The sequence below is a fragment of the Dermochelys coriacea genome, chromosome 8 (assembly GCF_009764565.3).
Source record: "Dermochelys coriacea isolate rDerCor1 chromosome 8, rDerCor1.pri.v4, whole genome shotgun sequence".
Taxonomy (NCBI): Eukaryota; Metazoa; Chordata; order Testudines; family Dermochelyidae; genus Dermochelys; species Dermochelys coriacea.
In genome coordinates this window covers 51,667,776-52,229,329 of record NC_050075.1, presented here as the reverse complement: position 1 = coordinate 52,229,329, position 561,554 = coordinate 51,667,776, and the positions used below count along the sequence as shown (strand labels likewise).

The 561,554-nt window shown below is 42.7% G+C and overlaps 5 protein-coding genes across 33 annotated transcripts; 2 read left to right on the top strand and 3 right to left on the bottom strand.

Moving 5' to 3' along the window:
- Positions 1-20,789: 20,789 nt before the first annotated feature.
- Positions 20,790-89,372, top strand: ABL2 (ABL proto-oncogene 2, non-receptor tyrosine kinase). 3 transcript variants are annotated; one of them, XM_038412036.2, is made up of 11 exons: positions 20,790-21,146; positions 70,122-70,292; positions 72,281-72,576; positions 73,248-73,520; positions 75,406-75,490; positions 77,561-77,738; positions 80,493-80,677; positions 80,985-81,137; positions 82,331-82,420; positions 83,931-84,104; positions 85,337-89,372. In XM_038412036.2, exons 1-11 carry the CDS (start codon positions 20,963-20,965, stop codon positions 87,037-87,039), a joined length of 3,492 nt encoding a protein of 1,163 aa, XP_038267964.1. In that variant the 5' UTR covers positions 20,790-20,962; the 3' UTR covers positions 87,040-89,372. The 3 variants fall into 3 exon arrangements, with proteins under 3 accessions (XP_038267964.1, XP_038267966.1, XP_038267965.1); XM_038412038.2 differs by lacking the exon at positions 20,790-21,146 and adding an exon at positions 59,326-59,985; XM_038412037.2 differs by lacking the exon at positions 20,790-21,146 and adding an exon at positions 66,701-66,829.
- Positions 65,791-99,672, bottom strand: TOR3A (torsin family 3 member A). Of its 3 annotated transcripts, XR_006273925.1 has the most exons (7): positions 99,453-99,663; positions 98,054-98,167; positions 96,661-96,926; positions 95,939-96,114; positions 93,661-93,785; positions 77,161-77,399; positions 65,791-72,851 (listed from the first exon to the last, which is right to left on the bottom strand). XR_006273925.1 is itself a non-coding variant. In XM_038412041.2 (6 exons), exons 1-6 carry the CDS (start codon positions 99,655-99,657, stop codon positions 92,028-92,030), a joined length of 1,137 nt encoding a protein of 378 aa, XP_038267969.1. In that variant the 5' UTR covers positions 99,658-99,672; the 3' UTR covers positions 91,227-92,027. The 3 variants fall into 3 exon arrangements, 2 of the variants coding, with proteins under 2 accessions (XP_038267969.1, XP_038267968.1); XM_038412041.2 differs by lacking the exons at positions 65,791-72,851; positions 77,161-77,399 and adding an exon at positions 91,227-92,278 and having other exon boundaries at positions 99,453-99,672; XM_038412040.2 differs by lacking the exons at positions 65,791-72,851; positions 77,161-77,399; positions 99,453-99,663 and adding exons at positions 91,227-92,278; positions 99,168-99,356.
- A 5,199-nt stretch (positions 99,673-104,871) lies between these two features.
- FAM20B (FAM20B glycosaminoglycan xylosylkinase) lies at positions 104,872-153,074 on the bottom strand. 7 transcript variants are annotated; one of them, XM_043491349.1, is made up of 9 exons: positions 152,934-153,064; positions 139,819-140,343; positions 132,553-132,639; positions 129,213-129,322; positions 126,071-126,242; positions 121,726-121,917; positions 111,098-111,157; positions 109,694-109,852; positions 104,872-108,893 (listed from the first exon to the last, which is right to left on the bottom strand). In XM_043491349.1, the coding sequence occupies exons 2-9, from the start codon at positions 140,193-140,195 to the stop codon at positions 108,662-108,664; spliced, it is 1,389 nt and encodes a 462-aa protein (XP_043347284.1). In that variant the 5' UTR covers positions 140,196-140,343; positions 152,934-153,064; the 3' UTR covers positions 104,872-108,661. The 7 variants fall into 7 exon arrangements, with proteins under 7 accessions (XP_043347284.1, XP_043347283.1, XP_043347285.1 ...); XM_043491348.1 differs by having other exon boundaries at positions 152,863-153,001; XM_043491350.1 differs by lacking the exon at positions 152,934-153,064 and adding an exon at positions 152,304-152,421.
- Positions 153,075-218,503: 65,429 nt separating this feature from the next.
- On the bottom strand, positions 218,504-494,057 carry RALGPS2 (Ral GEF with PH domain and SH3 binding motif 2). Of its 17 annotated transcripts, none has more exons than XM_043491435.1 (23): positions 493,660-493,862; positions 451,697-451,851; positions 451,388-451,465; positions 449,668-449,807; positions 433,402-433,509; positions 408,096-408,146; positions 383,635-383,718; positions 367,986-368,075; positions 357,316-357,408; positions 345,251-345,377; positions 297,631-297,768; positions 297,061-297,151; positions 294,331-294,398; positions 286,826-286,961; positions 283,922-284,073; positions 259,994-260,048; positions 259,121-259,165; positions 253,207-253,284; positions 250,771-250,876; positions 241,508-241,600; positions 231,332-231,437; positions 228,514-228,605; positions 218,504-224,805 (listed from the first exon to the last, which is right to left on the bottom strand). In XM_043491435.1, exons 4-23 carry the CDS (start codon positions 449,722-449,724, stop codon positions 224,776-224,778), a joined length of 1,800 nt encoding a protein of 599 aa, XP_043347370.1. In that variant the 5' UTR covers positions 449,725-449,807; positions 451,388-451,465; positions 451,697-451,851; positions 493,660-493,862; the 3' UTR covers positions 218,504-224,775. The 17 variants fall into 17 exon arrangements, with proteins under 17 accessions (XP_043347370.1, XP_043347371.1, XP_038268369.1 ...); XM_043491436.1 differs by lacking the exon at positions 493,660-493,862 and adding an exon at positions 451,978-452,082; XM_038412441.2 differs by lacking the exons at positions 451,388-451,465; positions 451,697-451,851 and adding an exon at positions 482,275-482,379.
- ANGPTL1 (angiopoietin like 1) lies at positions 301,823-332,261 on the top strand. 3 transcript variants are annotated; one of them, XM_043491446.1, is made up of 6 exons: positions 301,823-302,175; positions 303,423-303,469; positions 318,987-319,842; positions 329,000-329,193; positions 330,618-330,888; positions 332,055-332,261. In XM_043491446.1, exons 3-6 carry the CDS (start codon positions 319,017-319,019, stop codon positions 332,240-332,242), a joined length of 1,479 nt encoding a protein of 492 aa, XP_043347381.1. In that variant the 5' UTR covers positions 301,823-302,175; positions 303,423-303,469; positions 318,987-319,016; the 3' UTR covers positions 332,243-332,261. The 3 variants fall into 3 exon arrangements, with proteins under 3 accessions (XP_043347381.1, XP_038268379.1, XP_043347383.1); XM_043491448.1 differs by lacking the exon at positions 303,423-303,469 and having other exon boundaries at positions 301,837-301,851; positions 302,000-302,175; XM_038412451.2 differs by lacking the exon at positions 303,423-303,469.
- Positions 494,058-561,554: the final 67,497 nt, after the last annotated feature.

Sequence of the window (561,554 nt, the reverse complement as noted above, 5' to 3'; positions counted from 1 at the left end):
ACTTTACACATGCGCATGCACACACACACACACTTAAAAAACCTTGTTTCTCTTGTTGAAATTACACAATTGGAGGCTTTCTTTCATGAGAATAATTTCACATAAATGCACAAATACAAATTCTGCGCTATTACAAGTTTTACTATTATTACCTAAACCATGAAAACAGGAAGGTACAGGGTTTTTTTTTAATTATTGGTCATCATATAAGCCAAGACAGAATACCATTAATAAACCAGAAAAAGAGAGTTGCAAGCCAAAGTAATCACTTGCAATTCTCATATAATTAAATTAAATAAATCCGGCAAGGAAGAATCTATCAGCTCTTTGCAGACAGAAACAACAAAAATAATTTAGACTATGCTTTGGTTAAAAAATAAGTCATTTAATTATTTAGAACTATTATATAGTGCAGAAGTGCACATGGAGACTCACAAAAGTATTTCGGAGAGAGGATGGAGTACCAGCCTCACAGAGTTCACAATCTAGGGCCCAACCTTGCAAAGAGTTCTGCTCATGTAAAGATCTATTGAAATCAATGGTGTTTTGTGCGATATGGAGGTCTGCATGCCTGGAGCTTTCTTACAGAATCAGATCCTTAAATACACAAGTGGGTACAATTCAAAACAAATTGGAGCAAACTCAGAGAGATTAGTGGAATACTTACAGGAAGATGATCAAGATGATTCTGAGACACAGAGGGCCTTTTTGGAATACACCAGCTGAGAGGCTGTGTTAAACATGAGAGACAGTTTGGAAGAAGCCACAAAGTCAGGAGTGGCTGAAGGAGACAAAGTGGAAAGTTCCTTTCCCCACCCTTTGTCTGTCTTGCCTATTTAAACTGTAAGCTCTTTGGGAAAGGGGCATATTACCTTGTGTTTATACGGCATCTAGCACAATGGGGCCCCATATTTGGTTACTATCATAAACATGAGTAATAGTAACAACAACAGAGGGGAAATCAGACAACACCTAAAGGGAGTGCTGGTTTCATCATATTTTGAATTACACATCTTGTGAATCCTCTCCCAGGCTTGAAGGAGAAGGGAGGGACTCAAAACCATCATGCTCATCCAAAACACTCCCACACATGTATGCTGAAGTCAAAGGTAGAATGTACAGAATTGCTGAATTTTCCATGTTTTGCCAAATTAATCAGATTCCTCTGTTGACAGTAACATCCATTGTTACAGGTGACACTTTCCAGAATTTATTTCTGGCTCATATAGCCTTTATTTTATGGATTGTTGTGGCACTTAGCTATTTCACATTCAAATTTATATATACAACTGTAGTCACTGGCAGATTTAACGGTCAGCAAGGTCAGCAAATACTGATGGAGTTCCCCCTTGTTCATGTACCCCTGTCTCCATCTCCCATCTGCCCATGGCAGAAGAACAAAAAGATGGGCCCCGATGCAGGTTTTTATTCTGCGCCCCCACATGCTATCACAGGCACTACATTCAAATAAACTCTTTCTTCCCTCACCCTCCAACCTGCTTCTGCACCCCTGCACTGCTGCCCTGTTCCCATCCCACCAGCTCCCTGCCATGCCAACTGCTCCCAGCAGCTCAGAGTTGTTTTGCTTTGCTGCAGGGGGAGGGGGAGGGAAGAACCATAGCTGTAGTGTCTGTTTTTGAGAAATTGGAAAGTTGGCAACCCTATCACCACTGCAACGCGTCTGGTGAGTACACTCTATGCTGACGGAAGACAGCTATCCCGTCGGCATAATAAAACCGCTTCCACAAATGGCAGAAGTTATGTCAGCAGGAGAAGCTCTCCCTGCCAATATAGTGCTTTGCACATAAGTGCTTATGTTGGTGTAACTTATATTGGTCAGGGGGGTGGTTTATTCTCACCCCTGAGCGACATAAGTTGTGCTGACATAGGCTGTAATGTAGACATAGCCTAATAATAGCCCTGGCCATCAGACCCCATTTTTATAGAGGTCCCAGAAGACCCTCCAATACCTTTGCAATATCCAACACAGCATTTGAGCATGCTCAGTAGTGGTTGGTAGTAGTAAAATTTTCCTTAACCCATCCTGCAGGCATCTCAGCCATTGGGCATGCTCCAGCACTGAAGGGACTGCTGTTGGGAAATGTAGTTTGTTTCCATAGCCTCCATCTCTTCCTCTTACTGGGGGAGAAATATGTGTCAGCCTGCTTCAGCTTCTCCCTAGCCAGCCCCATTCTCATTCTGTCATTCTCTGCTAGATTCTGCACAGAAAAATCAATTTTTTTTTAGGATTACTGCCCCAAATTGAAGGATAAATTAAACAGCACAAAAACACACTTTATTTAGGCCACCTGTACTTCCAACTTAGTTCATCTCATACTGTAAGATGTTTGAAATGAAAACCATAAATACAAATACAAGTTTGTTTTTAGAAAAGATTTTGTTATTACGAACTGCCTCCAAAGATCCTAAGCAGCAGAAACTATTATTTTATAAACTTTCTGATCAACTCCTGCAGTCTAAAAGTAGAAAATCAAGAATTGCCCCTCAATTCAGCAATCATAAGTCTGTCATTGTATCAAGGTTTAAATCAGGAAAACAATTTGTGCAGAACCATTGAAATTCGACCTGTATGATGAAACTTTGCTTGAAACCAGCACATCTGCATACCCTGTAGATGAGCTATAAGCCAACAAAGCCAAAGATTTCATAGAAGATGATCTTAATACCAAAAAAAACCCCTCAAAGATCCTGAGATTAACTTGAAAGGAGCAAAACCAAAAGGCCTTTAGATGAGCAGGTCAACAATGAAGCAGGTCAAAGCAAATCTGCTGAAATAGGTTTGACGTTCCCGTGCCCATTTGATAAATGTCGCTTTCAACACTCAGTTTTATCACCTGAGCAATTGCATATGCTCGTACAGATTTGTCCTTGCCAGACCACCGAAAGTGATATGCCAAATGAGCAGTTTCCTTTTTTTCCTATAAAACACCATTTTTCATCTTCATTTACAGAATGAAAAATGCGCCACATGAAGATTTGCATGTCAAATGGCTTAACATAGCCATATCTTTCAGTTTACACATACTGTCGCATTTGTTGGTTGTTCGGGATACAGAAACTCAAAAATCAACACAGGTAACAGTGATTGGAAGAATATGTTAAAGTCTATATCTGTTAATGGGAGAAGCAAACAACATGTGCAGTCACATGTGGCAGCTCTAAAGTTTTCGAAGGGTCATAATTTCAATGCAGGTTTGATAAACAAACATCTGAAGGAATTAAGAAACAGCAAGAAGTACCAAAAAACATTGCTTGACGGAGTCAGAACTTTAGCTAATTTACATCTCCCCTAAAGGGCCCCTCGAAGTGCTGGAGAGCAATAATTGTGGTACTTACTTGAGCATCAGTACACTTCTTGCCAGACATAATTCAACTTTTGCCCAAAATATGTGACACCAAGAGAATCCAATACTTGAGCAAGACAATTACTGATGAACTTGTAATTCCTTAACAGCAGAAACCAGGGGGCTCATACTTAACAGATGCAAAGAACTTAAATTTTTTACTGTCACAGCAGATGCATGGATATTAACTATATGGATCAAATGGCCATTTTTCTTTGCTTTGTTAATATTGATCATATAGAAAGAAAAGTAGATATAAAAGAACATTTTGTAATCTTTGTGGCAGTAAGTGAGGCAGATGCTGCATCTTTATGTGACCAGTTAATTTATGTTTTATTCTGCAAGTAAGGATTAGACCCCAAATACATGTCTGGATAGGAATATTATGGGGCCAGTGTTATGGCCAGAGCTCATGAAGGATTGCAAGCAAAAATGAGAGAATAACTTTCAGTAAAGGTGGGCAAAGTGTGTGCCCCATAGATCCATTGCCCAACACATCAGATTAACCCAGTTTTGGTGCGTGCTGCTGAACAGAAGACCAGTCCAGACCTGATGGTTTGTTTCACAACTTTGCAGGAAATATATACATATTTCAAAGACTGTCAATGGGAAAAACTGATGATTAAATGTAAAAATAATCTTTATCTTCAAATTCTTGCTTAAGAGAGTACAGTTTTGCAAAGGGAAGAGGAACTTGATGACGCACTTCAGGCCCCTGAAAAAGTTGACAGCATTAATGCAGCAGATGTAATTGTACAGGCTTCTGAAGAATGAGAGACCTTTACATCTAAAGGCACTCTGCAAGACTAGATGGGCAGCTCAAATGAAGGCAATGACAGTACATTTTCAGAGTATAATTGAATGTCTGGAGAAGAAACTGTCGCTGAAAGCAGGAGTAGTGAGGACATATGTTGAGCAAAAAGCAAATTGCCTTTGATGGCTTGGATGTTACACCTCAATTTGTTATGGAGGCACAGGATCTTAGTTATCCTGACTGTGGCCTTTGGAATCCTTCAAAGAAAACTGACCTGTTCTAAATCCTCCAGACATTTGAGAGCACAGTGAATGAGCTCAGTGAACTCAGATCTGAAGAAAAAGGGGAAATTGTAAAAGAATCTCAGAACAGGTGGAAAGCAATGCGTTTTGAAAATGTAAACTATTCAAGCCACAGGAAGAGATGTGTATGCCACATGGCTGATAAATTTGCACACAATTCTGCGTTAGAAGCAAAAGATAATCACTGAAGGAAATATTTTGAGGTCTTAGACAATATGATCAGGGAACTAAAATCTCAGTGTGAGGGATTTCAAGAGGTAGCTGCCTATTTGATTTCCTCCATCCCAGGCAAGTTCAAAATAAAAACTTCAGAAGAGTCAAAGGGGGACGTTCTTAAACATTTTGGGGAAAATATTAATATTTTTCTTCAGACTTGGCAAAATAATACATCTTGAAAGACATAATATTGTGAACCAAGGACACAGAGGTGTTCATTTTGTCACTTGGAGTCCTGGGCTACTTGAATTTCACAGTATCAAATTCTCTTGATGATATTTTACCAGAAATGGAAATGTTCTGTTGACTTTCTCACCATACCAATTGGAGTGGCTACTACTGAACAGGCAATGAGCACATTAAGACATGTCAAAAACTACATGCATTCGACATGATCACCAACAGCTTGCTCTACTTGCAACTGAGAAAGACAAGACAGCAAGGTTGGAGCTAAACAGCATCATTAGAACAATTTGCCTAGGAAAAGTGTCACTGTGGTATGAGATTCCAATAATTGGACATATGCATACCAATACAATTTAGGTGAGCTTCCACTTTTGTTTAGTCCTGTGATTTGTTAAAAAATGTTTTACATTTAAAAAAGTCTAAGGTTATATGACCATTGGGACCCATTAAGCATGTTTTCTGACCATGCTCTAACCCTTAAATCCGCCCCTGACTGTAGCGATCCATAATAATGATATAAAGGTAATTTTGTCTCAATACATTGGACTGCATTGGGGTGGTATGCCCTTGCACCATCCTGCATTGTGCTACAAAGCATTAGCTGTACTTTTTTAAAGTGGCCTGGCATATTGCCACAAATATCTCTCATGCGTTGCTGCAGTAGAGAACTTCCATCTATACCAGGGGTTGGCAACCTTTCAGAAGCAGTGTGCCGAGTCTTCATTTATTCACTCTAATTTCAGGTTTCGTGTGCCAGTAATACATTTTAATGGTTTTAGAAGGTCTCTTTCTATAAGTCTATAATATATAACTAAGCTATTGTTGTATATAAAGTAAATAAGGTTTTTAAAATGTTTAAGAAGCTTCATTTAAAATTAAATTAAAATGCAGAGCCCCCCCCCCCCCGACCAGTGGCCAGAACCCAGGCAGTGTGAGTGCCACTGAAAATCAGCTTGCATGCCGCCTTTGGCACATGTGCCATAGGTTGCCTACCCCTGATCTATACAATAAATATCCCTCATCCCTCATCAATCAATGGGACAGCAAGGATCCAAGGCCCAAGATTTTCAAAATAAGAGCCTAAGTAAGTGGCTTGATTTTTTAAATTAGTATTATCTGTATTGCCATAGCACCTATCAGCCCTAGTCACGGATCAGGACTGTATAGTTAGGGCCTTACCAAATTCACGGTCCATTTTGGTCAATTTCATAGTCATAGGATTTTAAAAATAGTAAATTTCATGATTTCAGCTATTTAAAACTATAATTTCATGGTGTAGTAAATGTAGGGATCCTGACTCAAAAAGGAGTTGTGGGGGGTTTACAAGGTTATTGTGGGGGGGTTGCAATACTACTACCTTTACTTTTGCACTGCTCCTATCAGTGGTGCTTCCTTCAGAGCTGGGCACCTGGAGAGCGGCAGCTGCTGGCCAGGATCCCATCTCTGAAGGCAGAGCCGCCACCAGCAGCAGTGCAGAATTAAGGATGGCGTGGTATGGTATTGCCACCGTTACTTCTGTGCTGCTGCCTGCAGAGCTGGGCCCTCAGTCAGCAGACTCCACTCTCTGGCCTCCCAGCTCTGAAGGCAGGAGCACAGAAGTAAGGGTGATATGTTATGATATTGCCACCCTTACTTCTGCACTGCTGCTGGTGGGGCGCTGCCTTCAGAGCTGGGCACCCAGCCAACAGCTGCCACTCTCAGGCCGCCCAGTCTGAAGGCAGCAGTGCAGAAGTAAGGGTGGCAATACCACGACCCCCCTGCAACTCTATTTTGGATCAGGACCCTCACTTTGGGAAACGCTGGTCTCCTCTGTGAAATCTGTGTACTACAGGATAAAAGCACACAAAAGGCCAGATTTCACAGGGGGAGGGGGAGATACCAGATTTCACAGTCCATGATGAGTTTTTCATGGCCATGAATTTGGTAGGACCCTATCCATTGTGTTAGGCATTGGCCACACACAGAACAAAAAGACATCCCAGCCCCAAAGAGCTTACACTTTAAGTATAAAACAATAAATGACAGGTGGATACAGACAGACAGGGGAGTACAAGGAAACAATAAGATAATATTGATCAGCAAGTGAGTGAGAAATAAAGACTAATATTAACAGAAAACACCATAGAGTTTGTACAATAAAGCAAAGATTCAGTTGTACAATGGAAATAGACACATTCTTCTGAGTAGAGATGATGCTTTTTATCACACCCTACTTGTAGACAGGCTACTCTGGTGGGAAGGTCTATTATTCTTTTCTAGCTGACCTAATTGTGGTCAAATGTCTAACAGCCTGAATTATCCTTAGATTGACTCTGTCAAGAGAACAAGTGTTGCACCAACAAGTGTACCTAATCAGTAATCACACTGTGCAAATCAGGTACTAATTTATACTCCTCATAACAGCAGATGCAAAAGCTTGTAATAATTTTCATTTGGTGGCAGCATAATCTTCCAGGGATATAGGCAAATGAATGATATCTCTAATTTCTTTATTAGCCTAGCAATCCCATTTGTGCCTTAAACAGAGGTTTGCAGCCACCTTATCAACAGCTATATTTCAGACAAGAAAGTATTCACCCAAGAAGTCCTGTGGAGTGTTTATTCCACCTTCCCCAATCTCTTGATTCTAGCCTTAGGCCAGGTTTACACTACAAACTTATGTTGATGCAAGTTATGTAGGCATAAACCGCATACTTGGCTCCTTGTGTTGGGAGTGTGCATACTCACCGGGAATGCTTGTATCAATGCACAGTGCAGTGCACCATAGGAAGGGATCCCTGCGTGCAACCCGCCACTATCCAGTAGTCTATCTTTTGGGAAGTTTTGGCAATGCATGATGGGGCTGACATGAGTTGTGGAGGGGTGAGGTGGAGTGTGGGCTCAACTTCCCAGTGTGCAACTGTCTCCATCCCATTATGCCATCTGTATCCCATAATTTGAGTGCCTTTTTTCAAAATCCCACAAATCCGTGTCACCCTCTTTACTGTCTGCCATCGCTGACAGAAGCATGGAGCCTGCACACCTCTTCATTTTTGTCATGAACATTGTAAGCACAGGGCACATGATCCTGTAGTATTTGCAGAGCTGCAAGGAGAACCGAATCGGTGGGGAACATGACACTTTCTTGGAGGACAAATTGCTGTGGGGCATAGCAAGAACCAATTCAAGGTTATTGATGGAGTTCATGGCAAAGCTACAGTTGGTGGACTGCCGCTTTTGAGCCCAAGAAACAAGCACTGACTGGTGGGATTGCATCCTAGTGCAGGTTTGGGACAACAAGCAGTGGCTGCAGAACTTTTGGATGTGCAAGGCAACATTTCTGGATCTAGAGTAGCAGCCGTGTTAGTCTGTATTCGCAAAAAGAAAAGGAGTACTTGTGGCACCTTAGAGACTAACAAATTTATTAGAGCATAAGCTTTCGTGAGCTACAGCTCACTTCATCGGATGCATTTGGTGGAAAAAACAGAGGAGAGATTTATATACACACACACAGAGAACATGAAACAATGGGTTTATCATACACACCGTAAGGAGAGTGATCACTTAAGATAAGCCATCACCAGCAGCGGGGGGGGGAAAGGAGGAAAACCTTTCATGGTGACAAGCAAGATAGGCTAATTCCAGCAGTTAACAAGAATATCAGAGGAACAGTGAGGGGTGGAGTGGGGGGGGGGGGAGAAATACCATGGGGAAATAGTTTTACTTTGTGTAATGACTCATCCATTCCCAGTCTCTATTCAAGCCTAAGTTAATTGTATCCAGTTTGCAAATTAATTCCAATTCAGCAGTCTCTCGTTGGAGTCTGTTTTTGAAGCTTTTTTGTTGAAGGATAGCCACTCTTAGGTCTGTGATCGAGTGACCAGAGAGACTGAAGTGTTCTCCAACTGGTTTTTGAATGTTATAATTCTTGACGTCTGATTTGTGTCCATTCATTCTTTTACGTAGAGACTGTCCAGTTTGGCCAATGTACATGGCAGAGGGGCATTGCTGGCATATATCACATTGGTAGATGCGCAGGTGAATGAGCCTCTGATAGTGTGGCTGATGTGATTAGGCCCTATGATGGTATCCCCTGAATAGATATGTGGACAGAGTTGGCAACGGGCTTTGTTGCAAGGATAGGTTCCTGGGTTAGTGGTTCTGTTGTGCGGTGTGTGGTTGCTGGTGAGTATTTGCTTCAGATTGGGGGGCTGTCTGTAAGCAAGGACTGGCCTGTCTCCCAAGATCTGTGAGAGTGATGGGTCGTCCTTCAGGATAGGTTGTAGATCCTTGATGATGCGTTGGAGAGGTTTTAGTTGGGGGCTGAAGGTGATGGCTAGTGGCGTTCTGTTGTTTTCTTTGTTGGGCCTGTCCTGTAGTAGGTGACTTCTGGGTACTCTTCTGGCTCTGTCAATCTGTTTCTTCACTTCAGCAGGTGGGTATTGTAGTTGTAGGAATGCATGATAGAGATCTTGTAGGTGTTTGTCTCTGTCTGAGGGGTTGGAGCAAATGCGGTTATATCGTAGCGCTTGGCTGTAGACAATGGATCGAGTGGTATGATCTGGATGAAAGCTAGAGGCATGTAGGTAGGAATAGTGGTCAGTAGGTTTCCGATATAGGGTAGTGTTTATGTGACCATCGCTTATTAGCACCGTAGTGTCCAGGAAGTGGATCTCTTGTGTGGACTGGTCCAGGCTGAGGTTGATGGTGGGATGGAAATTGTTGAAATCATGGTGGAATTCCTCAAGAGCTTCTTTTCCATGGGTCCAGATGATGAAGATGTCATCAATGTAGCGCAAGTAGAGTAGGGGCATTAGGGGACGAGAGCTGAGGAAGCGTTGTTCTAAGTCAGCCATAAAAATGTTGGCATACTGTGGGGTCACGCGGGTACCCATCGCAGTGCCGCTGATTTGAAGGTATACATTGTCACCAAATGTGAAATAGTTATGGGTGAGGACAAAGTCACAAAGTTCAGCCACCAGGTTAGCTGTGACAGTATCGGGGATACTGTTCCTGATGGCTTGTAGTCCATCTTTGTGTGGAATGTTGGTGTAGAGGGCTTCTACATCCATAGTGGCTAGGATGGTGTTTTTAGGAAGATCACCAATGGACTGTAGTTTCCTCAGGAAGTCAGTGGTGTCTCGAAGATAGCTGGGAGTGCTGGTAACGAAGGGCCTGAGGAGGGAGTCTACATAGCCAGACAATCCTGCTGTCAGGGTGCCAATGCCTGAGATGATGGGGCGTCCAGGATTTCCAGGTTTATGGATCTTGGGTAGCAGATAGAATACCCCAGGTCGGGGTTCTAGGGGTGTGTCTGTGCGGATTTGTTCTTGTGCTTTTTCAGGGAGTTTCTTGAGCAAATGCTGTAGTTTCTTTTGGTAACTCTCAGTGGGATCAGAGGGTAATGGCTTGTAGAAAGTGGTGTTGGAGAGCTGCCTAGTAGCCTCTTGTTCATACTCCGACCTATTCATGATGACGACAGCACCTCCTTTGTCAGCCTTTTTGATTATGATGTCAGAGTTGTTTCTGAGGCTGTGGATGGCACTGTGTTCTGCATGGCTGAGGTTATGGGGTAAGCGATGCTGCTTTTCCACAATTTCAGCTCGTGCATGTCGGCGGAAGCACTCTATGTAGAAATCCAGGCTGCTGTTTCGACCTTCAAGAGGAGTCCACCCAGAATCCTTCTTTTTGTAGTGTTGGCAGGAAGGTCTCTGTGGGTTAATATGTTGGTCAGAGGTGTGTTGGAAATATTCCTTGAGTCTGAGACGTCGAAAATAGGATTCTAGGTCACCACAGAATTGTATCATGTTCGTGGGGGTGGAGGGGCAAAAGGAGCGGCCCCGAGATAGGACAGATTCTTCTGCTGGGCTAAGAGTATAGTTGGATAGATTAACAATATTGCTGGGTGGGTTACGGGAACCATTGTTGTGGCCCCTTGTGTCATATAGTAGTTTAGATAGCTTAGTGTCTTTTTTCTTTTGTAGAGAAGCAAAGTGTGTTTTGTAAATGGCTTGTCTAGTTTTTGTAAAGTCCAGCCACGAGGAAGTTTGTGTGGAAGGTTGGTTCTTTATGAGAGTATCCAGTTTTGAGAGCTCATTCTTAATTTTTCCCTGTTTGCTGTAGAGGATGTTGATCAGGTGGTTCCGTAGTTTCTTTGAGAGTGTGTGGCACAAGCTGTCAGCATAGTCTGTTTGGTATGTAGATTGTAATGGATTTTTTACCTTCAGTCCTTTCGGTATGATGTCCATCTGTTTGCATTTGGAGAGGAAGATGATGTGTGTCTGTATCTGTGCGAGTTTTTTCATGAAGTTGACAGATTTCCACTCTATACGGCTAAATTCAGTGCCTTGCATAATGACAGGTTTCAGAGTAGCAGACGTGTTAGTCTGTATTTGCAAAAAGAAAAGGAGTACTTGTGGCACCTTAGAGACTAACAAATTTATTAGAGCATAAGCTTTCGTGAGCTATAGCTCACTTCATCGGATGCATTCTGGATCTGTGAGCCGAGCTCGCCCCAGCCCTCCAGTACAGGGAGATCAAAACGAGAGCTGCACTGACAGTGGAGAAGTCAATGGCAATTGCACTGTGGAAACATCCAATGCCAGATTGCTATTGATTGGTGAGAAATCAATTTGGAGTTGGGAAATCCACCACATGGGTTCATTGTCATGCAACTCTGCAGAGCCATTAATAGCCTCCTCCTATGCAGGACTGTGACTCTCGGCAATGTGTAGGACGTAGTGGATGGATTTGTAGCAATGGGGCTCCCAAATTGTGGTGGAGCTGTAGACAGCACACCTATCCCTATTTTGGCACCAGACCACCTTGCCACAAAGTGCATCAACAGAAAGGGATAGTTTTCTGAGATTATGCAAGAACTGGTGGATCACTGGGTACACTTCACTGGCATCAATGTGGGCTGGTCAAGGAAGGTACATGATGCTTGCATCTTTAAGAACACAGGACTTTTCAGGGACTTTTTTCCTGACCAGTGGATTATAATAGGGAATGTTGAAATGCCAGTAGGATCCTGGCCAACCCAGCTTACCCCTGGCTTCCTCGCTTATGAAGACATACACCAGCCAGCTCGACAGCAAAGGAACAATTCAACTACCGACTCAGCAAATGCAGAGTGACAGTTGAATGTGCTTTTGGTGGATTAAAGTGATGCTGGCATTGTTTACTCACAAGATTGAACCTCAGTGAGAAAAATATGCCAATGGTTATAGTTGTGTGCTGTGTCCTGCATACTATATGTGAAGCAAAAGGGGAAAACTTCCTGCTGGGGTGGAGGGCAGAGATGAAGCAGCTGTCTGCTGAGTTTGAGCAGCTAGACAAAAGGGCTATTAGAAGAGCTCAACAAGGAGTTATATGACTCAAGGAGTCTTTGAAAGACCATTTTAACAGTGAGCCACAGTAGCGTGTTTTGCTGTACTGTGCTCTACCTGGCCCTGCTCTTTTGTGACCTCTTAGGAACTGCGTAGTGATTGCTGTACATGTAGGAATATAACATTGTCAATACATCTATTAATTTTGTTTATAGGTTATCCTATGAGTTGTGTTCCACTGTCAGTATCAAGTAATTGGTAGCAGGTCTGAAAGCAAAGCACTCAGTAGCAGATGCTGCAAAGTAATAAAGATGAGTTAGGTTTTAAATAGTAGGCATTTATTTTGTAACAGAATTCAGTGCAAAGAAAGGAAACTGAAATTTTAAAACAAATATATTTAAAACTTACTACAATTTAATAAATTGAGAGAACAGGACTTATGAAGGGGAAAGTACATTCCTGTCCATTTCAGCTACACTTACACCAACCGTGGCTTTCACAGGTCTGTGTATGTGAAGCTATGATTTTCTAATGTCTGCTGGGGTGGAGTAGTAGGGGCAGTGCAGAGGCCCATGATACCACGTGGAATGTTATGGGGGGTAGTGGTGGTTAGAGAGGTCCCAATATTGAGTTCTTAATGCTGCAGAGGGATGTGAACCCGGGACTGTTGAACCTGCAAGTTCACCAGAGTATGTAGAATCTGTGTTTGCTGCCTGAGAAGCCCCATTACATTCTGGTGCAACTCCCTCTCCTTTTCCTGTGCCTTTCTCTTCTCCAGTTTTTCCTTCTCCAGGCTCTCTGCATCCTGCAAGTCCTGTGCTTATGGTCCAACGCATCACTGGCTTGCAGTATCTCATTGAGCATATTGTCACGAGTCCTCTTTTTTCTCTTCATCTGGCTCAAGAGTTCCACGGATGTGGAGGGGGAGACCTTCAAGATCGCAATGACAGTTGCTGCAGATAAAGCACACAGAGGTACCATTTTCAGTATAGGTTTCAGAGTAGCAGCCGTGTTAGTCTGTATTCGCAAAAAGAAAAGAAGTACTTGTGGCACCTTAGAGACTAACAAATTTATTAGAGCATAAGCTTTCGTGAGCTACAGCTCACTTCATCGGATGCATTTGGTGGAAAAAACAGAGGAGAGATTTATATACACACACACAGAGAACATGTTCTCTGTGTGTGTGTATATAAATCTCTCCTCTGTTTTTTCCACCAAATGCATCCGATGAAGTGAGCTGTAGCTCACGAAAGCTTATGCTCTAATAAATTTGTTAGTCTCTAAGGTGCCACAAGTACTTCTTTTCATTTTCAGTATATTCACCACAGAAAGTGAAACTTAAGATGCAGAACTCCCTCCCCTTACTAAAGTTTTAAGCACTACCTGCTCATTTGAACTTCTGTTTGACGTTGCTTGTGCACAGCCCAGCCATGGTGAGTACAGCCTGCCAGGAGTTAGGAAAATGAGGAGGGAATTGATCACTTGCATGAAAATAATAGCATAGAGCATTGGCACTGAATACTGATACCATTTCCTACAGTCAGTGGTGATTTTAGCTGATATCTTAGTCCTGATGGTAACAAAGGCAGAGAGAGCACAGCTATTGCTGGCATCCCAAAGCAACTCAGACACATATGCTGCTAGCCTGTGTACTGAAATGGTGCTTGTCAAAGTTATTGCTGACTGCTGTAGGAAAGTGTCCGACCATGGAGGAAGAAATAAGGCAGCCATCCCTAGAAACCTTTGGGAGGGGATTGCAGAAGACCTCCATGCAAGTTTCATTGAGATCTCTCAGGAGGATTCAAGGGGATAAACAATCTCCCCTGCCTAAATCTAGAGGGGACTGAAAAGCAGGTAGCAATTCTACCGCTTCAAGCATGAATTCTCAATGGACTGTATTTAATGAAAAGTCAAAAGCTGTGTCCTGCTATTTTGGAGTGCCCTCCCTGTAATGGAAAATTAATGTACAAACTTACCGAAGTTCTTTCCCTTGCTTTGGGCTTGCCCGTGCTTGACTGGTGGGACTGCAGTGGAGTCAAAAACAGGCCCTGGCTTGCTATGCAGCTGGATCCTCTAGTCCCCCATCCTCCTCCTCCTCCTCACTGTTTACAACAGAGGCCTTTGACTCAGGCTTCTCAGAGGTACAGATGATGTTCTGTGGAGTGGTGGGGTCTCTGCCAAGCATGTCATACAGCTCATTCTAAAAGCAGCAGATCTGTGGCTTGGCACCAGATTGATTGTTGTCCTCCCTAGCCTTCTGCTGCAGCTACTTGGCTTTCACATGACATTGCTGCTGGTCCTTGTCTTAACCCTTCTACTGCATCTCCTGAGCAATCTGCTCATAGATGTCCAAGTGTCTATGACGGGTTTGGAGCTGTGCCTGCATAGCCTCTTCTCCCCACTGCCTGGGAGATCAGATATCTCTTGTCTACTCCAGGCTGGAGTGCATCTGGAGCGTGTAGCCAGTACGGTCAGCTGGGCATTTGCACTGAACAGTGAAGAACTGCTCGGTGTACTCATCAAGCTGGACAATCAGAAAAAGAAATTTCAGAAATTTGTAGTGCTTCATAGGGGAGGGGAATTTCCAGTCTACATGACCTGTGGGCAGTGGAGTTCACAATGGTGATCACATCGGTCAGGGTGGGGCATTATGGGACAGCTTTGGAGGACTGTTATGGTTGACTTAGGTAACACAGTGTCTACATGCATGCTGCATCAACCTCTGTACATCAACCTTGGCTCAATGCCACTTGTGGAGATGGTCTTACTTTGCGAGTGTAATGGGCCCCTGACATTGGTGGAGACAAATATAAGTGCAGACACATGCACAACTATGTTGACAGAAGGCAACTTACATAGGCATAACTTTGTAGTGTAGACCAGAGGCCCTTATGGTCTGCAAAACAGTAACAAGTACCATGTTGTCTGGATCCAATCCAGCCAAACCATTCAGCACAATTAGTGTGCTTCTCTTTAAAATGAATATACATATACACAAATCTTCAACAATTTTGTTGTGCCTCAGTTAGAGTTGTTACACATACAATATACATGATAAACACACAGATCTTCTTCAGGTCTGAGAAAGGTACTCCCAGTGTCATAAATTCTTAAAAAACCAAAAAACCTATCAGTCAAAAAGGACAAATAGGACTGCCATGGACACATTAAGGCCAGGGCACTAATTCAAAATCTTCCTATTAAAAATTTATTAAGAGAAACCAAACAAAATCTATATAGAAGATTCAAAGGACATAAAATCTAACCCTCTACGAAATTTTACATTGATTGACTGCCTATATACAGGTCAAGTCAGGAAATTATACCCTGTTTCAGCCCACTTTAGAACAACACCTCAGTATGGATTTGCTGTTAGGTACCTCCATGATATGATGAAGTTATGTAATGCACTGCAGCTGCCATGGAGGCTGATCACCTTGTGCAAGCTGCTACAGGCACAAATTGTAGTATAATGGATTTGTATCTGAGTGATCCCTTGCACTCAGGTTCTATAGTTTGAAAATGATCTGATGAATGCCCCGCATACCCCTTCTGGCAGGCACAACTCTCTAGAGCACCAGCTGTGCTTTCCTTTGAAAATTCTCAGGTGGTTCAAGCACCACTTTCACTTTTATAGCACACACAAGTGACTAATCTAGTGTCACACAGCCATTGTCGATTAGCCCTCAAAAATTATTTTATGTTTATGCCTCAGAAGAAAATTTGTGGCAGAGACACTACATTAATACTGAATTGTCAAGTGCCAAACCTGAGAGCATGTTGTTCATTTTTGTAAATGTATTAGAAGAGGAGGGTGTTAAGAGATTCTACATTGGACTCCAATGTCTGGGGACATCTATTGAACATTAAAGATGGCATGTCTATCATGTTAACACACTGGATCAAGTTTTTCTTTAGTGTAGCATCATTCAAAACAATGGTGTTAAACTAAGGATTTAATTCATCCCTGTGTGCTGTATGCTGTTGCTAACTTGGAAAGCTTCTCCAGAAAGAGTTTATACACATTTACAAAGTTTTCTAATAATTTAGAGCGTGATACAATTTACATAAATCAATATAGATCTGTAATTTACATACACAGTGAAAGCTTCTTTTTTCCGACATCATAATAGTGTCCAAAGGCCTCAGTCAGGATCAGAATCCCATTGCACTAGGCACTGTGCAAACACACAGGTAGACATCATCCCTGCCCAGGGTGACCATTTATGTTAACCTGTTACTGTGTACAGCTTTGATCCACAAATAATATGTGAGCTGGGAAAGGAGGAGAGATTATTCCCAGAATTATTTTTAATATGCTGAAGTATTTGCTTTAATTTCTGTTTCATGAGTCAGAAAAAAAAAGCTGCCCCATGAATACAATACTTGAGTTCAAGAATCCTGATATAGCAACAGATTTATTCTGCAGCATTTCCCATGCACAATGGATACATCAAGCAAATAAAGAGCCCTGTCAAGGCCAAGGGGGATTAGGATGACATCTAGAGGCTGTTGCATGTACTGTAATATAGAACATCCAAGAATGTTCAGCCAACAGTATCATTTCATTGTCTGATCATTTTAACTTCACTTTTTGGAACAGAGACTGCATGCAGTGTTTGTGACCAGTTGACCATTGTCAATGTTTGGGAAAAGGGGTTATGAAATTTATATACCACAGATGCTTTTAAATTAGTGATTAAGTGCTACTGGCAATGTCATATTTCTCTTTAAAGAAGCATAGCAATCTCAGTTTTGCCTTGGCTTTTTGGCAATTTTTCCCCCTCTCCCAAACTGCTTATGTGACAGAAAACTCATTAGAAGACAGAAAATTGTCAGGACAGAATTTGTCAGGAAGCCTTGTTTATGGATATTGACAAACCTTTTCAGACAAAGTTAGCTTTATATAAACAACTTATTCCTGATACTACATGAGGCTGGTAACATTACAGTTGATGATAAAAATTAGCATAATACACATTTTTCCTCTTCAAAGCACTTTGAAAACATTAAGTAATTAATACTCAAAGTACTCTGTGGATAAATAATGATTAGGCCCACTTTAAGGATAAGAAGGGATGTGGCCAATGGGCACACAATGATAAAGTGGCAGAAAAAGAATTAGAATTTAGGAGTTTCTTATTCATATTCCCATTCTTGCTCCACTAGACTATTAAGAAGCTAATTAGGCAGAGCATAATGCATGGTTTTCAAAGTAATATTAGATTATATAAAATAGTAAACACTTTGCAAACACATGCAATAGGTTTTTACAGTCTTACCTCACTCCATCTCAGTAAGAGGTCTCGTGTGACTGCAGCATACTCCATGCTCAGCACAAGCTAGTTATGCATGGATATCATGGGATGTCATAAGATCTAAGGAATAAAAACTCTGTTTTAAACTAATAATGCTGAATACTTTTCTGAACTTTCCCTCCCACCCCAGAATATAAATATTCTCTCAACATTGGTACATTCTTTTAAAATGCTAATAACCTTCCTTTGGAAAGTGCTCTGAGATCTATGGATGACAGGCACTAGAAAAGCTAAATATTATTGCTACTAATTTGAAAGTGGGGTTCTACTCTGAAAAGTGACTCTGTAAATGGCATTGCGGAGTTTTAGGTTTATTGACTATCAACAATTCCCATAACAAATGTGTTCAGTTTACAAGTAAAAAAATGTTATTTTTAACTGTCGTCCCTGCAAATCTAAGATCTGAGAATAAGCTTAATTTTTTTTCACCATATGCACCATCATCAATAAAAGGTTCCACAGGCCAACATATACCTGGGCTGCCCTATTAACTTTCAATTCTGACCTCTGTTCTATCTGTGCAACCCAATGGGTTGTGCAGGAATCAGTGACTGGAACTTGGTAAATAGAATCCAATTCATTCGGTTATCTATGTTGTCTCTTCATGCCAAACCGAAGTAAAATATATGTGTGTGTATGTGTATGTATATATATATATGTATATATAAAAACAACAAGGAGTCCAGTCGCACCTTAAAGACTAACAGATTTATTTGGACGTAAGCTTTCGTGGGTAAAAAACACACGTCTTCAGATGCATTTAGTTTTTAAGGTGCCACCTGACTCCTCAGTGTTTTTGTGGATACACACTAACACAGCTACCCCCTGATACTTGTATAAATGCAAGTATATATATATATATATATATACATACAAGTATATATATATGTAATTTATCCCTAAAGTCAGCAGATTTGTCTCCAGTACACACACAAAGAGGGCTGATCTGTCATTAGAAAGTGCTTACATAGTCACTTTTTGGAGTATAACCATGTTTAAAAAGGAAGAAGCACTGAAATAACATTTTAGGCAAAGATAAAATGAACTGTCTTGCATCTTCATTGCAAAATTCCTCACTCCCAAATAGGGATGGGCTAAAGTGATTTGAAAGATATTCAGATCTTTCTAATGTAATAGGTTCCAGACTTTTAAGTTATATAGTTTCATTCTGAATTTGTTTGCCAAATAAATCATAGAAACTATGAATATTTTTCCCTCTGTGTATACCAATAAGTTTAAGTGAATAGTAATTAACTGTGTCCTAATTTAGTGTAGATAGGTCTATTCAGTTCTACTCAGGTTCTTCTATTGTGCCTATCGACATGGCACCTGGGTACCTTACAGAAGTTTATTAAGTGACATAACTAGCATCTCTGATGTGTGAGTCACTTTTCCTCCCTTCTCAGCTTCCCAGGGGGAAAATTGTGAGAATTATTTTTTTTAATGTTTTTCATTTCTGTTTTGCTATGTGTTTTTATTACTGAAGGCAAAGTCGAAAAAGTATGCCTACATTTGGAATGGAAAATGCTGAAGTTTGAATTCATTCTTAGGTCCTACAGGAGTTCATTCCACAGTCTTCAGCCAATCTCTAAAAAAGCATTTTCTCCAACATAAATGAGCTTTCCCATTGTGGTGGACAGCTCCACTGTGCTTGAGGAACAGTTGTCAACCATGGTCTACATCCCAGAGTTTTAAGTGATCTTTTAGGTATCCTGGGCCCAGGCCATTGAGCACCATGAAGACATGGACTTGATTCTGACTCAATATTTTATGGGAAACCATTGTAGTGAGCAAAGGACAAGTATGTTTAATTACACGTACTTAGAGAACACATTGGCATAGGCACAACCTGGTGATGTGCTGCCCCTCCTGCCAACTTTGGCCAAATGAAAAAATTAAGGGGGGAGCAGCAAAACTGAAAAACAGCAAATTCTTCCAGTGGCCCAGAGTCTTGCAGTAGTCACTCCCTCCCATATTTATTAGTTTCCATACTTCCAAATGCTTACAGTTTATAGCTGGAACATTACTTGATATATGTATGTAACAGCAACTGTAGTTGAAAATTTGTCCATTATATGCCTCCATATAATTCTGTAGTTAACGTTAAGATATCTGTTTTTGCTTTATTAAAGTGATTATTTCAGTTAAGGTGGTCTTGGGGAAATCACATATCATTTCTCATATAATCAGGGTATGCTTTCTGGGTCATACATATGCCAATCTGGAATTTTTAGACCTTTTAGAGGTTAATAGTTAGTTCTTTGTATGACTATTAATGGACAAGCATTTGACCTATCTTTTGATATATTCCTCACCTTCACTGTTTATTCTTTTTACTCAATATCTTAAATGGGAAATTACATTAAAAATGACCAAATATTGGAAGGATATAAAAAAGTAGAAGAAGAGGACCACCTTTGAGAGTCTAAGTGTATGTACAAGTGCTATAACAGCATAGCTGCAGCTGTTCCACTGTAGTGTAGACACTTACTACAGTGGTTGAAAGCGTTTTTTCCATCGCTTCTAGTAAATCCGCTCCCTTGAGAGGAGGTAGCTAGGCTGATGGAAGCATTTTTCTGTTGACCTAGCTGCATCTATAGTTGGGGTTAGGTTGACCTAATTACATAGCACAGGGCGTGAAATTTTTCACAGCCTGAGTGATATAGCTAGCTTGACCTACACTTTAGGTGTAGCCCAGCCCTAATATTATGAAATGATCTTAGGGCACTCACCCTGATCAGTATTTCAAGTGTCCCAGGCAGAGTTTTACAGAACCGGGGAAGAGCTTGTGTTCAGAAAGAGCACTATGGAACAGAAGAATAACAGGGTAATGCAGCGGGGATAGATAGTAGGAGCCATATAGGGAGGTAGTGGAGGAGAACATGGAAGGGGTCAAGTGGACTGTGGGGGATAGTCAGGATGATACTGTAGGTGGGTGATGGGGAAGTGGGGGGATGGAAAAAGTGGGGAAGATTAATAGGTGTGGTCTAGGGGCTGTCAGGGGATCGAGAGGAGGATGGTAAGGGATGGGCAGGTCTGTTACTGGGGCCTCAAGGGGACAGTGCAGGATGGAAAGGAGGGATGGAGGTTGCAGGGAAGAGATGGGGCGTTCAGGGGGTGGGGGTGGCAGGGAAGGGTTGCTGTGTGATGGCAGCGAGGGGGCGGGTGAGCAGGGTGTTGCTGGGTGACGTCAGGGGGCGGCGGTGTCCGGGGAGGGCGGGGGGGGGGGTTGCTGGGTGATGTCAGGGAGGGGGCGGGGGGTTGCAGGACACCCTGGGAGGACCGGAGGTGGGTCTCTAGGAGCCGCTCTGTCCCCTCTCCCGCAGCTCTGTGGTTAAGATGGCGGCGGGGGCTGAGGGGGCGAGTCCGTGAGTCCCAGGCCGGAGCGCGGCGGGGCTGGGGGCAGCCCTGTGGGGAGCCGCCGGGCCGCGGGAGCAGGAGGCCGCCTGCCGGGTCGGCAGCGGAGGCGGCATGTGAGTGAGGGCTGGCGGGGGCCCAGGACGGCAGCGCGGGGATGGGCCAGCAGGTGGGCCGCGTCGGGGAGCCGGGAGCCGGGCTCCAGCAGCAGCAGCAGCAGCCGCCGCCGCCTCAGCAGCCCAGGGGAGCGCGGGGGAGCAGCGCGGCCAGGCCCGCGGGCCGCAAGCGGGAGGCGGCCGGCCGCACCGCGGAGAGCGGCTTCAATATCTTCACCCAGCACGGTAAGGAGGGCGGAGGCAGCTGGCGATCACTGGCGAAGGGGGCGCCCCGGGAGACGGTGGGGCAGGGTCTGCAGTTGGAAATAAGAGCAGGGGGAGCGGGGGTGAAGTAACAGCGACTGCGGAGGGACCGGTGGGGACAGCCGCGCCCACCCCCTCCCCCATCGCTGTGTGCGGGGGCACCAGCCCCATGCACCCCCTTCCCGATGGCTGCCTGCAGTAGTCTGCTCTGGCGTGTCCCTCTCTTGAGATCTATGGAGGGAGGGGGCTGGAGCTGCTCCCAGAATGATTTCTGCCAGGGCACGGATGGGGTGTGTGTGGGCAGCCCCAAGCATAGGGTCGGGGTGAAGTGCTCACTCGGGGAGAGTGATGTTATGTGGCTGTACAGCCAGATTTCCTGCCCCTGGAAGGGGAGCAATTAAAGGATGCTTCTCTCCTAAAGTGCAATGCCTATGGAGGCTCTTATTGCTACAGAAACTTCTATCCAGCTGAGTAGCTGCTATGCAAGGGGGCAGCGATTTTTGCTGCCTCCTTATTGGTAAGGATGTGTCTTTTGTAGACAAATATGAATCAAAAATTGACACAGAACTACAAAGGCCCTCTATCTTAGCAAAATGTCTGTGAACATCCTTGGGATGGGTCTTACCTTGTCAGACACTTGTCTGTTTGAGGGGCTAAGTACTGAACACATTTCTGAGCTACTCTTGCTGTTTAACTTCATTTCAATTGCTGACATAGCTTTCTCATTACTAAAGATCTATGGAACAGGATGTTTTTGTTCTTGGCCTGGCTTTAATAGTCAGTATATCTGTCAGCTGACTTAGCTGAAGTCCAAATTTGCCATCTTTCTTCACTTACAGAAATAAAAATACTGAATATGAAAGTGTGGTTACAGGAAAAAGTCCTCTTCAAAAAGCCAACAGTTTAAAATACTGTATCTTTGTAATTTTCCTGTGCCTTTTTTGGTCCATTAGTGGGGCTACTTCATCCTGTAATACATAGGTCAAGGAAGGTTGAGAAATATTATTAAACTGAAAGCTGTACACCTTAGCAAAGAGCATGAGGAGCTGAACTCTAATGTTGGTGCCTTTTGTTGGTTTGTTTTTTTTAATCTTGAGGACCTGAATCTGCTACTGAGAGCTTTATTGGTTTTATTTCAGCTAGGGCAGTCATGCTCCAGTGTACATGTGGCAAAACTGCTTCTGACAGCTTAGCTCTTTCTGTGCCCAACGGAACAAGTATATGCATTAAGATCCTGGACTGCTGGTTACATGTTTTTTAATGTAAACTCATCCACTATGACAGCTGACATGCACAGCATTAGTGAATCAATCATACAAGCTTGTGGACATCTACCACCTAACATAGGCAGAGTGTAACCTTCAATGAAAATTCACTTTCTAAATATACACCCTGTGTTGATTAGATTCTAAACATCCTTTATACTAAACAGCCCATGGACTTTAGGGCATTGTCAACTTAAAAAAAAAAAAGTTACTTTTGTCCAAATGTCTTGTGTGCTACTGTTGCAGGTTAAATCCAAAGTTGCTATAATAGAAAGATTAGAGAGGAAAAAATTCAATGGGACCTTGTATAGTCAGTTTCACTATTTCCTCTGTACAGTCAATTAGTTTTCCTTGTGTGGGTCTTTCGCACAGCATCATAGGAGAGAAAAATTATTAAAAGTAGGAAAATTACTGTAAACCCCCAAAAATGGCAGAGGGGCATGGGGGCAAGTATAGGTGAAAGTACTTTCTAACTCTTCAGTTTAATGTTGAAATCATAAATCTTTATCTCCACAGCAGAGCTGCTATGAAAGCCTGATCAAACAGTCTAAACTATCCCTGTAATGACCAAGTGGCTCTCCTTGGTGTTTTTGTAGCAAAGAAGGATAGTGATAACTGTTTCTGGACTGAGGCAGTGCTGGGAAGAGAAATTATGTTCACAGGAAGTACAGTATAGTAAATGGAACCATTTTTGGTTGTTTAAGTGTAATACAGTTAAGGTTAATTCACATTCTCTTTACTCCAACTTACTGTAAATGCTCTTTCGTATATTACAGTAGTACCTAGAGGTCCGAGCCAAGTTTGAGGTCCTGTTGTGCTAGGTACAGAACATGCATGGAATAAAAGAGTCTATGCCCCAGAAAGCTTGTCTGAACTGCCAAAGGTGGGAGAAAGGAAAGGTTTTATTCACATTTTGGGGAACGAAGGCACATAGAGATCCTTCTGCTGTTGCTGAGCTGATTGTGACCCCTGCAATTCCTCTGCCCAGCACAAGCTCCTGCTCTCCCAGGCCCGGACACTGATGTCTCATAGAACTAGGGAGAGAGGGAGCATGAAAGGAAGCCAGCCTCATAGCAGAAGAGCTATAGATTGGCCATTTAGCAAGGGCATTTCTCTGTGCTAATAGTAACTTAGATTGTTAAGACAAAATTACAGCAGCTCAGTTTTTCATTATTTATACTGATTGCTTTTAACTCTCAGCTTGAACAAAGAAAACTAGCCAAGATAGTTTCACTGTCATGCTCTCAGTGTTTGAAATAGTTTTGTTGCAAGCAGTTCAGGAGGTGTTTTCATAGGATGTGAGACAAATAGAAATGACTTTTTAAAGTTGTTTTTTTTTTTTTTTTTAAGAAGCCTGGATTCCCCCAGTGCAAAAAATCTAAATTTGTGCAAGTTACAGCTCTCACCTCTGAATACCCATGTTACCTCAATAAATACTTCAGTCCTATTAGAATTGGCCTCAAGTTCATTTACACTTCACTAGAACTGATTAGTACCTTAGAGACAAGAACTCACTCAATGGGGAGAAGTTATTATAGTGAAGTCTGTACTATATTATGGTCAAGGCTAAATACTTATCTTTAAACAGTCACCTCAGACAGCAACCAAAGCCCTCTGTGCAACTTTGGTGCAGTTAGAGAAACAGGAGCTCACTTCCCTTTTCCAAGGAGGTTCCTCAATCTGCTCTGATTTCCTCTTGGATATATTGGTTTCTCTTGCTCCCCCCCTTCTTCTTTATTCCCTTCACTCTTGCCTCCCTGACATCGTTCTGCTTGCTGACTTGACCTAGCTTTCCATTAATTTCCCTCACTACCTGGACCCAGTCTGCCAGATCTCCACCCTCCCAAGGCTTTTTCTGTTGGTAATGCACTTGGACTCCTTCCTTCTCTCGCTGACTGCCAGGGAGCCTACTGATCGCAGGATTCCATCCTTTCTCTGGTGAGCAGGGCAGTGCTTGTAGCAGTGTTCACTGTATGAATGATAGATCAATGTCCTTATCCCTTCTATGTGTCCAATTAATAGTGATTGAACAGCACAGCGAGTCAGAGGCTGAAAATGAAAACCCTCCACCTGCCTCCATTTTTCTTGAAACACCAGCAAATGTGAGGAGATATAGATGATTGGCCAGTCCAACCCCTGGCTTTTCCAAATTCCTCCTCAAGCTCTGCTCAGTAAGTTGCATCCTATGCTGAACTACCAGCAGAGTGCACCTTGCTAAATCTGTGTGTACTCTTTTCAAGTGCAGTTTGGGGTGTCGCTGGCATTTTAAGTCCTTGATAAGGAAACATACAGAAGAACAATATTTCTTTCCAAACTCAGAGTAGACTTGCTAATCAAGATTTTTAAGTGGGATCTGATCAGCAAGTGGGATCTGATCAGCAGAGGAAGGAATGTAAAAAACAGTCTTAATATAAACTGATAAAAAGTTTGCAGACAATACAAAAATTGGGGGTCTGGTAGCTAAGGAGGAGGACAGGTCACTGATTCAGAGTGATCTGGATTGCTTAATAAATGGGGCACAAGGAAATCATAAGCATTTTTATACAGCTAAATCTACACATCTAGGAATGGAGAATGTAGGCCACACTTACAGAATGGGGGGAAGCAATGACTCTGAAAATAACTTGGGGGTCTGATGGATAATCAGATGAACAGGAGCTATGGTCGAGAGCTACTGTAATCCTGGGATGCATAAACTGGGGAATCTTGAGTAAGAGTTGAGAAGTTATTTTACTTTTATATTTGGCACTGGTGTGACTACTGCTGGAATACTGTGTCCAGTTCTGGTACCTACAATTCAAGAAGGATGTTGATAAATTGAAGAGGGCTTAGAGAAGAGCCAAAAGAATGATTAAAGGATTGGAAAACGTGCCTTGTAGTAAGACTCAAAGAACTCAATCAGCTTAGCTTAACAAAGAGAAGGTTAAGGGGTGAGTCTAAGTATCTATGTGGGGAACAAATATTTAATAATGGGCTCTTCAATCTAGCTGATAAAGGTATAACATGATCCGATGGCTGGAAGTTAAAGTTAATCAAATTCAGACTGGAAAAAAGTCCTAAGTTTTTAACAGCGTGTAATGAGCATTGCAACAACTTACTAAGTCATGGTGGAGTCTCCATTGTTGACAATTTTTAAATCAAGACTGGATGTTTTTCTAAACTACATGCGCTAGGAATTATTTTGGGGAAGTTTTATGGCCTGTGTTATTTAAGAGGTCAGACTAGATAATCACAGTGGTCCCTTCTAGCCCTGGAATCTGTGAATTTTATTCATCTTGGGCTATGGAAAAATGGGGGCAACTATGTTTTCTTATTACACAAGATACTTTGAAATTCAGATTGTCCTTACACTAGTAAGGACAATTAGAACTAGTATGGGTGTGAGATAGTTAGGGAATCTGTACAATTTACAAACTGTGTGTGTGTGTGTGTGATTATGAACTCTGATTATATCTTTATCAAGCTGTAAATTACATTTTGAATGTGGTAGCTATTGCCTTCTCACTTCTGTGTAGGGCTGAAATTCCAATGTGTTGTGGTACAGAGCTGACAATAGAGGGTTTTTAAATTTGGATTGGTCCTCAATTTTAATACAAACATCCTAGACCGGGGTAGGCAACCTTTCAGAAGTGGTGTGCCGAGTCTTCGTTTATTCACTCTAATTAAAGGTTTCGCGTGCCAGGAATGCATTTTAACGTTTTTAGAAGGTATCTTTCTAAAAGTCTATAATATATAGTTAAACTATTATTGTATGTAAAGTAAATAAGGTTTTTAAAATGTTTAAGAAGCTTCATTCATAAAATTAAATTAAAATGCAGATCTTGTCAGTTTAGGTTGATCCTTGCCCTTGCTTTTCCTTGCTGAGTTTTCCAATGTCTGGCATGTATTTGGATGCTTTAAGCTGCACACAGGCTTCTGAGTGATTAGTTGTTAACCGACTCCAAGAGGGACAGAGGACAGATTTCATGTGTGAAAATACCTGTTCACACAGGTATGTGGTTCCAAATGCTGAAAGCATTGCAAACGCACTTTTCTTCAAACAGTTAAATTTCACTGGCAGGGACGTCCAGCAGGTCAGAATAGAGGTCCCATGATCTCTCTCAGTAGCTTCAAGAGCACTCTGCAGATCTCCAAACTTTGATGCCCACAATTCTGAGCTTTTTAACTGAATGAGCTGCATTTCAAAATCTTCAACAGCCCCCCACTGAAATACAGACAAATCCAAGTTACTTTCATTGAACTTTTCAGGTTTAATTAGAAAAGAAAGCGTTGGGCCAAATTGCTGGAAATCTTGAAATCTGTCAGAAAATTCTGATTCCAGTTCTTGCATGTACATTCTAATCTCAATGTCAAATGCAGTGCACTGTTCCACATGGTGTGATGATGATGATGTAAGCAGCAAATCCGGACTTAAAAATATCCCAGTACAGTGACGCTGGAACAATTTTTAAGGTGGGCGTGCTGAGCTGTGACCCCCTTGCCCCTGTCTGCACCCCTCACTGCCCCAGGCTGGGGCCAGTTGCAGAGCCCCAGGCTGGTGGCCAGGACCCCAGGCCGGCAGAAACCCCCCCTGGACCAGTGGCTGGGACCTGGGGCTGGTGGATGGAACCCTGACTGGCAGGGGGCCGGTGGCCAGCAGCGGAGCCCCCAGGACCGGTGGTTGGGACCCGGAGCCAGCAGCAGGCTGAGCGGGGCCAGCAGCTGGAACCCCAGGTGGCAGGGGACCGGCAGCTGGAACCCCAGGCTAGCAGCGGAGCCCCCGGGACCGGTGGCCAGGACCCAGGCAGTGTGAGTGCTGCCTTTGGCACGTGTGCCAGAGGTTGCCTACCCCTGTCCTATACAGACTGGCTCCCACCCAGAAGAACTGGTTTATTTAGGGAGAGAATCCCAGATAACAAAGTCATCTGGTAGAGTATCGATCACCAGTTGAGGCTGATTCGGAAGTCACCTGATCAAGAGACTAGAAGTTTATAAAAGGACTCACAAGGGAAAGGCTCAGGACACACACATGAAGTTTGGCAGGAGAGAAGAAGGGAACAGACTGACGCTGGCCAGAGGAGGTAGATTGGGGAGAAGGCTATGTGTTTCAGAACCCAAGCTATGCACTGCAACAGAAGGATGCTGGATGGCTCCAAAGAACTCTGACCTCAGCACAGAGAATGCTCTGGAATGGTAAGGAAACTGAGGCAGAGAAATGCATATAGTTTGTTTTTGTATAGATATGTATGTCTCATAGTATTAAAGAGCAAAGTTTGTGTCAAGTGCTATATCTTATCACCTGTCCCCTTGAAGCCTTATACTTTACCTCTTCAAGAAGAGTTCTGGAAGAGGGTATGCTAAAGCTACAGGGGGAAACTGAGAAGCCAGTACTAGCCCTAGGGACTGGGCCACATAGTCCAAACTCTCAATAGGGTGTGCCTGGGGATCCTGTGCCAGGGACAGTGACTGGACTCTGGAGGCTTAGAACACCCAAGGTTTTACTGGCTGGATCTTTTCACAGCAGTCTAGTGAGGGAGCACTAGTCTGGATCAGTGTCAGTGTTTTTGGAGGCAGTTCAAAGACTGGTAGATATGTTTTGTTACATAGAAGGAAGGGGAGGGAACCTTCAGTGTTGTGCACCAGGCGACCATTTAAGAGACACCCTGATTTCCCCAGGGGTCTCAAGTTATCACCCATTGAGTGTTCTGAGCACACCAGTGGAGTGTGAGCAGTTAAAAACAAAGGCACCACACTAGCATATCAGCCTGTCTCTGGTGGAGTGAAGCCCAAAGACCTAGACACTTTTGCAGATTTGGCAGCCTTATCTGAACTGGCCCTGCAAGTTGCCTTACTACAAGAATGTAATTGTGGCTGTAAATGCAAGAAATGGATCAGGCATGTTAGTTGCTAGTAGTGTATTATAAAGTCAAGTTTAAATTGAAGTTTTGTAAATACAATACAATAATTCACTGAAAAATAAACTTTAGTTTAGAAATTTGAGCATGGAACTAAGAGCCAGAGACTTGAACATTATCATATTGACACTGACTCCTGATGTGACCTTTGACAATTGCTTATTCTCTCTAGTTGGTCTACACTACCAACTTATGTCTATATAAATATGTTGCTCAGATGTTTGGAAAATCCACACCTGAGCGACAGTTATACCAACCCCAGTGTAGACAGGAGGGCTTCTCCTAGTCGACATAGCTACTTCCTCTCAGGGAGGTGGAGTACTTGCATCGATGGGAGAAGCTCTCCTGTCGGTGGAAGTAGTGTCTTTGCTCAATGGTACAGCGCTGTAAGTGTAGATAAGCCCTTCTTTTCTTTATCTGTAAAATAAGGACATTACCTTACTTGGGACATTGTATAGATTGATGTTGGAATGGTTTATATCTTCAAAGTGACTTACAGAATATTAAAATAATTTTATTATAGGGAACAAACAAGAAAGGAATAATGGTCAGTTTCTCTGACCTGGTTGCTCCTACAGTACCTGTTAATAATAGTGCTGGGTTTGTCCTAGTTCTGATTTCTTTGTTTGTGGACTCTACTACTCTAGGCTTTTGATCCAAGGGGTCATTTCTGTTCCAGGTTTTGTTCTCTGCGAGGAGGAGTTTAGTAACCTTTTATTTTGTGCAGCAAGGTCAAGCAAGATAAGCCAGTACTTTTAAAAATAAAATCATCATTAAAGCTCCCCTAAGGCAGTTGGAGTGCTGTGCAACATGATAAAAACATTCTATCAATGGGGGAGTGGGGAGAAGCATAAAATGGCTTTTTTAAATTCAAACAGCCTGAGGGGGTTGGATACAGAAGAAAGAGGCAGAGGGAAAGAATAGGGGGTCAACTTAATATATGTGGATGTGTGATATAGCTCACACACATTCCTTTTAAAAATCCTATAATTTTCATTCATGCTAATGAAATATTGCCCAGTTTTTCCTGTTGCAAAATGTTCTGTGCTGATGTAATATAGTGACTGGACTCTGGGTGACTGCCTGTGCATTGTATTGAGAAATCTTGTGGGACCATAACATATAAATACCTGTCTAACAACTAATTACCCAAACAATGAAGGAGGATGGATCAGCTAAGTGTCTAAAGGAATGCCTCAGTAGGACTTGAAATCATAGACATGTTCTCTCTAATGCCCCAATTGCCCTATCTAAATTATTTCTGCAGTTTCAGTTGGATTCAGTATTAGTGTTCACATCTTGTCCTAAACTGTGGTGCACGGCAACATTGCACTATTAAAGAGCTGCTGTATTACACCCCAAAAGTGAGGGAAATGGTTCTAATTTCAATGGCTTATAAAGCTTCTTGGGAGGAAACGTACAAAGAATAAATCCTGCATTTTATATAGTATTTCTGGCATATTAATACTTCCTATACAATCTTCTTGTATACAAAGAAACTTTACCTGAAGAAGCTAAGCATTGAAAGCAATAAGCAAATTACTTCAGAACATTTTAGCCAGAACTTTATGGACTGACCTTAAAACTGAATTTAACCCTCAGCCCCCCCGTGCCTCCAATTCCTGTGTTCTCCAGATGGAACAGATGGCATGTTACAAATTGTGCTGGTAATACTTTGAGGGTTGCTACTGCTTGCAAGTATAGTAGTTTGTAAAATTTTTCCTAAACATGTTTTTTGACAGCAGGGACATGGCCAAGTGAATAAATTGGCAGGACACAATTTTGATCAAGCATGTGGTACAGAGAAAGGAGGCTGTCACCAGTTATTTTCATCATAGCTTTTTGCCTAGCTGGACTGGCAATTTGCAGAGTTGGTTTCCATCTCCTAGAGAAGCTGTGACAGGATTATTGTTTTGAACTCGAGGGACGCTGTATTGCTAACCTTGATTGCCAGTTTACAGGCTGTAGATAACTATATGGATAATTTTAGGATCATGTTTTGATCAGTGACAACTTAGTAGCCTGTTCTGAAAGCTACCTACCTTGGCAACTGTCAAATAGCCTTTCTTAGAGAGCTGTATGAGAACTAATGTTTGCTGCAGGTAAATCATACTGTCAGACTATACCAATTCATAGACTAAGGCTAGGAGGAATCATGATTATCTAGGCTGACCTGTCAACACAATGTCAAGTTCTGTGGCCTATCTCCAGGGTTCACATAATTTGCTGTTGCCCTTAAGATTAATAGCTTTGCAACACTGTGGACAGCTAATTAGCTTATTTAGGTCTGAACTCAATGTCAAACAACAAATTACATGAAGCAGGTAAGATGCACTATTTCTTGAGCATTTGCTATTGTTAAAAGCAAGTGTCAGAAAAGTGATTATACAAAAGAACCTAACTGTATCTCTCTTCTAGTGACTTGCCTATCAAATTCATTCAGTTTCCATGTCGTTCAAAGAGCTGAGGATTGCTGACCTTATCTGTTCTACAACATACAACAGTATCTATGCTACTGTTAGTGCTCCCAGCTACTACTTAGCTGTATGCCAACAATTTTATTACATAATTTGGTATTTACATGTGTAACATGGCTTGGTCTTAGTGTAGATGGTACCTTAAAGATGTGCAAACAACATTGTGGAAGGAGAAAAACCTGTTCCATCTATCACTGTGTTCAGAAAAAGTTTTAGTGGAGAAGGTGAGGGGAGTACTTTTTCATGGAAACTTAGAAAAAATACAGTAAGTCATGGATAGAAGACATTTGAGGTCCTTGAACAGAATTCAGAGAACAAAGTAAATTTTGTTTGTTGGTGTGACAGTACAGGTGTGAGCAACATCTGAAAGAAGTGTTAACTCAAACCCATATAGGTTTCAGAGTAGCAGCCGTGTTAGTCTGTATTCGCAAAAAGAAAAGGAGTACTTGTGGCACCTTAGAGACTAACAAATTTATTAGAGCATAAGCTTTCGTGAGCTACAGCTCACTTCATCGGATGCATTTGGACCCATATAGTTATCTATGCTGTACTCTATAGCCTGTGTCTCTGGCTTTGTAGTTATGGTTGTAAAATGCAGGCTTCCGTTTTGGAGGCTAATCTTGTGATGATCTATGCAGGCTATTCTCTGTAGAATATATAGGCAACTGTAAAGCCATTGAGGCTTCCTGTTGGTGGCCCTATAAACCACAATAGCAAAGTTTGGTTGTATTATGTATCTGCTTTGGAAACCTCATATGAACATTGTGGCTTTATGAGCAGACATGAGTAATTGTATTGGAGATGGGTACCTGCAACTACATCTGAAAAATAATTTAGATACCTGTAATGGTAGCTTCCTGTATCAGCTAAACATCCCAAGTTAATTACAGAGTGGCTTTTGAAATTCCTTTACTTTTGTGCTGTTGAGCGATTGGGAAAGTGGAAGCTACAACTCTCACGAAGGATAGATAGCCAGTTTTATTTTTAATTTTTTCTTGTGTTTTGATGTACCATTAAAGAGATATTTAGGTTAAAGTCCTCAGGACTCTTAGGAAATTACTTTCCTTAAAGGTTGGTGAATATTTTATCTAGAGACTTTATAGCTTTTTTAGAATTATTTTAGTCTTGTAAAGACATTTCTAGAACAATTGTATATATTGAAGTTTAGTTTAATTTTCTATAAAATGTCTTTTGTACTTATCTCAAAGTACTTTACAAAACAATCAGATATTGGGGAATGCAATAATTGGAGGTAGAGCTATTGTATTCAGTAATGCACAACGAGTTAAATTCTCCCTGGAATTGTTCTCTCATTGCCCACATACTTCAGCTATTCTCCGGTTGGACAATTCTGCATGTGAAGATATTTACCCCCTTTTCCTTAGTAATTACTGTTGATGCATGTGATGTTTTCCAGCAGAACAGAGTGATGCTAAAGCAAACCATTCAGTTTCATGCTGCTGGATATGTACTATGAACAGAGGCAGTGACACTATTCTCTGCTGATGTTGGGGCATTCTACTGAGGAACTGGGGGAAGAAATTATAACATTGCTACATTCTCTCTTGAGTGTGTGGGGGTGGTGTATGCACACGTGTTGCTACCGATAAAATATTGAGCTTGTGTCTCTCCCGCTCCACATAGTGCATCCCCACTGTAGTAGAGAGAGATCCTGGGTCACTAGACCTGGTGCAAGATTTGAGGCCTGAACCAGAGGCTGTGAACCAAAGTCAGACCATGTATTAAAGCAGATGCTTGCAAGTTCATTGTCCAGTACATGAATGTGGCAAAGTTGTTGATAGAAATACTAGGCGCTAGATATTTACATAAATATATTCCAGTTAGTACAGATACATTTCAGTCTAGTACAAAATAAGATCAGGGATGTTTTGTTTAAAATGTCAAGAACAAGGGGAGGTAAAAAACAAATGTAATGAAATACGTAAGTTGTTTATTCCAGTTGTTTGCATCAGTCTATAAATGTTGGGTACTTCACCATAACCCTTTGTCCAGCCTAGGGGCCAGCAGAAAGTCCCACCGCTGACTGAGCTGAGTCCATTGCAACAAGCATAAGTGTTAGTGTAACTGTAGACATTGATCCAGAGAGCTAGTACTTTGCTTCGTTGACAATAAACCTGTCTGAGAGCCTTCACCACCAAACTGTGCCTTTGGTCGTCCTTTATGAATAACATCGAGTCTGCTAAACTAACATGCTGCACTATCTACTCACAGCATTGAAACTCCAAGGACAGAAGCACTGAGCAGCCTAAACAGTGCTACCAGGGCAACAACATTCCAGCCTCCAGCACTTAACCACACTGGGTAGTACTATAAAGCTTTGCTCAACAAAGTATCTGTGCAGAGTTGGGATCAGCACATGAAAAGAACACCCACTAGCACCATCAGGATGAAACTGATCAGAATTGTGGGGTGGGCAACTATGTACAGCTGCTTGTCTCACCACCTTCTTGTGTTAGTACCTTGCGCAGCACTTGCAGTTCTTGTGCCAGGTCTGATCAGTCTCTGTTCCCTTTTGTGGCTGTGGCAGGTATGGAAAAGCTGACTGGAGAGAGCAGACTTTGCATTTTGGGGATGCTTGTGGCTCTCCAAACACTTGGAGGATAATTTGAAATTGCAGGAGTTTGGTGTTGAGGTCTCTAACAAGGCAGAGAACAAAAATAAGACTTGGAAGGGAGAGGAGCTGTGGGGTCGAGGGAAGGGAACAAAATCAAGATTTTGATATGGCAAAGGAGAAAACTTTCAGTCCTTTCCTACTTAACTCCTGTTTAAAATCCTTTCCATATTTGCTAATTTGAGAAAATGTAGTGAGAAATATTTTAATTATGCACCACCCCACATGAGTGTTAGTGAGAAAAAAGATCATAGAAATGTAGGGCTGGAAGGGACCTTGAGAGGTCATGAAATCCAGCCCTCTACACTGAGGCAGAACAAAATAAAAAAAAACCCATGCATCTGTGCTATCCCTGACAGGTGTTATTCCAACTTGTTCTTAAAAATCTCCAATGATGGGGATTCCACAACCTCCCTTAGAAACCTATTTCAGAGTTTAACTACCCTTACAATTAAGTATTTTCCTAATATCTAACCTAGATCTTCCTTGTTGTAGATTAAGTCCATTACTTGTCTTACTTTCAGTGAATGTGGAGAATAATGGAGCACAGTCCTTTTTAGTAATAGCCCTTAACATATTTGAAGACTTACCAGGTTCCCACTTAGTCTTCTTTTCTCAAGACTAAACATACCCAGGTATTTTAAACTTCCCTCATAGGTCAGGTTTTCTAAACCTTTTATCATTTTTGTTGCTATCTTCTGGACTCCCTCCAGTTTATGTACATGTAAAGTGTGGAACCCAGAGTTGGACACACTACTCCATCTGAGGCCTTGCTAGTGCTAAGTAGAGCAGTACAATTATCTCCCATATCTTATGTAACAACGCTTCTGTTAATACATCACAGAATATTAGCCTTTTTTGCATATGTATCATATTGTTGACTCATTCGATTTGTAATCCACTATAACTCCCAGAGCCTGCTCGGCTACTTCCCCAAGACTATCTTCCAACTTGGCTTTGCCTACTCCATAGCTATCTCCAGTCTAGCACTGTTTGCTCCCTGGCTCCCTGCTAGCCTTATGACCTCAGTTCTGCTCCATCTCATGACTGCCCTCAAGTCTGGCATAGCTTACCCCATAATTACCTCAAGCCCATACCTGTCCCAAGGCCTGTAGTTTAGCACAGCCTACTCCCATAGTGCCCCTACTATCCCCCGTTAAGTTAGCCTCAACCCAATGGTTGCCCTTATTCTCCCCCACTACAAGTTCAGCTCTGCCCTTTATCCAGGCTACACTCACGTGGTACACAGAGCAGTTTCTGCCCATTGCACAGGCGCAGCTCCTACCAGGCTAGTCTGGCAATCTCTCACTTGTTCTTATGATCTTCAAGTGCTGGTAAAGTCAGTGTCAAGCTTTATTACTGGCAGTCTTACTATCTGGCTAAAACAATAATAAAATCTTTGCTTGGAAATATTAACACAGGAAGTTACGCTTTTCTGTAGTTACAGGACTAGATGCACCTCTCTCCCTTTTCTGCTTTAAGGGCTTGTCTACACTTACCGGAGGATCAATGCTGTGGCGGTGTCGGTAATGCCTATGGCAGTGACCACACTTAATAAGTAAAAACTGGCGGTCAATTTAGTGGGTCTAGTGAAGATCCACTAAATTGACTGTTAATCGCTCTCCCCTCGACTCCTGTACTCCACCTGATTGAGAAGAGTAAGCGGAGTCGACAGAGAGCATAGTGTGGACCCTGCGGTAAGTAGATCTAAGCTATGTCGATTTGAGTGTAACTCAAATTCCGTAGCTTAGATCGACTTTTCCCTTTAGTGTAGACAAGACTTCAGTGCACTCCTTCAGGTCACAGGGCTCATGCCTTTACATCTCCTGGCTACAATACCCCTTTTATCCACCCTACTTATTTTCCTTTCAGGAGTCTTAACCAGACAGCCAAATAGTACAAAGAGAGCATATCAGAGAAGATGATTTTAAAACAGTCTGTGTAAATATTTGTCTTGCCTAAGGGCCTACCATGATAACCTGGGCAAGCCTAGGTACTTCAGTGGGTGCCTGTGTCGGTGGTTTTCTGAAACCGCTTCCCCAACAACTGCCAGTCTCTCTCTCTCTTGAAAGGAGTTCTTTTTTAAACTGCTGTAGTCCTTTTGACCTGTATTCCTAGGTCTTTTCCTGTCCAGTGTTTTCTCTTAACAACCCTTAAGTGTTTATGCTATTAAACTAGACCAATATATTCATACAGTACACATCTCAACAAGGTCAGCATACTGCATTAGGAGCAGCTCCACACCATCACAATGTTTTATGCATTTAGGAAAGCATTGTCTCCTATAATCCAAGAGTTGTCAGTTCGTTGTAACTTTCACTTGGCTGAAGCTGTTAATTTTTTCAAGCTTTGGTCTCTTCAAATTTCAGTATAATTGTAAAAGCTATTTGAGCAAATCAGTAAGAAATTCACTGGTGAGCAAGGATACTAACAGCACTGACTTCTGCAAAATTTTCTTTAAAAAAACAAAACCCAAACACACACCACTCTAAGTTCCTAGCCCTTAAATTGTGATAACCTTTTGAACTTGAACAGTGTATAAATCAGTGCTGTGACATTTTCCTAGGCTTGCTCCAGAGCCTTTGTTGCTACTAGCAACAAAATTAACAAGACTGTTCAATTTCACTGCTTCTATTTGGAAGCCTGTAGGGAGCCCTGAAACTGACAAGAATTTCAATTTCATGCTACTCCTTGGGAAAACTATGAATAGCAGCATAGATAGGGAATAGGTCTTTTTGTTTGTTTGGTTTTTTTTTTTTAAGTGACTTGTCCAGTAGCTTTGTGGCAGTATTTGATCACTTGAGAGACGTGGGAGACGCCTTTACTTTTAAGGTATGACATGGTGAACATTATGATGTGAAACATTAATCATTGAGTCATGAAAGGTTGCTCTGCTGGCTACAAAGTTCTTCTAATCATTCCTAACTAGGATGATGAACGTGTGGGGGTGTTTAGAATTTTCTCAAGGCAGAGGTAATAGTAAGGTCTGTGGCTGAGTAAAGGACTGCTATTTAGTAGTTCTTGTGATTGATTGTGAAATCCATCCTCTGACCTAATTTATCCAGTGAACCAAATCAAACAGCTTCTATGTTATCAATACTACTATTTCATAGGAATACTATTTTGAATGTCAGGTTTCAGAGTAGCAGCCGTGTTAATCTGTATTCGCAAAAAGAAAAGGAGTACTTGTGGCACCTTAGAGACTAACAAATTTATTAGAGCATAAGCTTTCGTGAGCTACAGCTCACTTCATCGGATACATCCGATGAAGTGAGCTGTAGCTCACGAAAGCTTATGCTCTAATAAATTTGTTAGTCTCTAAGGTGCCACAAGTACTCCTTTTCTTATTTTGAATGTGTTTGCTTAACTTGTTGTTCTCCTGTCCTAAAAATCAAATACAAACAAAGGAACTGATCTAATTGGAAAGGTTTTATCTGAAGAAAGCCTTTAGAGTGAATGGGAAAACAACAGATAATTTTATAGCCTCAAAAACTTTAAAGCACTAATATTTCACTTTGTGTTTTAGCTTTCCTTTTTGTCCATCTCAAAACACTTTTACAGGCATTTAAGGCTCACGTCATACCTATAAGGGAAGTGTTACCCTTTTTCAGGTTAATAAACTGAGACACACACATTAAGTTCAAAATTTTCCTAAGTGTCCACTACTTTTGCATGTTGTTTTTCTTGGTGTCATCAACATTCAACTTGACACAGATGTTTGATTTTTTTTTCAAAGGTGCTTAAGCATTGGATGGCTAAAGTTGGATGCACAAAATTAGACACTCAGATGGTGTTGGTGGCTTCTCAAGGTTATACAGTGAGACTGGCAAAGCAGGAGAAATCTAGGATTCTTGACTCCTACTCCTTTGTTCTAACACTGCATAATCCGTCTGGTCAGCAAACTCCATCCACTTAATATTGTTATGTCAACTCTCTCAAAGTTTTAACATGGTGACTATTGATTATAGTTCAGGTGTAGAAGGTCATTATACTCTAAATTCTAGTTTTCAGTAAACTGTAGAATAATTCCTGCACTTTGGCTGATTATTGGAGAAAAGTTTTGAAAATTCAAAAGCCCACCTTCTGTCGTTTCTTTTCCAGCTTATGCCTTTGTAGAAGCTAAGATTGTTTACACAAATTTGCCCAGAAATGAATCAGTTTTAATTTCCACGTATGTTGTTTTGGTGCAGATACTCTCAAGTCTTTTTACCAGGTTATACATAGTTAAGGCTAAGATTTTATCATGATTATTTTTAGTAAAAGTCACTAACCGGTCACGGGCAATAAATACAAATTCACAGAGCCCGTCACCTGTCCGTTACTTTACTAAAAATAACCAGGGAGGGGACAGAGTTAGGTAGGGGGAGGAATGGGGTCCCATGGGGAGGAGGGGGCAGAGAGCTCACAGGCTGAGCCCCCCGCCATGGGCTTCCTCTATTATTGTTTTAATCAGCACTTCTAGTGTAGACATACCTAAACACCCAATCTGAAATAAGTGTCTACACCTAGATATGCACCATAAAGGTGTGAATTAAAACTGATGTAATTATTTCAGAGTAAGTTTGTGTGTGTTCAAGCCCCAAGTCAATATTTAGTTTTTACCATTTTGATATTTCGCACATGCTCTATGAAATCTTAGTAATGTTAGTAAAAGTAATGTTTTGTGATAGCAGTGCTGCTAAATACCACAGTACTTTACTTGGTGTTCCTGTTTTACAGATGGGGAAACTTTCAGAGTGTGCTGAGGATTAGCTGATGTTTGTACAACAGTTGCTTTTTTTTATAGCAGCTGGCTTGTAGCTGATATGCAGTACGATAATGCACTAATGGATTAGCATTTTTCAAGTGTCCTGGCCCAAACAGAAGTGGAAGTGAGCCATAATAGGGGAAATCTTTACAGTGCTTTCTCGGTTGGAAAACTCTCCTTTTTACACTGGAATATGAGTCTGTGTGTGAAACAGTTACTGCATTGTAGGAGTATGGTATAGGTGATCTGTGGTACAGGCAGAGCTGGCTATGTTCTTTGAAATACTGATGCAGCCAGAACGGTACAATGCTATGTACATTTAAAGCGAGATGGTAAGAGGAGCAACTACATACCTTTGCCTAACCTACAAAATCTTCAGCATACCACTAGGGGATGCTACAGTTCTTTAGAATCAGCATCCTACCACTAACCCAGGAACCTATCCTTGAAACAAAGCCCATTGCCAACTCTGTCCACATATCTATTCAGGGGACACCATCATAGGGCCTAATCACATCAGCCACACTATCAGAGGCTTGTTCACCTGCACATCTACTGATGGGATATATGTCATCATGTGCCAGCAATGCCCCTCTGCCATGTACATTGGCCAAACTGGACAGTCTCTACGTAAAAGAATAAATGGACACAAATCAGATGTCAAGAATTATAACATTCAAAAACCAGTCGGAGAACACTTCAGTCTCTTTGGTCACTCGATTACAGACCTAAAAGTGGCCATTCTTCAACAAAAAAAACTTCAAAAACAGACTCCAACGAGAGACTGCTGAATTGGAATTAATTTGCAAACTGGATACAATTACATTAGGCCTGAATAAAGACTGGGAGTGGATGTGTCATTACCCAAGGTAAAACTATTCCCCCACCGTTCCTCACACGTTCTGGTCAACTTCTGGAAATGGTCCATCTTGATTATCACTACAAAAGTTTCCCCCCTCCCTGCTCTCCTGCAGGTAATAGCTCACCTTACCTGATCACTCTTGTTACAGTGTGTATGGTAACACCCATTGTTTCTTGTTCTCTGTGTATATAAATCTCCCCACTGTATTTTCCACTGCATGCATCCGATGAAGTGAGCTGTAGCTCACGAAAGCTTATGCTCAAATAAATTTGTTAGTCTCTAAGGTGCCTTTTCTTTTTGCGGATACAGACTAACACGGCTGCTACTCTGATACCCATCCTACATTGGCATGCTTAAGAGCTTTGTTTTCTGTTTGTAGCAAAAACCTCTGGGCTCTTTTGAGATTAGGATGCTATTTATGAGGAATCCATCCTTGGAAAACAACTCCTATTTAGGAAAGCACAAAGATTCATCGATATTAAGGTCAGAAGGGATCATTATGATCCTCTACTCTGACCTTCTGCACAACGCAGGCCACGGAATCTCACCCACTCACTCCTGCGATAAACCTCTCACCTATATTTGAGCTATTGAAGTCCTCCAAGCGTGGTTTAAAAACTTCAAGGAGCAGAGAATCCTCCAGAAAGGATGCTACAGAGGAAGGCGAAAAACCTCCAGGGCCTCTTCCAATCTGCCCTGGAGGAAAATTCCTTCCTGACCCCAAATATGGCGATCAGCTGAACCCTGAGCATATGAGATATCTGAATACTAAGGTGGAGGTAGGTATTGTCACTTTAAAAAAAAAAAATAGTGGTGGTGATTCCAAGAGCTCTCGCTCTTTCCTTGGTTCAGTACTGAACCAATGCTCCTAGATTGGTGCCATGGTCATTTTGTATCTATTAGGTTCCATCCTAGAGAGTGCCATGCTTCAATGGTAGGTGAGTGATTTGACCATTGTGAACCACTGGATTCTCAGTTTGAGGGTTGTTAAGCAGACAGTTATTAAGATGACTACTTGGCCCTCCACCTAAGCCCCAAATCCCAAAGCTCCAAGTGTCACCAAGCCGTTGTCTGATGGCCCAGGATGACCTGACCACTACAGGAAAGGAGGAGGGAAAAAAAGGGGGGGGGGAGAAAATGGACACCAGAGATAACATAGGAGTGCTTATAGAAGGGGCATATCAGTTTATCATCAACATCCAAATCCTTTAGTCCCATTTCCCCATAATTCTCCAACCTCTCAGGCAAGTCTGAAGTTTCCTAGGGAGACAGACCCCAGCCTCTCCAAATTCAGTATCTTTACCACCACCACCACATCCCTGTGACATTCTTTCAGCAATCCAGTCTTCTTGGGTGTTGCTTTTCCTTTCCCACTCAAGAGCTGAATCTTTTATATAGATGTCAGACCCCTCCCATTCCCAGAAGCCTGTGAGAGGGTTGGCTAATTGGAGACACCAGCTTGGGTTTTCTCCCCCCATGTGACAGTTCACACTGTCACACCTATATTATACACACACAAACAGTGTTTAGAAACCTTTGGGAACGAGTGGTGTAAAGCTATATAAATATTAAACTGCTGTTAAACATGCATACTGCACCTGATCACTTCAGGTTTTATTGCTGTAGAATTACCTCTAGATGCTCCAATGCTCTTCTCTAACCTGCAAAATGGGGATAATACTGACCTAACTCATAGGGATGTTAAGTATTTTACCTGGTTGTATACAGTGCTTTGAAGATTAAAAGGGCTTTGTAAGTGCTAAATATTGAAGTACTGCCTTTGCCACTGATTCATTCATTTGGTAGACTATTATTAAACAAGAAAAATGCATTTCTGCTGTGATTTATTTTTTAGACAGTGTTGCAGAGATCACTTGCTGGTAGGGATGTGGCAGCGTGTCTGAGGAGAGATTGGCTTTTATGTTGATTTATTTGACTTGCCTTGAAATGTGCAATCGCAGCACTTTTATAAATTTGTTGAATGTTATCTAATTTAACTTTAGATTCTGCAGGTATAGTCCTACTGTATCATTTGGCAAAATGCCATTTTCTTATGCCATGCAGAACTTGGTAAAAACCATGAAATGCTTATGCCTCCTTATAGCAAAAATGCTCAATGAAACAATAAGTATTCTACTCATTAAGACAAAATTGACACAGAGAAGCTTTCTGTTCTTCAGCACTGAGTAAATGACTGCTGTCTCACAGCTGTGCTAAATCAGGACAGAGACTCTTTCCACACAAGTACTGTTTATTTTATGTATATTTACATAAGCCTTCCACAATGCAGTTATCTAAAAAAAGTTAATAAATGAGATCATAAAATTAAAATGTCCACACTACTATAATTGGTCTATACTTAAAATACAGACTTTTGGGATAATTTTTGAGTACAAAAACCAGTTTATAATTAAGATTGTGATTGAAAACCCACAATTTAGGAATCTGAGAAATTATGCTATAGCTACAGTATTCTAAACATGTCTTTTTGCTCACATGCTGTTATATAAGCCAGGGTTTATTGAAATGGAAGGGGATTGTGCAAAGGCTCTCATCAGGCCTCCATTCCCAACATTTTCCCCTTTTGATATGCCCATTTGTCCAGCATTTACTGTGCACCATTTTTTCCTTTTCTTACAGAAAGAGCAAGAAACAGTGTCACATGTTTTTTCTGTTGCCACAGGGAAATAGTCTACCATGACCTTCATAGCTGTGGGAGCCTTAAAAAATTGCAATTGAGAGAGTCTCTTAAAACATTTATTAGTAGAAAAACAATTTGGGTGCTTTGGAAACAGTTACACTCCGTATTTTATACTGCATAGTGCTTGATTTCTCCAAACTGAAGATGAGTCTACATGGCATCATTCCTATATTACAGTTTCTGATTCTTCAAACAGCCAGTTAAGTGTATTTTAAATTGTGAGCAAACAGTGCCACTCCATGGGTCGTATTGTGTGAAATGAGGCAACCTGGGGCCCAAGTAAAGGGAGATTGCCTTATAAGCTCAAGAATTGGTGCTGGGGGTTGCATCATGAACACTGACTCAAGATACTTATTTCGTCTTCTCCTTCAGCTGAATGTGGCACCCCCTCCCCATATTGGGAAAGAGATTAGTGAGTCGTGTGCTCCAGGAATGTGTACCGTTTCTGTGTTGGCCCTCCTTTCTCCATTATGGTTCTTTTGGTATCTTACTCCCTAGCCCTTTGTTCTATGGGGCTCGCTCTTCTATGGACTGCTGTGCTGCCATCTCTTGTGTTGGGTTCCCTCTTTGCCGCCTCAATTTCCATTCCGTATTGCTCCCCTCATTGCAACTAAGTCCTCTCCCTTTCCCTATCTTACCCTTTCTATTCTCAATTGTGTCCATGGCTACTCTGTGCTTTTACTCCTCCCAGGAAAAGTAATGAAATGTGAGTAAATACCTCTTTCCATATCTTGTTGGTTTCCATTACCATCATACCAAATTCCTGTTCCTTTGATTGTTTCTCTAGTCCCAGTGAAACTTATGAATCTATGCCCTAAGTCCTTAGCCACATTAGAAACAGAATGCCAGCTCTAGCTGTAGAAACATATATGTATAATAGGAAATCCAATTTCTGTGGCCAAAGTTGGCATCTTGATTTTGTGGACATTAGAGAACTATGGCTTAAATTTTCTTCCAGTAGAATCAAATTTTCTTAATTAAGTGCTGGTTTGCAATAGCTCTGGCTCCTATGTAGTGCTTTTCATTTGCAAGACTCAGCGACTTACAAAGGGAAAAGTAAGAAATATTGTTCTCATTTTACAGATGAGAAAATTGTTACAGTTAAACAAAACAATTTGCCCAAGTGCATGGAGCAGGGGTGTAGCAGAACTACTAACTCCCAGTCCAGTGCCTTATCCATAGGACCACACTTCTTTCTTAAAGTGTGCCAATGGACATTTTCTATCAATTTTGTCCTTTACCCTCTAACAAACATGTTTTGTATTTTATGGTGTTTTGAAATGAAAACAAACCTGGTGTCAGAGCAGTTTGGGGATTATTTATGTGAAAAGTACTACATCAGAGCAGGGTGGATTTGATTTAAATCACTAGTCAGGAAGATCTATTTAATCATGGATTTCTACATAAAAGTGCATTCTTGTTGGTTGTTATAACCTTAATACATATTCTTCACAATGATATGTATTCTGGTTTTTTTCTTCATAGCAAACATAATATTTTAACAAAACAAGCATATGAATTTTTGAATTTAAATATTCAGGTTTTTTAAAATCAGGTTTGTTTTTGTTAAAATTGTTTAACTAAAATAGTTAAATGAAATATTTTAAAAAACACCCAAATTACATTGATTACGTCAGCCAGGTCAACATGAGAAACTTAAAATATTGGCTTCTGCAGCTAATGCGGTTGTCTTCACCTTCATTTTCCTGTTTGTTCATAATCTGGAAAAGAAAAACAAGCTTTCCTGCTTTTTCAGGTCCCAAACGATTTCTCAATTTGGAATGAATTAGTTAAAGGAAGAAAATATTCTTTCTATACCGGCAGAAGAAGCTACTGCCGTTAAAAGTGAGATTATCACTTCAACAGTCTCTGAATCCAAGTGCTTAAGTGACTTCCGTCAGTTCACTGGTGTGACTTTTTTTAAAACATCAGAAAACGTATAGTTTTTGAATGGTTCACCCTTAACTCTGAAGTTTATTATAATTGTCATTATGGAGGAATGATTGCTGGATGTCCATGTCATAGCCAACTCCTCTTCTTCAGCAGTTAAGGTTTGATCCTGGTACCGCGTATTGAGAATATTTTCAAGAAAATGAGCTGGAGATGGGGCTTGTCTCATTCATTTTTTTAATGCTTGTAATTTAACTCTGTCATTGCATATTTCTCTTTTTAAGATCTCACTCAGTTCCTTCCAGTGTCAGCAATAAAACAGCTATTTCCCTGCATTTTGTTCAAGGCTACAGAAATAGACCTTAAGGTACTCAGCATGTGTTCAACATTTCTCTTAAGCCCAGTGTTGAGAACTTTGGCTGTGACAGTGGCATCTATTTTTTTACAATTTTGTTCCTAAATTGTCAGATTAGGCCAGTTCTTGATATAGTGCTGAAAACAGTCCACTACTGAGTTCCATCGCACGTCTTGTGGGAGAGTTACTTTGGTTTCTCCTCTTTTTTCAAAGCAGCTGCTGCGAAGTGGTTGTTACGGAAGTATTTTGCAGTTTCAACAACTTTAGCCTTTATTTCTGGAACACTGAAGTCTTTGGATAGGAGTTGCATCAAATAAGCACTGCAACCGTATGTTATTAGCTTGGGACTCTCTCTTCTAAATAACTTCTTCTAATCTTGGATACATTAGCATTGTCTGTGACCAAGCTGCGTACTAGATATTTGATTTTTTTTTTTCACAGTTTGTTATAGCTTTTACTGCTACTTCTTATAAGTATTCTGCTGTGTGTGCATTTCCTGATGTATCAATTGTTTCTGTAAGGAAGACAGGTACATACAACAGGATCATTGTGGACGTTGCTCCACCCATCAAGACTCAAGTTAACAATTTCATCCTCTAGACATTTTGCACACTGCTCAATTTCTCTTTCATACACTTTATCCAGCAATTTGCCTGCGACATCTAGTCTTAATGACTGAACCGTGTTAATGAAGTGTGGGTTCTCAATCATATGGAAAGGAGAGTTGGTTGCATAAACAAACCGGGCACTTCTTCATCAATTGTAATCTGCTGGTTCTTATCACAAACTTCTCTATGGTTGTTTCTGGATGATGGAGATTTTTTTTTCTTTTTGCTACAGGTGATGTACTGTGGTTATGTGATATACATTATGTGACTGAAACACTATCATTGATAGATAACTCAAACTATAGAAAATGATGGTGATCTTGAAGGTGGATAGTCTTCAGAATCCTATATGTTGAGGATGGAGTCTCCTAAACAAAATAAGTCAATGTAGTTATTTAATTATTATCATACTTTAATTTAATATTACTCATTGCATTCACTGACTCTCAGTACTACTTTAAAGGTGAAATTGTAAAAGGAAGATCTGCCTATTTCAGCTATTGTGAGTTGTGATTGTGAGTTGCACAGATGCTATTGTAATAGTGGCTATGTAAGTACCTGAAATTAGAAATATTTTGACTCTGTATTCTGCACCATGACTACATGAGTGTCTCTTTACATTTCTTTGGATATAAACTGAAGCTGCAGGTTATTCAGTACTAGTGATGGACAGCCTTGAAGAGTGAAGTCTTTTAGCCACAGAAAAGGTACAGCATCATCAAAAGTGCATTGTCCCACACCCTGCCTCTCCGACATGCTTCAACCCTTACCTGCAGGAACTACTTGTGGGGATGAAGGTAGAGTGAATTCCTCTGCCTGTATGTAGAGAGTGCAAGCACAAATGTCAGTTATCACGGAGTATCTTGTAATGTGGCTATTTGTCCACTTGGCAATCCCCTTGTATTTTTGTTTGCTACTTGGAAGTAGAAGGGCTAGATGGCTGTCTACTTTCCTTTTTCCTATGGGACCAGGGCTCAGTCCAGACTGAGGTCTTTAGATTTATGAATGAATTCTCAGTTTATTCTGAACATGAATTTTCTATGACTGGGATAACTTCTCAGGACTCCTCAGATAATGAATAAGAATATTCTTTCACCTCTAGAGACAGATCCCTCAAGGTTAAGGATGGAGACCATTGTTCAGAGTGAAATATTAATAGTAATGCTACCTGACTCTGTCTTGTCCATAGGAAACTAAAAACTTCACCTATTATGATCAGTCCCTGAACTTTCAAAAGCACACAATCATGCAATGATTTTGGGGGAGAGTGGGTGAGGAGGAGAGAAAAATGGCATTTTAAAAGTTGTCCTACATTACATCTCAAGCCCAGTCTCTGGAAAAACAAACAGGAATGTTTGGTCCTCTTAGCAACATGCCTGAGAAGGCAGCTGTGCTGTCAACATTCATGTCAGCCAGAGTCTCTGTGCTCTCTGCGTGATGATCCCCACCCCAAGTCTCCAGACAAGAACTGATAGAAATGCTAACAGCTGTTGGATACTGTCCCACTGAGTTTATGAATCTGTTAATGAGGGTAAATGATAAATATCAGTGACTCCTACTTCTTGGACTGGTGCTTGTTCTTTATCAGCAGTCTGTCTGAGGTGGTGATGAGAAGGCAGTACTCCCCTAACAAATTAGAAGGAGACATGTAATAAATATTTTTCTTGCCTGTGTGTGTGGAGGTTGAATCTTAGTGCTCGTGAGACTGGGGACTTCTACTTCTGGCAAAGGAAGACACAGTGAATGTTGATATGTACTGTACAAAGTTTCTTCATATGCTCTGCCAATGCACTTTAGGTGGTGGATGAGTTCATGTCCCTAAAATGAACCAACTCTATTAGTACCTATACCTCTTGATTTTCCAGTTTTGGCCTTTGCTGGAGCCTAGATTAAGAATCTGACTAAATAATGTAGTGGTTCTGTAATACTGGAAAAGTGTCCCCTAAAAGCTAAATTGACCACCAGACCCCAAATGAACATTCTGTCAAAAGGCAGCCCCAGGCTGGGGTGCCCTTTTGCAGTAGGCTATAGTACAGCAGGTTTGCCTGCCTCAGTTCTTTCTTAGTCCGGTCATAAAAAGCATAGTCCCTTGCATTGTCCAATACTAAGACCCACTTCTAGGCATAATTCCTGTAAATGGACAGTAGTTTGTAGAAATCTCATGGTAAAGCCATTCTTCAAATTCCCATAGTAACACTTAACAACAGGGATTTTTCCATGCCTGTCTCCAGGAGCACCATTTCCAGGTCATTCACCTATGACTCCAAGAGCACTCATCTCCCAGTTCCTTTCTGCCCTTATTCCAGGGCCCCCCTCTCCCAACCACCCACCTGGCACTGGTGCTCTGGCTTGGTAAAGATAGCAAGCTAACCCCTCCACTGTTCTCCTAGTCCTCCCCCCTTTTCAGTCTCCCACCATCAGCTTTCCAGCTCAGGAAGGTCAGCAGACTAGCCCCTCTAGTGGTCTCTTAGGCCTCAACCTTTGTCAGCCTCCTGCTCAGGCAAGTCATCAGGCTAGGCCCTCTGCTGGCTGCCTAGCCAATTCCTCCTTATTCCCAGAGAGGGCCTATAGAGCTTTCTGCAGCTTCTCTATCTCTCACAGACACCTCTCACTTGCCCCTTTCCTTGGTCCTCCAGTCTCTGCTCTCTGGCAGTGCTTACCTGACATTCTCTTTCAGGCAGCACTGTCTCTCCTGGTTTCAAACAGCTCTCACCTGCTGGTCTCCTCCCTCTGAGGTTAAAAGGAGTCACTAAGACTCTAATTGGGGTTCCACTGACCAGTCGCAGGAGCACTCTTCTCTCCAAGAATCAGTGTTACCATGACACAATCCCTCCCTAATTTAACTTGAAGAATTGACCCACATTTTATATATTTGGCTCAGACTAGGACAGAAAGTCACTTTATATGTGAAGAACAAAGTCCAAGCTTGTTCATAATTCTCCCTAGTTATCTTTATATACTATATCTGTCAATTAATTAATACATTCTAATTGGGTGAGTCAGTTTTGCCTTTAGAGTACACACCTGTACTCTATTAAATATTGTTGAGTATCATCCTATCATCTCTTTCTCAGTGCTGCATTTTTCTTTTGTTGGCACACTAACTAAAGCAAACATAATAATGCCAGTGGTCTGAAGTCAGTTGTGGAACAAGAAGGCTCCAATATTAGCATTAGTAAAATGTTGCTACACCAGCTGTCACTGTTGAAAACCTTATTTTAGAAATACTGGTCTCTTTCAAAAGAAATAAATTGTCCTTTATATTGAAACCCACTCTTTCTTTTGAGACATAGAGCAGAGGGAGAGGATTGGAAGTAGGAGTAGACAATACAGATCTGCAACTAAATTTTTATCAGGGCAGAGCCAACTTGTAATCTAATCATTCTCAAAAAATGAGTTAAATGGTTTCAGATACTACACATGCCCATTGCCAATTTTTGTGGGGATCTTTGTAAATCAGCTTCCAAGTTGCTTTTAATAGCAGCTTCCATAGGATTTTCATACGGCTAGAGTCACATGACATGTCATCAGCAAAATTGCCTTCAACAACAACCCTCCCCCGCCCTTTTTTCAACATCCTTGGAACTCAAATGTGGCTGAAGTTAGTGACGGATAATTATAAACGTAAGTTTGTGGAGGAATAGGAGACTTTTTTCTTTTGTACTGAGACTTTGCTTTCGTAGCAGGGATATTCCTTTGCCTTTTATCTCGGGGGTGTTTTTTATTTGTTTGTTTTTAAAAGATATGTTTTAGTTCAAAAGGAATTATTTTGGGGAAGCTCTATGGCCTGTGTTAGGAGGTCAGACTAGATGATTACAATGGTTCCTTTTGGTGTTAAAATCTAGGAAGCTTCCTTCACTTTATTTTCTCCACACCCTTATAGTGATTCTATCAGTTGCCACTGTACCACTGCCAGCTTTCTTCCGATTTAAGTATATGTATCACTTTAATGTAGGGATTTATTGGTTAGATTGAATCTATTGTAAATGAACAGGGGATTTGATGTTGCTATGCAGTACTATGGCTGAATCAGTATGAGTGATGGCTAAAGGGAATGTCTGTGGAGCTGTCATTTAAGCTGAATTAGGGAAAGTCACTTTACACTTAAATAAACAGGTAAAAATAGGTTATTAGATTTGATTTCCTGCCATAAATCTCTTGCTTCTATGGGCAAAATTATTAAATTAATCACTTTCGAAAAAATGGGGAGAAATTCTACTGCTGCTAACAATTGTTCCACTGGTTGCTGTGCATCACTTATACTTGATCTCCCTTTGGCGGAAGAAGGGATAGAGTTTTGGCTAAATTGACAAGTTTGAATTTGATGTCAATCGTGAAAGGATATACTAGCCTTGGTTAGTCAGTCCTTGTAAGTGTGGTGATGATTCTCTGTTTAGCTAAATGCCTTTGATCAATATGATTTGTAATTTGCCATATTACTTAACTTTTCCAGACTCCAGATCTTGAAGTTCACGTTTATTGAAATTACTGTTCACTGGCTCTTCAAAAAGAAAAACACAAAAATGTGTGGTGTTTATACTTTGTTTTTAGAGATATGGTTTAACTTGCATTTTCCCTAGGATGTGCTGCTGGAAGGTGCTATCTGAAAGCATTGGGAGGCTATAGGTGCTTAATAACAATTTTTATTGCTATGTTGACTTAACAGTATGCTGACATTTAATTTGTAAACAATAGGAACTCTGCACAGTTCTGGCAATGCTGACGCTCAGCAGGAAGCGCATAGTTATTCTAAAGAAATTTTAAACTGAACTATTTCACAAACCATTAGCATTAGAGCAACTTTCTATTATAAGCTAAAGGGTCCATTATCTAGAGGCTGTTGTACAACACTGGCAGTCAGAAGCTATAGGTTCTGTTTCTGGATCTGCCACTGACTTGCTGCATAACCTTAGGAAAGTTGCAGCCTCTGTACCTCGGTTCTTCATTTGTGAAAAGCAGCTAATAATTCTTAGTTATCTCAAGGGAGTATTGTGAAGCGTACAGAGCACTTACAGGGTTGGATAAGATGCTCTAGAAGTGCAGAATGTTGTTAAAATAATGTTCTAGAACAGGGGTGGGCAAACTAAGGCACGCAGGCCATTTTAATCCAGTCCTCAAGCTCCCACTGGGGAGCGGGGTCTGGGGCTTGGCCAGCTCCAGCCAGGGAGCAGGGTCGGGGGCTGCTCCACACGGCTCCTGGAAGCAGTGGCATGGCCCCCTCCCCCCTCCTATGCGTAGGGGCAGCCAGGGGGCTCCATGCGCTGCCCCCACCCCAAGCACCGCCCCCGCAGCTCCCATTGGCTGGGAACCACAGTCAATGGGGGCTGCAGGGGTGATGCCTGTGGACAGGGCAGCGTGTAGAGCCGCCTGGCTGCGCTTCTGTGTAGGAGCCGGAGAAGGGACGTGCTGCTGCTTCTGGGAGCCGCTTGAGGTAAGCACTGCCTGAAGCCTGCACCTCTGAGCCTCTTCCTGCTTCCCTACCCCCTGCGTGAGCCCTGGTCCCCCTCCCGCCCTCCAAACCCCTCAATCCCAGCCCTGAGCATGCTCCTGCACCCCCAACCAGAGCCCTCACCCCCTCACATATCCCAACCCCAATTTTGTGGGCATTCATAGATTCAAGCTATCAAGGTCAGAAGGGACCATTATGATCATCTAGTCTGACCCCCTGCACAACACAGGCCACAGAATCTCACCCACCCACTCCTGCGATAAACCTCTCACCTATGTTTGAGCTATTGAAGTCCTCAAATCGTGGTTTAAAGACTTCAAGGAATAGAGAATCCTCCAGCAAGTGACCCGTGCCCCAAAATTCCTTCCCGACTCCAAATATGGCGATCAGCTGAACCCTGAGCATATGGGCAAGATTCACTAGCCAGATACCCAGGAAAGAATTCTCTGTAGTAACTCATATCCCACCCCATCTAACATCCCATCACAAGCCATTGGGCCTATTTACCATGAATATTTAAGATCAGTTAATTGTCAAAATCATGTTATCCCATCATACCATCTCCTCCATAAACTTATCGAGTTTAATCTTAAAGCCAGATAGGTCTTTTGCCCCCACTGCTTCCCTTGGGAAGCTATTCCAAAACTTCACTCCTCTGATGGTTAGAAACCTTCATCTAATTTCAAGTCCAAACTTCCCGATGACCAGTTTATATCCATTTGTTCTTGTGTCCACGTTGGTACTGAGCTTAAATTATTCCTCTTCCTCTCTGGTATTTATTCCTCTGATATATTTATAAAGAACAATCATATCTCCCCTCAACCTTCTTTTAGTTAGGCTAAACAAGCGAAGCTCCTTGAGTCTCCTTTCATAAGACAGGTTTTCCATTCCTTGGATCATCCTAGTAGCCCTTCTCTATACCTGTTCCAGTTTGAATTCTTCCTTCTTAAACATGGGAGACCAGAACTGCACACAGTATTCCAGGTGAGGTCTCACCAGTGCCTTGTATAACGGGACTAAAATCTCCTTATGTCTACTGGAAATATCTCGCCTAATGCATCCCAAGACCACATTAGCTTTTTTCATGGCCATATCACATTGGCGGCTCATAGTCATCCTACGATCAACCAATACTCCAAGGTCCTTCTCCTCCTCCGTTACTTCTAATTGATGTGTCCCCAGCTTATAACTAAAATTCTTGTTATTAATCCCGAAATGCATGACCGTACACTTCTCACTATTAAATTTCATCCTATTACTATTACTTCAGTTTACAAGGTCATCCAGATCTTCCTGTATGATATCCTGGTCTCTCTCTAAATTGGCAATACCTCCCAGCTTTGTATCGTCCACAAACTTTATTAGCGCACTCCCACTTTTTGTGCTGAGGTCAGTAATAAAAAGATTGGTTCCAAAACTGATCCCTGAGGAACTCCACTAGTAACCTCCCTCCAGCCTGACAGTTCACCTTTCAGTATGACCCACTGTAGTCTCCCTGTTAACCATTTCTTTATCCACCTTTCAATTTTAATATTGATCCCCATCTTTTCCAATTTAACTAATAATTCCCCATGTGGCACGGTATCAAACTCCTTACTGAAATCTAGGTAAATTAGATCCATTGTGTTTTCTTTGTCTAAAAAATCTGTTACTTTCTCAAAGAAGGAGATCAGGTTGATTTGGCACGATCTATCTTTTGTAAAACCATGTTGTATTTTGTCCCATTTACCATTGACCTCAAAGTCCTTAACTACTTTCTCCTTCAGAATTTTTTCCAAGACCTTGCATACTACAGATGTCAAACTAACAGGCCTGTAGTTACCCAGATCACATTTTTTTCCTTTCTTAAAAATAGGAACTATGTTAGCAATTCTCCAATCATATGGTACACCCCCTGAGTTTACAGATTCATTAAAAATTCTTGCTAATGGGCTTGCAATTTCATGTGCCAATTCCTTTAATATTCTTGGATGAAGATTATCTGGGCCTCCCCAATTTAGTCCCATTAAGCTGTTTGAGTTTCGCTTCTATCTCAGATATGGTAATATCTACCTCCATATCCTCATTCCCATTTGTCATGCTACCATTATCCCTAACATCCTCATTACCCTTATTAAAGACTGAGGCAAAGTATTTGTTTAGATATTGGGCCATGCCTAGATTATCCTTAACCTCCACTCCATCCTCAGTGTTTAGCTGTCCCACTTCTTTTTTCTTTTTCTTCTTATTTATATGGCTATAGAACCTTTTACTATTGGTTTTAATTCCCTTTGCAGGGTCCAACTCTACTTGACTTTTAGCCTGTCTCACTTTATCCCTACATGTTCTGACCTCAATAAGGTAGCCTTCCTTGCTGATCCCTCCCATCTTCCACTCCCTGTATGCTTTCTGCTTTTTCTTAATCACCTCTCTGAGATGCTTGCTCATCCAGCTTGGTCTACACTCCTGCCTATGAATTTTTTCCCGTTTCTTGGGATGCAGGCTTCAGATAGCTTCTACCCGCCATACAATTTCTATTCCCAGATATGGCCCTCAGTTCAAAAGGTATGCCCACCTCTGTTCTGGAACCAGGGTTCTCAACTGGAGTTGCAAAAAGATGTCAAGAAGCTTGCAACTTCCTTGCCCTACCAAAGCTGCTAAATGAGAGAGTGGTCCCAAGGCAGCCCCAGCATGGAAAAGGTTGAGAACCACTTGTCTAGAACTAATGAGGGGATGAAAAAGCAGCGTACTTTCCTGAGTCATATCCTTGAGGAGGAAAAAGATAGGGCTTTTTAGACAGAGACCACTGCCACAAGGAAAATGTCATAATTCAAGGAAATAAAAAATCTTCTCCCACATATATATATAAAAAAAAAGTACAAAGCTGCTTCTTGAGATCAACAAAATATCACTAGATGATACAACTACCCCAAGCAGAATTTAGTCTCTTAAAATTTAAGACATGTCTTATAAAGCTGTTAAATAGTCAGATGATTCACATAGTGAACTGGAGCCAAAATATATGTCAACACCCACTTAAGATGCTCATCTTGGACAAAACAAATCTGTTTACACAGAGTTTGAAAGGAAGTTAATGCGTTCGCTAACACAGTGCTAAAGCTTTAGTTGCACAACTAAACAGTTCTTTATATCAAGGAGGAAATTTTTGTTCTTGTGAAAAATCTTATTCAATATTCCTGTCATTCTTGTCATCCCAAGTTAAACAGAGCCAGACTGACTTTACTGCATGTACTGAACTCTGGTCCCAAAGGAGGCACTTAGAAGAAGTGTGGCTCATTCTTAAAGGGATACAATGCAGCCCAGTGTAATCCAAGCAGTCAGCTGTCTTGCCAAACCTGTGTAGTCATGCAACAACTGGGAATTTTGTTCTGTGGAAAGCAAGAGAGGGGTGGCAGGGAAGCAAAAACCAACCAGACAATCTTAGGAAAACCTTAACAAAATAAAAGGGCTTAGTAGCAAAAGCAAATGCTACCTTGCATTTCAAAACGGTGAGTAAAGTGCTTTCTTTTAGATATTTCCCTCCTCCCTCTAGAGGGAATTTAGCCTTGGCACAACGTTTACAAGTCTAACATGCTTAGCATCATATCAATTAATAATTTACAAAACTGTTTCACAGCATGTCAGTCTTCCTGTAGGGATTTTATACTGGCTCTATCTGAAATGTATGTAATATAAAATTTACCTGGGTGATACATCCAAGTTAGTGTATTGCTTTGGAGGATCTGCCATACAGATTTACTCCATGTGACCAAAGGAAGCCTTTTCCTTTTAAGGAATGGCATGGTTTAATTTTCTTAGTATTTTCCCTAGAGATCTTGATGAATAGGGTTTGTTCAGGTCTATACTTGCCATCAAAGAGCATTCAGAACCAGTTCACATCTCCTGTTTTCAGCAACAAGTACATTTGCTAGTTTATACAATGAGAGCAAATCTCCAATTCTTTGGGTATGTCTATACTGTAGTCATAGATTGCAGCTTGTGTAGACATACCCAAGCTAGCTTTAATCTACCTGCTTTCGGGTCCCAAAGCAGTGAAGCTGTGCAGCAGGCACTTCAATATGGGATGTAGAAGCCTGCTCAGAACACTGAGTAATTATCCTTTGTCTATCAAATGGTTGACATGGTAGAAATATTAGAGAAACAGATTGCAAGCATTTTTATCCTTGTGCGGATCCAACTCTGCTCTGAGCAGATTTAGATGACTTGGTGATAAAAAGCCTGTGCCCTGAAACAACTACCCCTCTTACTTACTTATATCCCGAGTGTCTCTCCATATGCTTTGGGTATCCTTGGCATAACTTAAAAAATCAACAAAATACCACCCAACCATAACGAACCTGCAAGTCAATAAAAATTATAAACACTACCACTGGTAGACAGCTTCATTGGTTCTAGACTAGTGGTGGGAAAAATGCTTTAAACAAGGCCACATACTTCATGTTGCATGGCTTAGAACACTTTGCTTGTAGTCTCTCGATACAGAAAAGCAAAGTCTTTGTCACAGTAAAGACCACAGAGGTTGAAATCACAGCCTAATTTCATTTGAAAACTAATCTTACTTTTACATAGGAAAAAAGGAGGAAATGGATTTTTACTCGGCAGCAACATTAGACCTCCCAGTGGGAGTTTCAAACTCTCCCTCTTCCTTCCTCCTTCAGAATATATGGAAAATGAGTCATGAGAGGCAGCACACAAAGACAGACATAGTAGTGATGGAGGTTAGCCTGGCCTTCCGTTACAAACAGCTGACATTGCCTTGCCCAATCCTTTTTGGTATCCCAGTCACACCACCACAAACGGTGGCAGCAGGGATAGTGTTCAAACAGCTATGTGCAGAACTACGTGGGCGAAGGTATCTTTAAATAACTAGAAGTGGGTCTTATTCCCTGACTGTGTCAACATGAGTTGTTGTTCCATCCTACTGAACCAGAGAAGTGAGCCAAATGTAATGCTGAGTGTTGCAAATGTAAGCAGTGAAGTGAGATCATTTTCTGCTGCTCAGAGCTATCCTAATTTACACCAGTATGAAACTAACCAGATTGTCAGTTTTTACTGCTTCCATTCAAAGTTCTATGAGCAACAGTGAGATTGGCAGGACTCAAATCATTTTTGTTATGTTGGTGTTTGAGGAAACTATGAGCAGCAGCAGAGGCCAGGCGTGGAAGGATGGGGCCTAAAACCTGATGGGGGCGGGGGGGGGGGGGGAAGAGTTGGAAAAGTAATAAATATTGTCCCCATCTCCTTGATTTAGCTAGGAGGTTCTGGGGTGTGAGAGAAACAGATAATGCTGCTGCTTTCTTCCAGTTTCATGTAGAGTCTGGGTTGGGGGGTCTTCAAATTTATCAGGCTGGAAACTGTGGAAAAAGAAGCCTCCAAGCAGGGTTCAGGGTCAACACCCTAGCAGGAAACTTACTTGGTGCTTCCCAGCAAGTAGGTGGGATGGGTGATGTGTTTGGCTAATAGATTTAGTCCTCTGGCTAAAGCAGGGTTGGGCAAATTACAGCCTGTGGGCAGTTATAAGTCGGCTCGCGAGCCTTACCATGTGGCTCTCGGGCGCTGGATTGGGGGTTGGACCACGCGGCTTGCCCCCACTTTGGCCAGGGCGCTGGGTGGGGGGCTGGACCATGCAGCTTGGCCCCACTCCGGCTCCTGCTCACTCCAGTGGGAACTGCTGGGGTAGTGCCTGCGGATGGGACAGTGTGCAGAGCTGCCTGGCCATGCCTCCATGTAGAAGCCGGAGAAGGGACATGCTACTGCTTCCTCCGAGCCTTTCCTCAGGCCCCTGCCCCAGCCCTGATTTCCCTCCCACTCTCCGAACCGCTTGGTTCCAGCCTGGAGCATCCTCCTCCACCCCAAACTCCTCGTCCCCAGCCCCACCCCAGAGCCTGCACCCCGTCCCGCACCGCAACCTCAATTTTGTGAGCATTTATGGCCCACCATACAATTTCTATTCCCCGATGTGGCCCTCTGGCCAAAAAGTTTGCCTACTCCTGGAATAAGGTATAAGCACTTTTATACCAGTATAACTGCATCCATGCTAGAAGGGTTGTACTGCTTTAACAATACTGGTATAGATAAAGCAGCACAACTTAATAGGGTAGAAAAGGCCTGGGTGGATGGACTATTTCAGAATAGAAATAGGATATATAGAGGGACTTTGGAGAAAGAGAAAATATAGGGCAGGAGGGAAGGGAAGAGGGATAGCAAGAGATGTGGAGATCAAAAGAAGGGGAGAAAAGACAGAAATGATGCAGGAAGAGAGATGCCTGGATTTATTATAGGAAAGAGAAGAGGAGAAAGTGGAGTAAAACCAAGAAAGAAAAGTTCTTATCACAGCAGGAGGAACACAGAAAGGGATATTTCTTACATTTATTAGTCAACTTTCTGTTGAATAAATTAAAGCCAAATACAGTATACAATAGAGTATTTAACTGTTCAGTTTTCTTAAACTGCAGATGGTTGGTTGACTGTGATGAGCTTAGTAGTATTGATAACTTTCGTTCTGATTATTAAGCTCAGCGTATTAGTTGGTGTTGTGTAAACAATACTTAAAATTTACACTCTTCTAATAACTGGAATCACAGATGTGGTGAACCATTTCATCTCCAATTCGGGGGTGAATAGGAAGGGGTTTGTATTGTCCCATTTTGATAAGCTGTTTTACATTTAATATAGCTCTTGTCCTCCAAAGACCTCAAAGTTCTTTACAATCATAGATTTATCCTCTTAACCCCCATATAAAATAGGAATTATATTCATTTTACAGATAAGTATAAACTGAATTACAAGAAATTTTGTTGCCCAAGGTCACGCAGTGAGTCAGTGACAGATCCTGGGTATTTTGTGGACATATGCCTTTTGATGAATATGGGAATTCCCAAATGGATTCAGACAAGTGGACAATCTGTTCCACTATCCTGTCTCTGGAAGGGTCTATATTCTTCAGAGGAGATGCAAGAAGCACCGCAATCGACAATTATGGAATAATCTGCTCACAGGGTTTCTTCCTTATCCCCATCAATTAGTGATTATTTTAAGCCATACAACTTGAGTTTACACCTCTTTGGGGTGGCAGAAATAAATCCTTGTATTAGTTTTGTTGCCTTTCAGTCATGGAATAGTCACATGTTCTTGTGAATTTCTACTGAATTTTCTCTGCATTCATGTTTCCCATTAATTTAATGGTTTGTTAGCACCATTTGAGTTTTAGTAAATTTAAATAATTTTGTCCTCTGCAAATGTTGGTATCTCAGCATTCATCCCCATTTCCAGATCCTGAACTATAATTAGCAACACTGATTCTAGCATAAAAGGAGTACTTTGGCACCTTAGAGACTAACACATTTAGTAAGCATGTAACCTTCTGGATCCCTATTGTTAAAACATTGTACCATCCAAAATATTGATGATTTATTCCTACTTTCTAGCTATTAATCATTTACTGACATGTGACAATAATTTACATAAGAGTGGCCATACTGGGTCAGACCAAAAGTCCATCTAACCCAGTATCCTGTCTTCTGACAGTGACCAATGCCAGGTGCCCCAGAGAGAATGAACAGAACAGGTAATCATCAAGTGATCCATCCCCAGTCGCCCATTCCCAGCTGCTGGCAAACAGAAACTAGAGACACCGTCCCTGCCCATCCTCGCTAATAGCCATAATGGATCCATCCTCCATGAACTTATCTAATTCATTTTTAACCCTGTTATAGTCTTTGCCTTCACAACATCCTCTGGTAAAGAGTTCCACAGACTGACTGTGCATTGTGTGAAAAAAATACTTCCTTTTATTTGTTTTAAACCTGGTACCTATTAATTTCATTTGGTGACCCCTAGTTCTTGTGTTTTGAGAAGGAGCAAATAACACTTGCTTATTTACTTTCTCCACACCAGTTGTGATTTTATAGACCTCTACCATATCCCCCCTTAATTGTCTTTTTCCAAGTTTAAAAAGTCCCAGTCTTATTAATCTCTCCTCATATGGAAGCCGTTCCATACCCCCTAATCTTTTTTTTTTTTTGCCCTTTTCTGAGCATTTTCGAATTCTAATTATCTTTTTTTGAGCTGGGGCGACCACATCTGTATGCAGGCCATACCATGGATTTATATAGAGGCAATATGATTTTACCTCAGACGTCATGACAACCTAATTAACTTAATAGCCACTAACAAGAGACTTTATCAAAGGCTTGCTGAAAGTACAAATTGTCAACTCTTTCTCCTTTTGTTTAGTTTACATGCTCAGAGTTCTAATAGATTAGAGAAGTATGATTTACTTTGTATAAGTGGTGCTGGCTTGTACCTATCATATAATTATCATTCTATTTTTAATCATAGTTTCATCCAGTTTTCCTGATATTTGAAAGTGGGCTGACTGATCTGTGATCTGAGAATCACTTCTATTCAGCAATAGGTAAAACATTTACTGTCCTCGAGCATTTAAATGGCTATTTTTTTTAGCACTTCAGTCACTTCAAGTTCCACCTCAAGTCATTCATGTATCCAGTCCTAGTAATAATTTGTTCTTAAGTTTATCTATTTGTTCCAATACTACTACTTTTGATACTTCAATCTCTGGTGGTAGCTACTCTTTATTATCTCAGAGTAGATCTTGGATTGGCATCTTCAACATTTTTAGGGATGAAGAGCAAATCCCAACTAATTTAATTTCTTTGCAATTTCCTTGTCCTCCATTGACTCCCAGTAGGCCTGGTACCAGTGTTAATATTGTAGTACATTTAATTGGCAAAGAAACCAGTCCAAAGTTGGCATCCGATTGATTCTCTGTTCACCATCTTTTTTTTTGGTGATCTCTGTGTAACGCTGATTACTTTTAACATGCACAATATCAAGTGTACCTTTTTGTACCTGTTTAAGTTCTTTAGTGAAGCTTCCTGGACTAATTAGCTGTTTCACCTACAAGCCGGAAAAGAAGACCTTTCTTTTGAGCTCATGTAATTTCAATGAGTGCATTGTATTCCTAAGTGCTGGGCGCAAAGGCATGGTGAGTAAATACTGCTGCCAGCAGATTTTGAAAAAAACAAATGCAGTGACATAAGCCTGAAACTGAAAAGCTGTCCAAGTTGAGCTCTGAATTCCCCTCTTGCAGGGTGCTATTGATACCTTGGACATTTAGCAGCTGCAGGAATCAGGCTTGTGAATGGAGTCCCTTGTCTGCATGAACTGAGCCAATTAGAAGTTTCTTGGTTTAGCCAACAGGAAATGACACTGCAGCCAGTACCTAAATATAGTGTGTATGCATTCATATCCGTGATTACATACACACTTTCTTCCACTCAGAAGGTTCTCTCAGAAACTGGAGAAGACAGAGAGACAGAGCTGGCACAACTATAACTCTCAGCATAAAAGAAGACTGAGTTGTTTTGCTGTGAATATCAGATTCACAGCGTGAGGTTTCAAGCTCTAGACGTGAGAACCAGAAAAATCCTTAATATCATTGCCTGGTCTGCTCTCATTTTTATGGGCTGAGGGCAGGAGTATTCACGCTTGAGCTTGTCATTTTTTGGCAAGAAAGGAAAAATTTCAGCTTATTTGCTCTTTCAACATAAAAGCATCCGAAGGAGTGAGGGGCATGAAAGACGTCCCATTTTAAAAATATTTTTCTTGTGTTTAAACAAAAGTATTATAAAATCTGTTTTGGTCAAACAAAGAAAATAGCTATACTCTTGAACAACATGTGGCAGCTGGTGCTACGTGTATGAGTTTTTGGAAACTTTGTTAAAGCCAGTGTTGATGTTTCTCGTAACTGTATAGACTTGGTAGTTATTGAATATTCATTGTGGTTTGATGGAATTGAGCAGTGAGTCCTGCGCTAATGAGCATCTTGGGATTGCGTTTAAGAGTTAAACTGATGTACTGGAAACTCAGATTGTATCAGCTCACCTGGGGAACTTGGCCCTCGGAATATCCTCAGAAAGGTAAGCAGTACTGCCAAACCCTAACATTATAAAATCATCAGTCACGCCTCAAAAAATCATGAGATTTGACTTTAAAAATCATTTTGGTATTATTTCCTTTCTGACTTTTGAGATTTTTAGCTCATATTATCAAGCCTTTCTCTGCAACCCTGAGGGCTAGAAACTTATCTTAAAAACACAAACCCCACAGCCCCCAAAAAAACAAACAAACTGAGATTCTAATGCACTCATACTATTCCAGGAGTTTGGACTTTAAGAAAAATATCAAACATTACAGGAGTCGTGATAAAATTGAGTTGGAGAGAATTACTTCAAATCACTGAAATATGATTTGGAGATCAAATAATTTGGGATATTGTCTGAGGACGTGAATAGCTGCTACTTGACATCTGCAGAACAACTCACTTTGCCAGGTAGCTATTCTGTTAGCATCGATGCTGCTAGCTCACTTAATCTTAGATGGGTGCACTTTTCAGATATTACTTTCGCAGTAAAAATTAGTCTGTGTCCTCCCCCAAAATTGTTTCCATCTGTCATTCTACATGTTTAATATTTCTGGAAATGTGTATTGGCTCTCACAACCTTTTCCAGAATTGTAGAAGGTTCATTTAAGCCACTTTGAAATAGTTTATACAATTGACAACCACTTGACTTGTGTAGTAAGTCTCCCTAAATGACTTATACCTTGGAATTCTGTGGAAGAGGAGAAATGTGTAGTTCTCACATGCCAAAAGTGACTATTTTTAGCTTCCTCTTTCCTAAGCTCCCTGATGTGCAGAATATCACTTTCAAGTTCTAAGTTGCATAATTTAATATTTGAAGATGCACCCTTGCCTAAACCTCCTTACAATTCACACTTGCTGAGAGTTAGGCCATGTCTACACTTACTGGGGATTGACGCTGCTGCAATTGATGCATCGGGGATTGATTTAGCAGGTCTCATGAAGACCTGCTAAATTGACTGCAGAGTGCTCTCTGGTTGACTCCTGTACTCCACGAGAATGAGAAGAGTAAGGAAAGTTGCCGGGAGAGTGTCTCCCATAGACACAGTGCAGTGTAGACACCTAGTAAGTCAATCTAAGCTATGTTGACTTCAGTTACGTTATTCACGTAGCTGGAGTAGCGTAACTTACGTTGACTTACCCCGGTAGTGTAGACAAGGCCTTAGTGAAATCTGTTCTGCTAATGGGGATGTAGCTGTACTAGATTTCTCATCATAAGTGTGTACACAGTCCTCAGCTATCTTTCAAGTCTGTGCGTCTCTTCGTATTGCCTCTTTTACACAAACTTGTCATTGTGTCTGTAGTTTTGCTGCTGCTCAAGTGTGGTGATAACATAGATTTGCCATTATGGATTTTCTCAGCTCTCATAAAGCAGGTCACTTTTGCAAATATCCAAGATATTTGCTCTTTGGGTTTCACAAAGCTAAAGTACTGAAAGTGGGCTATGTTTGTTGCTCTCTTTCCTCCCACCCAAGAACAACCTTCATTATTGCATATTAATAGGGTCATTTTAGATTTTTTCCCCCCACTATGGCAAGTTTTTATTACCAATTCTATTAATATTTTTTCCAATAATATTGAGTTTTTTTTCTTCAATCATTTGTATGCCTGATAGCCCTAAAGATATCCCTCCTCTAATTTGTTATTGAGTTAAAGGTATTGGATGGAACTCCTTGCAGAGTTTAATTAGCTTGAAGGGTAAAGTGAGTGATCTGCTTTCTTCTTCTTGCGCTGATCGCCTGGTCTCCATAGCATTCCCAGGACACCTCCAACATGACTTTCCTACATAGTAGTGGATGCACCACTATTAGATTACTAGGTTAATTCTCTAGTATATAAGTGGAAGTCTTTTATGTCATCTTAAAATATATTTTAAAATTGAAATAAAGCCGACTTCTCTAGGTGCTTTTATTTTAACAATTCATTCCTTTCCTCTCCAGGGTGCTTCAAGGCTACTGGTGTTTTTAGGGAGAAAGATGAAGTCTCTTATACTGTAACAATAAATGAACCACTTCCACTCAGATTATAATATAAGATTTGATCTCCTGGAAAAGAGCAATGGGTCCTCTAATCTGCAGTTGAGCATCTAAAAATGGCAATGCCAATGTTTCAGTGGAAAGTGCAATGTCTTCATAATATATCTACTTGTTTGCTAGTGAGCTATAGTGGGTTTTCTTTCCTGACTTCAACTGGTGAACAATTTAAGCCCTAAAACAGAGGTTCTCAAACTGTAGTCAGTGGACTGCCAGTGGTCCGTGAGCTCCATTCAGGTGGTCTGCGGATAGTTTCCTCTAAGGTGCGCACCTGGGCAGTCGCACACAAGAGAATGAAGGGCCACCCACCTAATTAGTGGAACCGCAAAGGCATTGCTCCACTAATTAGATGCCTTGACCCTGGAGAAGACGCACATGTAAGGTGAGGTAGTGGCCTTGGGGGGAATAGGAGGTAGGTGGGATGGGGTAGTAGGCTGAGAAGAGGGGGTGGGGGAATTTGGGATATGCAGGACTGCTGTGGCCAGAGAAAGAGGTGACAGCTCCAGGGCTGTAGCTGCCAGGGAAGAGATGGCCCTCCTTCCCAGCCTGAGCTCTGTGAGTTCTGTGGTGGGGGAGAGACCACCCCCCCTTTCTAACCCCAGCTCGGGGGCTGCCGCAGTGAGGGGAGAGAGGGAGAGACCCCCTCCTTCCCAGCCCCAGCTCATGGGCTGTCATGGTGGGGGAGAGAGGGCACATCCATTGCATTGGAAAGGTAAGACTACTGATATTAAAATATGAGTTGTGCTTTTATTTGTAGAACAACAAAAGTTTATTTAGTTGTTGTGTTTTTTTTTATATAGCTCTTTTATCCAAAGTGCTTTACAATAGTTAGCTAACGGTACAAACAGCATTTGGAAAGATCATTAAGTGGTCCGCCAAGACCTTTAGCAATTTTCAAGTGGTCCGTGAAAAAAAAGTTTGAGAACCACTGTCCTAAAACATCCAAATTTGATGATCTGTAGGCTCTTTGTACGAGCCTGGTGTAAGTCTGGCAACTGGAATGCTGTATTTGGTTCTGGGCACTTCTGGGGTTCACAAGTTGTCTGGAATTGGGGAAGAAGCAAAAAATGATGTGTGCCACAAGGATGATCTGTTGTTTCAGAAACATCAAAAGGGGTGCAGGGGCAAGGTAAAGAATACATAAGTCTACAAATGTTTGGAAGGGAATTGACAGAAAGGAGAGAGAGGAATTCAGTCTAGTGCAATAGTGTACAATTAGGAGTAATGAGATGAAGACGCTTAAACCTTCAGTGACAAAAAGGTGTATTTTTTTTTTTAATGTCAAGATAGCTATTGATATAAAATCCTAGTGGAGACAAGGACCTGTAGCGTTTACCTTAGTGTGGCTGATCAAGGTTAACCCTGTACTCCTACCTGAGGTTTTCCACACTGAGGTAAACCCTACAGGGCCTTGTCTCCACTAGGATTTTATATCAATAGCTATTCAATTTTAAGTGAGGACAGCCATCTCAGTGTAAAAACAACAAAAAAAAAAAACTTTTTTGCTTCCCCTTCATCCCCAGTCTCTTCACCCCACATCACTCCCCTAGACCTCTTCTCCCCTTCAACATCCCCTGTCCCTTTAGCTGATGCCCTCGTATCTAAACCCACCACATAAATAAATAGTGAAACTGATGTTTGCTGCCATCACGTTGTTCATTCTGCTTGTGTGTTCCACCTCTTTCTGCACCCTGTGCCTGCCTTAGCTATTTAGATTGTAAACTCTTCAGGGCAGGGACTATCCTTTGTGTTTCATGTTTGTATAGTGCTTAGCACAACAGAGTCCCAGTCCATGACTAGGGCACCTAGGCACTATGGTATTACAATTAATTTAACAATAATAGCCAAATGAGGGCAAGGGGAAATGTAGGCTATCAGGAAAAACTCACAAAATATTTTTCCAATTCAAACAGAGCTCTTTCCCTTTTAGTCTCTTCATATCAAACCTCCCCTTAAAGGCAAGAAAAATAATCCGTGGTAACAGAGTTCATTCACTATTAGGTATCCCCTCTTAGCCAGGTGTGGCATCACAGTGCTCTGGCTGGGCTAGCTCCCCTGCTGATGGTCGCTCTGGTGCTTTCTCTGCCTGGTAACTCAGCCCTGCAGCCAGGTCACCATCTTTAGTTCACCCTTTCCAATATCCCAGTTGTCCCAACGAAAAGTCCAAAAATGCCTTTAACAGAAAGAAGTCCTTCCACCCTCTGTAGGGTTCCTCCTCAGCCAGTCTTTGGCACAATCTACAGCACTTGCTAGGCTTGATGATCCTTTCTAGGGGCTTATACCAAACAGTGAGGTCTGCTCCTTTACATTTGCTGTGGTTTTCCTTGGGCCACGTCTTACCTCTTGTCTCACACTCCACTCTGGGGCTCCCAGTCACTTCCCTGGTTAGTCAGAGTCTCTCCCAGGCATCATTCTGGGATGTATTAGCAGGAGTGTTGTAAGCAAGACACAAGAAATAATTCTTTCACTGTACTCAGCACTGATAAGGCCTCAACTGGAGTACTGTGTCCAGTTCTGGGCACCACACTTTGGGAAAGATGTGGACAAACTGGAGGAAATCCAGAGGAGAGCAACAAAAGCGATTAAAGGTCTTGAAAACATGACCTACAAGGAAAGATTGAAAAAAATTGGGTTTATTTATTCTGGAGAAAGCTGAGGAGGGGACATAAGTCTTCAAGTACGTAAAAGATTGTTATAAACAGAAGGGTGACATATTATTCTCCTTAACCACTAAGGACAGGACAAGATGTAATGGGCTTAAATTGTAGCAAGGGAGATTTAGGTTAGACATCGGGAAAAATTTCCTGTCAGGGTAGTTAAGCACTGGAACAGATCACCTAGGGAAGTTGTGGAATCTCTATCGTTGGAGGTTTTTAAGACAAGGTTAGACAAACACCTGTCAGGGATGGTCTAGATAATATTTAGTTCTGCCTTGAGTGTATAGGACTGGGCTGGAAGACTTCACAAAAGTCCCTTTCAGTCCTGTTATTCTATGATTATTGATAATTGCTGATTTCCTCTTAGCCCTTCAATCTAGAAAGTTAAATAAAAATCGCAGGCCCATCCACTTCTTTTGCACAGTGGGGGGGGGGAAGCAAGACGGAGCCAGATTCTGGCAACTAAGATTGCCCAACTGCTGCAGGAAGTGGAAGGATGCACCCCATCAGCAATGACTTCACCTGTCAGACAGAGGCCCCTCCTGACCTCAGCCCTTTAATGCAGGAGTGGACAGGGCCACTCTGAAGGACTTGGATCAGGAAGGGACTCTGTTTGGCAGGAGAAGTGGACAGGGCTCTATGTGGGTGGTCTCAGCTGCCAGGAATAGGCCCCTGGCCCAACTTGTTACCCTACTGCGCAGCTACTGCAACCCCCAATCTGCGGTTGCTCTTTTCTGCAAGCAGAAGCTGAAGACACAGAGCCTTGTCTTTTTCCCCTGCTAGACTGAGCCTGCACAGGGGAAGCAGGCAGGGCTGTGCTGAAGGGTCAGGAGGGGGACTCTGTCTAACAAGGGCACCAGTGCTCAGTGGCTGTGGCTTTCCACTCCTCTCCTGACTGGCCTTTCAGCGTGGCCCCATCCACTTTCTCTGAACAGTGGTGGAGAGAGATGGGCAGGAGCTGTGTCCTGGCAGCTGAGACCACCCAGCTGCTGGAGGGAGGGAAGACTTCCTCAGCTGCCAGATGGTTATTAAACCTCCCCACCCACTGCCTTTTGGTTGGTGTTTTTTTGTTTTTTTACTGATTTTTCTCCCATTTTTAATTTTTTTTTTAAATAAAAATCTACCAGTTTCTGGGAAATTTAAAACAAAAACTGAAAAGGAAGGGCCTTTAAATATAATCAGTTTCAACTCCTTCCCCCTGGCTGGTTGGTTTCTCTTTTGCTATTGTTAAATCCTTACGCATCAAAAGGAATGCAGAGAAACCCTTGTAAAAATTACAGGAATTTCAAAAATTCCTTTTTAAAGGCAACTCTATAAACTGGTTTGTTTATTTAAATTAATCAATTTAAAAATAATGTGTTTGACAGTGGCCCTTTGAAATAACAAGTGATCTGACTTGGATCTTCATAAACAAAAAATGCAGGTTTACTGTGCTGTTTATACTTTTAGTCTTTTAAAAAAGTACGAGTTAGGACCAGAATGTCCTCGTCAGCACATTTTTTTTTATCACCGATTATCAGTTTTTTAGCTTTTGTACATCTTACTCACTCTTTTAATGTTTCTTTAATGTAGTTTCTTTTCGATTCCTGTAAATAGCATATGAGCAGTTGCATGTGGTGTGGAAAATGACTCAAGCTGGGTGGCCCCTTTACTGATGACGACATGGTAGATCATTTGGATGAAAGCTAAAAGTTTCCTTGGAGAAAGCATGATTCTTATGGTCTTAATTTGCTAAATCTAATGTAACAAGACTAACTTGCTTGATGCCAGAGATGTTTCAATTTGCAGTCTGTTCTCCACCTCCTCCTTAAGCTGTCCACAGCGCATTGGGAAGCTCCACCCTTATTATACTTCTAGTTATAGCAGCTAGATAGAGCACAGAATGTATTTTCTCAGTAACGACTCCTCTTGCTCCTGGAGTGATGCTTTTCCGATTGGTTCCCAGTCATGTGAGTAATAATCACATGGAAGGACTTGTGCTGGGAGTGGAATTCTAAGACTGCTTGTGTCTAGCAGTTCCTTTTGCTTGCTGTCGAGCACAATATGATCCTGGGAACGGTTCTACTACAGTCCAGCAGTTATAGCAAAGAGGAGAACCTGCTTTGCTGCCTCTGCAATGAAGCTTCTGATACTGATTTATCTGATTTCACAGGTATGGTGCATGGAAATGCTGCACAGCATCCCTTCATTCCTATGTTGCTATGTACACTGAATAGAGGACTTGAAAGGAAACAAAAGTCTTTCTTCCTTATAGTACAAGATCAGCTATAGGAAGTCTGAGGATTTCTGTTTTTGTTAAGTTTTTTCTAGAGGATCATTAAAACTTGTCATATTGAGCAGTTATACAGATTGTATTTCAGAGGAGGAGAGAACTTTAGTGTTTGATCTGATTCTAAAATGTCAGGTTTAGGACTTTCTTTTAACTTTCTTTCTGTTCAGTCTTGTGCTGGGATGAGAAGTAACAGTAGCATGGGAAAAAGGTACTTTGCAAATTGGGTGAACGGGAAAATGAATGTTCCAGGAAGGGAGTAAATTCTATAGTGGGAACAAAGAACAGGAAGGGGAAAGGGATGGATGATACACATCCTTTTTCCTTGATCCAAAATGATGTAACTAGTGTGTAAGAGAAGTGATTTTCTAGATTGTAAATCTTCACTCTGGGAGTACCATAACATTAATTTTAACTTTAAGATGCATCATAAAGTTAAAAGGATCTAGAGTTTAAAAACTAGGTTTCTAGTTTGGTGCCCTACCCTGGATCTAAATGTAGGGCTTATGAAGTATTCACTCTACAGGGGTTATGTTAATTATACATAAATGTCATTGTTTCCTTGATGAGTTAGACAATCAACATATGTAAATATAGCTTTTTTTTCATCTAGCAGTTTTTTCTTTTTTCCTGCCACTTATTCCTCCCGAAAATAAGGCTCCAATGTGCCTAAATCACTTTTGAAAATGGGGTTAAGTCTCGTAAATCCCTCAGGTGCTTTTGAATATTTTACCCCTAATCTCAATGACTGTTGAGAGTTACTCTTCAAACATCAAACCATTGACTTCAGTTTTGCTTTTTTTTGGTATGTAATACTTCTCTTATGAACATGCACAAATCTCCTAAGCATTCAAAAGGAAGTAGTGGTAGTCCCACATCTGCTTTGAATTCCTATTGGTGGCTCAGTGTAGTACCACAAATGGTTTAATGTGGGTAGTGTTGCTCAAGGCTATGGAATCAGCAGCAGGTGGCATACCTACTGCTGCCTTTGGTCTGGGCTTTCCCTCTGGCTAAAGTATCCTCTGCTGAGCTGCGTGTGGGCAGGCTAGTAGATACTGACTGGCTGTGGTGCTTGATTCAGCAGCATTATTAACTGAATTGATATTCTGCTCCTGCTATGAAGTTAACAACTAGATTCATAGTAACTGATTATACATCTGCTATAGTCAGACCTTAAGTATGGGCTGGGTGCTCATTGCATTAGCCACCATGGCTTGAATTGAAACGCTTGTATTTTTTTATCTAAAACGATATTTGATTGTAAAAGAAAACTGCTTTTTTTTTTTTTTTTAAATCTCTGACTTTAAAGCAAATGCAAAATTGAAACCAGGAAGATATTTGCACCCTGGTTAATGTGAGGCCAAAAGTGCAAATGTCTTTAAAGAGAGTGCAAGCTCTTGTCACACGCTTGTAGCATTTCTGCTCCTTTAATGGAGGACAGTCTGGTCGTTAAAGTAAAGAGCACTAGGCGTCAGGAGACTTTCTTTGTCTCAGACTTGGTGTGTGACCTTGCCCAAGGCACTGAAAGACTTTGGCTTTGATGGAAGGCACTACAAAAGTGTAAAGAATGTATTATTTAATTACTATTTATTTTTGCTCCATAAAGACAGCTGCTTCAAGGAATGGGTGCTCCTATCTGTTGCCACCAAAACAGTTCAGTGCTAACTATTTGATGTGTATATACATGCCCAGCTATAAGCATTCAGGCACTTGTGCTGGGATATGGGCACTTGTGCTATAATTTATCCACCGGGATTTTTTCATGTTGTCTTGTGATACCAGTGTTGTACTTTAGCATTCTCTAAAACCAGTTGGTATTGATAAGATGACAGCAATCCACGTACAAAAACTGTTGCACATACCTGCAGTAAAATGGTAGGAATGAAAATATCATTAGCTTAATACCTAACTGCAGGTTTATTTATTGCTAGTGGAGCTTGTAACTTTGAGCCTGATGAGTTCTGCTGGTGCATGTGATAACTTTTTGATTAGGCCTGGAATGTAGGTTACTCACCAATCACAAGATCAGCAGGTCATGCTGGCAAAGGACATAACTTCTCTGAGACCTCAAATACAGATCTAGTCACTCCAGACACATGTTTACTAGTCTCCCTGAGAAGCAAGTTTGTGATTTCATGATAGTTATAAAATCTGCCAGCATAACCAATAGAGTATGTAACTATTCGTGAGTGCTGCTAAGAAAAACATTTGATAAATTAACAATCACAGCCTGTTCTGTCATGTTTGTTACAGTAGCATTAAAATGGAGGGGGAGGGAAGGAGGAGAGTAAAGTGGAAAAACTGAATGGATATCGCAGGAAAATCCTTACTTTTGGTTTCCTAGCAATGAGTCTTGGTCTCCTCTGAATCCGTGCCAAAGGGTTGCCTGCTGCTTGGACCATGCCCAGGCCCTCACCTGTTTTTCTCACTGGCTTCCCATTGTCCCCATCCTATATCGCAGTTAAGCTCTCTGTCCCTTTTCAAGGCTCTGCGTAGACTAGCTCCTGCTTTTGGGTGTGTCTCTTCTTGCTGCCTCATTCTTCCCATCTTACTCAATTAACTGGCTCCTTCATGCCTTATTCCATCCTGTCTCTGAATTCCTAACTATTAAAAAAAAAAAAAAAATGTTGCATTAAATGCTAGTATAGTCCCAAGCTTGATCTGGGAACATTTGTATCATTTTAAGCTTCCTAAAGCGGTTGATCTTGATGGAGACATGCCATTTGATGTCAGTATTACTTAATGTCTCTGTCCACTCTTTCCAGTTCAGCTTCCTTAAAGAGGAGGAAAAAATGTGTAAAATGGTCATATATGAAAGATCTGTTTCTCATCAATCTTACCTTCACTTCATCTTTAGAAACTTGTATGTTCCTTTCTCTTGTGGAAAAACTTCCAAAAGTAGGGATGAGTTTGAAGAAGGGCTGATGAAATTCAGTTTCAACATAAGTTACTATATATTTTCATATTTGTTTGTAACAGCCTCGATATCCTCTGGTCAACAGGCTGTTTTTATGATGCCTGGATTGATATACAACATTCATTCTTGCAAAATCCATACTTCCTGTTCTATGCAGTGATCACAATGTTGCAGCAACGCTGTTGTGTGTGCATTGGATTTTGACATTCACAGCTCTTATTCATAGAGTAAAATTCCCTCCTCTCGCTTTTTGTCCAGAGGCCCTTCACCGCCCCTATGGTTGTGATGTTGAACCCCAGGCACTGAATGAAGCCATCAGGTGGAGCTCTAAGGAGAACCTGCTTGGAACCACTGAGAGCGATCCCAATCTTTTTGTTGCACTTTATGATTTTGTAGCAAGCGGCGACAACACACTCAGCATCACCAAAGGTAAGGCGCATTGTACCCTTTCAACATCTTCATGTGGCTCCACTTTGTTCTTATCAAGGTGTTGATTCACAGTCCTGTGATAGCTGAGATGATAGCACGTACCTGTCCAAACAGCCCTAAGTTAGAGGGAAAGCATGACTCACATGGACAGTTGTTTCTCTGCCGCTCTACAGTGGGAAGGGTATTTCACACTAAGGCTGTGTCTACCCTTAAGCCACTGACAGCAGCACAGGTGCAACACTGCAGTTATGCCACTGTAGCACTTCAGTGTAGAACTTACTACAGCAACAGGAGGTGGTTTTCCCATTACTGTAGTTAATCCAACTCCCCAAGAGGCAGTAGATAGAAGAATTCTTCCACTGACCTATCAACTTAGCACTGCCTATGCTGGGGGTTAGGCTGCCACTTGGGGATGTGGATTTTTCACACCCCTGAGCAATGTAGCTGGGTGAACCTAAGTTTATAGTATAGTCCTGGCATAAGATGGCAGTATTAACTTTTCCCTGCAGAACTATAGGTAGCTCCCTTCAGTGCTAAAGCTGTGGGTTTAACAATGAGAAAATAATATACTAGAATCACTTGTCACCTCATTCCACCAGAGAGAGTGGAAGAAGTGAATGTAGCTGAAGTAGATTTTCTTTCATGAACAGCTTGCTGATGGATAGATTGGTGCCTTGCTAGCAGGTGTGGGGTTTGTTTTTTTAACTTGTGTAACAGGGACCCCTGCTGGAGAAATAACATAATGCAGAGATTACTAGTTAGTACGCAGTTGGTGATCCAAGGAGCATAATTATTACCACTACTCCAAAAATCACCTATGCCTAACCTTCCCATTGCAGTGTGAGAAGTTTCATAGTTTTTCTTCAGAAATAGTAAACTCTCGGGTTAGGCCTATAGCACTAGTTTAATTTAGTTTTCACTGCTAGTATCACCGCATGTCCTTCAGCCTTAGACAGGACATTGATTGAGTGGCAGTCAGCATAAGCCTTGGTGATGCTGGGCATTAGTGACCAAACTATTAGCAGGTGGGACATTGATCCCGCATCTGCTCTGAAACTGTCAGCTTTCAAAACACTAGTTCTCCCCTGCTCTTGTCAGCAGCTGCTGATTTTACCAGTATCTCCATCACCACAAAAAACTAATCCCAGCACCACTGCTGTCAACATGCACACAGATATTTTGGGAAAGTTAGCCACACAATTTAGAGAATTGCTCCTGGCCCAGAGGGCAGGTAACTGAACAGCCTGAGGAGCACTGCGTGGTAGTACTGTGATACTAATACTGAGATCTAGAATCTCATGGTCCTACAGTGGTAATATATATAGGCTTCTTTCACTGTCTATAGTGACACTTCTCAACTTTATCGCCCATATACAGATTTCACTGCCTCAAATCAATGGAAATGAAAGGCTTCTTTAAATATACCAAGGAAAATATCAGCTTGGAGATTTTAGCACTAGTGTCAGTGGATGCCAGAGAAATGTATCTTGCTGTACAACCACTTTTAAAGGGGTTGGTTTTAAGTCCTCCAACCTAGAATGGGTCCTCAACCTCTTAGGAAAGAATCAGCTCCCTGCTCCAGAAATCTAAACCAGAGGAAGCACTGGAACTGGTTGACGTATGTGGAAATGTGGTTGTATGTTAGTAAGTTTTAGCTGAGTATCCAAACTGGAGTAATTAGGGAATAGTGTCTTCGCTGTTCTGCTCCTCAGATTTGGAGGTTGTCAAAACTATTCTCCCTTCCTCCCCCGCCCCGGCTCCTAAATCTAAGTTAAAAGCTAACCTGAGTCCACTTTCTGAATTTTACTTTTTATCTACTTAAAAATTACATGGAGCAGCTTGGGAATGTTGTATTAAAGGGTCATTGCCAAAGACTTGTATTCTCTAGCTGCAAAGGCAGGCTTAGTTAACTAGTAGTATGTATACTCAAAGAAGACTGACCTGATTTCAGCTTGATTCCCCCAACCCACTCTTGTCCCCATCCTCAGGTGAGAAGCTACGAGTCCTGGGTTACAACCAGAATGGTGAATGGAGTGAGGTATGTTCTAAGAATGGGCAGGGATGGGTGCCAAGCAACTATATCACACCAGTGAACAGCCTGGAGAAGCATTCCTGGTATCACGGGCCTGTGTCACGCAGTGCAGCAGAGTATCTGCTGAGCAGCCTCATCAATGGCAGCTTCCTGGTTCGTGAAAGCGAGAGCAGCCCGGGGCAGCTGTCCATCTCCCTCCGGTACGAAGGGCGTGTTTACCACTACAGGATCAATACCACCGCAGATGGAAAGGTAAGGCCCGCTCCGAGGAACACAATGGGAAAAGAAAATAGGGGGTGTCTCGATTGTCTTGTCTTGTACAAGTGAAGGGTGAAAAAAAGTGTATTGGTTTAACTGGAAAGAGGCAACGTCTGTCCACGCTATATTCCCTACTCCAAGCAATAACACTTTAGTAGAAATCCTCAGAATGCTGTTAATTGTCCTTGTTGAGTGGTTGACTGGAGAGCAGAATAGTGGTGGTTTGATGGAGTTACAAATCTATTTCAATTGGCCCTGGCAGGAACAGTCTGTATGTGAGAATAAGCAAGACTTTGTTAAACCAACAGTTGTTTGTCTTTGGCACAATTAGGGTATGGTGTGTCATATCTGGGGGAGATGCCACTGGTCCTAAAGAGGTTGGAGACTGCACTTTACAATAGTTTTGGTTTTAAAATTATGGAAAGCATGGGGGAGGTCATCAGACAAGCCGATCACTTCAGCAGCTGCACTTTCCCAACCTGCCTCTTACTGCAGCTGTAAACCCTATGTATTGGCCTTTTCTATTTCCCTATCAAACTGAGAGCAAATTTATTATGAATTCTCTTCATATTTATTTGAATGTATTTACTGTACTGTCTTCCACTATCACTGAAATATTTCAGATATCTACGTCGTTAAATGGATTCTTGATCCTTTTTCATCAGGTGTATGTGACAGCCGAAAGCCGCTTCAATACATTAGCAGAACTAGTTCACCATCATTCTACAGTGGCAGATGGACTGGTGACAACCTTGCATTACCCAGCACCCAAATGCAATAAGCCCACAGTCTATGGAGTATCCCCCATTCATGACAAGTGGGAGATGGAACGAACGGATATCACCATGAAGCACAAACTTGGGGGAGGGCAGTATGGTGAAGTGTACGTTGGTGTCTGGAAGAAATACAATCTCACAGTTGCTGTGAAAACACTAAAGGTGGGTTTTAAGACCACTGTGTACTCCATTGTTTCATTAGAAGTGTGTGTTTAGCCAACAGAAGAGTGTAGTGTGCTCTTAGTTCTGGAATGTTTTGCACTTGCTAATGCCAAACTCATCTGGAAATTGAGTGGGGAAACTCTAACTCCTATGCTGACTATACAGTAGCCCGCAGGGAAGAAAGGTAAGCTACAACAAACTTTAAGCTCTGTGTGTGGCTTAAAAGCAATTAGAATTCCCTGGTCAAGTCTATTCTCCATGGAGACTGAGTGTCCAAGGCAGGGCTATTGTAACAGCCACCTGGAAGAAGAAAACCGGTTATGGAGTTTCTCAGAGGACAAGGGGTAAGGAAAACTTCTCCTTCTCCAACCCAGTCCTGCCTCTGGAAAACTTCAGAATCCTCTCCCCTCTACAGACCCTTCATTTAAGTTCCAACATTGTGTAGTCTGATTCTTCAGTGGTTATTGACTTCCGATTAACAATCATTTTAAAATGCTGGAGGATTGTAAGATTCTAGAAGATCCCAGAAGCAGGCACAACAGAAGCAAGGTTATCGAGTTCAGTATCTGGTTGGGAACCCTGATATGAACAATGAAGGCACTCATGCTGAGAGCAAAGCAGAGCTTTCACCACTTGTGTTAGCACAATTAGTAAAGAGACACAAGCTCCAAACCACATACAAAGATATTAACTTTGTAGTACTATTATCTCTTGTACCATTCCTTGCATATATTCCCACACACTTCTTTGGGAATCTGGCAATGAAAGACAAAAAACCTGCTCTGTCCTTGGCATGCCGAGCGAATCCAATGGTCCAGATCAACCAATGATGACCCCACACATACCCCCCTTGCATTGTGGTCGGCCCTGTTACAGGGTCTAGAACCTGTCATAAATATTCGAGTGCCCAGCCTCCCTTGTCCGTATTTAACTTCCTCACCCTACGGGTGCCTTTTATCCTATAGGGTTGTATACATGTGATTTTAACTTCTTACCATGTACATCAATTTGTTGCCAAGGCAAGCTTGTGGTTAAGCATCTGCAACGATCCATTGTAAAATATCCAAACTTATTATTAGTTCAGTGTTCCTGCAGTTACCTGGAATTGTTATGCACAAACCCTCAACCCTCCTCCCCTTCCCCCCCCAAAAACAAAACAAAAAACATGCTATTCCCAGTTCTGCAAAACTCAGAGTAATTGTCAGGCCATTTTTCTATGTCAGAGGTCATAGGTCTCAAAGCCTTATGGTAACTTATATCCTGTGTTAAGCGCGTAAGCTAATATCTTAGAGGATACAGGCCTATAGGTTCCTTGTGTTACTGCTAAGTAAAATAAAATGCTAAAGCTAGCTCTATGGTCTACAACTGTAGCTGTCATCTTTCCAGGTTAAGGACACTTTGGCAGGATTCCCTTGTATAACCAATCAAAACTGCTCCTTAGTCAGAAGGACTGCTAATAATTGACCTAAGGCCCTCTTTCCCTCCAGAGACTTGAGCTCCCTAGCCTTTTTAGACTTGATGGACTAAGGAGCAAGAAATCACAAATTAAGCTTGAAGCTCCCAAGTGTCAGTGTAGATCAGTCGCTAGGCTGTTAAAGTTGCTTAACCATACTGCAGATGTCCAGTCAGCTGGGCCAGAGGTTATGGAGTCCTTTGACATTGTTTTGCTCAAAGCCTGAGTAGCAGCACCTATGTTGGCCAGTTGGGGATGGGAAAGAAATGAACATGCTTTTTTGCAAACACTAGTGCATTAATGAAACCAGAAATGAGAAACAGATACAAAAGAATTCATCTCCAGTTCCTGTGTTGGAACAGTGCAGTGTTAAAACAGACCTTAAAGTCATTAAGAGGGGTTTGCCTGTTTTCTTTTGTCCCATTTTTCCAGGAAGATACCATGGAAGTGGAGGAATTCTTGAAAGAAGCTGCTGTGATGAAGGAAATCAAGCACCCAAATCTAGTGCAATTATTAGGTGAGTGAAGGAGTTTGATCTCTTTCTGTGCTTACTGTCTTAATTTCTATTGAAACTGAATCTTTGTTTATAAACAGCGACAGCTGTCATATCACTGACCTACTTTAGTCGATGCACTATTCTTGCAAAGTTAGGGTCTAGTCTGGGTTTAAGATAACAGTAAGCTCCAAAGTGTACACTTGTGGCAGTGGCATTCAGACTTGTTGAATTGAACAACTGAAGGCCATTTTGCGAACTTGCCTGGAGCTACGGGACAACCAAATTTTAATCCAATACTTAATAGAGAACTATGACCTCAATTGACAGAGTCCAGCAGGCAATATTGTCTGGATGCTTGGATCAAACTGCCTACTCAGACCTGTCACTTCTTTGGAAGATGCCTCTATTTAGACAGTATTGGTTTATGTTGTTGTACTCTGAGCTGCATTTGACCTAAGGATGATGTTTTGGCCTGCCTGGGTTTATAGTGTCCTCACTTTTGTGGTATGTGTACTCTTGGGGCACTAGACTAAAGTCCCAGTGCTTTAGCCATACACAGAATGTTTGACAACACACATTCCGAAGTTTGAGTCTTCTGTTCTGTGTGTGTGTGCGCGCGCGCTCTCTCACTCACTCACTTTAGGGTGTGTGTAACAGTTATCACTGCACTGAGGGAGATGTCGTATCTAAAAGCAAATATGATAGTGTCTTGTGTGAATGAGACTGTCATTTATAGTCTTTGCCCAGTTACTTATATGAACTGGAAGACATTTATTGAAAAAAGCCCCACTGAATAGATTAACTATATCTGTAACTAATAACAATACAAAGCAACCAAATCTCTACTGTTGTGGGAAAGGACTAATATGCATGTCACCAAATAAATATTAGTGTGTTGTCCTCTGGGTTCAAATATAACAATTAGATAACTGCATTGGAGAGGCAAAATCAAGAGACAAGTTTATATTGAAGCAACACGAGTGGAAGAAATATGCAGGCTTTGCAGCTTGGCCATACCCAAGTTCTCTCACTGGAATGTGTATGGTAGGGTGATTACTGCTACATAGTCAGCATAGCTCTTAATTCTGTGGAATAGTGTGGAAAGATTCTCTATAGACATTAGATCCCAAATCTTCACTCGTGTATAGTCCCATCTGCTACCGCACCTGGACTGTCACTACTTTTGGGAGCCAAGCTGTAAGCTAAGAGTAGGGCGAAAGGAAATAATGCTGGGAATGTGAAGAACTCCAGTAATCTCAATCACTCTGCACCCATTATCAAGTAGACACAGAAGATGCCTCTGTCCAGCCCTGTCTGGTAGCCGGAGGAGAGTACAATGTAAAGAGACTTGTGTTCAAGTTACACATCAGTGCTTTTGGAGTACCTCTTCTGATACATCATGTGGGAGTATGCTGTTGTCAGTGTGAGAGAGCCGGAATGATTAGCCATAAAAGGGAGCTACAAAGGGGGTAAGACCTATTTAAAGAATTGACACTAATATCATGTTTCCCTCTACCACCGATACTTTCTTTGCACGCAGCTGCAATAAATGTGCAAGTTGTCAAAGGAATGTGTGTGAATGAGTCCTGATCTACAAGCAGGCTGCATTGTATTGATAGTTTACCAAGCTGTCATACATGGGAGTGTTTCACATACATTCCAACTTGTAGACCCACCCATTTGATTCTTACCTGGTAATGACTGGCTCTTGTAGGAATTCTAATTGGCTCTCGTGAGTTTGAGGGTGAGGGAAAAAGATCAAATTCTTGGGGTTCAAAACATCTCTTCTTCCTCTCTGCGACTGCTCTCGTATGCATATTCCATTGGATTATTAGAACTTTGGTGCTAATTACCCCAGATGTAGAGTGGCACTGAATGTGCATTTTGCCTCATGTATCTTGGTTTGTGCTAGGCCACACTGAAGTTCTTCCTGGAAAATAAAACAAATTCAACTTTGAGTACAACAAATGGGATAGGAGTACATTACTCTGGCAGAAAATGCTGTAAATGGATTTCAGATCCTTCAAGAGTTCTGGTAAGCTAGGGCTGAGAGAATTACTTAAATGTTGAATTTGTCTCTTTCACGGTCAGGAGTATGCACTCTGGAGCCACCCTTTTACATCGTGACGGAATATATGCCATACGGGAACCTGCTGGACTATCTACGAGAATGCAACCGGGAGGAGGTGAGCGCTGTCGTTCTACTCTACATGGCCACTCAGATCTCCTCTGCTATGGAGTACTTGGAGAAGAAGAATTTCATCCACAGGTGGGTGACATGCCACCATGCTGTGTCGCAAACCCACATGGCGGTAAAAGGGAATGGGACGTTGCCCTATCGTTAAGAATGATACTTTCTGCAGTTTTGTGGGCCTGGAAGTGGGATTTCAAGAGAGGTCACCTACAAGCTCTTTGAAGGAAATGGGGAGCCAAAGTCACCTGTTCAAATCTATTCTAGTTCAGTAATGAAAGGGCCTGTGTGTCATGAGCTGATTTCATCCCATTCCCAGTGGGCATGTATTCATCATCACAATAGCCATTGTTGTTGGCAGTCTTAACAGAGGCCCAGCAAAGAATGAATCGTGGACACTGAACTATCTTGTCTTATTCCTAGTGGTGGTCCCTTTAGTTGGAAGCTTACATTCTCTTTTCCTGTTCTGTGGAGAGAGACCTTCCTCCTTCGGGCTGATCAGTTTCACACCTCTCAGTTGCTAAATTCACTTAAAAATACTCTATCCTTTTTTAAATGTAGGGGCATAATGACAGCTCAGCAGAAGGGTTAAGCAAAAATAAATTTGCTTCCACTCATCCTGGTGTGGATGAGAGCAAATAATTGATACTAGAGGCCCTTTCAGCATCAGTCTCAGGGCTCATCCTTCATGGTAAGAAGTGCATATATATTGCACACTTGTTTTTAATTAAATAATAATTTGCTTCTGTGCCCAGGCCTTTGAGTAAGCACCTAGTACTATTACTTTTACCCTGTCCTTTGCCTTCATCCCTACAACCTCCCTATTGTTTGATTACCTCTTTAGTTCATCCCTTCATAAATTATATTGAAAGCTCTCTGAGACAGGGTCCATGGCCTGTATTGTACATTGTGCCTTGCACGCTTTTGAGTGCTTGTTATCGTACCTCTCGCCTCCAGAGCACCTTCCCATATCTGGGTGCAGTGTCGCAGGTGTCTTTCACCTTTGCACCCCCTGTAGTCATTCTGGTGCCACAACAGTCTGTGACTGTATGGGACCTAGCCCTCCAGGGTTAACAGAAAAGTCCCAAAGAGGAAACCCCCAAGTCTAGTGGCTTTTGAGCCCAGTCCTCAACCTTGCTCTAGGAGCTATGATACTTGGCCTCTTCTCCTGATTCCCATGCCTTCCCTCTAGTTCTGGGAAAGAGATGGGGAACCTAGGACCACCCTCTTCTCTGGGTTGTGGCCAAGGACAGTTCCTTCAATCCCTCCGACGTTTTCCCAGGACTGCTCCTACCTTTTTCCCAGCTTGTCAAAATTTTCTCTCAAGTCTCTGGATTCTACTCTCACCGCCTGGAATCATAGGACTGAAAGGGACCTTGACGTCTTCTAGTCCAGTCCCATACACTCAAGGCAGGACTAAGTATTATCTAGACCATTCCTGACAGGTGTTTGTCTAACCTTCTCTTAAAAATCTCCAATGATGGAGATTTCACAACCTCCCTAGGCAATTTATTCCAGTGCTTAACCACCCTGACAGGAAGTTTTTCCTAATGTCCAACCTAAACCTTCCTTGCTGCAATTTAAGCCCATTGCTGCTTCTTGTCCTATCCTCAGAGGTTAACTAGAACAATTTTTCTTCCTCCTCCTCCTAACAATCTTTTATGTACTTGAAAACTGTTTGTCCCCCGTCAGTCTTCTCTTCTCCAGATTAAACGAACCCAATTTTTTCCATCTTCCCTCAGGGGTCATGTTTTCTAGACCTTTAATCATTTTTGTTGCTCTTCTCGGGACTTATTCCAATTTGTCCACATCTTTCCTGAAATGTGGCACCCAGAACTGGACACAATATTCCAGTTGAGGCTTATTCAGTACGGAATAGTGGTTCTTTATCACTTCTTCTTTGGCAGCAACAGTGGTATTTCTTGAAGCTGCTCCCAGCTCCTCTCACAGCAGCTAGGCTGTGACAAGTAACTCCTTTATCTCTTGCCTGGAACTAGTCAGTCTTTTCCTCCTCCGAGCAGGATTTTCCTTCTCAGCCCTGTCTCCAGAGCTAGGATAATGCCTCAGGTCTCTTTGACTCAGGTTAGTCAATACTACCTTCCTTGAAGAAGGATCTCCCTCTCAGCCCTTGCTCTGTAGCTAGGGTTATCTCCTAGCTTTAGATTAATCACTATTACCCTCCTTTAAGCAGGAGTCATCTCTTCCCTCCCCCCCCCCAGCACTTTTCTTGGAGTAGGGGTTGTGACTTAAATCAGCTGCAAGGCTTTTGCCAATTCCCTTCAGCTGTGTGCCTTCCTAATTAGCCTTCCACGCTGGAGGGACCAGGAAACCAGCCTTCTCCCATCAGTGCCTTTCTGCTGGCAGAGAGGAGGCAGCTTTTAGATTGTTCCTTCTCCAAAATCCTTCCCAGTTGGATGGGAGAATGGGAAGCCTCGCCTCACCTTCTCTGCAAGGTTTCAAGCCCTTGTAGGTACAGTGTCCAGATTTCTTCCACAAGCACGTTCATTCCCATGACCCTTATGTTTCTATATGTATCTGCTGGACCCTCCCGAATCCTTAAAAGGTCAGGTAGTGGAGTGGGCAGCTGGCCACTAAGTGCTACTACTCTTGATGGCAGACTACTCTGTCATAGTGCTGTATGATATAATTAATACATTGTAGACCAACTGCGAAATGTAGAATTCTAATTTAAAAATAAATTGTGCATGTGGCCCAGAAATTGGTGTGCAAAAACCAATTAATTTAATGCTCGTACCACATGTATTGGGATGAAGAGTTCAGGACGTTCACACCACAGCATTCTTGTCACTGCATCTCTTCTCACTCGCACAGGGACCTAGCAGCTCGAAACTGCTTGGTAGGAGAAAACCATGTGGTAAAGGTGGCTGACTTCGGCTTAAGTCGATTGATGACTGGAGATACCTACACAGCTCATGCTGGAGCCAAGTTTCCTATCAAGTGGACAGCACCTGAGAGCCTGGCCTATAACACCTTCTCAATTAAATCAGATGTGTGGGGTAAGAAGGAAAGAACTCACAATGGTCTAAGCCCTCTCCTATGCCAGCCCAGGTAGTAGGCACCTTTCCTTCCTTAGACTGCTGTCAGAGGGATGAGGAGGATGTGTTCTGATACTAGGCTAGGTCACCACATCAAAACTCAGCAATACTTTTAGCATGTAAATCTTCCCCTCTGCCTTCCTCCATGGGCTGGCTTGAAAATGCCTTCAAAGGAGAGATTGCTTTATGTTGCAGTACAAACAGTGGCACATTCAATGGAAGAGAAGGGATAGATTTATAATATGACCTATTTTTCCTCTTTTTGCAGCCTTTGGGGTGCTATTATGGGAAATTGCCACCTATGGGATGTCACCATACCCAGGTATTGACCTCTCACAGGTGTACGATCTGCTGGAGAAGGGATATCGGATGGAACAACCAGAGGGGTGCCCTCCAAAGGTTTATGAACTGATGAGGGCATGTGAGTATTTCCTTTCACTTTCAACTTGGAGGCAAAATAGAGTCTGGGGAGGTGGAGGAAATCTATAATAGGCTATGGAGTCTTTCGCTTCTAGCTTGCCACTTCAAATTGAGCTGATGGTGGTAGTGTTTTTAAAAACATTCACTATCTGATGGGTGTATTTGATCTATGTGAAATGAGTGTGATGATCTCAAGCCAGTGCCTGAGGGAGCATGTATCCACTTCAGAAAATCACCATTACCTTTGGAAATGTCAGCAGAGGCCAAGGACTGCATAGCCCCTGAAGACTGAATTATCCTAACCCTGTGAAGGGGTCAGCTCCTCTCTTGTTGCCTCCTTGTGGCTGGGCATGGCATTGCAGCATTCTCTCTTCCCTGGGGTCTGCATCCGCTGGCTGCTCCACTTCTCCAGTGACATGCCTCTTCCTGTGACTTGGCCCTCCGGGATAGTCCATAAACAAAAAGCAAGGGAAATGAATATAAACAGAGTTAGCACAAGAGAGAGGGGAACGCCTCCCTCTCAGGGCATATCAGAATCAGGCCCTCCCTTTCCTGAGGGAGGGACCTTCACGCAGTTGTTGTCAGGAAAGATCCTGCCTTCCCATGGCCATTTTCTCAGGAGCAGAGAGTTGGAGGTCCGTTCTCTTCCCTGGCCTACCCACAAGTGAGCTGTTCTGCTTCCCTTTTAACTCCCTCCTCAAGCCTGTGCATGTCTTGCAGGTGTGGTGGACCAGGTCTGGCTGAGCCCAGAGCAGCTCCTTAATGCACTGTTGTCCAGTGTGGGGTTTGTATACCCCATCACAGGCCCCATAGCACAGTTAAAAAAAAAATCGGTGGTTTACTGCTGGTGCTATATATACTACTTCTGTGGTTAGATAAGAATTCAGTCTCCAGGGCCGAGGGAGCAAACAAGAAAAAACTCACTTTGAATTAAAAATAAATAAATGGAAAAGCTGATGTTGGTGACATGGTGCTTGGCTTAAATCCAATGACATAATTCCTGACCCATCAACACCACATCAATGCTATATCTTGCATATCCTGGGACCTGTTCCACAGCCAGTGTATCAGTAGGATATTGTAGTCCGTCAGGTAGTAGGTTATTGGCTTTTCTACCTTCCTTAGTGAGAATACTAGATTGTCCACTATTTCTGCTTCATACACTGAGAACTTCCTTGCTTTCTCATGCTGCAGGCTGGAAGTGGAATCCCCCAGACCGACCATCCTTTGCTGAGACTCATCAAGCCTTTGAAACAATGTTCCATGACTCTAGTATCTCTGAAGGCAAGTACCCTTGCTACTGTATTCGAAATATTGAGAGTGGAGTTTCACCTCCAAGGCACTGTCTCACTGAGGCAGGCTGATTACAGGCCTACTGGTGCTCACCTTGCTAGAATACTGAGGCCATTTGACTGCATTTGATAGGTTCTTCTCGACACGTGCAAACGTGTGTTCATATTCATTGCAATGGATACACTTGAAGTATTTCAGTTCAGGGGAAACTGAAGTAATTCATTCAGGTACAAAGAGGAGAGATTTTTAGAAAGAATAAACTCTTGCTTCTATGGCAGACCCAAGTTTGACTATCATTCAGAGGACAAGGGAGGAAGGTGGGTGGGTGGGTATAAAATAGGAAGGGTTTATATTTGTGACTCCAGAAATTGCATGATTACAAATATAAATTGTTTTCACAAAGTAGTATCACTGCTTTAATCTCTGAAGTCCGATTCTCCTAGTGTGCCATTGCCAGCAACAAATGATGCAACAACCTCATGGACATAGCTAGAAAATAAATATTTAGTGCTATTCTACACTAGAAGTGATACAGCAGTGCAGCATCACCAATGCGGCTGCGGGGTTGTAGTGGATCTGGTGAAGCTGCTGTCCGATCTATGCCAATGGGAGAGAGCTCTCCCACCAACTTAATTAATCCACCCCAACAATCGGCAGCAGCAGAGACAGTGGGAGAAGCTCTCCTGCCAACATAGTGCTGTCCACACGGCGCTTAAGTCGGTGTACCTTACGTCGCTCAGGGGGGTGGTTTATTCACACCCCTGAGCAACATAAAACTTATACTGACATAACCTGTAGTATAGAAAAGCCTGTAGTCTGAAACATAGTACACAGTATTAGACAGAAGAGGGGAGTACCTCAGCACCTCCTAACCAGCTTTGAAACAAAATTTAAAGAAAGTTGATTCATTTACTTCCCTACCACAGAAAAAATACTGTCTAAAATTCCCCAGTGATGGTTTAAAATAAGGGCAATCAAACTTTTCCCAGACAAGAGGCAGCCTGGCAAGTTGCCAGGAGCTTTAGGGACCCACCTGACATGTATACATTGGGGAAAATAAATATTATTTTAATATGGGGTTGCAGCCTGCAAAGTTGCAGTGTCCTCACCTTGAGCCTTGCAGCTTCCTCCTAGGTCAAGAGGGAACCCTGCATTGTGGGACCCCACTAGTCTTTGTGGGCTGCTTCTCCCTATTAAAGGTAGAGGTGGTCACTTTTTTTAGAACTCCTGGGTTAGCATTTGGGCCATGAAAGTTTAGAATGTGAACTTTTTTTTTTTTTTTTTTTTGGTTGTTGCTGACTTTAAAGATGTAAACGAGTTACCATGAGACCATCAGGAAATAACGAATCCTCTGCATATTTGGACTAAGTAGAGCAAAATTACGTTCACAGGCTTAATCCGTTGCTCTTCTCCCCAGTCCAGTGCCTGTTGTAAAGATGCAGACTCTCGCTCTTTCTTCTGCTGTTCTTTGTTCCAACTATTCTCCTGGCTTTTCTTACAGAGGTGGCAGAGGAGCTTGGAAGAACAGCCTCCTCCTCATCCATAGTTCCCTACTTGCCCCGGTTACCCATGCTTCCCTCCAAGACTAGGACTCTGAAGAAACAGGCAGAGAACAAGGAGAATATTGAAGGAACACAAGATACTGTGGAGCATTCGGCTTCCAGCTCAGCACCAGGTATGGGCACAAGGAAAGCATCAATGTGACCAGAACACTGTGGGGCAGATCCTCAGCTGGTGTAAATTGTTATAGCTCTATTAAAGTCAAAGGAACTATGGATAGTTTATACCAGCTGAGCATCTGTCCTGTGTATTTTACCAGAATGTTTTGTAGATTTAATAACTCATCAAATTATACTCAGCTGGGTATGGTGGTGGTATTAGTTTTTACCCTAAACTTGCTGTGCACTGTCAAGTTAAGGCAGGAAAGGAAAAAGTAATACAGCCGTGAGCATGTACAGGGCCTGTAAATCTTGGCTGTGTTACTGTTCCTGGAGTAGTGAAGTGGAGTGATCAGGTTGAGGGAACACTTGATTTCTTGGGAAAGCTGAAGGTGCTGAGAGACGGGAGGATTCCAATCTGGAGAAAAGCAGCATGGCTCTTTTCTTCAAAATATGAAATGGTACAAAACAAGTTTTGGGCTTTTTGTCATGGTATGTGTGCAGAAATCACTTGTTTTAATGCTAAGCAAATTAAGGGATTTCTTGCACCAATTAAAAGCAGGTCTGGTTTGGGCAGGTGCTGTGCAAGCTTTCCCGCCTCATTCTAGGACTCAAAAACAGAGTTCAATAATTGTTTCATGTTGTGAAGCAGCCTTTGTGGTGAGGACATATGCCTAGGAACTAGCTATAGAATTCCTCTGGCTTTATTTCACTTGTGACCTCTGCCTGACTCAAAGCTTGGTGGTCACTGTCATGACATGCTAGGGTATTTAATTAGCTATGGCATGGGGACTGGCTGTAGTCTGTTTTAATTTGGTAAATTCAACTTTTTTTTCCTTTTAATTTCACTTTTATTGATGTATGAAAGAAAAATCTCTTGCTGTGTTTTTTGTCAGTTTTATATGTGAAGTCTTGTATCAAACAGTAAAATAAAAAAACATTTTAAGCAGTTAAGGAAGGAAGAGAGAATAGGGACAGGGAAAGGAAAAGAAATAGCAAGAAAGTAGAAGATAACAGAATATCTAGGAGAAAATTGATGAATCTGCTCAAGTGAATTTCTCGACTTATTTTTGTGTGTGAAATCATTTGCTAAAGAACACCAGATGTGCACAAAATTATATTTTTTTCAGAAGAGAGCACTGTAGATTTGGAACATCTAAATGTTCCAGGCCTGTTCAACCCATTCCAACTTGCAGAGTGAGTCAGAGTTTTCATCAGTTCTTTATTCACATCTGTTTCTTCTCTCTAGGGTTTATCAGAAGCACACAGCCAACAAGTGGATCTCCAGCACTGCCTCGCAAGCAAAGAGACAAGTCCCCCAGCGGCCTCTTGGAAGATGCCAAAGAGACCACTTTCACCAGGGACAGAAAGGGTGGCTTTTTCAGCTCCTTTATGAAGAAGAGGAATGCCCCCACACCTCCAAAGCGTAGCAGTTCCTTCCGTGAAATGGAGAATCAGCCCCACAAGAAATATGAGCTCACGGGTAACTTTTCATCTGTTGCTTCCTTGCAGCATGTTGATGGATTTTCTTTTACTCCCACCCAGCAGGATGCAAGCCTGGCTCCAGCCAAGTGCTACAGTGGGGGCTTTGCACAGAGGAACTTCTACAGTGATGATAGTGGTGGTACAAGCAGTGGTGGGAGTACAAGTACTGGTGGTGGGTGGTCAGGCATCACAGGTTTCTTTACACCACGCTTGATTAAAAAGACACTGGGTTTACGAGCAGGGAAACCTACCGGTGGCGAAGAAGCTTCAAAGCCTTTTCCAAGGTCAAACTCTACATCTTCCATGTCTTCGGGGCCTCCAGAGCAGGATAGGATGGCAATGACTCTTCCTAGAAATTGCCAGAGGTCAAAAATCCAGCTGGAAAGGACAGTGTCCACCTCCTCTCAGCCAGAGGAGAGCATAGGTAGATCCACTGACCTGCTTCCCAAAAGGCTTGATGAAGGCCCTGCTCTGACCAGAGAGAGACCGAAAGCCAAACTCTTGCCAAGAGGTGCCACCGCTCTTCCAGTCAGAACCTCTTCAGGGGATTCAGCTGTTGCAGAAAAGGACTGTCCAGGTCTGGCAACAACAACCTCTAAAAGCAAAGAAAAAAATAGTAGTACACGGCAAGGGGCCCTAGAAGATGGAGAGAGACAAGGATGGTCTTCTCCAGCAAAGGCTGCAGCAATACTTCCAACCACTCATAACCACAAAGTGCCAGTCCTTATCTCACCCACTCTAAAACATACTCCAGCAGATGTGCAGCTTATTGGCACAGACTCTCAGGGTAATAAATTTAAGCTCTTATCTGAGCATCAGGTCACATCTTCCAGCGACAGGGACCGGCCCAGACGGGTAAAACCAAAGTGTGCCCCACCTCCACCGCCAGTGATGAGGCTCCTGCAGCAGCCACCCGCTTGCTCAGACACAGCAGAAGAGTTGAGCAACACCACAGCAGCACATCATGGACTGGAAACAAGTGAAGGTGGTAAAAAGGCAGTGGTGGCACATGGTGGTGGAAAAGCTGGGAGGCCCATGATGCCTCCCCCTCAAGTGCCTCTGTCATCATCTTCCACCTCACCAGCAAAAATGGCCAATGGCACAGCAGGTGCTAAAGTGGCATTAAGAAAGACCAAACAGGCAGCTGAGAAAATCTCAGCGGACAAAATCAGCAAAGAGGCGCTGCTGGAGTGTGCAGACCTCCTCTCGAGTGCCATTGCCGAGCCAACGCCAAACAGCCAGCTGGTGGATACGGGGCACCAGCTGTTGGATTACTGCTCAGGCTATGTGGATTGCATCCCACAAACACGCAACAAATTTGCCTTCCGGGAAGCCGTGAGCAAACTGGAACTCAGCCTGCAGGAACTGCAGGTGTCCTCAACAGCTGCTAGTGTGCCCGGTACAAACCCCGTCCTTAATAACTTATTGTCATGTGTCCAAGAAATCAGTGATGTGGTTCAAAGGTAGCTACTGTCGGTCTGGGTAAAGGAAAAATTACACATGGAGGGGAAACTCTGTTCCTGTATTGATGCTTTCAAAAGGAAAGACTGATACTTGAGTGAGTTTTTGTGAAGTACCTCAGATCACTGAGTTCTCACGTTTACAGTTTCATCTCAAAAATAGGGGGAGGGAGGGAGGAGACACTGGAGGAAGGGGTGTGTGAGAGATTGAAGCTGAAAGGGCAGAATGTCAAGAATTTTCCCTAATCAGCAAATCTGATCTATTTGTGTCCGCAAGTTAAAAAAGTTCCTTGCTCCTGCCTGTAAGAGGCAGGAGAATCGATGGTAGGTTCTTGTTTTGTTAGGGTGGTTTCCATGTGCTGTCCAGAGTCCTGGAGTGACTGCATGGCCAGTTGGCTATACAGATCTCCCCTTTCTGCACTAATGCATATTTTGGCCTCCAGAGATCACAAGGGAAAAGCAGTAGGGCACAGTTGGTACCTAATGCTAAGAATTCTGAGCCTGAGTGGTCCCAAAGGTGGGGGGAGGGGGGAGTCTGTGTGTGGTTGTGGGGAAAGAGGTGTAGCGCACTGACGGTGTTCAGAGCTGCTGGAAGTGGATGCACTAGCCCAGGTGGCATACTTCCACAGTACTGTTGCTGCTGTAGTAACAACTGCAAAATGAGTTAATATATTAAACTAACCCCTTCCCTTCCCACCCACTTCATGCCATTATACATTTATATTTGAAGCATCAGGCATGCTGGGCAGATTTGCCACTGATTACCTGCCCACCCCCCAAAACACAAACACACAATCTTCACTTTGGTTGACTCTAACCATTTCTGGTAGTCTAGCATGGGTGCTACCTGACAGTTGGTCACTTGTGAGTAGTTTGAGGCTGTTGCACAATTTACCAGTGTCTGTTGATAAACTGTAGATTGTTTTTAACTTTGGTACAATGTTGGTTCCTTCTTCTGTGTGGTCACGTGGAGATGCACAGTTGGCAAGGCACTGCCTCCTGTCAATGCAGAATTTCACTGCTCTCTACATTCCTTTGTAGCATTGAAAGTGCTGGCACCAGGACAGCCATCTTGGGAACCAGCCGTATAGCCTTACTGGCCCCGTAGTCCCACTGTAACAGCCTTCTCAGCATGTCTGACCCCCAGCATTGCATTAGCTTTCTACAGCAGTAGCTCTACAAGCCCTTGCCTTTCCAAGCCCCTAGGCTGAATATATATGTAAGCTATGCCAGATGGTCGCCACAGCCTTTTTTAAAAATGCTAGATATCGACAGCATTTTGTGCTGTGGAACAGACAGTTCTTCCTACTATAGCACAGCAGGATGTGATGATGACACAACTGCTTCGTTTTATAGAGCACCAGTGTTTGTGTTGATATTCATCAGTTCTATAGTGGATTAAAAAGCTGCGGTCTAATGGGGGTTACAAGGTGACTGGGGTCAGTAATTGCCACAGGCCATATCCTGAGCTTCTTACTGTTTTATCCAGCCTCCGGTTTAAGCCCTTGGGAGCTTGCCTGAGTAAGAGCTTCAAAATTGGGCCCAGTGTGTGTGGAAAAAGGCCTTGCCTGCTATTTGTGCTGTCACTCAAAAGGAGACAATGTGTAACCAAAGCACTACTGCAGGATGTCTCCAATACAATATCCCCTGTCTCTCTCTAGGGTTATGACTGCTCTGGCAAGTGGTGGGTTTCATTTTTTCACAAGTGCAAGTGACAAGCTGGTAATCACCACTTTGTTTTAAATGTACAATACACCACTTCCAGAATCTGCCACAAATGGAGCTGGACTAGAGCATGCTGAGAAACCTCCTCCTTAATTCTGTGTGTGCAGCACGCTTTCCAGTACCTTTATGCAGGTGGATTTTTGCATGGATGGGCAGTGGAGCTGGAGGATAGAAAAAGATCTTTAGCCTATTCCATATTGGTAGTAAATTATAGATTACTGAACACCTGATTTATTTCTCTCTCTAAAATTACATGTCTATACCAAAGGGTCACTCTTCCAACGTGCGTGTTCTGCACAGGGGTTAAAGATTGTGATCAGCTCAGCACCCAGTTTGTATCAGTAGTGAATTCATTGAGAACAATATTGGATTAAACTAAAAACACCTTAATCACCAATCACACTACCCGTGTTGTCAATTGTTTTGTTTAATTGTTATTGTAATATATTTTTGATTGTTTTTCTAATTTAATTCTCACTCTATTGTCTGACTGTGAACTGCAAACAGTGTTAAACTTGATGTAAATAAGGTTTTGCCTGTTGTTCCACAAGTTTTGCCAATTTGCATTTTGTTTTAAATAAAAGTTGCAATATTTTATTGGCAAATAAACTCGAATACCTGGTGCTTTTATTCAACTAGCATGGTTCTAAGCTAAAAATTAACATCTCTGCAAACATGTAAAAAATAGAAACATTTAACTGAAATGGGATTGTTCCAGCCAGCCTGCAGCGTTGCTGTGTAGTTAGGCACAAACCACCACCGTGCCTGGAAGTGAGTGAGTTACGTAATCACACGTTTGTTTCTCTACAATATGCAAATTCCTTTCAGCCAATCTGAGTGCAAGGATTTGTCTGTTTTTTCCCCAACTTTTCTGTAACTGAAGTGCTCTCCTGTGCTAGTTACTAAAACCTTTGCCCCCCACCCCCATCTGCTTTTAGCAAGAGGAAGTATCTCAGCTTTTGCCATCCTACAGCTGAATCTAAACCACTTATGTTTTCCCCTTTCATGTGAATTTAACCTAGATGAGAAAAATAGGACGCTTTGATGAAGAGGAGCTGGCTTTCTTTTGGGTGATAATTCTTGAAGTCTTGTGTATGCTGAAGTGAAATCAAGTAGGGCAATGGTGACAGGTGGTAAACTCCTTGGCTAGGGTAGAGATGTATGTGGTCAAGCAGAGTTTGTGCAAGTACTCTTGTACCCATTTTACGGAAGAAAAAACTGCTGTGACTAACTAACTCTTCCTCTGATACCTGACTACTAAGACACTGGAGAATGATTAGCAGCATTGACCCTTCCATTTTGCAGGCCAAAGAAGGGAAGGATTGAGATTTTTAACCCTTAGTTTACAAACATGTACTGGTGTAGCTGGAAAGGATGAGAGAGAGCGCTATACTGTTTCAACACAGTAACAACCCAAGCAGACCAAATTTCACCATATTTTCCCTTTCTGCTCCAACAGCCTCAATAAATATATATCACTCAGCCAAAAGAAAAAGAGTAAGGAACCACATGGCCCATTTAGCTTCACAGTACCATAGCCATGCATGGTCGTGTGCCAGGTAGGAATGCTAGCTCAAAATCCACTTCCATGGCAATTACACAAAAACTTTTACAGACTTTTCCCAAAGTGAGTGCATAGGCTGACTAACTATTGGCACAGTTTAAAGCAAGCAGCCTGCATGATTATTTGCTGCAGCCTGCCAAGCTCCCATCATTCTCGCTACCCCCAACTCTGCCACATCCCTGCTCCTCTGCCTACCTCCAGGCACTTCCAGCTTTCCAGGAGGGAGGAGCCATGGCAGGGATTGGGCCTCATGGAAAGGGTGGAGTGGGGTGTCCAGTGGTGTGGCCCTGCTGGTAATTTGAGTTTGAGATCCCTGGTTTAAAGCATAAAATAGACCAAAGAGCCCCATGTACAATGTCCAGGCAGCTGAACTCTGTCCTCAGTGTTGGCTGTTTCACTTTTTGACCTACAGACCATAGAGTAAGTGATTTGTTATTGACATTTTAGGGCTGATTTTTTTTTTAAATCATTTGGCAGGTACCCTGACAGCAAACAGTTCCTCTTGTAGTAATGCTATCTCTGGCCAAAAGCCAGAATGTGTAACAGTAATCAAATGGCAGAGTTCTCCTTCACAGCCACTACTCTCCAACCGTTGCTGAAGACAAGGACAGTCTGCTCTGATAAATCAAGAGGACTAGAGTACAGGGTGGCAGTCAAGAGGCCAAGTTGCTGCAATTGGGAGCTCCCTTAAATGAATGCTAAGGAAGCTGGGCAAGTGCTCAGGGAGGGGAAGATGCTGGCTGTCATCACCAAATGCTATCCATGACAGAATTTCTGGGCTGTACTGGAGACGTATTCATAGACTCTCCTTCAGCCTTAGAATTACAGACACACTGGTACCTTGCTGTCTAGTAGGGGACAGGGGGAGGGTTGGCATGTCTAAAGTGAACATCTCTTCAGAACACAACAAAAAAAAAGTTTTTTAATCTTTATATTAAACAAATTGTCAAGAGCCATTTTTCCACACAAGACTCCAAATGAGAGAATGTCACCAAAGAGCAAGGTCAGTGTTATACACCTGGAATGCCCACAGTAGATGGAGGCTGCAGATGTGAATTTTAGTCCTAGTCTCTATTCAAGCTGTGTGTATCATCATCTGTGCAGGCTCCTGGGCCTCCTCTCCTATAGCTGGTTAACAGCAGATGGCTTGGTAAAAAGGTTCCTGGTGAACACATTCTCACTCTGCTCCATAGCCAAGTTTAGGTTTTTCTCCACCACTGTCTTACTAACAGCCAGTGCACTGATTTTACTTTGGAAATGACGCATGGGGGGAGAGGCCCAGAGGAGAGGAAGCAAGGAAGCGACTTCTGTGACCTCTTCAGACTTTCCCACTGAAGGTACTAAGCAATCCCAAGACCCCTCACGCCACAATAAGCCAAGGTCCCAGACCAACTCTGCTCATGTGAAGTAGACCACTATTTGCCAGCCAGAATTCTTCTGCTCTAAGCTAACTGCTAAGAGATGGGCCTTTGAGTGGACAAGAAAGGTACCGCCAGCCCAGCCTTCTACCAGCTCAAGGCTACACAGGTGCCATACAAGTATGACAATGAGAGCAATCCTTGGAGACCTCTCTCAAGTTCTGAGGGACTTCAAAAGTTCCCATCACCGTGCAAGTGGGTAAATTTTCAATCTGCTCATGCAAGAGGAGCAGGTCTCTCTGTGCAGCAAGCAGCCATACTGGTCACTGGTACAGTTCCCCCTCACATTCAGGGTAGGAAATAGTTGATGCGGTGAGACACGGATTTACAACCTTGTGCAGAGAAAAGCTTCTCCTCTTTGGGGAGAAATACCATCATCCTGACCACCTCGTCCAGCATCTCCTCAGTGTATGGAAGGCTGCGGGCCAGGAAAGCATCCCGAACACACAGCTTCACATGGTGATTCTCCAGGGGCAGGAATGGCACAAAGAAGTCAATGAGGTTCTCTTCAAGGAGGTGGCTGTGGGCAAAGCCACCATCTGCAATGAAAACCAGAGCAACACGGGCACTCAACGCACAGCTTGTAACAGAACCACCTGTGTCTTCCATGCTTCTAGATCTCCATCAATCTCAGCCAGCACAAATGTTAGAAGAACAGTGCAGTTTGCCTGGAGAAGCTGGTTCAATACTGAGAAAATATTGTCTGAGAAGGGGCTTTGGCTAATCATTTGTCTCGTTCTTCTGCCTTGGAGTTAAGGCATCTCTTTCTAAACAGAGACTCCCTTTTTCAGGACTGAAGGCTCTTTTGACACTACTCACCCAACCATGCAAAAGCAAGGGGGGGAGGAGAGGCGCACCTTAACACATGCAGAAGCAGCTTGGGGAGGGGGTGGGTTGGGGAGGTTCATGGTTTCAATTACACACACAGAAATCATGAAACACTCCCCGGGTAGGAAGCCACATTCACTCTTTTGCATGAGAAGCCATGTGGCTCCACAGTCCATGTGCCACTCCTGGTCCTGTTGCTGCATGATGATGTCGGAGTTGCATGCCACTACAGAGACCCAAACGGAAAAGTCTGCCAGAAGGAGTGCTCGGGGGGGGGAGGGGGTGTCTGGTGATGCCCCCACATGTCCTGGTCTCCAAGCAGCTGGAATACAGCAGCTGGGCTCAAGACAGGGCCTCTCTTCACTCTGAGCAGTGGGGTCTGGGTGCTGAGCAGAGCCACCTCGAGTACCATGTCCTGAGTAGGGTGGCTATAGTCACCATGAGTAACCAAGTGCCCACGCAATCGTGAGGCTCCATCTGCCCCATATCTCATCCCGTTTTTTAGGAAATCTGACAGATATTTACAGATTGCACACGACACATACTTTTATCTCTGGGAACATGTCTGAAACCATCTTGTGATACCACCAACAGCAGTCAATGATGTTTTAGGGAAGTGGTCAGCACACCCACCTCTTAAGACCAGCTAGCCAACAGGGCACTACTTATCAGTAGGGATTTGAGAGTGAAAGGGGAAGAGGATCCTGGGGGCATCTGGTTGGGATATGCCAGCATAGCATGGGCTAAGGCTGAGCTGCAGAGACATTGTTTAAAAGGGAGTGGAGTAGAAGTACCATATAAGTGATAATAGGGGCTGTAGCTCAGATAGAAGAGGCTAAGGCACTGATCTCTAGGTTCAAACCCTAAATTTGCCACCGTGACTGTGAAGCAAGTCACTGACCTACCTCCCCAGGGATGTAGTGAAGATAGATTTTGGGGGGGGGGGGGGGTGTTCAGTAATCTTTGAGGGACATGAAAGAGCCAATCAAAACAATGAGTCCCCTGGGTGGAGCTGGCAGGGAGCAGAGAGACATGGGAAGGGACAGCGGACTGTAGAACTCCAGTGCAGACTTGCATCGATTAGCTCAGTTACCTGTGGACTCAAGCAGCTCCATGCGCAGGTGCTGCTCCAAGTATTCCATGGTGATCTCCTCCCTGGCCCGTCCAGCTCGCCAGAAGTCCAGGGTCACCTGGTTGATGATGTTCCCACCAATGTTACTGGGAAGGAAATGGAAGTTAAATGCTTTATCTGGAATAATCCTAATGTTTATACCTCGCAAAATCATACATCACAAACCACTAACAGCACTCTGGTCCAGGCCTCGGGGACGTTGGTAGCATAAGGATTCATGTAGACCCATGCCAAAGCTCTGCCTTTCCACTGGCCCTAGAGAGGGATTTGCTTTCTCTCCCCTCTGCCAAGAACACTTTTTCACCAGATCAACTGCTTCCATTCCCCAGTCCTGATTCTTAGGGGTAGGCCCCACCCTCCCAGACTATTACACACTGAACCAAGAGTACAGAACATATTGACTACAGCCCCTTTATCTCCCAGCCCCTTCTGCAGAGAAGCCCCCAGTTGTAGACAAGTTAGCAAAGGGCAGGGAAACTGGCATGAGTCCCACTAGAAGCAAAGGTCCAGACAGCACTTTTTCTTTCACACAAAGTGGAGCCGGAAGATCATGAAGGTGGCAGAGAACCCACACTGGGGTCCTTGCCTAACTGACTAGTGTTTTGTAAGGGGAAAGGCAGCTGGAACTCACACATTGGGGCCACTTTTTAAAACGCTTGTTTCTCTAAGCGCACATGTGCATTGAAACGGGGAAGGCGAGCACTGAAGCTTCCAAACCTCAGACAAAATTATCCCAGTCAGAATGGCCTGGAAACAGCATCAGCCCTGGTGAGGGAGTTGCACCAACTAGTGTGGTGTCAGCCCCCTCTCCCCACCTTAAGGTGTGTGTGGGGGAGTGGGGGTGTGTGTGTGGGGGGGTGATAGTCACTTGGCAGAGAGCCCAGGACAAAAGCTGCTTGGGCCCCTCGCAAGCACTTAGCCTGTACAAGGGGTTAGGAACTGGGGAGACAGTAGGAGTGGTGGACACACTGAAACTCCCCCCTCCCTTCTCCAGGGGATTCTTGAGCCATCTCTGATGATGGATAGGACAAACTCGTAGTCAGGATGGAAGTGGGGGGAAGGATGAGACAAAGTCTTCCTCCCCCACCTCATTGCCCAGCTGTTAGTTCTGAGCAACCTACTCCTGCTACCCCAGATCCCCTTCAAATTTTAGTTAGCTCTGTCCTGGAAGCTGCAGCTCCCACCTTTCCACTGGAGTCAACAGGAAAGAAACCCCTTCTGCTTCACAGAGACACAGCCATCCCCATAAGGGGAGGACCCAGTGTGGCAAAGGTTCCAATGACATCTCCAAGAGCAGTCTGGTTTCTAAATGACAGACATGCAAAGCCAGTGTTTCTGTATACACAGCCCAGAGGAGAGCCTGCCTTTCCAGACAGCAGCGTCACAGAGGGGCCCTGCTGCCCCCCTTCCCACAGCACTTGGGATCACATGTTGTTCAAGGTTCCCCTCAGCGTGGCAAGGAGAGTGGCCAACAGTACATGACCACAAGAGCAGGGTAGCCCCTCCATCCTTGGGCTCAGTTCCAGTTTCCTCTCCGCAAACAGGCTAATCAAGGGTTCGGAGGCCTATTCATGGGGAGGGGGGAGAGTTCTGAAAATGCCAGGCCAGGTCATGAGCAGATAAACCCAGCTGGGATCAGGTGGAGAGAAGAGCCCAGGCCTATAAACGTCAGAATCAAGTAGAGGTCATGGGACCTACCATACCACAGCAGACTAATGGCCTAGTTTAGTATATCCAGCCTCCATCAGTGGCCAGCAGCAGATGCTCAAGTGGAAGGTAAACACTTCTCATCACTGCTCTATTAACTGTGCAATGCTTGCCCAGATTTCTGGGCTACACCATCTGAGTGGGGCACCAGTTTGATTCCTAAGATATAGCTCACTGGCATGGTGCTACTAATACAGTGCTGGATCCAGGGTTCAACTCCTGGGGGTTGCAGACATTCAGCCTCATAGTCAGCAGCACATGCCAGCTAAGGAGCTACACTGATGAGAGACAGTTACATTCAGCCACCACGAGTCACGGGTGAGCAACTGTAATGAGGGGACTTTGAGGTCATCACACAAGGAGAATCCAGAGAACTACTTTCCCTTCAATTCCTGTGCCTTCCAAGGGCAGCTCCGTCCCACACCTCAATCTCCCAGATCACAGAACTTTAATATGGGTCGTCAAGCACCTTGAAGAAAGCAGATCCTTCCCTGCGAGCCAGCCCCTTCTCCCTAGGGTCCTTGATAGTCACCTGAGGAAGAGGAAAATGGATCTCCTGTAATCCACCTCATTGGTGCCGTCATAGTGATCCACATAGGGTTTGATGGCATCCAGCAGGCCAGAGTGAAGCTTCTCTGCCTCATCGAAGATGAACAATGACTGCTTGCAGAGCTGCACTGTCTCGCTTATCTGCTTCTTCAGCTGAACCTGCATGGCAGTAGGAAAAGAGTGTGAATTGGCAAGTAGAGAAGCCTGTGTGTAGATCACCTGGTGTTCACCACCAGCACTACTGCATCCTTCATGCAGATACGGCTACCAAGGAAGACTGAACTCCCACGCTGCTCCATTCTCTATCATGACTCCCACTGGGAAAGGCTGGGAGCTCCTCTACTGCAAGTGCTCCTGCACCAATCCCTGCAATGGCCCCAGCAGCTGAGAGCTCACTAACAACTAATCATTACACACCAGTTTTCATAATGGTCTTCTGTGAGAAGCCAGTATTGGAGTGGTATTGGGCTCTCCCACAGCCGGTGGCCCCTGCTGGGAAGGGTTGGAACTTTGTGCTTGATACTTTGTACATTGTTACAGGACTCCTCCAACAGCCGGTGCTCCTGCTCTATCTTCTATTAAAAGTAGGGTCTGAGATAGCTACATATTCAGAAACGGCCCTTTGACTGGATTGAAGAGGCTAGGACTGAGTTACCCATACTACAACCGGCAGCATTGTGGCTGGCAACACTGGAGTTTTCTCACCTTGTACAAGTCCACGTATTTGGGATGTGGGAAGTGAAAGAGCGATATAAAGACTTTAACACACTCGCTTTTCAGCCCGTCTCGGTACAAGTGATCAGCGATCATCCGGGCCACAAAGTTTTTCCCAGTGCCAGACCAGCCATGGAACGAGAGAGCCAGAGCCTTCTCCGGCTGTGTGGTCTCCAGGAAGCTTTGCATTGCTTTCAGAATGACATTCTTTGCCAAGTGCTGCCCATGTAGCCTCCTGCTCAGGTCCAACTCTAACCCTGCAGAACGAAAGGAAACACTGATCTTACACCCAAACCTGCCTGCTATCACTTATGGGTAGGAACAAGCAGGGAGGATGTTTGGCAGCAATTTTGCTCTGAGTTGAGCCCATCAGAGCATGAGGCATTCTGCCTTGCATTGCTGGAAGGTGTGCCTATTCAAGGGGTCTCTGTGCAGTGGCATTACAGATGCAGAGCTAGATTGGAAAGCAGCATTTTGAGTGACCTCATCACAGTAGTGAAATCAGGATTCTTGGGCTCTATTCACAGCTTTGCCATGGACCCAGGCAAGCCACTTATCCTCTCTTTTCCCCTCTGGAAAATGGGGATAGTATTTACCCATTTTACAGGGTATTTAGTTCATTAACGTTTGCAAAAAGGCACTAAGATCCCCAGATGGAAGCCCCTAGAGAAGTACAAAGTATCAATAACTGTTTGCATTGATTACTGAAGTCCCAGACCCAGTCACACTTTAGGACATTTTCACATGGACTAGATACAGGGCTCAGTATCTACCTTCTAGGTCAGGACCGGGAGAAGGGGATGGGGCTTAGCAGCCCCTCTCTGAGCAAGTCCTTCTTCCCCCTTCCATGTGCGCTGGGCATGCAGAAGACTACAGGCAGGGTCTCTGCTCTGGAAAGCACTCTGCATAGGGCTGCTAAGATTTTGTCATGGGGTAAAAGAGGGTCTGTGTGTCATGGAATAGAAAATGGTCTGAAATGGAACTGTCTAAACTCATGAGGCAAATTCAGCACCTGGCTAAGAACTGATACTTCTCTTTAACTTCTTTGTGACCAAAAATTTGATTTAAGAATGAAAAAAACCTCACAGAGGTTTGCCCCTAGTTCTGGGAATTAGAGGTTTCACTCCAGCTGATAGGGAAACATGCACACACATTCTGTCTCTTTGGTACTTCTGTAGCTTCCATTCCCATTGCATCTGAGCACCTCATAATCTTTAATGTATTTAAGGCCAGGTGACCCATTATACAGATGGAAAACTGAGGCACAGAGACTTGCCCAAGGTTACACAGGGAATCATAGCAGAGCAGGGAACTGAACCTGGTTCTCCTAAGTCCCAGACTAGCACCTTAAACTCTGGACCATCCTCTATCTCAAGGGCTTTACCTGTGATGTTGTTGGCTATTCTGCAGTCTCTTGTCTCGCAGCACTTTCCAAAGCTGCAGTACCAGCTAGAAAGGATCTCCAGATAATCCTGACCCACCAGAGGCAAGCTCCAACCTAGGAAAGGGGCAGCAGTGAGAAAGGAAATTGTATGGCAGGCTGTCTGCCTCCTGAGGATAAACCTTGCCCTATCAGCCTTAAATTCCCCACAGACCCATGCTAGAGCTCCTATCCATTTATCAGCAGCACCAACGTCCATATCCACAGCACAATGGGGGGGGGGGGAGGACATGCAGTCACTCAAATGGCACATTGCAGCTATGGGGTGAAACCCAGCTACACAATTACTGACCATAATTACACACACATCTGGGAAGGACACTCAGTCAAAATGTTTTCGTGAGCTACAGCTCACTTCATCGGATGCTGTAGCTCACGAAAGCTTATGCTCTAATAAATTTGTTAGTCTCTAAGGTGCCACAAGTACTCCTTTTCTTTTTGCGAATACAGACTAACACGGCTGCTACTCTGAAATCAGTCAAAATGGCGATTCCCATTACACACCCCTATGCTAGGGATTTAGGCAGGGAAATACTTAATCTTGCTGGAGAGGGGACACCACCTCTCCCCGAAGAAGTGAGCTGTAGCTCACGAAAGCTAATGCTCAAATACATTCCTTAGTCTCCAAGGTGCCACAAGTCCTCCTTTTCTTTTTGCGAATACAGACTAACACGGCTGCTACTCTGAAACATCCTGGCTTGGATGCAACCTTCTAAGACTCCATACAAATGAATCCAATTTAGCCGCCTGGCTCAGCAGCGCCTGCGTACTGCAGGGCGTCCCCGCTCGGGTTGCGCCAAGGGGTACAGAAGACAGCGAAGAAAGCTCACATGTGAGGTTTTTTGTTTTTTTTCCCACCAAGTGCATCCGATGAAGTGAGCTGTAGCTCACGAAAGCTTATGCTCAAATACATTTGTTAGTCTCTAAGGTGCCACAAGTCCTCCTTTTCTTTTCTTTTCTTTTCTTTTCTTTCCACATGTGGCTGACCGCTACAGGAATTAACCAGGAAACACACCCGGAAGAGGCCTGCCACTCTGTGTCTTACATGCACAGCTACCTGGAGACCCGGGCATTTGCTCAGCAGATCGCTGCACCTCTTATTAACCGGGGGAACATAAGAAGAGCCTGGCCCAGATCCTCAGCTGCTGTAAGGGGGTGGGGCTGATGCCGGCGGAGGGTCCGGGCACGTAGCTCCCCTGCGGCCCCTTCTCTCCCCCAGCACTGGCAGAGTCACCCGCCGGCCCAAAGATCCCCCGCGCCCCGTGGCAGGGCGAGGCGCCGTGCCCTGACCGCCCCACGCGGCCTGCCCGACCGAGGGCAGCGAGACGAGGCGGCTCCTCACCCTGCGACCCCCGCCCGGCCTCTTCCTGCGGCTGCTCGCAGCCCTCCCGCCACGGCCGGCAGGCCAGGGGCCGCCCGTAGCGCCCGGCGAGGTCGCTCATGGCGCTGCCCGGCGGCGGCCCCGGCGCCCGGCTCCGCCCCGCAGCGCCGCCCCGCAGAGGCCCGAGGCAGCAGAGCAGCAGCGCGAGCCCGGCCCAGCGCGCCATGCCGGACTCCCCCGGCGCCGAGCTCACTCCCGCCCGCGGCCGTCGGAGTGGCCGGGGAGGGGGCGGGGCCGGGGCCGCCCCCGGGGAGCCGCGCGGCTCGGCCGAGTGCACGGGAGCGGTCGCATGAGCGCCGCGGGGCCCTGCTCTGCCGCCCCGGGCAAGCCGCACTCGCAGCCCGCCGGCCTGGGCCCTGCTGCAAAGCCCGGGGCAGCGCAGCCGGGGCCTCCACCTCGCCGCGCGGGCGGGGAACGGCGGCCGGGGTAGCCCAAGAGGCGCCAGGCAGCTGGGACAATCCCCCCCCCCCGTGCTTCCCTGCAGCTCAGGCGAGCATTGGTTCACCGCGGGGTGGGGTGAAGAGCTGCCCCCTTTCACCACAGTGGGGTTCCCAGGGCAACACTAGATCTAAGGTTTCAGAGCAGCAGCCGTCTTAGGCCGTCTCCGCAAAAAGAAAAGGAGGACTCGGGGCACCTTAGAGACTAACACATTTATTTGAACATAAGCTTTCGTGAGCTACAGCTCCCTTCATCGAAGCCAGCCGAGTCCAATTTACCCAGCCCATAGCGCCCCTGCCCAGAAGAGATGCTCTGCAGGCTTAGCGCTTATTCCTCTGGGCATCCTAGTGGCTTGCAAAAAGATCCTGAGGCTTTAACGCCTGCTTTACAGAATTATAGGGCCAAAGCCTGGCAGCAGCTGAGAACATGAATTTTGGGAGGAGGGGGGCCCCTCTTACATTCATTCTTTCCTAGCTGCATCTGTCCCAGCACATTCTAGAGCAGTGGCATACCGTATAATAGACAGACAGCCCACACAACACACCCAGTCTTAGCTGGTCCAAGAAGGAACCCCCCCCCCCCCCATCAAGTAAACCCTCTCCCTTAAGGCTAGTCTGGCCTGTGCTTTTATAGAAAGGAGATTCTAGGATTGCAAATAAAGCAAGACTTTAATATTGGAGAAAAGCAGGATGTAGTTAGGAATGCAGCCTAGATACTGAGTCAGTGAATAGCGACCAATCATTTATAAATCCAAATGCTGCCTGACACAGCTAGCCAAGTGAGTAGTGAGAGACTAGCACCTACATTTAGTGAGGGCCAGGAGAGGACAACTTCAATTTCACTTGTTATATTCCAGTCCTTCCCATCATCCACTCTGCCCCTCCATAGCTTAGAGCCTGAGATTCAGTCCCTAAACATGGAATGAATTTTAAGCATATCCAATCGCTCATGGAAAAGTGCAACAGTCAGTTTTTAAATAAGCTTGGCAATTCATTCATTTCAGATGGTTATACACCAGATCAATTCCAAAAGCGAGAAAGCCATCCAGTGGAATACAAGGCCATCTAGAGGTTGATACAAATATTACAAACTGTGGTGACAATCTACAAAAAGAAAAGGAATACTTGTGGCACCTTAGAGACTAACAGATTTATCTGAGCATAAGCTTTTGTGAGCTACACCTCACTTCATCGGATGCATTCAGTAGAAAAATATAGTGGGGAGATTTATATACACACACAGAGAACATGAAACAATGGGTTTTATCATACACACTGTAAGGAGAGTGATCACTTAAGATGAGCTATTATCAGCAGGAAGGGGGGGGGGGAGGAAGAAAACCTTTTGTGGTGATCATCAAGGTGGGCCATTTCCAGCAGCTGACAAGAACATCTGAGGAACTGTGTGTGTGGGGGGGGGGGGGGGAATAACATAGGGAAATAGTTGGAGAACACTTCAATCTCTCTGATCACTCGATTACAGACCTGAGAGTGGCTATTCTTCAACAAAAAAACTTCAAAAACAGACTCCAACAAGAGACTGCTGAATTGGAATTAATTTGCAAACTGGATACAATTAACTTAGGCTTGAATAGAGACTGGGAGTGGATGGGTCATTACACAAAGTAAAACTATTTACTAGTGTAATTAAACTAGTGTAACTGTGTCTAGACAAAACCTTAGATTGAGAAACATCTGCATGAGAGGGAAGGAACTCACCAAAAATAAACATTCCCAGGACATAGTTTTCAGATTCTAAAGGAAAAGAAAGTTTGCAAATGCAAATACTGGGGGGAAAGAAATAAAATGGTTAACTGACCATCAATACACTGGTTCCATGGTACCTGGGCAGATCTGATAGGTCACCAGCTCAGGGCATCACAGCAGAATCCAGGCTGCTGCAGAGGGGTTGCATTTCACAGGAGCTAAAAGGAAAACAGAATAATGAGTGCTTTCCAGCAACCTGCTGACTGTGTGCCTATTAACCAGGTTAAGAGATGAACCAATAAGCTAAATATTGGACTGTACACTCTGGTTTATCTGGCCGGGGGGACATCCAAAACTGTCAGATAACCTGGTGTTCCAGATAAACAGAAGGGCTGTTCTGAGCTACAGTTTCACTGCATGTACCCTATGTTAATCACCTGCTAATAGCTTCTCAAGTAGCCTCCATGTGCCAATGCCTTTCTACTTTTAATGCTTAATACTTTAATAATTTTTGGTATTTTAATAAACAAAGGGTGTTTTACTCTTTAATAAAGTTATATTTACAGTGGTTTTAAATACAATTTTAGTGTCAATTCTATTTGCAGGGCTTAAAGCAAGTTTGTCTTTTTTTTTAAATAAAACAATGCTGTTAAAATAGCACTAATACACAATGAACAGAGGGGGACTTGGCCTAGATGTGCTCTTACTTCATTTAATCAACGAGCTGGGGCAAGGGGGGGAGAAAGAGTGGTCACTCTCAAGGGCAGAGTCTATGAAACTGGTGGGAAAAGAATACAGATAACCCCTTGAGAAGAACACAGAAGGAATTATTGCTTTTTCTGCATTTCTTGGACTGAACTTCAATAATCCACTGTACTCTTCACTGGTTCTTTTGGGGGAGGAGTGGCAGGGGGAGTTTAAAGGATAGATGATTGCAGGGGTCTAAACCAGTGGTTCTCAACCAGGGGTACACGTACCCCTGGGGGTACACAGAAATCTTCCAGGGGGTACATCAACTCATCTTCAATATTTGCCTAGTTTTGCAAGAGGCTACATAAAAAGCACTAGCAAAGTCAGCACAGATTAAAATTTCATACAATGACTTGTTTATATTGCTCTATATACTATACACTGAAATCTAAGTACAGTATTTATATTCCAAATTATTTATTTTATAATTATATGGTAAAATGAGAAAGTCAGCGATTGTTCAGTAATAGTGGGCTGTGACACTTTGTATTTTTACGTCTGATTTTGTAAGCAAGTAGTTTTAAAATGGGGTGAAATGTGGGGTACCCAAGACAAATGAGATTCCTGAAAGGGGTATAGTAGTCTGGAAAGGTTGAGAGCCACTAGCCTAAACAATTGAGGGGGGCAGGACTGGTCACCAATTTGGAGATTTTCATCTGTAGATGGTTATTCACATGTAGTCCTGACAAATAACTGAGGCCTGGTCTACACTTAAAAAGTTAGATCAACATAGCTATGAAAAATTCAGACCCTTGAGCCCTATAGTTAAGTCAACCTAACCCCTACTGTAGATGTGGCTAGTCTGATGGAAGAAACCTAGCTCCCACCATTTGGGGAAGTGGATTACCTACATCGATGGAAAACCCCTTTCTGTTGCTGTAGGAAGGGTCTACACTATGTTGCTACAGCAGCATAACTGCAGCACTGTAGCCGTGCTACTGTAGTGCCATAGCGTAGACATGGCCTGAGGATGATAAGCCTCTGATTGACAATTGAACTCTCAGTTCAAGTCTACTAGACAGATGTTTCTCATCAAGGAAAAAAAAACAGCACCACCAAAAAGTCTGGCTATGTCTGGCTTTGGTACAACTTGTATTTCCTTTAATTTATCAGACATACAAGATGGTCTTCTTCAGGTCTGTAAGCTAAAAAGCTTGTCTCTCTCACCAACAAAAGTTGGTCAAATAAAAGATATTACCTCACCCACTTTGTCTGTCTAATATCTTGGGACCAATATGGCTACACCACCACTGCATACACTTAATTTATCAACAGCCAGATGGATACAGCTACACAGCAGCAACACAACCAAAAAAAAAAAACCACTGAAGAAGCAGTTTTCAAAACAGCCTAAAAATTTTCATTAAGCTTTGCCAAATATTGAAAAATGGAAAAAGTTGAGAAAACGTTATTGCAAAAGAAGTTTAAAGAAAAGGTTATACTTCAATGTAAGGTTTTAATAAGAAAAATTCCTAACAGCTCTTGTAGTTTCTATGAGTTGCTGAACTGGTGAAAAGCAGCAAGGGTCCTTTCTTTTCCGGGAGTGGGGGGGAGAAACAGGCACCTAAAACAGTGGAGATGGATATAAACAGATACTGTTGTTACACAATGCAAAGGAGCAGAAAGAAGTGGGTGTGAAGTTCAAAGTTGTGAAAATCGGCAGCAGGGTCTGAGTGTGTTGGTCCATTTTAGTTTATCGAAAGCAGGTGTCCTTGTTTGCATGCTGATATGGATGTGGCACCACAGGCCAAGTCAAAGGTCCCAAATGCAACCCAGGGTCAACAACTACATTGCATTGGAGAGGGTTCTGATAGGTACCTGACTCCAGGAATCACACTACTGTGGTCCCTGTAGATCTCACAAGTAGAACATGCTTCCTGTGCATTTCCCTCCAGATCTCCATGCAACTCTCAAACATTTAGAATTGTGCATGTCACACTTGTATCTTTGAAAAACTTGATACTGTGCGGTAATCCAGGAAGCTAACTCATGATCTGGCCACACTAAGTACGAGCCTTGGGGAGACAAGGGACTTTCCTGCCTCTCTCTCTCTCTCTCTCTCTCTACTTCCTCTCTCCGAGAAGGGCTTCCAGCCACAATAGGAGTTGGAAGCCAGCCAGAAATAGCTGCCAATTTAATGCATGTGTCACTGACTGCTATGTGTACTGGTCTACTTATGCAACACAGAACAATTGCTCCTCTCCTGGTGCAGACCCTTGGGGTGCATTTTCTAATGCTAAAACATTTGCATTCGGGAGACCACTTGAACACAGTGCATTCCTTTGATGAGTCCACTGCAGATCCATTTTCTTGGTCACGCCTCTCCTAACCTGAACAGCTATTTTGCAAACACATTCCACCTGGCCCCTCCCTTGAAAATGCACTACCAGCACCCCCTATTGAAGAAACTACCACCAAATATAGTAGCACAACACTGAAAGTTTAAGCCACTGTGTGTTGGGAAACCAGAGCAAGAGAGACTTAAACAATCCATCAATGTTTTATTAAAATTTTTATTCACACAATGTTTCTTTATGCAGTGTTTGACCCTGGGGAACACAAATAGAAAGTCAGGATTGAATTTGTTTTCTCTTCTTACTAACAACCTTCATTTGTGCAGCTGCTCCCCGGGGCAATCCTCTGGCAGCTCCAAGACAGGTGTTTGTTTCCAGCTCCAGCTGCCACAGCAAATAAGTTATCTTAATAAATTATTATTTTTTGATTGAAGTTTGTTTGGCAAGACACACTCCAGTTCATTACATGCCGACAGAAGAGCAAATTAGAGTGTTTCCTCCAACCTGTTTGCCGACTCAGGCAGGAGATAAACAACAGTGGGCTAATGAAGCTCGACTTAATTAGTTCTTGATTTCTGCACCATGATTATTAATACCCCCAGAATGATTATCTTTGTAACACCTGGGGCCAATCACGTACCGCGTGTGCATCTGTAGACTGTGACAACTGGAATAAGAGGGCATCATGAAAATCTCAATGACAAAACCTAGCATCTCTTACAAATGAGGGATGCCAATTTTTAAAGGTACAAGACAGACCCCACTGGCATAAGGATGTCATTTTTATTTCTACTTTGGGGTAGCCTAGCTTTAGGTAAGAAAGGACACACTGTTTCTCTCTGTTACCCTCATGTCCAGCCCTGAGCAGGCTCTTCCAGTGACCTTCACAGGTAACATGTCATAACATCCCTGTATTTCTTGCTTCCACCCTCCTCCAAAGTTGCCTATTCACCCCTTTTCCATTTATTGTTAACCAAGATGCAGTGCTTTAATTGTCTGACAGTCACAGTATGGGAAAGCGGACTAGTAAATCTCAACTCACTGCAAGCTCTGGAAGCCAGAGAGAAAGCAAACTGAAAGCTCTTTACACCAATTTCATTTCATGGTAAGATCATAATTTTAAACAAAAACCCACCACCAACTGCAAATGACAAACTGTAAATAAAATCCCAAACATATCTGACTCTTCCCGCACCATCAGATGTCATGGCTTATGCTTCAAAACAGAGGGGAAGAAGAGACTTGTGAGATCATGCATGCCACACCATTATTCTTCTCTCCTCCTTGAATAAGTTATCTTCAGTTTCATAGTAAATATTTAATGCCAAAGCACACCAACAAAGCTTAATTCTGCTACCCTCACTCATTCCAAGTAGTACCTTATTCCACAAGTGGCCCAACTGAAATCAGTAAGACTACCACAGAATAAGGTACTACTTGGGATGAATGAAGGTGGCAGAAGAGGGCTCTCAAAGAGGCAACGCTCCTCAGGCACACTCACAATAAGCTAGTTCATGCTGAAGCAGTTCTGCTCTGATGGAAGCCAGGAGGAACAATTCACACATAGTAGGAAAGAACTCACTGACCAAATGAAGTTTGCCTTTCAAGAGCTAATTCAGTGCTTGTGAAACTGGACTGATAGGCACTAGTTTAAAGTCAGGTATACTGCCAACAAGGATTATACAAAATTCTCTCTCAGCTGTCAGTGCACTTCAGTCCTTTCCTGCAGCACCCACTACTATTCCAGTCCTAAGGCTACCTGTGTAGCAGGTTTGTGACATGGATGATGGCCCAGAGGGGAACTAGAACAAGACCAGATTCTTTAGCTTATGCTCGAATCATGATGTGAGCCCAGCTCCCCTGAGGTGATAAGCATCATCAGGCATTAGCTTATTATAAACAGCATCTACAGTTCCTCAGGACAGGTTGTGTAAACACCCCCACCTTGAACAACACCAATTGCATTTTCAAAGTAATCTCCTCCACTTATACCTGCTAGATTGGCTATGGCAGCAGGTGCATCAGCTAGAACACTGAGTTACTTTTTATTTCTATTCTACCTTGCTACATTTCAGAAGGATAAACACCTTCTACAGAAAGGACAATCTCCAACTGCCAGCCACACCATGGCAGAGCCAAAGAGATTCTTAAATCGGCAATTAGAACAGATTTAAACAAAGAAATAAAATTAAATAGTAGGAGGCCAGGGAAAGCATAGAAATGGAGATCAACTTGCTGCACTTTGTCTTATATCATCTAAAGTAGTGCGTACAAAAGCATTCCCCCAACCCTGCTATTTCTAGGAGGAAGCTTGAGTAAGATTATTTATCCTTTTGTGTACCATATTAGCTACACACATCAAACAGATGCAAGGCCAGTAGATGTGGGAGTGTACTGAAAAAATCCTCTTTTCTTTCTGGAGCCATGGATTTAAATAACCAATTTATCATAAAGGATGAGTTTTGTAGCCTCAAGCTACTCTATAACAGTTTGAAATCTCTGCTAGAGGATGACACAGGACCAACAGAAGAGGAGAGCTACAAATCAAAATTGAGATACATTGACAAATGCACAGGAACATGTGCATAGCACTCCTCCATTATACCCTCCTACAGACAGCACGTATTTTTCATGAGCATCAAGTTTGCCATAAAAAAATGCCCCTCAAACTAATATAAGGTAGAATTCCAAGACAACCACCAGAGAATCAGTATATCACAGCATGAATTATAGGGGAGCAGCTGGGAAAAGGAAGGAGGTCAACTGAAATTGCTCAGTTTAAGAGTTCCACCACAAAAGTCAATGTCTGGCCTTCTACAAAAACAACAGCACCGAGAACTGTGATGGCCATTCAGAGTGGTGGGGAGTAAGCCCCTCAATGCCATAGGCAGAGCAGCCAATACTTTCTGTAATCCTCCGGCTCTTTGTTCACAGCTGCTGGCTATCTGTGTAAGTCAGCAAGAAGCCTGTTCCTAGTTTGTACTACATACTCTGCTCACCCCCATTTATAGTGCTTACTGTAAGGAAAATGATCTGGCTAAGTGGAATCTGCTCTGAGAATAGATTTTATCCTGCTTCTCAGCTATAATACAAAGATAATTTGGTTAATATGGACATAGATTCATGGGGATATCTGCTCTGCTATATTCCCTATGTACAGAAAGTAGTGTTGGTCCATGTAGTAATTTCTTGGGGAAAAGGTATTAATCATCAGCTATTGGATGGATCTTAGTGCTGTTAAAAAAAAAAAAAATTAAAAAAAAGCTGGTCATCTCCTCACCTTCCAATTGCATGGATGAATTTTCACTAGCACTTCAGTGATAACACTGAAGCATCATCACATATGAAGCAGATCCCTCTTCCCAGCATCTTATTAACGAGAAGATAGCTGAGCAGCAGACACACCATCTCCCACCCCATTGGTGTTTGCAAGGACATTCTACCCCAGCAGGGGGCACTAACGGGCACTACTAATTATTTTATTTACCACTTCCTCTTTTTTTAAAGGAGGCAATAAAATGCCTAACCAGCTCACAGCTGATTATATACAACTGAATTGGACTAAAACCTCACAAGAGCATATTAAGAGTGGGCGGCTGGGGAAAGAGAAAGGGGAGAGGACTGTAATGTTCCATCTCCATTGTCTCCTCTAGAACCAGCCCACATATTACTGTTGAATTCCACTCTCTTTTTCATTAACACCAGCAGTTGTGTTTTCCCAGTGCAACGTCCACTGCCAGCAATGGACACCACGACGGCGAAGCTGCCACTGTGGCTACCGGGCTGTCCAAGGGCTCCCAAACTCTCCACCTTCTCTAGCAGCTGTCAGCCAAAGATAAAGACCACCACCACCTTTTTCCCGGCTCAGGAGCTTTTCCATTCATTTCCAGTCCATCCTGGGCATAGCCATTCAGAACCGGTTGTGCTGTTTTTCTATCATTTGTTTTTTAAAAAAGGGAGATTCATCTGTTTTCCATGAAAGTTACAAATGGGAGAGTGTCATCCTGTCTTCCACCAGCACAATGTCTGGACCAAACTGGTCTGTACACTGTTTCACTGTAGCCAGGATGCTCAGAAGCCGCTGGTCCATGACATCCAAGTGAGGGTCGGTGAGCACTGGTGAGATGGGGTCATGAGACATGGCAGTCTTTAAGGCAGACTTCAGCACTCCATTCTTCAGGTAGTTCAGTCTGTTCCAGGTGGAAACTCGGATGCTGGAAAAGAAAGATGAGCACACATCATATTAGCGCACGCAGGATTTCTAGTCTAAGATCCCATCAACACTACCATACAGCTGCCCTGTTGAGGAGTCCAGTTACAACACGGTTATGCCTACATAGATGGGAGCAAATTATAATTGGGTCTCTCTCCCCTCCCAAATATATTGTAACTAATATAATCAAGACCTAAAATGTTGGTAGCAGGTGAAGGGAAAGTGATCTAATACGTTGCAATTCTAAGACTTGCTCCATGAAAACGCCTGACAGTTGACAGGAAGAGCGGAGCTAGGACAATTTGGAAGGCCTCCCAGACAGAGCTGGAGAAAGGAACAGAGTGAGAGGTCTGTCTGCTAACCCAAAACAATGCTTGTAGGGAGCTCAGCATTACTTCAGTCAGAACTTCAATCAATCAATAATCAGTCATGGATGAGAAAAGAGTCAGATGATTAACCTTCCCTACCAAGTGAATGTACAGAGCAATGTTCTTTCTACTTTGCCATTTCATCTTTTCACACTATTACATTTGAACTGTTTTCTTCTGGGCAATCTCCAGGGAATCCTCCCATCAAAGTTGCCATGTTGTAGCAATTTGCCACAGCTGATGTCCTGACTCAGGTAGCTCCCTTTGGCATGCATCATTGTTACCGAGTATTAGGGGAGGATGGTGTCACCCATATTACAGGGTACTCCCTATCCCCAGGGGAAGCTGTGAATTCTGCAGTCAAAATAATTGCAACAGATTTTAGCACATTCACATGGCCACCATAGAACATTCTATTTACAGGCTTCCCTGCCTAGAGGTGTGAGCTGTCCATGGACCACCTGGGCTCAGTGAGAATGAAGACCAGAAGAGCAGGGAGCTCTTCAATCTTCTGCAAAGTGGAAGGGGAACTGCCTCTAGAAACCTCTCCTTTAGGACTGTGTTTGGAGGAACTCGAAGCAGAGGACACAGACTCCAAAAGAGCCACACAAAACAAGAAAAACAAAACATTTTAAAAATTACTAGGGGAAAGCTAAAGAAATTTGAAATCATTTTTTTAAGCATTTCTATTTACTTACTTCATGCTGCTGTTGAAATTTCAGTTTTCTGAGACTTTAATGTGCTACAAAAATCAGAGGTGTTACAAAAGAACGTAGGTCAAATGTGCCGTAGTATATATGGGGCTGTATTGGCTGTACTTGCAGTCTGAGGAGCTGAGCTTCCATACTCTGCAAAGTTCCTGATTTCCAGAGACTCTGAAGAATTCAGGAGGCAAACTGAACGCTTGAGGGGCAGCTCAAGGAACTCTCAATAGACTGGCCTATTTTAAAAAGGGAAGTGATTTTCATTTCTCCGTTTGTGTTGCCCTGATGTAGCACAGTCATGCAAACTACTGCACCGATTTCCTTTGTTTGTTTTTAGTTTGGGGTTTTTTAAGTGCTCATGCAACATATAGCCTATTTGTTAACTGGACATGAAGAGCAGAGTCCACAAAAACAAAGAAAGGCTTGTCCCCTCAGGTAAGCATGGGGCCATGGAACCCAGAAATCAACAGATTGCAGGAGACAAAAAACGAAGAAAGCAGGATGGGGGTGCAAGTCGCAGGGACAAAATGAGGGATTCATAGTGGGACAGTGAACAGAGAATCCCAGACAACGCCCTCTGCTCTGAGTCAATGGATACCCTGAAGAACGTGGATGCATGCCCAGACAAGGGACAAGAAAAAGGCCTCACAGACAGAGAACACCCTTCCCTCTACACAGCACAATGACTAGCAGTTTTGAAGGCTCAAATCCTCCATATAACACAAAGCAAGAACCGCACAGGTAGCAGCAGTGCAAGCTTCCACACACTGCCTTGCAATTGTACCGCAGCCCTCAGAAGGGACATCAGGAATGAGTGTGGTTTAGTTGCCATGTCTATCCAATCCTGGGCTTCTGTCAGTGAGAGTTCCAATGGTGATGCAAACATCTGTCCAGCAGGAACTGGCCAGAGACCAGCTCATTTAAGAAAAGCCACTGAATAGCTGCAGATGGAAGCTACTTGTCATTACAGATCAAAGGTAAATTTGAACCAGTGACCTAAAAGTGTTCTGTGTATAACTTGCATGTCTCCAGGCTGTCAGAGGGCATCATTGCGATGAATTTCAGTGTGCTTCTGATTTAGATTTGGCACTTGTGTACAAATAAACTCAATGGCTTCTCCGTGACTTACTTACATGCAGCACTGATAAAGAGGAGCTAGGATGCTTCTCTCATCCAGGGAGGGGTTTCCAAAACTGAAAAACAAATTAGAAGCAGGTGAGCCAGCTGAACACTCAGCACCCTTTCTGACCTCAGCAGATTCTGTAAGGAATTTGAAATCAACAACCAAACAATTCCGTTCTCCAGCACCTCAAATCCGTTAAGCTAAAACATTCTCAGCCATGACCAATGAGACATACAACTCCCAACAGTTTCTATTAATGTACCCAACAAACAGCAGCAGCAGCTTTAGCTTTTATAGTTCTTTATCCTGCCAAGACATCTCTAGGCACTTTAAAAATAAGCTGTGAAGAAATTTAGTGATGTAGCCACATCGCTGAGCTAAGGGGGAAAACAAATGGGATATCAGTTTAGACAAAGAATGAGTGTATCAGCTCCCTGACATTTCTGGACAGGGAATGAATTGAGGAACAGCCATCTGGTACATACAGATCCCCAAGTTGGCCAACCTCAAGCTGAAGCCCAGGGATATAAAATGCCGATCAATTCCAACCCATCTAAACCTGACAATCACCCTTTCAGCTGGAGAACTGCCAAAAGGACTTCATAGTATATTTTAGACTCCATTTAAATAGATGCCAAATAAACTTGCACAAAAGTTATTTTTCAGTCACTTATAAATTTAATTTAACAATTTCTTCACCAACCTAACAGAAAGCCTGCTCTTTAACACGGGCCATTTACATGCAAAATCTGGAGCTGTTTTATTCATCTGAGTTGCTAAGCATAAAAAAGCCTTAAAACATCAGAGTATTTTTTCACACTCCAGTAACTCAAAGACAGCTAAAGGGACTTTACTCAAAATGTCAGAAGAAATTCACTTCTGGGGCTGAGATGCCCCCAGAGGAAATTGTTTCAGAAGGGTATGAGCATGTGAACACAGGTAGTTATAACGAAAGTCTGGACATAACCCATGACTATCACCTTTACTATCCAGTGACTAATATGTAACTCTCTCCCACTCTAATGCCAGGACATTTTAAAAAGCCACCATTTTTGTAGGATCCACCAAAAGCCATGTCAGAGCAGCAGCAAACAACTAATATTCCTAAAGCGGAATACATTGCTGCTGGCACCATGGAAGGAGTCATTGAAGGGGCTGATGCATAAACAGCAATGAAAATTAAATTGAGCCATGTTTATTTCAGACACATTAGAAATACTCACAACAAGAGAAAGGAGCAGGAGAACCCAATACTTAAAAGGGAAGAAAGGCCAAGAGTAACAAGAAGGAAATGGTATTTTCAAGCCTTCTAAGGGTCTGTCTAGATGACAAAAAGGGTGCTTTAAAATCAAGTTAGCTACCAATCATGGTAGTTCATTGGTAACTCAACCCCAAGGTTAAGTCTTCACTAGGTTAGGAAGTATTTTTAACCGGTGTTATCTAACATGCTAAGACCACAGTGTAGCAAAGTGATTGAACAGTTGGAGCACCTCATTGGGGCTAAGAGCGGTGCTGCACAGTTTCATCCTTTAGTGGTCTCCATTCCCCTTGTGACTTATTCTGCCAGCTGGGTCACCTATGGTCTCACCCTTTTGAAATAAACCAGCGTTTTCACCCCATAGTCCTGTGATAAATGAAGGGGGGTGAGGGGTAGCTCCCTTTTATGGACACCCATCCAGCCAGCAGCTATAAAATTCCTCTTTGTAGATATTCTCTAATTATTCTACCTGTAAATCAGGGGTGGCCAACCTGAGCTTGAGAAGGAGCCAGAGTAATAGGTCAGCAGTCCCCGCATCAGCTCCCCCTACTCCCAGCACCTCCCACCCACCAGAACCTCCCCCTCCCTCCCCACACCTTCTGATCAGCTGTTTTGTGGTGTGCAGGAGGCTCTTGGGGGGAGGGAGAGGAGCGAGGGCACTGCAGGCTCAGGGGAAGGGGCAGGGCCTGTGGCAGAGCCAGGGTTTGAGCAGTGAGCGCCCCCTGGCCCATTGGAAAGTTGGTGCCTGTAGCTCCAGCTCCGGAGTCGGTGCCTATACAAGGAGCAGCATATTAACTTCTGAAGAGCCGCATGTGGCTCTGGAGCCACAGGTTGGCTACCCTGGCTGTAAAGTGTTAAAAAGTCTCACTGCTATGCATAGGTAAAAGGAATTGAGTGGGCACCTGGCCAAAAGAGACAATGGGAAGGCTAAAATTTTAAAATGTGAAACAAGACTCCTATTTTGTCTGTTTGGGGTTGTTCTCTAGAGAGAGGTAGACAGGGCTGCAACTATGCTGTAAGAAGCTTGGGACTAGGTATAGAAGATTATTGGTATCATAACTAGAAACTACGCATTTGAAACCCCAGATATGTAAGTAGATCAGGAAATGTTTAGGAAAATGCAATTAGATTTCTCTCTTTTTATTTCTTTATGGCTTGTGGACTCCTCTGTGCTAACTCCGGATGCTTTTGTTTTGCTTGTAACCTTTAAGCTGGACCTCAAGAAAGTTATTCTTGATGCTTAACTCTTGTAGTTTTTGGGTTTTTTTAAATCTAGCAAATGCATAAGTTCCCAGATGTATTTTCTTTCTTTCTTTTTTAATTAATAAAACTTACCTTTTTTAAGAACAGAATTGAATTTTTGTGTCTTAAGAGGTTTGTGCACATGTTCTATAATTAGCTGGTTGCAACAGCTGACTTCCTTCCTACCCCCACCCCCAGCTCTTCCCCAGGCAGCAGTGGTGGTAGTGATGTGTGAAAGGGCTTGAGGGTACCCCGCAGGAAGGAATTCCTAAGTGCACCTTCCTGGGTTCTCAAAGGGGTTTTGCAGTTGTGTGGTGGCAGCATCTACCAATCCAAGGTCAGAAAAAAGCTGTAACCTTGGAAGTTTAATACAAGCCTTGAGTGGCCAGTATTAATTTTTAAAGTCCTTGCAGGTCCCCACCTCTGCAGTCGAAGTGCCAGAGTGGGGAAACAGCCTTAACAAGTTCCTACCAGCTATCACTTAAAAACAAAACAACAACAAACTTTTAATCCTAGTGAAGACAAACCCCAAATGTAGAGTTTCACATCTTTAAAATAGAAGGGAAGTTTTGGTTACATAACCCCCTAACACAATGTTAAAACAGTCTACTCTAAGGCCTGGTCTACACTATGAGGTTAGGTCGAATTTAGCTGTATTAGGTCAATTTTATAATGAATGCGTCTACACAACCCAACCCCATTCCGCCAACCTAAAGGGCTCTTAAAATCGACTGCTGTACTCCTTCCCAACGAAGGGAGTAGTGCTAAAATCGACCTTCCTGGGTCGAATTTGGGGTACTGCAGACATAGTGCTATGCAATTCAGTGGTATTGGCCTCCAGGAGCTATCCCAAAGTGCTCGAATGTGACCCCTCTGGACAGCACTTTCAACTCCGATGCACTAGTCAGGTACACAGGAAAAGCACTGGGAACTTTTGAATTTCATTTCCTGTTTGGTCAGTGTGGCGAGCTCAGCAGAACAGGTGACCATGCAGTCCCAGAATTGCAAACGAGCTCCAGCATGGAGCAAATGGGGAGAAGAATCAGTGCAGGCAGAACTCCGATTCAGCAGAAGAAATGCTGATATATATGCCAAAATCACACAGGGCATGGTGGACAGAGGCTACACCAGGGACACACAGCAGTGCTGTGTGAGGGTTAAGAAGCTCAGGCAAGCCTACCAAAAGAGGCAAACGGTTGCTCCAGGTCATAGCCCCAGACATGCCGCTTCTATGATCAGCTGCATACCATTCTATGGGGGGACCCTATCAGTAGCCCACCACTCTCCTTGGACACCTGCAAGGTGGCAGAATCACGCAACATGGATGAGGATTTTGTGGATGAGAAAGAGGAGGAGGAGGAGAATGTGCAGCAGGCAACCAGAGAATCTGTACTCCCTGGTAGCCAGGACCTTTTCCTCACCCTGGAGCCAATACCCTCCCAGGGTGTATTGTTACTGGACCCTGAAGGCAGAGAAGGCACCTCTGGTGAGCGCACATTTGTAACTACACTATAGGGGTGAAAATAAATTGTTTTTAAAGTTTGATTTGGCCTGAACAATTGGGAGGCGTTTGCGGCCAATACAGCTACTGGAAAAGTCTGTTAACGTGTCTGCGGATGGAGCAGGAATCCTCCAGGTACATCTCCATGAAGCTCTCCCGGAGATGCTCAAAGCCTTTGCAGAAGGTTTCTGGGGAGGACTGCCTTATTTCATCCTCCATGGAAGGACACTTTACCACACCAAGCAAGTAGAAAGTGTCTGGAATCACTGCAGCACAAAGCATGGCAGCGAATAGTCCTGGGTTTTGGTCTTTAGCTTTCTGTGTCAGCCTCAGGAGAGTGATATCATTAATGGTCACCTGGTTGAAATAGGGGAATTTCTGTAAGGGAACAATAATCCCATCTGTTTGGTGATCCCCGGCACATTAGACCCCAGTCATGCTGGGCTGTTTGCGCCTGGCTAAAAGGGATCATCCTGGAGAATAGCAACCCAGTGTGGGGGTGGAAGAGAAGGGGGTGCTGCACATCCGCTCTAAAGCCACAGCCCCTACTTTTAAACAGCAACCGTAGCCCCTCCTTTTAAATGGCAAATCCAACAGGTATTGGTTGCTATTGGAAAGAATGGCACTGCAGTTTGAAACCATTCCCACATGTTACGAAGGTGGAAGAAGCCAACCCCACGTACCCTTTGGCTTACCATGGCTGCCTGGAAACCAAATTCTGTTGCCCAGCCGTGTGTGATGTGTCACCATACTGGCAGGCGCTCAATATAAAAGGCAAAATGCGACCTTGTACCTATGCTGTCTGCTGTGAATTGCTTGATTCGCTGAGAAAGTCTTCCTTTTGTTCTCAAAAATGTATCTTCTTAAAATCTACTCTCCCTTTTTCCCCCCCTGCAGCTGCCAATGTTTCTATGCTCCCCACATCAACTCCGTCCCTGAGATTATCGTAGATTAGAAGGCGAAAAAAATGCACTTGCAATGACATGTTTTCTGAGCTCATGCAGTCCTCCTGCACTGATAGGGCATGGAGGCATTCAGTGACGGAGGCCAGGATAGCATACAGTGAGCGTGATCGGAACATGCAAGAGGAGATGCTGAGGCTAATGGGGGAGCAAACGGACATAAGGCGGCATCTGGGGGAGCTGCAGGAAAGGCAACTAGAGTACAGACCCCCGGTGCATTCATTGTGTAACCACCTGCCCTCCTTGCCAAGTTCTATATCCTCCTCACCCAGACGCCCAAGAACGCGGGGGGAAGGCCCCAGGCACCCTGCCACTCAACTCCAGGGGATGGTCCAAGCAACAGAAGGCTGTCATTCAAACAGCTTTGATTTGTAGCATGGCTACAATAAGCAATGTGGCCTTGTCCTTCCCTCCTCCTCCACCCCACCCCATTATGAAACCCTTTGTACATCCGGGCTACCTTTTACTAATCAGTGTTGTGATCTCAAGTTTTTTTAAATAAAGAATGAATAGTTTCAGAACAATAGGGACTTTATTTCCTGTGCCAGCTGTGGTTGAAGGCAGGGAGAGGGATTGGCTTACAGGAAAGTACATTTACCAAAGGGGGCGGGTTTGCATCAAGGACAAACACACACAACTGTCACACTGTCATAGCCTGGTCAGTCATACAACTGTTTTTCAAAGCCCCTCTGATACGCAACACCCTTGATGTGCTCTTCTGGTGTCTGGCTGTTCAAAATTGTCTGCCAGGCAATTTGTCTGAACCTCCCACCCCGCCATAAACATCTCCCTCTTACTCTCACAGATATTATGGAGCACACAGCAAGGAGCAATAAGAATGGGAATATTGCTTTCACTGAGGTCTAACCTGCTCAGCAAACAGCGCCAGTGCCCCTTTAAACGTCCAAAGGCACATTCTACCACTGTTCTGCACTTGCTTAGCCTATAGTTGAACTGCTCCTTATTGCTGTCCAGGCTGCCTGTGCTTCATGAGCCATGGAAACAAGGGGTGGGCTGGGTCCCCAAGGATAACTATTGGCATTTCAACATCCCCAATGGTAATTTTCTGGTCTAGGAAGAAAGTCCCTTCTTGCAGCTTTCCGAACAGTCTGGAGTTCTGAAGATGCAAGCGCCATGCACCTTTCCCAACCATCACATGTTGATGTCGGTGAAATGGCCCTTGTGATCCGTCAGTGCTTGAAACACCATTGAGAAATACTGCTTACAGTATATATAATCTTTGGCAAGATGGTCCGGTGCCAAGATAGGGATATGCATTCCATCTATCGCCACACCACAGTTAGGGAAACCCATTGCAGCAAAGCCATCCACTATGAACTGCACATTTTCCAGAGTCACTACCCTTCTTAGAGGAAGGGTATTGACTGCCCTAGCTACTTGGATCACAGCAGCTCCCATGGTAGATTTGCCCACTCGGAATTGATTCCCGAGTGACCGGTAGCAGTCAGGCATTGCAAACTTCCACAGGGCTATCGTCACTCGCTTCTCAACTGTCAGAGCAGGTCTCATCTTGGTATTCTTGTGCTTCAGGGCGGGGGAAAGCAACTCGCACAGTTCCATGGAAGTGCTTGTTTGCCGGGCCCAGAATCAGTGTTCCACTATATCAACATGCCCCAATGCTGTCATGATATCCCAATTGCCACATCCTGTGCTTTCAGGAAGTCTGTATCCATGTCCTCATCACAATCTTCCTCGTGCTGGCAGCTCCTAGCTAGGATCTGCACATACTGCAGGATAATGCGTGAGGTGTTTACAATGCCCACAAAAGCTGTGTGAGGCTAAGCAGGCTCCATGCTTACCGTGCTATGGCATCTGCACAGATACCCCAGGAAAAAAGGCACAAAATGATTGTTTGCTGTTGCTTTCAAGGAGGGAGGGAGGGGAGACTGAAGACATACCTAAAACCAACCGCAACAATGTTTTTGCCCCATCAGGCATCGGGAGTTTAACCCAGAATTCCAATGGGCAGCGGGGACTGTGGGATAGCTACCCACAGTGCGGTTAGTGGGGACATGCACGATCGACTGTATAAAATTGCTTACTACAGATCGACTTCTATAAAATCAACCTAATTTCGTAGTGTAGACATGCCCTAAGCCTATACGTATACTACAAATTAGGACTGCGATTCCCAGCCCACACAGACATACTTGTGCTAGCTCTCCCCTGTGCTAGCACACTAAAAATAGTCGTGTAGCCAAGGTAGCACAGGCAGCAGCCGCATGGGCTAGCCATGCCAAGTATATATGCATGGAATTCAGGAGCTTTTGTACTTAGCATGCCCCATGCCACTGCTGCAGCTGCCCATGCTAGCTCAGCTCCACTATTATTTTTAGGACACTAGCTCAGATGAGAGATAGCACATGTCTGTCTACATGAGCTAGGAGTCACACCCCTAGCTCAAAGCATAGATGTAGCCTAAGTGCTAAGGGTATTTCCAATCACGTTAACTTGATTTTTAAAAAAGCACATACTTTCATCCTGTAGACAGATCCTAAAATAGAACTCCCTACTAATTCAAAAGCAATTAGTGCCCTCAATTGAAGATTGTGTTAAGGACATAAACTCCACTCACATAGCACTAGTAGAAATCAGTCACAATAGTTTACAAATTTCCATAATTGGAAAACATATCAGGAAAATATATGTCCATATCAGGTCAGACCAATAGTCCATCCAGCCCAGTACTCTGTCTTCCGACAGGGGCCAATGCCAGATATTTCAAAAGGAAAGAACAAAACAGGATAATTCACAAGTGATCCATCCCGATGTCCAGACACAGCATCTGGCAGTCAGAGGCGCAGGGACACCCAGAGCATGGGGCTGCATTCTGGACTATCTCAACTAATATTCATTGATGGAACCACCCTCCATGAACTTATCTAATTCTTTTTTTAAAACCTGTTACAGTTTCAGCCTTCAAAACATCCCCTAGCAACGAGTTCCACAGGCTGACTGCATTGTGGGAAAAAGTACTTCCTTACATTTGTTTTTTAATTTAATCAGGTGACGCCTGGTTCTTGTGTTATGTGAAGGGGAAATAACACTTCCTTATTCACTTTCTCCACACCATTCATGATTTTATAGACTATCATATTCTCCTCCCGTCCCCATTAGTTGTTTTTTTTCCAAGCTAACAATCTCAACCTTTTTACTCTCTCTTCAAATGGAAGGTGCACCATACCTTAATCCTTTTTGTTGCTCTCACTAAGTTTTCCATTTCTAATCTATCGTTTTTCGGATGGGGCGACAAGAACTACACACAATATTCAAGGTGTAGGCGTACCATAGATTTATACAGTGGCATTAGGATACTGATTGTTTCATCACCTATCCCTTTCCTCATGGTTCCTAATATTGTTCGCTTTTTTGACTGCTCAGGCACATTGAGCTGATGTTTTCAGAGATCCATAATGACTCCAAGATCACCTTCTTGAGGGGTAACAGCTAAATTAGACCCCATCATTTTGTATGTATAGTCGGGATTACGTTTTCCAGTATGCATTACTTTATATTTATCTACATTGAATTTCATCTCCTATGTGTTGCCCTGTCACCCAGTTTTGAGAGATCTCTTTGTAACTCTTTGAAGCCTGTTTTGAACTGAACTATCTTGAGTAATTTTTATCATCTGCAAACTTTGCCACTTTACTGTTTACCCCTTTTTCCAAATTATTTATGAAAACATTAAACAGCACCAGTCCCAATACAGATCCCTGGGGGACCTCACCATTTCTCTCTCTCCATTCTGAAAACTGACCATTTATTCTTACTCTGTTTCCTGTCTTTTAACCAGTTACTGACCCATGAGAGGACTTTCCCTCTTATTCCATGACTGCTTTTCTTAAGAACCTTTGGTTAGGGACCTGGTCAAAGGCTTTCTGAAAGTTCAAGTTCACTATATCTACTGTATCACCCTTGTCCACATGATTGTTTACCCCTTCAAGAATTCTAATAGATCGGTGAAGCACAATTCCTCTTTACAAAGCCATGTTGACTCTTCCCCAACACATTGTGTTCATATATGTGTCGGATAATTCTGTTCTTTACTATAGTTTCAGCCAATTTGCCTAGTACTGAATTTAGGCTGACTGGCCTGTAATTGCCAGGATGACCTCTGAAGCCTTTTTTAAAAATTGGCATCACATTAGCTATCCTCCAGTCATCTGGTACAGAAGCTGATTTAAATGATAGGTTACATACCACATTTAGTAGTTCTGCAATTTCATATTTGATCTCCTTCAGGATTCTTGGGTGAATACCATCTGGTCCTGACGACTTATTACTGTTTAATTTATCAGTTTGTCCCAAAAACCTCCTCTATTGACACCACAATTTGGGACAGTTCCTTAGATGTGTCACCTAAAAAGAATGGTTCAGGTGTGGATATCTCCCTCACATCCTCTGTAATGAAGACTGTTGCAAAGAATTCATTCAACTTCTCTGCAATAACCTTGTCTTCCTTGAGTGATCCTTCAGCACCTTGATCATCCAATGGCCCCAGTGACTGTTTGTCAGGCTTCCTGCTTCTGATGTACTTAAATTTTTTTGCTGTTAAGTTTGTGCATCTTTTGCTAGTTGCTCTTCAAATTCTTTTTTGGCCTGCCTAATAATTATACTTTTACACTTAACTTGCCAGAGTTTATGCTCCTTTCTATTTTCCTCAGTAGGATTTGACTTCCAATTTTTAAAAGATGCCTTTTTGCCTCTAACCACCTCTTTTACTCTGTTTAGCCATGGTGGCTTTTTTTGGTCCTCTTACTATGATGTTTTTAAAACATTTTCACACAGTTTGCAGGCATGTAACTCATGACTGTTTGTATTAAATTCTGTTTAACCAGCTACATCATTTTTTGCGTAGTTCCCCTTTCTGAAGTAAAATGCTACTGTGGTGCGCTTCTTTGGTATTTCCTCCCTCCCCATCCTCACAAACATGTTGAATTTAATTACATTTCAGTTGCTATTACCAAGCAGTTCAGCTATATTTACCTCTTGGACCAGATCCTGTGCTCTACTTAGGACTAAATCAAGAATTGCCTCTTCCCTTGTGGGTTCCAGGACTAGCTGCTCCAAGAAGCAGCCATTAATGGCATCTAGAAACTTTATCTCTGCATCCCATCCTGAGGTGATATTGACTGGGTACATATGTGGATAATTGAAATAAACCATTATTACTGAGTTTTCTATTTTTTATAGCCTCTCTAATCTCTCTGCGCATTTCACAATCACTATCACCATCCTAGTCAGATGGTTGGTAGTATATTCCTACTGCTTTACTCTTATAATTCAAACATGGAATTTCAATCCATGAAGATTCTATGGTACTGTTTGATTCATTTATGATTTTTACTATTTTTGACTCTATGCTTTCTTTCACATATAGTGCCACTCCCGCACTAGCATGAACCTACTCTGTCATTCCTATATATTTTGTACCCTGGCATTATTGTGTCCCATTGATTATCACCAGCACAATACAAATGCCAAGGTCTTTGAGAGCCCATATTATTTGAAAGGATTTGCCATGAGGAATATTGACAGAGTTTTAGCTTGAGCTATTGCAATGGATAACTATAGGAAAGGCAGAGTGGGGATATGGATAACTGCATGCTGCCTCTCTCATTATCAAGTACCAGCACTAATATGCTTCCTACCTTTTGGCATTGTCCAGGAGGATGAGCATACTGGCCCCTTCATCATCCTGGAAGCTTTCATAGTGATGTCGGTCAGCATTCCCAATCAAATAATCAAAGATGGCAGTGTCAATGATATCAAGGAGGCGGGGGCCTGAGTCATAAGGTGAGGTCTTCTTCACAGCATCGCAGTAGCTCTCATCATACTCCCACCTGCAGGCAAACAAGGGGAATCAAAGAAATGTCAACCAAGATGGCAATCTACTGCAACCCCCAGGCACTCCTAAGGACAGACTTGAGCACTTTGCAACAGTTTTAGACAAACACATCAGCTGACCTTTCAAGTTTTATTTATAGTTGTCTTTTTACTCAAAGACTTTTTACTCACTCATACAAGTGCTGTAGTCGCAAAAAGAAAAGGAGTACTTGTGGCACCTTAGAGACTAACAAATTTATTAGAGCATAAGCTTTCGTGAGCTACAGCTCACTTCATCGGATGCATTTGGTGGAAAAAACAGAGGAGAGATTTATATACACACACACACACAGAGAACATGAAACAATGGGTTTATCATACACACTGTAAGGAGAGTGATCACTTAAGATAAGCCATCACCAGCAGCAGGGGGGGGGGAAAGGAGGAAAACCTTTCATGGTGACAAGCAAGGTAGACAGTCTACCTTGTCTTATTTACAATGTCACCTGAAAGTGAGAACAGATGTTCACATGGCACTTTTGTAGCGGGCATTGCAAGATATTTACGTGTCAGATATGCTAAACATTTGCATGCCCCTTCATGCTTCAGCCAGTGTTCCAGAGGACATGCTTCCACGCTGATGACACTCATTAAAAAAATAAGGCATTAATTAAATTTGTGACTGAACTCCTTGGGGGGGAGAATTATATGTCTCCTCCTCTGTTTTTTACCTGCATTCTGCCATATATTTCATGTTACAGTAGTCTCGGATGATGACCCAGCACATGTTGTTCATTTTAAGAACACATTCACTGCAGATCTGACAAAATGCAAAGAAGGTACCAAAGTGAGATTTCTAAAGATAGCTACAGCACTCGACCCAAGATTTAAGAATCTGAAGTGCCTTCCAAAATCCAATCAGGATGGGATGTGGAGCATGCTTTTAGAAGTCTTAAAAGAGCAACACTCCAATGTGGAAACTACAGAACCCAAACCACCAAAAAAGAAAATCAACCTTTTGCAGGTGGCATCTGACTCATGATGATGAAAACGAACATGCGTTGGTCTTCACTGTTTTGGATCGTTATTGAGCAGAAACCATCATCAGCATGGATGCATGTCCTCTGGAATGGTGGTTGAAGCATGAAGGGACATATGCATCTTTAGCATATCTGGCAGGTAAATATCTTGCAACGCCGGCTACAACAGTGTCATACAAACATCTGTTCTCACTTTCAGGTAACATTGTAAACAAGAAGCGGACAGCATTATCTCCTGCAAATGTAAACAAACTTGTTTCTTTTCCTAGTTACCAAGCCTTGCAACATGGGCATTAGGTCCACCTCTCCAAAGCCAGGCTCTTGCTAAGTCTTGTCGTTTCTTCCTCTTTCTCAAATCCATTCTTCCTCTCCATGAAATCTGCTAACACCCTGATTTATGCCCTACCCATCTGTCATCTCGACTCATAAGTACAACTTCTACAGCATCTTCTATCCATGGATCTCAAAATTCTTCACAAAACATCAACTAAGTCTGAAAACCCCTAAGAAGGTTTGTATTCCCATTTTACAAAATGGAGAGGTTAACTGACCTGCCCAAAGTCAGAGTGAGTCAGCAGCAGAGGCAGAAACAGAATTTAGCTGTTATAACCATTATCAGTGTTGTCTCCCAGAGGACAGGAATAAGTTCTACACTGGCTCCCTGTATCTCACCTATCCTCTATCTATCCAGAATACTGTGGGCCAAAGTCTTCCCCTCTCATTGATCTAACAGTCCTCAAATCCTTTCACTGGCTTCCTCACTTCTTCCTGCATCAAGCCCAAACTCCATGTGTTCACCTTCAATATTCTGCACAAATCCACAGCTCCAACTTCTCACCTTATATTTCTTCCTATGCCCCATGCACACTCTGTGTGTTACTCATCCCACTCTCCTAAATGCTCCCCGCCTCCTCCTCAGTCTTTAATTCATGTTTTTTATGACAGCTCTTACTCCACTTGGAACAGCTTTCGCTTTCCCCTGCACCGTGCCACATTCTTCTTTCTATCCACCATTTGTCAATCAAGTTACCACACTGATCTTTCTCCAGCACTATCTGCTCCTACATTTACTTCTGATAATTTTTATTCCATTGAAGAGCTTGATAGTGACTCCGAAGGTCAGGGATCTTATCTAGCACATGGTTGTACAAGGTTATGTAAACTAATGGAACTAAATTAATAATGTTAAAACAGGATTATTCAAGACAGAGCAGAAGCAGCAGCTTTGAGAGGAAAAACTCTTACACAAATATCTTCCATAATTAGGAGCAGGAGAAAGGACATTACATGCCATATGGAACATACGTATATTTCTTCCCCTACTTCTGAAGACAGGTTTCCAAAGAGTGAACGCAGCAATATAGTTAAGTACATGACAAAAGAGCAATGTTATTTGATCCTATCTGTATGGGCAAGAACAAAATATTTTATAACATACGGATTGTCAGGTTAGACTGGAGCTTGTCTATACAGTGGGGTAATGCACTTTATGGAAATGTGATTTTTGAAGTGCACTAACCTGTTGTGCATTTATAGTCCACGTAAACCCTGCTGGTGTGCTTTAACATAATGCTGTTTGAAACACTACTATGCTAGAGTACACAAGGGAACCTATAGTGCACACCAGCAGGATTATAATTAATATACAACACCTTAGTGTGCTTTAAAATCATGCCCTTGTAGTGTGCATTACCCCATTATGCAGACAAGCTCTAGCTCTCACTCCAACCTGGTAAAACAGAGCATAAATGGGCCCTCTAAGTTGAGAAACAACTTCTTAACAGAAGCAAAATGTTTCCTGTTCTCTTTTCCATAAATAAACAAACAAGAAGATTTGTGCCTTGATTAGTTCAGCACATGCTTAAGTGCTGTACATAGACTCTCAGGGTGGCTCTAAACTTACATAAGAATGGCCATCCTGGGTCAGACCAATTTTCCATCTAGCCCAGTATCCTGTCTTCCGATAGTGGCCAGTGCCAGGTGCCCCAGAGGGTATGAACAGAACAGGTAATCATCACGTGATCCATCCCCAGTCGCCCATTTCCAGCTTCTGGCAAACAGAGACTAGGGACACCATCCCTGCCAATAGCCATCGATGGACCTATCCTCCATGAATTTATTGAGGTGTTTTTTTTTAAACCCTGTTATAGTCATGGCCTTCACAACATCCTCTGGCAAGGAGTTCCACACAAAAAAAGTTCAGATTCTTTCTGTGGATAGCTAGCTATTAGAAATTGATGGAAATAGCTGAACCAAAAATCTAGTTCAGCAAACAAGATTTCAGAGACTGAAAACATTTTTCTGGTCACGTGTCCTGGATCAATGCTTGGAAAAGTTTAGTGAGCTTGAAATCATTTGGGCTAGTCCTGCCAAAGTGTTTCTGTCCTAAAGAATTTTTGAGATACCGTGTCTGTCTTATAACTGTCAGGCCCACACTGGTCTCCATCTAACAGTGCTCTTTGCACATGGGTCCAGATCCCTATATGTTGCTGGGATACAAACAAACAAACAACTTTTCAGTTCTAAACTATTTAAGGTGAGATACTTAGCAAAAAAATACAAAAAATTTGATCTTTAAAAAAAAAAAAAAATAGGAGAGAACTTCATCTCTTCTAGGCTGCACAGACTCTCCCTCAAAGACACCGAAACTACTTTGGTATGAACGCTTTTGACATAGGTCCACAACAAAAAAACCCATAAAAATAGAACCAATAAAAACCTATGAAATTAGGCAAAAGACTACTAACTCAATGTCAAAGGATTCTGTTGAGCCAAATAGGGGCACAGTATAAAAGAAAGCCTGAGCAGTGAGAGGTAAGCAGCTGAGATTCCACAGTCAACTCGGCTGAAACACTCACTGTCTTGTGTGGCAAGTTACTTTCCAGGGAAGTAGTGCGGGGAAAAAATGACACTTAACATTCCTGGATGTCCATAGGATTTTTTCCCCTCTCCCTCAAATTAATGCTTGTCCCATCAGAGGCCTTCATTAGTAGTTCTGGTTCAAGAAAACTGGCTGAAAGTTTCTTTGGATCTTGTGAATACTGCTCTTTAAACAGCCCAAGTCACGGCTAAGTACTGCAAAGATAGCTGTACTCTAAAATGCTGCAGTAGGCCTATCGGGTTCTTATACCTGGCCAATTTGCCTTCACGGTAAGTCCTTCCCCAAGGATGCCGGTGCTTCTGAAGAGGCCAGACATCCGGCAGCCATAGCGTGACTGACCCCTCCATGGTATCTCCATCAGCGCAAGCTGGTTCTGTTTCTCGACAATAGTAGCACTTCCCATAGAAACAGGTACTATTACCTTCAGAAACAAAAAAAAACACATCACAAGAACAGCAGTAAATCTATGGAAGCCCAAACAAAAGAGAGGAGCAGCCTGAAGGACCTTCAGAGAGATTTCCAAAAAGAAGTCTTTCAACAGGAGTTCACTTAATTTCTCTTCCTTCCCTCAAGAGGAAGCCAAAACTTCTCTTTCTTTTGGAAAGAAGTTCCAGATGGAGAGATAATCAACTGGAAATCATTCATCTTTGACAAGATGAAAAGCTCACTTTAAAAGGATCCACTGAATAGACAAGGGAAAACATACACACACAAAAAACTACATTATAAGAACATTATTAAGTTTGCAAAGTCAAGCACTCAGACATTAGAAAATTCAAAAATTTCCTGTGCTCACATTCTCAGGGTCTAACAGACTGCATATGTGGGGCTGAGAAGGAATCATCCTCCAGGTTACATTGACAGTGATCGTGGAGGGTATTTGCCTTCCCCTGTAGTGTGTGGGCGCAGCTCACTTGCCAGGATTATCTGGGTATTCCTCCTTTACATTTTCCCCTGCCATTGCAAAGGACTCAGTAATTGGTTCACCTTTGTCCTTCTGGTCTCTGCCCTTCCTAGTCTCTGCCTGTAGCACATAATAGCCTGATTTAATTTCAATTGTTGGGTTTAGCATGAGGGGGCTGGTGGCCTATGATATACAGGAGGCCAGAATATATGATCTGGGGGTCCTTTCTGGCCTTAAATTCTGTGACTATGACATTGAACAATGAAGAGAAAACAAAATACTGAATTAGTTGCTCATTAAACAAGCACTAACATCCAGTGCAGTGAATGAGAGAGGGGTCTAGTGGAAAAAATAGTATTTGATCACGTAACTAGATATTATCATATTGTATACGCACAAAGGGGTCAAATTAAGGTTGCACAGGCAATCTTAATTCTGGCATTTTGTCACTTCTGAGTGCTTGGCTTTGCAATCTTAATTATGTTATGATTTTGTGTTACATCCTAGGTTTAAAAAAAAAGCAAATGGGGGGGGGGAGAAATTCTACCATTCTGACACCTACTTGGGTCATCTGCAGGATTGGATCCTTTAAATCTATTGCAAAGACTTCCGCCATTTGAGCAAACGGAGTAGCTGATAGCAGTAATAGGTTGTCATCCTCTATGTAGACTAGTTCTAGGTGGGGTGGTGGATGGGACACTTTGCCAGTGGTTTCACTGCTTCTGACTGCAGAGAAATTATGAGAATCGGGAATCTTATGTTCCATTCCAGGCTCTGGAGAGGATTGTGTTCTAATAGGCAAAGGCTCTTCTGCCTGTCCCTCCCTACCCTTGCCCCCACCCCCTCATCTTGACCCCTGTTGCTACATCCCTCCAACCTGTCTCACCCCCATCTCCAAGTCCCAGTCTCTTGCCCAGCCAGTCCTAGTTCCTTTGCACCTTCTGGCTCCTCATCCCCAGTTTCCCGTCCCAGCTCCTCATTTAATCTGCTTCTTTTCTCCCAATCTCCAGTCCCCTACCAGCTTGTCCCCGTCCCCATTTGTTTTCAGTCCCCGACTCTGGCTGCTCGTCCAATCTCCCCACACACTGCACCGGCTCTTTGTCCTGACCCACTCCTCTGTACCCCATCGCCCTAGGTTTGGCTCTTGTCCCCTTTGCTTTCAAATCAGACAGATTCCCCCTCCATGCTGCTTTGGCATTAGCAAAGGGAGCACTGACAGCAAATGATACACTGGCTCCATGTAACACTCCCAGCCACAGCACAGCCCACAGCTGCAACTAGAGAGAGAGAGAGAGAGAGTCCTCCTTCAAGCCCTGGCTGCAGCATGCCTAGCAGCGATGGAATCTTCAAATTTTTAAAAGGCTTATAACTTGGCCAAATTTAGTCAGATTTCATGGGGGTAGCACAACTCATATCCCTGACACAAAGGCCACCATGTTTCTAAATCTCAAGTCGATATTCCACAGAATGGGGGGACAAAAGCTTCCCCCCCTTTATATTAAAAAAAAAAAAAAGGTTGCCTGAATTTTTGAACAAAGGTGAAACAACATTTTTTCATTAGGCTCATTTTCTGAAACAGCTGAACCATTTTGACTGAAATTTCAAAAACACACACAACCTCAGCATGAGACGGAGACCTGGCATAGTATATTTCAGCCTGAACAGTTGAAGTCTGGCAGAATTATAAGCAACTGAAAATAGAGTCTTATAACTGGAAGTGTCTGACAACCTTAATAATAAGTGCTACCAGCCCTGCCTATCATACATACACGAATACAATAAATTGTTAATGAACAGTTGTCTCTAAATAAGTTTTCTGACAAAGAAATAATATACTTTATAATCTGACTGAAGTACTAATGGTTGTAGCACAGGGCATTTTCTGAGGCATAATGATCACCTGGCAGGACTCTGCCCTTGAGCCATTAACCCCTAGAAAATAGCCCATCAACATTACTACTATAAACTAAATGTATGAAACTGTTCTGGGGCATCTAGTGATGGACGTCTTATCCCATTCTATAACCATGTTGCTATGCCAGGCACATTGTTGGTACTACACAAACAACATGTGGTATATTAGCAAGCCACATCATTCCAACCGTCCATTCAGTTTACTCAGAGTAAAATATAATTCCATTTTTTTCAATTCAGGTCTATTCCTAAATTCTTCTGACTGCTTCTGACATTAGGGAGAAAATACTTATTCAAACAAATATCTGCAAAAAGGAACATACAAAAATTACAGGCAAACCAAAGTATTTTTTGTAGAAAAATAATTCCTCCTCCCCCTCTCCCCCGCTTTTGCCCACCAAACAAGGTTATACCAGTGTTAACATCCCTCCGAAGGGCTGGAAGCAGCTTATCAGGTTCCTATAAGGTAGTTGTTATACAGTTATGCCAGTTTCCCACTGCTCTTTTTTTATTATTATTATTATTTAACATGCTTATTTTCAATGGGCTGCATAATCCCTAGAACCCACTTACCCAGCATCAGGAAGGTACTCAGCAGCTGCTCTGTTGCAACAGGTTTGATCTCTGTACGCAGATTCACAAACCTGCCAATCACTAGTGGAGCTCGTCGAAAACCCAGAATTCTGTTTCGGGGGGAAGAGGGGTGACAAAGTATGAGAATTTTAACAGGGATATCAGTTTCAAATCTAAAAACCACATCAGACCTCCAAGCCACTGTGCAAAATCAAAGATAGTTGTCTTATAGCAGGTGCTAAGCTTGGAACCCCATTGAAAATTAACCCTTCACCATTTGTACTTTTTATCTTCTTTCAAAACTTTCCTTTGGCTAAGGAGGGCTGGATGTACGAGACTCCTTTTACAGCCCATCAACAATGCTCCTATATTGGTCTGAGTGGTCACTGCACAGCAGCATGAGATACACCTTTTCTTCAAGGGCCGAATACAGTGTCTTCACAGAACTCAGCCCAGAAAATGAGACTTCATACCACAAAATATATGGTCTCTCATGTAGCAGCTCAAAGCAAAAACCTAGCCTTGGGCTAGCCACATGGAAAGATAATTTATACTAATTCCCAGAAATCACCTGATAAACTCTATTGTAATTTAAACCCTTGGTTTGAGAGAACTGGGTGTCTTTGGAAAACACAAAGACATTCAGAAACACGAGAGAGGTGGGAAAGATAGCTTAGCAGGAAAGCACAAGTCTGTCAGTGAGTTCTGTTCCTGTGTCTGTTAGACTTACTGTGTGACCACAGGCAACTTGGGTGTTTAGGGTGGGATTTTCAAAAGTGCCTAAGTGAGTTTGGAGCACAAGTATCAATACAACTTGCACTCTTAATTCACTTAGGCACGTTTGAAAGACCCACCCTTAACCTTTATGCCTCAGTTGTCCCCTCTGTAAAATGGAAATATTTATCTCACAGAGGTACTATGAAGGTTAGTTCTTTAACGTTTGTAAACTGCTTTTAGATCCTCAGACAGAAAGCCCAAAAGAAATGCAAAGTATTATTCAAAACAGGCAAAGAAGAATGTTCGTCTTAACAAATCACGCTGGAGATATACAGGATAGTAAAAAAGAGTTCAACAGATTTGGATGTGAGCAATTATCCAATTTGTATGACCAAATGTGATAGCCATATGCCAAGGGGCACAGAATTAAGACTATTTAAAAGAGGTGTCCTTTGAAGTGTCAGCATCAGAGTTAAATATTAGCACCCTATTGTGATGAATGGGAAAGATGCCAGTTCACACCTCACCAGAACTACTGCTTAGGTATAAGACAGCACTACATGGAATCATATTCAAGAGGTCATTTTTTTTTTAAAGTATGTTTCTTGTGGTTATGTTGCAAAGAAGCAAGCTTGCAATTTGCACAATTTGAAGCTGCTGTGGATGCCAGAAAAAAATAGTACAAGTGGTCCAGATCCACCCCAGGTGTCAACTCATGCTCCACAGAGGTCCCTCCCACAGATCTAGGAGCAACAATTTTCAGCTCTGAAAGAACTCCTATCAGACCTTCTTAACTGAAGGTAGACAGCTGCCACGCAAGTCCTGAAGAGGTTGTAAATTACAAGGAAAAGTAGATCCAAAATCCGATCTCTCACTGGACAGCCTAGAGGAACAAGAACCCAATGGCGTTGGGGCAGTATCCCTTATAGAAACAGAAACTTTACTCTATTTAGTCCAATATAATCCTATTGCCAAACAGTAGGAAAAAGTGTGGCTGAGAAAGGATACCGCTGTGCCCCATGCAGGAAAATAGACCCTACTTTACTTCCCTAATTGTGGAATATGAAAGAAAGCTGGCATAAAGTTCAGAGCAAAAATAGTCTGAATATGTATTGCTTTTGTACAGTTCAATTCAACACAGGAATCGGAGCACAGCAACTGTTATGCGAGATCAGACATAGGGTCCAACGTCCAGTATCCTGTCTCCAACCGAGTCCAGCACCAGACAAGTCAGAGAAAGGTGCAAGAAACCACCCACTTCCTAGCAGTTCACAATTGGCTTAATATCTCTTCTAAAAGCTATTGTAGTATTAACTATGTGACCAAATCCTTTTCTGAATCTTGCTCAGTTTTTAACCTCAATGATATCCTCTGGCAATAAATTTCACAGCTGAATTGCATGTTTTGTGAAAATATATTTCCTTTTATCAGTTTTGAATTTGCCTTCTTTAAATTTCATTTAATTTCCCTTTGTTCTTGTGTTATGAGACAGGAGAACAGAACGTTCTAATCTACCTTCTCTAGATAATTCATTATTTTGTATACTTTTATCATGTCCCCTCTTATTCACCACCTCCTTTCTAAGTAAGGGATTCCAACATTTTCACTTTCTTCATACGAGTTTTTTTTCCCATTCCCACCAATTATTTTCTATACCCTTTTCTAAAACCCCTTCTAATTGTGTAATAGCCTTTTTGAAATGGAGTGACCAATACTGCAGGCAGTATTCTAGATGAAGCTGCACCATTGATTCATATAATTGAATAATAATATTTTCCACTCCTTACGTATCCTAACATCATATTTGTTTTTTTGACTGCAACTGCACATTGAGCTGAGGTCTTCACATTGAACTGTCCACAATGATTCTCAGGCCCCTTTCCCAAATTGATTATTAATATACCTTCTAAGGTATACGAGTAGTTTATTTTTTTCCTCCAGCGTAAATTACTCTGCGTGTACCATCAATATACTTCATTTGTCATCATGTTGCCCATTCACCAACCTTGTTTAGGTCCCTCTGATGTACTTCACAGTCCTCTGTGGACTTGACTAACCTAAACAACACTATATCATCTGAAAAAATTGCTTTCTCACTGCTCACCCCCCTTCCCAGATCATTGACAAATATACTAAGCTCAAGACTTAGTACAGAACTTTAAGGCACCCTCATTATTCACTTTTTGCCAAGATGAAAATTGTCTATTTATTCTCACTGTCTCTTGGTCAGTTTTTGATCCATGATAATACTTTACCTCTCACCCCATGACTACTTAGTTTCTTTAGCTGTCTCTCATGAGGAACCTAATTAAAATGCTTTGAAAGTCTACGTAAACTGTACCCATCTTGTTCTTTTTTATCCATTACTTTGTTGACATGTGCAAAGCATTCTAATAAGTTGGGGTGATACTATTTCCTTTTGCAGAAACCTTGCTCATTGGACTATCATGTCATCACATTTTACAACATTTTTTGTTCTATTCATGAGCTGGTTGGAAATCAATGTCTCAGGCACCGTCTCTGAAGTGAGCTGGTGCAAAAAAAAAAAAAACCAACCAACCAACCAAAAAAAACTAAACAAAAACAAGAGAATAATTAAATAGTTAACCCAATAGTTCCATACCTGTCCAAGTGAAAGGCTGCCACCTCCGCATTGTGTCTGTCATATCCAGCGTACGGCTCTCCTTCTACTACGTAGTCTCTGGCATATCTGTAAATGCAATGAATAACGGAAAAACAAAATGATTTATGGGGGGATTCTCCTCAGTAAAGTTAAGAGTCACATGAGCAAGAATCATTGAAGTGAAATTGGCTCTGGGTCACCTCCAAAATGATTTCTTCACTGATATTAAGAAGAGTGTAAAGATTAGTAGAGAGGTACATAGAGAACAGGGCAGTCACACATCAATCTGAATCTCCTGGTAAATTGGGACCAGTCAAACAAAATGAGTTTTAATACAACCAGAATGCAAGGTCATACACCTCAGAGCAAAGGATACAAGTCATACTTATAGAATCAGGGACTGTATCCTAGAAAGCAGTGACTCTGAAAAGGATTTAGAAGTCGTAGTGGACAAAACTCAACATCAGCTCTTAGTGTGATGATGTGACAAAAAGTGCTAGTGCAATCCTTGCATGTATAAACAGACTGAGAGGTGACTTAATTACAGTGAATAAATACCTTCCTTGGGCAAAAATACCAGGAATTAAGAGGCTCTTTAATCTAACAGAAAGAGATACAACAAGAATCAATGGCTGGAAGCTGAAGCCAAACAAATTCACTCTTTTTAAAATAAAAAAATAAAAGAAAAAAGCCTTCTAATCTGAAGAGGATTAACCAATATAACAAATTACCAAGGAGAGTGGTGGATTCTCCATCTCCTGACATCTTCAAATCAAGACTGGATGCCTTTCTATAAGATATGCTTTAGTCAAACACAAGTTAACCCCATATTGATCCTAGTAACAGAGTGAAATTTTATGGCACGTGATATACTTAGATGATCTAATAATCCTTAAAATCTGCAGCTAGTTAGAGCAAGTTAGGCAATTAATAGCCCTAGGGACTATCCAGAACAGATACAGCAGCAGTGCATGTCTGCCACAATATCTGCTAGTGTGCTTTAATCCTGACCCACCTTTTGGGTGAGAGGATAATTTATGATTAAGGGTATGTCTACACTACAGAATTAGGTTGAATTTATAGAAGTCGATTTTTTAGGAAGCGATTTTATACAGTCGATTGTGCGTGTCCCCACTAAGCGCATTAAGTCGTCAGAGTGCGTCCACAGTACCATGCCTAGCATCAGCTTTCAGAGTGTTGCACTGTGGATAGCTATCCCACAGTTCCTGCAGTCTCCGCCGCCCATTGGAATTCTGGGTTAAGCTCCCAATGCCTGATGGGGCAAAAACATTGTCATGGGTGGTTTTGGATACATGTTGTCAGTCGGCCCTCCCTCCGTGAAAGCAACGGCAGACAATAGTTTCGAGCTTTTTTCCCCATGCGGATGCCATACTGCTTTCAACAGACAGTGCAGTAGGACTGCTAACCGTCGTCATCAACCCACCGCTTTCGCAGCAACTCTGCTCTCCTGGTGCCATGAATCCATCTTCCAGGTCCTCTATATGACCGTCATCATACACTGCTTCTGCTGCAACTCTGCTCATCTCGATAGCGAATTTCTCCATGTTGGCCATCATGGGCTACTGCTTCCACTGCAACTCTGTTCTCATGAATCCACCTCACAGGTCCTCTCTTCATTCTCTATAAATATCTATTCTCGTGGCATCCGTCGTCAGCCACTGCTTCCGCTGCAACACTGTTCTCCTGCAGACACCATACCATGGAAAGCATGGAGCCCACTAAGATCACCACGGCAGGTATGAGCACTGTAAACACCTCACACATTATCCTGCAGTACGTTCAGAACCAGAACCTGCAAAGGCAGGCAACAGCAGCGCGGTGACTAGAGTGATGAGGACATGGACACAGACTTCTCTCAAAGTACGGGCCCTGGCAATTTGGCCATCCTGGTGGCAATGGGGCAGGCTCATGCGGTGGAACACCGATTCTGGGCCAGGGAAACAAGCACAGACTGGTGGGATTGCATAGTGTTGCGGGTATGGGACGATTCCCAGTGGCTGCGAAACTTTTGCATGCAGAAGGGCACTTTCATGGAACTTTGTGACTTGCTTTCCCCTGCCCTGAAGCGCAAGAATACCAAGATGAGAGCAGCCCTCACAGTTCACAAGCGAGTGGTGATAGCCCTCCGGAAGCTTGCAAAGCCAAACAGCTGCCGGTCAGTCAGGAATCAATTTGGAGTGAGCAAATCTACTGTGGGGGCTGCTGTGATCCAAGTAGCCAACGCAATCACTGAGCTGCTGCTATCAAGGGTAGTGACTCTGGGAAATGTGCAGGTCATAGTGGATGGCTTTGCTGCAATGGGGTTCCCTAACAGTGGTGGGGCGATAGACGGAACGCATATCCCTATCTTGGGACCGGACCACCTTGGTAGCCAGTACTAAACCGAAAGGGGTACTTTTCAATGGTGCTGCAAGCACTGATGGATCACAAGGGACGTTTCACCGACATCAACGTGGGATGCCCGGGAAAAGTACACGACACTCGCATCTTCAGGAACTCTGGTCTGTCTGAACAGCTGCAGCAAGAGACTTACTTTCCAGACCAGAAAATAACCATTGGGGATGTTGAAATGCCTATAGCTATTCTTGGGGACCCAGCCTACCCCTTAATGTCATGGCTCATGAAGCCATACACAGGCACCCTGGACAGTAGTCAGGAGCTGTTCAACTATAGGCTGAGCAAGTGGTAGAATGTGCATTTGGACGTTTAAAAGCGTGCTGGGCCGGGCAACAGAATTCGGCTTGCAGGCAGCCATGGTAAGCCAAAGTCTTTTGGCTTCTTTAACCTTCATAACATGTGGGAATGGTTTCAAACAGCAGCGCCCTTATTTCCCATACTAAGCACCCATTGGTGCCCAGCCCTGCGTGTGTGATCTCTCACACCAAACCACCAGGCCCTCAATGTAAGAAGCAAAATGCGACCTTGTACCAAAAGCACATGTACTATGTAATGTTAACAGCTTGGTTCACTGTGAAAGAGTCTACCTTGTTCTCTAAAAAGTGTCTTTTTTCCTCCCACAGCTGCAAATGTTTCAACGCTCCCCCCTATCATCTCCGTCCCACAGGCTAGCGCAGATAAGGCGGCAAAAAAAAAAAAACCCCACTCACGATGAAAGGTTCTCTGAGCTCATGCAGTCCTCCCGCACTGAAAGAGCTCAGCAAAATGCACGAAGGCAAGTAATGTCAGAGTGCAGGAAAGCACAAAATGAACGTTGGGTTGGCCATTTAAAATGGGCTGTCCATTTAAAAGGAGGGGCTGTGGTTTTCGGGTTAACGTGCACCGCAAACCCAACTATTCCCCCCCCCACCACACCCAATTCTCTGGGATGATCACTTCACCCCTCCCCCCACCGCGTGGCTAACAGCGGGGATGATTTCTTTTCAGCCACAGGCAAACAGCCCAGCAGGAACGGCCACCTCTGAATGTCCCCTGAATAAAATTCCCCTATTTCAACCAGGTAACCATGAATGTTATCACTTTACTAAGGCTAATTCAGAGAGATAAAGAACGGATGTTGCTTGAATGCCAGCAAACACTGAGACCATACGCTGTCATGCTTTGTTATAAAATGACTACGTGCTACTGGTCTGCCGTGGTAAAGTGTCCTACCATGGAGGATGGAATAAGGCTGCCCTCCCCAGAAACCTTTTGCAAAGGTTTTGGGAGTACCTCCAGAAGAGCTTCATTGAGATATCCCTGGAGGATTTCCACTCCATGCCCAGACACGTTAAGAGACTTTTCCAATAGCTGTACTGGCAGCAAATGCATCCTAAGTCTTCAGGGCAAATTAATCATTAAACACACTTGCTTTTAAACCATGTATTATATTTACAAAGGTACACTCACCAGAGGTGCCTTCTCTGCCTTCAAGGTCCGGGAGCCCGTCTTGGAAGGATTGGGAAGAGTATTGGATCCAGGGTGATAAACAGTTCCTGGCTGCCAGGGAGAACGGTTTCATCCTCCTCCTCCTCATCTTCCTTATCCCAAAATCCTCGTCCCTGTTGTGTGAGACTACCCCTTTGCAGGAGTCCATGCACAGGGGTGGGGTAGTGGTAGGGGCACCCCCTAGAATTGCATGCAGCTCATCATAGAAGCAGCATGTCTAGGGCTCTGACCCGGAGCAGCCGTTTGCCTCTTTGGTAGGCTTGCCTTAGCTCTAAGTTTCACACAGCACTGCTGCAGGTCCCTGTGACAGCCTCTGTCCATCATGTCCTTGGAGATTTTTTCAAATATTTTGGCATTTCATCTTTTGGAATGGAGTTCTGATAGCATGGATTCATCAGCAATCAGATCCAGTACCTCCTGTTCAGTCCATGCTGGAGCTCTTTTGCGATTCTGGGACTCCATAGTCACCTCTGCTGATGAGCTCTGCATGGTCACCTGTACCACGCTGGTCAAACATGAAATGAAATTCAGAAGTCCCCGAGGCTTTTCCTGTCTAGTGCATCTGAGTTGAGAGTACTGTCCAGAGCAGTCACAATGGAGATAGCTCCCGGAGGCCAATACTGTCGAAATGCATCCACACTACCCCAAATTCAACCCGGCGATGTCGATTTCAGCACTAATCCCCTCGTTGGGGAGGAGTACAGAAATCGATTTTAAGAGCTCTTTAAGTCGACAAAAATGGCTTCATCATCATGTGGACGGGTGCAGGGTTAAATCGATCTAATGCTGCTAAATTCGACCTAAACTCGTAGTGTAGACCAGGGCTAAAGCTATGATTTAATCATGGGTATTTTTAGTAAATGTCATGGACAGGTCCCAGGCAAGAAACAAAAAAATCATGGCCCGTGACCTGTCCATTACTTACATCATAAATACCTGATTGAATTTTTTGGGGGGAGGGAAATGGAATGCTCCCAGAGGGGGAGCCTGCAGCATCAGCGACTATGGGGGGAGTCCTGGGGAGCCAGCAGCTGCTTCAGCCACCACTGTGGGGGAGCCCTGGGGCCAGCCGCTGCTCCAGCTGCCCCAGGACCACTGCTGAGCTATGGTTGCTCCCACTGCCCCGGGACTGCTGCTCAGGAAGTCCCGGGAGCCAGCTGCCACGGGCCACCAGAGTAGCAGCTGGTCCCGGGGCTATTCCAGCAGCGGCTGGTGTGGCTGGCTGCAGGGCCGCCTGAGCAGCTGGATTCAGAGCCACTATAGCAGTCTGAGGAGCCAGCTGATTGGGTGGCCCTGGGGTCAGCTGCACTGGCCGCTGCAGAAGTCACAGAGGTCGCAGGTTACTGAGCCCTACTTATGACTCTGAGGTGAGGTCCAGTCAAATCCTTGCTTTAGAATATAAGAATGGCAATAATACTTCAGACCAATGGTCTATCTAGCTCAGTACTCTGTCTCCCGACTGTGGCCAGTGCCAGGTGCTTCAGAAGGAAAGAACAGAACAGAGCAATTATCAAGGGATCCAGCCCCTGTCATACAGTCCCAGGTTCTGGCAGTTAGAGGCTTAGGATTCCCAGGGTTGTGTCCCTGATCATCTTGGCTAATAGCCATTGATGGAGCTAACCTCCATGAATTTATTTATTTCTTTTTTTAACCAAGTTACAGTTTTGGCCTTCACAACATCCCCTGGCAACAAGTTACACAGGTTGACTGTGCCTTGTATGAAGTAGTACTTCCTTATGTTTGTGTTAAACATGCTGCCTATTAATTTCATTGGGTGACCCCTGGTTCTTGTGTTACGTGAAGAGGTAAATAACACTTCCTAATTCTTTCTCTGCACCAGTCATGACCATATAGACTGCTACCCTATTGTCTCGAGGTGTCCCTCTTCCAAGCTGAACAGTCCCAATCTTTTTAATCATACGGAAGCTGTTCCATACCCCTAATTATTTTTGTAGCCCTTCTTTGTATCTTTACCAAAATTCATATATCTTTTTTCAGATGGAGCGACCAGAACTGCACGCAGTATTCAAGATGGGGCATACCATGGATTTATATAGTGGCATTAAGATATTTTCTATCTTCTCATCTATCCCTTTCCCAATGGTTCATAACATTCCCAAAAGCCAGCGCACCATGCCAGCAGCTCCTCCGGCGTGGTTGTACCGCCTCCAGCCCTGCTAACTGCACTAGCATGACCAGGGACAGTTGCCAGTGAGCATGGTACCCACCTCAGCTGCTCCTGGGAACAACAGCCTACCAGACTGCTTCTTCCACTGCTGCAGTTCCTGGCAGAGCCCTGCAGCTCCGTGGATACCAATTTATAACTGCAGATATAGATTTAGTATCCGCACAGGGCTCTACTTTTTTTAACTGCCCACTCAGTCTGCTAACTCTCCAGCAGATCTACTGGATTCAATCAGAAAGATGGTAAATACATTCCTGGTTGTACATGTCCTTGATATGTACAACCGTTTTGCCTGCCTGCACACAGACATTCCATTACTGGAATGTAATTTAAGGCTTTGTGAACTTCTTTATGGCATTCAGTTATATAAAAAGCACTACAGATACAGTAACAAGACATGGTATTTACAATATGCATGCAGTATCCTGTACAAGCTGCATCACCACCACTTCAATGCAAAAAGTTCATACTATTTCAACATAGTACAGCCCCATGATATAACTCCAAACCAGGTGTGCAAGTGGCCATTAGAGAAATGTTACTGAAAATTCCAGCAGTCTACCTTTTCCTCAAGTAAAGTTAGTTTAGAAGGCATTACAGGCATACACAAGTCACATAATAAGCTTTATGGTGGAATGAGAAAATGTTCAATCAAGCCAGAAATGCAATTTCCATATTGACATATACAAGGAAAAACGTAAAACACTACATTCCACAGGCAGCCACACAGCCTTCTAGGCCTAGTTTGAAGATGACCATCAATTTCCACTTCCTGCCCGCCCACACCCACACCGACTCTCACTCCCATAAGGCACCCAGATCATGATAACTAGCCACTGTTGAATGCAATACGAATCCTCTTCAGGTACCTGGCATCTGGCCAGCAAACACTGGTCAGAAGCCAGTGTTCAGAAATGCAAGGTTTGACCAACCTTGTTGATTATGCCTCTGCACTATAGAGAGGTTGGGTTTGGAGGTCAATGCTGAACATCTCAGGTTCAGCTGGCAGACAAGCTGAATATTACCAAATCGCCAGAATGGCTCGATTCCACCTTCTGAATACTAGACTGCATCATATGCAATATGGACATATATCAGTTTATAAATTAATGAATCAACAGGGAAGAAAAAACCTAAATAGGGTGTTTTATCCAGTCACTGATGGATATATTTACCTCTTAGGTTTGAAGACCACTTTCTGTCCCCCTTCAAGTATCAGCAAAGCTTTCAGCTGGGTCCCTTTGTAGCCCACATCAGCTTTTATAATTTTCTTGGTAGCCATGGCATGCATAACAGCCCCTAGCTCTGGCATCTCCTCGGGATACACTTCCCGTGGTACCACCCACTGGGCGGCAATCTCCCAGGGGGACTGCAGCGTATGGTCAAGTCGCGGGTCTAGCTCCACACGCAAGCTTGCCATCATACGGTGAAAGGCCCGCTGGTCCTCCCGGTTGGCAGCTGAAGTGTCCAAGTTGTCAATGAGGAAAACTTTTGTGAAAATGAAGATGACAAGGAGGATGGCCAGCAGTACCACTCGCTGCTTTAGCTTCATGGTGACCTTCAACCCTTCTCCCCTGACCCTCTCTTCCAAGAGCTACAAGAAGTCTATTAGAGATCGGGTCAGAGGGGGATGTTAATGAATTTCATTCATAATTTTCACTCTTGTGGGTCTATCATCACTGAAGTATCTTCTGGTACCCCTACAAATTAACCAAATAAATAAATAAATAAATAAATAGATATATTATAATAATAATAAAATAATAATAATAATAATATATATTTAAAGTTTCACAGGTACCTATCCTCCGGTATCAACTCAAAACCTAGTCACTTTTGCTAAGCATGTTAAAGAGTGCTGCATTTGCACCCCAGCCCCCAATTTTCCTGCCAATTTTTGTGGTTTCACAATCCCATTTTCCTCTTCTGTAAATACTCTCCGCTGTTGCTGTGTGAACACCCCATACAAACAAGGGAAATGGACTGATACAGTTAAACAAACGATATACATAAAAGGCTGCCAAATATAGGAAACATTATCTAATTATTGCACTTGTAACAACTGAAATTGGTTGTAACTACAGTAGGCAAAACATTTTGAAAGAATTATTATTTAAGTTGATGGCATCACATTTAAAAGCAGAAAAGTCTTGTTTAAAAAAAAAAGTGGTCCTTATAATAGCCCCAAGTTCTCTGCACTGCCCCCAAGAAAATCAGAAGTGTGACATTAATTCCAATGTATTAAATCCATCCTTCACAGCAGGTTGCAAAAGTGATAAAGTGCAAAAGTGCAAAAACATCTCTAGAGCAAGCAAATAGATAAGAGACAAACAATAGGCAATCAACAGCCTCACAGACACAAAGGAAGTAAAAAAAAATAAATAAAATAAATCACCCTGTTCTGAAACTTCAGCCCAAGCAACTATGCTGTAGCACATCTGTGTCTTCATATTTAAGACAGATGCAAGACATCTTTCTGTTCAATAAGTCTCTCCTGATAAATCGTTATCAATTAAGGCCCATCTGATGAGCAGTTAATCAAATCTAGTTAAATTAAGTCAAGAAAAGAATATTCCTACATTATTAATTAAACATAACCAGAAAGCAAATGAAAACTGACACGACATCACCATCACTGTGGGACACTCATGGAGCTGGTAGAGATTGCACATAGGAAAGTAAACTATTTTTTTCCAAAATGGCCACCAACTACACCCTAAGCTATAGATGCTCACTGGGATGAGCAATAAATGGATGAAGCAGCAGTTACTTATTCAAAAAACAAGTAATACAAGTGCACTTGCTAAGTTATTTTACCATCTACAAAACAAGGACAGCCAAAGTGCATCCCACTGGCCAAATGCAGGTCACAGACATCCTCATCTTCAGCATGAAAGTTGTGGCCTGCTTGCTCAGATCAAGATGGACTACAATGCATATGAAGATCAGTATGTGTCCTGATATATATACCCTGCACTGAAGAGATGAATGTAGCTGCAAATCTACTTTGTTTTAATGAGATAGATATCCTTGGGCTCTTAGCAAGTCACCACTGCTGTCCTCAGGGAGGCACAGTATGAGCACGCCTGCATAAAATCTTAATGTTAGACTAAAACAGTAAGATGGGGGACAGCCTGCTGACCAAACTTTTAAACCAAATTACAAAGTTACAGGCAGGAACAAGCAGTTCCACACCCCTCAACAGATATCCATATTTTGAAACTGACTCCTTGTTCAGCTGGCTAACAGTTTTAAATGTGCAGCATAAAATATAGCAACTTTAGCCCCATCATTTTCAGTCTGTTTCATTTGTGAGATGACAGCTCAGTTCAGATTGCTCATTTCTGGTCACACATCTTGCTTCTTAAACACTCTTGATAGCCTCAGTTCGCAGATATTTATATGTAAACAATGTCATTGTAAAGGCAACTTGCATGCAGCTGACGTGAATAACTTACTTAATATGATTAAAAAAAGAAAAGGAGTACTTGTGGCACCTTAGAGACTAACAAATTAGTCACTCAACAAACCAAATTCCATGAAGGGAAAAGGAAGAATTAAAAAGGAGGCCAAATGCCTGAACTGTTTCAATCTAGCACTACAGACACCTTATCTATACAATACTTATCTGATCTGCCAGTCATAAAAAGAACCTCTACTGGTACTGACAGGAAATGAGCCAGGAAATTCACATAAGCTAAAATTCCTCCTTCAGTTCTATCTAGGAAGGGCAGAATTTCTCAGAACAGAATGTGGTATGCAGGTTGGCAATGGGAATCAGCAGTACTGATGGCAAACCTTCACCTGACCAAAAAGGCCATACTCCTGCAAGCAAGTGCAGGATACAGGACTTATCTTCTCTGCAACAGTTAGCTCAAATTAGTACAAATGAGTTACTCCACATGAGCTGGTTTGAGTAACCACATAACAAAACACCAAACTACACAGAATGATTAGATTAACAGCTGATGAGTTATAATCAGTGTTATATCACCATTGCATTACTTCCTAGAGCAGGGGTTCTCAGACTTTTGTCGTGGTGACCCCTTTCACACAGCAAGCCTCTGAGTGCGACCCCTCCCCCCATACATTAAAAACACTTTTTAATATATTTAACACCATTATAAATGCTGGAGGCAAAGCGGGATTTGGGATGGAGGCTGACAGCTTGCAACCCCCCCATGTAATAACCTCGCAACCCCCTGAGGGGTCCCAACCCCCAGTTTGAGAACCCCTGTCCTAGAGCTTTAGCAGCATTTGAGCTCCAATCACCCCTCGACTTATGGTTAACTAGCTCAAACGTAAAGCACCACTTAACTTGAGCTAGAGATTTGCATATGTGGATGGGAGTTGGCTTAGGAGCTCAATCTAACATTGCAGTGAAGACAGCCCCCCCTAAAACATTGAACCAGTGGTTCTCAAGCTTTTGTACTGGTGACCCATAGCAAGCCTGTAAGTGCGACCCCCCCCTTATAAATTAAAAACACTTTTTTGTATATTTAACACCATTATAAACACTCAAGGCAAAGTGGAGTTTGGGGTAGAGGTTGACAGCTCATGACCCCCCCATGTAATAACCTCACTACCCCCTGAGGGGTCCCGACCCCCAGTTTGAGAACCCCTGCATTAAACACTCATCTTAATCTTAACAAAGACCAAGCAGATTAACACGAACAGAATTTTATCTTCAACTCACTATATATCTTTACTTTATTTATTTCTTCATTCATTCACTTTATTTATTTTGCTACATTTTAAATGCAACTAGTATAGGAACTTGCTTTCGTTTCCTTTTTTAAAATATCGCAGAGGTTTATGAGAGTTAACACTGAATCATAGAGCATACTTCAGAACCACTACTATCTACAATGGAAACACTTATTTAGGCTTTATTTATCCCAATACTAGACAGATTAAAGCACTAAGTGAAAGAATCTCACACTAAATACCTAAAATTTAGGTACCTATATATAAGTGGCCTGATTCTTAGAAATGCTGAGCATTTCACAGATTCCTTTGATTTCCAAGGGAGCTCTTGGTGTTAAACACTTCTGAAAAACAGACCACTTATACAGGTACCTACACTGCCCTTCATTGTTATCTCCCTTCCCACCAAGCCTTTGGTGTGTGTTGTTAATTGGTATTTAATAAAAACATACTCTGTGAAAGATAACTATTCTTTGTCTCCTACACATGGTGGTTGCTGCTGGAATTAATACACAGTGGCAATTTGATCATTTGCTGAGAACAAATCACGGTCAGAAATCTACAAAATGTTAATGAAAAGCAGCAACAAAGCACGGCAGAGTGCTGTAATGACACATTGCTGGATCTCATTGTCAAAATGGTGCCCCAAAGCCTCCCTGATTTGAACTGCCCCCCATTGTACTCCTCTAATAACCATAATATCTGGCTGCTCAAAATCAGCCACCAGGCGCTCAACCCCAGGGGAAACTTTTAACCCTTAGTCTCACAAATATTACGACGCGCACAGCAGGTTGCTATGACCATGGGAATATTTTCCTCATTTAGGTCCAACCTACCATAAAGACAGCCCCAGTGTCCTTTTAATCTGCCAAAGGCACATTCTACCGTCATTCTGCACCTGCTCAGCTTGCTGTTGAAGTGCTCCTTGCTGCTGTCCGGGTTTCCCATGTAAGGCTTCATGAGCCACGGGAGTAAGGGGTACACTGGGTCTCCCAGGATCACTATGGGCATTTCAAGATCCCCAATTTGAATCTTCTGGTCTGGAAAGAAAGTCCCTGCTTGCAGCTTTCTGTAAAGTCCAGCATTTCTGAAGATGCATCCGTCATGCACCTTCCCGGACCACCCCGTGTTGATAGTGAAACGGCCACGGAGATCCACAAGTGCCTGCAATACCATAGAGAAGTACCCTTTTCTATTGATGTACTCTGTCACAAGATGGTCCAAGGCCAAAATCAGGATATGCATGCCATTTATCGCCCTGCCACAGTTAGGGAATCCCCTTGCTCCAAAACCATCCACACTGCCAAGAGTCACAGTCCTTCGTAGCAGTATGTGATTAATGGCCCTGCAAGCTTGCATTAACGCAGCCCCAAAGATAGACCTCCCGACTCCAAACTGCTCTGCAATCGACCAATAGCAGTCTGGAGTAGCCAGTTTGCAAAAAACAATTGCCACACACTTCTCCACTGAGAGGGTAGCTCTCATTTTGGTGTCCTTGCACTGCAGTGTTGAGGTGAGCTCTGCACACAGTTCCAGGACGGTGGCTCTCACATCTGAAAATACTGCAGCCACAGCTCGTCATCTCAGACCTGCATAACGATGCGATCCCACCACTCAGTGCTTGTTTCCCGAGCCCAAAAGCGACAATCCTCCGCATCAAGTTGCTCCATGAATGTCAAAAGTAATCTACTGTTTTTTCTTTCCAGGGCTCATAGCAGGTTCGGCACCTCTGATTCATGTTCAGATTGGGTGTTCATGATATACTGCATGACGAGCCATAAGGTGTTCATAACAGTGACAACAGTAGAGAGCAGTGCAGGATCCATTCTTTCAGAGAGATGGCGGGTGCACAGTAAACAGGGATCATTGAAAAATGCCTTGAAACGCAGTCGGAAGCCCATGGAAAAATGGATCATGGGATGTTGAGCCCCTACCATGAAGCACTGTGACCCATTCTGCCTTCCCACACCACCTAGCTGCAGAAGGTGGTGAGTTGCACAGTGCACTGCTCTCTCTGTTGATGCTAGAGCACCAACTGTGGACACGCTCTGCTGAAAGAAGGAGCATTGTGAGAACATGTACAAGCAATGTAATTATACCAGGTTTTAATCATCGGCATAACTTTTGTCGACAAAACCCTTAGTGTAGACCAGGCCTGAAAAAGTCCTTTCACTCAATGTTCTCATCACAGAAAATCAGGGTTGGAAGGGATCTTAGGAGGTCATCTAGTCCAACCCCCTGCTCAAAGCAGTACCAATCCCCAATTTTTGCCCCAGATCCCTAAATGGCCCCCTCAAGGATTCTCCAGCAACCTTGCTAATTAAACAAACTCCATGTACAAACCCCAAGAAGAAAAGAATCACCCTTCTCCCATGTTACCACATTGTCATGTCCCAGAAAAAACAAATCAACATTTGAAAATAAAGATAATGCCAGGTTTTTAATATTGCTATTGTTGCTTTTCACTAAGTTCCCACACATATTTCCTAATGGATTTCAACTCTGATTCTAGACAGTCCTGTATTATTTGCAAACACCAAGCTTTCCTACCCCTCGCCCACATTACAGCACTTTTAAAACACCAAAGCACATTCATTATGCACACAAACGTCTCAACTAAAGCATTCCCACCCACTTATTTAATAAGAACATATCACAATACTTTCCTGCCAGTCTGGAAGGTTACTCATGCTATAGCCAAACAGCAGCTAAACCACTCCCTTCCCCAAACTTGCACTTTCAGTGGCGGCAACACACCATAATCAGCTCTCTACTACTTGTGGACGAAATGGAATCCATTTATATTCTTAAGACTTGAGGTCCTGCAACAGCCAACCAACCACTAAGCCAACCCAGCACCACTTTCCAAAAGCAAAAACAAACAGCAGGCATAGCACAAAAGAAAAAGGGTGTATATTCTGGCACCTGAGAAATTAGAAAATAACTGTACTTAGAGGGCAACGCCATTACAGGGACAGAATCAAAATTATCTATTAAGGTGCCTGTCACAATGTTGTCTGGACACAATTTACAAGACTTTCACTTGGTCATTAGGATTTTCAGATAAGAGGAACATTAAGACATAACAAGAGAGGCCTCCTTAGTTAGATCTGGACCCAGAATTTCATAGCTCAGTGACATGAAATAAGCCTGGGAATAAATGCATCTTACAACTTTCTGAATGTACTCAAGTGCATGCTTAAATGGACTTTTGTCTCCTCTGAAAAACGTAAGAGCTGTCATACTCAGTCAGACTATAGTCCAGCTTGCCCAGTATCCTGTCTCTGACAGTGGCCAGTACAAGAGCTTCGGGGGAGAGGAGAAAACAGAACAGGGCAATCATGGAGTGATCCACCCATCTTTCACTCCCAGCTTCTGGTAGTCAGAGGTTTAGGGTCGTCCTGAGCATGGGGTTGTGCCCCTGACCATCTTGGCTAACAGCCATCGATGGATCTAACCTCTATGAATGTATCCAGTTCTTTTTCAAACCCAGTTATGCTTCCGGCCATCCTAAATACTATAATACTACTAAATACTCATAGTTTCTTGTTTAAGAATATCCTATGAAGAGTACTGTAAGGTTAATCATAGTAAATTTGGGGAAATTTGCTGAACAAAGTTTCCAGTGCGATTTATTTCAGCCTTGAGAGACCAATTTCTACTGGCATCCCCCCATTCCATTCTGGCAGATTCCTTGGTAGCTTACCCTCTCTTCCCCTACATAGATCTTGTCAGCATAGAATTGTTTTATTCACATACTCCCAAAAACATATTCGAATTCGCAGACACTCTTACCACCTCTCTTTCATTACCTGGTGATTTTTCTGTACTACCCTCGTGATCTAGTGCTTACGGCTTCCTGTGAATTTACTGGTCTGGTGCGGTGTCTCCCTGCTCCCTTAGTCTGTAACAACCTCCACCGTACAGCCCTGCAGGCAGTTCTCTGAGTCTGGGCCTAGAATTTTTTCCTGAAGAAATACCTTCCACTGCACCTCCACCAGTGGCAGCAGCAGTGAGAGACTGAGGAGAGACAAGGTACTGGTTGGTCACCAGCCTTTTAACATTATGTCATGGAAACCGGACATGAAGATAAAAATGTCAGTAACCACCAGCATTCTTTTAAAGACACCAAAACTCCCCCTACTGATACTACTGGTGGAGCTATAAGCAAAGGGGTAATTTAAGGAGTCTAGTGTAGAAAAGGCCTTAAACTGATAGAAAATGACATGTATTTCCTTCTAGGTTTGGTGTCAATGATGCTAAGAACAAGTTTATTCAGTTGACAAATAAAAAGATTCACTGAAAACTCAAATTGAGATCTGAAAATCTATCTGCAATCTTAAATAATAATAGGCCCAATCCTGCCAGGTGATGAGCCGCCCTATCTCCGCTGGCCTCAACAGAAGCTAAAAGTAGTTAGCACCTCTACAGAACCAGAAGCATAGATTCTAGGATCAGATCTTAGCTGCCAATTTTGTTGACAACGTGCAAGATGGTACAAAATCTATCTGGCTCTCCTAGGACTTTGCTTTGCAAGTGGAAATAAATCTTGTTTTCTCACTGACTTGTACCAGCCAAGGGTCTGGCCTGCAATGTTGAGCCAGGCTCACATTTTTTTATTTTTTTTTTCTAACAGGAGCCTGAGTCCATGCTTCTTATGACAACCACATTAACACATATGCTCAATGGTAAAACTTGCTTCATTTTTTTCACCATTTGACAATGTCATTTGCTGAATCATAGATTTTACCTCCAAGCTTTCCCATAACCATAATGGCTGTTCGAAGTGGAACCAACTTACTGAAAAGGCAAAATTTTCCAATTACATAGGGTGGAGAGGTTTTTGTTTGTTTGTTCTGAGGTGTTTATTTTAGATCTAACTGCAAAGGCCCTGTAGAGTGGAGATAAGGTAAAACAGCAGCAAATTATTTGCTTTTGTTGTAAGATACACAGCAAAATGTCTTGAGTGATCACCCATAAGACTGGAAAAGTCAGCCAAATACAGACTGAACGGCACTGAACGCGTAGAGATACTTTTAAGTAAAACGATCACTTAAGGCAGTTTTCCTGTTCATAGATACGAAGGTCAGAAGGGACCATTATGATCATCTAGTCTAACCTCCTGCACAATGCAGGCCACAGAACCTTACCCACCCACTCCTGCGAAAAACCTCTCACCTATGTCTGAGCTATTGAAGTCCTCAAATCGTGGTTTAAAGACTTCAAGGAGCAGAGAATCCTCCAGCAAGTGACCCATGCCCCATGCTACAGAGGAAGGCGAAAAACCTCCAGGGCCTCTTCCAATCTGCCCTGGAGGAAAATTCCTTCCCGACCTCAAATATGGCGATCAGCTAAACCCTGAGCATATGGGCAAGATTCACCAGCCAGATACCCAGGAAAGAGTTTTCTGTAGTAACTCAGATCCCACCCTATCCAACATCCCATCACAGGCCAGTGAGCCTATTTACCATGAATATTTAAAGATCAACTAATTACCGAAATCACGTTATCCCATCATACCATCTCCTCCATAAACTTGTTGAGTTTAATCTTAAAATCAGATAGGTCTTTTGCCCCCGCTGCTTCCCTTGGAAAGCTATTCCAAAACTTCACTCCTCTGATGGTTAGAAACCTTCACCTAATTTCAAGTCTAAACTTCCCAGTGACCAGTTTATATCTATTTGTTCTTGTGTCCACATTGGTACTGAACTTAAATAATTCCTCTCCAGTATTTATCCCTCTGATATATTTATAGAGAGCAATCATATCTCCCCTCAACCTTCTTTTAGTTAGGCTAAACAAGCCAAGCTCCTTGAGTCTCTTTTCATAAGACAGGTTTTCCATTCCTCGGATCATCCTCGTAGCCCTTCTCTTTACCTGTTCCAGTTTGAATTCATCCTTTTTAAACATGGAAGACCAGAACTGCACACAATATTCCAAATCAGGTCTCACCAGTGCCTTGTATAACAGTACTAAAACCTCCTTATCTCTACTGGAAATACCTCACTTGATGCATCCCAAGACCGCATTAGCTTTTTTCATGGCCATATCGCATTGGCGGCTCATAGTCATCCTATGATCAACCAATACTCCAAGGTCCTTCTCCTCTTCCTTTACTTCTAATTGATGCATCCCCAGCTTATAACTAAAATTCTTGTAAGGTTATGCATTTCGGGATTAATAACACTTCTCACTATTAAATTTCATCCTATTACTATTACTCTAGTTTACAAGGTCATCCAAATCTTCCTGTATGATTTCCCGGTCCTTCTCTAAATTGGCAATACTTCCCAGCTTTGTATCATCCGCAAACTTTATTAGCACACTCCCACTTTTTGTGCCGAGGTCAGTAATAAAAAGATTAAATAAGACTGGTCCCAAAACTGATCCCTGAGGAACTCCACTGGTAACATCCCTCCACCCTACACAGTTCACCTTTCAGTAGGACCCGCTGAGGTCTCCCTGTTAACCATTTCCTTATCCACCTTTCAATTTTCATATTGATCCCCATCTTTTCCAATTTAACTAATAATTCCCCATGTGGCACTGTATCAAACGCCTTACTGAAATCTAGGTAAATTAGATCCACTGTGTTTTCTTTGTCTAAAAACTTTGTCTGTTACTTTCTCAAAGAAGGAGATCAGGTTGGTTTGGCACAATCTACCTTTTGCAAAACCGTGTTGTATTTTGTCCCATTTACCATTGACTTCAATGTCCTTAACTACTTTCTCCTTCAAAATTTTTTCCAAGACCTTGCATACCACAGAATTCAAACTAACAGGCCTGTAGTTACCTGGATCACTTTTTTTTCCTTTCTTAAAAATAGGAACTATGTTAGCAATTCTCCAATCATACGGTACAACCCCTGAGTTTACAGATTCATTAAAAATGTTGTTGTTGGAGGAGTCTCAGTGTGCAGGTTTTACAGTACTGCTAGGTAAGCTATGAGGTCTAATGACAGTATAACAACACTAACCTTCACTGTAGTGTATTAGAGTTTGAGACCTGTGTCAGACATGGCTGGAGTACAAGACAGCACTCAAACAATGCCTTTTTACTGAAGATTGGAGAGCTGTGGGGGACCTTTGTCCACTACCCTTCAGCCAATAACTATTTCACATTTGGGGACAACGTATACCTTCAAAACAGCAGCACTGCTATGGGTACCTGCATGGCCCCACCGTATGCCAACATTTTTATGGCTGACTTAGAACAATGCTTCCTCAGCTCTCGTCCCCTAATGACCCTACTCTACTTGCGCTACATTGATGACATCTTCATCATTATGGAAAAGAAGCCCTTGAGGAATTCCACCATGATTTCAACAATTTCCCTCCCACTGTCAACCTCAGCCTAGACCAGTCCACACAAGAGATCCACTTCCTGGACACTACGGTGCTAATAAGCGATGGTCACATAAACACCACCCTATACCAGAAACCTACTGACCGCTTTTCCTACCTACATGCCTCCAGCTTTCATCCAGACCACACCACACGATCCATTATCTACAGCCAAGCTCTATGATACAACCGCATTTGCTCCAACCCCTCAGACAGAGACAAACACCTACAAGATCTCTATCAGATGTTCTTACAACTACAATACCCACCTGCTGAAGTGAAGAAACAGACTGACAGAGCCAGAAGAGTACCCAGAAGTCACCTACTACAGGACAGGCCCAACAAAGAAAATAACAGAACGCCACTAGCCATCACCTTCAGCCCCCAACTAAAACCTCTCCAACGCAGCATCAAGGATCTACAACCTATCCTGAAGGACGACCCATCACTCTCACAGATCTTGGGAGACAGGCCAGTCCTTGCTTACAGACAGCACCCCCCCAACCTGAAGCAAATACTCACCAGCAACCACACAACAAAACCACTAACCCAGGAACCTATCCTTGCAATGAAGCCCACTGTCAACCGTGTCCACATATCTATTCAGGGGACATCATCATAGGGCCTAATCACATCAGCCACACTATCAGAGACTCATTCACCTGCACATTTACTGATGTGATATATGCCATCATGTGCCAGCAATGCCCCTCTGCCATGTACATTAGCCAAATTGGACAGTCTCTACATAAAAGAATAAATGGACACAAATCAGACGTCAAGAATTATAACATTCAAAAACCAGTTGGAGAACACTTCAATCTCTCTGGTCACTCGATTACAGACCTAAAAGTTGCAATTCTTCAACAAAAAAAACTTCAAAAACAGACTCCAACAAGAGACTGCTGAATTGAAATTAATTTGCAAACTGGACACCACTACATTAGCCTTGAATAAAGACTGGGAGTGGATGTGTCACTACACAAAGTAAAACTATTTCCCCATGTTTATTTCTCCCCCCCCCCACTGTTCCTCACACCTTCTTGTCAACTGCTGGAAATGGCCCACCTTGATTATCACTACAAAAGGTTTTTTTTTCTCTCCTGCTGGTAATAGCTCATCTTACCTGATCACTCTTGCTACAGTGTGTATGGTAACACCCATTGTTTCATGTTCTCGGTGTATATAAAATCTCCCCACTGTATTTTCCACTGTATGCATCCGATGAAGTGAGCTGTAGCTCACGAAAGCTTATGCTCAAATAAATTTGTTAGTCTCTAAGGTGCCACAAGTACTCCTTTTCTTTTTGCGGATACAGACTAACACGGCTGCTACTCTGAAACCAACAATTATAGTGTACTGTCTAATGGTTAAAGCAAAGAACTTTGAGTCAGGACTCCTAGTTTCCATTTGTGGCTGCCGCTGACTGGCGGTGTGACCTTGGACAAGCCATTAAGTCATTCTGTGCCTCAGTTTCCCCATCTACGAAAGGGGGCTAATCTTTTTCTAATTGCTAAGACATAAGAGTATAGCTCTAATTGTTGTCTGTAAAATGCTTTGAAATGCGAAAACGAAAGGGATCACAGAAGGGTGAAATATTATTCAGATACCTTTCGAAGTCAAGTGGAGGAGAATTCTTGGGGGACTTCTCACAAGAGAAGGATCTTCTTATCTGAATGATCAGCTATGCTTGGGAAAGGCTCACAACCAGCACAGGGAAAGCTGCATTAAAGACCCGTCTCTACCATAAGCAGCCGCTGTAAAACCTCTCAAGGTTCCCAATGCAACTTACTTCCACCCTTGCAGACCCACCAGCGGGTGACTGATCCCCTCAGAGGGGGGCCACTCTCCCTATCGCCCAACAGACCGGCATGGCTACAGACGGGACCCCACACGGCCCCCGCGAAGCGGAGATTCCTGGAGAAAAGACCCCGAAGCCCCCCGGGGCTCGCTATCCGCCCCCACAGGCGCCCCGGCACCGCACGGGGGGTCGCTGCTGCTCCCCTCCGGGACCCGGGCGCCCCCTCCCCGCATGCACGGGGCCCGTCCCCGCCGAGCCACGCAGGCAGCTCTGCCCAGCGCAGCGGAGGGCCGCGGCCGCAGCCCTCCGTGGCCCCCCAGGCCAAAGGGGTCGAGCGCGGCGGGCCTGAAGCTCCCGACCCCGCTCACCTGCCCCAGGGCCGCCAGCGAGCGCCCAGCGCGCCGCTCCCGGGAAGGCTCCGCCCACGCCCCGCACTCACCCCGGCCAGCGCTGCCAACGCCAACAGCGCCACGAGCTGCCCAACATGGTGGCGCCCGGCGCCGCAACCAAGGGCGCCGCCTCATCCGCCGCCACCGACCAATGGGGCCGCACCTTTCCCCTCTCCCCCCGCGAAAGGCCCGGAGGGGCTCCCGAATAGGGCAGCTCTTTTAACACGCCAGCCAATGGGACCGGCTCCTTGACTTCCGCCCACGCCCACAATTTTCCCCTGACAGCCAATAGGATCGTGCCTAATTTAACTCCCTCCACCCCAGCCAGAGTCTCTGGGTAAGCCCCACCCAATTAACCCTTCCCTGCGTGAGACCTGGCATCGGGCAGCAGCCACGCCGGGGCACTGCCGAAATTAGGGGGGGCAGGTAGTGCCTGCTGCCGGGGAGGGGTAGCAAAAATAACTAGGGCCCTCCCCTACAGATTAGGAGAGGGGTTCTCAAATCGGGAGTCAGAAGCCCTCAGGGGGTCATGAGCTGTCAGCCTCCACCCCAACCCCCCCTTGCCGCCAGCATTTATCATGGTGTTTATACATTAAAAACACTTTTTTATATATTTAAGGGGTGTTGCACTCAGAGGCTTGTTTGTAATAAGGGCTGGGCAAGGAGACTGGAGACGAGGAAGGAGGAAGATTGAGACAGATTAGAAGGGGTGATACTAGGATTTGCTGGGCCTGGAGACAGATTGGGATGAGAAGGCAGAGGAAAGGAGACCCACTGACTATGCAGGGAGAATGGGATTGGGTTGAGGAGCTAGGGGTAGGGAAGAGATTGGACTTGGACAGGTAAAAGTTGGAAGGTACAGGCAGGGGGGAAAACAGGCGGAAGAGTTTGCGCCTACTGGAGCACACTCCCATCCAAAGCCTGGAATGGAACCCAAGATTCCTGAGCCTTATTCCTCTGCTGTCAGCAAATAACTGTGAAACCATCTGGCTGTGTGTCTCATTCCCCTCTAGTGCAGATCCCCACAGAGGATGACAACCTATTACTGTTATCAGTTACTCTGTTAACGCATGTCATAAGTACCTGGTGATCTGAAGGTTCCAATCCTGCTGATTATCCATGTAGGTGTCATTATGAGGCCACATGATAGGTTTTTAAAAAAGCAAACTGAAAAAAACAAATTCTAAGAAATTACACACACAAAAATCTATGTTAAAAGATCATTAAGGATGCAAAGTCAACCACCCAAGTTAAGAAATGCCAGAAATAATGAGCGCCATAGAAAAGCCCATAGAAATTAATAATTCTGTCTCCTGAGCAGGGTTTGAATAGTGTGTAGTAAATAAGGCCTGGAGCCACGCATTGAACAACGAGGAGAAAGCAAAATATTGAATAGTTGCTCTTTTAGTGAGCCCTATCAATCTGTGCCCTGAATGAGGCCAAGGTAATATAGAAAAAAACAGTATGTGATCCTGTAATAAAAACTGCATTATAGTGCATATACACAAGGTTAATGATTTAAAGTTGTAGAGGCAACTTTAATTTTGGTATTTCCTAACATCTGAGTGCTTGACTTTGCAGCCTTAATAATGTTATTGTGTGGGTGAAGGTGTGGAGTTGGGGGGTGAGGATGTTTATGTTATAAAGGGGAGTGCATGGTCCTGCAGTTAAACAGACAGACAGAAACAGGAGAGCTGGATTCTATTCTTTGTTCTTCCACCACCATTTACCCTTTCTGTACCTCAGTTTCCTCTCCTGTAAAATGGAGATGAATTATCCTCACCACACAAAGCTGTTACTAGGCTTATAGATCAACTGTAGAAAGCTGTCAAAGAGATTCTGCTAACTGAGGGCAGAGGGGGTTAAACGGGTCCCATCCTTCCTCCTGATCCCTCCAGACCCAGAACTGTGCAGAAAACATCCCATTTGGGTCACTAAGACCCAGGTGGCATTCCACTTCCCCCAGCCATGATATTGAACTTTAGGAAAGAAACCGCAGGGAGGAGGCAGAGACTGAAGCCGTAATAAACATTATTATTATTATTATTAATATAATAAGATTAGTACCCTTACCGCTGGTTCTGATCCACTTCCATTTTCAACTTTGAGATTCTTTGATGGATGGTGCTGCAGAATGGCAAAACTATCATTTTTATTAGTTTCAGAGTTATGTATCTCATAATATTGTACAACATGAGAACACGAGACCACATTGAGTGACTCTGTACATCCTTCAAAATCTTTAATGCCTTGCTCAAGCATAGGATACAAATTTTGACTGAAAGTGTGAGGCATTATTTTACTAGTAACATTTTGAAACAACCATCGAAAGCCCTAATAAAATTTGTTTATAGAAAAGTTACATACTAGAATCATCAAGGTAGTTCTTACCCTCCCCCCAAAAGCTTCTTTCCTTTCAGAAAACTATACTTTTTAAAATGTTTTGTAAAGTCGCATTTCCTTGTTGTTACTTGTACTATAGGTTGTGAATCATCCTAACAGTTTTAAATAAAATGTCTGCAAAATAGATTTATTTTTATTTTATTTTTTTAAGAAACATGCCCTCTCCTCCCACTCCACCTGCTTCATTTAGTAACAGTGCCCTTTCCACTTCTTCTGCTCTGCTTCCCTTTATAGCATACATGGCCTGACCATTCTTTTCATGCTGGTCTCCCCTTTCCCAATCTGCTTGTTTCTTCTTTTTCATTTTAGTACCAGTATTCAGGCAGAAATGCTTCCCCCTAGTACTACTGCAGCTGTGGGGCAGTCCAAATTTAACTCTTCCCATCCTCATGTCTGTCAGCGTGCAGCCCTGCTTTAACACTTTTGTTCCCAAATCACTGCTGAGTGACAGATGTGAAAAACAAGCTTTTTAATATCACAACATGCAGAATTATTAAGTGTCTCAGTCATCTTAACCTCACTCCAAGAATATGGAACATAATATTTAAATTATTCTAGTTGTTGAAACTGTAACTTTTAGAATAAGACAGCAAGATCTATGAAAATATAAGAGGATGGAAACAGGATTTCATCTTTTTCTTAATGGGTTTTTAAAATACTTAGCTCTTACTGTATATAGCAGGCTCTGGGAGCCCTTGAATAGATGATCTGATTTTATGGTATTCTAATGACTAGTTAGTGGAACTATTATTTCAACCCTATATATGGATTCCTGAGATAAAGAAATCCTATAAAAAACAAATGCTAAGATATTCAGAGGTATTTGGTTTCCTGTGAAAAGCAAATGCACAGTCCTAGAAGGTATCTATCTATCTAGCCCTCCAAAAATATGTTTTCTATAGTTAATGATCACGTTGGAAATGCAGCTCTGAATGCTCAGGAGCATGCTAGATTAACATATAAATATAATACTCCTGCAAGTAATGATATATACTTTTATTATTTTTCATGTTTGTAATAGGTGTTCACCAGTCAATAAAAATATGTTCAAATTCCAATTTAATCCAGCAGCAGTCTCTGGAGCACTGTCTGTGAATAATAATACCTATTTCTTATATATCACTTTTCATCAGAAGTTCTCAAAGCACTTTACAAGGGAGGCCAGTATCATTAATGCCATTTTACAGATGGGAAAGTGACTTGCCCAAGATCACCCAGCAGGCCAATGGCAGAGCTGGAAATAGGTCTCCTGAGTCCCAGTCCAGTGCTCTGTCCATTAGGCCACACTACCTTTACACTGTTGCAGTGCCAGGCTCTCCCAGCAGGAGTCACTCATGAATGGTGTAGAAATATTTTCTATGCAATACTGCCCCAGTCTTTCCCAGAAGATATTATGGCAAGGAATGGTGGAGCAGTATGGTGGATTTCTCATAGCTACTGTAGTCAACAGAGAGAATCGCTTTACTCTGCATAAGTTCAAGCTACTCATTCCCTCACTTGAAGACTCTATATAACTTTGTCCCCATCTCCTTTTACATCTCTCTGCTTCATTTACTCTGCCCAAGTTTGTCTCCTAACAACTGTTTTCTTTGTCTCCTCAACAACTTGCTTGACATTCTTCCTTCCTAAAAAAAAAACAAAACAAAAAAAAACTGAGGATGCATCTTTACAGAGGAGCTTTTGTGCTATAAGACCATGCCCACATCACACACTTGTTCTGTTGTGTCTTGCTTTGTACTGTACTCACTGGTGCCTTTAGACTGTAGGTGGTTGGGGCCAGGATTTTCTCCAAATCGCCCTGTCTCCTTGATGAGAACTGAGCAGATCTGGAGATGGGGGCACAGGAAGTGGGGATGTCAAGTCCAAGGTACTAGATATTATGGTAATAAGTACAATATATAGATTCTGCCCTTCTGCTGACCTTGCACAACTCAGGGGGTCCCTCTGAGGAATAAGATGAGTGGTTGGGACAAGAAGGGGGTGGAATGCTACTCAATCACATTAGTTTTTCTCCACCTAGGTGAGGCAATTTCCTCCTCTGTGCTCTGAAACACCCTGAGGGAGCATTCTGGGGTTAGCCACTAAGCAAGGGGACTCTTTGGCAAAACACAGCTCCTACAGAAGCCGTGTTATCAGGTTGCTGGAAGAGAGTCCAGAGGTACGGGACTTCCACACAGATCACCCTCGGCTCCAATGATGCCTTCAGGAGCCACATATTTTAGTGGTTGAATTCCTTGGCCATTTCTCAAGGAAGACATCCCGCACTACAAGGCCCATCCGGGGAACTTGTGGAATTTCCCATCTTCTACACAGAAATGGCATGCTCTACATACATGATGGCCTGCCCATCTATTATTTGTTTGGCACATTGTATGGCATCATGAACCTTTACAGTATTATTATAGAGGCATTGACTGTGACTCCATAGAGATTTTTCTTTATAAGCCCCATTTGCAACCTGCCTGTAACTTATGTCTGCAGCAACCAATTTGTTTGCAAATTGGCATGTTTGAAATAGATGCGGAATAGAATTTTTCTAGAGACTTTTTTAAAGTTTAGGAGTAAAGGCTTAAGTTGTTGGCTAATAAACCTTCCTGTGTTTGAAAAGTATTCCTTGTGATTCATGATTTATTGATCCATGTGTTTTCACACACACAAGCAGAGGCTATTATTCCTATAAATTGTTACTGATAGGAAAAAATATTACAACTTCATTGTTATGGACTGGATCCCTGTCAGCTGCCTAGTGATTAAAGATTTAAATATCCCACAATTAAAGTTTTCATTACCAAGCAATTAAAAGGTAACATTTTAAGTGCTAGGCAATCAGCTGCCTCCCAGAACTGCTAGGAGTGGGATGGCTGAGCTGGTTCATGGAGGATCACTGAGCTAGGAGTGGAGGATGGAAAGGGGATCCGGGAGAGGTGGAGGCTCCGAGTTCTGATGTTCAGTCACCTTTGGCAGCTTGCAGACCTATTAAGGTCCAAGTGAGTACAGCTCCATTCCTGCAGACCTTACAGTGGGAAGAGGGTAGACTTGGGATAGGGCACAGAGGGAGCCAAGGAAAAGGACTAGTGAAAGTGGAGTTGGCCAGGGAGTCTGGACTGGTATTGGGCCAGGAAACAAGGACTATCTAGAGAACCAAGAATGAAAACTCTCAGGAGGTGGGGAGTTGGGGCTGACTCGAGAGCACCACCAGAGAACCAGTAAAATAATTATATCAGCTCCAGTAAAATCTCTGCATGTATGCCTAGAAGAGAAAACTTTCAATCAACACATAGGCTGTTGCCAGATGCTGTACAGATCTTCTCACTTGAAGCAGTGGGATAAACATGGTAATATAATAAATCAGATGTTTACAAGAAACAAGAGAAATTCCAAAGTAAAAAACTCCACTCCCTTACAGTTAAGATTGCTAAGTGCACTTCCATGAAAAACCCCACAAACATTGAAAAAATGGAAATTACAAACTAAGATTATAAAAACAATTTTGACAATGCTGACCCCAAGCTTTACACCCAGTTAACACATACAGACTATTAAACTGGAACATTCTCAATGATCAGCAACCAAAAGGAAACAAAACATTTCGCTGAACACACTTCCCCACTTGGGGAGAGGACGAGTGTGAGAATGAACAACACGTGACAGATGTCAGTTACATCACTTTATGCACAACTGGAAGACATTCAGACACAATGGTGATGAGAGTGGTATAAGAACCTGCATGGAATAAAATAAAGCAAACTAACTTTTCCCCACAACAAAACTCTCATGATGACTACAAAGTGGCAAATGGTTCTTCAGTCTCTAGTCAAAAAGGCCAGACTCTTGACAGCGCACTCAGTCAATAGGATGAAACCTTGGACTTGGATAACAGTTAAGCCAGGCATAGTGTTATACCAATAAAATAAAAACCAGCAGGATCTTATTAAAGGGGATAAGAAAAAATGCCACATTTATTGTGAATACAAGAAGAATCATAGTAGGCAGTCAGTTATAGCTGTAATATTTCATTCAGTTTCACATTCATATATACACACACACACACACAGGTTCTGCAGCTGCTGTATTGTTACCAGTCCTGAATGTAGCTTGAGTTCATGGCTTGGGTTCATAGTTTGTGGTGGCTAACTGGCCAGGAAAGCTGGGCACAAGGAAGAGCACCCAGCTCTGTTGGGCATGGACCAATGCCCTTCCATGTTGGCAGCAGAATGTTACCCTTCCAAGTCTTCCATCTCACCCATCCTTTTTTTAGGCTTTAGTTTGAATCCAGAGTCTATAGATCTTGTTATGTCACGCTGCCTCTGGGTCCGGTGTGATTGATCACCCATCAATTGCAGACATGATTTTCAGCCTAGGACCTGGCTTTGATGTTTCTTCAATTGTACTTTTGTTCTTTACTTTTAAGGGTGGACTCCTCTTACTTTGTCAGGGCTGTTGTCTGCATCTTCAGCCATTGGGTGTTTACACTTTATTTCATCAGGACAGGCTGGGGCCGGAGGTTGATTCCATCATCCATACATACTTCATTCACATATCTAAACTAAAAAAATTACAGCAGGGTTTTGGAAAAATGAAGGTTACAGCAAGCTTTTACAAAATGAAGTGAGCATTTTAAAATGGAGTTTGGGACAAGTTAAATTGGAGTTTGAGTTACAATATGGACACGTAAGGAATGGCAAACAGTGAACAGAAGTTACAATATAGACAAGTATAATGAATGACAAACAGTGAGCAGAAGTTACAATGTTGAAACACTAAGTTTCAGCGATTTAAGCAGCAATTGGATTGAAAGTGAAACTCAATTAGCCAATTATTGGGGTAACCGGTTTTATGAATGAATGTTGTTTCATTCATAAACTTTGCTTATGAAGTTATATTAATAAAGTGAACAATTAAAAACAATTTCATTGATCAGTTCTACAATAGCACCAGCGGATCTTGGTGAGAAGATCTCCAGAGTGGATGCTGGACTAAACACAGTACACAGTAGGGAGGAAAGCCTCCCGTTAACAAGGGTTTGAGGTTGCCTACTCACTCTCTGCAGGTCTGTCTATACAAAACCCAGACACACATGCATCCTTTCCTTTCTTCTCATTTCTTTGTTGTAAAAATAAAAGATTTCTAATTAACTCACTCGCCACAGGACTTCAACCATCAGCTAACAAAAACAGCCACCAAAGCAGCAGGAAAAAACCCCAAGAGAGAATGAGGAAAGCATCAGAGTGACTGAATGAGCTCTGAGCTTGTTGCAGCTGGAGTTGTTCATAAGGAACTGAAGGGCAAACATGAGACCACTCCTCCTTTTATACCCACCCACCGAACCCTGCCCCAGAGGAAGGGACAAGGAGAGAGGATTGTTCCTAATGGACACTGCTTTCTAAAAGATTCCAGAAACTCACATTGAACCCACAAGTAGGAAAACACAAAGGCCACCTTCTAACTAAAATAATAATACCACCTAGTTTTTCTATAGCACTTTTCATCAATAGCTCTTAAAGTGCTTCACACCCTATAGGCTCCAATCCTGCAAAAAGTCACACCAGTGCTCACAGGAACAACTGACACCAAGCTCAACACACAAATATCATGAAAAGGAAACTAGTCTCAAAGATGAGCATCCAGTCTCTAATTCTGCCCTGTAACAAATCGCTCACAATTATTACAGCGTGTCAATGAACCAAATACTACTTGATTCATAGCTTTCTCTCAAAGCAGTACATGAGAACTTTAATAACTTGCTCTTATACATAGTGAAATTAAAAAAGTTTGACCTTTCATACAATACCATATGCAATTCAGGAAAATCAAGGACTATTTAACAATCCAAGACTGCCTAAATATAATCTTCAGGTTTCTCTATAGGATTCATCAGTGTAGTATATAAACATGTAACAATCTTTTCTTATTGAGAAAAATGATCTCATGTATTATTACTGTGATAAATATTGCTAGAGACAAAGCTCCTGTGAGAACATAGACTATACATGACCCATACCAGTTCATAAAAATCCACCCGCCACATTAAAGCAGGAGCTATTCACGTCAGAATGAAGCATCAAACTTTACACTTCACAAGAAACTATACACACATTACTCAAATGGACAATGTTAAAAAGGTATACAAGGCCCCAGTCCAACTCCCAGTAAAGTCAAAGGAAAGACAACCATTAGTTTCAGTGGATGCCTGAATTGGGCTCTAAAATAGAAAAACAAATCCAGAGTCAGAGTTGAGGTCACTGAATTTGTTTCTGTTTAATGGTGGGAGTAAGACCAGGGCATTAAAGCTGGTGTCAGAATTATTTATACAACTTTAGATTGTAGTTTCCATAGTTTAGCATTTGAGGCTTTTGCCCTCTCTTTTACAGATGTGTTTAATGGTTCATCTTTTCTTGAATTACCCTTAACTATAAATCAAAATTTTTTGTTTGCATTATATAAGTAAGAACCACTGCAAATAGCCTGCCTCTTCACTCTCAGCAGAGTGCTTTTAAAAGAATGTCAGAGAAGGCCTCTTCAAGTTGGCCAGTTCAGCCAGAGCAAAAACAAACTCATGGAGCTAATGTGATTAACATATTTTAAATGTATTCCTGTTTTGCAGCATGGAAGTGAGAAATAACCCTACAAATTTGTTTAAAAAGCACTTTCAAAATGTTTCCCACTGTTGCACCGATTTCAAATCTGGTCGAGGAAACATCAGTTGTTAAAACGGATAATTGTTGATTTTCTTAAGATAAAATCTGGTGATGAAAGCCGCATGCATAATTATTTAAAAGGAGTTTAATGTCTCATGTAGGCTGGGAAAACAGACTGAAGGAAGATGTCTGTCTTATACAGACTGGTAAGCTCCATGGAGCAGACACTCTATCTTCTGCTACACATAGAGCAGCACCAAGCACAATGAAAAAACAAAACAGTTACTCACCTTTTGTAACTGTTGTTCTTCGAGATGTGTTGCTTATATCTATTCCAGTTAGGCGTGCGCATGCACTGTGTGCACGGCTGTCGGAAACTTTTCCCTAGCAGCTACCATCGGGCCGGCTGTGGAGCCCCCTGGAGTGGCGCTGGTATGGCGCTCTCTCTCTCTCTCAATGTGTGTATATATATATATATATATATATATATATATATATATATATATATATATAAAAAATGACCCTGCTGGCCTGACCCCCCTTCAATTCCTTCCTGCCAGCTACTCTGATAGAGAAGAAGGTGTGTGTGTGGAGGGGAAGGGCGGAAATAGAATAGATACGAGCAACACATCTCAAAGAGCAACAGTTCAAAAGGTGAGTAACCATTTTGTCTTCTTGCTCATATCAATTCCAGTTATGTGATTTCCAAGCCTTATCTAGGAGGTGGGGTCAGAGTCAAGATATTGCCGACCGAAGTACCGCTCTGCCGAAGGCCGCATCATTCCTAGACTGGTGGACGTTGGCGTAGTGTGATGTGAAAGTATGCACAGATGACCACGTAGCAGCCCTGCAGATTTCCTGGAGAGGTACTTGGGCTAGAAAGGCTGCCGACAAGGCCTGTGGCCTCATGTGATGGCAGGCGGAGGAACCTTTGCCAAGCCATAATAGGTGCGTGATCCAGAAGGAGATCTGCTGGGAAGAGACTGGCAATCCCTTCATCTGCTCCGCTACAGCAATGAACAACTGAGTTGTCTTTCCGAATGGCTTTGTGCGCTCAATATAGAAAGCGAGCACTCTCCTAACATCCAGTGAGTGCAGCTGTTGTTTTTGAAGGCTGTTGTGTGGCTTTGGATAAAAGACTGGCAGGAAGATGTCCTGTCTAATATGGAAGCGGGACCACCTTGGGAAGGAAAGCTGGATGAGGTCTAAGTTATACCTTGTCTTTATGAAAGATTGTGTACGGGGGCTCAGAGGTGAAGGCCCGCATCTTAGACATGTGCCGTGCTGAGGTGATAGAAAGTAGCTTTTCTGGTGGCTAAGAGAGGTAGAGGAGTGAACAAGAAGCAAAAGGCTCAAAGAGAGGGCCCATGAGGTGGGAGAGGACTAGGTTAATGTCCCAGGCCGGGATAGGGGGCTTCATCGGGGGATGTATCTTCTCCAGGCCTTTCAGGAAACATCCCACAATGGAGTGAGTGAACACTGAAAGCCCAGAATCACCTGGGTGAAAGGCCAAGATGGCCGCGAGGTGGACCTTGAGGAAACCAAACACCAGACACTGGTCTTTTAGGTACAGACGATAGTCCAGGATACAAGTAATGGGAGCCTGGAGTGGGAGCACCTGCCTTTGGGTGCACCAGCTGGAGAACCTCTTCCATTTTGCCCTGTATGTGGCCCTACTAGACGGCTTGTGGCTTTCCAGAAGTACTTGCTTCACCGGATCTGAACAGGCGAGCTCCACCTGATTCGGCCACAGATCCTCCAGGTCGTGAGGTGGAGAAACTGAAGGTCTGGGTGAAGGAGGCGACCACAGTCCTGTGTAATGAGGTCAGGAATGAGAGGTAACCGTATCGGTGACCAGATCGACAAGACCATGAGGGTGGGGTACCAGCACTGGCGAGGCCAGGCTGGGGCCACCAAAATGATGTCTGCCTTGTCCCTGCGGATTTTGAGAAGCACTTTGTGGATCAGAGGGAATAGCGGGAAGGAGTATAGCAGCTGCCCGGACCATGGAAACATGAACATATCTGCGACCGAGCCTGGGTTGGGGCTTCTGAATGAGCAAAATGTTGGGCACTTCCTGTTGGCTGGTGTGGCAAACAGGTCAATCTGGGGAAACCCCCAACTGCAGAAGACGGAGTGGATGGCATCCAGGCCAATCGACCACTCGTGTGTGAGGAAACATCTGCTCAGACTGTCATAGATTCATAGATACTAAGGTCAGAAGGGACCATTCTGATCATCTAGTCCGACCTCCTGCACAGCGCAGGCCACAGAATCTCACCCACCCACTCCTACGAAAAACCTCACCTATGTCTGAGCTATTGAAGTCCTCAAATCATGGTTTAAAGACTTCAAGGAGCAGAGAAGCCTCCCTCAAGTCACCCATGCCCCATGCTACAGAGGAAGGCGAAAAACCTCCAGGGCCTCTCCAGTCTACCCTGGAGGAAAATTCCTTCCCGACCCCAAATATGGCAATCAGCTAAACCCTGAGCATATAGGCAAGATTCACCAGCCAGATACTACAGAAAATTCTTTCCTGGGTAACTCAGATCCCATCCATCTAATATCCCATCTCAGGGGATTAGTCCTAATTACCCTGAATATTTAAAGATCAATTACTTACCAAAATCACATTATCCCATCATACCATCTCCTCCATAAACTTATCGAGTAGAATCTTAAAACCAGATAGATCTTTTGTCCCCACTGCTTCCCTTGGAAGGCTATTCCAAAACTTCACTCCTCTGATGGTTAGAAACCTTCGTCTAATTTCAAGTCTAAACTTCCTGGTGGCCAGTTTATACCCATTTGTTCTTGTGTCCACATTGGTGCTGAGCTGAAATAATTCCTCTCCCTCTCCTGTATTTATCCCTCTGATATATTTATAGAGAGCAATCATATCTCCCCTCAACCTTCTTTTAGTTAGGCTAAACAAGCCAAGCTCCTTAAGTCTCCTTTCATAAGACAAGTTTTCCATTCCTTGGCTCATCCTAGTAGCCCTTCTCTGTACCTGCTCCAGTTTGAATTCATCCTTTTTAAACATGGGAGACCAGAACTGCACACAGTATTCTAGGTGAGGTCTCACCAGTGCCTTGTATAATAGTACTAAAACCTCCTTATCCCTACTGGAAATGCCTCTCCTGATGCATCCCAAAACCGTATTAGCTTTTTTCACAGCCATATCGCATTGGCAGCTCATAGTCATCCTATGATCAACCAATACTCCAAGGTCCTTCTCCTCTTCCGTTACTTCTAATTGATGCGTCCCCAACTTATAACTACAATTCTTGCTATTAATCCCGAAATGCATAACCTTACACTTCTCACTATTAAATTTCATCCTATTACTATTACTCCAGTTTACAAGGTCATCCAGATCCTCCTGTATAATATCCCGATCCTTCTCTGAATTGGCAATACCTCCCAGCTTTGTATCATCTGCAAACTTCATTAGCACACTCCCACTTTTTGTGCCAAGGTCAGTATTAAAAAGATTGAATAAGATTGGTCCCAAAACCAATCCCTGAGGAACTCCACTGGTAACCTCCCCTCCAACCTGACAGTTCGCCTTTCAGTAGGACCCGTTGCAGTCTCCCCTTTAACCAATTCCTTATCCACCTTTTGATGTTCATATTGATCCCCATCTTCTCCAATTTAACTAAATTCCCATGTGGCACGGTATCAAATGCCTTACTGAAATCTAGGTAAATTAGATCCACTGCATTTCCTTTATCTAAAAAAAATCTGTCCGCCAGCCCATTCTGAATGCTTGGCAGGTATGAAGCCTGGAGAAGGATGGAGGGCTTCCTGACAGAGAGGAGACGAGCAGGCTCCGCCTTGGTTGTTTATATAAAACACAGCCATGGTGTTCATCAATACCGCTACACAGTAGCCCTGTAAGTGAGTCAGAAAAGCTTGGCAGGGGAGGCAGATCACCCTGAGTTCTTTGACGTGGATATGTAGAGCCAGTTTCTCTACTTGCCACAGGGCCTGAGTTGTCAGGTTCCTAGGTGCCTCCCCAGCCCATCGTGGACGTTGTCTGTGACTAAGGTCCAGGTAGGTTGGGGTGGGTGAAAAGGAACCCCAGCAGCTACCGCGGAGGGATTCAGCCACCACTGTAGGGAATCGAGGATGTGACGAGGCGTAGTCAGCACTGTGTCCAGACTGTTGTGGCCCGGGCGATCCACAGATCCGGGCCACACTTGCAAGGGTCCGAGTCGCAGCCTGGCTTGTTGAACCACATATGTGCAGGATGCCATATGGCCTAACAGCCTGAGAAACTGCCTCACTGTGGTGGTAGGGAAGCTGCAAAGGTTGCTGATTATCTGCAAGAGGGCCAGGTGCACGTCTCTGGCAGGAACGCTCTTGCTTGAGTCGCATCCAGAACGGCTCCGATGAACTCTATCCTTTGAGTCGGGGTAAGCACTGATTTGCTGACATTGAGTATGATACCTAATTGGTTGAACGTGTCTCTGACAAATTGTACCTGCAATTCCACCTGCTGATGGGAGCAGCCCCGGAGGAGCCAGTTGTCCAGGTAAGGGTAGACATGCACATGGTGGCAGCAGAGAAAGGCTGCTACAATCACCATGCATTTGGTGAAGACACAAGGTGCTGTGCACAGATGGAATGGGAGGGCTGTGAACTGGTAATGCACCTTGTTCACCACGAAGTGGAGGAACTGTCTGTGATCTGGGGTGATAGATATGTGAAAATAACTGTCCTTCATATCAAGAGCAGTGTACCAGTCTCCTGGGTCTAGGGAAGGGATGATTGTGCTTAGGGAGACCATGTGGAATTTCAAGCTGACTATAAACTTGTTGAGTTCCTGCAGGTCCAGAATGGGCCAGAGGCCCCCCTTCGCTTTGGGGACGAGGAAGTATCGGAAGTAGAAACCCTTGCCTTTGAGTTCCTGAGGGACCTTCTCCACTGCCCCTAGGACGAGGAGAGTCAGGACCTCCTGGACGAGAAGTTGCTCATGAGAGGGGTCCCTGAAGAGGGACGGGCAAGGGGGATGGGAGGGTGGGGAAGAGCAGAATAGGATAGCATATCCCGCCTCTACCATGCGGAGCACCCATCAGTCCAACGTAATAAGGGACCATGCATGGTAGAAGCGGGATAGATGGTTCAGGAAAGAAGAGGAGGCAACTGGATTGTGGACTGGTATTCTGTCCTTGTGGGCACCTTCAAAAGGGGTGCTTAGGGTCCAAAGGGGGTTTGGATTGCCATTGGCCCTGCCTGGATGGAGGTTTGCATTGATTGTCTCTACTTCTCTTACGAGAGAAGTCCTGTCTGGGCCTAGGGGGAAAACACCACTGCTGGGTGGCCTGCAGCTTAAAGGGTTTCCTTTGGGTTTCCAGAGTGTGCATGCCAAGGGACTTTATTGTGTTCCGGGAGTCCTTTAGGCTATACAGTCTGGAATTCATTTGCTCAGCAAATAGACCCTGGCCATCAAAGGGAAGGTCCTGTAGGGTCTGCTGGACCTCCGGGGGAAGACCAGAGGACTGGAACCAAGCATTGCACCTCATTGCAATCCCCAACGCCAGAGTACACGCCACAGAGTCTGCGGCATCAAGGGAGCCTTTGAGGGCAGTCCGGGCGACAGCTTTACCCTCCTCAGCGATGGCCCCCAACTCCGCTCATTACTTGGAGGGAAGCAGCTACTTAAATTTCAGGATCAAGGACCATGAGTTGTAATTGTATCTACTCAGAACTGTGAGTTGGTTTGCGATCCTGAGAGAGACCACCTGTGGAATAAATTTTCCTTCCAAAGAAATCAAGCCGTTTAGCTTCCCTTGATTTGGGTGTGGGGGCCTGATGACCTTGCCTCTCTTTTTCATTCACTGCCTCCACCACGAGAGAACATGGAGGAGGATGGGTGAAGAGATACTCATATCCTTTAGTGGGAACAAAGTATGTACGTTCAGCCACCTTGGCCGTAGAGGGGTTGCAGGCAGGTGTTTGCAAAATGGTCTTGGCATTGGACTGGATAGTTTTTATGATGGGTAAGGCTATCCTAGAGGGGCCCTCTGGTGCCAGGATGTCCACCATTGGGTCCTCCTGTTCGACCTCTTCCTCCACCTGGAGATTCATATTCAGGGCTACTCATCGGAGGAGTTCCTGCAGGGCCCTATAATCCATGGGTGGTGGCCCAGATGTTGAGGTGCCAAACACTGCCTCATCAGGGGATGAGGAGGAGGAAGCCACCAGTAGGACCGGTTCCGTGGTGGCCTCTTGATCTTTAGGGGCCAGGTCCTCATAGGCACCAGGTGTGGCTTCAGCAAGCAAACGTGGTACTGGGTCCGGGTTTTGTGGAGGGTCCTGGGGTGGGCGGCTGAGAGTTTCCTCTGGGAGGTGAGAGCCCAAACAGGGGGGTGGTGGAATACCAGAAGGGGCGCCTTGGGACTGATGGTACATCTCAGGGGTCCAAAACTGCCATTGGAGCAGCCATTGGGGTGCCAAAGCATCCTGCCTTAGGCTCCCTGGCCCTGATCTGGGTGCTTCAGATGCCCCCAATGCCCTGCCTGAGCAGAAGGAGGGCAACTTTGAGCAGGACAGCCAAGGGGGAGCGGTGCGAGACTGCACCAGAGAAACATCCTCCTCCAATGAGTGGGATGTGTGCCGTGAAGCATAGCGGTGCCGCAATGTCGACTGGTGCCGCGATTCAGGGCGGTGCTGCTTCAGGGATCGATAGCGGGGTATGGAATGGTGCTGCAAAGTAGAGCGGTGCTGAGATCAAGGATGGTGCCGAAGTGGGGAGAGGTGCCGTGATGTGGACCAGTGCCGTGAGCGGTGCCGCAGTGTAGAGTGGTGCCGGTCCATTGAGCAATGCCTGGAAGGTGAGCAGCATGCAGGCTGAGGCTAGTGCTGAGAATGGTTCCGTGAGGTCACAGAGTGGGACCTGGACCTTGAGCAGGACCACGATTCATCCACTGATGACCACCTCAAACGGGAACAGCTCCGAGGGTCGGGGCTATGGAACCAGTGCCGCGAATCAGACCGGTGCCACGAGTCAGACTGCGTGGGACATAGGCGTAGAGCTGGGACTCAGAGCGGCGCAGAGATTCAGATTGGGGGGTGGTATATGGACCCAACATGGCATGAGTTCATCAATTTAACAAAGAAATTGATATGTACCAGGCGTATTATCCCAAGGGGAGTCTCTGACACACTTCAAACCAAATGCACTGCTTCAGGTAGAACAAACAAATTTATTAACTACAAAGATAGATTTTAAGTGATTGTAAGTCAAAGCACAACAAGTCAGATTTGGTCAAATGAAATAAAAACAAAACGCATTCTAAGCTGATCTTAACGTTTTCAATGCCGTTATAAATTTAGATGCTTCTCACCGCAAGCTGGCTGGTTGCCCTTCAGCCAGGCTCTACCCTTTGATCAGTGCTTCAGTCACTTGGTGGTGAGGTCTGTAGATGGAGGTGGAAAAGAGGAAGAGCATGGCAAACATCTCTCCCTTTTATGATGTCCTTTCTTCCCTCTTGGCTTTGCCTCCCCCACTTCAAAGTCAGGTGAGCATTACCTCATCATAGTCCCAAACTGACCAAAGGAAAGAGGTGACTCACGCAAGAGTCCAACAGATCCTTTGTTGCTGCCTAGGCCAGTGTCCTTTGTTCCTGTGAGGCTGGTCTGGATTTGTCCCATACATGCCCTGATGAGGTGTGAACAGCCCCTCTGCTCCTGGAGAGTTTTTGCCTGGGCTTGTTTTAAGCCATGAGGACACATTTTCAGCCTCATAACTATATACATGAAATTACAACCTATAACATTACTATAACAACAATGCTCAGTGCATCATGAGCCTTCCAAAGACACCCGACATGACAAACTTTGCATTGGATACCACACAATCATTTTATAAGGATGAACATGGGAGTGTAGGGTGTTCTCCCCAAGGTACAAAGCATCACAATCTCCCAGTGTATTGTGAAATAATGCAAATCTTTAGACCCACATAAAAAATGGCAGATTATTTTTCTCGCAACTGGCGGATCCATAAAAAAAACGGTCAGGCTGGTCAAATACCAGCCAGATGGTAACCCTACCTATAAGGGTAAGCAGACCCATAGTCTCTTGGGCACTGAGGAACCTCAGAATGACACTCAAGCTCTGCTGCAATGATGCTAACGTCCTGCAATGAAAGTCCCTGCACTGAAGCCTGAGATGGTATAACCAGGGAAAGCTGCCTGCTGAGGCAAATTGAGAAGGAAGACAGAGGGACTAGGTATTGCCAAGGACACTTAATCACCCTTAAATACTGTGAGAGCATTGCAGCACAATTGGGCTGGCAGTGACAAATGCCACAAAGACAACAAAGGCTCAGCCTTGAGGAAACTAAGGCATTGATCTTCAGAGCTGAGTTGGTTGACATCTCCCTCAACATCAAACTCTCCAGGTCCTTGACAATGGACTTATTTCAAATGGGCCCTAAAAGCTCTCTCTGTCTAATTAAATTTCAGGTAGCCCTCCACTTCACTTATGGATCCAAAGGGTGAAAGCAATGCACAGATTGAACAACGGATATAGCCACATTCCCCTTGCCCAGGCATCTGAAGCACCAAACATGATCACCCGTGATGGAGATATGCATGACAAGCAAGGCTTGAAGGTGGTCTCCTGACTGTCACATTGAACCTGAGGGAGGAGAAAGGAAAAACAGCACAATGGATCCAAATCCTGACAATCTGACTATAAGACTGAAAAGGAGCAATCCAATGGGGGCCAAGTCCCAAACAATTCCTACAATGGTGCAGAGAGAGAGAAGCTGAACAAAGGGGCCAAACCCCCAATAAAACCCACACCAGTGTGGAACTAACTACAATTATTTGTAGACACAATAAACTTAACTAAATGATCTCTAGCACCCTAATAGAGCAAGGCAGTTGAAGGACAGCAGCAGTGCCACTAAAGCATCCTGTCCTTTTTGCTCCCACAGTGCTTGGATTCTAAGTTTGGATTCTAAGTTAGAAGGACCCAAGCGATTGTTGGGCCCATCAGGCTTTTTTTAAAAACAAAACAAAACATCAGGTTCTAGCATGTGGCTTTTGGGAGGATGTGTGCCTACTCCCATCAGGCACTGCTATTCTATCTGCAAGCAACACTACCTTCTACTATCCTCCAACTGTGACCAAAAAATGTGATGGATTTCTCCTCAAAATATCTCAAACATTCTCAAAATCACAATTTTTTCACTTTTTTTTATTGCCCCATAACAATTTCAGGTCTTAAACCCATACATTTTATTTAGAGATCATATCCTATGCTGACTGGGTATGGACAGTGGAAGTTTTGGGTCCAGAGGTACAAACACAGCTAATAACTTCCAATTAGCATTCAATAGCTCAAACCTTAGAATTTGCTGGTCTCACAATCAAAAACTTGTGAACAAGAACTGAACCATTATCTCCAGTTATTACAGCAGACACATGTTCTGTGCAAACAGTCAAACAAAGGGTATCGGGTTTGGGTCACATATGCCTATTATTGGGATATACAGGACAATGTACATCCATCCAGCTTTGTGAAGGGTTGACACATCAGGGTGACATAACATAGAAAGAGGCACATTTCAAAACACTGATCAAGAACTATCCTTTTCTTATAACTGGACACTCTCTCCCCGCCCCCTTTTGCTTTTAGGTATTTATATTATACATTACATTTATACTGAATTTTTTTGTATAAATTGATTGTTTATTTTTATTGGATTGCAATATTAATTTGTAGAAAGTAGAAATTTAAATAAAATGTAATTGGGATGTGAAGGAATCCATCAGTAATATCAAGCCAAAAGACATAATCAAGAGAACAATCATTTGTCAGCATGATCTGTGGAATCTCTCTCCCTAAGTGTCCACAGGGTGTCAGTGTTATTTCATGCTATTCCATCTTATGCTGGAATCAGGCAAACTCTGTTCAGACTAAAAGAAAAGGAGTACTTGTGGCACCTTAGAGACTAACAAATTTATTAGAGCATAAGCTTTCGTGAGCTACAGCTCACTTCATCGGATGCATTTGGTGGAAAAAACAGAGGAGAGATTTATATACACACACACAGAGAACATGAAACAATGGGTTTATCATACACACTGTAAGGAGAGTGATCACTTAAGATAAGCCATCACCAACAGTAGGGGGGGGGAAGGAGGAAAACCTTTCATGGTGACAAGCAGGTAGGCTAATTCCAGCAGTTAACAAGAATATCAGAGGAACAGTGGGGGGTGGGGTGGGAGGGAGAAATACCATGGGGAAATAGTTTTACTTTGTGTAATGACTCATCCATTCCCAGTCTCTATTCAAGCCTAAGTTAATTGTATCCAGTTTGCAAATTAATTCCAATTCAGCAGTCTCTCGTTGGAGTCTGTTTTTGAAGCTTTTTTGTTGAAGTATAGCCACTCTTAGGTCTGTGATCGAGTGACCAGAGAGATTGAAGTGTTCTCCAACTGGTTTTTGAATGTTATAATTCTTGACGTCTGATTTGTGTCCATTCATTCTTTTACGTAGAGACTGTCCAGTTTGGCCAATGTACATGGCAGAGGGGCATTGCTGGCACATGATGGCATATATCACATTGGTAGATGCGCAGGTGAACGAGCCTCTGATAGTGTGGCTGATGTGATTAGGCCCTATGATAGTATCCCCTGAATAGATATGTGGACAGAGTTGGCAACGGGCTTTGTTGCAAGGATAGGTTCCTGGGTTAGTGGTTCTGTTGTGTGGTGTGTGGTTGCTGGTGAGTATTTGCTTCAGATTGGGGGGCTGTCTGTAAGCAAGGACTGGTCTGTCTCCCAAGATCTGAGAGAGCGATGGCTCGTCCTTCAGGATAGGTTGTAGATCCTTGATGATGCGTTGGAGAGGTTTTAGTTGGGGGCTGAAGGTGATGGCTAGTGGCGTTCTGTTGTTTTCTTTGTTGGGCCTGTCCTGTAGTAGGTGACTTCTGGGTACTCTTCTGGCTCTGTCAATCTGTTTCTTCACTTCAGCAGGTGGGTATTGTAGTTGTAGGAATGCATGATAGAGATCTTGTAGGTGTTTGTCTCTGTCTGAGGGGTTGGAGCAAATGCGGTTATATCGTAGCGCTTGGCTGTAGACAATGGATCGAGTGGTATGATCTGGATGAAAGCTAGAGGCATGTAGGTAGGAATAGCGGTCAGTAGGTTTCCGATATAGGGTGGTGTTTATGTGACCATCGCTTATTAGCACTGTAGTGTCCAGGAAGTGGATCTCTTGTGTGGACTGGTCCAGGCTGAGGTTGATGGTGGGATGGAAATTGTTGAAATCATGGTGGAATTCCTCAAGAGCTTCTTTTCCATGGGTCCAGATGATGAAGATGTCATCAATGTAGCGCAAGTAGAGTAGGGGCATTAGGGGACGAGAGCTGAGGAAGCGTTGTTCTAAGTCAGCCATAAAAATGTTGGCATACTGTGGGGCCATGCGGGTACCCATCGCAGTGCCGCTGATTTGAAGGTATACATTGTCACCAAATGTGAAATAGTTATGGGTCAGGACAAAGTCACAAAGTTCTGCCACCAGGTTAGCCATGACAGTATCGGGGATACTGTTCCTGATGGCTTGTAGTCCATCTTTGTGTGGAATGTTGGTGTAGAGGGCTTCTACATCCATAGTGGCTAGGATGGTGTTTTTAGGAAGATCACCAATGGACTGTAGTTTCCTCAGGAAATCGGTGGTGTCTCGAAGATAGCTGGGAGTGCTGGTAACGAAGGGCCTGAGGAGGGAGTCTACATAGCCAGACAATCCTGCTGTCAGGGTGCCAATGCCTGAGATGATGGGGCGTCCAGGATTTCCAGGTTTATGGATCTTGGGTAGCAGATAGAATACCCCAGGTCGGGGCTCCAGGGGTGTGTCTGTGCGGATTTGTTCTTGTGCTTTTTCAGGGAGTTTCTTGAGCAAATGCTGTAGTTTCTTTTGGTAACTCTCAGTGGGATCAGAGGGTAATGGCTTGTAGAAAGTGGTGTTGGAGAGCTGCCTAGTAGCCTCTTGTTCATACTCCGACCTATTCATGATACAGACTAACACGGCTGCTACTCTGAAATCTGTTCAGACTAGTTCTCCCAAAACTATTCCTAACCTTACACCTGATTATCTCAGAGAATTGCTGCCTTCACCACAAACTTCTCTCCTTTTCCAAGTCAGCAACAGTTCAGTGTGATTAAAACAGACTAAAAATGGGACAGACAGACAGACAGACACACACACACACACACACACACACACACACACACGGTAGAGTAGGAAAAGCAACTGGAAGATATGGGAAAGATTTCAGAAATGTGACATTCACTACTCACTTTGCAGTTTGGGAATGTGGTTGGATTCCCAATTCTTGTTGGATGATCAGCTTTCAGCACTGGTCAAGATGGCTCTCTCTGGTCTACACTACAGAGTTAGGTCGAAGGAAGCTGTGTTAAGTCAACCTGTTAATGTGTGTGTCTACACTACTGGGTCCTTTACATCGACCTAAGTTGCTTCTGATGTCGACTTCTGTAATCTATCTCTGGGAGAGGCATACCGCTTAGTTCGATTTTCATGGGCCAACTGTGAGGTAGTGCAGATGCAGTGTTGTATAATTCAACTTAATTGGCCTCCAGCTGGTGTCCCACAATGCTCATCTGTGACCGCTCTGGAGATCACTCACAACTCTGCTGCACTGCAGCCAGGTACACAGGAAACAGTCCCTCCCCTGCTAAAGGCCTGGGAACTTTTGAATTCCCATTTCCTGTTTGATCAGCACTGGGAGTGCGCCAGCTTGAGCACAGCTGGTCATGGAGACTACACGCCCCAAACATGCTCCAGCCTGGTCTGCACAGGAGGTGGTGGATCTCATCGCTGTGTGGGGAGAAGAGTCTGTGAAGGCAGAACTCCGATCCAGCAGAAGAAACGCTGATATTGATGCAAAAATCGCTCATGGAATGGGGGAGAAGGGCTACATGAGGGACACACAGCAGTGCCATGTGAAAATAAAAACTTTGCCAAGAATACTAGAAGGCAAGGGAGGCGAACAGTTATTCTGGTGCAGAACCCCCACATGCTGGTTCTATAACGAGCTGCATGCAATTCTCAGGGGTGACCCTACCAGCACCCCCACAAACAATGTGGGCACCTCACAGGTGTGAGAGTCTAGGGACAACAAGGAGGATTATATGGTGGATGAGGAAGAGGAGGAGGAGGATAATGGGAGACAGGCAAGCGGTGGATCTATTCTCCCTGAGAGCCAGGAAATATTTTTAACCCTGGATCCCTGTGGGTCGAAGGACATCACAGTGGCTGACCGTGATGCCGGGGAAGGCACCTCTGGTGAGTATACAGTTAAAATGAAAATCCAGTTAAACTTTAGCAGGCCCACACATTTGATGGTATTGCATGTTTACTGTGAAGAAAAAGTGAAGTGCTATGGTTCTCTGCTTACAAGAGGCCACTCCAGCTATGCAGAGGGTAGCCCCCAGAAAAGACTTTTATGTGGACTGAGATAGCCCTGGAATCCTCCATGGATCTCTCTAGGAAACTTTCCTGGAGTATTCTGCAATCCTTTGCAGAAGGTTTCCAGGCAGAGCAGTCTTATTTCTTCCACCATGGTAGGTCACTTTCCCATGCAATTCCTAAATTAATTCTGCTGGCATCATTGAAGTACACAGCATAGCAGCAAAAGGACTGGGTCTATAGCCATAGGCTTGCAGCATCTCTTTCCTTTCCATCTCTGCTACCCTTAGGAGACGGATATCACATAGGGTTGCCTAGGGGAAACTTCTCGTTAAAAGTGCTTTAAAAAAGGGCATATAGAAAACAACCTTGCTATGGAAGCATTTATTCATGTACAATGGCTCCTTTATTTTTTCCCCTGACTGACAGCTGGAAATGCATGTGACGGGTTGGATCACAGAAACCCCCTTGGGGCTGCCAATTGATGTGCCAAGACTACTTCTACCCCTGCCTACCCTACCAGCTTGGGACTTCAGAACCCTGCCTGGTTGTGCCAGACATGCTTGCTGGCTACAAACACAGACCCAGGTCTGAACCACGTGCCACAAACTGTAGGCTTAACCGAAGGCAGCTTAAGATGTGCTCTTGTCTCTAACATTCAGATGCCCAGCTCCCAATGGGGTCTAAACCCCAAATAAATCCATTTTACCCTCTATAAAGCTTAAGCAGGGTAAACTCATAAATTGTTCACCCTCTATAACACTGATAGAGAGATATGCAGAACTGTTTGCTCCACCCCCCCAGGTATTAATACATATTCTGGGTTAATTAATAAATAAAAAGTGATTTTATTGAATACAAAAAGTAGGATTTAAGTGGTTCCAAGTAATAACAGACAGAACAAAGAATTACCAAGCAAAATAAAATAGAACATGCAAGTCTATACCTAATACAGTAAGAAAACTGAATACAGATAAAACCTCATCCTCAGAGGTGTTCCAGTAAGCTTCCTTTTACAGACTAGTCTCCTTCTAGTCTGGGTCCAGCAATCACTCTCACCCCCTGTGGTTACTATCCTTTGTTCCAGTTTCTTTCAGGTATCCTTTGGGGGTTGAGAGGCTCTCTCTTGAGCCAGCTGAAGACAAAATGGAGGGGTCTACCAGGGGCTTAAATACTCTCTCTTGTGGGTGAAGACCCCCTCCTCTCTCCTATGCAAAGTCCAGCTCCAAGATGGAGTTTTGGAGTCACATGGGCAAGTCACATGTCCATGCATTACTCAGTTTTTACAGGCAGCAGCCATTTTTCACATGCTACCTTGAATGTCCTCAGGTAGACTTCTTATGTGGATTGGAGCCTTCCAAGATCCATTGTCTGCTAAGTGTTTCTTGACTGGGCACTTAACTTGCACATTCCTCTCTAAAGAAGCTGACCAAATGTCTTACTAAAACCTACTTAAAATCAAACAAGTACACAGCCAATATTCATAACTTCAAGTACAAAAATGATACATGCATACAAATAGGAGGAATGTATTCAGTAGATCATAACCTTTACAGAGATACGTTACATGGCATGTGTAGCATAAAACATGTTCCGGTTATGTCATATATACATTCATAAGCACATTCCCATAAAGCATTATGGGGTGCAACGTCACAATGCGTCCTTTGGCGGGTCATCAACACCTGAAAGCAGACTTTCGGTGATTAGGAGGAGGAGAAAGAGAATGTGGGAGGACATGTTCACTGAGATAATGAATGCCTTCAGGACAGCTGACACAGAGCTGAGAGTGTGGAGGATTTCACTGTCCAAGAAGTTAGACATGGAGAGCAGGAAAGCTTCCAATGAGTGAGTGCGTTCGGCGAAAGACAGGATGCTTTGGACTAATAGGGACAAAGTGGACATGTTGAGGCGCCTGGTTGAACTGCAGGAACAAAAGCAGGAGGATGGAGTCCTTCTGCAAACCTTGATGGACAGCCAGCCAGCATTGCCTGGCACAGAATTACCCTCCTCCAAGCGTTCCATGAGGTGTGGGTGAAAAGTCCATTATCCCTTTCACTTAACTCGTGGGTGGGGGTACAAGGAACAGAAGGTGCCCATTCACAGACCTTTGATGGTCTGGAATGCGGTGTTAAGTTACACAGCTGAAAATGTTTCTCCTGTTCCAACTTGACAACCCCTTTTCCCCAAGGTTACCTTTTCTTTCTGTTCTCCCTCTTTACTTATGTTTGTTAAATAAAGTTCATGGACATTATTGAAATGGCTTTTCAAAGCCTCGCAGATACGCAGCGCCCCTTGCTGTGCTCTTCTTATTGCCCTGGTGAATGGCTGCTCAAAAATGGCTGCCATCTGATCTGTCTCAACTGCCCACCCCTGTGGAAAATTTTCCCCCTTTTTTCATATATATTATGGAGCACACAGCAGGCAGCTATCACCATGGGGATGTTCTCCTCACTAAGATCCAACCTTGTTAGTAGACTTCTCCAGTGCCCCTCAAATGACTGAAGGCACGTTCAACCACCATTCTGCACTTGCTGAGAGTATAGTTGAACCGTTCCTTACTGCTGTCCAGACGGCCGGTGTATGGCTTCATGAGCCATGGGAGCAAGGTGTAGGCGGGGTCCCCCAGGATACCTATAGGCATCTCAACGTTATCAAATTTAATTTTGTGGTCTGGAAAGAAAGTCCCGGATTGCAGTTTTTTTTTTTTAACAGGCCCGAGTTCCTAAAGATGCGCGCGTCATGAACCTTTCCCTACCATCCTACGCTGATGTCGGTGAAACACCCCGTGATCCACCTGTGCTTACAACACCATTGAAAAAGTATCCCTTTTGGTTTATGTACCTTTTTCAAGGTGGTCTGATGCTGAGATGGGGATATGTGTTCTATCGCCCCATCGCAAATAGGGAACCCCATCACTGCAAAACCATCCACTATGTCCTGCACATTTCCCAGACTCACTACCCCTTGTAGCAGAAGTCAATTAATGACCCTGCACACTTGGAGCACAGCAGCTCCCACGGTTGATTTACCTACTTCAGATTGATTCCCCACTGACCGGTAACTGTCTGGCATTGCAAGCTTCCAAACAGTGATCGCCACTCGCTTCTCCATCATCAGAGCAGCTCTAATTTTTGTGTTGCTGAATTGCAGGGCAGAGGAAAGCTCTGCACAAAGTTCCTGGAAGGCGGCCTTCCACATTTGAAAGTTCTGCAGCCACTGCTCATCATCCCATACCTGCAAAACAATGTGGTCCCACCAGTCAATGCTTGTTTCACAGGACTAGAAACAGAGCTCAACAGAGTGCAGCTGCTCTGTGACTGCCATCAGCAACTGTGAATTGTTTTTTAAAATGGCTTGCAGCAGGGCTGCTTGCAGGACATCGCTATGTTCCGCGCGGCAGACTCCTACTTCAGGAGGAGGGGCGAGGTGTTTGAGATGCTCACAGCAAGAGTGCACAGCTGAGCAGGCTCCATGCTTCTGGGGTTATGGTGTACGTATGGCAGTTTTAAAGCACAAAAACCACTGGGTTGTTTGCTGTTGATGTGAGGGAGGGAGCACAGTGCATCATGGGCAGCCGATGCAATGTTCCCATTCTCCCCTGTGACAATGTTTTGGTCCCATGAGGCATTGCACAAACTTCCCAAAACACACTGTGGCAAGTTGCACTTTGGGATAGCTACCCACAATGCACTGCTTTGTGCATTGATGCAGGCGCTGCTAGTGGCACACACTCCATTGAGACAATGAGCATGGTGTGGCCACGCACAATCAACTTCATTAATTTGGGGGCTCGAGGTTGAATTAGATAAAGTCAACTTAATTTTGTAGTGTGGACAAGCCCTTTCACATGCAGGAGTTGCTGCTTTTTTCTCTCTGACGTGGACCTCACCACACGATCAATGCCTTTGTCACCTGAAGAGTAGATTGTTGCAAATGTGTTCTGCATGGATCTATATCTTAAATCCATTCAGAGGCTGAAGATGGTGAAGAAAATTGCCTTTCATGCTGACCCCTGCTGACACAGTAATTTTCAACCCATAGATGGTATTGATACTGACTCTGCTGGCACAAAAAGTCATGCTGTACTCTACTAGCTGTAGTAGATACATGTACGAACACACAGAGATGTACCTACCATTCACTTCAGATAAATATACAAACCAGTTCTCATTCTCCTTTCAGGGACTATGCTCAGAGTACATTCCAGGGAAGTGTCTAGCAAGGTGGGGTCATGGTCCAGGACTGGGGCTCATGGTCTAGGACTCAGGCTCCTAAGTGCTACTGCACTACAAATAATAATTCAGAACAACTTCTTCCAATTCCCATTGAATTAGGTGGTCTGAGAAAGCCTTTCCCCAGTCCAACATTAATGCAATAACTAGTTCCTTAATTGTCATGTTTGGTCTTGGGGCAGTTATTGAAAACAGGCTGGATGTGTGTGTCCAGCAGGAATGGATTCTGGATCCCACTCTCCAACGAAACCTTTTGAAAATGTATTTTTTGAGGATTTTTCAGTTAGCATTCACAGTTTTTCTTTGCTATGTAATTTTAAAAGAATAGAATTTGTCTCCCCTATTAATGGCATTCCAAAGTGCTTCAAAAAGCAAAAGCCTTTGTTACCAATGATGCAGAGACTGTGTGGGTAAACATGGAAGCAACTATGCACTTAACCATCCATAGGTTACACACAGCCTTAGACATTAGATGATTACTACTTGTATTATGATACAAGATTAAGAACTCATTTTGTTACACTTACTAATACAGAGTAAGAGGGAGTCCCTGTCACAAAGAGTTTACAATCTAAACCGGGGGTGTGCAAACAGATGTTTTAATCCAGCCCTTGAGCTCCTGCCGGGGAGTGGGGTCTGGGGCTTGCCCTGCTCCACATGTGCCATGGCTCTGCGCGGCTCCCAGAAGCAGCAACATGTCCCCTCTCCAGCTCCTATGCATACGGGCAGCCAGGGGGCTCCGCACGCTGCCCCTGCCCCAAGTGCTGCCCCCACAGCTCCCATTAGCCGTCAACCATGGCCAATGGGAGCTACAGGGACAGTGCCTGTGGATGGGGCAGCGCCTCTGTGTAGGAGCCAGAGGGGGGACATGCTGCTGCTTCTGGGAGCTGCTTGAGGTAAACGCCACTTGGAGCCTACACCCCTGATGCCCTCCAGTGCCCCAAACCCCTGCCCCAGCCCTGATCCCCTCCCACCCTCTGAACCCCTTGGTACCACCCTCCTGCACCCCAGAGCCTGCACCCCCAGCTAGAGCCCTCACCCCCTGCAGCACCCCAATCCCCAATTTCATGAGCATTCATGGCCTACCATACAATTTCCATACCCAGGATGTGGCCCTTGGGCCAAAAAGTTTGCCCACCCCTGCTCTAAACTGATAAGACAGGCAAAGGGTGGGAGAGGAAATAGAGGCACATATAGGCAAAGTAACTTGCCCAAGGATACTCATAGTCAGTTGGGAGAATAGCACTAAGGTCTTCTAACTTCCAGTCCAGAGCTCTACCTGCTGGGCCATGACAGAAAGGAAATAGTGACTAGGACCATGTTCTTTAGCATTTTACAAAGCACCATAGCAACTATTATTGTTAATAGCCATGTTTGTTAAAAGTAGTACCTAAGGGCCAACCAAGAATGGGACTCTGTTGTGCTATGCATTTTGCGAACAGTAGAATGTCCCTGCCCTAAAGAGCTAACAGTTGTATTTGATTTTGGAAGTTCTCCACAGGATGACAACAACATTGCAGCAGCTCCCAGTAACATAATGCAGTGTCAGCTGTGTGTATGGGTATGTCTACGTTGTGATTAAACACCTCTGGCTGGCTGGTGTCAGCCGACTCAGGTTTGCAGGGTTTAGGCTGCGGGACTGTAAAATTGTGGTGTAGATGCTTGGCCTGGAGCCTGAACTCTGGGATCCTCCCCACTCATGGGGTCCTAGTGTCTGGGCTCCAAACCAAGCCTGAACAGCTACACCGTAGTTTTACAGCCCCGCAGTCTGAGTCCCGTGAGGTCAAGTCAGCTGACACAGACCAGCCGAGAGTGTTTAATTGCTGTGTAGACATAGCCCTGGTGTGGGAACTGAACCCACAAAATTCCAGCCCAACTGCAGGAATGCTGCCAATTGAGCAACAGCAGCACTTCACCATTATGTGAAGTATTTGGCAGATGGGGAGAGACTCCCCTGAGAAGCTGCAACTGTTCTCAGCTGCCACCTACCAGATTCTGTCTTTTACTGGGAAAGGAAGAGTGACTTCATTTCTTTTACCTCCTCCTTCCCCATTTTCTTTGCCCCAAACAGGCAGATATGGCTTTGCAAGAGAATTAATTATAGCTGGAAGTTAAAATAGGAAAATAAAATTAAAAATACTAAACCACAAGGCTTCTTCTATTGCTTTTTCCTCTGCAGAGTTGAGGATGGATGAGGTGACCTGGGAAAACTGGCAGATGGAAAACCCATTACATATGTGAGGTTTGGAAAAAAGGCAAAAGGAACAATATGAGAGTTGTAAATTTCAAGTTTGGGGGGTAAAAATATATTGCCTAGCAACAAGAAACCAAACAGGAAACAAGTAGCCCCATGAGAGAGATGCTTTAGAATCCCTACCCAAGATGAAGACTGCATTACCAGAGACCTGAGCAGCTGCTATTCTCCCTGCTAAAATTATAGCACAGTTGAGAGAGAGAGAGAGAGAGAGAGAGAGAGAGAGAGAGAGAGATTTAATCTCTCTTTTGCATTTACACACACATCTGTGTTCACCTTATTCTGTGAGAGAGAATGTGAGCACACACACACACACTCTACATGCACAACTGGAACAAAATCTGTTGTGCACCAAAATGAATTCAACTAAGAAAAGATGCCTCGTGATAGGCTTAAATCTCTTCCAGCGTCAGCTCTACTGGGGCATAGAATCATTGCTTCCATATGCTTGACCCTCACTACATGGTCTAACACATTTTTATACCATTTCATAAATCCTTTTTTATACCCAATTTTGATATGCTTATCAAAGCATGGATGGCTCTACTTTGTTTTGAGGGGGGAACTAGTCCAAATCTTATAGGAGCAAATTCTAAACTCTCCGCTCAATAAATACTTCCACTATGGAAAGACAGTAACAGAGAGGAAGGGGAGAACAGATTTTCAAATGGCACTTAAAGGGACATTGTCAGCTATGGGAAGTAAGAAAGCACCATCCTTTGACAGTTTCTTCCTTCCTCTTGTTATTTAATATCTGATTCATTCTAACACTAGAAATGCAAACAAATGTAATGTGTTTACAACTTACAATCAAGCCAGCACATGACTTGAGACCTCTGCAGTAACACAGAGAACTCATGCACCATCAAACAAAAACTTGCAACAAGCAAAACTTTCCTTTTAAAAATAATTTCCCCTGAAAAGCTTGAAAACAACACTTCTTCCCCAGCTATTTTTCTCTCAGCAGAGGGTCAATCAGCTGTCAAGTAATTCCTTGGGTAACTGCATCCTGGCCCATCAGGATATGTTGAGTCAATTCAATCTTGTGTGTGGTGCATTGGCTGAGTGTCTCTCTTTGCTGAGGGAGTTGTACTGGGGGGTATTGTGGATTAAGCCAGAATTTCCCTTGTTCAGTTTTTCCCTTGTAGCTAAAGGGATACTTTTAGGTTCACATTTTTGCTTTTGTAAAAAGCAAGATTTACAAAAGCTAAAATTAACCGAAATGTTCCTGTGAAGGTTAAAACCGTTGTTTGGATGAATTATTCCTCTGTAGAACTTGTAACCAAAACACTGCAGCATTGTCCTACTGCCCAAGAGTCAGAAAGTGAACTTGATTAGAAACAGACTAAAAACTAAGTGAAAGGAGCAAATCTAGTTCCACCATGGAGTGGAAATACAAAGAATGACCAAACAGCTTTTAGTTCTTCCTTTTTAATCTTCTTTCTCCCAACCTCTCCCCCTTCTTTCCCCCCTTTTTAATTAGCAAAATTGAAACCAGAAGAATGAGGGATAAGAGGGGAAAAGGAGAAAAACCTAAAGATTTAAATGAGTTGATAAAAATTTGGAAAAAAAAGAAGTAAAGAAAAAATCCATATAGATAAGAAATTATTACTTCTTAAAACCTGCAGAACTAAAACGTTCAAATTTTCTGAAATTCCTTTAACATTTTTCAACCAGCTCTAGTTAAGACAGAAGATGCCTTCAAAAGGGAAGAGGTTTTTTTTGTTGTTGTATGGGGTGTGTGTGTGGTTTTTTAAAATAAAATATGGAGAAATAGACTGACAAGGAGTTAGTTGTACACCATTGGGATTGCTACAGCAAATGCTTGGTGACTTCTACCGATCTAGGAGTGTTATCAGTGCATCTGTTAGGACAAATCTCAAAGAGCAGGCTTCAAATGTAATTGAACTCTTCCTTCATTAAGATTCTTAACAGTCCTGCTTTATAGGTAACACATACAAGAAAAGCAGAAATTAACCTAGCTGTATTTGCTGCCTTCCTTGTTTGTGCACCAGCCTAAAATATTAGGTTAAAGCAACCTTTGGGAATAGGAGTTTGTGAATAACCTGACATGTGGCCAAAATATTCATCTAGCAGAAGACCACACAGAGAGATTTCAATTAGGCTGGTTTAGTTTTGGCTGAGGTAGAAGGGAAGAATGCAAGCCAGTTTATAATAGAAAGCTAGTTACCATTGTAAACGTGACTAACAAGGACAAATACATCGATTTGTCTCCTTATTTTGCTTTTTGAGAGACATGGAGCAGGCCTAAGAAAAGGGCTTTGTTTATCTCTCTTTCTACTTAATTTTCTTACCTTAGAGAGATCAGAGATAGCAAGGCTTTTCTCTTCCCTATGTTTGCAGAAAATTTTTCTTTGAAGACCCCAGAAAAGTGGAATGACATTTTTCTAAGACCTGAATCAACGACCAGGTTGTTGAATCTTATACAGCTAGAAGAAAGTTCTGTTAGTTAAATAGGGTTCACAAAAACAAAACAAAAAAACTTAGAGTTTTAAACAGTTAAAATAAAAATAATTGCCTCTCTCAACTGCTCAGCTTTCACTTCCTTGGCATGTGATAGAACTCTAAAAGTTTTCCAGTCACCCACAGATTTTGTGCACAGAAGTGAATTTCAGGAAAAAAAAAATCCACACCAGTTCTATGGTTGCATCAACTGCACTGGTGCGATACCTATATATTTCCTCATTGCAGCAGCTAAATTTTTATCGTTATGATGAGAAAGATGCCAGAAGGTGACAGTCTTATCTTCACTAGGGCTCCCACTGGTACATCTGGCAGGAGAGTTTTGCTAAAATTCCCTAGATTAGACAGGGCCCTACAATCTTCCAAGGAAGAAAAAGGCAGTCAAAACCTGACTATTTTATGGGGAAAAAAACAAAAACAAACAAAAAAACCACCCAAGAATTTCTTTCTCCCCCCAAAACAATCTTCAGGTCTTCATTTGACATCAAGGAGAAAAAAATAAAGCACAAATCCATTCCCTCCACCCCTTTGCCAGTCCCTTTTAATGATCAGGAAGCTACTCTTTCCATAATATCCTCCCTCATCCAACCAAGCATTGAGAGATTGGCCTGTGATGGCACTGCCATGGAATCCAGCTCGCACTTTTCTGGCACAGAAGGCAGCATAGAAGGCATGGACAGAGAAGAGATCCTGACTGTACTGGGTAGCTTCTTGTAACCAGGAAGCCAATTTGAAGACAGGAAAATATATACATTTGGGACCAAATTCATCCCCCTGTCAATGAGGTGACACTGGGGGGATGAATTTGACTCTTGGAGTTCAATTAAACTAAAATATTCCCAAGAGTTTCTCTACACTATTGAGTGAAAACACACTGCTAAGAACTGCACTCAAGCTAAACAGCACGAGTGTGGAAACTGAAATCCCATCAGATATTCAGAAGCATCAGCTTCTCCAAATGTAAAATGGCACTGCTGCTCTTGGATGGCAAAAAAGACTAAGCAGCCAGGGGACCAAGCAAACTTGTAAAGTCTGGGAAGGCTCCCCTTCTTGGTGCTGCTGAACCCCCTTGGATTTGACACACACTCCAAACAGAATAGTCAGATGGAGCGGAGGAGGGGAGGGAGATGAGGAGGAGTGATTTTAAGATGTGCTTCTCTAAGATTTCTGACTGCTCTTCTTCTAAGTGCAGCGGTTTTCAACCTGTGGTTCCCAGACCCCTGGGAGTCCCCAGACTATGTCAAAGATTTCCAACAGGGCCTGCACCTCCATTCGACATTTTTTAGGGGTCAGCAAATGAAAAAAGGTTGAAAACCACTATCCTAGTGAAAAGTTACCTTCCGCTAGATGTGAGTGTCTTCATCTGCCTTTTTGCATATATGCCGCCCTTTGAGTTTAATCATTTCTGCTGGAGGTTTTGCTTACATAGAAACAGCAGGATAGTTTGGCAGGAGCTAAAAAAAAAAATCTCTACCTCCTCATGCACTTTAAACACATACAAAGCTACTACAGTAATGGCTGTATACATCCCAAAAGCTGGACTGATTTGGACCCACAGCAGAAAATGCTGAATGTGGTAGTATTTTACTTATTTATTTATTTATTTAAATATGGCATGAGGACATAATATTCAGAAGGGAGCCTTGCATAAAACTGAAATTTTCCCTTCGCATGCTTTGCCCTTTGCCAGCTATTCAAAGTGTTCATCTAGCCCTCAACATCCTCTTGCCCCTCTTGCAGGGATGGGGAAGAGACCAGAGACTCTAGGTATGTCTGTTCACTTAATATGGTGGTAGATGAATGGGATTTTCACTGCCACCAGCTCTTCTCATGAAGAAGGTGGCTGCTTTCCCACAGTTGGCTATGAGAAATGGAGAAGGACAGTGGATAGACTGATGAGCAGGCAAGTGGCTTCAAAAGAGCCATCAGAGGCTTTCCCTGTTCCCCAGCATGAGCAGGAGCTTCCTGAAAGAGGGGAGGGAAATTTGACGCTTGTCCTATCTTTGTTAGTCTTCTACTCTCCCTTTAATGCACCTTGTTTCCTCTTCAAATTCTCTCCCACAGGGAAAACAGACATGGGCAAGGCCTGACATCTCCCTGTGGGAGCAGTGGCTATTGTGCGGTCCCTGGACTCAAGAGAGCCAAAGCTCCACTGTGGTAGAATTTATGATCATTGGTAAAGGACAGCCCAAGAGGTGCTTTATTACTTGCAATAAGACTACCAAAGAAGCCAGATGGTACTACGCTAGCTGCTTAGCTTTGTTTCTTTAATTCTTGTGGGCAGGAATCTTGGCTAATGCTATGTTTTTCTTTCCCCTCCCAATCATCTATCTTCTGTGACGGGGCAAGGCCAGATGGCTATAGAAAAGTAGTGGGAGATGGATATATTAGCTCCAGGCTAAACAAATCCCTGGTACCAGGTTAAGTGAAATGGAAGCTGCTCCAGGTCAATTAAGACACCTGGGGCCATTTAAGAACTTTCCAGAAGGCAGGGAGAAGGCTATGTTGATTGGGACACCTGAAGCCAATCAGGGGCTGGCTGAAACTAGTTAAAAGCCTCCCAGTCAGTCAGGTGGGTGTGCATGTCAGGAGCTGTGGGCAGAAGTTGCGCTGTTGGAGAGGCTGAGTAGTACACACCATATTAGGCACAAGGAAGGAGGCCGTGAGACAAGGGTGAAGTGGAGCTTGAGAAAGTGAGAGGTGCTGTGGGGGAAGTAGCCCAGGGAATTGTACATGTCATGTTTCTAAAAGGTCAGGTACTATAGCTGATACTATTAGGGTCCCTGGGCTGGAGCCCGGAGTAGAGGGTGGGCCCAGGCTCCCCCTCCCACCTTTGCCTCCTGTTTAATCACTGAGACTGGGAAACAACAGAGACTGTGCAAGGAAGGATAGCTTCTCCTCACCTCTCTCGCTGGCTTCTGATGAAAATGGCTCAATAGACTGAGACCCTTGTCTCTAGAGAGAGAAGGGTTACGTGGAGGGTCACAGTGAGCCTCTGAGGCTAGCGAAATCCGCCAGGAAACGTGGGACCCATGGAGGCAAGGACAGAGCTTTGTTACAACTGGTGTCAGAAGTGGGACTTTGTTCACAGCTTGGCAGAAGAAAGGTTTAAAAAAAAAGTGCACTGGGGTTTTGGATTTTTTTTGTTTTGGTTTTTGTTTGCTTGCTTTATACCACAATGGAGGAGGTGGTAAGAGCTCTGGTACAAGCCACGACAGCCCAGCAGGAGGCCACCCGGGTTCAGGCAATGGCACAACAGGAGTCTATGCGGCTACAGCAGGAAACCAATCAATTATTGATGAGCCAGGCGACCCAAGATCATGCCCTCTTGAGAGAGGTGGTGGACCAGCTGAAGATCCTCACCACCCAGGCCTGGGGGTCCGACGGGACACGAACCCTGAGGGCCACTGTTTGACTGCCAAAGATGACGTCAGGAGATGACGTAGAGGCATATCTCCTCTCATTCAAAAGGACTGCTCAGCGTGAGGTGTGGCCCCAGGAGCAGTGGGCCAGCATTCTCGCCCCTTTTTTGTGTGGAGAGGCCCAGAAGGCCTACTTTGACTTGCCTGCCATGGATGCCACTGACTATACCCGTCTGAAGGCGGAGATCCTAGCATGAGCAAAGGTAACGGCAGCGGTAAGGGCCCAGAGGTTCCATGAGTGGAAATACCAGGAGAACAAACCCCCGAGATCCCAGCTATTCAACCTCATACACCTCGCACGGAAGTGGTTACAGCCTGAGGTATGCAGGCTGGAGGAGATTTTGGAGACCCTGGTCATAGACCATTACATGTGGGGACTGCTGCCAGATCTCAGCAAATGGGTAGGGCAGAACGATCCGTTCATGTACGACGAGATGATCACACTGGTAGAAAGACGGATGACAGCCAGGGAACTGACCTGACTACCCAAGGAAGGCCCCTTTCGAAGCAGGCATCTGACCCCAACCCTGGAAGGCAAACCCCCAGGGAGTCCTAGGTGGAAGAAGGGGGGGGGCGAAAACCAGCGGGGACCCCAGAAGGAAGGGATTGGCCTGAGTGGGAGGAACCCCAGGACTAAACTCCCTAACCCCCAGGATAGGGGAGTGATTAAAAGCAATTATAGATGTTATGCATGTGGGGAGTGGGGACACATAGCAGCACAGTGTCCCAGCACCGAGGAGCCTATGCAATGTAACTTGGGGGATTGGGAGGTCCCATGCTCCCTTATCCACCTCACGGGGGTCGCATTAGCCCTGCATAATTACACCAGGCCAATGAGGATAAATGGAGCAGAGACTACAGTGCTTGTGGACTCGGAGTGCTATCACCCTCATATTGGGTAAGCTGGTAAAAAATAAATAGCTGCTACAAGCCAAATGCGTAGTGGTGATGTGCGTGCATGGGGCCATGAGCCATTACCCCTCCATCCCAGTGGAGATAGAGGTTCAGGGAAACCCCATTGAGGTGACTGTGGGCGTAGTTCCTAAACTCCCATATCCTGTAGTCATTGGGAGGGACTATCCAGAGTTTGATAATTTACTCTCCCCGGAGAGGCTGGAGGGAGGTGGGGACCCTGAGGACAGTGACTCGTCACCGGGGGAATGTCAACCCCCGATGTTCGCTGAGATTTCTCAGGATCTGTTCTCAGCCCCGCAAAAGACCCGGAAGACAAAAAAAAAAAAAAGAGAGGAAGGCCGCGAAGGCCTTGGGAACCTGGATCCTGACCCAGGGCCAGAAGACCTCCCTAGTAGGCAGATGGATGCAAGCAGCCAACAGAGAAACTTCCACCACAGAAGGTGAGCCAGAAGTTGCCCCCAGCCATGACGGTGACAAGCCATTGGAAGAAGCAGAAGCCGGCCCCTGGGAGCTTGGGCAGGTTAGTCCCGGGAGAGAGACTTTTGGGCGGGACCAGGCGGAGGACCCCACAAATGATAACGCCAGGAAAGAGGTGGCTGAGATTGATGGGATACCCGTGGATGGGAAGGTCCGGGGTCCTGGACCTTACTTTATAGCGAAGAAAGATCTCCTGTACCGCATGGTGCAAATGCAGGAGCAAGAGATACAACAACTTCTGGTGCCACGAAAACATCAAAAAGCCATATTGAGTCTTGCCCACAGTCACCTGTTTGAAGGACACCTACCGGTAGAGAAAATCCAGGCACGGATCCTGCTGAGGTTCTTCTGGCCAGGAGTACATGAAGATGTCCGGCGATACTGCACCTCTTGTCCAGAGTGTCAGTTACATAGCCCTCGCCCGCACTTGCGGGCTCCTTTGATACCTCTTCCAATAACAGGGGTCCCTTTCAAATGGATAGCCATGGATTTGGTAGGGCCCCTAGAGAAGACAGCTCGGGGACACCAACATGTGCTTGTTGTACTGGACTATGCAACCCGGTACCCGGCAGCCGTTCCCCTGCGCAACACAGCTTCCAAGACAATAGCTAAAGAGCTAGTACAGATCTTTGCCTGGATTGGGCTACCCAAGGAGATATTAACTGATCAAGGGACACCTTTCATGTCCAAGCTGATGAAAGATCTCTGTTCATTGCTCCATGTACAAGCCCTATGGACCTCTGTATACCACCCGCAAACAGATGGCCTTGTGGAAAGGATCAATAGGACCCTCAAGGCCATGATCAGGAAAGTGGTGAGCCGGGATGGGAAAGATTGGGATACCCTATTGCCTTACCTCATGTTCGCCATCCAGGAGGTTCCGCAAGCCTCCACGGGTTTCTCTCCATTCGAACTACTATATGGGCGTCACCCTTGGGGCATATTGGATATAGCCAGAGAAGCTTGGGAAGAGGAGCCAAATCCCGGAAGGAACATAGTTGAGCATGTACTGAAGATGAGATCGGATAGCCCGAGTTACGCCCATTGTACGGGAACACTTGGAGAGAGCACAGGAGACCCAACGAACCCATTATAACCACCATGCGAAGCTTCGATGGTTCCAACCAGGGGATTGGGTGATGTTACTGGTGCCCACAGCAGAAAGTAAACTGTTGGCCCAGTGACAGGGACCCTACGAAATAATCGAAGCCGTGGGAGAGGTGAACTATAAAGTGTGGCAGCCAGGCCGCCGGAAATCGGAGCAAATTTACCACATCAATCTTCTAAAACCTTGGCACGATTGAGAGGCATGCTTAGTCATGCAGGAGACCCTTCCCCAGGAGGATAACTTACATGAGCAAGTGAGGATATTATCCGACTTGACGCCAATCCAAAAGATCAAGGCAGCCGACACGATTAATCGCAACAGAGATGTGTTCACTACAAAACCAGGGCGGACAACGGAGACCTATCACCATATCTGCATGATCCCCGGAGCCACGGTAACATTGAGACCCTACCAAATCCCAGCAGCCAAAAGAGAGGAAATCAAGGCCTAAGTAAAGAAAACGTTAGAATTAGGGGTTATTGAAGAATCTTATAGTCAGTGGTCCAGTCCAATTGTTCTAGCGCCTAAACCTGAAGGTACCATGAGATTCTGTAATGACTTTCGCTGACAATGAAATATCCCAGTTAGATGCATACCCCATACCACACATCGATGAACTGGTTGACCAACTGGGTAGTGCCCGATTCTTGACTACACTGGATCTGACAAAAGGGTACTGGCAGATTCCTCTGACCAAAGAAGCTAAAGAAAAGATGGCATTCTCCACCCCGAATGGGCTATTCCAGTACACCGTCCTCCCTTTTGGGCTACATGGAGCCCCAGCCACATTCCAGCGCCTCATGGATAAGCTGCTGCGCCCCCATACTAGTTATGCAGCTGCATACCTAGATGATATCATCCATACGCCAGACTGGGGAACCCACTTGGAGAAAGTTGAGGCAGTACTGTGCACCTTAAGGTGATCTGGCCTCACTGCTAATCCCGCTAAATGCACCATAGGGCTAGCAGAGGCTAGGTACCTGGAATATATTGTGGGAAGGAGCATAGTGAAGCCCCAAATGAATAAGCTAGAGGCAATTCAAAACTGGCCCTGGCCGACCCAAAAGAAGGTCTATGCATTCCTAGGCGTGGTAGGCTACTACCGATGTATTATTCCCCACTTCACCATTACGGCAAGTCCCCTCGGGTGAAGGCCTGAGGTCCAGACATGGTAAAGTGGACTGACGCAGCAGAGGGGACATTCACAGACCTTCGGACAGCCCTCTGTAATGACCCTATACCTATAGCCCCGGACTTTAACAGGAAATTTATTTTACAAACAGACACTTCCGAGGTGGGGTTGGGAGCAGTTCTGTCGCAAATGGTGGGAGAAGAGGAACACCCGATCCTCTACCTAAGCAGAAAGCTTCTCCCAAGAGAACAGAAATACGCAGTAGTCGAGAGAGAATGCCTTGCTGTCAAATGGGCTATGGAGACATTGCGTTATTACTTCTTAGGCTGGCAATTTACTCTTGTGACGGACCATGCACCCCCTCCAGTGGATGCAGCGGAATAAGGAAAAGAATGCAAGGGCCACCAGGTGGTTCTTATCCCTGTAACCATTCCAGTTCCACATACGGCACAGGGCTGGATGCCACCATGGCAATGCTGATGGTCTATCACGAGCATACTGCCTGGCATCCCAAGTTGCCCAACTCTATGGTGTTGAGCGGGGGAGGAGGGGAATATGTAACGGGGCAAGGCCAGATGGCTATAGAAAAGTAGTGGGAGATGGATATATTAGCTCCAGGCTAAACAAATCCCTGGTACCAGGTTAAGTGAAATGGAAGCTGCTCCAGGTCAATTAAGACACCTGGGGCCATTTAAGAACTTTCCAGAAGGCAGGGAGAAGGCTATGTTGATTGGGACACCTGAAGCCAATCAGGGGCTGGCTGAAACTAGTTAAAAGCCTCCCAGTCAGTCAGGTGGGTGTGCATGTCAGGAGCTGTGGGCAGAAGTTGCGCTGTTGGAGAGGCTGAGTAGTACACACCATATTAGGCACAAGGAAGGAGGCCGTGAGACAAGGGTGAAGTGGAGCTTGAGAAAGTGAGAGGTGCTGTGGGGGAAGTAGCCCAGGGAATTGTACATGTCATGTTTCTAAAAGGTCAGCTACCACAGCTGATATTATTAGGGTCCCCGGGCTGGAGCCCGGAGTAAAGGGTGGGCCCGGGCTCCCCCCACCCCACCTTTGCACCCTGTTTAATCACTGAGACTGTGAGACAACAGAGACTGTGCAAGGAAGGATAACTTCTCCTCACCTCCCTCGCTGGCTTATGATGAAAATGGCTCAGTAGATTGTGACCCTTGTCTCTAGAGAAAGAAGGGTTATGTGGAGGGTTACAGTGAGCCTCTGAGGCTAGCGAAATCCACCAGGAAACGTGGGACCCATGGAGGTAAGGACAGAGCTTTGTCACACTTCCATCTTGTGGCCTCCATGGCTGTGTTAACTTCAATGCACTATATGCTGGTGAATCATTCCACAGATGCTAAAGGAACTCCAGCTGTTACCAAATGTAATAGCCTGGCTGCTGACAAACATGAGTCAACAGGAACAGAATAACTATACCTAGGTCTTATATAGCACTTTTCATCAATTGATCTCAAAGCATTTTACAGAGGCAGTATCATTATCCCCACTTCCCAGATGAGGAAACTGAGGCACAGGAAGGTGAAGTGACTTGTCCAAGATCACCCAGCGGATCAGTGACAAAGCTGGGGATAGAACTCAGATCTCCTGAGTCTGAATCCAGTGCTATTATCCTCTTCACCAGTGTTTCTCAACCTTTTTGATACCAGGGACCAGCTTACTGCCTTCCTAACTGTGTCAGGGAGATCTCAGGGAGCGGTGCCAGTTCATGGACTGTTCATTGAGAAACACTGCTCTATACCACACTGCCTCCTATCACTACAGTAGCTGCACACCAAATAGAAGATGGAGCCTAGGCTCCTGGTCTTGAATGTTAAGGTTAAATGGCATGGAGCCAAGCTCTCTCAGTAACACCCCTCCCTGGATCCAGACATTGACTGTGTTGGATATAAGACTAATAGAAGTTGGAAACAGAACCTTTCCACTGGCCAGCCCACAGCTATGAAACTTCCCTATACAAGAGTTGAGGATGATCAAAAACCCATTACCCATTTTCCTCCACTCTTTGACCTAGATGCTTACCATGTCAGATTTATCACTTCTGCATGCACGAAGGGTGTCCAGTGTCTTTGTCCAAAGCCAACTCTGCAAGCCTGTAGTCAACAGGGACAGAAAATCCTTCCACTCAGATTTTGACTGGTTTTTGAACCATGATATCAAAGGATAAACAGCTTTTCCTCCAGTAAGTATATACATTTTATGATGCATTAAGCATTATGTGATTAGTGGTCATGTCTTTGTTTCCTGTGTGAAGAATGGAGTCAGATAACCAGTCAATAAGCATATGGAAAGTATACATATTTATAATATTCTTACCCCTTTACCCTCTGTCAAGCACTGGTTAATAAAGAATTCAGCCCCAACTTCTGCTGTAAATGCCACTCACAAAAAGGTCACTGTCTCAAGGGCAACCTAATTTGCCCAATTACTTCAGAAACACGTTCAGTTAAATATTCAGTGTTGCTCATTTGAACTGAGGGCACAAAAAGAGTGCCAAGGAAAGGTCAGTTGTGTTTTATAGCTTTTACGGCATCAAAATGCCCTAGGAGATAGATTGGCTGCCAGTGTAATTTAAACAAAAAACAGGAAAGGGGGGGGTGTAGGCTGTTAATCTGAGCTGGAGGGTAGAGAAGCAAATAAACTTCAATTAATCTTCTAGGACTTGTCCATACAGATGTTTCATTCTTTGTAACACTATTTTAGGTTTAATCCAGCTGTTGTAAATCAAGCTGTAACGTTCCTTTAAAAGAAAGCATCACCTACTCTGCCCACTGCAATGGTTTTAAAAGTTCACAGGGACAGAAGCATCCACCTTTCACACAAAGGACAAAATCCATCCTGGCAGTACAGACAGCAAACCTGCAGCAGGCAACAACAGAGCACAGCAGAAGTTGGCTCTCTCTATGCTGGCTCCCCTCCTAACTACAACGAGGCCATGCAATAGGATCTCAAAGAGGAAGCTTCAGTCTCGTGTTATGCATGCACTATTCTGAACTGACCACATCTGCAGTTGCTCCTTCTTTTTCCTCACTTATATTATTCCAGTTTGCGTATGTGACTTGTTAGTGTCAGGAGTGAACTTCTTCAGTTGACTCTGAAGTCTAGCCAGCCCAGCCCCCAAGCAGATTAAGGAGGTTAGCTGGGTTGCAGTCAGATCACCTGATTGGCTGAAGGGAATGAGCAGGCCTGCTATTGAGCTCACCAGCAGGTTGCCGGCTGCTCAGTGCTTATGCCCACAGCTGCAGTTACTCCTGTACCTGCCTTGTGCAGAGCCTTGCTTCAGCTTTATTCCTGTCCTGCTACAGTCCTTTCCAGGCCTACTTCCCTACTTGCTGCTGACTCTGGCCTTAACCCCTGACCCTGTCTCCAACCCCTGGTTTGACTCCAGCTTCAACCACTAGACCTGTCTATGACCCAGTTGTGACAGTTTGAGCAACCTGAAAGAACTCGTTTTATCTGCTAGGACAGACTCCATTAAAGCCAGAATCTGCTTGGCAGAGCTCGTGGGCACCTTGCAGAATCTATAGACATGGTCAGTGCCCTGCAGGTGCAGAATGCTGCCCTACAAGCACAAGCCATGCCACCTGTGAGCCAGACCTACTGATAGCCAGTGATACCCTTGCCTGATAAGTTCTATGGTGACAGGAAAGTTCCATGGGTTTCTAAACCAGGTGTCATCTCCCATTTTGACTGTGCCTGCAGATGTTTCCACCTACAAGACCAAGGTGGGGCTTGTCAGTTGGTGACCGCAGAGGCATTGGCATGGGCCTCTCCACACCTTGGAAAGCTTAGCCCGCTCTTAAATCGGATTGAAGAATTTGTCCAAGCCATGTCAGTGATTTTTGGCAACTCAAACCAAACATGCACAATAGAGGCCACACTTCAGATCCTAATGCAGAGACACCAGTTGGCTGCTAACTACACTGCTAACTTCCAGTGCCTAGTGGTGATCACAGAATGGAACCAGGCACTCAGTGCCATTCTTTTTGACATGGGTCTCTTTATGAGGACATTAAGGATGAGCAGGCTCGGATACAGCCTCAGACCGGCCTGAACACTTTTATTGATCTGGCCATGAAAACTGACAACTGCCTATCTGAACGCCACCAAGAAAGGAGGGGGACATTCCGAACCAGGCTGGTTTTGATGGCCCTGTCATGGGGTGCTCTACTCACTGCTAGGATGGCGCTTCCTCCTGGCTGTTCTGGGGATTAGCCTCATGAGGTCGACGTCCTTTCCTGCGGTTGCAAGCCATCTCTCCACCTCTCTGTGTGTCTGCAGTCCCTCTCTTGCTCCACGAGCTGCTGCTGCCTCTTCATGACTTGGCCTTCCAGCCAGGTCACTATACAAGTTTTCCCTTTCCAGGATATCAAAGTCTTTCTTTAGCAATCTTACACAGTCTTCCCATTCACTGACCCATGGGGACCACATCCTTAGTCGTTGGCAGGGGAACCCAGGCCTGCCCTCTATTTCGGGTTCTGGATCAGGGACCCTCTAGTCAGCAGCCAATGTCACTTCCCTTCTAGACCTTACTGCCTTTCCCTGAGCTGTTTCCTTACCATCTGGCATTCCTCCACAGAACTCTGGGATTAACTGTAGGCTACTTGCCTTTCTCACCCCAAACACTCCACCCTTCTCCCAGGGAGTGACTGCTGCCTATTTCCCAGCAGCCCCCTCTGCTTCCAATTTCCTCTCTTTATACTTCCAGTCCAGCTCTTTACTCCCCAGCTGGGCTCCCTCCCTGAGCCAGGGGGTTGCTTTGTCACCTGATTCCTCTCAGCTGTGGTCTGTCATGTTAATTAGCTCCCTTCTCAATCTACATCAAGCCTTTCATAACGAGTGTGGGGTGAACACTCAATCAGGGGCCCCAACCAACCAAACTCCTGTGTCCACACTGCAGCCTGAATCCCTACAGGTTCATGGGCCCCAGAACTGCCTCTCCAAAGGGAAGAAGACTCAACACTAGGTGGGCAGTCTCTGTCTGTATTGTGGACAATCTGGGCATTTTGTGTTTTCCTGCCCGCTGAAGACTTGAAGACATCTTGATTGGGAAACACCCCAGCCGCGATAGAGGGATATAAGCTGGGTCAGTTTTCCTCCCCTCATTTTAGCATGCAGAGCCTGCGCCTGTCCACAGGGACTCCTGAAGCATCCATCCAGCAGCCAGCATCCCTCCAGCTTCTGCTTTGTTTGTGACACCCTTCCACACAGAAGTTCAATCTAGATGCATTGATTCTGGCACCTCTAGTAACTTTATGAACTTGGGTACATGGCATCCTGACATAGTACAAGGCCATTCCTGATCTTGTGGAATTTATTGGCTGGTCTCTGCCCTCTTGTTGGGCCTGGTCACATGAGACACTGCACCCTTGGAAGTCACAACCCTTCAGGATCATTGCAAAACATTGCAGTTTGGCCTGGTTCACACACTGCATTTCCCAGTCATTCTTGACATTTCTTAGCTCACTAAGCAGGAGCTGCATGTTTGGTTGGGGCAGGCACAGGCTGTTTTTTGCTCGCCATTTTGATGACAGTCTTGTCTCACTGAACCCAGTTCCATGCCACAGCCCATCCATGATTTAAACCTGAGGAACACCAGCACCCGTACCCCCTGAAATCTGGAACAAATGGGAGCAAGTCAGCAGAACCTTCATCAGCACCTGTAGCTCTCTCAGGTGAAATACAGGGATCTGGCAGATATATTCAAAAAGAAGGCGGCCAATATACTACTGCCACATCGTCACTACAATTGCCCCATTGACCTCCAGCCAGAAAATGAGGTTCCTTTTGGATGCATCTATTCCCTCTCAGAGCCTGAGCTTCCAGCACTCTGAGAATAACTCGGAGATTATGTAAACCACACATCCATGTCCCTGTAGGGAGCCCTGATTTTCACTGTGGCCAAAAAAGATGGCTCCCTGCATCCTTGTGTAAACTATTAAGCCTTGAATAAGGTAACCATCTGGAATATATACACTCTACCACTTACAGTGAACTCTTCAAGAGACTTTGCTCTGCTAAGATCTTTATCAAGCTGGACCTTCGTCGAGCTTATAACCTGGTCTGTATTTGGGAAGAGGATGAATGGAAGATGCCTTCCACATCTGATGTATATACTGTGAGTACTTAGTAATGCCTTTTGGATTGTTCAGTGCCTCGGTAATGTTCCAACATTTCATCATTGATACCTGTAGAGACAAATTGGATGGATGGGTTCATCATGATCAATAATATCCTCATCCTCCCCAAGAACCAGGTCCTCCACAAACAACACATGCACCGTGCCTTGGAAATACACCTCCAGAACCATCTTTATGCTAAGTTGGAGAAGTGTGAATTTGACCAGAGGACAATCGAGTTCTGGGGTACATCATTTTGCCCAAAGGGCTGACTATGGATCTACATAAGCTAGCTGACATTTTTGAATGGGCAGCTCTGAGGGACATGCAAGGGGTACAATTCCTCAGTTTTGCCAACTTTCACCAGCATTTTATCAATGTGTTTTTCTGCCTGGGAGCCCTTATGACAGCTCTCTGGAAAAGCGTCTGATTTGTCTGGTCTCCTAAGGCTCAATCCACCTTTGACCAACTAAAGAGAGCTTTCACCACAGGTCCCATCTTTATCCATCCAGACCCCACCAAGCTATTAACAGTGGAGGCCAATGTATCATATTTCATTGTCGGAACCATACTGTCACAACAATGGGGCCCATGTAATCAGTTCCAGTCATATGCCTTTTATTTGTGAAAGTTAACCCTAGCAGAAGGGAACTATGACATTTGGGATAAATTGCTACTGGAGATCAAGGTAGCCTTAGAAAGTGGTGTCACCTCCTAGAAAGAGCCTAGTTCTTAGTTCAGGTCCTCATTGACCATAAGTACTTGAAATCTCTTGCACAGCCCAAAACTTAAATCAGCATCAGATCCTCTGGTCATGATTCTTCATCTGATTAGCATTTGTTGCGACTTACCTCCTGGTGCTAGAAGCAAAAAGGCAGATGCCTTGTCCTGCAAGGATAAGTATGTTGAACCCTGCACAGAACCTCCTTCAACAGTTCTTAACCCATCCAGTTTTCTCAGTGGAACTGTGGACAAGAGCCTAATGTCCATCATTCAGTTCCTGCTGCCTCATGATCCATTCTCTACTCAGATCCACCAGGCTTAGGACAATGGAGATACCCAGCCTGCTTCAGGTTTCCAATTACAGAATAGGATCCTCTGTCATGGGGAATGTGTTTATATCCCTGATGGACCACCTCAACTCCAAGACCTGAAACTGCCATGAGATGCTGCTCACCGGTCACTTTGGGCAAACTAAAACATGGAGCTTGTTAGCCAGGTATGCATTATGTAAGCTCTTGAGACCTTTGTTCCTGAACCAAGAATGCATACATGAAACTACTTGACCTCCTCCAACCAACTGCCAACTCCATCCCAGCCCTGGTCCACCATGTTTCTGGACTTCATTGTGAATTTGCCTTGTTCCCACAGTTGCATGGCAATGCTTGTTGGAATCTGTCTTTTGACCAAGGTGGCACATTTTATTCCATCCTTTGCAGTCCCTACCAGCTTACAGACAGCTTGCCTCTTCTTAGAGCATTACTTCCAGCTCCACAAACTTCAAACTGGCATTATCTGAAACTGAGGTCCATAATTTATTGCCTGCTTCTGGGCATGAATTTTTAAGCTCCTAGATGCAATACACTTCTTACCTCATTGACATAGACCAAAGGAACTGACAGAACAGGTAAATCAGATCATGGAGCAATATCCTCTGTTGCTTCTTAAATTATCAGCAGGATAGCAGATCTGGTCACACACCTGCACCATATACAATGGGCGCTCACAGAACAGCTGGAAACAATCAGCAAGACCTACAAGTGCTATGCTAATCAGGGACCTCTAACCTTAATATGGGGGACGGTCTGACTTCAACCAGAAACTTCCAGTCAACCTGATCATCAGCCAAGTTAGACCATCAATACATAGGTTCATTCAAGATCGAGGAGCAAATCAACAATGGTGATGTTCAAACTGTGGCTTCTGGAGTCAATGAAAACCCACCTGGTAGTCTGTGTCTCCCTCCTAAAACCCATTTCCCAGTCAGTCCAACCTGCTAGACCTATATCAGTCCAAGGATAAGAGGAACACCTACTCAACAGATTCTGGACTCCATGCAAGCGAGGGGTTAGCTTTGATACCTAGTGGTTTGGGAAGGCTATGGTCCTGACCACCAGTCATGGGAGGCAGCAGAGTGTGTTTATGCATCACATCTACCTACTGAGCTCATCCCTATAAGCTTGGGAAAAGGGCCCATAGAAAGTGCCCCGGGAGAGGTAGGGGTGTGTGTGTGTGTGTGTGTGTGGAGGGGTATTATAAGGAGTGAGCATCTTCATCCGAATGCAAGGACTAGCCAGCCCAACCTCCAGGCAGATTAGTGACCTCATATGGGTTGTGGTAGGACAGCCTGATTGGCCAGCCCACCTGATTGGTTGCAGGGAGCCAGAAGCTCTGCCTTTAAGCTCATCAGCAGTAATTACTCCTGTGCCTGTCTTGATCTTGTCCTGTTCCAGTCGGCTCCAGTCCTGCTTGCTCCTGACTCTGACTCCAACCTGGATTCTGATTTCTGGCCAGCTTCAACCCCTAGCTTTGGCTCCCAACTCTGGCTCTAACCCCTGCTCCTGGCTCTGGCTCAGACCCTGGATCTGGATCCTGGCTCCTGTTCTGACCCCTGGCTCTAACTCCTGGCTCCCAGATCCGGTTCCTTGCTACCGGCTCCAACCAGCAGGCCTTGACTGTCCATGCTCCAGTTGTGGCAGAGCCAGAATGTAGGTGTTAAATTATTGCTGTTTTTGCAGTGTGCATCCCCACCTGTTTTGAACGCCAGTATCTGAATTTCCAGAATTTAACCCATAAATTACACTTTGCATTCCAAATGAAAAATTCCATCCTCACCATAAATCCTCCATGTTTCTGCAAATCCTTTTTCACCTTCTCCAGGGATTAAATTTGTTTAAAATGACTGTTCAATTCTGTATGCAGACTGCTATATAAATGACTATCTGAACTCCAGAAAATAACCAGCTTGATTTTTCAATTCTGCACTTATATGCACCAGTCAGTTTTGTATTCTACCCTTTGTATTTTCTATTTTCTGCATCCTTTTCCTGGTCTTCCACCATCTTAAGTAGTTACTGCAATCCCTATTGAGACTGTTTACAAGAAGTGCCTACATTTTCTTATGTAATACAATATGAACAAGAAATAGAGGGTAAGATACTGAAGCCAAATGTAAATCAGACTTCACATTGATAATAAACCAACCCTATCGTGTAAGATCCAGCAACAAATAGTAATTCAAAACACCAAATAATTTATCCTTATTCTTAGAGAGAGAGAGCCCTAAATTCAAACAACAGTCTCAGTGCATGTGGAAAAGCTGTCAACGCTCCCTACTTAAATGATCTCATATGCTCTGGAAAAAGAAAAAAAAAGACTTTTTACTATGCTAATGGAACATACAGAGGTATAAAAGGATTGGCTTTAATCTAAATATTTTAGGGAGATTGGTCTAAGTATAGATTTAATATTCGTTTTGCTGTAGTATGTGTAACAAAGTAACTGCCAAAGAAAAATAATCCTCTGGGAGCACCAACTTTTGTTCTCTGCTCTATTGTAATACCGACCATAAATTGTACTTGTTTCACTAATAAAAAACTTATGCCAAAAATTATACATTGTATCTGAGAAGTTAAAAATGGATTTGGACGGAAGAGTTAATGTTTTAAGGTAGTTAAAATATTTTTTTCAACATCACTGTAAAAAAACAAACTCCAAACAAACCAGTTTTTGCCTGTTACTAAATTTCTTTTTGGTTACATAGCCATTGTTCGAATAAAAAGGGAAAGGGGCTATTGGAGTGCCAATGCGAGAACAAACAGGAGGAGACATGGATCTTAATTAACAAGAGGACATTGATCACTGTGCAATTATACATAGAAAAATCTGTGTGTAACCTGATCTGCTGATCATGCTATTGAGCACTTATCCTCACTGAACTCAGTTTGGTGCCCAACTGGATACACTGGACTATATCTTCAATTTGTGTAAACTGTCATGGCTCAATTAAAATCAATGAAACTATGACAATTTACCTCAGCTAAGAATCTGGCTGGCTAAGTTCCTGATTTCTAACTTGAAATAAGAAATGTGACATTCATTACAACATCTTTCTTCTTATGACCTCACATTTTAAACAAACTTGGAAACAGCCTATGAAATATGTATTCATAGAATCATAGAATATCAGGGTTGGAAGGGACCTAGTCCAACCCCCTGCTCAAAGAAGGACCAATCCCCAACTAAATCATCCCAGCCAGGGCTTTATCAAGCCTAACAATAAAAAGTCTAAGGAAGGAGATTCCACTACCTCTCTAGGTAACCCATTCTAGTGCTTCGCCACCCTCCTAGTGAAAAAGTTTTTCCTAATATCCAACCTAAACCTCCCCCACTGCAACGTGAGACCATTACTCCATTACATTGCTACACTCATCTTACAGGTGGAAAAGGCAGAAATATTAAAGTTAAAATTTTCAAAAGTTTTGGATGTCTCCTTTTCTCAGCTCTAAACTTGATACCCACATGGGCCTGATTTCCAGATGTGCTATGCACCCAGTCCTCCCACTGAAATCAACAGGATCCATGGGTTCTCAGTATCTGTGACAATCAAGTCCCATAAAGTGTCAAGTTGGGCACCCAAAAACTCAGGGAAGCAAAAAATCAATTGCCACTATTGAAAATTTGGGCTTAAGTGAGTTGCTTAAGGTCACACTGTGAATCAGTGGCAGAACATGAAAAATGCAAGAATGAATATTACTGGCAGGTAACAAGAAATTTTTCAAAGAGATTCCACTGGGCAAACCTCACATAGATACCCACAGTAAGAACTTGCTGAAGCACAGAAACATTAGAAAAGCAAGCTGACAACATTTGACACAAAAATCAAATCTGAGAGTCACTCAAGGTCTCAGCTTCTGCTCCCGGAGGGCAAAGCCCTCACACATTTTACCAGTTTCATTTGCAAACATGGGATAGTACTGGAACTCCTGCGCTTTTTTCATTTGAATCTATGTGATTTATTTCCAGTTTTCTATGTTTAAATTTGGGGACCAACTCATACAGTTGGGTTGTGCCAGGCTAACACACCCTGCTGCACACCTGCAGGTAGTTCACACTCAGCACACAGCTCTGGCATCTCTCTCCCTAGCCCTCTCTGTATAAATCAAGCAGCAGGGAACCTTGGAAACATGACGAATATGTTGGCTGGAATATCTCCTGCTTTAAAGACGGAAGAAGGAAAGGGGATGGAGGAGTGGGGGATACTAAATTAACCAGGCCTTGGATGGAAAGACAGCTGAAATTTAGTGCTCTTGGAAGCCAGCCTTAGCTGTTCAGACAAGGATCTGCCAGGGAACTCCCCTGTGGGGGCACTGCTCACTGTCCAATGCTTAAATGCCCAGAGAAAGTATCAGAATCCACTAAGAACATTAGATTTGTCCAAGAAATGTTGAAAAAACACAAAACAAAACAAAACCTTCAATGTTAATACAAAGCAGAAGGGGTTTCAGTGGAAATTCCAAGTGGGACTCTGCTCAAACTTGATGAATTTAAGGCTGGCTCTGCCTGGCATCCCTTCATCAGGGTGAACCATAGCGGACTGCCCAGGTCCTGCACTCAGAGACCATCAGGATGCACTCACAACCAGACAATCCCATCTAAGAACTTTACAACTCTGACTTGCACTTGATAGGCTGAGTGGCTGGATCTATTCTGAATTCTCACAACAGAAGGGGCAGCCAGGAGAGAAGCTTTTTCTGGGGAAGGAGCAGCACAGAGCCCCACAAACCTGGGTGTGCGTGTGTCCACCTGTACTCCATTGATCCCAGTGGTGCAAGCCACATTTGAAATTTGCCACCACTGCTGATCCCAGAGGTAGTGTTAAAGAAAGTAGTTTTGCCACCTCTTACAAAATACAGGGCTAGTGGCCAGGTTTTGTCAGTTTTATTCCTATGCAAATTTAAAGTGAAATTCCCATTGGCCATTTGAGGGAAAAGAATGTCCAGGCTTATGTATTTCCAAGTTTCATTCATTCTGGGGGGATGCCAAAGCCTCATCTTCCATACAGCATGACTGCCTGAAATATCTCCATCAAATGTTGGCTGCAGCTCAATTATATAAGCTCAGTGGTACTGATGATTCAGTAGAGATGTTTCTTGTTTTGTAGTCAGTACAGAACCAACACCTTGCTGTGATGACAGGGAAACTGTGCAATTGGAAGTGCCGCCTTTCAGATGAAATGTAATTAGAGGTCCTGACCAATCTGCAGTAATTAAAAATCCCACATGGTTGGGGTGCCATGGTATCCTAGCGAAACTCTAAGTGAGCAGTTATATTCTGCTGACCACTACCTCCTGAAATTTTACTGGATAAGGTACTCTTTTCAGTTGCATCTCCTGAATTATGGTGTAACATTGCAAGCAGCTGGCCAAGTTTCATCTCAGAGATGGCTGCAATTCAGTGGTTGTTGGAAGCAATCTCTCTATTGGTATAGAATTTGTACAATTCGTACAGGGTCTGGGATCCTCTTTGGAAGAAAGACATTATATCAATGCAAGATTGGCATCAGTATCACTGCAGCGATACGTACTGCAAAACTGTTAGGAAAGAATTCAGCATTACCAAAACATTATTTAAAATGTAACTCATATTTAATAAAGAGGTGTATACTCTCCCATGCTATTGAAAGATGGGGCAAATCGTGCTCTCACTTGCCTGGGTACAGAGGGTTCCACATACCAGAAGCAGGATTTCAGAAGGATATCCAGGTGAGCAACTCCTGTGAAATGCAAAGGGCCTCTTAAAAGGTGGCCTGGGATGGGTAGAGTATGAGTGATGTATCTGGTTTGATTAATCCAATAGCCATTGCTCCTACATCAAGCTAGGGCACAAAAACCACAGAAGACTACCCGAGGACTGAGAGTAGACTAGTGGCCAGGCACAGATTTGCTGCCTCTAGGGGGCCTGGTGAGGGGACAAGAATATTCCTGTGTGCCAGGAAGAGGATTTGCCCTTTTGTATGCACACACGGAACAATGGGCACATTCAATAGGGAGGGATGCGTGTATTTTTCAAATAAAAAAATAAATTTGAAATGCCCTTTGTGCACTGGGTTAAAACATCTACTTTTAGAGTAGGCCTCTAACAGTAGTCAGTCCACATATATTCCAAGCTCTAGCAGCATATGTTGAAAAATTTATGGGATAAAAAAACCAAAGCATTCCCTCTCCCCCCAAAAACTGTCTGGAATAGCAATTTCCTTCTAAGGCAGAAACAGATCACTGAGACAAACTTATTCACAGGGATTTCCTGTCATGAAGCCACTCTAATACAAACATTTTTTATTAGGAAAAAATAAAACTCACAGTGACATCAGTAGAAAAATGTTTTTAGAACAAGTTATTTCCATTTAAAACAGATTATGACAGCTTCAGAGTTTTAATGGAAATGAAAATCTGCTGGCACTATCAACGTACTGTTAAACCAGTTGAGAATTTTGTTATTTTATATTTTGGAAAACAAAATACATTTGAATTAGATACACACTGTCAAGACATTTGGGGATCCAATTTCAGCTTCCATATGTGCTGTTAATAGAACCCTTAAGGTCCAAAATTCAACTGACTTTTAAAATTGTGTTACTACTATAAATGTGTTTGCTACAGCTTTCCCTCCTTAAGCTAATCTTTTTAGAATTGATTAAAAGAACATCTTCCTTTCCCCTAACCTGCAAATACACTAGGTTCCACACAAAATATCAGAATGTATACTGTTTTTCTTATTTGTCTTCTAATAGTTAGAGCAGAGAATGGGGAACCAGAACTCTTGGATTCTGTTCCTGGCTGAGCCAATGATTTACTGTGTGACCTTGGACAAGTCACTTAAGTGGAATTTGATTTTCAGGGAGCCTGAGCACCCACATTTAAAATTGAAGTCAATAGAGACTGTTGAACTTCAACACCTCTGAAATTCAGTTCACTTATTTAGCGGTCTAAATAATAGTCTAAATGCTAATTTTAGGCACCTAAATTTGAAAATTTTGACCTTAGTCTTAAAGACTTAAATTTCAATATAAGGCACAAAAATTCTGAAGACAACTTTGGACTAAATTCTGTCCTCTATTTCAATCATGGAACCTAGGCGACTTCAATGAAGTTGTACAATTGTAACCAAGGGGAAATTTGACCCTTTGCATTTACGTTTACCCTCTAGTAAAGAAAAAAAAATCAGATACGGTTTACAGTACACACATGGCCCCACAGTACCCGCATGGCCCCACAGTATGCCAACATTTTTATGGCTGACTTAGAACAGTGCTTTCTCAGCTCTCGTCCCCTAAAGCCCCTAATCTGCTTGCACTATATTGATGACATTTTCATCATCTGGACCAATGGAAAAGAAGCCCTTGAGGAATTCCACCATGATTTCAACAATTTCCATCCCATCATTAACCTCAGCCTGGACCAGTCCACACAAGAGATCCACTTCCTGGACACTACGGTGCTAATAAGCGATGGTCACAAACACCACTGTATAACGGAAACCTACTGACCGCTTTTTCTATCTACATGCCTCCAGCTTTCATCCAGACCACACCGCACAATCCATTGTCTACAGCCAAACTCTATGATACAACCACATTTGCTTCAACCCCCAGACAGAGACAAACACCTACAAGATCTCTATCAGATGTTCTTACAACTACAATACCCACCTGCTGAAGTGAAGAAACAGACTGACAGAGCCAGAAGAGTACCCAGAAGTCACCTACACAGGACAGGCCCAACAAAGAAAATAACAGAACGCCACTAGCCATCACCTTCAGCCCCCAACTAAAACCTCTCCAACGCATCATCAAGGATCTACAACCTATCCTGAAGGACGACCCATCACTCTCACAGATCTTGGGAGACAGGCCAGTCCTTGCTTACAGACAGCACCCCCCCACAACCTGAAGCAAATACTTACCAGCATCCACACACCACACAACAGAACCACTAACCCAGGAACTTATCCTTACAATGAAGCCCGTTGCCAACTGTGTCCACATATCTATTCAGGGGACACCATCGTAAGGCCTAATCACATCAGCCACAATATCAGAGGCTCGTTCACCTGCACATCTACTAATGTGATATATGCCATCATGTGCCAGCAATAGCCCCTCTGCCATGAACATTGGTCAAACTGAACACTCTCTACGAAAAAAGAATAAATGGACACAAATCAGACGTCAAGAATTATAACGTTCAAAAACCAGTTGGAGAACACTTCAATCTCTTTGGTCACTTGATTACTGACCTAAAAGTGGCAATACTTCAACAAAAAAGCTTCAGAAACAGACTCCAATGAGAGATTGCTGAATTGGAATTAATTTGCAAACTGGATACAATTAACTTAGGCTTGAATAGAGACTGGGAGTAGATGGGTCATTACATAAAGTAAAACTATTTCCCCATGTTTACCCCCCCCCACTGTTCCTCAGATGTTCTTGTCAATTACTGGAAATGGCCCACCTTGATTATCACTACAAAAGGTTCCCCCCCACCCCGCTCTCCTGTTGGTAATAGCTCACCTTAAGTGATCACTCTGGTTACAGTGTGTATGGTAACACCCATTGTTTCATATTCTCTATGTATATAAATCTCCCCACTGTATTTTCCACTGAATGCATCCGATGAAGTGAGCTGTAGCTCACGAAAGCTTCTGCTCAAATAAATTTGTTAGTCTCTAAGATGCCACAAGTACTCCTTTTCTTTTTGTGAATACAGACCAACACGGCTGCTACTCTGAAACCTAACGAAACTCTGTATAGACTAAGACTAACTAAACTATGTAACTAAGTAGACTAATAAGTTCCTATGTAACTTGTAACTTTTTTTTTCCTTCCAGAAAGTAGCAAGGAGAGCACTGCCATGGAGCTCCATCTGCAGCCGAGGACGGTTGAGAAGGAACTGAGGGGACAGATGGTGGAGTGCGTGCTACAGGAGGTGCCAATGGCTGCATGAGACAACTCCTGTGCACCCTTTCCCCCGACCCAGTACTGCTGTGAGAAATCTCCTATCTCCGTTGCAGGGACGCACCAACACCTAGAGTGGAGCACCCACAGGGACAACACGTGAAGAAGAACGGCAAACTCTTCCATACAAGAGAAACCCTGTACCTTGAAATCAATGGGGCTCCACTCTAATGCAGAGATTTGCCCTCATGGTGCTCATAGGAGACAAGTTCCTGTGTCAGTAGATGTGCTCCTGGAAGTTCTTGCACAGTGAATAAGACTATGTCTACACTAGCACTTTGTCAGTAATACTTTGTTGGTCAAAGGAGTGAAAAAAATGCCCCTTCTGACTGACATAAGTTTCACCGACAAAAACGCTATGTTGGTGTGGACAGCGCTATACCATTGAGAGACGCTTGCCCACCTATGTAGCTACTGCCACTCATTTAATTATGCTGACAAGAGAGCTCTCTCCCATCAGCATACAGTGGCTACACAGGAGACCTTATAGTGGTAAGGTCTTTAGTGTAGACATAGCCTGCGAGAGAGAGAAGACTGATCCACACACTGGTTTCATGCAGCTCTTCACCAACAGCTCATGGAGATTAAGAACTTGATAGGAATATACCGTCAGATGCTTAAGCACCTGCTTTTCCACATTCTGAACTGATAATCAGCAAGTTATTTGACAGCTCTTGTACTGTTAAGGGCAAATGGAAGAACAACAAAACAAAGAATTTGGTTTAATCGAGACATTGTTTAGTAAATGTTTACTGGATACCATAGTAGCATGCATGCTACGGCCATGTATAATGGGTAGCAGTTATTCTCAGGTAACCAAATTATTAGTGTATTTATCCTCAAATATTTCGGTTATTCCAGACACAGCAAAGCCAAGTTGCAAGCAATACACTTTTACCTGATGTATGCATTGTGTAAAGTGCTTTGAAATCCTTAGAAAAAAGGTACAGTGTAAGTGCAATGTATATTATTCTTATATGAACTATACTTTAAAATAACTAAAGTATCTGATATACAGACATCTGTGGAAGGATATAAAATAAGATTTAAGGCATTATATCTAAGTCCAAAATATAAATCTATAGCTGATGTGGAAAGTAACTTTAAGCCCCATATGATTCTAATTTTTCTTCTCTTTACTGCACAATTTCATTCATTTTCTGAAAAACAGAATCTTTCCAAGTGTGAACTAAAAACACCAAAAAAGAATGAAAAAAGGAAGTCATTTTTGACTTATAAGCAAAAAACTTCATACAAAGAGCTTTGGGCTTAAATTGGTCTCTATTTATGGTCAGGAAGAAATGCTTCCATCACCATAGATTTCTGCACAGTAAGCCAGATGCATTAATGGAGATTCATCTTCCTCTGTGATATGGGGTAGAAAGCTGCTGTTGGAAGCACGAGACTGGAGTAAGTACAAAGCTGTCTGAGCATTCTGAGATGGTAATTTGTTATATTCTAACTGGTACCTTTGTTGGGGGTCTCAAACAGGATATGGACTGAATGAGAAAGAAGCCAGAACAACCACTTGAGACGGTTCCTGCAGATCAATGCTGAGATGCATTGGTGGGGATGTATGACACTTGCTCTTTTCCTGTACATATTCTGTAGATAAACTGCAGGTGTCTAGGCTAGACAGTGACACTTTTCATCAGTGCTAGAATTAATTTACATTAACAAAACTCCATTCCCAAGAGGATAAGCTCCCTTCCCCACTGGCTTTTGAAGTTCAATCCTCACTATTCTGTGGAAGAAATGGCAAATTCATAAAATATACACATTTATAAAAAGGGATGAATTCCTATACATGTATGAAGGGTAGATCTTTTTGAAAGGACCAAGATTATTATAAAGCCATTCAGTAGCTTACTGGTGTCACTGTCTTTAAAGAGTGAAGTATCCTTTGCTATAAAGAGGCGAAAACTGACACCATTTGGGCTGTTTCTTGTGCTGTCAAGTAACTGCAATGTGACAGCTGATGGGCCAGAGCAAGATTAAATCATAGAATATCAGGCTTGGAATGAATCTCAGGAGGTCATCTAGTCCAACCCCCTGCTCAAAGCAGGACCAATTGCCATTTTTCCCCCCAGATTCCTAAATGGGCCCCCTCAAGGAGTGAACTCTCAACCCTGGATTTAGCAGGCTAATGCTCAAACCACTGAGCTATCCCTCCCCCCAGGGATTAAATGGTGTGGTTTGCTTTTTTCTTCCAAATGCACAACTAACATGTGGAACTCACTGTCAGAGGATATCAGCAAGGCTGAGAGGTTAGCAGAATTCAAAAAGAGATTAGACATTTGTATGGTTAGTGAGAACATCCACAGTTACATAAGACTTTAAAAAGAAGCAATATAAACCCTCATTCTTTAGGGCATAAGACAACCAGTAAATGTCAGGATTTAGGAAGAAATTTCCCTTATAAGCAAGTCATTCTACAATTGTCCACCATGGGGTATCCAACACCTTCCTTTGAAACTTCTGGTATTGGCCACTATCAGACCAGATACTAGATTAGATGAGCCTTTGGTCTGATATGGAAGGGCAAGTTCCGTGTTCCTATGAGTTTTTTATGATTACTATGGAGAAACAGCCTCATTAGTCCTATCTAGGCTGAATACCTTGGACATTTACAGTTCAGGTCCAAGCACCTGGGCTGCTTGTAAAATATTTCATGTCCACATTCAAAAGCAATTGTAATCGTTCACAAATGTTCTAAGGACCAGTTAAACTGACCTAGCTGTCAGCAAGCCTTATAATTCTGCCGGCACTTGTTCAGTGGGCCTTGTTTCAGCACTAGAAGACAGGAAGTGCCGGTTGTGCCGTTGAAGTAGTTCAAATGGTTGCCCTACAGAATCCTACAATGTTATTCATGCCACCTTGCAAATTCTTCCCCAAACTACTGCGTTGGGATAAGTTCTACAACCGGTGGAGGGAGTGCTGTGCATGGGCATGTTGAATCAGTTCAGTTAATCAGTTAACCAGGAGGATTAGTGTCCACACCTTTTCAGGAGCAATGGGTTATGGTAAATGCTTAGCTGTACTATTTGACCTTGAAACAGTTTCAGCTCCCTATGATTCTGCATAATGTGTACAGAGATAAAGTTGACCATTAACTATCAATTAGTTAAAGATAATCATTTAGAACTGTGTAGTATTTTCCCACTTGGAGGAAAAACTTGTAATTCATAGATTCCAAGGCCAGAAGAGACCACTGTGATCAACTACTCTGACCTGCTGTACAACACAGACTATAGAACTTCCTCAAAATAATCCCTCGAGCACATTTTAGAAAAACATTCTATCTTGATTTAAACATTGTCAGTGATGGAGAATCCACTATGACCCCTGGTAAATTGTTCCAATGGTTAATTAGTCTCACAGTTAAAAAATTATGCCTTATTTCCTGTCTGAATTTGTTTAACTTCAACCAGACTCTATTTGTCTAGCTCAATACAGAAGAAACTGACAGGCGGCCCTTTGCTGCCAGCTGTATTTTTATACGAGATACTTTTCTCTTAAAGGGTGACCAGCAAAAGAGTGTTTCTGCCTTTTTGTTTTTAATTATGCATAAAGAAAGTTGTTGTGTTTTTTTTTAACACAAAGTACACACTTTTTTTTCCTTTGCAGATCACTTTTGAACAAGACCTTTTTGAAAAAAACTGAAATTTACGGAAAGTTACATTATTTTACACATTGCAGTACATTGTACAGTCAGTCACAAACTTAAGTTATATGTTTAGTTATGTGGTATACACTAAGGGCTTGTCTTCACTATGGTGCTACGTCAAAAGGAAAGCACTCTCCTGTTCATGTAATTACTCTCCACCTCAATGAGAGGCGGAAGCTATGTTGGTGGGACAGTGTCTCCCACTGACATAGTGCAATGTAGACACTGCTTTAACTCTATATAACTTATGTCGCTCAGGGGTGTAAAAAACCCACTGCCCCGGAGCGTTGCAAGTTACATCGACTTAAGCAATAGTGTAGACAAGCCCTAAGTATGCTCATACAAGATCAGTTTAGCAAAGCAGCAGCTAGCAGTCTAGCTAGCTCAGGCAGCAAAGTGGAAGACAAGTTTTGTTCTGGATTTCATTTCCAAGTCCCAAGGTAGACAAGAAATTGGGCATTCAAAAGGGACACTTGTGTAATGTCCAGGTGGAAAGATACGTAGTGTTATAATATATAAATATACAGGTAGTATTAAGGTGTATTTAATTAATATTGTTCAGGTTTAATGAAAATAGTAATACAACTTAAAATCGACATTAACATGAACAAGTCAAAATAAAGTTTAAATAAAATTCCCCTCAAATTCCATCTGCCTTAAACTCCATTTATTAAGAGCAGTATGAAACTACTGGTCACTTACCAATTAGAAGCACAAACTCTTTCATACTTCTGTGCACAGTTTTTCTTTTGTTTATAAAATAGGTGCCTAGTCAACATTTTAGGCATATATATTTTCACTTAAAGGGACACCCTCTGCTTAAAGATCATATGTCTGAATTTTTTTTTTTGCCTAATATTCTTACATGTAACACCTAAGATGACTATACACAAGAGAAAAAAATGTCTTCAGACTTGTTAAGCTTGTGCATTTGACAGCACTTTACTGAGGTGCAGTTTTCACTGTTTCTCCTGTACACAGTCAGCTTGTCTGTTTCTCCTGTAGTTTGTGCCGGTCCTTCACACAGCAACAAGGAAGCATAGAATTTTAAACAGGAAAGTATGCAAAAACAAAACATTAGTCCACCACAGAATTTATAATGTTTCACAGGAAAAGCATTTAATTGATGGATTCACTATGGTATGTATGAAACAACATCACAGCATGGTTTCTAGTCATAGTAGACCTGTAGGTTTCCAATGCAAGATATTGGAAGAGGCACTATATATGCCCTTCCCCCATTATGAGTCCTCCATGTGTAAAATGTGATCGTGGTTCTCGTCTGATTTTACCTCTCCACTGCGACTCTCTGCTGTAACAAGCAGTCCTCTGGATGAGGAAATTACCTTTGAAGTTCTATTAAAATGTTCAATAATTTGTGAAAATGGTTGCAAGGTTCTCAAACCCCAGTCAAATGTGTCATGCAATCAGGAAGGATGTAATAGTCCAAGGTACAAAAATACAGTCCTGAAGATAAGAAGGATGAAGACAGAGGAGCCATGAACAGACCAGTAACAATACACACAAGGAGCAGAAATCAGACTTTGAAAGAAGTTACTCACCTTGTGTAGTAACGATGGTTCTTCGTGATGTTCAACTCTAGGGTGCTCCACTGTAGTTGTACTTGCGTCCCTGTGCTGCTGGTCAGAGAACTTCGGTCGCAGTGTCCATTAGGTCTGCACATGCGCTGTCTCTCCTTGTTCTGCGCCATGAGGCTAGTCAGCATGGGTGGGCTAACCTTCTCTACTACAAAAACTTCAAAGTAGAGAGGAGGAGGGTGGGTTTGCAGAGCACCCATAGGGATGCACATCTCGAAAAACCATAATTACTGCACAAGGTAATTAATACTCCTCCTTCGAGTGGTGTCCCTATGGGTGCTCCACTGTAGGTGACTCCTGAGCAGTGCCCCTTCTGGAGGGCCAGGTCTTTGTAGTCAGGTCAGTTACAGATGACAGCATTGCAGAGCTGAAGATGGCATCAGCAGCAGAGTCCCCAGTGATCACATAGTGTTCTGCAAAAGTATAGACTGACATTCATGTTGCTACTCTACAGATCTCTAAGATAGGGACATTCTTGAAGAAGGCAACAGATGAAGAGATCGAACTTGTGAAGTATGTATGAATAGATCCTGGAGGGGTCATGTTGCGAACTTGGTAACACTGTCTGATGCAATTTGAGACCCATTTGGAGTGCCTTTGAGCTGATATTGCTGATCCCTTGGATCTTTCCTAAATGGAGAGGTAAAGCTTAGGAGACTTCCTGAAGACCTTTGTCCTGTCCAGATAGGAGGTCAGAGCTATTCTGACATCTAGGGTATGTAATATAGCCTCCCTGTTGTCTTGGTGAAGCTTGGGGTAAAAGATTGGAAGGTGAATCAATTGATTCATACGGAATGGGGAAGTTACCCTAGGAATGAATTTTGGATACGGCCCGAGCATAACCTCCAGAAATAATAGAGAGCGCTCTGGCTTGTAATGAGTTACGGTCGGCACCTACGAATACCAGGTGTTTCAACAGAATGAGGGTTGACTTCTGGGCATTGATCTGTAGGTCCAGTTCACAAGATCTCTTGGAGAGATCTGGCTCTGAGAAGAAAATTATCCAGGTATGGGTAAATCGTGATCCCTTGCAGGTACAAAAGAACAACCATCACTGAGAGAACCTGGGAAAATACTCTCAGGGCTGATGATAGTCCGAAGGGGAGCACTGTGTATTGGTAAGTGGTCCTATCCCACAATGAACCTGAGGAATTGTCTGAGAGTCAGTAGGATTGAGATACGAAAACAGGCGTCCTGAAAGTTGAGGACTGAAAACCAGTCTCCCTGCTACAAAGCTGGAATGATCATTGATAAGGTGATCATCTTGAACTTTTGAGCCTTAACAAACTTGTTGAGAGCTCTGAGGTCTAGTATGGGTTTCCAATCTTCTTTCCTTTTGGGTATTAACAAGTAACAAGAGTAGAATCCTTTGCCTGATAGATGTTGAGGTACCGGTTCTATGGCTCCTAACTGGAGGAGATGATTTACCTCCTGTCATAGTGAATTCTCATGAGAAGGGTTCCTGAAGTGGGATGGGGAAGGGTGTTGTGGAGGTTGTAGGGAGATAAAATGGATGAAGTACCCAATTTGAACGATCTCTAGGACCCACCAGTCCGATGTTATGCCTTCCCAGGCATTGCAGAACGCTGCCAATCAGTGGCCAAATGGGTGTAAAGCAATGATCAGCTGTATCAGTTGGGGGAGAGTAGTCTAATGGCACCTCGACCCACACATCAGAACTTTTGTTTGGACACAGAGGGCTGGAATGAAGAAGATTGCAGGCCAGATAGTTTGTGCTTGGGAAATTTGCCTCTCTCTCTTTGCGGCTCATAGTGGCATTGAGCCAGATATTGGGATATGTGTGGTCTATGCTAGGATTGGAGACTGACCAGCTTTTTTGTCCTGGCATGTAGATGCCCAGCAACCAGAGAATGGCCCTGGAGTTAACAGGGAGGCAACAGTCTTTGCTATGTCTTCAAAAGGGAGGTCTTCAACCGTAGACTGTATCTCCTTTGGAAGTCTGACAGATGGAGCCAAGATGCCCGTTGTATCACCACTGCTGTGGAGGTGGACCTAGCTGCTGTATCGAGGGCAGACTGCAGCGATGTCTTTGCCACTACTGGCCCTCCTTAAATTGGTCACGATGTGACTCCAGCATCCATTCAATAAAGTCATTCAATTTTGAATAGTTTATATAGTCATATTTTGCCATCAGCTCCTGATAGTTGGCGATACAGATTTGAACGTAGCTGAGCAGTATGCCTTCCTTCCGAAAAGGTTCAGGTGCTTCCAGTCCTTATCATAGGGAGTGATCCTCGATTAGTGTTGTCGGCCACAGGAGTTGACGGTACCCACCACAATAGAATTGGGTGGTGGGTGGGAGAAGAGAAACTCAGAGTCCTTGGTGGGGACATAGTATTTTTTGTCTGCCCACTTGCAGGTAAGGTGCTACTGATGCTGGGGTTTGCAATACAGTTCTTGCTGGGTCTAAGATGGCTTCATTAATAGGGATGGCAATTTTTGAGAAGGAAGAATGGAGGATGTCAAGGAGCTGATGGTGGGTCCTTGACTTCTTCCAGTGTATTTGAAGAATGTCTGCAACTGTCTTTGCCAACTCCTGGAAGAGACAAAAGGCATCTGCCAGAGTTGACGGGGAAGGCATGATGGCTTTATCCGGGGCGCAGGAGGATATGGTCCTCAGTGTCACTTCTTCCTTGGCACTGCCCTCCTGTTCCTGTATGATGTCTTGTGGAGCCTCCAAAGCTCTGGATGCTGTGTCTGAGGTGCTGTGTCTTGAGGGTGAGGCTCAAAGCTGAAGAGGCATACTGGTGGTATGCCACCCAAGGCTCCTAATGGGGCCACTGGACTGGTGATGGCACAGAGCCTGGCAGTGGTGCCCATGGGTGGCCATAACAGGATGGCAGTGGTGGGACCATATGTGGATATATTTTTGCGCTCTATCAGTACTGAGCATCATATGAGGCCTGAGAGGAGTATTGTAACACTATGTCCTTTGGTTTGCTGTCTTAATTAGAGAGTGGGAAATGTGGCATGGCAGTGGACATGATTCCCGTGCTAGGCAGAAGCTCAATGCAGCGTTCCTGGTACTGATGAGGAGGGACTCCAGTACGTCTGGTTTGCGGAAGTTCCTGGAGTGATGAGATTCCGCTGGTACCAACTGTCCCAGTGATAGTGCTGTGGGGGGACGGGGATCTTTTCCGTATCGGTCGCTCTGGTGCTGGGTGAGGTGTCAATCGATTCATAGATACTAAGGTCAGAAGGGACCATTCTGATCATCTAGTCTGACCTCCTGCACAGTGCAGGTCCCAGAATCTCACCCACCCACTCCTATGAAAAACCTCACCCATGTCTGAGCTATTGAAGTCCTTAAATCATGGTTTAAAGACTTCAAGGAGCAGAAAAGCCTCCCTCAAGTCAACCATGCCCCATGCTACAGAGGAAGGTGAAAAACCTCCAGGGCCTCTCCAATCTGCCCTGGAGGAAAATTCCTTCCCGACCCCAAATATGGCAATCAGCTAAACCCTGAGCATATGGGCAAGATTCACCAGCCAGATACTACAGAAAATTCTTTCCTGGGTAACTCAGATCCCATCCATCTAATATCCCATCTCAGGGGATTTGGCCTATTTACCCTGAATATTTAAAGATCATTTACTTACCAAAATCCCATTATCCCATCATACCATCTCCTCCATAAACTTATCAAGTAGAATCTTAAAACCAGATAGCAATGGCGGTACCAATATAGACTCATGTATTGGGAACATCATTTTATTGGAGTTCTTATTCCTGTCCCCCAGCGCTGATGACTCAGTGCCCGTGCTCAGTGGTACTGGCAGCTGATGGTGTCCATTAGCCAAGGGTGCCAGACTGAGATGGTCTCGGTGCCAAAGATACCGAGCAAGATGGAGATCACTTATGGCTATCTCGGACCTCACTATGGGGAGTTCTCACTCTCTTCTTAGATGACTTGAGAGAGCGGTCAGTAGTTTGTTTCCTCAACCTACAACCTTCAGATGTAGAGGGCTGTGGCTCACGTTTGTCAGGTGACTCCTGGTGCAGGTCCTGGGGGGGCCTGAGAGCCGCCTCAGATAATCTTCTGTTGGTGCTCTCTGTCCTTATGAGATCGTGGCTGGAGTTGCTGGCAGAGACCACACTTTTTTTTTTTTTTTTTTTAAAAAGAGGTGGCCTTCCTTGAGGTAGTGAATACATTGGGAGTGCTTGTCTGCAATCGGGATTACCTCTTTGAAAGTGAGGCACTTCTTGAAGCCCAGCATACCCTGTTGGGGGAAAGTGTCCCCAACAAAGAAAAAGAAGTGGGAAAAATAAAGGTTTTTCCACAATTTTTTTTAAGAGACAGAAAAAAAATCAGTAAAGAAGAAACTAAAACTACACTATGCTATGAAGCTAATTAACTATCTAACTGCAAACAGAGCAATGATCCTAATGGACTTCAAGGAGTTTTGTCACTAGCCGGGGCAACTGAGAAGGAACTAAGGGGGTTTAGCCAGCATGGGCTGACTAACCACATGGGGCAGCATGAGGAGAGACAGTGCATGTGTGGGCCTAACGGACACTGCTACTGAAGTTCTCCAATCAGCAGCACAGGGACGCAAGCACAGTTACAGTGAATCACCCATAAGAACGCTACTTCAAGAACAATTAAAGCTCTTGTGTGGAGAGAGGTGATTAGACAGGTGAGAAAATACTTTTCCAAAAACCTTCTGAATAAATATACTTGGGCCAAGAACAATTCTGCTCTATTCAGCATCATTCAACTTCCAGTAATAGACATGTCACAGACTGCAGATTGTATCTGCAAGGATGGAATCAGTCCTCATCAGAAAATGCGCACACCAAAACTGTTATGCTGAGCTCTAGAGATCAGTTTATGAGAAACAAAAAGATCTGGAAAATGAGTGAGGAAATAAAACAGATGACAGATTAATTTCATATAATTTTTCACAGTATTGAACACTTACAACAGTCTTAAAAGTTCCATAATTTGGAAATAATTGAGAGTAAAATCTGCTCTGCCCTTTTTATTTTTTAATGCATCCATACTAGAAGCAAATAATTCCATCAAGGAAACAGGTTCATGACCTGGCAAGCAATAATCCACATCATTTCACACCAAGAGCTGCATAGGTCCTGTTCCAATGCGACGTAACACAGAACTTTGACAAGCCATGCCAAGGGCTAATAAAAAAGTACTTTGTACATTACCAACATTCTCTCCACATGCTCCATTTCTACCGTTTCTTATTAAAGTAATAGGAATAAACCATGTTAACTAATAGCTGTGTTTGCAATGGATTTCATTTATCACATCTTTACGGGAAAAATGTACAGACAAAGGAAGATAGGAAGATGGAGAAATTAAGAGGAAAATCTGATAAAAACAGACACCACATGTATGGAAATACCATGGTGGGAAAGCATCTGCTCACTGGCAGCTAATAGAAGGAGCTGTAAAAATTAATAAAATAAAAACTCTTTTCAGTTAATTGTCTTTCCTTGTTAGTTTACTGATTTCTTTTTCGTTTTTATTTGCAGTGCTACAGTATTTTCATGCTGTTCTTCAAAGGTCCATTAAAAAGAGCTTATAATAAATAAATTCCAGCTGATCACAGGCATTAATGTATTCAGAAAGAACCAAATTCTTTGCTTGAGCGTGGCTGCAGTATCAATATGATTATGAAAAATAAACTAATAGTTCACACAAATCCATATTTTAAATCATTTATTTCAGTAGGAAAGACTTCTGAAATCCGTACTTAAAGTCATTTTAAACTAGCTTATGCAAACACACAATTTCACACACGCCCACACTAAAGTATTTAAAAAAATAGAAGAAAAAAGGCTAGAGGACAGCCCAACTGCACATCACTCATAGAGGTCATAGTGCAATTACTATCACTAACGCATCTCAAGTCAACATGGAAGAACAACATTAAAAATGGCTTGTGTTTACCATATAAACAATCTTTGTTTTTCTTCCCTGGATTATTATAGGCTGTATGATTTCCCCAGTCTCTGCACTACTACAGTAGGGCTTGAATGGGTGTATTTATCTGTTTGCAAGGAGTCAAAGGCTCTGTAAACAGGTGGACCCTAAAGACCCTTTCTTTCCCTATTTAACTGGTCAACTTTTACTACTTTTGGACCATATTTCAGAGCAGTTCTGGAATGGCAAGAGCATTGCTGAGGAATTGGAGGCCTCAACCCTCTCAGGTAAATTTGATACTAATCAAGTGTACAGAAGAAACTGAATGTTTACGTTGCTCCTGGCTGTTTGAGAAAAATCTCCAGCAATTAGCAACCATGGCCTGATCTGCAGAAGCCTCCATCTCATTGTGGCACTTTTTTATAGTAATAGTCCTTGAGAAAAATCCTCAACTCTGTTTTGTAACATGCATGGCTACACTCAAAACTCTGCTTTCTTCACCTTGGGCTAATCTTTTCATTTGTCACTGAAGAACCCTTTAAGGTTGATCATGTCTGTGCTAGGTTATGCTTTTCCTTTCAAACATCTGAAGTTAAAAACACTGCAGTGTAGAAATGCTCTGTTTTCTACCATAATGTCTTAGAGGAAAATGAATATTCTATTGTATGTGGCTTTTCTTGCTTTAAAAAAACTCAACCTGTGAAAGCTTATTAATTAATTTCTCCCTCCAAAGCTATGTGTTTCAAAGCTTAATGCTTCAAAGCTCACAAATCTCTTGTAGGGAAACGTAGTTAATCATATACATTTATTTTAATGAATGATAGTTTTCACTAGATGGTATGACACCAGAAATAGAACCACCCCTGCACAAATGAGTTTAAAGTATGTCAAGAAAAGATACAATATACAGTTTGTCTGTTTTTTTAAAGTTTCTCCTTGATATTTATTCTAAATTAACAAAAAGGTTGCTAGGTATAATCCTTTCACTTTTGTACAGTATAGTGTTTCAAAAGAATAAAAACGAAGAGAGAATCCTCATTTTTAGCTAGGGGAACTAAAGTTCACAAACCCTAGAAATTACTGGGAATGTCTTCTGACCCTTATTTAGTCTTGTTGCTTTTTTCAGTTATGCTTGACATTCCAAATTTTTCATATGTGGAAGAAAAATTGTTACAAGATGGTTTAGACAGTTCTGATAAAACTGCAGACAAATCTGTCAATGGTCGCTCTGCTAAAAAAAAAATTACGAAACCTAGAAAAACAGCTTAGTAATTTAAATTATATCTATCTTACACACACCAAAATTGACTAATTCCTTCTGTTAGAAAAGTAAAAATGGTGGGAAAGAGGGTACACACTACAGAAATCAGGGAAAGTAATTTGGTCCAGTGGTTGCTATTTTCAGCTATCGAACAACAGAACTGGACTTCAAACTGACAATAATAAGGCACTGACCAGTCTCTCTCAGATCCAAGTGTCTGCCTCCCCATAAGAGTTTGGATGATGACCAGAAAGAAATTCAGTTGTACCCATTGAAGAAGTTCAGCATTCATTTATACAGATTCCTTCAATTACAACTCTCCCAAACATCAAATCGGTTTACTTTAGACACAAGCCATTTTTAGGGAAAGGAAAAGGAAAAAAAAGAAAGGGTCGCTATTTAAATAACAACGCTTTTAAAAGTTGACCTCATAGCAAGAATAAACAACTCATTGGTGTGATTAGTACCAATTCTAGTGTTCTGAAGCTTAGAGCAGGCAGTGTACTAAGACGGCTGTGAAAAGATTAGGACTACTACTGCTTGTGAATGAAAATACCAGAGGAGGAGAATGAAGAAAAATGCCACTGCAGGAGCCAGAAAAATACCACCACTAAATTTTCCTTTTATCAAAAGGGACCCAATCGCCTACAGTGCCTTAGCAGCACAAAGCTATATTTATTTCTGTTGGAAGGGAAAGCGTCTTCCAGTTGACAATCTTGTTACGTTTCTCATTAACAACGGAAGATTACGTTCTTCTAAAAATTTAATTGCAAATAAGTGCACTTAAAATGTGGCAAGGAAACTAGCATTTAAACTACTGAGTTAACGTCAATCAACAAAAATAAGCTGATGTAACTGTGTTGTATTCTTTTGTGTTTCCTTGATAGTTTGTTTCTTATATGTTTTCATTTTCAATAGTAAATGTACTGCTAGCAGCAATAATGTTGCTGCAAATTCTTTTATAACACATCTGAGTTCTGAGAGGGAAAGTTAACAATTAGTCAATTCCCCAAAAGGACCACACGAGAGAGTGCAGAATTGAGGAAGTGAATATCACCCTGAAGATTTTTAGTGTAGTGAGCTTTTTCCTTTTCAGATCTTACAGGAGTGGTATCTGCTTTTTAGAATCTTTAAAAAGTTCCTTGTAGGAGAGGTTAAAAGTTGGATATTAAAATCATGTGGCACATACTTAACTCAAATGCACATTGAATCAGAGTTTCAACGGCATTTTCCATAAGAAATGGTTTGTAAAATGAAGCACATGCCTAGATTAACTCAAACTGTATGGATCCCACTTTGTAAAATCAATTGTGACTAATATTAGCTCTTTAAGAACACTGAAATGGAAACCATTTGATTAAATGGGGCTGAAGTTATAAAGAAATAACATTAAGTTAGCATTTAGTACTTCAATTTACGCTGGCCAGAAATGTATTAGAAGTGCACTACATTTAGTATCACCACAACTAATTCTCTAAACTGAGTCGACTCTCTGTTGGTGTTTAAACTGAAAATCTTGTAGGAAGTTGAACTGTGAAAAAAAGTGGCTTTGTAGTATACCAGTCAGCAGATGATCTACATTTACATATAATCCAGCCAGGAAGATCTACTCAACTATTTTTGTCCACATTCCTGTAATAATGGATCTTTTGTTCTACAAGACATCTCAAGAGACCACTTTCACTAAAGATATAAATACAACAAAATAAAGTTATGAATGTTAGCTGCAAAATTTCAACAGTTACTGAAAGTAAAGATTAAAAAAAACATTGCAAGATAAACCAAAGACAAACACAATCAGACATTCTGGATAGTGCATCCTACCTGTCTATATCTGGCTGCTGTCCTGTTTTCCCAGTACTACTTTAAACATTTTGTTTAACTACTATTTTTTACAGAGAGGTGGATTACTGTGCTCTTCATAGTTGATTTTAGTTGTCATTCTATTTAAGCTTTCTGTGACAGGTTTCCTCTCAGAAGAGAAAAAAATAACTTTTCCCTAATAATCTTCCAATTCAAAAGATGTAAAGTCTCAGTGTTTATGCGACAATCTGAAGGATTACTGGAATTAATACAGGATAAAACAGAACTAGATATTGAACTTCTGGTACTAAGTATCTAAAAATGTTTTCATTAATCAGTTTCTCTTATTACTCTTGCTAAACATTTTAGGATGCTTCTTTTTTCAACAGATCTCACATGAAAAATGAGATATTTGAGTCTAGAAAAATAAAGATCAAAATGATATATGATGTCTAAATAGGCAGAGAGCAGCTACAGGCAATGATTCATCTAATGACGACTATTGAGAAGGGCTCAGCATTGCTTTGCCCATCTTACCTATGTACCATAAAAACAGAAAAGACAGATAGATAAATGCAAAGAACAAAAACAACATCTTCTGCCCCAACTCTGTCTTCAGCAAAGCTGTGTGATGTCAGGCTGTGGCTCCCAGTTTCATGTTTCCTCTCACTAACATAAGAATAGATATAGTTAACCTGCATCTAAATTAGCTTATTAAAAAATTCAAAATCCACAGGGTTACCATACACAATGCTTAAAAAAAGTACATACATTTTGTTAAAAACACTTTTGAGAAGAAACACACACTAAGTAATTTTAAAAATGCAAACCAAAAACTAAAGCTGTGCAAAGTCTATTACAGTAATACTGTTGGCTATGAAGATGTTGTCTCTGCTAGACACCCAACATGGGTTAAGTGATGTGTGAACTGAAAAGTGATTCATCATGAGCAACCTCCTTTCAGGATATACTACTTCAGGATCAGAACTGATTATTCACTCTCCACAGAAAAAGATATACAAAGGGACACCAAATCAAAACTTACTTCTAGCTTTGCTGTAAGTGTGACGCAGAAGTGTGCATCTACTATATCCTCTATACTAAAAAGAGATTTCACAGAGTAACATTTGGAAATGCCCCAACTTTCTACTTCTCTCTTTCCCCAGGAATGGATCTCTCTTTATGCTAGTTTGTTCTCTCAATAGGAACAGCAATCTTCCTCCTCTGCCTCATCAGTCACAAATTATTTCTGTTAAGAAAATGTCATTATGATTCTTGGAACTTTAATGTGTTAAATTCTATCCCCTTACCCTGATTTAGTAAATGAAGTGTACATTACCAAACAAATTACCACCTCTGGAAACTTTTTTTTTTTTTTTTTTTTTTTTTAAGATTATCAAGAGAACTCATTACCTGAGACTACTGGATAGTCTTAGAAAGTCTAGGGGTGCAACTGTAAGCTTATTTACTGCTTTTGAATTATAATGTCAGTGGAATATCTACCATTTTTTCAAGAAGTTTTCCTGGACACGATTGGAATTTCTTCCATATTTATAAAGATCAATGTTCTGAATGTTAAATAGGGCTTTGTGTAAAGAGACTACAATTAGGTAACTTAAAAGAACCCAAAATAAGGCATGAATGAAAATCTAATGCATAGAACACAGCAAATTTGTCCTCCTGTTTGGGATTTTAAATTTTTTGAGTAAGTACATTTAGTGACAAAGAATTACTCATATAGAGGGAAAAGGTTTTGATTATCTAGTCCACCCTATTTTTCTTTCCTAGATTAAACTTCTCTAGGAATTGCCAATATAGTTCAAGCTCCTAAATCTTGAATAATACAGATAATTACAACCAATTATTTCAAAATGAAAATATGGAAATTCTGACATTGTGTCTCAAACACTGTAAAAAAGAGGTCTTATAAAACTGATACTCTGAAGCATCTTACCCTGAGAGAGGGTCTTCTGCTATTCCCTACCTTTAACTGTAAGTAGGGGAATATCCCTCCAGAGAAGTAAAACACCTCTGTGAGCTATATCCAGTGTTTGTTGTGTAGTGGAACCATCATATGGAGGAAAGTAGCCAGTACAGAAACACAATGGAAAGGAAACATTCAGTTCTGACCTGATGACACCTCACAACTCCCACTTAAAAAAACAAAACAAAACAGACTATTATTCAACCAGGAATTAGACAAGCATGTATCATGATCCTGCTTACAAGAAAAAGTGTTCTGTACAAACACTCAGCCTTTGTGCCACTGGCAGGAAGTAAGGTTCCTATACAGTACTAAGGTTACCAAGTTTAGTACTTAAAAAAAAAAACAAAACAAAAAAACCCAAACTAACAAAAACCACTGCATTTGTTACAGGTCTCATACTCTAGGTCTGACAGAATTAATGATGCTCCAGATCAAGTGAGCCTGAGAGAAGCTCCAATTGAAGGCTGCTAGTATAGTCTAAACAACATCCCTAGAATGTGTAAGTACCGCTATATCCCCAGTCTAAACCCCAGCTGTTGATGCAACCCTTAAGAAATATGGTTATACCCTTTTTAAAGAATACCTAAAAAGGTGGTTTTCCCCCCAAAATTAGTATAAAGTTAAAAGAAATGCAAATAAGCTACAACCGATTTAACCCAAGCACAGCACCGCCATAAGTTTCACACACACTATTTGGTGTTTCATGTTGGTTTTCCTTTCACTCTTTAAGGCAGTGGTTTCCACAGGTCAGTTCAGAAAACATTAAGAAGCATGGTCCATAGCAGTTCATGTTGCAACTCCATTTTTCACTCAGGGAAATCCATTCCCCAAACTCTTAGTGCTTTGTTGTTCAGTACTCCAGCGTTTAGAGATTGAACCTTTAGGTTCTGTTCTGGCACAGAAATAAATTTATAGCTGGCATGCTTTCTTCAGGACATCATGCTCAAATTATGAGATGAACAATTCATCAAATTGTTCTCTTTCATGTTTTGAATTAGCTTTTCACTCAAAAGACATCAAGTTGGCAGGAACCTAAAACAAAAACAGGAGTAACAGCTGATTTTTATTTTGAGAATTGGCTTTCCATGTTTCATCTTTTCAGAACCCACCCCTTGCAAGTTTAAAAAATGTTCAGTTTACCTCTCCCCTCTACAAAAAAAAAAAAAAGTAAATACAACCAGTCAAGCAGCACTAGAGTAACTACAATTATAGGAAACACATATACAGAGAAGGCAGACACTAGATTGCAGTATGGTTTATAAAACGTGTTCTAACATGATTTGGCTCTGGTCTACATCTGTAGGTGAATTGTGATATAATCTAGTTTGGCCACAATTGAGAGTTTAATATTTATTAAAGTTAACAAACGAGTGTCAAACTACTGTCAAACTATTGGAGACAGATGCAAGGCCTTCGCAGCTGAAGGTCCCAGTTAATGGAATTCCATTGAACAGAGACTAGGATAAAGGCCAAGTCTTGCCATATTCATGGAATATGCAAATCTCATATCTTTGTGAATACATTCCCCAAATAATGGAGAGGAAGAACTGCCCAGCAGTGTTCTTCATCATTCTTTAATGGCTAGAAAACGGGAAGTGCTGACCACACCGCTCCTATAAAGAAAGAGGAAATGCTAGCATACTCCGGGAGCAGATCTAGAACAATCAGCTTGTTTTATGTGAGGAAGTCATATTTTGTCAGCACTTTTAGAGAGCTGACATTCCTCATCTGCACTGTGGCTGAAGAATAAATCTTATTCCCCAAGAGATCTGTATCTAAAAGCCTCAGCATAGTGAGATCTCACATCAGCTGGAGAGTCAATCTGAGAGCCCAGGGCCAGACAAGTAAAAATATTCAAAACCTTTTTCAGTGACCTGATATAGAGGTATAGTTTGTCTATTTCAGAGTCGGAAGAATGAATCTGGGGATAACCAAAGACTCCTTGTCAGTTTCATGGTACCCTTGGTTAAAAGGGATCTCCACAAATCTGAGGTAGTTGGTCTACAGAATAATGAAGACCCTATGAGCTTTCTTGGGACCAGACTAAGTCCTACGTTTAAGCTCTCTGCAAGGGGTCACAATAACGCCAGGAAAGGAAATCAGATCACAAAGAGCTCATAGATTCATCTGGAAAAGATGAGATTCAAGGTGTTGTTTTAAGGTCACTAGTCATCTCAAACTCGCCCTCTTCCATTACTGACCCCTCAAAATGAGTGTGTTTACACAGCAAAAAGTTAGGACAGGCCTCCCACCACTGACAGTGCCAAACTTTAATACCGCACTTGGTTTACTGGGCATGAAAAGCTTATTTCCTAAGTAAGTGTTTGAGGTGGCCATCCTGATATTTGAATGTTGACTAGAGAAGACAAGGTAGACTGAACACCTGTTGGTGTTGTAACCTTTTCCCAGGCACCAGAAACACTGAATAAGAGTGTGTATAACAGACATCAGTGCATTATATGTAGCTTATGGCTTAAAGCTAAGCTTTCATCAGTGTGCCCCCCAGCTTAGGTAGCCAGACTTGTGCTAGCTCAACTTGAGCTACCACACGAAAAATAGTGGCACTGGCAAAGGCATGGGCTAGCCACCCAAGTTCAGACTCAGGTGCTTCTTTATGCTTTTCAGAAATATAAGTAAGCAACACAAAATTTGATTAAATGTTATATTGTGTAGCCAATACCTAACAAAATGACAATAGGGCTGTCAAGTGATTAAAAAAATTATTTGGGTGATTAATTGCACTATTAAATAATAATAGAATACCATTTATTTAAATATTTGTGGATGTTTTCTACACTTTCAAATATATTGGTCTCAATTACAACACAGAATACTAAGTATACAGCACTCACTTTATATTTATTTTTGATTATAAGTATCTGCACTGAAAAAAAGAAATCGTATTTTTCAATTCACCTTATACAAGTACTTATACAAGTGCAACCTCTTTATCACGAAAGTTGAACTTACAAATGTAGAATTGTGTAAAAAAAACCCCTACATTCAAAATAAAACAATGTAAAATTTTAGAGTCTTCAGGTCCAATCAGTTCTACTTCTTGTTCAGCCAATCGCTCAGACAAACAAGTCTATTTATATTTGCAGGAGATAATGCTGCCCACTTCTTTTTTACAATGCCACCTGAAAGTGAGCACAGGTGTTCTCATGACACTGTTGTAGCCAGCATCACAAGGTATTTACGTGCCAGTTGTGTTAAAGATTCATATGTCCCTTCATGCTTCAACCATCATTCCAGGGGTCATGTGTCCATGCTGACGACTGGTTCTGCTCAACAACAATTCAAAGCAGCATGGACTGATTCATGTTCATTTTCATTATCCGAGTCAGATGCCACCAGCAGAAGGTTGATTTTCTTTTTTGGTGATTCGGGTTCTGTGGTTTCCACATTATAGTGTTGCTCTTTAAAGACTTCTGAAAGCATGCTCCACACCTTGTCTCTCAGATTTTGGAAGGCACTTCAGATTCTTAAACCAAATCTCACATTGGTGCCTTCTTTGCATTTTGTCAGATCTGCCGTGAAAGTGTTCTTAAAATGAACAACATGTGCTGGGTCATCATTTGAGACTGCTATAACATGAAATATATGGTAGAATGCAGGTAAAACAGAGCAGGGGCATACAATTCTCCCCCAAGGAGTTCAGTCACAAATTTAACTAACACATTTTTTTAAGAGGCATCATCAGCATGGAAGCATTTCCTCTGGAATGGTGGCCGAAGAAGGAAGGGGCATACGAACGTTTAGCATATCTGGGATGCAAATACCTTTCAATGCTGGCTACAAAAGTGCCATACAAATGCCTGTTCTCACTTTCTGGTGACATTGTAAATAAGAGGAGGGCAGGATTATCTCCTGTAAATGTAAACAAACTTGTTTATCTTAGTGATTGACTGAATAAGAAGTAGGACTGAGTAGACTTGTGGGCTCTGAAGTTTTACATTGTCTTGTTTTTGAGTGTAATTATAAAACAAAAAAAAATCTAAATTTGTAAGTTGCACTTTCACAACAAAGATTGCACTACAGTACTTGTATGAGGTGCATTGAAAAATACTATTTTTGTTTATAATTTTTACAGTGCAAATATTTCTAATAAAAAATATACACAAACTTTAATTTCAATTACAACACAGAATACAATATATATGAAAATGTAGAAAAACATCCAAAATAGTTAATACATGTCAATTGGTTTCTATTGTTTAACAGTGCGATTAAAATTGTGATTAATTGCGATTAATTTTTTAAATCATGATTGATTTTTTTGAGTTAAACTGCGTGAGTTAACTGTGAAAATCGACAGCCCTAAATGACACTACACAGAATTTTGAAGTACTGATTCTAAACACTACTACAGCTTACAATAGTGATACTACCAGTAAAGTGTTCTGGAGTATTATTTTATAATAGCCTAGTAGGTAGCTTTAAAAAAAATAAAGATATGCAAGGGTATATTATGCATAAAACCCTGCCAATGTGTTAGAACTATTAAGATATCCTTTACCCCTCCAAATTGCCCAGTTGCTTCATTTGATTCTTATAAAGGCTTAAATCTTTGTTTGTGAACACAAATCTTTGTGTAACCTCCAAGTCATGTGTATTGGTAGGAGTATCTTGTTTTGCATAAAAACTGACCAACTAGTACTCAGTTTTCTTTCAGAGCTAGTTACCAATGCCAAGTTCTGATCAGCGGTTCTCAGTTCCTTTTCACAGTATAGTTCTCACCTGTTGTCTGTTGCTTTGACAGGCAGCGCTCAGATGTTTGAACCACAGCATTGCATTCATTCTGTTACCAGCTTGAAACTTGTATGAATTTCCTAAAATGACAGAGGCAGGAAAAAAATTGATTCAAAAAAATTAGACACGAACAAATACAGTGCAGTACGGTACTTCAATTCTACCGTTCAAACAAATACATGAAATAAATAAATAAAACAAAAAATAAAACATTATGAGTGAAGAGTGAAGAGACAGAATTCTATTCATATAACATTAGACCTTTGGTGGTGTGGTTGCAATTTAAACAACATCATTTGACTTCATACAACAGATGTACTATATTCTGACAGAAGTTCACAGCCTCCAAACCAATTATTAAGATCAGTGTCAATAAAAAACAAAAACAAATCCCCCCAAGACCCCTCCCTTCCCTGATCTCACAAAATTATTTAGAATGTTGTGACCAAAGTACTTTTTGTCCATGGTACCTGTGACAGACAGGGCAATTTTCTGGACAAACCTTACTGAATTAAGTTTAAGTATCTTAGGTGTCCATTACATTAAAAATGCAAATGTTTATGTATTACTGTGAAATTGTTTTTAACATTTCTAGGGGGGAGACATGACTAATGTAAACCCGGGGAGGCATTATGAGCTTCGAAGGACTATTTGAAACAATGAACTTGTAAAGTTAAGTGCGTTTCCCAAGAAACTCTAGGGACAAGTATATGCAAATGTAACTCCTCTGATTATGCAAAAACCCAGCCTTTTGAAGCTACTAACTGAGAAGAGACCCATTATCCACAAATGATCTATTCCCAGTTCAAAGATACTGGTTATATAAAGGAGCGACTACACTTTTCATGACTGTGATTGTTCCGAGCTAACAGCTGTTACAAACTTGTGACCATAGGAAAACCTGTTGGTGAGGTCTGAAGAACTGTTCACCTGCCAGAGCCCTTCACGGTATTGGGGTGATTGCTGGTAAGCTTATTAACGTGTGTATATTCTTTTATTGTTTTTAATATGTACTCTGTACTTCTTTTACCTTAAAAAAATGTGCTTTCTCAGAAGGAGCTATGTGGTAACTTAACTGCACAATTACACTGTTTATAGCTTCTGAGGAGAAGACAATACAGGCCTGTTGAAGAAGTCTGATTTGCTGTGGAATTCACAGTGTAGGTAGGGAACTGTGCTGCCTGGAAACACCTCAGTCAGGAGGGAGAAAGACATGTCTCTGCCCAAGAGAGGTGATGGCTGGGGAACTGGAAGCCTAAGAGTGGTGCACTTGCTGGACCCTGGAGGAGGAAATATGGGTGCACTTGCCCTGAACTGTGAAAGCCCCTCCTTCCAAATTGCTTAATAATTTATTTTTTAAATGTTGCCAAGAAAACCAGAATGAAGTGCAGGAGAGCACCCTGGAGTGCACACTGGAAAAGCTACCTATGAAAATACTTGTGGGCTGTTCTAAAAAGTGACAACATATTTTAGACGAACTTTTTCAGTTCTCAATTTTATACATTGGTTACTTGACTTCAGATAGCCTAAGGAAAAATATTCAGTTTGTGTAAAGTTGACAAAGGGCATAATTCATACCCTGTGGTACTGTCCTTCAGTTCACCTCTTACAGGAGATGCATTTGCAATATTTTTCATATAAGGATTAAAATGAACTTCCTTGATTCTATCAGGTCATATTTACTTGGGGAAGATACTCATTTTCAATTATGCAAATCATGTTCAAATATTCATGTAAATCAGCATATTCAAATCTTCATTCAAAATTAACTGCAGTTGTAGAGATACTACAAAGGAGTCAAAGATATTAATCCTTCAATGCTATCGTATAGACGTCAACAAGAAAAAACCTAACAAGTCACTGGAAAACGTTAGATATGTTAGAATATGTTATCAAAACAGCTTTTAATGCCCTTTCTGCATATTTTGAACTCCTATGGAGAGTTAATAGTCTCTCCATAGTTAAGGCTGATGCTGGATTTTTATTAGAAGCCCAGTTTATGAGATGGCTTTCATTTTTAATATTTTCCTAGTTGTTCATTAGCTCATTATATCTCCAAAACTGCTTGGTCTAGTAACACCAAACTTGTGCTGGTGATGAATAGTGCAGGGGTTCTCAACCTTTTTCTTTCTGAGGCCCCCCCAACATGCTATAAAACTCCATGGCCCACCTGTGCCAAAACTAGTTTTCTGCATATAAAAGCCAGGGCTGGCATTAGGGGGTAGCAAGAAAGGCAATTGCCTGAGGCCGCACGCCACAGGAGGCTCCGTGAAACTAAGTTGCTCAGGCTTCGTCTTCAGCCCCAGGCTCCAGCCCCATGAAGTGAGACTTCCGCTTTCTGCCCTGGGTCCCAGCGAGTCTAACACTGGTCCTGGTTGGCAGACCCTCTGAAACCTTCTCGTGGCCCTCCAGGGGGCCCAGGACTCCTGGTTGAGAACCACTGGAATAGTGTATCTGAATAGCCTTTTTTTGTTTTAGTTAGGTGAATGGTGTGGACTGGATGTTGAACTATTAGAGGTAAATGCAGTTTCACGTATGTAACGTCTGCATGATCCTAAGCATGATTTACAAACATGCATCAGGCAAAGCTGCTGCAAAACTCCTAAGGTAGGAAACTAGGAGTTAGGAGTTGCAGTACTATGGAGTTCCTATATTTGGCTTAAGCTCTGAGATTTAATATCCCTTCCAAAGTTTTTGTTATTAATTATGAGCACGCTTAAAAAAGCATTTTAAGTGTTTATAAAGTCAGGTGAATCTGAAAAAAGAAGATCTTTATGCATATCACCATTCTCCTGATGTTACTCACCCTTCTCAGAATCAGTCAGCAAGAAGAGATCAGGATGTTCTGGGTCATCAGCCATCATCACCATCCATCCTACCACGGACACATTTTTACTTGGTGTAGATTTGAACTGAAAAACACAGAGACTATGTATTCATGTTAAGCAAGAGGGTTCAGCCAGAATGACAGCATCACATACTACAAAAATATGGAAATAAAGAGCCAATTCTGCTTTCCACTAACCTGCCATAAATACAAAATAATGCTATTCTGGATCTCCATAAAGGAATAATAGGAAACAACACAGGCACAAAGTTGAGTAGTCATATTGTACAGTTTGACAAGACTCAATATTTTCAGCACCATGATACTGGTATATGTATGTATATTTATTTTTACACACACACACACACACACACACACACACACACACACACACACACACTATAGGATGTCTAGGGCCCTACCAAATTCACAGCCATGAAAAACACATCATGAACCATGAAATCTGGTCTTTTGTGTGCCTTTACCCTATACTATACAGATTTCACTGGGACACCAGCATTTCTCAAATTGGGGGTCCTGACCCAAAAGGGTGTTGCAAGGTTATTTTAGGGGGGTCACGGTATTGCCATCTTTACTTCTGCACTGCCTTCAAAGCAGGGCAGCTGGAGTGCGGCAGCTGTTGGCTGGGTCCTCAGCTCTGAAGGCAGCACCGTGCCAGCAGCAGTACAGAAGTAAGGGTGGCAATATCATACCATGCCACCCCTACTTCTACGCTGCTGCCTTCAGAGCTGAGTGGTGAAGAGTGGCGGCGGCTGACTGAAGGTCCAGCTCTGCAGGCCTCTGCAGCTCTACCTTCAGAGCTGGGTTCCTGGCCAGAAGCCACCACTCTCCATCTGCCCAGCTCTGAAGGCACTGCTGATGCCAGTAGCAACGCAGAAGTAAGGGTAGCAGTACTGCAACCCTCCCTACAATAACCTTGTGACCCCCCCACCCACAATTCCTTTTTGGGTCAGGACCCCTACAATTACAAACACTGAGAGATTTCAGATTTAAACAGCTGAAATCATGAAATTTATGATTTTAAAAATCCTATGACTCTGAAATTGACCAAAATGGACCATGAATTTGGTAGGGTCCTAGCAATATCACAAAGGCTTTTATCTGCATGAGTTTTTGATGGATGCATTACTGACAAGTGACAAACCCATTACTCAATTACAGAGATTATACCAAATAAACCTTTATACTATACCACATCATTTCGTATTCTGTTTACGCTATGTATATTTTACAAATATTTCAGTTAAAAGTTATATTGAGACTTTCACATTCCTTTCTCTCTGCAAAGCCAGAGCCTTAGCTATTCTCAGTTCAACTGTATAGGTCTCCAAATGAACCATAAACATCTTTAAAAATTACTGAAAATATCTTTTTTATACCTAAAAATTAAACAACGCAATTGTCAGACCTAGAAACAAATGCTTGGGAAGACTGAAACCCCTCTTTTTCATAAGGATAAAACTCTTGCATCTATATCCCTTTGGAGTCATGAGGTATCAGGTTAAATTTTTGATTTTTTTATGTCTAGAAAAGCTGTTACTGGTTCAGGACTAAATCATATCTATCCTGGGCATCAGGTCGGAGTTATTTGGGGTCAGGGGCAATTTTGTGGAAATTCTATTTTTTGGTTGGGAAGTTGGATAGTGTGATGTATGTGAAGAAAAACATTTACCATTGGCTATATATATATATATATATATATATATATATTTTTTTTTTAAAGGACATTTATTTGCAGAAGGTTGAAATAGCAAAATAAGTACTGGGTGAGGTAAATGAGTAGGCAGAGAACAGAGTAGGTGGTCAAAAGTCCATGATAAATACTTATCACAAAAATATCAACATATTACATATGTTGATATTCTTGTGACAAGCTGTAGAACTGTTTGATAATACGGGGTATACTTTAAGATCATTTTTAGAAGTTTTAGAACTGTATTAATACTGTTTTTCCTTTCTTCTGTACAGCTGGTCTCAAGATACTAAAAAAATCTGGTTTATCAAGGCTGAGATATGAAAATTAGCTTCTATAAGATAAAAAGTAACATTTCTAAAATTAGATTTTTTTGGGGGAAAAACATGGCATGAATAAAATACATAATAGTGCAAAGTGGTATGAAGACTCATTAGGACCTATATAACTCACTTGTAGCACTGCCATTTGTAAATAGTGAGAACAATCCAAACTCATGCCAATAAAATATTTATACCACCACACTCCACTATTGTACATGTGATATACAAACCCACAAATAAATATTTTTTTGGGTGAGCACTGACAGGATTATTCCACTTCTTTCCCCACTCCCACACATCTGCAATGCTGCTATCCTCCTCCTGGGTCAAGGTGGCTTTCCAGCAATCATGATGCTTTCCTAACCATTACTCTAAAGCCTTGTGACCAAAACTTGGATTGTGTGTCCAGAACACTCATTTCTGGAATTTGATAGGAAGACATTACACATCTGAACACATTCCTTCATAATGTAATAATTATACCATCTTCTTTTCTGAATGTATGCCATTGGATTGGTGAAGGAGTCCTTTCCAAGAACAGAAATTAACAGGAAAGAAATTTCACTTTCTTTATCAAGGGGACCCATCCATCAAATGGGCTATAGCAAGCAGTGAAAAAGGTAAGCAACACCTCATGTGATGGAAAAAGTGTATCCAGGAGTGAGAAAAACAATACACAGACTTTACAGAGATGACTCATGGGTTAAAAAGTGAAACATATCATGCTTTCACTATGGCCTGCTGAAGGCACCATTATCCGATGAACATAATACTGATACTACACTTAGCAATCTGCATCCTCAAATCTCTCTATAATAGCTAAGTGCTATATAAGGGTGTGTGTGTAAAGCAGGGGTGGGCAAACTACGGCCCAGGGGCCAAATCCGGCCCTTCAGACGTTTTAAGCCAGCCCTTGAGCTCCTTTTGGGGAATGGGGTCTGGGTCTTGTCCTGCTCCACATGTGCCATGGCTCTGCGGCTTCTGGAAGCAGCAGCATATCCCCCTTCTGGCTCCTATGCATGGTGCAGCCAGAAGGCTCCATACGTGCCCCCGCAGCTCCCATTGGCTGGCAACTGTGGCCAATGGGACTGCAGGGGCACTGCCTGAGGACGGGGCAGCGCATAGAGCCGTCTGGCTGCACCTCCGCGTAGGAGCCGGAGGAGGGACATGCTGCTGCTTCTGGGAGTTGCTTGAGGTAAGTGCCACGTGGAGCCTGCACCCCTGACCACCTCCAGCGCCCCAACCCTGATCCCCCTCCCATCCTCTGAACCCCTCAGTTCCACCCTCCTACCCCAAAGCCTGCACCCCCAGTTGGAGCCTGTACCCCAACCCCTTGCCACAGACCAGAATCCCCTCCTGCATTCTGAACTCCTAATTTCTGGCCCCACCCCAGAGCCCACACACCCAGACAGAGCCCTCACCCCCTCCTGCACCCCAACCCCCAATTTTGTGAGCATTCATGGCCCGCCATACAATTTCCATACCCAGATGTGTCTCTCGGGCCAAAAAGTTTGCCTACCCTGGGGTAAAGCATTATCATATCATTTTTACATATGCGGAGAGGTTCAAAAGGGTTACCCAATGTCATTCTGAATCAATGACAGAGCCAGGAATAGACCCAGATCTCCATATTGACAGACTGGTGCCCTATTCACTGAACTATGCTAATGCAGCTTCTAATGTTTTGAGAAAATGTGGATAGATGACCAACTCACTCTTTTACCAATCTTTGTTATATATAAATACAGTGCCTGTAATTATTGAATTTACAGTGTAATTAACACTGTGATGATGCTTTTTGCTGCCACTGCATTGCTGTCTGACCATCTCGAGAATGACTGGCTGACTTTGGTGCTTTTTTCTTGTTGCAAAGAGATCTATCTTGAAGAGGTTCCACCCCCCCAATCTATCAAACCTGAAATGCCTCTCAGTTTACGATTCATTTATACTGGTGGATTTGTATTCTGTTTACTTAGTCCCCCACAACAATGAGCTCTCCACTGATGCATTAGAATCTTCACTAACAAAGTTTGCTTTGTCAGTCTGAAGATGAGTGCTTCACTAAATAGTTTTGTGTTCCTTGTCTCTCTGATTTTCATGTATGACACTAGATTTACACTGGCTGGTATGACATGTTGAATACCCTATAGTCAGCCTATGGATTCAAGAAAATGTATACATAGTCTCTCTCAGGAACACAATCTTGAATGGATTTATGAGCCACACAAAACTTCGACACTAACAGGTTAGCACCTGTAATCATCCTGTCTGGTATTTAAAGATGCGTCTCTTCCATGACATGTCTGGTAGGACATGGACTATCGTTGAGGCTTTTTTTCTTGTGTCAGTTTCTCAAAATTAGATTCTGTAATTTCCTCTTATATACCTTGGCCCATGGGATCATTTCAGAGGCTGAAACTACGGAGTATAGAATTTACATCAGGGATTTTATTAAGTTTGCTTCATCTGGCATACTTGGAAGATTGGTTCCCTTAACTTGCAAATTTATCTTTGAAGAGGAATACCATCAGTGACATGAAGTACTGACTGTTAGTCCTACTATATGACTCATCCATTGTGTTCGAATCAAGAAGCTTACCTGGATTGACAAAAAAGCAGCGCTTCTGTAATAGCCAAACATTCTCCCAGTGGCTGAATGTACTTCCTAGTGCTATGCACATCTTACTAGAATATCATCCATGCAAGGGAGTGCTTCCAGCCTGAGAACAATGATCACCTAGCCTTTTAGCATATTGATAAATGGTCTTAGGGCTGTGCTTAGCTTGTAGAGGAAGATCTGGATGGACAATGAATGCCTTGAAAGTGAAACCTCAGAAAGACACTGTGGCTGCATGAGATAATACATAAGCATGTCCAGTGTACTATGTAATTATTGCAGCTGCTGGAGGGCAGTATGGCAGCCAAAGTCTGCATATAGAACCTTACCTGAAACATTTTATGAATTTGTTCACGTCTGAAGTCAAGTATGACTTAATTTCTTGCTGTTTTACTTTGGCTGTAATGACCACTCTCACTATAGCCCTTGTCTGTGGAAGATGTGCCAGAGCTACTATCTTATCATGGATGCTCATTTGATGGGTGCAGGTTAGGAGACATTGGGCAGATGAGCTTGAATTTGTATATCACCTCTGAGCTCTAGAATCCACTTACCCACTTACAATTTCCACTACTATGGTAACAACTGAAGCCTGTTAATTACCTTATGTATGCAATGCTTGTTACCTGGGTAGCATTTGTTAGTAGGCATGGCATGTAACTGTTATTTGCTGGAATATGCACTGAACAAAGGGATAATTAGTTACATCCTGGTATCTACCATCTCTCCGTCCTTTAGACTAATATCTGCTTCTTGAGTACTTGTTGGCAGATTTCCTCTGCCTTTGACTGTTGACATGAAAAGAGGGCCTGGTTTGTAGAATCTTAGCTCTCTTATTTTCATCTGATTCTGGAATGGAAGGGACTTCTTCCTCTTTGTTTGGTTATGCAATGAGTCTATGAAGTCTCTCTCCAAAAAGTTCAACTTGGAGGAGAAAAGGAGTTGGTTTCTTTGCCCATCTGTCTTCCATGCCCTCAGTCACAGCTTTGTGCATGAAGCTATATTTGATTTGAGGCAACAGAATTTTCCAAGAATTTACCACCATTTGTCATGAAATTACTAGCCTGGAATATACTACATAGCCCAGACTTGACTTTGAGTCTGGATGACCTTTCCACATTGCTGGCCCATGCAACAATGGCCATATGAAAGGAAGTTACAGAACTAGATGTGTGTGTGGCTGATGAAGATGTCTGGAAGATTTTATCTCAATTACTGGTCTGGACCTTGAGAAAAAATCCATTGTACAAAAGATGTGTCTTGAGGGATATAATTGTATCTTTGACAGATGAGGCATTGATTTTTTTTCCTCCTTTACAAGTTATAGAACAGTAAAACTATGTTTGATAGAGCTGCTGCTCTCAACTGGAAGTTTCCTACTCAGCCATAATTTTATCCATATACGTTTATGCATGATAGCATTTAAGCATGAATGATTCTTTGTCACTGGTGGGAAAACATTTGCCAAGGTATCTGAAGTTCAATTTGGGCTGTGGAACTTTTGCCCTACAGGAAAAAGAGGACAACGTGTCCAGTTCTAAAACTATTTTGTCATTTCCTTTGGGCAAGGAGAATCTGCCTTGGGCTTGTAGACTGTTCTTGCCTTTCTCCCTTATGTGAGGATGAGCACCCTGGTAGATGTTCAACCCCTAAAGGGCTCATCTTTCAAGTGCTTGGTTTAGCAAATCCCACTGAAAAGGGTATTTTAGAAAGATGAGAGCCATCTGCTCTTACCACCTCCTTATTGTGACTAGCTCGGATTGTTTGCCAGTATCAAGTCTCTCCTTTTATCTCGCTGTGTGTACTTTGCATATCTGAGGCAGGATGTGTGCAACCATTACTCTTTTACCAGCTCTGGATCAGAGACAGATAAGCCCTCCTGGGCCACTGCTTAAGTTGCTCAAAACAAATATTTTCCTCCTCATAGGGCCTCAGGGATTTTCCCCTTGTGGTTGAAAAATTTGGCCCTGCTTGAAATTGATCTTTAGAAGCTCTTTGATGGTGAGCCACTTGGGGGAAACTGAGCTAAGGAGGGCTAATGATGGGAGGAAGCAGAGAGCTGAGAAAAAGAAAAAAGGCAGAACAGCAAAAAGCACCAAAATAGTAAAAATAGATAACGTCAGAGACACAGCAGAGGGGTTTGTGTCAGCGTGTACACACCACTGCCAGAAAAAAGGGGGAAAGGGCTACAGAAGCTTCCATGTAGGAGAGAGAAATACCTGCTCCACAACTCAGGAGGAAAGAACTGACATCTGGCCTCACTGGTGAAGCCATCCTTTTAAAAAAAAGAAAGCAGCATTTAAGGCTATGGGAGAGGACTTCGCTTCCAGAGTGGAAAATACTCTGGCTGGACCCCAGGCCAAGAGGACCACCATGCATAGTGCCTAAGACAGAATTCCAATGTCTTCTGGAAAACAAAATTAATTGTTTGTGAGTTAACCCTTCCAGAGGGTTTGGAATAAAACCCTGTTTAATATCTCACTGTGTAAACCTCTAAGTCAGCTGAATGTTGGGGCAACTAGACTTGCCAGCCATGCCCAAAAGTAAAAAATAAAGGCTACTGATTACTTCAGCAAGAGTTCAAAGTACAATTGGTGCTTCTCTGCCCACAAGAGAACTTCTGGAGGTTTCCCCAAAGGATGAGACCCATGACATCCTCTGCCCTTGCAGCTCTGTACAACTGTCTCCATATTAATGTAAAGCACTTTTAACATGTAAAGAGCTAAGTACCATATTACTATTTACATTTTTCATATCAGACATGTATATGCCTTGAAAAAAAAAAAGACTCCTCTCTCATGACCAATTCATGTCCATCCCCTTCCAACTATAAATAACCTTATCACCTCATAGTTTCAAGTACTCTCTCTACAATAAAAAGTAACCTGTTTTGTTCCCCTCAGTTGCCTGTTACCTCTCATCTCTCAGACCTCCCCATCCTCCCAATACAGACTATGGATTTCATCTTATATTAGCAGATATTAGGGGACATTATATGGTAGCTTTGACTAAGTTTGAATAACTGATGTTTATATTCTATATATTAATATCTACAAGACAATAAGTTGGTGTTCGTCTTGTGAAAAGGACAAAGTTCAAACTTTTAACAAATTCATTTCACATGCACCACCTAACCTATGGAACAGAAGATATACCAATTCATGCATCAGCTATCTTCTAATCACAAATGAAGTTCACACAGCTGCAGACCATCTCCAATTTACCCTCAGATAGTTAAACTTCATTCCTGAATCGCAACTAAACAAGTATGAGCTGTAACAGGCTCCCTGACAGCCCAAAATCAGATACTCAGGACCTAAGGGGCAGCTGAGGGCTACACTATTCTGTTTCACAATAACCCTGCAATATAGGAGGTGCAAAGCTGCACCACCACATGGGAGCATCAGAAGGCACTACACTAATAAGGTCATCAGCAGGACAGATTAAATGCCGAAGTGTTGATATAGCTCCATTAAAAGTGAAATTAATAGTTTTTCCTTCCTTTAAAGTTACTGATACAGTTTCAGTCTTATCTCCAGTTTAAAGATTCTGAACTGGGAATTATATATTTACCTTTGGAGAAGTATTATTTTAAGTATTATTTTTTTATTTAGAAACAGAATATAATAGCTAGCTATGTAACTCCCCTAGGTTTCCACTGCCAAGAGCTACTCAGATTTTTTTTCAACAACATTTTTATTAAATCTGTTTTAAAATTACTTGTTGAGAAGTATATGCATGTTACAGGTATTATAGTAAAACCCTTTCTCATCCATTTAGTGTACTAGGGAAGTACTATTTCCCCCTTTCTGAGTTATCATTTGATATTTTGAAATGGAGAAAACACCAGGCAAGAGAGATTTATAGAATGATGATTCTGTTCTTGGAAAAATACATTATTTGGAATAGAACCTAAAGGCATCAAGTCAGCAACGGGAGCACAAAACATGACATACTTGCAGAAAGGAGGCTTTTTCAATTCTCAATGCCTCCAGAAAGACAAGCAATAAACCCTTGACAATATAATGCCAGCAACAAATTATTTTCTTGATTTTTTTTTAATATAATCATTTGTACAATCTTGTTTCTTTCCATTCTTTCCTGCTACTTCTACTCTTAGTGAGGCAGATTTGACTATGTACGTTTTTTTATTAATATCACACACAAATCTGTCCAAAAATGCACTTCACTAGTTTCAAACTAGATAGTAACAATTGACAGATTAGATTAAGCAGGACCATTGCTCTCAGCTAAACAAACAGAATGCCAATTTAAGTGGGGAGAAAAAATAATGAAGTCATGCACACCTTTTTAGTGCACTAAGCTACTATTATTATACTACTTTAGATAATATAATATTGGATTTCCCTATTAAATTAACTAGTGTAAATACATTTGGAAAATACCCAGTTTGTTATATAAATGACAAAGATAATTTTTAGTGGATTCTTTTTACAAAAAGTAGAGCAGAACTCTCAGAGATCCAAGATCTTACCTTTGCCCTCTGCATATGAGAAATAGGAAAAGAACATCTTTTACCACAGATAAACAAGCTAGTCCAGGATTCTAGAGCACAACTTCTCATTTTCTAAAATTATACAGCTTTATACAAAGGTAATGACCTAATGTACAGTGACATCTGACAAAATTCACATGGCTAATGAAGACTTGAAACACTGGATAGAGCTACTGCCTAGAAGTGATAATCACAGTATAGGCTCTACATAGACAACATCAGGGGTTCCCAATTTTCTTCCATCTCTTGACAGATACATTCACTCCCCCTTTCATGACTACACAGACCACCCTTCTCCCCTTCCACTGGTTATGGCATAACATTCCAGGGGGAAACTACAGCAATTGTTTACATAAAAAAGTAGTAATAAGGAAGTATTTAATGTAATTTTAGCTTCTTTCAATGTGATTTAGCAGCTGGAAACAAGACAGGAGAGCCAACATCATGTGAAAGCCAGCTCTCTGTATACCACCAAGAAGTGCTCTACAGCCACTGGTGGTCCACAGAGCATAATTCGGGAATTACTGGATTAGACAGAATAGGCAGGAAGAGTAATCCACAAAAACTGGAGTTTAACACATTCTCCAGTTCTTTACACATTTACATATTTATATTTGACATCGTTTGCTTGGGTGTTGGGAAGGGGCAGTGATATATTCTAATCAGATATTGTAGGAAGGTATGGTCTATAGGTGAAAACGCAATATGGCCATTAGCAACTGCTTTCTTTCCCAGTCTTCTATAATGTGTTTAATATACAATTTCACTGAGCCCAAATCACACATGCAAAACAGATGTTTCCTGTATAGCCTATTACAGTGCCTACTTCTATTAAGTTGTATCCATAGAGATGACACAGACTGCCCAAAGGACAGGATAGTGCTCACTTGCAGGTCCTGGATTATTCTGTTGGTGCATGTATCAGGAAAGTGCATTTACTTTTAAATTTTGGCAGCAGCGTAGGGAGATGCACTAGAATACATACGTGTTTTCTCTCTGTAGCCTTCAAAGACTTTGCAGTATAGTAAAAAAGCTGGGTTCCACATAGTGCTGCCCAGTATTTTGTCCAAGATGCTACCTACAGAGAAAGAGAGAGAACAGATTAATAAAACAAAATATTTCATGCTGTCTTGTTAAAAATGCATGTATGTTTACCTCATCATCCCACAAATTTCCTTTGAACAGCAACTGCCCAGGACCTAGTCCAGCCAAAAAGAGCTGCCTTTTCACTGATGCTATTTCTAGTTAGATTAAGAATACATGCCAGGAACACGGTATGAATCAAGAAACTAGTGCACAGAGGTCTTGATCACTTTTCAATGATCCAGGCATCAAACAAGGTAATATTTATTTCCTCTACTTTACCAAGAGTTTTTATTCAATACGTCACTGACTTTGGGTACAGAAATACCTTTTCTTTTTAATGATATATTTGCCATCAAGGGGCATCAAGAATTAGAAGACGGACTTGTTTGGAAATTACTGATTTATCACAAAATATTTGTAACACCACAACTATTCAGACCCATTTTAGCTGCTGTCATTTCAGTACATCCTCCATCTAGCAGGGTAGAAAAAACAGTTACCTACCTTTCTTAACTGTTGTTCTTTGAGATGTGTTGCTCATGTCCATTCCATTCTAGGTGTACGTGTGCAGTTGTCAGATTTTTGCCTTAGTGGTATCAATAGGGTCGGCATTGGCGCCCTCTGGAGTGCCAAGCTCATGTGTTGGTATATTAGGCACCATCGGCCCTATGCCCTCTCAGTTCCTTCTTGCCAACCACTCAAACAGGGGGGCAGAAGGACAGGTAATGGAATGGACAAGAGCAACACATCTCAAAGAAAGGTAGGTAACCATTTTTTCTTTGAGTGCTTACTCATGTTGATTCTATTCTACGCAACTCACAAGCAGTATTCCTGAAAGTGGGCTCAGAGTTCATGGTTATGTGGCTTGCAACACTGCTCTACTGAAGCCAGCATCGTCTCAGACCTGCTGGGTAAGTGCGTAATGAGACATGTAGATGGATGACCAAGTAGCGGCCCTGCAGATATCCTGAATAGGCAGTTGGGCCAGGAAGGCTGACAACAAGGCTTGTGCCCTAGTCGAGTGGGTGGTTACACCCAGATCTTTCAGATCATAGCAGAAACGGATGCAGGCTGTGATTCTGGATGAATTCTCTGGCGGACCCTGGAAGACCTTTCTCCATTGTACGCCATCATGACAAAACTGTGGCGACTTACAGAACGGCTTGGTCCTTCGATGTAAAATGCCAGGGTTTCCTGATGTCCAGAGTCTGCAATTTGCGCCTCTTCCACTTATGAGGTTTGGAAAGAAGAGGGTAAGTATACGTCTGACCTGTATGAAATGAGAAACTACTTTGGAGGAATGCTGGGTACATTCGTAGTGGACCTTGTCCTGTTAGAGAACCGTATAGGGCGGCTCCAGGCAAGTGCCCTAATCTCAAAGACCATGCAGGCAGACATTATTGCCACCAAGAAAGAAACCTTCCAGGAGAGTAGAAGAAGGGAGCAGGAAGCCAAAGTCTGAAGGGAGAACCCTGATGTCATGACAGCATGAACTGAGTCCCAAGGAGGTACCAGGTTACAGACATGGGGATAGAGCGCTCGCACCTTTCAAAAACCAGACTGTCATGTCGTGAGTGAAGACGACCTACCCCGAAATGGAGCGTGGAAGGCCAAAATAAAGCCAATGGACTTAGCGACAAAAGAGAGAGGCCTGGATCTGATATGCAAAAATTAGTCCAAGATTGACTGCAGTGAGGCCTGTTCAACCTTTTCCATTTGGCCAGCTAAGTAGCCCTGGTGGAGCGTTTTTTGCTATCCAACAGTACCTGCTGGACATGGCTGAACACTCCTATTCTTCAGCATTCAACCATGCAACAGACAGGCTGTCAGATACAGTGCTGCCAAGTTTGGATGTAAAAGACTGCCATGGTTCTGGGATAGCGGATCTGGCCAGAGGCAGCTGCAGTGGGGCGGTCACCAACAGGTCCAGCAGCATGCCGAACCAGTGCTGGCGAGGTCAAGCCAAGCCAGGACAATCAGGATAACCTTCGCCTTGTCTTGTTTGATCTTCATGAGGACTCTGAACTAGGGGTAACGGTGAGAAGGCATATATCACAGCCCCCGACCATGGGAGCATAAAGGCGTCTGATAGAGAGGCCCTGTCCAGTCTCCGTATTGAGCAGAGCATGTGGCACTTCCTGTTCTGACGGGATACGAACAAGTCCACCTGGGGAGTTCCCCACCTCTGGAAGGTCACACTGACCATCTCTGAATGGAGCGACCACTTGTGGTGAGACAAGATGGTCCTGCTGAGGCGATCAGCTACCATGTTCCTGGCCCCAGGAAGGTGTGCGGCCACCAAATGAATGGTATGCTGCACACAGAAGTCCCAGAGACGTAGAGCTTCTTGGCAGAGGGATGATGATCTGGCTCCACGCTGCCTATTGAGGTAAAACATCGCAGCAGTATTGTCCATCAGGACTTGTATCACCCTGCCCTCCAGGTGGGGCAGAAAAGCCTGGCAGGTTAAGTGAACTGCTTTGAATTCCCTGCCGTTTATGTGGAGGGACTGGTCATCCTGAAACCAGCAGCCTTGTTTGCTGAGCTTGCCCAGGTGGCCCCCCAGCCCAGGTCCGAGGCATCAGAGACCAGGGTCAGCTATGGAGATGAGGCTGCAAAGGGGACTCCCTCCAGCACTAAGTCGGGGTCCAACCACCAATCCAGGGATGACCAAATAAGATCTGGCAACCTGACCATTCTATCTAGATCAGTGGTCTCCAACCATTTTAGGCCCAAGATCACTTTTTGAATTTAAGGGCAACTTAGGATCCTCCCCGCCCCTTCCCCAAAGCCCCATCTCACTCACGCCATCCCGTCTCCCCCATCACTCGCTCTCCCCCACCGTCACTCACTTTCACCAGGCTGGGGTAGGGGTTGGAGTTCGGGAGGGGGTGTGGGCTCTGGGTTGGGGCTGAGGGGTTTGCAGTGCATGTCTGTGGGGGTGGCAGCATGTGGCTCCACGCACTGCCCTTCTCTGCAAGCATTGCAAAGGGAGCTGCGGGGGCAGTGCTTGCAGGCAGGAGCAGCGCGTGAAAGGAGACCCCTGCCCCACTCCCCACCTCTGGGGCTGCACTGGCCGCTTCTGGAAGCAGTGTGGGACCGAGCCAGACAGGGAGCCTGTCTTACCGGCAGCCCCGCCGGAGATCGCAATCAACTGTGAGATCCTCTAGGATCGAGACTGACCAGTTAGTGACCACTGGTCTAAATCATGTCTGTTGAGGATATAAACCAATGTCAATCATGCTTGCAGTGGCTGGAGATGGAGCTGTATATGATGGACCACATACGTACACGCTGCCATGTGGCCTAACAAGCGCAGGCAGGTACAAGTGGTGGCGAGTGGGTGGTCCTTTACATGAGAAATTAAGTCCAACATGGCTTGGAAATGGGTGTCTGGAAGGAAAGCTCCGGCTCGCATAGAGTTGAGGACTGCCCCATGAATTCTATCCGTTGCACCAGTCTTAGGGTTGATTTCTTTTCGCTTATCAGAAGGCCCAGGTTATGGCAGGTGGAATGTACCAGATCAAGGCTCCTTTGTACCTGTTCCCAAGATGCTGCCCTTGATGAGCCAATTGTTGAAAAACAGATAGACCTGGATGCCTCGACGCCTCAGGTAAGTGGCCACTGGTGCCATGCATTTTGTGAACACTTGCGGGGCCAGTGAGAGACCAAAGGGCAGTGTCGTGAATTGGAAATGATGCTGGCCCACCATACTGCGGAGGAATCGCCTGTGCCCTTGGAAAATGGAGATATGAAAATAAGCGTTTTTCAAGTCAAGGGCAACATACCAGTCTCCCGGATCCAGGGAGGGGATGATGGAGGCTAGGGAGACCATGTGAAAATTCACCTTCTTGAGAGACTTGTTGAAGTGTCGCAGGTCCAGAATGGATCTTAGGCCCCCTTTTGCTTTTGGGATTAGGAAATAACGGGAGTAGAATGCTTTTCCTCTCATTTCCCAAGGGATCTCCTCCACTGTCCCCATTTGCAGGAGGTTCTCAATCTCTTGAATGAGGAGTTGCTCATGAAAATGGTCCCTTAAGAGGGACAGGGAATGAGGGTGAAAAAGGGGGCGGCCAAGAATTGAAGGGTATAGCCCAGGGATATAATTTCAAGCACCCAGCGGTCCGAAGTCACCTGCGGTAGGGTGTTGGTGGTTGAGGAAAGAATGAGGCAGATCCAGGAAGCTGACTGGGGAATCGCTCTTGAGCGCACCCTCAAAATGAGCAATTCTGGCTCCCCTTGATATTTCGCCAGGCTGGGCTGCGCAGGTGAGCAGGAGGTGGAAGGTGGCGACAACAGAAACTCATGTTTCTGTCCCTTCTCCTTGCAGATCCCTGCTGAGACTGCCAAGACCTTGGAGACGGGCAGCTGGCAAACTGCTTCCTCGCCAATTTTAGCATATGCAGACCCAGCAAGCGAAGGGTTGCCCAAGTGTCCTTCAGTTCATGCAGCCTCGCATCCACTTGTTCTGCAAAGAGTCCATTCCCATCGAACATGAAGTTCTGGATGGAGGACTGCATCTCCTGGGACAGGCCTGCGGTCTGAAGCCAGGAACTGTGCCTCATGACCACTGCCGATGCGACCATCCTGGCAGCCGAATAGGCTGCGTCCCAGGCCATTTGGAGGGAGCATCTAGCCACTGCTATACCTTCCTCAATTAGGGCCCTGAATTCTTGGGCCAAGTCCTGGGGCAGGGAATTCTTGAACTTACAGAGGGAATCCCGTAAGTTTAAATTCTATCTGCCCAAAAGAGCCTGGTAGTTTGCTACTCTGAACTGAAGGCTGGCCGTTAAATAACTTTTTCTTCCAAAAAGATCCAGCCTCTTGGCTTCTTTATTTCTGGGAGTAGAACTGGTTTGCCCATCTGTCTTTCTCGCTGGCAGCAGAGATGATCAGCGACCCCAAAGGTGGGTGGGTATACAGGTATTCAAACCCTTTAACTGTGATGAAATACTTCTTTTAAGCCCTATTGGAAGTGGGCGGGATGGAAAACTGGGTTTGTCAGAGGGCTTTAGTTATTTTTAAGACCCCATCGTGCACCAGTAGCATGACACGTGAGTGGGTTGATGCCAAGAGCACAGTAAACAAGGTGTCCAACTGTTCCATCATGTCTTCCACCTCCAGGCCCAAGTTCGGGGCCATCCTTCGAAGAAGGGCCTGGTGGCTCTTTAAAATCGTCCAGTGGGCTGGCAGGAGAGAGCCCCGAAATACCCTCATCTGGAGACGGGGAGGACATCATCTCCTGTGGGGGAAGGGGCTTTAGGAGTGGGCATTCACTCCTCCCCCTGGCATCCAATTCTGCTTCACGCCCTGAGCCCGGTGCTGCCAGTGCTGTCAGTTGCTTTTCCAAAGTGGCAATCGATGAGTGGTGTTAAAAGGGCACCGGCATAACCAGCATGCCCCAAGCATTCCAGTAGAGCCACTGTGCTGGCCACTGGTCCTGCTGCCAGGAAGGCATCACGGAGGTCGACACGAACTCAGGTGCCCACTCATGCCGGTGCTCCCTCTGAGAGGGGCTCAACTCCCTTTCAGAGCCCTTCAGTGACCATGGTGGGGCTCAATGCCTGAGTTTGACGGCTAACCGTCACCATAAGTGAACGAAGCCTTGAGTAGGCAGATTGGTGCTGGGAGTGAGGAAACTCGTACCGCATCAGAGATAATTCCCGTGGTCTAGGTGATGGGGATCTATGCCGTGGAGACTGCTGGCGAGAGGACAATCAGTGCTGGCCATACTGTGACCGACATCTCCCTTTGGATGAGCCGGGTCAAGTAGGTGGAGACTGAGTGCGGTGCTGGCAACTAGGATGTCTAACCAGCAACCTGGACTGCGGAGACGGAGAGTGCTGTCTCAGTTTTGGGGACCAGCACGTTTGCTTGCCCTTTGGAGGGGTAGGCGGTTTATGGCTGGCTTGCCCTCATAGGGAGCCTTTGTCAGGTCCAGCATTGTGCGCAGTGCCAGCAGTGCTGGGAGAGTCCTTTGCTCTCTGGACGCCGGTAGGTCCTGAGAAGACAACAGCCCTGCCATGAGTGAGGTTCCCCTACTACTCTTGGAAATTCGTGGTGGATCCCTCAGGGAGGCTAGGGGTCCAACCAGGGAGGCACTCCCAAGTAGCTCCGGGGTGAACGGGCAGCCTGAACTGGATTCTTTACCCGATGCCTGTTGGCCTTTATTGCTTGGTTTATTGCTGTGTTTTTTCAGTTTCTTCTTGGGCACTGGCAAAGGGAAGCATTGCTGGGCAGAGCCCGGTGTCGGGGGTGCACTGTGCACGAGGCCGAAGTGCTGGTAGTAGAGTCTGGCTAGGAGTGCTCTGATGCCGGGTGGAGAGCAACCTCCGTGAGGAGGGTCCTCAAATGGATGTCGTGCTCCTTTTGTGTTCTCGGACGAAAGTTCTTACAGATGCAACACTTGTCCTTCACATGATTCCCCCAAGCACTTTAGGCAGTTGATGTGGGGGTCAATAACAGACATAAGCCTGTTACAGGCAGAACAGGGCTTAAAACCCGGAAACCAGGACATACCAGACATACCAGGACAAACCAGGGCAAAGTCCCCACTGGGACTCTAACTTACTAACTACACTACTTTACTACTACTAACTAACTAACTAACTAACTACTGTAAACAAACTACTTACAAGACACTAAAAGTTTGAAGGAAGGAGAGAACCGGTAACCAACTTGTTAGGCAAGGAGAAAAACTGTCCAACTGTCACGAGTGGTAAGAAGCAACTTAGAGGGCATAGGGCTGGCACACGAGCGCTGCACTCCACAGCTGACCCTACAGATACCTCTAAGGCAAAAATCTCCGACGACTGTGCAAGAGGGCATATGCACACACCTAGAATGGAACTGACATGAGCAAACACTTGAAGAAGAACATGCTTTCTGCTCCGAAGTCACCATTAATCAGGTGATGCTTATATAGTGGTATAATTGTGTTCCTCTCACTGGATACTGAGTCTATCACAATGTGACCATCTCTATAAGCTAGTGTAGTGGAAACTACAACATTGTTTCTAACCCACAGTCAGCAAGCCAACTGAGCTACAATAATAAGCATTTGTGATGGCTTATAAAAAGCTACAGTGATTATTTTTGATGTAATGTCTTTTGTCAGCAAATTGTCAGTTGAAATTACCATGTTTAAATAAAAAGAAATTTCCAAACCAGTTGGTGATAGAAGCATTATTAACAAAAAGCAGTATTATTTACTGTATGATATCAACATTGTAATTAAAGGACAGAGTTGCTTTTCTTCAAGATGATTTAAAAAAGTGCTGCAAGCATCTACTCTAATTTGCATACATTCATACTATATTTTAATGATTAATAATACATGAGTCTTTTTTTAAATGGTCAGTTAACTTATTTCTCTAAATTTACTATGTGCCAGAATATTGTAATATATGAAATATTTAAGCAGAATCCAGTATATTTGTTGACAAATCCCAGCAGTTTTAAAAAGACCCATTATGATGCTCTGAACACACTTGTTAACATCAATAGATTTAGCAAACAAGGACATTTTCGTATTTTTAAAATATAAAATGAATTAACTTTATTTGCTCTGACTAAGTATTTACATTACAATATCATTTACAATACTTTTAATTAGTTGAACACATGCATAAATTAATACATTAGAACAAGGACATTTAAGATAGACTGGGCTTGCAAATAAATGAGAAGTATAGAAATAGATATGATGTTCGTGTTTGTGATATCCAAGAAATCACCTTTATAGACAAAATACGTCAAATATGTCAAAATACAGAAATAGTCTGTAAGGGACAGATTCTCAGCTGGTATACATTGGGATAGCTCCCTCAGTCAATGGAACTATGCCAATTTACATCATTAAAGATCTAGCAATAAATGAGTGGGAATAATGACATTTTGTACTCCAGGTTGCTTGTTCACTCTTTGGATCAGTTCAACAGTTAGGGAGGGAAAGAGAAACAAATGCTTAGCACTTCCACACTCCAGCTGGATATGAATGGCAGCAAAACTGACATAAAAGGAAATAAAAAAGACACCTTCCAACAACAGAACACTTTTTGGGAGACAAAGTTTGAAAAACCTACTTGGATTAAGGAGAAAAATATGTAGGTCTAAAAATGTGAATAAAATCCAAGGAATTTTGTGGTGTACATCTACAATCATCTGATAGATACATTACTTCTGGAGAAATATTTATTTGCTAAATCAAGAAAAATTAAGGCCCTAGATCTTGCAATTGTATCTGCACAGGCTGGCACTTGAATCAATGGCACAAACACAAGGGTCCATCCACATGGATTCAACTGAAGCATGGGTGCCCTGTCTTATACCTTATCATGCAGTACTCCAAGTGCTTTGGCTTGTGGGAGTCTGGAAGTTATAAATATAATTATTACATACATAAATATCATTAACAGAGTGTTACCATTATAGTTTAAAACAAAGAAATTTAGAGAAGGATGCCATTTCCTCCTTAATATATCCAGTTTTATTTAATTGTAGAGGTGTTTCAGGCATTGTAGAGGTGTCTCAACAATGTATGAAGCTATAGACTATGTATGTAAGGAAGAGGCAATAAAACTGTACAGGCTGTAAATGTGAATTCTCGTGTCTATAGACTTATATCAATACTAATATTTTAATAATATTTCTGTTTAATTTCAATAGTTGCCAGGCTCTTGTTTTCTAAAGGTATTTTGATTTTTTTTCTTTTACTGGTGGATATGGATAGATACCAAGTTATACTATGGTAAATTAAATGCATTTTTAAGTTACAGAGTTTATGCAAATGCAAAAATGTTAACAATTTAGGATTAATGGAATACTTTTGAAAGAACACAGAAGATCAACTTCCATAACAGTAATTCCTTGATTTAGACAGATCACATGAATTCCAAAAAAAATCAAATCTAGAAGTAGGAGCCTTTGTAACTGGCAAATATATAAAGGTACCAAATACTGAAGTCTTTATTCACTTTTTAGTCAGTTCCTACTTGATCATAATTCCTACTGATTTTAGCAAGAGTTCTGTTTCAGTAAGGACTGAGTAAAAAGTGAGCAAAGACTTCCGGATTTTAACCAAGTAGCTTTGTTCTGTTTTAAAGATATCATTTTAAAATAAAGGAAGAGGAAAAATGGTTTAGCATATATTTGAAGTCTTACTGTAGGCTTTTTGCCTTCCTTCAATAGAGTCTTCCTCCTGAGAACACCTTGAATAGTAACTGCTCCTGGATACAAATGAACAGCCAAATCTTCAGATTCTGCAGAACTACAAGAAGCATGTGAGAAAATAGCATGAAAAATATATAAATATCCTTTCCCCAAAGCAGTACTCCAATCATTACCCAAACATAATATAAACATTTGTACTTTAATTTAGAAATGCTGACATTTTATTTATTAGACTTCATCATGGAAACAAGACTTTGGTGGCTATGAGGGACTGCTCTTGTGGAATTTACAGTCAGAAGCAGAAGTAAATGATTACTCAGGCTATGGTTACATTAGAGAGCTTATAATGGCACAGCTACATCAGTACAGCCGCGCCACTGTAAACTCTAGTGTAGCCGCTCTAAACTGATAGAAGAGCACTCTCATATCAGTTTAATTAATCCACCCCCGATGAGCAGCGGTAGCTATATTGATAGGAGAAACTCTCCTGCTGACATAGTGCTGTCCACACCAACTCTTAGCTCAGTGTAACTTATGTCACTGAGGGGTGGTGGCTTATTCACACCCCAGAGTGACATAAGTGGTAGTCGCAAAAAGAAAAAGAGTACTTGTGGCACCTTAGAGACTAACAAATTTATTTGAGCATAAGCTTTTGTGAGCTACAGCTCACTTCATCGGATGCTGTAGCTCACGAAAACTTACGCTCAAATAAATTTGTTAGTCTCTATGGTGCCACAAGTACTCCTTTTCTTTTTGCGGATACAGACTAACACGGCTGCTACTCTGAAATAAGTGGTAGTGTAAACATAACCTGTGACTCAGACTTTACAATGAGAAGGGACCAACATGATAATCTAGTCTGCCCCCTGCACATTGCAGGCCACAAACCCTCACCCACCCACTCCTGTAATAGACCCCTAACCACTAGCTGAGTTAATGAAGTTCTTAAATCATGATTTAAAGACATCAAGTTACAAAGCATCCACCATTTACACTTGTTTAAACCTGCAAGTGACCCATCCCCATGCTGCAGAGGAATAACAAACTAATGAGGCCAGAAGGTCGTTCATGATTTTAAAAAGCATTTCCCAAAGTTTAGGATACAGTTATATTTCAACTATAACTAATTCTAATTGGTAAATGATCGTTGATTTGTCATTACCCCCTGAACAAGTAATGCTGTATCACTTTTGCAATTTTTTATTAGAATCTTTTCCTAAGTCCTAGTGGGAAAAACTGGATTTTTTACTATAATCATTTGAGTCAGTCAAATTACAAAAAATAAAATTAAAAATCCACAGCAAAAGCTCAACAAAACACGCACAATTTAATTATAAAATATTTGAGAGCAGTAAAGGAACATCAATAAATAGAGAGCAGAAAATCTGGCCCACAGAAGTAAATTGTAGGTGTTTTAATGCAGTTGATGCGCTATTAATTCCCTATCAATCTATATGGTGCCCAAAAAGAATATGCCAAAAACAGATGCCTGGTATTGTGAAAAGGAAACTAAACTTTATTAAAAATGAGCAACTGACTGGCTTACACATTATTTTAAAACAGGAAAGATTCTTATTTTCACAACAAGGATTATTTCAGTTTATATCAACCAGTTTACATAATTAAATTGCTGTATGCATCAGCTCTCTACAAATACGCTGAGAAACTACAAATTTCTGACATGTCTGTTGAAGTAAACCAGAATTAATCCATTAACCCATCACAACATTTATGCATATGCAAAATAACTCAGAAATCTGGCAAACATTTTCACTACAGCTACTAATTGACAGTCATACACTGACAAATTCAGACACTGATCTGAACGTGAATTTAACTCAATTACACGTAACACTCACTACTCATTAATACATACGAGGTATTCTCTTCTCTTTTACAACCGCTGCAGACAGAGTTATAATTTAATTAGACAATGAAAAGCTGAGTGAGCATGCAGTTTTATATATAGTGCTATTTAGAATGAGTCTTGCCACACAGACCAAGTTTAATTCATGACTTGCAATTTAACCAAATCAGCCATTTTGTTCAATGAAGAATTATTTACAAAGAAAACACCTTGGACGCAGTCTCGAGCACAACAAGTACGCTTTGTTGCCAACATGGTTTCTACCACCACCACATAGTGTTACACTGTTAAAAAGCTACCTATAGTAAAGCACCTTTAAGTCTTGATGTAGAGACACAATATTTAGAAACTGGATAGGCAGAACAGAATGAACCAGAGCCTGTATGATGAAACAGATCAAATCACAGAAGAGAAAATTTCTGTTTTAAGGATCACTACCTTAATTTTGCCTTGAAAGTTAGAAAGATCAGAAATGTCAGAGGACACCCACTTAATTATCAAGCCAGTCACCAACACCAGAGGAAAAATCTATGACCCCTGGGTGCAGGGGATTATTGTACCTGCTGGCCTTCATGTGGCCTCGATAGCCATTTCGTGCCACTCTTGTCACCGGACCGAGAGAATGGTATAATCTGTTCCTGTTGGATTCCATTATAAATTGTATATATTACATATACTTTTATCCACACAAGCAGCATAATTTGCTAGAACAGTGTAATAAAGTCTCTCTTGTGCCACATAACTATCATTCCTACAATAAGCAGTAGTGGATGATTTCATTAGGAAAAAACATGCAGTGGTAGATGTCAAAATCTACATTTCTTATTTGAACAGATGTTCTTGATGTCACTGCTCATAGCAATATTTTTATTGTCATCTCAATTAATGGGTTTTGAGAACAGAAAAGCTTCTTTTAACTCACAAAATAAAAATGAAAATACTATAAGGAACTAGGTTGCAAACTGCTGCCTTTAATGCTGACTATAGATACTGCTACATACTTTCTGACAAGAAGCAAAGGGCAATAAGGCCCCTAAACTTAGAAATAAGCACACAAGCAACTGTAGTTAGAGGAATACAAAGATTTCTTAACTTAATCCTGAGTATAGGCACCATTTCCAAATCAACCACTGAAGCCAACAACTTACAAAAAAAATCACATACAGTGTGCTATGAGACAATATCTATTTAATATGCTACGCATTAAAAACAGATACTTCACTTGGATACACCTTTATAGGCTGGGGAAAGTCAACAAAGCAAAATCTTGTTAGTGAATGATATTTGTGGCTTAATATATTATGGTTCCAAGGTCAAATGCAAATTATTTAAACTCTAAGAGACAGCAAACCTGTAATATCTCAATGCTTCAGTTTAAAGGGATTATAAACGTTACATGGGAAGTTTTAAATTTTGGAGCCCTTCACTACTACTTTCAGTATTGCTACCCAATTCCAGCACTTGGTTTCTACACTTATCTTTTGAATATTATTCTGTGCCTGATTCAAAGCTGGTTATTTAGGGCCAGATCCTTAGCTAGTGTAAATTGTTGTAGCTCCACTGAAGTCAATGGTGATATGTTGATTAATTAATAGCAGTACTGAAAAAAACACAGTAATATCAAAAAGGTTAAACAAAATATAAAGTTTACATTTCCTTACCAACTCAAATAATTTCATATGCTGTAATAAGAATCCTCGCCATAGATGTACTATAAATATTAATTTCCACCCTATTCTCCCTCCCAAGGAAACTGTGTTCTAAATAATTAATCTCTGCCCTTCAGCAACCCAGATATCTTTCAATTTGCAAAATTTGATAAGGTCAGGTTTTTTTTAAATTTCTAAAAACCCCTAATGATTTAGACAGCTAAACTTTTACACTTACAATTTTTAAAAATTAAATATAACTGTTACATCAACAACATATATAGATCAGAGGTTTGTGACTTCCATCCATCTTCGATGTAAATGATGGAAATAAGCTTTGTTCTAATCTTTAAATTTGTCTTTGCATAACAAGGAATCAATCAGTATGGATAAAAACTATATTAGGAAAATTGCCCACCAGCACTTGAGATGACAGACCATTGGTCTGTCTACATGCTGAGGTACGACCTCCACACTGACAAAATTTTGCTGATAATATAATTGAGGGGAAATGGTGATTAGATCTGGTTTATATCTTAGCCAAAACTGAACAGAATTTCAAGAGACACACAAAAGGCACTTCTCTAGCCTGAAGGCTTTCTCCCTGATGAACTTCAGAAGCCTGCTTCAAACAAAAGGAGTGTTAGAGTTTTAAAAAAGTCACAAAAACTTTTTATAATGGAAAGCCTTAGGCAACCTAAATATAACTGTCACTACGAGGGAGAGAAAATTCAGACTGATCTATTCCCTGCCATAAAACAACAAATTGTAGGTAAGGATAAAATTGTTTCATTTTCATACACAAGTAATCCATCAGTCTGGAAATGGAATATTAGGAATTAGAAAGCAGTCAGGAACTCAGAAGAGGGAGGGAGAGAAAGTCAAACAGAGATCAGGGGACGATGACAATCTGCAAGATACTACAACCAAAGCCAGCAGCTGAAGATGATGAGACATTCAAACATGTTTTATAAATGAGTGAAAAGATGCCAGGCCATCATTTTGCAGTGTTTCTCATAAGAAGCTATACTTCCCTCTATCCAGGAAATAGAAAGAGATTTTATAGAATTAGTTCAAACTAAATAGAGGAGTTTCACCTGCTCATCTATACAATTCTACAAGTCCTGCTCAGACTTATTGAAAGATTGTGGCTTTTGATCTTGCTCTGCCTGAGTAGAATAACATCTTGGCAGACATCCAGATGATGCCACTTTATTTCATTAGGATGGGAAGGATTGGGGGAAATAAAGGGAGTGAAATATACCAATTTAAATGGAAAGGAAAAACAACCTTGAGTAAAAATCCTAGATGATGTTGTCTTGAGAACCACTTTACCAGGAAAAAAAGAAAAAGTTATTAATGACAAGGCATTGAATTTACTGGCCCTCCTTGAAGAAGTAATGACAACAATGAAGGCAACTGACAAGAAAAGACAACAAAGTCATAGCCATTAGTTCAAAGGGCACTTGCATCAATTGTCCCTGTACTAAGTTGATCTCCCAGCTGGTTACAGGAGCTTTAATTGAAAGATGTAATTCTGACCATGTTTTAGTTACTTCTGAGGGCATTCTGTGCTAAAAAATTAAAAATTCTGCACCCAAAATAAAAATTCTGCTCACAATATTTTAAAATTCTGTAAATTTTATTTGTCAAATAAATGTGGAGGCTCCAGCATGGCACTGGGGAGCACAGGCCACTGGCTGCACAGAGTTCGGAGATCACTGTCCAGCCCCCACATTCCCCCGGACATGGACTCAGCGGTGAGGCTGCACTCAACCATGACACAGCGCAAGGTCTGGATCTGCCCCAGAAACACCCCAGGGCCCTGCTCCTCCATGCCAGGTACACCAGGTGTGGGCAGGCAGCCTCAGCAAGGCAGGATCCAAGTGGGGAAGGGCTTAGTTTGGGGGGATAGGTGTGGGTTGAGAGGATCGTGTGTGGGGCAATCTGCATGTGGGCAGCTCAGTAGAGGATCTGGATGCGCAGGGGCTTGTGTGTGTGTGTGTGGGGGGGGGTGTTTCTGGGTGCAATGGTAATGGGACTCTGCAGGGAGTCCAGGTGAAGATAGTTGGGATTCAGTGGGGGTGTGTGCATCTGAGCATGGTGGGGATAAAGCTCAGCAGGGAGGTCTGGGTGGGACGGGGAGGCTTAGTGAGATGCTGAGATAGTGGGGCTCAGTGGGGTGGGGATCCAGGTGCAGACGGTTGGGGCTCATTGGGGTGGAGATCTAGGTGCAGATGGCTTGTCAGCGTGATCCAGCTGTAGGGGAAGTGGAGCTCATTTGCGGGGAGGGGGGTTTGAGTGCAGAGGGGTGAGGCTCGGTGAGAGAGTCTGAGTATGAGGGGGTCTGGATGCATGGGAGTTGGGCAGAAGCGGGAGCAGTTCCCTGTATGGGGATCCTTGCACCTGCAGCTGAGGAGTGATGGGTACAGGAAATGAGGGGAGGGAGTTTGCAGAGCTTCCTGCAGCTGTGGGAGAAATCTGGGGGTGGATCTGACCCAGCTCCAGATGCCTTGCAGGGGAGAGGAAGTCTCATCCTTCATAGCCCAGCTGGGACTAGCAACTGTGCCTGGAGCAGGGTAGGAGCCACCAGCCAGGTCTCCCCAGTCCCGCACCTGAGAGAGGGTCATACTGCTGGGGAGGGTTGCATGACTGCTCGTGTCTTCCTTTTGTTTGTCAGAAAGTCATTTTTCTGTGGGGGAGCAAAGAAATCTGCGGGGGACATAAATTCTGTGCATGTGCAGTGGCACAGAATTCCCCCAGGAGTAATTTAGTGAATCAAGGGACAAGAGGGTAAAAACTAACTGTTTTCCTCACAAGTAAGTGGAGGGCTCTTACTGCAGTTACAAGTAGGATACCAAGGAAGTTCCAAAAGTACCTAAGGATGTTAAGCATCTAACACCTAGATTTAGTGAATCTACCAAGTAAGTAGTTAAGACAGCTTTTGACTGACATTGATTCTGAAGTGAGAACATGTTCAATGTACAAACCTTTTAAAACACAGCAGATCCTTTCTGGACTGCAAGAGGATCTTGACAAACTGATCCAGATCCCAAAGTTTTTAAAGCTTACTATTAAGTTCCAGACTGCCACTTTGAACTTCTGAGACTTGAAAACATATTAATCATTGCATTACCAAGTCTCTGTAACCTCCACAGAGGACATTTTTCAGGAGCAACAGCATTTGATAAGCAAATAAGGAAGAGGACTCAGGCTCCATCCCTTTTGAATTTTCTGGTTACCTAAGCCAGGAAAGGAAAAAGAATGGGTGTACATAAGATGGTATGTCCACTTGAATTAGAATAATATATCTTCCATATCCTACTCTCCCAATGCCTCACATAGAAAAAAATACAATTTCTTGTTGCTTGAAGCAAATACATTAATCTGCTGACTCCCCTCACTGGAAGATAAACTGAAGGACACTGGCTTTCAGTTCCCTTTCCCTGGCTCTCCCAGGATGGAGGTGGTAGTCATGAAGGGCATTTGGTGAGTCATGGTTTTGCTAATGGCTAGCAATTCCAACTTAATGATGCTTCTCCTTTGTTCACAAAGGGACCTTTTTCCTTAACAAGAATGGAACTCAGCTGTACAACTTTCCAACTGTTCAGGAGGCACCACAGCGACCTTTCATTTTAGGCATTTCAGTCAAAGTATCCCACATCAAGTTCCTAGCTTTGCTCCACTATTTTAGTGGTTGAAAGACATAAGCTATACCTATGAAGGTCTCATACATGTTCCCAGTGTTCATAAAGCATTTAAGCCCCTTTCCTGAGATGGGACAAGAGAAAATGTCCTCAAAGAGAAGTTACATCAAATAGAGTCCAAAAAAGCTCACTCTTTGGTCAAGACAGAGGGAAGCATCAAAAGGATGTGGAATTTGGTGATGAATGCAGAATGAAAAATTCTTTGATGTAGCCATGATGCTCAGTGTGCAAACCCATTTGTCCTGGATAGTTCCAGCCCAGACCTGCAGCAAACTTTTCAACTTGCCCTCAATTGGGGAGAGAGTCTGATCCATCCAATTCTCATTATTTATTGGGAGAGGGACTAGAGATAATCTGCTTTCTTCTGGATTCTTGAGAGAAGGGCCATAATAAGTAGTCTTTTCCTTTGTATACAAGAAAGGATTAGTTCTGATGTTTTGCTAGAATCTAAGTTTTTTGCCCTTGAGGAAGAAATTTGTGTCTTCCTTGGGCCAGAGGAAGCTTACTCAGATCCATGACTTCTTTCACCACTGCATCTAAGGCTTTCCTATATAATTTTTGGGGATCAAAGGGAACTTGAATCACTTGAATTGGACACTCAATATGATACCCACATGTCAGGACCCTACTCAAATGTACTTCCTGGCAAGAGTGGAGCACAGCAGGAAGAGCAGAAAGAAAACCTTGTGATATCACAAGCTGCATCACATATAGGAATGGGTTATATGCAAGTTCCAGATCCTCTTCTTTCTGACTTTGTTCTGTTTAAATATCAATATAGATGACTTGAGCACTTCAGGGAATCTCTAAATGATGCTTTATGCTACAGCTGCATGTAGGGTAGCCCAGTAGTCTGCTTCTCTGAAGAGACTGTTCTAGCCTCTCATCCACTGGATGCTTAGGGACTCCTTCCATGGAAATAACAGATTTTATAGGAAGGCATGGTATTGAAGAGTTCACCTTTGGTACAAAGCACAACTTAAATCTCTCTCCATAAGGAACTTTGTACAATCTGAACTTCTTTTACAAGACAGAGGCAGATTACTGGGAAGGGATACAGTTCCTGGCTATAAACAAAGTCCTTAGGCCAAAATTTCTATCCATGTCTCCATGCATACATGTGGGCATGGTTACCCCAGTCAGTTTCCAGATTGATGGGTTCCCTGAATATGAGAGAGAGAGAGAGAGAGAGAAAGAATTATAATCCATGTTACGAGCAGACTGTTGGGTGAATAGGTAGTGGGCTCAGTACACTTTATTCATGGTTCAACTTAATAGCTTGCAGGAAAACATTAGGTTTCCAATTTTTACTATTTTCAGCTGTAACTATTTAACACCTCATCTCACTCTTGAATACTTGGGGGGTTGGATTACAGTGGTCAATGACACCTGGATAGTGTTCAGATGCTATGGTAATGAGCATGATATAAAAGTCTACATTACATAGGATAGGTAGTGATAGCTGGGATTGCTTCAGGATTTTCCCAAGTTGCAGACAGAGGAGTAATCAGGAGCTGGAGGGGGAATAGGAGAGAGCGGGCAGCAGAGGAAGGAGCAGCCAGAGCAGCAGGACTTTGGTGGGAATGCAGGGAGCCAGGAATACAAGAGATGCACAGAAGAGGTCTCAGGGCTAGTGAAGATGTTGAAACAGGAAAGGCACACAATGATGCCAGTATTCATGAAAGGTTAATCTGTCAGGGGTTTGGTGGTGGTCCAGTTAATTCAGGAGACAAAGTTGAGCAATAAGCCAGTAATGTGACAAAGCTCTCTGTTAGCTGATAACCAGAAGGTGCTGCCCCCTAAGCTGGCTTGACAAGAACCAAAGGTACACTGTACTCTAGAAGCAATGACTGTTACTCAGTTTATTACATAATTGACTCCTGCATACCACTAACATTACACTTCATTTGCAAGGAGTTGAGTGATAGGTTTAATTAGTGAGGTCTGAATGGAGTTGGAGATATAGGTTTAGATGTAGCAGTTTTTCTTACCTTTCAAATGCTGGCCACGAAGTCTCTTCACTAAGTTCTGAACCATCACTGCTACCTAAAACCAGAAGGCATAATACTTTGAAACCAACTATTTTATTCCTCAGTTTGTACCATCTGTAGTCTAATTGTTCCAACTGTGACATATTTTTCCTTATAATTTCTCTGAGAGAGATTAGGCAGAAATAAATCTATAACAAACGCTACATAGACGGTGCTCACTTCAGCAATGACTTAAGAGTTATGGATAAAAAATGTAGGAGATATGGATTTGGAAGAAGACTGTTTCTAGATATCTGCAATATCCAAAGGCTAAAGGGGAGAAGTGTTCTCAAAATTATTGCAACAGTCCCAAATTTTCATCTGTCTATTTCATGCCCAACCTGATGAGCATTTAAAAGGACCTGCTTCTTTAGGTGCCATCACAACACAAAATGTGATAATTCACTGTCATGATGAACAGATGCAGCTTCACATACAGCAAACACATACAGGAGTAGACTAACTTAATCCACTAGCTCCAGACTAACTTAACTGAAAGTCTCCAATATCTTAAAAGCCAATGCTGATTCAGAAACCCTTAATTTTTTTTAAGTTAACTGAATTTAACCCAGAGCCGACACTATGCATAAGCAGACTAAGCAATTGCTTAGGGTCCCAAGTAGCTCCCTATTAGGGGCTCCCTATTAATTATTAGTATGTGTTCTGTGTGATGGGGGGAAATATTCCTGCTTAGGGCCTCCAATGGGCTAGTACAGCGATGATTTAACTGATATGTTTATTAAAATCATAGAAATATAGGGCTGGAAGGGACCTGAACAGGTCATCTAGTTTATTCCCTACCCCAGGGGTGAGCAAACTTTTTGGCTACATCACGGCTGTGAAACTGAATGGAGGGCCGGGTAAACTGGCCCCTGCCCCCATCTGCATCCTCCCACTTCCTGCCCCGACTCCCCCCGCTCAGAACTCCCAACCCATTCAACCCCCCCACTCCCTGTCCCCTATCCACACCCCTTTCCCCGACAGGCTCCCAGGGACTCCCATGCGTATCCAACCCCCCCCATTCCCCAGAACCTCTGGCCCCTGCTCCCTGTCCGCCCCCCCGGACCCCTTGCCCCTTATCCAACACCACCAACCCCCGTTCCCCACCCCCTTACTATGCTGCTCAGAGCAGCAGGAGCTCGCACCCCTCTGGCGCTAGCCACGCTGCTTGGTAGGAGCGTCGAGCCAGAGTGCTGGTGGTGAGGTGAGGTTGCGGGGGGAGGGAGGACAGCAGGGGAGGGGCCAGGGGCTAGTCTCCGCGGCCAGGAGCTCAAGGGCCAGGCAGGATGGTCCCGGCTGCCGGATGTGGCCTGCGGGCCGTAGTTTGCCCACCTCTGTCTTACCCCCATGCTCCGGTAGTATACCTAGACTTAGGCAAACAATTAGGTTTAATTGCTTAAAAAATAATTTTTCATGTTTCAGGAAAGTGAGGTGTATGGTCAAACTATTAGTGCATCTGTTTTGCTCCACAGAACATATGGGATGGAGATGACAGATTCTGTAAAGGCTAATATATAAATGTGAACATATAGATGTGTTGTTGGCTGCTCCATAGTACTGAAATCTGCAGTGACAATGGTGACTAAATCCCATAGTCAAGTCTGAAAATTAGGTATATAATCAGAAAATTTATGCCAGTTTCTCCTACTGTTTTAATTTTCTGGTTATCACTTCTGGAATCTGAAGTCATTTCAAATGACCTCCTTTAGAAATGTGCACCTACTCAATTTTTTTCCCTCAGATCCCTCTAACTTACAAATTGCTTGGCCTTAACAGCTGAAACTTTAAGTATATGTACAAATTCAGTATAAAAGGGAGTTGGCATAATTACTCCACCTCCGCAAGAGGCGGAAGTTATGTCGGCAAGACAGCATTCCCATTGACATAGCATCAGTGTGGACAGTTTAGGTCACTGTAACTTGCATAACTTAGGGTGGGATGGGGGGATCTTTTTCATACTTCTGAGTGACGCAAGCTAGATTGATTTAGGCAGTAATGTAGACCTGCCCTTAGTTGACGGGGCCTAAAGAACTTACCTTGTCAACCAAGATTTCAGGGGGCTCTCCCACTCTTCACAGGCCCAGGCAATGCTCATGACGTATGAGCAACCTTGGCTTTCTTTTTAAGTTCACTAACTAACTAACTAACAACAAAAATAATCTCCAAAAATGCAGAAAAACAAGAAGTGATGATGAGGGAAGTATTTAGGGCACTGAGCGAATTCAATCTTGTGTGCACCTTCAGCAGACAAAAGGGACACTTCCTTTCATATCCACGGAATTCTGAACAAGCAGAGAGGGAGTAAAGGCCACAACAGTTACTGCTCTCTAGAATTTTTTGGAAGCACATGGCACAAGAACCTTGATATCACAAGTGAGAATATGCAGAAGCCACCTCAAAGTAGTAATAAATATTGACTTTAAATATTTGATAGCAAGAGTCATAGAATAGGCATATAAATTATAATATTTCCTTACCTTAAAGTTCAGGAGGATTTTTAATAATAAAAATTGGAATTAAAACAAAAAAAAATCAGCCGATATGTGGAGGGAGCACACTGTATCATTCTTCAAGAATCCCCTTAGGACAGCGGTGCCCGAACTACGGCCCACCAGAGCATTTCATAAGGTCAGTGGCCTGCTTCAACACAATATACTAATGGCTGTTTCATTATCGTTTTGTCATCATGTTTACATAATTTTAATTTACAAAATTGTGCAAAGAGACAATACTGTGCATAGAAACAAACTATCTAAATACATATGAAACAAGCTGAACTTAAAATATAAGTCAATAGGGGTGACTTTAAATCTTATTAAAATATGTAAAATCTGTTTGGCCAACACAAGGTTGTGCTTTAGGTTTATGTGGCCCTCTTGTGTAATAAGGTTGGGCAGCACCGCTCTATGAGATTGAGCATTAAAATCCACAGGACTCCAAAGAACTGCATGCAGTCCTTCAGGGCTGGAAGGGATGGGTGACACAAAACACAGGGCTCTTGAGGGAGGAAAGAATAAAAGAAGAGGAAGAAGAGTGTACAGGTTTCCAAGAGGGGGTTGGACAACCCTGTTGTTACCCACTTTCTCACTCTCACTATTTTTGTTTCCAGTGGGAGAACAATTTTTTTAAAAGCTTTTTTAAATGTTGTTTTGCCTACCTACTGAACACAATTCAGTGCTTTAAAGATGCAAAGTGCTATATTAGTGCTATTATGTCACATATACACAATGCAGAATCTTAAAAAGAACACACAAAATAAAAGGATTCACAAAATAAGACTATCTCTCGGGTAGAAAATATATTACTAAAGATTTCCTTGTGGCTCCCTAATGCTTGTCCTTTAAGCATTGTACATTTATGCAGCTGAGTGGAAGGAAACAGAAGTCTACTTAGCTTGGTTGATTTGCCTAAGGACACTGGATTGTGAGCTTGTTTCTTATTTTGTTTCCTCACCAAACTTCCCTCCTTTGGGTATTTCTAACTTTTATTCTGCATCTTTTCCTCTTCTGTTTGATGTCTTTCATTGCAATTTCTTTATTTGGGGTGGTGTGGTCATGTACTCTGTATAATTTAAACTGAACTTTTAATTACAGCTTAAAACAGGTCTTTCCAGGCCCGATTGTAGGAGATACAAAAAGTGTTTTAAAATACCATGTGTTTAATTCAGAGGCAAGTCTAACATTGATGGGAATCTAAATTTGTGCCTTTTACACTTGATTTTGGGCCCCTTAGTGTATAAGTCACATCAATACAGAGTCCTTTAATGGACTGGCATCTCCCAAAGTCCATTGTCAGTTAAGTGTTTCTTGATTGGGCACTTATTCTGAATAGTCCTTTCTCAAGACGCTGACCAAGTGCTTCACTGATGCTGCTTAGAATCAAATACAATGAGATACAAGTACATAGCCTAACCCTAACCCGTTCCTTCTCTACTACAGAGTAAAGTAATAAAGCTCCAAAGCAGAAGTGAGGAGGGAGGGTAGTGGAGCACCCACAGGGACACACATCTTGAAGAACATCTGTTACCGCACAAGGCGAGTAATGTTCTCTTCTTCTTTGAGTGATGTCCCTGTGGGTGCTCCACTTTAGGTGACTTCAGAGCAGTGCCCTCCGGTGGAAGGAAGGTGCTTCAGAGTGGAAGTCATAGCAGATGAAAGTACAGTAGGTCTGAATAGAGTATCAGAAGATGCATGTTGTTGCAAAGCATAATATTGAGTAAATGTGTGTGGAGAGGCTCAGGTTGCAGCCCTACAGATTTCAATGATGGGAATATTATTAAGAAATGCTATGGAGGATGATAGACCTCTGGTAGAACGCGTGCAGATCCCCATGCGGGTTGTTGTTCATGCTGGAGGTAAACACAGTTTTATGCAGTCTGATATTCATTTGGATAGAAGTTGTTTGGAAATGGCGTTACTGTTTGATCGTTCAGTGATTGAAACAAACAGTTTTGGAGATTTGCGGAAAGATTTTGTTCTATCAATGTAGAAGGTGATAGCCCTGCCAACATCCAGGGTGTGTAATCTGGACTATCATTTGTCCACGTGTGGTTTAGGAAAAAACATCTGTAAGTGTATTGGTTGGTTGAGGTGAAAGGATGAGATAACTTTAGGTAGGAACTTGGGATGTGATCTGTGGGCTACTTTATCTTTGAAAAAGATTGTGTAAGGAGGGTAAGCCATGAGAGCTGACAGTTCTCCCACCCTTCTGGTGAATGTAATGGCCACTAGGAATGCAATCTTCATGGAAAGATGTAGGGGGGAGCTTGTAGCATGGGATCATAGGGAGGGCCGGTGAGGGCATGGAGGACTAAGTTGAGGTCCCATGCTGCAGTGGAATTCCAAATATCCAGGTAGGAATTGGAGAGGCCCTTAAGAAAACGTTTAGTGAACAGATGCATAAAAGTAGAGAATCCATGTACTTTATGATGGAACACCGTGATGGCTGATAGATGGATATGAATGGAACTCATGAAAATGCCAGTCAGTTTGAGTTCCAGGAAGTAGTCTAGAATGAGAGATAAAGGGGCTGAGACAGGTTCCGTCTGTTTGTGTCAGCACCATGAGTCAAATTGCCTCCACTTATGTATGTATGAGTCTGGTAGTTGTCCTACCACTATTAAACAAAATGTTTTGTATATCTGCAGAACATGTCATTTCAGGGTCTAAGCCATGCAGCAACCACACTTTGAGATGGAACCATTGGGGATCTGGATAGATGACGCGATCTGTGTCTTGCGATAGTAGCCAAGGTAGAAGCGACAGTGTGCGTGGTGGGCAAACCGCCATGTGGAGGAGGTAAGGGTATCATGTCTGTCGTGACTTGTGGGGGCTATTAGGATCACTCTGGATCTGTCTCGTTTGATCTTGTGAAGCATGTGGCTAGGAGGGATGGAAGGCGTATAGTAGGAAAGCATTCCATTTGATGAGAAAGGCATTGCCCAGAGAGTGTGGAGCAGAACTGGGGGCATTTGGTGTTTCGCACAGTTGCAAAAAGATCTATAGTTGGAAAACCCCACCCCATATTCGGAAAACGTCTAGGAGTACTGGTGTGTTCAGCTCCCACTCATAGTCCTGGTAAAACTTCCTGCTTAGGATATCTGTCATTGTGTTCAGGCAGCCAGGTACATATGAAGCCATAATACATTGTGCTTGATGCACCAGTGCCAAAGCACATGGCTCCCTCACAGAGGGAGTGTGATCGCACTCCCCCTTGTCTGTTAAGTAGAACATACAAGCTACATTGTCCATGAGAATCTGTACCATCTTGTCTCTGATAAGTGGTAGGAAGTGGGAACAAGCATTTCGAATCGCTTGCGGTTCTAGTAGGTTTATATTAAGATGAGACGCTGTTGTGGACCATCGGCCCAGTATAGAATGTGGTTGCAGAGGTGCTCCCCATCCTAGGAGGGAAGCATCCGTGTTAATGGTGATTGACAGTGGATTTGGTAGGAAGGGCACCCCTCTGCAGACATTTTCTGGGTTGGTCCACCACAAAAGAGTACCTTTGACTGTCTCTAGCATGGTGAGGTGCTTGTTTATACTGTGCTTGTGTGGGACATAATTTGTTTGGTGCCAGGCTTGTAGGCACTTCATATGTAATCTTGTGTGTCAGACAACAAAGGTTGTGGCAGCCATGTGGCCTAGAATTTGTAGGCAAGTTCTGGCAGACACTTGTGGGCTGTTTTGTACTGTAAAGATCAAATTGGTTAGAGTCAGAAATTGTTTTGTTGGTAAGCAAGGCTGTTGCCTCTAGGGAGTTGAGGTCCACTGCCATAAATTCCAGGTGTTGAACTGGTGTTAGAGGTTTTTTGCATGTTTATTTTTTGCATGTTTGCATGATTTTTTGCACGTTTTCTGAAGGCCTAACTTGGTGATCAGAGTTATTGTGTGTTCGGTGGATTTAGAGCTACCTGTCTTGTTAGTGCTTTCATCAGACAGTTGTCCAGGTAGGGAAAAATCATGATTCCCTCTCTGCGTAGACAGGCAGCTACTACAGCAAGTACACCGGACCCTCACTAGAGCACAGGATTTGGGATCCATGCATGGTACCGCGTTAACGCAGGTACCTCGTTATAGTGGCAACTGCATTAAAATGAATTGCAAGTAAAGTAATTAAATTTGGGATCCATGGCCGCGACCGCGTTATATGCGAATTTGCGCTATATAAAGGGGGTTCTAGCGAGGGTCTGGTGTACCTTTGAGAATACCTGAGGCGCAGTAGAAAGGCCAAAGGGTAGCACTTTGTGTTGGAAATGGTCCTGTCCTATTGCAAATCATATGAATTTTCAATGTGAGGGATAGATGGATATATGAAAATATGCATCCTGTAGGATGAGGGCTGAGAACCAGTCCCCACTCTTTCTAATACTGGGATAATGGTGCTCAGCGTGATTATTTTGAATTGCTGTGTTTTCACAAATTTGTTGAGTTGCCATAGGTCGAGGATAGGCCTCCAACCTCCTGGTTTTTTCTATGTGAGAAAAAAGTGGAAATAGAACCCCTTCCCTCTACACTCGGATGGTACAGGTTCTACTCCTCCCAGAGACATGAGGCGGGCTACCTCTTCTTGCAGTAGATACTCATGAGAGGGGTCCCTGAAGAGAGACAAGGAAGAGGGGTGGGTCGGTTTGAAGGTAAGGGGAATGGAGTAACCAGTTTTGATAATTTCTAATAACCATCTGTCATAAATATAAAGGGAAAGGTAAACACCTTTAAATCCCTCCTGGCCAGAGGAAAAACCCTTTCACCTGTAAAGGGTTAAGAAGCTAAGATAACCTCGCTGGCACCTGACCAAAATGACCAATGAGGAGACAAGATGTTTTCAAAGCTGGAGCGGGGGAGGGGAACAAAGGGTTCTCTCTCTCTCTCTCTGTGTGTTCTTTTGCCGGGACCAGAGCAGGAATGCAGGTCAGAACTCCTGTAAAGAGTTAATAAGCAATCTAGTTAGATATGCGTTAGATTCTGTTTCGTTTAAATGGCTGATAAAATAAGTTGTGCTGACTGGAATGTATATTCCTGTTTGTGTGTCTTTTTGTAACTTAAGGTTTTGCCTAGAGGGATTCTCTACGTTTTGAATCTGATTACCCTGATTTACCATCCTGATTTCACAGAGGTGATTCTTTTCCTTTTTCTTTAATTAAAATTCTTCTTTTAAGAACCTGATAGCTTTTTCATTGTTCTTAAGATCCAAGGGTTTGGGTCTGTGTTCACCTATGCAAATTGGTGAGGATTTTTATCAAACCCTCCCCAGGAAAAGGGGTGTAGGGCTTGGGGGGATTTTGGGAGGAAAGACATTGCCAAGTGGCCTCTTTCCCTGTTATTTTTGTTAGACGCTTGGTGGTGGCAGCAATAAGATCCAGGGACAAAAGGTAAAATAGTTTGTACCTTGGGGAAGTTTTAACCTAAGCTGGTAAAATAAGCTTAGCAGGTTTGTCATGTAGGTCCCCACACCTGTACCCTAGAGTTCAGGGTGGGGAAGGAACCTTGACATGGTGGAAGAGCGGTGGGATTAACTTGAAATCATTTTGAAATCAATTTGAGATTTTTTGAACCAGAAGCACAGATTTTAAAAGGACATTTCCCCCCCCCCCTTTGGGCTGCTGGAAAGCAGGTTTTAAGCTGAAAGCAGTTAGAGTTTTTTCGTCTCTGCTTGGGAGCCAGAGCAGAGACAAAAGGGAATTGTCTTTGGTGAGCTGGAGTTTTCTCTACCTAAAGGCAGAGTAGTTAACCTCCCGCAGGGAAATTCACAAGTCTTCACTGACCTGAAGAGGTGGGGTTTTTTTTGGTTTTTGTTTTTGTTTTTTATACTTAAGAGCAACTAGAGGGTTTTTCTGCCTATTTGCCTGGAGACAAAAGTCTGAGGTTTTTTGTTTGTTTTTTTTAAAAGGATTTTTCTGAAGGCTGACAATCACTATCAGAGAACATAGGTATCCAGTTACAGCACAACCTATTTTTTCTGACAAGCCAAGTTTTGTTTGTTTGTTTTATTTCTAACTCTTGGGTGTAAAGTTAGTTAAAAACAGAGAGGCAAACATGACAGAGCTCAAGGCAGAAACAGCCAAAGAGGCTGCCTACAGGAAAGCGATGGAGGCAGCGAAAGAGGCAGAAAAAAACCAAGAGGCTGCCCACAGGAGAGCTATGAAGGCAAAGGAAAAAGAGAGGAAGCATGAACTGGAGTTGGAAAAGGTAAGGGCTGAGCGGAATCTACTGGATAACCCTAACCATCCTTCCCCAACAATCCACAAATGGGAGCGACTATGTCCACAGCATGATGAATCTAGGGATATTGGTGAATATTTTCACACCTTTGAGAGACTGTGCACTCCATAAAATTCCTGAAGCTCACAAGATGACCACATTGGCCGCAAAATTGACTGAAAGAGCTCTGGACATATTCAATAAGAGGTCTATTGATGAGGCTTCCGACTATTATAAGTTCAAGGATTTGGTTTTAAAGCAATTTCAAATTACATCTGAAACGTACAGAGTAAAGAGAGGGCCTAGGCTAAGTAATGTGGCTTATCTAAACCAGATGAAGGATCTGTGAGATAAATGGGTCCAAGGAACGGGTGTCATTTTAAGGAATGTGTAATTTGATAGCTCAGGAGCAATTCCTGAATATGTCCAAGGAGGAAATAGAGCAGTGTTTATGGGATAAGGAAATGGACTTAGCAGAATGTCTTGCTTCTTACGCTGATCGATACAAGCAGTCCCAGACTGCCAGAGAGGCGGGGCAAGCCGGAACAAAATGGGTGGAGGGAGGAGAGAGGAACAGCCCTTGGTCGCAGTTGGAGCAGATACCGAAGGGACAACCTCAGACCACACCCTACTACTGGGGGCAGCCCAAGGCCCCAACTACACACCAAGGAATACTCCAGACACCTTATCGTCCTGCCACACTGTTCTCCAGCAACCCACCTCGCCCCAGTGACCCGCCAGCTGGATGATGTTTTAAATGTAATGAGCCGGGGCATGTGAAGGCCAACTGCCCCAAGAACCCCAACAGATTACAGTTCATTGCACTGGAATCACACCAGAGATCCTCAGGCCCAGATACTTCCCAGATACCCTCAGATCGGAGGGAAACTGAGTGTGGGCGGGAAGAAGGTCACCGCGTGGAGGGACACCGGAGCACAAGTGTTGGCTATCCATGCTTCCTTAGTGGACCCCAATTTAATCAACCCAGAGATCCAAGTGACAATTCAACCCTTCAAGTCCAATTCTTTCAATTTGCCTATAGCCAAGTTGCCTGTCCAGTACAAGGGCTGGTCAGGAACATGGACTTCTGCAGTATATGATGATTATCCCATCCCCATGCTATTGGGGGAAGACTTGGCCAATCATGTGAAGCTAGCCAAGAGGCTGGAAATGGTTACCCGCAGCCAGGCTAAGCAAGCCATCATGCCTAGCTCTGTTCCGGAAACTTCTACCAGGACCCGGTCAGAGGTGATGGACCCGGACCCCATGCCAACGTACGCAAAAGCAGTAGTGGATCCAATCCCAGAGACCCAGACAGAGCCATTCCCAGAACCTGAACCGGCGGAACAACCAGCACCAGAACCATTGCCAGCACTGAATCCAGTACTTGCAACCCCAACACCAGAGGCCCCACCGAACCTGCACCGGCACCAGCCGATAACCCTACGCAAGAGGCTCAGCCGGAGCTTGAAACCCAACGTACTGAACCAGCGGAGAGCGGTTCACAGTCAATGGAAACAGCCCCATCACCTGCATCGCTTCCAGAGGGACCAAGCCTAGATCCACAATCCAATGAGGAACTGATGTCTCCAGCATCAAGGGAACAGTTGCAGACCAAACAGGAAGCAGATGAAAACCTCCAGAGAGCTTGGATGGCAGCACGGAGCAACCCATCACCTCTCAGCTCTTCTAATCAATCCAGATTTGTTGTAGAAAGAGGACTTTTATAAAAGGAAACTCTTTCTGGTGGACACCAGGAAGACTGGCATCCTCAGAGACAGTTGGTAGTTCCAACTAAGAACCAGGTAAAGCTCTTGAGCTTAGCCCACGATCATCCTAGTGGCCATGCTGGGGTGAACAGGACCAAAGACCATTTCTACCTATGTCCGGTCTTGTGAGGTATGCCAAAGAGTGGGAAAATCTCAAGATCAGGTCAAACCCCCAAGACCTCTCCAGCCACTCCCTATCATTGAGGTTCCATTTCAGCGAGTAGCTGTGGATATTCTGGGTCCTTTTCCAAAAACGACACCCAGAGGAAAGCAGTACATACTGACTTTCAGATATTTTGCCACCCGATGGCTGGAAGGAGTAGCTCTAAGCAACACCAGGGCTAAAAGTGTGTGCCAGGCACTAACAGATATTTTTGCCAGGGTAGGTTGGCCCTCTGACATCCTTACAGATGCAAGAACTAATTTCCTGGCAGGAACTATGGAAAGCCTTTGGGAAGCTCATGGGGTGAATCACTTGTTGCCACCCCTTACCATCATCAAACAAATGGCCTGGTGGAGAAATTTAACGGAACTTTGGTGACCATGATATGTAAATTTGTAAATGAGCTCCCCAATGATTGGGACCTAGCGTTACAGCAGTTGCTCTTTGCCTACAGAGTTGTACCACAACCCAGTTTAGGGTTTTCACCATTTGAACTTGTATATGGCCACGAGGTTAAGGGGCCATTTCAGTTGGTGAAGCAGCAATGGAAGGGGTTTACACCTTCTCCAGGAACTAACATTCTGGACTTTGTAACCAACCTACAAAACACCCTCCGAACCTCTTTAGCCCTTTCTAAATAAAACCTACAGGATGCTCAAAAAGAGCAAAAAGCCTGGTATGATAAACATGCCAGAGAGCGTTCCTTCAAAGTAGGGGACCAGGTCATGGTCTTAAAGGCCCATAAAATGGAAGCACTGTGGGAAGGGCCATTCATGGTCCAGGAGCGCCTGGGAGCTGTTAATTATCTCATAGCATTCCCCACCTTCAACCAAAAGCCTAAGGTGTACCATATTAATTCTCTAAAGCCCTTTTATTTCAGAGGTTTGTCAGTTTACAGCCCAGGGAGGAGATGATGCTGAGTGGCCTGAAGGTGTCTACTACAAAGGGGAAAGTGATGGTGGCGTGGAAGAGGTGAACCTTTCCATGACACTTGGGCGTATGCAGCAACAGCAGATCAAGGAGGTGTGCACTTGCTAAGTGCCGACGTTCTCAGCCACCCCAGGACTGACTGAACGGGCATACCACTCCATTGACACAGATAATGCTCACCCAATTAAAGTCCAACCTTACAGGGTGTCTCTTCAAGCTAAAACTGCTATAGAACAGGAGATCCAGGATATGCTCCAGATGGGTATAATCTGCCCCTCTGGCAGTGCATGGGCATCTCCAGTGGTTCTAGTTCCCAAACCAGATGGGGAGATATGTTTTTGCGTGGACTACTGTAAGCTAAATACTGTAACTCGCCCAGACAACTATCCAATGCCACGCACAGATGAACTATTGGAGAAACTAGGATGGGCCCAGTTCATCTCTACCTTGGACTTAATCAAGGTGTACTGGCAGGTACTGCTAGATGAATCCGCTAATGAAAGGTCAGCCTTCACCATACATGTTGGGCTGTATGAATTTAATGTACTCCCTTTCAGGCTGCAGAATGCACCTGCCACCTTCCAAAGTCTTGTAGCGGTCTCCTAGCGGGATTAGGAGAATATGCAGTCGCCTACCTTGACGATGTGGCCATATTTTCAGATTCCTGGGCAGAACACCTGGAACATCTACAAAAAGCCTTCGACCGTATAAGGGAGGCAGGACTAATTGTTAAGGCTAAGAAGTGTCAAATAGGTCTAAACAGAGTGACTTACCTTGGACACCAGGTGGGTCAAGGAACTATCAACCCCCTACAGGCCAAAGTGGATGCTATCCAAAAGTGGCCTGTCCCAAAGTCAAAGGAACAGGTCCAATCCTTCTTAGGCTTGGCCGGATATTACAGGCGATTTGTACCGCAATACAGCCAAATCGCCGCCCCACTGACAGCCCTAACCAAAAAGAAACAGCCAAATGCAGTTCAGTGGACTGAAGAGTGTCAGAAGGCGTTTAACCAGCTTAAAGTGACACTCATATCTGACCTTGTGCTAAGGGCCCCAGACTTTTACAAACTGTTCCTAGTGACCACAGATGCATCCTAGCGTGCTGTGGGAGCAGTTTTAATGCCGGAAGGACTGGATCAAGAATTCCACCCTGTAGTGTTTCTCAGCAAGAAGCTGTCTGAGAGGGAAAGCAACTGGTCAGTCAGTGAAAAACAATGTTACGCCATTGTCTACGCTCTGGAAAAGCTATGCCCATACGTTTGGGGATGGCATTTCTACCCGCAAACCGACCATGCTGAGCTACAGTGGCTTCATACCGCCACAGGAAATAACAAAAAACTTATTTGGTGGAGTTTAGCGCTCCAACGTTTTGATTTTGACATACAACACATCTCAGGAGTTCTAACAAAGTGGCTGATGCACTCTCCAGTGAAAGTTCCCCAGAATCAACTGGTTAAAATCATCCTTGAGATGTGAAAAATATTGTTAGTCTTTATATACTTGGTAGTATATTTAGAGGTGCATATGTCTTATTAACTCTGTTTTCTCCTAGAGCTCCACAAAAAAATCACAGCCAGCGTTTCACCCTATCTGTGATTTGGCGAGGGGTGTCATAAATATAAAGGGAAGGGTAAACACCTTTAAATCCCTCCTGGCCAGAGGAAAAACCCTTTCACCTGAAAGGGTTAAGAAGCTAAGATAACCTCGCTGGCACCTGACCAAAATGACCAATGAGGAGACAAGATGCTTTCAAAGCTGGAGCGGGGGGGGGGGGGAAGGGGAACAAAGGGTTCTCTCTCTCTCTCTGTGTTGCTTTTGCCGGGACCAGAGCAGGAATGCAGGTCAGTACTCCTGTAAAGAGTTAATAAGCAATCTAGTTAGATATGCATTAGATTCTGTTTGGTTAAATGGCTGATAAAGTAAGTTGTGCTGAATGGAATGTATATTCCTGTTTTTGTGTCTTTTTGTAACTTAAGGTTTTGCCTAGAGGGATTCTCTACGTTTTGAATCTGATTACCCTGTAAGGTATTTACCATCCTGATTTCATAGAGGTGATTCTTTTACTTTTTCATAATTAAAATTCTTCTTTTAAGAACCTGATAGCTTTTTCATTGTTCTTAAGATCCAAGGGTTTGGGTCTGTGTTCACCTATGCAAATTAGTGAGGATTTTTATCAAGCCCTCCCCAGGAAAGGGGATATAGGGCTTGGGGGGATTTTGGGGGGAAAGACATTGCCAAGTGGGCTCTTTCCCTGTTATTTTTGTTAGACGCTTGGTGGTGGCAGCAATAAGGTCCAGAGACAAAAGGTAAAATCGTTTGTACCTTGGGGAAGTTTTAATCTAAGCTGGTAAAATAAACTTAGGGGGTTTTTTCATGCAGGTCCCCACATCTGTACCCTAGAGTTCAGAGTGGGGAAGGAACCTTGACACCATCTGTCTGATGTAATACTCTGCCAGATTGCGTAAAATGGGTTCAGGCCATCTCTAAAGGTCTTGGAAGGGGTAGATGTTGAAAGAGATTGAGTTCCTGGGCTCTCGACCAAGGCCTCAAATTTGTTGTCTGGCAGTTGATGGTTGCGAAATAGTATTCAAAGGAACAGGCTGCCGTCTCCTCAAGGTTTTTTGCTTCCGACCCTGCTGATCGTAGTATCTATTACGCTGTGCATAAGGGGTGGGGAGATCGGAATCATTTAGGGACTTGATAACTGCCTTGTCATCTTGCGTCTTTTGATCTTAGGTGTGTGGATGCCCAGAGATTGCAATGTCACCATTGAGTCCTTAAGAGTGTGTAACGACACGTCAGTTTTGTCCATGAAAAGTCTGGATCCCTCAAATGGTAAGTCCTCCACATCAACTGTTCTGGCTTTGGGAATCCAGATAGATGGAACCAGAAGGCTCATCTCACAACAATTGCAGTTGCTTTGGATCTCGCAGCTGAATCTGTTGAATCTAGGCAGCTTGTAATGCTGTTCTGGTTATGACCTGACCTTTTGTGAAGAGCGATTTGTAGAGTTCTTTTCTATTATCTGGAATAAAGGCAGTAAATTCAGAGAGACTTGCATAGTTATTGTGGTCATACTTTGCCAATAAGGCCTCATAGCTGGCAATTCTCAATTGTAAGTATGACATTATTGACATGAACTGTGACCGTATAGATCCAAGGTCCTACAGTTGTACCAAATCTTGTACAAAGGAGGTCAATAAGGTGTCTATGGAAAGGTGCTGGGAAAGTCCCTGTTAACTGAGAAGCCCCTGGGCTAAATGAATCTTAGTAACTATGCACTGCAGGGGGGCGTGGCCCAACCTCTTGGTCTGTGCTGTAGCTGACTGGAGTGTAACTCAGCAAGATGGGAGAGGAGAAAAGCCTTCTCTGGCAGGGAGATTTGCTCTCAGTGGTATCCCAGCCACATCTAGTGACGGTTTTGAGGGAGTTTATGTGACCAAACCCATCAGAGTAAGGTTGCAGCAGAATATGCTTTGAGGCCGAAAAGATTATGTCATTTCCAGTCTTTGCCATTTGGAGGGTTTCAGTAGTATTGTTGCCTACCCCATTCATTGATGGCATCAATCACCAATGAATTCAGTGCTGGATGCGAAAAAAGGGAATTCAGAGCCATATGCAGGCATATAGTATTTTTTTTTTTAATCAGACCTATTACAGGTATGTGGAATCATTGTAGGAGTTTGCCAGAACAGCTTCACAGGGTCCATAATCACATCATTCATGGGAAGGGCGATTTTAGATGAAGTTGATGGGTGCAGTATGTCAACTAGTTTGTGTTGCGATTCCTAGACTTCTTCCAGGGAGCTGTCCAATGGCAACCCTCTTGTAGAAGCCTTGAAATTGTTTAAAAACCATCACCTGTGATGGGAGGTAGGGACATAATAGCGTCATCTGGTGAGGATGAGAGGCGGACTTCAGGTGGATTGTCTGGATCAGAGAATTCCTCCTCCTCCTCTTGAACTCCCTGGTCAGAGGTGCTGGGTGGGCCCTGTGGCATCAATAAAAGTACGTGACATATGTCAGCTGTGGAAAGGCCAACAGGTATGCCCCACTGTTGTTGTGGATATGTAGCCCACGGGTTCCAAAAAGGCCACTGTGGTTGGAAGGGCATAGTGGGCATCCAGGGCTGCCTGTACCAGGGCTGGTTGGGAAGGTATGTTGGGTCACTCGTGCATATAGGGGTGCACATGGTAGGAGTAGCCACAGGGGAGGAATGTGGTGGAGACTGTCCCTCATCCTCATCTCCATCCTCATCATCACTGAAGAATTGTGGAGCAGAGGTGGAGAACTGAGTTGACTAAGTGCTGCAGGTACTGAGGTATCATTGGTGCCAACGATGGGAGACTCCGGTACTGACAAAACAGAGAGGTACTTGTGGCGGAGGAATTGCTGCAACGTACCCGGTATCAGTACCGTTTGTGTGGTAGGAAACGGTACCGCATACTGGAAATTGCTTGTCGGCACCAGTGTGTGACTAGAGTGCGTGATGGTCACAGTAGGTGGCAGCATTAGCATCAGAGTTAATGAGGCGCTTGGTACCAATTCCCTTTTCATGGCCAACGGTACCACGGCATGGAGTTTTGTTTCCCCTTGGTACCTGTGACCAAGCTCGGCTGCTTGGGAGCTTTCAGTTTCTTGGTACCGATGGTGCCGAAGGGGCCAACTGTTTTGGCCGCTGACACAGCCGGTGCAGTTGGTACCAGCAGTGTTTGCTCTTGAGCAGAGCACCTTTTCTTGGCCAACTCCAAAGTTGAGGACATGGTACTCTGTTTTTTTTGCTGCCTTCTTCGTGGGTTGATGAGGAGCTCATGCCGTGGAGGAATGGCCCTTATCAGAGGCTGCGATTTCTGATGGCGATTTCTGGCCGGGTGAGGTGCGTACCTCAGGGTCAGATGCCGGTTGGAGAGACTTCTCCATGAGGAGAAGTTTCAGTTGGAGATCTCTTGCCTTTCTGGTGCGAGCTTTCAGATTGTGACAATGAGAGCACCTCTGCGGTGTATGTGCCTCTCCGAGACATCAGACACACAGTGTGTCCATCTGAAAGAGGTATAGAAAGCCTGAAGGTTGGCAAGCGTTTGAACCCAGGGGAGCCAGGCGTAGCCCTCAGGCAGCATACTCTCCCCGTAAAAAATAAAAGAAAGGAAGACCGATAACCACGTTGTTGCGGTAGAAAAGGAAACCCACAGCCCTATGAGGAAAATTTAAAATAACATTTCTGAGAGAGAGATAAAATAGGAAGGCTAACTATTCTGAGAACTAAAACTAAGGGAAAACTAAGCTATTCCTAAGCTGTGAGGCACTGCTAAGTGCTCCGACTTGAGCCAAAGGTGGTAGAGAAGGAACTGAGGCAGGGTTGGTCGCACAGCACCAGTTAACCACCTCAAACAGCACGAGACGGAGACCATGCATGTGCAACCCAACCAGGCACTGCTACCTTAAATCTCTAGCTACGGGCATGGGGCGCACCGAGACCTAAAGTGGAGTTCCCACAGGGACATTACTCAAAGAAGAATCAATGGGTCTCCACACAATCACAAAAGTTTTCCCACACTATTCTGGTTGCAGAATCAGGGTCTTCGAACTTACATTCTTTGGGGAAGAAACTGTCTCTTCCTATGTGTTTACACAATGCCCAGCACACTAAGGCTACAATTTGACTCGGGTATCTGGGCCCTGCAATAATTCAAATAAAGTGATCAGAACATACTAATTTCAGTTCCTGTAACTGACTGCTTTAAAAGCCAATATGAAGTAAAGAACAGCCGAACCATTTAATTAACAGTTAAAAAGACGAGTGAGCACATCTCCCAAACAAAACAAAACCATTCAAAACAAAAACCATAATAGGAAAAGAACATGTTTCAGTTAAGGAACTTGGATACCCAAATGTTTGACTTTATCCTAGCATGAGTGCTCCTTAATTAAAAAGAAAATAAAAATTTTGAATAATTTATTTGAACCCTTGTGTAAAGCCTTTTGCAGTTAAAGAATAAGGCACTTGGTATTTTCATGGTTTCAAACAGAGCTGTCATTGTGATCACATACACCCCTATATTCACACTGTACACACCACTGTAATAATCTTTGTACAATATATGCTTTGTGGGCAGCGTTCCCTCTAATTTTTCCCACCCATGTGCGGAATGAATCTTGTGATGTGCACCACTATGGAGGTGATGTGTGATACATCACCTCCATAGTGGTGCACATCACAAAATTCATGAGGCGGCGGTGGGGCAGAGGGGGTTCAGAGAGTGGGAGGGGGCTCAGGGCTGGGGAAGAGCATTGGGGTGGGTTAGGGCTCCATCTGAGAGTGTGAGCTCTGGGGTGGGGCCGGTGATGAGGGGTTTCGGGTACAGGCTGCCCCAGGGCTACAGTGGAGAGAGAGGACTCCCCCCAGCTCTCTCTCCCTGCAGCAGCACCTGGACTGTGGGGAGGGTGCCTCTCCCCACTGTGGTAAGTCCGGGGCTGGGGCCATGGGATAGGCACCTCTCCCAGGGCCGCAGCAGATCTGGTCCGGGGCTGGGTTGGGGCTATGAGAGACCCATCTCTCCCATGGCCGCAGCTGTCCGGGTTGGGGCGGAGGAGGGGGAACCTCTCCCCTGGCCGTGGCAGGTCCAGGCTGGGGCTGGGTTGGGGCCTGGACTGGGGGAAAGGAATCTCTCCCCACTGCAGCCCTGAGCGCCCGTGCGGTGCTTAATAAGTTGCTGCAAAGCTGAGAGGGAACTTAGTTTGTGGGGTATCATTTCAAAACTAACAACTTGCTGGTCAATAATATCATGGAGAAATATATGTAGAAACATTATATGTAAAGTTACAAATATAAGCTGAAATTAGGTCTGAAATGTGTTTTCCAGACAAGTCTGGATAAACCAGTTTCTCAAAAACAAAGGACAAGCTGACACCTCTAGCCAGGTATCATCCAAATGGATGAGAAATCACCTATCAAGTGGCCATTCTTAAGCCAGGAAGGGGATGTTAATGACATACTTGTGTTCACTTACAACCTATCTCCTTATAGTTAAATAAACTTGTTTTATTCTTTAATCAAAACTAATTCAGTGTTGTGAACTGTGTGGGTAACTCCATTTAAGATAGTAAACTGTTGTATACTGATCCCCTTAGAGGGGCAATGGACTTAAAGGAATACTCTAAGGAATACCTGCAAGGCCTTGAGTAATGGCTATGTGCACAGAAAAGGAGCTTGCTCGCACACACAGTATTCTCTGCATTTGCCCCGAAAATACTGTTTGATATAGAGCTTTCTTTCCATTAATGCCTTTGAATTCTATTTATTTTTCAAATCACACTAATCCCTATATGTTTTGGCTTTGAAAAAAAAACTCTACTAGAAAAGGAGTGTTAAAAGCAAGTCCAATTTAGAACTCTAATGTTTAATGGTGGCTTTACTAAGCTGGTAACCTTGTTTCTCTCTACTTCTTTCCTTATTTTTACATTGATTTAATTTCATAACAGCAATAAGCACCTTTACATTATTTGAGTGACTGAAGTCCTTTATTCTTAGAGTCATACAACTGATGACACCTATTAATTGTAAGTCACTCAGAAATGAATATATCCTGTTGTATCTTTATACTTAAATTTTTAATGCATTAACCTATTTCTTCTTAAAAACGCTTTTTGGTGAGGCCTTCGCAGCCAGACAGTGCTTTAAAACAGTGTTTCTCAACGTTTTTGATACCAGGGACTGGCATACTGCCTTCCTAACCTGTCCAGGAGATCTCAGGGACCTGACTCTTCATTGAGAAACACTGCTTTAAAAGATTTACAAATTCCTCAACATCATGTGTATTTAATTTTTCTTTGCATTCCAGCAGTTTCCCCTTTTTCAGATAATTGAAAATTTTTATCTGAACTTCTGCTTTAGATTTAACTGCAAGTTTCTGAAAACAAAAATAATCCTTGCTATAACACTGTTATTGCAAAGGCTAAATGAATTTTGGGGGATTGTGTAAGTAGGGTTTAATTTAAAAAAATTGAGAAACTGTCCTATTAATAGCAAACAAGTATTTTTTTTAAGAAAAATATGATTCACAGTTTAAGAGAGAAGCAGGCCTTGGGTCATTGGTGGCTGGAATAGTTTGGTGCCTACATCTATTCATTTTTAAAAATTTCCTTCCCCCACTTTTTTTCCTTTTCTTTCTACAATGTATAAAGACTGTCTAAAAGGGGTATTCCCCTCTTTTTTTCTGTATTATAAATTCAAGTTTTGTCTACCTGTATTTTCTGGAACTATCTATGGAAAACTAGACAACCAATAGGATCATGACACCACAAGTACCAAGGAAGTGAAACTTGACTAACTGAGAAGAAGAGATTTTTAGTCACAATACCTATAACTGCTGTGTGTGTTTGTTAACATCTATATACCTCAAACACTTGAACAAATATGAAAAATGTCTTCATGAAAGATTCAGTTTACAACCCCTTCAATAAATACATGAGAAAGCTTCTACTCTAGTTGTCTAGTCCTCCAAAGAGATCTCCAAAACACAAAGGAAGAAACAAGACTTTGTATGCCTTATATATCTAAAATAAACCATTTAAATTTTTTTAAACAAACCACTTTTATACATCCTAAAGCAGTAAGGGCACAAAACCCAACCTTCCCTCCACTGGACATCATCTTAAAATGTTGATTTTTAAACTTTTTGAACAAAACATTCTAGCAAAAAAGCAACCTCCCTCTCCCCCGCTCAAAAAAATAAAATGCCCAAAAACCGAAAAAAAAGCATAAGCAGGAAATATTTATCTCAGATCCGCACTCCTTTGCATCCTGCTCAAAAGGAGCTCAGCTACAAAACTGAAACTCATTTTAACTTATTAAACTTTATATAGCTATCCAAGTTTTCTTTAAATACTCTAAATATACCATTTGACTCTATCAATTCAACAGGAAACCCACTTCACCCATTCAATATTTCCTGTAAAATACCACCTTCTTAAATTCTTCTCAATATTTGGTCTTTCCAATGACCTCAAATGGATCCTTCTGGCAATTTTTTTTTAACTATTATTAGCTACTTCAAATACTTCATCTGAAAAATCTTTAAACATCCTTGCGTCTATGAAACATACTGTGCTTGATACTAGTCAACATCCCATTAGCTTTCTTTACTGCTAATAACTACTAGGCTGAGAACTTAAATTTGACTTGTGCAGGCTTTTAAAAGAAATGGGCTTCTATAATTATTTGCTACTTTGTAATGCAGAAAGAAGGCCTGAAAGGTTTTTTTTTTTTTAAACTGTCGAAATATCAGGAATGACAAGTTTGATGTTCGCTGATTTGGCTGGATAACCTCAGAAATCTCAGAGTTGTTTACTGTGAGTTCTAATACCTTGACTGAAAGTGTGAGGGTGCTGAATCTTTAATACAGGCTTTCGATAGCCAAATGTTCATCACATAAGTGGGTATTAATAAAAACAAACATGCAAACAAACACCTAACAGTTTAAAAAAGTATTCAGACTAAAAATTTTCCCCTTTTTTGACTCCTGTGATATCATTTTTCTAGTGCTCCAATTACCATAGACAATCTCTAGCCTAAACGGAACCTGAATTTTTAACCTAAAACACAAGTGGAAAGAGATCCTTTTCTCAGGAAAAACATTTCAGCCTTCTTTATACATCATTAAGAAAAAAAGGACAAACCCAATTTTTCTTTGCAGATCCTCTTTAATTGTTGGGCAGATCCTCAGTTGCTGTAAACTTAAACAGCTCTGCTGAAGTTAGGGTGGGAGCCAATTTACCCCCACTGAGTCTGTTATTAAAATCAGACCTTTTCCCTACAATATTTTAAATAATTCAGGGCTACTTAAATTTTACTTCTCTTGGACACTGTTTATACTCAAGGGCATCATTTTACAAAGACTTACCTTGGGTCTAATTCATAATTTATGTAACTCCATTGACTAACAACAGCGATAAAATTGGTCCATCATATTTCATATTCTACTTAAATTTATAAGACAGCTATATCACTAAGTTCTACCACCACCTATTCTGGTATCTGTACATTTTAATGCATATATTTGACAGCTTTGTCAAAATCATTAATAAAGGTGCACCAGTCCCAATGCAAGTATCCTATGGGATAACAACCTAAAAATGAAACTTGTGTATTCACAGGCCTCAGTTATTTCCTCAATGCCCTTGCCGTAAGCTCAGTTAACTTATATGTAGCTTTATGCAATACCAAGCATGAGACCCAGGTTTAGGAGAAAAGAAAGTCATTTATTTGCATGTTCAGAGGTGACTTTTTATCTTCATGTTCCTAGGCCCCAGATTTGATTTTCCAACGCAGGCTGACTGTGACTTAGAAGGATTCCAAACACCTGAAGAGTGTACTCCACAGGGCCACATCACACAGCAGTTCTGTGCAGTTCTCTCCTACTGGATAGGGTGCCAAAAATAGAAAGCCAATCTATATACTGTAACCTATCTACACACACCACTTATTTATAAAAATATAATCTCATTTGGAATCCAAGTATTTCAGGAGTGTGAATTAATAGGAAAATTCAAAAAAATGTTGATGCTATGATACATATTTTTATTTCAACTCAAACCTTAAAGAGAAGCTTTCTTGAATTAGTTCAGTTGAAGTTAAATGTCTTTCTTTGACCCTGTAGCATTACAGCTTCTGCCACCATAAGGATAAGGGCTGGAGTTATACATGAGAAACTGGAACACATTGGAGCAAAGACTGTTGTCTTTGTTTAAGGCAGGAATATACAGACACTAAAGATTCTAAAATTTTTATCACTTTCCTCCAAGATGAAAGGTCAGAGGAATTAGTCTGAAATTAGAAATGAATTTGAGCACAAAAGAATTTCTACAAGACTGGATGGACTATAAATATATTATAGTATTGTTTGAATTTTAATGGACAAAAGCTATGTCTTATTGACTGGTTGAACCATTTGGATTTCATACTCAGGCACAGACTCCCGGGGTAATACCTAGGACTTCACCCCTAAAAAACCCCCTGCAAAACACACCAGTGACCACCCACTATAGTAAATGCATTAGTGGGCAAGTGCACCAAACGGACAAATATAATAGAAGTCACATGGGTGAAAGGAGCAGAAAGACAGAGGAAAGTGAAAATTTTAAACTGCCCTCAAAATGCGCCAGCTCCCTTTCAGCAGCAACAGAAGTGCCAGTGACTTTTAATGCAATCTTTATTTTATAAGCTAAATCGAGAATTACATAGCTAAAGCCTAATCCTGAGAGATGCTGAACAACTGCAACTCCTGAAGAAGTCAATGAAGGTTAGCTGAATATAGATGCTGGGGCATAAAATGCTACTTAAAAGGGTAGCCTGGGTCCTGGATGATAGGAGGAGGGAAAAAGAGTCTAAGGATTAGTCTTCACTATAGTGCTACATCAGCGCAGCTGCACTGGTGCTAGTGTGGACAGCCCTTAGGTCGATGCAACTTGCGTGACTCAGGGGGGTGGCTTTTTCACACACCTGATAGACGCAAGTTGCATCAACTTAAGCAGTAGCGTAGACATGCCCTAAATGATGCAGGAAAGTTTAGAAACAAAAATTGGTAGAAATTTTAGCAAGCACCTGTCCCCTATTATTTTGAATATATTTATTGTTTTTAAAATATTCCCATCACCACACATCCTACTAGGAGCTATTTCTCCCAGTACAAGGATAAAGCTCAAACTCCCTTAACCACCAAAATTGTTTTCAAAACCTAGAGTTCAAAATAATGAGCAATACTCTATTAAACTATAAGACGCACAATTAACAGACTCGTTTCTCATGTAGTTTAATGGGTGAAGCCCACACCTGAAACTTGCATCAATAATTTACTAAGTGCACACTCAATGTGTGCTTATCTGAAACATCTGAAGATTACCACCTTCTCCAGTAAGACTTGTTAGATAGAGGTATTCTTTTCTACCATTTAAATTTGTATTGTTAATTCAGTATCACATTTTAAATAATGATCAGTGCCAACAGGCAAAAAGTTTTAATTTGGCATGATTTGAACAAAGGATTTGCTTTAAAAAATATCTGGAAAGAAAGTAGTAAAACAATTATTTGGATATATCATTGAATAGGTTTAAAAACAAATAATCTAATAATGGCCTGTCAGCTGTAGTTCAGGTCATGCCATTTATTCTGCCACTTTTCACACACAGTCCCCCCACCCCCACTGCACATTCCTACCTACCTTTGTTCTAAAACACTATCACGATTTTATAATAGTCCTGCTGGTACACACCTTCGAGTAAACTGTATTAAAACACATTTTGACTAGCACAGCTAACTTTTAAAAATGTCTCACCTATTGAAATTCCACTAGAAAGGGTGGAGCTCTCTGCTTGCCCTCTGGATGGGGCATGAGGTTCCATGACACTGTCGTCCAATAGGTGCCTTGGTCCTGCGTTGGGGAATGTTGCACTTTTAAACTCTGCTGTATTCATTTTGTGTATGAAACTGGAACAAATGAGGATACAAATATTCTTAATACATTTCAACAGTCACTGCTTCAAGGTATTAAAGAATAATATGTAGTTTGCTGTGTACCCCTTGATAATTTAATGGGCTCATTGACAAAACACTAGCACTATAACTCGCAAAATTGCACAATGCCCCGGAGGGCAGAGCTATGACTGTTGCTTGAAATAACATTTATCTGAATGAAAATGAAAGTGCTTTAATTTAATTACAAGAACTTTGAAAATTAATTGTATTTTATATGCTAGGGACAAAATGAGTTAATGTTAGCCTCATACTTGCATAGATAAATGTCACGTTTTTATTATAGTTTATAAAGCTTTCACATGAAAGAGATGAATTAGAGAATAATCTCTAGAACGTGCTCCTTGAGATGAAAAGGGAACTGAAGCAAAACTGACATAGTTTTTGGGTATTCTTTCAAAAGAAGGGTAAGGAGGGTTGCTCAGCCATGGAACAAATTTAATTATAGCTTAAAAGGAAGTTGACTATCTGCCTCAGCAAAAGGTAAGTGGCATGTGAGATATAAAGCTGGTTAGAAGTTTTTCTGCTGGGTTTTTAAGAGTAGTCAATATGAAAGAACAAATAAAAACTCCATTATTTTTATTGGACTTTCAATATCTTTTTTTTAAAAAAAATCAAATGCTTCATGAAGAAGGAAGAATGAATGTGCTAAAAGAATGATGTAAACAGGCCCAAAGGCCAGAGTGTCAATGTTGCAATTGGACCATATTTAGCTCAGAGTGGAGCAGAAGGGGGTAATAACACATTGGAAAGTCAAAACTCAATAGGTATCTCGGTGGAAAAAGCCTCTATTTAAATAAATAATCAAAATGTTTTAATTACAGAGACTGACTAGAGACTATAGCACAGGGTACACTGGGAAACAGAAGTCAAAGCTGAGAAACTTTATGTTGACATGGGACAAGTGTTAGTGATTAATGGGCTGCAGTGCCAGAGGAGCTCCTTTATGAACAATAGTCAATCACAGCTCCTCAGAGCACTGGGGAGAGCAAACCAACACCAGTTGATTCTGACAGCTAGAACTTCTGAGTTCCTGCCAGCTCTTCTCACAGATGCAAGAGCCAGTGTGTAGGAATACACTCGGACGGGTATTCTCACTGTAGCGTAAAATCCCTTACCTGTATAATGTTGTTCACTAAAAGTAACATTCTACACAGCTCCATATTTTAAGTTCATGTGGAATTCAGAACTGCTTAAGGATACAGAAAAGTATATATCCTGTCCCATACAACTCTAAACAGAAGTCTTGAGCTATAATGGGTACATGAACTCATAGTAGCTAACTCCTCATTATAAGCCTCTGTTAGAACTACTGCCATGAATCTCAGAAACTAACAGGACAAATCTCAGCTCTTCAAGAGCTATGAATACACAAAAGGAGCGTTAGAAGAAAAAATGAAATTAGCAGTTTATCATTTCTCTGTAAGTAAACATTGTTATTGTTAGAGACTACTGAGCTAGAAGAAGTTCTGAAACCAGTCAATCATTTGGGATAAATTTCCAGTGCAGTGAATGGAGATTTGGCTCTTGACTCAAATTGCCATTAATGGGAGTCTTAGAGATACAGTCCTGTGTACCAGTAATTGGTAAAATGTATATATAATAAATTTTTCGTGGTTCCTTTAGAGTTCTGTTAGGACAGAACAAATCTGAGAATGGCTTTAACACAACTTTTAATTGACAGTCACACTAAAGTATGTTTCACTGTCAGATTTTCATACAATGCTTATTACCATGATATCTAGGTGCTGGACAAAATTAAGGAGCACAAAAATCCAAAACAAAATGAGTTTTTCTCTCTCCATTCTTTTAGGATAGAGGGGACTTCATTGCATGTATAGGAAGTTTTTCTTCTTTAAACAGCAATTGTAGGGGTTAAATTTCATGTGAGCAAGTTTACAGAAAGAAATAATTCAATATGTCTCAGACACAATTGGAGATAATTAGTTCATCTCGAAACAATAAAAGCTGAATGCACTTTGTTATGGCCTCAATTCCTTTCAGGCGTAATTTATGGAAGGCATCAGGGAAAGGAGAGAATATTAATTAGAAGGATAACTGATTAAAAAGGAACTAAACACCACTTGCTTAAAAACTATTAAAATCTAATACTTGAAGTACCATACTAAGTGAGCAACCTTATGAGACAGAATTATTTTAGCTTCACATAGAAAAAGGTGCTCTGGTTCTGAGTGATCATATTGTACTTGGCAGATTTGGAATGTCATGGGATCTGCTCTTGCAAATTCAAAAAGTAAATGAAACCCAAATTGCTGCAGGTAACAAGATTCAATCCATGCAAGTTCTTAAATCACATAAGTATCAGGGCCTTTTTTATTTTTACTTAAAAAACAATTTTATATTAAGTGTGCAATGAAGAAATCGAGGTCAGGTACTCTAACTGAGGAAGATCTGGTTCATTGTTTCCTGAGTCAGGCTCACTCATAGAAGGCGAGCCGTAAGGAACACAACTTTTCAAAGGCAAGCAGTAAATCATCATAATGCAAGTTAAAAAAAAAAAAGATTAACGAATAGACAAACACTGTTTCTTGCATATATTTCTTCCAGAATATGAGTTGTGTTTTGTGGTCTTTACGTAGGATCATCGCTAATTAAATACTTCACTTTTTAAAGCAAAAGCTTTTGTTGTCAGAAGACAGTCCAATATGTACATGCTCAAACTCTTAAAAGTAAATAAAATGCTGACTTGTATCCCAAGCTGTGACATTTCCTATGCCCATGTGGTATCAGGTTCCTAGGTGATGGGGGAGTTGGTGGTAGCAATGCTCCTTCAGCTGCAACACTTTTCTGTGCACTTTGTGGAGATGCTCCCACTTCAGAGCCTGTGAGCAAAAGAAAAATAGGAAATTCCAACTGAGCATAAGAAATACCAATGTGACTACTTCAAATGCTATTCATCAGCCCTCCAAAAATACACAAGGTTCATATTTTTCCAAAAATTGTATACGATTCTTACTGAGAATGTCTATTGTATTTTTTTGAAAATAAATATAAAATACTGCAGGATCTTGCTAAAGCACAACATTAAAATTCAGTTTAAGAGGAGCTGATTATTATTAAAAAAGCAGTAAGAATATAAACATTTGAGTCTTTTTAAAAGTCAAACGGTTATACTATACATTCCCATTAGACAAGTAATGTGTCTTTTGGCATACTCTAGTACAAAGGAAGCATCTAAAAGGAATAGGTTTATTTTGATCTTAACCTTTTCATCTTTATAACAAGTTTTATCATTAAGTTGTTATTCCTCCTATCATCATTGAGAAATAAAAGGGCTTTTTCTCCATGTCGCAGAGAGAGAAGCAACCATACATTTTATTATTCTAGGTCTTTTAAAATTATTATTTTTTCTTATTAAAATAATAAATATGCTAAAAAACGTGGAGCATTACAAAGGCAAAGCAGAGCTAGGTTGAGTACACTGGGAATGGAGAAACTGGCTGGAAAGGAATCGATGGGTATGTTTACACTGCAGTTAAAAACCTGCGCCTGGCCCATGCCAGCTTCCTTGGGCTTGCAGGGCTTGAGCTACAGGGCTGTTTAATTGAGATACATATGTTCAGGCTTGGGTCTGGGGCCCTCCCACCTTGCAGGGTCCTACAGCCAGGGCTGCAGCCCAAGCCTGAATGTCTATACAACTCCTTAGCTCAAGCCCCGTGAGCCTGAGTCAACTGGTAGAAGCCAGCTGCAGGTTTTTAACTGCAGTGCAGACATACTGTACAGCACATTTACATATCTTTTGTTCTTCAGATAGTTGTTTTAAAACCACAAATAAAACAGGAGAAGCAGATTCATCTTTAGCTTAATAGGTAGCCTTGCCAGTTTTGGATGCAATGGTCCCCAATCTGATTTCTTGATAGATAAGATTCCTTACAAAATATTAACTTTGTTATTTCATTGCACAAAGATCAGGAAATTCAGATTCAAAATTCCAACCACCACTTTAATTCTGTTCCTTTGCTTGTACACACTAAAATAGTGTCTTTAAGGAAACTGTGGAAGAGCATGTCAACTGGGATTGAGATGGAAATAGGAGACAGACTTGTTGAAAAATCTCTGGGTAAGGATAAAATGGGTTAAAAAACAAGGGTGATGTCATGGTGGGGTCTACTACAGACTACCTAAGCAGGAAAAAGAGGTGGATGAGGCTTTTTTTAAAGCAACTAAGAAAATCATCCAAAGCTTAGGACTTGGTGGTGATGGGGGACTTCAACTGCCTAGACATCTGTTGGGAAAACAACACAGCAGGGCACAGATTATCCAACAAGTTCTTGGAATGTATCGGCGACAATTTTTTTTTATTTCAGAAGGTGGAGAAATCTACTGGGGAGAGGCTGTTTTAGATTTAATTTTGACAAATAGGGAGGAACTGGATGAGAATTTGAAAGTGGAAGGCAGCTTAGGTGAATGTGATCATGAAATGGTAGAGTTCATGATTCTAAGGAATGGTAGGAGAGAAAACAGCACAAAAAAGATAATGGATTTCAAGAAGGCAGATTTTAGCAAACTTGGGGAGTTGGTAGGAAAGATCCCATGGGAAGTGAGTCTAAGGGGAAAAACAGTTCAAGAGAGCTTGCAGTTTTTCAAAGAGACATTGTATAGGGCACAAGAGTAAACTATCCCACTGCATAGGAAAGACACGAAGCATGGCAAAAGACCACCCTGGCTTAACCAGGAAATCTTCAATGATCCAAAGCTCAAAAAAAGAGTCCTACAAAAAGCGGAAACTAGGTCAAATTACAAAGGATGAATTTAAACAAATTACAAGTATGTAGGGACAAAATCAAAGACCACGGCACAAAATGGGATTAAACTAGCTAGAGACATAAAGGGTAACAAGAAAACATTCTACAAATACATTAGAAGCAAGAAGAAGACCAAGAACAGGATAGGTCTGTTAGTCAGTCAGTGGAGAAAAAGCAACAGAAAATGTAGAAATGGCAGAAGTGCTAGATAACCTTTTTGTTTCATTTTTCACCAAACAAGTTAGTAGTGATTGGACATCTAATATAGCGAATGCCAGTGAAAATGAGGTAGGATCAGAGGCTACAATAGGGAATGAAACATTTTTTACTTATATAAGTTAGATGTCTTTAAGTCACCAGGGCCTGATGAAATACACCCTAGAATACTAAAGGAGCTGACTGAGGAGATATCAGAGACATTAGCAATTATCCTCTAAAAGTCACAGAAGATGGGAGAGATTCCAGAGGACAGGAAAAAGGCAAAGACAGTGCCCATCGAAAAAAAGGGAAATAAGGATAACCCGGGGAATTACAGATCAGCCAGCTTAACTTCTGTACCCGGAAAGATAATGGAGGAAATAATTAAAAAATCAATTTGCAAATACCTAGAAGATAAGGTGATAAGTAACAGCCAGCATGGATTTGTCAAGAACAAATTGTGTCAAACCAACCTAATAGCTTTCTTTGACAGGGTAACAAGCCTTGTAGATATGGGGGAAGTGGCAGACGTGGTATATTTTGATTTCAGTAAGGCTTTTGATACTGTCTTCCATGACCTTCCCATAAACAAACTAGGGAAATACAACATAGATGAAGAGAGTTTTCAGAGGGGTAGCTGTGCTAGTCTGTATCAGCAAAAACTGAGGCCTTGTGGTACCTTAGAGACTAACAAATTTATTTGGGCATAAGCTTTTGTGGGCTATAACCCACTTCATCAGACGCATGGAGTGAAAAAAATACAGTAGGCAGGTTTAAATATACAGCACATGAAAAGATCGAGTTGCCTTACCGAGTGGAGGGTCTACTATAAGGTGGGTGCATAACTGGTTGGAAAAACATTTCCAGTGGTTCACAGTAAAGCTGGAAGGGCATATTGAGTGGGGTCCTGCAGGGATCAGTTCTGGGCCCAGTTCTGTTCAATATCTTCATCAATGATTTAGATAATGGCATAGAGAGTACACTTATAAAGTCTGCAGACAATACCAAGCTGGGAGGGTTGCAAGTGCTTTGGAGGATAGGATTAAAATTCTAAATGATCTGGACAAACTGGAGAAATGGTCAGAAGTAAATAGGATGAAATTCAGTAAGGACAAATGCAAATTACTCCACTTAGGAAGGAACAATCAATTGCACACATACAAAATGGGAAATGACTGCCTCGGAAGGAGTACTGAAGAAAGGGATCTGGGGTCACAGTTAGGGCCCTGCCAAATTCACAGGTTTTTTTTTTTTTTTTTTTTTTTTCCCCCCCACCAAATGCATCCGATGAAGTGAGCTGTAGCTCACGAAAGCTTATGCTCTAATAAATTTGTTAGTCTCTAAGGTGCCACAAGTACTCCTTTTCTTTTAGCAGTGAAAAATGTGTCACGAACCGTGAAATCTGGTCTTTTGTGTACTTTTACCCTATACTATACAGATTTCACAGGGAAGACCAGTGTTTCTCAAACTGGGGGTCCTGACCCAAATGAGGGTTGTGGGGGGAGGTCACAAGGTTATTGTAGGGGGATCACGGTAGCGGTGGCTGCTCCCTACCAGAAACAGCACAGAAGTAAGGGTGGCAATACCATAACATGCCCTCCTTACTTCTGCGCTGCTGCCTTCAGAGTTGGGTCAGGACCCCTAAAGTTACAACACCATGAAATTTCAGATTTAAAAATTTATTATTTTTAAAATCCTATGACTGTGAAATTGACCAAAGTGGACTGTGAATTTGGTAGGGCCCTAGTCATAGTGGATCACAAGCTAAATGAGAGTCAACGTAACACTATTGCCAAAAACACACAAAAACGAACACAAAAAACAACCCAAATTTAATTCCAGGATGTATTAGCAGGAGTGTTGTAATAGGACATGAGAAGTAATTCTTCTGCATTGATATGGCCTCAACTGGAGTACTGTGTTGTTATGGGCACCACATTTCAGGAAAGATCTGGACAAACTGGAAAAAGTCTAGAGAAGAGTAACAAAAATGATTAAAGGTCTAGAAAACATGACCTACGAGGGAAGATTGAAAAAACTGGGTTTATTTAGTCTGGAGAAGAGAAGACTGGGGGTAGGGACATGATAATCTTTTTTATACTTGAAAACTGTTACAAGGAGAAGAGAGAAAAATGGTTTTGCTTAACCTCTGGAGGATAGGACAAGAAGCAACAGGCTTCAATTGCAGCAAAGATGGTTTAGGTTGGACATTAGGAAAAACTTCCTTATTCTCAGGGTAGTTAAATATTGGAATAAATTGCCTAGGGAGGTTGTGGAATCTCCATAATTGGAAATTTTTAAGAGCAGGTTAGAAAAACACCTGTCAGGGATGGTCTAGATAATATTTAGTCCTGCCATGAGTGCAGGGGACCTCTCAAGGTCTCTTCTACAATTCTATGATTACCCAAATACAATTTTTTAAATGTATCCTGTAACCGTAGACACACATATGCTAGTTATTATCTTGGAGAACTCATGGAGGATGCATGAGGTCCCAGAGGACCGAGAAGGGCAAACCTAGTACCTATCTTTAAAATGGGAAACAAAGAGGATCGAGGGGACTATACACTAGTCAGCTTAACTTTGATACCTGGAAAGATACTGGAACAATTAAACAATTAGTTTGTAGGCACCTATAGAACAACAGGATTGTATGCAACAGCCAGCACGGATTGGTCAAGATCAAATCATGCCAAGCCAACCTGATTTTCTTCTTTGACAGGGTTATTGGCCTAGTGGATAGTGGGAAAAACATAGACATGATATATCTTGATTTTAGTAAGGCTTTTGAGAAAGTCCCACATGACATTCTTATACGCAAATTAGGAAAATGTGGTGTAGATGAAATTACTACAAGGTAGATCCAAAACTGGTTGAAAGGCTGTATTGAGAGAGTGGTTATCAATGGTTTGCTGCCAAATTGGGAGGATGCATCTAGTGGGGTCTGGCAGGGGTCAATCCTGGGTCTGGTACCATTCAATATTTTCATTAATTATTTAGATAATGGAGTGGAGAGTATCCTTCTAAAATTTTTGGATGACACCAGCTGGGAGGGGTTGCAAAAACGTCAAAATGACTGTGACAAATTACTGAATATCATCAACATGATGATATTCAATAAAGTGCAATGTACTACACTCAGGAAGAAAAAAACAAATGCACAACTACAAAATGGGCAATAATTGGTTAGGCAGTAGTACTGCTGAAAAGGATTTGTGGGTTATAGTGTATCATAAATTGAATACAAGTCAACAATGTGATGCAGCTGGAAAAAAGGCTAACATTGTTCAGGCATGTATTAACAGGAGTGTTGTAAATAAGACATGGGAGGTAATTGTCCTGCTCTACTTGGCACTGGAGAGGCCTCAGCTGGAGTACTGTGTCCAGTTCTGAGTGCCACATTTTAGGAAAGATATGGACTAACTGGAGAGTCCAGAGGAGAGCAACAAAAATGATAAAAGGTTTAGAAACCCTGGCCTATGAGGAAAGGTTTTTTAAAAAAAGGGCATATTTAGTCTTGACAAAAGAAGACTGAGTGGAAACTTGATAAGACTTCAAATATGGTTAGGGCTGTTATAAAGATGGTGGTGATAAATTGTTTTCTATGTCCACTAAACATAGGACAAGATGTAATGGGTTTAATCTGGAGATTTAGATTAGGTACCAAGGGAGATGTAGATTAAATATCATGAAAATCTAACTACAGTAGAACCTCAGAGTTTTGAACAGACCAGTCAACCACACACCTCATTTGGAACTGGAAGTACGCAATCAGGCAGCAGAAACGACCAAAAAAAGCAAATGCAGTACAGTACTGTGTTAAATGTAAACAACTAAAAAGAACTAGGGAAAGTAGCATTTTTCTTCTGCACAGTAAAGTTTCAAAGCTGTATTAAGTCAATGTTCAGTTGTAAACTTTTGAAAGAACAACCGTAACATTTTGTTCAGTTACGAACATTTCAGAGTTAAGAACAACCTCCATTCCCAAAGTGTTCATAACTCTGAGGTTCTACTGTATAAGGATAGCTAAACACTGGAATAGGCTACCAAGTGAGGTTGTGGAATCCCTGTCATTGGAGATCTTTAAGAACAGGTTAAATAAACACCTGTCAGAGACAGTATAGGTATACTTGGTCCTGCTTCAGTGCAGGAGGCTGGATTAGATGCTTTCTCAAGGTCCCTACATTTCTATGATTTTAAGATTCTATGTACCATAGCATTTTCTCTTACTAAATATCCTGAAGCTAAATTTTAATAATCATTTTCCTGTAAAAATTTGTAATGTTGAAAAGGTTTAAAAATAAGCTAACTGCATTATTTAAGAGAGTAAATTGGCTCACAGGCCCTGACCTGTGGTTACACCAGTTCCTTACATAGCCTGAATCTTTTGCTAATTAACCAGATGTCTTCTTTAATAGCATTTATTTTATAATATATTAGGAGCAGTTCCTTAACGTATTAAAAATGTTTGTTTTAAAGAAATAATTGTACTTTCAGTCTAAGAGTAGATTTTCAGACCCATCCAAGTGAATTAGGAGCACAAGTCCCATTGAAAATAATTTGAACTTGTGCTCCTAAGGGTATGTCTACACTACCCACCGGATCGGTGGGCAGAGATCAATCCAGCGGGGGTCGATTTATCACGTCTAATCTAGATGCGATAAATCAACCCCCGAGCACTCTCCTGTCGACCCCTGTACTCCACCGCTGTGAGAGGAGCAGGTGGAGTCGACGGGGGAGCGGCAGCAGTCGAATCACTGGAGTGAAGACACTGTGATGAGTAGGCCTACGTACGTTGACTTCAGCTACGTTATTCACGTAGCTGAAGTTGCGTAACTTAGATTGATCCCTCCCAGGACTAAGTCACACAGACTCTTGAAAATCCCACCATAAAACATTTTTAAATGTACATCTTGTATGCTCCAGATCAAACAAGATATACCCCTTTGGCAGAAAGAAAGAAAAAGCATTTAAGAGGAAAACAGCAAATATGAAGCTATTTAGTGTGACATGACAGATAAATATATAAATTTAAAGTTAATTTTCACATTTAAACCAAGGAACTGACTCAGTTTCCTATGACAACAAGAGTCTACTTACAGAATAAATTTAGAATTGTTATGACAAATACATTTTGTAAATCTTTTATCACACTTCACTTTTAGGAAAATATTTTTTGTACTAGTAATTCTAAGGCAGTAGAGAATGGATTTCAAATTTTGATGTCTTCTGGTAAGTAAGCATTTACCTACTAAATCTTCTCTGGAAGCAGCAGAACGAGGGGTGCTGGTTCCTGGCTCTATCTTTAATGAAAGCCTGCATTAAAAAAGGAATAGAAGTTAAAGTGTTAATTTATCAGAAATCTGAAGTCTTTCAATGTAAAGCTTTCAAAGCTAAAATATTTTCTGGCTTATGCTGCAAGAAATTTTGCTACCACAAGTGTAAAAGGCTATGCACAGATGAGGAATTTCAGATATGCATATCACTCACATAGCAATTAAAAGGAGGCAACAACCAACCCACTTTTTTTCTTTTACTTATCCCAATTTCATATTTATTGTACTTGATGTTCTGCTTTCTACAGCAGTGATGGAAATAAAAAGGCATGTGCAGGAGTCCCAGTAGGCAAAACCATTTGTTATCCTCTGTTTTAATTTGTTCTGAAAACCCTATAAGTTTTAACCAATAAGAACATAAGAATGGCCACACTGGGTCAGATCAATGATCTGTCTAGCCCAGTACTCTGGCCTTCTGCCTGTGGCCAGTGCTAGATGCTTCAGAGGGAGTGAACAGAAGACAACAAATTTGTCAAGTGATCTACCCCATCTTCCAGTTCCAGCTTCTAGTAGTCAGAGGTGTAGACACACCAAAAGCATGGAGTTGTATCCCTGACCATCTTGGCTAATAGCCATTGAGGGACCTATCTTTCATGAACTTATCTAATTCTTTTTTTGAATCAGATATACTTTTGGCCCTCACAACATCCCTTGGCAATGAGTTCCACAGGTCAACCGTGCATTGTGGGAAGAAGTACTTCCACGTGTTTGTTTTAAACTGCTACCTATTAATTTCACTGGATGACCCCTTGTTCATGTGTTATGAGAATGGGTAAACACCACCAGTGAAATGTGCTCTACTATTTTAAAAACAAATGAAATATTCTTTTGTAGATTTTTGATACAATATATAATCATATTGATTGGGTTAATAATTCAAGCTGTTTACTCTTCCATGATGTCTTCAATACTATTGGAAAGCTGCAAACTGCCTTTTTTTCCCCCCCAGACTAGTTCCATGTACTTGCTGAACATTTCGATGAATTTACCATTTTTAAATTAACATGCATTTAGGAAGACCTTTTAGAAAATAAAAGTTTAAAGGTTTGTTAACCACAGGAATAATTTATATAATATTGTCAAACATTTTACCAGTTCAATATAGCTTCATGAAAAAAGGAAACTGTTAAGTACTTTTTCTTCTGAGATTTATTTTTAAGTAACTATCTGATCCTTTGTTATCTTTTTTTTATTATTAAAGTTTCTGACCCTTCATCTATCAGAGAAAAGGGGTAGTTTTCCTTTGAAGAGAAAGAAAATGCTGCAAGATTTAAGTATCAGTTGGTTTTCTCAAAATAGTATGGCCATCTCCTTTCACCTTGAAGAGACTAAGGTTATCATCTCCATAATTTTCTCAGTATACAAAGGTATATGCACTGCTAAAATCATATTCCTCATTCAGTTAAACCACATGACTCCACTGACTTTGCCTAGTCCATAAAATGAACATAGGAATTGCTACTTTGGATCAATTCACTGTATCCTTCTAATCCAATATCTAATCATGTATCCTTCTAATCACAATATCTAATGTTGTCAGTGCCAGATGGCTCACAAGAAGGTGCAAGAATCTCTAATGAACAATTATAGAATAGCTTCCTTATATGGAATTTTCTTTCTAGCTACCACCAATGGTTGGCTTATGCCCTGAAGCATGAGGATTTATATCCCTTATAATCTTTAATCTCTCTCAGAAACCTATGGATGTTCTATATTTACTTAGATACCTGTAGTTCTTTTTGGAATTCTGCTAAGATCTTGGAATCAATTATATCTTGTGGCAAATGAGTTACACAGGTTAATTAAGTGTTGTATAAAATGTAATTTCCTTTTATCAAATGTAAATGTATTTCTTTCCATTCTATTCGATACCCCTTAGTTCTTATATGAAAAAGTGTAAATAGGAGTGCCTAGTTTACCTTCTCTATACCATTCATTACTTTGTATATCTTTATTACCTTTTATCTCCTCTCCAAACAGTTTCATCTTTGCACTCTCTCCTCATAGCAAGTTTCTCCTTGCCTTTTATTTTCATTGTCTACTTCTGTATCCCTTCTATTATGCTTAAAGGATTTTCCAAATGAAAAACCATATTTCACTCTGCAATTTTAATTCTAGTTACAACACCTAAAATTATTAAATAAAGTAATGAAAAAAATCTCTACTCTGATCAGTTTATTTTCTGCCTTCAACATCATTTTGCAATTTTACAGCAGAGTAAAGATACTATACTGTATTTTTTCCAACTTTAATGTTTAATTTACTTGAGTATCTATCCCTCAAACAATAACAGAAAATAAAATGTTTAAAGGAAAAATTTAAGTCACGACTACTGTTGGTTATTTTCTAACTCCAGTTTCTTCTCAGTCTCCTTACAGTAAAGAGAGACTTATGGAAATAACAGTTTCAGAGTAGCAGCCGTGTTAGTCTGTATTCGCAAAAAGAAAAGGAGTACTTGTGGCACCTTAGAGACTTTTTATGGAAATAAGAGTGGCAGCCTTGAAGTTGGATTTATTTACCTAAATGAAAGCAGGCTCTTTTGCCTGCTCATTATTGTATTCAAGGTTTCTGTTGCATAAAATTCACTTTTTTAAAAGGAAAAAGAAAAGGTTACCTAGTCAGTTGTAGAATTTCACACTTACTTGTAATTGTCATCTTCCACAAACTTTTGTAGCTCTTCTATGTATTGAACTGAGTTCAAGTATTTTTGGACATGAGGCAACAGAGGAATATCTAGAGAAGAGGCAATATATCAGTTATCACTATGTCATTCATCGTTAGACAAAGGGAATTTCTTGAAAACATCTGTATAGAAACAGATATTTCTCTTGCTGTCTTTAGTTGGGGCCATAAAATACAATGATCCCTCACCACTGTTTAGCAGTTTTTTGTTCCCCTCATCCATAACCATGCCTGAGCTAACCTCCCCTGCACCCAAGGAAGGCCAGATTTGAACATCTTCACAGCATGTATTTGAAAACACAGAAGAGATAAGTAGAGGATAAGTAAGTCTCATTCTATCTCTGCCTGCTGAAAGGAGAGGATAACCCAACAATTCCAGAACTTGGTTTTAATAGGATTTATGGTTTTAGATGGGAATGGTACATTAATTGGTTAAGACTTGTTAAATAACAGCATGGTAGAAGATGAACATTTTTATTTAATCTGTTGCCCTCAGTAATACTGCAAAAGAAATAAATGAGCTAGATTACCATATTCACAGGACTGCTGAAAATCTGAAATTATTCTAAGTATGTTGTTCATTAAATTTGATCTCTGCTCGCTTTCCAGAATGCTCCCTGTAGATGGGTATGCGGAGTCAATATACGTCAAGTCCGAGAGATAAATACCTGAATGAATAAGATTAGAGTGAGTATTTCCTTTATTTAAATGTTTTAAATTTAAAAGAAAAAGCAATTACTGAATTTGAATGCACTTCTGCTCACACTTACTAAGGATCCACTGTGGCATTTAATCTTTGTCTTGCTCCAGGGGCAAAGGAAAAAAAGCCCTATGCCTGCAAGAGCTCTTTGCTGGTTTGTGCCTCAAGAAGGCACAAATAATATTGCTTAGAACTGCTATGCCACCCCTTGGAGGATTCAGTAAGTTCTCCCCTTCATCTCTTGTCCAGTGGTTTTGCCTTACTCCTTTCTCAGCCCTATTTGCAGCGAACTGCTCCAGCAGCAGTACTAGCCCAATGAAATCTTTGTTCTTTTTGAGTATAAGGACTTGTATTCTCTTCACAGGAGCCAGGCACAATGGAAGGTTGGAAGCTTTCCTTGTGTATTATACAGGGACCAGTCACAATCTGACCTTTAGTCTTTGACAGAGGAAGCATATAACATTTCATAATCTGCAAAGTAAGTATCAAACTATGTGCAACTATGCCAGGTCTCATTTCTAAGCTTCTGTCATCCCAACAATTAATCATCATTCACTTGACAAGCCTGTAGTGATATTCAACACAGAATGTTCAAAAACATGAACTTTGTTAAACATTTTCAATGTGATAAAATTTAATAAGGTGTAAGTTTTTAACAGGGGAGGTTAACTAACCATTGGAACATTTTACCAAAGGTTGTGGAGATTCTTCATCATCAGCATTTATGAAACCAAGATTGGAAGATTGTTTTTCTAAAAGATATAATCTAGTTCAAACAGGAATTATTTGGAGGAAGTTCTATGCTTGTTATATACAGTTATCAGACTAGTTGATTACCTTCTGGCCTTAGAATCTATGAATATATAATTCCTCCAACTCAGCTGTGTTGAAACGGACCAACAGAAAAATCTCCCTTTCTCTGCCAGCAAAAAGAAAAGAAAAACTTCTCAAATTGCAGGAACCGGGAAAGTGTTTGCTAGGCAAAGAGTATACTCAAATTGAAATCTGATTAGGACACTTGGATTAACATCCTCTCCCCATAGGTGATGGAACTAGGGCTGATTGGGGTAGGGGGATAAAGGGGGGGTTTGCCACGTCCCCAGGCTTGAAGTGGTTTCCATCATATACAGGGTTCAGATTTTGCATCAATGGCTCTCAGCACCCCCACTATACAAACTGTTTCAGCACCCCTGACACTTCCCCACACTTTGTAAAAGCTCTATAGGATCTTTAATAATGATAAGTGTTTAGTGCCTTAATTTCAAGTCTCATCTTTAAAGCTTCCATCTTCTTCCTTCACCACTGACAACTTCATTATTCTCTGTCCCAACACTACTCCTTCTCACCAACATGACTCTTGCATCACATTTCCTTTAATCCCCTTGCATGTTGGAAGACGGGCCCTCACTATCTACAAATAAGGTGGATGAAGAATGAACTGTAAGGAGTGGAAAAAAGGCTACTGAATTTCATCTCCATCACAAGGCTGGCTGAGTTATCAATGCAAAGCCTCATGCTTTGTGTGGGGATGGGTGAATTTCATTCTAAATATATACATGCCCCAATATAGCCACACCATTTTAAAATTCATTTCACTAATAGCTTATTTGTTACACAAGAATTCAAAAGTGCTGAAAAGATGGAACCTTGAGTTTTTCCTCTATCAGGGATAGATGTAATATCAAACATCTGTCTAGGGTAAGGGCATGATAGTTATGCATGGGTTTTATCCCCTTGACATTTTGCCATTATTTTTTATTCATGATTTAACAGCAGGTTGCTATTTATCATAGCTATCCCTAATGCCTTTTTCCACTAAAAACCAGTAAGCAAAACTGTGCACACCTATGGGAAAAAGGAAAGTCTTTATTTCTGATAAGTTTGAGGACATTTCTCTCAAATTTCCTCATTTTGGATTCTGCAGTAGCAAATGCTTTTTTTTCAGCTGCTCTTCTACCACACTGGTTGCATAGACCTCTTCTCTTGGCTTGAACTTTATGTCTTCTATTTACCACTTCTACATCTACTGCTGTTTCAGCATCTGGTAAGAGTTTCTCATGGTCTGCACATTTCACTGTAGGGATGCGCTCACATACTTTCACCCCTCCCCCCCACCCAGGAGATATGCATATCATAAGAAAATTTGACTGCTTTGCCTATATTCTGCTCGCTAATCCGTCTTTACTGTGACTATGCTAACATTGTAAACTTCTGAGCAGCTCGATGCTGCTACCACTTAAAAACAACCTGTTACAGAAATGATTTCCTTTCATCCCCCAAGATACAGTCTGAAATGCAGGACAGGCAATATCCCAATATAACAGACCCTGCAGGGTGAGAAAAACTTCATAGTTTACCCTTGGAATGGGGAAAATCTCAGTTTCCAACTGAGACAAAGCACTCGCTTCTAGCCTTGGAAGGTCTCAATACATCCAACCTTAAATTCAATACTTTGTACAAAAAATTGCTATTTTAGGTAATACTTATGGGACTTCTAAAATTAGTTATATTTTTCTTTTCTCCAAGACCTGTATAATTAGGATTAGAGTAACCCAAAAATGTTTGGCTTTACAGGTGGAAGAACATTTAAAAGAAAAACCACTTCGTTGGAGCAGTGATTGTGTTTGTACAGCTCCTAACACAGTGGAGCTCTCAGTCCTGAGTGGGGCCTCTGGGCATTGCTCCAATATTAATATACAAACAGAGTCTGCATGCACACAGAAGCAAGTTAAAAGCCTTCTGCCTGAAAGGTGACAAAAAAGTTCACAGAAAGTTATTAAATAGAATCTGATATTGAGTTTAATTTTATTTTAATCTAATTTTTAATTCAGGATTTTGTATTCTGCTAATATTAGAATATTCATTTATTAAAAGGATAAATTAATAACTGTCAGAAATTATTATTTAATATTTATATTGTGATGATACCTAAAGGCTTTAACCATGTTGTGTCTCATTGTGCTAGGCAGTGTCCAGAGATAGTTAATGAAAGTCCCTGCCCTGAACAGTGTACTATCTAAAATAGAAAGAATGGTGAATAATGTTCAAACAACAGAGATCCATAAGAAACAAAAGTGTAGTACTGGTTACGAGTTTATGGATTAGTGAACAGATTATTTCTGGAAGGAGATATCTAAATTATTTCTTGTTTAAAGTTAAGTGACAGCCTTTTTATCTTTAGCGCAATTAAGAATACCTTTCTAGAGAACTCCTCTGCAAAATACAAGATCCTTTGACCTATTTATCAAATTTAAAACAATTTTAAAAGAAAAAACAAACCATAGAATTTAATTAATTTGTCATTTCTGAAGAAACTGACAACTACACTAAACAAAATCCCAAACTGAATAGACTCCTGTACACAAGCTGTCAAGTGACAAAATTAAAAGTTGACAATGGTATCCTTCGTTTCTTAAAAGTATGTAATCCATGTGGCTTCTGCTTCTTTTAATACTAATCAGATGGTTTCAAATATTCTAATACCTACTCAACACCAAACATAGCTTTAACATTTTCCACATGTATCAGAGTCTTTGTGAGTGTAACAACAGCTAAAACTGTTTCTTATTAAGTGAACTTCAAGAATTGAATGTGACATTATGCTCAACATTCTTCTAGACTATAAATGGTTCATTTTTCCTGTTGTACCCAGTCAGTCTGCCTCTTTTATTCCTGGGAACACAAGTTGAGTTCATCAGTCTGAAAGAATCTTTCTTCTAAAAGAAGCCCAGTACTGTAACAACTTGAAAGGCATCTTTAGGCTGTGAAATAAAATGTTAGTTTTGTAATTGCCTGCTGAACTCTTGCACAGACTGTTTCCATATAGTGCTCTCCCTCTAACCAGCAAACAATCTTTCCTTGTCCATAGCTCTTCAGCCTCCCCCTGCCCTTTCATAAAAGCTATGATAGGAAATCCTAAGGAGTTTTGTTTGCTCTTCAGTGAGTTCATAGTGACATCAGAGGTGGGCTGAACAGCTAAGTCTAGTGTGTGTTTAAGAAAAGGAAAACTGTCCAAATGTACTGTATATGGAATCTGGGTCAGCTGTAGCTGGTTAGTGCATTTCTGCATGTGACAGCAAGACACAGCAGCTTCAAACACACTACTATCCCTTTTTCTGGAATAGAATACACTGGAACTTCAGTTATGTTTCTTAGAGAGATTTAGTTAGCTTGATTTTTTTATTCTATTAAATCTGCAGGAAGACGATCAATTCCTTAATACAGTTTGGATCTAACAGGGCAAGAAAAAAACGTTTTCACTAGAACTACAAATTAACAAACACACACACTGGTAACACAAAGAAGAAAAAACAAGTTGACTTCTGGATTTTTAATCTACTGTAGAAGCCAAAAGCAGCAGCAAAATTTGTTTTTGGTAAGTTTTCTATTTAACCTTAATTGCAAATCCATAGGTAAATTATTTGCAAGCAAGTCTGCATGTGGATGTTATATATATATATGCAATTCTGCAGGAGACTGATAAATTTATGTATACAATACTATCCTAAGAGTTATCTGACAACTCTCAAACATTAAACTAATTTCTGTAGCATCTGATAATAATCATTAAAAAACTCTATGACGCTAGAACAGTTTAACATAGAGGAAAATCATGACAGCATGAACCAGTTCATTTGTTTTGAGTTGTTCTGAAATACTTTCTGGTCAAATTTTTATTCTACTGCATCTGCAAATTTTATTTTAGGTTAGCTTAATGACTTAGTGCACATATATGGTTATAGAAAATCAGCAGATAGCATAAAGAAAATTATTTATATACATAGTTAGTGTATCTTGAACATAATGGGTAACACCCTGGCCCCATCGAAGTTAATGGCAAAGTTCCCATCGACTTCCATAGACCCAGGATTTCACCCAACTTCACAGAGTGCACTGGTAGCTAGCACTACCAGAGCTAGAAAATGGATATCCAAGTAAAACCATTTTAAAAGAAAACAGACTAGCATAATCAACAACTCAAACAGCTATCCAACTAATATGTTTTATTAGGGGAATTTCTATCTAACACTACTATTTGTATTTTCTCTATTCAACAATTATTCCAGCTGTACAAAAAAACATGATTAGCAGCCATATATGGGTTCAAAACAGCATTAAACCTGTTACTTGACAATCAAGCTGTTTAATTCCAAATTCTTGAAGCCAAATACTCATATTTTCCTTTCCTTTAAAAGCTTTAACTATGTATAATAAAGGACAGCTGTATGTACATTTGGCTAGTAGTGTGTTCCCAATGCATCCACAAAACTACAGGACTAAAATTTAAAAGACAAAGTTAATTACTGAATGACTGGTTAAATTGCAAAGCCCCTGAAGTGTTTCATAAATAATATTGTGAATCCTAGTTTACAACTGCATTTATGCTAAATGGAGAAGCACTTAAGGTTTTTATATTTGAAAAATCAAAATGGTTAAACTTGAAATCTAGTTATTAGGACTGAAGAAAAAAGTAGAATTAAAAAATATCAATAGTTTAAACGAAGTTTACACTTTTCATCTCTCCCTATGCTTTTTTCAAGATGGATAAATAGATAAATATATTAAGCCACCTAGAACAATGGAAAAGATATAAAGTAACTATTTATATTTACCAATCCTCAGGAATCACCTGCAGATTAAGAGACCCCAGAGAAAAAGCTAAGGGAAATGTAAGTGTGGCAAAAAAAGTTTTTGGGTAAAAATAACTATGGCGTAAAACAAAAGTCCTAGAAGTTCTTGAAAACCTGTTCAAATTCTTTAAAAGGTAAATGACTACTTTTTCTAACCGTCCTCTGGCTCCCGTTATAATATGCCGTGGGGTGTAACCAAGAAAGCGGAATGGCATTGGAATATCTACACTGTGTGTTTTTGAAAGTAGTCTTTACTACTGACACACTTAGTTACTTAAGGTCTTTACTACACACATTTTAAAACAGTTCCTAAAAATCTCTCAACAGCTGAGTCAATAATTCTAGAGCAATATAAAGCTATATGTTTTTGGACCCTAAGCTCTAATTTTTTGCTCTGAAGTATTTATTTTAAATAATCAGTGGAATATCAGTATTTATAGTCAGAATATTTTGGACCTTTTGGAACTTGTCGCTTCTGCCAAAAGTTACATAACTGTTACCAAGTTTACTCAGACAGCAATAACTGTTTTTAATTTGCTGTTCCTCAGACGTGCTATTATTAATCTGGTCTGTGAGAGGTATATACTGATTAATGAACTAAAAGTTCTCAGAGCTTACCTACTGCCAAGTGCAAAATGTTTTCAATATCAGTTCTGCAGGGAATTTCTAAACATGCGCAATGCTCACCAGTCTAGTATTTCTGCTTGTTAAAAAGTTACATATAGGTAATGTAGTTGCAAGCAAAACTTCTGTAGTTGCAAGCAAAACTCCAGGAACACAGTGACTTTTGAATCTGAATAGCTTACAAAACAAAACAAAAAACAAAAAAAACCTTGAGGATTTCATTGATGTTTTTGCTAAATTTTCATATATGGCATGATCATCTTTAAAATCCTCTTCTGCAGAGAGATTTTCTTTCAATTATCAAGTTTCCCTGCTGAAAAAAAATTCTTTATTTTAAAAAACACCTGAACATTTTAGCTTATTTTGAAAATAGCCTTCTGTTTGTCCTAAGGAGTATTTTGTTTAGAAATGCTAAACATAATTCTGTTGTGCCACTTTAGTGATCTGACACACAAAATACAAAATTGTATTATTACTGCATTCTAGTGAACACAAATTTAAGTAATCCAGTTATACAGTTCAAAGTAGAGGCACTTGCTGAACAGCAGCTTGCCTACATGGGGAAATTTACCAGTAGAACTATACGAATATAATTATACCAGTATAACTGTCCGTGTAGATACAGTTATTCCAGGATAAGAGTGGTTTTTTTGGTTTAGTTTATGTCATTTTGAAAGCAACATAAAATAAGCCCTCTCCCCCACAGCCACTCTCTTTCTGGAATAAGCATGTCCACATGGAGAATTATACCAGGATGGTTCTGTGGGTAAATTTCCCCACATAGACATTCCCTAAGAGACTTAACTTCTTTTTACAAGGACAAAGCTGTTCAGATGCATATAACAGTAAGATGAAAAACTCATAATGTGGGAAAATAATTTGCTTTGTGATGAAGCTGTGCTTCGTTTTCTTCTACTGTGCGTGTTCATAAAGTATGTGCACGTGTACACTTAAGACTAACTTCCTCTTATTATTTAAAAATTGTCTACTATTTAAGACTGCACCTTGTTTTAAATGTGAACTCTGGAGAAAATAAAGAAATGCAGTGATAATATGTTTTCCACTCAAACATGAAGGACAAAAACCTGTCCTCAGATATGCATGTTAAATTTCCATCAGTTTCAATAGCAGTAGCCTATGCATATCTGAGGGCAAAATCTGGTCCTAAAAAGTAGTATGAATTTGCAAAATCAATCATCTCTACTAAGGAAATAAAATCTTTTAGATCTTCAAAGTCTATCCTGAGACACAAAATACAAGATGTAATTAAAATATACAAAGTAATTAGAGAGGATAAAAGAACAGGACTAATTTCATGCGACTGAAAGAACATTGTAAACCTTAAATCAACAAAACTTGGAAAATATGTAGTCTGTTAGACAGATCACATTTAGCGAAATGACTTAACCAATGTACCTTACAGTTTCTTCCATTGTTTCATAATTCTAGTTTGCTCAGTATGAAAACCACATCAGCTCAAATCAGAACAAATAGCTTTCTTTGTATACAATTCAAATATACTGATTACAAAATTATACTCTCCCCACCTACCACACTGTGCATACCTCTGCCTGCACTGATGTATTTAAAAGATGTACAGTATTTGTTTGGGTAACATGTCATAACCAGGGAGAAACCAATGCTACACCGTAAATGAGAAACTGGGTTGGGTTTGGATTTTTTTTTTAAGTTTGTAACAAAGAACATTATTCCTAATTAAATAGCAGCTTTGTAATAAATAAACCAGAAGAGGAATTTTGAAACAAAAATAATTAAAGGTGAATTGAAATGCTTTGTTCTGCATTTCCTTTTAAAATTGAGTCTGAGAAATGTAATGGTATTCTAACTCAAGCTCTCTTCACAGTACCTGAATTTTTCTGCTAAAATGCTCAACAACATAACACACAGTGCAAGAGCTCTGTGTGGCTCGAAAGCTTGTCTCTCTCACCAACACAAGATGGTCCAATAAAAGAGATTACCTCACCCACAATGTGATAGCTAATATTGAGACAAGTAACATTTTATTTGCTTGTCTGCAGACTGAGTAAGACACTATTGCACTAATTTACATTCAGTACATTTTCTTCACAGTCGTAAAGGTTCAAAACTTTTTTTAAAAAAAATCATAGTAAATATTCTACAGACTGCGACAGGATCACCAGAAAAGTGCCAGGTGAGTATACCGCCGACTTCCAGCACTACCTGGCCTCTTGTTTGAGATCTTTAATCTCTGGCAGGATACCTGGGCACAGTGAAACATTACAAATAAATGCATTTTAAATGAGAGGTGTTTGTAAACTCTTACTCTTTGCTTACTTGTCAAGACCTGAGTTCAAGCCCTTGGAGTTCTATATTTCCCTTACAGTTGCAGGCATTTCTAAACCTGGATATGAAATTCATATAATTGATCTGCTTAAAAAGTCTATTTTTTTCCTATAACAGTTAATGACATCACATAAATTCTTCAATCTATGACAGACTAGTACAAAAACCCTTTCATTTTATATCTTATTTTTTAAAAGTATGTGTCATTTTTAGGTCATATTTTATCATCAATTTTCGATTTTTAAAGTTTTTAAAATACAAATGTTTGAAAATATTTCAGTTTATCTTTAAATAAAACCATCTGATCTGTTTATTCAAGCAAGAGATGAAGGCTGCTTAGGAACATAACATAAGAATGCCCATACTGCAACAGACCAATGGTCCACCTAAGCACAGTATCCTGTCTTGTGACAGTGGCCAGATGTTTCAGAGGGAATGAACAGAACAGGGCAACTATTGAGTAATCCTAAGCCTCTTACTGCCAGATGCTGGGACTGGACCACAGGGGATGAGACACCCCTTACATGGATACTTATGGGTATTGAGTTGCTTGGGGTGTTTAATAGTAGAACATTCTCCAAGCAGTGCCTGTTAGAACGAAGGTGCATCCCCTTCTAACCCTCTTCTCACCATTTCCAAATGATCTGAGGGTGAAGCTATATAATGGGGTGCTGCACCCACTACTGCCTCAGTTCTTTCTACCACTAAGCCAGTGGAACCACAATAGGACTCTGAGAAGAAGTATGAAAATGCATAGTCATCTTGAAGAACTCAAGTTACAAATAAATAACCTTCATTTTTTCAAGCGGCTCTGCATATTTCTACTTATTTGTAATTTGACAAGTAGTGCTGAAAGCTCAGGAGGTGGGGCCAGAGAACCAATTAAATAATAACCGAGGCAACGCTCTGCCAAATTTGGCATCACCTTTCAAAGCTACATTGAGAGCACGAATATATGTACCGATTTCCAAGTAGCAAGCCTGCAAATTTCTCCATTAGGAACATGTTTAACACAAACAAGAAATGCTGCTACAGATCTAGCAGAATGAGACCCTACAACAACAGGCACAGGAATTTCTGCTAACTTGTAACATTCAATGATGCACTGTTTAACCCAGCTGGAAATAGTCTGATCAGGTATCAGAGCAGTAGCCGTGTTAGTCTGATCAGAGTGACCCATATGATTCTTGACAGAAGAAACAAAAACAATCAATCTAGATGATTTCCTAAAACTCTTAGTTCTATTTAAATATTATACAAGAACCCTTCTAGAATCTAAAGCAGGTAACACAGATTCCCCTTTATTAGGGCATGGATTTGGGAAAAACACTGGTAAATTAGTTTTTTGATTAATATGAAATCATTTTCAGTAAAAATGTAGGATCAGGTCTAAGAACCACCTTAACTTTATGAAAAATCGTAAATGGCTGATCAACCATTAGGACATGCAATTTGCTCACCCTTCTGGCTGATGAATAATGAATAGTTTTAATAGATAAATAAACGAATGAATACTCTGCTAAGGGTTCAAAAAGAGATTTCATGTTAGATAACCCTTTCATAAACCATTTACCTATATTATGCATAAAAAGCAGTCTACCATCAACAAAAATATGGTTAAGCTGAGATAGCTGCCAGGTGAACTTTTAAAGAACAACTGGATAACTCTTCAGAGTTTAAGTCCATTAAATACTCCAAAATAAAGGGAACGAAAGCTGGTCTAGAGACTCATATTTCCCTGCATCCAAACAAATCTAGACTGTTTTAAAAAGTAACACTTCCTAGCAGACACTTTTCTAGAACTGAGCAGTACATTCTGCATCAATGAAGAACAGGGCTGTTCATGATTAGTCAAAGTCTGATAGCACAAATTAAGAGGCTGAGGATCCAAGGGCTTGGCTACACTTCCATTTTATAGCACTCTAACTTGCTAGCTCAGGGTTGTGAAAAATCACGCCCTCCCCTTCCCCCGAGTGCAGCATGTCAGAGTGTTTTAAAGCGCCAGTGTAAACAGGCTCCAGACGCTCGGAGCTAATCCCCTTGTGGAGGTGGATTACCAGGAGCGCTGGGAGAGCTCTCTCCCAGCACTCGCTCGCGACCACACTCACACTTCAAAGAGCTGTCGCGGGAGTGCTCCCGCAGCAGCGCTTTCAAGTTTCCAGTGTAGCCATGACCCAAATAAAGGAATTGGCCTTGTTGCTGAAACAAGAGATCTGGAAACAGAGTCCATGCAAACCCTGTCTGACAGCTGAAGCACATCACTGCTGGCTTGGTCAAGATGGACTAATCAGCATAATTCATGCTGCCCTGACCTGACAAATCATCTTTGCTGCTTTCTCAATTAATGGAAAGGGACAGGGGAAAGTATAGAGAAGACCACATCCCCTAATGCAGAAAGAAGACGTGAGGTGGAATGACTGTCCCTTCCTGCCTTTAAACAGAAGAGAGAACAGTTTTGGCTGAACCTTGTAGCAAGCTACGTAGGGGCAACACCATCTGGAGAAAACGTCTTGCAGTATTTGGACCTTTAGGGACCACTTGTGCATCTGAGAACTGTCCCTGCTGAGACTATCTACCAGCACATTGCCCTACCTTGCTAAATACAGGGCCACCAGATAGACCAGTCTCATAATTTGACTGCTTTGGCACATAACTGGAAGGAGTGAGCACCTCCTTGTTTGTTAGGCATAGCACATTGCAGTTGCATTGTCCATCACTGAACTGAACAACCTTCCCCTCTATATTAGGGAGGAAATATTTGAGAGTCAAATCAAAGGGGCTATTCACTCCAACACGTTTATAACCAAGCTGGTTTCCTGAAAAGTCCAGTATACTCGAATTGTAAGACGACCTAAATGTGCTCCCCATCTATTGTTTAAAGATCTGAAGTTATGGTGACTACTGGTGAAGGGATATTGAACAGATTATCTCTGAGAACATCTGATCTGTCCAGCCACCTCCTCAACAAATTTAGAACATCTTGAGGCCTGGTGACAAAAATCTGAAGTCTGTCTAGATTGTGTTTCTAGGCTTGAGATATCCAATACTGCATCAGCCTCATTCTGGGATCAGCAAACAGAATTACGTAAGTGGTAGTAGCCATGCCATCCAACCAATGAGACCCAGGCAGATCACTTTCTGGGTCTGACAAGTTCATATTTCCAAAACAGACACACTATTTTCAGAAAACTGTCCTCTGGGAGAAAAGCCTTCCCTATTACCAAGTCCAACACAGACGCTATTAAAAGAATTCTCTGGGTTGGACAGAGATTGAATTTTTTGACATGCAGAAGCGGACCTAGATCCAAAAGGAGGGAGGTTATAAAACTGATGTAAAGAAACAGATCCTTGCATGCAGCAGCCTTCAGCAACCAATTATCCAAATACGGGAAAACAAAAATATCATGTTTCCTCAGATGTTTTGCTACCAGAGTAAGGCACTTAGTAAAAGATTCTTGGCACTGTGGACAGGCCAAAGGGGAGGACTTATTGGAAATACCATTTCTAATTACCAATACTAGGAAATGAAGATATTTTCGATAACTGTTAGACAGAAATATGAAGATATGCAGCCTTTAAATTCGGGAGTTGAGAACCAATCCATAATTGCAGGTGAGGGTATAAAGGAGGCTGAGTTAACATAATAAGTCAAAAATTCTAAATGTGTCCAATTTTTTTAAATCTAAAATTGGATGGAAACACCTCCCTTTCTTCTCTACTGGGAAGTACCTTGCATAAAACCCCTGACCCTACAAATGTTTGGGTGTCTTCTTGACAGTTCCTATCAGGAGCAACTTTTGTACTTCCAAAAGTAGAATAGCCCTGTGAGTAGGTTCCCTGAAAAGGGTAGGAGAATGGGGTAATTTTTCTGAACTGAATGACACAGCCCTTCTCTATAATTTCTAGGACCCACTTGTCCTATGCAATAAAAGTCTCTATTTGTAGATGAATTGGGATAGCCTGTCTCCAAATAAAGGAAAGGATAGATGCTTGCTGATTGGTCCATGACACTCAATCCTCACATCAAAACCAACGCCTGGCATTCAATGAAGACAAAGAAGAGGGAGCAGGTTGTTTCATTGTACATCTGGATCTTTAGACCTCTTTTTTATGCTGACCCCGGGATGAAGATGTAGCTTGCCGATAGTATTGCTGATATCTGTGACTTGAGGCAAAATAAGAATGAAGGTCTGATAGGAGAAAGAAGGCATAGAAGGATTCCTTCTAACATAGGAATAAAGACCCAGAGACTGTGCAGTGGATCTAGTTTCCTTCAGTTTTTCCAACAGTTCAGTTGTTTTGTTGAGGAAAAGACCATCTCCTTCAAAGGGGAGATCTTCCACTTTAATTCTTGTGTTTGCAGCAAGGGAAGAAGAATGCAGCCAAGCATGCGCCTCAAGTTAAGTGCGGATGCCAATGCTCTGGCGGAAGAGTCCAAAGTATCAAAAAAAGCCCTGAGACCATGCTTTGCCACATTGTCCTGCTGTGAAAATACCATTCATGTGCCCTCCTTTATCATCTTGGACAAACACAGCCATCTTTTCTCATGGACAGAACCAATAATGGGTCATCACCACCTGATAACTAGCCATCCTAATACTGAGAGAAGAGACAGGAAAACAAGTCTCCCCAAGTGCATCAATCTTCTCTCTCTCTCAGTCAGCGGGAGTGGAGTGGGCTTGGCTGAGCTAAGCCTCTTAATTGGCAGCAGCCACCATCAGCAAGTTAAGCACAGGATATGTAAGGAACTAAGAAAACCCCTCATGGGGTATCTGATACATGGTGTCCACTTTTTTGGAAAGAGGATGGCAAAAAGCAGGTGGTGTTCAAACAGTCTTAGCAGGCTGTGAAGGACCAACCAGAATTGATAGTGATGGCCTATTTCTTGAGGTAGCCCCAAGAATGTTGAATGCCATATGGGAGGTTTTATCCACAGACACCAAAAGCGGGCTTAATGTGGATACCATATGATCCATCAGGTCATAGAACTGTAAAATGTGTTCAGAAGGGGAAGAAGCAGAAGCCACACCCACATGTTCATCAGGTGATAAACTGAGGTCAAAGTCAGTATCCATTTGTTCTTGTTCAAAAAGAGGAGCTCTCTCCTCGTCTTCCTCTTCACATAGCGTATCAGGAACAACTTTCTGAAATGCAGACAGTCCCAGTGTAATCGGATCCAGAGATTCCTGAGCTATCGGATTCTTATCAGATGAAATTTGGTCTCCCAATCCATAAGAAGAATGATTCAAAAATTCCTTTGGTGGAACACAATAGGGCTGTGGAGTCCAGGACTGCCAGTCTCTACAACAGGAAATATACCTTTAGGAGGAGCAACAAAGGAGTTGGGGAACCCTTGCTGACTAAACATGAACTGGGATGAATCAGATCTCTTAATTCTTCCTCTAAATAAGGATCCAATTTTGGATCCACTGTGGACTGCACCAGCTACAGCATCAAACCTGGAACATGAAGAAAAATAAAAGGTGAGAAAAAGATATTCCTTGATGACTCTGTAGGAGTCTCAGGACGTGGCAGAATAGATGGATTAAGAGGAAAAACTAAATCCCCTCTGCTCTTCTCTTCATGAGAAATGGAAACAGATCGCGGAGCTGATGAAGCCTGTCTCTTCTTTATCAACAGCCCCTCAGTCAGATCAGAGAAATATTCAGACAGTACTGACCTCAGACAGTACTGCCACCACAGTAGACGACCTCTTTGGATCAGAGGATGGTCCCTGAACAGGAGCGGAGGACAGAGCCAATCCCATAAACCTGGAGAGTACCAGATCTGGAGAAATATTAAGCTCCACATCTCTGGTCTTTAAAGCTAAATCCAGAATCAACTTGGATTTCAGAGTTAGAACTGCAAAGGCCACGGAGTCAGATGGATCCCATAAATCTGATGTATCGAGTCAAACACTGCTAATAGTGGCTGTCTTCTCCCTCACATTCTTCCATGGAATCACTACAGTTGGAGCCGATGACATGGCCCTAAGATCCTTAGCAGGCAGATGATCTATTTCCACCAACAGTGCCTTTGAAGCCTTGACAGCTTTAACAGAAGGATCCAGAGCCAGAAGCAATGAAGATCAGAATGACCTGAAACCTTTGGGAAGCTTAGTCTTGCTAGAGGAAGCCACAGAAGCAGAAACTGGCCTCAGGACTTTGAATTGAACAATCATTCAAAACAAGGTTTAGCAGCTAGAACTTGCTTACGTAGAAGCACTTGCAGTTCACTGTGCCTCTCTGGATGTGAAAGTCCTGCAAATGAACACCCAGAAGAATGGCCTTCGCCCAGACACGTCGGCGCCTAAAGTGGTCATCCTACGCCAGGAAGACAGCTGCGTAAGAAGCACATCTCTTCTTGTTTGGTTCAACCATTAGACAGAAGAAAGCCTGCCAACTATACTAAACTGCTTACACTTATCATTATACTTAAACTAAACTACACATTAACAACAACTAAAAACTACCAAAAGCACTATCAATAAATAAAATTCCCAGATCCAAACAGATTAAACAGTTCATTTCTATCTGGTGCAGAAGTTGGAAAGAACTGAGGAGATAGAGGGTATAGCGTCCTCCGATATAGCCTCATCCTCAGAATGTTCAGAAAGGCAGAGGGGAGCGGTATGGACGGGGCGCACTAATGGGCACTGCTTGGAGAAGGTTCTACCATTTGGCAAGTGAATATGCAGAGCCACATTAAGAACAACTCTATTACAACCTTATTAGGAACCCCAGCTGTGTCGGTCATCAACATCTGTATTCAACTGCTGAATACCACACATATAGGGGAGCCAAAGTTTTCACAGTTGGAAGCTTCTGTGACAGCACACAAGTTAACAACGAACTCTGTGTCTCAGAAGGAACTCATCTTTGCATGTCTATAGGCACATCTTAGTTTCAGATCAGCTGAAGGTTGAAATATTTGTTTATTTTGGAGTTCTAAGACACAGTTTGAGCAACTGTTGTTTTGGTTATTCTATTTTAGACCATTTAATTCCTCTTATGGTCAGACAGAATGTCTATGGCCACAATTCTAAAAACACTTAGGTATGTTTGTAACTTTACTCATATGAAAAGGAGTACTTGTGGCACCTTAGAGACTAACAAATTTATTAGAGCATAAGCTTTCGTGAGCTACAGCTCACTTCATCGGATGCATTTGGTGGAAAAAACAGAGGAGAGATTTATATACACACACAGAGAACATGAAACAATGGGTTTATCATACACACTGTAAGGAGAGTGATCACTTAAGATAAGCCATCACCAGCAGCGGGGGGGAGAGGGGGAGGAGGAAAACCTTTCATGGTGACAAGCAAGGTAGGCTAATTCCAGCAGTTAACAAGAATATCAGAGGAACAGTGGGGGGGGGGGAGAAATACCATGGGGAAATAATTTTACTTTGTGTAATGACTCATCCATTCCCAGTCTCTATTCAAGCCTAAGTTAATTGTATCCAGTTTGCAAATTAATTCCAATTCAGCAGTCTCTCGTTGGAGTCTGTTTTTGAAGCTTTTTTGTTGAAGTATAGCCACTCTTAGGTCTGTGATCGAGTGACCAGAGAGATTGAAGTGTTCTCCAACTGGTTTTTGAATGTTATAATTCTTGACGTCTGATTTGTGGTTGCTGGTGAGTATTTGCTTCAGATTGGGGGGCTGTCTGTAAGCAAGGACTGGCCTGTCTCCCAAGATCTGAAGGACGACCCATCACTCTCACAGATCTTGGGAGACAGGCCAGTCCTTGCTTACAGACAGCCCCCCAACTGGAAGCAAATACTCACCAGCAACCACACACCACACAACAGAACCACCAACCCAGGAACCTATCCTTGCAACAAAGCCCGTTGCCAACTCTGTCCACATATCTATTCAGGGGACACCATCATAGGGCCTAATCACATCAGCCACACTATCAGAGGCTCGTTCACCTGCGCATCTACCAATGTGATATATGCCATCATGTGCCAGCAATGCCCCTCTGCCATGTACATTGGTCAAACTGGACAGTCTCTACGTAAAAGAATGAATGGACACAAATCAGATGTCAAGAATTATAACATTCAAAAACCAGTTGGAGAACACTTCAATCTCTCTGGTCACTCGATTACAGACCTAAGAGTGGCTATCCTTCAACAAAAAAGCTTCAAAAACAGACTCCAATGAGAGACTGCTGAATTGGATTTATTTGCAAACTGGATACAATTAACTTAGGCTTGAATAGAGACTGGGAATGGATGAGTCATTACACAAAGTAAAACTATTTCCCCATGGTATTTCTCCCCCCACCCCACCCCACACTGTTCCTCTGATATTCTTGTTAACTGCTGGAATTAGCCTACCTTGCTTGTCACCATGAAAGGTTTTCCTCCTTTTCCCCCCCCCTGCTGCTGGTGATGGCTTATCTTAAATGATCACTATCCTTACAGTGTGTATGATAAACCCATTGTTTCATGTTCTCTGTGTGTGTGTATATAAATCTCTCCTCTGTTTTTTCCACCAAATGCATCCGATGAAGTGAGCTGTAGCTCACGAAAGCTTATGCTCTAATAAATTTATTAGTCTCTAAGGTGCCACAAGTACTCCTTTTCTTTTTGCGAATACAGACTAACACGGCTGCTACTCTGAAACCTGTCATTTTACTCATATGATGATTAATGTATATGTGTTTACAGGATAGAGACCTATATATGTAATTAGTTCGTTAAAAGAATATACAGAAGTGGACTACAGCAGAATATCTGAATGGACTAGGTGCTTTATTACAGTACATTTGCTTTTAAGAAATTATATTACTTGTATTTCAGAGAAAAAACTACAGTATACTAATTTTATTTCCATTTTTTTCAATAAATTTAAAATGGTTACTTAGGTTGTGTCTTTTTGACAGTTATATATTCCATAATATTCATAATTTAAAAAATATTTACAAGACTATTTTTGAAATGTGTATGTGAAAACAAAGGACCAGAACATTGTTTTTTTAATCAAGTTCATATTTTTAAGTCTTCTTCACCCCAATTATAACAAATCATTTTTAAAGGGAGTTAGGAGAGCCAGGTTGGGATTACAAATTTAGTTTGATTAGTTCAATTGGTCCAGGGTCTGTTGAGAAGTACAGTATATTACAGAAAATGACACTAATCTCTGATATTTTTACCATGAGTCACCTGAAAGTTTACCTCGAACTTCCAACACTAAGCATTGCACAATTGGCTAAATACATTACACATGTGGGGAAGGGGATTACCTTCATATAGATTAGACTATACAGATGAGTGATTTAGTGTAGCATAATAACGCCCATCTTTGACTTTTTGTCCTTTTTACTAGGACTATCCCATAATTTGTCCTGAAATACATGACAAATAGCATGACAAAAATCATTGCTGACTTCACAGACAGTGTACCTTTAGCAGTTATTTAACAAAACACCCACACAAATTCTGCTTCTGGAAAAAGTATTTAAAATGGTATATTTTCTCTCTAAATGTTTTGTTATTGAAAATCATTTGTTACTGTGTACAAATTGTGAAATACGCAGGAATATAAATTTTCTTTATTTCAATTAAATGTTAATTACAATTGTCTTTTAACAGTGGCAATTTGTTTGAAACACAACATTTAACTCCGGCAGTCTAGTAATCCAATTAAAAAAAAAAAGACTAGAAATATATTCTATAATATTTTCTTGCTGGTCAAAACAGAAGAACCGTGTAAATATTCAACGTTCTGGTTAAACACTGAAGGTCTTGATTGTTAAATCAATATAAAAATGTGAAATTTGCAAAATCAATTACTCACAAATTAGTAAATGCCATAATTAAGATGACTAATGGCAACCTGAATTCTGACACCTTGTTCAAATATATTGTGACCTTTTAATTATACGACCACATATTGTATTTTCCTGTGTAAGTCATCAACAGTTTTTGAAACCAGGACCTTCAGATACAGAGTACAGATCTCTGCAACTTAAACCAAAAGAGTAATTGACAGCAGAAACAGACATCCTGTATATGGACCAGATCGTAGAGGGGAACCTGACAATTTACCAGTAGTTTATACAACTATTTGCTAGACAGAAACAGAACATTGGGAATCAAGATTTCTAGGTTTAATTCCGGGCTGTGGCTGGGACATGTGGTCTAATGACTAGAGTAGTGGTTACAAACAGGACAACCAAAGATTTGGCATTTTTACTTTGAAAGGAAGTGTGTTTAAGTGAATGATATTTGGGTCTGTCATCTTAGAGATCTGGTTTCTCTTTCCACAATTACCAGAAGAGATTTTGTGCAACATCTCATTTACCACCCCAAATAGTAAAATCAGGTGGACTGAAGGAAGTTATATTTGTCTGTCTTTCCCCTCCCCTACTAAAACAGGAATATCAAGAATTTTGTACATTTTGCAACCCTAATACCAGTGAGTTACATAGGTAAAATAAGAACTTATGGCCACCTGAATCCAAGCCCAGTGCATCTTCCTTTAGGCTAAAGGCAATTTTTTTTTTTATTATAGGTGAGGAGTCTCCGTCTCTCTTTCTCTCTGGACTTTGCCAGTCCTGTTGTGGGTGCGGAACAGCTGTTTCCATTTAGGGACTGCCCAGTGAAAATGGGGATGAGTGGGGTATACAGTGTATCAAGGGTTACCCACCCCTGTACCATAGGGTCTCACCAATTTCCCTCCTGAAGGGGAGAATTGTGTCTGGGCTGATATTTTTGCACAAAGCATTTGTGCAAAAGTGGCAAGTGCAGCATGAAACCAATGAACGTCTATTCAGCTTTATTCTGTTGCTCTTGATAAGCCACACAGAGACCACTGTGCAATATCGTGTACAATCTGCTAATATTAGGCTAAGGAGGAGAGAAAGATTAATGTCAGCTCCACCCATAGCTGAGACGAGAGGAAACGCAGAGAGAGAGGGAAATCTCCCTGACAAAAGTGAATCAACTCCAAAGCCACCACCTTTCCACAACTCAATTAGCCAAAGATAATGACAAAAATAATTAATTTATTCTGGATCTGAATACCACTCACTATTTTATAACCTCAAATACCAAAACAAAGAGAAATGGGAAAATGTAATCAATAGTCCTCAGATTTTTCAATGCTTTAATTCCCTACATAACAATTTAAGCAAACATTATTTTAATGTGTCATATGTTTAAAAGACTAACGTAGTTATAGCTGATAAAGTATGTTTGACATTTTTACAGATTAAGGGGTGGCTTGTTTACAAGTTATCTGGAATAATGGCAAACTTATCATAAAGATGTCAGGGAAAAGGACAGCTTATTAAAGACTTTTTTTAAAAAATGACTGGCAATAAAAATCCATTAATACTATTTAGGACACTAAAAGCATGCATAACTTTAACAAATACTCCTATTGCTTCTTCACGTCTACCAGAATGTAGTCCATTCACCAGCTTGTGTGTTTTCTGAAAGGTAAATATTTACCTACTGAAGAAAATATAATTTGAAATACAGAACAATTTGTGGGAAATGGTTCCCCCCCTTTATCAAACTTGATACAACCACGATTTGTAGTTTTGCGGTGTGTTTGTTCTGCTATACCTCAGATTAGAAATCAAACTTTTAGGAGAAAAAGTCACAAAAGGCAAATATGCTTTGCTAACGAACTGTTTCAGCAGAATTGTCATTAAAATGATGGGCTTGTCCACAAGGTGCAGTAACGTACACTAGAGGGGTGTGAATTCTTAAGTGAACCAACATGTTGCACACTAACTGGCCCATGTAGACCCTGCTGGCAGGCACTCAACATTCCCTAGTGTGTAGTAGTCAATATTAAATATCAAATGATCCCAGACACTAAATTCTAAATATTTAGTTTCACAAAAACAAAGATCATCTCTTACTTGTTTTCATTCATATATGAAAAAAGATAATCACATTTTCATCAAGTCAGGGCATATGATCTCACAGCTAACCCTATCATTACCTTTTCTTACAAACCAAATTTACTTGAATACATTTTTTTAAAAGTAAAATTATGACAAACATGTTAGGGAGAGCTCCAAAGCCACTAGTTGTAAATCTAGCTGTAGACATAACTATAAAAATATGTAGAACTAAGGCTAATAATATGCAAATTACAAAAAACCTCAGATTTTCTGGAAATCCCAAATCAGGGTTTGCTTATTTTTTTGGCTACAAAAGTATTTTACAATATTTCCCTTTCTATTTTAATATTTATAAATGTATGTAGCCAGGCTTATGATCAAAGAACTACGTGTTATCTGAATACATTGGAGCTTGTTTTCTGAAAATGTATTCATTCAAATTAAAGCTAAAATATGTCTACTGCTTGAAATCTTTCAGGTCTTGATGCTTCAAAGAAAGGAGGCAAGTTGCTCAATGCAGTGTAATTCCAAATAAATAAGTAATTTTGTGAAAATTAAATTTAACATGGTAAGAAAATCTCAGTTTGGCCAGCATCTATGGCAGATAAGTCTCAATTGCATTTGTGTCATAAGTAAAAATTAGTGCTCTTCCAAGATATGTTACTTGATATAAAGTAAGGCCTTAAAACTGGATTCTGATTAATTAACAACTTGCTTTCTATTTATCCAATGATTAGTCTTCTGAAAGCCATCACATTCATCTCAAAATGAAGATCTCTACATGGACTTTGGGTGTGCTATTATTCCTACTACTGTCTACAGGACACTGCACAGAAAAGTCTAAACTCAATAAAATATCCACGAAGAGGCACCCTCGTTCAACAGATGGTGGAGAGGAAGGAAAAAAATGTGGTTATACTTTCTTGGTTCCTGAACAAAAAATAACAGGGCCAATTTGTGTAAACACCAAAGGACTAGGAGCAGATAACAGAAAAGATGAAATCACAAGGATGGACATAGAGAACCTGAAGGAAGTATTGTCCAAGCAGAAACGCGAGATTGATATCTTGCAGCTAGTGGTGGATGTGGATGGAAATATTGTGAATGAGGTAAAACTGCTGAGAAAAGAAAGTCGCAACATGAACTCCCGAGTCACTCAGCTCTACATGCAGCTCTTGCATGAGATAATCCGAAAGCGTGATAATTCACTTGAGCTTTCCCAACTGGAAAATAAAATCCTCAATGTTACAACAGAAATGTTGAAAATGGCAACACGATACAGGGAGCTTGAAATAAAATATGCAGCACTAACAGATCTTGTAAATAATCAGTCTGTGATTATCTCTTTATTGGAAGAGCAGTGCTTGCAGATACTGTCACGACAGGACACCGATGGATCTCCTCCTCTTGTTCAGGTGGTGCCACAGCACATTCCTAACAGCCAGCACTATACTCCCAGCCTTTTGGGAGGTAATGAGATACAGAGGGACCCAAGTTATCCTAGAGACAGAGACATAAGGCCACCACCTGATCCAGCTACTTTTCCTACAAAAAGTCCTTTCAGGATACCACCACTAACTTTAATCAATGAAGGTGAGTTGACTAACATTATGTCCAAAATAAAGAGTATGTCATGTAAACAAATAGGCAACCCACTTACAATGCTTACTTACAACTAGAGTGGAATGAATAATTCAAAAGGAATAATTTATTCAGCAAATTCAGCCTCTTGATGATAAATAGGTTGACAGCAGCTGTAGATTTTCTCAAATTTATTTGTCAAATAATTTCTATGACTAATTCTTGACCTGTAGATAACATGAGAACTTTGCTGCAAGTATTTAATATTTGAAATTCAAGCTGTGTAGGTAAGTCTCACTGATTACAGGTTGCAGAGAACTACTTTTACTTCCAGACTGGATGAGCATAACTTGGAAACAAAATTTGATTTCTGCAAACATTGTCTGATACTTACTTATTACTTTTTCTATGAACATTATTGTCCCACAAGTTACATTAGAATTTGTGAACAGCAAAGAAAAGAGAAACTTCCTGGCAGTAAATGCAGCTAGCAATGTTTGCTGTACTCACCAGTTCTATTTACACTCACTGTGTATTATTGCACTGTTGTGTTTCCAGCCTTAATGAATTCTTAACACTTGGCGGATTTTGATTTTGTGATAACAGGATAATCTGATGTCACAATGATCCTCTAAACAACTTTTTATTCTTTAGGCTGAGAATTTCAAAGGAGCCTAGGCTAGTAAGACAACCAACTCCCACAAAAATTGAAGTTAGGTGCCTAACTCATTTAGGCTCTTTTAAAAATACCAACCATAGATACTTAAAATGAAAAACAACATTTTTTCCAGCAAGGAAAAGATAATATTGCATTTGTTTTCTTTATGAAAATATCATGAACGCACATTTAGGAGATTCACTAAATGTTTTCAGTTCACTGTCCTACTTCATCCAATTATATAGATTCACAAAGTATTAAAAACAAACCAGTCACAATGAAAGAAAAATGCATTTAATCTGGGGGGTTACTGGAACTCCATCATGATTCCTAAAGGTCTTATTAATAGGGTAGATTTGATTTAAATCAAATTAAATCATGATTTAAATCACTAGTCAGGAAGATTCGATTTAATCATGGTTTTCTACATAAAAGTGCCTTCTTGTCGGTTGTTATAACCTTAATACCTATTTTTCACAAATCAAGAGATAGATGTAGGTTTCATTTTTAGAAGGTACACACTATGCATTTTTAAACAGTGATTTATTTTGAAAACTTTTCAGATTAGTTTTACAGCTATATCAGAAAATGAATGACTGTTTGGTTATTTCATTTACCAAAGGTAACTGAAGCAGATATTTATGAAGTCTTTGGGTTGTGAACTATCTCCAATTCAACAGGTTAATCATTAATATTTGGAGGACTTTCTTTCCATGCTGTATTAGGAGGAGAACACCAGACAGACAGTTAAATTGTTTTATTTAACTAAAACAACAAGTTAAGTATTCCGGATTTTCTTCAACAGCAAACATATAATATTTTAACAAAAGAAGCATATGTCCCTTGCTTCTCACATTTATCTCCAGACTTCTTCTCCTTGTCCAAATCTATTCTGCTCCCAATAATCTTCTATTCATTGAACTTTTTTAAACTTTGCACTTTTAGAGAGAGATAAGGGATTGACTCTATGTACTCAATTTGCAGAGGGACAATAGGGTTGAGGTCTTATTTCTCACCTCTCTATATTATTTATTTTAAAACATTTTTGCTGTTAACAAGCATGTTACCTCTAGAGAGACAAATCCACAGTTTGAGAACTGCAAAACTAAGCGCCTCTGATGGTATCTTTTAGATTGAGCACCGAGTCCCATTGGGTAGATAGAAAGTTTAACCTAAATAAGCTATACAGAAGCCCGTGGAACCCCATAAGATTGGGTCCCTAATCCATGAACGATTGGAACTTATTTACAAAACTTTTCTTAAACATCACATGAACATATTGTCTCATACTATAGAATTAGAATTTATAACCCATATTCTATGATGAGATGCCTTTGAGCTATAATGTATCTATCTTTAGATTGGATTTTTAAGGACCAAGCCTATTTAAATTAAAAAAATCATTGATTTTTATCCACACTGGTTATTAAAAAAAACTTCATAGAATTATTTCCAGCTGCATCACAAACTGTCATAATTTATTCTGCTCAATCATGAAAGTTTGGATTATCTTTTTTTTTAATCCAAGTAACTTTCTTTTTTCTTGCCTTTTATGAGCTTATCTAGCAAAAATGCTCTGAACTGGGTTTTAGACTCAGCTGGATATTCAACTGTGTTCCTGAGGGTGAAAACACACATTTATTGTGACTATTCTACATACACTACAACCAACCTGCTGTTGATAAAAAGATTGACTATATAGCTTGGGGTTGGGGAAAAGTTAGCCCACATTACAACTGAAATGCCAGATGTCATGAGAATTTAAATCACCTATAAGTGGCAGAAAGGAAACAGAGCCAATATAAAAAAAGCTATGTTAATGGCTAGTCGGACAGCAACAGCAGAAGTCTCTTAAAAAAAAACAAAACCAACTTTTAAACAAAACTACATGGGGATTTATTGTTTCCCCAGATACTCATTCCCTCAGTTTTATAATTATAAACAGATAGGTATGTACATATGAGGAAAAGCAACACCACAAATAAATGTATTCTGTAAAACATTTATCAAAAAGTCTCCTCTCTCCTCTACACATTTCTGGAAACTAAGTTAAAGGAATCTCAGTCAATTAATTCTAACATTAATGGGTTCATTTGCTGTGTGTTTCCTTTAAATACTGAGGTCTGTGAATTTTAAGAATGTGCATCCTGTACAGAGGTGGGAGAAAAAGGATTAAGTAGTTCCAAAGCTGGTAAAATGTAGATAATTAAAAGTTAAAATAAAAACCAGTATACAATAAATTACAAAGCTATTCCTAGTTCTCTCCGTTTCCTGTAATTAAGGTACCAACGTGTGATAAAGCAGTGCAGAAGAGAAAAGGGCTGGAAAATAATAGGAAAAGTGAAAAACAACAAGAGGGGGATGTTAGTTTAGAAGACGATGCAGAAAATTTACAAATGAAGACTGCCAAATAAGACTAACAAAACCCAATAAGGTTGTCCTCATCAGATAAATGTTGTTAAAATGAAGAAAAGATTGTATAATGAAAGGTAAAACTGTCTTCTGGATAGGTTATAGCATATTTTTCTCTCATTATATTTGAAACAACTGTTCTTCTCAAGTACTGAGTCACAGTCAAGCTACAACTGCAGGAAATAGTTTACATAAAACAGGTATTAGTATCTTTAATTGTGGGTTGGAAGGAAAATACATAACACACTGGGAAAACTACTTTTTACACCGAGGTAAAAATATTAGAGAAATCAATCTCACAGAAGACAAGTTCCTAAAGGGGAAAAAAGTGTTTTCTATACAAATTCAAGATGCATACATAAACGCAAAATTATTAATTAAGATAAATTAATTAAATAAACCTCAGTTGTATATTCAATTCCTAACAAAAAAATAAGAAGCAATTTAAGCTTCATTCAAGAATCCTTTGAAGTCAATGGGAGCAGGTCAGGCACTCAGGTGCCAATTAAGCAATATACTTAATGTTTAATTTTAAACTTCAGTGCAGTCACTTTCATTCTTAAGATGGGCACACATTTAAGTAATTTTCTGAATCTGAGCCTCAGTGAACAAGCTGGACTGCACAGCAAGTAAGGACATCATGCAACAGTTAATTTTAAGTATCTTACTAAAGGTAGGAGGAAAGCTGCACACAGGACAATTAATTTAAAATAAAAAAATACAACTGTTCTGCATGGCAATTAAACTGAATATTTATATTTGTAACTACTTTATCAAAACAAATTATTAATACATTTGGTCCCAGTTCGTAACTTGATCTGTGTATGAGGACCCTTATGCCCGTGCAAAACAAACTACTTATTTTAAGTACTTAAGTTCTCTTATTTCCTTATTTTAAGTACTTAGTTTAAAAAATATTTCCTCTGTAGAAATTAAAAGTTATTGTTGGTTGAAAATAATTAAAACCTACCACACGTGTGTGAACTACAATCTTCAACTGCTCATAACCAATCAATTTTCGGTGGAATATCAAAAGCATCTTTCCTCCTTAAAAACAGTCTCTCTGCCCAATTTCAACAGTCTATTCCCAAGTTTTGGAGTCAGTGCTGTTTTAATAAAAGTCTCAACACAGATTCTAAGGCCAGAAGGGACCATTGTGATCATCTAGCCTGACCTCCTGTACAGCAAAGGCCATAGAATTCTTCCAAAATAATTCCTAGAGCATATCTTTTAGACAAACATCCACTCTTGATTTAAAAATTGTGAGCGATAGAGAATCCATTATGACCCTTGGTAAATTGTTCCAGTGATTAATTACTCTCACTGTTAAAAATATATGCCTTATTTCCAGTTCCAGTTGTAGGCACATTTAACTATAGTTGTCACTATTCACACAAGCAATAATACCTCTTAAAAATAACAAGAAGAAAAGTATAATTTTCATCTGTACTTCAGTTTTTCATACAAGACAAGTGAACATTAATGGCCTCTCACACATCTTTGTTCAATAATCATGTTTTTTAGCTATTTAGTTTTTATTTCTTTGATTTTGGGATTCTCCTTTAATATCTCCAAAATACTTATGAAAGACATTCCAGTACAAATTGCAATTGCTCAGCAATAACAAAGTCTCTGGACAATTTACATTAGGTCATCCGCCATCTGTTCTACTCAAAACAGGCATCAGGTGTTTTGTTTTTTTTAAAGTTATATTCCATCCTAAGAAAACAGTAATATCCCATCGTTGTTTTCCTTTTTCACCACCTAACATATGTCAAAGTGTCATGCACTAAAGATCAACCATCAGATTTGCTAAATCATTATATACTTAGGATGCAATTTTTGGTATTGTAATAGTAAAAAATTAGGACACGATCTCAGAAAGTGAAAATTACCAGCAGCACCCAAGCAAACAAGGAAGACATGGGTCCTATGCTCCTCTCAAAATCTTAAATGCATATGTTGTAAGTGCTAAAAGATTAGGTGTAGTTTTGTGAAATACTTCTGCTCTCCTTTGTTCTCACGTATTTAACAAAATTCCAAAGTTATGGTCTCTGTTCATGTTAATATTTCATTCTTAAAAACCAAAAGCTGTTAAAGAAATTATGTCCTTGGTTTTCATGAGGAAATAGTAAACCTTTCTTTCTGGCTATGACATCAACGATAATAAGAATAGGTAATTAGAACTTAGTTAATTTTGTTGATGTGGAAACCAGAAAAGAATTCCACTCTAATTTCTGTATTTGGGTCTTCAATAATGACAGTAAGTAGTATTAAAACTTGGTTTTTCAGTAAACAGGTATGACTATGAGACACAAGGGGCCATACCATGTTCTCACTCATACCAGCATCTAACTTCGTAACTGGACAGAATTTGGTGGAGAGAGAAAAATCTGTCGAAGGAAGAAAGATTAATTTATGTTCAGGCACTACCGTTAACTATTTTATCAAGTCACAAATCTCAGTATTTCCAGTAAAAAGAAAAGGAGTACTTGTGGCATCTTATTTTCAGTGAACAACTACCAAAAAAGATCATAATCCCTATGCCATCATATATCAAAGGATTTATTCGTCCCAAGAAAGTGATACAAGATAGTTAAAGCTAAAGGATTTGTTGGATTTATTCACTCCTTCATTCTAGAACATAAAACTTTGAAACCTCTTCTACCACTTCAACATTTTACATCAGCAGTGTCTACAATTCTAAGGATCAAAATTTAGACAAATTGCATCCTGTGATGCCAGCTGAATTTTAGCAATGGTCAAAAGCTACCATGTAAATAGACTATTGTGACCTTCCATTGCTTAGTAGTGAGTCAAATAGCTCTACCGTTTGCTTTGGTCTCTAATGGTCCTGGAAATAAAAGAGTCCTAGATTCCTTTCCTCTGCACAGAACGCAGTATTTCAGCAACTGTTCTCAATATTTCAATCTACATTATAAAGCTTTGCTATTTTTCATGTTTTCACATCTTTTATAAATCAATACGTTGTTTTAGAACAACATTTATTATGGAGCCACACTGTGTTTTTTTTTTTTTAAACACATCATCAAATTGTGCTAGGCAGTTTACAGAAAGCTCCCCATGCCCCGGGGAACTTTCACTCCAATTGGACACCTTCAGACAAAATACAAAAGAATGGAGTAAGTTAGAACAGGCAAGGGAAGGTAATACAGAGCAAACAAAATGATTCAAAGGTGGCAAATATGTCAAAGCAGCAAGCAAGGGAAATGATTTTGGCAGCAGCATTTTGAATACACTGGATGGGATGAAGTGGGTGTTGAGAAGGTAAGCAAAGAAAGCTACAGTGCTCAAAATGGGAGATTATCAAGGCATGGCCAAAGGCTGGAAGTAATGACTGAAAGGTAGGGACAGCTTTGGATACGTTGGGAAGGAAGTAGCAATAATTTTGTTTCTATTACAGTTTCTGTTATTAATCCTATTTTTCATCCATCCAGCTTTCCAAAACTCATTTTTAAATTTCTCATGAGTAATAAAACTGGAAAGGGAGAATTTGAGGAAGTTTCAAGAAAATCCTAAACAAGCCATCTTTCAGATATTAGAATTAACACTTCTCTGATACGTAAGCACCATTTTTTGTTCAAAAACCAATCCAGTCTTTACACTTCAAAATCTAGTTTAGTTACCTAGGTTTCTGAGAATTCTGAAAGACCCAGTTTTATAAACATGGGTTTTCAAATTTTAAAGTAAAAATTCCTTAACTTTAAAGTGTCATTAGTTAGCTAGACAGATTGTTGCCATGTGCCTTGCAAACTTCTTAATGTTGCCAGTACACTGGCAGTGTTTCTGACTTGTAAAAATATGGATCAGCAGCTCGAAGTGCTGCTGATATACCAATGGGGCTTTTTAATGGCACAAGTCCTTTACTATGCCACAACCAGGTGTCTATATGCACCACTAGCTTGGACAAAAGGTCTAGTCAGTTGCAAACATTGATAGTACACCAACACAATTTATAGAAATCATGAATCAATTCCCGCAGAACTTCTTGTAGTTATTAGTGCCATCAACATTTGCCAAAGGGCTCAGTCAGGATTGCCACCTATGTTCCAGTGGTGTTTCTAAGCACTCTGAGTTGTTACCAGGTTATTATTCTTTTCAACTGCTCTAAACCCTTAAGTCATGATTTAAGATAGTTAAAAGTATAACTGGATAAGCTTTTAATAACCAGGACTCCTAAAATGCTTGACTCTGGAGAATTACAAGCCCCAATGACTTGCTAATAAAGAATGAAATCTCAGAGACAAGTAATAAATAAGTCATGGTTCCATTTGCCCACAACTTCAAGCTGCATGGAGATTCAAGCTCGATATCAACTTTTAACAGCTGTGCACTAGTTCTATGGATATCCTAGTTGATTACAGGTTTCCACAGTTAATATCAGACTACTACTCACAAGTCTTTAAAGAAACACATAAAGAACCTCCATTAAGATGGAGTTAAGGGTGAAAATGGTTTTCACTAAGCAAGAACATTAAAGGAATACCACCAACAAACTTCAGTGTGTTTCCTTCCAGACTGCCCTCACACATGGAATATTCTCCCTGAATTTAGCAGGTGGGTTACCAAAGGATAGAAATTGCACATCCATCTTTTTGTTCCAAAATAGAGCAGAGATCAAATTAAGATTGTTGTACCTAGTCCATCATCTTAGTAATTGAAGAGAACTGAAAAAAAACCCTCTTAAAATATTTTTAAAAGATAATCACTATATTACTATTTGTTTAAATTGTTAATTGGGCAGGTTAGGTTTATTGTTTCAAATCAGTATCAGAATAGTAATCCAATAATGGTTACTCTAGATGTAGCATGAGCTTATATGGAGACAACTGATCAATTTATTAATATGTTTATATTATACTATAAACACAACAAAATAGTAATCAAACACTTTAAACAGAATGTTAACTTTTATTTGGACTTATTAAGTATACTGATTTTTCAAATCAGTTGCATTTAAGGGATTTATCACTAGCTAGTCATTATCAGAACATATCCAGTTCTTCATTATGAAAAAACTGACAAGAAGATGGTCTAAAACCAGTCCAAAATCAATATAAATAGTGATGTAGTAACAGCATTAATTTTTTTTGTGGGGGAAGGGATTAGTGGAGGTTGAAATTATAGCTAGATTTCTAATCTTTTAAGAGGGACACACCAACATAGGAAGGATCTCCAAAATGTAAGCTGACAGTGTTTCCTACTGAACGCTCATACATCTTCTTTCAGAAGTGGAGTATGTTTTGTAAATATAGTACTCAGAGCCTAAAAGAGAACTTTGAAGAGCTACTGTCAGCAGCTGCATTTCTACATAACTGTAGGTTTGAAACTCAACAAATGAACACTATTATCTGCTCAAAAATATCTCATCCACTGCTTGCATGCTATCCTGGCTAATAGCCATGCACACATATTGTAACTGTCAAGAAATGGAAGTATAAAAATCATTAGATTTATAAAGGTTCCTGTCAGAGGGTTTGCAGAATTTGAAAAAAGTTTTCTAATTAAATTCTAGTTCTGCTGAATTCTAGTTTACTTTTTACTTTATGACCACCATCAAATGTATGTATTATAGGGAAGAAGTAAGCCAGCATCTGACATTTGGTAAGGCTATATAGGCTAAAGTAGTTATGAAATGCAAGTTGCATTATTTGCTTATCTAATATCAGGGTGTAATTTTGTGATACACAATAAAGAAAAAATTTACCAAAATAACAGGTGTAAAGAGTCAAAAAATGCACGACCTGTTTAGCAAAATAGTTATCTATTTGTAAGGCTGGTGGGGGAAAATAAGCAAAATGTATAAAATTAACCAAATAAACTGGAAAGGATGTTTTGCAATGTTTACCATGGAAGTTTTAAATTTGCAGTTAAAATTAGAAAGTAAGTACTTTCTAGCAGGAAACAGCAAGAATAAAATGGGATCTCAGATATTTACCACCTCTAAGTTAAAGTCCTGCATTGCAATACAAAGTCTTCTTGTACATACACTACTAACTACATGTTATATGTAACTTGTGTCCCGCATGCACATTTTTAAAAAATAAGCTTAAGCTTAAGGCAGTTCTTTTCAAATAGGTCCTTTCAAAGACTGTCAACAAGCCAAAGAAGCTGGGCATTCCAACAGTGGGATTTATATGATCAAACCTGAAAACAGCAATGAACCAGTACAGTTATGGTGTGAGAACAGCCTGGACCCTGGAGGCTGGGCAGTTATTCAGAAAAGGACAGATGGATCTGTCAATTTCTTTAGGAATTGGGACAGTTATAAGGTAAGTTTTAGAATTCAGAAAAGTAACAGCTTCATTTTGGTGGGGACAGTAACCACTAGAATCTGATATCAGTATTCACAAGATGCTATTTTTCAATGCATTTCTTCTTCACTGTAGTTAATTTTGTTGCAAGATTAACAATTGAAAAAGAATCAGAAGTAAAACAGTTACCTAAGAACTAAGAATTAGCAAAAACTGAAGAGAAGAAAAAACAGAAAAGTAAAAGCTAAGAAGGAGCTAATCCACAAAGACTAATGTTCAGACTTATCTGTGAACTGGCATTATCATATATGGCTGGTCATATGTTATACATTTTACCTCTTAAATGTGCAAAGGAATGAATTAAGGCTACTCTGAGAAGTTTAACTTTTGAATTTCTTGGAATCTGACTGTTAAAGCTGTATCCTTGATGACAAAATAATAAAAGATTTTTACTTTATCCCCTCTTTTATAAAAGGAAAAAAGATTAAAAGAATAAAGCACAAAACCAGACTTTTTACACAGAATCTGAATAAAATACTTACCTTCAATAGCCTCAAAAAGTGTAACTCTGAACATTTCAGTATCAAGTGAAAGTTCTGTAGAAGGCGTACACAATTGATTTTTCAATTGCTTAACTTTTTTGGGAAAACTGGCCCACAAACTAGCTCTCACTTAGAGCGTTTTATGGAGGAAAAGAATTTGTAATCCTACTAAACACCACATAATTAAAAGAAAAACAATGAGTATTTTATTTACAACTCCAAAACACTTTAGACATTGATAGTAAAATGGATATTTTCTTAGGGAAAGGAAGCAATGCCTTGCAAATATTAGCAAAAAGGTATCATACCAGCAGTCTGTGATTCAAGACCAATAGTCTTTACTGAATTTAATAGAACTGAAATTTAGAGTACCCAGATGGATTGATATTTCATTATATATGTAATCAGGCAGTCTACCTTGTGAAAGATACAAAAAAGTTATGCATCTTGAGTATTGGCTTACTCATCTATAATTATCTTTTGTGCCTCAAAGTACTTCATGCAATGGGTTAGTCATATGGTCTTAATGGACAACATTTGTTGTGCCACAGAAAATATTGTTCCAGTATTCAAAAAGCACATTGCGGGAATCAAAGGTGAAAAGGATCAGATTCTGACATCTTCACTCATGCTGAGTAGTACATTATACTGCCAGTAGTCCCACTGATATCAGTGAGACAACTCATGGGGTGTAGTACTACTTAGATTGAATAAAGGTGACAGAAACTGGCCCAAAGGAACTAATTGAAAGGATGGCGTAGAAGTTTAAAAGCTTAACAGTTTTTAGTTTAGATACACATATTCTACTGGGATATACTACTACTACTGGTAAATGTCTTCATTCAATAGATTCAGAAAAACTAGTAGATTTAACCTCATATTCTGGTTTTCTTTGTACAGAAAGGATTTGGAAATGTTGATGGAGAGTACTGGCTGGGACTAGAAAATATTTACATGCTTACCAATCAGGACAATTATAGGCTATTGATTGAACTAGAAGACTGGAGTAATAAGAAAGTCTATGCAGAATATAGCAGTTTTCGCCTGGAGCCTGAAAGTGAATTCTATAGGCTGCGTCTGGGAACTTACCAGGGAAATGCAGGGGATTCCATGATATGGCACAATGGAAAACAATTTACAACACTGGACAGAGATAGAGATACATACACAGGTAAGGGAATTTTAATGATGTTATACATATGAAAAAGCTGATCAATGCAACAGATTCCATTGGTAGTGCCACCTTTCGCATATATAACTGTTTCAAGAAATAATACAGAAGATGGAAACTCAAATCAAGTACTTCATGCTCCAGAATAATTTAGGTTTCAAAGTAGCAGCCGTGTTAGTCTGTATTCGCAAAAAGAAAAGGAGTACTTGTGGCACCTCAGAGACCAACAAATTTATTTGAGCATAAGCTTTCGTGAGCTACAGCTCAAAGATTCTTATCAAGATGAATTTTTCTTATAGACAATGACTCAGTTAATCCATCTGCAGAGATTTATACATGTGCTTAACTTGAATTACTTAGTAGTCCCATTGATGGGACTATATACAGGTGAATAAAATTAAGTAGATGAATAAGTCTTTGTAGGATCAGGGCCTTGCATGTCACTTGTATCTATAATAAGTACAACATTTTAAGTCAAAATACTATTCTTTTTGATGATGCCCCTTTAATGATAAAAAGCTCTAATATAAAATTGTTGGTTGATTAAAAACTGAAAATGACGCACAGAAAAACATACCATGTAATGGCACCAATCATTGTCCAGTTTTGGCCCTCAACGTAGGTAGGATCTTAAAAATAATGATAACTTAAAACAATTGCTGTTATCATTGTTACTTTTAAAACTTCGGAGAAGACTGATCATCATCTCCCTTCATAAGGTAAACTTCACCACAAATCACTGATATTGAAACTTAAGGCACAAGTCACGTTGATACCGCAAAAGTACTTCAGAACAGTTTACAGCAGATATTCTTAACAATTGCTTACATAGGAAAGTAATAAAGTATTTAATATGCTTTTTAGTTTCTTTCATTATAATTAAGCAGCTGAAATCAAAGAGCAGAACCAACACCATGTGACCAACCAGCTCTCCTCATATTACCAGCAATTTTCTGTGAACTGCAGTTTGTAGTTGCAATGGAGTTTAGAGAACTGTAACTGGAAGGAGAAGTGATTCATCTCATCACAAACGGGAGGCAAAGTGGCTTGCAAGACAAGCACTCTATTAATATGTAGGACATAGCATAAAAAAGTTTGAGAACTCGTCGTCTATTATTTCCCCTCTGAAGTGCTGAGGTTTCACTTATTTTATTCTCTCCCAACAGGAAATTGTGCCCATTTTCACAAAGGAGGCTGGTGGTACAATGCTTGCGCACATTCTAACCTTAATGGAGTGTGGTACAGAGGAGGCCATTACAGAAGCAAATATCAGGATGGGATTTTTTGGGCTGAGTACAGAGGAGGTTCATATTCCCTGAAAGCAGTTCAGATGATGATCAGACCCATTGACTGAAAAACAAAACAAAACAAAACCACACACCCCACCATCTCAAGTGATCAAATATAAAACTTTTCAGTGCTTGAGCTCCAGGAAAAAAAAAAGTTACATTTAAACTCTTATTTTGCACAAGTTAGCTCTCCAAAGTGCTACAAGTGTTTTGGGTTTGTTTGTTTTTTAAACTTTCTCACTGTGATACAATATGTGTTAAATATACAGCTTCTAATAATTCACAAAACACACAAGGTGGTTAAACATTTGCAATAAATATTTATCTTCATTAAGGCCCTATACATTTTACATTAATTGCAGCCATTAAAATGATTAAAATAGTTCTTAGATTACAGTACAAGTTTCTCCAGATCAGTTCAACCTTTAAATGTAAAAATGTGAAACTGTCTTATTTTAATGTGAAAATGAATTCATTTTCAGTTATTTAATAGTTTTTTAAAAACTCATTATAAGATTACTTTCAATGTATATCTGATCTTACATTATTGTTTTAACATTTACATACACAATGAGTTTGCACCAAAAACAGTAGACAGAAAATTGGAGAGAAACTCTAGTTTTGCCAGCAGAAATACATTTTGTTTCAAATAAACGATAAAGTTATTTCCACATGAAGTTGTGAATTCAACATAAAATAGTTGCTAATAATGTAGCCTGTTTCTTACAGGACATGTGTATCCTGCTTCCCATCAAAGCATTTAGGAGAAATGTTTTCTTAGCACAATAAAAACAAAATACAATTCTTATAACACAAACACTCTTATAAATGCATGAGTAAATTCCTCAGTGCTCATGTCTTTTCTATTTGTCTTTGTATTCAACACATGTAGCAGGCAGGCAGCGCTATCTATGGTATGCATACTTCTGAGTAGGAAAATCATTCTTGATCACTTGAAAACTCAAACATAATTAGCAAAATAGGTAAAAACTTTAAAAAAATGTTTTACTAGAATATATGAAATACACATTTTCTCAACCTTTTGCAAATTGTGACCCAACTGGCATTCTGAAATAATTGCAATCTAATCTCCGTTTCCAAGAAGGCATTAAAATTCAATTTTTTTTTCATTTTTATTAGTTCATGACTTGAACAGAATTCAGCATGTTATAACATGTTGACACTACATTGTAAATTCAGAAAATATGATGCAGTTAAAGAAATTAATGTTAATTACTATATTAATTTATTTCTAAACTTCGTATAAATGCAGCTTGGGGACATTTGTGCTTGGAAAGGCAACCAATATACAGATGTAGATCAACATCAAAAGCAAGAAAAGAGTGGTACTTCTAAAGCAAATTTGGGCTGATATTCTTGTGGTCCAGATATAAATGGATGGAAGGGACTTTTACTACTTCACTCATACTTTCCAGATACTGATTAGGTACACAAGAAAGCCAGAATACAGTAAAGAGTTTCTTGGTTTCATAGACTCAGGTTGACTTTGCCAAGTATTAACAAAGAACAGTCCCACATATAGCACTATTTACTAGTTTGCTCAACAAAATGCTTCAAAATCCAATTCTTAAGTTAATCAATCTCAAATGTTAATAGTCACAAAACTGCAAGGACCTGAAGTTGTGAGCTGATGACTTTTTTAAATGGTAACATTTTACAATATAAAATATGCAGAATCATGTGAATATCTCAAATCTGTCATTTTGAACACTACAAGAACAGAGTTTGTTTAGTTGGAGAAATACCATTTAAAGATAAGAAAGTATTTTCAGAGTAAACAAGCCTACACCACAACTTAGTAAGAGATCTGTGAAAATCCCATCTCCAAACCTATAAAAGATTATACTAAAGAGAGAAGTTCTGCCTCAGTACAGGCATAGCAGCTTACTCTGTAATACCTAGTAAGGATGAGAGTTGTAGACTAAATTGCATCCTTGCATATCTGCTGTAAAGACACATTGTACCTCATCCTAACTGTATAGCTGAATGTCCTAAGGGACAAAATATATCCTGGGGCATTATAAGGAACAGAAATTCACGTTCTCAACCACTTAGATAAAATCATTCTAGGATAGTTGCTATGTATAACACTATTGTGGCTGGCACGCCAATAGCTCGTTCTTTCAATTAAAGCTATATTCGGACTCAATCAATCAATACACTACAGTCTGAAACACAATCTTTGTAGATCAGGGGTCAGCAACCTTTCAGAAGTGGTGTGCCGAGTCTTCATTTATTCACTTTAATTTAAGGTTTTGCCTGCCAGTAATACATTTTAACATTTTTTAGAAGGTCTCAAGTCTATATATTATATAACTAAACTATTGTCGTATGTTAAGTAAACAAGGTTTTCAAAATGTTTAAGAAGCTTCATTTAAAATTAAATTAAAATGCTGATGGTATGCTGCCGGCCCACTCAGCCTGCTGCCAGCCTGGGATTCCGTTCACCTAGGCTGGCAGCAGGCTGAGTGGGGCCTGCGGCTGGGACCCAGCAGGCAGCAACGTGCCACTAAAAGTCGTCATGCTTGCCATAGGTTGCTGACCCCTGTTGTAGATTAATGTATGATTAGCCAGTGACGGCTTTTGTAAATATTTTATTTTTATTCATTTCATGTTTAGTATCAATACATAGGTAAATTGAAAAGTTACTGTCTATAATATAGCCAATTGCTTAACTACACTTGTGGTTTGATATTAAAAATGTTTTAGAGACCAAACAGTGAAGCCTAGCCAAATTTATCAACTAAAGACAATGCAGTTCAACGCAGAAAGAAAAGAATTATTACTTCACAGAATCCTTCAGGGAAGCTTGTTTATCACAGCATGAAATTCACCTTACATAGAAGCGGTGCTCACAGTATACTCCCCCCTTCCAATCCTACCTAATATTTGTATCATGGTTATTTATTAAGTAAAAGCACTCTGTACATCACCTAAGACTAAGCACCAGCTAGTTTTTTTATCTTGTATTTCCTGGCACCATGACTTCTTTCTCAGTTTTGGATACTTCATTTCAAACCAGTTTCCTGTGAAAGTACCTTGCAACTTGTACTAGGACAAAGAACAAATGTATCTTATCTTTGACATGTTTCATATTTTCCAGTGCCAAAGCTGACTTCAGCTTTGCAGGTATTGTGGCTATATATCTTGACATTAGTGAATGGATGGCGACAGGATTGTGAGAAAGACATAATTCAGTTAATATAACTGCCCACATGTTGGATAAAACACAACATTAAGGTGGTGTGCACTATGCCCAACATATATGTGTTCACTAACAAAGTGCATGTAAACCAAACCCAACTTGTTTAATGAAGTGCTTTAGACATCTTCAGTTCATGAGAATAAACCGAAAGGAAAAACAAAATATATGGCTACAAATATTGCAGGTTGGCATATCATTTGCTTGAAAAATAAAAAGTAACATCAGCTAACACATTTATGTAACATTTATTCAGTCGGAAACAATGGGATTTAATGACCATTCCTCTTTGAACATACAGCGTTCCCCTGAAACAAATGTTTCCTTTTAAAAAAACCCACCTGTGTTGATAAAAGAGAGTGTGCGCCATGGTAATCACAAAATGAAGTTTTTCCTCCATCTGTTACTAACTGCAATTTCATGGGAAATACCAATAAGTCCAAAAAAGAACTCAAAATCCAGCTCTCAGAAATAAGAGATTATTTTTTTCCAACTGTGGCTGCTGTCACAGAACTTTTGGAATGTGCATTCCCCCACCCCCTGTATCAAAATATTTCCTGTGCAAGGACCACTTCATCCTGAATGGTCCCTTAGAATATGTGCTAACTACTTATGCAAAACCATCTGTTTGATCTTTTATTTAGCTGTGACACTCTTAGTACCTTTCCCAGACCTGAAATGCTCTGCATAGCTCCAAAGTTTGACTCTCCCACCATCAGAAGTTGGTCCAATAAAAGATATTACCTCATCCACCTCATCTCTCCATTTCCCTTTTGTCATTCAAAACTAGATTCAGTATGTCACTTCTCTGTCAGGTTTTTACTGTCGGATTCCATTGGACTTTAAGCAGTCTTCAGCTTTCCTTTTTTACCACTACCTCACTGTCACCTCAGAGTTCATTTAAATATTTCATTAGGAAAACCTAGAGAATCTGCATTATCTAAATTACAGTTACATTTCTAATTATTTTACAGCTGTACTAATCTAGATTTCATTCAATATAATCCGATTTTCTAAGAAAATTAAGTAAATTTTATTGCAATTGCCAAAAACAACGCAGCACTTTCTGAGAAAAGAGATGAGTGAAAATTACGTCTTGCCCATCTTTAAAGCTTCTAGTGACTTTTTTTTGAGATGCTGTGGTGCCCCATGCTTTAGAGCAGGGACTGCTTCCTTGAAAGCTGGATGGAGGGTCAATTTTTTGACATTCAAAAGTAGCCCTATGTCTGAAAAAAGGTGGTTGTATAGGCAATGTGGTTTAACAGATTATCAGGAACAGCACCTTTCAACAGCCAATCATCCAAATATGGACAAACAAAAATGCTCTGCTTTCTCAAATGAACTGCTACCACAAAGAGGCACTTTGCAAATACTCTTGATGCCATGGACAAGCCAAATGGCGACACCTTGTATTGGAAATGGCATCCCGCCACCACAAAACAAAAGGTACTTCTGATGACTGCATCTGATGAAAACATGCAAATATATGTCCTTTTAAATCAAGTGTCAAACCAACCTATAGTTGAAAATGAAGGGTTTATGGAGGCCAGAATCAATATAAAAAACTGAAACGTTCAAATGTATTAAATCTAAAATCAGATGATGAACCCATCCACCCCCAGTATCTCGAATAAAAAGCCTAACCCCTCAGATGTTGATGTGATAGCTCCTTGACAGCCCCTATCAGAAGCACTTCTCTAAGTAGAATAGTCTAATGAAAAGGTTTCCTGAAAACAGAAGGGTAGGAGGAATTGAAAGGGGCAGTTTCTCAAACTGAATGGCATAGCTCTTGTCTATATATTTCTAGGATCCATTTGACCAATGTAATAAGCCTCCATTTGTGGATACCATGGACTAGTCTGTCTCCAAACAGAGGAAGGGAAGGGTCCTTGCAGACTAGTTCTTGACTCCCAATCCTCACATCAAATCAGATACCTAGTGTTCAATGAAAACGAGAGGGAGGAAGCAGTTGATTTAGATTTAGGCCTCGATTTAAAAAGACTTCTTCTTGTATTGGCTCTACAAATACCTACCTTGCTGGCGTTATTGCTAATGTCTTTGACTTAATGAGAAGTAAGTTGAGGAAGATTGTGGCTAATATTGTTTCTGATAACGAAAACGAGGAGTAGATGTCCTCCTAGTAGATGAAATCAAGCCCAAAGAGTGATCTGTTTATCTTGTCTCCTTCAGGTTTTCTAGCAACTCATCCATCTTTTCACTGAAAAGACCTCCCATTCAAAAGGGAGATCTTCAACCTTAATTCTAGCATCCAGAGCCAGAGAAGAGGAGTGGAGCCAAGCATGTGTCTCCTCAGAGTAACTAAAGAAGCAAATCCTCTGGTGGAAGAGTCCAAGGCAAAACGAAGCTCTGAGGGCATCCTTTGCCATATTTTAACCCTCCATTAGCATAGCATTTGACAATCTCCTTTTGTCATGTGTTAAATCCTGCACAAACAATGCCATCTTTTCCTACAAGTGGAATAGATAGCAGGCCATAACTGCTTGATAATTTGCTACCCTAATAACAAGAGAGGAAGAGGAAAACACTTATCTCTTTCCTTTCTCTATCAGCAGAACTGGAACCATATCTCAACCTGCGACTGGCAGCAGGCACATGAGCAAAATATATACAGGTTGTATGTTAAAATATAAAAACCCCTCCAAAGGTATCTGATATTTATCAGCCTTCTTGAAAATAGGCTGGCAAGAAGCAGGAGTGGACCAAACAGTCTTAGCAGGGTACAGCAGACCATCGAGAATCGGTAATGACATCCTACTCTTGGAGGTAGCCCCAAGAATGTCGAACACTGGATAGGTTTACCTCCAGTTACTGAAGGTATGTTCAACATGGATGCCATGCAATCCATCAGGTCACGGAATTGCAGAGCATCCCCAGAGAGGAAGAGGCAGAAGCCACTCTCACATACTCATCTGATGACAAATCAGGATCATAATCTGTGTCAGTATGCTCTTGTTCAAAATGAGGAGCTATTGCCTCATCTTCTTCATCACTGTCTGGGATGCAAATGGCACCAGTGGAACCGGCTACGAGGATTTCTCCACTGCTGAAACCTTTAAGGATGAAATATCACCTTTCCAGTTCATAAGGAGGACAACTGAAAAATTCCTGTGGTGGCACCTGATAAGGTCATGGAGCTCAGGACTACTAGTAACCCCGAAAACTGGGAACTGGGAACATACCATAGGAGAAAGAGTAAAGGAAGCATGAACCAGGAGGAAACAAGTCTCTCTATTCTATCCTCCTCTAAACACAGATCCGGCCTCAGATCCATGACAGAGCACACTGGAGAAGGAACAGACTCCAAGTGTGGAGAGAAATGAAGAGGAAAAAGAATTATTTCTGGAGAGCTTGTAGGTGTCTTAAGAGGAGGAGGTGGTAAAAAAGGATCAAAAGAAAGACTCATAATCCCATTTTCCTCTTAGGTGAAGATGCTGTCAACCTCTGAACAGAAGAAGCCCTGTCTCTTCCTCAAGACCCTCTAACTTTCAATTCAAGGAATGCTTGGAAGCCAGTAAAAATCTTTTGTGGATCTGAAGATGGACCCGGGACCTGAGGTTGAAGCCACAGATCTTGATAGTGCAGGACCTAATGAAATATTCAAATTTAGTCTTTAGTCCTCAAATCAGAACCTGGAAAAGTAGAGACCCTATTTGAACTGAACAGAGCCAATAAATCTCACTTGCGGGATCTGGCACTGCTAACAATGTCCAATTCCTCCCTTGCTTCTTCTCTGAAATCAACACAGCCAGATTCGACAATATGGCTCTTGGTTATGTAGCAGGCAACCTGACTTTCTCCATCATTGGTGCCTTCAAAGTCCTGACCACTCGAGCAACAGGATCTCAAGCCAGACGCAATGAAGGTTCCAATTTCCTGGAATCTTCAAGCTGCTTTGACATGCTGGAGAAAGTCACAGGAGCAGAGACTGGCCTCCTTAGATCTTGGATCCAACAAATGCCAAAAAGTAGAAGGTTTAGCTTCAAAAGCCTCCTTAAGGTTAAGCACCTGCAATCTTTGCCCCTCCTTGTGAACTCTGGGCATAAAAGTCCAGCAGATGGAACACCGAGAAGGAGAGTGGCTCTCTGCCAAGTACTTCAGGCATCTAAGACAGTTATCCAACATTGGGAAAACAACGGGACACGAAGCACATCAGTTGAATTCTGGCTTCTTTTTCTTCAGTTCCACCACAACCCAGAACCGACTACTAACTTAACTAAGTATACTTATCACTAAACTATAACTATACTAAACAATTACAAAGACACCAAGAAATGGAGAAAACCCCCAGACTGAGTGGATCAGAGCTGTTCACTTCCACCTGGCACAACAGTTGGAAGGAACTGAGGTAGTAGAAGGCGCTGTACATTCTTTCCCTCAGCATATTCAGAGATGCTGAGGGTAGGAACACGAGGGGCATGCAAACACAGACACTGCTTAGAGAGGATTCTACCATTAGGGACCAAAAGGCGGTGCAGTATCCATAAAAGGGACTATGCAGAGCCACTCAAAGAACTGTGCTTTAAATACATTAGTCGGGTTCTTTGCATATTAACCTGATTCTGAATAAGTAATGTACAATATAGTACATTAATGTTTTATTGCAACTTTGCCTTAATAAAAAGTTTCAAAAATCCCCCCAAAACAGTAAGTGCCGTATAATGTTATACACACTAAAAAACCCCCAGCTCCTAGGTGTTTCAAATTGTGCATTCAAAATTAGTGGATACTTTTGACCTTAATCTCTATCCCTCATTCCCCATCTATATAATGGGGATAATATCAACTCATCTTATAGGGGTGTTATGAAAATACAATTCACTGTTTGTGACGCATTCAGATACTATAGTGATGAGTGCCATAGGAAAACCCATGAGGAAATTAACAATTCTGTTTCCACAGTAGAATTTGAATAGCATGCAGTAAATAAAGCATAGGGCCACACAATGTACAAGGAGAAACATTATTAAACAGTAGCTCATTAAGTGAGCATCGTTCATCCAGTGCACTGAATGAAGCAGTATCCTTTAGAAAAAAAAACCATCATGTAATTAAAGACTGTCATGCATACACACAAGGGAGCCAGTTAAGGTTGCATAGGCAACCTTAATTCTGACATTTCTTAACTTCCGAGTGCTTGACCTTGCAACCTTAATACTGTTCTTTAAATGTACGTTTTTTGTATGCAATACACACACACACACACACACACACACACACACACACACACACACAAATTATTTCCCCAAGGGAAGACTTACAAGACTGCAAAAATCACATCTCAAGGGAAACCATAAGCAGTACAGTTGGAAGATTTGCTCAATTTACTGACTTCAATTTTTGTCTGACTAAAGGTATTTTTCTGCATATTTTCTTTCCCAGAGTAACATCCTCAGTAGTATAAATTGTATTGCCTCCCCATTAGGCAAATGAAATAGGCATGCCTACAAGAATTATACATGGAGAATGGCTTCAGAGTAGCAGCCGTGTTAGTCTGTATTCGCAAAAAGAAAAGGAGGACTTGTGGCACCTTAGAGACTATCAAATTTATTTGAGCATAAGCTTTCGTGAGCTACAGCTCAGACCCCTATGCAGCACACTATTCTGTTTTTCTCTCTCCTACAGAATGAGTGTTGTCAAAGTGCCAAATCCCCAACACAACACTTAAGATTGTTCTGTAATTTATGACAAGAACAAATAAAATTTTTTAATGATTTTCAGATTTAGAGCAGTAATTCACAATTTTGTCCTTATGATTTGCCAGACTAGTACTCGCCAGACAAACGTTTACACCTTTACTCTGAAAACCTCTTCTTCTCCCCTCTCCCAGCTCCAACAGCTTAGCACAACTGATCTCATCTTCAGTGAAACACAAATATAAAAAGAAAAGGAGTACTTGTGGCACCTTAGAGACTAACAAATTTATTTGAGCATAAGCTTTTGTGAGCTACAGCATCCGATGAAGTGAGCTGTAGCTCACAAAAGCTTATGCTCAAATAAATGTGTTAGTCTCTAAGGTGCCACAAGTACTCTTTTTCTTTTTGCGAATACAGACTAACACAGCTACTACTCTGAAACCTACAAATATAAAAGACTATTTCAAGGAGTAGTAAATTTTAAGCCAAGAAAACATCTTTTATTTCTAGCAGTATGACCCACTTGTTTTACTGTGAAGTCGGCAGCACAACTATAACAAGGGCTTTGTCAGAATTTCCATTATAAACCTTTTTCAGAGGGTTTCTAACCTTTTGCTTAGAATAAAATAAACATGACTTATCCGTTCTCAGTTTGCACTGACCATTTAAATTGGCCATATAAGATATGTCTTCACTACAGAATTAACTTGGGTGATTGGCATCTAGGATTGAGCACCCAGGTTAGCCTATCCTGGGTGTGAACGGCCACACTGAAAAGCCACATTTGAGTTACTGAATGCACATTGGTGCTCCACTCATCTGTATGTCACTAGGAATTCTGGGGGCAAATCTGATGGTTCTTAGTACTGCAATAAGTGGAGATGCTCAGATTCCTTCCCAGTGAACTGTGGAAGAATGTGCCTGACCTTCTTGGCTCAATGGGGAATTATGAGAAGGAACTGGAGGACTATCACCACGAGCGATTTAGCCTTCATGCTCACTTGTGCTTTAGCCTATAACCACAGATGTACCAGCAAGCCCCAAGAGAAAGCAACAAATTCAGGATAGACGTTTGTGTGCGTGTGTATGAGACAGTTTAGGGACAACATGCAAATAAGAGCTCAATCTGCAGTGAAGATACACCCATATTAATTTTGGAGACAAAACTGAACTCCTTTTAAACTTCTGAGACAACACCACAGTCATCCTCTTTTTGTGTCCTTACTAACCCCACTACCAGCAGGATCCTTCATGACCAGTGCCAATGCAATTCTATGTCTGTTAGCAGCAGGGATCTCAGACAGCATGTGGCAATCAACCTGCCCTATAAGTCCAAAAAAGTTACCTTTATAAAGCATTGCCATTCTCCCAGTCCCTGGAATATGATATCCAAAGTTGCTTTCCAAACTAAGTTTGTCATGCCATGGCAGAGCCATTAAACTAGTTAATCTATTAACAGCATTTTATATGTAACTTAACACAGAAGCAATACTCTTTCTGTATACGTTTTACATACCAAACAGAAAACAATCAGAAAACCTTTAATAGATTATAGCTAACAAGTGGAAAATCAGAAACATTAGCGAATTGCTCTTGTATTGAATATTCTTCTACTCATTTCAGTAAAAATCCCTAGTTAACAACCTTCAGAGAGAATATTCTTATAAATTCTGAACAGGTCTTACTACAGGTTAAATTTTTCATTGCAGGAAGAGATTAACTGAATTAAACAGTTAAACTTCCAAGACAGTTCCAGATTTACTAAGATTACTGTTCCAAACCATTTTCATTTGCTTTTCCAGCCATTTATCCATAAGAAGTTAAGTAACATTAGAGAAAGTACCCCAGAAAAGTATATCTAATTCACTATTCCTCTGGAGAATTAAAATGGAAGCATACAACATTCTTGTCACTAATAACTAGCATTGTATAAAGCCAGATGATAGACTAGTTTGTAAACTACAGCTGGTCCCAGCAAGAAGCATTACAGACATCAACTAAACCCATTTTTCATTTCTACGCAGAAAGAAAATACACATTAGACTTTAATAAATTGACGTGTTATGTCCAAAGACTTACTCTACAGCAGAATTTGGACAAAATGTTGTTCATGGGAGATGGGAGATGTTTGCACTGGCACAAACTTGAAATAAAAGGAAGAACAATCATACAGTTTTCCAGTATTTTTCTGTTTTCCCTTGCCAATTTTGCATATATTTGTATTTTGTACACTTAAGGAAGCAATAGAAAAAATCCAAATCAGCTAGATAGAGAAAAAGATATTTTACTTCTAAAACATTAGATAACAAAAAGACTGTTTAAGCAAGAAGCAGAGAAGCCCAGGATACCTGGGATGCTGAAAGCAGCCTGGCCTATCTCGTAAATTGTTTTTGCTTGGTCTGACATCTCATAAACCCATAACAGATAAAAGCTAATGCTAAAAAACCTTTGAACAGCTGGAAGTTGGAGCTTTCCAATACGCTAGAGAAAACATTTTCTCATCTTGGAGGTTTGGAAGAAGTCAAGTCTTAAAATTCCATTCTAATTATGTTTTATGGCCCCCCCCAGGTTCAGTTCTGATCTGATTGCAGGGATTACACATCTAATTTATTAATTTCCTATACCATATCTCTGAATACCTGAAAATCTGTTTTTAAAACTACATGAAACATTAATCTCTCTATACAGGAGTTCATGAGCAGAGTCACTGCTAAAATCAAGCTGGAATTGCCAAAGAAGTAGAAAGTAGGTTCAATAAACTGATTCTAAAGAGTGGGTATCATTGAATAAAGTATTTCCCCTTCTCCGCTGTTCTTTTTGATTGAGTGAAAGTCATGAAAGGGACATCAGATGCTTCAGTATTTCACAAGAGTAAGCAGAGCTGAGGGGGACAACTTATAAGGCCAACAAACCTGAGACACAGCTGACATTTAGAAGATTAAATTATAGAACCAAATTGCTAATTCAGAATCACAGTTTAAAAAAAAAATTCCTCAGAAAACCTCTTCAGTGCAAAGGTCTGGTTAACTCCGCCTGCTGCTGTTGAAGAAGAACAAAACTAGTGGGAGCTGCAGGGGGCTGAGCATTCCCTTGTTACCTGTCTATCAGGACTGATTCTTTACCCCCCATAAAATAGAGAGGCAGAAGTATCTATCATGACAGAAATGTGGATGTTAGCACAAAAAAGGATTTCTAATCCCCATGTCCAAGAGGACTTAAAATAGCCCAAAGAAGTGAGGAAGAGAAAATAGCATATTTAGGGATTGGGAGGGGGGGTCATCAAGTCTAGTCAACTGTAGTGGGCCACTGGAGCTCATCTTGATGTAGATAAAGGAATAACTGATGTCTTCCACACAATGCATATTACGTGGGATGGACTAATGTGACCTGCCTGATGTTTCTGGGAGAGGGAAACAGACACGTATTTCTTTAACATTTGTATAATTACTGAAGTTTTATATAATTAACATTCAACAACAAAAATATCAAAAATACACTGGTAGGCACTAATCCTTCTTAAAGCTGCTCTTTAGAATCAAGTAATTCCAAAAAGCTGGTGAAAATATTTGATCATCATAGCAATAAAAACTATATACATTAAGCAAACATATAAATAAATCAGTAAAGATTTCTTGGAAACATAGTAAGGCAAATTATTCATGATAAATCTCTATAAATCACCCATTTTTTTTTATATTTTGTAGCACCAATTTAATATCCTAGTCACTTCAGTGTAATCATAGTGACAATATATGCAATAGAAATCAGATTCCACAACATTTAAAACGGATTCCAGAAGTTATGCTGACTCTGAAGTTAGTGACTGATTACTTTTCATTATTAAATCTATAGTCAAATGTTTAGTTCTTGGAAAGTACTGCCAGGCGTAACAGTCTCTAACTGCTTCTTCATGGGTCAACCATTAAATCTATACAACATCTCCAAGAAAACAGATACTCTATGCAAAATCTTAGGAGCACTTGAGAGGTTTAATGGGAATTTTTCTTCTTAAGTAGAAAAGTTATTTCTTGCTATATACAAAACATTTACAGCCAACCAAGTGGTTCTATATTCTTTGTAAAAGCACTAAAATACTCTCAAATACAGCTTAAAAGATGGCTTTTAGTTTTTCTGCAAGTCACTGTGCAAGTACTATTGCCTTAATACTGCACACCAAAGTTATTAAGCTTACTTACCTAAATAAGGAATACAAGGAGTCATCTTCAAGCTGTTAATATAGTCTCTAAGTCGTTTGTAATTATCTTCTTTACTCATAACATACTCCAATTTTTCAAAGGTAGTTTTGTCTTTTCGGCTTAATAACTAGAAAAGAAAGACAAAGATAGAAGGGTTGCAGTTCATTTAGGGTTGAGATGAATTTTGCACTTAAAGCAGGATTCAGCCAGCTTGTTATATATGAAGATTACTGAGTATCATCCCAAAAATTACAGCTCTTACTCTTCGAGTATAGAATACATTTTCTGAGAATTTACAAGAAAATTGGTTTATGAGTTAAAATTAATTTTTAAATGGATTCTTTAAGAAATTTAGCACCTGTCAAACCATTTTTTTAGTCTTGAATTACCTTAATAATGAAATAATGCAGACTATTAAAACTTCTGTATCAGTTAAAACTCAATAAAATCTCATGCACTGGTTACATTTTTTAAAGGATTAATTTTTTTTTTTTACTATTATTCTCCATTATTGAAAGTTTCTTCTTCAGCAGGTACGCACCAATAATGTTCTAATACAAAGAATTCCATGAAGATCTACCCTCTTTCAAAATGGTCACTATCTTCCATTGCTCTCAATAGGAGTGAAGCTAAAAATCTCATTAGCATAAAATGTCCATTCCTCCCATCGCTTCCAATGGGAGTGAAGCCAAGTTGAATACAGGAAATATGGTTGCCCTAACACCATAGGTCCGTAACAAAGCCCTATTTCACAACCATGCCATTTTGGTTGAGCGATTGATATTCTTATGGTTTCTTTATCTTGAAACTTCATGACCTGTAAACTCTGAACTTTCCCAATAAGTTTATTTTCAAGTGAAAGAAATAAGAGCATTAAAATCTAATGAAAATTTTAAAATTAAACTATAATTCTTTAAAATCAATGTATAGCCTGATGCAGACATACTGGTATTCACATACAAAAATTCTGTTTAGTAAGAGAAAGATGCACATACAAAAATTCTGTTTAGAAAGAGAAAGAGAAGGCTTGATCTGCCTTCTCCACAGAAAAGTACAATGGTTTGAGCACAAACCACTTTGTATATTGTTCTGTCAGCAAAAAGGCAGTTTTACTGGATCTTTTTGTCACAGGATCATCAGTTATAACACCAAACTTAAAAAAACAAAAACAAAACAATCTTTTGCTGTATATCTATACTGTGCTCAACAGAATTAACTATAGCTGAGTTATTTGTGTAAGGAGTGAGATGTTAAATTAGAAAATACTGCACTCAAGAGAACTTTAACAGAATTACCACTGAGTAGCCACATTAATGGTTTTATTTCATTTTTGGGCCAAAATTTAAGGAAATGTAGAAAAATGTTTAGATTGACCATTTTAGCAGGAGACTAGGTATTCTAGTCTCTCATCCAAAGTTTTAGCTATACGTGAAGATGTACAGTAATTAGTAGTTAAAAGAATGTAATGAGGAGATATCTTAGATGTGTAGGTACATAACCTTGAGATTTTTACACCGCCACTACCACCAAAATCTACCTGAGTTTCCATGACAATGATGGACCAAATCTGTGAGCTTCTGCAAAAATATAAATGCATTTATTTTACACTTTTTGCCTTTCTTGCCTATATTTTCTGCCCACTAACCCTCACTAGGATGCAGCAAATATTACATTAGCTTTCAGAGAGATGCAATTTTTAAAGGGAGAGAATTGTCATCCAGAAAATTGTGTTCCTTGAACTTCTGGCCCTGAGTCCATCTATGAAACAGTTGTGTCTTACATCTACTATGACATGTTGCTAGGTAAGGGCTCTTGCAGATTTCCAGGAAAAGATACAGAGCTGAGGACAGCCATGAGGATAATGGCTTGTTGGGAACTCGCGTAATAGTTTCAGTATCTCTGCAGAGAGGAGACACTGTGGCAGAGCATAGAGGGAAAAGCAGTCTCTGAGGTAGCTTGAGTTTAAGTCTAGACAATTTAGATGCCATGATGACAGCCATGTCTTCGAAATACTTCATTTTTCAAACCAGCATCATCTCCATATTTAGTTGGAGGTCCCACCATTTGAGTTAGCAGCACCTCATGCTCAACAACACTGAAGACTTCTGTAGATCTTAAATGTATTGGGCTACTGTTAGAGCTCAAAGTATTAGCAAGGATGTCTGATTTTTCCACTATTATCAGGCTCCCACATTTGGGACATGAAGTTTACCTTTTAGGTTTGTCTTCTCAAAATGGGTATTTGCTGAATAATTAGTCTAGACGAATTCACGTCTTTTCACCATGTGCAAGGACCTTTGTTTCTGGTTTATATTTTTTCTAAAGTTTCCAGGAAATGTATCAGTATTTATTTCAAAAATTAAAAAAGTGTGAAAAAAATCAGTGCAAAAATTTACCTGGAAAACTGTGAAGTTAATATCAGCGTTAATATTGGGGGACAGAACAACAGGGGGGAAAAGCAACAAATAGAAAAAAAAATTGTTTATGAAACAAACTATTGGTGATTTGTGCAGTTATGCTTGACATAAGGGCCTTCATCAGTGTGAATTCCAAAACTCCAGGATAGCAAAGGCTTGCAGCAGTTTTTTCAATACTCTCAGATCGCAAAATCATCATCTTTCCTGTCTCAGAAGTGGGATACCGGGGCTAGGAGCCAAGAGAGAGCAGGTCCTGAGACACAGTCCCACCAGCAGCAGGGGTGCTGCGACTATCCTCCTCGTCACAACATGCCCACCTCCACTTATTTTCCTGGGACTGCACAGGAATCAGAGTGACCTGTTCTCAGCTGGGGGGCAAGAAGGTTCTCTGTCTTGTTGGTGAAGGAAACAGAGCTCTGTGCCTTGGGGGTCCTTTCCATGGAATGTCACATCCCTGAGCTCAACTTCTCACAGGTGTTATCACGGGAGTGGGGGGAAGAGGATGCCCAGAGGGGAGATGGTGTGCCTGATATAGCGACAGCAAGCAGGGGCTGGGGGGGATGATTGTTCCTAGTTATTGTTCAGAACTGCTGGTATTTTAAGGAGTTTTGTGGGGAAAAGGAGACATAAGTAATGTTGCAGGGGAGATCCTCAGAATCTATAAGGAGGGTCCCCATTCCACAGTTTTAAGACCCCATATGTTTGAAGAAATACCAGCACAAATGAAGAAAAAAATTACTTATCTTACAGTAACTTGTTCTTTGAGTAATTGTGCACATATACATTTCACTGTAGGTGATACATCAGCAGTTCCCTTACAGGACCAAGAACTTTGGCTCATCCAAACAGAGACTAACACCCGATTTGCCAAAGTTGGCTTCATTGTGAGAGGGATGAGTGATGGCATAAAGAGTGGAAAGTACATGCAAATAACCACATGTACAATATGCATGCATATTAGTTATTGGAACATTGCTCAGGAAAGCTGATGAGGTTGAGTAAGTTGCTATTCTTGATGGAGAAGAGACTTTAGCAAGATTGTAAAAAAAAAATTTTATACAGACAGAAACCAAATGTGAGATGCATTGAGATGACACTGATTGACCTTTTTAATTATTTCAGTATAGTTTACAAAGATTCTGGGGGAAAGACCTAACATTAGAACAGCCATAGTGGGTCAGACCAAAGGTCCATCAAGCCCAGTATCCTGTCCTCTCACAGTGGCCAATGGCAGGTGCCAAGGGAATGAATAGACAGGTTATCATCAAGTGATCCACGCCCTGTCACCCAATCCCAGCTTCTGGCAAACAGAGGCTAGGGACACCATTCCTGCCCATCCTGGCTAATAGCCATTGATGAACCTATCTTCCATTAATCTATCTAGCTCCCTTTTGAACCCTGTTACAGTGTTGGCCTTATCAACACCCTCTGGCAAGGAGCTCCAGAGGCTGACAGTGTGTTGCGTGAAAAAATACTATCTTGTGTTTGTTTTAAACCTTCTACCTATTAATTCCATTTGGTGGACCCTTGTTCTTGTATTATGAGAAGGAGTAAATAACACTTGCTTATTTACTTTCTCTATACCACTCATGATTTTATAGACCTCCATCATATCCCCCCTTAGTCGCCTCTTTTCCAAGCTGAAAAGTCCCTGTTTTATTAATCTCTCCTCATATAGAAGCCAATCTATACCCCTAATAATTTTTGTTGCCCTTTTCTGAACCTTTTCCAATTCCAATACATCTTTTTTGAGATGGGGCGACCACATCTGCACACAGTATTCAAGGTGTGGGCGTACCATGGATTTATATAGAGGCAATATGATATTTTCTGTCTTATTATCTATCCCTTTCCTGATGATTCCCAACTATCCACAGTGACTCCAAGATCTCTTTCTTGAGTGGTAACAGCTAATTTAGACCCCATCATTGTAATGTATAGTTAGGATTTTGTTTTCCAACGTGTGTTACTTTGCATTTATCAACATTAAATTTCATCTGCTATTTTGTTGCCCAGTCACCCAGTTTTGTGAGATCGTTTTGTAGCTCTTTGCAGTCTGCCTGGGACTTAACTATCTTGAGTAGTTTTGTAACATCTGCAAATTTTGCCACCTCACCGTTTACCCCTTTTTCCAAATCATTTATGAATATGTTAAATAGATCCCTGAGGGACACCACTATTTACCTCTTTCCATTCTGAAAACTGACTATTTATTCCTACCCTTTGTTTCTTATCTTTTAACCAGTTACTAATCCATGAGAGAACTTTCCCTCTTATCCCATGACTGCTTATTTTGCTTAAGAGCCTTTGGTGAGGTACCTTGTCAAAGGCTTTCTGAAAATCTAAATTCACTATATCCACTGGATCTCCTTTGTCCGCATGCTTGTTGACCCCCTCAAAGAATTCTAGTAGATTGGTGAGGCATGATTTCCCTTTACAAAAACCATATTGACTATTTCCCAACAAATTATGTTCATTGACAATTTTGTTCTTTACGATAGTTTCAACCAATTTGGCTAGTACTGAAGTGAGGCTTACTGGCCTGTAGTTGCCAAGGTCACCCCTGAGCCCTTTTTAAAAATTGGCATCACATTGGCTATGCTCCAGTCATTTGGTATATTTGGTACATGTGGTACCTGAAGGATCTAGCATGGTCCAAGTAAAATGCAATGGGCTCTACGAACATCCCAAGTACGGAGTGCTTCTTCAGCCTCAGATAAATGGGGTTTTGGGGGGGAAAAAAACACCAAAAATGAGTCATTTGGCTTAGATGGAAGGCTGAGGTTGCCCTAGACATAAACTTGGATATAGCTTAATGAATACCTTGTCCTTATGAAAGGCTGTGAAAGAAGGATCAGCCAAGCAAGGCTGAAGTTCTGAAACCTCCTTGTAGAATTTCTACTAAAAACAGAGTCTTCATTGACAATGAAGGTAATGAAGTTGTAGGCATAGACTCTCAATCAGGGGCCATCAATTTGGACAGAACTAGATTTAAATACCAGACAGGTACCAGACAGAAGCAGACAAGGGAGGGTAAATGTTGATTAGGCCTTTCAAAAACCAAGAAATGAGGGGATGAAAGAAGATGGAAAAAACATCTACTGATGGATATAATGCAGAAATAGAGGCTGGGTGAACTATCACAAAATTATTTGAAAGGTCTGATGATTTCAGGTGCAGAAGATAGTCCAGCACATGTGTAACCTCTGTGAGATGGGGCAATAAACTGTGGGACTGTACCCAAATGGAAAATCTCTTTCCATTTAACGGCATACCTGGCTCTAGCAGATTCCTTTCTGCTGCTCACCAAGATGGTTTGAACCTCCTGGCAACAATTTCTTCTGAGTGTTCACACAGTAAAGTGGAGAGATTTGAGGTTTGGATGTAGAGATTTGCCCTGGTGCTGAGTTAGACAATCTGTGACTAGTACGGAGTTATCGGTGAGTGGATAGACAGTTGATGTAGATCCATGAACCAATATTGGTTTGGCCATGCTGGTTCAATAAGGATTAACAACGCTCTTTCTTGTTTCAGTTTCCTCAGTACTCTTGGAATTAGAGGAACTGGAAGGAATGCAGGTGAGGGTGTTCAGACCAGAGAAGAAAACCATCTATAATGGAACTTGGGCAGAGGCCCGCCCTGGAGCAAAACTTCATGCATTTGCTGTTGAGGTTGGTCACTAGCAAGTCTATTTATAGATACCTCTGAAGATGGTAATCTGAAATCTGAAGATGGAGGTTTTTCTTGATTGACCACTCATGTTGGTCTACGAAAACCCTGCTGAGGAAATCTGCTAGCATATTTCTTACTCCCAGAAGTTGAAAGGCTTTCAGGGAAACATTGTGAAGGATTCACGAATTCCATAGGAAGACAGCCTCCTCGCACAGTTGGGAAATTTGTGCTCCTCTCTGCTTGTTATAAAACAACCACCACCACCACGGCAGTGGTATTGTCTGAGAGAACTTGCACCATTGGTTCTCAACGGTGGGTATAAATCTCTCACTGGCCTGATGAATAGCTCAAAGCTCCAACATGTTTATGTGGAAGGAAGCCTCCTGAAGTAACCAAGAAGCTTGCACCTGAAATTGACTGAGATGTATCTACCAATGGCTGGGGGGGGGCCCATCTGTTACCAGAGTAACAGTTGGCTCTCAGGACAAAAATGCAACTCCTCTACATACATTTTATGGATCCAATTCAGGTACGCAAATCCGCATGTCCAGAGGATTTCTGGGTCATATACCAAATCGAGTCAGGTCTGCAGACAGCGAAAGTGAAGTCTGCCATACTAAGTTACATATATGTATGAGATCATGTGACCCAGGAGCTGAAGGCAGGCAGGCATTGTTCTTCTTGTCCTGGACTTGAGGCTGTTGGAAAGGGTGGTTACAGACTGATATTGATAACACTCCCTTGGGAAATCAGCCATGGCTCTTCTGGCATCGTTGTCTGCTTCTATGAGTTACGAGTCGAGTGGGTTTTTAATCGTGACTTCTCCAAATTTAGTTTCAGCCCTAAATGTAAGAACATTCGTCTAATGAGTAGGACATTGCTCTGGATCCAGTTGCTTGATAGTGCATGAACTGGCCAATTATCTCAAATATTTTCTTATATGATTACCGCATTTGGTGAAGAACTTTGGGGCTGAAGAGAGACTGAAGTCACTTGATAGTGCATGAACTAGCCAATTATCCAGATAATAAGTTCTTCACCTTTTGTAACTGTTGTTCTTCAAGTTGTGTTGTTTATGTCCATTCCAATCAGGTGTGTGCACGCATATACGTGCACATTGGCCGGAAGATTTTTCCCTTAGCAGCATCCATCGGGTTGGCCTGGGCGCCCCCTGGAGTTGTGCCCTCATGGTGCCTAATATATAGCCCTGCCGACCCGCCACCCATTCTGTCATAAACATTCAGCTAAGGGTAGCATAAAATCCCTCCTTTACCTGTAAAGGGTTAAGAAGCTCAGATAACCTGGTTGGCACCTGACCAAAAGGATCAATAAGGGGAGAAGATACTTTCAAATCTGTGTGAGGAAGGTTTTTGTTTTTGTCTCTGTGTGTGTTCTCTGTGAGACAAATAGAGAGACCAAGCAAGTAATCTAGCTCCTATTGAATGATACATCTAACTTACAGAAATAGTAAGTAATAGCAAGGAAATGCGTTTTGGTTTAGCCTGTGAATTTTCCCTGTGCTAAGAGGGAGGTTTATCCCTGTTATTTGTAACTTTAAAGTTTTGCCTAGAGGGGAATCCTCTGTATTTTGAATCTTATTACCCTGTAAAATTACCTTCCATCCTGATTTTAAAGAGGTGTTTCTTCTACCTTTTTTTTCTTTATAATAAAGTTCTGTTTTTGTTTTTTTAAAGAATCTGTTTGGTTTTTAGTGTCCTAAAAACCAAGGGTCTGGTCTGTGCTCACCTGGTTTACCTATTTGATTGGTAGGTAATTCTCAAGCCTCCCCAGGAAAGGGGGTGAAAGGGTTTGGGGGGATATTTTAGGGAAACAGGAACTCCAAGGGTCCTTTTCCTGAATCTTTGTCTAACTCACTTGGTGGTAGCAGCAGTACCCATCCAAGGACAAGGAAGGATTTGTACCTTGGGGAAGTTTTTAACCTAAGCTGGTAGAAATAAGCTTAGGGGGTCTTTCATGAGGGTCCCCACATCTGTACCCTAGAGTTCAGAGTAAGGAGGGAACCTTGACATCTTCAGTTCCTTCTTGCCGGCTACTTCGACAGAGAGGTAGGAGGGTGGGTATTGGAATGGACATGAGCACCACATCTCAAAGAACAGTTAAGAAAGGTGAGTAACCGTTTTTTCTTCGAGTGCTTGTTCATGTCGATTCCAAATCAGGTGGCTCCCAAGCAAATTTCGGAGGTGGGGTTGGAGCTGTCCACTGATTGGAGCAAAGGCCACATCATCTCTGGCCTGCCTAGTAATCGCATAGTGTGTGGCTAAAGTGTGCACTGATGACCACGTCGCTGCCTTGCAGATTTCCTGGGTGGGGACTTGAGCCAGGAAAGCTGTGGATGAAGCTTGCACCCCTGTAGAGTGCACCGTTATCAGGGGCGCTGGGATCCCTGCTAGACTGTAGTACTCTGTGATGCAGGCCAAAATCCATGATGAAATGCGCTGTGTCGAAACAGGCTGACCCTTCATCCTGTCCGCTACTGCGACAAAGAGCTGTACTGACTTCCTGAATAGTTTTGTCCTCTCAATTTAAAAGGGCAGCTCTCTGCAGACATCGAGAGTGTGGAGCCTCTGCTCCCTGCTACTCGCATGAAGTTTGGGGTAGAAAACTGGGAGGAAAATGTTCTGGCTGATGTGGAACTGCGACACAAGCTTCGGGAGGAAGGCTGGATAGGGCCCGAGCTGAACTGTATTTTTTTTTTTTAAAAGGACAAGGAGTAGGGAGGCTCTGGCATTAGAACCTTGAGCTCAGACACCCTCCAAACTAAAGTTATCATCATCAGGAACGCAACCTTGTAGGAAAGATAGAACAGGGAGCATGTTGCTAAAGGCTCAAAGGGATGCCCCATGAGCCTAGAGGACCAAGTTAAGGTCCCAAACAGGAACCAGTTGGCGGACATGTGGGTACAACATGTCGAGGCTCTTCAGGAAGCAGCTGACCAGGGGGTTAGCGAAAATCGAGCAGCCTTGTACCCCCAGAAGAAAGCCAAGATGGCAGCCAGGTGCACTCTTATAGAAGACAAGGAGAGACCTTCCTGCTTCAAGTGGAAAAGATAATCCAAAATCTGGGCACTGAGGCTAGCGCCGCAGGCAAGTCACGCTGAGCTGACCAGATTGAAAATCTCTTCCACTTGGCCAGGTACCTGGCTCTAGTGGAGGGTTTCTGACTGCCGAGAAGAACCTGTCTGACTTGTTCTGAACAGGAGAGCTCGAACGGATTCAGCCATGGAGTCTCCATGCTGTGAGATGGAGCAACTGTAGGTTCAGGTGCTGGAGATGCCCATGATCCTGAGTGAGAAGGTCCGGGAAGAGCGATAAGGAAATTGGGGCTCCCACTGAAATATCTAGAAGATTGTTGGGGCCAGGCGAGGGCTATGAGAATGACCCGAGCTCGTTGTAAGATTTGCCGTGAGTTCCACCCGAGAACACTTAAAGAAAGGGAACAGGGGTTTGTTTGTTTTTTTTTAAATCATTCCTCTCCAGTCCCTTTTCTTCATAGAATGCAGAGAGTGGGTGATAGATAAGTCTATGGTCAGACATGCGTGGTCGGTATGTTCCCTTTTTGAAGGGGTTTATACTGAAGCCAACCACATGCAACAATCTGGCATTTTGTCCTTGTAGTTGAAGCAGCCAAAGTTGCTCTGCCACTGAGGTGAAAATGACCAATAGAACCTTGTAAAGGGCCATTCCAGTATCATGCATGTTGGTGGCAAAGACACAGTTATGTGAACAAAGACAACAGTGGACATGACTATCTGTAGTGTAGTAGAGAAGGATTTAGAGCCTCACTTTAGAGTGCTTTCAGTCCTGCAACTCATGAATTCTTTCAGAATGCTTGCTCAGTCCACTTTAATTAGGATTTCCCTATGCTGAGAATGGTCTTGTTGAGATGTAAAAAGGAAGAGTTGATTTTAAAAGGCAACAAGTGTTTGGGGACAATGGGTTTGCTTACTGAGCCCATTGATTTTTAAAGGAGACTATGTTTATGACTCTTTTCTTCTCTGGATAGTGAGGAATGAGTCCACTATTCTGTCCAGGAATCTGGAATAGGTAAGGCAGAGGAATTGCATCTATGTCTCATTTTCAGTTCTGTTTGTATAAACAGAGATGCTCAATCTGCCAATTTTAAATGGGAGTGCACAAGATCTACTTCATCCCCAATAGCTTCATTCAGGAAGAGATGACATAAGATTCAAAATGTTTCAAGAGGGAGTGGGAAATGTCAGCTTCTTCAATTAAAGATTTTGGGAATTGACTGCACTACATGACCTACTCCACAGATGACAATGCTGAGTTGGCTCTTCCTATTTTTAAGACTTCCCTTCCCCTTTATATATTGAGAACCAGAGGGGAATGTTACTTCCAAAAGAATTTACACAAACTGGATTTCAAGAGAGAAAGATATCTGAAGAGATCTGCAGCAAGCACCTCCAGGGGTTACCATGCAACTTGAATTTGAAAAGGCTCATTTAGGGTGATGGAGTGCATGGCTGAGCTCACCTCAGGAAAGTCTGAAGTTTTAAAAACACTTTTCCAGAAATAGAAGAAGAATCAGTTCTCCATGAAAAATCAAAGATTTTTCAAAAATTGGATTACCTGAGATTTCAATTGTCAGAGGAAGGGCTGAGCTGGTTTTAATTTGAGCATCCCCTGATGGAGGGCTGAGACACACCCTTGTGATGTGGATGGTGATCCTGGCAGAGAGTGCAAAATGGAACGGGCAACAGGCTTGTGGTTAACCAAGTAAGACTGGGGGAACTGAAGGGAGGGAATTACAAATAAATGGGAGGTTTGGGGGTTCTCTCCCAGAACACCTTGAAACGCCAATTGAAATTTTCTGAATTTTTGACTATTTTAAGACATTCTGAAACAAAAAATGTTATACAAAAAATAAGGACCTGCATGGTGTTTACTTGGAATTCTGAACAAGCCTAACTTGCCTGAGGAGAATTATATTCAGCTGATTACTGAAGCTTATACAATCTACAGGGTCATGAATAGTGTGTGTTAACTGAAAAATACTACATTTCACAATGTCTCCTGGCTTGCAGGAATACAGCAATTCTGGTAGCATATGAGAAAGTTCTGTCCACCAATATGCCCTCGCCAAGAATTGTCAGCCGTCATTTTACAAGTCAATTCATGTGTATGCCTTAGATACAGAAGTATTTCAACTGCTGATTAAACCTTATCATGTTTGAATACATTGCAAAGGACAAAGTCCATCTGTATGGTTATTCAGGCATATAATTTATGGCAAAATCAGACAATATTTTTCTTGGCTCTGCAGTAGCAATTACAAGAGCAAAAAAGCTATTCCCAAAATTGTGCTGACCAATGAAACTTGTACAGAAAGATCATCTTACTTTCTATCATAGCCAAATATAGTGTAGCAGAGGAAAAAAAATGGTCAAACAAAATTCACTTCACTCTTTCAAAATTTGGTATCAAAAAATGAGACATTCAAGTTTACTGTTCAGTACATTTACTACAACTATGAAATCTATTTGGAAAAACACTGAAAAAAGGTCAAATTTATCAGTGATAGAAACAAAAAAATTATTTAGGGAATCTGAGCAAGTAATTTTTGGACATTTATTCTCTATAGCTAAAAAAACTCCAATATGATCCCTTGCGTGATTAAAATACAATTCTCTTTGGCCTTCATAATATTCCAACAAGTAATACAAAATAGCATTTGGCCAAATTAGGAACCACTGTATTTAAAGGAATCTGCAGGAAACAATTTTTCGAAGGAAAATATTTCAATGTCAAAATTGAAAAAGACTCAAGAGGAGAATGGAGACTTAAATGACTAGAAACACATTGTACGCAGTATAATTGGATTCAAGAGCATCTTTAATAATAATTGGATCCTTGAAGCAAGTTACAACAGGTTATAATAAATCTATTTTTCAAGAAGAAAAACAAAATTACAAATTACCTTACTGAGCTTACTTACCGCCCAAGTTTTAGTCAGCCTGAAGATGGGGGCACTTTGCAATCCAGACACCACTGCCATAAGGGCATGCAGGTTATTCAGCTCATAAAGTTTCTGTAGATGAAAAACACATCAACTAAAAAAATACTCCAACTGCAGTAAAGTGATGGATATACAGAGGTTAAATATACTGATAAAACATTTTAAGATTACACAGAAGGCAAGTTAAGCTCATACATTAAAAACAAACCATATTGTATAACACTGTAAAAATGAGTACTTGTGGCACCTTAGAGACTAACAAATTTATTTGAGCATAAGCTTTCGTGAGCTACAGCTCACTTCATCGGATGCATTTGGTGGAAAATACAGAGGAGAGATTGATATACACACAGAGAACATGAAACAATGGGTTTATCATACACACTGTAAGGAGAGTGATCACTTGTTATCACAGTATTATTTCTCCCCCCCCCACCCCACCCCCCACTGTTCCTCAGATATTCTTGTTAACTGCTGGAAATAGCCTACCTTGCTTGTCACCATGAAAGGTTTTCCTCCTTTCCCCGCCCCCTGCTGCTGGTGATGGCTTATCTTAAGTGATCACTCTCCTTACAGTGTGTATGATAAATTTTTCATTGTTTCATGTTCTCTGTGTGCGTATATCAATCTCCCCTCAGTATTTTCCACCAAATGCATCCGATGAAGTGAGCTGTAGCTCACAAAAGCTTATGCTCAAATAAATTTGTTAGTCTCTAAGGTGCCACAAGTACTCCTTTTCTTTTTGCGAATACATACTAACACGGCTGCTACTCTGAAAACTGTAAAAATGGTATCTTAATTAAATCTTTACAGTGTATAACTGGTGAATCCTTGGGTGACTGTAGCTATTATCTTTGGGGATTGAGTTTCATGGAAACTTTATTCTTTGTGATTCTGCACAGATAACCATATGTGAACGTCACTCACTACACGTTAACAGATTCCCTATTTATGAGGAAATTAATAGTTAAGATTTTTTTTTAATCCCCATCCTTTCATTTTTAATTAAAAAAGCAAAAGCCATACCACAGTGATTTGTACAAATATTTATCAAGCATATACAGTAAATCTCACTATGACTAGAAAATAGGTTTTTTTGGTCTTTATAGCCCTTATTAGATTTGGTTTTGTTTTATTTTTTTTTCTCTACTTCTATTACTTTCAGGATATATGTATGTCTTACATCACCTTATACATTCTTACACCATCCTATATATTCCAATAAATGATAAACATACTGGCAAATTAACTGTCTTCCCTACATTGCAAAATTAGTGAATTCAAACCCTGTAGAGTTGAAACGCTATTAGAAATACTTCACATGTTTTGTTCTCCAAGCACTACATGGAGAAGTGCAGAATAAGCTGAAGTTTGATTTTAAAGTGCAACAGCTATTTCACACTAGCTCCCAATGTGGACATACCTATTGTGTATTAAAATACCTTTGTGCAGTTTAGCTTAATCCACTTCCAAAATTGATGAAGTTAAACTGCACAAAGGCATTCTTAGTGTGGAGTAAGTGTGTCCACATGGGAAAATAGTGAGGAAAGCTATTCAGCAATACCTATTCCCCCACGAAGACAAACCTTTAGAAATATTTCACATCTTTTGGTCTCAATGTCAAAAGAACAATTTCACTCTCAATACTTAGGGCTTGTCTACACGGGGACACTCAGAAAAATTAATCTTAATTAACTAAAGGTGTGAATTTACAGTGGACTAGTTAAACTGCCTGACTGTCCCCATGGGAGTTTAAATCAGAATTAAAGTGGCCTTAATTCAGTTTATCTCAATTCAGTGAATTAAACTAACCCAAATTAAGGCCACTTTAATTCTAAATAAGAACATTCATATGGGAGCTTATTCCCATTTAGCTGATCCACTTTAAATTGACACCTTTAGTTAACTTGGACTAATTTTTCTGAGATCCCTGGGTGGACAAACCCTTAATTTTTATCACCCCACAATGCTTGATTTTAAAAAAATTCTTAGGCCAACACTGGTACCTAACCCCATAAGGGTGCACAAGGCAATGAGGAGGGAAGAAAGAACAGAGGGACTCTCCATACCTTATGCTCCATACAGACAGCCCCATGCTTTTAGTTCGGTATCATAAGAGTACTTGCTTCTGCTAAGAGGATGAGGCAAGACCCTGTGCTGCCTACCTTGCATGGAAGCCAGCAATCTGGCCTGGTGCAAAGGGAAACAGATGCTATATCATTTGCTCACCCTAGAGCTCTGTAAGGCATCATGACTACTTTAGGGACAACTGTGGCTCCTGCTGTGGTGGTGCTCTTCCACACTGACCCAACACATGATTTGTACCTTAAAGTCATTAAAGAGCACTTAAAGCAAAAACCACACACACACTTTTCAATATTATCTGAAGTTCAGTAATGCAATTCAAATTATATTCGCATTTATGTAAATGAAAGTATGAGCTACGTAGTATGTGATTAGTTGTTTGTTCCATTATAAAGATTCCTGATTTTCCCATGTTATTATATATTCCTAGCACTATCCCATAAAGAAAAACACTCCCATCCAAAATTGCACATGTAATGCTAATTACGTTTTTATTGCCATTAAGCACAAATCATTTTAAAACCAAAAATAAAAATATATATGCAACAAAAATATTTGTTTGTCTGTTGCAAACTAGAGAGTTTGAACACCATAAGTCACTAAGTAGTTTCTGAAGTCTGTCATCCAGACAGATTCTAAAGTACTTTATAAGATTATATTTATATATAATGAGAATCCTTCTTCCACCACTGAGATGCAGCTTTCTCTTGGGTAAAACTCAATAACTGATAGTCCATACAAGCACTATGCAAACAGCTTTAGAAGAAGAGAATAATATAATATCTAACTGAAATTAGAAGGAATGTAAGGTAAGCAGGAAGTAACAGTGAATATTAATATTTGGCTATGATTAACATCCCTATCCTTAACGAATGTGGCCAGCACAAATACCACTACACTTGCAAAAACTTCCACAGGTGTTTAGTCACAAGTGTTAATTCTTAAAACTGTAATTTTATGTCTCATTCAAAAGATAAATACCTCCAACAGTACTTTGTCCCAATATTCAGCAGCATGCTGAAGCATTGGTTAAGTGCTGACTAATGGGGTAGTCACCTGCTGAAATACTGCTTTTTACAGGACTCTAAGCTTACCTTAGAGGTCTCCCACCCAAATATTAATCAAGCCCAATTCTTCTTAGCTAATGAGATCATAGCCAAACGTAGTATGGATTCAGGAAAAAAAAAACTACGTAAGAAACATAATCCATAAGAGGTGTGATCTAAAAAACTAGACTGCAAAACAGACATTTTGGTAATTGTTTGCAGTTTTGTTGTAGCCTTGTTGGTCCCACGACAGAGACAAAAGGTGGGTGAAGTAATATCTTTTATTGGACCAATTTCTGTTGGTGAAAGAAAAGCTTTTGAGATACACAAAGTTATTCTTCAGGTCTGGGAAAGGTACTAAATGTTACAGCTAAATACAAGATAGACCAATTAAACAAGAACATTTGAAAACAAAAACAAAGCCCCAATCATCCTATCAGATGGCCAGAATCAAACACACATTAAAAAATGCTGCTATGAAAAAATGAAAAATGCTGCTATGCTGCTGTGCTGTCAATATTCCTGTGGTGGCAAAATCCCCAAATAAAACTTCTATATTACAATAAGCGCCAAATAAAACTTCTGTATTACAATGAATAAATGTTATTCTGCTCTGAAGTGTCAGGAGTCATGGTTTATGTGGACTGGAGTCAAACTTTTGTTTAAATTTTCCTCTGAAATTATTGATCCCAAAAGTTATAATGAAGATATAACACGATAAAACTTATGTAAATATTGGATAGCTCCAACTTGGGACTGGGAGTTTGCACTAGCAAACTAGCCGATGCACTAGCCAGGTACACAGGAAAATGCACCGGGAACTTTTGAATTTCATTTCCTGTTTGGTTAGCGTGGCGAGCTCAGAAGAACAAGTGCCCATGAAGTCCCAGAATTGCAAATGAGCTCCAGCATGGAGCGAACAGGAGACACTGGATCTGATTGCTGTATGGAGAGAAGAACCTGTATAGGCAGAACTCCGATCCAGCAGAAGAAATACGGATATAAATATGCCAAAATCACACAGGGCATGATGGACAGAGGCTACAGCAGGGACACACAGCAGTGCCACATGAAAATTAAGGAGCTCAGGCAAGCCTACCAAAAGGCAAAGGAGGCAAATGGTCGCTCCAGGTCAGAGCCCAAGACAAGCCGCTTCTATGATCAGCTGCATACCATTCTAGGGACAGGGGATCCCACCACTGTCCCACCACTGTCCATGGACACCTGCAAGGTGGCTACTTCATGCAACACGCAGGAAGATTTTGTGAATGAGGAAGAGGAGGAGGAGGAGTATGTGCAGCAGGCAACCGGAAAAATCTGTTCTCCCCGGCAGCTAGGACCTTTTCCTCACCCTGGACCCAACACCCTCCCAGGGTGTATCGTTCCCAGACCCTGAAGGCAGAGAAGGCACCTCTGGTGAGGGCACATTTGTAACTATACTGCAGGGGTTAAAAGCAATTGTGTTTAATGTTTGATTTGCCCTGAACAATTGGGATGCATTTGCGGCCAGTACAGCTACTGGAAAAATCTGTTAACGTGTCTGGGGATGGAGCAGGAATCCTCCAGGGACATCTCCATGAAGCTCTCCTGGAGGTACTCTGAAAGCCTTTGCAGAAGGTTTTTGGGAAGGGCTGCCTTATTTCGTCCTCAATGGTAGGACACTTTACCATGTCAAGCCAGTAGCAAGTAGTCTGGAATCACTGCAGCACAAAGCATAGCAGCAAATGTCCTGGGTTTCGGTCGCATTCATGCAACATTTGGTCTTTATCTTTCTGTGTCAGCCTCAGGAGAATGATATCATTCATGGTCACCTGGTTGAAATAGGGGATTTTTTGTAAGGGAACAGTTTTTTTTGTAAGGGAACAGTAATCCCCTGTTTGGTGATCCCCAGCACATTAGACCCCGGTCATGCAGGGCTGTTTGCACTTGGCTAAAAAGGATCATCCCGGAGAATAGCCACGCGGGGGGGGGGGGGGTAGGGGGTTGTGGATGTGCTGCACATCCACCCCAAAACTGCAGCCCCTCCTTTTAAATGGCAACTGCAGCCCCTCCTTTTAAACAGCAAACCCAACAGGCCTTGGTTGCTATGGGAAAGGAGGGTGCTGCAGTTTTACAGATTCATTAAAAAATTTTTGCTAATAAGCTTGCAATTTCATGTGCCAGTTCCTTTAATATTCTTGGATGAAGATTATCTGGGCCCCCTGATTTAGTCCCATTAAGCTGTTCAAGTTTGGCTTCTACCTCGAATGTGGTAATATCTACCTCCATATCCTCATTCCCATTTGTGTCCTACCATTATCCCCAAGATCCTCATCAGCCTCATTAAAGACTGAGGCAAAGTATTTGTTTAGATATTGGGCCATGCCTAGATTGTCCTTAACCTCCACTCCATCCTCAGTGTTTAGCGGTCGCACTTCTTTGTTTTCTTCTTATTTATATGGCTATAGAACCTTTTACTATTGGTTTTAATTCCCTTTGCAAGGTCCAACTCTACATGGCTTTTGGCCTTTCTCACTTTATCCCTACATGTTCTGACCTCAATAAAGTAGCTTTCCTTGCTAATCCCTCCTATCTTCCACTCCTTGTAGGCCTTCTGCTTTTTCTTAATCACCTCTCTGAGATGCTTGCTCATGCAGCTTGGTCTACAACTCCTGCCTATGAATTTTTTCCCCTTCCCATGTGCTGTCTGCTGTGAATTGCTTGATTCACTGTGAGAAAGTCTTCCTTTTGTTCTCAGAAATGTATCTTCTTAAATTCTACTCTTCCCTTTCCCTCCCCCCCGCAGCTGCAAATGTTTCTATGCTCCCAGTATCAACTCAGTCCCTGAGGTTATCGCAGATTGGAAGGCAAAAAAAAAAAAAAAAACGCATTCATGATGACATGTTTTCAGAGCTCATGCAGTCCTCCCACACTGATAGGGCACAGCTGAATGCGTGGTGGCAGAGGGCAGGAAAGCATACAGTGAGCGTGACTGGAACACGCAGGAGGAGATGCTGAAGCTAATGTGGGAAGCAAACAGACATGATGAGATGTCTGGTGGAGCTGCAGTAAAGGCATCTAGAGTACATACTCCCACCGCATCCATTGTGTAACCGCCTGCCCTCCTTGCCAAGTTCCATATCCTCCTCACCCAGACGCCCAAGAATGTAGGGGGGGAGGAGGGAGATGGGAAGCACTGCTCCAGGCACCCAGCCACTCAATTCCAGCGGATGGCCCAAGCAACAGAAGGCTGCCATTCAAACAGCTTTGATTTGTAGCGTGGCTACAATAAGCCAGCTGGCCTTGTCCTTCCCTCCTCCCGCACCCCACCTGGGCAACCTTTTACTAGTCGGCATTGTCAGTGATCTCAAGTTTTTTTTAATAAATAAAGAATAAATGGATTCAGAACAATAGGGACTTTATTTCCTGTTCCAGCTGTGGTCGAAGGGGACTGGCTTACAGGGAATTACATTCACCAAAGGGAGCAGCTTTGCACGAAGGACAAACACACACAACTGTCACACAGCCTGGTCAGTCATGAACTGTTTTTCAAAGCCTCACTGATGCGCTGCGCACCTCGGTGTGCTCTTCTAATTGTCCTGGTGTCTGGTGTTCAAAATTGGCCACCAGGTGATTTGCCTCAACCTTCCACCCTGCTACCCACAATGCACCACTCCATGAGTCAATGCTAGCCACGGTATTGAGGATGCACTCCACCGACCTAATGCACTTAGTGGGGACACACATGATCGACTGTATAAAATCGCTTACTAAAGATCAATTTCTATAAAATTGACCTAATTTCATACTGTAGACATGCCCTAAGCTTATCCTAGTCAATCCACACAGGAAAATCTCTTGTCCTGGTTCTCATCTTGATTACTACAATATCTTTTTCTCTGGCCTTGATAAATGTAATTTTGCCTCCCTCATATCTATTCAGAATCTTGCTGCAAAGATCATTCTCCTAGCCCACTGCTTTGATCATGGTAACTCTCTCTTTGCATCCCTCCACAAGCTCCACCTTCTCTATCACATTAAATATGAACTGCTAGTTCTCAGTTCTAAGGCCCTCTCCACCCTACATGCCATCTCCCATTCACTGTTGAAGTGTCAGCTCTTCCCTCTGACTAGGCAACTATGTCAGTATCCGTCACCCACTTGTTAGATTTTCAAATTAGCATCATTGTGCTTTCTCCCATGCTACCCCTCATGCTTAGAGGAGCTCTCCATAAATCATCTGCAAAGTTACCTCATTTTCCTCCTTCAAATCCCTCTTAAAAACAACTCTCCTTTATTATGATGCCAACAAAAAAGCTTGACAATGATTAGATCACTAGCATGCTGAGGCCACTACCCTTCATGCTGACCGATACTGTCTCACTGTTTCCTTCCACTCCTCCATCCATATGCATCCACCTGTTCTTACTGTCTTAGACGTAGATTATAAACACTTTAGGGGCAGGGACTGTCTTTTCATTCTGTTTGTGTAGTCGTTAGCACAATAGGGCCCTGGTGCATGAGTACTGCAACGGTAATGTAAATAATGAACCACCATGATGGAAAATCGTTTCTGGATTATAATTAGTACTCACTGGTCTAATGTAGTTTCCACTTCATGTCATAGAACATTAAGAGAAACAATCCTCAAATGGGAACCAGGGTGGAGGTTATTTTCTACAGGAAATAAGGCTCCCAGGCATCCCATCAAAATTGCTGATTTGATGCCGATAGGGCCACAGACTCGGCAGATACAGGTGGACCGTGTTTCTCTCTCTAGTGTTGGCTTTTCAGCATGCCTGAAGGAAGGAAGGAGGATTTTGAGAGGACCTCAGTTTAAACTGATAAGATGCAAAACTAAACCTTAAAAGTATTGTTTCTGGTGTATGTATCTGATATAGCCTCACTTGAAAACATTTGACTCCTTAAGCTCATGAATTGCCTTGAACAGCCAGCTGAAGTGCTTCAAGCTTGCATTTTAAAAGGGAAGAGTATTCTGTGCAGACAGAAAAACTATTATTGACCAAACTATGTGCGTAAATTTTCTCAACATCTCTGAAAGAAGCTTCCATGTGTCTCAAACTCTGCAAGTGCAAAATGGACAACTTTTGAAAAACAGAACAGTTTAGATAATGTGGGATTAGTGTTATCCTATATTTTCCATAACCTCAGTTTCATTGAACTTGTGATGAAAACAATTTACAATTAAAGATAATACCAAATGTACGAAGAACAGAAATGAATTTCGGTCTAAACAGAAGAAAAGTTGGGAAATACAGAAACATCTTGTGTTCACAAGTTCAGAAAGCACATTCTAGTTCTCCAGGGATGAAGTCAGACACTAATTAGAATTCCTGTGTTATGAAAGTACAAGATACAAAACATATTAGCAGAATCTGTGTTTTGATGTTTCCTTTAACATAGCGGAAATCAAACTATATTGTATGAGGTGAATAAGTGTGATGGTTAGAACTTAGTTATATTTCCTTGCAATGAAGGTGCTGCACTCTAAGTATCAACAACAAAAGATTCTTCCCGATTTGAGTGGGGAAATCTGCAGAGTTTTCCAGGGATTAGAATGTAATTTGAGTCACTTCACAACCAACAACAGGGAATTGCGTGTCAATAAAAAATGCTGGAGTTATGAACTATTGGCAGGCAGATAAAGTAAATACTTTCCACAAAGCTGACAAAGGCGCATTACATGCCTGATAATAGAAGGTGCAGACGACATTTCAGAGAGGGAGATCTTGGCAGAATATTGCATATAGTATTCCAGGCTTCGTGTCAGTGGCTGTACTACAACAATGAACTGAAAATAAGTGGAAGTTCAATTATGGTATTTACAAGTGCTAACAGAAAAGCCCGACTTCCACAATATGGGCAAGATTCTCTGAAGACAGAACAGGGTATAAATTGAATCCCTCCTAGCTAATGAGGTCCCTTTTACCACCCACCCAGGCAAATTCACTTACACGAAGGTCAGGTGGAGTTTCCACCATTGCCCTCCCTTAGGGATTTCTGTCAGAAAAGAGAAGCTTTAATTACCCGATGGGAAATATATAGGAGTGCTGCAGCCAAATCGGCTTCAAGTTGGTGCTGAATCTGTGCACATCTAACATCCACTGACCAGGTCCTTTTCTCAATCAGCCATTCCAAACTTCTGTACTATACTGATCTCCTGCCATAACCTCCCCAAGTCCTGGTTGACCTTTGGGGACCTTTGCCTAGTTCTATGCCAGTTTCTCCAGATGTAAACAGGGGAGTGATTCTAGCCATATACTTCTGTTGAACAGTGCAGTCAGGAACAGAACAAAATAATCTTTTTAATGTTACTATTTTTAAATAAAATTTCAGTTAAAATAGATCCTAGAGGTTTTATTCCTTTTCTTTCTCCTAATTTTATTTTTCAGGGCAAAATTTAAGGCATTAAATAGTGATGAAGACTATATAAGGACTTGAGTAGAAAAGGCATGCCCAAACCCACTTGGACACCACTCTGACAAGTTTTAACTGATATAACCTACATCTCTTCAACTCGAGTAACATTGTTAAGAGACATACTAGGGGTTTGAATTCTAAACAAGTAGAATTCTAAAACCCTGTCCCCTCTGATTTTTTTCAAATGGGTTCTAAGATCTGTGGGGAAAAATGAGGGAACAATGATTGGGATAGCTTCCATCATCCAGATATTATAGTGATAGGTGCTATAGAAAACCATGAAGCAGGGGGACAGGGAAGAGCAATAGCAGATCTTCTATCTTGCCCTCAAAACACTTCATAGTACTTTGTAGGAAGCTGTCTAGAGCCTCGCAGGGAACTCAGCCCCATGCAGAGGTTGCACTCTCCTAGAAGCCTCCCCAGACTCTTGCACAGTGGAAGCGTATTCACACAAGTAACATCAGGATTTGTACATGGATGATTAGCTAATGTATTGGAACAGGCAACATTAACATGAGAAAAGGGAAACATGGCTAACGGCTGCTTGATCTACTACACCTTTACTCAAAAAATTATTTTTGAAATTATATTACACCCAAAAGAAAGTATTTCATACCAGACAGACTGATATTAGCCATAACATTATTATTAGAAGAAGAGAGGTCTCAGGCCCTTTCCTTCCCAGCAGCAAAAACAAACAACGTATTTTAAAGAACAGCAGTCAGAGCAAAGAAAGATATTCAGAGCCTGCAAACAGCGACAGGTGCTTAATCCAGATTATCCAACAAAACGGGTAATAAATTATACTGATAGAAAAATAAAATTAGCAAACACTATTTGAAATACAGCATCTGAGAGCATTTTCCTAAACCAAGTGAATTTTTCTTTAGGCATATAACTCCAGTTCTGGAGCTTTGGTCTGTCACCCTTTCTGCTGATGTTGTCACACTGATGAGGCCAAACAGTACCACATGTTAACAGACACCACTGCAACCAAATGGAGTGTTAAACAAATATTTATCCACATGCATTTTTGAAAGGGTGAACTCGCATATAAAAGTTACAACATAGCAAGTCCCAAAACAAACAAATTCTTACCTTAGCGGTTTTAATATAGTGGCTCAAAACTTCAGCTCTTATTTTTAAAGTTTGTGCATGAAGAATCTCTCTAACGACCCAGAAGCTTACCTGAAAAAGAAAATTCACCTACTTTTAAAAACACATAAAAAGGCAGTTAAAGCAAGTATTTTTCATATATGAAGTGAAAAAATTAAATACATTAAAAACTACATCAAACCAAATATCATATTTGCAGCAACTTTATAAGTTAGGAAATGCAAAAGTTAACATTGCTATAAAAATCTTAACTGACCCAAACTGCACATAATACTTATTAAATAAATTAACTTAAAAGCCTGAATAACTCAAAACATTTCTCTATATGCAAAATGTGACTATATTAATATTGCTCTGAGATCCTTAACTTTTGAATTTCCTGACTTTAATATTTGAACCTTAAGTTGTATTAATGTAGATATTTAAATTTAATTACATTATATTTTTAAAAAGTGTGTTGCATGCATACACAGATTTCTAATTCCTATTTTCTCATTTGAAAGTTGTTCCTAAACCCTTTCCTCCTTCCTCCCAAAAGCTAGCCTTGCCTCATAGATTTCTTCACTGAAAGCTAACCACGTATGAAGGCAAGCTTTAAAGTTCTGCTGTTTGAGGTATGTAGAAAGCCTATTTTTAAAATGGGGAAAGTATTTTTCCCCAAATCACCCAACTCAAAAACAACTGACTATGTTGTGTGTAAACTTCCCAAAAACATTCACTTTTGAGCTGAGACCTGGCTTGAGTTAAGTTTTAGCTCCACTGAAATCAATAGCAAAACTCCCACTCTCTTAAATGGGGCCAGGATTTCATTTCTAGAGTGGAAAGTTTCAGTTCCAAGGCAAAAAGAAAATCCTAGACAGTTATGAATGGCCATAAATGGATACAATCAAAATTAAACTGCAACCTTAATTAAAAGTTTACATTACTACAAAGCTATATGGTCTGATTTTCAAAGGTACTGAGCACTAGGAGCTTACATTAACTTCAATGGGATTTGTGGATGCTCAGCACTTCTGAAAATCTGACCATAATATTTAAACTAAATCAAGGCCTAAAGTAGGAAGGCCTTGCTATAGTCTGGAGTCCACAGTTTGATGCCTTGTCGTTGCTAGCTAAGCTGATGTTTAAAAGTAATTTATACTATACAATTTCCTTGTTAAAGTCTTAGAAGATTCACAAATGTGATATTTTTAATATACTGCAGTAGAACCTCAGAGTTATGAACACCTGTTACGAAGTGACCGATCAACCACACACCTCATTTGGAACTGGACGGACACAATCAGGCATCAGCAGACACACAAAAAAAGCAAATACAGTACAGTACTGTGTTAAAAGTAAACTACTAAAAAAAAATAAAGGGAAAGCAAAATTTTTCTTCTGAATAGTAAAGTTTCAAAGCTGTATTAAGTCAATGTTCAGCTGTAAACTTTTGAAAGAACAACCATAACATTTTGTTCAGTTACAAACATTTCAGAGTTATGAACAACCTCCATTCCCAAAGTGTTCATAACTCTGAGATTCTACTGTAGGATGACTGGTTTCAGAGTAGCAGCTGTGTTAGTCTGTATTCGCAAAAAGAAAAGGAGTACTTGTGGCACCTTAGAGACTAACACATTTATTTGAGCATAAGCTTTCATGACCTACAGCATGCGACGAAGTGAGCTGTAGCTCACGAAATATGCTCAAATAAATGTGTTAGTCTCTAAGGTGCCACAAGAACTCCTTTTCTTTTTGTAGTATGACTATATACTATATGGCAGGGATGGGCAAACTTTTTGGCCCTAGGGCCACATCTGAGTATAGAAATTGTATGGTGAACCATGAATGCTCACAAAATTGGGGTTTGGATGCAGGAGGGGGTGAGGGCTCTGGCTGGGGGTACAGGCGATAATGGGTATGGGTGTAGGAGGGTGCTCCAGGCTGGAACTGAGGGGTTTGGAGAGTGGAGGGGGATCAGGGCTGGGGCAAGGGGTTGGGGTATGGGGGGGTAGCTCAGGGGTGCAGGCTACGGGCAGCGCTTACCTTAAGCCATGGTTCCTGGCCAATGGGAGCTGCGGGGGGCAGCGCTTGGGGTAGGGGCAGCATGCAGAGCAGAGCCCCCTGGCTGCCCCATGCGTAGGAGCTGGAGGAGGGACATGCTGCTGCTTCCAGGAGCCATGTGGAGCAGCCCTCAACCCTGCTCCCTGGCTCGAGTGCTGGAGCGGGACAAACCCCAGACCCTGCTCCCCAGAGGTAGCTCAAGGGACGGATTAAAATGGCTGGTGGGCCGGATGCAGCCCACAGGCCGTAGTTTGCCCACCCCTGCTATATGGTGTGAAGTCTATAGCTAATGTGTTACTGGAACATTCTTTTTTAAAGTGTGGCTGCTACCAAATACAACATATCTAAAACTGCGTTAACATTTCAAGCTTTCACTTTAAATATTTCAAAATTAAAATAGAATTGACAAAGTTTTTATATCAGAAAATAAAAATACTTTCTATTTATGACGAATTAGCAAGTGAACACTGATGTACCTTATCTTGCAACTTTTACTTTGTTAAAAATGCTGAAAAAAGATCAAGGTTTAGCAGGATGTAATGCAACTGCTGTTTACAGAGTTCGGAAAAATAAACACTATAAATAGAAGCACTGTATGCTACATTACTCTTCCCATCCCCAAACTTGTACTGCTTCTTCAACTTCTGAGACATAAATTATTTCTTGCAGACTCTGGCTGGATATATAACCAGACACTATCCCTGTGTCTACTTCCAATAAAAAAAAAAAAACTTGTTTATCCTATCTGACCTCACACTGTGCAGTTTTACAGTTCCATATTTGTTTATACAGAACAGCACCAGGAGAGAGTCAAGTCCCTAAAGTACTGTATTCTTGTTGAAGTCACAGAGATTTGGTTAGAACTAAAAGCACTATCATGAAGCAAAACAGTTCTTTGACATCAATCTGGTATCAAATGAAGGTTCAGAATCAGACATTTATATTCCAAATACTTCAAACTGTCTAATACCTATTTTGGACAAAACCCTAGGTTCCTTACTCAGTGTTTACTCAGTCCTTACTGAAGTCAATGGGAAATTGTCTGAATGAAAACTGACTGAGGACGTTGGGATTTGTTCTGGTCTGTTTATCTAAGGTTGTGCCAGCTAGAGAAGCATTACATACAGAGCTCAGTTTTCACTAATTTTTAAGCAAACTGGTTAGTGATAATTGGAGGTGGGAAACACAGCAGTGATCTCAAACCAACCCAGGAGCTGTTTAAAACTCTGCCAGATTCAAGCCAGTCCCACCAAGTGAGTGCAGATAAACTTGCTGATGAAGGGGAAGGGAGCTGGTTAAGCGCATACATACAATTTATAATAATTTTTTTTTGCCTTTCTTTACCCAAAACCTATCTTCCTAACTACATCCCCTTTATCATCATTCCCGATTTTAAAATGGTGCCCATTTCATCCGTGGATTTACAGAACAAAGGCATTGACTTTTGATTGCTTACTTTAGTAGTACAATGTCAGAAAATAAAACAAAGAATAAGTTCAAAGAAATTAGTATGGCAGTCTGATTACACAGTCCACATCAGATTAGCATCAGAAAGTAGACTCAGTGTCCACTTTTCAATTCTTTGGTTTACTGGGCTAGGCGGGGGGGCATGCAGTGTACTTTATTTATCTGAATAAGGGCATCCCTTTTATCCTCGAGAGATCTTGAAGCCTTCATGGAGATATACCTAAAAATCTTTGAAAGGATTGCAGAGTGTCAGCCTTGTTTCTTCCCCTGTGACAGGAGACTTTCCTACTTTACTCTGTAATGAGTTTGATTAGCTCTATTGCAGTAAATAGGCCAGCAGCATATGGGTCCAGGCAGCTTTGGCACACCAGCAGCAGCTGGGTTCTCTGTACCTGTGACAATCAGGGTCCAAATACCGCAAGGGGAGAATAGGGAGTTTGCACCCCAAAGAATAAGCAGTTGACTCAACAGATTATATCTAACTATTATATTATAAAAGGCGAATAAGATTTTTTTTATGAAAGTCTAATGTACTAAACTTAATGGTCATTAGGAGATATGTATGAAGAGTGTGGTTATGAATGTATGTATTAGTGTACACAGAAAACAGTGCTCACAATTTGTGGTGCAGTCAGGCAAAGAGGGGCTGCCTCCCCAACCAGACAATACTAGCTAAAAGCACCTAGAAAAATTGTACAACCCAGGAAAAGACATCCTGGCTAAAGTTTACCTACCCTGAATATCCATGCCAGGGGGTGTGACGAGGAAGACCTTTTTAAAAAGGAGGCTTGAAATTGAGGTCTTCCAGATAGAAAGCTGCGGGGATATAAAAATGTGGATCCGCATCCACAATAAATAACTAGTATCTGACCCACGATCCGCACCCCACTTTCATATGTATCCGCATCTGCTCATGCACCAGCTCACTGTACCTCTCAGGAGGAGCATCAATGTGCATGCATCAATACTGTATAAGCAAGCTATATGGCTTCATAAATGCACAGACTTGCTATGTTATTTTAAAATTATACAACAGGCCTCAGAACAAATATTATTTTTGTATGTAAAATGCTAACAAACATCTCAAGTCAATAATACTCAAAATCACAAACTGAACTATAAAATAAAAAGTTGGGCGGCTGTCTAGCTTGTGACTTATACCAGCCCTGAACTGCAGGACTTCGTCTTAGATGTCTCTCTCGGAACAGTTGATTTTCTTTGAAATATTACTGTGTAAAAATATTAAATCATCCACAGTTCCAGGCTAAAGTGAAGTATGATTCTCATTAACTGTGCAACTAGAGACTGAGATGGCTCTCTCGGATTGGATGCAGGGATGGAATGTACAAACAGTGCAACCCGACTAAAAAAAAAAGGAAAATTGTGCTTCTGTTGTCTCCACCACTCCAGCAGCTGCACATTTACATTCTTTGTCAGCATCAGGGTGACATACTTTGACACTTCATCATCATTTCCATGCTCGTTATTCGAATCCTCAAACTCTGTATGTGACAATTTTGTCTCCTTTGGTGATGGAGTCTGTGTAGCTGACGAAAGAAGCATAAGATTCATTGCAGCAATATTTTTCCTCATGCAATGAGACAAGCTACTTAGTTTCTTGATAATTTTCCTGTCTCTCTTCTTCAGTGAAAACAATTCATCTCCTTCGTTCGTGGGTGCAGGAAAACTGCTACTCTGTGCATAGGCCTGATTTCAAACCTTTCAGTGAGACACTGCAAAGCTTTGACTTGGACTATCTTCATCAAGGTAGGACGGATGGAGATGCTTTTTCAGCCTTTTGTACCAAATGGGCACTAAGTGAAGACTGGGCTGCGATGACTGCTCTAGTGCATCTGACGCTTCTTCTGAAGGAACTCTATTAAGATGCTCAAGGTATTGTGATCAATGCTATCAATGAGCTGAGTATCCCCATTTTCTGTCAAAATTGCATATATATTCTGTCCCACTGCTCCTTGATGTCTTAAACATGAGTAGTTTGCTGCTCTATCGCGTGGCTACGTTTTCTTTGAGATTTTTACAACCCGCTTTGAAGTAATGAGATTTCAGCTTTGTTTGTTAGCACTTTAATTTTGTTGTCCGTTTCTTTATTGTGTGCAAAGTTCTATTTTGGAAAATGAGTATCTCTATTGGTTTACACCAAGCAGTACAGAATTCATATGGGTGGATTATTGCCTCCTGCTGTTTAATCTCCATACTCACAGGAAACATTACTTCATAAAAGCATCAGCCATACTACTGTAGCAGACTGTTAAAACGGTCTTTAAAGGCCTCCCTCAACTGTATTGTTCCATGGTTGGCTCAAATTCAGCCACTAGTCTGTCCATCTCGTCCCTCCATCCTCATGGTAGCTCTCCCCTCTTCACCTGACAGATATCATGCAGTACACAACATGCAAATATCCCTTTGGTATAGCTGCATCACTGAGATCCAATCTAGTGAATAAACAGCACCATTGTCCCTTCTAATCTACCAGAAGCATATTCTCAGCAGCCACTCTGCATCTGCTGGGCCAGAAGATGGATCTTTCTTTGGTGCTATCCAGGTGGCCAGTGTAAGGCTTCATGAGCCAGGGAAACAAGGGGTTGGTTGGGTCCCCCAGAATCACTATTGGCATTTCAACATCCTCAAGGGTAATCCGCTGGTCTGGGAAGAACATCCCTCCTTACAGCTCTTTGAGAAGTCATGTGTTCTTAAAGATGTGAGTATCATGTACTTTCACCAACCATCCCACAAGTATTACTGAAGTGCCCCCCGTGAACCACTAGAACGTCCATAACCACAGAAAAGTATCCCTTTCTGATGATGTACTCAGTGGCAAGATGGGCTGGTGTCAGAATAGGATATGCATGCTATCGCCCCACAGCAGTTTGAGCAACCTCCATTGTTGCAAACTCAGCCACTATTTCCTGTGTATTATCCACAGTCACAGTCCTGTGCAGAAGTAAACACTTAAATGATCGCAATTGGAAAATCCACAATGGGGTCATTCATTTATCCAGCTCTAACCTGACTGCCCACTGACCAATAGCAATCCAGTGCTGCACATTTCCAGAATGTGACCACCACTTGCTTCTCCACTATGAGTGCAGTTCTCCCTACAATGCCCCTGAGCTGGGGGTCTGGGTCAAGCTTGGCGCACAGATCCAAAATATGGCTTTTCACATCCACAAGTTCTGCAGACACTGCTTACCATCCCAAACCTGCATTATGATGCGATTCCACCAATCAGTCCTTGTTTCTTGGGCCCAGAAGCAGCAATCCACCAAATGGCGCTGCTATATGAATGTCAGCGGCAGCCTGACAATTTTTCCAGCATCAGTTGCCTCCGGCCACTGCACTTGAACATCTCTGCATCTTCCTCATTGCAATCCTGGTTGTAGCAATATTCATTCAAGTTCTTCAAATACAGGAGAATAATGCATCCTGTGTTTGCATCTCTCAGGATTTGTGATGAGCTGTGCAGGGTCCATGCTTCTGCTGGAAAGATGGTGGATATCAAAAAGAAGTGCACAGGATTGTGGGAGTTGTAGAAAGTGACAAGAAAATTATGGGCTGTGGAAAGCCTTATAAAATGGAGAAAGTGGCGTGGTGGGAATTTGATCCCTGTCTCCCTGACAACCAGGGCAAATCAATGGTATTCCACAAAGCATTGAGAAAATGTCCCACAAGACACTGATCTAGACAGCAGGAAGGGGTACACTGCAATACCTACTTGTATTGCACTGCATTTTATATCAATGCATGCAACTGGGGTGAGTATGCTCAGAGCCAGCACAAGCACCCAAATATGCATGCACCTGAGTGATAAATAAAAATTGGTGGTGTGACCGGTTTTCCCCGGGATGCCACATGGAACTGTGGTACCACTGAGCCCACCTGATCCACCAGCCTGGGCTCCTTTTACATTGTATTCCTGAGGCAAGCCAGCCAAGCCCTCCCTCAGGCATCAGACTGCACTTAACCAGCACACATACAGGTATGGGAACACGCAGCTACAGCTTTACACACACATGCTGAGATCAGCAAAGGAACTGAGCAGTATTCAAGTGCACACCTCCCTCTGGAGTGAAACGCAAAATTATACCATCTTGTGCTGCACAGAGAACTGCACAGCGTAAGTTCATTTACACTTTAACATCAGGTGTCCTCGTCCTCTTGCAAGGGTTTAATAGTCACTTCTGTGATGATGACTCTGTCTTCAATCCAGACCTAGTATCCATGAATCTCCCCTCACACTCTCTCATCCCTCTTGGATTGCTTGTTGTCTCATCTTCAGTTCACTGAGGCCAAAGCCAAGCTCCTAACTTTTCCTCTCTAATATTCTCTGTTTAAAAAAGAATCCTCACTGTCATGTAGGCCTTCAAACCACAGACTTTTCTCTCCCTCTCCTTCTTTCCTTACATTACAGATGTGATCAATTCCTGTGAATCTTCACACTATTTAAAATATCCTCCCTTGGCTATGCAAAAGGGTGAATTGCCTGTCCATGCAAGGGGTTTGAACATTTAGCATGCTTCACCCTAACTCCCAATCTAAAATGCCATTCCCAACATGATCTCATTATGACTATACTGCCCATATCCTTGAATACCTCTATTTCTAATACATTGCTTACCACATTGAAATCTTTTTGACCTCATTTTCAAGATTCTCCATCACACAGCCTGACCTATATATCTCCTACTCCTTCTGCTACACCAGTGAGTTTAATCCTTGATGTTTTTTTGTTTTTTTCTCATTCTCCTGTTGCTGTATCCTATTTCATGCTGCCCCTTATACCTGGAATACCCTTCTAAACCCAGTTAACCAAGCCAACAACTCCTCCTCATTAAGGTCTATTCTAAAAATGCTCTTTTGCTGAGTTGCCCACGATGGGTTCTCAAACATTTTCATAGTGTGTAGACTGTATGTTGATAGTGTATCTCATGAAATACCTCACTATTCATGTGTGCTCACATACGATTCCTTTGTCAATGTGTTTCTTTCTGGGCAAGTGGGGCCTTTATAAAGTGTGTTTTAATTCACTGGCTACTGTAAAGAAATGAATTTCAGGAAGGGAATTTTCTGCCCTTTTATTCTGTTCATTTCCTTTGATGTGTGTACACATGTACATGTTGGTCTACATACAAATAGAAGGAAATGCAAGGAATGAGAAGTAACACCTACCAAGCCAGGGTACTGATTATTTTTGAGGGTTCAAATTTGCTAGCTGTTTACCAGAAACCACTTACCCTAAGCCTAACGCCTCCCCCCAAAATAAAAACAATTGGTGCTCCTGACTCAAAAAACTTTCAAAATTCAAACATAACAAACAAGAATCATGAGGGTTAGATAAGAAAGGGGGAGACATAGCCTAAGGATTACAATAATACATTTATGTGGTTCCTGTGACGTATGTAGAATTTCTATATAATCTAAGAAGACTGAGATGTAATAATTTTATGAACTCTGTATGTGACCTGGTCAGTGAAGTTATCGTAAATTGGGTTATAAAAGACTTTTCTGTATGAGCATAACAGAGGCCTGTGGGAAAAAACAAGCAGGGAAGCAACCTTTGAACAAATACTTGTGGGACAATTAAAGACAATGGAGAAAACTATTAGCTTTGAGGAGGATACCATGTCCTGTCTCCAGCAAAGTAACACAGCTGATCTTCCAGTGCTGCAAATGAAGAGATCAAAAGAACATTAAACAGTTTTCTTCATGAACACAAGTATATGGCTTTATTAATCTGTGGGTTCATGGTTGTGGAGTTTGTTATTTCTGTTAATTCCCCTCTCTGTAACTTCATCCTTAGTAGAATGGTTGGAATAATTTATGGTCTTCTCCAGGAGATTTTCTATGGTCCTGTGATGTCTCCTCTTTTACCAGGCTCTTATTATTTCCATTACACCAAACATCTTCACTTGTGATTCATAGTGGTTATATGCTTCATCAAGCTTAATTATCTGCATTCCACAGCAGAATCTAGCACCACTGTTTGCAGGGAACTATTATCCTTTGCTGAAAAGACCAGCCATATTCAGGAAGGCTTCTCAGGAAACAGATCTTACTGACCTAGGAAGTCCAATGTGCTGTCTTTGTTCTTTGAGTTTAGCCCTTTACACTACATGGTCTTTTAGATGTACTGAAGGACACATGACCCACTATCTGTAAATCAGATATTTGCCCTTCCTGGGTGGTAAAGGAGAGTAATTGGGCCCTGCAACAGGGTGGTTGAGAGGCTGCCAGGGGTTTTTGTTGTATTTGCTTTCTTCTCCCACTCGGACACCACATGTCAAAGGCCCTGAACAGGCAGATTGGCTTAAGACACTTATGCTGCAGTCAGTAAGATAAAGACTAAAATTCCTTTAATGAATCTTCTCTTCCCAAACTTAGGGGTAAGGGTGAGGGAAGGTCCAGAACAACTATAAACACCAACCAAAATGCATCTCCAGGGGGTATCAGCATTAGTACTTTGAATAGGCAAGTGCCAGACAACTTACTGGCTCACTCCCATCTTCTTACTGATTCTATTCCCTCTTTATCATCCCATTTTATACAATTTCCTGTTGCTGCAGCAGTTACTGGCCTTGATGATGATGATGCCTTGCTTCCAGAGATGTGTATTTTGGCTATAATTCCCCAGACCTATAAACTAACCCCTGAGGAAGAGGATTAAAAATTAACAAAAATCCAGACAGCCTCTTAAGGTGCTTGGTCACCCTGTTAGAGGATTACTTCTGACTGAGCTTACCGATGCAGAATCTAAAGAAGGCGTCTTCCCTTCACTTTAAAAAACCACCAGACTTCTCACTTGTGGGGACTCTCCAGGCTTAGTTCAGTTTCTTGGCCTACTCAACATCTACTTGCAGCTACTAGAAGAGATGATAGGGCTAACATGGGGTGAGTGAGTGGAGTGTTTGTGTGGAAGGATAGAAGAGAATAGGGGAAGGAAGCTGTGACTGGAGGATAAGAAGCATGGGGGGGAAGGAACGACAAGTGACCCACTTCCTCCTTTCATGGCAGTTCTAGCTCCATCTCCTCTAAACTCCACCCTACATCAGACCCCATTCAACAGAGAATAGCTCCCATCTGGCACTCACCCCATTGAACTGGTATAGTCTTTTTGAGGAGCTGTGTCATCCTAACTCAGCTAGGCTAAAATTAAACGATCTATACAATTACTGCCTTTCTGCTAGTTTGTCTTTATCGGGTATAATGCATCTCGTTAAACTTTCTCTAACCTTTGAATTTACACTGAAATTGTGTGATCAATTGTGACACATTGTACCCCAAAGCAACACGCTGGCACCCCCACATTTACCATGGTGATATAATTATGAAGTATTTTTAGAAAATATGCCTTGTGAGGTATTATTTTAAAAGTCTTAATCTGTTAAACATTAATATCCTGTTGGATTGTATGTGCTATCATTGTATATGAAGTTACATATGTTGTGAGGATGGGAACACCCACAACCAGCCTTTTACGTTCAACAATGGAGATGCCAGAGAGCACTTATGGCTCATTAAGGGGAATGCACATACCCACAAGGTTTACCGCAGGAACTGAGACAGCATGTGCACAATGGAAGCTGTTTGACTCACATCACAGCAAAAGATCTTTCCAGCAAGCGGGAAGAAGCTATAAAAGGGGGAATTGACATAATTTGTTCTCACTCCGCCCACAACTCGACACCTGAAAACACATTTGGAGAACATCGACTGAACTGGGGAGGTGATCCCAGGCTGAAAGGATTTCTAGCCTGTGTGTGGAAGATCTGTGACCTGCTTGTATTGTCTATCAGGGTGAGTTTCAAATCCTGTCTAGTCTATAGAACTCAAAATGCTTTCTTATGTTTATTTCTTCAGTAATAAACTTTGATCTGTGTGCTATTATTTATAATCACTTAAAATCTATCTTTCTGTAGTTAATAAATCTGTTTTTACCTAAAACAGTGTGTTGTTTGAAGTGTAAAGAAAAATCTGCTCAGGCACAGGGCTGGTGCATTGTCCTCTCCGCACTGAGGGAGGGGTGGACTGGGTAATGAACTTATTCTGGTCAGGCTTCTGATCAAGGCAAGACAGCACAGCTCTGGAGTCCTAGGCTGGGGGGAACTGGCTGGAGTCTCTCTATTGTTGATTCATGGATGGCTCATAAAAGCATTCATGTAACTCAGCTGGGTGTGTCCATGCCTGTGAATGTTTGTGTGAATGCAAGTCCTGGAGGAGTTTGCAGTTTGTCACATTATCACAGTGTGAGAGGGAGCCCTGGTTGGTAAGACAGAGGGCTCAGCTGTACCCCAGTTCCAGGTTCCCCAAGCCTTCAAAAGAATGTCATGGCCAGCTTTCATATTTTGGCAGGAAAGGGAATATTAAATCACTTACAGATGCTTTTCAGCAGTATTGGTCTGCTGATAGTATTTTGGAAGCAACAATGATCATGTACATAGACTGAAGTTCATCAGAGAACTTTACACTATGTTTACACTGAAAAGTTTGGTCAACAAAAGTTAAGTTGACATAGAGCTGCCTGTGCACGCCCCCATATTCTTCATAGAGATATTGTTATGATACGAGTATGGCATGATTATAATGTATTTTGTGCAACATAAGACATGTGAGATCATTGGAAAGGTTGTGATTTACTGAATATGATTATCCTATTTGTATGCATTTATCATTTCTGTATCTGAAGTTAGGAATATTACAAGTGGGTTTACACCGGGGGAACGCCCACCAGGCAGAATGCAATCAGTCTAGATGGCTCACTGTGAGAAAGAGCCATTAGAGAGAGCAATAGGTCTTTGAAGATGCTAATCTCCCACCTTCTTGGGTTCCTGGGGACGCTGCAAACAGCCTCCGAGTCATGGCTGCTACGGCCCAACAGAGACATGTGACCAAGTCATCTGGTACTGTAATCCATCTTAGAATACAAGTGTTTTTCCACTGACTGGGGGTGAGGATCAAACTTGGAGACAAAGGATTCTCACCATATGCAAAAACTATTTAAGGCAGGGGAGTGACATCATCGTGGTTTATTCTTCACTAACTCCCAGCCTGAGAAATAAGGCTGCTGGAAACACCTGAGAAATAGAGATTGAGCTGAGAGGGGTTGTGAGAAGAAGGGCTGAGCCCAGGCTAGAGGTTGTTTGGAATTGGTGAAAGGAATAGCTGGAGTTTTAAGCGGCAAGCAAATCTCTACAATCTGCCTAAAACATAATTTAGAGTTAGAAATTTGTAACCAATTTCTTTAGTATATTAATCTTAAATTGCGTTTTGTTTTATTTGTGGGTAATTTGCTTTCATCTGTTTGCTATCCCTTATAATCACTTAAAATCTATATTTTGTAGTTAATAAACTTGTTTTTGTTTTGTCTAAAACCCAGTTTGTGGAATTTATAATGGGGGGGGGGCGGGAGGCAAAAAGATGTTGCATATTTTTCTCCAGATTGAGGGAGGGAGTGAATTTAATAAACCCTGAGAGACTGCAACAGAGGGTAGAATTACTGCATCTGATATACAAAAACATGGCATTATTAAAAAAAGTTACATAATAATAGAGTTTCAAGGGGTCCAGAGATATAGCTATTTAAAATAGGGCTGTCGATTAATCACAGTTAACTCGCATGATTAACTCAAAAAAATTAATCGAGATTAATTGCAGTTTTAATTGCGCTGTTAAACAATAGAATAGCAATTGAAATTTAGTAAATATTTTTGGATGTTTTTCTATATTTTTGTATATATTGTATTGTGTGTTGTAACTGAAATCAAAGTGTATATTATTTTTATTACAAATATTTGCACTGTTAAAATGATGAACAAAAGAAATTTTTTAATTCACATCATACAAGTACTGTAGTGCAATCTCTGTCATGAAAGTGTAACTTACAAATGTAGATTTTTGTTGTTGTTATATAACTGCACTCAAAAACCAAACCATGTAAAACTTCAGAGCCTACATGTCCACTCAGTCTTACTTCTTGTTCAGCTAATTGCTAAGACAAACAAGTTTGTTACATTTACAGGCAAGAAGCTGCCTGCTTCTTATTTACAATGTCACCAGAAAGTGAGAACAGGCATTTGCATGGCACTTTTGTAGCGGGCATTGCAAGGTATTTATGTGCCAGACACGCTAAACATTTGTATGCCCCTTCATGCTTCGGCAACCATTCCAGAGGACATGCTTCCATACTGATGACCCTCATTAAAAAATAATGCGTAAATTAAATTTGTGACTGAACTCCTGGGGGGGGGGGGAAAGAGAATTGTATGCCTCCTGTTCTGTTTTACCCACATTTTGCCATAGATTTCATGTTATAGCAATCTCTGATGATGACCCATCACATGTCATTCATTTTAAAAACACTTTCACTGACTGTTTCACAAAACGCAAAGAAGGTACCAATGTGAGATTTCTAAAAATAGCTAAAGCACTTGACCCAAGGTTTAAGAATCTGAAGTGCCGTCCAAAATCTGAGAGGGACAAGGTGAGAGGCATGCTTTCAGAAGTCTTAAAAGAGCAACACTCTGATTCAGAAACTACAGAACCCGAACCACCAAAAAAAGAAAATCAACCTTCTGCTGGTTGCATCGGACTTAGATGATGAATATGAACGTGCGTCGGTCTGCACTCTTTTGGATAGTTATTGAGCAGAACCAGTCATCAGCATGTCCCCTGGAATGGTGGTTGAAGCATGAAGAAACATATGAATCTTTAGTGCATCTTGCACGTAAATATCTTGCGATGCTGGCTACAACTGTGTCATGCGAACGCCTGTTGTCACTTTCAGGTGACATTGTAAACAAGAAGAGGGCAGCATTATCTCCTGCTAAAGGTAAACAAACTTGTTTGTGTGTGCAATTGGCTGAACAAGAAGTAGGATTAAGTGGACTTGCAGGCTCTAGAAGTTTACATTGTTTTATTTTTGAATGCAGGTATTTTTGTACATTTGTAAGTTCAACTTTCATGATAAAGAGGTTGTGCTACAGTACTTGTATTAGGTGAATTGAAAAATACTATTTATTTTGTTTTTTTACAATGCAAATACTTGTAATCAAAAATAAATGCAAAGTACGCATTGAAATCAATACATTTGAAAATGTAGAAAACATCTAAAAATATTTAAATAAACGGTATTCTATTGTTTAAACGGTGTGATTAATTGCACGATTATTTTTTTTAAATCGCCTGACAGCCCTAATTTCAAGTAATTGTTGAGACAACTAAATTATTTAACAGGATATCAGGGACTTATATAAAAAGTTGCATTTTAAAATAAAAACTGAATAAAGAAGACAAACTGACTTTCATAAGCTTGAGCAAATGGAGACATTTTGGCTGAGACAAGGTGGGTGAGGTAATATGTTTCATTGGACCAACTTCTGTTAGTGACAGACAAGTTTTTTGAGCTACACAGAGCTCTTCTTCAGGTCAGTCTGGCTGATAAATTATGTCAAACAGGAGACTCACTGGCAATTCAGTTTAGCACAATCAGACAGGCTGTTTGCGATTTGTAACAAGCTTTAGCCAACTGCTTTTAGTGGTCAGATTTCCACTGCCTTTCATAATTTGGGATTAACAGCGGTATATAATCATCTAGCCACATTTTCAACAGTCTTCTCAGAAGCACAGTAAAAATGTAACCATTCTGATGGAATTCACCACCACGTTTTTTGGGACAAGAACTGCTACACAAATCAAAGACAGTAAATATTCCTGTAAATGGGAAAATGTTTCTATTGCATCAAGAACCCATTTTACATTAAACCCTTCATCCAGACCCCCTAATGAAAGGAAATGTACAGCAAACATCTATGGGAAAACCTACTTAATATCTTTTCCTTATCTTCAAAGATAATTCACCAAAATTTGTTATTTAACAAAAAAGCTTAATAGAAACAAGCAGGACTAAAAAGCGAATGTGAATTATTGCAAGGTTGACTTGCTCTACAGTAATCACACTGTTGCACCTAAGCAAGACGTTTACATCACAGGCATGTCAATCCCCAAATATTTGGCAGTGAATGACAAAGATATATAAATTAAACATTCCACTTGGATGATTTTTAACACTGATACATACAATCATGTTGCCATTATTATAATAACTCACATGGTTGAATCTTCTTGTGAAGGCAACTGCATGTGGTGCAGAACTGTACTTCTCTTTCTTATTCCACCCACAACTTGACAATTCCTGGAATATGAGGATGACAATTAGTTTATAATATTTATAGTTTATTGAGTGCCATCAGCACACTCAGCATGTTCAGTACAAAACAAAGAGACATGGTTATTTACATTTCAAGCTACTCAAATCTTCATTTTGGCAATGAAATGCAAAAATGCACTGAGATAACAAATATGCAGAGTTAAACTTTTTCCAGACTGCTTTGGTATGTTTGCATCTATTGGGTTGGATGCAAATAAGAAATAAATGAAAAAAACCTCATTGTTTTTTAAGTAAATACTATTACTAAATTTTCAAAAACTGATTTTAGGGTTTGATCTTGGTTGAATTCAGGGTTTGGGGTATTTTTGTTTTGTTGTGTTTTGAAATGGATAAAATAACAATAGCAATTTGGTGGGTTTCCGACTGAAAGTTCTATTTTTAGATTTACATGTACCCTGGAAGAGCATAGAGGGATGACATGTTTAGAGTTTTTGTTTAAGGTAATTTCTTCAAGACGTTTCTTGAAAAAAAAAATCTAAGTGATGATGCATCAACAGTTGCATCTTATATACATAATCAGTATGTTTCATTAAATTGTACACTAAATTTAAAAAAAAATGTTTACAAACAAAACTGCGAAGGCTATCTCCTCCAGTGGCTGCAGTGGCAGGAACTAGAATGGCCCCTTTGTTGTGTTAGTTGTTTATCCACAATACCCAGTCTTATTTAAGAGACTGCTTGACAGCCAGCATTGAAAATGTGAACCACTAGCCTTGTAATTAGCCCAGAATGTCATGTCATCAAACAGCCTAGGTAACATGGCAGCAAGTCATGAGAGAAAAACAGGTGATTTCTCATTTAAACCTAAAAATAGAGCCCCTAATAATTCATTTACTTCTAAATTCTAACAAATTATTTTTAATTTCTAGTATCTGAAAATCTTTTTTTCAGAACTATCTAATTATGATTCCTTCCCTAATACCTCCCCCCCAACTACCATGAGGATTTTATATGGAAAATGCTGCTCTCCATTGCTATTTATCTACAATTAATTCTAAAGGAGCAGATCTGGTTAAAATTTCTTCCTTCCAAATTGTATAGGTACATGCACCAACAACAATTATACACTTGCCTCATCTACATCAGACAACATACACACAGGACATAACATCTACTGCACATAAAGTAATGCAAAATCCTACACAGTATGGGTCAGATTTTCAGTATGCACAGTTTTGCATGTGCTTAATCATTTATCTATATGCACAAATCTGGGGTTAAGTGCATACAACAGAGTTTGTTTGCATGAATACCGAATACTTGTATTTTGACAATCTGGCCCATAGTGCCACTAGAGTGCCAATTATTAAATGGCCAAATAGCAAAGTAGCTTCATTTGTTTCAATTTATTACTGTCTCTCTCAAGCCCTTAAAATTGTGTAAATGTTTAAACACCACAGACACAGCAACTTATCAAAACCAAGCACTACTCCATGCTTCCAGTTGGTTTCCATTTTATTGGTGCAACAAAATTAACACACACCTATTGTATTCAACACATATAGTGTTTAATCACAATCACACTGAGAAGGCCTTCTCAGCCCCACAAATCCCCAGTAACCCCCTCCCATCCCAGGAAGCACCTCACATGACTAACAAACATGGGTACATTAGAGAGGCAGGAGGTCACAAATAGTCAGGACCTAAACCATTTTAGGGCTTCAAATATAAGAACACACATTCTTAAATTTCATATCAATATGATATACAATACACTGTATATGGTTAACGTAGTACCAACAAGAGACCACAAGTATTTCCAAAGTGGATCTTTGAGATTACAGACTTTAAATTTGTCAGACTGGTTGCTAAGAGATATGTGATGCCTTTGGAAGTATAAATGATTACTCCCAGCTGTAGAATTGAGTGGAAAGTAGGATGCTTTTCTAATTATTGATGAAAAATCCTTGTTCCTGCAGTTTTCTGAAAGCTCTCTCTGTGGTTGTCATTCATATGCCAAATGAGGAAGTAATCCTGGAATGAATTACATTCACATTCTCCAGAGCAAAGTTTGGCAACGAGTGACTGGTCAAAATATAGGGCCTCTAATGATAATGTGAGTGAGAGAAGGCAAATCTTGAGACACATCCATGCACCCAATTGGAATGAGAAAATCACTTTTGATAAGTACTCAGTATGAAAGTCTCCATTTGGAATCCCCTGTACTTGAGGATCTTTGATGTCCAACAAGGGCCTGATCACTCCAGACCTTTTCTGTATAGTAAAAGAGATGGAAATAACTTTGGATAACCCTCCTTAGGCTGCCTCTTTGTCTTTCAGTGGGAGCAGTCCTCTAAACCATGCTAAGATATATTCAAGCAAAATAGATGGCCAGTCAGAAGAGATTCACCTGTGGCTTAATTATTCCTACACAATGAGAATTCTGTTTCCTGTCCACTTTCTCAGTGGGGAAGGGGAAGAATCTTTCAATGGGCACGACCATTTCTTTTGCCTCAGCAGTCACAACCACAGCCACATCCCTGGTATCTGCACTGAACAGTACGTAGGGTTTTTTTGTCCTGGAATTTATAATATTTCATAAGATGTCTATTAAGACCACTTCTCTTTCAATGGCTATTTTCAATCTGAACCGATCACTTCCTCAACAACTGCACTGATGGGAAATAAGTTTCAGTTTTTGAGATGGAGGGAAAATATTTCCCCTATAAAGAGATTGGATTTCTGCTTGGTTTATTCTGGAGGTACATCTAAAATCAGTGTCTCCTCACAGCGGTTTTAAAATATTCATGAGGAAATAGGCTGTTCTCTGAGGGAATCTGATTCTTCAGAGTCAGATTCTAACAAATCTCCTTCCTTGAGTGACGTAGAATCTGAGGTGTCATATTGAAGATGGCTATACTGCCTTCTTTGTATTTTTCTTGTAGCATTTCGATTAGTCAACCCTGTTGATTAATTCTGTGAGAATGGGTGCAGAGAATCAAACCCAGCTATGTTTATTTTATTTTTGTTTTTATTTTTATTTTTTTTACTTTGAAGGAGATTTTGGCTGTTATAAGGGAGTCACTTGAAGTTCTCTGGGATGACTGCCACTAGGCTGTGTGAGCTTAGGAACTGGGGAGACTGCAGAAGCAAAGAAGCCAGTCTAATTCACCAATGCCATCACTGTTCAGCAAAGGGAGGGGACCACAGAAATAAAATAAAGAAGGGGAGAAAAATGTTTGGGTATTCCTTCAAGGAAAAGAAAAATAAAATTAAAAGGGAAAGCCTGCCAGGCTGCACTGCAGAGACAGACACACACCAGGCAATAATGTGGTGGATAAGCCCTTTTCTCACCTAACTTGTCCTGAACAAAACATTAGATACCTCCAGTAAAATCAGTGGAGCGGACCAGGATTCATAAGCAGTGAATCAAAAGATATGAACCAAGCAAAGGAATAGTGCTGATTTACTCCACTAAGTTGTAGGTGAAATGGAGTGGCCACCTCTTTTTTTTTTAATCTCTAAAAAGCTCCTATATTTATTGAAAGTGAATTCTGAGTTACACTTTTGATATTTGATGTGACAACAATTTAGGTAACACAGAAAGCAAGGTCTTGAGGGTGACACTGGTCATTTCAGGTGACTGTTTGAAATTTAGACTCTTGCGCTGACAGCTTTCGTAAGAGTAATGTAATGTGAATGCTATTTCTATTTTATCCATCACTTATTTTTAGGGCTTGTTCTGCAAATGTGCAAAAACAAAACAAACAACAACAACAAAAAGGTTCAAAGCTCAGCAAGGAAGTCTATTTGGCATGATGCTTTATAACTCACAATACAATAAGGTGAATAAATTGAAGGAAAAGAAGTGTAGAGCAACAAAACACTTCATGCAGTATACATCATGACACATTAAGCACCTTGCTTGGAAGTTATTGGTTTATGTGACCCACCGAAAGTCTTTTTGTGAACGTAGCTCTGTCTCTTGAGAACCTCAGCTCTTATTTGCTCTCATATTGAGTTCTTCACAGAACAGAAGTTTTTAAAAGTCCCAGCAGGAGCAAACATTTATTTTTTCTAAAAGTCCCAGCAAAGAGCAACATTTAATGTGGAAACTACAGAACCTGAACCACCAAAAAAGAAAATCAACCTTCTGCTGGTGGCATCTGACTCAGATGATGAAAATGAACATGCAGTGATCTGTACGGCTTTGAATTGTTATCAAGCACAACCAGTCATCGCATGGACACATGTCCCCTGGAATGGTGATTGAAATATGAAAGGACATATGAATCTTTAGCACATCTGGCATGTAAATATCTTGCGACGCTGGCTACAATAGTGCCATGAGAACGCCTGTTCTCACTTTCTGGTGACATTGTAAACAAGGTTTCAGAGTAGCAGCCGTGTTAGTCTGTATTCGCAATAAGAAAAGGAGTACTTGTGGCACCTTAGAGATTAACAAATTTATTAGAGCATAAGCTTTTGTGAGCTATGAGCTGTAGCTCACGAAAGCTTATGCTCTAATAAATTTGTTAGTCTCTAAGGTGCCACAAGTACTCCTTTTCTTATTGTAAACAAGGCGGCGGCAGCATTATCTCCCGCAAATGTAAACAAACTTGTTTGTCTGAGCAATTGGCTGAACAAGAAGTAGGACTGAGTGGACTTGCAGGCGCTAAAATTTTACATTGTTTTATTTTTGAATGCAGTTTATTTGTTCATAGTTGTAAGCCTGACTTCAGTACCGGGCAAAATGGTTTAAACTTTAGTAAAGAACAAAATTGTCAGACACGTAGATGAACCTAATTTGTTGGAGAATAGTTAACACGTTTTTTGTAAAGAGAAATCATGCCTCAAATCTACTAGAATTCTTTGAGAGGGTCAACAAGCATGTGGACAACGGGCATCCAGTGGATTTAGTGTATTTAGATTTTCAGAAAGCCTTTGACAAGGCCCCTCACCAAAGGTTCTTGAGCAAAGTAAGCAATCATGGGATAAGAGGGAAGGCACTCTCATGGATTGGTAACTGGTTAAAAGATAAGAAACAAAGGGTAGGAATAAATGGCCAGTTTTCAGAATGGAGAGAGGTAAAGAGTGGTGTCCCCCAGGGGTCTGTTGTGGGCCCAGACCTATTTAACATATTCATAAATAATCTAGAAAAGGTGGTAAACAGTGAGGTGGCAAAATCTGCAGATGAAACAAAACTAGTCAAGATAGTTGAAAGACTGCAAAGAGCTCCAAAAGGATCTCTCAAAAATGGATGACTGGGTAACAAAATGGCAGATGAAATTCAATGTCAATAAAAGCAAAGCAAAGTCACACACATTGGAAACCTAATCACAACAGTATGTACAAAATGATGGAGTCTGAATTAGCTGTTACCACTCAAGAAAGAGATCTTGGAGTTATTGTGGATAGTTCTCCGAAAACATCCATTCAATGTGCAGCAGCAGTCAAAAAAGCTAACAGAATGTTAGGAACCATTCGGAAAAGTATAGATAAAAGAGTAAATATCATAATGCCACTATATAAATCCATTGTACAACCACATCTTGAATACTCCATGCAGTTCTGGTTGCCCCATCTCAAAAGAGATACATTAAAACTGGAAAACTTATAGAGAAGGGCAACAAAAATGATGAAGGGTATGGGACAGCTTCCATATGATGAGAGATTACAAAGACTGGGACTTTTCAGCTTGGACTAAGGAGGGATATGACAGAGGTCTATAAATCACGACTGGTGTGGAGAAAGTAAATAAGGAAATTATTTACTTCTTCTCATAACACAAGAACTAGGGGCCACCAAATGAAATTAATAGGCAGCAGGTTCAAAACAAACAAAAAGGATGTGTTTTTTTCAACACACAGTCAACCTGTGGAACTCTTTGCCCGAGGATGTTGTGAAGGCCAAGACTATAACAGAGTTCAAAAAAATAACTAGAAAAATTCATGGAGGATAGGTCCATCAATGGTTATTAGCCAGGATAGGCAGGGATGTTGTCCCTAGTCTCTGTTTGCCAGAAGCTGGGAATGGGTGACAGGGGATGGCTCACTTGATGATTACCTGTTCTGTTCATTCCCTCTGGGGCACGTGGCATTTGCCACTGTTGGAAGACAGGATACTGGGCTAGATGGACCTTTGGTCTGACTCAGTATGGCCATTCTTATGTACATTTGTAACTTTCTCAATAAAGAGATTGCACTACAGTACTTGTATTAGGTGATGTCAAGGTTCCTTCCCCACTCTGAACTCTAGGGTACAGATGTGGGGACAGGCATGAAAGACCCCCTAAGCTTATTCTTACCAGCTTAGGTTAAAAGCTGCCACCACCAAAGTGTTACAGAAAGAACAGGGGAAGTGCCCACTTGGAAACGTCTCCCCCCCAAAAAATCCCCCCAAGCACTACACCCCCTTTCCTGGTAAAGGCTTGATAAAAATCCTCACCAATTTGCATAGGTGAACACAGACCCAAACCCTTGGATCTTAAGAACAATGAAAAAAGCAATCAGGTTCTTAAAAGAAGAATTTCAATTAAAGGAAAAGTAAAAGAATCACCTCTGTAAAATCAGGATGGTAAATACCTTACAGGTTAATGAGATTCAAAACATAGAGAATCCCTCTAGGCAAAACCTTAAGTTACAAAAAGACATAAAAACAGGAATATACATTCCATTCAGCACAACTTATTTTATCAGCTATTTAAACAAAACAGGTTTCAGAGTAGCAGCCGTGTTAGTCTGTATTCACAAAAAGAAAAGGAGTACTTGTGGCACCTTAGAGACTAACAAATTTATTTGAGCATAAGCTTTCGTGAGCTACAGCTCACTTCATCGGATGCATTCGGTGGAAAATACAGTGGGGAGATTTATATACACACACACAGAGAACATGAAACAATGGGTGTTATCATACACACTGTAAGGAGAGTGATCACTTAAGATGAGCTTTTACCAGCGGGGGGGGAGGGGAAGAAAACCTTTTGTAGTGATAATCAAGGTGGGCCATTTCCAGCAGTTGACAAGAACGTCTGAGGAATGGCCCGGGGGGGGGGTGAGAAAGGGAGGAAATAACATGGGGAAATAGTTTTACTTTGTGTGAGGACCCATCCACTCCCAGTCTCTATTCAAGCCTAAATTAATTGTATCCAGTTTGCAAATTAATTCCACACAGCTTCCACCTTCCTGGGTCTGACCTCGGAGCATTCAGCATCCTCTGCCCCTCCGTTCGCTTCCCACAGCGAGTCCGCCCAGGCGGGGTCCTGGGGAAGCCAGAGGGTCCTGCACCCCAACTTCACAGTCAGACGCGACTCCCAGCCAGCCAGTAAAACAGAAGGTTTATCAGATGACAGGAACATGGTCTAAAAGAAGCCTGTAGGTGCAGAGAACAGGACCCCTCAGCCGGGTCCATTTTAGGGGGCAGTGATCCAGACAACCATGTCTGCACTTCACTCCATGTCCCCAGCTAGCCCCCAACTGAAACTCTCTCCAGCCCCTCCTCCTCTGGGCTTTGTCCCTTTCCCGGGCCAGGAAGGCACCTGATTCCTTTGTTCTCCAACCCCTTTAGCTCTCACCTTGCAGGGGGGAAGGGCCAGGCCATCAGCTGCCAGGAAACAGGGTGTTGGCCATTCTCTGTGTCCAGACCCCTGCACACACCCGCCCTCTAGGGCTCTGCAATGATCCTTTTATCCCACCAACTAGATACTTAAGAACTGTATAGGGGAAACTGAGGCACCCCACAATATTCAGAGAAAACATTAAGAACAGTCCCGCTTCATCGCACATGCTTATAAAGCAAAAAAAAAAAAATCGCCCCTATTCTAACACCATATTTTTCCCTCAAACTTAAGTCTCCTTTGGCCTATAAGTTAGCATGGGAAGTTTCAGTTAAAGGGGAGAAAAAGAACAAATCTTAGAAAACATGAGGGAAAACAAGTGTTTATAATGGAAGTTGTACTGCAACCTTAGTTTTTGCTACTACAAAATAGATTTTTAGTATATCTGGATGTAGTTTGAAAGAAGCAAGTATACTCGATAGCTATCCATTTATGTAGGATTTTTTTGTTTTGTTTTTAATTGTTAAACATCTAAGGATAAATCCTGGCTCCACTGAAAGCAATAGCAAAACTCCCAATGACAATGCATTATATGACTAATTACAATCAAGCATAGTACAAATCATCATTTGGTGACCCGGGACTGAAAACCTTGAAGAATAAAATGTACAACTGGTGATACTGGCAATGGTAAAGTAAGCTCTCGAGTGTAGCCATAGCTAAGCAGGGTGGATTAAAAATCAATGATTTAAAAAAAAATTTTTTATTTAAATCTGATTTTTTTGATAAAAAGTTTTGAGGAAAAAACCTATCTAAGGATAAAGATAAAGATACATTCTAGCTCAAAGATATCTCATCATGGAATAGGGAGTATAAATTCTAATTCTATATTATGAGACAATATATTCATGTAATGTTTAAGAAAAGTTTTGTAAATGAGTTCCAATACCTCAAGGATTATGGACCCAATCTTATGGAGTTCCAGGGGCTTCTTTATAGATTTAGGTTAATCTTTCTATCTACCCAATGGGACTCAGAGATGCTTAGTTTTGCAGTTCTCAAACTGTGGATTTGTGTGTCTCCATAGATAACATGTTTGTTAACAGCAAAAATGCTTTAAAATAAATAATTATTATATAGAGGTGAGAAATAACAGACCTCAACCCTATTGTCCCTCTGCAAATTTGTGTACACCGAGTCATTCCCTTACCTCTCTCTAAAAGTGCAATTAAAAAAGTTCAATGAATAGAAGATTGTTGGGGACGGAATAGATCTGGACAAGGAGAAGAAGTCTGGAGAAAAATGTGAGAAGGGAGGAAAAGACAGTAGAAACAAAAGTGAAACTGTTTGAGCAGCATATTCCAGAAGTCTTGAGGTCTTTCTGAGTGTAGCCCTCACTGATTTGAGATCTACCATACCATTCTCTCACTAGAAGGAAAAACCTATAATGGCAGCAAGCCGTAAGAGAGACCCAGTTTGGGAATAAGAACCATTCAAGGAATATATGTTTGCTGATGAGGTTTAAAAAAAAAAAAAAAATCATCACACCAGTGAACTGGTGGAAGTCACTTAAGCACTTGGATTCAGAGACTGTTGAAGTGATAATCTCACTTTTAATAGGAGTAGCTCCTTCTGCCAGTGTAGAAAGAATATTTTCTTCCTTTGGACTAATTCATTCCAAACTGAGAAATAGTTTTGGACCTGAAAAGCAGGAAAGCTTGTTTTTCTTTTCCAGATTATGAAGAAACAGGAAAATGAAGGTGAAGACGACTGAGCTAGCTTCAGAAGCCAATATTTTAAGTTTCTCATGTTGACCTGGCTAACATAGTTGATTTAATTTTTTTTTAATTTTATGTAATTTCATTTAACTATTTTAGTTAAGAACAATTTTAACAAAAACAAACCTGATTTTAAAAAAATTTGAATGTTTAACTAAATTCAAAAATTGATATGCTTCTTTTGTTAAAATATTATATGTTTGCTGTTGAAGAAAAAAATCCAGAATACATAACGTTGTTTTAGTTTAATAAACCAATTTAAATGACGACTGTCTGGTGATGTTCTCCTCCTAATACAGCATGGAAAGAAAATCTTCCAAATATTAATGATTAACCTATTGAATTGGAGATATTTATGAAGTCATTGGGAGGTGAACTATCTGTTTAAGTTACCTTTGGTAAATTAAATAACCAAACCATTCACTTTCTGATATAGCTGTAAAACTAATCCTGAAAAGCTTTCAAAATAAATCACTGTTTAAAAACGTATAGTGTGTACCTTCTAAAAATGAAACCTACATCTATCTCTTGATTTGTGAAGAATATGTATTAAGGTTATATAACAACCGACAAGAAGGCACTTTTATGTAGAAATCCATGAATAAATTGAGTCTTCCTGACTAGTGATTTAAATAAAATCCATCCTGAGCCTAAGTACAATTAATAAAAGTGGGCAAGCCACCAAGTATATTTTGAACATCTTGTATTTTCCTTATTTTAAATACTGCCTGTCTACAAGAACGTATTTCCTAGGTTTATTCATCTGGTCTACAGTAATGGTCTTTCTATATTAGCATAAAAGCAACATTCACCTATCTATAATTAAAGCTATTCTTACAGTTTCTATATTAACCTTTTTTTAAATAGTGTATTGCTCAGCCATAAATTTGCTTTGAGGAATTTTTGTGTTTGTTTTTAAACACACAACATTTAATTTCCCATACCACAAGCATTGCAATACCCAGATACAAGGTGAATTAAGGACAGAATCAGAGCCTTCACACAGAATTTCTTTGCTTTTCATAGTTTCACAACCTTTTCCCTTTTTAAAAAATAGAACAATTAATTAAAAGTTAATTATTTCCTCAAAGCTTAAGAGATAAAAAGGCTGCTAATTGAGTAAATTCTAAATTATATAGATATCCAGTACAATTGCAGAGGTAAGAATTAAAGCACTACTTTTTCCTGATTTTAAAAATAATATCTTAGAACAGGGGTTGGCAACCTTTCAGAAGTGGTGTGCCGAGTCTTCATTTATTTACTCTAATTTAAGGTTTCGCATGCTAGTAATACATGTTAACGTTTTTAGAAGGTCTCTTTCTACAAGTCTATAATATATAACTAAACTATTGTTGCATGTAAAAGTAAATAAGGTTTCTAAAATGTTTAAGAAGCTTCCTTTAAAATTAAATTAAAATGCAGAGCCCCCTGGACCGGTGGCCAGGACCCGGGCAGTGAGAGTGCCATAGGTTGCCTACCCAGTCTTAGAAGAACAGAAAAATATGTTTTTATAGGAATATTTTCATTTATTTGCCAGTTAAAGAGACTGGGCCTTTAATTTCAAGACTATAATCCACACAAGAGTTGCATATCATTCATATAACTGCATGTCTGATGATATGGCATTTCATATATAATCAATGAATACATTTTTCCCGCCACAATAAAATTCAAACTGTAAACTATTTATGAAGATTAATATTGTAGGGCAGTACCACTCTAACATTGCCTAATACTTGTTTTCATACGATTTTAGCAACTGATCTCACACCAAGCCATTTATTCAGATGCAAAGTATAAATTTCAAAAGACAAACAAATTCACAGAAACTAAACAGAAAACCAATCACTGTGGTCCCCAATAACATATTTAAAGTTCTGCCTTTTCCAAGCAAGTAACTTGACTTCAAGCACTCAAGTTATTACCTTTACTAAAAATAGACAGTATCATGACATTATAATCCAATTGCAAAGGCAATATTGTGAAGATTTAAGTCAGAACTCCTGTAAATAGCTTCCCCCCCCCATCTCTAATTATTCATAGATACTAAGGTCAGAAGGGACCATTCTGATCATCTAGTCCGACCTCCTGCACAGCGCAGGCCACAGAATCTCACCCACCCACTCCTATGAAAAACCTCACCCATGTCTGAGCTATTGAAGTCCTTAAATCATGGTTTAAAGACTTCAAGGAGCAGAGAAGCCTCCCTCAAGTCAACCATGTCCCATGCTACAGAGGAAGGTGAAAAACCTCCAGGGCCTCTCCAATCTGCCCTGGAGGAAAATTCCTTCCCGACCCCAAATATGGCGATCAGCTAAACCCTGAGCATATGGGCAAGATTCACCAGCCAGATACTACAGAAAATTCTTTCCTGGGTAACTCAGATCCCATCCATCTAATATCCCATCTCAGGGGATTTGGCCTATTTACCTTGAATATTTAAAGTTCAATTACTTACCAAAATCCCATTATCCCATCATACCATCTCCTCCATAAACTTATCGAGTAGAATCTTAAAACCAGATAGATCTTTTGCCCCCACAGCTTCCCTTGGAAGGCTATTCCAAAACTTCACTCCTCTGATGGTTAAAAACCTTCGTCTGATTTCAAGTCTAAACTTCCTGGTGGCCAGTTTATACCCATTTGTTCTTGTGTCCACATTGGTGCTGAGCTGAAATAATTCCTCTCCCTCTCCTGTATTTATCCCTCTGATATATTTATAGAAAGCAATCATATCTCCCCTCAACCTTCTTTTAGTTAGGCTAAACAAGCCAAGTTCCTTAAGTCTCCTTTCATAAGACAAGTTTTCCATTCCTTGGATCATCCTAGTAGCCCTTCTCTGTACCTGCTCCAGTTTGAATTCATCCTTTTTAAACATGGGAGACCAGAACTGCACACAGTATTCTAGGTGAGGTCTCACCAGTGCCTTGTATAACGGTACTAAAACCTCCTTATCCCTATTGGAAATGCCTCTCCTGATGCATCCCAAAACCGCATTAGCTTTTTTCACAGCCATATCACATTGGCAGCTCATAGTCAGCCTATGATCAACCAATACTCCAAGGTCCTTCTCTTCTTCCGTTACTTCTAATTGATGCGTCCCCAACTTATAACTAAAATTCTTGTTATTAATCCCTAAATGCATAACCTTACACTTCTCACTATTAAATTTCATCCTATTACTATTACTCCAGTTTACAAGGTCATCCAGATCCTCCTGTATAATATCCCGATCCTTCTCCGAATTGGCAATACCTCCCAGCTTTGTATCATCTGCAAACTTTATTAGCACACTCCCACTTTTTGTGCCAAGGTCAGTAATAAAAAGATTAAATAAGATTGGTCCCAAAACCGATCCCTGAGGAACTCCACTGGTAACCTCCCTCCAACCTGACAGTTCGCCTTTCAGTAGGACCCGTTGCAGTCTCCCCTTTAACCAATTCCTTATCCACCTTTTGATGTTCATATTGATCCCCATCTTCTCCGATTTAACTAATAATTCCCCATGTGGCACGGTATCAAATGCCTTACTGAAATTTAGGTAAATTAGATCCACTGCATTTCCTTTATCTAAAAAAATCTGTTACCTTTTCAAAAAAGGAGATTAGGTTGGTTTGGCATGATCTACCTTTTGTAAAACCATGTTGTATTTTGTCCCATTTACCATTGACTTCAATGTCCTTAACTAATTTCTCCTTCAAAATTTTTTCCAGGACCTTGCATACTACAGATGTCAAACTAACTGGCCTGTAGTTACCCGGATCACTTTTTTTTCCTTTCTTAAAAATAGGAACTATATTAGCAATTCTCCAATCATTCGGTACTACTCCTGAGTTTACAGATTCATTAAAAATTCTTGCTAATGGGCTTGCAATTTCAGGTGCCAATTCCTTTAATATTCTTGGATGAAGATTATCTGGGCCCCCCGATTTAGTCCCATTAAGCTGTTTCAGTTTCGCTTCTACCTCAGATATGGTAATATCTACCTCTATATCCTCATTCCCATTTGTCATGCTACCATTATCCCTAATTATTATTACTGTAGCCCATCTAGACCATTCCCATGACAACACAGGCTCACTTCCTTGGTGCGTATTCTAGTGTTCTATTCAGTCTACATTTTTAAGGTCAGAATCCATGAGCCTTTTACCATTTCCCTTTGAAAACTTGTCCACAGCCTAAAAATTTTGTAGTTTAAGGAAATCCTCCTGACATTTAGCCTAAAAAAAATTTCCTGAAATTTATCCCATTATTCCTTGTTATATTATTTTTTCCACCCTATCTAAATCATCCCCTAGTCTTGATGTTTTGACATGCATAAAATATATCACATGGAAGCTGCATTCACTTGAACACAGAATGTATTTAGTGTTCAAAAAGGTCTAACAACTTTAGCAGAGAAGGTTTCAAGACTTGGAGAGGGCACCTAAACAGATGGGAGAGGAATCCTAGCCAAATGGAAAAATGAAGGTGAAGGGGGCCCAGAGGGAGGTGAGATGAAGACAGGGCAAGGCTCGTTTGTTTTCGACAGTGGTATATTTGAAGTCTGAAGAAGACATGCTAAATGAGTAGAGTGGTGTATGAGAAGCATGCCTGGAGGAGAAGATAGGAGCAAAGAAGATCAGCTGGGGAATGATGTCAAGGGAGCAGTTTGAAGGAATAGCTGATGGAAGCAGAAGAAAGACTTCCAAGTCCAAGAAAGGTGAGGGAGAGGAGAAGAGTCATGGGTTAATGAAAAAGCACCATTATACATACATTAAGAATCAAATGGTGCCACATTTTTAAGTGTGTGCCTCAGACTTGCATGGGTAGTACTAGCATGGAGTCTCAGCACTTTGCAATCTGACTGAATCAGGTTTATACTTGAAAAAAATTCTTCTTCGAAGTATTCCAGGCCAGCCTTTGTAGCTGACTTAAGAAGTCTTATTGGAATGCCTCAAGGAGGATCAAAGGCATTACCCAAATCTTTTTAAGGGCACAGAATGACATCTGATCATTAAGGGCACATATACAGTGGCAAAGTTACAGCGCTGGCAGTTACAGCACTGCTCAGCGAGCGCAGAAGGAAAACTGCTGTTGTATGTTCACACTGACAGCTGCCTGCTCAATAGTGTGTTCACACTTGCAGCTGTATTTGGAGCGTTGCACTCTGGGCAGCAATCCCACAGAGCACCTCTTCCTCTTCTGCTGCTAAGAGTTATAGGAAGGTGGAGGGGATCATGGGGCATCCTGGGTCCTGTCCCAATGCCCCGTGATGCATTGCTTCGCATCCCAGCACTCCCTGTGCTTCTTTCTGTATTTGGCACCATCTTTAAACGGTTTGTGTATTGCACGTCCTGCCTCTTCGGTCTGCAGGAATGGATCCCGAACTGTTGATCAGTATGCTGCTCGCTCTGACCAACACGTCACGAGTGGCAGTGGAGTTATTCCTTAAACTGCAAAGGCAAGAGGAGTTCAACATGGATCTCACCACATGAAGTAGGTACAACACGAGATTGCTTGGGGCATTCAAAGAGGTGCTGACCATAGTGGAAGGCCACTTTTGGGCTCAGGAAACAAGCACTGAGTGGTGAGATCACATCGTCCTGAACGTCTGGAATGACGAGCAGTGGCTGCAGAACTTTCGCATGAGGGAAGCCACATTCATGGGACTGTGTGATGAGCTTGCACCAGCCTTACGGCACACAAGAACACGAGAATGAGAGCTGCCCTGTCGCTGGAGAAGCGTATAGCGATTGCACTGTGGAAGCTGGCTACTCCAGACTGCTACCAGTCAGTTGCTAACCAGTTCGGAGTAGGAAAGTCTACCGTTGGACTCATGTTGATGCAAGCGTGCAGGGCCATTAATCGCATCCTACTCCGAAAGACCGTGATTCTGGGCAACGTGCGTGACATTGTGGATGGCTTTGCACAAATGGGCTTCCTTAACTGCAAAGGGGCGATAGATGGCATGCAGATTCCAATTCTGGCACCAGACCACCTAGCCACAGAGTACATTAATAGCTAGGGGTATTTCTCAATGGTTCTCCAGGCACTTGTGGATCACCATGGGCATTTCACGGACATTAATACAGGCTGGTCCGGAAAGGTGCATGATGCACCCATCTTTCGGAACACTGGCCTGTTTTTAAAAGCTGCAAGCAGGGACTTTCTTCCCGGACTGAGGGCAGGGCAGTAGAGTTCAAACCAATGATCAGAGAGGTGAGAACAGGAATTGTGGGACACCTCCCGGAGGCCAATCGCAGTGCTGTAATTGCCACGATGCCTAAGTTGGCATCACAGTGCTGTAGCCCCGGCACAGAAAGCTCTATGCCTCTTGTTGGGGTTTGTTTTTTGGTTTTTTGTTTTGTTTTTTAAGAGCACTACAACTGTGTAGTTTCTGCACAGTAAGTGGCTTGGCAGTGTGTACACCTCAGGAGTTACTGCGCAGAAATCTGCTTTACTGCACAGCAACTTGCCAGTGTAGACAGGACCAAGTCTCAACGCTCCCCTCCCTACCTCTATGTGATAGGTGAACCTAGACAGATAATACGTGTGGCTGTGTCAACCTCGTATCTGTTGTATGAAGAAGCGTTGAGGAGCATAAATTCCCTTCCTTCCTCTTTTGAATACATACCTGTTAAAACAAACAAAAAAGCGACACCATAAACCAGGGGTGGCCAACCAGCGGCTCCAGAGACAAATACAGCTCTTCAGAAGTTAATATGCGACTCCTTGTATAGGTATTGACTCTGGGGCTGGAGCTACAGGTGCCAACTTTCCAATGTGCCGGGGCTGCCCACTGCTCAACCCCTGGTTCTGCCACAGGCCCTGACCCCACTCCACCTCTTCCCCTGAGTTTGGTGTGCCCTCGCTCCTCCCCTTCCCCGCCCCCAGAGCCACCTGCTCGCCACAAAACAGATGATCAGGAGGTAGGGGAGGGAGAGAGAGGCATTGATCGGCGGGGCTGCCAGTGAGTGGGAAGTGCAGTGGGGGGAAATTGACGGGGGGGCTGCTGACATATTACTGTGGCTCTTTGGCAATGTACATTGGTAAATTCTGGCTCCTTCTCAGGCTCAGGTTGGCCACCCCTGCCATAAATGGTAACAGGAAATACAATGAATGAACTCTGGAAAAGATCTAGCAAAGATTGCAAGGTGTCAAGAAAAGAGAACCAAAGCCAACGTGGCACATAGATAAAAGGAACAGAGGCAAAAAAGTTTTGGAACATAACTGGAATGTGGGAACTGAAAAGACACACGTAGGGCTAGAGACAGAATATAGTAACACATTCGCCATCTATGGATAAAGAGGATTGGACTTGAATTCTGGAGATACAGTATTTATAGCCTGTGGATAGTGGCATGTGATGCTTGACAGTAGAAGTGTTCCTATTACTGCCCTGAAAGGTCAAAATTCTAGACCTCAGATATTCACAAGCCTTGCAATAAAAAGCTCAGATCCAGGAAAGACTCCTGGGTGAAATGACAGGTTTCATTGGCAATTCTTCAACAAAAAAAACTTCAAAGACAGACTAACAAGAGACTGCTGAATTGGAATTAATTTGCAAACTGGATACAATTAACTTAGGCTTGAATAAAGACTGGGAGTGGATGAGTCATTACACAAAGTAAAACTATTCCCCCCCACTGTTCCTCACACGTTCTTGTCAACTGATGGAAATGGCCCACCTTGATCATCACTACAAAAGGTTTCTCCCCCCCAGCTCTCCTGCTGGTAACAGCTCACCTTACCTGATCACTCTTGTTACAGTGTGTATGGTAACACCCATTGTTTCATGTTCTCTGTGTATATAAATCTCCCTACTATATTTTCCACTGCATGCATCCGATGAAGTGAGCTGTAGCTCACGAAAGCTTATGCTCAAATAAATTTGTTAGTCTCCAAGGTGCCACAAGTACTCCTTTTCTTTTTTCTGGGTGAAATGGTGGTTTTCATGAATAATAATTTTTCATTGTTCATCATCTTGCAATGGGTACTTGGAAATCTATATGTTTATCCACCTTTCTTAGAACATTAATTCCAGTGAGACTATTTCGATGTCTAGTCCAGGATTTGTACGGTTCTGTCCCATTAGAGTATGTTTTACTTCATCGATAGTGGCAGATGTGATTGACTAGTTTTCTCCCTGAAATGAGGTAGTTTTCATTTAAGCATATTCCATTCAAGTCTATTTATATAACGTTTATCTAACAACTGTAGCTTAATGAGTTTTGACAGAGGAACTGTGGGAAGATAGTCATTTATATTTCCAAGGAGGACTGTGTGCCGTTATTTGTGCTATATGAAGACAGAATTTTGAAAAGGCATCAAAAGGAGTGGTCCTAACCCTCACACCAACCGTAAGGTGTGATCTGCCTCAAAGTTCTCCAAGAACAGGAAATATCCATCACAGTTTGGTGGACATGAAGTGGACAAAGATATACAGCTTTAAACAGCCAAATGCAAAACATGAATTGATGCAAATGCTCTAATATGATGAAAAATATCCCTTTTAAGGGGTTACATTCTCCAGCGTGACAGAAAACTTCCTAAAATTCAATAAATTGGTAATGTATGTCTTATTTACCTGGAAAGTGAGAAAAAAAATTGAGAATCATGGATATAAAATTGTGTCCTGTGACTGGCTTGTGATGGTTTGAAAGGACATCTCAAAACAGTAAGTATCTTGTGCATCAAAAGTTGGAACCAGAACAGTCCTGTTCTGTTCAAGTACTGGCCTCACTGAATATCTACAAACTGAGTTAAAATAAAAAAAAGGGAGGATCCCATTTTATCAGTTCCACTCACATTAGTAGACCTATCCAAAGCAGTTGCAGGCCAAATATCCAGTTATGGTGCATCAAACATATAATTCCAACTCAAATAGCACTAAATCTTCATTCTAAAAGGCACCAGGGTACTTCATTATCTGAAGAAAAGGATCACAATTTTTGTCAAATGTCAATACATGCTAGTCATGTGGAAATCTCCCAACACTGGAGTAGGGAACCTGATTCAGCCTTGAAATAAACCAAGTTGTCTGGAGAATCTACAGCCCAGTCTACATTAAAAAATGAAACCATTACAGAAAATGTTTTTAAGCAAGATGTCCTTCTGAACGGGTAGCAGAAACTGTTTAAGTGAGGGTTGGGGCGTGAGGCCAGGAATGAGGGGTTCAGGGTATAGGAGGGGGTTGTGGGCTGGGGTGCAACCTCTGGGTGGGGCTGGGGATGAGGGGCTTGGGGTGCAAGGGGCTCTAGGCTTGGGGTGGGGCTCAGGGCTGGGGCAGGGGATTGGGGCGTGGGCTTAGCTCAGGTGGCTCCTGGTCTGCAGTGCAGCAGGGTGAAGAGGCAGGCTTCCTGCCCGTCCTGGCACTGCGGACCACGCTGTGTCCTGGAAGCGGCCAGCAGCAGGTCTGGATACTAGGCAGAGGCATGCAAGTGGTTCTCACCCGCAGGCACCGCCCCCCCCCCCCCGCCAGCTCCCATTGGCCAGAGTGCAGAGCCAGTGCTCGGGGCAGCACACGGAACCCTGTGCCCCGCCGCCACCCCCCTCCCCCATCCCTAAGAGCAAGACCTGCTACTGGCCACTTCTGGGGGGCAGCACATTGCCGGAACAGGTAGGGACTAGCCTGCCTCAGCCAGGCAGCATTGCCGATGGCACTTTTAATGGCTCGGTCAGAGGTGCTGACCAGAGCCGCCGCAACCCAGTCTCTTCCATTCCACTACCCAGTTCTGGGTCGCGACCCATGGTTTGAAAACCACTACTATAGAGAGTAAAAATCACTAAAGAGGAAAGTACTCAGCCATGTGTTTATTCAAGAAAAGAAAAGTAGGATTGACTCTGGTAATTCTACCTTCTATTCTTATCCAAGCAATGAAAATCAAGATTGATTGCTTTCATACGAGTGAAATTTTCTGCAACAGATGTATGTTCATACATTAGCTCTATTCCCTCCACCCCTTAAGGAAGGAAAAATTACTTATTAGCAGATATATAATAATTCCATCTATTCAAACTTTCTCAGGGCAGGTCTACACCATCACTTAATGACAGGTTTCAGAGTAGCAGCCGTGTTAGTCTGTATTCACAAAAAGAAAAGGAGTACTTGTGACACCTTAGAGACTAACAAATTTAAAATTTTAAAAACACATGTCTTTTTTAAGTGGTCTTCAGGGAGGGGAGAAGAAAAAATGTAAAGGCGGTGGATCTTGAGAATCCACAGGTTTGCCTTGTCTGAGAAGTTCAAGAGCCCACCTGTTGAAACTAGAGTCTTCTTTACAAGAGAAGGTGCACCTGAACCAGTACAGCTTGTCTGATGAAGAGCACCCCCTCTGGCGTTGAGGGATGAATTTCTTTGCAAAAGTGAATCAAAGAGACTGGAGGTTTTCACAAGAGTGAGAGTTGCAAAAGAATGACCTGAAACGCCATTAAGAGTCTCTTAACAATATATGGTACAGTAATTTTATTCAGATATTAGGAATCCTTGGGGCTTTTTCTAGCAACTGATTGAAGAGTTTCACCTTATCAAAGAGTGCTTAAATCTAGCTTCTATCTGAATATGGTGTCTGCATCTAAAGCCTAAAAGACATTCTTCAAGTCAGTGTTTTGCAAAGAAGAGATGTAGCAAAGAATGATGTGACAGCACAGGAGGCATCAGAAGATATCTAGTGTTACCCTGATAGAAGTTAGCTTTTCGTATCTTCCTCTTTTGAAACATATAGGACCTCTGTCTCCGAGGGAGAAGGTGATACACAGTGTTGTGCTAGCCAAAGCCAAACACTCTGAAGTGGCTGGGGAACTGCACTACTGTTTATAACCTCCTTTCCGAATGTTTGGTGTCATGAGGGGCTTATAGTGCAGTCCAAACAAAAAATACTTCATTATAAGGTTCCTTAAGTTCATAAGCACCAGATAGCCACATCTCACAAACAGCAATACTCAGAATCAACTGAGGGATGAAACTAATGTTCTGTAATACATTCCACCCAAAAAGAAGGGACTAAAGGAGGCGGAAGAAAGGTTAAGATATTTTAGGTTTTTTCACTTTGATTACTTATTGTCAAGAAAAAAGTTAAATATTTAATAGGAGAAACAGACACACACACACCCCGCCATATCATTACCACCTAGGTCCTTGGAGGAGATGCTTGAGAGTGATATGCCATCTAGATGTCTATCCAAGAGCTTAAAATTTTCTTAATAATTTAGAAAAATACACACTCAAATGGTTGTAAGAATATATCTGCTTCTAGGAGAAAAATGTTGACATGAGCCAGCCCTCAAAAGTTACCTCTTCTAAAACTTTTTACGTTTCACTGTTGACTACATAACTATGGTAAATATTTGAATATTTATATATATCCTGAACATAGGACAGGAAGAATTAGCTCTGAGATATATTTACAATGCTAGATCTAGGCAAAAGGCTCTAGATGTGTTTAAGTATGTCGGTTGAGTTTCTCCACTGATTTCGATGCCAGAAGATAACTACCACAAAAAATTACCATAAAAATGTAGATATTCAGCTCTGGATTTTGTCAGATAATTAAGCTTATGTGAGAGAAATCAAATTCTGATGTCACTTAAACAGCAAGCATTTAGAACTTAATTAAAAATATTTCTACACAGTAAAGAATATTCCGAAATTTAGATTTAATCTGTGCTAAGAGAAACAAAATGATTAAATGAGAATAGCAACAAAAATTATTAAATGTCTAAAAATATGACTTATGTGGAAAGATTAGACAAAACAAACCCAATATTTTCAAAGAGAAGAGATGACTGAGAAGGGACATGATAACAGATTTCACGTACATAAAATGTTGTTAGAAGGAGGAGGCAGAAAAACTGTTTTTCTTAACCTCCAAGGATAGGACAAGAAGCAATGAGCTTAAATTGCAGAAAGGGCAGTTTAGGTTGGACATTAGGAAAAAATTCCTGTCAGTGTAGTTAAGCACTGCAATAAATTGCCTAAGGAGGCTGTGAACACTGCATCATTGAATATTTTTAAGAGCAGGTTAGACAAACACCTGTCAGGGATGATCTAGATAATACTTAATCCTGCCCTGAATACAGGGGACTGCACTAGATGACTAGGCTACAACTTAGTCACGGGTATTCTGAGTAAAAGTCTTGGACAGGTCACAGGCAAACAAAAATTAATGGCCCGTGACCTGTCCATTACTTTTAATCACAGGTATTTTTAGTATAACTTGGGAGGATGGCACGGCTGATGGGATGTCTGGGCGGGCCACAGCTGGGGGCCAGCAGCACCAGCTGCCAGGGGCCACGGACCGCAACTGGTCCAGCCTGCCACCTGGGGATCACTGTCTGGGGCCAGTGGACCGCAGCAGCTCTGCCCAGCCCCCAGGCCGGGGATGGCAGCCTGGTGGGCCACAGCAGCTCTGGACGGCCACCTGCGGTAATCCAATGGACCACAGCTGCTGCAGCTGGGGACCACTGCCTGGGGCCACGGCTGCTCTGGCCGGCTGCCCGGGAACTGTTGCAGCAGTGGATGTGGCTGTCCCCTGGACTGCTCCAGCAACAGCTGGTGTTGCTGTCCTTGGGGCCAGCTGCTTGGGCAGCCCTGGTGTCAGCCACACTGGCCACTGCAAAAGACACGGAGGTCGCGGAAAGTCATGGAATCCGTGACTTCCGCAACCTCCATGACAGACACAGAGCTCTACTGATGACCTCTTGAGGTCCCTTCCAGTCCTACAATTCTATGATTCTAAAGACTTGTCTACACAGTCCATGGCAGCCTAGTGCAGGGTATACTCACTCTCTAGCTTGCCACAAACTGTTAGTGTAGACAAGCTGAAAGAAAAACTAAAAATTTAAAAATTAGGGCTGTCGATTAATTGCAGTTAACTCACGCAATTAAAAAAATTAATCGTGATTTAAAAAATTTCTCTCTACTAATCACAGTTTTAATCGCACTGTTAAACAGAAAACCAATTGAAATTTATTAAATATTTTGGATGTTTTTCTACATTTTCATATATATTGTATTCTGTGTTGTAATGAAATCAAAGTGTATATTGTTTTTGATTACAAATATTTGCACTGTAAAAATGATAAACAAAAGACAGAATTTTTCAATTCACCTCATATATGTACTGTAGTGCAATCTCTATCGTGAAAGCGCAACTTACAAATGTAGATTTTTTTTGTTACATAACTGCACTCAAAAACAAAACAATGTAAAACTTCAGAACCTGCAAGTCCACTCAGTCTTACTTCTTGTTCAGCCAACCGCTTAGACAAACAAGTTTGTTTACATTTACGGGAAATAATGCTGCCCGCTTCTTATTTACAATGTCACCTGAAAGTGAGAACAGGCATTCGCATGGTACTTCTGTAGCCGGAATTGCAAGGTATTTATATGCCAGATATGCTAAACATTCATATGCCCCTTCATGCTTTGGCTATCATTCCAGAGGACATGCTTCCATGCTGATGACGCTCGTTAAAAAAATGCTTTAATTACATTTGTGACTGAACTCCTTGGGGGAGAATTGTATGCTTCCTGCTCTGTTTTATCTGCAGTCTGCCACATATTTCATGTTATAGCAGATAGTCTTGGATGATGACCCAGCTCATGTTCATTTTAAAAACACTTTCACTGTAGATTTGACAATACGCAAAGAAGGTACCAATGTGAGAAAGGGGGGGCTTGTGTCATGGCCACACAGGGTGGGTAGGGAGTTGCAGAGTGAGCTTGCTCTGTAGAAATGGCTCCTACCACTCCTGTCCCCAGTGATGCCTGAGCTCGGCTCCCTGCTCCAGGCACTGTGATTTGGCCCCTGGTGTTTGGGGTTACAGTACTGTTCAGGCCCCACTTCAACCAGGATAGGGGATTTTGTGAGTCAAAGCATAACAGTCCCACAAAACCCAGGACTGTTGGAACTGTGCATTCAGCTGTAACTGCAATTAATCTATTGTAAATGAACCACAATTCCCACAGACAGAAATGAAACAAGCCACTAATCAGAAAATAAGCCAAATTAGATGAAGTGGCCCAGAAGTTAGGTCATGTTAAAAGAAGACAAGTTAAGTGATGGAGGAACTGCATGAGACAGCACTGGAACAAGGCATCAACAGCTGAAAATAGTACCAACAATGGACCAAGCTACATTAAATGCAGACCTAAACATCTAACACTGGAATGGCCAGTGGCAGAATTCTGTTGACTACTCAGTCTTAGATATAAAAGCTCCTTATGCTCTCATGCTGCATCTGTAGTGGAAATGGTAACATCACTCAGTCTCTTCCCATCACCTTCTTTTGGGCCACATCCCAGTTGGTCCAGGCAGACCTCCTTCAGCACCACAGAGTGGATTTTTGGGAGAGAGAAAGGGATTCACCATATGGAAGGCATCCCATTATTCTACACTTCTATCAGGCAGGGTAGAACAATACTATAATCTTCACTGTTTATGTGCTTTGGGTAGAAAAAAGAATGAAGCACTCAACTGCTGATGTATGTTTTTGGGTACTACTCCTACTTGTATCCACTATTTCCTTTTCATCACCTACTTCATTTACATTCAGGTGTATGGTATTCTATGTAAATCAGAAAACTAGCAATAAGACAGGCAATGTAGCTCATTTGTTATATGGAAATTTAAAACAGACACTGAAAATTCAAATGGGCCAATCAGTATACAGTCAATGTACAAAAAGCGTATTATGATCATATTTATTGTCATTTAGGTCCAAAGACAATATACTACCAATATAACAAAATGTGTCTTTCAACTAGTAAGAAAAGTTGGAACTTTTAAAGTATTATAACATATATTTAACTACAGATGTTTAACACTGCAAAAGAAATATTCAGACAGACACTTTCTTTTACCATTACTTGACTGTGTTTAAATTCCAACAGTTTTTCCCAAACACACCATTATTAGATCCAGATATCCTCATGATGTTTTAAAGCCATCTGCTTCAAAGAAATGGAAACTCAGGGTAATTGAGCATACATATTCTCCAGTTCCAGAATTTATGTTTGTTGGTTGACATCACAAGATCTTGACCCTTTTCATTAAAATTGAAAACAAAACCCATGAACTACTCACCTCTGGCTGAATAGCTTTAAATACTGGGACATCCATTAGTGTTATCTGACCCTGAAATACAAAGTCATACATTACATTCAAAATTAATTTTCTGTCCGTTTAAAATCCTACATGGTTCTAAGGTGCCAACTGTACTTGTTTTAGTCTGTTGTATTTTGTTGTTTCACTATAATCATGCTGGAAATATCAGATATTATGAATCTGTTACCAACAAGCATCTCTGCTATTACCATTAAGACATGCTGCATATCTAAAGTATAAAGCTATGGTCAGTATTTCACATTTATTCAAATAAACAAAATCCTATCTACAAGCAAGTAGGCTATTCTTATGAACCAAAATCCTGCATTTATTTATGTGAGTCATGATTTAAAACATATAAGCTATCAGGTGAAATATAGAAAGACTTCTAAAAATAGCCAAGAAAACACTTTCAATTCCTCACAAACTCAGTTTCTCTCAATGCTCCAAAGAGCCTTCTCTTATTATATGTATATCTTTTGAAACATTTCTGCATCTTATTAATCAATCGTGTCATTTCTCATGTATGTAGCATGTGAATCACAAAGCTCAGTTCCCCATCTCAAGGACACAGGAGACAAAGGTCCATTTTTCCTGTCTCTATAAGTTCTCATATGGCATCCCTCACCACAGTATCGGTTTATATGCCAAAAATTAAAACACAAAAGAACTGTCTTCCTTCCCACCAGCTAGAATTAATAAATATAGTGGTTTGCTTCTTTGTCTGTGTTTTTAGCAAAGGTGATGAAAGGAGCTGTGTATCTGTGTGAGAAAAACTACTGACAAAGATGCGTTTTGTATTTAGTTTTCAACATTGAATTCCATGGTACTTTCTGATCTCTTTTCAGGCAGTGAATTTCATATCGTCTTTGTCTTGTTCCCTTGAAAACTCCATCTCTTGTGCTCAAGAAGAAGAGCTCTGCATGGCTTAGAAGCTTGTCTCTCTCCCATCAACAGAAGCAGATCCAACTAAAAAAAAACAACATTACCTTGTCCTCCTTTTCTCTATAATATCCTGGGACTGACACGGCATATCACCAGTGTATGAATCTCTGTTGCAAGTTCTGTAACCAGTGGACTAACCACAATCTCCTTGCCTGCCACAGAAGGAGGTGGGCATTTTTGCAACCATAGCTATTTTGGCTTCCAACAGAATTGAGTGTAAAAGCACTCCAAGGCTGCGGACGACTTGACAATCTCAGAGCAGATGCCATCAACAAGTGGTAATGTTATAGAAGCAAGAAGTCCTTTGAGGTACTTCCCTTTTACAAACAGTACCATCTCACTCTTGTCTGGGCTTAGCTGCTCTTATTCTAAATACTGATTTTGGGTAAGCATTGGGAGTTCAACTGATCATGTTTATCATAAAATTTAACATACCATTTTTTTAAAAATTATTATTTGATTTTTAAGAGAGCTTTATGGGCATAAGTGTGAGACTAAACACCAGTTACACTGATTTTTACATGAAACTACCGATGACACACACACATACACAGGCATGTGTTTGGATACTTTTTTTTTTTTTGCACATCAACAATAAATCAACTACAGACTTTTCAAACCAAGAGTCCCAGTTCTACTTTTTTTAAACTCAAGTTTCCCTATATTATTGATACACTACTATGCAGCTAGTTGGACAACAGTTTTTCAGCCAATTTTAGTCTGTCATTTATCAGTGTATCAACACCAGAAAGTATCTAAGATCAAGTTACTATAAAATAATTATTAATTCCCAAGCTGCTTTCTTAACAGATTGTATTCACAGTTTTTAACTACCAACCAAGTAGTAAGAATATTTCTGTCTCTATGCCAGCAGAAGTTAAACTGTATGCTGAATTCTAACACTACACTTTTAAACTAACTACTAAGGAACATCAGACTGACCTAGCCTCACGATTTAAGAGGCAACGAATAATAGAACACAAAGTTGTGAATTTCAGTTAGTTGTTATTCCATACCCACAAGAGGAAAGGCAATTCTTGATTTAGTCCTAAGTGGAGCCCAGGATCTGGTCCAAGAGGTGAATATAGCTGGACTGCTTGGTAACAGTGACCATAATATAATTAAATTTAAGATCTCTGTGGTGGAGAAAAATCCACAGCAGCCCAACATGGGAGCATTTAATTTCAGAAAGGGGAACTACACAAAAATGAGGAAGTTAGTTAAACAAATATTAAAAAGGTACAGTGCGAAAAGTGAAATCCCTGCAAGCTGCATGGAAACTTTTTAAGACACCATAATAGAGGCTCAACTTAAATGTATATCCCAAATTAAAAAATCTAGTAAGAGAACCAAAAATGTGCCACCATGGCTAAATAACAAAGTAAAAGAAGCAGTCAGAAGCAAACAGGCATCCTTTAAAAAGTGGAAGTTAAATCCTATAGAGGATAATTCATAAAGGAGCATAAACTCTGGCAAAAGAAGTGTAAAAATATAATTAACAACAGCTAGCCCAAGACTGAAAAAGTAATAGCAAAAACAATGGTAAGTACATCAGATGCAGGAAGACTGCTAAACAATCAGTATCGGGCAAACTGGTTGAAACTATTGTAAAGAACAAAAAATTGTCAGACTTGTAGCGGAACATGATTTGTTGGGGAAGAGTCAACATGGTTTATGTAAAAGAAAATCATGCCTCACTAATCTACTAGAATTCTTTGAGGAGACGGGATCAACAAGCATATGCACAAGGGGGATCCAGTGGATATAGTATACTTAAGATTTTCAGAAAGCCTTTGACAAGGTCGCTCACCAAAGGCTCTTAAAGCAAAGTTAACTGTCATAGGGTAAGAGGGAAAAGTCCTCTCCTGAATCAGTAACTAGTTAAAAAGATAGGAAAGAAAGGGTAGAAATAAATGGTCAGTTATCAAAATGGAGAGAGGTAAATAGTGGTGTCCCCCAGAGGTCTGTACTGGGACCAGTACTATTCAACATATTTATAAATGATCTGGAAAAAGGGGTAAACAGTGAGGTGGCAAAATTTGCAGATGATACAAAACTACTTAAGATAGTTAAGTCCCAGGCAGACTGCAAAGAGCTACAAAAGGATCTCTCAAAACTGGGTGACTGAGCAACAAAATGGCAGATGAAGTTTAATGTTGATAAATGCAAAATGCAAATTGGAAAAGATAATCCCAACTATACATATGAAATGATGGGGTCTAAATTAGGTGTTACTACTTAAGAAAGAGACCTTGGAGTCATTGTGAATAGCTCTCTGAAAACATCCACTCAATGTGCAGTGGCAGTCAAACAAGCTAACAGAATGTTGGGAATCATTAAGAAAGGGATAAGATAATAAGACAGAAAATATTGTATTGCCTCTATATAAATCCATCATATGCCCACATCTTGAAAACTGCATGCAGATGTAGTTGCCCCATCTCGAAAAAGATAATTAGAATTGGAAAAGATCCAGAAAAGGGCAACAAAAATTATTAGGGGTATGGAATGGCTTTTGTATGAGGAGAGATTAATAAGATTGGGACTTTTCATCTTGGAAAAAAGAGACTAAGGGGGAATATGATAGAGGTCTATAAAACAATGACTGGAGTGGAAAAAGTAAACAAACAAGTGTTATTTACTCCTTCTCATAACACAAGAACTAGGAGTCACCAAATGAAATTAATAGGCGGCAGATTTAAAAGGAAGTATTTCTTCACACAATGCACAGTCAACCTGTGGAACACTTTGCCAGCGGATGTTGTGAAGGCCAAGACTATAACAGGGTTTAAAAAAGAACTAGATAAATTCTTGAAGGATAGGTCCATCAATAGTGATCAATGGCTCCATGTCTAGTTGGACACTGGTATCAAGCGGTGTACCCCAAGGGTCGGTCCTGGGGCCGGTTTTATTCAATATCTTCATTAATGATCTGGAGACTGGCGTGGATTGCATCCTCAGCAAGTTTGCAGATGACACTAAACTAGGAGGAGTGATAGATACCCTAGAAGGTAGGGACAGGATACAGAGGGACCTAAACAAATTAGAGGATTGGGTCAAAAGAAACCTGATGCGGTTCAACAAGGAAAAGTGCGGAGTCCTGCACTTAGAACAGAAGAATCCCATGCACTGCTACAGACTAGGGACCGAGTGGTTAGGCAGCAGCTCTGCAGAAAAGGACCTAGGGGTTACAGTGGACGAGAAGCTGGATATGAGTCAACAGTGTGCCCTTGTTGCCAAAAAGGGCATTTTGGGCTGTATAAGTAGGAGCATTGCCAGCAGATTGAGAGACGTGATCATTCCCCTCTATTCAGCGTTGGTGAGGCCACATCTGGAGTATTGCATCCAGTTTTGGGCCCTCCACTACAGAAAGGATGTGAACAAATTGCAGAGAGTCCTGCTGAGGTCAACTAAAATGATTAGGGGGCTGGGGCACATGATTTATGAGGAGAGGCTGAGGGAACTGGGATTAGTCAGTCTGCAGAAGAGAAGAATGAAGGGGAATTTGACAGATGCTTTCAACTACCTGAAGGGGAGTTCCAAAGAGGATGGATCTAGACTGTTCTCAGTGGTACCAGACCACAGAACAAGGAGTAATGGTCTCAAGTTGCAGTGGGGGAGGTTTAGGTTCGATATTAGGAAAAACTTTTTCACTAGGAGGGTGGTGAAGCACTGGAATTGGTTACCTAGGGAGGTGGTGGAATCTCCTTCCTTAAAGGTTTTTAAGGTCAGGCTTGACAAAGCCCTGGCTGGGATGATTTAGTGGGGGATTGGTCCTGCTTTGAGCAGGGGGTGGGACTAGATGACCTCCTGAATTCCCTTCCAACCCTAATATTCTATGGCTCTTAGCCTGGATTGACAGAGATGGTGTCACTAGCCTCTGTTTGCCAGAAGCTGGGAATGGACGACAGGGGATGGATCACTCGATAACTGTCTGTTCTGTTCATTCCCTCTGGGGCACTTGGCATTGGCCACTGCACTAATATTAGGGGTTTTTTGCATTTGACTGCCCAATTCTTAGGGGGAAAAATATCAATCTCCATCAGTTCTGTCCAGCTTGAGCAGTGGGTATATGCTAAGTAACTCCCACCCCAGCCTGGAGCCTTTCCCCTGCAAAGTTTACAACCTCTGTTAGAGCCCCATAAACCTGCAAAAGTAGTCCACAACCCAAAAGCATCCCAGTACTGAATTTACAAGTTCCTTGATATGGAACCATTTGGCTTCCAGAGCTCACAATCGCATTTGCAACTTTATAATAAATATATCTTTAAAGTGTGTTAAACAAAAAGAACCCTAACACACACACGCAAAACTGCAGATTTCACACATTTAAAACTAATGAACTATTTTTTCCCCCAAAATCTGGCTTGCTTTTTAAGTCTCAATGATATGTACATAACAAGCTAAACTGAAGCGTCTCATTTGAGCTGATTAAGTTAGAGGACAACACTTCAGCTCAGAATACGCAAGAAATGTATTTTATGATGCTTACTTTATGAAAACAGCTCAACCAATTTTGCTCAAGCTTCTTTTAAAACCAAGCAAGGAAAGATTCAGCCAAAATGGAATACGAGGAAGTTATATTAAAAACATGCCTATTAATTTGATTTTGGTAGTGCAAACCCAAAGTAAAATTTCTGTCCCAAGTCCTTAGCACTTGCAAATCCATGGATGAAGATTTTGGTGCTTTCTGGCCAACTCCATCTTCTCTGGGTGGCTTAGTTTTTTTGATACTTCGAGCAGAGTTCTGAAATGCTCATCTTGACTTGAATTGTTCAAATGAAACAAGTTTCCCACAATCATTTTTCTTTATCAACAGTTAAGGAAAAAAATGGGCAAGTTCAATACAACTGTAAATTTGCAGTATCTCTTTGCTCTGTCTTCTGGGCAGGTCTTTGTGAATAAGTATTTTGACTACAAAAAATTAACGATATGGGGAAATTCATTCTTCTATATTCCAGAAACAGAATACATCTAGCAATCTTATACATAAATTAAAGAATGTCTCCATAGCCTAGAATGAAAAAGAGAAAGGACAGATAAAACAGATTCTAGAAAGATTTCAGAAGATCAACCAACCTACAGCAGAGACAGCCAAAGAGAAATATATTTGGTTATGCATTTCAGGTAATAGTTCTAGAACGTGTCAAGGAGAAGCATGACTTTCTATATGAGAATGCTGGCTTTCTTGGATCGCGAAAAACTGAAGAATCCTTCAAGAGGAATGTTCATCTTTCAAGGAATTTACGTAATTTGTGAAGTTAGCATCTGGAAAGGCAAACAACCTTGTGGTTAAGGCACTGTATTGGGAGTTGGGAAATCTGGGTTCAACTCCCAACTCTGCCACAGTGTTCTTTATTGGGCAAGATCTTCAGTACTTCAGCTCCCCGTCTACGCAGTGATGATAAGAGTATGTTAACTCACATAGGTGTGGAGGGGATAAATTCATTAGTATTTTTGAGGTGTACAGATACTACAATGATTACCATCCACAGAGTTTTCCGTGTGTGTGTGTGTGTGTGTGAGAGTGAGTGAGTGAGTGAGTGAGAGGGGCAGAGTGGGAGTACTCTCTCTCAGTACCAATTCTCAGACAGGCTAAAATAGAAAATTTACAGACAGTAAGGATCAGGACCAACATATTCAGTTTCCTCCTCAAGGACTGCAGGGTCCTTCTACAATTTAGAAATAGTTTATTGGGGATTTTCCTGGACAGCTTTAGGGAAAAATTCTAGTAAGAGGGGCCATATCATTCAGTTTAAAAATCTTCCAGAGCTCAGGCTCTGTAGGCATATGATCCTCCTCAAGGACGACTGTAGAGGTATTGGGACTATATGCTTCTGGGGCAGAGCTGCTAAACTGCAATCAGTTGCACTGTGTAGGTAGTGTTCTTTTCTTCCATGGCTGAGACATGCCTTGGTTTTAAGGGATCGTGTGTACAGGAACTCTGTCCACCTAATGTTTATCTGTAAAGGTGGCTGAAGACGACTAGATCCTTTTTTACTGTGTGATGAAGGCAGCCCAAAATATCCTACTTGGTCAAATATTTCTATTTCAGATTAGTTCAACTGCTTGCAGGCAAAGCAGATTTATTCCAGAATAGTGAAAAGCAGCATAGCTGCAGATTTTATATAATTTCTGTCCTTGCTGGTAAGCCTCTCAGCTGGTTTTGAAGAGAAATTTAAGGAACTATTGTGTGCTGTCTTTGAGGCAGAGAAGTATCTGAGCTCCACAGACAGGGCAGTCTGCCAGAAAGAACTATAGCATTTCAGTTTCTAACTGACTTTGTTGCCTGCTATGCGAGGTCAAGAAGAAGAACTTAACTGTTAGGAATCTGTCTCTGAGATGCAGAATATGGTTTTAGAATGGATGGACTAAAACTGCTGGCTATAATGCAAAATTAAAGTCTAGATTTTAGTTACAGATGAATATTCACAACTCTATATTTTCTTGGGATGTTGTAAATTCTGAAAGCAGTGCTTTGTAATTTGTTTCATAACTATGTTGTTTATCATCAGGAGTATTCATGGCTTCTAACTTGTCTTAATGTTGTCTATCCTAATTGCCAAAATGCTTTTTGTCACTAAAGTAATAGCAAGGCTTCTGTTAAACATAGCATCAGTTATGTTTGTATCCTAATGCCCAAAAGTAACATTCTGGGATTAAAAGCTCCTCTCTGGGGATTGTGCTAGTTTGCTCACCAATTTTATTCCAAAGCTTTTGTCATAATACAATTCCATTCTCTATAATAGAAGGATGCCTCCTATTGCTCATGTTTGGAAATTCCATAGTCTTACTAGTTTTGGTAAAACAAAAATTTGGTGAAACAAAAGTCTGTTTCAGAAATCCTAAGAAAAGGTAAAATGTTTTCCCCCCCCCATTCATACTCTAGGGGCCCAATTCCCCACTATATTTGATCTGCTCTCAGATATAGTAGAGACTGGTAGCTGCCATGCACTGGTTGCAGCTCTCTGACCCATATTCACTCAGTCCCACTGGAAGTTGGAGCAGCAGGCTGGCTACTCCAACTATCTCCACTGGCTCAAGCTGCATAAGGAAGCTTACACCAATGGAGGGGCACCAGAATAGAATGAACCCCATCACAGGAAGGGTATAGAAATTGTACAGCCCAAAAGAGTTGCAATTGCCATTTTCTCTTTGGTCTCAGGTCCTAAGAATATTGGCCAATAGCCCTCTAAAAGATCTAGGACCTTGGTTTTGTCAGGGCCATACAGCATCTAATCCAGTACAAAACAGAACACTAGCATATTTGGTTTTGGCACTAGATCAAATGGACTGCACCACTTTAAGACTCTTAACATGCTTAAACCCAATACTCTTCAGTTTTTGTTTTGCTGCCCCCCACGTTCTATATGGTATACAGAATGTACACTGCTAACATGATTTCATCAGGAACCAAAGATCAGCAAGATTAGACTTTCCAGTTGTGGTGGTGAAGACACTTATCAAATTCATCTCTTTACATCATCTGTACATTGGAGACATTTTCCTCTAAGAGCACAAGAGTATGGTCTTCACCTGGTAGCTGGAGACATTACTACCTCCTGTTCGTTACAGTAACTCCTCACATAAAGTTGTCCCAGTTAACCAAGTTTTATTGTTATGTTGCTGATCAATTAGAGAACATCCTTGTTTAAAATTGTGCAATGCTCCCTTATACTGTTGTTTGCCAGCCGCCTGCTCTGTCCACTGCTTGCAGAAAGAGCATCCCATTGCAGCTGGCTGGTGGGGGCTTGGAATCAGCGTGGACTGGCAGCCCCCCATCAGTTCCCCGCTCCCTTAAGTTCCCTATGCAGCAGCTGCCCAGCAGGATATCACTTGCCGGGCAGTTCAGCTGTCCCACCCCCCACTGCCATGTGCTGCTCCTGCCCTCTGCCTTGGAGCTGCTCCCGGGAGCCTCCTGCTTGCAGTGCAAGGGGTGGGGGAAGAGGGGTGTTAATGTCAGGGTACACCCCTCCCCCCCACTCCTTTACCCCATCTGGCCATCACCACAGAACAGGTGGGAGACATGACAGGGCTCAGGATGGAGGGAGCTTGCTGGCAGCAGCTGCTGTCTCAATCTGCTGATCTACTTAAAAAGACAGTGTACATAGAGTGGGGTCAGCGTATTTAAAGGGACAATGTATGCGTCACACACACACACACACACACACACACACACACAGAGAGTGTGTCTCTCTCTACCATGCTGTCTCCCCCCCCCCCAATTCATGCTGCCTTGCAGATTGTGAGGCTACATTAACAACATGTTAACCTTTTAGGGTTCAGCCCAGTGCTCCATCATTTAGCAGTAAGACACTCCCTGGGAAATATCCCACCCTCTGACTTCACCACCTCAACCAAGCTTCACAATCATCATTGCTGTGTACAGTATTAAATTGTTTAAAACTTGTGCTCTGTGTGTATGTGATAAATATATATATGAAATATAAATATATATAAAATATAGTCTTGTCTGGCAAAAAAAATTTCCCTGGAACCTAACCCCCCCCAATTGGATTCGCTTAACATCATTTCGCTTAAAGTAGCATTTTTCAGGAACATAACTACAATGTTAAGTGAGGAGTTACTGTGGGCTCAACACTATTTTCCTATTCCTCTGAGGTTTTAATAAATGTACATTGTATCTTGTCTTTTCTTTCTACACCAAAAGTATTTCATAGTCCACATCCCTCACCTGGCTCATTACTTCAAAAAAGTCCTGCCACTCGGCAAGTAATTTGTTGCCTATGACTGGTAATTCAACAGGACATAGCCTCCCCACTTTCCAAGCTTGCTATAGGAAGTATCAAACTGGAAACATGAAAAATCAGGTATTTTATCATATAGCATGTCTTAGTATAGTCCTTGGTATTCTCTGCCTACGTCTTCTCTGATAATGTGGACCCGGTTTTATGTTCAGAGGTATTTACTGAGTTCGTTTTATTGTTTTCATCAGTTCTGGCACTGATTGAACCAGGGGTGTTATAAATCTCAACAGATCTTCTTGCATATGGTATCATTCTGCCCGTTTCTCATTAACATCAACGTGCCCAGTTGAAAATCTTTTAGCTATTGCTTCATCATATAGCCTTCCTGTAATAATATGGGAAGCAGATAGGATAAATGAAAACCCAAATGGAATTGGACAATTAAAAAAAGAGAAATAAAACCAAGTACTAAGAGAGCCGAGGATGGGTTTCCCTACAGGAATAAAAATAAGGATTTGTTTTTGAGGGTTTTTTTGTGAATTTATCTGTTTTCCCATCTCGGCAAGTATGAGCAGACTAGGATATCATATAAATAAACTAACACCAGAAGAGAAGTTACATCCAGTTAAGGCCTCCACCAGTAAGCAGATATGCCACCTCCCGGTCACTCAGTTAACAGTATAGAATTTCAGCTATGGAGTCCTTCAAGCCTATTCACACAAACATGAACCCTAAAGTGAATATTTATCTCATTAAAAAAAATGATTTTTTTGCATATTCAAACCTTGTTGGCAAAAAGGAAAGTCATTTGCTGGAGAGCGTAAACTGGACTACAATTGCAGGACAGTTAATCTCAATTTAGAAGCTCTAGCAAAAGCTCCATTTAGCAAAATGAACATCTGTCCAGTTCGGGGAATAATTTGAGTAATGGAAAAAGACTGTAATAAGGATTCTTATGCAATGTTAAGATTCTGTCTCAATAGAGAACATTAAAACCTTAATGCAAATTAATGGTTTCTCTTACTAGAGCTGAATTGGTGGCTTTGAAATGCTGTGAAATATGGAACAGGGCAAAAGAATATCTTTGTATCTCACTCACTAATGGTGATCTAAAATCTGCGGATTGGCTAAATCGACATACCTCATTGCTGCTCAACATCCTCCTCTCCTGGTTGAACAGGAGTTAATCAATGGAGCCCCGTCAAGCCTTGCCAGCTATCCTAAATATGTAAGTGTAATGACAATTCATGTTCCAGATCCCAGATTACAAAACCAAACCATCATTTCCTTCATATAGAGGTACCACAGATTAGGGAAGGCACTATGATATTGTATGTAGCTGGGCTTGGAATGCCAAACAGCAGAGTGTATACGACTGAGAAAAATACAGCACTGAGGGACATGTTTTTTAAAAAATATTTTGCTGAGAGATATTTTGCTAAATTTTTTTTAAATTTAAAGAGACTTTTCTAAGGCGTTCATCAGCCTAGTCTCTGAATGTCTCACAAACAAATTAATTTATCTTCAGAACATACCTATGAAGTAAAGGGTAAAATAATTCCCTATAATACAGTTTCCGTAAAGCTATCTCTCGTGCAGAATTCTCAACTCCTGGGTCTTAGCTCAAGGGTTACAGTTCTCCCCGAGCCATTAAGATTTAATAATCCATCACATGCCACCTACTGCTAAATACAGATATTTCCCCCTCCAAATGTTCGTTATTTTGATTGCACAGGAAGTGATACTTCCGTGATGACAGCTCATGCAAAATCATCAACACAATCAAAAGTACCTCCAAGAAAAAATGAAAACTAGGCGCAAGAATGAAGATCATTCTAAAAGATAATCTCCAAATACTATGGGGAGCTAGGGAGGCCAATGAGATTCCAGGAATAAAATAAAATATTGAGAAGCAGAATTGTGAACAGTTTACCTTTTTTTAAAGATATTATCTGTGAATGATTCTTACTCCTGAAGAGTAAAAAAAGTCAAACCTTCACCTGCAATAATCAAGACCAATGTTTTGAAAGATTTTATTTTCTAATTCATAAATACAAAAGAGGAGCAAGGTTCCTCTTAAACATCCAACAGTGCACAAAACATTCAAGTCTACAAGAGACAACAAACAACATATAAACTTCCTGTAAGGTAAATAAAGCAGCCAAGTGAAAAAAAAAAAAAGGGACAGCTGGAAAAATGAAGTGGATGGGAGAGTTTGGTTTCTCCTTACCTTGGAAACAAGCTCTGGAACAGAGAGCCACATACAAGATTCCCTCTTGAGGCTAATTTTCAAACAATAATGCTTTGCACATGTGTATTATACAGTTATCTCCAATGGAAACATCTGAAGAGACATTGGTGGCAACCTTACCCAAGATAAATGAACCTTGATATAGCCTTCCATCGGCCAGCCCAGTCAGGCCAAAGCAATAAGATACCAGATTCATTTATATACAGTCCTTTTGGTCACAGTATTGCCCAGCAAATTGGTGTAAAAATACCCGCAAAGTTGGGTTATTCCTGGTGGAATTCTGTGCATCTGCAGACACGCAGAATTAATCTCTCTCACTTAATTTTGTATTTTCCCAGCATAAAAAACATTTTGCCTAAGTGCTGTGGTTCTGCCTTTTACCCACCAGAGGGCGCTGTGGTGCCAGAACAGCCAACAGCATTCCTGCGGGCTGTTCCACCGCCACAGCAGTCTCTGGTGGGCAAAAGGCAGAACTGCAGCATGTAAGAAAAATGAAAAGGAGTACCCGTGGCACCTTAGAGACTAACAAATTTATTAGAGCATAAGCTTTCGTGAGCTACAGCTCACTTCATCGGATGCATTTGGTGGAAAAAGCAGAGGAGAGATTTATATACACACACACAGAGAACATGAAACAATGGGTTTATCATACACACTGTAAGGAGAGTGATCACTTAAGATAAGCCATCACCAGCAGCAGGAGGGGGAAAGGAGGAAAACCCTTTCATGGTGACAAGCAAGGTAGGCTAATTCCAGCAGTTAACAAGAATATCAGAGGAACAGTGGGGGGGGGGGGTGGGAGGGAGAAATACCATGGGGAAATAGTTTTACTTTGTGTAATGACTCATCCATTCCCAGTCTCTATTCAAGCCTAAATTAATTGTATCCAGTTTGCAAATTAATTCCAATTCAGCAGTCTCTCGTTGGAGTCTGTTTTTGAAGCTTTTTTGTTGAAGTATAGCCACTCTTAGGTCTGTGATCGAGTGACCAGAGAGATTGAAGTGTTCTCCAACTGGTTTTTGAATGTTATAATTCTTGACGTCTGATTTGTGTCCATTCATTCTTTTACGTAGAGACTGTCGAGTTTGGCCAATGTACATGGCAGAGGGGCATTGCTGGCACATGATGGCATATATCACATTGGTAGATGCGCAGGTGAACGAGCCTCTGATAGTGTGGCTGATGTGATTAGGCCCTATGATGGTATCCCCTGAATAGATATGTGGACAGAGTTGGCAACGGGCTTTGTTGCAAGGATAGGTTCCTGGGTTAGTGGTTCTGTTGTGTGGTGTGTGGTTGCTGGTGAGTATTTGCTTCAGATTGGGGGGCTGTCTGTAAGCAAGGACTGGTCTATCTCCCAAGATCTGTGAGAGTGATGGGTCGTCCTTCAGGATAGGTTGTAGATCTTTGATGATGCGTTGGAGAGGTTTTAGTTGGGGGCTGAAGGTGATGGCTAGTGGCCTTCAAATCAGCGGCACTGCGATGGGTACCCGCATGGCCCCACAGTATGCCAACATTTTTATGGCTGACTTAGAACAACGCTTCCTCAGCTCTCGTCCCCTAATGCCCCTACTCTATTTGCGCTACATTGATGACATCTTCATCATCTGGACCCATGGAAAAGAAGCTCTTGAGGAATTCCACCATGATTTCAACAATTTCCCTCCCACCATCAACCTCAGTCTGGACCAGTCCACACAAGAGATCCACTTCCTGGACACTACGGTGCTAATAAGCGATGGTCACATAAACACCACCCTATATCGGAAACCTAATGACCGCTATTCCTACCTACATGCCTCTAGCTTTCATCCAGATCATACCACTCGATCCATTGTCTACAGCCAAGCGCTACGATATAACCGCATTTGCTCCAACCCCTCAGACAGAGACAAACACCTACAAGATCTCTATCATGCATTCCTACAACTACAATACCCACCTGCTGAAGTGAAGAAACAGATTGACAGAGCCAGAAGAGTACCCAGAAGTCACCTACTACAGGACAGGCCCAACAAAGAAAACAACAGAACGCCACTAGCCATCACCTTCAGCCCCCAACTAAAACCTCTCCAACGCATCATCAAGGATCTACAACCTATCCTGAAGGACGACCCATCACTCTCACAGATCTTGGGAGACAGACCAGTCCTTGCTTACAGACAGCCCCCCAATCTGAAGCAAATACTCACCAGCAACCACACACCACACAACAGAACCACTAACCCAGGAACCTATCCTTGCAACAAAGCCTGTTGCCAACTCTGTCCACATATCTATTCAGGGGATGCCATCATAGGGCCTAATCACATCAGCCACACTATCAGAGGCTCGTTCACCTGCGCATCTACCAATGTGATATATGCCATCATGTGCCAGCAATGCCCCTCTGCCATGTACATTGGCCAAACTGGACAGTCTCTACGTAAAAGAATGAATGGACACAAATCAGACGTCAAGAATTATAACATTCGAAAACCAGTTGGAGAACACTTCAATCTCTCTGGTCACTCGATCACAGACCTAAGAGTGGCTATACTTCAACAAAAAAGCTTCAAAAACAGACTCCAACGAGAGACTGCTGAATTGGAATTAATTTGCAAACTGGATACAATTAACTTAGGCTTGAATAGAGACTGGGAATGGATGAGTCATTACACAAAGTAAAACTATTTCCCCATGGTATTTCTCCCTCCCACCCCACCCCCCACTGTTCCTCTGATATTCTTGTTAACTGCTGGAATTAGCCTACCTTGCTTGTCACCATGAAAGGTTTTCCTCCTTTCCCCCCCCCTGCTGCTGGTGATGGCTTATCTTAAGTGATCACTCTCCTTACAGTGTGTATGATAAACCCATTGTTTCATGTTCTCTGTGTGTGTGTGTATATAAATCTCTCCTCTGTTTTTTCCACCAAATGCATCCGATGAAGTGAGCTGTAGCTCACGAAAGCTTATGCTCAAATAAATGTGTTAGTCTCTAAGGTGCCACGGGTACTCCTTTTCTTTTTGCGAATACAGACTAACACGGCTGCTACTCTGAAACATGTAAGAAAAATTTATTTTATACAGGAAAATACAAAATTCTATGCCCACTGCTGCAGAATTCCCCTCGGAGTAGAGTTCATCACAGCACCCTGCCCGCAGAGCCGGGTTAGGACAGAGTGGGTCACATAGGGCTGGGATTCAGAATGGCTAGTGGAGGGTCAGACTGGAGCATGGGCTCAGGAGCTAGTGGGGTGATAGTGCTGAGCCTGGGGAGGAGGACTGCAGAGACCCAAGGAGAACGAGGTGTGTGGAGAGAGGGGCAGATATGCCTGACTGAATGGGAGATGCTTGGGGTCAGCCAGGTCTGCATGGGGTAGGCTTCCCAACACTTAACAATTCCTCTCCCCTCACTCCCAAAAGAAAAACCTCCTACCGCCACCCAACATCCTCCAGGTTCACTCTCAATCTCCCTCCCTCTCCCTTCCATTACCCTCAACTCCCCCAAGCCTTTGCACTGCTTCTAAGAGGTGCAGGAAATACAGTTCTGTATTTAAATTTAAATGAACAACAAAAAGTTCTGTATTAATATAGTAATCTATTTGTCAAAAAAATGACCAGAAAAATTTTTTTAAGTCTGTATTGTTACAGATATACTTGGTGAGAGATATTTTGAAATAAATTACCAAAATAATTGTAACTAGCATGATTATACTGTTATTTTGACAAATAAAATATGCTGAATTTTGCAGAATTTTCAAATAGTGTCATAATTTTTAATTTTTTGGCACAGTATTTTCCCAGGAGTATAGGGTAGACTTCTTAAATGGGCTTTACAGACTATTCCATATAAAATACCAATGATCTAAACATTCAGTATATGGAGAAGGACCTCACCAGGACAGGGATGTGGGCATAAGAACAATGCTAACAGAAGAATAGGCTTTGAGTTGAACAAGAAGATGAAGCTTCAGAGTGTTCCTAAACCTCATTCACCCTGCAACCTGAGGTCATTGTCATGCGAAAAATATCTTCCATGTAAGAAATTTAAGATCACAAGAGCAACATGGGTTCAACAGAAGTTTGTCAGCTTTGATGAAAGTCCCCCTATTACAGAACGGGCGATTTAACTTATGGTAACTGAGTGGTTAAAAATACAAAAATTGCATGAATGTAACTGCAGAGACAAGTCAAACTGACTAATTCATGACAAGTCAAAATAACTGGCACATGTTCCTTGATGGAATTAATCTTAACGATAATCAACCAGTTTTTGTGTGATGTAGGTAAAGAGGTACTTGCTGGTTTGTTTGCCCCACACCACAAACCTATTTTTCTCAGCATTCTTCTCAGGTTACTTCCAAGACATCCAACACCAGAGTACCTGCTTAGAGTCACCCGGGCTACAGAACTCTGCTTTTCTATCAGGAACCCGGATGTTAGGCTTAGCCCATACGCAAACAGAAATAGAGGTTTACTCACCTGTACCCACAGTTTGAGATGGATTCTACACATTCATTCCCCAAGGAACACTTCATAGAAGTGTCATTGGAATGCTCTCACATGCCTTCCTGCTCCTCCTCCTCATTATTCCCAAATGTTCTGAGGGTAAGGCTATAAAAGGGAGTGTCTCAATAAGTTCCTTCCATAATCTCCTCAGGTCTGCAACTGTAATAAGGATTTTGAGGATAAGGGGAATGTAAGGGTATGTCTACAGTATGAAATTAGGTCGAATTTACAGAAGTCAATTTTTTAGAAAGCAATTTTATACAGTCGATTGTGTGTGTCCCCACACTAATGCACTAAGCGCTTTAAAGTTGGCAGAGTGCGTCCACAATACCATGGCTAGCGTCTACTTTCGGAGTGTTGCATTATGGATAGCTATCCCACAGTTCCTGCAGTCTCCTCCGCCCATTGGAATTCTGGGTTAAGCTCCCAATGCCTGATGGGGCAAACACATTGTTGTGGGTGGTTTTGGGTATGTCGTCAGTCGCCCCTCCCTCCATGAAAGCAACACCTTTTTTCCGTGCGGGCGCCACACTGCTTTCAGCAGACGGTGCAGTAGGACTGCCAACTGTCGTCATTGAACCACCACTTCCACTGCCACTCTGCTCTCCTGATGCTATGAATCCACCTCACAGGTCCTCTATACGACAGTCGTCATCCACCACTTCCGCTGGCACTCCGCTGTCCTGGTGGTCTCACAGGGCCGCTTCCGCCGCAACTCTGCTCGGCTGCTCGTCTCGCCATAACACAGTAAGCGTGCAGCTTGCTCAGCTGTTGTGTTCTGGCAGCAGTCAGTGCAGTAGGCCTGCAAATCTGGTCATCCAACCACTGCTTCCACTGCAACTCTGCTCTCCTGCAGACACCATACCACAGCAAGCATGGAACCCGCTCAGATCATTGCGGCAGTTATAAGCACAGTTATGAGTAAACACCTTGCGCATTATCATGCAGTATGTGCAGAACCAGAACCTGCAAAAGCAGGCGAGGAGGCGATGGCAGCACAGTGACAAGAGTGATGAGGACATGGACACAGACTTCTCTCAAAGCACGGGCCCTGGCAATTTGGCTATCCTGGGGGCAATGGGGCAGGCTCATGCCATGGAACGCCGATTCTGGGCCTGTGAAACAAGCACAGACTGGTGGGACCGCATAGTGTTGCGAGTCTGGGATGATTCCCAGTGGCTGCGAAACTTTCGCATGCGTAAGGGCACTTTCATGGAACTTTGTGACTTGCTTTCCCCTGCCCTGAAGCGCAAGAATACCAAGATGAGAGCAGCTCTCACAGTTCATAAGCGAGTGGCAATAGCCCTCTGGAAGCTTGCCAACACCAGACAGCTACCGGTGAGTCGGGAATCAATTTGGAGTGGGCAAATCTACTGTGGGAGCTGCTGTGATCCAAGTAGCCAACGCAATCACTGTGCTGCTATCAAGGGTAGTGACTCTGGGAAATGTGCAAGTCATAGTGGATGGCTTTGCTGCAATGGGATTCCCTAATGTGGTGGAATTACAGATAGAACGCATAGTCCTATCTTGGGACCGGAATACCAAGGCAGCCAGTACATAAACCAAAAGGGGTACTTTTCAATGGTGCTGCAAGCACTGGTGGATCACAAGGGATGTTTCACCAACATCAGCGTGAGATGCCTGGGAAAGGTACATGATGCTCGCATCTTCAGGAACTCCGGTCTGTCTGAACAGCTGCAGCAAGGGACTTACTTTCAAGACCAGAAAATAACCACTGGGGATGTTGAAATGCCTACAGTTATCCTTGGGGACCCAGCCTACCCCTTAATGCCATGGCTTATGAAGCCATACACAGGCAGCCTGGACAGTAGTCAGGAGCTGTTCATCTATAGGCTGAGCAAGTGTAGAATAGTGGTAGAATGAGCACTTGGACGTTTAAAAGTGCGCTGGTGCAGTTTACTGATTCGGTTAGACCTCAGCGAAACCAATACTCTCATTGTTATTATTGCTTGCTGTGCACTCCACAATATCTGTGAGAGTAAGGGGGAAGACGTTTACTGCGGGGTGGGAAGTTGAGGCAAATCGCCTGGCCACTCATTACGCGCAGCCAGACACCACAGCAATTAGAAGAGCACAGCAGAGTGCGCTGTGCATCAGAGAAGCTTTGAAAACCAGTTTCATGACTGGCTAGGCTACGGTGTTACAGTTCTGTTTGTTTCTCCTTGATGAAAACTCACCCCCATGGTTCACTCTACTTCCCTGTAAGCCAACCACCCTCCCCTCCCCACCCCCCTTTGATCACTGCTTGCAGAGGCAATAAAATCATTGTTCTTTCAAATTCATGCATTCTTTATTAATTCATCACACAAATAGGGGGATAACTGCCAAGGTAGCCCGGGAGGGGTAGGGAAGGACAAGCCCACACTGCACTTCAAAACTTATTGAATGCCAGCCTTCTGTTGTTTGGGCAGTCCTCCGGGGTGAAGTGGTTGGGTGCCCAGAGAGCCTCCCTCCCCCGTGTTCTTGAGCTTCTGGGTGAGGAGGCTATGGAACTTGGGAAGGAGGTACGATTGGTTTCACAGGGGCTGCAATGGCGGTCTGTGCCTATCCTGCACCTCAACCATATGCCAGAGCATATCAGTTTGATCCTCCAGTAGCCTCAGCATTGCATCCTGCCTCCTCTCATCATGCTGCTGCCACCTTTCCTCTTGATCTCACCACCTCTCCTCTCTCGCACGTCCCTCCTGTACTTGTGTTCATTTTGTGCTTTCCTGCCATTGTCTGCCTCCACAAATTCTGCTGGGCTCTTTCAGTTTGGGTGGACTGCATGAGCTCAGAGAACATTTCATTACGAGTACGGTTTTTTTGCCTTATCTGTGCTAGCTTCTGGGATGGAGATGCTAGTGGCAGCATTGAAACATTTGCATCTGCGGGAGGAAAAAAGGAGATTAAAATTGAAAAAGACACACTGGCGATTTAAAAGGAGGAGCTGATGTTTGCAGGTTAACATGCAGCACAAACCCAACTAAACCCCACACACACACCCAACTCTCTGGGATGATCGCTTCACTCCTCCCCCCCACTACGTGGCTAACAGTGGCGATGATTTCTTTTCCACCAAAGGCAAACAGCCCAGCAGGAATGGCCACCTCTGAATGTCCCCTGAATAAAATTCCCCTATTTCAACCAGGCGACCATGAATGATATCACTCTCCTGAGGATAACACAGAGAGATAAAGAACAGATGTTGTTTGAATGCTAGCAAACACCTGGACCACACGCTGCCATGCTTTCTTATGCAATGATTCCAGACTACATGCTACTGGCCTGCCATGGTAAAGTGTCCTACCATGGAGGACGCAATAAGGCTGCCCTTTCCAGAAACCTTTTGCAAAGGCTTTGGGAGTACCTCCAGGACAGCTTCATTGAGATGTCCCTGGAGGATTTCCACTCCATCCCCAGACACATTAACAGACATTTCGAGTAGCTGTACCGGCCACAAATGCATCCCAAGTCTTCAGGGCAAAGTAATCATTAAACACGCTTGTTTTTAAACCATATATTATATTTATAAAGGTACACTCACCACAGCTGCCTTCTCTGCCTTCAAGGTCCAGGAGCCCGGGTTGGGAGGGTACTGTCTCCAGGGTGATAGAGAGTTCCTGGCTGTCGAGGAGAACGGTTTCTCCGCTTGCCTGGTGCACTATCATCTTCCTCGCCCCAAAATCCTCATCCCTGTTGCGTGAGACTCCCTTGCAGGAGTCCACGTACAGGTGTGGGATAGTTGTAGGAGCACCCCCTAGAAATACATGCAGCTCATCATAGAAGCAGCATGTCTGGGGCTCTGACCCGGAGCGGCCGTTTGCCTCTTGGGTTTTTTGGTAGGCTTGCCTGAGCTCCTTAAGTTTCACACAGCACTGCTGTGGGTCCCTGTGATAGCCTCTGTCCTTTATGCCCTTGGGAGATTTTTTTCAAATATTTTGGCATTTTGTCTTTTGGAACAGAGTTCTGATAGCACGAATTCGTCTCCCCATAAAGTGATCAGATCCAGTACCTCCGTTCGGTCCATGCTGGAACTCTTTTGCAATTCTGGGACTCCATAGTCACCTCTGCTGATGAGATCTGCACTGTCACCTATGCTGATCAGCTTGCCACTCTGGCCAAGCAGGAAATGAAATTCAAAAGTTCGTGGGGCTTTTCCTTTCCACCTGGCCAGTGCATCAGAGTTGAGAGTGCTGTCCAGAATGGGCAAAATGGAGCCCTGTGGGATAGCTCCCAGAGGCCAATACTGTCAAATTGTATACACAGTAACTCAAATTCAACCCGGCAATGTCAATTTCAGCGCTAATCCCCTCGTCGGGGAAGAGTACAGAAATCGATTTTAAGAGCCCATTAAGTCGACAAAAAATGGTTGGGTGCAGGTTAAATCAATCTAACTACTAAATTCGACCTAAACTCGTAGTGTAGACCAGGGCTAAGAGTGAGTAAGTAATGTCTGCTGCTGCTTCAAGTGGCCTCTACACATTCCCACGCTAGAGATAGTCTGATAACCAGTACTATGACACAGAATTCTAATTCAACTGTGACTGAAAAACTGCTCTACCAAATTGTGCATTGGACATGATGCTAAAATTAAAGAAATAATATTTAGTGGATTTGTGTATAGAGCTTCAAGTTACAATTCAACAGATTTCAACAGAGACATTTAAAGCAGGACAAAGAGGCTGACTTAGTCCTAGTGGAGCACGCCTTAACCCTCACAGGAAGAGGAACAGTCTAGCTTGTATTCTCTTCAATACCCTAACCCTAACCCGTCTGGAGAAGCATTGAGAAAAAATAGCCTGACCCTTACAATTCTCTAAACGATATGAAGAGTTGTGAGGATTTTCTACAGCTTTTTTTAAAATAATATGGCAATGCTCTTTTAGAGTAATGTGTAGAGTCTCTATTCATCCAAGTATACATGAAAGCTGGGAAAGCATATTGGTAGAGAAACTGACTGTTTGAGGGAAGTTAGTTACTACTTTGAGCAGGAATATAGGATGTGGATGAAGGCTCATTTTGTGTTTGTGGAAAACTGTAAATGGTGGATTCACCATCAAAGCCTGCAGTTCACTTACTCTTCTGGGAAAATGTATTGCTATGATGAATACTATTTAATAGATTGAGAGAGAGCACTCACTAAATAGTCCTCACTCAGTTCATAAAACCAACCTTTGAACCTATCAGGGGTTCTCACAACAAATTTTTTGGAAACCTACTCTTGCTGGTGGCTGCTTGACAATTTTTCCTAAAATACTTTTAATTAACTTTAGGAAAAACAAATATGCACATATACATATCCAAATCATTGTAATTTATTTATGTAGGATTTTTTTTTTTGGTAGACAATAATAAAAATGTACTGCTGTTTCTATTCTTTACTGGACCTAAACAGAATAGAAACACAAATAAGGTGCTTTGCACATTCTTGTCTTTTTTTATGGTTTCTTCTGCTTTTTTGGTTGTTTTGTTTCTTAAGTCTTGCTAGCTACTAAATCTGCTGTGAAATGAGATATTAACCAACGTACAAATATCAGTTTTCCAAGCAGACTTACTTAGCCCTGACAAGCCCAGGGACAAATTATTAAGCCCTGGATGGAGAGGTAGGTACAGAGTGAGCAGGGGCCGGGACGATGGGGCACTAGGGGAGGCAGTGGGAACCAGGGGTGATGGGGGTGAGCTCAGGGCCAGAACCAACCACCACGGAGCTGGAGAACAGAGCCAGAAGTCCCATGGCTGGAGCCTGCCACCCTCAATCCCAGGGCTGAAGCGTGACCTCACCACCCCCAGGAAGGTGGAGAACTGACTGGCTGCCTGCTTCTCCAGCTTGTGTGTCTTCAGAGGGGAAACACTACCCCATACCAATATCAAGACTTCAAAAAGGGTATGGAGGTACCGTGCACAGTTTCTTAGTGCATAAGATTATATCCACAGAAAATCTGACTTTCTTGAATATCTTATTAGACTACAAGACAGATAACACAATAAAAACATTGCCATTCCTCCTGGACATAGTTCTACTATGGTTTGAAACCACTAAAGTAATTACTTCCTTCTTCAAAAATGTATCTGAAAGACAGGAACGAAACATTAAAAATCCCAACAGACACAGTCAGTGAGACTGATAAAAGATCCTCCCAATGCTGAGAACACCAAATAGCCTCAATATGCTAAGAAACCTGAAATCCCCAAAATCAACATGCTGGACTACCCCAAGTCACACATTGGAGAAAAATACCGTGCTTCACTACTGGGACAGACATTGAAGTCTCAACAACCAAACCAAACACAAAACACACATCAGAATAGGGTCTAGCATATCAAAGCAGAAACTAACATGACAGGGTAGGAACCAGAGCACTGTGAAAAAGTACCAAAGCCTCCTTCCTCAAAAAAAAAGTACTGAAGCACTGCAGAGTATGTTGGAGCATTCAAGGCAAACTTCTCAAAAGGAATTTAGGCATTTGTACTAGACAGACAGACCTCAGTTCCTTAGCATAAGACTGGAAAAGTACGGATAAGTGTTATAAGGATACATGACCATCTCTAGAAGAACTGAAGTAATGCAGATGCACAGTCTAACAGGGAGTTCCTGCATCAATTATAGATCAATAAGAACTAACTGAAGCATTAGGAGAAAATGTTATTATAAAGAGGACATCCAGCTTTCACTCTACACCAATGGTTTTCAAACTGCAGGTCGCAACCCAGTACTGGGTGCGGAATGTAGGGCACTGGGTCGTGGCAGTTCTGGTCAGCACCGCCAATTGGGCCATTAAAAGTCCCATCAGCGGTACTGCCCGGCTAAGGCAGGCTAGTCCCTACCTGTTCTGACACCGCGCTTCCCCCTGAAAGCAGCCAGCAGCAGGTCCAGCTCCTAGGCAGGGGGGCCACAGGTCTCCGCACGCTGCCCTTGCCCCAAGCACCAGCTCTGCACTCCCATTGGCCATGAACCAGCCAATGGGAGCTGAGGGGGTTGCCTGCAGGCAAGAGCTGCACGCCTCCACCTAGGAGCTGGACCTGCTGCTGGCCACTTCCAAGGTGCAGCATAGGCTGCGGTGCCAGGACAGGCAGGAAGCCTACCTTAGCACCCCCGGCTGCACTGCTGACTGAGAGCTGCCCGAGGTAAACCCATGCCCCAATCCCCTACGCCAGTCCTCAGCCCCCCACCCCTCCCAAACCCAGAGCCCCATCTTGCACCTCAAACCCCTCATCCCCGGCTCCACCCCAGAGCCTGCACCCCCACCCAGAGCCCTGACCCCCTCCCACACCGCACCCCCTGCCACAGCCCTGAGTTTCAAAACCCGGAGCCCCCTCCCACATACCAAACCCCTCATCCCCAGCTCTGCTCCATTGCGGGCATCAACAATTTTCTTCAACTGGGTCGCCAGGAAAAAAAAAAAAAAAACTTTGAAAACCACTGCTCTGCACTGCTACTGCTGCCCTTAAAGGTCACCAATCCTCATGACCTAAGGGAATTATACCAGTTTCACACTAAGGAGCTAAAACCTGGAGCTAATCCTGCTCAAATGATATTATTACTCAAGTATTATAAACCATATTTTATAGATGAGAAACTGAGGCAAAGTAAAGGTGACTTGCCCACGGGCAACAAAAATGATTAGGACTATGGAACAGCTTCCATATGAGGAGAGATTAAAAAGATTGGGACTGTTCAATTTAGGAAAGATGACTAAAGGCAGTTCTACTCTACCATTTAAATCAATCTAAATTGCATTACTCAGGGGTGTGAAAAGGACACCCTGCTGTGTGATGCAACCTAAGCGCTGTCCACACTAGCATTACATCAGCAGGAAACACTCTCCCGTCGGCACAAAGCATCTTCACCAGACGTGCTACAGCAGCGCAGCTGTATCAATGTAGTGCTTCTACAGTAGACCTGCTTTAAGGGAGGATATGACAAGAGGTCCATTACATATGAATGGTACAGAGAAAGTTAATAGGGAGCATTATTTACACCTTCACATAACACAAGAACAGGGGTCACCTGATTAAATTAATAGGCAGAAGGTTTAAAATAAACAAAAGGAAATATTTCTTCACACAAGGGACAGTTAACTTGTGTAACTCATTGCCATAGGATGATGTTAAGGCCAAAAATGTAACTGGATTAAGAAAAAAGAACTAGATAAATTCATGGAGGATAGGACCATCAATGACTATTAGCCAAGATGGTCAGGGACACAACCCCATGTCCCAGGTGTCCTATACCTCCAATTGCCAGAAGGTGGGACTGGACCACTCAACATTGCCCCTTTTCTGTTCATTCTCTCTGAAGCAGCTGATATTGGCCACCGTCAGAAGACGGGAAACTGGTCTATATGGACCATTGGTCAGACCCAGTATGGCCATTCTTATGTTCTTAACACAATACAGATCTCAAGTCCAATTCTTTAAATCATAAAACCACCTTTCTGTAACAAACCAGGGTACAATCCAGACTAATGAGCAGATGTCACCCCTGCCCTGCAACTTTGGGTGCCTTACAATGCATTGCTGAAGGAATTCCTACTTGGGCTGCTCACAAACAACCTTCCAGCATGCAAGCCACAACCTGAGTGTTTGTGTGTAACTGCAACCTGTCAGCCACAGTTGGATTACTCTCAGGCTCTCATCAGCCTTGGTTATACTGCAGGGTGACCCCAACACACTCCCAGTCTTAGATTTTCCCCCAGAACCGTATGTCCTGTACTATCCAGCCTGGGGCCAGGAGGAAGCTGGAGCCTCTGACAGAAGGAATCACAGAGGGCCACTTTTTGAAGCCCTGTGGGTAGGAGGTGGAGAGAAATAAGGTTGTTAAGAGCGGAAAAGAAACAGCACCAAAAGTATAAGTATTCCCACAAAAAGATAACTTGTTGATTGCTTACAGCGTATTCTTCTGGTGTAACCTTGAGAACGTCGAATACCACTGCATCAAAGCTTTTCTTCAGTTCAGCAGAACCTTTGTCACTTAAGGATTCAGAGCTGCTACTCTTCTGTCAAAAATAAATAAAAAAAAGAACAGATATAGTTCTGTTTTCAAAACAAGAAGAAAAGGTTTATTTTCAAGTGCCTCTTTGTTCCAAGAAACATTTTTATACTGCAGATTACCCTTGTGTATATAGCATATTAGGGCCTGACCGAAACCCCATTGAAAACCAGAGAACCTCAGTTGACTTCAGTGGGCTACAGATGAAGGCTCATAATGCACAACATTTACACAGAGAGAATTGGTGTTTTATCTTGCTTACTCAAAGCAAAAAATGATTTCTACTAGTCTTAGATTTAAAAAATCACTGCAAAGGGTAAATAGATACAAAGACTGCTCAGGAAAGAGCTAACATTGAAATAAACTGGTAGTTGCAGGTAAGGACAGAGATGATATAATGTCAGCTATCCTACCTCCTTTCTTAAGCGCTAAAATCACTGCAATTACAAAATAAATTTGATTTTTGTTTGGGTTAGCAGACAACATGAAAGTAATAATTAATAAGACTGTAAATAAGTTTCTCTCAAATTTGAAAGGATATCAGAACTCCAAAAATTACTTACAATCACGGTTCTTTATATCAGATACACAAACTATCCTAGTGGATGGAAACTGAAATGTTTCTCCCCTTTCCCTTCCTCAGCCCTCCCATTCCTTTTTCTGGCTTTCTGCCTTTTTCTCCCATTCTCTCCTGATTTTTTTTTGAGGGGGGAAGGAATGTCAGTAAAATATATACACACATATATATACACATATACACACACACACACACACACACACACACACACACACTGTATACGAGCGTCCTTGCTAAATGCAACTATATTTCATAAAATTGTAGGATCTGAGGGGGAAGCTGGGTTCTTCCCTTCTCAGGAATTACCACCAATAATGGTTCTGGCAGCCAAACTTCACTGTTTCAACTTATATTTTTAGTACCCAATCCTCCAATACCTGTTCCAGCAGCTGCATAAGAACTAGTGCAAACTACACTTGGATGTTCTCAACATTTTTCCATGAAAACAAGAGCAGGCAGTATTTGTTACCGTTATAATCAGTTATATAACCCAACTTCTAATTTTCCACATATAGATGGGTACTAGGGCACCTGGAAACGGAGTGAACTAATCCAGATGAAATTTTAAATAATGCAGTCCTGTCCATTTTTTAAACTTACTTTAAAGAGCTGTTGGAGCAGAAAAGCACAATTATGGCTGTTACAGTACCTACTACATTACTCTAACGGTATAATCTCTTTTCAACATATGCATCAGGAAAACCACACAGACTTGCATCTTCAGTAACCTGCATGATGCGCTTCAATTTTTAATATTAAAAATTGAAGTTAAAGAACAAAAATATTGTTTTTTCCCAATTGTCTAAAAATAGAAACTGGCTTCCAATCACCAACATTAGGTTCCTGTAATACTAACGTCAAAATATATTTTCCAACAATATGATGCAAAATAATGTAAAAAGTTAAAATTCCCCCACATCCAAGTGTCCACCTTATATATTAAAAAATGCTTTGTAACATGTAAACACTCAGATTACTGTGCTGAGTAAGATGAGAGCAACTATCTCTTCTTAAAAGCCTCTTTTATTGGTTCACCAGCACACAGAAACAAATAACTTCTTCACTGAAGTAGCCTGGAATGATCAGCCACTTTTGATACAACTCAAAATTATTCAGAAGAAAAAAAAGTAACTGAATAAGCAAAATAATAGCTCCAAAAGATCACACTGATACAGACTGCCACTGTACTTAAAACTTAAAGATGCTTGACTAATTAAACCAAATGATATCTCAGTCTAACAGAGAGGCAGCCATGTTATCAACAAACAGACTCTATGGCAGCATTCTCTATAGGGTTATTTTATTCTTAAATATGTGACTAAGATTAATTATGCAAACCTGTACTATTGACCTGCAACTACACAAATCTCAAAATTGAGCCTGCCTTGGTATCCAGTTTCCAAATACATCACAGCACATTTAGACTGCTTTCTAAGAGAGCAATATCTCAATTATTGGAGATATCTGACCTGATCTTTACCATCTTGCACCTTGTGTAGTCATTTATTTAGTCATAAAAGAAATCCAAACATGTTAAGATAGGAAATGTGGTAGGGCAACCAAGCAACCTTAAATCTGCCCAGTAACACTCCTTTTAAAAAAAAACAAAAAACAAAAACAACAAAAACAAAAAAACACACATTAGGATTAAACCTTGGTCTTTGTGGTCTTAAACAAATTTTTCAACATTAGGTTTTTGGTTTTTTTACTGCCTGATGCCATATTTTACATTTTTACACTGAACCTTAACTGAATTTCCTGAATTTATAACACTTAGCTTGAGAATAATTACAACATCCCCGTCATTTTATCCTAAATACTGATTTGTACTCTCAATTTTAACTCCATTTTAATATAGTTTGTCTGGAAATCTTCTTGGGCTGTTGATTTTAAAAAAAAAAATCATAACACTAAACAAAAGTCTCAAAGAGCTCTTACCATATGATATTTCTAGTGATTTGAAAATATGAAAAATCATCCTTTTAACTTCTATGGCTAGATTCACTGGTACTCTCTAGCTGTTTTATGCCATTCTGGAGCAGAGCAAAGCAGCCAGCTCATATTGGCTAGTTTAGCTAGGTTTACAGCTACTCTTTTTTGCCAGAGCAGCAGAAAACCACCCGAGTGTACCCCTCATTTTTACCCTCCTCCCTGTCTTCCAAATTGCTCCTTCCAGCCCCCTGCACACACACAGTTCCTTCCCTCTGTGTCTCTGTTGAGTAGATTTGGTGCCACAGGTGGCTTTCGAGAAAAAATATTTAGGATTAATGATCATTTTTGCCACTGTTTTTCATAATTAAGTTTATCTATCAGAGGCTGGTGCATAAAATCTCCTTCAACAAAAACGGACAAAAATTGCCCGTGGTAAAATAGCCACTATCTTACATTTGCAATGAGAGTGAAGCCAACCAAGCTTCCTCAGGGAAGATGATGGAGCCTTATGCTGTCAGGGGGCAGACACTCAGGTCTTTTCTCTACAATAGATACTTCCCTCCCAAAACCCATTCCTGTGTGGATGCCATTATACTCATATAGAAATGTTCATACTAGTATAATTTATTCCAGTTCAGGAAGCAAAATAAAACTATACCAGTATAACTGCACCCATGCTAGGGTTTGTACCAGTATAACTATATTAGTAAAAATCAACTCCTAATCAACACAGGTTTACAAATAACTTAGGGGAGACCAGGCCTTAGTACCTCTTTTAAGTGAACAGATGCCTTTCTCAAAATGACCACTGAGGGCAGCTGAGGCTTCAGTCCAAAACAGAACAGAGGGAGATGGCAGCCATTTTGTAAAGGACAGTTTTTTGTGGAACTCTCTATAAAAGAAATTTGTTCATCTCTACTGAAGAAGAAACTTTCAATTATGATTAATACAGTGAAAAAGCTCCTATGAATACCAAAAATAATCTACAAATAACGTGACTTATGCACAAGATTTCAGTAAATTTTAACTATGACACATTTGAAGAGCCTATTATTCCATTACTGAGATCATGAAAGAACAAAAGATCAGACAATGAGTGCTACGTATTTCAAAGATCAAAATTTTTTTTTTTTAAACAGAATACTAATTTTAACTCAGACTAATGCATTTGCTTGCAAAATTCTCAGAAAACTCATTCTATACTCCTGGGATAGTCAATTGGCATACTTCGGGCCAAATTTAAAACTAGAAAATGTTTCTGAACAGACCCTGAAATCTTTTTATTCACTTATTATTGTTAGGGGGGTTTTATTATTTTCTTCTTCTCTGGAGTCTGGACCTTGACTATACCTTGTCCAAGAAATTTAGACCTTAACAAAAAATAATTGATTACCCCATTATACTCAAAACAGTAATTTTGGGGAGGATACATTGTATTTTTCATACACAACACCTGCTTTATGTGTAAAACTCAGCTCAGCCTTAACTGTCGGAAGCACAACTGGCGTCTCCATAATTATTTGGCAACGTCCAAGTATGATAGGCACTTCACAGAAGAAACAGTAACATGGGCACTCTGACAACACTGTAGCCTAAATTTAAATGTCACATAAGAAGGGGAGTCACTGGGTGAAGCACAATCTGTAACCCACTAACACCCAGCTGCTTTTTGTCCCACTCCTCCTTTCCTTCACTCCCTATAACTGGAAGGGTATTAATTGACCACTTGAGCTTGAATGGTCCCTTGAAACATCTGTTAACTACTTATGCTAAACAAGCTGTTCAAATATTTTATTTAGCAGACACATTGAGGGCTTGTCTACTTTACAAAATTAGGTCAATTTAACTTAGATCGACCTACAGCCACCACAGCAATTAAATCAGGGGCTGGTGTCCACACTAGCTTCCTTCTGCTGGTGCTCCATATCCTCACCAGGATTGTTTGCATCTATTATAGTACGGCATTGTGGGGCACTGACAACAGCGCAAGGCTCGCAGCTGGAGTCCCTGTCTGGAGACTGAGAGTCAGAGAAAAGTGAAATAGCTGTGAAACTGACAAGAATGTCAATTTCACAGCTGGTAGGCTCCCTACTGTGAAATTGAGTCCTGCCCCTGGGCTGATAGCTTGGGCTGTCAGCCCTGGGGTGGGAGGAAGGGGGAGAAGCTTCCATTGTGAGCCCCATGCCAGGCGGACAGCTCAAGCCATAGGCACCGGGTAGGGCGGAGGGTGTGCAGCTGTAAGCCCAACACCTGGTTGACAGCTCGGGCTGTCAGTGCAGGGGCAGAGCTTCAGCTGTCAGCCCCACATGAGGCTGACAGTCAGATGATGCAAGTAACAAAGTGTCCACATGGACACTGTGTTGCCCTAACTACATCAACCTAAGCACTATGCCTCTCAGGGAGGTGGAGTTAAGTCAATGTAGTGGATGACTTATATCGGCGAGAGCACCACTGTGGCGTAGACACTGACAGAGTTAGGTCAACGTAAGCTGCCTTACGTCGACCAAACTCTATAGTGCAGACTGGGCCTGAGTTAGTTTTCCAGATCTAAAGAAGAGCTCAGGGTAAGCTTGAAAGCTTGTCCCTCTCACGAACAGAAATTGGCCCAATAAAAGTTATTACCTCACCAATCTTGACTCTCTATTATCCTGGGACCAACACAGCTACAACAACACTGCATACAGCAAAACAATGAGTATAGATCTCACAGGGGAAAAGACATGGATATAGACAAGACTGCGGTGAACTCAATATTAGTTTTTTGTTTTCTCTTTTTTAATTCTGACCAACAAACATCCTTTGGTTTTTAGTATATTAAAAGAAATGGCAATCAGTATCCACTTTAAACATCTCTCCTCCCATCTACATTTAACAGCTTAAAAAAAAAAATCAAATATGCAGCATAATCTTAAAGAACATGAAAAAAAAAACCCAAGGTTACTCGCCCTATGCAGTAACTGGTTCAAGATGTGCCCCCTATGGGCACTCTACTCTAGGTGCATTTGTGTTCCATGTGCCTCAGATTGGAGATTTTAGCTAGCAATGTCCATTGGGCCCATACATGCACCCCCACCCCCTGCATCCTTGTGCCTTACACAGAGGCTGTATAGAGCTGCCTGGGTGAACCACCCTCAGTTCCTTCTCTGCCGTGGAACCATTTGTAAAGAACTATGAAGCAGAGGGGAGGAGGGTGAGTATTGGAGCACTCATGGGGGACACATCTTGAAAAACCACAATTATTGCACAGGGTGAGTAACCTTCCCTTCTTCAAGTAGGGACTATGAGTGCTCCACTCTAGGTGACTATAGAGCAGTACCCTCTACAGAGAGATGGGGCTTTGGAGTTGAGTCTAGGACTGAAGATAGACCAGTAGAGCCAAATATGGCATCAGAAGCTCAGGCACGAGTGATAGCACAGTGTTCAGCAAACAAAGGAATGGATGTCCAAGTCATAGCTCTACATATTTCTGCAATGGGAAAGTTCTTAAGAAAAGGCTATTGAAGAAGAGTGAGTAAATACTCTAGGGAAGCTGAAGATCATGAGATTGATAGCAGTAGGTAATGCAGCCAGATATCCACCTAGAGAGTCTTTGCTTGGAAGGCAGAAATCCCTTAGTTCTCTGCAATGGAGAGAAATAATCCGAGAGATTTCCTACAGAGGTTAGGCCTGTCTAAATCAGGAGGGCATTAGACTTTTACATCAAGTGTATGTAATGTAGCATCTCCTTTACACAAACCAGAGTGACTTAGGGAAGAAAACTGGAAGGTGAATAGGTTGACATGTGGAAGTCCGAAGATACCTTTGGCAGGAACTTGGGATATAGTCACTGTGTTAACCTTATTCTTAAAAGATGACTGTGATGGAGGTGTGGGAGGGAGGAGAGGGATGCTATAAGACACCCTACCTCACCCACTCTTCAAGAACTACTAATGGCTACTACAAATTCAGATTTCATAAACAGATGTAAAAGGGAGCAGGCGGCCATAGGTTCAAAGGGAAGCCTCGTAAGACATCCGAGTACCAAGTTGAGATCTCATGCTAACGTACAGCATCTGACTTGTGGGAAGAGGTTATCCAGTCCCTTGAGAAACCTCCTTGTTGTAGGATGAGCAAAGACAGAAAAACCTTCTACTGTATGATGGAAACCTGTAATTGCTGCCAAATGCACTTTTACAGAGTTTAAAGATAATCCTGTCTTTTTTTTACCTCTACAACGTAATCTAGCACAAATGATAAAAGAAGAAGATGTAGGTGAAAGATGCTTTAAGTCACACCAGAGTTTGAATCTCATCCACTTTTGTGTATGTGTGTCACAAGTCAATTGTTTCCTGCTGTGTAACAGCACTCTCTACACCCTCAGAACAGACTGTTTCTAACCCTGCAAACCGTCTATCAGCCATGCCTTCAGTCAGAGAACCCTGAGGTTGAGGTGATGGATTTGACCAGCATCCTGAGAGAGGAGATGAGGGATGGTCCAGAGAGTGATTGGTTGATAAAAAATGAGCTGAGTGACATAAGGAAACTTTGTTTATCTCGGCCTACATCTGAACTACGAGAACAGCTTTGGCTTTGTTTATCTTGAACAGCAGCTTGGATATCAGGGGAATCGGGAGAAATGCACACAGAAGGCTTCTTCTGCCAGGGAGTTGTGACACAGACCACCTCTCAAACAGGACTGGGAGCACTTCTTGTTCCTGGCTGTGGCAAGCAGGTCTATCTGTGGGATGTCCCAGTATTGAAATATGTGGTGGAACATAGTGGGATCTAACTTCCCACTTGTGATCTTTTGAGGGTATCCGCTGTGATGTTTTGTACACCCAAAAGGTAAGCTGCAAAGATGTTCATCTGCACCAATTCCAAAGCCTTGCTGCTTTGGCACAGAGGGAAGGCAATCTCGCTCTCCCCTGACTGTTTTTGTAAAATATGCATGACATGTTGTCCATCATGATCTTTATGTATTTACCCGATTAGCAGGAGGAAATGGATACAGGCATTTCTGACTGCTTTGAGTTCCAGGAACTTAATGTGCAGGGTGGACTTGAGAGGAGACACCTTCCTTGAACAGCGTGAACATATAGGTGAGCTCCCCATCCCAGTAGGGATGCATCCATTGTTACTACTGACATTGGAGATGGTTGAGCAAAGACAACCCCTGCACAAACACTGTGAGGGTTATTCCACCAGTCAAGGGATTTTTTATTATTATTTATTTACTTTAAACATACTACCCAAGGCATGGAGAGTAGTTTGTTTAAACTGTATTTGCTTGGCAAATAAACAAACAGTTTGAGCCACTCTTGGAGGCAGTACATGTAAAGTCTTGCATCATTTATTACAATGGTGCCAGGTACCATGTGTCTCAAAAGAGACAATTTCTGGCCCATGTTTCAGGGATGGCTTGGACTACAGTGACTAAGTTGGCTAGGCTTATGAACCTGTGCAAAGGGAGAAATGCTTTGGCCAGTACTGCATTGAGGTAAGCTCTATGAACTCCAAACCTTACACCAGGGTTAAGGTGGACTTTTGGATGTTTAATTGTAGTCCCAGTCTGAGAAATAGGTCTAAGGCCCTCTGAGTGACTGTTGAAGATTCATTGAATGGCCACCCTTTGAGCAGGCAATTGTTGAGGTATGGGAAAATCAGAATTCCTTGTGTGCCAAGATGAGCAGCTACCACAAAAAACTTTTGAGAACACACGAGGGGCATGCAAAAGACCAAACAGAAGCACCCTGTATTCCAAGTGCTCTTGACCCAGAGTGAAATGTAGGAACCTTCTGTGGGAAGATGCATCACTATTTGGAAATAAATGTCTTGAAGGTTGAGGGCCAAGAACCAGTCCCCTTGGGTCCAATGGTGGAATTTATTGTTGCAAGAGATACCATTTTGAACTGCTGAATCTTTATGAATCTGTTGACTAATCTTGGATCTAGAATAGGTTTCCAACTGCCTTTCTTTTTTGGAACCAGGAAGTACCTGGAATAAATACTTCCTTCTGTGTTGCTAGGTAACTGGTTCTACAGCACCCAGATTCGGGAAAGAGTCAATTTCCTGTTGCAAAAGGTGCTCATAAGAGGGGTCCCTAAAGAGGGTCAGGGAAGAAGATTGGGATGGGGGCGAGGGAGGTAAAGTGAATACAGTATCCTGTTGAAATGATCTCCCAACACCCACTTGTCCATAGTGATATGTTCCCAGTTCTGATCGAAATGAGGAAGATGGTCGGTGAAGCGAGGGAAACATGCAGACTGTTGCATAAGATAAGAATGGGGATGGTAACTCAGCACCTCGACCAACCCATCAAAACTAGTGTTTTGAAGTTGTAGGTTGTAAGGTCAATGTCTGAAAAGTAGCTGGTCTCTTCTTCTGGAATAGTCTCTTATGTTGCGGTTTGTAACGTCTCTAGGAGGTGGGAAACGGGATGGAATGAGATCTATATGCTGTCTGGAACTTACTGAACTTTCTTTTTTGTGCAGGGGTGTAAATTCCCAGACAGTGTAACGTGGCTCTAGAATTTAAGGTATGCACGGGTTCATAAGTTTTTTCCACAAACAATTCTGATCCATCAAATGGAAGGTCCTCAACTATATTTTGGACTTCCCTCGGAAAACCTGAGAGATGAAGCCAGGAGACCCTCCTCATGACTACCAGCATAGAGATACAAAGAGTGGCTGTATTAGCAAGGCCTGTGGAGATGGTCTTGCGAGCAGTTGGCACTCTGGAATGATTGCCTGGACTTGCTCCCTCTGGTCTGTTGGAACATGCTCAATAAAGGCATTCAACTTTGAATAGCTGACATGGCTGTATTTCACCATTAAGGCTTGATAACTGGTGATCCTAAATAGTAAGGTAGCTAATGACAGGTTTCAGAGTAGCAGCCATGTTAGTCTGTATTCGCAAAAAGAAAAGGAGTACTTGTGGCACTTTAGAGACTAACAAATTTATTAGAGCATAAGCTTTCGTGGGATACAGCCTACTTCATCGGATGCATACAATAGAACATATAGTAAAAAGAGAGATACACACACACACAGAACAAGGAAGTTGCCATACAAACTATAAGAGACTAACTAAGATGAGCTATTATCAGCAGGAGGAAAAAAAAAAAAAAAAAACTTTTGTTGTGATCATCAAGATGGCCCATTTAGACAGTTGACAAGAAGGTGTGAGGCTACTTAACATGGGGAAATAGATTCAATATGTGTAATGACCCAGCCACTCCAAGTCTCTATTCAAATCCAAGTTAATGGTATCTAGTTTGCATATTAATTCAAGCTCAGCAGTTTCTCGTTGGAGTCTGTTTTTGAAGTTTTTTTGTTGATGAATTGCCACTTTTAGGTCTGTAATCAAATGACCAAAGAGACTGAAGTGTTCTCCGACTTGTTTTTGAATGTTATGGTTCCTAATATCAGATTTGTGTCCGGTTTGGCCAATGTACATGGCAGAGGGGCATTGCTGGCACATGATGGCATATATCAAATTGGTAGATGTGCAGGTGAACCAGCCCCTGATGGGCCTAATCACATTAGCCACGCCTATGAGGGTGTCACTTGAATAAATATGTGGACAGAGCTGGCATCAGGCTTTGTTGCAAGGATACGTTCCTGGGTTAGTGCTTTTGTTGTGTGGTTGCTGGAGAGTATTTGCTTCAGATTGGGGGGGCTGTCTGTAAGCAAGGACTGGTCTGTCTCCCAAGATCTGTGAAAGTGAGGATCATTTTTCAGGATAGGTTGTAAATCTTTGATGATACACTGGAGAGGTTTTAGTTGGCGGCTGACGGTGACAGCTAGTGGCACTCTTATTTTCTTCGTTGGGCCTGTCCTGTAGTAGGTGACTGGTATTCTTCTGGCTCTGTCATTCTGGTTCTTCACTTCAGCAGGTGGGTATTATAGTTTTAAGAATGCTTGATCGAGATCTTGTAGGTGTTTGTCTCTGTCTGAGGGATTGGAGCAAATGCGGCTGTATCGTACAGCTTGGCTGTAGACAATGGATTGTGTGCTGTGTCCTGGATGGAAGCTGGAGGCATGTAGCTAAGTATAGCGGTCAATAGGTTTCCGGTATAGGGTGGTGTTTATGTGACCATCACTTATTAGCACTGTAGTGTCCAGGAAATGGACCACCTGTGTGGACTGGTCTAGGCTGAGGTTGATGGTGGGAGGGAAATTGTTGAAATCATGGTGGAATTCCTCAAGGGCTTTTTTTCCATGGGTCCAGATGATGAAGATGTCATCAATATAGCGCAAGTAGAGCAGGGGCATTAGGGGACAAGAGCTGAGGAAAACACACACACTTATCTCAAGCGTGTAATCAGCATGGCTGTTGGTGCAGGCATTTTAGTTGGCGCCGATGTCAGATTAATATGCATCGCCCTCAGATGACAGACACCTTGTCTTTGGAGGAGTGATGCATCTCTTCTTTACTGGACAGTGTCTCTTCATACTTGGAGCAAGGTTGGGGCTCTTTTTGGTCATGTCCTCATGATGTGGCACCAACGCTAGCACCAATGATGACATCACTTCCAGAGTTGTTGGTGTTGAGGCTAGTGCCAAGTTTAAGGAGCTGATGTTGGCATTGTCAGCTCCAGCAATTGCGTTGTAGCAATGCATGCCAAAAGTAGTCTGTGTCAACTGATGGCATTTTACAAGAAGTAGAAGATTGGACAAATAACCAGGGAGGAGTATAAAAATATTGCTCAAGCATGCAGGAGTGAAATCAGGAAGGCCAAATCACACTTAGACTTGCAGCAAGAGATGTTAAGAGTAACAAGAATGGTTTTTTCAGGTACGTTAGCAACAAGAAGAAAGTCAAGGAAAGTGTGGGCCCCTTACTGAATGAGGGAGGCAACCTAGTGACAGAGGATGTGGAAAAAGCTAATACACTCGTTGCTTTTTTTGCCTCTGTCTTCACGAACAAGGTCAGCTCCCAGACTACTGCACTGGGCAGCGCAGCATGGGGAGGAGGTGACCAACCCTCTGTGGAGAAAGAAGTAGTTCGGGACTATTTAGAAAAGCTGGATGAGACAAGTCCATGGGGCCGGATGCGCTGCATCCAAGAGTGCTAAAGGAGTTGGCGGATGTGATTGCAGAGCCATTGGCCATGATCTTTGAAAACTCATGGTGATCAGGTGAAGTCCCGGACGACTTGAAAAAGGCTAATGTAGTGCCCATCTTTAAAAAAGGGAAGAAGGAGGATCCAGGGAACGACAGGCCAGTCAGCCTCACCTTAATCCCTGGAAAAATCATGGAGCAGGTCTTCAAGGAATCAGTTCTGAAGCACTTAGAGGAGAGGAAAGTGATCAGGAACAGTCAGCATGGATTCACCAAAGGCAAGTCATGCCTGACTAATCTAATTGCCTTCTATGACAAGATAACTGGCTCTGTGGATGAGGGGAAAGCAGTGGACGTGTTATTCCTTGACTTTAGCAAAGCTTTTGACACGGTCTCCCACAGTATTCTTGCCAGCAAGTTAAAGAAGTATGGGCTGGATGAATGGACTATAAGGTGGATAGAAAGCTGGCTAGATTGTTGGGCTCAACGGGTAGTGATCAATGGCTCCATGTCTAGTTGGCAGCCGGTATCAAGTGGAGTGCTCCAAGGGTCGGTCCTGGGGCCGGTTTTGTTCAGTATCTTCATTAATGATCTGGAGACTGGCGTGGATTGCAAGATGAACTAAACTGGGAGGAGAGGTAGATACGCTGGAGGGTAGGGATAGGATAAAGAAGAACCTAGACAAATTAGAGGATTGGGCCAAAAGAAATCTGATTAGGTTTAACAAGGACAAGTGCAGAGTCCTGCACTTAGGATGGAAGAATCCCATGCACCGCTACAGACTAGGGACCGAATGGCTAGGCAGCAGTTCTACAGAAAAGGACCTAGGGGTTACAGTGGACAAGAAGCTGGATACGAGTCAACAGTGTGCCCTTGTTGCCAAGAAGGCCAATGGCATTTTGGGCTGTATAAGTAGGGGCATTGCGAGCTGATCGAGGGATGTGATCATTCCCCTCTATTCGACATTGGTGAGGCCTCATCTGGAGTACTGTGTCCAGTTTTGGGTCCCACACTACAAGAAGGATGTAAAAAAATTGGAAAGTGTCCAGCGGAGAACAACAAAAATGATTAGGGGACTGGAACACATGACTTATGAGGAGAGGCTGAGGGAACTGGGATTGTTTAGTCTGCGGAAGAGAAGAATGAGGGGGATTTGATAGCTGCTTTCAACTACCTGAAAGGGGGTGCCAAAGAGGATGGATCTAGACTGTTCTCAGTGGTAGCAGATGACAGAACGAGGAGTAATGGTCTCAAGTTGCAGTGGGGGAGGTATAGGTTGGATATAGGAAAAACTTTTTCACTAGGAGGGCTGTGAAGCACTGGAATGGGTTACCTAGGGAGGTGGTGGAATCTCCTTCCTTAGAGGTTTTTAATATCAGGCTTGACAAAGCCCTGGCTGAGATGATTTAGTTGGGGATTGGTCCTGCTTTGAGCAGGGGGTTGGACTAGATGACCTCCTGAAGTCCCTTCCAACCCTGATATTCTATGATGATTCTTTCCTGCCTTTGTAGGGCCACAGGGCCCAGGAGCATGCTCAAGGGAACAGTAGCCAACAATGACCCCTTCAGTGGATTTTTTTTTGGAGGGGGCCATCTTCTCTGGGTCTGAAGTGACACACGGTTTGCCCAAGCAGTTGCAGCTTTAGCAGCACGACCCTTGACTTGAGAGCATTCAAGAAGGATATGCATATTTCAGAGATGTTACTCTCCTCCAGATGGGCTTAGTCAGTGGCTACTTCATTGACCAAGGGGATGAATCTGTTGCAGGTCAGGCAGTGTTTAAAATATTACCTAGCTCTTATACAGCACTTTTCATTAGTAGATCTCAAAGCACTTTCTAATCTGTAAAGTATTTATTCTCACAATATCCCTGTGAGTTAGGGAAGTATTATTATCCCCATTCTACAGATAGGGAACTAAGACAGACTGGCCAAGTGACTTGCCCAAGGTCACACAGGAAGTCTCTGGTGGAGCAGAGAATTGAATGCGGGTCTTCCAAGTCTAAAGCTAATCACTAAACCACCCTTCCTCTTTAAACTCTAAGGATTTAAACATCATAGCAGTCAGGACAAGGCCCCTCACCTGCTGTACAGGGCGAGTCTCTTTTTTGCAGAATTATCCAAATTAAAGAAATTAGGGGAGAAGGAGGGCAAAGATAAATTCTCTTTAGCAAACTAGTCAAGAAAAGGAAGAGAGTTTGAAGCTCAGTAGAAGTAGTGGGTCAGACACTCACTGAGTCCCATCTCACTGACATGGAAGTAAGAGGAAACTGAAGTAGTTTAACAGTCACTCCACCCTTTATGCCCTTACAGAAGGGAACAAGGAGGCACTGAGCAAATGATTAGCCTCAACAAACACTGCTATTAAAAAAAATCCAAACCCATGTGCTTTAGACACATGTACAGCTGCAGTGGAATCTATACTGACACATACTTGAAGTGTTTACTCCAAACCTTTGTGACAGCTTCTGACAGTAACACCAACACCCAAGTACTGTCCTTGATCAGCCAGTCATCCAGACAGAGCTAAACATGAAAACCAGCAATGTGAAGACACATCACACACTGTGCCAAAAGTAGTACACACAAAGACACCAATAAGAATGGGGAGTGATGTTCTTCTAGACTTCTGAGCTTTGTGCAGTCAGTCAGTCACCTTGGTGTAGAAGTAGATATGTTCTCAACACACCCTCCCTCCCTGCACACTTTGCTAGTTGCATTTCACCAATTCCATTCCAGTTCTGAGTCTTCCTGATATTATGGTACCTAAAATCATACTTCAGGGAAGGACTGATTTGGAAAAATTTTATAAGACAGATCCTGGAGGCCCTCTAAACTACATGTGAACCACATAGACATGTGGACAGAGTTGGCAACGGGCTTTGTTGCAACAATTTCCATCCCACCATCAACCTCAGCCTGGACCAGTCCACACAAGAGATCCACTTCCTGGACACTACGGTGCTAATAAGCGATGGTCACATAAACACCACCCTATATCGGAAACCTACTGACCGCTATTCCTACCTACATGCCTCTAGCTTTCATCCAGATCATACCACTCGATCCATTGTCTACAGCCAAGCGCTACGATATAACCGCATTTGCTCCAACCCCTCAGACAGAGACAAACACCTACAAGATCTCTATCATGCATTCCTACAACTACAATACCCACCTGCTGAAGCGAAGAAACAGATTGACAGAGCCAGAAGAGTACCCAGAAGTCACCTACTACAGGACAGGCCCAACAAAGAAAATAACAGAACACCACTAGCCATCACCTTCAGCCCCCAACTAAAACCTCTCCAACGCATCATCAAGGATCTACAACCTATCCTGAAGGATGACCCATCACTCTCACAGATCTTGGGAGACAGGCCAGTCCTTGCTTACAGACAGCCCCCCAATCTGAAGCAAATACTCACCAGCAACCACACACCACACAACAGAACCACTAACACAGGAACCTATCCTTGCAACAAAGTCCTTTGCCAACTCTGTCCACATATCTATTCAGGGGACACCATCATAGGGCCTAATCACATTAGCCACACTATCAGCGGCTCGTTCACCTGCGCATCTACCAATGTGATATATGCCATCATGTACCAGCAATGCCCCTCTGCCATGTACATTGGTCAAACTGGACAGTCCCTACGTAAAAGAATGAATGGACACAAATCAGACGTCAAGAATTATAACATTCAAAAACCAGTTGGAGAACACTTCAATCTCTCTGGTCACTCGATTACAGACCTAAGAGTGGCTATCCTTCAACAAAAAAAGCTTCAGAAACAGACTCCAACGAGAGACTGCTGAATTGGAATTAATTTGCAAACTGGATACAATTAACTTAGGCTTGAATAGAGACTGGGAATGGATGAGTCATTACACAAAGTAAAACTATTTCCCCATGGTATTTCTCCCCCCCACTCCACCCCCCACCGTTCCTCAGATATTCTTGTTAACTGCTGGAAATAGCCTACCTTGCTTGTCACCATGAAAGGTTTTCCTCCTTTCCCCCCTCCCCGCTGCTGGTGATGGCTTATCTTAAGTGATCACTCTCCTTACAGTGTGTATGATAAACCCATTGTTTCATGTTCTCTGTGTGTGTATATCAATCTCCCCTCCATATTTTCTACCAAATGCATCCGATGAAGTGAGCTGTAGCTCACGAAAGCTTATGCTCTAATAAATTTGTTAGTCTCTAAGGTGCCACAAGTACTCCTTTTCTTTTTGTTTTCAATAAGACTCCTTTTACACACCAGGCACAGTTCGATAGAATAATCAGACACAACAAGAGTGGAAAAGCTTCTACCACATCCATAGAAACTGAGGAGGGGCACTTATTGCCTAAGATAAATCCACACAGGGTGATTCATGCTCCTGGCTGGTAAGTATTCTAAAAACTCAAAATTTTGAATTAAATTAAATATGAATTGTCAAATGTCAGAGATGACCCACAGAATAAGACCCTGCTGCATAATGTAACTCTTTGCAGAAAGAAAAAAAAGTCACTGTTTCAATTTGGGGGGAGAGGGCAGTTTGTAACCCTATACATTTTATGGATTTAAATATCTGACTAATAAGGGGCTATAGGCTTGTAATCCTTACCTCTGAAGCAGTAGCGACAATACTAACATTGCTCGACTGCCCGTTCATTAGCTCCATACTGCCCACACCATTGATCTTCTGCCCTACATTTACAGCAGCAGGGTAGTCACTTCATTTCCAAGGCAACAGAGTAATCATTCCTACAAGAAAATGAAAAGAAGTCAGAAATTGTATTCTTATAATAATGCTGCTTGTTGTTCTCATTTCTGCACAGAAAAACTGTTTGGTAACAAAAATATTTTGAGACAGTCAAAGCAATAAAATTATTTATTTATATATGAATGCTATTGATACAGTAAAGCAGGGGTGGCCAACCTGTGGCTCCGCAGTCACATGCGGCTCTTCAGAAGTTAATATGCGGCTCCTTGTATAGGAACCAACACCAGGGCTGGAGCTACAGGCGCCAACTTTCCAGTGTGCCGGTGGGGTGCTCACTGCTCAACCCCTGGCTCTGCCACAGGCCCTGCCCGCACTCAACCCCTTCCTGCCCCCCTCCTGAGCCTGCTATGCCCTCGCTCCTCCCCGCCCCCCCCCCCCCCGAGCCTCCTGCATGCCACGAAACAGCTGATCAGGAGGTGCAGGGAGAGAAGAGGCGGCACTGATCAGCAGGGCTGCCAGTGTGCAGGAGACACTGGGAGCAGGGGGCTGCTGACGTATTACTGTGGCTCTTTTGCAATGTATATTAGTAAATTCTTGCTCCTTCTCCAGCTCAGGTTGGCCACCCCGGCAATAAAGGTTTGTTTTGTTTTCAATTTCATGAAATATTAGTGCCCCCTAGCGTTGAGAAACAGATTGTAGCTTAGCTTTTATTGGTATCTACATTTGCATTTAATCAAAGTACTGATTAAATACATTTCCTGAATTTGCTATTTATGAATTATAACTTTAAAATATAAAAAAAAGTCAAGTCAGAAATTTGTCAGGGCTACAATTAACTGGAAAACAGACGGTTTAACGTAACTATAAACAAACCAATAGGACTTTCAAACATTTAATATTAAAACTGCAATAAAAGGCCACAAGATAGACACAAAATAAAGTTAATCCATTCCATGGAATTTTTTCCAAAAACACAATTGTAAACATGTATAGATGAGTTTTAAATTACTTGTAGTAATCTTTATTAGTACATCTGACAAATATGTAATCCTAAAGAGCAAGAAACTGCAAGAACTAAAATTTAAATAATTCAACATGCCCAGGAGTAATCTGATAATTAAAAGGTCATTGCAGGAAAGAAAGGAAAAAAAGAGGAGGATTTGAAATACAGGCCCACAATAAATACAGGCCTGAGGCTTTCAAGATCTCTCTGCTCTCCACCAACCCTTGCCCGATCTATGTTGAGCTGGTCCACTGATGCAATTTAGAGCAGCCATGCAACTGCAAATAGTTTAGACAGCAGCAACCTATCAATAGTGGTTACATGCCAACTCGGTTCACACATTATCAGTTGCACAAAAGCAATCAATGTACTTGGATGGTCTCAACTCTGTCCAGTATAAACCCAATCACAGTAGCTACAATCCACAGAGCAATAATGAGGGACAAAAGATATGTTTAATAAACATTTTATCAGCTTTTACAAAAAACATTAAATACAAAAAAAAGTTTAGTTTAAATACATTCTTGTTTAGTTTTCCCCTCCAGAGGCTTTACATGAGGAAAAAAAAAAAAAAAAAAAAAAAAAAGACAAATTAAGCAGCCATTATACACATATAACCTGTGAATGTGCTTGTTTTACTACTTGTTGGCACAATAATCCAGTAGCTTTGATGCACCTCTCCCACATTCCTGAATTCTGAAAAGGAAAACAGAGGGGCATTATCACAGGTTTCAGAGTAGCAGCCGTGTTAGTCTGTATCCACAAAGAGAACAGGAGTACTTGTGGCAATTTGTTAATTGTAATTTGTTAGTCTCTAAGGTGCCACAAGTACTCCTTTTCTTTTTTTAGAGGGGCATTAGTGAAGAGATACAGTCAAGCAATTCCCCAATCCTCATGTCCCCAGATTAATCTCAGCTCTCAAATTACCTCCTCATGTTGCTCCAACACCCGGTGATTTCCCCACTTCCATCGCCTGAAGACTGGTACACACATGGACCCCACTGCATCAGATGAGATGCAAGACTGAAGTGTCCAGGAGCAAATCTTCACTCTGGACATGAACTACTCCTGTTCTCTGAATCCTAGAGGGAACCATGAGAGAAGAAAACGATTAGCTCAGCTTCAAAAAACCCGCTCACAACAAAACAGGAAAACAAAATGCAACTTAAAACTTAAAAATGAATTATAGTAATAAACAAGTTCCTTACCTCCTTGACCACCACCATTCAAAAGTAGCAGTACTCAAAGTTGACTCTGACCTCAGACCAAGAGTTAAAATCGGTAGAGGGTGCAGCAGGAGGTGATCGCTTTCTGCCATAGTATCTGCACGTAGTCATGCAAGGAAGCAGCCCCTGCCTCTCACAATGCATGCATGGATCCACCAGAAGGATAGGACTATTTAAAGCAGCAAGTGGAATGAACCAAACACAAACAGTTGCACATATGTTTCAGAGAGCTGTGACTGCAACTGTCAGCTAAGAGCTTTCCATTGAAAAAAGTGTTTCTCCCCTCAAACAGCTTCAGGGATCATTTGTCTTTTTTAAAAAGGTTATGAGAGACAACAAATACAATACTATAATCAAGTATTGGGGGTAGCCGTGTTAGTCTGTATCCACAAAAACAACAAGGAGTCCGGTGGAACCTTAAAGACTAACAGATTTATTTGGGCAGCATATAACGCCTGCATCTGTAATTTTCACTCCATGTATCTGAAAAAGTGGTTTTTTACCCACGAAACCTTATGCCCAAATAAATCTGTTAGTCTTTAAGGTGCCACCAGACTCCTTGTTGTTTTTGTGAATACTATAATCAGATAACTTTTCTGCACAAGAGCCAGGAATCAACTAAAAGGTTTTCTATGCATGACCTATGTCCACAAAAATTTGGGTTTCTAAAAAGCCTCTCATTTTTTCAGGATCACCCACCAGCCTATTTGATTTCTATGTACCTTCTGTTTTGTGATTCTTTGTGAAGGGGTTATGTTAAAAAAAATGTATTTTATTTTACCGCCTTAGCTATTATTTTTCAATTAAACCAGGACAGACTGAAACCATGATGTAGTATCTTCTTCTCTCATTCATTTTAATCTTCTATATAAGCGCTAGAGAAATAAAACTAATTAAAAACATTCATTCAATGAACCTTGCTGAGCCCTTGTCTACACTACAAACTTGTGTCAGTATAACTATGTCACTCAGGGGTGTGGAAAATCCACACCCCTGAGCGACATAGTTATAGTGACCTAACCCCCAGCATAGACACCGCTATGTTAAAGGGTGGGCTTCTCCTGTTGGCATGGATAGCGTTTTCACTAACCAATGCCACTGCACTGGTGCAGCTGTAAGCATAGACAAGCTCTGAGTTTATTATAGCGGACTGTCAGGCCTGCTATAGCTAAGGGCCAGACCAGCTTTTTGTTTAAAACTCAGCTCTTCTTCATGCTCCTGCATGGTTACTCAGATTGCCTTGAAATTTGGTGTGCCTCATATGGGCACAGGGTACATTAAGGAGCCAAATTTGAGGTATTTTGACTGAGGGGTTCCCAAGATATAGCAATCTGAAAAAAAACAATTCTCTTAAGGCTGACGTATTGTCCTTTTTTTGCCCAGACTTGGTGATCAAACCAGTGCTCCGATCCTGTAACAGGGGTCTCAGTGGCTCAAGAGTTACCCCCAACTAGTGTTTGCCCCACTGCCCCTTTAGGGGAGCAAAATTCAGAACTGTATTCACCCAAGAATTTAGCTTTCATTTCAGTGCCTAATGGTCACAAAGTACACAGAGCGTACAAGCATGCATGAACAGAGGAGCCAAGAGCCCATATTTGGGGGACCTTGACCCTCTGAAGGGGTCTGTGCCAGTCTCTCCCTTCTCTACGCGTGAGTTGAGATCTGGGGTCCAAGCTCTGTGGTCCTGCTGCTTGGGGTGGGGAGCTGAGAATAGACAAGAACACACTGCCGAGACTGGAGCGAGGAGGTGAGTACAGGTCTGATATATACATATCACAGGTTTTTCAAACACTGGGGAAGGGGGATGGGAACACCTATTGAGATGAATGGAGCAGTTCACATGTCTGAGAGCTATTGTTTCAGGCTGTTCTCATCTCTTCGGGGTGCTCGCGTTAGCGGAGATCATCATATTGAGTTGAATGGCCCAATTCACACCTCTTAGACCTTCCTGTATTTCAGGATTATCCTGTGCTGGGAATCAGGATATAGCAAAGCAATTGCTGATGATTAATTTCATACAATATTAACGCAGAGAGCTAGCTCTACTACAGTTGAGGTTGACAAGACTTTTCTAATTAAAGAACAATTATTCTAAGTATTCTAGAATAGTGGGGGCATGGAACAACATTAGTGATCCAAATCATGTGGCCTAGACTAGAGGAAAGAACAGCAGACTGGAATTTATGTCTACACTTTGGACCTTATAGTAGCACAGCTGCACTGTACCTCTGTAAACTCTCCTGTGTAGCTGCTGTATGCTAGCAGGAGAGCTCTCTAGCTGGCATAATTAAACCACCCCCAATGAGCAGCAGTAGCTATATTGGCAGAAGAGCATCTCCTGCGGATATAGCACTGTCCCCACCAGTGCTTTTGTCAGTGAAGGGCACGAGATACCTAAACTCTGCATTATTGAAGGTTGTTTTTTTGGGGTCACTGAGTACTTTTAAGTGTGACTATAATATTATTTTAAAAAAAACTTAACTCTTAAGCTATGTCTACACTAGCACTTCTTCAGTAAAACTTGTGTAAAACCCCTGAATAAACCACACTCCTGACAGACATAAGTTGCACCAACAGAAGAGCCAGTGTGGATAGCGCTATGTCAGCAGGAGATGCTCTCCCGTTGACACAACTAGTGCCACTCGTTGGGGGTGGTTTAAATTATGCCCGTGGGAGAGCTCTCTCCTAGCGGCATAAAGAGTCTACATGGGAGACCTTGAAGTAGCTCAGCTGCAGTGGTAGAGCTGTGCCGCTGTAAGGTTTCTAGTGTAGACATAGCCAGAATCTGGGAGGCTCTTTGGAAATGAGTTTTGTCTTATTTTGCAAGCTCATGAACTGGAAAAGAATTTACCACCAGCTGCCCCATGGTGGATAAAAAAAGTTGATCTTTAAAAGAGAAAGAATTGGACTTCTATTAAAACCTGATTTAAAAAAAAAAAAAATATAAACCTGAATTATAAATAGGTTTGTTTTTATTAAAGTGACAATTTATGTTAAAGCCTACATTTATTATGCCCTATTAAAATCATTTAAATTAAGAACATTTTAAAAAATAATATTAAGTCGTACATTTGCTGCCAAGTTTTAAAGAAAGTTATATCACTGAACTCATGAAAGTCATTGGCAAACACTTGGAACCAGGCATTGTTGGAATGCTAAACCAGCATTTGCAGAAGAGACTGCTGCCATCAGATGCAGACAACATTTTCTTTATTTCAGTTTATTCAACTAGTTCAGCTCACAGACTAGTTCATTCAAAGATAAGAGACCAATCGTGAGTTGAAAAAGCAAGGAAAAAAAATAGATACCAATCTTCCATAACTGTTGTTTGAGATGTGTTGCACATGTCCATTCCACTTGGTGTTTGTGCACTCCACACTCAGTCACTGGAAAATTCTCCCTCAGTGTTATCCATCAGTCTGGCTCAAACACCCTCTGCCATTGCACATGACTGCATACCAGTATAAAGGGTCCAACTTCCCCAGAACCCGCCCTCCCCCTTTCCTTTTTGCCATACAACTCCAACCTAGAGGGGTAGGACAGTGGGTTGTGGAATGGACATGTGCAACAGATCTTGAAAAACAACAATCGTGGAAGGTTAGTAACCGTTTTATCCTCTTTGAGCGACTGCACATGTCCATTCCACTCTTGGTGGCGCACAAGCTACAAAGCGAAAGTCATGGGAGTCTATGTTCACGCACAGCTTATCCAAACTTAAAAGAGTCTCCAGAATGGGGATGTGAAGCTGGGGACTTACAGTTGCCACTTTATAAGCGTCCTAGATAGGGACTTGCGCAAGAAAAACTAACAAAGCTCATTCCGATGTTGTGGAATGCCATGTTACTTTGCTCCGTGTGGAAACGCCAGCCAGATAATAACATACACAAATACAGGAGGCTATTCATGATGAAATTCTCTCTGATGATACTGGGAGAGCCTTCATCCTGTTTGTGATGGCCACGAACAGTTGGGTTAACAAATGGAATCGTTTAGTCCTATCTATGTAGAACGCAGTCATAAAAATAAAGGGAAGGGTAACCACCTGTCTGTATACAGTGCTATAAAATCCCTCCTGGCCAGAGGCAAAACCCTTTCACCTGTAAAGGGTTAAGAAGCTAAGAACCTCGCTGGCACCTGACCAAAATAACCAATGAGGGGACAAGATACTTTCAAATCTGGGTGGGGGGAGACACGGGGGGATGGGACAAAGGGTCTGTATGTCTGTGCGATGCTTTTGCCGGGAACAGATCAGGAATGCAGTCTCAGAAACTATTAAGTTAGCAAGTAATCTAGCTAGAAATGCATTAGATTTCCTTTTGTTAAATGGCTGGTAAAATAAGCTGTGCCTAGTGGAATGTATATTCCTGGGGTTTTTTTGTGTCTTTTTGTAACTTAAGGTTTTGCCTAGAGGGATTCTCTATTTTTGAGTCTGATTATCCTGTAAGGTATTTACCATCCTGATTTTACAGAGGTGATTCTCTTACCTTTTCTTTAATTAAAATTCTTCTTTTAAGAACCTGATTGATTTTTCATTATTCTTAAGATCCAAGGGTTTGGGTCTGTGTTCACCTGTACCAATTGGTGAGGATTTTTATCAAGCCTTCCCCCGGAAAGGGGGGTGTAAGGAAGCTTGGGGGGATATTTTGGGGAAAGACGTCTCCAAGTGGGCTCTTTCCCCGTTCTTTGTTTAACACACTTGGTGGTGGCAGCATAGGGTTCAAGGACAAGGCAAAGTTTGTACCTTGGGAAAGTTTTTAACCTAAGCTGGTAAGAATAAGCTTAGGGGGTCTTTCATGCAGGTCCCTACATCTGTACCCTAGAGTTTAGAGTGGGGAAGGAACCTTGACAAACACCCAAGGTCTTCTAACATCTAGCATGCACAGGTGTTACTCCTTTCTATTGGCATGGGGTTTTGGGTAAAACATATGTAAGTAAACTGACTGGCTAACGTGAAAATTAGATACCACTTTAGCAAGAAATCTTGGATAGGGCGTAGATACACTTTGTCCTTGAAGAAAATTGTATAAGGAGGTTCAGATGTCAAAGCACACAGTTCAGCCACACTCCTGGCTAAAGTGATTTCTACTAAAAAAAAGCCAACTTCCAGTAGTAGTTGTAGTAAGCAGCACATTGCTAAAGCCTCAAATGGAAGTATTATAAACTTTGACAAAATTAAAGTTCAAGTGCTGCGGGGAACCAGTTTCCTTATCTGAGGATACAACTTTTCCAGGCCTTTAAAAAAATCTGATTGTTCTACATGCTCCAACAATATTGCAGTTGTTCACATGAAGATGGAAAGCTAATGTTGCTGCCAAGTGGACCTGGATTGAACTAATCGCCAATCCTTGATGTTTTAAGTGCAATAGATAGTCCAGGCTATGCTGGATTGAGGAAACCTCAAATTGATGAGATAAGATGAAAAAATGCTTTCATTTCAAAAATTTAAGTAGTCCTGGTGGAAGGCTACCTACTATTTAACAAGACATGGTGAACTTGCTCCAAGCTGTTAAATGAAGTGCCCACAGGTTTGGATGGAGCAGCCAACCATGATCCTGCAAAATTATTTCTGGGTCCAACGGAAGTGAAATCTGAGCCTCCACCAACAGATTCAGGAGACTGGAGAACCAGTGCTGCCGGGGCCAGGCTGGGGCTATTAGTATAACCCAGGCAGGTCTCATTTTACGGTCAGCAACAACTCAGAGTAGCAGTGGACTTTGAGGAAAAACATAGCAGAGCTTGTTCAACCAGGATAGTAGGAAAGTGTCTGTGATGGAACCAGGACTGCGACCTTTTACAAAACAAAACTGGTGGCATTTCCTGTAGGCTTTGGTTGTGAAGAGGTCTATTTAGGGATTCCCCCACTGATGGAAAACAGCCCCGGCTACATCCAGATGGAGAGATCACTCACGGTGACTCGATCTGCAAACTTTTTTGCAGCTCTGGAAGGTAAGAGGCTTTGAGATTGATTAAATCGGCAATGCAAAAATTCCATTACCGAATTGCCTCATAAAAAGCACAAAAGAGTGGGCTCCTCACTGCCCAATGAGACAGAACATTGCCACTGTGTCAACTGTGAGAACAAACAGGCTTCTTCCCTAAGATAGAAAAGCCTGACAGGCTAGGTGGACAGCCCTTAGCTCCCTGACATTAATATGCAGAGACAGGTCCCATGAGGACCATGAATCTTGAGTTTGGAGTGGACCCAGATAAGCTCTCACCTCCAGACAGACATATCCATCACTAATGTCAGCGAACTACTAACTATGGTATGTAACTATGGTATGTAAACCATTTAAATCAGGTTCTGCACCAGATGATTGGAGGATAACTAATGTGACACTGATTTTAAGAAAAAGGTTCCAAAGGTGATCCTTGCAATTACAGGCCAATAGGCCCAACTTCAGTATCTGGCAAATTGGTTGAAACTGTATTTTAAAAAAAAAAAAAAAAAAAAAAAAGATTTATCAGACACATAGATGAACACATGTTGACTCTTCCCCAGCAAATTGGCTTTTGTAATGGGAAATCATGCCTCATAAATCTATTAAAATTCTTTGAGGTCAACAAACATGGACAAGCGGAATACAGTGGATGTAGTGTAAAGTCCCAGGCATCACTGAACACTTAAAATGCATAGCTAGAAGCCACGTCAATTCACTTGTGTATTAGTACGTCAAAAATGATTGTTTAAATGTACAACAATGTATTCAGTTTTTATGAAGTTTAAACACCAGTGGTGTGCTGCATGCATTGTTTTCACTTATCTGTATCCAGTTATAATGTAATAGCTAACATTTACATTGTGTATACTCCTGTAACTAAAAAAATCCATCAAATGGAGAAAGAAGCCTAGTGCAATGCAAAAGAAGAACTAACAGGAACATGCTAATTTCAAAGTAAATGGTCATTGTGTGGGGCGATTGGAGATCAAAGGTTCTAAATGCATTTCTCACTCTCAAACATCAAAAAAGAGCCCACGTGGTAGTGATCCTGTCAGCCTTTTTTCTGAGAGAAGCTTTAAGCTTTATTTACACAAGGAAAAAAATCTTCATCTCTGAACTGTTTGGATTTTAACATGGCAGAATAACTGAACGAGAAGACTGAGATCCCCAGAGTTATCCTGGATAGCCCTGAGAGACTTTTGGAAAGCTACATTTCTGCTACCATTTGGAATTATAGACAGACTCACCTGTACACATATTTTACCTGATTTAAACTCTCAATAACTCATTTCTTTTCCCCAGCTAATAAACCTGTAGTTAATTTATTACAGAATTGGCTACCAGTATTTTCTTTGCTCTGAAATCTAGGATGCAAATAGACCTGGGTGAGTGAATGGTCTCTTGGTACAGGGTGTAAGGGACCATTATCATATAGTGCAGCTTGCCTGGGTTGCAAGATAGTTCCATTAGACACTCGAGTCTATCTGTAGTATTTTAGGAGTTCACACTTGTTACTGGCTTGGTGAAATCTAAATATAGAAAATACCACAAGTTTGGAGTGTCTGCCCTGCTTTTTTAAAGCAGGCTCTCACAGTCATGAGCCACTCCATACAGCATGACATACGTTCATAAATGATCTGAAAAAAGGGGTAAACAGTGAGGCAGCAAAATTTGCAGACAATACAAAATTAAGACAGGTAAGTCCAAAGCAGACTGCAAAGAGTTAGAAAGAGATCTTACAAAACTGGGTGAATGGGCAACAAAACGGCAGATGACATTCAGTACTGATAAATGCAAAGTAATGCATACTGGAAAGCCATCACAACTATACATACAAAATGATGGGGCAGTTGCTACCACTCAAGAAAGAGAGCTTGGAGTCATTGTGGATAATTCTCTGAAAATATCCATGCAATGTGCAACAGCAGCAGCAGCAAAATCAATCTAACAGAACAATGGGAACCATTAGAAAAGAGACAGATAATACGACAAAATATAATGCTGCTATATAAAAATCCATGGTATGCCCACACCTTGAATCCTGAGTGCAGTTCTGGTCACCCCCTCTCAAAGAAAGATATATTAGAAATGGAAACGGTACGGAGAAGAGCAACAAAAGAGATTAAGAACATGTAATAGCTTCCATACGAGGATAGATTAAAAAGACTGGGACTGTTCCGCTTGGAAAAGAGATGACTTGGGGGATATGAGAGAGGTCTATGAAACCATGAATGGTGTGGAGAAAGTGAATAAGGAAGTGTTATTTACCCCTTCACATAAACCAAGAACCAGGAGTCACCCAATGAAATTAATAGGCCACAGGTTTAACACACACACACACACACACACACACAAATACTTCTTCACACAACACACAGTCAACTTGTGCAACTCGTTGCCAAGGTCAAAAATATAACTGAGTTGAAAAAAGAAACTAGGTAGGTTTATGGAGGATAGGCCCACCAATAGTTATTAGTCAAAATGACCAGGGATTCAACCCCATGCTCTGGGTGTCCCTAAGCCTCTGATTGCAAGATGCTGGGATTGGACGACAGGGGCTGGATCAGTTGAAAATTGCCTTGTTCTGTTCATTCCCTTTGAAGCATCTGGCATTGGCCACTGTGAAGAGACTGGTTACTGGGCTAGACAGACCACTACTCTGACCCAGTATAGCCATTCTTATATTCTTATGAAGGTTGAGAACAAACAGAATGCCTGCCCATACATTGAATGGGTCTGTCCACCTATCTAGAGAAGTGAATACGCAAGAGGGCTTGTTCAAAACAGAGCTCAAATAGTGATGAACTGGAGAACAAACGGAGGCTAGCCAACTTTAAAGAAATCTGAGATGTACTCTGGCATGCCGGACTACGTATGTGTATGTGGCCATATGTCCCAAGAGCCTCATACAGTTTCGAGCTCTTGTGACTGGGTGGGCCTGGAGATCTACAGCAAGAACTCAGATTGTTTGGGACCTTATGTCCGGAAGGAAAGCTCTGGCCCGAGTAGAGTCCAAGACTGCTCCTATAAACTCTATCCTCTGAACTGGACGTAGGGTAGATTTTTTTCTAAGTTGACTAGATGATAAACAAACTGGACAGTACCTGAGCCCTGGACCAACCTCTGACCAGCCAGACATCCAAATAAGGGTAGATTTGCACCTGTAGCATCCTCAGGAAACCTGCTATTTACTATTATATGTTTTGTGAAAACCTGAGGAGATGCTAACCGGCCAAATGGCAGCATGGTGAACTGGCAATAAGCATGCTTCATTATGAATCTGAGATACTTTGTGACCTTGATAAAGTGCCTACTTTCATGTGGTGATTTAAGTCGAGGGTGGCATACCAGTCTTCAAGGATGGAATAACGGAAGCCAGGGTGACGATGCAACACTATCTTTATGAGATATCTGCTTAGCTGGCATAAGTATAAATTGATTCATAGATACTAAGGTCAGAAGGGACCATTCTGATCATCTAGTCCGACCTCCTGCACAGCGCAGGCCACAGAATCTCACCTACCCACTCCTATGAAAAACCTCACCCATGTCTGAGCTATTGAAGTCCTTAAATAATGGTTTAAAGACTTCAAGGAGCAGAGAATCCTCCCTCAAGTCACCCATGCCCCATGCTACAGAGGAAGGCGAAAAACCTCCAGGGCCTCTCCAATCTGCCCTGGAGGAAAATTCCTTCCCGACCCCAAATATGGCGATCAGCTAAACCCTGAGCATATGGGCAAGATTCACCAGCCAGATACTACAGAAAATTCTTTCCTGGGTACTCAGATCCCATCCATCTAATATCCCATCTCAGGGGATTTGGCCTATTTACCCTGAATATTTAAAGATCAATTACTTACCAAAATCCCATTATCCCATCATACCATCTCCTCCATAAACTTATCGAGTAGAATCTTAAAACCAGATAGATCTTTTGCCCCCACTGCTTCCCTTGGAAGGCTATTCCAAAACTTCACTCCTCTGATGGTTAAAAACCTTCGTCTGATTTCAAGTCTAAACTTCCTGGTGGCCAGTTTATACCCATTTGTTCTTGTGTCCACATTGGTGCTGAGCTGAAATAATTCCTCTCCCTCTCCTGTATTTATCCCTCTGATATATTTATAGAAAGCAATCATATCTCCCCTCAACCTTCTTTTAGTTAGGCTAAACAAGCCAAGTTCCTTAAGTCTCCTTTCATAAGACAAGTTTTCCATTCCTTGGATCATCCTAGTAGCCCTTCTCTGTACCTGCTCCAGTTTGAATTCATCCTTTTTAAACATGAGAGACCAGAACTGCACACAGTATTCTAGGTGAGGTCTCACCAGTGCCTTGTATAATAGTACTAAAACCTCCTTATCCCTACTGGAAATGCCTCTCCTGATGCATCCCAAAACCGTATTAGCTTTTTTCACAGCCATATCACATTGGCAGCTCATAGTCAGCCTATGATCAACCAATACTCCAAGGTCCTTCTCTTCTTCCGTTACTTCTAATTGATGCGTCCCCAACTTATAACTAAAATTCTTGTTATTAATCCCTAAATGCATAACCTTACACTTCTCACTATTAAATTTCATCCTATTACTATTACTCCAGTTTACAAGGTCACCCAGATCCTCCTGTATAATATCCCGATCCTTCTCCGAATTGGCAATACCTCCCAGCTTTGTATCATCTGCAAACTTTATTAGCACACTCCCACATTTTGTGCCAAGGTCAGTAATAAAAAGATTAAATAAGATTGGTCCCAAAACCGATCCCTGAGGAACTCCACTGGTAACCTCCCTCCAACCTGACAGTTCGCCTTTCAGTAGGACCCGTTGCAGTCTCCCCTTTAACCAATTCCTTATCCACCTTTTGATGTTCATATTGATCCCCATCTTCTCCAATTTAACTAATAATTCCCCATGTGGCACGGTATCAAATGCCTTACTGAAATCTAGGTAAATTAGATCCACTGCATTTCCTTTATCTAAAAAATCTGTTACTTTTTCAAAAAAGGAGATTAGGTTGGTTTGGCATGATCTACCTTTTGTAAAACCATGTTGTATTTTGTCCCATTTACCATTGACTTCAATGTCCTTAACTAATTTCTCCTTCAAAATTTTTTCCAGGACCTTGCATACTACAGATGTCAAACTAACTGGCCTGTAGTTACCCAGATCACTTTTTTTTTCCTTTCTTAAAAATAGGAACTATGTTAGCAATTCTCCAATCATATGGTACACCCCCTGAGTTTACAGATTCATTAAAAATTCTTGCTAATGGGCTTGCAATTTCAGGTGCCAATTCCTTTAATATTCTTGGATGAAGATTATCTGGGCCCCCCAATTTAGTCCCATTAAGCTGTTTCAGTTTTGCTTCTACCTCAGATATGGTAATATCTACCTCCATATCCTCATTCCCATTTGTCATCCTACCATTATCCCTAACATCCTCTTTAGCCTTTTTAAAGACTGAGGCAAAGTATTTGTTTAGATATTGGGCCATGCCTAGATTATCTTTAACCTCCACTTCATCCTCAGTGTTAAGCGCTTCTTAACCCCACTTCTTCTTTCTTAGTTTTCTTCTTATTTATATGGCTATAGAACCTTTTACAACTGGTTTTAATTCCCTTTGCAAGGTCCTTCTCACTTTATCCCTACATGTTCTGACCTCAATTAGGTAGCTTTCCTTGTTGATCCCTCACATCTTCCACTCCCTGTATGCTTTCTGCTTCTTCTTAATCACCTCTCTAAGATGCTTGCTCAACAACACCTTCCTATGAATTTTTTCCCCTTTCTTGGGATACAGGCTTCCGATAGCTTCTGCAGCTTTGATTTAAAGTAATCCCAGGCCTCCTCTACCTTTAGATCCTAAGTTCTTCAGTCCAATCCACTTCCCTAACTAATTTCCTTAATTTTTGAAAGTCAGCCCTTTTGAAATCAAAAACCCTAGTTGCAGATTTATTTTTGTTAATCCTTCCATTTAGTTTGAACTGAATTAGCTTTTGATCACTTGAGCCAAGATTGTCCCCTACAACCATTTCTTCTATGAGGTCCTCGCTACTCACCAAAATTAAATCTAAAATGGCATCCCCTCTAGTCAGTTCAGCAACTACTTGATGAAGGAATCCATCAGCTATCGCATCTAGGAAAATCTGAGCCCTATTATTATTACTAGCACTGGTCCTCCAGTCTATATCTGGGAAGTTAAAGTCTCCCATGATCACGCAGTTTCCATTAGTATTTACTTTATTAAAGACATTAAAAAGGGCTCTATCCATATCCAAATTAGATCCCGGAGGTCTATAGCACACCCCAAGCACTCTTGTAGGAGAGGCTTTACTAGTTTTCTTCCCCAATGTAATTTTTGCCCACACAGACTCTGTCTTATCCATTGCATCGCTTCTTATTTCTTTACATTTACCTCATCATTGATATACAATGCTACTCCACCACCTTTACCTTTGTTTCTGTCTTTCCTAAACAGCACATACCCTTCAATACCTGTAGTCCAGTCATGACTACTATTCCACCATGTTTCTGTTATCCCTATAATATCTGGTTTCACCTCCTGCACCAGTAGCTCTAGTTCCTCCATTTTGTTACCTAGGCTCCTCGCATTGGTGTATAAACAGCTTAATTTTTGCTGTTTGGCCTCGCTCACATTTTGTACCCTATTAGGCACAGTCATTCTACAGCCAGTATAACCTATTAGACTAGTATCCACACCGCCCTCGCTCCTTATATACATTCTCCTACCCACGGCTGTATCCTTTCTTACTTCGTCTTCTTCCCTCTCAATGCTAAAATCTGGCGTCGAGATTTCCTGGACATCTTCCATCCATCTCCCCCTAATTCCTAGTTTAAAGCTCTCTATCAGTTGTGCCAGCCTCGATCCTAGAAGTCTATTTCCTTCCCTACTCAGATGAAGTCCATCCCGAGAGAACTGTCCTCTGTCCGTGAATGCCTCCCAGTGGCCATACATCCCAAAGCCCTCCTTATAGCACTACTGCCTAAGCCATCTGTTGACAGTCATAATCTTGTCACACCTTTGTTGCCCTTCTCTAGGAACAGGAAGGATCCCGCTAAAGATCACCTGAGCCTCAATTTCCTTAAGCGTCTTCCCCAGCCTAGCACAGTCTCCCTTAATACTTTCCAGCGAGAATCTAGCCGTATCATTTGTTCCCACATGAAGGATAATTAGGGGATTCTTTCCCGCTCCCTTTAGGATCATTTTCAACCTCAGGTTTACATCCCGCATCTTAGCACCCGGAAGACAGCACACCCTTCTATTCTCTGGATCAGCTCTAGTTACAGGCCTGTCTATTCTTCTCAATAAAGAGTCCCCAATCTCATAGACCTGCCTTTTCCTGGTGACGGTGCTATTCTCCAGTCTCTCCCCTGTTCCCTCTGGCTGCAAGTTCTTTCCATTCCTATTTTCCCTTATAATCTTCTTCAACCCATCCTGTATCCTCCTGGGGCTCATATTTGGTGTAGTCTCCCTTGACTCTTCCGCTTTTCCTATAGGACTAGCCTCTCTTCTCTTCTTTCTTACTCTTCCACCTTCAACAAGTACCTGCTGAGCCCCTTCTTCACTTTCCAACTCTGCAAACCTATTTCTAAGCTCTATTTCTCCTTCACTAGCCCATCTTTTCCTCTGCCTAGTTCTTTTAGTCACGTTTCCACTGACCACTTTCCTCACCCAGTCTTCCCTCAAAATTCCCCAGCCCTGCTTCCATCCATGAGTCTGAGCTTTTCCCTTCAGATACCTCATATCTTTGCTCCATCATCTGCTCAAACCCCTTCCTAAACTCAACCAGACTTTCCACCTGCATCTCCAAACCTCGGATCTTTTCCTCCATCAGCTCTAGCAGACGGCATTTCATGCAGAAAAAACTTACGGGTCCCCCCTCCAGGATCACGTACATACCACAGCTTCCACATCCAGTCATCCTCAATGTGTCTTTCACTACAGGAGTCACTCCCACAGCTGCCTCTGTATCTGTCATCGCCTTCCCACCTAAATCCTGTTAATCTGGTTAAATTGGTCTGAGACTCCTTTTGCTTTCAGGATTAGGAAATAATGGAAATAGAATCCCCTCCCGTCTGTGATACCAAAGAACCTCCTCTATGGTTTCTACCTGAAGGAAAGAATATACCTGGAAAAGGAGATCCTCATGAGAATGGCCCCTGAAGAGGGGAGGGAGTATGAAAGGGAAGAAGAGAAACAAATTGGAGGGTATATCCCACTTCCACTGTGCTTAAGACCTATCAGTCTGAAGTAATCCAGGAGCAAGCACTGAGGAAGTGGCACAGACTGCGAACAGGGGGAGATGGATTCTGGCATCCTGGAAACTGGTACAGCGTACTCAATCAACCCATCAAATCACCTGATTAGCAACACTGGGCATCTAGATGGAGCAGGCATTGACATAGAAGCAGGAGGAGGAGATGGCTGTGTCCATAATTCCTACTTTTTTTTCTTTGTGGATCTTCGCAAGGAAGAGGGGCAGAGTACCAATGGGTCTGCTGTGGGTGAAAATGTGTTTCCTAGATGGGGTAGGAGTATATAATCCCAAAAAGTTTAAAGTTCCCTTAGAATCCTTCAACCCGTGGAGTTTAGAAACTGTCCGCCCTCAAAGGGCAAGTCAAATTGTTTGTTGAACCTCATGCAGAAGCCCTGAGGACTGAAGCCAAGAGCTCCTGCACATAGAAATTGCAGAAGTCATGGTCCTAGCAGCTGAGTCCTCCACATCTGGTCCAGCCTGCAGCCAAGTTCTCGCTACCCATTTCCCCCCCCCATCAACTAAATCGAAGAACTCCTGCCTAGTGTCCTCCAGCAACGTGTCCTTAAACTTGAGCAAGGAGTCCCAAATGTTCCAATCATAATACTCAAAAGAGTTTGTTGGTTCGCAATCCTGAGTTGCAATCCCACAGTAGAATAAACTTTTCTATCAAATTAATTTTTTAGAATCCTTTGATTTGGGGGTTGCCACCTGTTGGCCTTGTTATTTCTTTTCACTGGCTGCTGGCACCATCAAAAAACCCAGGGTGAAACAAATATAGATAGTCAAACCCCGGGGTATAGGCAGCTAGTGACTCCTCCATTTGGGGAGGCTGGGCATGCCCAGACCGTGGTCCGCCCTGAGGCTCACTCCCACTCAGCCTCCTCCCCCTTGCCTGCCCTCCAGCCTGCCTCTCACCACCCCCATGTGCCTCTTTGCCCCCTCCACTGAGGCCCCCATAAGGGCAGAGCAGGGACAAGAAGAGGCAGAGGGAGGGTGGGGCCTCAGATAGGAGGAGGAGGAGTGGGAGCGGGGCTTCGGGGCAGAGCACAGGCAGGGCCACAGCTAGGGCACCCTTTCGGTGGCAGCACACTGCAAAGGCGGCAGGCCAGCTGTTTGGGGAAGCTTAACCACCTCTGGTCTCTTATACCCACTGCCCATGCCCCTGGGAGGGAACATAATATTTACATTCAGAACTTTTTGAGATGGGAGGATGGGACAAAGAAGTCTACCAAAGTGACTTATTAGTAAGATGATTTTGCAGCCCATTAAGTTAGGCATCCCAGTGGCAGCCAAAATATCAGAAAGGTGATGGGAGGACTCCTTAACCTCCTCCCCCGGATCTCCAAACCTGAGGCAACCCTCTCTAATAGCTCTTGGTGAGCTCTATAATAATTGGGAGGGAGTGAGGTGCCTCTGAAGGGAAGAGATGCCAGCAGAGGATTGAGGCTACCAATCCTCCACTAGCTGTCCAACAGACTTCTGCTGAACCACGTTTTTCTGCTTGTGCCGGGCCCGATAGCAGATTTGAGAAAAGGTAGCGCTTGGCGAGTAGATTCTCCAGGCCTCTCTGATGACCCAGAGAAGGAATGCTTTGAGTAAGACCTAGAAACCAGGGGAAATCCCCAAGTGTTTCAAAAGGACCACTGAACTGGTCCTGGCCACATGCCCAATCCCATTCCAGCCAGAGGATCCCAAAGCAACCCAAGGTAATAAGACCTAGGAGAGTAGCAGCATAACCAGTTCCAAGGCAAGGAAACATAGGAGCCAATCTCCGATTCGGGGAGAATGAATCACCCTCTGCTGACCAAGGGGATGTGGCAAGCTATGCTTCAAAGCAGCATACTGGAAACCCTATATTCACCACTGTCATATAATTATGATATGTTTTGTACAAAGTATGACCTTGTGAGGCATTTTAAAAGTTGATCTGTTGAACATTAATATCCTGTTGGATTGTATGTGCTATCACTGTATGGGAAGTTATGAAGTTTTGCTATGTGTGCGTTACTGAAGTATGTTGTAAGGTTGGAAACACCCACAATCAGCCTTTCAGGTGCAACAATGGAGGAGCCTGACTGCTGATGGCCCATTAAAGGAATCCACATACCCAAGGACTATCCCAAGAACCATATACAATGGAGACTTCTCAGAGATAGCACATAAACAATGAAGACTGCTTGACCCAAGCACAAGCATAGAGGTTTCCAGCAAGCTGGAAGAAACTATAAAAGAGGGGAAGTGACATCATCACTGGGCCTCTCCTCCTCTCCTCCCCTCCCCCACAACCCAACTCAACACCTGGAAACACATCTGGAGAACAAAGACTGAGCTGGGGAGGTGATCCCAGGCTGGAAAGGAGAATTCCAGCTTGTGTATTAAGAAACTATACCATCAGGGCAAGACACTGCTTGATTCAAATCTTGTTTAGTTTATAGAACTCAGATTGTGATTTTTCTTTTATTTCTTAGGTAACCAACTTTGATCTGTACAATTATTACTTATAATTATTTAAAATCTTTCTGTAGTTAATAAATCTGTTTTATATTTTACCTTAAACAGTGTTTTGGTTGAAGTGCTTAGGGAATCCGCTCAGTGTAAAAAAGCTTATGCATGTGCTCTCCACATTGAGGTAGGGGTGGACTGGGTAATAAACTTACACTGGTCAGGCTTCTGACCAAGGCAGGACAATACAGCCCTGGAATACAGGCTGGGGGAATTGACTGGAGCCTCTCTATTGTTAGTTCATGAGCGGCTAGGGGAAGCATTCATGCAACTTGGCTGGATGTGTCCTGTGGATGGCTGTGTAAGAGCAGTACCTGTAGAGGTTTGCAGCTTGTAACAGCATCTCATTGAGAGAGCTACCAGTACCACAGTTCCAGGTTGCACCCAGTCAGAGTAAAGGCTGCTGCTGATGGTACCCAAGACCGGTGCCAACCTGGGAAAGAGTATAGTGCAGCCAAAATTGCAGGCTTCCCCTTTGACAGTGCAGATGGGTGTGAAGTCTGAAGTACAGGAAGTTGTCGCAGTATCAAGTACTGCACCAACACTGGACCCTGTGAGGGAATGCACTCCTGTATTCACACCCTACACACTATTGTAATAATCCTTGTTCAAGGTATGCCTTGTGAGGTATGTGAAAACTCAACTTGCTGATCAGTGATATCACAGTATAATGTGTGTAGATGCATTATGTGTAAAGTTAAAAGTTTCCCCGCATAGGATGTTAAAAATATATGTTCAGACTCACGTACCACCAAACTACTCAAACACACCTGTCTTCAACAAAGGATGCTATGCTGTATACTTGACTTAATTTGCATTTAAGCAGTGAACAAAGTCATTAAGCAGCAAGGGAGAAAGGTAAAAAACCCTGCAGGAAACATCCTTCCACACAGACCTTTTGTCTTCTGGTTCTCAGCTGGAAATGCTTTTGAAGAGGGGGACTAAAACTATAAAAAGGAGGAACAAGCACCCCAAGAGACCTCTCATCTTTCTTCCTGTCTCTCTCATGCTTTGCACTTGAGAAGACAAAAGAAGTAGCCATTAGACTCTGAGGGAGAGGCGATGACCTGCAAGTGGGTCAGTAATATTGCTAAAAGTATGTGGTGAGAAATTTCACTTCAACTTAAAAACTACATTAGAGTTGAGCACTAGAAAGTTATCTTTATTTTTCTTGTAATCATATCTGATCTTTATGCCTTATTACTTGTGCTCAAAATCTCTCTGTCATTATTAAACTTGTTTTATTGTTTTATCTAATCCAGTGTGTTTAAATTGAAGTGTCTGGGTAACTACATTTAAGGTGACAAGCTGTTGTATACTATTCCCTTATAGGAATAATGGAGTTAATATATTTGCACTATCCAAGAGAGGGCTGGGCAGTACAAAACAGCCATTTCTGGGAGGAAATCTGGGACCGGGAAAGCGTCATCCTGAACTATAACCCAGACTGGTGAGAGCCAGGAGTGTGATGGGCAGCTGCAATTACACAAACACATCTAGGAGTGACCTGCATGATGAAGGCTATTTGTGAGCAGTCCAGATTCAGAGACACAACAGTAAGGCACTACAAGGCACCCTAGGTGCGAGGCAAGGGTGACACCGCCCACATTAGTCTGGATAGCACCCTGGTACGTCAGAGCCCCTTTAACTGCCGGTACCAGAAGCACGGTCTCCTGCACTGCCAGGGATAACATTACTGATAAGCTCAGCATCTCTCTTGCTGCCGCCAATGCCTCCAGCATGGTCAGTACCAAGATAGTCTCAGGTCATTGTGGTACCACAAGTGTAGAAGATGCCCTGTGATGAAGCTGAAAAATCTCACACCAGCATGAAAAGGATTAAAAAAAAGAGAGCCTACGGGCCCAGCTAGCTCCACACCGCATCCGTATCTGCAACCAGTGCCTGGCCTGAAGGAGGAAGAAAAGGAGAGAATCTGGCTCAGTTTAGGGCTGACTAGCAAAGAGGCAGGAAATAGCTCTGTCTTTCTACATGAGGGGAGCATCACTACAAGCCTGACAGCCAGGGAAGCAAGGGACCAGAAGTCAGGTGTGCTAACGGCTAGGCCACCCAGCCCTTGAAACACTATCACTCACCCCTTCAGGGCCCAGACTCAACAGTGCCAGTTTGAGTGCTACCAGAGAAAAGGAGTATTTGAGTTTTTGCTGCACTCTACTTTTAACCCCAAGCTTATGGAGGATCAGTGCCAGCAACCATCCTGTCTAGAGGTCTTATGCCTCTTCTTAGGCACCGGGGAAGGCAAGCTGTGCCGAGTCTCAGGCAGCTTAGGAGGCATACGCCTAACCAATGTCAAAGCACTCTGACAAAGTGCCAAGTCAGGATGGCTAGGCTCTGACAGTGGTCCCAAGACCACCTTGACGGAGGTCTACTAGTTCTAAAATCCTGATAGGCATGGTGCCCAGAAACATACAGTACAAAATGCAAAACAAGATTTAAAAAAAAAAAATCAGTGATTTAAATCAAGGTTTTCTGCTCGCTGATTTAAATCATGATTAAAATTTGTGATTTAAAATCAATTCACCCTGTGCTGCCACTCCTTCCGGAAGGGAAACCAGTCCCTGGAGAGACTGGCAAAGATAGGAACCAATGGGCATATTTGTTTGCATAGGCAAGAAGATGAAAAGAAAGGGACGACTACATATAGGGTATGTTTATAAATTGGACTGGGACATGCTACAGCTCCACTTCAGAACTTCCCCACCGTTAGTGGTCCTTCCCTATGTTTCTTAGATGCAACTGATTATAAAACAGACAAAGAAACCACAAATTTAACACTCACAAACCAGAACAAGAGAAGAGGTAAAGAACAATGTTTATATTATATATAAAATTCTGCACTACCACCATCTGTCCTCTGGATGGGTTGTGATGAGTCTGTCTAGAGACAAGAAGTTAGTGTATCTTTAAAAAGAAAAGGAGTACTTGTGGCACCTTAGAGACTAACAAATTTATTAGAGCATAAGCTTTCGTGAGCTACAGCTCACTTCATCAGATGCATTATACAGACTAACACGGCTGCTACTCTGAAACCAGTGTATCTTTAGGCATTTAAACTTGTAGTGGGGAGTGTGGCGTGTGTGTGAGGTGAGGCACAGTTGACAGAGGATGTGCAAACTATGAATAACCCATACCCTAGTCTTTAATGCATATTGCAGAGGCTATGAATGGATGAGGAGGAAGAGGAGTGGCATATTTATATTTAGATAGGAAAGTCAACAATTAGTTTTCAGTTTGTAAATAGAGATTTCTCTCTCTAAATTGGGAGTAATCCAACAGAATCAATCATCCTGGGCCAGATCATTCCCTCTAATGTTTGGAGGGAGGAAGGGACAAGGAGATTTTTGTGCCAAACTTCCAAATGGAATCCCTTGCAGTGGGTGCAGGCTTTGCAATGTTTTTTTGTCACGTGTTTATGCCCTGTATAGTAGCTAGCTCACATGCAGGGACTTTCCTTAGCTTCCATACAGGTCATAAACACATGACCAAAGATCCACCCTATTTTCACCACTGAAGAATTCTGCATCCACAACAAGTCACACGATAAACCAAGGGAAAAGAAACAAACATTGCAAACCAACACAACATTATTCTATCAGGGCATTGGATTAGAGTGAGCCATTGATCTAACCAGATTTAGTCCAAGATCTCTAATTTTTATAGGAGGTACTTATCTCTATGTGTAATTTCAATTATACTGAACTCTGACATCACACAGTGAAAAATGAAGAACTAGAACAGAACTGAAAATGAAAGAGGACAAAAAACACAAGGGAAACAACAAAAAAGCGATGATCTGATGAAGTGAGCTGTAGCTCACGAAAGCTTATGCTCAAATAAATTTGTTAGTCTCTAAGTTGCCACAAGTACTCCTTTTCTTTTAACAAAAAAATAGGAGGGATTTTCCAAGTAGCTGGTGGTAAACAATTCTTCTAAAAGATGGCAATGTTCTTTTCCATTTGGCAAAAGAGTTTATTGCCATGTTTCCAACAGAGTTGGAAATTTTGTTTATTCCCTTATATTTGCATCACAATCATTCATGACAGCACATCTGTGGTAATAAGATGTGTTTGTTTGTGTTCCTTCAGCTGACTCTAAACGCAGCTTTGCCTTGATCATATAATGAAAATAGCTATTGGTGTTTTATTATTTAATGGTGAAAGAATGTTGGAGATAGAATTCCTTTAAATATCTTTCCCCAAACCCTCAAAAACATCACTCTTAAATGGGCTGTGTGCAAAAGTGATAAAGACAAGAGATTGGAGGTGAAGCGTGAAGTTTTATTCTTTTCTGTCATCAATCTAAATATTCAACTACAACTGCCTCCAGTTTCCTCTTTTTGTCTGTGTATTCTTTTTTCATTTCTGTCAATCTCACCCCATCCTGAATTGCTGCCCCTTTGCTCATCAAGGGTCTTCCAAAAACAAAACAAAACCCCACCCCATTTTTCCTACCTATTTAACCTTCTCCTATCAAAGGCTCTTACCACAGTGGTAGACTGTTTCCAGAGCTTACCAAGATTGCTATTTCAGTCTACCACAGAAAATCTCTACATACAAGAAAAAAGGAGTACTTGTGGCACCTTAGAGACTAACAAATTTATTTAAGCATAAGCTTTCGTGAGCTACAGCTCACTTCATCGGATGCATTCAATGGAAAATACAGTGGGGAGATTTATATACACACACAGAGAACATGAAACAATGGGTATTACCATACACACTGTAAGGAGAGCGATCACTTAAGATGAGCTGTTACCAGTGTAGAGAGGGTGGGGGGAAGGAGGAAAACCTTTTGTGATGATAATCAAGGTGGGCCATTTCCAGCAGTTTACAAGAATGTCTGAGGAAAGGGGGGTGGGGGGGAATAGTTTTATTTTGTGTAATGACCCATCCACTCCCAGTCTCTATTCAAGCCTAAGTTAATTGTATCCAGTTTACAAATTAATTCCAATTCACCAGTCTCTTGTTGGAGTCTGTTTTTGAAGTTTTTTTGTTGAAGGATAGCCACTCTCAGGTCTCTAATTGAGTGACCAGAGAGATTGAAGTGTTCTCCGACTGGTTTTTGAATGTTATAATTCTTGACGTCTGATTTGTGTCCATTCATTCTTTTACATAGAAACTGTCCAGTTTGACCAATGTACATGGCAGAGGGGCATTGCTGGCACATGAGGGCATATATCACATTGGTAGATGCGCAGGTGAACGAGCCTCTGATAGTGTGGCTGATGCGATTAGGCCCTATGATGATGTCCCCTGAATAGACATGTGGACAGAGTTGGCAACGGGCTTTGTTGCAAGGATAGGTTCCTGGGTTAGTGGTTCTGTTGTGTGGTTGCTGGCGAGTATTTGCTTCAGGTTGGGGGGTGCTGTCTGTAAGCAAGGACTGGCCTGTCTCCCAAGATCCGTGAGAGCGATGGGTCGTGCTTCAGGATAGTTTGTAGATCCTTGAGGATGCATTGGAGAGGTTTTAATTGGGAGCTGAAGATGATGGCTAGTGGTGGTCTATTATTTTCTTTGTTGGGCCTGTCTTGTAGTAGGTGACTTCTGGGTACTCTTCTGGCTCTGTCAATCTGTTTCTTCACTTCAGCAGGTGGGTATTGTAGTTGTAAGAATGCTTGATAGAGATCTTGTAGGTGTTTGTCTCTGTCTGAGGGATTGAAGCAAATGAGGTTGTATCGTAGAGCTTGGCTGTAGACAATGGATCGCGTGGTGTGATCTGGGTGAAAGCTGGAGGCATGTAGGTAGGAAAAGCGGTAAGTAGGATTCCGGTATAGGGTGGTGTTTATGTGACCATCGCTTATTATCACCATAGTGTCCAGGAAGTGGATCTTTTGTGTGGACTGGTCCAGGCTGAGGTTGATGGTGGGATGGAAATTGTTGAAATCATGGTGGAATTCCTCAAGGGCTTCTTTTCCATGGGTCCAGATGATGAAGATGTCATCAGTGTAGCACAAGTAGAGTAGGGGCATTAGGGGACGAGAGCTGAGGAAGCATTGTTCTAAAAATTTTGGCATACTGTGGGGCCATGCGGGTATCCATCGCAGTGCCGCTGATTTGAAGGTATACATTGTCACCAAATGTGAAATAGTTATGGGTGAGGACAAAGTCAAAGTTCTGCCACCAGGTTAGCCGTGACAGTATCGGGGATACTGTTTCTGAAGGCTTGTAGTCCATCTTTGTGTGGAATGTTGGTGTAGAGGGCTTCTACATCCATAGTGACCAGGATGGTGTTTTTAGGAAGATCACCGATGGTTTCTAGTTTCCTCAAGAAGTCAGTGGTGTCTCGAAGATAGCTGACGGTGCTGGTAGCGTAGGGCCTGAGGAGGGAGTCTACATAGCCAGACAATCCTGCTGTCAGGGTGCTAATGCCTGAGATGAAGGGTACAAGAAGTGTACCCTTCACCCCGTTTTGGCCTAGAAAACTAACTCAAGCATACTGGCACCAGACCACCAGGTCAACACCTCTCCACCGATTAGTTTGCCTCACTCCTTTCTACTCATCTTTTCCCTCAGCAACCTCTTCTCCTGCAATTGATCTCTTCTGCTTCCTGCCCCTTTTCTCATTCTGAGCACCTCAATCATTTTGCTGTTGATACACATAGTGCTTCCATATAAAGGGGGAGGAAAAACAGTGTGTGCAGGAACAGCACAGTTACAATCCTCTGCTGTGAAGGAGCTCTCAGTAATTTAAACACCACAAAGGGCGTGTGGGAACAATTAAGATTCCCATTACACTACCTCAAATTTGACCTCAATATTTAGTATCCAGAGTCTACCTGTTTAGTTTAGTAGAAACGTTATATACCCCAAAAATATTAATCCAAGTTAATTGTGCCTTAAAATATTCACAAGGAAAATTAAGGCTACATGCCTCCTGGCAAAAGGACTGCTTTCTGGAGGAGTATTCTGGTTGGAGTCAGTGAAGAATGGTATCCTCTGCCTTTGTTGAAGCTGGTACCTGAATACCTTCAAGTATGGTGCCGGTATTCTTGATTACCTCAGCATCTCCCTGGAATCCTTGAGAGAACAGAGTACTTCCTCTATTCAGATAAGAGCTCCATTCCCTTGAAGGTAAGTTATCTATTGTTGCCAGAAATATTCTAGTAAGTGACTTTAATTCACTCACAGGAATGTTTTCCCTAACAGCAGATTTCAAGAAGATACTGCATAGCATCCACAGAAAGCAAGTTTAAAATTGCAAGTATCCACATCAGAAAGTTAATTTTAAGAGTTATTTTTATTCTCTCTAGGAACAGAAAAAATACACATACATACAATATTCATGCCTATGTTGCCAACTCAACTTATCAGGTATTTCAGAATTTTTTTCTTAAAGCCTCAGCTCCTAGCTACTTGAGATTCTCAGTTTTCATTAAAAATAACTTTCTAGTCCTCACAGTTGTGGAGAAAGTCTTGAAAACACAAACTCTAAAGGATCAAAAGCCAGAAAGCAAATAAAAAGAACCCAAAATTATATAACTTTTAAGCTAACCTAACAAAGTTTTGGGGCAATCATGATTTTTGACATGTGGATTTGGCAATACTGCCAATCAAAGCAGCCCAAATTCTGAATATTATACACTCAAACTGCTCACCAACAAGCTGCAGACCAGAAATTTGCAGAAATCGTTTGACAAGTAATTTCAAACATATTCAAGAAAAACCTGTGATCCATTAGGTAATCTATAAACAGAAATAAGAGACAAATTTTACATCTTCATAGCTCCTGAAACTACAAAGGATAAAAACAGATCTCTTTGGAACATTTGGTGTTGTCTCAAACAAGCAGACCCACTTGGGGAAACCCGCATCATAAGAATGGTGAACAAGTCATATACATTTTTAGAAACCATTCTTTTTTCCTCATCTTATATTATCTACAAATGAGTCGTCTCTTATCTGCTAGATGTAAAGCTAAGGGAAAGACCTGGTCTAATATACTTCACTCTCTACAGACAGCAGCACAAGAAAGCTGTTTTATCACTAAGGATCTGCACAACCTCTCTTTTTATCACCAGGAGAAATACCTCAAGTGTTCGTCAAACTGTCTGAATATTGGAGTATGAATACACGGGCTTCTACAGGTCTTCTTCCCTTAGATGACCTAAAAGAGGTCCCAAGCCAAGCACCAAATGCAGAAGTTCCTTGCAGTGGGAGTCATGGGAATAAGAGTTCTGGCTCTTCTCAGGAGCCTTGACTTAGTGACTATACTCCCGTCTTCCTCCCCTCCCTCCCAGCACAATTCCTGTCTCCAGCTTGCACAATCCCTTGTAAACTGGCCACTCAGCAAAGCAGAATCTCTCTCAGGATTAGCCAGTTTCCTAAGGGTTATAGTAAACAGCTTCATGTTCAAACAGATGGGCTGGCGAAATGGGGGGCTGTTTTTGGTTGTATTTTTTTTTGTTTTGTTTTGTTTTTTTAAGAGGGTTGATTTGGCCATGTTTGGCCATCTTTAGACAGTAAAAGATTATTACTATCTCTACGAAGTGTGGCTCCCAAAAAATGGGTTATTTTCCAGAAATAGGTATTTTTATTAGGTGATGGACAGTAGCTATCAACTGTTCCTGACTTTGTTCCTGTCGCACTTTCACGATAAAGAGATTGCACTACAGTACTTATATGAGGTGAACTGAAAAATAACTAACTATCATCATTTTTACAGTGCAAATATTTGTAATCAAAAATAATAAAGTGAACACTGTATACTTTGTATTCTGTGTTGTAATTGAAGCCAATATATTTGAATATACAGAAAAAATTCCAAAAATATTTAATACATTTCAACTGGGATTCTATTGTTTAACAGTGTGATTAAAACTGCGATTAATTGTGATTAATTTTTTAAAATCACGATTTTTTAATCGCATGACTTAACTGTGATTAATCGACAGCCCTAATTGGAATATAACTATTGTACTTACGTTTCAGTATATAGAGCAGTATAAACAAGTTGTCCGTATGAAATTTTAGTTTGTACTGACTTCGCTAGTGCTTTTTGTGTAGCCTGTTGTAAAACTAGACAAATATCTAGATGAGTTGATGTATTCCCTGGAAGACCTCTGCGTATCCCCAGGGGTACACGTACCCCTGTTGAGAACCACTGGTCTAGAACTCCACTGTACTGTGCTATGTCAATCTCTGAAATTGTCACTACTGTAAAAAGATAAAATAGACTGCATGACTACTACACTACATCCTCTAAGGGAAAATTGATGTGGAGGCAGTGGGGATGAAACCCATCTCCTATTGGCTACAAGTCATTCTTTTTTTTTTTGATTTAAGCAGCTAGCTCTTTCAAATACATTAGACCAATAAGGTAAACCCCTAAAAACACCAGTCCATTCTCCTTTCCATAAACTTACATTGGTACTGGAAGATGAATGCACAAATGCATGGGTGTCGAGGGTTTAGACACCTTCCCCCTCCCCATTTATGAAAAACAAAAAATTCATTACCGTTCATATAAAGCCATGCCATTAAAAAAAAACATGTACAATACACAGATATTTGGCATTTCTCTCAAGTCATATTGGCTAGTTCTCCACAAGATCATGGAGATGCCCTACTGACCTAGAAGTAATAGACATCTGACCTCATTACTCCCATGTAACATAGTAGGGAAAGAGGACACCAGAGCTGGAGAAAAACACCAGCAACTAAAATTTGCAGTTGCTCTGGCTCTCCCTGTCTCCCTCTCAAGAAGCCAGCTAGACATCTGTCACATTCAGTAGAAGTCAGCTCTGAAGTCTAACACCTAGAAGGAGCATAGAGTTAACTGGGTATGTCTCTGCTGCAAATTAAAACCCACGGCAGTGAGCCTCAGAGTCCATTTCAATTGACTGGGACTTGCAGAGCTAGAAATAGCAGAGCAGATGTTGGGGTTCGGGCTGGAGCCTGGGCTCTGAAACCCAGGGGAGGGTGAGGGAGAAGAGAGAGAGTCTTGGAGCCTGGGCTCCAACTCAAGCAGGAATGTCTGTCCTGCTATTTTTAGCTCCACAGCCCAAGCTCTGAGAGCCCAAGTCAACTGACCGGGGCACACAAACTTGGAGCCACAAGTTTCCGTTTGCCATGTAGAGATATCTACAGCATCTCCGGGGACTAAGGTAAGTCCGCCCTCTTCTTTCATTCCCACAAAAAGGTAAAGAGAAAGAAGACATGTAAGGTTACTGGTCTCTAATTCCATTCCTGCCCATTTGCTTTTTGACTAAAGACTATAGCTTTAGGGAGAGACTGGGAAAGCCAGAGTCTGTAACACTGTAGAAATCGGACAGGAGAAAAAAAAAATCATGAAAAATAAAATACCAGCTGGCTCAGAGAGCAAATGCAATATATAAAACTCTTGAGTAAGAGGTCCTTTTAGTTGTATATACAACCCACAGCCTTTGAACACACTCAGCAGTTTTTTACAGCTTCCCTGAGACATATTTGTAATTTTATGATTGTATACAATAGGTTAGAGAGAGACAAATTAGTTGCATCAAAAATATGAATCATCCCAAACTCTGTTCACTTTCAGTCTTACCCTGATTAGTTATACAATTCCAAGGCAGCCAAGTATATCTCCTAGTACCACACTGATGTCATACATCCAAACAATTGTTACATGGCAGTGATACCTATTCAAGGTTGGCCAGTTCACACAGATTCCATCCCATAGTGGATTTCTCATTCTATAAACAGTGTCACTTTTCCTTACAATTGCACTTGGTGGAAAGTTTTTAGCATAAATAGCATGATTTAATAACTTTCATGCCAAGAATAAAAATCTCAAAACTGAGGAATAAAAAAAGGTTACTAACCTTCTGAAACTGTTGTTCTTCGAGATGTGTTGCTCATCTCCATTTTGTGTTAGGTGTGCACACACCATGTGTGCTGTTGCCAGAGATTTCCCCCCAGTGGTATCTGTAGGGGCTGGCTCTAGCACCCCCATGCTGGTATAAGAGGCACTGCCAGCCCCGCACCATTCCAGTTTTTTCTTGCCATCAACTCTGACAGCGCGGTAGGAGGACAGGTCATGGAACTGACATAAGCACCACATCTCAAAGAACAACAGTTATAGAAGGTTAGTAACCATTTTTTCTTCAAAGGCTTTCTCATGTCCATTCTACGTTAGGTAACTCACAAGCAGTGCCCTTGGAGGTGGGCTAGGAGATCACAAGCATGCAGACTGCAACACAGCTCTCCTGAAACCGACATTGTCTTGAGCCTGTTTGGTGATGGCATAGTGGAACACAAAGGTGTGGATCGACAACCACGTTGCTTCCTTGCAGATGTCCTGGATCAGTAACTGTGCAAGGAACGCTGCTGAGGATGCTTACGCTCTTGCAGAATGGGCTTTCATGATGGCCGGAGGCAGGACCTTCACCTGTCCATAACAAGCCTAGATGCAGGCTGTGATCCAGGACAAGATCCTCTGGGACGACACCGAAAGCCCTTTCATTCTATCCGCTACAGTGACAAAAAGCTGTTTCAACTTACAGATGGATTTAGTCCTGTCAATATAGAAGGCCAGGGCCCTTCTAACATCTGAAGAATGCAAACGCTTTTCCTCATCCATGCTGTGAAGCTTCAGGAAGACAGGCAGAAAGAGCAGCTTGGCTCCAAGGCTGGTTTAAGTGCAGTTCCATTAACAGGGCCTTCAAATGAAATGTCCCTGTCGTTTTGGGTGTGAGGCCTGAAGCCCCAGCAGATTTTACACCTGTCCTTGACATGACCTTCCCCAAGGCACTTTAGGCAGCTCGAATGAGGGTCGCTCACTGGCATGGGCTTATCACAGGCAAAACACAATTTGAATCCCAGGAATAAGAGCATGCCCTGTCCCCGCGATGGAGTCCCCCAGGGGACTGTTATCTAACTCTGCTAACTATACATGACTAACACTAACTATGTACAAAAACAGTCAAATTCAACGACTAGAGAAGGCTTGCAAACACAAGGGAGAGAAAGTCGTTCCAGCCACCGTCACAGGCAGTAAGAAGGAACTGGAAGGTCTTGGGACCAGCGGCATCCCTTATACCGGCGCATGGGGGTGGGACTCCAGGGGTCACTAGAGCCGGCCCTATGGATACCACTGGGGCAAAAAATCTCTGGAAACAGTGCATGCGGCTTGTGCACACCTAACCTGGAATGGACACGAGCAAGCACTCGAAGAAGAAGAATGTTTTGGTAATGTTGAAGTATTAGTCAATCCTAAACAGGTTAAACAACGGGCCACTCAACACACAATATGTTGTCACTATTGATATTTTATATTCAGACTAATATAATCTGGGATACTTTTGTTGAATTAATTTGAGCCTTAAATCCTAAATAGAAGATGTAACCTTAATATATATTTTGTTCCACACATCCATGGCTATTTCCAAAATTTTCTCCCTAGAGTCTTGTCTACTCTGGATTTCTAAGTTACACAAGTTAGCCACAGTGTGCTTCATTCGACACATGGGAGCATTTTTTGTTGCATTTACCTGAGATGCATCATCATCATATGATTATATTTTTTCAATTCATATTAAATACCACCACAGAAATGTAGACTAGCAATTGTGAATTATTTGGGTTTCTTCCTTTCCCTCTCCAGATCACTCGATTCACCTTTTTGATAACACACAAGATAAGTTCTGTTGCACTTGTGATTGTACCATAAATACAAGTCTGAAAAAATCAGTTATACACATCCTATTTCTACAAACGAAAGTCTCATATGCATTAATTACGATATTCAATTGTAGTTTCCCCTGAAAAGAGTACTTGTGAATTAGTTTTTATTTTAAAATATTAATTAGGTTCCTCAAAGAAAACTTCAAATATCATGACAGCTCCAAGAAAAAAGGCAAATTTATTTGACTAGTAAAACACAAGTTGTAACATATAATGCAATTTGAGCTGTATGCGTAAGTTATTCACACAGAGCCAAGTTTCATAAATGCACCGTTGGCATTTTGTTTTAAAAAAACAAGCAGAAGAAAGTACATGCAATTAGACATTCAAAAGAGAACAATCTGCAAGCACACTTTTTAAAGAAGATTGGTAACTCCTTCATATTTATCAGCACAGACTTTCCTCAAAAGCATAAGATAGTACTCTTGCTTTATGCTTCAAAAATGCTTAGTTATCCAGCCTTTTAATAACCCTGACAGAATATACCTTCTCTTTACAACTGAACTTGCATCCATTTCATATCTGATATTCATTTCACAATTATAGTCAGAAGACTGAGCAGAAACAAGGAGAGTTTCGACTTGCCATTTAGATTTGTTTTAGATTCGTTTTGCTCTCCTTCACAAGCTCCCTCACATTGTAAAATGCCAACCAGGGTGGTATCTAGGCACCAGAAGAGCAATTCAAGGGCATAAGAAAATCCCAAACAGGAATACTGCACAGGTTGCTGTTATTTCGGGCAGGTCTACACTACGGGACTAAGTGCACCTAAGTTACGCAACTCCAGCTATGTGAAAAATGTAGTTGAGTCAACGTACCTTAGGTTGACTTATTGTGGTGTTTACATCACACTAGGTCAACGAGAGAAACTATCCCGTCAACTTACCTTATGCTTCTTGTTCCAGTGGAGTACCGGAGTCAATGGGAGAGCGATCGGCGGTCAACTTAGCTAAATTGACCCCTGGTGGATCAATCGCCAAGCGTCAATCCCCTAGTAAGTGGAGACAAGCCCTTAGAAGATGAGCATTTCTTTTTCCTTTTGTATTTGTAAAACCTATGTGGACAAAAGTGACTGACAGATTCATGGGGACGACCAAGGCCTTATCTACATTAGAAAAGGTTTGTTACCTATACTGGCAAACCACACCCCCATCTCCGGCATGGGGACAGGGGGAAAGACAGCTTATACCAACTCTTTTCCCAGTATAGCTTACGTCAGTTCCTCAAATGAAATAAATTATACTGGCAAACAGATTTTTTTTGCCAGGATAACTGAGCCTACTCTGAGTTTTTGCTGGTATAAAATACTATTATACCAGCTAAAAGACCTACTATACATATAGTCGAAACCCGCTTTTGATTTTGTCTGAAGTGCCGAAAGTTACCTTACAATAAAATTCATCCATTTCACACACATTCCTTAGTGTGAATGTACAGTAACTCCTCGCTTAACGTTGTAGTTATGTTCCTGAAAAATGCTACTTTAAGCGAAACAATGTTAAGCAAATCCAATCTCCCCGTAAGAATTAATGTAAAGTGGGGGAGAGGTTAGGTTCCAGGGAAATTTTTTTCACTAGACAATAGATTTTATATACATCCCACCGTCTGACTTCACCACCTCAACCAGGCTTCACAATCATCATTGCTGTGTACAGTGTTAAATTGTTTGTTTAAAACTTATACTGTGTGTGTGTGTGTGTGTGTGTGTGTGTGTACAGAGTACAAGTTTTAAACAAACAATTTAACACTGTACACAGCAATGATGATTGTGAAGCCTGGTTGAGGTGGTGAAGTCAGACGGTGGGATATTTCCCAGGGAATGCCTTACTGCTAAATGATGAACCAGAACAGCTGAGCCCTCAAGGGTTAACACACTGTTGTTAATGTAGCCTCACACTCTACAAGGCAACACAAATGGAGGGAGGGGAGACAGCATGGCAGACAGAGACAGACATACACACACCCTATTTGTGAGAGAGAGATGCCCGTGGCCCCTTTAAGTACGCTGACCGCACTCTAAGGACACTGCCTTTTTAAGTATATCAGCAAGTTCAGACAGCCCCTGCTGCCAGCACACCCCCTCTGTCCTGAGCTCTGTCCTGTGTCTTCCCCTCCACAGCCCTGCTCTATGGAAATGGGGTAAGTGAGGGGCAAGAGCGGGGGAGGAAGGGGACATTTAGTCTCCCTCTTTCCGCCCCTGTACAGCAAGCAGAAGGCTCTCGGGAGCAGCTCCAAGGCAGAGGGCAGGAGCAGCACATGGCAGTTGGGGGGGGGGGGGGAGGGAAGGACAGCTGAACTGCCCAGCAATTGATAGCTTGCTGGGCAGCTGCGACACAGAGAACTTAGGGGAGCGGGGAACTGATAGGGGGGCTGCCAGTCCACCCCAATTCCAAGCCCCCACCAGCTAGCTCCAACGGGCTGCTCTTTCTGCAAGCAGTGGACAAAGCAGGCAGCTGCCAAACAACGTTGTAAGGGAGCACTGTGCAACTTTAAACAAGCATGTTCTCTAATTGATCAGCAATGTAACAATGAAACAACGTTAACTGGGATGACTTTAAGTGAGGAGTTACTGTAGTTGAATAAAGATGCCTTACAGCTTATTCCCCTTCCCACATGGGAATCTCTATACGAGTATAAATCTTTATATTGGTATAACTGCATTCACAAGAGCATTATATTGCTTTAACTATTCTGGTATATTTATTTATATAGATTTAAAATATTAAAGACACATACCCCTGGCTCTAGGAGCCTTAATTATAAAATAACTGCATTTAAATTAAATCTCGTCATCACTGAAATCAATTCTCCAGGAACTCAGCTGGCCAGCCAGCCAGCCAATCATCTAGGAAGCATACCCTCAGCCTTTTCCAAAGATCCTATCAAACAAGCATCTTTAGCAGCAAGCCCAGAAAGTCCCCAAATTCAGGCCAAGAAGGGGGAGCAAGTTTCAGAGACAGAGCCCTCATAGGAGAATGCTCTAACAGCCAGCCCCTTTCTTTTATTCACCTTTTATTCATCTTTTATAAGGAGGATCCAATTGGAGAACCCATGCTAACCAAAGCTGTAGCAATACGGCATAGGGAGTCAGGCAGTCTCAGGTGACAACACATTAAACTCCATCTGGAGCTAAATGGGCAACCCGTGCAGATCCCAGAGCACTGGTGTCATGTGCTCCCAGTGAAATGACCCACTAAATAAGTGAGCCATTGTATTCTACACGAACTTCAGTCTCCAAATGGTTTTAAGGTGTAGTCCCCATGCAGACCACATTGCAGTAGTCTAATATTAGAGGTGACAAAATAGATAATAGTAGGAAGCGTCACATCTCAAAGGAAAGATCGCAACTTCCTGGTCAGATGAGGTGAAAAGCTGACTGGGTCAGCTGTAATATGACTGTCAAACAACGACAACTGGGGGTCTAAAAATCACCCCTCAGTTGCAAACACTATTAACTAGTGGCAGATGTGCTCCTTTAATCATGGAGGCTGATAATATACCTTCAGCATCTCTTCCAGTTGCTTACTCCAACCCATCATCATCACGTCAGTCTTATTTGAGTGGGGCCTCCACCAGCTTACTCTCACCCATGCTCCAATTTCAGTTAGACACTGACTGAGGAGCTGAATTGCATCATCCCAGACAGATGAGAGAGAAGCCTACCGTTGGGTGTCATCAACACACTGAAAAAGTTTAACCCCATATCTCATTTTAATCCTCCTAATGGCACCATACACACATTGAACAAGAGGGGTGAAAAATGGTACCGTGCAGCACCCCACACATGAAAGCCCTTCAAGAAGAGGGGCAATTGCCCACAACTACCCATTCAGATCTGTCCAAGAGGAAAGAAAAAGCCATTGAAGAGCAGTCCCATCCACCCCATACGGGTTCACAGGTGAGTCAGCATCACCTTAACATATCAAAGGTAGTTGATGACTATCTATTGTCAGGAGATGGATCAATGCAGTGTCTGTGCAACAGGCAGGACTATATCAGACTGAGAAGGGTCAAAAAGATAAATGGCATCTAAGTACCATGGGAGTTGTTCCACCACAAGCTTACCTATGTGAGAAAGTAACAGGCAATCTGCCCCCTTCTAATCATAATATATTTCTATACCAATCCAAAGTAGTCTTCCTCTCTTCATAATTTACCAAATTTATTTTACTGTGTCTAATGAGCTAATAAACACATAATGGGAATTTAGCAATTAAAGTACACTTTCAAAAACAGATTTACATAGAAAGTTTAGCATTCTCTGCTCTACATCTTATTCAATTATTAAAACCTTACGAAAATACGCAAGTTGTTGTCAGTTATTAATCATGTGTGCAAGAGAACTGTGATGAATTTCATCTGAATACATTACTGTTACTCCTATTTAAGTTTAACCTTTATATTTTTAACTTTTGTATCAAAATTCAAAATGACAAGAGGCAGTAAATGGGCAAGAAGTTCAACTGAACCTTTACCCTAATTTAAGAATAAAAATTTTAAATATTTTTAATCGTATTCATTTTTCCACAGTCCATAGACATTTCTCATTTGAAGCACCTTATTAAATTTAACTTTAGAACATCTGGTAAATGACAAGCAAACGTGTCACTGGCAACTACTGGGGAATAACCAGTCCTTATATGGGTATATTTATACCAAGAACTTTTACCAAATATCTCTTTACTGCATAATGGATCTAAATTATAACAGTCCCTGTGACATATTCTCCTTATAACTTAATTTATTAATTTCACTGGACAGGCATAAGAAAAGTAATGTGCTTAAACAAAATTTATGTCCTCTTTGTGGTAAGAATACTTATTACAAAAATAAGAGTGAGATCCCACATCCACACACACTCCTAGCTGATGTAATCATACTGAGCTTTCAAGCACTGCTTGGGACACTGATCTTAGAATATACTGCCTTAACCCACCACGTTTCTCAATTCCATAACTTTCCTTGGGGATCTGATAAGCATTGCATGGATTAAGTCAACTGGAAGGAAATGTAGACCATGGACCATATGCTCAGTTGCATCTGAGGAGAGGAATGGGAGTGTGGAGGTAGGGAAATATGAGGACCACAATTCAGTGCATATATTGTTTTGTGCTGAAGCCTAATGTCTGCAGGAGTAAATTCTCTACTTCTTCAATCCACTAACATACAAAGGCTTCCTAACACAAAGGGCTCACAAAAAGTATTTCACATCATCTTTTTTTTCATTCCACTAGCTACAACAAAGATTCGTGTATTTTTCTGAAAATCCTAATAAAATACTGTATATTTGTTTTCTTGCTTGAAAACTGACCTATTCATAGATTATAGAAGCTAACAAGTGATTCCCAAATTTAATTTGACTTCCCTCCACCCCACCCACAAGATATAAGGGCATCAGACACTTAAAAATTTCAGAATGTCCAGTTTAAATCTCTTCCTTTGTAAAGGTATTTTTAATTTCCTTCAGGTTTTTCAAAAAGGTTCTTCTTTACCCTGACAGTTAACCTTAAAATTTTGAAAACAAAGATGTTTTGAGGATCTTTTTTCTTATAAGTTAAATGAAAAGCAAAAAGATCAGCCTTCTGATGACAGCCTTGTTGCAAATAGAACTATGGATAAAATATTGGTCTCTCCCTAATACCAACACATTACATTTGTCTGATTCTGCATTTGGGACACAAACCTTGCATGTATGCATCTACTTCAGCAATTATTGCTGCGGTTAGGAGTCTAAAATTTTTATTTATACAACTTAGTTTGTACACTTTCCAAATAGTTTCAAGAGGCATTTTTAAGTATTGTCTCAAAAAATTACTTGCTTATTTTCTTTTACAACACTGTCAAATACAGGATTGTAAAAGACTCTCAAAACAGAAACATGTCATGATGTGTTTGTAGAGAAATATAGCGCACACAAAAGCCAAGTAATTAGATTACACCACCCAACCCTAAAGCAAGTTTTCAATTCAAATGAAAGCAGGACTTCAATTGGCTCAGTAGGTACAAAAATCCATCAAGGACCAAATCCTGGTCACACTGAAGTCAGTGGCAAAATTCTCGAATTCCAGTGGGACACAGATTTGGTCCCAACCAATTCTTGAAAAAACAGAATTTGCAGGGTTGGTAATTTCACGAGAAAAACTAGTTTAGGACAGGACACTGAAATACCTGTTTAAGCCAGGAAAAATAAATTATTAGACAATAGTAATGAAAATTACTGAAAAATACTTAATTTGATAATAGTTTTGCAGCAATATAGTCTGTTTAATTTTAATTAAAGGAAATAAAACCAGAAATTGCCTCATCCTAAAGCTCTATGCCATTGCCTGAGCTATCTCAAATAGAAACTGAAACTTCTGAAATCTGGGAATTCCCTTTCTTTGTTTTGGGGAAATAATGGTTTTAGATAGAGATGCATCAGGTATCAATTCCAAATACTGATGAAAGATCTGAAATATGTCAAGAGAAATGTTTAACTAAAAAAATTTAGAGATCTTAAAGTCCTAAAACTTAAATTTGAATAAAGACAAAAATAAAATTTAAAAGAACAACAGGTTACTTACTGGTAACTAGAAAAGGAGTACTTGTGGCACCTTAGAGATTAACAAATTTATTAGAGCATAAGTTTTCGTGAGCTTCAGCTCACTTCATCGGATGCATACAGTGGAAAAATATAGTGGGGAGATTTTATATACACAGAGAACATGAAACAATGGGTGTTACCATACAGTCTGTAACAAGAGTGATCAGGAAAGGTGAGCTATTACCAACGGGGGGGGGGGGGGAGGAGGAGACGACAGACAACCTTTTGTAGTGATAATCAAGGTGGGCCATTTCCAGCACTTTACACAAAGTAAAACTATTTCCCCTTCTACTGTTCTTGTAATGACCCATCCACTCCCAGTCTCTATTCAAGTCTAAGTTAATTGTATCCAGTTTGCAAATTAATTCCAATTCAGCAGTCTCTCATTGGAGTCTGTTTTTGAAGTTTTTTTTGTTGAAGAACTGCCACTCTCAGGTCTGTAATCAAGTGATCAAAGAGACTGAAGTGTTCTCCAACTAGTTTTTGAATGTTATAATTCTTGACGTCTGATTTGTGTCCATTCATTCTTTTACATAGAGACTGTCCAGTTTGGCCAATGTACATGGCAGAGGGGCACTGCTGGCACATGAGGGCATATATATACATTGGCAGATGTGCAGGTGAATGAGCTTCTCATAGTATGGCTGATGTGATTAGGCCCTATGATGGTGTCCCCTGAATAGATGTGGGCACAGTTGTCAACAGTCTTTGTTGCAAGGATAGGTTCCTGGGTTAGTGTTTTTGTTGTGTGGTGTGTGGCTCCTGGGGAGTATTTGCTTCAGGTTGGGGGGCTGTCTGTAAGCAAGGACTGGCCTGTCTCCCAAGATCTGTGAGAGTGATGGATCATCCTTCAAGATAGGGTGCAGATTCTTGATGAAGCAATGGAGAGGTTTTAGTTGGGGACTGAAGGTGATGGCTAGTGGGGTTCTGTTATTTTCTTTGTTGGGCCTGTGCTGTAGTAGGTAACTTCTGGGTACTCTTCTGGCTCTGTCAATCTGCTTCTTCACTTCAGCAGGTGGGTACTGTAGTTGTAAGAACGCTTGATAGAGACCTTGTAGGTGTTTGTCTGTCTGAAGGGTTGGAGCAAATGTGGTTGTATCATAGAGCTTGGCTGTAGACAATGGGGTCGTCCCCCCCGGCTCTCCTGCTGGTAATAGCACCCCTTTCCTAATCACTCTTGTTACAGTCTGAATGGTAACACCCATTGTTTCATGTTCTCTGTGTATATAAAATCTCCCCACTATATTTTCCACTGTATGCAGCCAATGAAGGGAGCTGTAGCTCACGAAAGCTTATGCTCTAATAAATTTGTTAGTCTCTAAGGTGCCACAAGTACTCCTTTTCTTTTTACGGATACAGACTAACACAGCTGTTACTCTGAAACCTATCAAAGCAGTGTTCTTTGGGACTTCATGATCACCCTCTATTGACATCAGCATTCAACATCTGAGCATATATAAGAGTATGACCACCAAACACCTCAGTTCCTTCTTTTGGAGCCAAATTATGTTAAGAACCCCAAGGTAGAGGGAAAGTCTGAATGTACAGAGACAACTCTCACACAACAGTTATCAGAAAATAGCTTCTCCTTTTATGAGGGCCTCTGTGCACAACATTCTGGCTTGTGGAAGAATGGCAAGCAACACCACCTACAACAGACAACGGATTGAGGAGTTTTTTAGGTAAACAAATACCGAACTACTGCTTGCTGAAATCTAGCATCAGAGTGGGAAGCAAGATCTAACACAGGGTATTTAGGGAGGATGTGAACTGAATTCCTCGTGGCTGCTCAACATCTCTCTCCTATAGGTATTTGTCTCAGACATACTACCCAGATAACAGCAGCATTGCAGTATTTGAAGACTTGTCTACGCTTGTAACACTACAGTGACACTGCAGCACCACTGTACTGCTTCAGTGTAGACACTACCTACACCGATGGGAGGGGTTCTTCTATTAGCATAGGTAATCCACAAGAGGCAGTAGCTAGGTCAACAGAAGAATTCTAAATCTTCTCATTCTGATTCTTCCATTGACCTAGTCCTGTCTACACCAGGGATTGTCAGCTTAACTACAATGCTCAGGAGTGTGGATTTTTAACACCCCGAGAAACATAGCTGGGTCAACCTAACTTTTTAGTGTGGACCTATCCTCAGTGTGCAATGAGACTTCATCCCCATTGGGAAGGAAACTTGAACCTGAGAACTGCAAAAACCTCCGAGTGGAAATACCCTATCTTTTACAGTTCTTCCCAATGACACAAATGTTAAGATTTATAGAAGGTCTTAGTCTTTTCTAAGTAAAAGCAAAGTTCTCTTCACATGAAAGAGAGGTTCCTAACCTTCTGCACTGGGAAAGAAAAGAAAGTGAGATAAGTAGGGGGGCTAAAAAATGCAAAAGTGTATATTTTTATGATTTTCAGATAAATACAACATTTTCCATAGAAATTGCAAATCTTCAAAACCAAGGGCAGAACTTCTGAAAAGACCAAGAAATACCAACTCAGGGGCTACATTTTATCCACTAGACCCTGATGCTACAGTCTGATCTATACAAGCAGCTTCTTACACCAGTGTGGAGCCCCATTAAATTAAATAGATACTCGTGGGGGAATTCTGCACCACTGCATGCATACAAGAATTCATGTCCCCTGCAGATTTTTTTTTGCTTTCCAAAGGAAAAAGGACTTCTGATGGGGAAGAAAGGGAAGCTGCAAGAGTGGTCACGCGCTCCTCCCCAGCAGCGCAGGCATATCAGTTCTGGCACGCGGAGCAGCCAGCAGAGACATCAATTATCCCCCCCCCCGCCCCCCCGCGGGAGCAGGACTGGGGTGGGCATGGGAAGACATCAGTCACCACTGGGGGGAGAGGGGGCAGGCAGGGCATGCATACCAGTGACAGAGGCTCTGTCTCTCTCGCTCGCTATTGCGGCATGCCTAACGTGGTGGGGCAAGCCTTCAGGGTGTTTCTGAGGAGGCAGGCATGGGGCACAGCAGAATGTAGCAGTCTGCTTGCTTAGTGAATTGTTCCCAATATTCTTAGTGAATTGCCCCAGGAGTATAAAATGGGTGCACAAGTTTTAAGGTTCCTTTAATTGTCAGAGTGGTGTAAAGGAGCCTTTTGTAAATAACTATATAGCCTTATAAATGCTTATGGTGCTTTAGTGATTAGAACTGGTCTAAATTTGATAGGAAGTTTTTTCAGCCCCCAATGTGACCCATGAACTGTTTACTGCTGGCCTTTCTGGAGATGGTCAGTAGCCAATAGAAATTGTGAGTTTGATGCCCCAGCCCTCACTTGCTCTTTCAGTTGCCTATGATGTAATACTGACGTTATGGCTACATATAACTTGTTGTTAGTCAACAAGTTATATGTAGCCATAACGTCAGTATTACATCATAGAAATAAAGAGTAAAACCTAGCTACATTACTATTCAACAAAGAGGATGTGGAGATTTCCTCCAATGCTCCTCACTCCCATTCTCCATCCATTGTATTGTAATTTAAATAAATTACCAAAATAATTGAAACTGGCATGATATTACATTATTTGTAAAAATAAATTATGCAGAATTTTAAAATATTGTGTGCAGAACTTTTAATTTTTTGGCACAGAATTCCCCCAGGAGTAAATGAAACTCTACATAGGAGTTATGGTCTGCATGTAGACCCTATGACATAATCAGGGTCCAAGTCAGTACAGTTTGTGTTGAAGTGGTGGTGTACATGAAAGTCCTACTATTTTTAAGGGTTCTAAAGCTTGTAGTATATATTTAACATAGTTCAAAACAACATGGGGGAGAAGAATTTTTTTAATTTTACCATTTGTTTCCTTATTATGAGTTTACAACACTGTGTAGAGTAAAAAAAAGAGGCACAGTTACAACTGGTATGAGGGCAATACCTTACATTAATGGACTGAAAAATGTGCCAATTTTATTTAAAAAATTAAAACACAGAAATGGTACAGATAAGATAGTTACAACTAGAAAGAATTTAAAACTTTTCATAAAAAAGTTAACTCCATTAAAATAGTTCCCTGTGGCAACTGCCAATCTTGAAATGAACTGAGTAAACAGTAAAACTGCAAGAGTTTATGAATTCTCTATTACCCGGATATTGGGTTTTCGCACTTTATTTTCTCTTCATTTGGAATCCAGTGTCTTATCTGCCTCTCTTCCGTCTATATTAGCAGACTTTTCCCTTCCCCCTACTATCCCAAACAAAGTAACAGCTGTGCTAAATTGCCTCCTCTGAGAATGCAGCTCTCTGAATATACTGGACTGTCTATGTGAAACAGTAACTGAAGTAGTCTCCAACTGCACATTTAAGAGCAAATGGTTGTCTGTCACTAGTCTGCCTGAGACAGTTGCATCTAATTCTTTGCTTAGCCTACACATCCCTCCCAGAACCACCGTGTCCAAAAAGGACTAGTGTCTATGACCCAACACCTATTTCTGTTCTGCTACAGTGGTTTCCAGCTGCAGGCCAGCAGCATCAGGAGTGCTGAACTTCAGGATTCCGGCACCCAAACTTTCCCTCTTGCTTATAAAAGTCTCCATGATAGTGCAGCACCTCAACCCATCCTAATTCAAAGTGTGCATGCTATAATCCATCTTGGGACACAAGCTGCTCCATAATCCCATCTCATGATCGCACAGACACATTCAAACCCTGGGTGCTTTAACTCACCAACAGGGCTCAGTTACCCTGTACCCACACTTCACAACTGATGCATTCAAACCACAAAACCTCCAATTCTCTTAAAAAATGTATAAACCATTCCATACTGCTGTCAATGAGCAAAAGCTTCATTCAAACCATGGACGCTCTTACTCACACTTGGTTTTTGTTATTCTGCATCCCCATCTAGTGATCACACACACAGAACGATTCGGAACACCCTGGCGCATTAACCTGGCCAAAGCTCAGGCCCTTTCAAACTGTGGGTCCCCTAGTCCGGCATGGGGAGCAGGTCAAGGTAGCCCATCTTTCGAACACGTGCGTTTTAATCCGTGTTCCCTATTCCCATCTAGCAGGAAGCTAGTCTCACCCTCTCCATCCCATCCTAGGGCTTAGGCCGCTTCACATACCCCTCTTGCCATCGCGCAGCCCCATTCAAACGGCGGGTGGGCTGGCTGTGGCGGGGACGCGCCATACGCCCACCTCAAAAGCGCTCAGCCCCATCCCACCCTAAGAGACGGTCACTCCCCCCGGCCTATTCACACACGGGCGGGAATTGGGGGCTCCAGCCCTATTCACACAGCGCACGCTTTGCCCTGGCCTGGCGGGGCTTACGCCGTAACTACCCCCGTTTCACCCACCGCGCGCCCCACGCCAGCACGGCCCAGGGCCGGAGTCCAACTGCCCCCCTCGCCCAGGCGTGTCTCGCGCGTGTGGGTGGGTGGAGGGCGGGGTCAGTGGGTCCGGGTTGGGGGGGTCCGGACCCTCCCCGGATCTGGGAGGGGACCGTGCGCCTCCAATCCCTGCCCGGCAACCCTGCGGCCCGGAATCCAAGCGGAGGCTTATTCTCCGTCTAGGGCTGCAGAGAGCGCAGGAGGTAGACAATACCCAGCCGCAACTCCCCGGAGAGGAGGAGGCGGCGGCGGCGGCGGCGGCGGCACCGACCCGGCGGCCTCCCTCACGTCGGAGAAGTGTGGGTGTGGCGGGGGTGCATCCCCTGGCTTACCTGCGAAGGGGACGGAGCGAGGAAGGAACCGCTCGGGGCCGCCGCTGCAGCTCACCCGGTCTTGATTACTGTCATTCAGTAGCGGCTACCTGACCCGAGCGGGGGGGGGGCGAGGGCGGGAACAACAGGCACCACCGCAAACAGAGGAGGAAGGGAGAAAACGCATGCGCATAAATTCCTCTCTCCAGACGAGGGGGGAAATGAGCCCATCCGCGCAGGCGCCGGGTGATGAACGGCGGCGCGCGTCCGCCCGCCTACGAGTGGAGCGTCTGCGGCGCAAGTGACTGCGCGCGCGCCCGGCCTGACAGACACAACGATTAGTAACTGCCCAGCTGCCGCGGGCCGTGGGAGCAGCTCGCGCTCAGCTGCTGGGGTGGAGGGTTAGAGGCGCGCGCACGCTCCTGCTGCGGTCGGTCGCCACAGAGAACAAGGAAGGAGCCGGGGGAATGTAGCTACTGATAGGCCTCGCGGGTGATTGTTTCCCCATCGCTCGCGTTCAGTGGGGCTGACTCCAGTCCACAGTACATTAAAATAGCCCTGGAACATCTCGAAGGGCCGTCCCTGGATTCCACCCCAGACCGCTTTTCCACTCACGTCCCTTGGGGAGCCTGTCTACTCTGTTCCAGACCACCTGAGTGCCTCTAATAATTTAATTGTTCGCATTTATACATCTTCAGGGGTGCTGCAATTTTTATAGTGGAGGTGCTGATGATGGAAATCGTGTATCTGGTGTTTGTTATTACTCCTGCAAGCCAGTGAGTGCAGCTGCACTCCCGGCACCCCTAGTTCCAGCACCACTGTTCATCTTCGGCCTGCTTTCCAAACGTTGATCTCTCTCCTTAATTAACTCGTTGTTTTTTTTCCTCTGCTACACTGAAGTCAGTTATTGCTTTGTTCACAGCTCATTTCTGAGATGTGTCAGCAATGTGTAAATACACCAGCTAATCCGTGAACCACCCTCAAAACCCAGGCCCACATGCTATACATACATCATTTCTAAAAGAGAAAGGTACCGTCTATAGAGACGACAGGTCCCAGGATGAAAAGTTCTGTCTAAGCAGACCACAGTAAATCAAGATGGAGCAAGGCATGATTTTTATGAGGCTGTGTGCACTGCTTTTTAAAATCTATAGCAGGAAACCAGGCAGAAGGAATTTGGGAAGATTTCACACAGAAGCGCCGCCACCTCCACCCCTTAAAGCAGAAAGAGAGAGGGAATGACGTTAGGGATTGCACCATAACAAGCAAATACTGTTTTCCTTATACTAATAAAAGTTCTGTGTTTGGTGATAGAAGAAAGCAATCCTTCCTGTTGTCACATGGCACAGTGTCAGAAGTTGACTCATTTTGAACCAGCATAAATGAAAGGAAAATTAAATACCAAATTGCAACCATCCACCAGGCTTTGAGTTTGATAGGCCAATGGAGTGACCTGAGTGAAAAGAAGACTTCGCCAGATTTCTAACTGCAACAAAGTTTAGCACAGTAAGTGGTAAGTCACCTCAATATTTAATTTGCTCCAAGGGAGAGCAAAGCTGAAAATATTCATAGATCATTTTCCTTCAGTGAGGGAGTAGATAACTATTGTGCCTTACTACGCATTTATAATTCTTAGAACGAGTCAATTAAATAGTGGATAAGGAGAACTGGTTGACAATTTGTTTAGACTTTCAAATGACCTTTGGCAGTCTCTCACGAGAGCCCAGTGAGGAAACTAAGTCTGAAGTGAGAGGTAAAGTATTGTCATGATCAAAAATTGGCTAAGAGACAGGAAACAGTAAAGGAATGAATGGTCAAATTCCATCATGACAAAAGGTTAACAGCAGAATGTCATTCAATTCTGTATTAGAACTAATGTTGGTTAATATATTTATTAATTATCTGAAAATGGAGGTAAGCAATGAGATGTCAATATTTGCAGATGACATAACGTTATTCAGATTCGTCAAGGCCATGGAAGACTGAAATCTTCAGAGGAACCTACCCAACTAGATGAACCGGCAACATGAAGGAAAATTAAGTTCACCTTTGATTATTAATATTTATAAATACAAAGTAATGTTCATTAGAGGGAAAGATCAAACTAGTTATACATGATGACCTCTCGACATCCCTTCCAGTCATATGATTCTATGTAACGGGATTTAAATTAATTGTGTCAGATTAGGAAAATTACATGGGCATTATTGTCAACAGCTCAATAAAGATCTTTGATCAATGTGCAGGTAGAGTTAAAAAAAAAGCAAACAAATGTTAGGATGCATAAGGAATAGAGTGAAGAATAATACAGAAAATATGCCATTGTATATATGGTGCAGCCTCACCAGGAATATTATCACCCATTTCACAATGGATTTTGAAGAATAAGAAGAGATACATAGGGGTCACTAAGAATAATTAGAGGCATGGACAAACTTTTGAGTAGCCTGGGATTGTTTACAGTAGAGGAGATGAATAACAGGGGACATGACAAAAATATACAAAATAATTAATGATCTGGCCAAGGTAGACTGGGAGCTTCTGTTCTCCCTGTCTCAAAAATAGAAGAAGGGGATATTCAATTAAACTGAAAGGTGATCAATCCAAAAGTGATAAAAGCAGATACTTTTTCATACAAGACATAATTAGACTGTGGAACACAGAAGATGACTTAATCTGGACAAGTATTGAAGCTGATGAAAATTGGATCTATAATCTAATGTTAAATGTTAATTCTTGTTAAATATATTTTATAGGACAAAAGTGGGTTAGGAGTTGATATGAGACTAGGTGACTGTTACTTAAACACAGGGGCCATTTGAGGAAGGTTCTAGATAGAAGCTGAACATTGAAGTAGAGAACGTGTGTAGCATTAGGTTATTACTTTTTTCTGGTTGAGTCTTTGGTAAGGAATCACAGAAAGAATCATTTTCTTCATTCTCACATCACAGGCCACTTCTCTATATTTAACTTGTAGCTGCTGCAATGAGCTTCATTTTATGCAGTTTATGTGTGGCATTCAGGTCCCTGGCAAATTGTTAACATTATTCTTAGCCAACAAAGACAAATTGTTAATCAAAGATCCGAAGAAAAACTTAAAAAGTTTGCCTCTTAAATTAAAATTACATTAAGCAGTGTAGACCAGCCGATTAATTTTCCCTTTGTTATATTAAAAAATCCATACAAAAATCTACATTAGCAGACACATTACAAGTTGCACTGTTAACACTCAATGATAGGAAATGTCAGAGAGGACACAACTACATGAAAGCATAGTGTGACGTAAAGGTTTACTGTTATAAATTTGGTGTAACCACATTACTCATATTCACGATTGGCAAAACCACAAGTGAGTTATGTCACTCATTCCAAATGAGAGCTACTAAAACATTTATAGTACACCACCATCAAATCACATCATACTCTGTATGTTCCACATATATCACAGAATTTTTTTTAATTAATCTATTTGTCTATCCTGCAGCCAGATACTCTTCCGGATAGTAATTTATTATTGTAGCATCTCAGAAGCTGTTTCTCAGACACATGCATATCCTGAATAATATCAAAAGTGTATATTTCTATGATTTCTTGTTTGGTTATGCATTTTGTGCAGAAGTATAACTATTCTGCATTTTTCATACATCATCATCCTGGCAAATCCCAAAGGGACATGGCCTCCTTGCAAACTGAGTGCCACATTATTCTTACAACTTGTCCTCAAAACTGCCAAAGTACAAATATTTCTTCATCCAACTAATGAATATACTTTAAAATATTTCAAAACTGTTTCTCTGAGGAGTAAGAATTTATATCTGTACCCTGTTGAGTTGGAAGTTATCAATATATCTGTAATTGAACATGATCAAATAAATGGAAAATTAAATGTTTCCATTAACTGACATAAAATTGTGTGTCTTTCCAGGTGCAAAATACAGCATACTTGCAGTAAGAAATGTAAATGGAATGTTATTCAGAGTGCTATGGAAAGATAAATAGTCATTGACTTTTAGTCTTACACATTCCTACTTCTCTTCCAGTACATGATTTTCATTGGTGGCCTTGTCTGTGTTTTAGTTAAAATAGGAACTAGACCCAGAGCAATCCATGAGTTGATATAATCAGAATCTTCCTTTTTCCTTTTTGAGTATGTTTAAGTTCAATACAATACACACAGACTGTAGTCCTTAGTGAAAACTGGAAGACATTCTTCCTGCATTAATCACAGTACAGTTTTCATTCAATTCAGTTAAATATGAAGCTAATAATAAAGATTATCCCAATGGTTAACAATGTCTGCTAAGGCTTACACAATATGGTAGTTGCCAGTCAGCCACAGACTAGTTCAAATGAACTATGTGTACCATGCTACTATTTCCAGGTCTCCCAGTTAGAAGTGAAAATGCTATATAGGTTTTTATACTACTTTCATCACTGTAGTATCTGAGTATCTTCCAATAATGCATTAAGCAACATGACTACAAATCTGTGACACACAGTTTATTCTCTCATCCTCCCCACAGAGGGAGAAGAGTGTGCAGTAGAGTGTCTTGTTTTGGTAGTATATTTTTTAAAAATATAAATCTATCTGTTGCTATGTGTTTATAGTAGAGAAGGCAAGGTCAAAGAAATGTGCCTTGCACTTGTAGTGGAAAGCAGTGAGATTCATGACAGTTCTTAGAGGAGTTAATTCCATGGTCTTAGTCCGCCCCAGAGAAAGTTCTGTCTTCTGACAGACAAGCTTTACTCTTATTGTTGAGAGTTCCACTACACCACAGGATGGTAATTGTCAACCATGGTCTTCATTCCAAAGCATGAGACAATCTTTAGATATCCAGAGCCCAGCTCATTGAGCATTCAAAAATAAGGACTAAGAATTTGATTTGAAATTCTATGAGAAGCCATGGTAGAGGGCAGAGGACAGGTTCAATATGTTTATGGTAGTCTTTGTTGCTAATCCTTAGCACTTCTAGGTTTTCCATGGAAGGGTTTCAAAGCACTTCATAAACACTAATGGCTGGGCTGTAGTTGACCCTTATGTGACTGCATAATGGAGCTTTCCCAACTTATGTGGCCCACGTAAGGACCAGACAGAACTGGTCATGCAATCTGCTGTAAATTACAGTGGAAATGTGTACCGGCCTGATAGCTGTTCCGAGCTGGTGTGTTTTTCTAAGAGTCATGTGAATAATGAGAACATACCCTTAGGATACATGTTCAGTTATTTCTCAGCCCTTCTGTTGTAAGATTGGGGTGGAACTTTGGTTATATAACAGTAGTTAAATTTCATTCTCTTTTTTCTCTTCCCCATATTGCGTGCACCCCCACCCACTTTTTAAGGGCATGTTAAAAAAGCTGGTTCTAAAGTCAGCTTTCTCCATATTTTTTGAGAGGGTCTTCCATCAGACATTTCCACAACATTGTTTCTCCAGTCTTTGTAGAGGCTTTCCTGTACAGCTGTGGGTCCAGTTCCACATCCTTACCATAAATAATGCGGCTACTGGCATCCTCAAAATCATGTGCCCTATGGAAAAAGGACTCTATTTGTAATAGGATTTAGTAATCATCCAAGGAAGCAATATTCCAAACATACACAACAGCATTTATTGTAACTAGTCATACTTCAACACCTAAGAAAACAAAGTGAATTCCTGTAGCAGACATGATCTTCAAGAGATTTATCCTCCAAGCTCCCTAATGGTGATGCATCTGTCCCTTGCTTAAATCCTGTCTTCCTGCCATCTGTTCCTATACATTCTTTTTAACCACAAGTAGTGATTAATCAGCTACTTGGAAAAACACTTCTTCTTTTAATTTATGATCTCAGTTAGTTAATAAATGAAAAATGTTACATCTCAGAAAAAAAGTATAAATGAAGCATAAATCTACATTGTGCCTGTGATAGGATTTCTTGTTAGTACTGTAGGATTGTTGTGAGGCCTAATTCATTAGGGCTAAAGTATGCTAATAGCACTTAGCTCATCATAAGGGTTGATGCAGAGATATATGTTTTCAGTAGGAGCATCAGGAACCATTCTACCTCAGAGAGGGGGAAGGCTTCCCAGAGCCCCTCACTTGCACAGTCAGAAGCTCAGTTTGCCTCACCCCTTAAGAAGTGCAGTGCTCTCTCCTCTATATGACCAGCATGTGAGAGTGAGGAAAGAGCCTTGGCTCTGGCTACTCCCCACTCCTTTTTGGATGAATAGTTCCTAGGAAACAGAACAATTCAGGAGAAGTCTCTCTGTTCCCTCAAGGCAGGAGTGCAGTTCTTTCTTGTCCTGGGAAAGCTCCTTATTCCCTTTCCAACATTGTGCAGACACAAAGGGTCAACCATAGTCCAGCCTTTAGTGTTTATGAAGTGCTTTGAAATCCTTAGAAGACATGATAGAAGTGCTCAGGATTATTACTCGCAACTGCACTATAAATAATGTTGTTATAAACACAAGAATACTAGGAGTCTCACTCTCCCCTGCATGGCAGTAATTGTCCATGAAGTTCTTCCAAATAATTGTTCCATTATGGAATTGATTCCCCTCCCCTGCCCAGAAGAAATCTAGGATTCTACCTCCTTAAGCCACTGTTCCTTGAGAGCCACAAGAGGCAACCACATTCAGTTTAGATCAGGGGCAGGTAAACTTTTTGGCCCAAGGGCCACATTGGGTTTCTGAAATTGTACAGAGGGCCAGTTAGGGGAGGCTGTGCCTCCCCAAATAGCTAGGCATGGCCCTGCCCCAGTCCCCCCGCATTCGATCCCTGCTGCTTTTTGCTCCCCAGGACTCCTGCCCCATCCATCCCGCCCCTGCTCCCTGACCGCCCCCAGACTTCCTGCCCCTGACTTCCCCATCCAACCCCCCCTTCCTTGCTTCCATTCCAACCCCTGTTCCCTGCCCTCTGACCGCCCTGACCCCATCCACACCCCCACCCCCTGACCACCAACCCAAACTCCCCTGCCCTCTATCCAACCTCCTCTGCTCCCTTACCGCACTGTCTAGAGCACCGGTGGCTGGCAGCACTCAGCCATGCCGCACAGCGCACCAGGACAGGCAGCCGTGCCGCCCGGCTGGAGCCAACCACACCACCGCGCAGCACAGAGCACTGGATCAGGCTGCGGCTCTGCAGGGAGAGGGGGAACAGCGGGGGAGGGGCCGGGGGCTAGCCTCCTGGGCCAGGCAGGAGGGTCACATGGGCCCGATATGGCTCTGGGGCCGTAGTTTGCCCACCTCTGGTTTAGATACTTCTCGCCTCTGCTCTGCCCAACCTACATGAGTATGATTCCTGAATGGGACTACTTGCATGAATAAGGCAAGCATGATTTTCCCCTTAACTTGCAAAACACAGAGCTTTCAGGAAGAATGGTGCAAAACAAATCTAAAATAATTTCTTACCAATTAATAATCTTCCTCTGAAAATATAGGTTCAAATTGGCTTGACTCCACTGAAGGCCCCTGCCACATGGTACTGAATGGCTTTGCTATGTAGGATGCAGATGGTCTGCTTGGTCAGATTTAAATCAAATAAATACCTTGTTTAAGTTCTATACACTTTATCCCTGAAGGCCTTTGGAGAGAAAATGTAAAAAAAGGTAATCAGGGGAGCAGTTTCTGTAACCTGTATGTCCAGAGGCCACTTAAGAAGACAGTTTATCACCCTAGGCAAAATTTCAGTATGCTGTCCTCATCACACAAACACACACACACACCCCCCAACAGAGTTTCTCAACCAGGGGGATGCACGTCCCAGAGGGGCACATCAGACTCTGGGACAATGCATCAAGTCTTTTGATCCTTCAGCGGTTATGGAAGAAGGGGCAGCAGGAACAAGAACCAGGTCAAAGTGCCACTTACTCAGGTTTGTCACAGCCCCCCCTCCATTATGATGCAGGCTCAGCCAGATAAAATCTGAGTGAGTGGCGTTGTGACTTGGTGTGGGGGGTTGCAGTGCCACTTAGATTTGGCCCCCGCCCTGCCGCCCTAGACAGAATCGGCCACCCTAGGCAGCTGCCTCGTTTGCCTATACGTAGAGCAGACCCTGAGAACATCTTGGTCCATAGCCCTGAGTAAAAGCCTGGGGGCCATCTTCCTTGATGCCATTGCACTCTATGTAGAGAAGAGTTTATCAGGAGCTGGGGCTGAAGGGAGTAGTTACTCTGAGGCTATGTTCCCACTTTTCTCCTCAGGAGTTAGGTTATAACATATTCTTTGCTTACAAAGATGCAAAAAAGATTGCTAAACATGGAGTTAAGGTTCCAGGTGCTTCATAGTCCGCAGTGCTCCTCATGCCTTTCCCAAACATGGAATTTCAATTAAAAACTCTAAAATGCTGGAAAGCTAGGAAATGCAGTTAAGGTCTCCTTACACACCCGCTACAAGACCGTTAACATTACAAAAACAAACACAACACAATCCTTAGCAACCCAAAAAATGCAAAGTTAAGATGATAGCTCTGATGGATAGGAGGTATCTCAGAAACCCCTTGATGAAATGACCTCAAATTTCCAGCCCAAACTATACCCTCAGTTTGATGTGAAGATTGATATGTATGTGGAATTTAGGAATGTTTGAACATTTGACTTTAGATAGGAATGCTCTTGCTTGGCTACTCACCACCCCATAATATCTTATATCTGTGTTTGCCAGTGTATCCTGTATTAAATAAGAAAACTTCAACAAAATGTTTTTAAAAGACATAATAAGAAGCCACTGTTTATGTTAGTGAGGTCTGTTTCATGAGAAAATCATCTGACAGAGCAGCTGGCCTGAAAGGTCTAGTGTCTGTAACTGTGTCTCAGCTGGAGACAGCTGCTGAACTTTCAACATGGAATAGATTCTTCCTGTATATTTTGGAAAGACTTCAAAACACTCTCAACAAGCAGATTCCACAAATATAATGTGCCTATTTCTAGCCTGCCATTTTTTACTCTCTTCAAAATTGACATTTATAAAGCAATTTTATTTGGTCTGATCCTCTTCCATTGACATGCATGGGAATTTATCATTCGAAGAATGTGAGATCCAAGTCCTAAATAATGTAAAGTAGACAGATGTTGAAAACATGAAGGGGTAGAATCTTACATTGTTTCCATAAGGTCTTGTTTGCCCGTCCCACCCCCAATTCCCCCGAGAATATGGCCATATATAGTGAGGCTGCGGAACAACAGTGCTTTAACATTTATATAATGATAGCCACTGATTATTAGGGGAGGAGTTTCTGATTAATGCTTTATACAAATATGTACTAATACAAAAATCTATCAAGTTAAACGCATTACCAATAAATATTTAATACCTCCAAAATGCTGAAAGTTTGCCTCCTTTGACCCCAGTTTTTAGCTGCCAGATTTATTCCATTCAGTTTACTACTAGAAAAAGACACATATTTGAAAACTAAGAAAAACATTACATGAGAAAAACTTCCAATATATTTTTAGCTCTATCTTTTAGATTTGAACCAGCAAAATCACTCATGAAGGAGTCCACTAATTATAGATTCTAGGCTATTCTATTCTTATAGGTTCTTATAGCACTCCCATCACCTTAATATCTGAGGACCTTCCAATTGTGCATTAAGAAACATGACTAACTAATCTATCAGATCTGGTTCATTCTCTCTGTCCTAGTCATTCTTACACACACACACACACACACACACACACACACATCCCAGATGAGAACTGTGTTTGAAGCATTATGTTTTGTTTTGATAGGGTTTTTTTTAAAACGTATACTGTATTTTGTAGCAAAATTGAGAAGTGCACCTTGCACTTGGACAGAAGTTGGTGAAGTGTATGATAGTCCTTAGGTCCCATGAGAGTTCTTTCCACAGTCTCGAACCAGCCCCAAATAAATAGCTATCTTCTGCCCAGACAAACTTTACCCTTATGGCAGAAAGTTTCACTGTGCCTGAGAAGCAAAATTGTCAACCTAGTCTTCCTCCTAGAGCTTTAGGTGGTCTTTTAGATATGCTGGACTGAGGCCACTGACGTTGAAGATAAGGACCAAGAGCTGGGACTTGACTCAATATTCTGTGGGAAACCTGTATAGAGATTAGAGGACAAGCCTGATGTACTCACAGTAGCTTGGTGTTGCAGAATTCTGTACTAGTTGAAGTTTCCTAAGGACTGCTGCTCTTCATTAAGTTGTTGCAGGTTGCTTCAACTCCTAGCTGATTACTAACAGGCCTCACTATCTCAGCCTGAATAAAGAGGCTTAACCTGAAATGAAACAAACACAAACCTAAAAAAACCCCAAAACTAAGAACTCTGAAACATGCTTCTAGATAAAACCATCAGTCACATACATTAATACAAGGGTAGGACTGTCAGAGCTGTAGTTTCCTTTGCAGAAAGTTAATTTACAAGGTAATATTAAAATCTCCATTTCTGTGAGGAGCTCACCAGTCTGGAATATGGGCTATGCCTAGCAGCACCTCAGGTAGGCTTACTGCAACAGGAAGTTTAGAGGACATGGATATTTTTGTGATTTAAGAAGAGGGACTAAAAATAAAGCTTACAATTGAAATGCAAATGCAATTTTAATTATGGAGGGACAACTTGTGCTCCATAATTAGGAAGGGCATAAAGGATAATATAGAAAATACTACAATGCCATTAATGGTATGCCAATACCTTAAATACTGTTTTGAGGTTGGGTTATTTACTTCAAAGGACATAGCAGAAATAGAAGAGGATCAGAAAAGGGCAACAAGAAGGATCTCAGGCTTAAGGGGACAGGAGAAGGCTTCCAAACAAGGAGAAATTTTAATAATAGTAAGGAATAATAGGAGATAATAAATAAATTCTATTATCCAGTAGCACCTAGAACCCAAGTAGATCAGAGTCCCATTGTGTTAAGTCCTGTACAAACATATAGAAAGTGATAGTTCCTGCCCCAAAGATATAAACGTATACAAAATATTGAATGATACATCATAGAGGAAGCTAGTGAAACACTGGTTCTGACTTGAACAGATAATTTGAGAAAAAGGGAACACTTGGTGAATGAAACGACAGAAAAAGTTTAAAGGAAATTTTTCCCCCCATCTACCCTCACACTATAACACCCCTGGAACTCCCTCCTGCAGCAGAAATAGCTTAGTAAACAAGACAATTTTCCGAGTAAGATATTTCAAAGGGATTAGACATATATGGATAACAGCATTTGCACAATAACAGGGATAATAATTACAAGAGCTAGCAACCCTGAGGCTTCATATAATAACCTGATAACTGGCTAGAGTTAAAGAGAAACTTCTTTACTTAATATATTTTTATACAATTGTTTGGATGTATTACGGCAATGCTTTACCTTCTGTATTGGCTGTTGTCAGAGGCAGGATTGTACCTGGACCATTGATTTGCTCTGGTATGGAAGTTCCTACTTTTTTTGTTTTGTTCCAAGCTATTTATAATAATTTTAAAAATACTTTCTATACCAGTATTGCTTTGGGGCATCATACATGCAGTAGCTTTAAGCCAATGTGTAACTGAAAGATACATAAGGAAACTTGTTTCTGGGTCTAACAAATTCATTCATGTATGTATGCTTTCTCAGACTGTTCTTAAATGGCTTTAAGGCAGCCAAAAAGACTCTCTATTTTTCTTTGTATCCCAGTCTCCTCTAATACCATTTGGATTCAATCCTTATGACTTGAATTCATACAGGCATTTTTCTTCAAGATATTTTCATTCTGAATTAATCTGTTTTCCCCAGTGGCTTCTTTCCATTCTTTTAGACAATTGAAGACTTGTAATTTAAATCAATGCTGAGAAAAACCATGTAAAAATGCAGAAGTTTGTATGAATGCTTTACAAGACAGAAGGCTTTGAATAGATTGGTAAATATTAAGTAAGCCAACATGAGAAGTAGTATAGTACTTATTTGTCAACAGTAGCAGAATGCAATGAGAACAATGAGACTTACCCAGCCAGGTTACTGACCCATGAGTATAATGTGAATAAAAATGCCAGCATGGGAAAAAGTGATCAACATTACAAAACAACATGCAAAACAGCCCCAAGAGAAGTCTCAGAAAAGCTTCTAACTCCTCCCTCTGCCTTGCACTTGAAAAATGTACAGAGAGAAGCATCAATAGGGATGCAAAAATATACCGCTATTTAAGAAAATACACAGGGCCAACTTGTACCTCCTATGTCCACATTATCTGCCCTCCAGACCATGGACATTACCAAGGGGGAAAATACTGTACTATACCCTCTGTATAACCACCATTTAGAATTGCAGGGAAAGCCCATTCTGCCAAGGAACCAGCAGAAGGACCTGCCCATGGGAGCCAAAGTTAGTGCAGATGCCCTAGCCTCCCACAGATCCCAGGGAACATGCCTGGTTTAAGTGGGGCTCTGTCTTTTGGGTCAAACCCTGACCCTCACATGAGATGATTTGGGGAATTTTGTCACTGAGATTTCCTTCTTTCCATGGGAGGGAGTTATCTGGACCCCAGGAATTTTACATGTCCTGACACTGTATCTTGAAGTGCTGAGATACTGCAGATCTCCTAAACTAAGAAGTGTTAGAACATAAGAACGGCCATACTGGGTCAGAACAAAGGTCCATCTAGCCCAGTATCCTGTCTTCTGACAGTGGCCAATGCCAGGTGCCTCAGGGAATGAGCAGAACAGGTAATCATCAAGTGATCCATCCCCAGTCACCCATTTCCAGCATCTGGCAAACAGAGGCTAGGGACACCATCCCTGCCCATCCTGGCTAATAGCCACTGATGAACCTATCCTCCATGAATGTATCTAGTTCTATTTTGAATCCTGTTATAGTCTTGGCCTTTACAACATCCTCTGGCAAGGTGTTTCACAGGTTGACTGTGCGTTGTGTGGAAAAAATACTTCCTTTTGTTTATTTTAAACCTGCTGCCTCTTAATTTCATTTGGTGGTCCCTAGTTCTTGTGTTATGAGTCTGGTCAGTATTTGAACGGAAAAGCGCTAAGTCTGTTGCTATCCCAGAGGTTTTCTATATGCAGAGTGGGGCCTTGGAAAAGGGGCCAGGGGCTCTGTTAGATCTTGACCTACCCCACCCATTCCCCATCACCTACCTGCCCAGTTACTATTCCCTCTTCTGTGCAGTTCCTAAACCTATAGAAAGCCTTCCTTGAGTCCCCAAGAAGGGTGGATAGTACTCCAGATGTAGTCAATCCCCCACTTTTATAGAGTAAGTCTTTCAACAAGCAAATCTCAATGACATCATCAGAGTTTTTAATAAGAGAATATTTAATAAATCCCTTTTTCCATTTTCCACTAATGTTAGTCCATATCCTTCTCCTTCCATAGAAAAATCCATAAGCTGGATAAAAACATTCTGAAGTTCACTTTGTTGAGCTAGTGATGATTCTTCTGCTTAGATGGAAGGGGTCTGCAGAGGCTTTGGAAGGGACAGGACCTTCAAACTCCTTAATCCTTGAGCTCTGTGGGGGAAATCCGGCACTAGTTGTTTGTATCCTGCATCATTCCCATAAGGTGTCACCCCTTCCCTATCTCCTCCCAGTTCCCTTAGCTGGAATGCTGAGAAATCATGCTGTCATTGGCTCCCTCCCCCATAGCTGTGCACTAATTCCCTGTCCCACACACACAGAAAGGAGGTACTGTAAAAGCCATGGAGGTGCAGGATATGCTGCACTGAGCAGTATTAGCTGCTGTGTAGATTACCATGAACCCATTGCAACCTAGCATTTTTCCAGATAGTAAACAGAGTTGCTGCTCCCAAGCACTCCCTCCTCATTCCCCATCCTCCAATACCCTTCTAAATTCTGCAGAAACCCAGGTGTGCTGTATACACAAAGAAGGGCTGGCAGAGACTTATGAAAGTGGGGGGTGCACATCCACTGCTTCCCTCCTTTCTGCTCAGTTGAGGAAAGAGTTTAGGCTAGGATTGTCAAAGGAGATAGGTACAGAACTTCCTTTGGATTTTAATTGGATTTTAAGAGCCTAACTCACTAGGCTCTTACGCTATGTCTACAATAGAAATGCTACAGTGGGACAATTGCCGTGCTGCAGCTGCACAGCAGTAGCATTTCACTATAGGCACTAAGGGCTTGTGGTACACTTGAAATGATGCAGTAGCGTAGCTGCAGCCATGCCACTGTAGTATTTCAGTTTACACACTACGTGCACTGGACAGTAGGGGTTCTCCTATCACTGTAGATAATCCACTTTCCTGAGAGACCATAGCTAGGTGCTGCCTACACCAGGGGCTAGGTCAGTCATATCCCTGAGCAATGTAGCTGTGCTGCTTAGACCAGGCCTTACATAAGCGCTGACTTTCCAAAATGCTGGGAGGTGCTCAAAAAAAAAATTCCAGCCTATAAGTATTTCCCAGTGTATTAGCTATAATAACAGCAAAATATTTACACTGGATTTTCTTCCAGGTAGAAGCTCAGGATCAGAGTAGCATGAATATCAGACTGCCAGAAATTTCAGCAGGCAGTTTATAACTTTCAGTTGGCAGTGTGGTTTAATGGATGGAGCAAAAGTCTAGCCTACTAGTTAGAATGGAACTCAGACAGGGCGGATCCTGAACAAGAACCAAGGGTTGAAGCCAGGAGGCAGAAGCCAACACCTAAGCCAAAAGTTAAACTGGAGTCACAGTCAGAAGGCATAGCTGAGGGTAGGAATCAGGAGTCCAAGGTCAGGACAGAGGTGGGGTAGGAACAGGAGCAAGCTGGAAGTGGGGAAGGGCTATAGTCAGCAGGGACAGGACCAAGAACAGCAGCAGACAAGGATTACATTAACCAGACAATACACTGCTCTTGCTGCTGGGTTTATAAACCAGGCTGCTGGTCCTGCAGCCAATCAGATGCTGCAATTAATCAGGCAGAAATGGCAGTGCATTTGGACCTATTAGTTGCCTAGCAGTGAAGTTAGTAGGGAAGCAGGTCAGTAGCTGCTCCTACCTGGTATGACCCCTGACCGGTAACTGACTTGTCATTGGCTTTTGGAATACAAGGACAAGCATTCTGCCTGCCATTCACAGATTTAAGCCCCCATGCTCCTCTATACATCATATGAGCTGAGTTGCAGTCTGAGGCTACTTCCCTATATTACAAGTACCAGGCGCACATTACAAGTGCACCAGGAAGAGCCAGAGGAAGTGTGGCTCTGAAAACCATAACACTGAAAACTAGGCCATTAACATGAATGGGAGTTCAACACATAAAACCTCTGTATTACTGGAGGAGGATGAGACTTCTCAAAATAATGAAATGAGACAATATATCTCAAATATAGGTATTAACTGCCTCATTAAAATTGAATCAGTCACTTAATCTTTGTCTTTGATTCAATGAACGGTTAAATGACCACTGGTTTTTGGCTCACATTTAGCATTACAAAAGAAGCAGCATGTTGAAATGCTATTTTTATGAGAGTGTTCCCTTCAATTTAGCTTGATGAGCCTCAAGAAGTTTCCAATAAGAACCATTATACTTTTGGAACTGTGGTACTCACAGGATTTGATGACTAGGCACATTAGCAGCATTTTGCATTCCCTGCTCTGCATTGCTCTATCCAGCAGTTTCATTATCCCATGCATTTAAAACCATCTGCCTAGACCAAGAGAATTATTGTACTTTAATGTGGGTGGTTATGCTTTCTTGATTTTGTCATGCATTTTTTTAAAAAACGTGTATCGATCAGAATGTATATACTGTTTATTTTATTGTCTAATGTCTAGTGTAGGACTTCTAGTTTTAGATTTAAACAAATATTTACTAATAGATTCCTTTCAAAATGTATTAACAAGCAAATATATATAAATAGTGTGTGTGTATATATATATATAGAGAGAGAATGCATCGTAGTGTGTGTGTGTGTGTCACACACACATCAAGCAACTGTTGCTCCATCACTGCCCAGCCATCAGCAGCACATTCTCCTTCTTCAGCTTCATTCTACAGCCAGGATGGGATAAACACAGGTGAGTCAAGTATTCAGAGCTCTGAAAATGAATGCTGAAAAATTGCCTAGGAAAATGTATAATTGTTCACCAGAAAATAAAAGAAGAAAATCTATAAACAATAGATCTGTCTTGCTGATATGTCATCACAAAGCTGACCCAATTAGTCTTCTGGTTCCACTAAAGTGGATATTTTATTTGTGCTCCTTAAAATTAAAGGGACACTGTCAAAGTTAGTATATCTACCTTTAAACCTAGCAGCTGTGTTTCAGTCTACTGTACCAACATGCTATCCCTTCAGTCTTCCTCTCTGCATTGATCATATGAGCAGGCCTGATGATGAAGAATTTTCCTCTTCAAACGCCAACAGCAGGTCCTTGTGCACTGCAGTACTCTACCTGTCAGAAAAAATGGAGACGAGAAAGTAGAAAAGTAGAAAAAACAGGCTTGTAGACACTCAAGGCCAGATACTTGGAAACAATCATGTGGCAAACAGCACATCTCCAGGGAGTGGGATGGAAAAGTAACTGTTAGCCACATATGTGGCTCCAAGATTCTCAGGCTGCTGGTCCCAAAGAGCAAATGAAAGGACCTGCAGCTGCAACACCCCCTATGTAATCTCTGGAATGCAGCAGCCCTCCAACCATTTTTCAGAGTAGCAGCCGTGTTAGTTCGTATTCGCAAAAAGAAAAGGAGTACTTGTGGCACCTTAGAGACTAACAAATTTATTTGAGCATAAGCTTTCGTGAGATACAGCTCACTTCATCGGATGCATTCGGTGGAAAATACAGTGGGGAGATTTATATACACACACAGAGAACATGAAACAATGGGTTTTATCATACACACTGTAAGGAGAGTGATCACTTAAGATGAGCTATTACCAGCAGGAAGGAGGGGGGGGAAGGAGGAAAACCTTTTGTGGTGATAATCAAGGTGGGCCATTTCCAGCAGTTAACAAGAATGTCTGAGGAACAGTGGGGGGTGGAGTGGGGGGAGAAATAACATGGGGAAATAGTTGTACTTTATGTAATGACCCATCCACTCCCAGTCTCTATTCAAGCCTAAGTTAATTGTATCCAGTTTGCAAATTAATTCCAATTCAGCAGTCTCTCGTTGGAGTCTGTTTTTGAAGTTTTTTTGTTGAAGGATAGCCACTCTCAGGTCTGTAATCGTGTGACCAGAGAGATTGAAGTGTTCTCCGACTGGTTTTTGAATGTTATAATTCTTGACGTCTGATTTATGTTCATTTATTCTTTTACGTAGAGACTGTCCAGTTTGACCAATGTACATGGCAGAGGGGCATTGCTGGTACATGATGGCATATATCACATTGGTAGATGCGCAGGTGAACGAGCCTCTGATAGTGTGGCTGATGTGATTAGGCCCTATGATGGTGTCCCCTGAATAGATATGTGGACAGAGTTGGCAACGGGCTTTGTTGCAAGGATAGGTTCCTGGGTTAGTGGTTTCCCTACATTTGAGTGAGACGTGAGGGTGATGCAGAGCTGACTACACCAGTTCCGTGACATTTGGGGATCTCCGTAAACCCTTATGCAGTCTGACATGCAGCCTTAGCAGAGGCCAGGATCTGGCTCTCAGGATTCCAAATAAATCCCAGGTTTGTTAGTTTAGTGTGACCAAAAAGCAGTATGAATTGTGTTTCAGCTCTTGTTCTGGGAGGCTTCTCATTTTCCAGGATTTCCCCAAATGGTCTCAGATCCATGAGAAGTGAGTTCAAATAGATCCCTCCAAATCCCAGAGAATCCATAGGGACTAAACTCACATCTCATTCTACGGGGCATGGGAAATGATATTCATCCTCTTCTATTCACTACTATGGGTTTTCCTGTGGGAAGGGATTACCTGGCTCTCATTTATTTCTTGCTACAGTTCCTTACAATACACATAAAAGATGAATAAAAGATAGTAATAAAAAGCCCCTTCATTTAACTGCTTAAATGTTTCTAAATTGTAATAAAATCTTAATTCAATTCAGACTCAATGCAGTTGAAATCTGACCTGGAGAGAAAAACTGATCAAGTGTTAGGGCTGTCAACCAAATCCAGAAACGTATCTTCTTACAGTTTTGTTTACTATTGGATGCTCTCAAAATAATGGGAGGTACATAGGCGTGCACATGGGGTGTGCCAGGTGTGTCTAGGCACACCCTAATGCAGGATAGAGCTCTGGGGGGATGAGGCTGCGTGCTCCCGCGGGGCAGCATGTCTGGCACCACGCTGAACCAAACGCTGCTAGGAGCCTCATGGGGTTGGATAAGGAGCGGGGCAAACATGGAGCAGGGTGGGTTAGATACATAGGTGGCGAGATGGGCCATGGTGCCCATGCTCCACGGTTCAGCAGTGTGGAGCGCTCTCACCTCGGGGGCATCTCCCCCCTCCCAATGGGCGCTGTGGGGGGGGAGGTGCCAGAGCTGCCTGACCACGCCTCCCCAGCAGGGAGAGGGAGGGAGCTGCAGGCAGAGAGAACATCAGGAGTCTGTCACTATAAGACACAGATGGGGGGGCATTGTGGGGGCAGACAAACAGATGGAGCTGGGGGCAGGACAAAGGAGCAGCGATAGACACCCCGGGGCTGGCATAAAATACACAGTACAGATGGGGCTTCCTGGGGGGGGGCAGTATAGCAACACTCCCTTCCCCCACAGACCAGACCCGGGCTGCAGCTGGCTCTGTCCATCACTCCCGCCACCCCACAGAGACCCACACAACCCTCTGCCCCCCTGGAAGATCGCAACCATCCCCTGTGCCCCCATCACCCCTCTCCAGAGAGGCCCCCCGTTTGTGCCTCCAGAGCCAGCTCCCCTCCCCCCGAGCTCTTCCCCTTTGCCTTCCTCCTCCCGCCCCCAGCTCATTGGCCAGGAGGCTCCCAGACTGTTGGCCACCAAGGCCAATGGGAGCTGCACCTGAGGCAGGGGGCCTGCTTGCAGATGCAGACCTGCCTTGCTGTGCCTCCACAGCACAGGGAGGGGGAACCACAGGTGAGCAAACCCTTGTCATCATCATCACAGGCCCAGCAATTCTCTGGATATTTAATTTCACTGAGGCAAGTCATTTAATCTCCTCTTCCTTTCCAGACAGTTTGTGGCTTTTCCTGTAAGAAAACTTACAATTTCTTTGCAAAGAAGTCCAGTTATAGTTTTTCACTTGAGAAGTATATTTTCTGGTTGTTCATAAGCTCATTTATTTTGTTAACTGCGTTTCATAGGGAATTTTAAAAGTCACTTGAATTGTAACTATTTTTTTTCATTGATCCAAAAACACATGGAAGATGTGCAGATTCTTATTTTTGTGGGCCAAACCACCCTATGTAGAAATAGAAAAGCTCTGCAAGGGTATGGGTCCCGCAGGAAATTGTCCTCAAGTCATTCATTCTTCTGGGCATTCCCATTCTATTGTTCCCTCTTACAGTGATAGAGATCAGTGTCTCCACCCACAGGGGAGATGCAGAAGACTGGGCCAACCCTGCAGCCACTCTGCCTCTACCCTTGTTCTCCGTCTGCTCCCTCTACTAGCCCCTTTGGTCTCCTTGGGATTCCCCTACCATTACTCCCTCTGGGTCTTCTTTCTCTGGAGCTTCTCATGAAGTAAATTTGTCATTACAGGTTCTTATCTCTGTAATGTAATGTATTTATTAAGTGTTAATTAATGCACTATGGGAGTCCCCTTCAGCCCTCTGTATAAATTGATCCTCGTCTTTCCATATGTTTTGCCCATAGGGTTTTCTGCAGCCCTAGGGCAGCCAGCAATAACACCTGTGCCTTTGCAATGGGGTGAAGGAAGAGGACCATGAGATCCCTATTTATGTGATTTGCAAGAAGTGTTATCATTACTCAGGGTACCAAATGTGTTTAAATGATATAAGTGTCTTGTAAAATCCCAAAGCAAGCTCATTTTCATTTCTCATATAATAATCTCATATACAGTATACACACATTTTTCATTAATGATATGACTTGATATTATTTAACTAGGTTACTGGGGGGGGTTTTCAGGGTGGAAAATTGTGCGCTATTTTACAGGTTGAATAACTGAATGACATAATATGCCCTACCTCCCCCAATGTCCATGACTAAGTCAGATAACTTTGTCAAGTGTCTGTCGTGCAACATGGTGGGGCCTAGTCCTGTCCCATTCTTCAGGGGGACAAGGGGTCCAGGGCAGCCTGGAGGGTTAGTGGGGGGCCTAGTGCTGGCAGCAGCAAGTGACCTGGCCCCAGCCTGCTCTGCTCCACCCCACTGGCTCCCAGTGTTGCTGATGGGCAGGGGTTTAGGGGAAGAGGTGGAAGAAAGAGGTGGGCTGCGGCATGCTGGGGCCAGGTTGCTCGCTGGTGCCAGGCCCCCCGCTAAGCCCTGAGGCTGCCCTGGACCCTGGATCCCCCTGAAGAATGGGACAGGGCTAGGAATTGGATCAGTCTTCCATGTTCCAGGCCTTTTACAAATCTACTCAATGCTCTGCAGTCTTACCTGTTATAAGCTGTTCATGTGAAAGAGCCTTTTCAAAACTAGCACATGTAAAAAAAACAAACTGAGAAGTACAATGTCCCAGCCGCGCCTCGACTCACTTATGATTTTGTACATTGAACAGGAATTGGCTTTGTCAGTTAATTACAATGATATAATTGAGGAATTTAAGTCCATAACACCTGGTGAGCAACATCTCCTTCTCTAGGACAGGAAGATAAAGAAACCTTAATCTGTTTTGGTCAATTTGGAGTAGCTCATTTTCTGGTTAAAGATAAAGATCATGAAAATTGACTATTTTTTGATATGCCTGGTGATCACTACAGCAAAAAATTGATATTTTGTGTCTCATTTTTTAAGTAAAGTTTAGTTGTTAATTTAAAAGTTAAGTAAGTTTAGTTAAGTTTTAGTTTCTTTAGTTTGTTTGATGAATAAAAATAATGTCCCTTATGACTGAGTATTCAATAAATGTTCACCTTTAAAAAAAGGTAAATAAAATGCCCTGGGTGCACACCCTAATGAAATGTGCTGCGCAGGCCTATGAGGAGATATTCAATTTGAGGTTCTGATATAGGATTCCCTTTAGTTAGTAGTAGCAGCAATGTATTTTGTATTGCATAATTTTTATTTGAACAACAAACTCAATGCTTTAAACAAAAGTTAGATAAACCAGAAGAAAAAAAATCTGAGTTACATGTACAGACTGTTACAAAAGAAAAATTAAGTCTGCAAATGATTTTAAAGTTGACTAGTATTACAAGATTTTTAACCTATCTCTATTCTATCAACCTCTTTAGACTATACTAAATACATGCTGTGATGGGGCAAGGCCAGATGGCTATAGAAAAGTAGTCTTATTAGGATCCGGGAAGTGGGCGGGCAAAGCCAATCCACCGCTAAAGGATCCCCCCCAGCCTAAAAGGGGGATCCACAGGACCTAGATCCCCAAAAAATTCCGGGGGACAACTAATGAAATAATAGGGAAAGGAGTGTGGTCAAAGGGTCAAACAAAGGGAACCAGACAGAGACACCGAGCAGAGAACCCCGGACATCGCCCACTGCTCCTCAAAGGCATCAAGGGAGTCAGAGGACGCCGCCCAAAGGGACTCTGCCCGGATGCATGAACGGATCGAGGATCGGAAATAGGCCCCACAGTCACAGGAGACTCCATCGGCCAACCTCCTCACTCTGGTTTTATAGATGGCCATTTTAGCTAGGGCCAGGAGGAGGTTGACCAGGAGATCCCGTGACTTTGTGGGGCCACGGATAGGGAGTGCATAAATGAGAAGGTGAGGGGAGAAGTGCAACCAAAAACGTAATAAAATATTGGTGAGGAGCCGGAATAGGGGCTGCAGCCTGGCACACTCCAAGTATATATGTGCCAGGGTATCCCTCACGCCGCAAAAGGGGCAGGTGTCTGGGATTGAGGTGAACCGCGCCAAGTACACGCCCGTGCTCACGGCTCCGTGAAGGAGCCGCCAACTAACATCCCCGGCGGGCCTTGGGACTAAGGTGGAATATAGGCTGGCCGACCGGGGCTCCTCACCGTCCAAAGGTGGCAGGAGGTCCCGCCATTTTGTATCGGGGCAGGACACGAGGGTGCGGGCGTGAAGGGTGTGGAGCACGAGCGTGTAGAGATGTTTTCTTGGCGCGGTTTGAAAGCAGACTGACTGCATCTCCTGCAGCCGGCTTCCAGTGAAGGGGTGAGGGGGGTCGATTGGGTCCACAGGGCAGGGGTTCAATTAAAAGGTCCGGCGGGCCTGGGGTAGCGGGTGGGCGGGGCGTTCCCTCGTGTAGGACCCGGTCGAGATAAACCCGAGCAGCGGGCGGCAAAGTAGCCTTCACCTCCTGAAGTATGCGCCGGGGAGTACAAGGTCTGGAGAGCCCCATGCGCTGAGCGAGCATCAGGGAATCCAGCCAGTCTCCCCGGTCATAGTCCAGGAGGTCTCCGACTCTTGTGACCTCTGCCAGGACCGACCTCTGGTGCACCGAGCGGGACTCCGCCACCTGCACACGAAGCTGGAGGTTGTGTAGCAGGGGCTCCGTGAGGAGATCTGCCCCTCGGTGGCTGCCATGGACCTGTTCGTTGAAAATACTTTCCAGGTCCGGAGGAGGTCCTGGTAGAAGACCGGCAGCCCGGAGAGGTCTGGCGAAAGACCTCTCAGATGGAGATAAAGGAGCTGCCGGTCGTATCGGAGCTCTCGGAAGCGGCGCAGGAAGGCGCGCGCCAGCATGCTCCACGCCGGACTACCTGCACCATAAAGGAGCCTCTGCAGGGTCTGGAGGCGGAAGACATGGACCTGAGTAAGCAGACATTTGAGGCCCTGCCCTCCCTCCTCCAGAGGTAGATGGAGAACCCCTGCAGGGACCCAGTGCAGTCCTGACCAAAAGAACTCCAGAATCAATGTCTGGAGGTTGGCCAGGAAACCCGGGGCCGGGACCAGGGTGTTGAGCCGGTACCAGAGCATGGACAGGACTAGTTGATTAAGCACCGATGCTCTCCCTCGAAGAGAGAGGCACCGGAGTAGTCCTGTCCATTTCTGGAGCCGCTCTATCACCCCGCCCTCTAAATTCTGCCAGTTCTCCGGCGGAGAGGGATGCGTGGCAGAAAGGTAAACGTCGAGATAGAGCAGCAGACCTGTACTCCACCGGATGGCCTGAAGCGCGGGTGGGAGGGAGCTCACCTGCCGCCAGTCCCCTACCACCAAGCCAGAGCTCTTGACCCAGTTGACCCGCGCAAAGGAGGCTGCAGAATAGATGGCCTGGCAAGCCTCCACCCGCGCCAAGTCGCCTGGGTCCTGGACCACGAGGAGCACGTCATCAGTGTACGCCGACAGGACCAGCCACAGCTCCGGCTCCCGCAGCACCAACCCTGTCAACCTCCTTCGGAGGAGACAGAGGAAGGGCTCGATCGCCAGAGCGTACAGCTGGCCCGAGAGGGGGCACCCCTGCCATACTCCTCGCCCGAAGCTGACCGGTTTGCTCAGGGTCCAGTTAAGCCTGACCAAACACTCTGCGGAGGCGTACAGCGCCCAGAGAAAACCCACAAAGTGGGGTCCAAAGCCAAATGCCTGCAGAGTGCTTAGGAAATATCCGTGATCCACCCTGTCGAACGCCTTCTCCTGATCTAAGGACAGGAGGACGAACAACAGACCATCCCTACACTCGAGTTCCAAAAGGTCCCAGACCAGATATAGGTTGTCAAAGATGCTGCGGCCCGGGACGGTGTAGGTCTGGTCTGGGTGGACCACGTCCGCCAGCGCAGACCCTAGCCGTAGCGAGATTGCTTTTGCCACGACTTTGTAGTCCGTGCAGAGGAGCGAGACAGGACCCCAATTTCGTAAATCGCGGAGGTCCCCCTTCTTCGGCAATAAGGCGCCTGCACGAAAGAGGGAGGATCCCGTTCTGCAAAGACTCGGCCCAGACGGTGAATAGGTCTGGGCCGAGGACGTCCCAGAACACGCGGTAGAACTCCATGGTCAGCCCGTCCATGCCCGGAGATTTATTGGTGGGTATGTGACGGAGGGCTTCCGAGAACTCGGCCAGAGTGAGAGGCAGCTCTAGCCAGTCTCGGTCACCCGCGCTGATCGTCGGGAGCTCCTCCCACAGCACTCTGCAAGTGTTAGGATCGGTGGGATCCGGGGAGAAAAGGCTTGCGTAGAAGTCTGTCGCCCTCCCGCACATCTCCATCGGATCCGTGAGGGGGGTGCCATCTTCTGCCAGTAGGCAGATGATATGTTTCTTAGCAGCCCTCTTTTTCTCCAGGGCGTAGAAGAAGCGGGAGCCACGATCCATCTCCTGAAGGAGACGGATGCGGGATCGAACAAAGGCACCCCCGGCCCGATGGTCCTCGAGGGTCCGGAGCTCCTCCCGCTTCTCCCGGCACGCTCCGCAGAGGGGTGGATCCTCGGGGCTGGCAGCCAAACGCCTCTCCAGCTCTAAGACCTCCCGTTCCAACTGCTCTATTGCCGCATCCCTCCGTCGGCTGGCGCCCCAGGTGGAGTCACAGCAGAAGAGCCGGGCGCGCACCTTCCCTACGTCCCACCACCGCCGTGCCAAGGGAAAGGCACGCCGCTGCCCTCGCCAGGCTAGCCAGAACTCCCGGAAGGACGCCACGAAGCCCGCATCCTCCAGCAAGCTGTTGTTAAAATGCCAATAGGCCGGCCCCGGCCTCTCCGCGCAGAGGGAGGCTGTCACGGTGGCTATGTGATGGTCAGAAAATGGGGCCGGCCGGATGCTGGAGGAGTGGGCTCGTGAAAGATGAAAGCGTGATAAATAAATGCGGTCCAACCGGGAGTGGCGCGACCGATGGGCCTCCACCCGGACAAAGGTGAACGTGGAAGTGTCATCCGGGTGGTGGTCGCGCCAGATGTCCACCAGGGAGTGGTGTTCGACTGTCTCCTGGAGGACGGCGACGGCGACCGGGCTCTGCTAGGTCCCCGAGCGGTCCCGTTCCTCAAGGGTGATGTTAAAGTCCCCTCCCAGGACCAGGCACTCCTGAGGATCCAAAGTGCCGAGGAAGGCGGATGCCTGCTGATAGAATTGCAGCCGCTCCGGGCTCGCTGCTGGGGCATAAGTGTTGACAAGGTTGACTACGAACCCCTCCATGCGGACCCGGAGGTACAGCAGGCGACCTGGCACAGCCTCGGCGACCCCCAGCACCTCGGGCCATAGGTCGGGGGAGAACAGGGTCGCCACTCCACCCATATGAACTGTGAGGTGGCTAAAGTAGACCCTGTCCCCCCAATCCAGCCGCCAGCTGTCTTCGGCGGTAGGATCCATATGGGTCTCCTGCAGGAAAACCACAGAGTACCTCCCCTCTCGAAGGAAGGAGAGCACCTGGGACCTGCGGAGACCCATCCTACAGCCACGGGTGTTCAATGTTGCGATGGTAAAGAGTGCCATGAGGAGGGCTAGAGGGGATCCTCGCCGGCAGGGATGCTCGTGGCTCCCGGCGGGCCGCGCAGCAGTCCGTGACCCACCCCGTAGGTGAGTAAGGAGTCACGGAAGCGGCGGACCTGCTGGTGGATGGAACACACCCGTGGGTAGAAGGGAAGGCTCGGCATCGGTGCCCCCCTTCCTGGTCTTCCGGGGGGCCTCCGCATCAGATGGGAGAAGCGGAGCTCGAGCCTTCCGCTTGCCCCGCTTCCCCTGGACTAGGGCCCAGCCCTCCATGTCATCATCCGGGGGCTGGCTAGCAGGGGTTGTGTCAGGGGGCAGAGGCGATGGCTCAGGGACTCGAGGGGGTAACGGTGGGGCAGCACAAGGAAGGGAAGATTCCCCTTGGGGTGGGCCCTCTCCCATGCTTGGCGGTGTCCCTGCTGCACCCTCCTCCACAGGCCTCGCCAGATTGCAAACAGTGGGGGCGGGGTTCTCCCGCTCGTCTGGGCATAGTGGGGGAGGTGCCCCTTGGGCCTGAGCGGGAGCAATGGTGGACTGGGAAGGAGGAGGGGCGGTTTCAGGCGCCGGGCAGCCAGGGGTGTCGGCGATGACGGGGCCGGTGCCCTGCCGGGGCTCGGGGGTCCTGGATGCCCCTCCTTCCCGGGCCAGGGGGCAGTCCCTCTGGACGTGTCCCATCGCCCGGCAGAAGTAGCACCGGGCCTCCCCCGTGGAATAATGCACCCAGTAATGGGCCCCCTGGTGGGGGACTAGGAAGGACCCCTCCAGTGCCTCTCCGTCGCGCGCCGCCGGCGGCAGTTGAAGCTGCACTTGCCGGCGGAACGAGAGGACGTGACGGAGGGCGGGGTCTTTGCAGCCCAACGGGAGAGGGCTGATGACAGAGATGGGCTTTCCCAAGGTAGAAAGGGCGGGTAACAGGGCGGCATTGGGGAGAAAGGGAGGGACGGAGGTCAGGACCAGGCGGACGTCCAGGTCCTCTAGCGCCTCTAAAGGGATGAACACGCCCCCCACCGCCAGGCCCTTCTCCACCGCCTCCTGGGCGGCGGCCTCCGATGCTAAGAAGAAGACGACCTTGCCATACATTTTGGAGGCCGCCACAATGGCCGTCGGCCCCACCACCCTCGCCAATGCCCGCACATAGGTCTCCAGGTGGGGTGAGGTGGGCACCAGGAGGCAACGGACGCCGTGCTTCCTGGTCATGGTGGGAAAAGGGCCCCGGCCGCTATAGATGATAGCGGAGGCGGTGGGCTGGAGAAATGATGTAGCGGCAGGCGGGGGGGCTGCCGCCACCTGGGCGTATGCTCTGGGGGCCGGGGGAGGGACACCTGCAGAGCTGGTGGAGGGAACAGCGGGGAGGGGCGCCCCAGCTGGAGATGGGGCCGGGGCATTGGGGGCAGCCCCTGCCATGGAGGGCCTGGTCTTTTTAGCGGGGCTCTTCCCCTTCTTCTTCCCCTGGCCCTTCCCGCCGGCTGGGGGGACTCCCCCCAAATCTGAGGGGGTGATAGACGTGGCAGCAGTGGAGGTCACCCCGGTGCCTCTCGCTGCTGGTGCCCCAGCGGGGGCGATGGCAGATGGTTTGGCAGCGGAGGTAGAAGCTTTGGGGGGTGACGGAGGGGTAGGCGGGGGAGGGGGAGCTCGGGCTGCTGGAGGGGTCTCCCCTGTCTCATCCTCCGCCATCATGAGCAAGGAGGAAAGGGAGGACATCATCAAAAGGAGGAGGGGAGAGGGGAAGCAGGTCGACCACTCCTCCCCGCTAGGCTGCAGGCAGGGGAGGAGGGCGCCAAAAGGGGTGGGGTGGACGGGGGGCAATCAGGGGTTAGGGGTCAGTCACCAACACAAGGTGGAATTCCGGCTCCTCTTGGTGCACTAGGGGAAGGGGGGGATATAACAACATTGCGGGTGCAGTGAAGAGGGTTGCAACTAAAATGGGGAATTGCACAAGCGCATGGGAGGGGGCCTGGGCACACGGAGCAAGGGGCTAAGCGGTCTGGGGTAGAACAGGGAAACCAAGGGGCTAGCTTCAGAGGCTGGGGCGGGGCAAACAAACAAAGGCTGCAGAAAGAAATGGGCGGGGCAGCCAAACAAACTGAAGCTAGTAAGGGGGGCTGGAGCAAAAGAGGAAGCAAAGCAAGTGCCAAATGGGGCAGGTAGTAAAGGGTAAAGCTGGGGGGTAGGCAGTCCGGGGGGGGCACATGTGCCCATGTGCACTTGCACAAGTCTTTTTTAGCTGGCTGCTGCTTCTGGCCCAAAGGGTGGAAATAGGGCGTGGCAAGCCAAGCAAGCAGCTGAGTCCAGAGGCAGGAGCTGAGGCAGATGGTATACAGCCAGTGGGGGGGTGGAGGGGGCAGCGGTGGTGGTAATAGTGGTGGGGGTTGGGGGGACACACAGATGGATCGGGGGGCAGCTCCACGCCACACCCTCTGTGTCCCTACAAACACAGTCAAAACCCCCATCACAAGAGCACAGTTTGAAAATTACTCAGTCTTAGGGCCCCCTCCACGGTGGTCTGTAAAGTCTCTAGGTGCTCCCCCACTGGCAGATGATCCTCTTCTTCTCCTCCTCGGGCTTCAGCAGCTCCAGGTAGCAGACTCCACAGCAGCAGCTCCAGGTGGTAGTCCAGGCAAGCAGAAAGGACCCCTTTCAGGTGGTGGTGGTGGTGGTATCCACAACAGCAGTGGCTGGGGTCCCTCACTCCTCCTCTCTGGGGAGTGGGCTAGCAGCCCCCTCCCCACCCCAGGGCTGCAGTTGGAGCAGTAGCAGCACCCAAGAGTGGGGGGTCCAGCAGCCAAGTAGCAGAGAATGGAGGTTGTCTGGCCCAGCCAGAGGAGCAGCTGGAGCAGCAGGGAGAGCTTGGGGCCTAGTAGCAGCAGGAGTAGCAGCTTCCCACCTCCCTCCAAGCTAGAAGGCTATGGGAGAGCAGTCTTATTGGGATCCGGAAGTGGGCGGGCGAAGCCCGTCCACTGCTAAAGAATCCCCCCCAGCCTAAAAGGGGGATCCACAGGACCTAGATGCCCAAAAAATTCCGGGGGACAACTAATAAAACAACAGGGACAGGAGTGCGGTCAAAGGGTCAAAAGAAGGGAACCGGACGGGGACACCGAGCAGAGAACCCCGGACAGCGCCCACTGCTCCTCAAAGGCGTCAAGGGAGTCAGAGGACGCCGCCCAGAGGAACTCTGCCCGGATACGTGAACGGACCGAGGATCGGAAATAGGCCCTACAGTCACAGGAGACTCCATCGGCCAACCTCCTCACTCTGGTTTTGTAGATGGCCATTTTAGCTAGGGCCAGGAGGAGGTTGACCAGGAGATCCCGTGACTTTGTGGGGTCATGGATAGGGAGTGCATAAATGAGAAGGTGAGGGGAGAAGTGCAACCAAAAACGTAATAAGATATTGGTGAGGAGCCGAAATAGGGGCTGCAGCCTGGCACACTCCAAGTAGACATGTGCCAGGGTATCCCTCACGCCGCAAAAGAGGCAGGTGTCTGGGATTGTGGTGAACCGCGCCAAGTACACGCCCGTGCTCACGGCTCCGTGAAGGAGCCGCCAACTGACATCCCCGGCGGGCTTTGGGACTAAGATGGAATAAAGGCTGGCCCACCGGGGCTCTTCACCCTCCAAAGGTGTCAGGAGGTCCCGACATTTTGTATCGGGGCGGGACACGAGGGTGCGGGCGTGAAGGGTGTGAAGCACAAGCGTGTAGAGATGTTTTCTTGGCGCGGTTTGAAAACAGACCGGCTGCATCTCATGCAGCTGGCTTCTAGTGAAGGGGTGAAGGGATCGGTTGGGTCCACGGGGCAGGGGTCCAATTAAAAGGTCCGGCGGGCCTGGGGTAGTGGGTGGGCGGGGCGTGCCCTCGTGTAGGACCCGGTCGAGATAAACCCGAACAGCGGGCGGCAAAACGGCCTTCACCTCCTGAAGTATGCGTCGGGGAGTACAAGGTCTGGAAAGCCCCATGCGCTGAGCGAGCATCAGGGAATCCAGCCAGTCTCCCCGGTCATAGTCCAGGAGGTCTCCGACTCTTGTGACCTCTGCCAGGACCAACCTCTGGCGCACCGAGCGGGACTCCGCCACCTGCAAACGGAGCTGGGGGTTGTGTAGCAGGGGCTCCGCGAGGAGATCTGCCCCCTCAGTGGCCGCCACGGACCTGCTCGTTGTAAAGAGTTTCCAGGTCCGGAGGAGGTCGTGGTAGAAGACCGGCAGCCCGGAGAGGTCTCGCGGAAGACCTCTCGGATGGAGATAAAGGAGCTGCCGGTCGTATCGGAGCCCTCGGAAGCGGCGCAGGAAGGCGTGCGCCAGTATGCTCCATGCCGGACTACCTGCACCATAAAGGAGCCTCTGCAGGGTCTGGAGGCGGAAGACATGGACCTGAGTAAGCAGACATTTGAGGCCCTGCCCTCCCTCCTCCACAGGTAGATGGAGAACCCCTGCAGGGACCCAGTGCAGTCCTGACCAAAAGAACTCCAGAATCGATGTCCGCAGGTTGGTCAGGAAAGCCGGGGCCGGGACCAGGGTGTTGAGCCGGTACCAAAGCATGGACAGGACTAGTTGATTAAGCACTAACGCTCTCCCTCGAAGGGAGAGGCACCGGAGTAGTCCTGTCGATTTCCGGAGCCGCTCTATCACCCCGCCCTCTAAATTCTGCCAGTTCTCCGGCGGAGAGGGATGCGTGGCAGAAAGGTAAACGCCCAGATAGAGCAGCGGACTCGTGCTCCACCGGATGGCTTGAAGCGCGGGTGGGCGGGGGCTCGCCTGCCGCCAGTCCCCTACCACCAAGCCAGAGCTCTTGACCCAGTTGACCCGCGCAGAGGAGGCTGCTGAATAGATGGCCTGGCAAGCCTCCACTCGCACCAAGTCGCCCGGGTCCTGGACCATGAGGAGCACGTCATCAGCGTACGCCGACAGGACCAGCCGCAGCTCCGGCTCCCTCAGCCCCAACCCTGTCAACCTTCTTCGGAGGAGACAGAGGAAGGGCTCGATCGCCAGAGCGTACAGCTGGCCTGAGAGGGGGCACCCCTGCCGTACTCCTCGCCCGAAGTTGACCGGTTCGGTCAGGGTCCAGTTGAGCCTTACCAGACACTCTGCGGAAGCGTACAGTACCCGGAGAAAGTTCACAAACCTGGGTCCGAAGCCAAACGCCTGCAGAGTGCTCAGGAGATACCCGTGATCCATCCTGTCGAACGCCTTCTCCTGATCTAAGGACAGGAGGGCGAACGACAGACCATCCCTACACCCAAATTCCAATAGGTCCCGGACCAGATAGAGGTTGTCGAAGATGCTGCGGCCCGGGACAGTGTAGGTCTGGTCTGGGTGGACCACGTCTGCCAGCACGGACCCTAGCCTCAGGGAGATGGCTTTTGCCACGATTTTGTAGTCCGTGCTGAGGAGCGAGACGGGACGCCAATTTCGTAAATCGCGGAGGTCCCCCTTCTTCGGCAATAAGGCGAGCACGGCTCGCCTGCACGAAAGAGGGAGGACCCCGCTCTGCAAAGACTCGGCCCAGACGGTGACTAGGTCTGGGCCCAGGACGTCCCAGAACACGCGGTAGAACTCCACGGTCAGCCCGTCCATGCCCGGAGATTTATTGGTGGGCATGCGACGGAGGGCTTCCGAGAACTCGGCCAGAGTGAGGGGCAGCTCTAGCCGGTCTCAGTCGCCCACGCTGACCGTCGGGAGCTCCTCCCACAGCACTCTGCAAGCGTTAGGATCGGTCGGCTCCGGGGAGAATAGGCTTGCGTAGAAGGCTCTCGCCCTCTCGCACATCTCCACCGGATCCGTGAGGGGGGTGCCGTCTTCTGCCAGTAGGCAGATGATATGTTTCTTAGCCCCCCTCTTTTTTTCCAGGGCGTAGAAGAAGCGGGAGCCGCAATCCATCTCCCGAAGGAGACGGATGCGGGATCGAACAAAGACACCACGGGCCCGATGGTCCTCGAGGCTCCGGAGCTCCTCCCGCTTCTCCCGACACGCTCCGCAGAGGGGTGGATCCTCGGGGCTGGCGGCCAGACGCCTCTCCAGCTCTAAGACCTCCCGTTCCAACTGCTCTATCGCTGCATCCCTCCGTCGGCTGGTGCCCCGGGTGGAGTCACGGCAGAAGAGCCGGGCGCGCACCTTCCCTACGTCCCACCACCGCCGTGCCGAGGGAAAGGCACGCCGCTGCCCTCGCCAGGCCAGCCAGAACTCCCGGAAGGACGCCATGAAGCCCGCATCCTCCAGCAAGCTGTTGTTAAAATGCCAATAGGCCGGCCCCGGCCTCTCCGCGCAGAGGGAGGCTGTCACGGTGGCTATGTGATGGTCAGAAAATGGGGCCGGCCGGATGCTGGAGGAGTGGGCTCATGTAAGATGAAAGTGTGATAAATAAATGCGGTCCAACCGGGAGTGGCGCGACCGATGGGCCTCCACCCGGACAAAGGTGAACGTGGAAGTGTCATCCGGGTGGTGGTCGCGCCAGACGTCCACCAGGGAGTGGTGTTCGACTATCTCCTGGAGGACGGCGACGGCGGCCGGGCTCTGCTCGGTTCCCGAGCGGTCCCGTTCCTCAAGGGTGATGTTAAAGTCCCCTCCCAGGACCAGGCACTCCTGAGGATCCAAGGTGCCGAGGAAGGCGGATGTCTGCTGATAGAATTGCAGCCGCTCCGGGCTCGCTGCTGGGGCATATATGTTGATGAGGTTGACTACGAGCCCCTCCATTTGGACCCGGAGGTGCAGCAGGCGACCCGGCACAGCCTCGGCGACCCCCAGCACCTCGGGCCGTAGGTCGGGGGAGAACAGGGTCGCCACTCCACCCGTATGAACTGTGAGGTGGCTAAAGTAGACCCTGTCCCCCCAATCCAGCCGCCAGCTGTCTTCGGCGGTCAGATCCGTATGGGTCTCCTGCAGGAAAACCACAGAGTACCTCCTCTCTCGAAGGAAGGAGAGCACCTGGGACCTGCGGAGACCCATCTTATAGCCATGGGTGTTCAATGTTGCGATGGTAAAGGGTGCCATGAGGAGGGCTGGGGGGGATCCTCGCCGGCAGGGATGCTCGTGGCTCCCGGCGGGCCGCGCAGCAGTCCGTGACCCACCCCGTAGGTGAGTAAGGAGTCACGGAAGTGGCGGACCCGCTGGTAGGCCGCGGCGCCCTGTCTCCCGGTCCTTTTCCCCTCCCCCATGAGGGCCCTTGCGGCCCGGAGGATTTGATTAAAGTCCCCCCATCGCTGGAGGGCAAGCTGGACTTTGTTGCGGGAGCCACGGACGTCTTCTAGGAACTCCCGCAATTCCTCTCGCAGCGCATGGGGGGCTGGGGTTATGGTCTGGTTGCTTCCCAATGGGGCCCTTGGTACAGCCCCCTGGCTCAGCGAGACGGGCAGACAGGGTGCAGACCCCCGACGGGGCTCTTGATGGGTTGACCTGAATGCTGGGGCGATAGGGGGCGGCGGAGGGAGGATAGCAGCCCCTGGTGGGTCGGGACGGGCAAACACAAAGGCCATTCCCTGGGAGTCATCTGTTGGAAAGGGGAAGGAGACTGTCCCAGGGGTGGCAATAATATCTCGGGAGGTGGGCGGGAGAAGGGCAGGGGCAGGGGCAGAGGTGAGATTCTGGTTTGGGAGAGGGCTCTCACCGATGCCGGGCGCAAGCTGTCTGGTGGATTTGGCAGCCACGGCATCAGGAGGTGGACTTTCTTCTGTAGGGTCCTCTCCCGGAAAGGAGGTCGAATGCTCCTCACCAGCGAGGGATGCCCCTGGTGGCTCAGGTTCCAGCTGCGTGGCACTGGCCGTCGCCTCAACTGGCTCGGCGGCTCTCAGCGGGGTGCCCTCTGCAGCCGGGTTGATGGAGGAGTCCAGGGGCTCCTCGGAGGTGGGAGCAGAAGCAACAGTTAGGGGGAGGGAACATGGCGAAAGGGGGGCTGGAATGAAGTCGCCCAGATCGAGGCCCGCTGGCATAGGATCGTCCTCCCCCTGGGTGACCGGGGTCAGACCCAGGGCCTCAATCTCCTCATATATAGAGGGGAAATTGTTTTCCGCTACCCCGGGATTCTCCCCGCCGGCACCTGACGCGACGGTTACTTCGGGGCACACTGGGGTTTCAGATAGTGCCTCGGGGGTCTTGGAGGAGAGGGACTCCCGCGGAGGGGAGATACCGCCTTCCAGTGCTGCCACGTCTTCCCCAGCCGGCTCTGGTGGATGGAACACACCCGTGGGTAGAGCGGAAGGCTCGGCATCGGTGCCCCCCTTCCTGGTCTTCCGGGGGGCCTCCGCGTCAGATGGGAGGAGCGGAGCTCGAGCCTTCCGCTTGCCCCGCTTCCCCTGGACTAGGGCCCAGCCCTCCATGGCATCATCCGGGGGCTGGCTAGCAGGGGTTGTGTCAGGGGGCAGAGGCGATGGCTCAGGGACTCGAGGGGGTAACGGTGGGGCAGCACAAGGGAGGGAAGATTCCCCTTGGGGGGGCCCTCTCCCATGCTTGGCGCTGTCCCTGCCGCACCCTCCTCCACAGGCCCCGCCAGATTGCAAGCAGCGGTGGCGGGGTTCTCCTGCTCGTCTGGGCATAGTGGGGGAGGTGCCCCTTGGGCCTGAGCGGGAGCAATGGTGGATTGTGAAGGAGGAGGGGCAGTTTCAGGTGCCGGGCAGCCAGGGGCATCGGCGATGACGGGGCCGGTGCCCTGCCGGGGCTCGGGGGTCCTGGGTGCCCCTTCTTCCCGGGCCAGGGGGCAGTCCCTCCGGACGTGCCCCATCGCCCGGCAGAGGTAGCACCGGGCCTCCCCCGTGGAATAATGCACCCTGTAAGGGGTCCCCTGGTAGGGGACTAGGAAGGACCCCTCGAGTGCCTCTCCGTCGCGCGCCGCCGGCGGCAGTTGAAGCTGCACTTGCCGGCGGAAGGAGAGGACGTGACGGAGGGCAGGGTCTTTGCAGCCCAACGGGAGAGGGCTGATGACAGAGATGGGCTTCCCCAAGGCAGAAAGGGCGGGTAACAGGGCGGCATTGGGAAGAAAGGGAGGGACGGAGGTCAGGACCAGGCGGACGACCAGGTCTTCTAGCGGCTCTAAAGGGACGAACACGCCCCCCACCGCCAGGCCCTTCTCCACCGCCTCCTGGGCGGCGGCCTCCGATGCTAGGAAGAAGACGACCTTGCCATACATTTTGGAGGCCGCCACAATGGCTGTGGGCCCCACCACCCTCGCCAATGCCCGCACATAGGTCAGAGCTTTGTCACAATGCAACTGCAATTAACATTATGAAGTGTCCAGAGCTACAAGGAATTTAAATATTTTGATTCATATGAAAGGATTTTAATATATTGTTTCTTATTTGCTGAATTTTCCAGTCTGATGACACCCCTCTTGGTCTTGCACAACAGCATTTCAAATAAAAATTGCAGGACAGAATGAGTTAGGTTTATGGAATCAGCATACATAATGTTTGTACAGTAAAATTAGCAGTTCACAGATGTGTAATAAATTTTACAATTCAGATTGCATTCATAGCTGGTATTTTAGTTCAATACAGTTTCCCTTAATAAAATGTAAGCAAACAAATCTTAACAGAACACTTGCTGACCACTCACTTTCACTGGGCTGGGGTAGGAGTTTGGGGTGTGGGCTCTGGGCTGGGGCTCAGGCCAGAGGTTGGAGTGCAGGCTCTGAGATCGTTTGGGTGCAGGAGGGGGTTCAGGGCGAGGGCTCCAGCCAGGCAACACTTACCTCAGGTGGCTCCTGGTCGGTGGTGCAGCAGGGCTAAGGCAGGCTCCCTGCATGCCCTGGCTCTGTGTGGCTCCTGGAAGCAGCCAGTGCGTATGGCTCCTAGATAGAGGAGCCAGGGGGCTCCGAGTACTGCCCACAGGCCCAGGCCAATGGAAGCTGTGGAGCCAGTGCTTGGGGTGGGGGCAGTGCACGGAGCCACCATGGCCTCCCCTGTACCTAGGAGCCTGCCATGTCAGCTGTTTCCGGGAGCTACATGGAAGCGGGGCAGGCAGGAAGCCTGCCTTAGCTCTGCTGCGCCACCATCCAGACTTTTGGTGGCCTGGTCAGCGGTGCTGACCAGAACCACCAGGGTCACTTTTTGAGTGGGCATTCTGGTCAAAAACCAGACACCTGGCAACCCTACCTCTGATCTGGCCAGGGGCTGGAGAAGAGAAGGAGGTATGGGGATGGTGTGGAGTTACCCAGAGCGGGGCAGTCCAGGGGTAAGACACTGCAGTTGGGGATGGGGAGCAATGCTCCCTGTGGTCACCCAATTCTGCCCATGGGCTCAGGGCTTTAGCTCTGCAGGGATTGGGGCTTTCACCCTGTGGGGAGCACTGGAACTCAGGGCTTTATCCCTGTGGCTCTGCTCCTGGCTTCAGCCCTCTGAGAGTTACTGGGGCTCCCAGCTTTAGCGCAGTGGGAGGTGACAGGGTTTGGCGCTCCAGGCTTCAGCCCTGCAGCTCCCAGCTTTAGCCCCACAGGGGGTGCCAAGCCTCAGGGCTTCAGCCATGGGTACTGGGACTCAGGACTCCAGGTTTCACCCCTGCAGCTCCAGGCTTTAGCCCCACAGGGGGCACCACATCTCAGGGCTCCAGCTGCAGGGCCCTGCAGCTGCCCTGAAATGGCTTTTGGCCTCCTGGGGTGCTGTGGACCCCTGGTTGAGAACTTCTGCTATAGGCCATATCATTTTAAAAGAGATCCTTCTTTGGCTGAAGTGGTAGGGTCTGTGCTTTTTGGAGCAGGAGGTCCTGACTTCTAAGAGCTCTAGCACTGAGAAATCCCAGATGACTATGCCATGCAGTGACAACCATAACTTCCTGGCTGGCTACAGGTTTTACACAGTATTGTTAAATATAAACAATAAGTCAAAACAGTTTTATAGACACATGATCAACATAGTTTCAAGGAAGTAGAGGGAATCCAAAACAGAAAGAGGTAAACATTCCAATAATAAATAAAGATTACATTATAATGGGAAGCAAAAGGAGCATAGCATTCAAACAGAAATCTACAGTTAAATATGTTTAAGCCTATTCAATATTTTATCAGCACAAACTTCCTTTAAGGCTAACATGCCCTTGTGTCTCATGTAAAAAAGGTATTAAAGAAAAACGTGTTTTCTTCAGTGCAGCAGCCAAATTAAGTAATTTTAAAAGAATTTGTTTTAGGGTGAATCAAAATTTTTCACAGAAAGATCAGGACCAGAAACAGACAAATTTGTATCTGAAATCCATGCTGCAGCAGCAGCAGCCCATAGAATTAAGATATCCCTTTACCAAAAAGACAAAATGAAAGCTAGTCTCCATACAAATGCAGGTATACTTCTAATGTAGCTCTCACAGATCACATGGTCCCTTTTCAGTGACTGGTCAGGTCCTAAGCAATCATGTGCAATAAAGCTCATCTGTTAAATCTACCTGTGTGATTTAGCAAGACAAAGAAAGCATTCTCTTGTTGCTAAAAGAATGTAATTACTCTCCCTAAAATGAGAAAAGTATAGCTCTACTTGACCTAGTTTGTGTCCTGTGGAATTCTTGCAGGATTGATGCCCAATTTCCAGATGCTGTGATTTAGTTTCTTAAGTTATTATCAGTGTAATAACTATCTAATTTTAATATCATGCATCTCGTGGGGTTGGTGGAGGTTGGATGCTGGAATTGTAATCACACCCATCATTTTCATATTTGAACATATTTACAATATTAAAATCGTCCATCTGTTTGGAATTTCTTTCCAAAACAATTTGCCTTACGTCTCTCTCAACTGTACTGCTTTACAAAGTATTAAAATTTGTTGTCTTGTCTTAAACCCAAACTCATACTTATATTCCTTTGTTTTCACTCTTAAATCATAGAGCAGAAAAGCTGAATCAAGAAACTAAGTGAAATGTTGTATATTGTAAAGACATGAATGCCACATAAATACGTTTCTTGCTCTTATTTTTCTGCAACTCATTTCAGGTCACATTCCCATATTCAGCCCTTGGCTGATGTATAACAGGTATTTCAAGAAAACAGGATAAAATAAAGCTCTGTTTAAACTACATTTCCCCTCCCTTCATCTCCCAAGGATTAATTGATGCTGGGCTTTGGAATTTCAGTCTGCTTCTGAGATTTAGGTCTCAGCAGCTGCATATTGTTGGAGACAAAGGAAAACCACACATGCAATATGTGAATTTCCAAAAGAATTAGATCGGTATAATGAGCTCTGCTTATTGATCTCCAAACAGCTCTGAGTTACAATTTTTCCTCTTAAAAAGAAGTTACCGAAGTGAGTTCAGTAGCTGCTAACCAAAAATGACTCTAGCTCCATCCAGTGGTAATCAAAATAATTTCAAAAAAAGAAAAGGAGTACTTGTGGCACCTTAGAGACTAACAAATTTATTAGAGCATAAGCTTTCGTGAGCTACAGCTCACTTCATCGGATGCATTTGGTGGAAAACATCCGATGAAGTGAGCTGTAGCTCACGAAAGCTTATGCTCTAATAAATTTGTTAGTCTCTAAAGTGCCACAAGTACTCCTTTTCTTTTTGCGAATACAGACTAACACGGCTGCTACTCTGAAAATAATTTCAGTCCACCCTAACCTCATATTTGTTGACTGGTTCAAGGATAAATATTGTATGTATAAGAGAGAGACATGCATCCAATATCTGTCTTTTTGTTTTAAAAAAAGATGATGCTCTAGGGAGTTGATTATATAATATATGAGAGTCTGAATGATCAGAACTACTGTAGATCAAAATGGTGCTATTTCCTTATTAGTCCATGTCCTGGGGTTAAATCATTACTTTGATGAGATTATCTACATCAACCTACCCTATCCTCTTTAGCACTTTGAAAACTCTGATCATGTCTGTTCCTTAGCCATGTTTATCCTGTAGCCTTTCCATATAATTAACTTGCTGTACCTCTTTAGGGTGTCTATTGCCTCCTTCTGGAACTTTTCTATCTCAGCAATATTTGTTTGAAAATTAGGAGGGGAAAAGTATATTTTCTGTTCCATACTTTGCTACTGATCAGTCTTCTTTCCATGATATGGTACCTACATCTAGTACAAAACATTTGTCAAATTTTAAGACTTGGGAATATTTTTAAAGAGGGGTTCCGCTTGTCAAAATATTCAAGCGGAAAATTACTTGCAGTGACCAAAATTAACCTTGTGAACTGATTGATGTCAGACTGAAGGCATTTTATATCACCTCAAATACTGTTATTGGGCTAATAATCATATAGCTCATTACATCTGAGCTCATGAATGCTGAAATAAAGATAATCACTAATGTGGCAAGGCATAAAATGATAACCTATGCAAGTCAGAAAGATAATATCAACTCACCCCTTCCTTTAATACTGCATTGAGCAATAAGTTGAGTGAATTATTGTTTTGTGGGACTTTCCAAAGCATTAGCTTGTGGTACGCTCATAGAGGCAGGATATTGAACTAGATGAACCAAAATCTGATCTATGAAACCCATCCCCTTCTTTGTTCTGCTCCCCAAGGACTGTAGGTTGTCATATTTCCACTTCTTAGTGTCAGATTTGTAACATTTTGTTCAGTTTTTGGGTGCCAAGTAGATGCAATGCCTCATTTCTAGGCAAATAGTTTAAAACATATGTAAAGCCAGATATACTTTTTAAATAAATATGTGCTGCATGTTTATCTGAGCTGTTCTCACTTCCCATCTGAAAAAAGCTTCCAACCCTACTCACCTAATTCATTCTCTTGTTCTCTAGCTCTCATGTAATTCCAAATTCCCATATTCATTTTATTTTTAATAACATTTTCCACCATAAAAGTGTAGAAAGCCTGGTTTTTTGCATCAGTCTCTTTTGTTATCAAAACATATCACATTTGTCAATTTGGCTATGAAAATGATATCAGAACCAAATGAAACCAATTCCTTGATTTTTCTCCTCTTCTCATGCAAAAATCTATCTTATAAGTTCTGTCTTTCAGAGTATTTTATAAAAGCAGTTTCACTTCTCAGCTTATCAGTAACATAACCAGTGTGACAAGATAGCCAATGTTCATATAGTGGGTCCTGCACTTTTCTTGGGGGGGCCCTAAGACACCACCCCTTACTCCTGCTCTTGGGCACCAAGGACCCCATTAGTGGCCCAGGAAGTGATAGAGGGGGGAAAGTGGGGGAGGGGTCTGGGTTTGCACCTCACTCCGAGTCCAAGCCCCTCTCAACCCTTGTGGGTTTCTTACCCCTGTGGGTTTCAGTCCTTAGATGCTAGAGCGAGCAAGCCTGCCTGCCGGGGCAGGGTCTCCCTTATTTCAGTTCTCTTGGTCTTCCAAATCTCACAACACACCTCTAAGCTCCAGTCCGTCCGTCCGTCCGTCCGTCCGTCCGTCCGTGTCCCTCTCCCTCTCCCTCTCCCTCTCCCTCTTCTGACTGCCTGAAGAAACCAGTTTTATTAGTTCCTGAGAGGGCCTTAATTGACAACAGGTGCTCCAATTAACCTGTAGCAACCCTCCCTAGTCTACAGGGAACCACTGCTTAATTAGCCTAAGACTTATATATTTTACCTCTAACACTCTACCATTTTTCCCTGGCATGCCTGTATATCACACCAGATAAAGCTAGTTTTATATGGAATAGCAACTTGTATGATGCTCTGAGTAAAGAATTATGGCAACATTACTTACAGCTGAAAGGAAAGGATCCAATTCACATCCTCTTGAGCAAACATAGAACTTTGAAACTACAATGTTTCAAATGGAAGAAATATGTGGAAGGGGTGGATTTTGCTGAATCCAGGCAAACTGATCATCAGTCCAGCCAATCCCTGCTACTTCACAAGTCCTGTTTAATTAATGATCATTCAATATGAAAACAACCAAACTATATACTCAGTTAGGAACTTGCTAGGGACAATCCAGTGAATACCACCACTAGATCCTGCTAGGGCCAGATGTATTTATGATGAAATTCTGCACTCAAATATTCTGGCATAATTGCCAGTGGTTTCAATTAAAGCAGTATGCAAAATACTATGAAGCCACCCCACAGAAACCACTTCAATCCGTTAGCTGAAGTAGCCTTCACAGTCCTCCATGTCCCACTGTGACCTGGTCTTCACATAAAACATAAGTTGACGTAGCTATGGGACTTAGGGATGTGAAAAATCAACCTAACCCCCAGGGTTGCAGGAGCTATGTCACTGGAAAAAATGCTTCCATTGACCTAACTACTGTCACTTGGGGAGGTAGTATTCCTACAGCAATGGAAAAAAAAACCTCTTCTGTCGTTGTAGTCTGCATCTACACCACAGGGTTACAGTGGCATAGCTACGAAGCTGTAGCTATGCCACTGCAGCACCCTGAATAGTGTAGTCATGGTCCATGGGAGAGAAAAAAGGGATCAGGTCTTTTGGCGCTGCCCCTCCCCGACACAGCCCCTGTGTACTGCACAGAGTGGTCCCTGTGGAGGGAGTCAAGCTGTGACTGCAGCTTTTGTGCAATCCCTTGAATCCTACCCTGCAGAGTAGTACCACGTCACTTCCATTGCTTCTGCTACCAGAGCCACTGAGGTGAAGTGGGAATTGCTCAGTCTGAGCTCAGTAGGAGTGTTATCTCAGTATTTACCTCAGGATTTGGCCCCTCGTTAATATATTTCACTAATAGAAAAGTTAATAAAATTTATTATTCAACGTTATTTCAAACTATTGTGTTCATCTTATGTACCTAAATACCAGTTTGGATGATGTATTTAGAGTCTCACATTTGAAAGCTGGACCCCCAGAATGTAACACACATGCGTGTCAATACTATACCCCGTCCTTGCAGTATAATGAATTTATGACTGGCTCGCTAACTACTACAGTCATATAGCCAATGAAGCCAAAAAGTTTAGCTGAAAAATACCTCTCATAGGCTATTCAGGATGGCTTGGAAAGTGACGTTCCTCAGAGTACCAGGATCCTGCATCACTTTGTTACTCGCCCCCCAGCCTCTCCAGTAAGGGAGTCTTGTCTGTGCCTACCTGGGTGTCAGCTCCCTAACACCACCAGTAACTCAAACATACTTCTCTTAGCTATGCCAGTCCTGCCGTTGCCTTGCAGGTTAACAATAAATGCAACCTAGACCCCAAGTCCCTTGGAATTGTTTCCCTGTGATATCCAGCCCCTGACACTGGCTACTCTCAAAAATCCCAGATCTTCTGGCGCTAAGGGAGCTGTACCCCAGCTTACTAGTTTTACCGTACTAGTTATACCTCTTGTATAACACACAGCGTTTGTAATAAAACAAAGGAAGGTTTATTTAAGAAAGAATAGAGATTCAATTTGAAACAAGACAGAGTGATGGCAACAAATGTTTACAAAATAAAATAAATTTATAAAAGGCTAACATTAAGGCTAAAAGGCTATAAAAGGCTAACCTCTTACCAAAAGTTACCTTTCCTGTCTAAAAAAGTAAGATTTCCCCTCAAAGTTCAGTCTGTTGCAGAGCTTGCTGGCTTTGCAGAAACAAGGATCCAATTTTTCATAAGAACATTTCTACTCCTAAAGATATCCTGTCAGTAAAAGGATACAAAGTACCTTTCCCCATCCTGTGTTATACTGAAACAGACTTTTATCTTTATTCATAGGCAAAGCGATTTCCTGTCTGTTGTACTGTTCCTCTTTTTTTTTTTAAACCTCTGAGTGGTTTTGATTGGTGGAAGTGGTCTCCGATGATTTTTCCATTGGAAATGTTGGGATGGAGAAAGGCTAGACAATTGAACCTTGCATTACATACTGGCAAATCAGGGTAGGGTGACAACTCCCTTCTGCTAGAATGGGTCATCACTGAGACATATTATCCCCTGGTGACTAACTTCTACTCCAAATCCATAAAGCAAATTTTTCATCTACAGTAGTTACATTATTCTTAAGGTTCAGATTTTGTTATGGTTATTTTTAGTAAAAGTCACAGGCTGGTTGCAGGCAATAAACAAAAATTCACAGAAGCCTGCGATTGGTCTGTGACTTTTACTAAAAATAATGGGGAGGTGCTGATGGGGGGAGATGGGGACTGAGAGCCCAAGCCTTGCCAGAGGGAGGGAGGTTCCAGCTCCCGTCACTGCTCCAGAGGCTCAGCGCAGCGGGGCTCTCACTGCTGACAGCTGACAGCTCTGGTCCCGGCAATGGGGCTGAAGCTGAAAACGTCATGGAGGTCTCTGAAAGTCATGGAATCTGTGACTTCTGTGACCTCCATGACAAAATCTTACCTTAATTATTCCTTTTAACAGATGATCTTAAAATAAAAAGAAAATAGTACAGAGTTTAAGTGTAGAAGTTTCTGGTTATCGGGGAATAATGTACAGATTATCAAGGCGTGCGAAGTTCGGTTAGGATTGGATGGTGTAAGGAATACGTAATCTGCAATATCCCCAATTGGGGATAAAAGGTTAGCGGGTCAAAGTATAGACATTGAGATATGAGGGTATGTTGTTCATATAATGGCTATGTTCAGGTGTGGAGTATAATGAGTGGATACAATGATGAGGATGGATTTATCCTCATTTGGTGAGATTTAATGTTCAGTGAGGTTCACCCAAGGCTCCAACGATCAGGGCATTCATCTGCATCTCGTAGCCCTTCGCTCTCAGGGTGTCAGCCAAGGGGGCATACTTTTCCAGTTTATGAGCTTGGGCTTCGCAAAAGGCCAGGGTCTTGTTCTCAAAGGAGACCGTGACATCGACGAGAATGATCTTTTTCTGGGCCTCATCTGGACCACATCAGGTCGCAGCTGGCTGTTGGTACCGGGGATGGTGCAGTTCCCATACATACATCTCACAGTAATTATGAGTAAGACTCCATGTTTGTCATGGAAGTCACGGTCCGTGACTTTTTGTGACCTCTGAAGTGGCTGGTGTGCCTGGCCTGGGGCTGTCTGAGCAGCTCTGGGAGCCCCCAGGTCAGGCACACCAGCTGCTGCTGGGGAAGTCTCGCCCCCTCCGCCCCTGCCAGCAGCAGGAGTTTGGGGTGGGCGCTCAGGGCTGGGGAATTGGGGTGCAGAGCGGTGCTTACCTGGAGGTGGTGACTCCCCTCTCTCAGCTCCTAGCTCCAAGTGCTGCCTCTGCTGGCAGGCACTGCCCCCGCAGCTCCCATTGGCCATTGTTCCCAGCCAATGGGAGCTGCAGAACCAGGGCTTGAGGAAGAGTGGAGGCAGCATGTGGCCAGCCCCACCAAACCCCCATCTGAGCATCCATGGCAGCCCCTCCGCATCACACACACCACCCGCAGCACCCCCCGCAGCACCTGTAGTGCCCACCAGGCCATCCCCCCACCAAATTTTAGTCAGAGGTATATAGTAAAAGTCATGGACAGGTCACAGGCCATGAATTTTTGTTTACTGCCTGTGACCATCCGTGACTTTTACTAAAAATACCCGTAACTAAAACGTAGCCTTAATTGAGTCTTGATAAGTCACAAGCTTTCTGCAGATACCTTATATGTTATGCTTTATGGGTAAATATTCTGCAAGACATGTTTGGTGTAATGAGTTTGTCAGGTCTGTGGTGAGAGTTGTTTGCAAAGAACAGGGGCATGTACAGAGGCATGTACGGAGGCATCTGTGTCACGTCCAGTTTGAATTTCTTCTGTCACTCGCTGTCACTTGAATCAAAGTACCAGATCCATGCTCTTTGTGACTTCCAGCTCCAAACTGACCTGGGGGCAATTCAACTAAAAAAGATGCCTGGAGTGGGCATTGGAAAGTTGCTGTAGAGATTTGACATGGTTATCTCATGTTCTACAGTGTCTAGTTGCCCACTTCAACATACATTGGACGGGGGAACCTACAATACAGTACACGGTAACTTTTCTTTTGGCAGACTATTCAGTTACTCATCAGCTTTCGGAAAAAGAATACCATTACTTCTGTGCGGTAATCATATGTGGTGAGTGAGCTAGGTCACCAGCCAGCCCCAAGATTTGATGAAATACTGTATAAACCCTGTCTCCTTCAGTTGTCACCATCTTCCTGCAGTCTCTTTAATGCCATCAAAACCTTCTGAGATTCTGGTTCCCATTTAGAACATTTTTAAAATTCATGGGTTTGATGGGACTCTGTGTGTTGGCCTGGGAAGAAAAGAAAACTATAAAACTAGAAGATGTACAGAAAATTTAAAAGCCAAATTTCTGAGTGAAAGAGAGAGAGATTCTCTTCACAACCAGAAATATGATTATTTAAATCTTCCCTTTCTAAATCATGCAGTGAAGCCAATTGTTTGTTTTATTTTCTACTCCCCTGTGAAGGAGTGAGGCTTTTCCCAGACTTCTTGCTGGGTCTGATGTAATTTGATGGCATATCGAGAGATATTTACTTTAGTATTGATGGGAGGTTTCCTGGAGGAGAAAAACCATAACTCCTGACCTAGGACATTACCAAAACAATATCCATTGTTCCATTAGTTCCAGCAGATAAATTAAATACTGGATATAAATGAGTGTTGGGATGTCAAGCAGATTATAACTTGTGACAGACCCAGACCACTGCGATACATGAGTCTGGTCTTATTGGGATCCAGGAAGTGGGTGGGTGAAGCCCGCCCACTGCTAAAGGATCCCCTCCCAGCCTAAGAGGGACTGTAAAACCAAATAATTACGGGGGACAACTAATGAACAACAGGGACAGGAGTGCAATCAAAGGGTCAAACAAAGGGAACAGGACAGGGACACCGAGCAGAGAACCCCGGACAGCGCTCACTGCTCCTCGAAGGTGTCAATGGAATCAGCGGACGCCGCCCAGAGGAACTCTGCCTGGATACGTGAACGGACGGAGGATCGGAAATAGGCCCCACAGTCACAGGAGACTCCATCGGCCAACCTCCTCACCCTGGTTTTATAGATGGCCACTTTATCCAGGGCCAGGAGGAGGTTGACCAGGAGGTCCTGTGACTTAGTGGGGCCACAGACAGGGAGGGCATAGATAAGGAGGTGAGGGGAAAAGTGCAACCAAAATCTTAACAAAATATTTGTGAGGAGCCGGAATAGGGGCTGCAGCCTGGCGTACTCCAGGTATATGTGCGCCAGGGTTTCCCTCGCGCCACAAAAGGGGCAGGTGTCTGGGATTGGGGTGAACCACGCCAAGTACACGCCCGTGCTCACGGCCCCGTGAAGGAGCTGCCAACTGATATCCCTGGCAGGCCTCGAGACCAGGGTGGAATATAGGCTGGTCCACCAGGGCTCCTCACCCTCTAGAGATGGCGGGAGGTCCCGCCACTTTGTGTCGGGGCAGGACACAAGGGTGAGGATGTGAAGGGTGTGGAGCATGAGCGTGTATAGATGTCTCCTTGGCACGGTCTGGAAACGGACCGGCTGCGGCTCGTGTAGCCAGCTCACGGTGAAGGGGCAGGGGGGTTGGTCGGGTCCATGGGGCAGGAGCCCGATGAAAAGGTCTGGAGGGCCTGGGGTGGATGGGGCGCACCCTCTCTTAGGAGCCGGTCGAGGTAAACCTGGGCGGCAAAGCGGCCCTCACCTCCTGAAGTACGCGCAAGGGAGTACGAGGTCTGGAGAGCCCCATGCACTGAGTGAACGTCAGGGGATCCAGTCAGTCTCCCCAGTCGTAGTCCAGGAGGTCTCCGACTCTGGTGACTTCCAGGACCAACCTCTGGTGCACTGAGTGGGACTCCGCCAACAGCACACGGAGCTAAGGGTTGTGTAGCAGGGGCTCCGTGAGGAGATCTTCCCCCATGGAGGCCACCACGGACCTGGTCGCTGTGAACAGTTTCCAGGTCCGGAGGAGGTCCTGGTAGAAGACTAGCAGCCCGGAGAGGTCTCGTGCAAGTCCTCTCGGATGGAGATAAAGGAGCTGCCGGTCATATTGGAGCCCTCGGAAGCGGCATAGGAAGGCATGCGCCAGTGCGCTCCACGCCGGACTACCTGCTCCATAAAGGAGCCTCTGCAGGGCCTGGAGGCAGAAGACATGGACCTGAGTGCGGAGACACTTCAGGCCATGCCCTCTCCCCTCCAGGGGTAGATGGAGAACCCCTGCAGAGACCCAGTGCAGTCCTGACCAGAAGAACTCCAGAATCAATTCCGGAGGTTGGCCAGGAAACCCAGGGCCAGGACCAGGGTGTTGAGCCAGTACCAGAGCACGGACAGGACTAGTTGAATAAGTACCAATGCCCTTCCTTGAAGGGAGAGACACCGGAGTAGTCTTGTCCATCTCCAGAGCCACTCTACCACCCTGCCCTCTAAACCGTGCCAGTTCTCTGGCGGAGATAGATGCATGGCAGAAAGGTAAATGCCGAGATAGAGCAGCGGACCCACACTCCACCGGATCGCCTGAAGCGCGGGTGGGAGGGAGCTCGCCTGCCACCAGTCCCCTACCACCAAGCCAGAGCTCTTGACCCAGTTGACCCGGGCAGAGGAGGCTGCCGAGTAGATGGCCTGGCAAGCCTCCACCCGTGCCAAGACACCCGGTCCTGGACCACAAGGAGCACATCATCAGCGTATGCCAACAGGATCAGCCGCAGCTCCGGCTCCTGCAGCACCAACCCCGTCAACCTCCTACGGAGGAGACAGAGGAAGAGCTTGATCGCCAGAGCGTACAGCTGGCCCGAGAGGGGGCACCTCTGCCATACTCGTCGCCTGAAGCTGACCGGTTCGGTCAGGGTCCAGTTGAGCTTGACCAGATACTCTGCGGAGGCGTATAGCACCTGGAGAAAACCCACAAACTGGGGTCCAAAGGCAAACGCTCGCAGAGTGCTCAGGAGATACCCGTGGTCCATCCTGTCGAATGCCTTCTCCTGATCTAGGGACAGGAGGACGAACGACAGACCATCCCTACACCCGAGTTCCAAGAAGTTCTGGACCAGATACAGGTTGTCAAAGATGATGCAGCCCGGGACGGTGTAGGTCTGGTCTGGGTGGATCACGTCCGCCAGCATGGACCACAGCCACAGTGAGATGGCTTTCGCTACGACCTTGTAGTCCGTGCTGAGGAGCGAGACGGGATGCCAATTTCATAAACTGCGGAGGTCCCCCTTCTCTGGCAATAAGGCAAGCATGGCTCGCCTGCACAAAAGAGGGAGAACCCTGCTCTGCAAAGACTCAGCCCAGATGGTGACTAGGTCTGGGCCGAGGATGTCCCAGAACACACGGTTGAACTCCATGGTCAGCCCATCCATGCCCAGAGATTTTTTGGTGGGCATGCGGCGGAGGGCTTCCGAGAACTCAGCCAGAGTGAGAGGCAGCTCTAGCCGGTCTTGGTCACCCGTGCTGACTGTTGGGAGTTTGTCCCAGAGCACTCTGCAAGCATTAGGAGCGGTCAGATCTGGGGAGAAAAGGCCTGCGTAGAAGGCCCTGGCCCTCCTGCACATCTCCACCGGATCCATCCCTCAGGTGATGTGCTTCTTGGCCCCCCTCTTTTTCTCCAGGACGTAGAAGAAGTGGGAGCCGCGATCCATCTCCCAAAGGAGGCAGATGTGAGATTGAACAAAGGCACCCCAGGCCCGATTGTCCTCAAGGGCCCGGAACTCCTCCCACTTCTCCCAGCACGCCCCGCAAAGGGATGGATCCTCGAGGCTGGTGGCCAGATGCCTCTCCAGCTCTAAGATCTCCCGTTGCAACTGCCCTATCGCCGCATCCCTCCTTTGGCTAGCACCCCAGGTGTGGTCACAGTAAAAGAGCCGGGTGCGCACCTTCCCCAGGTCCCACAACCGCCACGCCGAGGAAAAGGCATGCTGCTGCCCTCGCCAGGCCAGCCAGAACTCCCGGAAGGACACCACGAAGCCCACATCCTCCAACAACCTGTTGTTAAAATGCCAATAGGCCAGCCCCGGCCTCTCTGCACAAAGAGAGGCCGTCATGGTGGCTAAATGATGATCGGAGAAAGGGGCCGGCCGGATGCTGGAGGAGTGGGCCCATGAAAGGTGGAAACGTGATAAGTAGATGTGGTCCAACCGGGAATGGCGCGACCCCTGGGCCTCCACCCGGACAAAGGTGAATGTCAAGACGTTGTCTGGGTGGTGGACACGCCAAACGTCCATCAGGGAGCGATGGTCGACTATCTCCCAGAGGACATCCGCGGTGGCCAGGCACTGATCGGTCCCCGAGCGGTCCTGCTCCTCGAGTGTGGTGTTAAAGTCCCCGCCCAGGACCAGGCACTCGTGAGGATCCAAGGTGCCGAGAAAGGCAGACACCTGCTGAAAGAAACGTAGCCGCTCTGGGCCCGATGTTGGGGCATAGACGTTAACAAGGTTGACCACGAGCTCCTGCATACGGACCCGGAGTTACAGCAGATGGCCCGGCACAGCCTCGGCGACCCCCAGCACCTCGGGCCGTAGATCAGGGGAGAACAGGGTCGCTACTCCAGCTGTATGAACTGTGAGATGGCTAAACTGTGAGATGTTCCCCCATTCCAGCCGCCAACTGTCTTCAGCGGCTGGATCCGTATGGGTTTCCTGCAGGAAAACCACAGAGTACCCCCCTTCCAAAGGAAGGAGAGCACCTGGCACCTGCAGAGACCCATCCTACAGCCCTAGGCATTTAACGTTGCAATGGTGAGAGGTGCCATAAGGAGGGCTGTGGGGGATCCTCGCTGGCGGGGATGCTCACGCTCCCAACGGGCCACACAACAATCTGTGATCTACCCCCTAGGTGAGTTAAGAGTCACGGAAGAGGTGGACCCGCTGGTAGGCCGCGGTGGCCTGCTTCCCGGTCCTTTTACCCTCCCCGATGAGGGCCCTCATGGTCCAGACAATTTGATGGAAGTCCCTCCCATCACTGGAGAGCAAGCTGCACCTTGTTACGGGAGCCACGGACGTCCTCAAGGAACTCCCGCAGCTCCTCTCGCTGCATATGGGGGGCCGGGGTCACTAGCCCCCGGCTTTCTTCTGGAGGGACCACTGACACAGCCTCGTGGCCCAGCAAAACAAGCAGGCAAGGGGCAGACCCCCGCCACATGGTGCCCGATGGGCTGGCGCCACACGGCTCCCCTCAAACCCAGGCTCAATTGGGGGTGGTGGAGGGAAGACAGCAGCCCCTGGTGAGTCGGAACAGGGAAATACGGAGGCCGCTCACTGGGGGTTATCCTCTGGGAGTGAGGGGATGACGGCTCCAGGGGAAGCAATGATATCACGGGAGCTGGAGGGGACAGGGATGGGATTGACAACAGGGACAGGGCAGGGATCCAGAGTAGGAGCAGGGCAGGGGTCGGAAGCAGAGTCAGGGAGAGGGGCAAAGGCAGGATCCTGGGCCCCAGTAGCCAGGCCACTGGGAAATGGCCCCTCTTGGTCAAGCTCAGGGATCTGGGGGGTAAGAAGGGGGCCATCCGTGACGCCAGGCTCTGGCTCTATGGCTGGTGTAGTAGCCATGGCATCGTCAGTGGGGTCCCTGCCTGGGAAGGAGGTCAGTTGCCTCATGCCCATGAGGGACATCCCATGGGGCTCGGGTCCCAGCCGCATGGCACCAGCGTCGCCTCAGTAGGCTTGGTGGCCGTCAGGACAGGGTGCCACCTGTGGCTGGGCAGATGGAGGAGCCCAGGGAACCCTCGGAGGCAGGAGCAGAAGCAGCAGTTAGGGGGAGGGAGCATGGAGAAGGGGGGGGCCGGGGTGAGGTCACTCAGATCGAGGCCCTCTGGCAGAGGGTTGTCCTCCCTCTGGGTGACCAGGGTCAGACCCAGGGCCACAATCTCCTCATAGATGGAAGTGAGATCTCCTTCCACCACCCCGAAGGTCTCCCCGCCAGTGCCTGAAGCGACGCTCGCCTCGGGGCTCCAGATGATAACGGGGCTACATAGGGAGCCTTGGAGGGAAGGGACTCCAATGGAGGGGCGGTACTGCCCTCCCGTGCTGCCACGTCTTCCCCAGCCAGTATCCGGGATGGAACACACCCACGGGCAAGGCAGAAGGCTCGGCATCGGTGCCCCCCTTTCTGGTCTTCCAGGGGGCTTTGGTATCAGTGGAGAGGAGCAGAGCTCGAGCCTTCCACTTGCCCCGCTTCCCCTGGACTAGGGCCCAGCCCTCCATGGCATCATTGGGGGGCCGGCTAACAGGGGTCAGGTCAGGGGCGATGACTCAGGGACTGTGGGAGGCAGCAGTGGGGCAGCATGAGGGAGGGAAAATTCCCCCGGGAGGGGGCCCTCTCCCATGCTTGGTGGTATCCCTGCCGCACCCTCCTCTAGGGGCCCCACCAGATTGCACGCAGCAAATGAGCTCTCCTGTTCATCTGGGCACACTGGGGGAAGCACCACTTGGGCCCGAGCAGGAGCAGTGGTGGACTGAGTAGGAGGAGGGGTGGCTCCGGGCGCCAGGCAGCCAGGGGCGCCAGCGATGACAGGGCTGGCGCCCCGCCAGGGCTCGGGGGTCCCGGATGCCCCTCCTTGCCGGGCCAAGGGGCAGTCCCTCCGGACGTGCCCCATCGCCCGGCAGAGGTAGCACCAGGCCTCCCCCGTGGAATAATGCACTCGGTAATGGGCCCCCTGGTAGGGGACCAAGAATGACCCCTCAAGTGCCTCTCCATCACGTGCCGCTGGCGGCAGTTGAAGCTGCACTTGCCGGCGGAACGAGAGGAAGTGACGGAGGGCGGGGTCTTTGCAGCCCAGTGAGAGAGGGTTCAGGACAGAAATGGGCTTCCCCAGGGTCGAAAGGGCGGGTAATAGGGTGGCATTGGGAAGGAATAGAGGGACAGAGGTCAGCACCAGGCGGACGCCCAGGTCGTCCAGTGGCTCCAGGGGGACGAACACGCCCCCCATGGGCAGGCCCTTCTCCACTGCCTCCTGGGCAGCGGCCTCTGATGCTAAGAAGAAGACGACCTTCCCGTACATTTTGGAGGCTGCCACAATGGCCATGGGCCCCACCACCCTCGCCAACGCTCGCACATAGGTCTCCACATGGGGCAAGGTGGGCACCAGGAGGCAACGAATGCCGTGCTTCCTGGTCATGGTGGGAAAGGGGCCCTGGCTGTTACAGATGGTAGCAGAGGTGGTGGGCGGGAGAGATGACGTAGTGGCAGGCAGAGGGGCTGCTGACACCTGGGCATACGCCCTGGGGGCTGGGGGAGGGACACGCACAGAGCTGGTGGAGGGAGCAGCAGATAGGGATGCCATGGCTCGTGGTGGGGCTGCGGCAGTGGGGGTCAGTCCCTGCCATGGAGGGCCTGGTCTTTTTAGTGGGGCCCTTCCCCTTCTTCTTACCCTGGCTCTTCCCGCTGGCTGGGGGGGCTCCCCCAGAACCTGAGGGGCGAGGGATGTGGCAGCAGCGGAGGTCACCCCGGTGCCCGCCGCTGCCGGCATCCCATCAGGGGCGGTGGCAGGTGGTTTGGCAGCGGTGGTTGAGATAGAGTCTGGGGGGAAGGGTTATGGAGGGGCAGGCGGGGGAGGGACATTGGGGGCTGCTGGAGGGGCAGGTGGGGGAGGGGCATTGGGGGCTGCTGGAGGGGCCCCACCCGCTGTGTCCCCCGCCATAATGAGCAGGGAGGAAAGGGAAAATACCAGAGAGAGGAGGGGAAAGGGGAGGCAAGTCAACCACTCCTGCCCGCTAGGCTGCAGGCAGTGGAGGAGGGCGCCAAAAGGGGTGGGCTGGACAGGGGGGGCTATCAAGGGCTTGTGGGGGACAGTCACCGACTCAGGATAGGAATCAGGGTCCTCTAGCTGCACTTGGGGAGGGGGGTCATAACAACGTTAGGGGGGTGCAGTGAGATACGGGCAAACTCAAACAGGGGAAGAGGGGAGGGAGAGGGCATGGGCGCACTGAGTAAGGGGCCAGTCAGGGCAGGGGTTCCATGTGGGGAGGGGGGAGAACCAGGCTGGAGGTAGGACAGGGAACCAAGGAGCTAGCTTCAGAGGCCGGGGCGGGGCAAACATACAAAAACTGCAGAGGGAAAAGGGTAGAAACAGTCTGACTCCCCAGGAATATATGTTCATGGGCGGTTGGGATTGATCTAGTAATTATTCCTGTTGCCTGCCACACATCAGTTGGTTACACTGGCTCCCGCATTACAGCAAGTAAGCTGGTTAGAAAAGAGTTTGTAACTTCTGTCCCTGGATTTCCTCAGCCTGGGAATGTCACAAGAAAGATGGTCGCCACCAGCAGGAGACTCCGTGATGACCATTTTAACTCAGACCATTATATCCAAACACAATTCTCAGTTCATTCAGAAGAGCTTCTCCTGCTGAGTGCTATGCTGAAGGAAGTGCCTGATGCTTTCCATATTAAAGGCATGTGCATTTTGGGGAGAAACAATTTGTTGCCTTAAGGCAAGATTCCTCTGTCTGCACAGGAATCCCTTGGTAACATTACAGGATACAATGTCTCAGTGACTCCCTCAGTAACTGCCATGCATAGCCCAGGGTCCTTGGCTCCCATGAGATTATTTTCTGCAAATGAACTTGCCACCTGTTGATGGAAACTTTCCATTGTCTTTTGTGCAAACCTGACTTGTACGCATAATAAGCAGAAGAATCAACAAGAAACCTGACTACACACATATATGCCAATGCTTACTTGACAGCTACAGCAAGTCTGTGAACATCTTCTAAAGAGGTTGAGAACTTGGTGCCTACTAATCTGATAAATTTAACTGGCTCCTATTTCAGGCAGAGATCTGTGAAGTTGTATTTAGAGTGGAGATTGTTAGGATTTGTCAGGCCGCAGCTGGGCCAGCGGGAGGGACCACTAAGGCAACTTGTGCTGATCCTTCCAAATTGTTGCAAGTCCCCTGATGTATTCCCCACCCCCATACACTTGTCAGTGCGTTAACAAACTCTCGGCTTTAGAGTCCCTGAAACATTTTTAATATTGCATTTATTCCCACTTGATCAGATGACAACTCAACATAGGCCCTACTGGATGGTAATTCCCAGTGTATACAGCAACATCAGTTAATTATAGACAAGGTGATCAGCTGCGGAACCTTTTGTTTCTGCACATTACTCAAATGCTGCAACTGATTTACCAGCAGCAAACTATACATTACAAAGCTCTCCACAGTTATCATCAGAGACAGCGTCAATTCTCTCTCCACTGGATACTCTTCCCATTATGGTACATTGCAGACTCCAATACCTAGGGCTTTAATGAGGAGGAATTAGGGAACATTTGGGGGGAATATGGAGATTAAGAGCAGATGCAACATGGTGTAGAGGAATGAGCACAGAGTTGGGAGTCAGGAAGTACTGACTTACTATGCGACTTTGGATAAGTCATTTCACCCCTCTGCCTCACTTCCCCATCTGTAAAGTAGGGATAATCATGCACAATAATTTACCTCCTTGGATTCACTACCACAGGGGCTCTCAACCTTTTTCTTTCTGAGCCCCCCCTCCCCCAACATGCTATAAGAACTCCAGGGCCTGCCTATTCCACAACAACTCTTTTTCTGCATATCCAGTAGATTAAAAGCCACAGCTGGCATTAGGGGGTAGCAAGTAGGGCAACTGCTGGGGGCCCCACAACATGGGGCCCACAAAGATAAGTTGTTCAAGCTTCAGCTTCAGCCCAGGGCAGTGGGGCTCGGGTTCAGCTTCAGCCCCAGGTCCCCATGAGTCTAACACCGGCCCTACTCTCTGATTTATTTTGGCAGACCCCTGAAGCCTGCTCGCGGCTCCCCAGTGGGCCCCGGATCCCTGATTGAGAACCACTGAACTAGTGAATATTTATGCAGTAATTTGTAGATAGGAAGCACTATATAAATGCACAGATCTGGCCTGCCCTTGGCCTTTTTGACACAGGCCTGTGAAAACAATATTCCCTCCACCTCCTAACTCAAAATCATAGAATCATAGAAGATTAGGGTTAGAAGAGAGACCTCAGGAGGTCATCTAGTCCAGCCCTCGACTCAAAGCAGGACCAACACCAACTAAATCATCCCAGGCAGAGCTTTGTCAAGACGGGCCTTAAAAACCTCTAAGGATGGAGATTCCACCACCTCCCTAGGTAACCCATTCCAGTGCTTCACCATCCTTCTAGTGAAAAAGTTTTTCCTAATATCCAACCTAGACCTCCCCCACTGCAACTTGAGACCATTGCTTCTTGTTCTGTCATCTGCCACCACTGAGAACAGCCAAGCACCATCCTCTTTGGAGCCCCCCTTCAGGTAGTTGAAGGCTGCTATCAAATCCCTCCTCACTCTTCTCATCTGCGGACTAAATAAGACCAGTTCCCTCAGCCTCTACTCGTAAGTCATGTGCCCCAGTTCCCTAATCATTTTTGTTGCCCTCTGCTGAACTCTTTCCAATTTGTCCACATCCTTTTTGTAGTGGAGGCCCAAAACTGGATGCAATACTCCAGATTGCAGCCCAATTTCCGTTAGCCTTCTTGGCAACAAGGGCACACTGTTGACTCATATCCAGCTTCTTGTCCACTGTAATCCCCAGGTCCTTTTCTGCAGAACTGCTGCTTAGCCAGTCAGTCCCCAGCCTGTAGCAGTGCATGAGATTCTTCTGTCCTAAATGCAGGATTCTGCACTTGGCCATGTTGAACTTCATTAGATTTCTTTTGGCTCAAACCTCCAATGTATCTAGGTCACTCTAGACCTATCCCTATTCTCCAGCGTATCTACCTCTCCCCACATCTTGGTGTCATCCATGAACTTGCTGACGGTGCAGTCCATCCCATCATCCCAATCATTAATGAAGATGATGAACAAAGCAAGAGTAAGAGTAACAAGAAGGGTTTCTACAGGTATGTTAGCAACAAGAAGAAGGTCAAAGAAAGTGTGGGCCCCTTACTGAATGGGGGAGGAACCTAGTGACAGAGGATGTGGAAAAAGCTAATGTATTCAATGCTTTTTTTGCCTCTGTCTTCACGAACAAGGTCAGCTCCCAGACTACTGCACTGGGCAGCACAGTATGGGGAGGAGGTGACCAGCCCTCTGTGGAGAAAGAAGTGGTTCAGGACTATTTAGATGAGCTGGACAAGCACAAGACCATGGAGCCGGTTGCACTGCATCTGAGGGTGATAAAGGAGTGGGCAGATGTGATTGTGGAGCCATTGTCCGTTATCTTTGAAAACTCATGGCGATTGGGGGAGGTCCCGGAAGGTCCTGCTTTGAGCAGAGGGTTGGACTAGATGACCTCCTAAGGTCCCTTCCTACCCTGATATTCTATGAAAACCCGGCCCCAGGACCGACCCCTGGAGCATTCCGCTTGTTACTGGCTGCCAACTAGACATTGAGCTATTGATCACTACCTGACAATCTATCCAGCTTTCTATCCACCTTATAGTCCATTCATCCAATCCATACTTTAACTTGCTGGCAAGAATACTGTGGGAGACCGTATCAAAAGCTTTGCTAAAGTCAAAATATATCACGTCCACCGCTTTCCCCATATCCTCAGAGCCAGTTATCTCATTATAGAAGGCAATCAGGTTGGTCAGGCATGACTTGCCCTTGTTGAATCCATGGTGAATATAATGAACTCTTGCCTATTGTGATCACATCTCTATGAACATAACTGAGAGGGTGAGTGAGGTAGTTTTTTGGGATATACCCTAAACTCAGCAGACTCATTTTATGTAAAGTACAGTAACTTCTCGCTTAATGTTGTAGTTATGGTCCTGAAAAATGCAACTTTAAGCGAAATGATGTTAAGCGAATCCAATTTCTCCATAAGAATTAGTGTAAATGTGGGGGGTTAGGTTCCAGGGAAATTTTTTTCACCAGTCAAAAGACTATATATATATATATATATATATATATACACACACACACACATATGCACAGTATACGTTTTAAACAAACAATTTAATACTGGTACACAGAGATGATGACTGTGAAGCTTGGTTGAGGTGGTGAAGTCAGAGGGTGGGATATTTCCCAGGGAATGCCTTACTGCTAAATGATGAACTAGCAATCAGGTGAGCCCCCAAGGGTTAACCCATTGTTGTTAATGTAGCCTCACACTCTACAAGGCAGCACGAATGGAGGGAGGGGAGACAGCATGGCAGACAGTGACAGACACACACTGTGTGTGTGTGAGAGAGAGAGAGAGAGAGATGTTCATTGCCCTTTTGAGTACACTGACTGCACTCTAAGTACACTGCCTTTTTAAGTAGATCAGCAAGTTGAGACAGAAGCTGCTGCCAGGAAGCTCCCTCCGTCCTGAGCCCTGTCGTGTCCGTCCCACCCCGCTCTATGGAAATGGGGTAAGCGGGCTGCAGGAGCAAGGGGGAGGGGGACACCCTGACATTAGCCCCTCTCTTCCTCCCCTCCCCTGCACAGCAAGCAGGAGGCTCCGGGGAGCAGCTCCAAGGCAGAGGGCAGGAGCAGCACATGGCAGTGGGGGGAGGGACACCTGAACTGCCTGGCAATTGATAGCCTGCTGGGCAGCTGTCGCACAGGGAACTGAGGAGAACGGGGAGCTGATGGGGGGTTGCGAGTCCACCCTGGTTCCAAGCTCCCACCGGCTAGCTCCAACTGGCTGCTCTTCCTGCAAGCAGTGGACAAAGCAAACAACGTTATAAAGGAGCATTGCTCAATTTTAAACGAGCACGTTCCCTATTTGATCAGCAACATAACAACATTAACCGGGACAACTTTAAGTGAGGAGTTACTGTATGTGTGTTTGTGGGTTGGTAACTCCCCACTTCCTGCTGCAGGATAAGAGAAGCCCCGTGGCTTAGAATATATAGGGTTAGAAGGGACCACAAGGATCTAGATGAGCTTGTGCTGGGGTTGTGTGAATAAGACAGCTGTAGGTAGGAGAGATGGGGCTGTTCAGAAGGTTCTGTGAATATTATAATGTTGTGCTTTACAAAAATTAACTCTCCCTGACAGAGGATGCATCAGCTGCCTTCATTCCCTTCCTTCCTTCAACCCTGCAGAGGGCTCTCCCTAGGCCCAGAGATCCATGCATGAGGACGAAGGGGTCAGCAGGGGAAAGATTGGGACTAAAAAGGATGCACTTCTTTCAACATTGTTCACCAAACATGTAGGGAATCTGCTCAACCTGAGGCCATAATAGGTCCTGAGCAGAGTCACCTCTGTATATGGAGCCTTCCATTCCTTGCAAACAGTACATCCAACTGGGTAGATGGCTCGTATATCAAGCACCTAATCAGGTGTCATTATTAGTATGGATCAGCATCAGTTTGGGGCAAAGCAAAGCAAAAGTATCAGAAGTCTAAAAAAACGAGGCTTGCACAGAAACATTTGATTTATAATTTTCTATTAAAATACTCTGAATGCAGATTAACTTCCTTTGCTCAATATTTATTGTTGTTTCACCTGCCTTTGACCTGTGCACCGAGTGCAGATTTTAGACTGCTATGGAAGCAAGTCCTCAAAGAATGCTACTCAGTTTGAAAACCTCCCTTGTTCAAATTTGCAGATGCTTTCCCTAAAGCAGCTGACACCCTCAAAAATGTTAGCTTAAATGGCAGAGAGGCAGATTCCCTTTTCAGCTCTGTCTAGAGTCAGGTCCACAGATGCAAATAATCACTCCAAAGAGATTGCTAAGCTCTCGCTCTCTCTATGACATCTATCAATTTTCATTACACAGACAATGCCTGATTTGGATAACAAACCATTTCTATCCATTTCATGGACAGTTCAGACTAAAAACTTGTTTCTTAGCAAATGAAGCAGGACTCCTGTTAGAGTGGGTGAGCACAGAGACAAACCCAGGCCAACAGCTATGCCTGGGTTGTGGGCTAGTTGTTATTCCATCATGTATTTTCACATAGTAAACAATATTCATTAACACAGATTCAAAAATCACAGTGTCACTGTATGTGTTCTCAGCACTTCTTCCATCCCTTTCCCTCGCCTAAAATTGGGCCAGACTCCAAAGTGTGGATCCACGCCCATACTTCTGTTCTTCCAATAACTGTGACAGATTTTTCCCTCCACTAATGATTCTCCAGCTGTTGGATCTTTTGCTTTACCATGGCTGCCTCTTTGGCTCAGCATACCAATTGTTTTCTTTCCATGTTTCCAGTCAGGGGGCTCCTGCCTGATCCATTTCCAGACATCTGGTTCATGGCTTGTTAACTGGGTTGAGCATGGGCAGTGGGAAAGCAGGTAACATGTGGAGCGCATGCAAGGGATCAGAGTAATTTTCTAGATCAGGGGTGGGAAAACTACGGCCCAAAGGCCAAATCTGGCCTGCCAGCCACTTTAATCTGGCTCTTGAGCTCCTGCTGGGGAGCAGGGTCTGGGGCTTGCCCCACTACGGTGCTCCAGCTGGGGAGCAGGGTCAGGGACCAATCCACACAGCTCCCAAAAGCAGCGACATGGCTCTACTCTGGCACTCCAGTCTGGGAGCAGGATTGGGGGCTGTTCCACGTGGGTCCTGGAAGCAGCGGCATGGCCCCTCTCCAGCTCCTATGCGAACCGCAGCCAATGGGAGCTGCAGGGGCAATGCCTGCAGACGGGGCAGTGTACAGAGCCCCCTGGCTGTGCCTCTGCATAGGAGCTGGAGAAGGGACATGCCTTGAGGTAAGTGTCACCCGGAGCCTGCACCCCGAGCCTCTCCCCGTGCCCCAACCTCCTGCCCCAGCCCTGATTCCCCTCCCACCCTTCTCACCCTCCTACACCCCAAACTCCTCATCCTCAGCCCCACCCCAGAGCCTGCACCCCTTCCAGCACCCCAACCCCCTGCCCCAGCCCTGATCCCCCTCCTGCCCACTGAACCCCTTGGTCCCAGCCCAGAGCACGCTCCTATACCCCAAACTCCTCATCCCCAGCCCACCCCAGAGCCCACACCCCCAGCCGGAGCCCTTACCCTCCTGCACCCCACTCTCCCACCCCAGCCTGGAGCCCCCTTCTGCACCCTGAACTCCTCATTTCTGGGCCCACCCCCAAGCCCTCACCCCCTCCTGCACCCCAGTCCCAATTTTGTGAGCATTCATGGCCTGCCATACAATTTCTATTCCCAGATGTGGCCCTCAGGCCAAAAAGTTTGCCCACCCCCATTCTAGATGTGTGGCAGGTTAACACTTTGGCCAGCCAAAAGTCCCAATTTTCTCCATTTGCAAGTGCTGGGAATCCTCCCTGATTTCCAAGATAAGGGAATAAATTAAAAAAACCAACAATCCTATAGATTAACCTGAGCTGTGAATGTTCCCCAAGTTCAGATTTGGTGTTGTGACTTTATCTAGTTATAGCTTGGTCTCAGGCTTCAAATTTCAAATGTAGTTATAGACTTTCTCAGAACAAAAGAGTGGGCTTGAGTCCAGACTTCTGGTTTGGGTCTATGTCTAGAAACAATAACAACTGATTTGTTCAGATCAGCAGCCTCAAACTGTGAAAGGTCAGGAGCACTTCTCAGTGGAGAAACTGCAATGTAGTCTGAAAGGTACATTTTTCAAAACTACAGTGTAATGATGCTAAGCACTTATATTATAGCACCTCAACGTATGCAAAGCTCTTCACAAGCACTAAATAATGACACCTTGCAGCTCCCATTGTTATCATACAGCTACTTTTCGGGTGGAACAAAGTAGTTGTCTAATAGTGCACTCAGCACTACATGTGTATGTCTGAGGGTGGTGTTGGTGGCAAAATGTTTCACAGGCTGAGCCCTAACAATAGGTGCTCAGAGGATAGTGCAACTGCAGTGGTGTTGTATAGTTCAAGTAAGGGGATGGGGCAAAACTGTACCTGAAACAACATGACTTGTGTGAGTACACTGCACCATTGGTAATAACCTTGGTTCTATTTCAATGGTTCAGGTCTCTAGTGCAGCAGTAGGTGTGACTGCGTTAGGCAAATCATCCCAGTACTATTTAACAGAGGTTTCCAGACGCCTCATCTTTCTCCCCTACGGACCGTACAGCATAGACCAGAGGATGCTGCTGTTCTTACTGCTTGCAATAGGTATGGTACTTTACTGCTGTCTTAGATTTGGACTTCAGCACAAAGATTGGGAACAGGATCTTTCTAGAGTCTCACCTTTTGACTAGACAGGTGCAGGATTTTCCAAGGTTGGGGGTGTGGGGAGAAGAATCTTCTTATTTGGGTGCCCACATTTTGACATTTACTTGCCCCATCCCAAAAAATAATTATCGGGAGGTAGGTTTTTGGTAAGCAAACATTGCACTGAAAAGTTCCATCTCCAGGTGTTTTTTTCAAACCAATGATTTTGTAGTATTCCTGGTCAAATTCTGCCATACTTGCCCCCCCTCCTCTTTCCCTTTCCTGGTAGTTGCTGAAAAGTATCAGTACATAGCCAGCAATGTAGAAGTCTGGTTGAGGTAGAGGTTTGGGAGAAATGAGGTGAATTGAGATATCAACATATTCTTATTGATCTCCAAATTATCTGTTTGAATCTTGCCCAAATTCACAGTGACGGAATGTTTGCACCATCACTGTCTGATGGCTGCTCAGCAGACCATGTGAAATTGATTGTTGGGCTCAGTCCAATGCCTCATGGGCAGGCTGCCTCATCACAAAAACCACCACCACATATGGCTGCCTTGCTGGCCCCAAGGCCAGGGATTTGATGTGCTGGAGACTGAACTACGCTTTCAGCCTAGACATGGGCCCTCCAATTCAGACATGAGCCACTTTGGCAAGACTGTTAACGGGGGAAGCTCGCACAGTAGCAGCATGTTCTGTGGCAAATTTTGAGCTACAGAACCATCTGTCTGGCTATTTTCACCAACACTACCCCCTCCTCCCTTTTAATTCTCCATCACTACTTATTTACTGCATTACAGTACACTGATTTGTTTTCAGCTGGCTTTCACTGGTAAATGTCAGTTCCAAAAGATGTATGTGTTTCTGTTCAATCTGGCTGGGGAGGAGTGTGCATGGGGGAGCTATTTGCTATTTTGCTAAGTGATTTACTTCTGCTTTGCCCAGTACTTTGCCTATGTCCCCAGTCCAGTGAGTGAGATATAAATTATTTGAGAGAAAGGAAACAAGTCCCACATGGAAAGATAGGAAGAAACAAATTAGCTCTGTTCATCTTTTGTTACAGTAATGTGTCTTTATGCAGTGAGGGAGAGGGAATAGTTACCAATCGAGAGACAGATTTTTTACTAGTGACGAGCATTTCACCTCTAGTGACAGCAATTCAGCATGCAGCAAATTGCAATGTGTCTATAAGCCAATGTGCAGATAATACTTGTAACATCTGGACATGTGTATTTGTCCCCAGGGTTCCCAAGGTATTTATTTTTCATGCTGATAAGGGAGTGGTGGTTAGAGAGACAATTGTAGCAATATATTCATATCATGGCTGCATGGAATTCATTTATCTATTTCATTCCAGGCTCACTCACTCTAGTGGGGATTTGCTATTGAAACAGATGTAATTTTGTACTAATTCTTTGACCCCATACTGCAGCATAAAGTCAGTCCAAAAATGCTTATCCCGAAAATAGAAGTAACCAAGAGAGAGTAGTAACCATACAGACTGGTCGCAACATAGCAGGTATTCCAACCTGCACAGAACAGTCACTCGTAAATGTAATCAACTGATGTAAAACTGTAAGTGTAAAATGAACTAAAGTTATTTCAAATGCTGTGACAACCATGGGAGTCCTGCCAACATGTCTCAGGTCTGATGTGAGGGACAACATCTAGGATGAAACGATAGCTCAGTCTCCAACCCAGCTGTCTTGGGGGCCAACAAGACAGCCAGTTGTGGTGGTGGTTTTTGTGATGAGGAAACCTGTCCATGAGGCATTGGACTGAGACCAATAATTAATTTCACAAGGTCTGCTGAGCAGCCATCAGACAGTATTTGTTTTTGGCCAGCCATAGCTAAGGACCCATTGGTTACCCTACTGAATCAGATCTATGGTATGTTCCCTCTAGATCAAAACACGCCTGTCTCTAACAGTAGACAAGGGCAGATGCTTCAGTGGAAGGTGTAAAATCTTCACCTAGACTCTTAAGTGTGCCATATTATTTAATTCCATTCTAACACAGTTGATGGGGGAGTGGCTGTCCCCAACTGCTGATCTGTTTATGCCCCAAAACACGAGGAAAAATAACCGTTGTCGTTTTTATGCTGGCTGGTGTAACTGCATATGTTGGACCAAATTGTAATCCTTGGGTTTTATCAATCTTATCAATAAAAGCATCCAACCCTATTTATATATATTTATATTTGTTTATTGATATAAGGCCAGACATGGGTTTATAGATTAAGCATGGGATTTTCAAAATTAGGCCTAAATGTCTTAGGAGCACAAGTCTCAATAATTTTCAGTGGAAGCTGGGCTCCTGTCTTTGAAAAATCTCCCCCTACAGCCCCTGTTTATTTTTGGGCCAGGGCAGGCAGGCTGGGGAGGAGGTAGAGGCAGCCTGGGAGAGCTGTCCGCATTCCTAATTCTCTCTCTTGCACAGTTGCATTCCAGACTGTGGCCAGTGAATTCGCCTTTGTACTGGTCAGGACCCCAACGAGCTGGGCCGCAGCCTGCGATTACTGCAGGAGCAACCACAAGGGCCTAGCAGACATTTTAAGCCTTCAAGATCTGAATTAAGTGGTGGCAGCTGCGACTGAAACTGCCTGGATAGGCCTCCATTACAACACAGCTACGAGCAGGCTGAGCTGGTCCAATGGCCTCACAGCAGTGCAAGTTGGATGCCTGATTTAAACCCCTTCCTGTTTATGCCAGGCTCATGTGGAACAATGTTTATTCTTCTCCTGCTCTCTTCTTCTTGCAACCGGGTGCTACCATTCATTTGCTCCTACTGGTATTGAGTCACTTCCCAGGTCTACACCATGGGTTCTCAACCTGGGATCACAACTCCTGGGGGTGGTAGGGAGCATCCACCCTGCCCTTTCCATATTGTCAAGTGGGCTGCTGATCTAGAAAAGTGAGTTACAGCATGGAACAGGATGAGAACCACTGTGCCATGCTCTGCAAGTGTCACCGTAGTCTCCTGGTAGCACAGATTATGTTCTCAGTTCAGAATCTTAAGGGGGCCAAGTGATAGAGCTTTGTGCTGCTACACTGGAGGCTTGCATGAGTCTCTTGATTTCCCTCATTCCCAAGGTGAAGGGGTCTGTGGAAGCAGCACTCCCAGCTCAGGATGAGGGTGGGTCAACACCAAGCAGTTCTGTCTGACTTTGAAGCAATGCTGACCCTGGCCTGATTTAAAGGGCCCAGGGCTCCAGTTGCTTTTAAATTGCTGGGCCCCAGGGCAGCTGCTCCTTTTGCCCCCCCCCCTTCAGCGGCCCTGGAGGGAGCAAAAGGGGGAGCAATGTTAAAGAATCGGCTGTGTACGGGCCCGTACTGGTGGCCACTTCTTACCAGTACGCTGTACCAGACCACTTTCACCTCTAGGCCCCAGGCAATTGCCTTGCTTGCTACCCCCTAATGCCAGCCCTGGCTTTTATATACAGAAAACTAGTTGTGGCACAGGTGGGCTGTGGAGTTCTTATAGCATGTTGGGGGCAAGGGCAGGGCTCAGAAAGAAAAAGGTTGAGAACCCCTGTTCTAGGGGATAAGCCACTTTAATTCTTCCAGAGTGGTGAGCAAACCTCTCAATATTTTGGTGGGATAAGCAGCCAAACAGTTATGTTTATCTCAGCATCTTTGATCCCAAAACAGGGCTGGAAAGCTCATGAAAGCCAATTTTCTCCTATGATTCCCTGTCCCTTGTGGCTTTGGCCAATAGAGAAAGAATGTGAGATCAGGCTTTCTGTGCAGCTCTATTGTGCCAATAGCAGCCAGTGTGAAGGGCCTCGAATTGTTTAAGGGGAAATTTTTATTTTAGCCTAAACCAATTAGCCCATCCTACTTTTAGGGAGGCTCAGTCTGACCATCCCTAGCAACCAGCTGTGCTAATCCTAACAGCCCCACCTTCCTGCCTTTGTCTGTGGGGCTGTGATAGTTGTGGATGTAGCCTGCGTAGCATCTATTGGGTTTATACAGCCTCCTTCTCTCCAATGTGTCTGTGACGGGGGCCACTCATCTCTCATGAGCTCCTCCCATTGGCAAACCTGCACTCTCTGTTCACGGTGCCCTTTGGCTGTTGCTCTTGTCAGGTGGATCTTCAGCCCTCTGACTAAGTCACACAGTAAATATGCATCACTGAACAAACCCCTTCCAAGGGGAAAGGTCCAACAGGGCTTGTCCCTGTACCCTTGTTACTGTCTTTAGCCTTGTCTCTTGGGCTCAGTTTTAGCCCCTTCTGGGTTAGCTTTCAATCAGTCCCTGCCGTTATACAGTAGTGCCCCCAGAGCCTTCTCCCTGCAGACGAGTTCTGCCCTTCACTTGGTCCTCTAAACAACACTTGTCCCTTTCTCAGGCTTTAGCCACTCTGCAGGAGGGGGGATCCATGCCCACCCACTGCTCTGGGTCCTGACCCAGGGACCTACAAATAACAGCCCCGTGCTGCTTCCTTTAACGCCGTTGTGGCTGCTGTGCCCTGGGCCACTTCCCACAGAGCCCCTTCCCCTGCAACTTTACCTCTGGGCTGAAGTTCCCTGTCTGTTCCCTGCTTGAGCAGGGTCTCTCTCAGGCCTCCTTGCCTGGAGTCTCACAGCCCTCCAGCCCTTCCTCACCTGTCTGGTTCCAACCAACAGCTAAACTGTTCAGGCGCAGGCCCGGCAGCTCCTTTTAACTGGGCCGGCTGCGCTCTCACTGGCTGCTTCCCTGCAGCCTTTCTAGGCAGGCCTGGAGGGAGGCCCCACCTTTACTGCTCCTTTTCGGGGACAGGGTGTGGTAGGTCTTTGAGCAAAGACTGCCAAATTTGCTGGCTTCTAAACATGGGCACCGGGTACAATAGGCTAGGGGAGGCTCTGCCTTTCCCAGTGCTGTCGCAGGCGCTGGACCCCCCGGTTGCGGGGTTTGGTGGCAAAGTTTTTGCTTTATTATGCCCCATTCAGATTTCAGGGTGGCTGAGGCAGCACATACTGCCTCCTCAGCCACCCCAGAACCTGCATGGGGCATATGAAAAGAATCTTCTAACTGACGCTTTTCCCCAGGGCAGGTTGGGTCCAGGGAGGGGAGGCACGGTGCGGCTTTGACCAGCTGAGGGCTCCTCTGGGCAGGAGAGGGGGGAGTAAGGGGCGGAGCCGGGGGCTAGCCTCCCCAAAGGGGGACTCCATCCACTGCCCATATTTGTACATTTGTGGTTTTATAGCTATAAATATCCACTTGGAAGTAGGTTAATTTACTTGCTTTAGGTCCAGCAGTTTTCAAGCAGTGAAAGGTTAACATATTCATTTATATTATTTTGACTATAACTAATGGACACTTGAAGAGTCAGTGTCAGTGCTAATTCTACCCATGATTTTAAATTTCTGCAGTGATCTGTGTTCTCTCTTCATAGCTATCACTGGTTCTACCACAGCAGATAGCACAGAATCCGCAGCTACCACTCAGCAACTGTCCTCCATTGTCACAGGAAATGCCCCTACAGAGGGCTCTCAAGATGCAGGTTGGGACTCTAATGCTGATTCTATCTTTTGTACCATACTATTTATTTCTTTGCACCTAGAGGAAGCTGTAACTTTCTCTTCCTCAACAGAGCCAGAATAGGTGTGAATGTCTGCACATGGCAACTGCAGGTACGAGTGTTGTGACTTCAACCCAGTGCAGTCCTACAGGAAAAGCTTCCTGACAGACCTGCTAGGCCAATTATTAATTTCCTAAAGGCACTGATAGAAATGCCATTGAGGACATTTCATACTAGAAATGCACAGCACTACTAAGTGCCCAATGGGGAGCTGGCAGGGGGATGGACCAGATGACCTAATAGGTCTTTTCCATCTCTATCTTCTAGGAATACAGATTATTATTCATTCACAGTTGTTGGGTCAGATGTATTCAAATGATGTTTCCTTTGAGGAGTAATTAATAAGACTGGGAAAGAGATGACTAAGCAGGGGATATGATTGAGGTCAATAAAATCATGACTGGTGTGGAGAAAGTAAATAAGGAAGTGTTATCTACTCCTCATAACAGAAGAACTAGGGGTCACCAAATGAAATTAATGGGCAGCAAGTTTAAAACAAACAAAAGGAAGTATTTTTTCACACAATGCATAGTCAACCTGTGAAACACCTTGCCAGAGGATGTTGTGAGGGCCAAGACTATAACAGGGTTCAAAAAAGAACTAGATAAGTTCATGAAGGATAGGTCCATCAATGGCGTCCCTAACCTCTGTTTGCCAGAAGCTGGGAATGGGCGACAGAGGATGGATCACTTGATGATTACCTGTTCTGTTCATTCCCTGTGGGGCACCTGGCATTGGCCACTGTCAGAAGACAGGATACTGGGCTAGATGGACCTTTGGTCTGACACAGTATGGCCATTATGTTCTTTATAAATTCCATGCTTTGTGAGTTGGAACTTTGCAAAAACCATAAAGTGGAATTTGGCTGTAGGGATCTAAGCCTTGGACAAACATTCTCTTTGAAATCAGAAGAGAAGAGAAGAGAAGACAAAACAAGTCTCCACGGAGATCACAAATGTTGGTTGTGCTCTGCATCTTCAAGCTTCAGAAGAGAAATATTTTGCAATCACTTATTCTTTTAATGCACACAGCATAGGACAGTCAACTAAAAGGCATTGGAACCCCTATAGGGCAGTCTGCTGGGTAGTCACTCTATGGTAGCGCATTCATCCTGCAAAGCAAACCCCAGCATAGCAGGGCCAGTTGGCACTTCCCATCCTTTATTCAGCCCTTGCCACTATACAGTAACTCCTCACTTAAAGTCGTCCTGGTTAATGTTGTTATGTTGCTGATCAATTAGGGAACATGCTCACTTAAAGTTGCACAATGCTCCCTTATAACTTTGGCAGTCGCCTGCTTTATCCACTGCTTGCAGAAAGAGCAGCCCATTGGAGCTAGCTAGTGGTGGCTTGGAACCAGGGTGGACCCGCAGCTCCACTGTCAGCTCCCTGCTCCTCTAAGTTCCCTGTGGGGCAGCTGCCCAGCAGGCTATCAATTGCCGGGCAGTTCAGCTGTCCCTCCCCCCACTTCCATGTGCTGTTCCTGCCCTCTGTCCTGGAGCTGCTCCTGGGAGCCTCCTGCTTGCTGTGCATGGTGTGGGGGGAGGGAGTAAGAGGGGTGCTAATGTCAGGGTGTCCTCCTCTCCTTTCACTCCTGTCCCCCTGCTCCTTTACTTCATCAGGCCATCTCCACTGGGGGAGGGGAGGCAGGACAGGGCTCAGTATGGAGAGAGCTTGCTGGCAGCAGCGGCTGTCTCAACTTGCAGATCTACTTAAAAAGGCAGTGTACAGTAGAGTGGGGTCAGTGTACTTAAAGGGGCAATGCACATCTCTCTCTCTCTCTCGCGCTCACTCACTCACACACACACACACACACTGTGTGTCTGTCTCTCTCTGCCATGCTGTCTCCCCTCCCTCCATTCCTGCTGCCTTGTAGAGTGTGAGGCTACTTTAACAACAGTGTGTTAACCCCTGAAGGCTCAGCTGAGTGCTAGTTCATCATTTAGCAGTAAGGCATTCCCTGGGAAATATCCCACCCTCTTATACCCTCTGATTTCACCACCTCAACCAAGCTTCACAATCATCATTGCTGTGTACAGTATTAAATTGTTTAAAACTTATACTGTGTGTGTGTGTATATATATATATTATATAAACTATCTACCCCTCCCCCCATTTACATTAATTCTTAGGGGAGAATTGGATTCGCTTAACATCATTTTGCTTAAAGTAGCATTTTTCAGGAACATAATTACAACATTAAGCAAGGAGTTACTGTATTATCTGTACTATACCTGCATTTGGGGGTCTTCTCCTATTCAGCTTCTCTTTGATATTATTTTGATTGTTACTAATGGTCACTTGAAGAGGCAATGTCAGTGCTAA

Coding starts and splice junctions, on each gene's coding strand:
- ABL2 (XM_038412036.2), top strand. CDS start 20,963: ATGGGCCAGCAGGTGGGCCGCGTCGGGGAGCCGGGAGCCGGGCTCCAG. Junction 75,491..77,560: donor AAATCTAGTGCAATTATTAG/GTGAGTGAAGGA, acceptor TTTCACGGTCAG/GAGTATGCACTCTGGAGCCA. Junction 81,138..82,330: donor TTATGAACTGATGAGGGCAT/GTGAGTATTTCC, acceptor CTCATGCTGCAG/GCTGGAAGTGGAATCCCCCA.
- TOR3A (XM_038412041.2), bottom strand. CDS start 99,657: ATGGCGCGCTGGGCCGGGCTCGCGCTGCTGCTCTGCTGCCTCGGGCCT. Junction 93,786..95,938: donor TCCATTTTCCTCTTCCTCAG/GTGACTATCAAG, acceptor TTTCCTTCCCAG/TAACATTGGTGGGAACATCA. Junction 92,279..93,660: donor GGAGCTGCTTGAGTCCACAG/GTAACTGAGCTA, acceptor TTTTCATTGCAG/ATGGTGGCTTTGCCCACAGC.
- FAM20B (XM_043491349.1), bottom strand. CDS start 140,195: ATGAAGCTAAAGCAGCGAGTGGTACTGCTGGCCATCCTCCTTGTCATC. Junction 121,918..126,070: donor CGTGAAGGCAAATTGGCCAG/GTATAAGAACCC, acceptor GTTTGCCTGCAG/GTGGGAGTATGATGAGAGCT. Junction 109,853..111,097: donor CCTCTTTATCAGTGCTGCAT/GTAAGTAAGTCA, acceptor GCTCTTTTGGAG/TCTGTGTCCTCTGCTTCGAG.
- ANGPTL1 (XM_038412451.2), top strand. CDS start 319,017: ATGAAGATCTCTACATGGACTTTGGGTGTGCTATTATTCCTACTACTG. Junction 319,843..328,999: donor ACTAACTTTAATCAATGAAG/GTGAGTTGACTA, acceptor CTTTTCAAATAG/GTCCTTTCAAAGACTGTCAA. Junction 329,194..330,617: donor GGAATTGGGACAGTTATAAG/GTAAGTTTTAGA, acceptor TTCTTTGTACAG/AAAGGATTTGGAAATGTTGA.
- RALGPS2 (XM_038412441.2), bottom strand. CDS start 449,724: ATGGAGCTAATGAACGGGCAGTCGAGCAATGTTAGTATTGTCGCTACT. Junction 286,962..294,330: donor TTCCAGAGAAGATTTAGTAG/GTAAATGCTTAC, acceptor TTTTGCTCACAG/GCTCTGAAGTGGGAGCATCT. Junction 241,601..250,770: donor AGGAAGGCAAAAAGCCTACA/GTAAGACTTCAA, acceptor CTTTCTCTGTAG/GTAGCATCTTGGACAAAATA.